This window comes from Geotrypetes seraphini, chromosome 8, assembly GCF_902459505.1.
Source record: "Geotrypetes seraphini chromosome 8, aGeoSer1.1, whole genome shotgun sequence".
Classification (NCBI taxonomy): domain Eukaryota; kingdom Metazoa; phylum Chordata; class Amphibia; order Gymnophiona; family Dermophiidae; genus Geotrypetes; species Geotrypetes seraphini.
Genome location: NC_047091.1, coordinates 132,918,565 through 133,475,935, shown reverse-complemented (window position 1 = coordinate 133,475,935; position 557,371 = coordinate 132,918,565). Strand labels below are relative to the sequence as shown.

The window sequence follows — 557,371 nt, the reverse complement described above, 5'->3', positions numbered from 1 at the left end:
AGTGACTCCCCCCTCCCGCCCTCACTCCATCTAACAGGACCAAGGAGAGCACAAAAATAACGGAAGCAGACATACCGACGCTCAGCATCCGCACTGTGGTTGGCAGTTGTTCAGGCTGGAGAGGAGGAGGCAAAAGGAGTGATTTAAGGGTAGGTGGGAGAAGGGGGCTGGAGCTGAAGTGTCTCAGTGCACGAGAACGAAAGACAGACACACAGAAAGACAGCGGGCAGGGAGAGAGACAGACAGAAAGAAAGAAAGACAGACAGCGGGCAGGGAGAGAGACAGATAGAAAGAAAGACAGCGGGAGGGAGAGAGACAGAAAGAAAGGAAGAAAGAGACAGGGGCAAGGAGAGAGACAGAAAGAAAGAAAGACAGACAGACATATATTCTAGCATCCATTAATGTAACGAGCTTAAACACTAGTATAATATAATAATTATCTGCAAAATATTCATTAATCAATAGTGTATGAATCTCAGTGATTTACAGAAGCATAAGGTTTCATAGAAACACTTCAGTGATCCTAAAGGATCAACTTCACAGTCTTCATTAAGTCGAGTTCTAAATTATTTAAATCCAATTCCTCATTCTAAGAAAAAGTAAAGTAATAGAACACTTATCTTAAGAGAAGTAAGTGTAATACTGTGTCTTAGGCGACATAATTTTCCCAACATGAATTCATGTTTCATCAAAATTGAATCATGAACATAAGAATAGCCTTACTGAGTCAGACCAATGGTCTATCTAGCCCAGTATTCCTTGTTCACAGTGGCCAATCCAGGTCACAAGTACCTGGCAAAAACCCAGACAGTAACAATATTCCATGCTATCAATCCAGGGCAAGCAGTGGCTCCCCCATGTCTGTCTCAATAGCAGACTATGGACTTTTCCTTCAGGAACTTGGCCGAACCTTTTTTTTAAACCAGCTATGCTAACTATTCTCTGAGTAAAAAGTATTTCCTACTATTGGTTTGAAAAATATCTCTCTGTAACTTTGAGTGCTCCCTAGTCTTTGTAATTTTTCATGGAGTTAAAAAATCCACTTGTACCCATTTTACATTATCCAGGATCTTGTAGACTTCAATCATATTTCTTGTAGACTTCAATCATATTTCTCCTCAGCCATCTTCTCAGCCCTATTCTCTTTAGTCTTTCCTCATATGAGAGGAGTTCCATCACCTTTATCATCCTTGTCACTCTTCTTTTGAATCTTTTCTAATTCTGCTATATCTTTTTTGAGATAAAGTGACCAGAATTGAATGCAGTACTCAAGGTGATGTTGCACCATAGAGCGAAAGAGGCATTATAACATTCTTAGTCTTGTTTACCTTCCCTTCCATGACTCAGTTTTGACAAAATATGAATTCATGCTGGGAAAATTATGTGTCCTAAGACACGGTATAGCACTCACTTCTCTTAAGATAAGTGTTCAGTTACTTTACTTTTTTATAGAATGAGGAATTGGATTTAAATACTTTAAAACTCGACTTAATGAAGAATGTGAAGTTGATTCTTTAGGATCATTGAAGTGTTTCTATGAAACCTTATGCTTCTGAAAGTTGCTGATATTCACACATTATTGATTAATGAATATTTTGCAGATAATTATATATTTTTAGCTTACAAACCCTTCTACAATCCTCTTGCTTGATTCAGGGGCTCTTAATAAGCTCTTTATTGTACCTCTAGATGATGTGAGATCTTTTCATTTCCTTTGCTCTTGGTTTCATGAAGTAAACATGGACAGGGCAGGGAATGATGATATATTGGCTCCTGGGGACAATAGAGTGAGGAGAAGTATATCATTGTCTTCAGCTCTGTGAAACTTGTTGGGCCCAACAACCTGCTGAGGGGGTGGACAACCTATGTCTGTCTATGACATTAGTCCAAAAGATGAAAGGAAAGACATCCTGAAACCTCTCAGCTGCAGAGATACTCATTGCCTCCTTCTTGTGATTTTTATTTGTCAAATGAGAGAAACTTTTTAAAATCCGAGTGGCATGTAAATGTGTATATAACATTATGGGGCTCATTTTCAAAGCAGATGGATGCTTCAAAATGTCTAAAAAAGGTCCATGTCTACAGAAAAGGCCATTTTTCTCTAGATCTATTTTAGTCATGTCCAAGTTACAAAAAGTTCTAATTGAGCAGATTGACCACTGGAGGAATTAAGGCATGACAACTCCATAATCACCCAGTAGTTGCTGTCCCTCTCCCTTTCCCTGGAAAATGAAACCTGGATCTGTCAGCTGCAGGTATTAAATATAGAAACACGATGGCAGATAAAGGCCAAATGGCCCATCTAGTTTGCAGTAACCATTATCTCTTTCCTTCTTCAAGAGATTTCATGTTCCTATCCCAGGCCCTCTTGAATTCAGACACAGTCTCTGTCTCCACCACCTCTTCTGGGAGACTGTTCCACGCATCTACCACCCTTTCTGTAAAAAAGTATTTCCTTAGATTACTCCAGAGCCTTTCACTTCTTAACTTCATCCTGTGCCCTCTCATTGCAGAATCAGAGGAGCAGTCTAGTAGTTAGTGCAGTGGGCTGTAAACCAAGGGATGTAGGTTCAAATTCTACTGTAACTCAATTTTTTTTTTCTGGGATTCCTGCCAGGAACAGAAAAATACTTACTGTAACTAAATATATAAGACACCTGCAAGTCTGAAGGTTATTGAAGTGGTGTATATTCAGATTTATTTATTTATTTAAAAATTTATATACCGCATACAACTATGTGGTTTCTATATGACATACATAGGATTTTGTTTCCCTCCAATTATCACATATAACATAGACATATCAAGACAACATCGTTAAACATCCCTGTTATAACAGGGATAGAGCACAAATTTGATCAATTCAGAAGTACAAACAAGCTTTAAAACATACTTCGATGTCAGTTAGGTGCAATTGACTCGTGTTCTACTCCTAGCAATTTTATGAACGTCATCAAGTTTTTGTGGCAGAATACAGAAGTAGATTGCCAGGCCTTTCTTCTGTGCAGTATAAATTCAAAGTTGTCATCATTGTCACATCAAACACGATCCTTCACCTCCAACACTGGCCATCTATTGCTGCCCAGATGTATGGTACCTCGTTAGTCTGACATCTCTAAAACCTGTCCACCGTGGGAGGCCCTTCTGGTAGTGAAACTACTGAATGCATAGCTTTCAGCTTCTCAGATGTGCGCAAGCCCCAGTGGCATGACAAGTTCATGTACATTCAGATAACAGTGGACATTTTTCTTTTTCTGGGAGGATCATATTTATAAATAAGAGTTACAGTGGGATTTGAACCTCTGTCCCTTGATTTACAGTCCACTGCACTAGCCTACTGTTCTGTTCTGCAAGGGTGTCTGTGTGGCAGTTTTCAAAGACTGCTGCCAGAAAGACGTCCCTGTGCCTTGGTTCCTCCCTTTTTATAATTTTAATGTTTCAAATTGTAAAATAGTTTTTTCAGGATGGATGTCTCAATGTAAGGACATTCTTCTCATATATTTTTGAAAAGGAAATCTGGCTATCTTTCCTATTTGAGAATAGTTATGAGATGGTTGGTTCTTTTTGGACTTTATAGGCAGAATATATATATATATATATATTTTTTTTTGAGGGGGGAAATGCCTCTTCACGTATATATTGTATGATACATCTATGCAGAGGAAGATTTAAAATGCCTACAAATTGTCAAAGATTTTTTCCAATTTGTACAAAAGGATGAGATTGAAACCATGGGAGGAAGTGGGGGGTGGGGGAGTCTAGCAGGCTCTTTATGAATGTTTGTTCCCTTTTTTATGAGCACTTAAAATCTTGCTAATGATTGAGGAAGTTGAATAGGATTTTTTCACAATGAAAAATGTTATATAGTATTGGAAAATAAAACTCTGTTAAAGGTACCTGATTCTAGGACTAGAAGTTATTATTTATTTTATTATTTAAAAATTTGTGGTGATTGATAGGACAGACCTGGAAGCCCCTCAAACAGGAAAGAGAGGTGTCTTCCTAGAGGGGGGCTCAAGGATTCTTCAAACAGGAAAACAGAGTATTCCCAAAACCAATCCAGAGAGTGAAATGCTGAGGATAGAACTGAAATAGAAATAACAAAAGTACAAACAGAACTATTTGGCCACATTAGTCAGTCAAATAAACCGCTGTCAAAGTTTCTATAATAAGAAACAAAAAAACAATGTGGAGAAATGATGTTCCTGAGATGGACTTTATTAATATTAAGATAATATTAAAACTTGGCAAACCACATAAAAACCTCTAGGACGCAGTCCGCTGAAAAGTTTTGGATCCTGGACCCAACACGGTCTGTGTTTCGACAGAATATCTTCTTCAGGGGTCCCTTGAATTCCTATGGTAAAAATACATGGATAAAAATGTCAGTCGGAAATAAACTGATCCGTAAAAGCTGTGTGCAAGAAAAATAAAATAAGAGATTCAGGGGCATAAAAGAGACCAAAGAGAAAAACCCAGCCATACACAGTGCCAGAGTAAGAATGAATTTCTTACCAAGAACCAAGCGGTAGCTAATATACTGGGAAATCTGAAACAGCCCAGTTCAAGGTCTCTAGATTCCCATCCACCAATAACCAGTTATCAAAGCATTATGTGAAAATGTCTTATTGTATATCAGCTCTGAGAGACATTGTATGGAGGCTGAGGCAGATTTGTGACAGAGAGATTTTAATTCATGCAGAGGCCTTTGTGTGTGGCGGTTCATAGACAATTGCGCGCAAGACAATAGCGCGTGGACAAAGAGGCGCGGACAACTTAGCGCAAGACAAGTGAGCACTAGTTAAATGAGCGCGAAGACAACTGAGCGCAAGACAACCTAGCGCAAGACATCTCTTCTCTCTCCCCCCAATAGCGATTAACTTGTCCTATTGATCACTTTTTCCTCAACAATGAATTTCCTGTCTTATTAATTCTCTTTCTTCTACCCCTCTTGAAGTCAATCAATTTGTACCTTTGCTTAATCTTTTGTAAACCTCATAGAACTTCACGGTACTGCGGTATATAAGCTGTTATTATTATTATTATTATTTGAGGGCAAGACAATTCAGCGCAAATTATTTTCTGTAATGTTCACGAGCGGGACAATTGAGCGCGAGACAACTGAGCGCGAGACAATTGAGCGCCGTCAGGTGAGTGCAAGACAATTGAGCGCAAGACAATTGAGCGCCGGCAGGTGAGCACAAGACAATTGAGCGCAAGACAATTGAGTGCAGGCAGGTGAGCGCAATACAACTGGTTCAGAGTCAAAGCGCACGCCCAGACAACTGAGCGCAAAGCGGAAGCGACGACGGGGGGTGTTGGTGTGGAACTCCCCACTTTACGGAATACAGATCGCGCCGGCGTTATGAGGGTTTTGGGGGGTGTAACCCCCCCTCATTGTACTGGAAACTGAAGTTTTCCCTGTAAACCCCCCCCACCCCCCCTCAACACGTTTGACCCAGGTGCTTTTGTCCTGTTACCAGACATATTCATTGGGGACTGTGAGACCTGTTACCAGATGTCATAGTGCCTCATTCCACCGATGCCTAAGCTCCGTCCTCATCTGCACAAGCCTCAAACACTATGCGGGACAACTAAGCGCAAGACGGGTGCAAAAATGACTATTGATGCGCGCATGCGCGCTGAGCGTTCCATGATAACCAACAAAACTTTAATTTGAACAAATTCACTCAGAGTTTCATTATTATACCCTCGCTTTTCTTGCGATTGTGTAGCGCGCATCTTGTATTGCTTGCAAAGGGAGCGACATTAAAATATATGGTCCGCGTGCGCGTGAACCGAAAATATAAACATACCCAATATAAACGGTTCATAGTCAATTGTGCTCAGTTTTATTATTATACCCTTGCTTTTCTTGTGATTGTGTAGCGCGTATCTTGTATCGCTTGCAAAGAGAGCGACATTAAAATATAAATGGTTCATAGTCAATTGCGTTCCATTTTATTATTATACCCTCACTTTTCTTGCGATTGTGTAGTGCGCATCTTGTATTGCTTGCAAAGGGAGCGACATTAAAATATATGGTCCGTGTGCGCATGAACCGAAAATATAAACATACCCAATATAAACGGTTCATAGTCAATTGTGCTCAGTTTTATTATTATACCCTCGCTTTTCTTGCGATTGTGTAGCGCGTATCTTGTATCGCTTGCAAAGAGAGCGACATTAAAATATAAATGGTTCATAGTCAATTGCGTTCCATTTTATTATTATACCCTCGCTTTTCTTGCGATTGTGTAGTGCGCATCTTGTATCGCTTGCAAAGGAAGCGACATTAAAATATACGGTCCGCGTGCACGTGAACCGAAAATATAAACATACCTGTAAATGAAGAAATGTGGAAGTACGTTCGCTCTCACCAGAGGCGAGAAAAATCCGCGCAAGACAAATATTCGTTATAGATGAAGTACTAGCAAAACCAGATCTTTACCTATAATGGACACATTCAGGCAGCGAAAGGAAGGCGGTCTGTTCGGAGCACATATATAAAGAGGAAATGTAACCATAGTAACGAAAATGCATTCACGTGACTTATATTGAGAACACCACGCTGTCAAGGGAACCATACTGACAGCGTGGTGACGTGATCACGTGTTAATGTGCTGAACGTGCGCATGACCTTCGTTCGCCAGGTGCCATCTAGAGGCACGCTGAATTATCATTGCGCTGAGTTATCGTTGTACTCAATTGTCTCGCGCTCAGTTATTGTTGCGCTCAATTGTCTTGCGCTGAGTTATCATTGCGCTCAATTGTCTCTTGCACTATTGTCTTTGCGCTGAGTTTCTTCGCGTTTTTGTCCGCGCGCTATTGTCTTGCACGCATTTGACCTGTCACCGTGTGTGGCAGCATCCATCACACTCTTTCTTCCACAACACATAATGATTGCATAGTACCTTCAACCAATACTAGTTGCTGGCTTCAGAGCCTGTTAGGAGCTCTGAATCACTGGATTTCATACTCCCTTTTTCCTAATACAAAGTTACAAATTCAGGTGCCCCAGAGGTACTTATAGTCTAAGTTTTGCATTTGAAGCAGTAGAGGGTGAAGTGACTTATTCAAGGTCAAAAGATGTGCTTGGAGGTAGGGGTGGAATTTGAATCCTGCTTTCCCTGGTTCTCAGCCTATTGCTTTAAGCACTAGAGCAATCCATTACTCTATGGGTCTCTAATTTCTAAGGGAGTCACTTACACAGCTTGTCATCTGCTATATTAAGTAACCCTATGTAAGGTGATATTCTTGCTGCTTTGTGAGCCTGTCTGCACTTTCTGACGTACTTGAAAATCGCTTATGGATAGCTGATACAAGGAAAGTTTATTGGATTCCAATCTACAGCATTGATCATGAGGCCCTTCATCTAGAAATTCCCTCTCTTTGTGTCTTAGCTGCCTATTGGGCATGGCAGACAGCTTGCTCTGTACGGTTTCCTGGGGCATGGGAGTAAAAGCTGGTGACTTTGTCCCTTCTCTCCTGAAGTCTGTGGATTATGTTGGCAGTGCTCATTGCTTCACAGTCACTCTGAGTGTCTTAGGGAAGCCACTGGATACGGTAGCAGGTCCAATCCTGGAAAATTCAGCTAGAAAATCCAAACTGATTAAAGATCCTGAACCAGTCAGGGATTTAGGGAGCATCAAGAAGCTTAAAGTAATATTTATTTATTTATTTATTTATACAGTATATATATATATATATATACATACAGTCAAACTGGCTTCCAGTCATTATACTGTGGGATTCCCTAACACTGCTCTTCACTGTCAGTCAAGAGTTGCCAACAGGCTATGTTTGCAGGATACTCCTAATGAATATGGTACTAGGCATGCAAATCTCTATCATTAGGGATATCTTGAAAATTTGATCTGTTTGTGGCTATTAAGGACTGGTAGTGAAGACCAAAGGTCTAATACAGTGTTCTTCAATGCAAGGCCTGGGGGGCTAGTGGAAGCCGCTGGAGACCACCATTCAGATTTTATTCCTGCTACTCTACCTCTCTAGCCATTCTCCTCACAGAAAGAGGAAAGGGGATGGGAATTGGTTAGGGTTGCCAGATTTTACAATTTTACAGACACCCTAGACTTGCCACCAGGCCCACCCAGTCCTGCCCTAGTTCCACCTCCTGCTGCCTGCTTTGGTCGGGCAGGAGACAATCCGTGCATGCGTGGAAGTCATACGATGACATCACATGCATGCACACATGCATGTGATGTCATCTCTTGGCACCCGTGTATGCGCGGATTGCCTCTTGCTCGACGCAATTGAGAGGAGGCTTTTCAAAACTCAAAGTGCCAGGTTTTGAAAAGCCATCTGAACCCCCGGACATGTCCTCAAAAGGAGAATATGTCCGGGGAAATCTGGACGTCTGGCAATCCTAGATTTGATATATCACCTTTCTGTGGTTACAGTCAAAGTGGTTTACGTATTATATACAGGTATCTATTTTGTACCTGGGGCAACAGAGGGTTAAGTGACTTGTCCAGTCACAAGAACATGGAGTTGCAGTAGAAATTGAACCCAGTTCCTCTGGTTCTCCGGCTACTGCACTAACCATTAGGCCAATCCTAATAGGGGGTGATGGAGGAAAGAGCCACATGCTTGAAGGACAGGGCATTTCCCAATAGACTTCATTAACGACCTGGAGGCGGGAACAAAATGTGAGGTCATTAAATTTGCGGATGACACCAAACTATACAGCAGGGTTAAAACCACGGCAGACTGCGAAGATCTCCAAAAGGATCTGACGACACTGGAAGAGTGGGCCAAAAAGTGGCAAATGAGCTTCAACACAGGGAAATGCAAGGTCATGCATGTAGGGAAAAAGAACCCGATGTTCACTTACAAAATGGGGGGGATCACTGCTAGGGGTAAGTAACCTTGAAAGACACCTGGGAGTGATGGTAGACACAACATTGAAGGCGTCGGCACAGTGCGCTACAGCCTCAAGGAAAGCAAACAAAATGTTGGGTATCATTAAAAAGGGTATCACAACCAGGACGAAGGAAGTCATCCTGCCACTGTATCGTGCAATGGTGCGCCCGCATCTGGAATACTGTATCCAATACTGGTCACCGTACCTCAAGAAGGACATGGCAGTACTTGAGGGAGTCCAGAGAAGAGCAACTAAGCTGATAAAGGGTATGGAAAATCTCTCATATACTGACAGACTAAAAAAGTTGGGGCTGTTCTCCCTGGAGAAGCGGAGACTTAGAGGAGACATGATAGAAACTTTCAAGATCCTAAAGGGCATAGAAAAAGTAGACAGGGACAGATTTTTCAAATTATGGGGAACCACAAGTACAAGGGGGCACTCGGAGAAATTGAAAAGGGACAGGTTTAGAAAAAACGCTAGGAAGTTCTTTTTCACCCAGAGGGTGGTGGATACATGGAATGCGCTTCCGGAGGCTGTGGTAGGCAGGAGCACGTTACAGGGCTTCAAAGAAGGTTTGGATAGGTTTCCTAGAGGACAAAGGGATTGAGGGGTACAGATAGGAGTAGAGGTAGGTTATAGAAATAGTCAGGGACCACTGCTCAGGCAATAGGCCTGATGGGCCGCCACGGGAGCGGACCGCTGGGCGAGATGGACCTCTGGTCTGCCTCAGCGGAGGCAACTTCTTATGTTCTTATGTATTCTAATTTAATAATTCATATTCTACACCGCAGAGCCAAAAAGTTCAATGCGGTTTACTTAAATTTTAAGAACACCATACAAAAGGATCACAATAATTAAATACTAAACAGATGAATTTTCAATTGCTTTCTAAACTCACAATAAGACTTGGAACAAAGTAACAGGGGTTTTAGTTCCCAGTCCCAGAGAGCCGTTTGGTAGGCAAACAAATGGTAATGACATTTTTTTAATACCATGTACTTATTGTGTCCTTGTGAATATCACATAAAGGGGCTAGCCACAGATGTTATCACTTAAAATTTGTATGGACCTTCAGATGGCAGCCGGGCAAAACACACCCGGTTGCTATTACTCTTTGTCGGTCCAGCCTTTATTGGTTTATTCATATAAGTCTCATTTTGTGATTTTTTTATATATGTTTTTATTTTTACTTAGAATTTTTATATATATATTCACTTTTTAAAAGACCGTCACTTAACTTATAGTGATCTTGTCCTATATCTTGTATTCACCTCTCCCGATATGCATGTTTCATATTGAAACTTTTCTTCAGGGTCGAGGGAAACTACAATAAAACAAACCATGTCTGCACCTTATTTTTTCATAAACCAAGCACAAGTTAACAACAGTACAGTACAATAAGTACATGATTTGACTGATTTCAACAGTGGCTTTTTAATGATTTTTTTAATACCGACATCCTTTTGTTAAAGGAAAGCTAAACAAGCCATATGTACTTCGCTGGTGTTTGGATCCAACAATGGAAAATGAATCAAAAAGGTAAGTGGAAGTCATACCAAAAAGAACTTTATAACAAAAACACCCAAACTTAAATTTGACACGAGCTTTGACAGACAAAGAGAATGCATTTGGAAATACAACCTTGAAGATACCACCAATGAAAAGTCTGACAGAGGCTGGTGGAGATGGATGTCTTTAACACACACTGGTCAAGCAGTGTCACAGTCTCGCATAGGAAGATATTTAGTGGCTCTCTATCAACTCATTTGGATCCACAGTGGCCTTAAAGTCAAAATTAATGCAGACCACTGGTCTAACATGAGCAGGATTACAGCTCCCTGCATGCTCTATGCTAGAAATGAAACGCGATATACATTACCTTGTGGGGTATTCATTGATCTGAGGCCCTGTCTTCTCAGCTATGTAGACAAAAAAATCAAGGTTAAATATTCCTGTACTGTACAATTAAAATACATCAGCTCTTAAGCTACTTCTCCCAGGAATTGGTTTCCCACCACACCCATGCCCTCCAGAACACGTCAGTTCAGTCTTGGTTTTGCTCCTTTGCATGTGCTGAGACAAATCAAGGACTGGATTAGCCTCTTCAGATGGATTTGGGTGAAATTGTGACATCTTGCCAGCCTCTCGTCCTATTATCTGCTGCTATCAGGGCCTGGAAGTTCCATCCAGGTTTTTGTTCTAGGGATGTTTCCTTATTTGCACCTGAAGGTTAGGCCTCTCTGACATCATCATGCCTGAACCATCATTTAAGCCTGAACCATTGTCTGCAGCATCTTTCCAACATGAACCGTTTACCTTCCCTCCCCCGGAGGTCAAGCATCTTTCCTTTTTTTTCGTTTCCATCCACAGATTCACCTTTTCTCAACTACCCTTTCATCCAAGATCTCTCCCTCCTTCCCCACCATCCCAGGGTCCACCAACTCTCCCTTTCTCTTCCCAACTATCCTCCTATCCAGTATCTCTATCCCCCCTCCACACCATCCCTTGTGTCCAACTTCTCTCCCTTTCTGTTCCTTCCCTCCCTAAATCCCATTATCCACCATCTTTCTCCCACTCCTCTGTTTTTGGACCCATTATTTCTTCCCCCAAAGTCCGGCATATGCACGTATCTTTGAACCCCCCTTCCCTCCCTCCCTCCGTGTACGTCTAGACCAGGACCCTCTCCCCTGGAGGTCTGTCCCCCCCCCGAAGGCCTGTCCCCCCCCCCCGAAGGTCTGTCCCCCCTGAAGGCCTGCACCCACCCTGAAGGCTTACACCCCACCCCGAAGGCCTGCACCCCCCCTGAAGGACTGCACCTCCCCCCCGAAGGTCTGTCCCCCCCTGAAGACCTGTACCTCCCCCCTCCCTCTGAAGGACTGTCCCCCCTCCCGCTCCCCCCGGGAAGGCCTGTGTGTTCCGCTCTGGCCTCCCTTTACCCGATTCCTGCAGAAAGCAACCTGCAGAAAGGATCACGGGTACTTCAGTGATCTTTGCAGGTTGCCATAGGCCTCCCGAGTTGTTCCTCTGCCGCGGTCCCTCCCCTTCCTCTGAGGTCAGAGGAGGGGCGGGACCGTGGCAGAGGGACAACTCGGGAGGCCTATGGCAACCTGCAAGGATCGCTGAAGTACCCGCGATCCTTTCTGCAGGTTGCTTTGTGGAGGAATCGCGCGTAAAGGGAGGCGAAAGCCTTGGGGTCGGGCCATAAGAAGGGACTCCAAGGCTGGGAGCACCCCCTCATGGCTTGCACCCGGGGCGGACCGCTCCCCCCTTGGTATGCCACTGCATGAGAGAGATTTGCATGCACTGCCTCCTTGGTGTGCAAATCTCTCTCATGCATATTAATTGTGAAAACCTGGCCTGACTGTGGCCCTTGAGGACTGGAACTGAGTAGATCTGAGTAGACCATCCAGTGTTAGTGATGAGGAGTGCCGTGACTCTGCACCCACCCCTAAAACTGGTAGAACTGGAAAAAGATTAGCTGTGCCTAGGTTTACCATATGGCTCCAGAAAAAGGAGGATGGATTGAGATATCTGAGTTTTACTTCCACTGCTTTTAGTGGAAGTAAAACCCGGATGTCTCAATCTGTCCTTTTTTTTTCTGGAGCCATAGAGTAACCCTAGCTGTGCCTCACTGACCCTTCCATGACTTACCTGGGGTGAGTTTCATTACTTTACAATAGGGGATTGGAAATACCGAATAGCCAGAAGGGAGTGTGAAGTTGTACCTGTTGCTTGGGGACTAAGCTGCACTTAGCATCGCTTCATTTCTTTATAAAATTCCTCAGCTATCCATTTCATTCCTTATCATGATCAGGTAACAGCAGGAGCCACTGTTACAATCTAGGGAAACAGCTGAAAAACAAATGATATAGATCTGAGGATTTTGGTAGATTAAAAAAGGTTGAAAGGCCTGCTTGACAATCATTTGCACATACAGCTTCCCAGCGATGTTATGGGATGTTTATTATTCAAGCTTAGGCCACGATAAGAGGGAAGCCAGGTGCCTAACAGAGAAAACCTGGAAAAGAGTTGTTGACAATATATAGGAGGAAGCTAACAATGTGAGACTATTTCCAAGAAATTAACCTGATAAGTAGAGAAAACCCTAGACGATGACTGGGTATTCTGTGTATCCCGCAAATGATAGAATGACTGGGCTGGGCTGGAGTGAGCTTCGACAGCAATTCCAGTAGTGGGAACCTAAAGATTATACTGGGCAGATTTCTAGGGTCTATGGCCCAGAAATATTAAAGAAAAAAAAAGACAATTTAACCGTGAATGTATAATGCGTGTGACTTTTGGGCAGACTGGATTAGGGGTACCAGACGTCCGGATTTCCTCGGACACGCCCTCCTTTATGAGGACATGTCTAGGGGTCCGGACGGTTTTTCAAAACCTGGCACTTTGAGTTTTGAAAAGCTTCTCATTAAAATTGTGGCGGGAAGGGGCGTCCGGGCATGCGTGGATGTCGTCTGGGGCAGAACGGGGTGTGATACAAGTGGGACAGGGCGAAACTGGGTGGGCCTAGGGGCATGGTCACGGGTCCGGATTTTCCTTCGGGTAAATCTGGTAACTCTAGTCAGGATGGATCGTTCGCAAACAGAGTGAGCATGAGGCAGACAGGCAGTATCATGTCTCAGTCTGTGGTATGTGCATGCTGACTCTTTTCACTGCCACTGGCTCAGTCTTTCAGTCCAGGTTTCCTACAGCAAGCCTTGTGCAAGGCTGCAGCAATACAGAGATTTCATAGGGATTTGTTCTCTTGGGATGTGGTTATCCTCTCTCTGGTTCAAGTGATATGCCTGCTGATAGCCTTTGGATCATCTCTAAGATTCTGACTTGGTGCCATCTTCTTGTACCTACTGAAAAATAAAAGAGGACCTCAAGCTCAAGCTGGGATTGGAATGATGTAGAATTGCAGAGGTTGCTTATTTAGTGTTACCATATAGCTCCAGAAAAAGGAGGATGGATTGGAAGTAAAACCCAGATGTCTCTATCTGTCCTCCTTACTTCCATTGCTTTCAGTGGAAGTAAAAGCCAGATGTCTCAATCTGTTCTCTTTTTTTCTGGAGCCATATGGCAACCCTAGAAACAATGAGATTGATATTTAGCATGGTTTAAGCAAGCAGGAGATGCTCCTACCCACTTAAACCTCACTGAACTGACTGGCCACAAATAATCAGTGGCATGCGCCACTGAATATAGACTGACTGCTGCAACATTGTTCAATTAGTGCCAGGATGGTTCATAGGTGGAGCTTGGGTAGAACCAGCACTTAACCAGATATTCAGTCTGCAAACTGATTAAATTTAGGACAGCAAACAGGTTGTTCTACCTTTATTTGCCGAGTTAATCAGGCACTCTCCAGTCATGGCACAGGCCTCAGGTCTCATCTAGAGTTCCCAGCTGGCTCTGCATTTCAGAATTTGTGCTTCTGCTCTTCATTGGTCTGTCAATATGGTTATGGTAAACCCAGAGGAGATGGCTGTGATCTAATGTCTCTCCCTTTTGCTGGGCCAGGTGAGGCAGCGGGTAAGTTTTTTTCCAAACCTGAAATAAAACCCTTACATTTGTGTTGGAGATCCTCAGTGTGCTAGGAGCAGGGCCAGCTCAATCTATGGACCAGGTGAGGCTCTGGCCCAGGGCACCAGTGATAAAGGGTGCCACAATCCCAGTCTGGTATCTATCCTAGAAGTTTGAAGGTAGATGGACTGGGATTGTGGCACCCTTTATCACTGTTGCCCTGAGAGAGGGCCTTACTTGGTCCATAGGTTGAGCTGGCCCTGCCCCTAGCACAATGGCACAAATGTAAGGATTTTATTTCAGGTTTGGTAAAAAAAGCTTACCCACTGAATGTCAGCGCTGGTGATGGTGGGAGGGTGTCTTCATTCTAGGCAGAAGCTGACAGATAGGTCCTTATCTCTCTCTGCACAGGTTTGTCAGGAAATTGGAATAGTCAGGTGAGCTGGGTCCTGCCCATACAGTGTGCCTGAGACTCCAGATCGGCATCTCTGACTCTCTGCACAAGGCAGAGAATTTGTGAGAATAAGAGAGCACATTCCTTGGCAACAAAACCCTCATCACTGCTCAGAGGCCCAGCACAGGTCACCTGGAACTCATCTGCACCATTCCCGCTTTATCTTATTTCATAGAGAACCAACTTCCCCAGACTCCAAGCTGCTTAGAACTGCACAGGTCACACACGCCCTGGGGTTTTCGGAGGGTTTGTTTACTGCAGCCCCCGAACTGTGAATATGTGACAAACCTCTAGGACAGGGGTGTCAAAGTCCCTCCTCGAGGGCTGCAATCCAGTCGGGTTTTCAGGATTTCCCCAATGAACATAAGAACATAAGAAGTTGCCTCCGCTGAGACAGACCAGAGGTCCATCATGCCCAGCGGTCCGCTCCCGCGGCGGCCCATCAGGCTTATTGCCTGAATAGTGGTCCCCGGCTAATTTTATAACTTACCTCTAGTCCTATCCCTATAACCTACCTCTACTCCTATCTGTACCCCTCAATCCCTTTGTCCTCCAGGTACCTATGAATATGCATGAGATCTATTTGTATGCACTGCTTTCGTTGTATGCTAATGGATTTCATGCATATTCATTGGGGAAATCCTGAAAACCCGATTGGATTCGAGGAGGAACTTTGACACCCCTGCTCTAGGACATCTGAGCAAAATATTATCAGACAAGTTAGTACCCCTAAATCCCATGATGTGAGAAGAAGCTCCTCAGTGTGGCAAGAATGATTGCTTCTGGGAGCGGGGCCCATGTTACTCAACCAATGCTGATTGATGTTAACTTATTGACCCTGGCAGGACTGCCGTTCATGATAAGTGATCTACTCCTGTGACAGACAACTGGAGATCACCGTCACAGCTTCCTTTACTGAGTTTCTGCTGAGTTATACCACGACCATGCGTGTTAGGCAGTATATCAAGTTCTCTAAAATAAATTATACAATGGGTGATGTCTCAATTTAAAAAAAACATAATAAAAGAGAACAAAAGAATTCAAGGCCCATTCTCCTAAAAGGCTGAAACCAACGGCACAGGCAAAGGGTTAGAAATGAAAGCTGTACCATCACTGCCAGTAACACATTGCCCCTCGCTGTAGCTTGACTTACTGTCTTTTTTTCATTTTCTGTGCCTTGTAGGACCCATGAAGACTAAAAAATAGAAAATATGTTTCAATAGTGGTAGTAAAAATCAATGATGTTAATAATAAGGGATCCTATATTCAAGGTGATTTAAATGGCCAAGAGAAAGCAGCTTCTAGTTCTTTAAATTGTCCAGGGCAATCCGGGAATAACCAGACATTGTCGCTGAATATCCCCTCTGAATAGCAATATTCAGTCTGTTAACTGGCGATATAGTAAGTACAGAATAAATAAATAAAACATTACCCAAAACACTTTTTTTAAGTTCCATTAGCATCTGATCTTTTTTTTTTTAAATTTAATCAATTTTTTAAAATTTTATTGTAACCATATACAGAGCGTAAAATACAAAATCTCCCCCCTCCCTCGGGATATGACCCTCCAGCTCAGACCCAATTAGATGCACACATTTATAACTGACAAAAAAAATATCCATTGGAGCCCACACGTTTTTAAACTGTCAATCTCTTTGCATCTTAAGTGCAGCAACTTCCTCACCAGACAAACTTTCCATCAAGCATTCGCTGACAGTGCGGGTGTTACCTTTCCACCCGGACAGGATAAGTTGAACAACTAACCCCATAAGCATATCAAACAGTTTTGCTCTATCCTTGTTCATAAGAAAGAGCAGCTGAACGCAGAACAACAATTTTATAAGTAAGTTCAACCTGAATAGTAAGCACATTTGTCATTCGCTCCCAAACTCGACTCCAGAACCTCCTTAAATTCAGGTAAGCAAACATTTGATAAAAGGGTTCCCACAGCTGACTGGCAGCACCAGCACAAGCTCAGATAATTACACAAAAACACTCAGGGCTATGCACATGAAAACATTGAGGGCTTACACATGTAACTGGTGGGTTTTAGAGAACTATGAGCGTCAGAGCTAATACCACCGCGGCCGGCGATAAAAAAAAGCCTAATGCGGCTTCACAAAAGGGGGCCTTTATTCTGCAAACAACTATTCAAATCTGTATTTTGATCTTTATTCTGGAGTTATTGTATTGATTTTAACCTTGTCTATTTATAAATTCCTGGTGAATTAAAAATATTATTTGGGGGCTCTTTTACTAAGGCTGACGGATTTAGTGCACGCTTATGATCTAATATAAGATTTATGAATCACACTAATACCAAATAGTTCCAGGCAATTTGCATAACACCCCTTGCCTTTTACTAAACCACGATAGGGGTTATTAGCGCAGGGAGCTGCGCTGAATGCTCCGCGCTGCTCCTGACGCTCATAGGAACTCTATGAGCATTGGGAGCAGCGTGAAGCATTCAGCACGGCTCCCTGCGCTAATAACCACTATTGCAGTTTATTAAAAAAAAAAAAAAAAAAAGGGGGGGGGGATGGACAGAAGCCATACACACTCTATGGAAAGATCCAATATAATACAATACAATCTTTATTTGTATACCGCCAATACCTTGCAGAAGTTCACAGCGGTTTTACATACAATAAAAATGAGAGTTAATACATTACAACACTATACTAACCAAGATTAAGGGCTAACCACTAACGTGTGCATGTTAGTCTATGGATGTGTTAGTTTTTAGCGCGTGTGTAGATTTAGCGTGTGATAAAATTGCTTAGCGTGCCTTTGTAAAAGAGGGGGTGAGACTTATTAAGAACATATTCCTTAAACAAATAAGTCTTCAAGAGCTTTTTAAAACTACATTGCTGACTAACCTGATTTGGTAGGGGTTTCTAAGATTTAGCTGCTTGATAGGCCCATGTAGAACTGAACATTCTAGTATACTTTATACCAGGGGTGTCCAACCTTTTGGCTTCACTGGGCCGCATTGGCTGAAAAAAATGTTTCTGGGGCTGCACAACGCTGCAGTAAGACACAGGAGGGAGCCAGCAAGACGGTAAACACCCAGGGGCAGCAAAGGAAAACATTGCATCGCCCTCAACCGGGGCCACACAAAATACTTCACAGGGCTTCAGGTTGGACACCCCTGCTTTATATCCTTGATTTCAGGAAATGAGTAGGGAGATTCATGTCTCAAATTGATAATCCCTTTTTGTGAATAATACAACAATGGAGGCATATAGGGATCCTTTTATGAAGTTGACCGATTTAGCGCACGCTAAAGATTAGCGCATGCTAAATGCTAAGGCGTCCATAGAATATAATGGCTGCCTTAGCATTTAGCACACGCTAAATCAGTTAGCGCGCCTTAATAAAAGGACCCCATAATCCCCTTGACGTATTTTAAACAGCATGCAAAAAAATTTCAACTGAATCCTAGTTTCCACAGGATGCCAGTGTAATTTCATCATTATATGGCAAAATCCTCTCTCTTCTCTTCAGTGTATAAATCAACCTAAATTTACACAATACCATTTTTGGACAATCCAGGAATGTGATGTTAGAATAATCTATTATTGATAAGAACAGAGATTGAATCAATGAAAGAAATTGATGCTGCTCAAAATATTTCCTAATCCTCCTTAACTTCCAAAATAATCCAAAGGATTTTTAAAAATCAACATATTAACTTGAGGCAATAATGATAAGCTATTATCAAAATTTACTCCCAAAATCCTAATAACAGAAAGCAGTGGATATTCTACATTGTTTATGAACAAGGAACTATCCTCAACCACTAATTTAGGATGATTTGCTATCATTACTTTTGGTTTCTCTTTATTTAATGTCAATTGAAATCCGACCGTCTTTTGTTCTACTAAATTTATACAGTTACCAACATTAACTCTAACTTGTTCTAAACTTCCTGAAAATGGTATTAATACTGTAATATCATCTGTATATATAAATGTAATATAATTAAATCTCTCCATTTCATAACAAAGGATGTAAAAATAAATTGAAAAGAGTAGGAGATATTGGGGAGCCTTGCGGGACTCCAAATGAAGGCTGCCAATTTTTGGATACCCTAGATTGCATTTTAACTTTATAAGTTTTTTTTCAAAGAATTCTTCAACCAGCTGGCTACATTCTCTGTAATTCCAATTAGATCCATCAGTCTCAAAAGCAGATCTAAACATCAACAGTAAAATTTAAACAGTATCATATAAAAAAGTTTTCAACATCTTATGAAACCTCAGATAACTAACTCCAGTTCTTACTTGTACTGGTAAATTATTACAAATAGCAATTGCAGCATTAACAAAAGAGGAATTAAATTAACATTTAAATCGTATTCCTCTAAAGTGTGAAAAAGGTAACAGGAGAGTATCACTTAACATAAGAATTGCTATACTGGGACAGACCGAAGATCCATCAAGCCCAGTATCCTGTTTCCAATAGTGGCCAACCCAGGTCCCAAGTACCTTTCAGAAACCCAAAGAGCAACAGCATTCCAAAGCTGAGATTGTGATGTCATAAAGCCTCTTTCTACCAATGCCTAAGAGCTAGCCTCATCAGTGATGTCACAATGGCTCGATTGTCCTATTCTTGGCTCACATAAGAATTGCCATACTGGGACAGATGAAAGGTCCATCAAGCCCAACATCCTGTTTCCAACAGTGGCCAACCCAGGTCCCAAGTACCCAACTAGATCCCAAGTAGTAAAACAGATTTTATGCTGCTTATCCTAGGAAGAAGCAGTGGATTACCCCAAGCCATCTCAATAATGGCCTTTGGACTTCTCTTTTAGGAAATTAGATGATTAGTGTGAGAGAAAAACAAAACAAGATATTTCAGAATCCTTAGCCTGTAAAATATGATGAATCAAAGAAGCAGTTTTAAACTCAATACATTTCTCAATAGGTAACCAATGACGTCTTTTGTATGCTTCAAAGGCACTGTCATATCTCTTCAATCCATATATCAACCTCATGGCAGTATTTTGAATCAACTGCAACTTTTTAATCAACTTTGAATTTAAGTTCAAATACAAATAATGCAATACTAGCATTTGAACAAGCAACGCATAATGATGTTCAAATAAACAAGACTTCACTAACCATAGCTGTCTCATAATATACAAAGTCTTCCTCCAAAGATTAGCAATTTGATCTTCATATGTAAGAAAGGGGTCCAATAAAACCCCTAAAAATTTGGTGGGTTTTTTTTAACCTGTAAGAGAAATGCCACTTTGTAAGGAAATAGATGAAGGAACCAAGGATAGCTGATTATGGAACCACAAGAGCTTTGTTTTATTTGTATTCAATTTCAATTTATAAGACAATGCCCAATTTTATATTCTCTCAATGCAATCCAAAATATTTGTATTAATGTTTGCCATTTCCAAACTCACAGGGACCAACAAAAAATATTGCCAGCCTAGGAAAACATACAATCTTTGCCCGATAAGCACAATGTCTGCAAAGATCTCATAAAAATATTAAAAAGCATAGGAGAAACTGATGACCCCTGTGGGACTCCACAAAAAGAATCCCAACTTTTAGAGAAGACCCCATCCTTCACTACACAATAATTCCGGTTTATCAAAAGTTCTTTAAATCAATTAAGAACTGATCCACTTATACCTAACTCACTCAGCTTATGAATTAACAGAGTATGATCTACTGAGTCAAAAGCAGTATGGATATCAAATTATAATAGAACACACTGACGTCCTTGACTTAACCAAAGTTTAACATTAGATGCTAAGGTTATCAACCAAAACTCAGTGCTATGCTTTGGTTGAAACCCAAATTAAGTAGAATGTAGACAAAAAAACCTGTTCTATATATTCAGATAGCTGTTTACTTACTAAAGATTCCAACAATTTAGCCATAAGAGGTATGTTGTCAACCGGCCTAAAAATTGGATGCGCTAAATACCATGCAGCCCATAGGATTATAATGGGCTGCAAGGCATTAGCAGTCATTTACCGTAGTGTGCGCTAAATCTGTTAGTGTGCCTTAAAAGGACCCCTTCAAACCTTTGCAGGGAGTGGGTGACTGTTATGTAGTTGTTGTTGCTAGGTGCCATCGACTCATGTTTGAGTCCTAGTGACTTGATGAACTGCGGATCTAAAAAGAAATTAGTTTTGTGCTAGTCCGGAAAGGTCCTCCAACGTCATCCCCACGGTTTTTTTCAGTGTATCCAGCCATCTGATTGCAGGTCGCCCTCTTCGCCTGGTTCCTTCGATCTTTCCAAACATGATGTCCTTCTCCAGTGATCTTTCTCTTCTGACGGTGTGACCAAAATAAGACAGTCGTAACTTCATCATTTGGGCTTCAAGTGACATAGCCGGTTGGACCTCTTCCAGAATCGATTTGTTAGTTCTTCTGGCGGTCATGTCTAAAATCCTTCTCCAGCACCAAAGCTCAAATGAGTCGAGCTTCTTTCTGTCTTGTTTCCGTAGTGTCCAGCTTTCGCATCCGTAACTGACCACTGAGAAAATGAGTGTGTCATGTAGAGAAGAAAATAAAAAAGCATAGCTAAGATATGAGAGCAGCCTGATATCTGAATCTGAAATAAAAGTTTGCCACAGCAGGTTCTGAGGTATGGCAGAAAAGGGGAGTCTTATCTGAAATCAGCTATATTCCCAGTACAGCACTGTGTGATGCTCTTCAGAAATAGTCTGGATTCTTCCTTGGAATGAATTTATCTTTGTCATGAAGTCAGAATGAAAGCCCAGCTTTTAGCTGACTCTCGGGGAAAAGTCATTAATTGATAACCTGCTCATCTGCAACAATCACCAGAATCTCATCTGATCTCTGCTCTTGGTTTCATTCACCAGCTAACTGATATCTTCCCCTCCACCACCACCACTACCACCACCATCCCCATGGAGAATTGCTATGCTTTCATGCCTACAGTTAAGAATAAAGCCTATATTGTATAAATGGTACCTCAAGTTAAGGGCTGGTAAGCACCCTTCCGGCACTTAACTTAAGTGGCAAAGCCATTTAAAAACGATTTAAAAATCATTTTATAACAAAAATGTAGGCACCTAGAGGTGCCTACAAAGCCGGCACCTAGATCGCATTTACAGGGGTGCCTTAGAATGCCTAAGGTCAAAGAAGGCATGGCTAACGCCGGAAATGACCTTAGGCGCCTCTGTAGATATGATTCACAACAAACATAGATACCATAAATGTAGGTCGCAAAAGCCCTGGCCTACACGTCCAGTGTCTATGTTTGAGGTGGATGAGATTCTACAAACAGCGCCTTTGCATGATTGACGTGTGATCGGGCGGCCATTTTTATAGGTGACCGCCCATACCAGTGCTGTTTGTAGAATCCGGCCCAAAGCATATGAAGACTTGTGTAAGAAGTTCTTGCAGTGAGTTCACCTTCATTGCACAAACAGGGCCCAGTTCTATAAATGGTGCCTAGAAAATCAATGCCAATTAGAGCACTAAGCGTGATTCTATAATAGTTCTGCGCAACTTATAGAATCATGCTTAGTGCTGCCACTGCGCTGCTAGGCATCATTTCTTGACCTAAATGCCTGCGACTATGTTGTACCCATAATGGCGCAGGTCTAAAACTTGCGCATAACTTATAAACACCCACGATCTGCCCATAACCATGATGCACAACTCTTTGTGTTATGCACCTATCAAGTTGTGTGTGTAAGTGGTAATTAACTCCAATTAGTGACAGTTATGAGGTGTTAATTGCCAATTATCAGCACTGATTAGGCCTATTAATCAATTAAGTAGTGCGCAAACATTGGTTTTGCGCACCGGTGCATGTGCATAACTTTAGTCGTCATATGTAGAAAATCGGTAAAGAGATGAACTCCTTAAAATATCAATAAATAGATAAATCCATAGAAAATCAGTAAACAGATGGACCCTTTAAAATATCAGTAAACAGTTGAACCCCTAGAACATCATTAAACAGATGAGGCCTCCTTGCTTCCAGGCCATGTTCTGGTGTAAGTCCTTCACTGTACCTGATAAACATGTCTTTTCCCACACGCTCTGTGGATTCAAGGAAAGTATCGTCCTAAAATCTTATCTTTCTCCATATGCCACATGGATACATTCAAAGTGGAGCTTTAGTTCAGAAAGTTCTTTCTCGTTTTGCCTGGTCACTTCCTGGATGCCATTAGGTCAGTGACATTTGGGCATTTAAGACAAAAGTCCCTGGGTGTACCCCCTCCCAGACTCTTCTCTGGAGTGCTGTGTGTTTCCTGTGGTTCAGTGAGCTTTAGCTGTGTGGAACACAGCATGGGGCTCGGGTGCCACGGTTTGGTTTGCAATTTTCTTGGTCCAGTTTCCATTGGGCTGACGGATCAGTGAGTTTCCTACTGTTCTGCGAGGTGGGTGCGGGTTTGGTGGGGGAGCAGGGCTCTTCTCTGGGGTTGATTCAACGGGTTCTGAGTTGGATCGGACTCCAAGGTTTGAGACGAGGGCGTTCTTGGCAGCGATGGTAGTCATAGCACGGAGAAGAACTTGGTTCCTGTTGGGGGCTGACTGTGAGACAAGAGATGGCACAGACCGGGATTTAAACTGCCCCTCCAGCTTGGCAGGGGCCCTGGCTCTCAAGTCCTCCTTTTGATTGACCTTTCGAAAGGCATTTTTCCATTCTGGCTTCTTTTCTGTCACCTCTGTTGGGCTCGGCTCCAAACTCTTCTCCGAATGGTGGTCACAGTAGTTCTTCATTTCCTGACGCAATGCACTCAGGTCGCCAGTAAACTCCTTCTTCAGCATCTCTAGGCTGGACTTCACTTCATCCCGTATTACCAACAGCTCCGTCTGCAGCTTCTGGTCCATCTCAGTCAGAATTCCATTGCAACAGTTTCCCAGACATTTGGTACATACTGGCTGCCCCTCCTCCGTTGACTCTATGCTCTCCTTGTCTTCTGATGTCTCTGTGCGGAGTTCTCCTCGGGTCATTTTCTCCACCAGTTCCATCATCCGGCTACTGGGTTTTTTTTCCTGCTTGGCGACATGTGCTCGGATGTGGTTACGAAGGTGCAACAGTTTCTGGTTGCCTTTACCCTCTCTCTTTGGAATAGCAGTACTGACAGACTGGTCTTTATCACTCTGGGTTTCTGCAGTGCCTGCCTCCCTCTCGTCCTTGTTCGGAGGAGTTGCCAGCTTGTTCATATGGCGAGGGGAAGACAACTGTCCCTCTGAAATGGTGTACAACATGTTCTCCCATTTTTTCTTTTCTTGGGTAACCATCTTTCAACCCTGCCAGACAGCATGCACCAGCTCCAAGACCTTCATGATACAGAAGAGCAAATGCTGTGCAGGCAGGTTCTCAGTATTAACTAACATCTAATCCCAGGAGTTGTGAAGCAAAGCACTGCTGTGGAGACTGCTGCCGACACCCCTGGTAACGCTGTGCTGTAGTAACACTGCAAACTGCAAAGCAATGGATGGGGAAATCTTATGGCTGCCCTCTCTGTGCTTATGTAATGTAGGGTAAGGGAGAGGCATTTGATATACTGCCTTTAGGAGATACCATAGGGGCCGCTGAAAAGTTCTCAGCCCAACCAAGAAGAGATTGAAACATAGAAACATGATGGCAGATAATGAACAAATGGCCCATCTAGTCTGCCCATCTGCAGTAACCATTATCTCTTTCTCTCTCTGAGAGATTTCACGAGCCTATCCCACACCTTCTGAATTAGTCTCTGTCTCCACCACTTCATCTACCACCCTTTCTGTAAAAAAGTAGTTCCTCAGATTACTCCGGAGCCTATCACCTCTTAACTTCATCCTATGCCCTCTCATTCCAGAGCTTCCTTTCAATTGAAAGAGACTCGATTTATGCACATTTATGCCACGTACGTATTTAATGTCTCTATCATATCTCCCCTCTCCTGCCTTTCCTCTACAGTATACAAATTGAAATGAACAGTGTCAAGAAAAGTGTGGAATAACTTGTAAGTTCCATGGCTCCACATCAGTCTCTTCTTGGTTGGGCTGAGAACTTTTCAGCAGCCCCTGGTACATATCATATGCATGTATTTTCTATGTCCCTACTGGGATCACAATCTAAGTTTACTTAGGGCAATGGAATGTGAGTTAAGGCATCACAGAAGCAGAGTAAACTTTGTCAAAATCTCCCTAACCCAAACTAAATAGTCAAAAAAAAACCCACACTCAACCTCATCAGCATTCATCATTGCCATTGGGTGCCATCTTGGCTGAGCAAGCCAGCAGCACTGGTGCCCCAGTTTTCTCTATGCTTGGTTTTCCTCTTTGTTGGGTTGTAAGTTCAGTAAAAGCAGCTAACAGTGCTCAAATATTCACACTGACTCCATCATGGCTTGATGCTTTATAAGACACAGTTTTATCCTAGTTCTTCCATATAGCCTTGCACTTTTTCCTGTAGAACTAATCATCATTGTCATCGGGAACCATCTTGGCTGAGAAGGGCGGCAGCTCTAGTGTACCAGTTCTCTCCGAGCTTGGCCTTCCGCTTGGTCTCATCCATCCATCCATCTTTTTCAAGTTGTCATCCTGGATCTCTTTCTGATTTCTTGACTCTCTTTTACTTTTTCCAGTGTTAGATTAATGAATCTACCACCAGATCTTCTGTGTACCAAACCAGGAAATCTCATTTCCTTTTGATCAGGGTAATAGGGTTAAATTCTTCCACCTTGTAACATCTTGGTTGCTTTTCATTTGAGATTATGCCCTTCTGGATATATGCATAGAATCCTTCAAATCCTTCTGATGCTCTTATGTCTCTATTTTCTTAATGACTCTTCATAATGGGAGTAATTTTATAAAACATGTTTTGCATGTGGAAAGTTGTCCTTATGAAATCAAATTTGCCTCATCTGTACCCACTCCACCAGCAGGCCTTCCTGTTCATTTTATGAGCTCTATTGTGGACTTCAGCTGGCCCTGCCACATGAGTGAAAAACCAGGGACCCATGCCAGAAGGTTGTGCACCAAAGTTATGCTGCCAAAGGAATGCAACCAAGGAACTTCTTAGGGTGCTCCTTTGGGTGGACTTTTAATGGAATTTGGGTGACACTCGGATGCTAATGGAATATGCTGGCCTCATTCCATTACTGGTATGCTGTTTTTTTGGTGATTCTTTTTGTCTATACAGTATCCAAAGGCTCTTCTGCCAACCAGTTACCTGTAAGTATAGACTTATTTGGCAAAAGTTAAGTTACATCGTGCTGTGCTGAAAAACTGCTCAACAGCACTTAATCAAACGAGCCTCAGACAATAAAGCAGGGCACTGAGTCACTGCTAAATCATGTTCAGCCAAACGGCTTTATGTCTGCCAATCATCGGCTCCTCTTGCATTTGGGGGAGTGCAGTAAAAAAAATTAAAAAAAACAATTTGAGAAAACCTGTACTCCTAGTAACCTGAAAGCAGAGCATACAAAATGTTCATATAGTTCCCGTCACAACCACGGTGAACAGGATGCAGTTGAGAATCCTCAATTCAAATATTTCTTTGTACTTAGCTTTGAAACGCTGATTTCCAACTTTCTGGACTAAATATTGGCCACCGCTGTTGTCATCCAAAGAAGCAATTGTAATCCAGTAACAAAGTTCAACTTCACCCTTTCTCAACAAGAGTCTTGTTTCGTTAAAAAGCTGCTGCTTCAGGAGAAAAGGGCAGTGTGGTGCAGTGGTTAAAGCTACAACCTCAACACCCTGAGATTGTGGGTTCAAACCCATGCTGCTCCTTGTGACCCTGGGCAAGTCACTTAATCCGCCCCAGGTACATTAGATAGATTGTGAGCCCACTGGGACAGATAGGGAAAATGCTTGAGTACCTGAATAAATGCATGTAAACCATTCTGAGCTCCCTTAGGAGAGCAGTATAGAAAATGAAATAAATAATTAAACAAACATCATTGCTGACACCAGAATATGTTCCTCCAACTATGATTCTTTTTTTTTGCCATGTGTAAGTTTGAAGTTATTTGTGGTCAAGTATGTTATGGCAAAAAACATGTAATATGACCTAGTGGTCCAAATCAAAAATATTGTAAAATTAAACAGACTCCACTATTGAATAACCCCTGATATCTTATCTTAAGGCGTATTTTTTATACCACTTACTAACTTCTATGGGGTAAAAAAAGTCTCAGAGCTGGAGCCAAATACCCATTTGAGTTACAAACGTGATAAATCACTTGGCTTCTATTTAAGTCATTGGCAAAAACCCCTTTATTATTTTCTCTTGTTATTGTTTTTCTTATTTATCTTTTTTTAAATTCAAAAGCAAAAAAATACCACACATTTCCACGCAGTTAGGTAGATGTTAAGCAGTCAAGATATACCACTACCCTACCCCCCTCTTTTACAAAACCACATAAGCGTTTTTGAGGCCAGCACACTGAATGCTCTGCGCTGCTCCCAATGTTCATAAGAACTCTATGAATTTCAGGAGCAGTACGAAACATTCTGCGCGCCAGCTGGCACCAAAGACCACTTTCACGGTTTTGTAAGTCAGGAACCAGCAGTTCAACTATAAATACTTTAAGAACATAAGAATTGCCGCTGCTGGGTCAGACCAGTAGTCCATGGTGCCCAGCAGTCCGCTCACGCGGAGACCCTTAAGTCAAAGACCAGTGCCCTATTTGAGTCTAGTCTTGCCTGTGTATTTTCTGGTTCAGCAGAAACTTGTCTAACCTTGTCTTGAATCCCTGGAGGGTGCTTTCCCCTATAACAGCCTCTGGAAGAGCGTTCCAGATTTCTACCAATCTCTGGGTGAAGAACTTCCTTACGTTTGTACGGAATCTATCCCCTTTTAACTTTAGTGAGTGCCCTTTTCGTTCTCTCCACCTCGGAGAGGGTGAACAATCTCTTTCTCTACTAGGTCTATTCCCTTCATTATCTTCAATGTTTCAATCATGTCCCCTCTCAGTCTCCTGTTTTCAAGGGAGAAGCCGCCCAGTTTCTCTAGCCTCTCACTGTACAGCAACTCCTCCAGCCCCTTAACCATTTTGGCCGCTTTTCTCTGGACCCTTTCGAAAATAACTATGTCCTTTTTCATGTACGGCAACCTTAAATCTTCTCTGTTGGTTTTCTTTAAGTCCACTTTAGGTTCTAACAATTCCTTATATATTTCACTGCCACTGTTTCATTACTGATGCGGCCAGTGTTTTGCAGGGAATATTTTGCTCCTGCTGCATCAGGGTAGATATCCAGCAGCTCTTTTCATTTCTAGTCCTCCATGTGACACTGTTATTCAATAGTGGGGTCTGTTTAATTTTACAAGCATGCTGTAGGCCAGGGGTAGGCAATTCCGGTCCTCGAGAGCCGGAGCCAGGTCAGGTTTTCAGGATATCCACAATAAATATGCATGAGATAGATTTGCATCTCAAGGAGGCAGTGCATGCAAATCCATCTCATACATATTCATTGTGGATATCCTGAAAACCTGACCTGGCTCCGGCTCTCTAGGACCGGAATTGCCTACCCCTGTTATTGGCTATTATCAAACCGTTCTAGGTATCTAGAGCTGAGGCTCCTATGCTCTTGAAACCATTGTCGATGAATCCACATATATTGACTAATGGTCTTTGCTGCTCAGGTTTGAAGATGGGTCTAGTTAGTAAATACAGAACCGGTGAAGAATAAACACATATAATATATGATCTAGTGATGAATGGACTTGATGGATTATGTATCCTCAAGTTGTAGCACCTAGAAGATGATGTTTTGATGCTGTCCGATTGACATGGGAAGTAGAATGTTGGGAATTTAAAATATGGGGATTATGATAGATTCTGAAGAAATGTTTGATGTCCTTCTATTAATAAATACAAAACTGGTCTTATGATGAATGTATTGTCTTCTTGTTTTGTTGACAGCTGGCTGCTCCCCATGCCTTGAGCTGCTTCCCAACACTACCAGGAAACCCAGCTCATTTATGCATCTTGGGAGATTTTAATTTGCAAGTGAATTCTTGCTAGCATGTTTTTCTTGAAGCTATGGCTTTGCTAGGTCTTTTTTCAAATAGGACCCTGTGGCTGCGTATTACAGCTTGTATTTTGAAGTGAGCTTTTCTATCAAATTGACCTACTGGCTGTCCTTTAGCAGAGACTGATCCCTTTTATTTCTATTTTACTCTCAATGCATTGTGTCAAGAAAATAAATCTTGTAATTAAGACACTGAGGGGACATGTTAATATCTCCACTCTTGGTAAGACGTGGAAACCATATCTGAGTGATATTGAGTCCCTTCAGCTGGAAGATGTACTTAATCTCTGGAATGACTCTCCACAAGATGCTTTAGTTTAGATTGCTCCTATTGAAATAGTTTGTGTGGAATAATGAGAGGATTGATTCTTAGTGTAACATTCTTCTGAGAAGTCTCAAACATACTCAGAGGAAGTCTGAGAGGACATGGAGGGAAACACATTCTTAACAACAACATCTTATGAAGTACAAACCAGCCACTGAGCTTCCAAGGAACTCATATTTCCACCATTTGTCAAACTGGCTATTAATATCATACCATACCATATTGATTCTTGTATCCTACAAGTATCAGCTAAGAATCATAAGAACATAAGAATTTGCCTCCGCTGGGTCAGACCAGAGGTCCATCGCGCCCAGCAGTCCGCACCCGCAGCGGCCCATCAGGTCCATAACCTGTCATGTATACTTGATTTAGCCCTATAGCCCCTTGTTTTTATCTTTACTCTTTCCATACTCTTATCTACCCTTATCTGTATCCCTCAATCCCCCTATCCTTCAGGAATCCATCTAATCCCTCTTTGAATCCCTGTAGCGTACTCTGCCCGACCACTTCCTCTGGGAGCGCGTTCCATGTGTCCACAACCCTCTGTGTGAAGAAGAACCTCCTGGCATTGGTTCTAAACTTGTCCCCTTCCAGTTTCTCCGAGTGCCCTCTTATGCCTGTGGTTCCCCGTAGTTTGAAGAATCTATCCTTGTCTACCTTCTCCATGCCCCTCATGATCTTGAAAGTTTCTATCATGTCTCCCCTGAGCCTCCTCTTTTCCAGGGAGAAGAGTCCCAACTTGTCCAGCCTGTCAGCGTATGAACAGTCCTCCATGCCATTTATCATTTTCGTAGCTCTTCTCTGGACCCTCTCAAGTATCGCCATGTCATTCTTGCAGCTTACAGAATATTAGAAATTATATAGGGACATAGATGTCATACAAATGCATGCATTAGGATAGGTCAGTGCAGCAAAGAGAATAGATGTATTTTCAGTGCCTTCCTGAACTGGTAGTAAGCAGGACAGGATTAATTCATCGAGGGCCCCTAGGCACACAAGTACACTGGGCCCCCTGTCCCACCCACTCCATCATGCGCCCAGGCGCCCAGGCGGAAACAGGAAGCTGCGTCAGAGGGAAGCTTTGGGCAAGCAGCATCGCTTGCACAATTACAGTTCCTGTTGCCTTTCTTACCCATGTTGCTTGCTTGTCTTACTTTCCGTTGATGGGGGGGGGGGGGCTGCGTTGCCGATTGGGGACGCCCACATTGATGCTGGAGGGGTCTATCGCCGTTTGGAAAAAACAATGTTGATGCCCTCCTTCATCGGGCCCCCCTGACCATTTTGGGCCCTAGGCACATGCCTACTTGGCCTATTGGTTAATCCTGCCCTGGTAGTAAGTAGTAAGTTGGCATAAGCTGTCCAGGACTGTAAGAAACCAGATCAACCCCAAAATTATATCTCTGCAAATGAATTTTCATCATTCTTTAGTAATAAGATCAATGAGCTCCTGGGTTCATTTGATTTATGTCCTTGTTCAAAAAAAAAAAAAATGTCCAGTTCTCTTCTCATGGTATTTGGCCAGAATCTGAAATTGTGTCAATGGAAGACATTTGTTCTATTTTGAAATCTTTAAATCTGTCAATCTGATCCGTTTGCTTCTCATTTTCAGAAGATGAGGAAAGATGTTGCACTTTCTCTCTGTGCTTTTAGTTAATGCCCCTCTTAAGTGGGGGTTTTTAAAAGGAATTTTAAAAGCTGACACAAGATTATGAGAAGGAGCGGTGGGATCTGAACTCCGATTTCCTGTTTCTCTAATCTTTAGGCTGTGCTTTCCAGCACTGCTTGTGCTTGATTCCCTCTCACTTATCTCTGTCGTCTTGTGGCTCTGCACTGCCTGACTGCTTTTTGTGCGATGAGCCTTGCAGTCCTATTTTTTTCCCTTTAGGATCAAATGGATTAAAATGGATACAATTGTAAAATGTCAATCCTACTACAGTAGACTGTTTACTGGAACTCAAGCAACCAGCATTAAAAAACAAAGAAATACCGTAATACTTTAAATGAAAATAAAATCAATTTCTGGAGGAAATTTAAGTGTAAACTTGGTACGCCACACCTGAGTACGTCCACGCTTCGCCTACGACATGTCCGGTAGTTTGTCTGGAACAGTTTATGATATGGCATAGCATGGGATATAGTATTAGTTAGGCCTATTTTTAATAGTAGTTCTCAAGCAACCAGAAACTACATTTATCCGGCATCTATCAATCCCCATGGGTGCTGGTTAACTGAGAGTCCACTGTTCTACTAATCATCTCTATAGCACTACTAGACATACGCAGCACTGTACATCAAAACACAGAAGAGACAGTCCCTGATCATAAGAGCTTACAATCTAGGCAAAACAGATAAAGTGGACAAGAAGGTGCTCAGGTGGGGGAATTACAGAGGGAATGATAAGACAGATATCGGTGCTTAGAAGGCGGGTTGGAGTTTGGAATTGAAAGCATCTTCAAAGAAGTGGGCTTTGAGTCTGGATTCGAAAACTTCCAATCCTAGGCTTATTATTTTTCACATGACCCTGCCCCATTTCACCTCCAACCCCACCCCCTTCCGCCCCCACAAAGCTGCCGCTCTTCTTCCGGACGAGCTCAAGCTTCATCTGGAGAGCCTGGAGGATGTGCGGATGTGTGTGACGTCAACCACGCATGCTCAGAGGCCATTCAAACGTGGCCAGAGCTCATTGGAGCTTTCCAAAACCTGGACAAATGCCGGGTTTTGGAACGTCCATCCAGGAGTCCGAACAATCCTCTACCCCAAACAAATAACCTTACCCATTTCTTACTCTTTTTGAAAATGACCAATTTTTTTTTTTTTTGTAAGTTCTTGTTGTAATACATCTTGGATAATTCTTTTGTAATCCGCCTTGAACTGCAAGGTAATGGCGGAATAGAAATCCCTAATGTAATATAAAAAGAGGACATGTCCAGGTTTTCCCAGATGTCTGTTAACCCTAGCCAATCCTTATGCAAAGTTGGGAGAAATGGCTTAGAGTGATGACCTGCTCTGGGAGCAGCAAGGGGCAGTGTGCTCTGCTCAAGCTGCAGTTGTATGGCTGCTGCTTATGGCCTCAGACTTTGTTGTGCTGTGACTGGGGACAAGCTGTTAATTGCAGAGCTGTTTTTTTTTTTTCTCTTGTGGCTCTTTTGTGACCTCATTAAGGTTTCAGCTGCTCAACTGCTTGATGGGACCTGTGGGACCTGGACACTCTCGCAGCCTAGAGATACAAACCCTAGAAACAAAGTGCAGGGCCTTATCTCAAGAAAGATATAGAGACGCTAGAAAAGGTTTAAAGAAGAGCGACCAAGATGGTAAAGGGGTGGAATTCCTCTCGTATGAGGAAAGACAAAACAGTTAGGGCTCTTCTGCTTGGAAAAGAGACAGCTGAGGGGAGATATGACTGAAGTCTACAAAATCCTGAGTGGAGTAAAACGGGTACAAGTAGATCAATTTTTCACTCTGTCAAAAATTACAAAGACTTTAGGACACTCGATGAAGTTACTCGGAAATACTTCTAAAACCAATAGAAGGAATTTTTTTTTCACTCAGAGAATAGTTAAGCTCTGGAATGCATTGCCAGAGGTTGTGGTAAGAGCGGATAGATTAGCTGGTTTTAAGAAAGGTTTGGACAAGTTCCTGGAGGAAAAGTCCATAGTCTGTTATTGAAAAAGGCATGGGGGAAGCCACTGCTTGCCCTGTATTGGTAGCATGGAATATTGCTACTCCTTGGGTTTTGGCCAGGTACTAGTGACCTAAATTGGCCACCGTGAGAACGGGCTACTGGGCTTGATGGACCATTGGTCTGACCCAGTATGGCTGTTCTTATGCTCTTAAATGTAATGTCCCATTATACTACTTCTCTTCACTGCAGCTATGCCACATTCTTACAGCAGAGACCATAAAAAGCACAGCAGGGTCCCCTCACTAAGTGACCAGATGCCATATTTGCCCAGTTCCAGGCTGGAGATTTGGGAACAGTCCTGGCTTTCTGACCACCCTCTCCTGGTGCATTATGGGACTTGCAGTACTAATTTCAATAGGCAGGAGCGGACACTATAAATCCTACACTGCTTTGGGATGTCAGTTCAAAACCAGGACTGGCCAAAAAGTCTCTAGTCTGGAACTGGGTAACTTGGCATCTCTGCCAGACCCAGTAATTCCTCCTGCCACTTTGGGGTTCCAGCTGAGTCAGAATCAGGTCTGGAACCAGGAACCGGGACCCAGGAGTAGGGTTACCATTTGGCTTCGGGAAAAAAAAGGATGGATTGAGATATCTGGGTTTTGCTTCCACTGAAAGCAATGGAAGTAAGGAGGATGGATTGAGACATCTGGGTTTTATTTCCATTGAAAAAAATGGAAGTAAAACCCGGATGTCTCAATCTGTTCTCCTTTTTCTGGAGTCTTATGGTAACCCTACCCAGGAGCCTTCATTCATCGCTCTCTGGGGATTTTCTTCTATGTCATTCAGCAGGGGGCCTTGCACCAGGGCTGCTTCCAGAAACTTCTAATCACAGCTGTAACTCTGGCCACCAGCTGTCATCAGAGCGGGAAGACTGGCAAGAGCAATGATCACTGCTTCCGTGGCATCCCTCAACACGACCAACCCAGGGAGTGGAAGACCTGAACTAGAAAACAAACTACTGATCTCCCTCCATATTTGTAGGTTCGTGACTCTGACATCTCACTGACTGCCTCTGAGTAACACCATCCTGGGGTGCCGGGAGAAAAGTTCATCGCTTTTTTTCAGTATTGTCGGGTAAACGCCAGCGTCAGAGAAGTGTGTGTTTTTTCTGGGGTGCCATGACAAATGTTCAGCGCTTTGATTCAGCGTGGTTGGGCAAACCCCAGTGTTGAAGTATATGACTTTTGCTGCACCTACACCAGAGATACTGTATGAAGTCCGGGGGCATTGTCTAATACTAGCCACTTCCCTGGTGCCTAAATTTCACACACTACCCATATCTGGCATTACCTCTCCTTCAGGAACAGATTAGGTCTCCCTTCATATCCACAGTATGGCTATGAAGCGTAAGGCTCCCAGTGCTATCGAAAGTGCTCCCAAGAGGGGGAAAAAAAAGTGAAGAACTTACCAGAAAAAGTTGAATTATTGGACATGCTTCACAGAATAAAGTCAGCCTCCGCAATTGCTCAGTATTATGGCATTAATGAATCTACTGTTAGGTACATAAAGAAGAAGGAAAGCCCAATCATGCGAAGCCGTTGCTGCAACTACACCAGCGGGTTCACAGACATTACATGATTGGTACATGTTACAGAATTATGTTTATATTATTATGAATTACAGTACTGTATATGAATACTGTACTGTATATGAACCATGATTTAATGGGATTACAGTACAGTACTCCCCTGAAATTCATGGGGGTTCCGTTCCAGGAACCCCCACGAATTTCAGAAAACCGCAAATGTGGTTTTTCGCCTGTCAAAAGGCAAGGGAGGCAGGAGAGGGCAGCCAGAGCGCTGGCGGGTGAAGAAAATCACTTGTGGTCTGTTCCGACCGCCTCTTCCTGTAATAAAGTCGGGCTACACCAATCAGGAACTGCTTTGACACGCAGCTCCTGATTGGTGTAGCCCAACTTTACTACAGGAAGGGGTGGCCAGAGCAGACCGTGAATGAGCGAGTCCATGATTTGCGAATTCACGGGGGAACACTGTATATGTTTGTACAGGGTCAGTTCTATAATACAGTACTATGCAAGAACTTGTTTCTTATAAATCAATCTGTGCTCATGAATATGTCATCTGGATATAGGAACACTGGATCATTTATTATTCTATTGTCCTTTGATACTTAACTTCTGGAGATCTATTTGGGGATATATTAATCTGATTCTAGAGACTATGGTTCCGTTATCATATGACGTGGTGTTATGTGGGACGCTGTTATTTCCTAAATCTCCAGTGGACAGGCATAAAAACAGGTTATTGGGCATAATGACTGGGGTAGCCATCCAAATGATTACAAAAAATTGGAAAACTTATGACTGACTGAATTTCACCTTCTGGTGGAATTCGTTATGCTTATGTTACCAATATGAGAAGACATTTTCTGATCAAAAAGGCAATAAGTGGTTCAATCTGACATGGGGCCCATTGACTAATTTCATTGATTCTACTTGAATAGTTCATTATTCCCTTATTTCTGGTTATCAGTTGCACATCCGGGGGGAGGGGGGGTTGTATATTGGAATTGGTTTTTTCGAATTATATATATGGACAAAATACTGTATGGTTTACTTATTACATTGAGATTGGTGGGAGGGGGTGAAAATGTTTTTCATGAATATTATTGATAGATGATAGTGTTGTTTTTCATGTAAATTGTATGAATATCTGTATGCACTGATTTTAATTTTAAAATGAATAAAGATTTTTTTTTTTTAAATGAATATGAAGGGAAGGTTTATTATTTGCAAATTCACAGTATTTGTGAAGGCTATACCCCCAAACCCTGCGAATATGAAATTAAAAAGTTATTCACAATTTTTTGGTATTTGTGGTCTGGCATTGCCCTTAACCCCTGTAAATATGGAGGGAGAAGTGCATAGAAACATTGGGCCTAGAGACATTGGGTCAGCCTTCTCCAGTTCCTGATGAAAACCTTTTTTGCTAGCTTCCAGAGCCTTTCTCTACCCATCCTCTGTGAGAAATGAGGAAAGGGGCAGAATGGGAGTGGTAGATCAGCCCTCAGCCACTCAAGAGCAAAAATCTGGGCCATGAGCAGAGTTCAATTCTTCTCTTAGAAGGGAACTTTGCTTGTGGATCATTCTCTGCTCAAAGGACTAGTGATCCAGTGGGACAACTATACTGCAATACCAATTGAGTCAGTGGGGTAAATGTATGGGGAGAGTATCTGCACTGCACTGTGTGCTCCCCCAGAAAAAAACAGGCTGAATGCTCTTACATGAAGCTAAATGTACACTGGGTTCTGCAAGATGTACTGAGGAGAGCAGAGCGAGTGAGCGGAGCTCCCAGGAGAAAGTCTTCTGCGCTCACTAATAAGGCTCCGATGGGGTTAAACTTTATAAACATCAGAGATTAGAAGCAGAAGAACAATGAATCCCTGAGGGACTTGGGGTGCACAGTCATCGGAGGAGGGGGGAGGCACTGTACTCATCGACATACTGGAATGTGACAAAACCCAGGACCTGCATTATCACAGTTCAACAGCCACATCCAGATAGAGCTCTGGTGTGTTTGTAGTGTATCTGATGAACGTGAAGGAAAGGTAATTATTTACTGTTATTTAATCATGCTATGGAGGCTGATGCTCCTGATGCAGACTTTCAACAAGATAATCCACAACAGTATGTCTTAACCCAGGGATGCCAGAGTCCGGTCCTCGAGATCCACTGGCAGGCCAGGTTTTCAGGATATCCACAATGAACATGCATGAGAGTGATTTGCATACCAAGAAGGCAGTGCAAGCAAATCTTTCTCATGCATATTCATTGTGGATATCCTGAAAACCTGGCCTGTCAGTAGATCTCAAGGATCGGATTTGGGCAGCCCTGTCTTAACCTATTGTTCCCCTCTATGTTCTTCTTTTCTTTACTCATTGTAATTCCTCTTACTTCCCTTATGTTTAAAGCCACTGTTTCTGTATTTAAGTATTTTGTTCCCCAAAACACACTGTCATTCCCTTTATGTTTAATTTGCACATCGCTTAGAAAACATGATAATGCGATATAATCCAATTTTTTTTTTGTTTTAAATAAACTTGAAACTTGATCTTGTTTCAACAAGATAATCCACAACTTCAAGCAATGAAGAGAACCCAACATGGTCCGTGTTTCGACCAAATTGTCTTCTTCAGGGGGTCCTATGAATTTGAATTTATGTGTAAATGTGACAGTAGATGTATCCTAAATTTTGGGGGTGGATCGAAAGTGCTGCTTCTTGGAGAGAAATTTGATAAATAATATGGTGCAGATGTGATTCATATACTATCTTAAATGAAATATGTGCTAGTGTGGTGCTTGTGATCAAAATAGGTATCAGTGAATGATAAAAAGACATCAGTGTTTGGAGAATAAGTGCAAGATTGAGGTATCAAGCGTCAAGTGATGTGTGACAGATAAGAGGTTACAAAAACCCGGAACAGATATGGATATCTGTCACATATCACTTGACACCTACCTCTGAAAACGTCTAGATAACTTTTTATGTAATCCGCCTTGAACCGCAAGGTAATGGCGGAATAGAAATCACTAATATAATGTAATGTAATACCTCAATCTTGTACTTATTCTCCAAACACTGATGTCTTTTTATGATTCACTGATACCTATTTTCATTATTCACCGATACTTACACTGATGTCCTTTCATCATTCACTGACACCTATTTTTATCACAATCACCACACTAGCACATATTTCATTTAAGATATTTTATGAATCACCTGCACCATATTAGAAGTTCACCAAGAAGCAGCACTTTCAATCCAACCCAAAATTTAGGGTATATTTACTTTCACATTTACACAAATTCAAATTCAAATTCAAAGGACCCCCTGAAGAAGACAATTTGGTTGAAACACGGACCGCTTTGGATCCTCTTCCTTGCTTGAAGTTGTGGATTATCTCGTTGAAACAATAAAGTCTGCATCAGGAACATCAGCCTCCACAGCGCCTTTTGTTTTGGACTTTCATCTTGCTGTGGATTCATTGGGTCAACGTTTTGGTTGATTTAATCATGCTATACCACTTTTACTGACAAACAGGACAGGGCACGTGTAGCTTGTGGCCAGCCTCAGCCTCTGAAAACAAGGGACTTCAATGTCAGGCACAGATAGAGCATTGCTTCCCTTTCTGTGGGTTGGGGGGTTGGAGTCGGTGTCCTGTCAATACTGCCCTATGTCCAGGCATGTCAGGGATTGGGTAGAACATAGACCCCATGGACTTTGTAGATCTTAACTGCATGCCCTTAAAAATCTGCTCATCTCAGAAGTGAGAGGGATCCGTGAGGTCCGTGGGAGTTAAAATGAGGATCTCTGTGGACCCCACATCACACCTGCTTTCTGATGGGGAGTGTTAAGATGGAGGGGGGTAAGATAAGGATACATGGGGTGAGCAGGATCAGTGAGGTCTGTTTGAGTTAAAACAAGAGTCTGTGGAGTGAATAGAATCCATGAGGTCCGCAGAAGTTAAAAACCAAGGATCCCTGTGGACCCCATTCCACGGCCGCTTTCTTTTTAAGGGTCCGCAAGATCTTCTTTTTATGGGTCCGCAAGATCTTCTTTTTTAACTTCTACCTTTGCTGGCTTCTTTTCTGTTAGCGGTTGGAATGCTGGTACTGAATACTGGAGTCTCACCTTAGTTCTCCCTTTTGTTGTGCCAAGCTTTTCTGCACCCCAAGGTCCCAAACGCCTTCTACCTAGAGGCCTCATGTATCCCGTGGAGCTAAAGTTCACAGCCTTAAAAGAAAGCGACCATGACATGGGGTCTGCAGCGATCCTCGTTTTAACTTCTGCAGACCTCAAGGATCCCGCTTGTCCCCGATATGAGCAGATTTTTAAGGGCATGCCATTAAGATCCATGAGGTCCATGGGGTCTGCGTTTTACCCAGTCCCATCATGTCATAAACTCATCACCACCACCACTCTCCCAAAAACCTCAGGCAGGTCACAGGGAAAGTCTGCGTGTATTCACTACTGGAAACTGATACAGTCTCCACAGGTAAAAAGTCTCCACCAGCGATGTCCCAAAGTTCTCCAACATGAGCGTATAGTGCTGCGCCTGAGCTGGGCCTTGGGCCGGTACCATGCATTTCTCAGATGTGCTTCCCACTAGAAGATGGATGAGGCCAGGTCTTCCAGACTCCTGCCTTGCTTTGTATGTAGTTCTAATATGTTAATCATTTGCCTTTTTGAAAGCATCAGACGGAGTCCAGGGCACTTTTAATAGAATGAGCTTGGAATTGAAAGTGCTATTAAAAATGCCGGAGCTAACTGCTGTGTAATGGAGGGCTACTAAGCACTTCTTTCTTGCCTTAATCAGCAGGTGAGTCAATAATTAAGACGTCGTTGTGCTAATTAACAGTCATAAACCCAACTTATAGCACTGCAGGGCAGAAAGAAGTCTTCCTCCTCATCTGACCGAACAGGTGACATTCTGACCGCCTTGGGGAAATGGTCCCAATTACTGAGAAAGTTTATGGATTAAATAATCTGAGTACTGAAGCAGTACTGGGGGGTGGAGACCAGCTGGGACTGGTAGTGGAGGGTTGTTCTTGCCAGCTCCAGGATCTGCTGCCAAGACTGTTGCTTTTTTTCTTCATTGTGCTAGTAGCATAAATGTCCTCAGCTGGCCCTAGAACAGTATGGAGAAATGCAGTAACCTCTGCTGTAGAAGACACCAGCTGCCTGGCAGGGGCACAGACCCACATTCCAATCCCACTTCTGGCACCATTTCAATGTGTCATTTTCAAACTTCCAGCTCGTTAGGGAAGCACCTTTTAACCATGCAGTTTATCTTGTACAGTGTTGTGTACAATGCTAGCCCTCTTCAAGAGTAAAGTCCAGAAACTTAGGCCCTCCTTTCCCTTCCCCAGCTTTAGAATACCCAACAGATACAAGTCTTTCAGCCTAAGAAACAACGCTGGATCTCATCAAACTCCTGACTCTCTCGAGACACTTCCACTTTACAAGAATATTGAAAGTGATTTGACCCTCAGCATCTGCTGATTCCTAGAATTATTTTGCTTCCAGTACCTAAAGTACAGCAATCCTACTGACATAGGCATGTGTAGAAGATGCCAGTGTTCTCCCATTATCACTCCAGGAGAAAGCCAACTGCATACCATCCATTGCTGATGGAGAATGCCAGCCATATACCTGCTGCTTCTTGTGACAGGATGGTACTAAACTGAGCCAGATACATTGGTGTTTCAGATCTGGCGCTAAGGCCATTTGTCACATTGTCATAACCTAAATATTGTTTTACTAAAAGCTGAACTAAAGAGGAAAGACACATTCCCAGAGGGGTGATTGCTCAGCTTTGCATTCCTTCCTTCTGAGCACGAGGAAGGACTGATTTAAAGAACCCCTAACAAGAGCCAAAGACAGTGAGATGTGGCCAGGTAACAGTCTTACTGCTCTTGGGAGTAATTTGGTTTATTCTAAAGCCTGGTGGTAAGATGAGGGGGGTTGATGGAGTGGGCAAAAGTGTTGTGTTAAGTGCATGATCCGGTCTGCTTGTCTAGCAGATTAGAAGGGAGGACCAAAGAGGAAACGATGACAAAATGATTAACTTAAATCATATCTTTAAAGATGCGTATGATTCTTAAAGTTTTTTTTTTTTTTGTTCTTTTTTTTACCAAATTTAACTTCCCCTCCTATTTGTTTTTTACCATAGTTGTAACCCTCTTTTTCTTGCTAAAATATTGTAATTTCTCCCCCATTTTTCCTCACAATTCTTGTATGTACTGTGTCTAAAACTAATATTTGTTTTAATATATAAGTATTTTTGTTTGTCATTTTTTTTGTTTTTTTTGTTTTAATCTATAACAAAAATCAGTTTTTATATTATCACCATTGTTTATTTTACATGTTTTATGGTTTTGTACATCGCCTAGTAATTTATAATAGGCGATTCATTAAGAATCAATAAACTTGAGAACTTGAAACTTGAAACTTGATATCCTAAAACAGGGGTGTCAAACTCAATCACATAAGGGGCTGAAATCTGAAAAAAAGGCTAAGTCGTGGGCCAAATTTTTAATTAACATACTTAGGGGTCCTTTTATTAAGGTATGCTAACCGATTTAGCACGTGCTAAATGTGCACCTTAATAAAAGGACCCCTAAGTGACTAAGGCTTAGTCTTAGCAGAAATATAGGGTAACAACATCTCCAACCCCACACCGGCTCTGTGGTGTAAACAAAACAAATATTGTAATCACAAAACAGAAAATAAAATTATTTTTTCTACCTTTTGTTGGTCCCAGGCTCTGGTTGTCTTCTGATAACTCGCTTTCCAGGGTCTTCTTTCTCCATGCTAACCATCCATCTTCCATTTCTGTCCTCCCCTTCCATTTCCCTTTCCTCCCTCGGAGGTCTGGCATCTTTCCTTTTTTTCGTGTCCATATCCGCAGCTGCAGCAATGGACCCCACCATCCCCAGATCCACCATCTGTCCTTTTCTCAACTACTCTTTTATCCAGCATCTCTTCCTCCTTCCCCACCATCCCAGGGTCCACCATCTCTCCGTTTCTCTTCCCAACTACCCTCCTATCCAGTATCTCTATCCCCCCTCCACACCTTCCCTTGTGTCCAACTTCTCTCCCTTTCTGTTCCTTCCCTCCATCCCATTGCCCACCATCTCTCTCCCTCTCCTCTGTTTTATTTCTTACCCACCCCACCCTCCACTCAGTCTGGCATATGCACTTCTGGACCTCTCCTTCTCTCCCTCTGGGTACTTCTACATCAGGGCCTGCCCCCTTCCTAAAGGCCTCCATGTTTTCCCCCCTTCTTCTTCCTGGTCTCACCTTCAAAAGTTGGCCCGCCGTTTCTACGCTCCCTCCATCCTGGCTTCCTGATCTCTGCGGTCCCGCCTCTCCTCTGACGTACGGGATTGTGTCAGAGGGAATGTGCTACCGAGGTCAACAGCAGCCTGTGAGGTTCGCTACAGCTGGCCAGTGATCCTCAGCAGGCTGCTTTGAAGAGGAGACCAGATGAAGGCAGATGTGAGTGAAGAGCAGCAGCGGCAGTGGTTCATGCTGGCAGTTCGTGCTGGCAGGCCAATTTTTAATACACCACAGGCCAGATTTGGCCCACGGGCCAGAGTTTGACATGTCTGTCCTAAAAGCACTCAAGATTCTTTGGTTAGTAGCTGGGATTACTAATCCTTAGCAGTGTGGTCAGAAATCCCTGGAAGACTGCATGGACCATTTGGTCTTTGTGTGCTGTCATCTTCCATGTTGCCACCTTGTCTGATAACATCAAATTAGGCTTAACTATTATGTAGATTAAGATGGTCACCTAGGGTCACATCTTAGGGGAGAACCAAGAACAGATGTAGTGAAAACAAAACACTACATCCTGGCACCTACACACTTTCAAAGGACTGCCAGTAAATAACTTTATCCTGCGGGGGTGCGGGGGGGGGGGGGGGGGGGGGGAGGGGCAATTTTTAAATAGTAAAATGCCTTCTAAAACTTGCCCTCAGTGTGTGTGCATGTGTGTATCTATATAAATAAACTGATGTATTGAAATAGCCCAATGTTGTTTATGATGTTGTCTATGTAATATACACCATCAATCCACAACGCATATAATAAACTTCAAAGTGCCTAATTTCTAAGCAATCTTTTTTTCAGATAATACCTTTCTAAGTACCTCTATGGTCTTCGGTTCCAGCCAACCACCAACCAAACTATTTGAAGGCTTGTTTCTCTTTCTGGCTTTTATTCATCATCACCTTAGGTCTGATGATGAATAAAAGCCAGAAAGAGAAATAATTTGGCTGGTGGTTGGCTGGAACTGAAGACCATAGAGGTACTTAGAAATGTATTATCTGAAAAAAAGATTGCTTAGAAATTAGGCACTTTGAAGTTTATTATATGCCGTTGTGGATTGATGGTCTATCCAAATAAATACATATAAATATATATATATCAAACAAAGTTTAATATTTAAAAATATGGATAATTTCTCTTTTTATTCATCTTTTGATTAAAGCTATATAAGGTGCCCTTTTACTAATATATGCCTAACACAGTTTAAAATAGTGTACTGTGGGACGTGCTCAGGCACCCTGCAGTAAGTGGCAAATATCTACATGGTAAATTTATTTTTAAATTTTGAACGGGAGAGAGTGTGGGCATTCCTGTGTTAATCAGTTAGCACAGAAATAGTGTATGAGTCCTTACCACCTACAAAATGGGTGGTGAGTGCGCTTGTACTAATTTACTTTAATGGCTGCTTGCCATTAGCAACCTTAGTATTTAACCATTACTAGAAGAAATAGAAAGAGGCCATTTTTACAGCTACTGTAAAGCTGACTTTAGCACATGGAGAAACCCCCCACCCCCATATAAGGGTGCACTAAGGCCACTTTTTACTGCAGTTTAGTAAAAGGACCGCTTATCCCCTCTTCTACTAAACCGCGCTAGCGGTTTTAGCGCGGGGAGCCACACTGAATGACCCACGCTGCTCCTGATGCTCATAGGAACTCGAGCGTTGGGAGCAGCGCGGGTCATTCAGCGCGGTTCCTCGCACTAAAACCGCTAGCACGGTTTAGTAGAAGAGGCCCTTAGTGTGATGGCTGAAAATGCTGATGTCATTTTCTAAGAATAATTTATTTATTTAAAGTCAGACCTAAGCAGCTATTTACACTTTCCACAGAACTTTAGCTCTGGTCTCCAAAACACTCAAAATTCTGCCCCAGATTAAAGACAGAATATTAAGCCCAAAACATATATAGTATGTGTGATGGCAAATTTAAAACAAACGCATATATGGCCAGCACTCAATGTTGCCTACTTCAGTGTTTTGAATATTGTCCCAGTGATGTCCATGTATCTAGTTCTACAGGATTATTTTGGGAGGGTGGTGTTACATAGTAACATAGTAGATGACGGCAGATAAAGACCCGAATGGTCCATCCAGTCTGCCCAACCTGATTCAATTTAAATTTTTTTTTTTTTTTTCCTTCTTAGCTATTTCTGGGCGAGAATCCAAAGCTCTACCCGGTACTGTGCCTGAGTTCCAACTGCCAAAATCTCCGTCAAGACCCACTCCAGCCCATCTACACCCTCCCAGCCATTGAAGCCCTCCCCAGCCCATCCTCCACCAAACGGCCATACACAGACACAGACCGTGCAAGTCTGCCCAGTTACTGGCCTAGTTCAATATTTAATATTATTTTCTGATTCTAAATCCTCTGTGTTCATCCCACGCTTCTTTGAACTCAGTCACAGTTTTACTCTCCACCACCTCTCTCGGGAGCGCATTCCAGGCATCCACCACCCTCTCCGTAAAGTAGAATTTCCTAACATTGCCCCTGAATCTACCACCCCTCAACCTCAAATTATGTCCTCTGGTTTTACCATTTTCCTTTCTCTGGAAAAGATTTTGTTCTACGTTAATACCCTTTAAGTATTTGAACGTCTGAATCATATCTCCCCTGTCTCTCCTTTCCTCTAGGGTATACATATTCAGGTCTTCCAGTCTCTCCTCATACGTCTTCTGGCGCAAGCCTCCTATCATTTTCGTCGCCCTCCTCTGGACCGCCTCAAGTCTTCTTACGTCTTTCGCCAGATACGGTCTCCAAAACTGAACACAATACTCCAAGTGGGGCCTCACCAATGACCTGTACAGGGGCATCAACACCTTCTTCCTTCTACTGACTACGCCTCTCTTTATACAGCCCAGAATCCTTCTGGCAGCAGCCACTGCCTTATCACACTGTTTTTTCGCCTTTAGATCTTCGGACACTATCACCCCAAGGTCCCTCTCTCCGTCCGTGCATATCAGCTTCTCTCCTCCCAGCATATACGGTTCCTTCCTATTATTAATCCCCAAATGCATTACTCTGCATTTCTTTGCATTGAATTTTAGTTGCCAGGCATTAGACCATTCCTCTAACTTTTGCAGATCCTTTTTCATATTTTCCACTCCCTCTTCGGTGTCTACTCTGTTACAAATCTTGGTATCATCTGCAAAAAGGCACACTTTTCCTTCTAGCCCTTCAGCAATGTCACTTACATACATATTGAACAGGATTGGCCCCAGCACCGAACCCTGAGGGACTCCACTAGTCACCTTTCCTTCCTTCGAGCGACTTCCATTAACCACCACCCTCTGGCGTCTGTCCGATAGCCAGTTTCTGACCCAGTTCACCACTTTGGGTCCTAACTTCAGCCCTTCAAGTTTGTTCAACAGCCTCCTATGAGGAACTGTATCAAAGGCTTTGCTGAAATCCAAGTAAATTACATCTAGCATATGTCCTTGATCCAGCTCTCTGGTCACCCAATCAAAAAATTCAATCAGGTTCGTTTGGCACGATTTACCTTTTGTAAAGCCATGTTGCCTCGGATCCTGTAACCCATTAGATTCAAGGAAATACACTATCCTTTCTTTCAGCAACACTTCCATTATTTTTCCAACAACTGAAGTGAGGCTCACCGGCCTGTAGTTTCCTGCTTCATCCCTGTGACCACTTTTATGAATAGGGACCACATCCGCTCTCCTCCAATCCCCAGGAATCACTCCCGTCTCCAGAGATTTGTTGAACAAGTCTTTAATAGGACTCGCCAGAACCTCTCTGAGTTCCCTTAGTATCCTGGGATGGATCCCGTCTGGTCCCATCGCTTTGTCCACCTTCAGTTTTTCAAGTTGCTCATAAACACCCTCCTCCGTGAACGGCGCAGAATCTACTCCATTTTCTCGTGTAACTTTGCCGGACAATCTCGGTCCTTCTCCAGGATTTTCTTCTGTGAACACAGAACAGAAGTATTTGTTTAGCACATTTGCTTTCTCCTCATCACTCTCCACATATTTGTTCCCAGCATCTTTTAGCCTAGCAATTCCATTTTTTATCTTCCTCCTTTCACTAATATATCTGAAAAAATTTTTATCTCCCTTTTTTACATTTTTAGCCATTTGTTCTTCCGCCTGTGCCTTCGCTAAACGTATCTCTCTCTTGGCTTCTTTCAGTTTCACCCTGTAGTCCTTTCTGCTCTCCTCTTCTTGGGTTTTTTTATATTTCATGAACGCCAACTCTTTCGCCTTTATTTTCTCAGCCACTAGGTTGGAGAACCATATCGGTTCCAGTGTTTAATTATCAAAATTTTAGGGGAGTGGTGGGAAGGGGACAACAGGTTGAAGGTTTATCTAGGGTAAACCCCCTGCATTCATCCTTTATCAGATTGGGAAGTCAATGATTTTCCTAAGGTCTTTATGTGGCAGAGGTGGGGATTAGAATTTATGCACAGGAAAATGTGGCTGCAGAACTGGGATTTATATTCAGATTCCAAGATTTTTCCAGTCTTCCAGTGTTGTAAAATGTTTGAGGATGATTTGAATGTGAATATCTTGTGTATTACTTGTACTGCATGAAATCGCCACAGGATGTCACTGTAGCCAAAGAAAGCAGATTCTTCTTGGCTTTTGTATAGTGCAGCCTTGCAAGCCTGAAATATGTCTTTACTTCCATTAGTACGCAACTATGAGCAGCCACACCAGCCATCAAGATGTCAATCTTGACTACCAACAGTTGGTGCATGTTTCAAAATCTAGACATAAATCTAAAAATAATAAAAATTTCCCCATACTTACTTACCCCTCATCCCCAGTCTGAGTCCTTGCTCTCCTCATTCCATCCAGCGCCCCTTCTTCCTCTCAAATCCTTTCAAATTCATGCACTAGAACTGCATCTATACCGCTGCTAATGACTGGGGGAAATACAAGAGTCCTGAACATTCTAATTCACCAGCAGGACCATCTTTCTGTTTCTCACACTGCTAATATGTTGATCCCCTCCCCAGATTTCAGGTTTATTTAAAGTCTGATAACATCGCTTATAATACTTCTAAGCGATGTACATTATAAAAACAGGGATACAATATTACAAACTAAGAACATAGACAAGATCGAATAAGGACTCTTCAACATCTTTATAAACGATCTGGACATAGGTACGACGAGCGAGGTGATAAAATTTGCGGACGATACAAAGTTATTCAGAGTAGTGAAGATGCAGGGGGATTGTGAAGATTTACAATGTGACATAATCAGGCTCGAGGAATAGGCATTGCCATGGCAGATGAGGTTCAACATGGACAAGTGTAAAGTGATGCATATCGGTAGCAAAAATCTCATTCACAAAAAGCGGTACTTGGAGAGACCTCCCAGGAAAGGGACTTGGGAGTTCTGATCGACAAGTCGATGAAGCCGTCCGCACAATGTGCAGCGCAATGTGCAATGTGCAGCGGCGGCAAAAAGGGCGAACAGAATGCTAGGAATAATAAAGAAGGGGATCACGAACAGATCGGAGAAGATTATCATGCCACTGTACATGGTGCGCTCTCACCTGGAGTACTGTGTACAGCATTGGTCGCCATACATGAAGAAGGACATGGTATTACTCAAAAAAGTCCAGAGAAGAGTGACTAAGATGGTTAAGGTGTTGGAGGAGCTGCTGTACAGCGAAACATTAGAGAAACTGGGCCTCTTCTCCCTCAAACAGAGGAGATTGAGAGGGGACATGATTGAAACATTCAAGATACTGAAAGGGATAGACTTAGTAGACAAGGACAGGTTGTTCACCCTCTCCAAGGTAGGGAGAACGAGAGGGCACTCGCTAAAGTTGAAAGGAGATAGATTCCATACAAATGTAAGGAAGTTCTTCTTCACCCACAGAATGGTGGAAAACTGGAACGCTCTTCCAGAGTCTGTCATAGGGGAAAACACCTTCTAGGGATTCAAGCCATAGCTAGACAAGTTCCTGCTGAACAAGGACGTATGCTGGTAGGGCTAGTCTCAATTAGGGTGCTGGTCTTTGACCAGAGGGCCGCTGCGTGAGCGAACTGCTGGGCATGATGGACCACTGGTCTGACCCAGCAGCGGCATTTCTTATGTTCTTATGATACAAAAGGGTCGGGGGTAAAACTACAATAATTATAGAAAAGATACAAATATGGAAAATACAAATTAGGTTAACAGGGGAAATGTCTGGTCACTCCCGAGTACCGCTGTTAGGCCCCTCCAAGCTTATGGTAGTTTGGATTGTAGGGTTTAAAAAGTCATAAAATAAATTATTATTAATTTAAAAATATTTATTAAAAATTATAAAATTAATTAAGTGTCAAAAAAATTAATAGAGAATCATTGGGAGAAGGAGGAGGTTTTTGAGCCAATGAGGTAGCTCATAAACATAGGGCTCTTTTTACGAAGGTGACTAGTGTTTTTAGCGCGCACCACAAGATTAGCGTGTGCTACAGCGCGCTAGCTGAAAAACTACCGCCTGCTTAAAAGGAGGCAGTAGCGGCTAGCGCGCGGGCTAAAACCGCTAGCGCACCTTTGTAAAAGGAGCCCATAGCCTGCTTGAAAGCTAATGAGCAGCGGCTGGCTGGGGTCTGAGGCTCTTTCCTCCCTTCCTTATGGTGCCCTATGAGCTGAATGGAAATCATAGTATAAAATTAAATTGAAATTTAATTCCTTTTGAGCAGGGAACAAGTGAGTATATCCCCTAGGTGTTTGGAGTGTTGAAATGTCTGGAGCCTCCTGTAATTTATGTTTCTTTAGAAAAAGATGTTATTCAATTGAAGATTTAGGGCTCCTTTTACGAAGCCGCACTAGTGGGTTTAATGCGCGTGGCTTTTCATCACGCGCTAACCACCATGCTGGCCTAAAAACTACCGCCTGCTCAAGAGGAGGCGGCTAGCGCGGCCAGCGGTTTAGCGTGCGGTATTACGCACGTTAAACCGCTACCGCGCCTTCGTAAAAGGAGCCCTTAGTTTCCAAAGGCATCCCCACCATTTGTACCTCTCGTTCCCCCCCCCCACCGCTCACCACTGACCATTCAATCACCTCTGATTTCATTTTGTTTTAACCCAATTAAGGAGTGTTACTACTACTATTTATTATTTCTATAGTGCCGAAAGGTGTACGCAGTGCTTTGGTCCCTAAGGGGCTGATTCACTAAGCCATGTTACAAAGTGGCCTCTATATGAGCATTATTTACACACATTAATGGCTACGTGGCTTCCGTCACAGTGAATGGTGCCTGTTTACTAAAGTGTGTGAACAATATGTGGGAACATAGTAACATACTTTAGTAGATCGGTCCTTAATTAGGTCAGTGCAAACACGCAGCTTATCAAGGTGGGCTACCATTAAGATGTATTATTTTACCTCTAACTCATGCTCTTTTTAGCACAGGTTCCATTTTATGAGACCTACTTACTAATAATTAGTGTTAACAGTAAAATTACACAACCTCAGGGCGTTGAGGCTGTAGCTTTAACCACTGTGCCACACAGCCCTGAATATAATAATAATAACAGCTTATATACCGCAATACCGTGAAGTTCTATGCGGTTTACAAAAGATTAAGCAAAGGTACAAATTGACTGACTTCAAGAGGGGAAGAAGAAAGAGAAGTAATTAGACAGGAAATCCATTGTTGAGGAGAAAAGTGATCAAAAGGACAGTAGGTCGCTATTGAGAGGAAAGAGATAAGTGGATCAGTTGTCAAGATGTTTTAGGAACAGGTGTGTTTTTAGACGTTTCCTAAATTCCTCATAAGTAGAGGGCAAAAGTAATTGTTCTAGGTCTAGGCAGTTTAGTGAGTATCATTGCTTAACAGCAACGCAGGGAAAGGAAGGGGGGACTTACATACTGCCTTTTTGTTGCTTTGGCATTTTCAAAGCTGACATTTAAAGTGGTGGGCACTGGGAGCAGCACCAGGATTTGATCTCACAATCGCTGGGTGCAGAGGCAGCAGCTCAACCAGTGAGCCACAGCCTTTCCACAGCACAATTATTCTGGATAGCTTTGTCCTAGGAATTATCTGGAAAATGGTCTACATTATCATCCTTCTCCATATAACTGTCAGTCCAGCCATATACCACCCCCAACACTATCCATATAATGCTGAGACTGTCTATAAGGATATACAGTCCTACTATCATGGTCAGCGGTAGATAAGCCATTTCTACAGATAATGATGGCTGTTATCTGGAAAACTGGCTTTGAATATTGACCCAGGTATTTCTTGAGGACTTTTTATCAATGACCTATTATAGTCAAATGATTTTTTTTATTATTATTGAGCCAAAGTGAAACAGATACAGAAAGTACAGCTGAAGTAAATGGGGCTCAAAATTAACAATAGAAAACATTAAACTAGAAACCCCCCCAAGGAACCTCCCCTCCTCCTCCCCTTCCGGAGTCCCCCACCCTGAATAGGAAACTGATGAAGCAAATAAACTGGAGAAACATATAAGGCATAAAATATAAGAAAATGGAGTCATCAATTCAAAATACGACTCCGAACCAATGGAGTCATTGTGTTCCAGGAAGGTTCCCAGGTCGCCTGGAAATGCGATCCCCTTAGAGAAGAAAGGTCTATAATGTCCCGGCGCTCCCAAGTCAGCAAGTAAATCAACTGCGTCCTCCAAAGAGACAAAGTTGGGTCATCCACATCAAGCTACTTAAGCAAAATACATTTCAAAGCAGTCAAAATGGACCATTTAAGAAAGAAACTTGTACCCGGTTGTCTGGGATGATAAGATGGAACAGACCAAAAAGAACTAATGGGGAGCGCCGAATAGTTATCTTCCAAATAGTACCAATAAAGGTGAAAATACCATCCCAGAAACCAAAAATGGGAGGGCAAGTCCAAAACATGTGGCCTAAATGTGCATCTGGTTGACTATAATCTGCTGTAGGTTGGAACTTAGAGCGATACGCCCTTCTAGGAGACACATAAAGACGAAATAACAATATGTAGTGCAATTCCCAGAAATACATATATTTCCTCAGAGAGGGTAACTTGGTTATAGCATTTAACATAATATCATCAGGTAATAACACTAAAGATCGCGGGACCAAGAGGCCCATAATTTGGCATGGTTATAACATTACCCCTCCTAAGTCCGGTTTTCAAAGTTCCCTTACTGATAAAAAGTCTGTCAGTATTTTTTACCCCATTGCTTTGCACCAGTTGTCAAAATATTTCCTTACTGAAGTAATTGTATTTATGATGGAGTTTATGTTTTGTTGGTGGCGGTGTTTGTGATTACAGAAATGTTTCCTTATTAATGTGAATGTATTTGTTGTTGAGTTTATACCTTGTTGTTATGATATAGAAATGTGATTCTGCCTCCTGTTTAGGATTTTATTCATTACTTTAGATTTTTGGGAAGCTGAAACTAGATTTGCTTTGGGGATTTGTGATAATTTAATTTTCTTATTTAATATTTTTGTTTATTATGTGGAATTTGTTATTCTTATTAGTGTTATCCTTGTTTGTTTGATTTTTTAATTTACGAGGGGGTGTTGAAAAATTCTTAGCCCAATTAACTAACTTTCTAAATTCTGAGCATTATTTTGCCACTGTAGCTGAAAAGAGTGTTATCTTATTTCGTTAAGTGCCAATTTGCAGAAACAAAATTCTATGGGCCTCTTCTATGAAACTGCGCTGCTCCCGATGTTCAAAGAGTTCCTATGAGCACTGGGAGCAGCGCAGGCCATTCAGCGTGGCTTTCTGCGCTAAAAACTGCTAGAGAGTTTGATAGAAGAGGCCATATGCTTTAACATTGTTTCAGATCATTGATGGAACCATATCCACCTCATAAGAACATAAGAACATAAGCAGTGCCTCTGCTGTGTCAGACCAGAGGTCCATCGCGCCCAGCAGTCCGCTTACGCGGCAGCCCATCAGGTCCAGGACCTGTATAGTAATCTTCTATCTATACCCTTCTATCCCCTTTTCCTTCAGGAAATTATCTAATCCCTTCTTGAACCCCAATACCGTACTCTGTCCTATCACACCCTCTGGAAGTGCATTCCAGGTGTCCACCACCCTTTGGGTGAAGAAGAACTTCCTAGCACTGGTTCTGAATCTGTCCCCTCTTAATTTTTCCGAATGCCCTCTCGTTCTTGTAGTTTTCGAAAGTTTGAAGAACCTGTCCCTCTCCACTTTCTCTATGCCCTTCATGATCTTGTAAGTCTCTATCATGTCCCCTCTAAGCCTCTGCTTTTCCAGGGAAAAGAACCCCAGTTTCTCTAATCTTTCAGCATATGAAAGGTTTTCCATACCCTTTATCAATCTCGTCGCTCTTTTCTGAACCCTCTCGAGTAACGTCATATCCTTCTTAAGGTATGGCGACCAATATTGGACGCAGTACTCCAGATGCGGGCGCACCATCGCCCGATACAATGGCAGGATAACTTCTTTCGTTCTGGTTGTAATACCTTTCTTGATAATACCTATTCGCCTTCTTAGAGGCCGCTGCGCACTGTGCAGATGGTTTCATTGTCTTGTCCACTATTACCCCCAAGTCTTTCTCTAGGGTACTTTCACCCATTACCAGCCCTCCCATCGTATACTTGGTTGGGCTGAGAACTTTTCAGTACCCCCTCGTATTATTTCAAATTACAATCAAAATAACAGTACAGTATTATCTTTATGAGCATTTTGAATGTGGTATATTTGACCTTTGTTTCTGTTCAAGATACCTGAACTGGGTCTTACAGTTCCCAAGGCAGAGGATACTGCAGAATAGAGAATGACACAGGGACAATTTTTTTCCACATCCCCACAGGAACTCAATTTCCCCATCCCGTCCCCATGGGTTTTATCCACATCCCTGTCCCTGCCCCATTCCTGTAAACTTTGCCTTAACCACATAAGCCTCAGACACTTATGATTTAAAAGTGTTTGAGGCTTGTGCAGATGAGGACAGAGCTTAGGCATTGGTGGAATGAGGCATTATGACATCACAATCTGAGCTCTAGAATGTTGCTACTTATGATTTTAAAAAGTGTTTGAGGCTTGTGCAGATGAGGACAGAGCTTAGGCATTGGTGGAATGAGGCATTATGACATCACAATCTGAGCTCTAGAATGTTGCTACTTATGATTTTAAAGTGTTTGAGGCTTGTGCAGATGAGGACAGAGCTTTCAGAAATGGGGCAGGGACAGAAAAAGAACTCGCAGGGACGGGATGGGAAAATGAGTTCCTGCGGCGATGGGGAAAAATTTGTCCCCGTGTCATTCCCTAATGCAGAGGTTGGAGGCATGGATGGGGCACAGTATGTTGTAGGGTGCTGATTTGATCTCCCTTCCACACTGCCATTATGACTTCTTTGCCCTTTTGCCTCCTCTGAAACAGTGCTCAAAAATCTCCTCCTTAAAAATAATCAGCACTAGAAGAAACAAAATATTTACAATATACTGTATGCTCCGGAGTTATGGAATACTCTACCCTCCTTTCATAGAGGAGAACAAAATCTTGATCGTTTCATGAGCTTCCTGAAGTCCTTCTTCTACAAAGGCGCTTTTCAAAATTAAATTCTCAAATGAATAATGTTTCTTTTTAAAGAAACAAGAATCACAGGAGGCTCCAGACATTTCCCCTATTACCCCTGTTTCTTTTTTATAATCATTGTAATTCTACCCCTGATCCTTCTGTATCATGTTGGACCTTATTTGATTTTGTATATGTTCTTAACTTGTAATATTGTATCCCTGTTTTTAAAATGTACATCGCTTAGAAATATTATAAAATTATATTCATATATTACTGAATAGAAGGGAGGGGGGAGGGGATGGGATATTATTATATTAACAAATAATTATATAAATTTAGTTTTCTGAAATATTAATATGAATTTTATATTTTTTGATGTAACATATGAAAATGAATAAAGATTTCTCATTCTGTATAGATAGGGAGGGAGGGAGGGACGGGAAATTATTATATTCAATAATAATTGTATAAATTTAAATTTCTTACAAAATAATATAACTTTATAATATATTGATTTTCTAAAGAAATGTTAAATTTGATATTAATTTGTGAATAAATCAAGTGTGTTTATTCAAGTTTATAATGAATTTATTTAAAACACTTGTTGTAACATTAGAAAATGAATAAAGATTTATAAAACAAAAAAAGAAATATTATAAGCGATAATATCACATTTTAAATAAACCTGATAAACCCGAGAGGGTATCGTGGTCATTGCAGAGTGATGGCATTTGCTGAAGAGATTTAGAGTCCATGATCGCAAGGTTCCAGCAGAAGCCCTGGTGTTTTGCCTCCAGCTGAAGAGCTGTTGCGGGTCCAGGAAGTGACATCAGAGAAAGAGCCGACGCTGGCACGACAGCAGGTTGGGGGTTGCTGCTCATGCCAGGAACATTACAGAGGTATGGGGGAAGGGAAGCGGTGCACACACGTGGCAGTGGGGGTGGGGGTGGGGGTGGGGGGAAGGGGCGGAGAGGTGGACAGGTGCTTGCGCCCTCACCATGACGGTGCCTGGGGCGGACTGCCCTCCCCTCTTACTATGCCACTCTTTGCATTGCCCAGATTAGAACATAAGAATAGTCTTGCTGGGTCAGATCAATGGTCCATCAAGAACAGTAGCCCATCCTCACGGTGGCCAATCCATGTCACTGCTACCTGGCAAAAAACCCAAATTGAAGCAACAGTCCATGCTACCGATCCAGGGCAAGCTGTGGCTTCCCCCATGTCTTTCTCAATAACAGACTATGGACTTTTCCTCTAGGAAATTGTCCAAATCTTTCTTAAAATCAGCTATGCTATCCACTCTTACCACAACTTCTGGTAACGCGTTCCAGAGCTTAACTATTCTCTGAGTGAAAAAAATATATCCTATTGGTTTTAAAAGTATTTTCCTGTAATCCCCTAATTTTTGTAATTTTTGATGGAGTAAAAAAATCGACCAACTTGTACCCGTTCTACACCACTCAGAATTTTGTAGATTAGATACTGATAATGTTTCTTTTTTAAATTTAATTTGGAGTATTGTAGGGATGGTGATTTCTCTCCTAAGGTATTTGTGAATGTAGGATCTGAAGTGTTAGAATGGAGCTGGGTTTTGTGTATTTAACCATTTGGAGGTGTTTTGATATTTTTAGTTTTTGTAATATGTGGTTGTTTTGCTGATTACGAGTATTCATAAACAGAGAAACTGATGGCAGATAAAGACCTTAGTGCCTCTCCAGTCTGCCCATCCATACCCTCTCCTAAGCTTTACAATCCCTTCCTCTGTGCTTGCCCTATATGCGTTCTTGAATTCAGATACAGTTCTCATTTTCACCACGTCCACTAGGAGGCTCTTCCACCATCCTCTCCATAGGAAATATTTATTTAGATTACTCCTTTCAGCTTCATCTTATGACCCCTCATTCCAGCGCTTCAAATCTGCTTTGTACTAACTGTAGTTTCAAGTTTATTTAAAATTTCTTATACCGCCCAATCAAGCCTTCTAGGCAGTGTACAAAAACACCAAAATAATGTGCCAAACAAAATATAATTTATACAGAAACAGACTAGGGGAAATGACAATTTTTAAAGACATTGACGAACGGGAACAAAAGGAAAGAAGGGTTAGAACTACAATTGATAGAGAGAAAGAGAACAAACAATGGAGGGGGAACAGAAGATAAAACCTTTCTTGAATCTCAGTCGTCCTTAAAAGGACAGTTTAAGTTACAAAAGCATCAAGGAAGAGAAAAGTCTTTAACTTCACCTTAAATTTGGCAAGAGATGTTTTTTCGCGTAAGTAATTTGGGATACTATTCCAAAGAGAGTGGGCACTAACAGAGAAAATTGTAGTCCTCATTGTGCTGATATGTTTCAATGAGGGGATGGTAAGAAGGTTGTGGGCCGTAGATCTTAAAGTCCTAGTTTGGTTATATGGGATAAGTAAGTTATTTACTCTAGTTTTAAAGGTTAGTAGAAGAATCTTGTAGGTGATCCTATGTTCTATTGGTAGCCAATGAGCTTTATGTAAAAGAGTAGTAAAATGGAAAGGATGAAATATAAGTTTTCAAATAGTGACCTTGCTGTGTGCTCCTATACAGTAGACCCAACTTCAGATCCTGAGCCTGCCTACTACTCACTGGCTGACTGGGCGAAGGACAGTACAGAGGCCTAGTGAACCAGTACCTTAGCTAGTGCTCAGTAGTGACACCTGCTGACTAACTCGGTCGCTGCACTGTCCCAAGCTTTTGAGGGAGTTGCATTGATTGGGCTGGGCTGGGCTGGCTGGATTGGACTGGACAGGGAAGGGCTAAAAATGGTTGATTCTGAATGAAAGCTCATACTACCAGAGCCCAATGAAGGCCAGTTCCAGATGAGCAGAATATATTTTTTCTTTCCAGCTTATGATTTATCTTTAATCTTATCTATTGTTTTGCCTTTTGTCTTTGTTTTGTTCTATTTCTATCATTTAAATTTCTCCAGAATTCTACTGTTCAACGGCTCCCCCTTCTGCTTCTATTCCTTTCTCTCCTCTCTTCTACCTTCCAAAGTATTTAGATCAATGCTGTCTTGTTAAAATGTTTATTTTATTTTTATTTTTCCTCTAACTCTACTTTTCACTTCTCTATTACCCTCCAGGTACTTTAGTTAGATTGTGAGCCTTTGGGACAGTAAGGGAATTTTTCAAGTACCTTTCTTATTTCTAATCTTAATGTATATTTTCTGTAAACCGCTTAGAACCTAACGGATGTAGCGGTATATAAGAAATAAATTACATTACATATATTCATTTTGTGAAGAGAGACACTGATAAATACTCATTTTAAAATCTTATGAATTACATGTTTTCTTTCTTCACACCATAGGTATAGTAGGGAGAACACATGGAGCAGTGCCCTCCCCCCCTCCAGTGCTCTGAGTGCTTCCTCCCCTTTACCAATACCATAACTCTTTCACCCCTAAACCAAACAGCACCAGAGCCTCACACTGTCCACGCTGCAGCTTCTCAGTGATGATAGCTGAGCTGTAGCCTTGTGCATCTTTCCGTGTCAGTAGTTCTGAGGTTGTTTTACACAAACACCTGTGCTTGAACCTGGACCAGCTGCAGGGCTAATCATAGTTCTGCAGCCGTTAGGTTTCACTTCCCTTTCAATAAGGCTGTTTTTTCGATACTCTGAGCCTGTAGGGTTAAGTTTAGAACAGGGGCTGCCCCAGCATTGCACAGCTGCATGGAGACATGAGGCAGGGGGGGGAGGGGAAGGAAGGTGAAAGAGAGATTACAGGGAGGGGGAGATTGGCTATTTGGGGTTTGGGGAGACATTGGGCAGGTCATTAGATTATTTCCCAAAAGGCTCGGTTGGGATCTGAAGAGAAAAGACTTTGCTCTGAAGTATGGAATGATTTCATATGTATCATTTGAACACAGAATATTTATGGAGTTTGCTGTAGCTTTGCTGAGCATATCATTTCATAAGAACATAAGAATAGCCTTACTGGGTCAGCCCAATGGTCCATCCAGCCCAGTATCCCATCTTCATGGAGGCCAATCCAAGTCACAAATACCTGGCAAAAACCCAAATAGTAGCAACATTCCATGCCACCGATCCAGGGCAAGCAGTGGCTTCTCCCATGCCTGTCTCAACAGAAGTTTATGGACTTTTCCTCCAGGAACATATCCAAAGCTTTCTAAAAACTGGCTATATTAACTGCTCTTACCACATCCTCTGGCAATGCATTCCAAAGCTTAAATATTTTCTGAGTGAAAAAATATTTCCTCCTATTGGTTTTAAAAGTATTACTCTATAACTTCATTGAGTGTCCCCCTAGTCTTCATAAGGGAAAACACAGTAACACAGTCAACTGAATGTAATTTGGTTCTAGAAATGGTGGTAGGGACTGACCTACCACAGAACACTGCTGTTCTGCTGGGTTTGTCAATCCCGTCATTGCACGCAGAGGATTTTTTTTTTTGAGGGGGGGCTGCTGTGCCCTCTGAACCCTTCTTCCCTTCCCTCTCCATGAGTAGCCTCCCCAAACTCAATAGCACCCTACTGGGTCCCTCTTGCAAAAGTTCTTGAATCTTAATCTGTCCCATCTCATTGCAGTAAGTACTGAGCAGGGCAAGACTGAAATTTGGATGGTGGAATTACAACTGTCAGGGCTGATACATGGGTATTAGCTGCTCTAGGCACACCTTAAGTCTTGTGTCCTCTCGATTACCTTTCAGATTCCTCTCCACCCCCTAGAAAACCCATCTGATAATTAAACTCAACAGTTGTGATTATTACAACATCAATATTCCCCAAAGAATCCAGAACAAAACATGGAAGTGGGCATCACAATTTGAAAGGTTCACTCAATCTGTGCATAAAAATCTGTACATTTAAACATACTTGTGGCCTAATTCTGTAAATTCAAATGATCAACAATGGCTATTATCTCACATTCTCCTTAAAGGTTATTAATTACAAATAAATTAAACCATTGTCCCCTTAATGGATCGTTGACTTAAATAAAGGACCTTAGTGGTGATGCTTATGTATAAGAAGTGTGGACCAGTGACGAAGATGGAATGTACGAGGGAGTACTGAAAAGTTCTCATTCCAACATACCAACTTCCTAAATTCTGAGTTATTTTGCACAGTGCACTGGGGAGGGACCTAAGGCCCTGATTGGCCCAGGCGCATAAGATCCTATAGGGACCTTCTGAAGTAGTCTAAAGTGAGGCAAAATATTTGGTTGTCCACTTAAGTAGCATGGTGAAAAACTGGGGATTGATGATGAAAATAGTGGCAGTGGGCAAATCAGATATTTTGCCTCCCTTTAATTAGACCACTTCAGAAGGTCCCTATGAATAATTAAAGCAGTATTATTATAATAATCTTATTATCAAATGCTTTACAGAAGTACTGGCATAGTAAACATCTAAATGTTGAGAAGTTTGGAGCTGGAGACTGATATATAAGTTTGAATTTGACATCTTATGAGTTAATTATTTTGCTGGGCTTCATTTCAATTTATCATTATATTGTATGGTATGAATCTACAAACAAACTTTATATTGTATGGTATTAACCTACAAACAAACTTTTCCAGAGACTGGAAGGTGGTAGAACCAGAGGACATGAATTGAGGTTGCAGCGGGGGCTGACTAAGGAATAAAGGCAGGAAGTACTTTTTCAGAGAGATGGTAGAGATATGGAATACACACAAAGGAATCCTGCAAGGAAGGCATGGAACCGGACAAGCTTACAGGTGATTAAATGGCAACACCAGTAATTGCGAAGCAAAAGCAGTGCTGGGCAGACTTTTACAGTCTGTGCCTGATCGTGGCTAGAGAGATTTGGAAAGGCTGGAATGAGGTTTAGATGACAACTTTACTACCATTTTCCCCCCAAAATAAGACAGTGTCATATTAATTGGGGGTCCAAAAAACACACTAGGGCTTATTTTCAGGGCTGTCTTATTTTTTTCATGCACAAAAATCATCTCACCCTTCCTCTCCTCTACCTCAATTCTTCCTCTTTCCTTCTCCCCCATGTGCATCATTCCTCCCCTCCACCCATCCCCTTGTGCAGCAGAACCCCACCGACCCTCCCTCCGTGAGACTGACATATCTCCGCTCAGAGACCTCCTAAAACAGAAGGGTGGTGGTTGCTGAATTGACGAGTCTGATTTTTTTCAGCACTAACGTCAGGGATGGAGTCTAGGAGTGTTGGGGACATTTGGGAGGGTCGATCTTAACTAAGGCTTATGTTTGGAGTAGGCCTTATATTAGGAGCATCTTTAAAAATCATGCTAGGGCTTATTTTCGGGATAGGTCTTATTTTCGGGGAAACAGGGTAGTTGGCTAACAAGGCTAGAGCCGGGCAAACTTCTATGGTCTGTGACCTAAAAATGCCAAAGACAAATCAAGATCAAGCGTACATATGTTATATCATATCATTATATCTATGTTATATGAATATTCTAATTTGTGCCTATTAAGGTTTCATTTGTATTATGTTGACATTATATCATGTCTTAAGTATACTATGAGAATACGAGATCTTCTGCTATTTCCATCATAGGAGTAACTTAACTGGACCGCAAAGAGCTCTTTCTGATATTCAGAAGTTTAAGAAAATGCTTAAGACCACACTTTGTATAGAAGCATTCTAATGAATGATTTCAATTTATTCTGGTTTTTGGATTAATACATTATGTAGCACTGTGAATTAACTGTCTTCAATGAATGACCTGTAATCTCTGATGTTTGTATAAATCTTGTAAATTTTTAAATTTATGTATGTTACTTTGTAAATATCTATGCTATGTGAATTTTCTTCCATGCTGTCCATTATGGTATCATTCATATGCTACTGACATTTATCATACTGTATTTCTGTTATGATTATTTTACAGTGCTGTTACTATGATTCAATTTGCCATTTCCACAATTATCTAATTGATTGAATTTATGTTTATATTCAGTCATTTCACTATAATTGTTATGAACAAATTGTAAGTTTTACCTTGGGTGAATCTCTTCATAAAAGCAGTTAATAAATTCCAATCAATAAATAAACAAACATTGATTTCCATATAGATTTTTTTTCTTTTGCTTTCTATATCTTAGTTTCTCCTGTGATGTGGGCTATATTGTTTTCCTGCACATTTTGTGTAATATATTGATTCTTTTTTTTTGTAAATCTATTCATTTTTATACATACAATAAGTGTGATAATATATAAACACATTTGCACATTGAGAATATCACTTAATATTCAGCAATAATACCAATCATAAAATCTTATCTCCTTTCCTTCTCACCCCTTCATAATAAGTAATTAAATTACTTTATATAAGATGTTATACTTAAAATCCCCCCTCCCTGAAAAATGAACTTTAAGAATTAAGGGAAAAGTAACAACTAATCATTACAAAATTTTGTTAATGGCTCCCACACATCTTGAAATTTCCTCGCTGTGTTGCTATTACTCTTTCCATTTTATACATATGACATAATGAATTCCACCAAAAATTATAATTTAGTCTACTCCAATTCTTCCAGTTATAAGTAATTTGTTGAATGGCAACCCCAGTCATTATGAGTAATAGCTTGTTATTATTTGATGATATCTGACTCTTTGCTCTCATTGACATACCAAATAATACAGTATCATATGACAATGCCCACTGGATTTTCTAATAAACAATTAATTTGGTCCCAAATTGATTTCCAAAAAGTCATAATAAATGGACAATATAATAATAAATGATCTAAAGTCCCTGCTTCGAGATGATAGTACCAACATTTATTAGACTTAGAGCTATCCAATTTTTGTAACCGAACAGGGGTCCATAATGCTCTATGTAACAGAAAAAACGATGTTTGTCTCATAGATGCCGACACTGTACATCTCATCCTCCAAGTCCAAATTTGTGGCCATTGAGAAATTTAGCAATCACTGGGGAATAAGGAGGTGTCATGCCGTAGAACACCTCCAGTGGACAACTGTAAAATCAAGTATGACGAGGGTGGTTTGAAAAGTTTGGTTTAAAAAAACCCAAAAAACAACCCAAGTTAAATAAACATTTTTTAAAGTTTGACAAAACTTGTTTTTCTGATGGGATGGAAAAATTGGACGCTCGTTGGACTATGTGTACAGCCCTCAATGGAGACAATTTTGTGAAACATAACAGGTTTTAAAAAAATATTTGTTTAGGGCAGACTTGCACGGTCTGTGTCTGTATATGGCTGTTTGGTGGAGGATGGGCTGGGGAGGGCTTCAATGGCTGGGAAGGTGTAGATGGGCTGGAGTAAGTCTTAACAGAGATTTTGGCAGTTGGAACCCAAGCACAGTACAGGGTAAAGCTTTGGATTCTTGCCCAGAAATAGCTAAGAAGAAAAAATTAAAAAATTGAAATTGAATCAGGTTGGGCAGACTGGATGGACCATTCGGGTCTTTATCTGCCGTCATCTACTGTGTTACTGTGTGTGTGTGTGTTTAATTTGTTTTGTTTTGTTTTTACCAAACTTTTCAAACCACCCTTGTAAGTATAAGAACCAACATCTATCTTTTTAGACATGAAAGTCCCTTCCTCTTCTGAAATCAGAGTTGGTGCCCATATTTTGGTTCCTCATTAGTCCTAGCCAAAATATGTCCCAGCTAAACCCCCTTATCATAAGGATGTACTGCATTTTAGATGTCTGTATCCTGGCTTGTCAAAATCAGGATGCTGGTTTTTAGACATCCAAAACATGAATAAAGTTTCTAAAATAAGGACTTTAGTTTCACAATATGTCACTGAATAAAAAATGACTATCAGGAAGGAAAAGCCTCAAAATGGCTGTCAGAACGGTGCTCTTCTCATATTGCTGTTGTTATGAAGCTATACAATGTCCGCTTACATACAGCGGCCTTGTATACCCAGTAAGAGAGAATCAATTTTATATGTATATAATTTTTTTGTTGTTTCATCTTTTCTTATGTATGGACCTTCGGAAAATAACCGGACCATTAACTGTGCCTAGCTCTCTCATGTCTTTATCAGTCCACTTTATTGTTTATTTCTATCAAAATAATAAAATCAGTCCTTAACTTCCATAATTCATAATAATATTACTCTAAATTTCATGCGTATTGTATTCTTCCTTGGTTAATTTCATAATATTTTTAATGTTTTATATTTCATTTGCTTTTTTACTTCATCTTTTATATATATGTAGTTAATTAGCTACTTAGCTCTGAGGTTAGCTCTCAAATTTCATCAATGCCACCTCTCCCGACATGCATGTTTCAAACAGAAATTATCTTCAGGGTTGAGGGGAACGGTCGAGGGAGCAGTTGTCAGTTTCAAAGAGTTGTCAGTTGTCAAGTTGTCAGTTGTCAGTTATCAGTTATCAGTTTCAAGCTGCTCCCTCGATACAAAATCCTTGACATGTCTCGCGTTAACATAGAAACTTGTATTGAAAAATCTTGCACTGTAACTATGCCAAATTTAACCTGTAACCTGTATCCTCTATAATAAAACCCGAAGAGCGCATGCGCACTTAGGAAGGCGTGATCCCTGACAGCGTGGACAGGGGGGAGGTAAAAGGAAGGGATAAGGGCTGCTGTCTGGACAGGGGGGAGCAGGGAAGGGGTGCTGCTGGCCCCGGGGAAGTAATAGGAAGGGAAAAGGGCTACTGCTGGAAAGGAGGAGCAGGCAAGGGGTGGTGGAGGACAGCCGAGGAAAGAGAGAGACAGAAAGAAAGAAAGAAAGACAGCGGCCAAGGAGAGAGCGAGAAAGAAAGACAGACTGACACATCTATTCTAGCTTCAAGACTAGTATTATGTATATTGGTTTTAGATCCCTAGTGTGTGTCGAGTTAGGACAAAAACTTGTATTGAAAATCCTTGCACTGTAACTATGGCAAATTGCAACTTGTAAACTGTATATTATGTATGTTAGCCTGTCCAGGGCTGCCCAAGTCCGGTCCTCAAGATCTACTGGCAGGCCAGGTTTTCTGGATATCCACAATGAATATGCATGAGAGAGATTTGCCTGCACTGCCTTCTTGGTATGCAAATCTCTCTCATGCATGTTCATTGTGAATATCCAGAAAACCTGGCCGGCCAGTAGATCTCGAGGACTGGACTTGGGCAGCCCTACTGTAACCCATTCTGAGCTCTTTGGGGAGGCTGGGTAGAAAACAAAATGAATTAATTAATTAATTACAGATCAAAAAGAAATCATGTTTGTGCTAGTCCAGTAAGGTCCTCCAGCGTCTCATCCCCATAGTTGTTTTCAACGTGTCCAGGAGTCACTATTTACTCCCTCCCCAATTCTATATTTTGCGCCATAAGTTGTTTGCACAAATTGGTGCGCACAGCCGATTTGCAGGCAAAACTCAATTGTTTAACAAGACTAATTGGCACCAATAATTGTCAAAATCAACACTTCATAACTGACACTAATTGGCGCTAATTAAAAATTACATGCACGACTTGGTAGGCGCATTTTATAAAGTGCTGAGCGTCAGTTCTAGTACACAAATCTGAAAAGGGGGCTTGGCCGGGGGAGGCGCATGGGAGTTCCTAAAATTTATGCCCACTGTTATAAAATAGTTCCAATATGCACCTAAGCTAGGCACAGGTATTTAGGTCTGGTTTTCCTTGGCCTAAAAGGGTACGCCTAAAAGTTAAGACGTGCACTGGCGCTTAGCATGATTCTATAAAGAGCACATACCTTTCATAGAATTGTGTTAACGCCTTTCTAGTCAGTGCCAAAGTTTTGGGCACTATATAGAATATGGCCCTCAATGGATATACAGTAAAACCTTGGTTTGCGAGTATAATTCGTTCCGGAAGCATGCTCGTAATCCAAAGCACTTGTATATCACAGCGAATTTCCCCAAAGGAAATAATGGAAACTCAGATGATTCGTTCCACAACCCAAAAACTTTAATGCAAAATACTATACGTACTTGTATTGCAAGACCTCGCTCATTTAGAACAGTCACTACACTCCCGCACCGTCAGAGAGAGAAGAACCATCGGCTCAGTTGCGATGATGTGACGCGTGTATACTGTATGTACTCGTATTGCAAGACTTTGCTTGTTTAGAACAGTCACTACACTCTTGCAGCGTCAGAGAGAGAACCATCGGCTCAGTTGTGATGTGTGTATACTGTATGTACATGTATTGCAAGACCTCGCTCATTTAGTAACATAGTAACATAGTAGATGACGGCAGATAAAGACCCGAATGGTCCATCCAGTCTGCCCAACCTGATTCAATTTAAATTTTTTTTTTTTCTTCTTAGCTATTTCTGGGCGAGAATCCAAAGCTTTTCCCGGTACTGTGCTTGGGTTCCAACTGCCGAAATCTCTGTTAAGACTTACTCCAGCCCATCTACACCCTCCCAGCCATTGAAGCCCTCCCCTGCCCATCCTCCTCCAAACGGCCATGCACAGACACAGTCTGCCCAGTAACTGGCCTAGTTCAATCTTTAATATTATTTTCTGATTCTAAATCTTCTGTGTTCATCCCACGCTTCTTTGAACTCAGTCACAGTTTTACTCTCCACCACCTCTCTCGGGAGCGCATTCCAGGCATCCACCACCCTCTCCGTAAAGTAGAACTTCCTAACATTGCCCCTGAATCTACCACCCCTCAACCTCAAATTATGTCCTCTGGTTTTACCATTTTCCTTCCTCTGGAAAAGGTTTTGTTCTACGTTAATACCCTTCAAGTATTTGAACGTCTGAATCATATCTCCCCTGTTTCTCCTTTCCTCTAGGGTATACATATTCAGGGCTTCCAGTCTCTCCTCATACGTCTTCTGGCGCAAGCCTCCTATCATTTTCGTCGCCCTCCTCTGGACCGCCTCAAGTCTTCTTACGTCTTTCGCCAGATATGGTCTCCAAAACTGAACACAATACTCCAAGTGGGGCCTCACCAATGACCTGTACAGGGGCATCAACACCTTCTTCCTTCTACTGACTACGCCTCTCTTTATACAGCCCAGAATCCTTCTGGCAGCTGCCACTGCCTTGTCACACTGTTTTTTCGCCTTTAGATCTTCGGACACTATCACCCCAAGGTCCCTCTCCCCGTCCGTGCATATCAGCTTCTCTCCTCCCAGCATATACGGTTCCTTCCTATTATTAATCCCCAAATGCATTACTCTGCATTTCTTTGCATTGAATTTTAGTTGCCAGGCATTAGACCATTCCTCTAACTTTTGCAGATCCTTTTTCATATTTTCCACTCCCTCTACGGTGTCTACTCTGTTACAAATCTTGCACTACACTCTTGCAGCGTCAGAGAGAGAAGAACCATCGGCTCAGTGGTGATGATGTGACGCGTGTATACTGTATGTACTCGTATTGCAAGACCTTGCTTGTATATCAAGTTAAAATTTAATAAAATGTTTTGCTTGTCTTGCAAAACACTTGCAAACCAAGCTACTTGCAATCCAAGGTTTTACTGTATTGTGACAGTGGACTTAAATGCCAAGCTCTTGTTATTTATAACTTTACTCCGTTACTTGAAAATAGTGGGTCTCCTAAATATACACTTTGAATATTGCAGTATAATATTTTGGGCTGTTATCTTGGATTACATTTCTGCTGTACAGTATAGGTTTTGCTTTGTTTTGAACACAGAAGACCCTCAGTAAGGCTGATGTATTTAATCCCTGGCTGTGTGTGTAATGTCACCATTTGGAATCCCATTATTTGAAGCTTCATGATATCTATTATACAAAGAGAGACACTCAAAGGCATAGCCAAATGGGTAGAAAAGGCAATGGCAAAGGTTGCTTCTGTGCAAGGGAGAGGAATGGCCAGCAGCAAAAAGGAAGTAATGATGTCCCTATATAACAATGGTGAGACCTCATTTAGAGTACTGTGTACAATCCTGGAGACTATACCTTTCAAAAGATGGAATTGGTCCAGAGGGTGGCTAATAATAATAATAATAATAATAACAGTTTATATACCGCAGGACCGTGGAGTTCTATGCGGTTTACATTGATTAAAAATACTACAAACTGAGTAGAACTAACAAAGTTAGAAATTAGTGACTAACAGCTCTAGAGCTCAGTTATTGTGGGAAAGATTGTACAAATCAACTAACTAAGTACTTCAGGAACAGATATGGTTTTAGGTGTCTCCTGAATTCCCCATAAGTATTAGCAAGCATGAGTAATTGTTTCAGATCTCTACCCCATAATGGTGCCTGATGTGAGAAAAGATGTTGATGATGTCTTTTAAATTTATATCCTCTAACTGGTGGAGAAACAAAATTCAAGTGTGAGCTTCTCTTATGTCTATTGGGTGAGAAAGAGAAAAGGTCAGTTATATATTTAGGGGCCAAACTGAATAGTATCAAGATGGTCAGTGGTCTTCATCATAAATCATATGGAGACAGACTCATATAAACATATAAACATGATGGCAGATAAAGGCCAAATGGCCCATCTCGTCTACCCATCCACACTAACCATTATCTCTTTCTCTCTTCAAGAGATCCTATGTGCCTATCCCAGGCCCTCTTGAATTCAGACACAGTCTATGTCTCCACCGCCTCTTCCGAGAGACTGTTCCACGTATCTACCACCCTTTGTGTAAAAAAGTTTTCCTTAGATTATTCCGGAGCCTATCAACTTTTAACTTCATCCTATGCCCTCTCATTCCAGAGCTTCCTTTCAAATGAAAGAGACTCGACTCATGCACATTTACATTATGTAGATATTTAAACATCTCTATTATATCTCCCCTCTCTTGCCTTTCCTCCAAAGTATATATATCGAGATCTTTAAATCTGTCCCCATACGCCTTATGATGAAGATCATATACCATTTTAGTAGCCTTCCTTTGGACCGACTCCATCCTTTTTATATCTTTTTGAAGGTGCGACCTCCAGAATTGTACACAATATTCTACATGAGGTCTCACCAAATTCTTATACAGGGGCATCAATACTTCCTTTTTCCTACTAGTCATACCTCTCCCATTGCATCCTTTTAGCTTTTGCCGTCACCTTTTCAACCTGTTTGGCCACCTTAAGATCATCACATACAATCACACCCAAGTCCTGCTCTTCTGTCGTGCACATAACTTCTTCACCCCCTAAACTGTACTGTTCCCTCAGGTTTTTGCAGCCCAAATGCATGACTTTGCATTTCTTAGCATTAAATTTTAGCTGCCTCAATATGTATAGTGGTATTGCGGTATACAAAAATAAAGTTATTATTATTAGTTTGGAAGAAAGGTAGCAGAGGAGAGAAGGAGTAGCCTAGTGGTTAGAGCTGCAACCTGAGGTTATGGGTTCAAGCCCCAGCGCTGCTCCTTGTGACCCTGGGCAAGTCACTCAATCCTCCATTGCCCAAGGTACATTAGATAGATTGTGAGCCCACCAGGACAGATAGGGACAAATGACTAAGTACTTGAATGTAAACCACTTAGATAACAAATAAATAAAAAACTACTGTATGATAAAGACATTTCAATACATCCATGGCATAAATGCAGAGGAGGCAGGGCTTTAGGCTCAGGAGTAATCTAAAGAAGTGTCCATCTCTTCAACTGCCAACTCCAGACTCTGTCCCTTCTATCTTGCTGCGCCATATGCTTGGAACAAGCTGCCCAAATTCCTACAGGAAGCTCTGTCTAATCTAGTCTAATCTTTGGTTTATATACCAGCTCATCTCCCAGTGGAGCTCGACTCAGTTCACATATAATTAAGACTAGAGTACATCGCAGAAAACATAGAAGGAAGTACTAATTAAAAACGAAAGTACATAAGAAAAATAACTATAATTTTATCATTTTGTTGAGGCTGTAGTTAAACCATTTAAAAATTGCGAGAACAACAAAGTTTTCAGGAATTTATGAAATAATTGCAGCTGGCCTAAAAGCCTAATAGAGTCAGGAAGTTCATTCCAGATCTCTACCAACTTGAAAACAAAAGATCGACTGAGCTTCCCAGTAGATTTAATTCCCTTAAAGGAAGGGAAGGCTAACTTATATCTTTGTGTGTTTCTCAAATGGCAAAGTGTTCAAGGCCCATTTAAAAGCCCACCTCTTTGAGAGTGCTTTTAACTCCTCGCACCTTGGGTTCTGCATCCCCAACCCTATATGTCATGTCTGTCTGTCCAAATTAGATTGTAAGCTCTTCCATGCAGGGACCATCTATAAATGTCAAAATGTACAGCGCTGCGTATGCCTTTCAGCGCTATATAGGTGATAAGTAATAATCGTAGATATGTTCATGCAAGTTTCCAATAATGAGCATCACAATTACAAATCCAATACCCAAAGAATAATGTACAATCCAAATATGAGAACAAAAACTACACAGCCCATTACCATTCCCTCCCCCCCAACCAAGAAGTATTTTTTTTTTTATAAATTCTTTATTCATTTTCCAAATTACATTAAATGTATATATATATATATTCAATCACATTAACAATAAATATATCATTTTACATTCTTTCATTTGTACAGTACATACATTTTTATTCCTTCCCCTTCCCACCCCTCCCTACCATATATTCCATAATCTTATAAAAAACATATTAATAAAAAATCCCTCACCCTACCCAAATTAATTGATACATTAAAGGGAAACATTTTCAACTAATCCTTACAAAATTCTGCTAATGGTTTCCAAACATCCTGAAATTTCTTGAAATACCCTCTTTGTACTGCAATAAATCTTTCCATTTTATAAATATGGCACAAAGAGTTCCAAAAACTGTAATTTAGTCTCTTCCAATTATATGTAATTTGCTGAATGGCAACCCCAGTCATTATAAGTAACAATTTATTGTTGTTCGCAGAAATCTGACTTTTTGCTCTCATTTCCATACCAAAAATCACAGTATCATAGGATAATGCCACTGGGTTATCTAATAAAGTACTTTTTTTTTAACAAAGGATGAGAGATGTGTGGAATAACTCTTGGTGGAGACAAAGATTGTATCTGAATTCAAGAGAGCTTGGTTCAAGTATTAAGGATCTCTCAGGAAGAAGAAGGGATAGTTAATGGCACAGAGGGGCAGACTGGATAGGCTCGATGGGTTTTATCTGTCATCATTGTCTGTGTGTCCACATTTCTATATTTTGTGAGTGTGCATGATTTAAGAAACCTACAAGGGTAAGAAGGTAGCAATTTCTCGTGTTTAAATTGTTTATTGGTTTTATAAAAGCATCTTACAGAAAGTGTAACAGGTTATACATCAATAATATTCTTGAAAAGCACTTAGTTTTTCATTTAAAATTTCTTAGAATTCTATTGTTTAACTGTTTCTCTTTCCATTCTATTCATATGCCTTCCTCTACCTTTTCTTTTTTCCTCACTTCTAATGTTTATTTTTCTTTTTACATTTCTATATTTGATTTAATTCTTAAAATTATTTTCTATTTAATTAATTTCTTTCCTTTACATTATTATTTTGGAATGTACGTTTTCTTTTAACAGTTTGGTATTGAGAGTTCAATGTATTCTTGTTAGGATGCTTCATATCTCATTTTTTCCCTCTATCTTTAATTTCCTCTCTATTATTTTGCTAATTTTGTTTGTTCTTAGGTACTTTAGTTAGATTGTGAGCCTTCGGGACAGTAAGGGAATTTCAAAGTACCTATTCTTTATTTATTTATCTTATTTTTATTGTATCCTTTAATGTATATTTCTCTGTAAACCTATATTGCTTATAATTTTAATGCACCCTATTGTCTATTTTTCTGTAAACCGCTTAGAATCCTAATCGGAGTTTAGCGGTATATAAGAAATAAATTACATTACATTACATTATATCCCATACATGAATACAAAATAAACAATCCCCTCCCCCCTCTCTAAATTTGTATGTAGAATATGAAATCTTTAATATGGTAGGTACACAATACTCTTAAAGTTGTTTGACATACAAATCTAATGGACCCCAGATTCCTATAAATCTTTGTGATTCATTTATTTTTTTTTCTGCAAGCATTTTCTCATATCTTTAGTACAGACGTGGGGTCTCCCACCAAAATGGCATATTTAACCTATCCCATTGTTTCCAGTTCCTTGTAATCATTTGCAAAGCCACACCTGTCATAATGAGAAATAGTTTATCTTTGGAACTATTTAGCGGGCTTTTTTTCATACTTGAAGTACCAAGCATTATAATTCCATAACGGAATTGGGACTTCAAGAATCAAAATTATTTTGCTCCAAATAGACTTCCAGAATCCGAATATTAAAGGACAGTGAAATAAAAGATGATCTAACGTTCCAATTTTGAACTGGCAATGCCAGCACCTATTAGAACGTGTCGAGTCTGTTTTTTGTAATCTCACTGGAGTCGAAAATACTCTATACATAAATGTCTACTATCAATTACAGAAATGAATGTGAATGTGTTTTTTCCTAGTGCCCAGCTGGCATGTGGTATTTCTCAGCAGGATGAAATGCATGGTGTCATTTCTGAATGCGTAAGTGACCCAGGGCTGCCTCACCTCCTCTCAGTACACATTTTAGACTCCTGCTTTCTGCCCTCTGCTATTTCCAGCTCTTTCAGTTTCTTCAGCTGTTCAAAGTCACCACCTGAAACAAGTAGCACAAGAATGAAAAACTTAGTAGCATTCTCTGATCAAAATTACTGTACAAGAGGTGGGCACAGGAATTTTCAAATACAGAGCTGGGGGTTCAGAATGACGAATGAAAGAAGTAACCCAAATGATCTGCTTTGAGATCAGGGCTGGGAGAGCTGACCGGCTAGTTTGGTCACAAAGCAGGGTTCGACCCACCTGTGGTAATGACAGTGGCCCATGGAGAGGTGTTGTGGTGTTGGTGAGACAGAATAAAATTTTCAACTGAGATCTGAGGCTATGATTAATTAAGCAGAAAGAAGGGAAGGAACATTAATAAATAAAAATGAATATGACCCATTTAGCAGCACTGCAGACCAAGGCTTACAGCTTTTAATATATTTCTACTAGTTGAGAGCAGCCAATAGGAACAAAGCTTGGCATTAAGAATGAATAAAGTGAGTAAAGAAAGAACATCTCCTCCAGCCTCCGGATGTGGCACTGACCGATCACATTTGGAGTTTGGGTCAGTTTTGGACACCCATCCTTGGGATCCCTAAATGTTCAATAAGGTGAACAGGGGAGTCACTGAGCTAACAGGGGATCCAGGGACTTCCATCTTTGGAAAGACCATCCAAACTGAGATTCTGTAGAATAGACACCCGGGATTTAAGAGGAGATCTCATTACACCCGTCAAATATACTATAGGACCCAATACCATGATCAAAGGAGGCCTCCTGTAAGCAGAGCTGGGACAAAGGGGGGGGGGGGAGGGAGAGCAGCTCATTAGCCTTCAGCACACTTAGAGGCACAGTGAAGGACATTTGGGCTTTTCTACATTGTAAATAAACCACTGGATTTTCAAGTTCAGTTGTGCACTATATACTTTGATTGGGGAGAGGAATTATTTAAACCTTGAACAGGATGTTAAAATATCTTCTTCTAGCTTTGCATCTAAGATTAAGGGGGGGGTCACAGATTTCACCACCCCTTAGGAAGGGACATTTATTCACAGCAATAACATTTTGCCTCAGAGGTAGTTTTGACTACAATATGGTACTAAGGAGGGGGATGGGAAATGATCAACATGGGCTACCGTTAAGACAGGTGATTTTACTGTTAACCCAGTTATTAGTGACTAGGTCTCACTGCATAAAATGGGACCTGTGATAAAATAGCACGTCAGTAGTAAAATAAGACCTATTAGCAGTAGCCAAGACTGATACCTATGCTTCTTAATCAGCTCTAAAGTGCATGGGATAAAATTTGGGTGGAAAACGAGACTGGTGCATCAAGACACATGAACACCTGCTACGTGATAAATAGGATGAATGTAATATGGTAATAGCTCACATTGCTTTCTGTGCTGGAAACTCTTCAGGGCAGTGGGGGAGGGAGCGTCCAGCTCACTTCATGATTATGACCTGCCCTGCATCTGTTAATGTGCTCTCTCTCTCTCATAGTAACATAGTACAGTAAAACCTTGGATTGCAAGTAGCTTGGTTTGCAAGTGTTTTGCAAGACAAGCAAAACATTTTATTAAATTTTAACTTGATATACAAGCAAGGTCTTGCAATACGAGTACATACAGTATTCACGCGTCACATCATCACCACTGAGCCGATGGTTCTTCTCTCTCTGACGCTGCAAGAGTGTAGTGACTGTTCTAAACAAGCAAAGGCTTGCAATATGAGTACATACAGTATACACGCGTCACAACTGAGCCGAGTTGTGTATAGTGACTGTTCTAAACGAGCGAGGACTTGCAATACGAGTACAGTATACACGCGTCACATCATCGCAACTGAACCGATGGTTCTTCTCTTTCTGACACTGCAGCAGTGTAGTGACTGTCCTAAACGAGCGAGGTCTTGCAATACAAGTACGTATAGTATTTTGCATTAAAGTTTTTGGGTTGTGGAATGAATCGTCTGAGTTTCCATTATTCCCTATGGGGAAATTTACTTTAATATACAAGTACTTTGGATTACAAACATGCTTCTGGAACGAATTATGCTCACAAACCAAGGTTTTACAGTAAATGACAGCAGATAAAAACCTGAACGGTCCATCCAGTCTGCCCAACAGTCACACTCAGTATACATTCATGGTTAAATAGTCTTTTCTTTAATATTGACGTTCAAATACTTAAAGGGTATTAACGTAGAACAAAATCTTTTCCAGAGAAAGGAAAATGGTAAAACCAGAGGACATAATTTGAGGTTGAGGGATGGTAGATTCAAGAGCAATGTTAAGAAATTCTACTTTACGGAGAGGGTGGTGAATGCCTGGAATGCGCTCCCGAGAGAGGTGGAGAAGAGGAAAACGGTGACTGAGTTCAAAGAAGCGTGGGATGAACACAGAGGATCTAGAATCAGAAAATAATATTAAATATTGAACTAAGGCCGGTACTGGGCAGACTTGCAAGGTCTGTGTCTGTATATGGCCATTTGGTGGAGGATGGGCAGGGGAGGGCTTCAATGGCTGGGAGGGTGTAGATGGGCTGGAGTAAGTCTTAACAGAGATTTCAGGAGTTGGAACCCAAGCACAGTACAGGGTAAAGCTTTGGATTCTTGCCCAGAAATAGCTAAGAAAAAAAAATAATTAAATTGAATCAGGTTGGGCAGACTGGATGGACCGTTCGGGTCTTTATCTGCCGTCATCTACTATGTTACTATGTTATTTCTGGGCAATAGACCTTAGAAGTTCACCCTGTACTGTCTTTAGGTTCCCACTACTGGATTTGCCATTGAAGCCCACTCCAGCCTATCCTAACCATCTGTCACTAGAGTTTCAATAATAGTCCTCCCCAGCTCATCCTAAACCAAATCACCATATACAGGATACCTAGTACCGGTCTTGGTTTGTTTTATACCATTCATTTTCTAATTAGAGATTCTCTAAAAAAAGCATGGGACAAATTCCCATGTATTTTTGTTCCACGACAACAAGAGGGCATCCATGGAAAATCAGAGGCGGGAAACTACGAGGTGACACCAGGAAATTCTTTTTCACTGAAAGGGTGGTTGATCGCTGGAATAGTCTTCCACTGCAGGTGATTGAGGCCAACAGCGTGCCTGATTTTAAGGCCAAATGGGATCGACACATGGGATCTATTCACAGGGCAAAGGTAGGGGAGGGACAGTAGGGTGGGCAGACTTGATGGGCCGTGGCCCATGGGTGTTTGTCCCATGCTTTTTTGAATTCCGTCATCATTTTCATCCCCATCACCTCCCTCGGAGGTGCCTCCCTCCATTCATCCCTCTTTCTTTTTCTCCCTTTCTCTGTTTGTCTCCATCTATCTATTTCTCACTTTCTCTCCCTTTGTCTCTCTCCATCTGTTCATTCCTGTCTCTCTTTCCCTTTATCTCCCTTCATTTGCCTCTCTCCATTCATTGAACACATTCTCTCTTGCCCTCCATTCATCCCTCTTTCTTTTTCTGCTTTTCTCTGTTTGTCTCCATCAATCTATTTCTCACTTTCTCTCCCTTTGTCTCTCTCCATCTGTTCATTCCTGTCTCTCTTTCCCTTTATCTCCCTTCATTTGCCTCTCTCCATTCATTCAACACATTCTCTCTTGCCCTCCATTTTCTCCCTTTCTCTGTCTGTCTCCATCTATTTCTCCCTTTCTCTCTCTCCATCTGTTCATTCCTGTCTCTCTTTCCCTTTCTCTCATTTTTTTATTTGCCTCTCTCCATTCATTCATCACATTCTCTCTTGCCCTCCATTCATCCCTCCCTCTCTTTTTCTCTCCATCTGTTCATTGTTCTTTCTCTTCCTTATCTACTTCTGTCTCCCTATATTCATTCATTCTTGAACCTCCATCTGATTGTCTTTCTCTCTTTATCAATCCATTCACCCCTCTCGTTATCTATTCATTGCTCTCTTTCTCTTCATCTACATCTGTCACTCTCCATCTATTTGTTGCTGTCTCTCTATACATTACTGTTTCTCTCTCCCTTATCTGTCTCTGTCCATTTATTCAAATACGCAATGCTGTACATTAAACATAGAAGGGTTACCTTCCGGAAAGCAGTAAAGACCCTCCTCTTCAACTGAAATTCTAACTGCAAACTACCCCTTGACTCCCTTATATTCCCCCTACTTTCTGCACTCTCCTGTACTTTAAGTTGCTGTATAGTCTTTGAACTGTCCAAAATATACTTAAGTTGCTGTATAGTCTTTGAACTGTCTAAAATATACTTAAGTTGTTGTATAGTTTTTGAACTGTCCAAAATATACTTAAGTTGTTGTATAGTCTTGTACTGTCAAAAATGTTTTCCATTGTCGGGGGTCGGCCAGGGGGGTCGCGGGTTGGCTGGGGGGGGGGGCGGTCGGAGGTTCTTGGGGGGGGCGGTCATTGGGGGGAGGGGGGTTTGCGTCGTAATGTAGTGCGGGGTGGGGGTAGGGGGTCGCCGTGGCCAGGAGGGTTTGGGCTCCCTCCTGGCCCGAACAACTAGCGGAGGGGGGGGGGGGCGCCAGGGCCAGGAGGACTTGGGCTCCCTCCTGGCCCGAACAACTAGCGGGGAGGGGGGGGTCACCAGAGCCAGGAGGGCTTGGGCTCCCTCCTGGCCCGATATTGTCGGGGAGTTGGAGTCGGCGGGGCAAGAGGGCTTGGGCTCCCTTTTGCCCCGATCATGTCGGGGAGTCGGGGGGGCAAGAGGGCTTGAGCTCCCTCTTGCCCCGATTGTGTCGGGGGTGCCGCGGTTGGCTGGGGCAAGAAGGCTTGAGATCGTGTCGGGGAGTCGGGTACGTGCGAGCGGTCCTTCAGGGTGGGGGTGTGAGCGGTCCTTTGGGGTGGGGGTGCAAGCGGTCCTGCGGGGGGGGGGGGGGGAATCGGACTTCGGGGGGGCATCAGGCTTTCAGAGTGGGGACAGGGCTTCAAGGGGGAGAGGAGAGTCGGGGCGGGCGAAAGGAGAGTCGGGGTGGCCAGAGGAGAGTCGGGGTGGGTGAAAGGAGAGTCGCGTGGCGACAGGAGAGTCGGGCAGCATGCGCGGTATACAAAATTTTTTTAAACATATATTTGGGTTTCCCGCGCGCTATACCCGTGTGCGCGTTTTACACGGGTGCGCGTTATCTACGTGAAAATACGGTACTCTGCTTTGACTGCTGCTGCCTCTCAGAAGCTGTTGCCCTAGGCAGCTGTCTAGTCATGACTAACTATTGGCCAGCCTTGGAGGTGAGAACCCTTCCTCCATCCAGAGGCTTGAACATGTTAGTCTGGAGTCACAGAGGGACGCTATTGCCAGGTGAGATACTTTAATAACTTTCCAATCCCGGAGGGTTTTCCAAAATCTGCTTTTCCAAATGTCTCAGCATTGGAGATTAGCTGTTGAAAAGCCTTGGAGAATGACACTTGTTTGATTAAGGATAACATAGACATACTTAGAAACATTGAAATTCTGTTGCAAGCTGCAGAACTTGGAAAGTTCTGGTTGCAGGACCTGAGGAGGGGAAGGAGGGTAGTCATCAGCTGGTGTGGCTTGGGGATCCCCACCAGCTACAGCAAGGGAGATGTTCATTTTGAGGGGGCCCAAGCTCAGAATGAACATGAGAATCCGAGTTGTGACCTGCTTCTGCCTATCATGAGAACAGGGGCCTCTGCTCTCCACAGCTTGGCTTAACATATCATAGATACATAGAAACAAAGAAATAGACGGCAGATAAGGGCCACGGCCCATCAAGTCTGCCCACCCTACTGTCCCTCCCCTACCTTTGCCCTGTGAATAGATCCCATGTGTCGATCCCATTTGGCCTTAAAATCAGGCACGCTGTTGGCCTCAATCACCTGCAGTGGAAGACTATTTCAGCGATCAACCACCCTTTCAGTGAAAAAGAATTTCCTGGTGTCACCTCGTAGTTTCCCGCCTCTGATTTTCCATGGATGCCCTCTTGTTGTCGTGGAACCCTTGAAAAAGAAGATATCTTCCTCCGCCTCGATGCGGCCCGTGAGATACTTGAACATCTCGATCATGTCCCCCCTTTCTCTGCGCTCGGCTTTCATTCTTTCTATGATTAAATAGGTTTTTGTGTTTGCACACAGCTTATGTATTACTATGCATAAAATTATGATTAGAAACTGGAGAATATCATGGTCAGGGGGTTATGATTGAAGCTGAAGGGAGGAAAATTCAGTGGAAACATGAGAAAATCGTTCTGTACTAAGAGAGTGATAGATGCTTTGAATTATGTATGAGCGGAGATTGTGGAATCTAGTACCATGATAGGTCATGCTTAGGACACATACAAAGGACATTGATAGGAGCCAGGTTGGAAGGCTGAAGTATGGCACACAGCCTTTCCACTCAACCCCTCCCCCCCCCCATACACACACACACACACACTCTAGAGCAGAAGCCAGGAAAGACATCATGAGAAAAACCAAGGTGCGGCAAACAAAGGTCACATGACCTAGTGATGCTGCCAGCAACAGCTCCCAGAAATCACTTCCCAGGACCAAAGCAATCAATGTTCAGGTAACAACTTCACCAGTCTGTAAGCTGCTTAATTATTAACAAACTAGGTGGCAGCACAAAGGGCAGGATTCACTAAAGTCCCGAAATCTATCCAATTCATGTCCTATCCGTTTCCAAGTCATTGTAGCCGATCGATTCAGTAAAGCTTGTCCATGCAAATGATCCGATCATAAACACGCCACTATTAGCGCAGAAACATCGATCGATGCGTGTGAGCACTGTATCCTTGTTGGTTTTGAAGCACATAACGCATGCACTAGTTCTTTAGGACGCGACAATCTAGCTGGAAGGAAGCTTTTCATTTCCGGTCTGTATGCATTGACAGTTACCGCGTGGATGCATGCTCGTTTCTCCTTCTTACCCGTGATATGTCTTAAATGTTTTCTGCTCTCTAGTTGTTATCTTCCTCTTGATAAAGAGATGTTCGAAACACGATCTGTGTTGAGGGAGTTGAATGTTTTGAACTGACCTTTGCTGAATTTGCACTCGTCACTTTTAAATGGATTCACTTTTTGCACTTTCGCACTTGCACTTTGACTGATTTTGGATTGTCTGAGAGATGTGATATGAGTACAGATGAATATTCAAGTATCCAGAAGGACTTGATTGCAATTAACTTCTCAGCTGCTTCTACTGGATCCTATTCAGCTTTACGGATATTGGCTATCCTGTTAACCGGGACTGTCTTCAGATAAGTTGAGCTCCCTCTTGCCCCATCAGTCCTTCGGGGTGGGGGTGCGGGTGCGTGCGTGCGTGTGGGTGCGTGCGAGTGGTCCTTCGGGGTGGGGGTGCGAGCGGTCCTGCGGGGGGGTGAATCGGACGTCGGGGGGGGGAACTATGTAAAAAAAATTTTGTATAACGCGCAAGGTTATGCACGGTTTGTAAAATCGTGTATAACGCGCGCGTTATATGCGTGAAAATACGGTAGATCTGATAGCCACACAAGCTCAGAGTCATTATCACATACTGTTTATCAGCAGAGCAAGCAAGTGAGCATATACATTTACACAAACAGGGCTGGCTCAAGAGACAGTGGTACCCTGAGCCAACCTGCTTTGGTGGCACCCCTCCACCCTCTTAGTAGAGAATGACACAGGGACAAATTTTTCCCTCCTTGTGGGAACTAATTTTCCCATCCCAGCCTGGAGTTCTTTTCCTGTCTCTGCCCCATTCCTGCAAGCTCTGTCCTCATCTGCACAAGCTTCAAACACTTTAAAATCATAAGTATTCGAGGCTTGTGCAGTTAAGGCAGAACTTACAGGAATTGGGCAGGGACAGGGACAAAACTCGTGGAGACAAGACAGGAAAATTGAGTGCCTGCGGGAATGGGGAAAAATTTGACCCCGTGTCATTCTCTACCTCTTTGCATTGCTTCCAATACCCCTCCCTCCTTCCCCAAGTGTTTTGGACAATTTCCTGGCGGTAAAGTCTATAGTCTATTATTGAGACAGACATAGGGGGAAGCCACTTCTTGCCTTGGATCAGTAGCATGGAATGTTGCTACTATTTGGGTTTTTGCCAGGTCTAGTGACCTGGATTGACCACCATGAGGATAGGCTAACTGTTCTTATGTTCGGCATCTCTCCCCCTAATGGGCTGGCCAAAGGCAGCCTGTCATGTTGCTGCTTCCACCAGCAAACAACATAAACTTTAAAAGACGATGGGGGAGTGAGATAGGTAAGGGACAGTGCTAGATCCGTGGGAAAGAGGGAAAGAGAAGCGAAGAGACTGAACTAAGGTGGAAGGTGAGGAGGTCAAAGATTAGGTATATGATGCCCTTAGTCACTGGCATCCTAGGCCAGAGCCTTACCTTACCATTTTAAGTTGCAGTAAGCTCATGCTAGCGCTTATCGCAGCTTAGTCAAAGGTCACCCAAGTGCAAGGCATTCCCTCTGCTTAATTTCTTGGGATGTCATTTCTAGGACTGAGCAAAAAAACCCTTCTAATGAGGAAGTCCCCAGTGTCATGTGTCAAAGGAATCACCTGTGAGCTGAGCAGAGAAGGAATTTCAGGAGAAATGCCCAACATCTTCCGTCTGACCTCTAATGGGATTTAATTTTGAGAAGCAATTAATGAGATTACCGTAATTAAGTTAGATGGAAAAATAATGATTCTGTTTTCTATAGCTTCTTTTAGCTATGGAAAATCCCAGTGCACATCAGATACAGCTGCCTCTGGGGTGCATGGCAGATTCCTTTTACCTGAACAATGCAAACGCTTCCAGGAGGCACTGAGGAGAAAGAAGAATGCTATCGAAACAGAATGACATTTAGTAAAAAGAACAAGTACTTTTTAAACGCTGATTGCCGCCAGCTATATTAGACTCAAATATAGGTAGTCCCCGAGTTACAGACACCCGACTTGGGTATGACTCAAACTTAAGAACGCAGTTGCGGCTTCATTTGATTTCATTGAGCAGTATTACCAGTGGGGCATAGACTCCTATACTTCTCCTGTAGCAAATTCAGGAATGATGCATGGCCACATTAAGAACAGTGTGTAGTTGTGCTTGCTGTACCTTAGAAGGAACATTGGTAGGGACAGTTGGCCCTTTTGTCAGCTGGGAGCAGAGGTAAACAGCAAGAATCTTAAAATCTATAGGTTCTGAGTTACATGCAAATCCAACTTAAGAACAGCTTTAAAAATGTAACTCGTTCTTAACTCAGGGACTGCCTGTAATGCCAGGCCCTGTACAGCGGTGCCCAAAGTTATGCAGCTTTGGCCAATATTCAGATTCATACCCACATAGCTAACTGGGCAAAGGTAGGGCTGTCTTTTGTGTGGTCTCTATATGCCCAAATAGCTATGCAAACACTGGCACAGAATATTGCTAGTGCCCAATAACTCCTGGCTCCTCTCCTGCTCTGACCCTGGGCCATCCCAGCACCCCACCAACCCATGAGTGCAACAGTGGTCACATTAGATTTTCAGCGAGGTTAAGTGCCACTGAAAATCTGCAAGTGGTCTACTATTTTTTAGCAAATTATTTTTTATGATACACTGATACAGAGAGTGGAGATTAGAGAATGACATGGGGACAAATTTGTCCCCGTCCCTGCAGGAACTTAATTTCCCCGTCCCTGTGAGTTTTGTCGCTGTCCCTGTTTATGCTCCATTCCTGCAAGCTCTGCCTTAACCACACAAGCCTCAAACGCTTAGGATTTGAAAGTGTTTGAGGCTTGTGCAGGTGAGAACAGAGCTTGCAGGAATAGGGCAGGGGCAGGAAAAGAACTCGCAGGGATGGGACGGGAAAATACGTTCCCGCGGGGACGGGGAAAAATCTGTCCCTGTGTCATTCTCTAGTGGAGATGTCAAAAGAAACAGGTGTGCTGGTATATTTCAAAATTCCGAATTTATTCATGCAATGACTCAACACGTACTTGTTTCGGCTCTAATAGTTTGCATCAGGAGTCTTTGGATTCATGATCCTATTTTGTAAAAGAAACAGATGGTACTAATCAAAGCAGTCTTATGAACTATCCAGAACTATTCTTTATTTTAACTTTTCTGTTACTTTGGAGCCTGCTAGTTCTGAATAGTTCATAAGACTGCTTGTTATGTTGATGCTTTGATTAGTACCATCTGTTTCTTTTACAAAATAGGATCATGAATCCAAAGACTCCTGATACAGACTATTAGAGCCAAAACACATACGTGTTGAGTCATTGAATGAATGAAGCGGAATTTTGAAATTCCTGTTTCTTTTGACATCTCCACTGTCTGCTTGCTTGTTACTAATTTGTGGAGGTGACTCTCCTGTTTTCTACGCACCGATACAGAGCACATAGAAAGCAGACTACAAAACAACAAGCAAACATGACATGTAGTAAATATGACCAAATGGCGCAAAAACTAACAAGGTCAGCACCCCCAACCAGTAAAACAAACCAGTACAAAGTTATGGCTTAAGTGCGGGTTGTTTCCCTTCCTCCCGGTGGGCTCTTATTGGGGATCCATGGAGCATCAGCCCCCCCCCCACACCATGCTTCTTTAGTGTCTTTTCTGTGTTCTTACTCCCCCATCAAACCATTTACCACATGCTACCCTCACATTCACACAGTTCCCCACACACCCTAAGTCCATCCCCCTCCCCTACCAGCCCCACTAAGGGATAACAACCAGACCCTATAGGTCTTCCAGATCTGTAAGAACCGGTGGGTGAACGCTACAGTAACAATCCCACCCTACAGTAACTGCTCCTCAGATTCAACTGGACAACTTTTCTACTTGATTAAATCATTCCATATATTGACCCCAATTATAATTTGATTACATGCAATTTCCTGCCATGAGATTGATGTGTGTTACAACATCCTAATACACACATTTCAGTTTAAAACCATTTTGCCAATTATATTCCCCAAAATGCATAAAAATAATGGAAATAACATCTAACTTTAAAAAGACAGAATCCTTTTTACTACTCCCACTTGTCATTTCTATAGCGCTGCCAGATGTACACAGCACTGTACATTAAATATGTAAGAGACGATCCCTGCTCAATGGAGCTTACAATCTAATTAAAACAGACAAACAGGACAAATAGGGGTTAGGGAATTTCTCACAGAGGGATTGATAAAACAGACATTGGTACTTACCATAACTATACTTCATTCAACAATTTTTCCACACAATAATAAAGTGACCCATGCCACCCCTCCCCTTAACACTGGAGAAAAGCTGTATCATCACTAATTAGCAAAACTGACCAAATCTACATAAACCCTAAGTTTTGGCAGGTGAGGGAGAGGAGGGTGAAGGGCTAACGAAACTATTCATATTTAATATTTCTGCCATGCTACAAATTGTGCAAAGCTCCAAAATCACAAGTCTTAGTCAGAGCTCACTTTGCCAGATCCTCTCAGCACTACCCCCTTTTAGGAAGCTGTGTTAGTGTTTTTTTATTGCAGGCCATGGCGGTAAAAGCTCCGACACTCATAGGAATTCCGTCGCAGCCTGTGATAAAAGAAACCCTAACGCAGCTTCATAAAAGGGGAGTAAGTGCACATTCCATCATAGACATAAACAGAGAAGGGAAACTTTGCTCCAGTGTGAACAGCTGTGTAGTTTCGACAGAAAAGCTACAAGCAAATGACTTCAATGCATGGATCTTCCACTCAACCTTTCCCTGCCACACAGACAAGTGTGATTGAAGATTTCATGTGTAAGTTTCCTAGAATGTGACTTGCTCTGCAAAGAAAAAGGTAAATTTTATGTTGAACTGCTGTACACCACTTTGAGTGAATCTCTTCATAAAGATGGTTAATAAATCCCAAACAATCAATAAAATCTTAGGAAGTGTGGCAGGAGTCACCAGCTTCAGACTGCCTAAAATCAACAAAAACATAAAAAATACAGATGGGCCATCAAGGAACTAATTTCTGCACCACTAATGATAAAATATTTCTTTAGTGCAGAGAAAAAACACCTGCAGAGGATGTGGATGCTAAAAATTAGGGATATTCCAGAGGTGAGGATGCACAGTCCAGCTGGGTTCCAATAAAGAACACCCACAGTGACAGAGAGCTGTACAAAAACCCTCCAGGATCTGAAATCAAAGTGACAGAGCAGCATAAGGAGTTGGCTTAAGGGCTACAGAGAATGGTGTGGAAATACCACCTACCCAGAACATTCAAGATCTGCTCTAGTTTAATACTTACCATACTCGTAAGACTTAGGTCCTAAGGAAAAGGATCCCTAATTAGGAGAAAGTGATGGGAAAGGCAGAGATCAACTGGGGTCTCTGGCACTTCCCCAAGAATGAAATCAGGCAGACTAGACAGGTCTGGAAGGCCCTTATCTACCATCAAATTCGTAACTATAACATCCCTCATTGTGAGTCTAGTGGGAGTGATATAATATATTTTGAATAAGCCTTAAACTTGTTGTTATTAAAAAAAACAGTCAGCAAGGGCTGAGAGCTGTTTGCATCCAGGTGAGATTTCTCAGATGACCAGCACACAGATTTACAGTTTTTCTAAGTGACACAAAACCGTGGAGTTGGAACAACCTGTTAGAGTTGCTGAGATGTGCTGAGAAAGGACCATCCCTTGTATATAATCCTCTGACATATTTGGACATCACTGAGGTGATCTTTGTGTTTTCTGGGTCCTTATGTGTATCCATTGTTTTGGTCTCCTGGAAAGAGTCTTGGGATGAGAATACAATGGCTCTGTTGGGCTGTAGGAGAGGCTGATCTGGAACGTTTCTTATGTACATCACATTGGGCTCTGGAGAATTCTCTGAGGGTTGAATTCTGGATGTCTCTTGAGCGTCACTGGATATCTCATTGACTAAGTTCTTTTCCTATAGAATAAGTCAATAATTTGCTATTTTATCCTCGTTGATTAGGAAACACAACTGTTTCTGGAAAGAAGTATCAATGGTGCATAATTACATTGATGATCCTTATTGATTGAGTGGGATCCAGCATGAATTTCAGGAGGCTTCCCTTGGCATCAAGACTCATTAGCTCCACTCATGATTTTGTTGGAGCTGGAGAGTTTCAGGAATGGGAGAGGTGATTGGCATCGGGTCCTCAGCAGTCGGTAGAAGAGATATTACCATCATGTTAGCAAAGTGGCTGGAGTGAAAAGGCCTTCCTTCCTCCCTCCTGAGATCTGATATATGTGAGAAACGGGCACAGTGAATCCTGCTTCTTTCACACATTAAAGCAGCTCTCAGGTCTAATGCTTTGCAAACTGTTTTATTGAGATTAACCTCCCAACCCCCACCCCCAACCCATCAAGGCCCCACCAGTGGAAATGGTTTACCGTGATCTGTCCATGCAGAAATTATTTCTTCTGTAAACACTGTGATATCTGAGTATGAGTGCACACTAACTCTGAATGTGAGTCCGTGCTGTCTCTTTAATTCTAAATTCTCCAAGTGTGAATGCACAATTATCTGAGTACTAGTGTTAAAGCCCATTACATTAACGGGTGCTAGAAAGCAGCCCCCTTTCCCTCTCCCCCTCCAGTTCCTCCCTGACTGTCTCTCTTTGGCCCCCTTCTGTCTCCCCTCCCCCAAGCAAAGCTGTCTGCCTCCCAACACACCCCTCCCCCCAAAGCAGCCTCCTTTCCCTCTCGGCCTCCAGTTCCTCCCTGACTGTCTCTCCGTGGCCCCCCTTTTGTCTTCCCCCACCAAGCAAAGCTGTGTGGCTCCCAGTACACCCCTCCCCCAAAGCAGCCCCCTTTCCCTCTCCCCCTCCAGTTCCTCCCTGACTGTCTGTCCGTGGCCCCCCTTCTGTCTTCCCCCAAGCAAAGCTGTCTGCCTCCCAGCACACCCCTCCCCCCAAAGCAGCCCCCTTTCCCTCTCCCTCTCCAGTTCGTCCCTGACTGTGTCTCTGTGGTCCCCCCTTCTTTCTTCCCTCCCCAAGCAAAGCTGTCTGCCTCGCAGCACACCCCTCCCCCAAAGCTGCCCCCATATCGGGTCCTGTTCTCATCATTTAAAGAAAATCAGTGGCTTGTCCCAGTAAGTGGCAGTTCATTTTCTATAGAACTACCTGTCGTCAAATGGTACCTGAAAGAAATATATTTCAACCCTCTGCTCCCTTAGTCCCTTCCCGCGGTCCCGACAAACGTCCTTACTCCAGCAGGGGCTGCAGCACTGTAAACACGCTGCTTTGCGGCCTTCTACTGGCCTGACTTGCTCTGCCGTGTCAGGCAGAGCAAATCAGGGCAGTAGCAGGCCGCGAAGCAGAGTGTTTACAGTGCTGCGGCCCTTGCTGGAGTAAGAACGTTTGTCGGGGCGGGAAGAGAAGAGGAGCAGCGGCAAGGGACTAAGGGAGCCGAAGGGAGGGTCGCATGGGAGGCTGAACGGGGGTTCGGGTGTGCCGGGGAGAGGAGCGAAGAAGACGCCGACGACCAGCCAGAGAGATTCGCGCGCATGCGCACTCCTACCTGAGGTGCCCTTCATCTCACGGAAAACGGGCGCACACAGTGGGTGTGCGCATGCGCGGCTTACCGTTTTATTATATTAGATTAACAAGAAAGAGTTAAAGGTGCCTTTTTGACTTAGCCATGGATCCGTCATCCACCACTTCCATTCATGCATTCTGTAATAATAGATCCTCAGGTAACTTCCCCATCCACCTGTGAGTATGAGCGTGCACTGTACCCTTTTCATGGCAACATCAAATATAATGACAGAAACAGTCCAGTTTCTATACCTCCTTCCTGTCCATCAGAGATCCCTGGTGCTCTTCCCATGCTTTCTTGAAGACCAGCACCTCCTGAGTGTAAGTACACCCTATCTGTGAGTGGCAGTTCCCCTCAAGTCTGTAGGAGTGGGTGAATGTCCTTGCAGAGAATTGCAGAAATCGGCCTGTGACTCTTGGTGTGGGGGATTTATTATACACAGGGCACAGCATGGTCCTGACTTATGACATCAATGCTCATTTATTATCTCAGAAACCACTTAATGCATTTGTGCACAATATGGCAAATGACCTTAGGATCTTCACCTTTGGCCACATCAGAATAGAAGCTGAATTATGAAAGGAGGGTGTTGTTTGAAACAGTGAGAAACATCAACTGATTGGAACCAATTATAGAACTTGTATGTCTCTTCTGAGAACAGCAGTGTCTCTCAATGTAAACTGATTTCAGTATTATAGTTTAATTTTATTTTTAACTGAATCATATGTAGTGATTGACTTGAAACTATCATATAACCCTCTCCGCTTATCTGTTCACCTCATCACTCATCTCTTTCTTACCTCTTTTCTCACTTCCTCTCTTCTTCCTTTTCCCTCATCCCTTCCCTCCTTAATCCTGTCCCCTCTTGTCCTTCCCCTCCTCAGACAATCACAGTAGCACCTGAAACCTGGCTCTGCTGCTTTTGGTCTGTGTGTGACACACCTTGTCCTACGAAGGGGGAGCAAACCTAGCCTTTATCCAAACTTCCTAAAACTGTGATTTAGGAGGAGAGCAAGTGACTTCATTATATAAATTACCCACACTACCTCCCGCTCACAAAGGCCTTCTCAGTGGAGTTCACTAATGACTTTTTGAGAACACTGCAGCTCACAACTATGAGTACACCCTGGCTGTGAGTGTGAGTATATAGTGTGTACACAGTGAAGGCTAGTAGCACAGTTTACTCCCTGCTGGCAATGAAGTGACAGACTTCCAACTCACTAATAATGATTTCAAGTCTTTACAATGGAGTTTTGGAAATCAAGTAGCATGTTTTGGTGAAGGTACTAGTTGCTGTATGGATATGTGCATATACAGCACCCTATGAAGTGATTTACAGATCAGGCTGTTCCCTCCCCAAAGAGCTTACAAGCTGACTTTGAGCACAAGGAAATTCACAGCACAGGAGTAGCTCTGTGTCCAACACCAGAGCAAGCTGGGCACAGGCAGATAGGAACAGTCTTATAAATAACAAATCCTTCAACATCAGGGTATACATAAAATATTACATAAACATTAGACAGGCCCCAAGTAGCAGCAGTCCCAAGAACTGACATTATTCAGCCTGAGACCTTCTGCCCTGAACAGAAACTTTCCAATACTCAGAACATGAAGCTGGTATATGAATGTTTTATTGAAGTAACAGCAAAATATAATAAACAAAAGCAGGAAAAGACTAGAGGATGTCTAGTCTGTACAGAGCCCCTGAGCCTGGCTACTTGTGACTAGTAATGTCCTGCAGTGGAAGAACAAGGCAGACCCTGGATAGTGGAAATAGGGGAAGGTCTCCCTGGAAAGATAGATGCTGAATAGCATGATGGGAAAGTGACAGAGGGCACAGGTGAGTCTCACAGACACAGCCTGAAGGGTTACAACCACTCTGATTGCTTCACAGTCTTTGTGATTTTCTTTCCCTGGTGAGTCACCTCACACGTGCAGTTGTCCGCACTCTTTAAGTCTGGATGCGACAGGTAACTGCTGGCCATGAACAGATTGTCACTCTGCTTCGTGGCTCTGCTGGTCTGCACATCAGATGTCACTTCCTGCCCATCGATATACCAGGACACTGTCACGGATGATGGAGAAAATCCCACCATGGTGCACACTGCTGTGGCTTTGTTAGTGTCCCTCTCTTCCTTGGATGGAGGGAAGAGCACCACCGATGGAGAACTCACCTCTTTCGCTGCAGAGAGACAAAAAGCAAGAGAGAGAGAGAGAAAAAAAAAAGAGAACTTTCAGATTAGGATACACAAATTGAAGCTCTTGTAATGACCTCAAACCCAGAAATCATAAGATGCCTGCCCATGTGCTATGCAGTGAGCCGGTGTCCTGTGAAACATCCTTAATACAGCGTTCTTGTTCTTTAATTATTAATCTATACAATATCACTTATAGTCCAGTCACACAGAATACTTTCTTAAGTGCCTATGGGGTATCAGCCTACCCTCAGAGCAGCATAGCTCTTAAAGGGTTAATTCTTCATTTTTTTTTCCCGCCCGAAAGGCACAATCCTCGCTATTTTCATATTCTCTTATTTTTCTTTAAATACATAAATTGCGTCACAAATAATTTGTTTCTGTTCTTCAATAAATAGTTTCATTCAAAAAAGTTTTTAATAGTTCACTTAACTTAACTTTCCAGCCATTTAACAAATTATTTGTGACGCTATTTATGTATTTAAAGAAAAATAAGAGAATATGAAAATAGTGAGGATTGTGCCTTTTGGGTGGGGGGGGGGGGGGAAAATGAAGAATTAACCCTTTAAGAGCTATGCTGCTATGAGAGTAAGCTGATACCCCATAGGCACTTAAGAAAGTATTCTGTGTGACTGGACTATAAGTGGTCCTATGAAACAGGCAGAGTGCCATTGTCGTGAACCTTTTCTCCTTCCTGGCATACAATAGGTCTAGCAATCTGAGGCTTGTCTCTCTGAACATCATAGGCAGAGTCTGAGTCTCCTGTGTATAAGATAATGGGAATTAGAAAGCTGCCCCTCCCCCTCCCCCTCCCCCAGTTAGATTTCAGGAGCAGGAATATGTCTGCTGTTAAGGATAAGACCAATTCATGAAAAATAGAGTGGCAGCAGAATCAATTACTCATTTGTTCTTTCCAGTCTTCAGTGATTTACGTTTTAACATTTTTATTGAAAAAATAAAGTAAATATACATTTATATATAAAAATTCATTACAAATGATTTCACACATTTTGAAAATTCAGACCTTTAGGGATACCGACGATGAGGCATTTCCCATACAGGAAAACTAGGGACCTCCCTCCCCTTCAGAATCACCAAGCTCTGGAACAACCTTTCCTTCCCTCTTCGGAACCTGAGCTCTCTCCAACTTTTCCGCAAACATCTGAAGACTTGGCTATTCTCAAAAATGTTATACTTACTCCATCTCTGGCATTCTAAGCCCTCTAAAAACTCTTCATACTTGGACCTCTAACCCTTTATTGTAGTTCCTTTCTATCCCATCTCCTGTAAACCGTGCCGAGCTCTACGAATGTGGAGATGATGCTGTATACAAACCTAAGGTTTAGTTTAGTTTAGTTTAGTCTTCAATGATTTAAGACCAGACACTGGCTTTAATTTTCTTTGTCAGTATCCCTAAAGCTCTGAATCATTTCCAGACTGATACAAAAGACCTGGCAGTAGTGCCCAGTGCTAAGTGCTGTTAATTAGCCATTTATTTATGATTATACCTGACATATCTTAACACAAATAATTCACAAGCTCTTTACAACTGCAATAAAGTATAATAAAATCAATAAAGATCGAGATTGCATTTATAGTCATGAATTATCTTATTTCCCAGTGTATTTCTGCTAATATCTTTCCTGTTAAAGAGTCTGAAATTTCTACAATGGTCAAATCAACAGAGTGAAAAGATAAATCTGGACCTTTTTTTGGCAGTTTGGCAGTTTTTTGGCTCTTTTCCTATTTTAATAGACTGAGGGGCCCTTTTATTAAAGCTAAATGCTAAGAAGTAATGTGCGCTAAACTTTAGTAAACAGGCTGCTTAAATATTGTAACACTTTAATTTCGGAGTACAGTATGACTGTAGGGTTACCAAATGGCTCCAGAAAAAGAAGTACGGATTGAGACATCCGGGTTTTACTTCCAAACCCGGAAAGCACAATCCGTCCTCTTTTTTTTTCTGGAGCCATATGGTAACCCTAAGTGTGAGAGGCCTGCAAAATCCCACCCGATAGAGGCAGAGACCAACATACTGTAACAGACACAAAAGAGACAGCAAATCAGAGAAAAGAAAGAGAGAGACATTCAGCGGGACAGAGACTCAGAGAGAAAAGAGAGAGAGAGTCACAGAAAATTACCGAAAAGACGTTCACAGAGGCAGAGAATCAGAGATCCGCAGAGAAGAAGAGAAGAAATAGGGAGGAATAAGCAGAGAGATACAAAGGAAAAACTGGAATCAGAAAGGGAAGGAGATTGCAGGACAGAGACACAAAGAGACAGACTGATTCAGAAAGAGACAGTTGCACATGGCCACAGAGAACATATAAGAGTCAGAGATGGTTAGAGAGGCAGCAGTTTACAATAGAGAGACACAGAATGATTGTTGAACAAAATGAGATATTTTTCTGAAATGCAGCTTAGGAATTAGTTTTACATATTATTTGAAATCAAACAATTTCTATTTACCGTTAGATCTGATTCATCTAGGACTTTCCTTGTACACAGACTTTTGAGGTCTGTTCACTAAAGCCAGCCTACCAGTGTTTCTTCTTGCATTAATAGATGGGATTGAATTCCAGCTCAGAAGTGAAATCGTTTCTGGTCAGTTTCTTAAAACACCTCCCGGGCTTCAACATTTGTGCAGGCCCCACATTTCTCAACCTTTCCATTCACCCTTTCAATATCTCGATCTATTTACCACCATTGAGAAGTAATTCACCCAAGGCTGATACTCTGTTTCCCCTGCCTTATGTATTTTCCTTGATTGTTCTGCTTTCTTTTAAATATTTTGTAGTTCGCTTCCTTTTCCTTCCTTGTGTTTATGGGTTTGTTAAGTATGTTAATAATCCTGTAGGACTTAATTGTTGTTAAGTATTGTATTGTTCCCTAAATATTGCAATTTTATTATTATGTTCATCGCTTAGAAATATGATTAAGCGATCAATCAAAAACCTTATTAAACTTGAAACTTAAAAAGCAAATAATTCCTATAACTGTATGTCTTGGGTGTAAAACATTCTTGCTTTTTTTTTTTAAACATTAAATCCAGCACAAGGAGCATTACACCATTCCTCTGTCACAGAGGGAATTTAATTTGAGAGGTGCTTTTGTCTTTGTGAAAATATGCTTCCATGTACCCTTCATCCAGATGATTCACCCCATATTACAGCAGAAACCAGGCTCTCCCAATTTAATGATAAAATCCCAGCCATCACTAGCTGCTCCTTGGACCCTTTTCCGCTTTATGCTGGGAGTGTTGGAAGTAACTATCAGTGACTGCAGCTCTTCTGAAACCCCTTGGACATATTCTGTATAAAATCAATATTAAATCCTAATCTCTGCTGTACTCAAAGTGCCCAAACTTCCTTTCAGTATTAAACAGTAGAGCTCAGAAGTGCTCCAACCGAGACAGTGTCTGTATAGGAAAAAAAATACTCTATATCACTATTTTTAATAATATAGGATTAGCTTTCAAGGACTACCAAAGACCAAAAGAAAAACTGAACAAGGAGGAGAAAAATAGAAAAGCTTTCTTTGAGAATGAAAGGAATACTTACAAAGGACGTTGAGTTGGGTTCCTGAACCGAAAATCCACCACTGTGATGCAAAGCTGTACAAAAACCTCTCCTTATAGGACCAGTCAAACAAGGTAGAAAAGATGAAAGTTAATAAATAAGAAGATATGGATGAAACACTCTTATCCCTCAGATACTCTCTTATCTGGGAGACACCTGATGTACTTGGAATAAGCCCAAAGCCTGCAGTTGCTTCAAAAGGCAACACAAGATGAGGGCTCCTTGCTACTCTATGGCCTATAATTGGTAGATCTAATTCCAGATGAGATTTGACAGATGAGCAAAGCACAGATTTGTAGTTCTCCTAAGTAACACAGATCCCAGGAGATGGAAAAAAAAACACCAAACCACCAACCCTTGCTGAAAGGAGACAGACAATAGAATGCAATCCTTTGGCATCCCCTGGCCATGACGTCTGCCTGCAGACTGATCTCCTGGAAACAGTTTTGCAGTATGAATACAATTGGTCTGTTGGGCAGCAGGAGAGACTGGTTCAGGATGTTGGAGAATTTGAGGAGGGTTGAGTTCTGGATGACACTTGAGTGTGTCTGAATGTCTTCTTGACTGAATTCTTTTCCCATAGAAGTAGTCAGTAGTTTGCTTATTTTTCCTTCTTGGTAACCTGGCAATTGTTATCAATGGTACACAGTTAAATTGTTCATCATTACTGGTTGAATGGGATCCAGCATGAATTTCTAGCTTCCCTGGTATCAGGACTCCAGAGATTTTGTTGGAGATGATGAATTTCAGGAATGGGAGAAGTAAGCAACTCCCTCAGCTTCAGACATTGGAGATTTTAGGGGCCAGGCCTCCCTTCCTCCTCAGATCTGATTTATGTGAGAGAGGGGCAGTGGATCTTGCTTCCCTCACACATTAAGGCAGCTCTCAGGTCCTAATGCTTTGCAAACTGTTTTAATGAGAATAAAATCTCAAGCCCCCACCCCTAACCCATCAAAGCCTCACTAGTGGAATGGTTTGTTGTGATCTGTCAATGCACAAATGATTTCTTCTGAAAACACTTGAGTATGAGTTCACTTGAAAATACCTGAGTATGAGTGCACACTAGCTCTGAATGTGAGTCCATGCTCTCTATGACTCTAAATTCTTCAAGTGTGAATTTACAATTATCTCTGGGTATTAGCAAGAAAGGGTTAAAGGTGCCTTTGGTCCTGGACAGTAACTCAGCCCTGGATCCTTCATCCACCACTTCAATTCATGCAACCTGTAACATTAGATCCTCAGGTAACTTCCCCATCTATCTGAGTATGAGTGTGTACTGTCCCCAAAAGGGTGTACCAAATGGGAGGGTGTAATGGGCTGGAGTAGGTTTTGACAGAGATTTTGGCAGTTGGAACCCAAGCATAGTACCGGGTAGAGCTTTGGATTCTTGCCCAGAAATAGCTAAGAAGAAAAAAAAAAAAAATTGAATTGAATCAGGTTGGGCAGACTGGATGGACCATTCGGGTCTTTATCTGCCATCATCTACTATGTTACTATATGTTACCCTTTTCATGGCAATATCAAATATAATGGCAGAAACAGACCATGAGACCTATACAGACAGCCCAACCTCAATAGACCAGCCTCTATACCCGTCTCCTGTCCATCAAAAATCTATGGTGCTCGTCCCATGCTTTCTTTGAAGTCCAGCACTTCTTGAGTATAAGTACACCCTATCTGTGAGTGGCATTGCCCCTCAAGTCTACAGAAGTGGGTGAACCTTACTATTATTTGGAGTGTGTGGCCCAGTGGTTGAAGCTACAGCCTCAGCACCCTGGGGTTGTGGGTTCAAACCCCGTGCTGCTCCTTGTGATCCTGGGCAAGTCACTTAATCCTCCATAGCCCCAAGTATGTTAGATAGATTGTGAGCCCACCGGGACAGACAGGGAAAAATGCTTGAGTACCTGATTGTAAAACCGCTTAGAAAACCTTGATAGGCGGTATATAAAATCCTAATAAAACTTGAAACTTGTTTCTGTCAGGTACTATGACCTGGCTTGGTCACGGTTGGAAACAAGAAGCTGGTCTGACCCAGTATGGCTATTCTTATGTAACATTCTTGCAGAAGTTGATCAGTGACTCTTGAGCAGTTTATAATACACAGGGCTCAGTATGGTCCTGATTTATGACATTAGTGTTCATTTATCTTAGAAACCGTTTAATACATTTGTGCACAATATGGCAAATTACTTTTCGGTGCTTAATCTTTGGCCACATCAGAAAAGAAGCTGAATTATGAAGGGGAGGTGTATTTGGAACAGTGAGAAACGTGAACTGATTGGAACCAACTGTAGAACTCATGTGCCTCTTCTGAGCGCAGCAGTGTCTCTCGTTGTAAACTGCTTCAGTAGTACAATTTCCATTTTATAGTTCACTGAATCATTTGTGCTGAGAGCACCATAGAACTCTCTCCTGGTCTCATCTGTTTCCCTCTGTCTCCTTCCTCCATTTCTCTCCTAGCCATTCTTCTCTTCGGTCTTCCTTTCCCTTCATCTATTCCTCTCTTCTCCTCTCACCCCTTTATGTATCCCCGTCTCTTCTCCCATCTCCTTTTGTCCTCTTCCCTTGACTAGTCACCATAGATGCTGAATTTGGACTCTGCTGCTTTTGGTTTCTGTGTGTGATACAGTAATAAACAATGGAACAAAGAGGCTGGTTGTGTGTGTGTGTGGGAGGAGGAGAAGGGGGAGACGCAGCCTTTGGCCAAAGCTGTGAGTAAAGGGGAACAAATGATTTCAGTTTAAGACTCTTATATCAGATCAGACTGCCTTTCATTATATAAACCACTGACACTACCACCTGTTCAGGAAGTCCTTCTCAGTGGAGTGCACTAATGACTTTTTGAGAACACTGCAGCTCACAACCATGAGTACACCCTGGCTGTGAGTGTGAATATTCAGTGTGTACACAGTGAAGGCTAGTAGCACAGTTTACTCACTGCTGGCAAGGAAGTGACAAACTTCCAACTCACTAATATTGATTTCAAGTCTTTACAATGGAGTTTTGGAAATCAAGTAGCATGCTTTGGTGAAGGACTAGTTGCTGTATGGATATGTGTATATACAGCACCCTATGAAGTGATTTACAGATCAGGCTGTCCCCTCCCCAAAGAGCTTACAAGCTGAATTTGAGCACAAGGAAATTTACAGTACAAGAGTAGCTCTGTGTCCAATACAGGAAGATAGGAGTAGTCTTATAAATAACAAACTCTTCAACATCAGAGTACAGGCAGTCCCCGGGTTAAGAACGAGTTATGCTTTTAAAGCTATTCTTAATTCGGATTTGTATGTAACTCAAAACTTGTATATTTTAAGAAATTTGCTTCTTATTTCTGCTCCCAGCTGACAAAAGAGCTAACTGTCCCTGCCAGTGTTCTCTTTAAGGTACAGCATGCACAACCAAACACTGTTCTTAATGTGGCCATGCATTATTCCTGAATCTGCTACAGAAGAAGTGTAGGAGTCTAGGCCACTACAAATACTGCTCAGTGAAACCCCGTTCTTAAGTACGAGTTGTACTTAAGTCAGGTGTCTGTAACCCGTGGTTTGCCTGTATTAGACAGGCCCCAGATGGTATGAGCACTCAAGAACTAACATTATTCAGCCTGAGACTTTCTGCCTTGCCTCAGTGACTAAAAACAGGGAAACAGACATTTTCCAATAATGAGACCATGAGAGCTGATGTACAAGTGTTTTATTGAAGTAACAGCAAAATATAATAAACAAAAGAAGGGAAAAGAAAGACTAGAGGATGTCCAGTCTGTACTAAGCTCCCGAAGCCTGGCTACTTGTAACTAGTAATGTCCTGCAGTGGAAGAACAAGGCAGACCCTGGATAGTAGAAATAGGGGAAGGTCTCCCTGGAAAGATAGATGCTGAATAGCATGATGGGAAAGTGACAGAGGGCACAGGTGAGTCTCACAGACACAGCCTGAAGGGTTACAACCACTCTGATTGCTTCACAGTCTTTGTGATTTTCTTTCCCTGGTGAGTCACCTCACACGTGAAGTTGTTTGCACTCTTTAAGTCTGGATGCGACAGGTAACTGCTGGCCTTGAACAGATTGTCACTTTGCTTCGTGGCTCTGCTGGTCTGCACATCAGATGTCACTTCCTGCCCATCGATATACCAGGACACTGTCACGGATGATGGAGAAAATCCCACCATGGTGCACACTGCTGTGGCTTTGTTAGTGTCCCTCTCTTCCTTGGATGGGGGGAAGAGCACCACCGATGGAGAACTCACCTCTTTCGCTGCAGAGAGACAAAAAGCAAGAAAGAGAGAGAGAGAGAAAAAAAAAAGAGAACTTTCAGATTAGGATACACAAATTGAAGCTCTTGTAATGACCTCAAACCCAGAAATCATAAGATGCCTGCCCATGTGCTATGCAGTGAGCCGGTGTCCTGTGAAACATCCTTAATACAGCGTTCTTGTTCTTTAATTATTAATCTATACAATATCACTTATAGTCCAGTCACACAGAATACTTTCTTAAGTGCCTATGGGGTATCAGCCTACCCTCAGAGCAGCATAGCTTTTAAAGGGTTAATTCTTCATTTTTTTTTTTTCCCCCCCAAAAGGCACAATCCTCACTATTTTCATATTCTCTTATTTTTCTTTAAATACATAAATAGCGTCACAAATAATTTGTTAAATGGCTGGAAAGTTAAGTTAAGTGAACTATTAAAAACTTTTTTGAATGAAACTATTTATTGAAGAACAGAAACAAATTATTTGTGACGCAATTTATGTATTTAAAGAAAAATAAGAAAATATGAAAATAGTGAGGATTGTGCCTTTTGGGTGGGGGGGGGGGGGAAATGAAGAATTAACCCTTTAAGAGCTATGCTGCTATGAGAGTAAGCTGATACCCCATAGGCACTTAAGAAAGTATTCTGTGTGACTGGAGTATAAGTGGTCCTATGAAACAGGCAGAGTGCCATTGTCGTGAACCTTTTCTCCTTCCTGGCATACAATAGGTCTAGCAATCTGAGGCTTGTCTCTCTGAACATCATAGGCAGAGTCTAAGTCTCCTGTGCATAAGATAATGGGAATTAGAAAGCTGCCCCTCCCCCCTCCCCCAGTTAGATTTCAGGAGCAGGAATATGTCTGCTGTTAAGGACCAATTCATGAAAAATAGAGTGGCAGCAGAATCAATTACTCATTTGTTCTTTCCAGTCTTCAGTGATTTACGTTTTAACATTTTTATTGAAAGAATAAAGTAAATATACATTTATATATAAAAATTCATTACAAATGATTTCACACATTTTGAAAATTCAGACCTTTAGGGATACCGACGATGAGGCATTTCCCATACAGGAAAACTAGGGACCTCCCTCCCCTTCAGAATCACCAAGCTCTGGAACAACCTTTCCTTCCCTCTTCGGAACCTGAGCTCTCTCCAACTTTTCCGCAAACATCTGAAGACTTGGCTATTCTCAAAAATGTGGTACTTACTCCATCTCTGGCATTCTAAGCCCTCTAAAAACTCTTCATACTTGGACCTCTAACCCTTTATTGTAGTTCCTTTCTATCCCATCTCCTGTAAACCGTGCCGAGCTCTACGAATGTGGAGATGATGCTGTATACAAACCTAAGGTTTAGTTTAGTTTAGTTTAGTCTTCAATGATTTAAGACCAGACACTGGCTTTAATTTTCTTTGTCAGTATCCCTAAAGCTCTGAATCATTTCCAGACTGATACAAAAGACCTGGCAGTAGTGCCCAGTGCTAAGTGCTGTTAATTAGCCATTTATTTATGATTATACCTGACATATCTTAACACAAATAATTCACAAGCTCTTTACAACTGCAATAAAGTATAATAAAATCAATAAAGATCGAGATTGCATTTATAGTCATGAATTATCTTATTTCCCAGTGTATTTCTGCTAATATCTTTCCTGTTAAAGAGTCTGAAATTTCTACAATGGTCAAATCAACAGAGTGAAAAGATAAATCTGGACCTTTTTTTGGCAGTTTGGCAGTTTTTTTGGCTCTTTTCCTATTTTAATAGACTGAGGGGCCCTTTTATTAAAGCTAAATGCTAAGAAGTAATGTGCGCTAAACTTTAGTAAACAGGCTGCTTAAATATTGTAACACTTTAATTTCGGAGTACAGTGTGACTGTAGGGTTACCAAATGGCTCCAGAAAAAGAAGTACGGATTGAGACATCCGGGTTTTACTTCCAAACCCGGAAAGCACAATCCGTCCTCTTTTTTTTTCTGGAGCCATATGGTAACCCTAAGTGTGAGAGGCCTGCAAAATCCCACCCGATAGAGGCAGAGAGTGAGACCAACATACTGTAACAGACACAAAAGAGACAGCAAATCAGAGAAAAGAAAGAGAGAGACATTCAGCGGGACAGAGACTCAGAGAGAAAAGAGAGAGAGAGTCACAGAAAATTACCGAAAAGACGTTCACAGAGGCAGAGAATCAGAGATCCGCAGAGAAGAAGAGAAGAAATAGGGAGGAATAAGCAGAGAGATACAAAGGAAAAACTGGAATCAGAAAGGGAAGGAGATTGCAGGACAGAGACACAAAGAGACAGACTGATTCAGAAAGAGACAGTTGCACATGGCCACAGAGAACATATAAGAGTCAGAGATGGTTAGAGAGGCAGCAGTTTACAATAGAGAGACACAGAATGATTGTTGAACAAAATGAGATATTTTTCTGAAATGCAGCTTAGGAATTAGTTTTACATATTATTTGAAATCAAACAATTTCTATTTACCGTTAGATCTGATTCATCTAGGACTTTCCTTGTACACAGACTTTTGAGGTCTGTTCACTAAAGCCAGCCTACCAGTGTTTCTTCTTGCATTAATAGATGGGATTGAATTCCAGCTCAGAAGTGAAATCGTTTCTGGTCAGTTTCTTAAAACACCTCCCGGGCTTCAACATTTGTGCAGGCCCCACATTTCTTAACCTTTCCATTCACCCTTTCGATATCTCGATCTATTTACCACCATTGAGAAGTAATTCACCCAAGGCTGATACTCTGTTTCCCCTGCCTTATGTATTTTCCTTGATTGTTCTGCTTTCTTTTAAATATTTTGTAGTTCGCTTCCTTTTCCTTCCTTGTGTTTATGGGTTTGTTAAGTATGTTAATAATCCTGTAGGACTTAATTGTTGTTAAGTATTGTATTGTTCCCTAAATATTGTAATTTTATTATTATGTTCATCGCTTAGAAATATGATTAAGCGATCAATCAAAACCTTATTAAACTTGAAACTTAAAAAGCAAATAATTCCTATAACTGTATGTCTTGGGTGTAAAACATTCTTTCTTTTTTTTTTAAACATTAAATCCAGCACAAGGAGCATTACACCATTCCTCTGTCACAGAGGGAATTTAATTTGAGAGGTGCTTTTGTCTTTGTGAAAATATGCTTCCATGTACCCTTCATCCAGATGATTCACCCCATATTACAGCAGAAACCAGGCTCTCCCAATTTAATGATAAAATCCCAGCCATCACTAGCTGCTCCTTGGACCCTTTTCCGCTTTATGCTGGGAGTGTTGGAAGTAACTATCAGTGACTGCAGCTCTTCTGAAACCCTTGGACATATTCTGTATAAAATCAATATTAAATCCTAATCTCTGCTGTACTCAAAGTGCCCAAACTTCCTTTCAGTATTAAACAGTAGAGCTCAGAAGTGCTCCAACCGAGACAGTGTCTGTATAGGAAAAAAAATACTCTATATCACTATTTTTAATAATATAGGATTAGCTTTCAAGGACTACCAAAGACCAAAAGAAAAACTGAACAAGGAGGAGAAAAATAGAAAAGCTTTCTTTGAGAATGAAAGGAATACTTACAAAGGACGTTGAGTTGGGTTCCTGGACCGAAAAGCCACCACTGTGATGCAAAGCTGTACAAAAACCTCTCCTTATAGGACCAGTCAAACAAGGTAGAAAAGATGAAAGTTAATAAATAAGAAGATATGGATGAAACACTCTTATCCCTCAGATACTCTCTTATCTGGGAGACACCTGATGTACTTGGAATAAGCCCAAAGCCTGTAGTTGCTTCAAAAGGCAGCACAAGATGAGGGCTCCTTGCTACTCTATGGCCTATAATTTGTAGATCTAATTCCAGATGAGATTTGACAGATGAAGCAAAACACAGATTTGTAGTTCTCCTAAGTAACACAGATCCCAGGAGATGGAAAAAAAAACACCAAACCACCAACCCTTGCTGAAAGGAGACAGACAATAGAATGCAATCCTTTGGCATCCCCTGGCCATGACGTCTGCCTGCAGACTGATCTCCTGGAAACAGTTTTGCAGTATGAATACAATTGGTCTGTTGGGCAGCAGGAGAGACTGGTTCAGGATGTTGGAGAATTTGAGGAGGGTTGAGTTCTGGATGACACTTGAGTGTGTCTGAATGTCTTCTTGACTGAATTCTTTTCCCATAGAAGTAGTCAGTAGTTTGCTTATTTTTCCTTCTTGGTAACCTGGCAATTGTTATCAATGGTACACAGTTAAATTGTTCATCATTACTGGTTGAATGGGATCCAGCATGAATTTCTAGCTTCCCTGGTATCAGGACTCCAGAGATTTTGTTGGAGATGGTGAATTTCAGGAATGGGAGAAGTAAGCAACTCCCTCAGCTTCAGACATTGGAGATTTTAGGGGCCAGGCCTCCCTTCCTCCTCAGATCTGATTTATGTGAGAGAGGGGCAGTGGATCTTGCTTCCATCACACATTAAGGCAGCTCTCAGGTCCTAATGCTTTGCAAACTGTTTTAATGAGAATAAAATCTCAAGCCCCCACCCCTAACCCATCAAGGCCTCACTAGTGGAATGGTTTGTTGTGATCTGTCAATGCACAAATGATTTCTTCTGAAAACACTTGAGTATGAGTTCACTTGAAAATACCTGAGTATGAGTGCACACTAGCTCTGAATGTGAGTCCATGCTCTCTATGACTCTAAATTCTTCAAGTGTGAATTTACAATTATCTCTGGTTATTAGCAAGAAAGGGTTAAAGGTTCCTTTGGTCCTGGACAGTAACTCAGCCCTGGATCTTTCATCCACCACTTCAATTCATGCAGCCTGTAACATTAGATCCTCAGGTAACTTCCCCATCTATCTGAGTATGAGTGTGTACTGTCCCCAAAAGGGTGTACCAAATGGGAGGGTGTAATGGGCTGGAGTAGGTTTTGACAGAGATTTCGGCAGTTGGAACCCAAGCATAGTACCGGGTAGAGCTTTGGATTCTTGCCCAGAAATAACTAAGAAGAAAAAAAAAAAAAAATTGAATTGAATCAGGTTGGGCAGACTGGATGGACCATTTGGGTCTTTATCTGCCATCATCTACTATGTTACTATATGTTACCCTTTTCATGGCAATATCAAATATAATGGCAGAAACAGACCATGAGACCTATACAGACAGCCCAACCTCAATAGACCAGCCTCTATACCCGTCTCCTGTCCATCAAAAATCTATGGTGCTCGTCCCATGCTTTCTTTGAAGTCCAGCACTTCTTGAGTATAAGTACACCCTATCTGTGAGTGGCATTGCCCCTCAAGTCTACAGAAGTGGGTGAACCTTACTATTATTTGGAGTGTGTGGCCCAGTGGTTGAAGCTACAGCCTCAGCACCCTGGGGTTGTGGGTTCAAACCCCGTGCTGCTCCTTGTGATCCTGGGCAAGTCACTTAATCCTCCATAGCCCCAAGTATGTTAGATAGATTGTGAGCCCACCGGGACAGACAGGGAAAAATGCTTGAGTACCTGATTGTAAAACCGCTTAGAAAACCTTGATAGGCGGTATATAAAATCCTAATAAAACTTGAAACTTGTTTCTGTCAGGTACTATGACCTGGCTTGGTCACGGTTAGGAAACAAGAAGCTGGTCTGACCCAGTATGGCTATTCTTATGTAACATTCTTGCAGAAGTTGATCAGTGACTCTTGAGCAGTTTATAATACACAGGGCTCAGTATGGTCCTGATTTATGACATTAGTGTTCATTTATCTTAGAAAACCGTTTAATACATTTGTGCACAATATGGCAAATTACTTTTCGGTGCTTAATCTTTGGCCACATCAGAAAAGAAGCTGAATTATGAAGGGGAGGTGTATTTGGAACAGTGAGAAACGTGAACTGATTGGAACCAACTGTAGAACTCATGTGCCTCTTCTGAGCGCAGCAGTGTCTCTCGTTGTAAACTGCTTCAGTAGTACAATTTCCATTTTATAGTTCACTGAATCATTTGTGCTGAGAGCACCATAGAACTCTCTCCTGGTCTCATCTGTTTCCCTCTGTCTCCTTCCTCCATTTCTCTCCTAGCCATTCTTCTCTTCGGTCTTCCTTTCCCTTCATCTATTCCTCTCTTCTCCTCTCACCCCTTTATGTATCCCCGTCTCTTCTCCCATCTCCTTTTGTCCTCTTCCCTTGACTAGTCACCATAGATGCTGAATTTGGACTCTGCTGCTTTTGGTTTCTGTGTGTGATACAGTAATAAACAATGGAACAAAGAGGCTGGTTGTGTGTGTGTGTGGGAGGAGGAGAAGGGGGAGACGCAGCCTTTGGCCAAAGCTGTGAGTAAAGGGGAACAAATGATTTCAGTTTAAGACTCTTATATCAGATCAGACTGCCTTTCATTATATAAACCACTGACACTACCACCTGTTCAGGAAGTCCTTCTCAGTGGAGTGCACTAATGACTTTTTGAGAACACTGCAGCTCACAACCATGAGTACACCCTGGCTGTGAGTGTGAATATTCAGTGTGTACACAGTGAAGGCTAGTAGCACAGTTTACTCACTGCTGGCAAGGAAGTGACAAACTTCCAACTCACTAATATTGATTTCAAGTCTTTACAATGGAGTTTTGGAAATCAAGTAGCATGCTTTGGTGAAGGACTAGTTGCTGTATGGATATGTGTATATACAGCACCCTATGAAGTGATTTACAGATCAGGCTGTCCCCTCCCCAAAGAGCTTACAAGCTGAATTTGAGCACAAGGAAATTTACAGTACAAGAGTAGCTCTGTGTCCAATACAGGAAGATAGGAGTAGTCTTATAAATAACAAACTCTTCAACATCAGAGTACAGGCAGTCCCCGGGTTAAGAACGAGTTATGCTTTTAAAGCTATTCTTAATTCGGATTTGTATGTAACTCAAAACTTGTATATTTTAAGAAATTTGCTTCTTATTTCTGCTCCCAGCTGACAAAAGAGCTAACTGTCCCTGCCAGTGTTCTCTTTAAGGTACAGCATGCACAACCAAACACTGTTCTTAATGTGGCCATGCATTATTCCTGAATCTGCTACAGAAGAAGTGTAGGAGTCTAGGCCACTACAAATACTGCTCAGTGAAACCCCGTTCTTAAGTACGAGTTGTACTTAAGTCAGGTGTCTGTAACCCGTGGTTTGCCTGTATTAGACAGGCCCCAGATGGTATGAGCACTCAAGAACTAACATTATTCAGCCTGAGACTTTCTGCCTTGCCTCAGTGACTAAAAACAGGGAAACAGACATTTTCCAATAATGAGACCATGAGAGCTGATGTACAAGTGTTTTATTGAAGTAACAGCAAAATATAATAAACAAAAGAAGGGAAAAGAAAGACTAGAGGATGTCCAGTCTGTACTAAGCTCCCGAAGCCTGGCTACTTGTAACTAGTAATGTCCTGCAGTGGAAGAACAAGGCAGACCCTGGATAGTAGAAATAGGGGAAGGTCTCCCTGGAAAGATAGATGCTGAATAGCATGATGGGAAAGTGACAGAGGGCACAGGTGAGTCTCACAGACACAGCCTGAAGGGTTACAACCACTCTGATTGCTTCACAGTCTTTGTGATTTTCTTTCCCTGGTGAGTCACCTCACACGTGAAGTTGTTTGCACTCTTTAAGTCTGGATGCGACAGGTAACTGCTGGCCTTGAACAGATTGTCACTTTGCTTCGTGGCTCTGCTGGTCTGCACATCAGATGTCACTTCCTGCCCATCGATATACCAGGACACTGTCACGGATGATGGAGAAAATCCCACCATGGTGCACACTGCTGTGGCTTTGTTAGTGTCCCTCTCTTCCTTGGATGGGGGGAAGAGCACCACCGATGGAGAACTCACCTCTTTCGCTGCAGAGAGACAAAAAGCAAGAAAGAGAGAGAGAGAGAAAAAAAAAAGAGAACTTTCAGATTAGGATACACAAATTGAAGCTCTTGTAATGACCTCAAACCCAGAAATCATAAGATGCCTGCCCATGTGCTATGCAGTGAGCCGGTGTCCTGTGAAACATCCTTAATACAGCGTTCTTGTTCTTTAATTATTAATCTATACAATATCACTTATAGTCCAGTCACACAGAATACTTTCTTAAGTGCCTATGGGGTATCAGCCTACCCTCAGAGCAGCATAGCTTTTAAAGGGTTAATTCTTCATTTTTTTTTTTTTCCCCCCCAAAAGGCACAATCCTCACTATTTTCATATTCTCTTATTTTTCTTTAAATACATAAATAGCGTCACAAATAATTTGTTAAATGGCTGGAAAGTTAAGTTAAGTGAACTAATTAAAAACTTTTTTGAATGAAACTATTTATTGAAGAACAGAAACAAATTATTTGTGACGCAATTTATGTATTTAAAGAAAAATAAGAAAATATGAAAATAGTGAGGATTGTGCCTTTTGGGTGGGGGGGGGGGGAAATGAAGAATTAACCCTTTAAGAGCTATGCTGCTATGAGAGTAAGCTGATACCCCATAGGCACTTAAGAAAGTATTCTGTGTGACTGGAGTATAAGTGGTCCTATGAAACAGGCAGAGTGCCATTGTCGTGAACCTTTTCTCCTTCCTGGCATACAATAGGTCTAGCAATCTGAGGCTTGTCTCTCTGAACATCATAGGCAGAGTCTAAGTCTCCTGTGCATAAGATAATGGGAATTAGAAAGCTGCCCCTCCCCCTCCCCCAGTTAGATTTCAGGAGCAGGAATATGTCTGCTGTTAAGGACCAATTCATGAAAAATAGAGTGGCAGCAGAATCAATTACTCATTTGTTCTTTCCAGTCTTCAGTGATTTACGTTTTAACATTTTTATTGAAAGAATAAAGTAAATATACATTTATATATAAAAATTCATTACAAATGATTTCACACATTTTGAAAATTCAGACCTTTAGGGATACCGACGATGAGGCATTTCCCATACAGGAAAACTAGGGACCTCCCTCCCCTTCAGAATCACCAAGCTCTGGAACAACCTTTCCTTCCCTCTTCGGAACCTGAGCTCTCTCCAACTTTTCCGCAAACATCTGAAGACTTGGCTATTCTCAAAAATGTGGTACTTACTCCATCTCTGGCATTCTAAGCCCTCTAAAAACTCTTCATACTTGGACCTCTAACCCTTTATTGTAGTTCCTTTCTATCCCATCTCCTGTAAACCGTGCCGAGCTCTACGAATGTGGAGATGATGCTGTATACAAACCTAAGGTTTAGTTTAGTTTAGTTTAGTCTTCAATGATTTAAGACCAGACACTGGCTTTAATTTTCTTTGTCAGTATCCCTAAAGCTCTGAATCATTTCCAGACTGATACAAAAGACCTGGCAGTAGTGCCCAGTGCTAAGTGCTGTTAATTAGCCATTTATTTATGATTATACCTGACATATCTTAACACAAATAATTCACAAGCTCTTTACAACTGCAATAAAGTATAATAAAATCAATAAAGATCGAGATTGCATTTATAGTCATGAATTATCTTATTTCCCAGTGTATTTCTGCTAATATCTTTCCTGTTAAAGAGTCTGAAATTTCTACAATGGTCAAATCAACAGAGTGAAAAGATAAATCTGGACCTTTTTTTGGCAGTTTGGCAGTTTTTTGGCTCTTTTCCTATTTTAATAGACTGAGGGGCCCTTTTATTAAAGCTAAATGCTAAGAAGTAATGTGCGCTAAACTTTAGTAAACAGGCTGCTTAAATATTGTAACACTTTAATTTCGGAGTACAGTGTGACTGTAGGGTTACCAAATGGCTCCAGAAAAAGAAGTACGGATTGAGACATCCGGGTTTTACTTCCAAACCCGGAAAGCACAATCCGTCCTCTTTTTTTTTCTGGAGCCATATGGTAACCCTAAGTGTGAGAGGCCTGCAAAATCCCACCCGATAGAGGCAGAGAGTGAGACCAACATACTGTAACAGACACAAAAGAGACAGCAAATCAGAGAAAAGAAAGAGAGAGACATTCAGCGGGACAGAGACTCAGAGAGAAAAGAGAGAGAGAGTCACAGAAAATTACCGAAAAGACGTTCACAGAGGCAGAGAATCAGAGATCCGCAGAGAAGAAGAGAAGAAATAGGGAGGAATAAGCAGAGAGATACAAAGGAAAAACTGGAATCAGAAAGGGAAGGAGATTGCAGGACAGAGACACAAAGAGACAGACTGATTCAGAAAGAGACAGTTGCACATGGCCACAGAGAACATATAAGAGTCAGAGATGGTTAGAGAGGCAGCAGTTTACAATAGAGAGACACAGAATGATTGTTGAACAAAATGAGATATTTTTCTGAAATGCAGCTTAGGAATTAGTTTTACATATTATTTGAAATCAAACAATTTCTATTTACCGTTAGATCTGATTCATCTAGGACTTTCCTTGTACACAGACTTTTGAGGTCTGTTCACTAAAGCCAGCCTACCAGTGTTTCTTCTTGCATTAATAGATGGGATTGAATTCCAGCTCAGAAGTGAAATCGTTTCTGGTCAGTTTCTTAAAACACCTCCCGGGCTTCAACATTTGTGCAGGCCCCACATTTCTTAACCTTTCCATTCACCCTTTCGATATCTCGATCTATTTACCACCATTGAGAAGTAATTCACCCAAGGCTGATACTCTGTTTCCCCCTGCCTTATGTATTTTCCTTGATTGTTCTGCTTTCTTTTAAATATTTTGTAGTTCGCTTCCTTTTCCTTCCTTGTGTTTATGGGTTTGTTAAGTATGTTAATAATCCTGTAGGACTTAATTGTTGTTAAGTATTGTATTGTTCCCTAAATATTGTAATTTTATTATTATGTTCATCGCTTAGAAATATGATTAAGCGATCAATCAAAAACCTTATTAAACTTGAAACTTAAAAAGCAAATAATTCCTATAACTGTATGTCTTGGGTGTAAAACATTCTTTTTTTTTTTAAACATTAAATCCAGCACAAGGAGCATTACACCATTCCTCTGTCACAGAGGGAATTTAATTTGAGAGGTGCTTTTGTCTTTGTGAAAATATGCTTCCATGTACCCTTCATCCAGATGATTCACCCCATATTACAGCAGAAACCAGGCTCTCCCAATTTAATGATAAAATCCCAGCCATCACTAGCTGCTCCTTGGACCCTTTTCCGCTTTATGCTGGGAGTGTTGGAAGTAACTATCAGTGACTGCAGCTCTTCTGAAACCCCTTGGACATATTCTGTATAAAATCAATATTAAATCCTAATCTCTGCTGTACTCAAAGTGCCCAAACTTCCTTTCAGTATTAAACAGTAGAGCTCAGAAGTGCTCCAACCGAGACAGTGTCTGTATAGGAAAAAAAAATACTCTATATCACTATTTTTAATAATATAGGATTAGCTTTCAAGGACTACCAAAGACCAAAAGAAAAACTGAACAAGGAGGAGAAAAATAGAAAAGCTTTCTTTGAGAATGAAAGGAATACTTACAAAGGACGTTGAGTTGGGTTCCTGGACCGAAAAGCCACCACTGTGATGCAAAGCTGTACAAAAACCTCTCCTTATAGGACCAGTCAAACAAGGTAGAAAAGATGAAAGTTAATAAATAAGAAGATATGGATGAAACACTCTTATCCCTCAGATACTCTCTTATCTGGGAGACACCTGATGTACTTGGAATAAGCCCAAAGCCTGTAGTTGCTTCAAAAGGCAGCACAAGATGAGGGCTCCTTGCTACTCTATGGCCTATAATTTGTAGATCTAATTCCAGATGAGATTTGACAGATGAACAAAACACAGATTTGTAGTTCTCCTAAGTAACACAGATCCCAGGAGATGGAAAAAAAAAACACCAAACCACCAACCCTTGCTGAAAGGAGACAGACAATAGAATGCAATCCTTTGGCATCCCCTGGCCATGACGTCTGCCTGCAGACTGATCTCCTGGAAACAGTTTTGCAGTATGAATACAATTGGTCTGTTGGGCAGCAGGAGAGACTGGTTCAGGATGTTGGAGAATTTGAGGAGGGTTGAGTTCTGGATGACACTTGAGTGTGTCTGAATGTCTTCTTGACTGAATTCTTTTCCCATAGAAGTAGTCAGTAGTTTGCTTATTTTTCCTTCTTGGTAACCTGGCAATTGTTATCAATGGTACACAGTTAAATTGTTCATCATTACTGGTTGAATGGGATCCAGCATGAATTTCTAGCTTCCCTGGTATCAGGACTCCAGAGATTTTGTTGGAGATGGTGAATTTCAGGAATGGGAGAAGTAAGCAACTCCCTCAGCTTCAGACATTGGAGATTTTAGGGGCCAGGCCTCCCTTCCTCCTCAGATCTGATTTATGTGAGAGAGGGGCAGTGGATCTTGCTTCCATCACACATTAAGGCAGCTCTCAGGTCCTAATGCTTTGCAAACTGTTTTAATGAGAATAAAATCTCAAGCCCCCACCCCTAACCCATCAAGGCCTCACTAGTGGAATGGTTTGTTGTGATCTGTCAATGCACAAATGATTTCTTCTGAAAACACTTGAGTATGAGTTCACTTGAAAATACCTGAGTATGAGTGCACACTAGCTCTGAATGTGAGTCCATGCTCTCTATGACTCTAAATTCTTCAAGTGTGAATTTACAATTATCTCTGGTTATTAGCAAGAAAGGGTTAAAGGTTCCTTTGGTCCTGGACAGTAACTCAGCCCTGGATCTTTCATCCACCACTTCAATTCATGCAGCCTGTAACATTAGATCCTCAGGTAACTTCCCCATCTATCTGAGTATGAGTGTGTACTGTCCCCAAAAGGGTGTACCAAATGGGAGGGTGTAATGGGCTGGAGTAGGTTTTGACAGAGATTTCGGCAGTTGGAACCCAAGCATAGTACCGGGTAGAGCTTTGGATTCTTGCCCAGAAATAACTAAGAAGAAAAAAAAAAAAAAATTGAATTGAATCAGGTTGGGCAGACTGGATGGACCATTTGGGTCTTTATCTGCCATCATCTACTATGTTACTATATGTTACCCTTTTCATGGCAATATCAAATATAATGGCAGAAACAGACCATGAGACCTATACAGACAGCCCAACCTCAATAGACCAGCCTCTATACCCGTCTCCTGTCCATCAAAAATCTATGGTGCTCGTCCCATGCTTTCTTTGAAGTCCAGCACTTCTTGAGTATAAGTACACCCTATCTGTGAGTGGCATTGCCCCTCAAGTCTACAGAAGTGGGTGAACCTTACTATTATTTGGAGTGTGTGGCCCAGTGGTTGAAGCTACAGCCTCAGCACCCTGGGGTTGTGGGTTCAAACCCCGTGCTGCTCCTTGTGATCCTGGGCAAGTCACTTAATCCTCCATAGCCCCAAGTATGTTAGATAGATTGTGAGCCCACCGGGACAGACAGGGAAAAATGCTTGAGTACCTGATTGTAAAACCGCTTAGAAAACCTTGATAGGCGGTATATAAAATCCTAATAAAACTTGAAACTTGTTTCTGTCAGGTACTATGACCTGGCTTGGTCACGGTAGGAAACAAGAAGCTGGTCTGACCCAGTATGGCTATTCTTATGTAACATTCTTGCAGAAGTTGATCAGTGACTCTTGAGCAGTTTATAATACACAGGGCTCAGTATGGTCCTGATTTATGACATTAGTGTTCATTTATCTTAGAAACCGTTTAATACATTTGTGCACAATATGGCAAATTACTTTTCGGTGCTTAATCTTTGGCCACATCAGAAAAGAAGCTGAATTATGAAGGGGAGGTGTATTTGGAACAGTGAGAAACGTGAACTGATTGGAACCAACTGTAGAACTCATGTGCCTCTTCTGAGCGCAGCAGTGTCTCTCATTGTAAACTGCTTCAGTAGTACAATTTCCATTTTATAGTTCACTGAATCATTTGTGCTGAGAGCACCATAGAACTCTCTCCTGGTCTCATCTGTTTCCCTCTGTCTCCTTCCTCCATTTCTCTCCTAGCCATTCTTCTCTTCGGTCTTCCTTTCCCTTCATCTATTCCTCTCTTCTCCTCTCACCCCTTTATGTATCCCCGTCTCTTCTCCCATCTCCTTTTGTCCTCTTCCCTTGACTAGTCACCATAGATGCTGAATTTGGACTCTTTGCTGCTTTTGGTTTCTGTGTACGATACAGTAATAAACAATGGAACAAAGAGGCTGGTTGTGTGTGTGTGTGGGAGGAGGAGGAGGGGGAGACGCAGCCTTTGGCCAAAGCTGTGAGTAAAGGGGAACAAATGATTTCAGTTTAAGACTCTTATATCAGATCAGACTGCCTTTCATTATATAAACCACTGACACTACCACCTGCTCAGGAAGGCCTTCTCAGTGGAGTGCACTAATGACTTTTTGAGAACACTGCAGCTCACAACCATGAGTACACCCTGGCTGTGAGTGTGAATATTCAGTGTGTACACAGTGAAGGCTAGTAGCACAGTTTACTCACTGCTGGCAAGGAAGTGACAAACTTCCAACTCACTAATATTGATTTCAAGTCTTTACAATGGAGTTTTGGAAATCAAGTAGCATGCTTTGGTGAAGGACTAGTTGCTGTATGGATATGTGTATATACAGCACCCTATGAAGTGATTTACAGATCAGGCTGTCCCCTCCCCAAAGAGCTTACAAGCTGAATTTGAGCGCAAGGAAATTTACAGTACAAGAGTAGCTCTGTGTCCAATACAGGAAGATAGGAGTGGTCTTATAAATAACAAACTCTTCAACATCAGAGTACAGGCAGTCCCCGGGTTAAGAACGAGTTATGCTTTTAAAGCTATTCTTAATTCGGATTTGTATGTAACTCAAAACTTGTATATTTTAAGAAATTTGCTTCTTATTTCTGCTCCCAGCTGACAAAAGAGCTAACTGTCCCTGCCAGTGTTCCCTTTAAGGTACAGCATGCACAACCAAACACTGTTCTTAATGTGGCCATGCATTATTCCTGAATATGCTACAGAAGAAGTGTAGGAGTCTAGGCCACTACAAATACTGCTCAGTGAAACCCCGTTCTTAAGTACGAGTTGTACTTAAGTCAGGTGTCTGTAACCCGTGGTTTGCCTGTATACATAAAATATTACATGAACATTAGACAGGCCCCAGATGGTATGAGCACTCAAGAACTAACATTATTCAGCCTGAGACTTTCTGCCTTGCCTCAGTGACTAAAAACAGGGAAACAGACATTTTCCAATAATGAGACCATGAGAGCTGATGTACAAGTGTTTTATTGACGTAACAGCAAAATATAATAAACAAAAGAAGGGAAAAGAAAGACTAGAGGATGTCCAGTCTGTACTAAGCTCCCGAAGCCTGGCTACTTGTAACTAGTAATGTTCTGCAGTGGAAGAACAAGGCAGACCCTGGATAGTAGAAATAGGGGAAGGTCTCCCTGGAAAGATAGTTGCTGAATAGCATGATGGGAAAGTGACAGAGGGCACAGGTGAGTCTCACAGACACAGCCTGAAGGGTTACAACCACTCTGATTGCTTCACAGTCTTTGTGATTTTCTTTCCCTGGTGAGTCACCTCACACGTGAAGTTGTTTGCACTCTTTAAGTCTGGATGCGACAGGTAACTGCTGGCCTTGAACAGATTGTCACTCTGCTTCGTGGCTCTGCTGGTCTGCACATCAGATGTCACTTCCTGCCCATCGATATACCAGGACACTGTCACGGATGATGGAGAAAATCCCACCATGGTGCACACTGCTGTGGCTTTGTTAGTGTCCCTCTCTTCCTTGGATGGAGGGAAGAGCACCACCGATGGAGAACTCACCTCTTTCGCTGCAGAGAGACAAAAAGCAAGAGAGAGAGAAAGAGAGAGAAAAAAAAGAGAACTTTCAGATTAGGATACACAAATTGAAGCTCTTGTAATGACCTCAAACCCAGAAATCATAAGATGCCTGCCCATGTGCTATGCAGTGAGCCGGTGTCCTGTGAAACATCCTTAATACAGCGTTCTTGTTCTTTAATTATTAATCTATACAATATCACTTATAGTCCAGTCACACAGAATACTTTCTTAAGTGCCTATGGGGTATCAGCCTACCCTCAGAGCAGCATAGCTCTTAAAGGGTTAATTCTTCATTTTTTTTTCCCCGCCCGAAAGGCACAATCCTCGCTATTTTCATATTCTCTTATTTTTCTTTAAATACATAAATTGCGTCACAAATAATTTGTTTCTGTTCTTCAATAAATAGTTTCATTCAAAAAAGTTTTTAATAGTTCACTTAACTTAACTTTCCAGCCATTTAACAAATTATTTGTGACGCTATTTATGTATTTAAAGAAAAATAAGAGAATATGAAAATAGTGAGGATTGTGCCTTTTGGGTGGGGGGGGGGGGAAAATGAAGAATTAACCCTTTAAGAGCTATGCTGCTATGAGAGTAAGCTGATACCCCATAGGCACTTAAGAAAGTATTCTGTGTGACTGGAGTATAAGTGGTCCTATGAAACAGGCAGAGTGCCATTGTCGTGAACCTTTTCTCCTTCCTGGCATACAATAGGTCTAGCAATCTGAGGCTTGTCTCTCTGAACATCATAGGCAGAGTCTGAGTCTCCTGTGTATAAGATAATGGGAATTAGAAAGCTGCCCCTCCCCCTCCCCCTCCCCCTCCCCCAGTTAGATTTCAGGAGCAGGAATATGTCTGCTGTTAAGGATAAGACCAATTCATGAAAAATAGAGTGGCAGCAGAATCAATTACTCATTTGTTCTTTCCAGTCTTCAGTGATTTACGTTTTAACATTTTTATTGAAAAAATAAAGTAAATATACATTTATATATAAAAATTCATTACAAATGATTTCACACATTTTGAAAATTCAGACCTTTAGGGATACCGACGATGAGGCATTTCCCATACAGGAAAACTAGGGACCTCCCTCCCCTTCAGAATCACCAAGCTCTGGAACAACCTTTCCTTCCCTCTTCGGAACCTGAGCTCTCTCCAACTTTTCCGCAAACATCTGAAGACTTGGCTATTCTCAAAAATGTTATACTTACTCCATCTCTGGCATTCTAAGCCCTCTAAAAACTCTTCATACTTGGACCTCTAACCCTTTATTGTAGTTCCTTTCTATCCCATCTCCTGTAAACCGTGCCGAGCTCTACGAATGTGGAGATGATGCTGTATACAAACCTAAGGTTTAGTTTAGTTTAGTTTAGTCTTCAATGATTTAAGACCAGACACTGGCTTTAATTTTCTTTGTCAGTATCCCTAAAGCTCTGAATCATTTCCAGACTGATACAAAAGACCTGGCAGTAGTGCCCAGTGCTAAGTGCTGTTAATTAGCCATTTATTTATGATTATACCTGACATATCTTAACACAAATAATTCACAAGCTCTTTACAACTGCAATAAAGTATAATAAAATCAATAAAGATCGAGATTGCATTTATAGTCATGAATTATCTTATTTCCCAGTGTATTTCTGCTAATATCTTTCCTGTTAAAGAGTCTGAAATTTCTACAATGGTCAAATCAACAGAGTGAAAAGATAAATCTGGACCTTTTTTTGGCAGTTTGGCAGTTTTTTGGCTCTTTTCCTATTTTAATAGACTGAGGGGCCCTTTTATTAAAGCTAAATGCTAAGAAGTAATGTGCGCTAAACTTTAGTAAACAGGCTGCTTAAATATTGTAACACTTTAATTTCGGAGTACAGTGTGACTGTAGGGTTACCAAATGGCTCCAGAAAAAGAAGTACGGATTGAGACATCCGGGTTTTACTTCCAAACCCGGAAAGCACAATCCGTCCTCTTTTTTTTTTCTGGAGCCATATGGTAACCCTAAGTGTGAGAGGCCTGCAAAATCCCACCCGATAGAGGCAGAGACCAACATACTGTAACAGACACAAAAGAGACAGCAAATCAGAGAAAAGAAAGAGAGAGACATTCAGCGGGACAGAGACTCAGAGAGAAAAGAGAGAGAGAGTCACAGAAAATTACCGAAAAGACGTTCACAGAGGCAGAGAATCAGAGATCCGCAGAGAAGAAGAGAAGAAATAGGGAGGAATAAGCAGAGAGATACAAAGGAAAAACTGGAATCAGAAAGGGAAGGAGATTGCAGGACAGAGACACAAAGAGACAGACTGATTCAGAAAGAGACAGTTGCACATGGCCACAGAGAACATACAAGAGTCAGAGATGGTTAGAGAGGCAGCAGTTTACAATAGAGAGACACAGAATGACTGTTGAACAAAATGAGATCTTTTTCTGAAATGCAGCTTAGGAATTAGTTTTACATATTATTTGAAATCAAACAATTTCTATTTACCGTTAGATCTGATTCATCTAGGACTTTCCTTGTACACAGACTTTTGAGGTCTGTTCACTAAAGCCAGCCTACCAGTGTTTCTTCTTGCATTAATAGATGGGATTGAATTCCAGCTCAGAAGTGAAATCGTTTCTGGTCAGTTTCTTAAAACACCTCCCGGGCTTCAACATTTGTGCAGGCCCCACATTTCTCAACCTTTCCATTCACCCTTTCGATATCTCGATCTATTTACCACCATTGAGAAGTAATTCACCCAAGGCTGATACTCTGTTTCCCCTGCCTTATGTAATTTCCTTGATTGTTCTGCTTTCTTTTAAATATTTTGTAGTTCACTTCCTTTTCCTTCCTTGTGTTTATGGGTTTGTTAAGTATGTTAATAATCCTGTAAGACTTAATTGTTGTTTAGTATTGTATTGTTCCCTAAATATTGTAATTTTATTATTATGTTCATCGCTTAGAAATATGATTAAGCGATCAATCAAAAACCTTATTAAACTTGAAACTTAAAAAGCAAATAATTCCTATAACTGTATGTCTTGGGTGTAAAACATTCTTGCTTTTTTTTTTTTTTTAACATTAAATCCAGCACAAGGAGCATTACACCATTCCTCTGTCACAGAGGGAATTTAATTTGAGAGGTGCTTTTGTCTTTGTGAAAATATGCTTCCATGTACCCTTCATCCAGATGATTCACCCCATATTACAGCAGAAGCCAGGCTCTCCCAATTTAATGATAAAATCCCAGCCATCACTAGCTGCTCCTTGGACCCTTTTCCGCTTTATGCTGGGAGTGTTGGAAGTAACTATGAGTAACTGCAGCTCTTCTGAAACCCTTTGGACATATTCTGTATAAAATCAATATTAAATCCTAATCTCTGCTGTACTTAAAGTGCCCAAACTTCCTTTCAGTATTAAACAGTAGAGCTCAGAAGTGCTCCAACCGAGACAGTGTCTGTATAGGAAAAAAAATACTCTATATCACTATTTTTAATAATATAGGATTAGCTTTCAAGGACTACCAAAGACCAAAAGAAAAACTGAACAAGGAGGAGAAAAATAGAAAAGCTTTCTTTGAGAATGAAAGGAATACTTACAAAGGACGTTGAGTTGGGTTCCTGGACCGAAAATACACCACTGTGATGCAAAGCTGTACAAAAACCTCTCCTTATAGGACCAGTCAAACAAGGTAGAAAAGATGAAAGTTAATAAATAAGAAGATATGGATGAAACACTCTTATCCCTCAGATACTCTCTTATCTGGGAGACACCTGATGTACTTGGAATAAGCCCAAAGCCTGCAGTTGCTTCAAAAGGCAACACAAGATGAGGGCTCCTTGCTACTCTATGGCCTATAATTGGTAGATCTAATTCCAGATGAGATTTGACAGATGAGCAAAACACAGATTTGTAGTTCTCCTAAGTAACACAGATCCCAGGAGATGGAAAAAAAAAAAAACCAAACCACCAACCCTTGCTGAAAGGAGACAGACAATAGAATGCAATCCTTTGGCATCCCCTGGCCATGACGTCTGCCTGCAGACTGATCTCCTGGAAACAGTTTTACAGTATGAATACAATTGGTCTGTTGGGCAGCAGGAGAGACTGGTTCAGGATGTTGGAGAATTTGAGGAGGGTTGAGTTCTGGATGACACTTGAGTGTGTCTGAATGTCTTCTTGACTGAGTTCTTTTCCCATAGAAGTAGTCAGTAGTTTGCTTATTTTTCCTTCTTGGTAACCTGGCAATTGTTATCAATGGTACACAGTTAAATTGTTCATCATTACTGGTTGAATGGGATCCAGCATGAATTTCTAGCTTCCCTGGTATCAGGACTCCAGAGATTTTGTTGGAGATGGTGAATTTCAGGAATGGGAGAAGTAAGCAACTCCCTCAGCTTCAGACATTGGAGATTTTAGGGGCCAGGCCTCCCTTCCTCCTCAGATCTGATTTATGTGAGAGAGGGGCAGTGGATCTTGCTTCCCTCACACATTAAGGCAGCTCTCAGGTCCTAATGCTTTGCAAACTGTTTTAATGAGAATAAAATCTCAAGCCCCCACCCCTAACCCATCAAGGCCTCACTAGTGGAATGGCTTGTTGTGATCTGTCAATGCACAAATGATTTCTTCTGAAAACACTTGAGTATGAGTTCACCTGAAAATACCTGAGTATGAGTGCACACTAGCTCTGAATGTGAGTCCATGCTCTCTATGACTCTAAATTCTTCAAGTGTGAATTTACAATTATCTCTGGTTATTAGCAAGAAAGGGTTAAAGGTTCCTTTGGTCCTGGACAGTAACTCAGCGCTGGATCCTTCATCCACCACTTCAATTCATGCAGCCTGTAACATTAGATCCTCAGGTAACTTCCCCATCTATCTGAGTATGAGTGTGTACTGTCCTCAAAAGGGTGTACCAAATGGGAGGGTGTAATGGGCTGGAGTAGGTTTTGACAGAGATTTCGGCAGTTGGAACCCAAGCATAGTACCGGGTAGAGCTTTGGATTCTTGCCCAGAAATAGCTAAGAAGAAAAAAAAAAAAAAATTGAATTGAATCAGGTTGGGCAGACTGGATGGACCATTCGGGTCTTTATCTGCCATCATCTACTATGTTACCATATGTTACCCTTTTCATGGCAATATCAAATATAATGGCAGAAACAGACCATGAGACCTATACAGACAGCCCAACCTCAATAGACCAGCCTCTATACCCGTCTCCTGTCCATCAAAAATCTATGGTGCTCGTCCCATGCTTTCTTTGAAGTCCAGCACTTCTTGAGTATAAGTACACCCTATCTGTGAGTGGCATTGCCCCTCAAGTCTACAGAAGTGGGTGAACCTTACTATTATTTGGAGTGTGTGGCCCAGTGGTTGAAGCTACAGCCTCAGCACCCTGGGGTTGTGGGTTCAAACCCCGTGCTGCTCCTTGTGATCCTGGGCAAGTCACTTAATCCTCCATAGCCCCAAGTATGTTAGATAGATTGTGAGCCCACCGGGACAGACAGGGAAAAATGCTTGAGTACCTGATTGTAAAACCGCTTAGAAAACCTTGATAGGCGGTATATAAAATCCTAATAAAACTTGAAACTTGTTTCTGTCAAGTACTATGACCTGGCTTGGTCACGGTTGGAAACAAGAAGCTGGTCTGACCCAGTATGGCTATTCTTATGTAACATTCTTGCAGAAGTTGATCAGTGACTCTTGAGCAGTTTATAATACACAGGGCTCCGTATGGTCCTGATTTATGACAATAGTGTTCATTTATCTTAGAAACCGTTTAATACATTTGTGCACAATATGGCAAATTACTTTTCGGTGCTTAATCTTTGGCCACATCAGAAAAGAAGCTGAATTATGAAGGGGAGGTGTATTTGGAACAGTGAGAAACGTGAACTGATTGGAACCAACTGTAGAACTCATGCGCCTCTTCTGAGCGCAGCAGTGTCTCTCGTTGTAAACTGCTTCAGTAGTACAATTTCCATTTTATAGTTCACTGAATCATTTGTGCTGAGAGCACCATAGAACTCTCTCCTGGTCTCATCTGTTTCCCTCTGTCTCCTTCCTCCATTTCTCTCCTAGCCATTCTTCTCTTCGGTCTTCCTTTCCCTTCATCTATTCCTCTCTTCTCCTCTCACCCCTTTATGTATCCCCGTCTCTTCTCCCATCTCCTTTTGTCCTCTTCCCTTGACTAGTCACCATAGATGCTGAATTTGGACTCTGCTGCTTTTGGTTTCTGTGTGTGATACAGTAATAAACAATGGAACAAAGAGGCTGGTTGTGTGTGTGTGTGGGAGGAGGAGGAGGGGGAGACGCAGCCTTTGGCCAAAGCTGTGAGTAAAGGGGAACAAATGATTTCAGTTTAAGACTCTTATATCAGATCAGACTGCCTTTCATTATATAAACCACTGACACTACCACCTGTTCAGGAAGGCCTTCTCAGTGGAGTGCACTAATGACTTTTTGAGAACACTGCAGCTCACAACCATGAGTACACCCTGGCTGTGAGTGTGAATATTCAGTGTGTACACAGTGAAGGCTAGTAGCACAGTTTACTCACTGCTGGCAAGGAAGTGACAAACTTCCAACTCACTAATATTGATTTCAAGTTTTTACAATGGAGTTTTGGAAATCAAGTAGCATGCTTTGGTGAAGGACTAGTTGCTGTATGGATATGTGTATATACAGCACCCTATGAAGTGATTTACAGATCAGGCTGTCCCCTCCCCAAAGAGCTTACAAGCTGAATTTGAGCACAAGGAAATTTACAGTACAAGAGTAGCTCTGTGTCCAATACAGGAAGATAGGAGTAGTCTTATAAATAACAAACTCTTCAACATCAGAGTACAGGCAGTCCCCGGGTTAAGAACAAGTTATGCTTTTAAAGCTATTCTTATTTCGGATTTGTATGTAACTCAAAACTTGTATATTTTAAGAAATTTGCTTCTTATTTCTGCTCCCAGCTGACAAAAGAGCTAACTGTCCCTGCCAGTGTTCTCTTTAAGGTACAGCATGCACAACCAAACACTGTTCTTAATGTGGCCATGCATTATTCCTGAATCTGCTACAGAAGAAGTGTAGGAGTCTAGGCCACTACAAATACTGCTCAGTGAAACCCCGTTCTTAAGTACGAGTTGTACTTAAGTCAGGTGTCTGTAACCCGTGGTTTGCCTGTATACATAAAATATTACATGAACATTAGACAGGCCCCAGATGGTATGAGCACTCAAGAACTAACATTATTCAGCCTGAGACTTTCTGCCTTGCCTCAGTGACTAAAAACAGGGAAACAGACATTTTCCAATAATGAGACCATTAGAGCTGATGCACAAGTGTTTTATTGAAGTAACAGCAAAATATAATAAACAAAACAAGGGAAAAGAAAGACTAGAGGATGTCCAGTCTGTCCGAAGCCTGGCTACTTGTGACTAGTAATGTCCTGCAGTGGAAGAACAAGGCAGACCCTGGATAGTAGAAATAGGGGAAGGTCTCCCTGGAAAGATAGATGCTGAATAGCATGATGGGAAAGTGACAAGAGGGCACAGGTGAGTCTCACAGACACAGCCTGAAGGGTTACAACCACTCTGATTGCTTCACAGTCTTTGTGATTTTCTTTCCCTGGTGAGTCACCTCACACGTGAGGTTGTTTGCACTCTTTAAGTCTGGATGCGACAGGTAACTGCTGGCCATGAACAGATTGTCACTCTGCTTCGTGGCTCTGCTGGTCAGCACATCAGATGTCACTTCCTGCCCATCGATATACCAGGACACGCTGACGGGTGATGGAGAAAATCTCACCATGGTGCACACTGCTGTGGTTTTGTTAGTGTCCCTCTCTTCCTTGGATGGAGGGAAGAGCATCACCGATGGAGACTTCACCTCATTACCTGCAGAGAGACAATGAGCAGGAATAAAAAGAGACATTCAGATTAGGAAACTCACAAATGATGTTAGAAGAGAGACATGGGAGGATGCGGGGTTGTAATGGCAGGCTGATACAAGGTTGAATCAGTCATGGAGGGCTTATTTGGATGGTGTCTTTGCCACATTGTTTCCTATCCTGGATACATTGGACATCATTGCCTCATTAAGTGCCTGGGCCTGTAGAATGCTGATCTCTCTCTCTGATTGGCTGATTCATTACTTAGGCTTTGAAGGTCGACACCAAGAGAACCAACCAGAGGAATGGTCAAGTTTAAGAGAACTGTTTATTTTTTTCAATTTATATCCTACCCTTCTAATCCACTAAAGGAAAACTCAGTGTGGCTTACAAGTTGAAAATTCAACAACACAAATGTGAGATCACATAATATTAAACCAAATATCTCCTCACCCCACAGACAAAGAAAATGAATAGAAGCCCAAAAAGAAGCCTCCCGCAGCCCTCTCTAGCCAGTCCTCTATAGTGACATCTATCCACAGAAATGTCTACATACAAATGGGTTGGGATAATTTCTTCTTGCATATAAGTAGCTATTATTTGTTTCTGGACTTCAACTTGACAAGAGATCAAAAGTGACAAATAAATATATAAGGATATGAATATATCTCTAAGTTTGTCACCAAGTAAAGACACATCCAGTAATACTAAAGTGTGCCATTTGTGCACAGCTCTTTAAAACATCTGTCTCTTACTTGTTTCTCTATTTTTGTGTGACCTGATCATAAAAAGTTAATGTCCAAGCTATAGAAAAATCTAGCTGAGTGGTGTAAATATTAAATAAATAACAAAAGTCAATTCTCCACTCTTATGAAGAAGTCTGTGTTCCTTCTATGTTAGTCCACATGATTTACTGTTTAAAGCATAGTGTTCATACAGGAAAAGGCCTCAGAGGTAGGGAGTACTACGCTTCTAGTCTCTTTAAAGGCTGTTACCAGCGTAGGTGTCTTACAGACACGTACTCCGTGCTGCAGTCATTGGCCAAAAACCTGCTTGGTGGAATTTTTTATTAATTCAAGTTTTAGTTGTTATCTTACACCAGCTATTATAAACTTTTTCTAAGAAATCTTATTCATGTGTACTTCCTGTGTACTATAGTGCTTATTTATATGGAGACCACTTCAGTATTTGAAAAAATTAACAGAATGTTACTTAGCTTAAGTCTTAGGATTACTCTAGTTTTCTTGCGCTTCGTTAATTCTGTGAAAACTCGTGACAGAACATCAAGAGATATCACTGTGCTTGTGCCTGAAAACTGGCCCTGAAGCAGCGGATAAACTAATGATCTGCGAAACGCCGACTGCGTTGGCTCTAGTCCCGTAGGTGCTGCATGCCCCGGTTCTGGTTCCGGTAGTATGAGACGGCATAGAATTAATGAAGCGCAAGAAAACTAGAGTAATCCTAAGACTTAAGCTAAGTAACATTCTGTTAGTTTTTTCAGATACTGAAGTGGTCTGCATATAAATAAGCATTATAGTACACAGGAGGTACACATGAATAAGATTTCTTAGAAAAAGTTTATAATAGCTGGTGTAGGATAACAACTAAAACTTGAATTAATAAAAAAAATGCACCAAGCAGGCTTTTGGCCAATGACTGCAGCACGGAGTACGTGTCTGTAAGACACCTACGCTGGTAACAGCCTTTAAAGAGACTAGAAGTGTAGTACTCCCTACCTCTGAGGCCTATAATCGAAAGAGAAAAACGTTCAAAAACCGGCCTAAGTCGGCACTTGGACGAACATTTCTCAAAAACGTCCAAGTGCCGATAATCAAAACGGGTTTTGGACGTGTTTAAACACGACCTAGGCCCTCATAGTGCCGCTCAACGTCCAAAGCTAAACGTGGCATTTCGGGAGGCGGGTCGAGGGCCGGCTTAGACTTAGTCGTATAGTATGTATAACCGAAAGTGTAACAACAGAGCCTAGACGAAACCTGGACGTTTTGACTTAGACCATGGTCTAAGTCACAAAAACCCACCTAAACTCACCAGATAAGCACTGAAAACACATAACACAGACCCCCACACACTACCCCAGTGATCACCAACATCCCCCCATAAAAATATTAATCATAACTTTAAATTTCAGCCTCCAGACCATCATCACCTGGCCGCCTAGCATAGGAAAGGCTGGTCGTCCAGCCCAGAGGCAGCTTAAGTCGTCCTGGGGGTGGGTTTGGGACTCATAGAGAGGAGAACTCAAGCCCATAAGCCCCTGTAATCACTTCATTGACACTGAAACATGTGCACTCCCCTATACACCCCCAAAACCCTTTTTGACTGGCATATAAGTGGCTACTGCAGCCATAAGGGCTATTGGGGTGGTAGCTAAGTGGGTCTAGGGGATTCTGAAGGTGGTTTGGGGGGCTCACCGTCACCTATAAGGGAGCTGTAGTGAGGAGAAGCCATGGCACCCTGTTTGTGAGGTTCACAGCAGTGCCCCACTATTAAGATGCCCTGTCTGGGTGTTCTGTCCATCACTTTGCAGGCCCCTCCCACGTCCAACAGGGCTTGTTCTAGATGTTTTGAACTTGGATGGCAATGTGGACAAAAATGTGGTATAAAGATAGATGATTTAGCAGCTTGGACGATCAGATCTGCAGGACGTATAATTGGACGATTTTCGAAAGTCAAAAGACGTTGGACATCTCTTTCGAAAATGTGACTTAGGCTCTTTTTGACTTTGGATGACTTGCAAAATGGACGTAAACGGACTTAGACGTCCCTTTCAATTATGCCCCTCCACGCTTTAAACAGTAAATCCACAAATGTGGAATAACATGGAAGGAATACAGACCTCTTCATAAGAGTGGAGAATTGACTTTTGTTATTTATTCATAAAAAGTTAATGGCATAATGCATGCTCAGAATTAAAATATATACCGTTCAGATGTGGATGAGTGGAAGAACAGATGTGGCTAGACCCAGGCTCACTGCTGCATAGCTTAAGGTTCCTTCTTTTGCTAAAGACATTTCAGGGGGACTGTAAAGACTCAGTTGCTTTTCAGAGATACACAGGTTCCTTTTAGAGAATGACACGGGGACAAATTTGTGCCCATCCCTGCTGGAACTCAATTTTCCCATCCCGTCCCCGCGAGTTCTGTCACTATCCCTGTAAGCTCTGCCTTAATCACACAAGCCTCGAACACTTATGATTTTAAAATGTTTGAGGCTTGTGACAGAGCTTGCAGGAATGGGGCAGGGACAGGAAAAGAACTTGCAGGGATTGGATGGGAAAATGACTTCCCGTGGGGATAGGGAAAAATTTGTCCCTGTGTCATTCTCTAGTTTCAAGTTTATTTATTATTTGATTAATCGCCTATTCCAAATTCTAAGCGATGTACATATTGGTAAAATACGTTATCTAAAATATACATAAAATAGACCTACATAATTAACAAGGGGATAAGTTACAAAAAAAAAACAACCTAATTAAGTTAAAGACATGAATACAATAGGGAAGGTAGGATAGAAATACAATCTTGGAAAGGAAAGAGTCAACAATTAAAGGTTAAACACAACAGGAATGGAAAGACAAATAAATAGGTAAGATAAAAGTAAACAAAAGAGCTAGACTTACTTTCTCTAATGCATCTTTCATTAATTCCCATTAATCAGTCTGTATAAGTTCTGATCAATTGGTGTGTGAAAGCACCTTTCCAAGCGCTGATACCAGGAATGTTTCTCTGTTTTATGCATCCTTTCAATCATTGCATTTCACTACTACCTTATCGTTTTATACTCATTATCTGCTTTACCTGCACGTTTTCTGTTAATCTTATTATTAGCTGTACAAGATTCACATAAATGTGACTCATTTTCCTGTCACTGCTAATCCACAGACATCACCCCTAATCGGTAACCTGAGAAATCATACCACACTGAAAGAACATGACGGGTGTGCACATTTGTGTCTTATAGCTCTGCTTGGGCATGAAAAGATGGGTAACAAATTTGCTAGATAAATAATATTTCAGATTTTTACATTCCCTTCTCGCTAAGCTGAGACATCACTCAAACTAGTACTTAAAATGAAATATAATAGTCTCCAATTTATAATTACATAATTAATCAAATTATTGTTATTCACTAAAATTTAAGACACATTACTGTATATCCAAAATTATATTTCATGCAATTGAATTTCTTTGTTTTTCTCTTTTTTTTAACAGAATTTCCTGACTTTTGCTCCATAACCAGTAGTGATTCCCTTAATATTCATATGTGATGACCTTTGCACAGGCATCCAGAATCAGACACCAAAGAACCAGAAATAAGGAGGGAAAAAGGTCACAGTGGCTTTTTCTGTTTCAAGAATATAGCTCAACTCTTTCAGTCACTACAACCAAACTTGCCTCCTGTTTCCACAACTAATCCCTACAAATTCAACAAGATTCTTACAGAGTTGAGTATAATATATTACTGGTAATATATTACTTTTACAAGTAATACATTATTTTTCACAATAGCCTACCTAGACTAGTAACTAATATATTTCTGTTTCCTAATGAAAATAGAGACTGTTTTATATTACTTTTGGAAAATAACTTACTCAACAGTAGTTACTTATACTTTTAAAATTAATGTATTACTAGGGATATGTTGCCAGTAATAAATTACTAGTACTATATTACTGCTCTTATTATTTTTTTATCCTTTCCTTCAATTTATTTCATTTGACAATTGGTATTCTTTCCTTTCAGATATATATTTATTTTATCTTGTTCACTGCTCTGCTATCTCCTCAGGAAAGACAATATTGTATATTAAATTATAATAAACCATAGCCAGTCCTCTATAGTGACATCTATCCACAGAAATGTCTACATACAAATGGGTTGGGATCATTTCTTCTTGCATATAAGTAGCTATTATTTGTTTCTGGACTTCAGCTTGACAAGAGATCAAAAGTGACAAATAAATATATAAGGATATGAATATATCTCTAGTTTGTCACCAAGTAAAGACACATTCAGTAGTACTAAAGTGTGCCAGTTGTGCACAGCTCTTTAAAACATCTGCCTCTTACTTGTTTCTCTATTTTTGTGTGACCTGATCATAAAAAGTTAATGTCCAAGCTATAGAAAAATCTAGCTGAGTGGTGTAAATATTAAATAAATAACAAAAGTCAATTCTCCACTCTTATGAAGAAGTCTGTGTTCCTTCTATGTTCCTTCTGAGTAAATCTCTTACAACCATTTCACAACCTTTTCCCCGTTCCAGTTTTACACTTTAAATCTGAACACTCAAAAGAACATTTTAATATTATAGAGTATATTCATATCCAAAACTAAGTCTTTACTACAAGAAAGTATCTGCATGTTCTGTAAGAAGAGATGCCCAAAGTTATACGGTATTAGAGATAAGTACAATATAAAATGTCTATTCTTCACAGATATTGACTGAAATTAAAATTGTTAGTTTAAGCTACAGAGAGATTTGATTATGAACAAAACTGAAAATCTTATCCAACAGTAAGCATTCCGGTATCAAATTCAGTTCTCTTTGAAGTGCAAAACACTTCATATTAGTTTCAGAATCAAATAATATCTAGTGAAGGTCCAAACCCAGGACTAAGAGAGTAAAGTGGGGAAAAAAAAAATCACAAAACTCAAGAACTACCACTGAGAAAGAAAGGTGAAGAGCAATTGTGTCACTTACTGAGGATGCTGAGCTGAGTTCCTGAACCGAAGATAGGTACACACAGTGCCTCACGGCCATGCAAATACCTATCCTACTGGTTACAGCAGATGCAAGCATGACTAGAGACCCGTCAGCTTCACAAATCCAGTGAGCTGGGACCAGGCTTTGAAAACAAAGACTAATTTCCCCTCCTATACCATCCATAACAGCCAGCTCTCTGGGTGCTTAAGCATAAGAACATAAGAAGTTGCCTCCGCTGAGGCAGACCAGAGGTCCATCCTGCTCAGCGGTCCGCTCCCGCGGTGGCCCATCAAGCCCATTGCCTGAGCAGTGGTCTATATCTATCTATACCCTTCAATCCCTTTTTCTTCTAGGAATCTATCCAAACCTTCTTTGAAACCATTTAATGTGTTCCTGTCTACCACAGCCTCTGGAAGCGCGTTCCACGTATCCACCACCCTCTGAGTGAAGAAGAACTTCCTAGCGTTTGTTCTAAACCTGTCCCATTTCAGTTTCTCCGAGTGCCCCCTTGTACTTGTGGTGCCCCTTAATTTGAAAAATCTGTCCTTTCTACTTTTTCTATGCCTTTCAGGATCTTGAAGGTTTCTATCATGTCTCCTCTAAGTCTCCGCTTTTCCAGGGAGAAAAGTCCTAGCTGCTTTAATCTGTCGGTATATGAGAGATTTTCCATTCCCTTTATCAGTTTAGTCGCTCTTCTCTGTACTCCCTCTAGTACCGCCATGTCCTTCTTGAGGTGCGGCGACCAGTACTGGACACAGTATTCCAGATGTGGCCGCACCATTGCACGATACAGCGGCATGTTGACTTCCCTCGTCCTGGTCGTGATACCCTTCTTAATGATACCCAACATTCTGTTAGCTTTCCTTGAGGCCGTGGCGCACTGCGCCGATGCCTTCAGTGTTGCGTCTACCATCACTCCCAGGTCTCTCTCCAGGTTACTGACCCCTAGTGGTGTTCCCCCCATTTTGTAAGTGAACAACGGGTTCTTTTTCCCCACATGCATGACCTTGCATTTCCCTACGTTGAAGCTCATTTGCCATTTTTAGGCCCACTTTTCCAGCTGCGTTAGATCCTTTTGGAGATCTTCGCAGTCATCCCTCGTTTGAGCCCTGCTGTATAGTTTGGTGTCATCTGCAAATTTTATGACCTCACACTTGGTTCCCGCTTCTAGGTCGTTTATGTAGATATTGAACAGGAGCGGTCCCAGCACCGACCCCTGTGGAACTCCGCTCGTGACCCCTTTCCAGTCCGAGTAGTGGCCCTTTACGCCAACCCTCTGTTTCCTGTTTGCCAGCCAGTTTTTGATCCATCGGTGGACCTCCCCTTGCACCCCGTGGTTCCATATCTTTTTGAGCGGTCTCTCGTGTGGTACCTTGTCGAAGGCTTTTTGGAAGTCGAGGTAAATGATATCTATAGATTCCCCTTTATCCACCTGGCTGTTCACCCCCTCAAAGAAGTATAATAAGTTTGTGAGGCAAGACCTACCCTTGCAGAAGCCATGCTGACTCGGTTTTAGCTGCACATTGTTTTCAATATATTCACAGATGCTGTCCTTAATCAGTGCCTCCATCATCTTTCCCGGGACTGAGGTCAGGCTCACCGGCCTGTAGTTTCCTGGGTCGCCCCTTGAGCCCTTCTTGAAGATGGGCGTGACATTTGCTATTTTCCAGTCCTCCGGGATCTCTCCGGTTTTTAGGGATAGGTTGCATATTTGTTGGAGTGGCTCCGCTATTTCGTTTTTTAGTTCCTTGAGTACCCTTGGGTGAATGCTGTCCGGACCTGGTGATTTGTCGCTTTTTAGTCTGTCTATCTGCTTGAGTACATCCTCTTGGCTTACCTTTAAATTGACCAGCATCCCCAATATTGAGCAAATTCTTTCATTGTGTACAGGGAGGGGCAATTCCCATTGGGTTAAGCACCTGCAATCATTTTGAAAAGTTGGTTCCTATAACACCATCATCCATAGAACAACTGTTGTCAACATTCAGACTATGAACAGGGTCATCTCCATTATGAATATTATTATGCCATGACCATGCCATCATTTAACTAGAAAAGTCCAAACAATATTATCAACCAGGAGGAAAACAAACACTCAAATAAGATCCAACTTGATAGAAAAAAAAAAAAATCGAAAAATGTTTAATTAAAAAAAAAAAAAAAAATGCTAGGACCATCATATTATTGGGATTTCTAGTTGTAACAACAATTGCAATACAAATGATGCTACTCCAGAGAAAATATAATCAGTTTGTGTATGTGTGTGCGTGTAGATTTGCCTTTTGGATACAATGCTTTTCTTTGGTTCTTATAGTTACGGTATATTAAAAGTTGTAATTTTTATATTAAAAGAAAAACCTCAAAAATGAGTTTGATTTTCTGATGGACTTCTGATGAAGCTGATTATATTTCTTTAGGAAGAGGGCCAATCAGGGCTACGTACAGACGTGCAACTGCACAGGATGCAAGGGAGGCGGGACACCAAAATTGAATACTGTCCATTGGCTTCCTTTGCTCAGCTATGATGTGGTGGTTGGGGCAGGAGCACTTGGGGAGTGTGTTGTACAAGGCGCGTTTCCAGATCGCTATGCTCATGTAAGGTTGTTGTTGCTTTTTTAGCTCACATCTTTTCAATAGTAGCTCAAAGCATTTGCATTCAAATGCATTAGGTATTTTGCTGTCTCTGGCGGGTTTTCAATCTAATACTATAATGTGTAAAGATGCTAAGTACTTCTACTCTAACTGCCAGCCCTGGCGCCGTGTCGGTGTCAGCCTCTCTCTGTCCGCTCACACGCTATCACTCCCCCCATCCCGTACCTCTGCAGATCTTCGCTAGCACAAGCAACTTCTCCCTGGACAGGGATCTTCCAGCCACACAAGTGGGTGACGTCCCCTTGACGGAGCCGACCCGGCAGTCTAAAAGCTGCAAAGCTCAAGAGCTTTGCACATGTGCCAGCCCTCCCCCTACAGGGTCCCACCCCGTACCTATATAAGCCCACCCCCAACCGGCAAAATCCAGTTTTTAAAGTTTCCGCGAAAATCCGACTCGGTAGTCAGAACGGTGTCAGCCGTTTTATTTCGCTTCAACTTTTAATTTAAAATTTTTTTTTATTATTTATATGAAGGATCTAAACTAAATTGGGCATCCAGACCTGGATTCAGGCGCTGCTCCTCGTGCGCCTTGAAGACGTCGGCGACGGACCCGCACACCTCCTGGGTGTCCGTTGCCTAGGTCCCCTCCACCGGAGGGTTTCCTGCGCTCCCTGAGCGAAAATTCACAGGTGCTCGATCGAAATTCGAGCACCTCAACCAGAGAATGCAAAACCCTAACGCGGCCTCCGCTCTCCCCTCCGCCTGCTTGCAAGGGGTATCGGAGCCGCAGGGACTGCCTCACAACAACCGCGGCCTCCGCTCTCCCCTCTGCCTGCTTGCAAGGGGCATCGGAGCCGCAGGGACTGCCTCACACCCTACCGCGGCCTCCGCTCTCCCCTCCGCCTGCTTGCAAGGGGCATCGGAGCCGCAGGGACTGCCTCACACGGTGCCGAAGCTGGTACTTCTCTCACCAGCTCAGGCACCGACGTCTCCTGCGTGTGTCACGTCGAGCCTGATGACGTCACACGCAGGGACGCTGCCTATTGGCTCTCTTGCTCCCCCGCTATCGATTGGCTCAGTGGCTACTCCCACTGACCAATCACGGCTGGATAGCTTCCTCTTGGGCCCGCCCTCGGCACCGACTGAAGCCAGCCGTCGGCACCGAGCTACAGAGCCTACAGCTAGACCGGCATAGGCACCCTGCTTCAAGCCCACTCAGGAGAGGTAATATAACAAGGAACAGCGGTGGCTCCCTGTTTAAGCTGCTGCCTCTGTACTTAGGGTCTTCCTACCTTGTCTGCTGCTACTGCTCCAGCCCACCAGCTTTCTCAATAGCTCCTGAAGAAATGGAGCAGAGTAGAATTGAGTAGCTTGATGGTTACTGCAACAGATTGCAATCCTGGGGACTTGGGATCAATTCCCTGTGTTGCTTCAGAGACAGATAAATCTTCTCTGGTAAAACTTTGCTGGGACTTTGCTTGCAAGCCTGAGGAAAGGGAGATTTCAAGTAAAATACTTATCCTCGCCTGATCCGCAGACAGACCCCCCTGCTCTCTTATCTGGCTCGAGAACACTCCATCTGAGCGGGATAGGGCATCACCCCCGGATGACACCTCCTACCCACGCTTCCTATCCAAGCTGGCGTCTTCTTTTCAATTGACCACACAGACCCCCGGGAACAGAGACTTTAGGTCCTTTAGTATCTTCAATTCCCTAAAGGAGTGATCTCTTTGCCCCTCCATGCTACTCTGACTGATTCTCAGAAAGCAATCTGGACCCTCCTCGGCCCGGGTCACGACACAGTCCAGGAGGTGACGGGATTGAACAAAACTCAACTCCCTCACCAATCCCTGCTGGTATGCTCGGCCTTGCGGATATTCAAATCCTCCAAATACTTTGCTCCTACCTCCACCGGTCCGCGTGATGCGCATCATGGACTCCATGGGTAAACGAGCTTATCAAAACTCCATGCTGTCTGGGCGAATTGCCATCCATCACCTCCTTCTAACATGAAGGGTATGAGAAACCTGGTCGAGACCTTACCGGTGCCCACGCAGGACGTTTTTAAGGCCGTCCTCTCCAATATCGAATATCCGAGCCGCCAAAGATTCCTTTGATACCGCCATGCGGGGAACGGCTACACGTATTTCCCCCCGCGGACTGGCAGGGTTGCAATACTCTACACTGGGAGGTGGTCATTCTTGCGAAGGTGGCGGATGCTCCTCGTCTCGGAGACAGCTTGTTCGGAGACATGGTTTAGGATCTAAATTGGGGGATTGAAGAGGATTACAATGGATGCTCTGGAGGAACATACCGCACATCACTCAACACAGATGCGCCATATCCGCAACGATCCTCCAACTGAGCCCCGCGAGACCGTCGCTCTCCTAAACCTGCTCAACTGTGGGCCAGAAGCCCCAACCCTCTTTTTGAACAACCCTCCCCTTCCTGCTGTTCCGGTGGAAGGTCGGTTGAAGTTTTTCTCCAGACCTGGCGAGCTATAACCACAGACACCTGGGTCTTGCGCATCATTCAACATGGATACCGCCGTGGTTTCTTGGCTCCTCCACCTTGGGGCCCCCCTTCCCAACAGTCTCTTAGACCATCTCACCTGCTTCCTTGGCAACAGGAGTTGTCTCGACTGCTGGATATTCGGGCCGGGGAGCCGGTTCCCGAACACCAGCGGGGCCCGGGATTCTGTTCCCGAGGTTTCCTCATTCCGAATAAGACGGGAGGCGTCCGTCCGATTTGGACCTACGGAACCTAAACAACTTCATATTGAAGGAGTGATTCCTCATACTCTCGATCTCCGTCAGGGCTCCGCTGCTCCAGGTCGACGCTGGGCTCATGTCAAAAACTTTCGGGATGCCTATCTCAATTCATCCCTCACTGACAGTATCTCAGGTTAGTGTTCCAGAACCTTCACTACCAATACACAGTTCTCCCTTTCGGCCTAGTCAGCGCCCTGGATCTTTTCCAAGCGCGTCATCCACATTGGGGCGCACCTGGCTCATTTCAGCTTGACGCCCTGCCTCACACACCAGGCTTTGAGCCATACCATCAACCTCCTTCTACAGTTGGGTTTTCTTCTCGATTTTCCAACGTCTCATCTCCTATATCACTCCCTTCAATTCCTCGGGACGACTTTTCGGACTCAGCAGGCTATGGTTTTACTCCCGCCAATGCGAGCACAAGTCCTCCAACAACTGATGTCCCCCTAGTACCCAGGGTTCTGGGCCACAGCCAGGGTCGTTCTCACCTTGCTAGGACACATGGCGGTCACAGTGCAAGTGCTGCAGTTTGCTCGCTTAATGAGGACCCCTATCCAATGGTTTCCCAAAACCCATTTGAACCAGTTCCTTCAACCGCTTTCCACGCAACTACAATTGACGCCCCAGGTGCTTCAGGACTTCCAATGGTGGTTTCACGTGGATCCCCTCTCTCACGTCCGTGTAGTCCTCCTCAGCCTACTGTCACCATCACAACAGATGCCTCCAAGAAAGGCTGGGGCACTCATCTCCTCTCTTGGTCCACGCAGGGCACTTTGTCCCCTGCCTTAGCCCGCTGCAGCGTCAACTTCCTGGAACTGCATGCCATCCATCTGGCCCTACAAGTGTTCCAACACCACTTACACATTCAGATCATCCGAATCCGCACCGACAACCAGGTTGCCATGTTCTATGTGAACAAACAGGGGGGAATGGGCTCCTCTCGCTTATCCCGCGAAGTATTCTCCATTTGGAACCTCGCTCTCCAGCTCCATTCCACACTGCAGGCGGTCTACCTTCCAGGTACGGACAACCAACTGGCAGACAGACAACTCAGTCCTCACGAATGGTCACTTCAGAGCACAGTTACGCAAATGCTTTTCGCAAAATGGGGCACTCCTCACGTCGACCTATTTGCATCCCAGACGAACGCCAAATGTCGCAGATTTTGCTCCAGATACGGAGAACCAACCTGTTTGGCAGACGATGCGTTCCTCCTCCACTGGTCTCCACTTCTCCTCTATGCCTTTCCTCTGATTGGGGAAAGTCCTTCAAATGGCCATCACAGACAATGCCTCCATGATCCTCATCACTCCGTATGGGCCGAGACAAGCCTGGTTCCCCGTCCTCATCAACCGGGCTTCTCAGGCTCATTGGATTCTACCACGGTTCCCGGATCTTCTCACTCAACACGACGGTCGATTGCTTCACCCCAACCTTCCGTCTCTCAAACTAACAGCCTGGCTTCTGCTCCCAGGCTGACCGGGGACTCTGCCTTCCCGCCGAAGGTCCTACACATCCTTCTCGCCTCCAGAGCTCCGGGGACTCAATACTCCTACTCCGCCAAGTGGTCCCGTTGCCAGCGCTGGTGCTCCCACTGTCGAGTTCACCCCAGCACCTCGCCCTTGGCTCAGGTCCTCCGCTACCTTGCTTCCCGGCAAACAGACGGATTATCCTACAAATCCTTTCGCCTTCATCTGGTGGCCATCTCAGTGTACCACAAACCCGTGGACACGGTCTCCCTGGCGCGCCATCCTGTGGTCAAGCGCTTCTTCAAAGGACTTCTTCGGCTGCATCCCCCCCTCCAACCTCCGGTGCCGGTCTGGGATCTCAACCTGGTACTGCAGGCTCTCATGGTTCCCCCATTTCAACCTCTATCTTTTGCACCACTCAAATTCCTTACCTGGAAGACTCTATTCCTGGTAGCTATTACCGCGGCTGGCAGATTGGGAGAACTCCATGCCTTGGTATCTTATAGTCCATATACCTATTTTCTTCATGACAAAGTGCTGTTACGGACTCATCCAAAATTCCTACCCAAGGTGGTTTCAGCCTTCCATTGAATCAATCCATTGTGCTGCCTACTTTTCATCCACCCCCCCACCCTTCACCGGAGGCCGAACGACTCCATGCACTGGACTGTGCCAGAGCTCTCCGCCTCTATTTGGACTGAACTGCGACTCCTCTACACCCGTCTCAGTTGTCCTCTCCATCCGTCCGGCTTCCTCTCCTAGACCGGTTTCGAAATTGACATTATCCTCTTGGATTACCCAGCTCATTGCGTTTTGCTACGCCTCCGCCCTTCTTCAGGAGATCCCTCCGCATATCACGGCGCATGACCTCCGAGCTATGGCGACCACCTGGGCTAACCTCCGTTTCGCGCCTCTCCAAGAGATCTGTCGAGCGGCTACCTGGTCCAGGATTCATACCTTTGCCAAGCACTACTGCCTTGATGTGGAATCCGGCGCAGATGCATCACTGGGTTCTACTGTCCTGCAAGCGGCTTTATGAGGCGTCAACCTCCCTCCTCCTCTCCATCTCAGGTAACAGATCTTTATGATTATTATAATAGCATGATGCTATTCTGTTACCTTCAGCTCGGGAGGCACCCACTTGTGTGGCTGGAAGATCCCTGTCCAGGGAGAAATAGAAGTTGCTTACCTGTAACGGTAGTTCTCCTTGGACAGATGGATCTTACAGCCACACAATCCCGCCCAGCCTCCCCTATTGTTGCCGCCAGCTTTATACCTAACTGGATTTTGCCGGTTGGGGGTGGGCTTATATAGGTACGGGGTGGGACCCTGTAGGGGAAGGGCTGGCACATGTGCAAAGCTCTTGAGCTTTGCAGCTTTTAGACTGCCGGGTCGGCTCCGTCAAGGGGACGTCACCCACTTGTGTGGCTGTAAGATCCATCTGTCCAAGGAGAACTACCGTTACAGATAAGCAACTTCTATTTCTCCTGCCTGTTGCTCGCGCCAGCATGGTTCCCCTCTGAATCACTTCCAAGTCACGGGGCCAGGAAGTGATATCAGAGAAAAATCCAGCGCTGGTGTGAGGAGCATGTTGTAGAAGACACTCGCGCTAGTGAAAATTTAGAGGTATAGGGGGAAGGGTGAGTGCGAGCATGAAGTGGGGGCACGGAAGCAGCGGAGATGAGGGAGTGGGGAGCGTGGGGTGGCACCACCGCCCCATGCAGCTCCTACCCTTACTACGCCACTGCTGCCAGCATGCGACATGCACTAATGGAAACATTAACACCAGACCTAAATAGGAAAGTACCGGTTTTGCCCCCCTTCCCCGATGCCTCATAAAATTTGCAGTTACAGCACAGCAAAGTCCCATGTTAAGCCATGATAGCTGTACATTTTGACTGCACTTTCGTGAAAGGGCTCCTAATTTGCATATCTCATATAACACAGGATCGCTTATATTGCATTCAAAGGTTGAACCCTATTTTTTTTTTTTTTTTTTGCTATTAAACTCTATACCCAAAATAAAATGGATTCACTTATAATTTATTTATTTTGTTTTCTATCCCGTCCTCCCCAAAGAGCTCAGATCGGGTTACAGGCTAACATATATATTATACAGTTAATAGGTTACAATTTGCCATAGTTACAGTACAAGTTTTTTCCAGTACAAGTTATTATCCCAGGACAAGCAGGCAGCTATTCTTGATTGATGGGTGACGGCACCGACGGAGCCCCGGTACGGACACTTTTAGAGTGATTGCACTCTAAGAACTTGGAAAGTTCTGGTAGGCCGCACCGCGCACGCGCGAGTGCCTTCCCGCCCGACAGAGGCGCGCGGTCCCCAGTTTTCTTGTTTCCGCGGAGCCAAGAAGACGCACGTTTCAACGGCTGTTGAACTTTTTCTATTTTTTCGCCTTCCCGCTCGCGTAAACTTCTTGGGAAATATTGTTTCCCTCTTTTTATTTATTTATTTTCTTTAAAAAAAACAAAAAAACCGAATTTTGGTTTTCTTATTATTTTTTTCGTTTTGCCCGGCGGGGCCTGCTGCCACCATCGAGGCCTCGGCCTTCGATTTGGCAGAAGCCGTGTTTACGTTCATGCCCCCCCAACCCGGCTTTAAAAAGTGCCAGCGGTGCGCGAGGCCTATTTCTAACTCTGACCCGCACAACTGGTGTTTGCAGTGCCTCGGACCTGACCATCGGGCATCCACCTGCACACGCTGTGCCACTCTTCAAAAAAGAACCCTAAAAAACCGTCAAATTCAGCAACGGTTATTATTCGGTACCGACATGTCGGACACGGCGGCACCGGTCCCTACTTCGATCCCGACGCAGTCGGCACCCGTCTCGTCGACGCCGCGTCGGCGCCGCACCAGTCAGGTAAGCCGGCTAAGAAGCCTTTCCCGCTGGAGCGTCCTCCGATCAAAGTAGCAGAGAGCCCAATCCTGCCGACCGCGAGGCGCCCACGGAAGCGCTCCGCACCGATAGAGGTAAGCCCCTCGACATCGGGTTCCTCTTCGGAGTGTAGAGCGGCACCAAAGGTACCGCACAAGAGAAAACCGGTACCGGTGCCTACTTTAGACGAGCGCATTGCTGCCGTCTTACAAGTGCAATTGGAAACTCAGCTAAAACAAATCCTTCCTGCACTCCTGGTACCGAACCTTCCGGTACCGGTCCGGTCTGAGCCATCGGTGCCGATAGTTACACAGCCTCTGCTCTTGGCTTCCTCTTTGTCGGCACCGACACAGTCTACTTCCATGCCAGTCCTAGCACCAGAGTTGACTGCTCAGCATCAGGCTGTTCAGACTGCGGCACCGGTGCAACGGCAATCTCCCGGTACCGTCTCTATGAGATCAGGAAAATCGGTACGCAAGTCCCGACACCTTGATCCCTCCACTCCAGATTCTCGACGCAGTTTTCAAATTCGAGATCCTGATCTGTGGGGTGATTCAGAGGACCCTATACTCTCTGAAGGGGAATGTTCATCTGGTGATGAGGATCCTTCTACTTTAGATCCATCCTCTAGACCAGATGTATCTTCATTCTCATCCTTTTTAAAAGAGATGTGTGACTCTCTCTCTATTCCCTTGGAGGCTGAGTCGAAAAAATCCAAAGCTTTTCTTGAAGCACTGGATTTTGACCAATCTCCAAAGGAATATCTCAAGCTACCCCTCCATGATATCTTGAGAGAGACCTTTTACAAGAATTTGGAGACACCCTTGACTATTCCTGGAGCACCTCGCAAATTGGACTCCTTATACAAAGTCATCCCAATTCCTGGGTTTGACAAACCACAGCTCCCACATGAGTCCCTCTTGGTTGAATCCACTCTGAAAAAATCCACGGGAGCTAGTGTGTACGCCTCAATCCCTCCTGGCAGAGAGGGAAAGGCCATGGACAAATTTGGCAAACGGCTATACCAAAATGCCATGTTAGCCAACAGGTCAGGGAATTATGCATTCCACTTCTCCTTTTATCTTAAACATCTAATTCAAGATCTCACTACTTTTGAGAAGTACCTCCCTGACCGTAAAAAATCTGCTTTTCGCCGCACTACTTCATCACTGTTGCAGCTTAGGAAGTTCATGGTTAGGTCGATCTATGACACCTTTGAGCTGACCTCTCGGGCTACAGCTATGTCGGTGGCTATGCGTCGACTGGCGTGGCTCAGAGTGTCAGAACTAGATGTCAATCATCAAGATCGACTAGCTAATACACCGTGCCTAGGGGATGAGCTGTTTGGAGAATCCATGGACTCCACCACTCAAAAGTTGTCGGCACATGAAACTAGGTGGGATACTCTCCTCAAAACCAAAAAGAAAACCCCACCTTCCAGACCTTTTCGCCAACAGTCGGCCTACCAACGTCGATTTGTTGCTCGCCCTTTGCCACAAGCTCAGCAACAACCCAGACGTCAGCGACAACAACAGAGGCCAGCTGCTAGACCAGCACAGCAGCAACAACAGGTGAAGCCTCCCCCTTCATAAAAATCCACTCAACCCTTTTGACTTAGTTCTCCAGGACATAGCCATCTTCCACAGCCCATAGGAGGACGCCTTACTCTCTTCATCAGCCGTTGGGAATCCATCACCTCGGACCAGTGGGTCCTCAACATCATCCGCCACGGCTACTCTCTCAACTTTCCACACTCTTCCGGGCCAAAGTATTCCAAAAGAGTCTGCTTTGAACTCTCCTCAGTCCTCCCTCCTTCTTCAGGAAGTTCAATCCCTCCTCCTTCTGAACGCCATAGAGGAAGTTCCTCTAGATCAAAAGGGGCAGGGATTCTATTCACGTTATTTCCTGGTCCCCAAAAAAACAGGAGATCTCAGACCTATTCTAGATCTTCGGGACCTCAACAAATGCTTGGTCAAAGAGAAATTCAAAATGTTGTCTCTGGCCACTCTTTACCCCCTTCTCAATCAAGGCGACTGGCTATGCTCCCTCGATCTCAAAGAAGCATACACTCACATACCGATCGATCTAGCATCCAGGAAGTATCTCCGCTTCATGATCAATCGTTGTCACTACCAGTACAAGGTTCTGCCCTTCGGTCTTGCCTCCTCTCCAAGAGTGTTCACCAAATGCCTGATTGTGGTAGCTGCTTTTCTTCGTACCCACCACCTTCAGGTGTTTCCTTATCTGGACGATTGGTTGATCAAGGCCGATGCGCCTCAGACAGTTCTCACGGCCACCAACCAGACCATTCTGTTTCTCCGTTTGCTGGGATTCGAGATCAATCTACCCAAATCTCATCTCATTCCCTCTCAGAATCTTCAATTCATTGGAGCAGTTCTAGACACAGTCCTAATGAGAGCGTTCCTACCCTCCAACCGTCTTCTCATGCTTCAATTTCTATGTCAACAGGTACTTCTGCAGACGTCCATCTCTGCCAAGCGCATGATGGTTCTCTTGGGTCACATGGCGTCTACAGTTCATGTCACCCCTTTTGCACGTCTTCACCTACGCACCCCTCAATGGACCCTAGCCAACCAGTGGTCCCAAGCGATGGATCCCTGCTCACGACACATATCTGTAACATCATCTCTTCGTCAGTCTCTACAATGGTGGTTGATATCCTCGAATCTATCCAGAGGTCTTCTGTTCCATCTACCTCCTCATCAACTGGTTATTACTACCGACGCCTCCCCTTATGCCTGGGGGGCTCATTTGAACGAGTTCCAAACTCAGGGTCTTTGGACACCCCAGGAAAAGAAACATCAAATCAATTTCCTGGAACTCAGAGCGATGTTTTATGCCCTCAAGGCCTTCCAACATCTCCTCTTTCCTCAAGTTCTCTTGCTGTGCACAGACAATCAGGTGGCGATGTACTACATCAACAAGCAAGGTGGGACGGGCTCTCGCCTCTTGTGCCAGGAAGCCCAGAAGATCTGGACTTGGGCCATAAATCACCATCTATTCCTGAAGGCTATCTACATTCAGGGAAAACAGAATTGTTTGGCGGACAAACTCAGCAGAGTTCTCCAACCTCACGAGTGGTCACTCGATCCTCTCACTCTGCAGTCCATCTTCACTCAGTGGGGCACTCCTCAGATAGACCTCTTTGCAGCCCCTCTCAATCACCAGCTGCCCCTCTTTTGCTCCAGACTCTACACTCCTCACCGTCTGGCAGCGGATGCATTTCTCCTCGACTGGTCCAATCTGTTTCTATATGCTTTCCCTCCTCTGCCTCTCATTCTGAGAACCTTGTTCAAGCTCAAGAGGGAACGAGCCACCATGATTCTGATTGCTCCAAGATGGCCCAGGCAACATTGGTTCTCCCTTCTATTTCAACTCAGTTCCAGGGAGCCCTTTCTTCTTCCTCTGTTTCCTTCTCTGCTTACACAACAGCAGGGGACCCTTCTACATCCCAACCTCCAGTCTCTGCACCTGACAGCTTGGTATCTCTCGGGCTGACTTCCCATGATACACTTTTATCTCAACCTGTTCGTTCAATTCTGGATGCCTCCAGGAAACCTGCCACTCTGCAATGTTACCATCAGAAGTGGACATGTTTCTCTTCCTGGTGCTTCCTCCGTCAACATAATCCCACTTCTCTTGCAGTGGAAACTTTATTGGATTATCTCCTTTCTTTGTCTGACTCTGGCCTCAAGTCTTCTTCTGTCAGAGTCCACTTAAGTGCTATTGCGGCATTTCATGAGCCAGTCCATGGAAAGCTCCTCTCAGCTCATCCCCTGGTGTCCAGGTTCATGCGGGGTCTTTTCAATGTTAAACCACCGCTTAAAACACCTCCTGTTATCTGGGATCTTAATGTGGTTCTTTCCGTCTTAATGAAGCCTCCATTTGAACCTTTGGCTACTGCCACTTTCAAGTTTCTCACTTGGAAGGTACTTTTTCTCATCGCCCTCACCTCTGCCAGGAGGGTCAGTGAGCTACATGCACTAGTTGCAGATCCACCTTTTACGGTCTTTCATCACGACAAGGTCGTTCTGCGTACTCATCCAAAGTTTCTCCCTAAGGTTGTCTCTGAATTCCATCTCAACCAATCCATTGTTCTGCCTGTCTTCTTTCCGAAACCTCACACTCATTCTGGAGAACAGGCTCTGCATACTTTGGACTGTAAGAGGGCTCTTGCTTACTATCTTGAGCGCACAAAACCCCACAGATCAGCTCCTCAGCTATTTCTGTCTTTTGATCCGAATAAATTAGGACGTCCTGTTTCTAAACGTACGTTGTCTAATTGGCTGGCAGCGTGCATTTCATTCTGTTATGCTCAGACCGGACTGACACTGGAAGGTTCGGTAACAGCCCATAAAGTCCGAGCTATGGCAGCGTCTGTTGCTTTCCTCCGGTCCACGCCCATTGAGGAAATCTGCAAGGCTGCCACTTGGTCCTCAGTTCATACTTTTACATCTCATTATTGTCTGGACGCATTTTCCAGACGGGATGGACACTTCGGCCAATCTGTTTTGCAAAATTTGTTTTCCTAATGGCCAACCTTCCCTCCATCCCTCTTTTTGTTAGCTTGGAGGTCACCCATCAGTCAAGAATAGCTGCCTGCTTGTCCTGGGATAAAGCACAGTTACTTACCGTAACAGGTGTTATCCAGGGACAGCAGGCAGATATTCTTGCGTCCCACCCACCTCCCCGGGTTGGCTTCTTAGCTGGCTTATCATAACTGGGGACCGCACGCCTCTGTCGGGCGGGAAGGCACTCGCGCGTGCGCGGTGCGGCCTACCAGAACTTTCCAAGTTCTTAGAGTGCAATCACTCTAAAAGTGTCCGTACCGGGGCTCCGTCGGTGCCGTCACCCATCAGTCAAGAATATCTGCCTGCTGTCCCTGGATAACACCTGTTACGGTAAGTAACTGTGCTTGGCGGTCAAATATCTTGGACTCCCATCATGTTTCCGAGCATATTTAAACTTGATATCTGATATTCAAATAAATGTCTCCGTGGTTTACATTCTTTCTTTCTTTGATTTTATATCCTATCATAGTAACATAGTAACATAGTAGATGACGGCAGATAAAAACCCGAATGGTCCATCCAGTCTGCCCAACCTGATTCAATTTAAATTTTTTTTAAAATTTTATTTTATTAATTTTTTCTTCTTAGCTATTTCTGGGCAAGAATCCAAAGCTTTACCCGGTACTGTGTTTGGGTTCCAACTGCCAAAATCTCTGTTAAGACTTACTCCAGCCCATCTACACCCTCCCAGCCATTGAAGCCCTCCCCTGCCCATCCTCCACCAAACGGCCATACACAGACACAGACCGTGCAAGTCTGCCCAATACTGGCCTTAGTTCAATATTTAATATTATTTTCTGATTCTAAATCCTCTGTGTTCATCCCACGCTTCTTTGAACTCAGTCACAGTTTTACTCTCCACCACCTCTCTCGGGAGCGCATTCCAGGCATCCACCACCCTCTCCGTAAAGTAGAACTTCCTAACATTGCCCCTGAATCTACCACCCCTCAACATCAAATTATGTCCTCTGGTTTTACCATTTTCCTTCCTCTGGAAAAGATTTTGTTCTACGTTAATACCCTTCAAGTATTTGAACGTCTGAATCATATCTCCCCTGTTTCTCCTTTCCTCTAGGGTATACATATTCAGGGCTTCCAGTCTCTCCTCATACGTCTTCTGGCGCAAGCCTCCTATCATTTTCGTCACCCTCCTCTGGACCGCCTCAAGTCTTCTTACGTCTTTCGCCAGATACGGTCTCCAAAACTGAACACAATACTCCAAGTGGGGTCTCACCAATGACCTGTACAGGGGCATCAACACCTTCTTCCTTCTACTGACTACACCTCTCTTTATACAGCCCAGCATCCTACTGGCAGCAGCCACTGCCTTGTCACACTGTTTTTTCGCCTTTAGATCTTCGGACACTATCACCCCAAGGTCCCTCTCCCCGTCCATGCATATCAGCTTCTCTCCTCCCAGCATATACGGTTCCTTCCTATTATTAATCCCCAAATGCATTACTCTGCATTTCTTTGCATTGAATTTTAGTTGCCAGGCATTAGACCATTCCTCTAACTTTTGCAGATCCTGCGTCAACGCACACAGTTTAGGAAACAAGATCCTGGAATTGGAAACAGAAATAAGGAATGACGACCTGGATGTGGTGGCGATATCCGAAACCTGGCTCACAGACTCCCACGGGTGGGACATGGTCATACCGGGTTACAACTTGCTTCGCCGGGACAGAGAGGGTAGGAAGGGAGGGGGTGTAGCATTATATACTAAAGATGACATTAAGGTCACGAGAATCTCAGATGTCCAGTATACTGGGGAATCCCTTTGGGTTAATTTGGCCAGAGGGAAGGACAAATGCTTGTATCTTGGCGTAATTTACAGACCCCCAAGACAACAGGATGACCTGGATATGGAAATAATCGAAGATATAGAAAATATCACCTTGCGTGGGGACACAGTATTGCTAGGTGACTTCAACATGCCTGATGTGGATTGGGTTACACTTACCTCTGCTTCCGGCAGCAGCAGGAGGCTATTAAACTCTATGAAAGGAGCAAGCCTCAGGCAACTGGTGTTGGAACCGACAAGGGATCAGGCAATACTGGACCTGATACTTACCAATGGAGAAAGTGTCACAGAGGTCTCGGTGGGCGACACATTGGCCTCCAGTGACCACAACATGGTATGGTTCAATATCAGGAAAGGTTTCACTAAATCTACTACACTAACCAAAGTCCTCAAATTCAAGGACACAAATTTCAAAGAAATGGGAGACTTCGTTCACCAGGCGCTACAAAGCCAAGAAGAAACCGATAACGTGGAAGACATGTGGTCGACTTTGAAAGCAACCATACAAGAAGCAACAAACCGCTATGTAAAATCAGTAAGTAAACGGCGAAGGAACAATAAGCCACAGTGGTTTACTGCGGAGATCTCAGACCTGATCAAGGAGAAGAAAAAAGCATTCATCTCTTACAAACAATCAGGGAAGCAGGACTCTAGAGCAGACTACCTGGCCAAATCAAAAGCCGTCAAAACAGCAGTCAGGGAGGCTAAATTCCTCATGGAGGAGTCTCTAGCAAAGAACATCCAGAAGGGAGATAAATCCTTCTTCAGGTATATCAGTGATAGAAGAAAAAACTCAGGCGGGATTGTACGTCTTAGGAAACCAGACGGAGACTATGTGGAAAAGGATTCGGAAAAAGCCCAACTATTAAATGAATACTTCTGCTCAGTCTTCACCCGAGAAGCGCCAGGGCTCGGCCCTCAGCTACAGACAAGGGTTGGCTCAGTTGACCCGTTTAGTAACTTTGAGTTTATGCCCAGCAGTGTCTACGGTGAGCTGTCAAAGCTCAAGGTTAACAAAGCAATGGGGCCGGACAACCTGCACCCCAGGGTGCTTAGGGAGCTGAGTGATGTCTTGGCGGAGCCACTGTCCGCGCTCTTCAACCTCTCCCTTAGTACAGGCAGCGTCCCGTTGGACTGGAGGACGGCTAACGTCATTCCACTCCACAAGAAAGGCTCAAAGATGGAGACAGCAAACTACAGACCAGTGAGTCTAACATCGATAGTGAGCAAACTAATGGAAACTCTAATCAAAGACCAATTAGATAAGATCCTGGATGAGGAGAATCTACGGGATCCCCGACAACATGGATTTACTAAGGGGAGATCCTGCCAATCCAACCTGATCAGCTTCTTTGACTGGGTAACGGGAAAGCTGGATATAGGGGCGTCCCTGGACATCGTGTACCTGGACTTTAGCAAAGCATTCGATAGCGTACCACACCGCAGGTTACTGAGCAAGATGAGTTCTATAGGATTAGGTAACACATTGACAAAATGGGTTGGGAGCTGGCTTGGAGGTAGGCTCCAAAGGGTGGTGGTGAACGGCACCCCCTCCGAAATGACGGAGGTGATTAGTGGAGTACCACAGGGCTCAGTCTTGGGCCCAATCCTATTCAACATCTTTATAAGAGACTTGGCAGAAGGGCTTCGAGGTAAAATAACATTATTCGCCGATGACGCCAAACTGAGTAATGTAGTGGGCAAATGCACAACAGACGAAGATTCAGTGCCCGACAACATGATGCACGACCTACTCCTACTGGAGCGATGGTCTAGGACATGGCAACTCAACTTCAATGCCAAAAAATGCAAAGTTATGCACCTGGGCAGCCAGAATCCATGCAAGTCTTATACCCTTAATGGCGAGATCCTAGCAAAAACGGTAGCAGAACGAGACTTGGGGGTAATCGTCAGTGAGGACATGAAGTCTGCCAATCAAGTGGAGCAGGCTTCGTCCAAGGCAAGACAAATCATGGGCTGCATACGAAGGGGTTTCGTCAGTCGTAAGGCGGAAGTCATTATGCCATTGTATAGATCCATGGTGAGGCCCCACCTGGAATACTGTGTGCAATTCTGGAGGCCGCATTATCGCAAGGATGTGCTGAGACTGGAGTCGGTGCAAAGAATGGCCACCCGGATGGTCTCGGGACTCAAGGATCTACCATACGAAAAACGGCTTGACAAATTACAGCTATACTCGCTCGAGGAGCGCAGAGAGAGGGGGGGACATGATCGAGACGTTCAAGTATCTTACGGGCCGCATCGAGGCGGAGGAAGATATCTTCTTTTTCAAGGGTCCCATGACAACAAGAGGGCATCCGTTGAAAATCAGGGGCGGGAAACTACGAGGTGACACCAGGAAATTCTTTTTCACTGAAAGAGTGGTTGATCGCTGGAATAGTCTTCCACTACAGGTGATTGAGGCCAGCAGCGTGCCTGATTTTAAGGCCAAATGGGATCGGCACATGGGATCTATTCACAGGGCAAAGGTAGGGGAGGGACATTAAGGTGGGCAGACTAGATGGGCCGTGGGCCCTTATCTGCCGTCTATTTCTATGTTTCTATGTTTCTATGTTTTTCATATTTTCCACTCCCTCTTTGGTGTCTACTCTGTTACAAATCTTGGTATCATCTGCAAAAAGGCACACTTTTCCTTCTAACCCTTCAGCAATATCACTCACATACATATTGAACAGGATTGGCCCCAGCACCGAACCCTGAGGGACTCCACTAGTCACCTTTCCTTCCTTTGAGCGACTTCCATTAACCACCACCCTCTGGCGTCTGTCCAACAGCCAGTTTCTGACCCAGTTCACCACTTTGGGTCCTAACTTCAGCCCTTCAAGTTTGTTCAACAGCCTCCTATGAGGAACTGTATCAAAGGCTTTGCTGAAATCCAAGTAAATTACATCTAGCATATGTCCTCGATCCAGCTCCCACCTCCCTTCTGTTTTCTTGAGTATCGCAGTGCACTAGTGGAGCGAAGGAATTCTGTAGAGGTAATATTAGTGAAGGTGGATGTTTCTGTGTTACATGTCGCAGTCTTCCTGAGCCTACTGTGACCCATTTATTCCTGGGCTGTTTTATTCTTTGAGGTAGAGGTGGTAAGTTGGTATGATTTTGTCGAGTGATGGAAGCTGCTTTAATTGTATTCAATTCCTGTTTAAGTTTGCAGATCTCCTCCTTAATACTAGCAAGTTGAAGACAGATGGGGCAAGCCTTAAGCCTCCAAATAGTATGTCTTGGAATTAAAGCACCACAGTGATTGCATAGAATAAAGGTCATCAAGATCTCAAAACGGGGTACGAGTTTACATACATAATAAAGCGTATTTATACAGATGGCAAACATAGGCCCCCTTTTATCTCCAAAGAAAAAAAATAAAAGAACACTTAAAATTCAAGTTATCAATGCAACAAATCAATATCAACTTAAAATACAAAGAATTATCATCCCCCCTCCTTTCACAAAGCTGTGATGCCAAGCCACAGTTCCATTAAGGCCTTCTTTTAACTAAGCTCCAGTAGAGGTTTCTACTAGAGAATGACACGGGGACAGATTTTCCCCATCCCCGCGGGAACTCATTTTCCCATCCCGTCCCCGCAAGTTCTTTTCCTGTCCCTGTCCCTGTCCCATTCCTGCAAGCTCTCTCCTCATCTGCACAAGCCTCAAACACTTTAAAATCAAAAGTGTTCGAGGTTTGTGAGGTTAACGCTGGGACAGCGACAAAACTTGCGGGGGATGGGGAAATTGAGTTCCTGCAGGGACGGGGGAAAAATTTAACCCCCGTTTCATTCTCTAATTTCTACCACAGTCCGGGGCGCACTACATGCTCTGACACTGACAGAATTCTATGAGCGTTGGAGCAGTGTTGAACATTTATTAATAATAATAATAATAATAACAGCTTATATACCGCAATACCGTGAAGTTCTATGCGGTTTACAAAGATTAAGCAAAGGTACAAATTGATTGACTTTAAGAGGGGAGGAAGAAAGAGGGTTAATAGGACAGGAAATCCATTTTTGAGGAGAGAGTGATCCGTAGAACAAGTTAATTGCTATAGAGGGGAGAGAGAAGAGAGGATCAGTTGTCTAGATACTTTAGGAACAGGTGTGTTTTCAGATGTTTCCTAAATTCCTCATAAGTAGTGGGCGAAAGCAATTGTTCTAGGTCTTTACCCCATGATGCTGTTTGGTGCGAGAGAAGATGTTCATGGTGTTTTTTCAGTTGACAACCTCTCACTGGGGGGGAAACGAAGTTGGAATGTGAGCTTCTCTTGTGTCTGTTGGCTGAGAAGACAGAAAGAAAGACAGCGGGAGTCGCGTCAGGAGGGGTGCGGGATGCGGCAGAGGGAACTTTTCCAATGGGTGCAACTGGGCGGCTGTCTGGAACCTCTGATCAGGGGCAGAGCAAGTTAAGTGTATCATAGGGATAAAAAGGGGGGGGGGGGAAAGGAAGGGTCGCCTACTGCTGGACAGGGGGAGAAGGAAAGAGGTGCTGATGGACAGGGGGGCTGAAGAAAAAGGAACGGAGGCCTAATGTTGGACAGGGGGAGAAGGAAAGAGGTGCTGCTGGACAGGGGGTGGTAAAACAAAGGGAGAAGGGCTGCTGCTGCATAAGGAGAGCAGTGAAGGGATGGTGGTGGACACAGGGGAGGTAAAAGGAAGGGAGAATGGACAGGGGGAGCAGGCAAGGGGTGGTGATGGACAGCCAAGGAAAAAGAAAGAGAAATAAAGAAAGCGGCTAAGGAGAGAGAGAGAAACAAATAAAGACAGACACACACACATATATTCTAGCACCCGTTAATGTAACGAGCTATAAGACTAGTTACTGAATATATCGCCTCCTTACATGCACAGCAGGTGAAGAGCGTGAGAAGGAGAAGAGCCCAAGACATGGTGCAGGACAGGTACCAGCAGATCTCTACTTCAGCTCCAAGCTTGACTTCTGGGGATAAAAGAGGTTAATTCCTTCTTATATCCCTGCAGAACTATGGCACCACCCCTTCATGCAAATCTGTTCTCTTCTCGGCTATTACTGCTACAAGTCCATCCTTGCCTACATCTTTTTGGTTGCCAGTGCGGCAGGCTTCTCCTGTTAGGGAAAAATGCTCGTTCTCAGAACCTATGTGGCTTACTATTCATCAAGTAGAAAGGATCTCCACAACTGCCTCAAATTAATAGCATTTGTCTTTTCTTGAAGATGTTTCCTAATGCCACGTCTAGGTGCATTTTTAAGTTACCCCAGTTCCTGGAGTCAGATTTTGGATTGGTTTTAGATTTCTTTCTTTTTTAAAATACAGTAAAACCTTGGATTGCAAGTAATTTGGTTTGCAAGCGTTTTGCAAGACAAGCAAAACATATTATTAAAACATATTATTAAATTTTAACTTGATATACAAGCAATGTCTTGCAATACAAGTACATACAGTATACATATATCACAACTGAGTCAATGGTTCTCTCTCTGACGCTGCAAGAGTGTAGTGAACCCAAACAAGCAAAGTCTTGCAATACGAGTACATACAGTATACAGGCGTCACATCATCACAACTGAGCCGATGGTTCTCTCTCCAACACTGTGGGAGTGTAATGACTGTTCTAAATGAGCGAGGTCTTGAAATACAAGTACGTAGAGTATTTTGTATTAAAGTTTTTGGGTTGTGGAACGAATCGTCTGAGTTTCCATTATTTCCTATGGGGAAATTTGCTTTGCTATACGAGTGCTTTGGATTACAAGCATGCTTCCGGAACGAATTATGCTCGTAAACCAATGTTTGACTGTATATTTTTTTTTAATTAATAATCTCTTATAAAAAATATTTTTTATTAATAACCTTAGAAACAATCTACAATTCACAGAAAAAAGAAAATCTAAACATCAAAACAAATAGCTCAACAATACAACTTTTTTTCAGCCTCTCGGATTGACATTCCCCATAAAGTTCCCATAGAGCTATTTCTTTCATACGCTCCTTCCATACTTTCAATTCTTGCGGGAATTTGTCCAGCCACATATGTATAATCCCATTCATTGCCAGCAAGAAAGCAATAGAGACAAACCTACACTGTTTAGGGGACAGGCCTTGCTCAGTCAATGCAGCTCAGTATCCCATTATCAGTACTGCGTAGGACCACTGCACCTGTGTTTGCAAAATACAAAATATCCAAAATCTCCGACCAATATGTGCAGGGCCGCCATCAGAAATTTCTGGGCCCCCACGCACCCCTTCTCCCCCCCCGACCCCCTCCTTCTTCCATGGGCCGAATACACACATACTTTTCTCTGTCGCTGCACTCTTTGACCAAAAGATTTGTAAGCCTGCAACCATGTCAAGGTAGACTCTTTCAGCAGGGCCCTAACCTAACCTAAACTAAACTAATCTATACCTATCTATTCTAAACTAAAATATGTCTAATACTGAACTAATAACAAACTAACAAACATCTGCATAATAAATAACTAATAAATAATAGTGCTAGTAACTATAATTCACTTTTGAATGTAAAATCTCAGTTAAGGATTTATTATGACCTTTGTAGGCCAGAAGTAGATCACAATTGCACAATATTTTTTGTAACAAGTATTAAATGTGTTTTTATAAATACTGTAAGCTTAATAAATATATCAGAAAAAACTACACATCTGAGTGCATATCTGAACATACACATCTGTATGATACCATCCTCCTCTGCTTGCCTATAGCTGCATCATGCATGTTAAAAATGTACGATATGTTGATATGTGCACCTTCCTTCCTTCCCATCCATCCTCCTCAGCCTGTCCTTACACATACACAGCTGCATGTTAATGATGATGTATATGTTATGATGATAAATAAGTGCATATGAGCACATCATTAACATGCAGCTATGGATGAATATAAAAAAGAAACAATATTCTGTACAATTGTCAATTTATAAATCAGCGTCTTCTCCCCACTCTCTCTTCCCCATTTCCCTTCAGCGTCCTCAGCCCACTCTCTCTCCACTTTCCTTCAGCGCACGCACATAAAAACAAGCAAGCAATTTATATCATTTTCATTCTATTCATTCATAGAAATTAAAGTCTAAATAATGCCAGCCACATAACAAAATATGATTTTACAAAAATAATTCCCTGCACAGTCAAGCCTGCAAGGATTACTAGATGTCTTTCAGCAGCTCCCCTCCCTCCCTCCCTGTGGGGCCGACCAACTCTCGCCACTCGCGTCAATTCTAACGTCGGAGAGGATGTTCTAGGCCTGCCAGGCAGCGATTGGCTGGCCCAGAATGTCCTCTCCGACGTCAGAATTGACGCGAATGGCGAGAGTTGGTCGGCCCCACAGGGAAAAGCAGGGAGAACTTGGCGCCGGCCTGTTCCCGATGGCGGCGGTGGCACTCAAGTGGCTAAAGAGCCGCAGTTTGCCGGCCTAGGGAGAACACTGGAGGATGTCCAGCTGTGCACCCCCTTGGGACGTAAACCCGGTGCAGGGCGGTGCGGACCTCCCCCCCTCCCCCACCTTGGTATGCCGCTATCTGTACCTCACTCCCTCCCTATGACTAAAAATTCTCCTTTCTTCTATTTCCCGTGTACACAACCATCTCTTTCCCTCCCTTCTTCTCTCCCAAGTCCATGCCTTCTGTGTCCAAAAACCTTTTCCATCCCCCACCTCGGCATCTCTTTCCCTCCCTTCTTTTTTATTTTTTATTTATCAAATTTTAAATTTTACAAATCAAGTATCCACTTGTACAGAAAGTTGAAGAAAAGCAAGCAAATAATACTCAAGAATTAAAATACATAATAATCAAATAAAATAAATATTTAGCTTAGCTTCAGCTCAAGTCCTCCATTTAGATCCAAGACAAAGTAGGCGAACATATTAGCAAATATTAACAGAATATTTGAATCAAATATAAAAGAAAACTAGGTCCCTTTAGCTAAGAGAGGATACCATTAAATTCAAACTGCACTTCACTTTTATTTCCCTTCGTCCAATCGAGCTCCTGCCAGAAAGGCTGTCAACTGGAAGGGCTCAAAGAAAACATATTTTTTCATGCGATATTGTATTGCACATTTACAAGGATGCCATAGAAAAAAAGTCCCTCCAAGAGATATAACCCCTGGCTTCATCATATGAAATTCTCGCCTTCTTTTTTGAGTATCCCCTGCCAAGTCTGGGAACATTAAAATTTTATATCCAAGAAATTCTTTCATTTTATTTTTAAAGAAAAGTCTAAGCAACCAGTTTTTATCTGGTGCAAGAGCTACAGTAAGAAGCAATGTTGCCGCAGATGCGGTCTCTCTGTCCGAAAGTTCCAGCATTGCTGAAACATTAAGTGGTCGATTATCTTCCTGTAATTTAGATGGTGGTTCAATACCTTTCATAGGCAAATAGTAAACTTGAGTAAGTGGTGGTAATGTATCCTCTGAAATTCCTAAAATCTCCAACATATAACGTTTCAACATATCCCTAGGTGTCACAGCAGCTATCCTGGGAAAATTAATCAGTCAAAGATTATTATTACGGGAAAAGTTCTCCAGAGTTTCTACTTTTCTGCGTAAATTTGTATTATCTTTTACTAATGCTTCACTAAGCTGTCTTGATACTTTTAGTTCTTGTTGTATATTCACAATAGAGTTCTTGGATTCATCAATTTCAACCTTCATATTCTTTATATCAGTTTCTTGAAGTATAATTTTACTTTCCAGCTGCAAAAGCTGGGGCTTTATAGACTTAGCCAGATCAGCAACAAGGTCCCAAATAGAATCCAGTGTTACCTCCCTGGGTTTTTCTATAACATAGGAAACATTTATAGCTTGAATAGTCTCACCAGTTGTAAGCTGTTCTTGGCATTCCTTCTCCTGGACTAGGGTAGTCCCAGATGTTATCAAGTCCTCAGTACTTCCTGGACTTTCCTGAAAACTCAGGGAGTCCATCTCCTTGCTCCTCTCCATGTTCTTCCTGGCCTCCAAGGGGAGGTGCATGCCTTCTACCGGTAGCTCCTCCACTCGCGGGGAGCTAGTAGTCTGAGGAGGTGGGGGAGGTACCCTTGCGTCGGGGCTCAACATTGTTTCTAAACCCAAGGAGATCGCCTCAGTCTCGCCCCTCTGAGGCGTCTCCAGTGGGAATGCCGACGCTGCCGGGATATCCTGTATTCGACGAAGGAGTTCTTCAATGTTGCCAAGAGAGGACACCACAGGGCGCCGCGAGGCTCCGGCGGCACTGCGACCTCTCCTCTTCGGCATATTCGGGTAAATAACTTCCCCTAGGAAAAAGTTTAAACAATCTCCTCCAGCGTGTAGCTCAGCTTAGGAGACCGTCAGCCATCTTGGATCCTCCTTTCGTTATGCAAGCCTCCCTCCCTTCTTCTCTCCCAAGTCCATGCCTTCTGTGTCCAAAAACCCATTCCATCCCCCACCTCAGCATCTCTTTCCCTCCCTTCCTCTCTCCCAAGTTCATGCCTTGTGTCCAAAATGCACTCCCTCCCCCCTTTTGTGTTCCGCGTTTGCCTCCCAGCCCATCTTTGCAACTTTCTCAGCAAAACGGAGCTCGAGCTGAGAGGCTTGTCTCCTGTTTCCTGCCTGCCCTGCCGCACACAAATAGCCGACCGGAAGTATTCTCCGACGTCAGCGCTGACGTCGAGGGCAGGCTTTGCTTAAGCCCTCCCTCCGCCATCAGCGCTGATATCGGGGAACACTTCCGATCAGCTATATGTGAGCGGCAGGACAGGTAGGAACAGAAGACGAGCCTCGCGGCTCAAGATGTATTGAACTCCGCGGGTCCCCTGTCCAGCTCTGTCCTGTGCACCTGGGGCGGACCTCCCCCCCGTAGGTATGCCACTGGGACCGGCGGTTGAAGAACTGTGGCCTAGGACCCTGGGGGAGCCCGGGCCCCCTGTCAGCTCCGGGCCCCTGAATGCAGGACTGGTAGTACTGCCCTGATGGCGGCCCTGAATATGTGCCCAGCACATGGCAATCAAACAGCATGTGCTCCAGTGTGCCCTTCACACACTTACATTTCACTCATCTCTGTCCCATAAACTCACCCGTTCATCCTGGCTAAGCAAGTTCTATGTATGATTTTAAATTGCATTTCCTAGAACTCCGGCCGCATTCATACAACCTAGCATCCTTCGGGCTACGGCCACCACCTTGCCACTCTCTAATAATGATCCGTCTGGGAAAATGCTCTGGATTCAATTTATTTTGTAGAGTTTCAAGTTTTATTTAAAATTTGATTGATCGCCTATCCTGGATTCTAGGCGATATACAATAATAAAAAGGGGGAATACAAAAGTTAAAACAAAGACATATACTGTACAAACAAAATACATAGACACAACATACCATTAAACGAGAGGAAAGAGGGAAGAGCTACATTAAGTCTAGGAAAAAGAACATTAATGGGGAAAACATTGATGAATGAAATGAGGAATGAAAGGGAACAGTTTCATTACCCCTGTGTACTTTTGGGCAGAAAAGAAAAGAGGAAAATCAGTGTTCGAAGGCATCTTTAAAGGGAAAACATTGTGATGCCCCTTTAAATTTATCTGTAGGCAGTCAACCAGCAGCTCTCCTCCTCCCCAATGTGTCAAGGCACACAGTTTGCGATACACTGTATTAGATGCTGAGATTCCAAGTCTTACTCATTAGGAGTGTGTCACACTCATTTGAAAGCTTTCTCACTCTCCCACACTTTGAGTCCTATTTCTCACTCATCAGACCTTCAGTACCAATGCACTACTGTCATGGCAGATGAAATTTAATGTAGACAAATGCAAAGTGATGCACAATGGGAAGAATAACCTGAATCACAGTTGCCGGATGCTAGGGTCCACCTCGGGGATTAGCACCCAAGAAAAGGATCTGGGTATCATTGTGGACAATAAGATGAAACCTTCCGCCCAATGTGTGGCGGTGGCCAAAAAAGCAAACAGGATGCTAGGAATTATTAAAAAAGGGATGATTAACAAGACTAAGAATGTCATAATGCCCCTGTATTACTCCATGGTACGACCTCATCTGGGGTATTGCGTTCAATTCTGGCCTCCTTATCTCAAGAAAGATATAGTAGCGCTAGAAAAGGTTCAAAGAAGAGCGACCATGATGGTAAAGGGGATGGAACTCCTCTGGTATGAGGAAAGACTAAAACGGTTAGGGCTCTTCAGCTTGGAAAAGATACGGCTGAGGGGAGATATGATTGAAATCTACAAAATCCTGAGTGGAGTAGAACGGGTACAAGTGGATCGATTTTTCACTCCAAAAATTACAAAGACAAGGGGACACTTGATGAAGTTACAGGGAAATACTCTTAAAACCAATAGGAGGAAATTTTTTTTCACTCAGAGAATATTTGAGCTCTGGAACGCATTGCCAGAGGTTGTGGTAAGAGCGGATAGCGTAGATGGTTTTAAGAAAGGTTTGGACAAGTTCCTGGAGGAAAAATCCATAGTCTGTTATTGAGAAAGACATGGGGGAAGCCACTGCTTGCCCTGGATCGGTAGCATGGAATGTTGCTACTTCTTGGGTTTGGCCAGGTTCTAGTGACCTGGATTGGCCACCGTGAGAATGGGCTACTGGGCTTGATGGACCATTGGTTTGACCCAGTAAGGATATTCTTATGTTCTTATCTAAAGTTTTTTTCTTCTCTAATGTGTAATGGCAAAGAATTCTAGATCATGGGGGCGGTTATTGAGAATGTTGTCATACGGCGAGTATTAATAATCTTTAATGAAGGAACGAAGAATAGATGTTGAGTTGTAGATCTTAGAACTCTGGGCGGTTTATGTGGAATGAATAGTTTGTCGATAAAGGCTGGTTTCTTAGTTTAAGTGTTTATGGGTGGTTGTGGGAGACGTTTGTGTTTTATGTGTTAGATCTCAGAAAATATTGTCCAGAATGTGACCTAGCCTATGTGGAGGAAAGTGAAATCTCCCCTTGCCAGCATTTGATTCCTACACTCAGATTTTGTGCCTTTCCCTGGGCTTCATAAATGATTGTGTTTGTATTAGATTCCACTGGAAAAAATCCCCAGCAGCATTGTGGCACTTCTATCATGGAATATTACTAAATACTAATTTTTTTATTCCCTGAAAGGGAATATAAATAGCTAGATTGTGACAGGTCAAGGTCCTGTCAACCTGGGAAAGTTGGTGTTTATCACTAGGAGGTAGGGTGGGGGAGCACTGACCCCTCCGAGTACAGGCATGGATTCAAAGGACTATAGGAAATAGCCTTTCCTTTTTAAGGTTGACATGTACTGCTGCCCGATACACTTCGGTGAATCGATTCATTTCCTTAAAAAATTGGGCTACTCGATTCAGTGACCAACTCTCCTTCCTGCATAACTTTGGGCCTCCTAAAGCAGGAGCAGTAGCGCTCTAGCAGCAAAAAGCCTGTCCTAAGCGCTGCCTCTTGCTGGCCGTTCACAGCTGCTTTAGGAGGCCCGATGTCAGAGCTCACCGTAGGAGAACATAAGAATTGCCGCTGCTGGGTCAGACCAGTGGTCCATCATGCCCAGCAGTCTGCTCACACGGCGGCCCTCTGGTCAAAGACCAGCGCCCTAACTGAGACTAGCCCTACCTGCGTACGTTCTGGTTCAGCAGGAGCTAGTCTAAATTGGCTTGAATCCCTGGACGATGTCTTCCCCTATGACAGACTCCGGAAGAGCATTCCAGTTTTCTACCACTCTTTGGGTGAAGAAGAACTTCCTTACGCTTGTACGGAAACTATCCCCTTTCAACTTTAGAGAGTGCTCTCTCATTCTCCCTACCTTGGAGAGAGTGAACAACCTGTCCTTATCTACTAAGTCTATCCCCTTCAGTACCTTGAATGTTTCGATCATGTCCCCTCTCAATCTCCTCTGTTTGAGGGAGAAGAGGCCCAGCTTCACTGTACGGCAGCTCCTCCAATCCCTTAACCATCTTATTCGCTCTGGACCCTTTCGAGTAGTACCGTGTCCTTCTTCATGTACGGGGAACAGTGCTGTACGCAGTACTCCAGGTGAGGACGCACCATGGCCTGATACAGCGGCATGATAACGTTCTCCGATCTGTTTGTGATCCCCTTCTTTATTATTCCTAGCATTCTGTTCGCCCTTTTCGCTGCTGCCGCACATTGCGTGGACGGCTTCATCGATTTGTCGATCAGAACTCCCAAGTCCCTTTCCTAGGAATTTTCTCAAAGTACCGCCCCAGACATCCTGTATTCGTGCATGAGATTTTTGTTACCGACATGCATCACTTTACACTTGTCCACGAAACTCATCTGCCATGTCGATGCCCATTCCTCGAGCCTGATTATGTCACATTGCAGATCTTCGCAGTCTCCATGAATCTTCACTACTCTGAATAACATCGTATCATCCGCAAATTGAATCACCTTGCTCATTGTACCTATGTCCAGATCATTTATAAAGATGTTGAAGAGCACGGGTCCAAGCATCGAGCCCTGCGGCACCCCACTGGTAACGCTCTTCCAGTCTGAGTATTGTCCATTTACCCCCCACTCTCTGTTTCCTATGCTCCAGCCAGTTTTTAATCCACGTGAGTATTTCGCCCTCAAGTCCATGACTTGCAATTTTCCGAAGTAGTTGTTCATGCGGAACCTTGTCGAACGCCTTCTGAAAGTCCAGATATACAATGTCGACCGGGTCGCCCTTGTCTATCTGCCTGTTCACTCCCTTGAAGAAGTGCAGCAAGTTTGTCAAACAAGATCTGCCTTTGCTGAAACCGTGCTGGCTGGTCCTCATCAGACCGTGTCCGTCAAGGTGATCAATGATGCGATCCTTTATCAGCGCCTCTACCATCTTTCTTTGTACTGATGTTAGACTCACCAGTCTGTAGGTTCCCAGGTCTCCCCTCAAACCTTTTTTGAAGATCGGCGTAACATTCACCACCTTCCAGTTCTCCGGAATCTTTCCCGTTTTGATCAACAGATTGGCTATTAGTTGAAGCAGTTCAGCTATGGCCCCTTTCATTTCCTTGATGACCCTTGGATGGATGCCATCCGGTCCGGGGGATTTATCGCTCTTGAGCCTATCAATCTGCCTGCATATCTCTTCTAAACTGACCGTTATCCCTGTCAGTTTCCCGTTTTCACTTCCAGCATATAGCCTGATGGGTTCCGGTATGCTGTGTATATCTTCATTGGTAAATACAGATGCAGAATGTGTTCAGTCTGTCTGCGATTGCTTTGTCCTCCTTTAGCGCTCCCTTTGTTTCTTGGTCATCTAACGATCCCACCGCTTCCTTCGTGGGTCATTTCCCTTTAATATATCGAAAGAACGGCTTGAAGTTTTTCACCTCCTTGGCTATTTTTTTCCGCATAGTCTCTTTTGGCCCCTTTTACCGCCTTATGGCACCTGCATTGATGTTGTTTGCGCTTATTCCAGTTTTCATCCGTTTTTGATCTTTTCCATTCCTTAAACGAGGTTTTTTTTGTCTCTGATCGCTTTCTTAATCTCTACAGTGAGCCACGCTGGTTCTTTATTCTTTTTCCTCTTTGATCCCTTGTTGATACGCGGTATATATAGATTTTGCGCCTCGGTGACCGTATCCTTAAAAAGAGACCAATCTTGCTTTAGCGTCTTCTTCCTCACCATGCGTCTCATCCCTTCATAATTCACTTTTCGGAAGTTTCGTGCCGTGGCCGTCGTTCTGGACCGATGGTTCGCCCCTGTTTCCAGGTTGATGCGGATCATATTGTGATCACTGTTTCCCAGCGTCCGTTCTACTTCTACACCCTGTGCCGGTCCTCGCAGCCCATTTAGAATTAAGTCCAGAATTGTGTTTCCTCTCGTGTTTTCCTTGACAAGTTGTTCCAGGAAGCAATCGCCTACAGTTTCCAGGAACTTGGTCTCTCTAGCACAGCCAGAGGTGCTGAGGATCCATGCTATCCCTGGATAGTTGAAGTCGCCTATGATAACTGCGCTGCCTCCCTTGCAGTTGCGTTTAATCTCATCTGTCATTTCTCCATTAATTTCTTTGGACTGCCCTGGGGGTCGGTAGTAGATGCCTATCCTCATTTCTGGTCCATTTGTTCCTGGAATTTTAACCCATAGAGACTCTAACTTATCCATCTGTTGTGGCATGTTCTCTCCAGTAGATTCAATTCCCTCTTTGACGTATATGGCAATGCCTCCTTATTTTTGGGAGGGTTGGGAAGTGCAGTATAGGGGCATAGGTGCCAGCGCTGTGGGTGCTCAGCACCCCCAATATTCTAGGAACCTCACGTGACACGTTATCCGCAGCTCGGTGGCTTTAGGAGGCTCCCCAAAGGCCGGCATGTTTTCTCCTTCTCGTCACTGTTGACCGGCTTCCCCCTAGCCCCCCCAGTCTCACTTTAAAAACTAATTACAACCTGCAGTTGGGAAGAGAAATGGAGAAATGGTAGACTCTGGGGTGGTAAGGAAACAGGGAGAGATGCTGGATGAAAGGATAGTTGAGAAAAGGAGAGATGGTGGATCTGAGAATGATGGGATCCATTGTTGAAGCCGCTCTTTCATTCTTCAGGCCACCAACAGCGTGAGTGAAGTAAACCTGCCACCTTCCGCAGATGGAAGCTTTCCCTCTGCTACTGCTTCCTGGTCCCACTTAGGCACGAAGCAGTAGTAGAGGGAAAGGTTCACTCAAACTGCTGGTGGCCCAAAGAATGCAAGTTACTGCCTTAATGGATCACTTGGAGGAGAGGAATACAGGGATGAGGGGTGGGTCATTAGAGAAATGCTGGACTGCGGAGATGGAGACCAAAAAAAGGAAAGAAACCAGACCTCCGGGGGAGGGAAGGGAAATGAAGGGGAGGACAGAGATGGAAGATGGATGGTGAGCACGGAGAAAGAAGAAAACATCAAATGAGCAGGAGATCCTGGCAAGTGAGTTAACAGAAGACAAACAGAAAAGTGTAGTTACTTACCTGTAACGTAGGTTCTCCGTGGACACAGGATAGTCAGCCACATATGGGTGTTGTCCCAACAGCTCCCAATTTGCGGATAAGCTCTCCAATAGCTCAGAGAGATTTTTTTTTTTTTTCTCTCTCTCTGAGCACGTGCAGTGCCCGGGCCCCACTGGGCATGCCCGAGCCCTACCCATTTCCACCTGCTTCCCCCTAATCCCCAGGATGTTCCTAGCTGTTGCCGGGTCGGCCGTATGGGGAGGCGGGTGGGTTGTGTGGCTGACTATCCTGCTGTCCACGGAGAACCTACGTTACAGGTAAGTAACTACACTTTCTCCTAGGACAAGCAGGATGAGTCAGCCACATATGGGTGACTCCCTAGCCAAGGGATATACCGACTAGACCTGCACCTTAGCGCTCTGTGCATCCCTCGCCTGGCTGTGGAGGCCGAGTCGGGCAGGGTAATCAGGCGAAGCAGGTGAAGTTGAGGAAATAAGGGTTTAGATAAAGTGCTGTGTTGACTGAGCAATAATACTCACAGAACAGTGAACTGGTCAATGACAATCAATGAACAGTGAGAAACCAACTGGTCAACAGTGACAATTCGTACTTGCATGTGAGAATTCATACTTGCCTATTCCACATTCATAAAAACAGAAATATAGAAATAGACGGCAGATAAGGGCCAAGGCCCATCTAGTCTGCCCACCCTAATGTCCCTCCCCTACCTTTGCCCTGTGAATAGATCCCTCCCCTACCTTCGTCCTGTGAATAGATCCCATGTGACGATCCCATTTGGCCTTAAATTCAAGCACACTGCTGGCCTCGATCACATGCAGTGGAAGACTATTCCAGCGATCAACCACCCTTTCTGTGAAAAAGAATTTCCTGGTGTCAGCTCGTAGTTTCCCTCCCCTAATTTTCCACGGATGCCCTCTTGTTGTCGTGGGACCCTTGAAAAGGAAGATATCTTCCTCCGTCTCTATGCGGCCCGAGAGATACTTGAACGTCTCGATCATGTCCCCCCTCTTTCTGCGCTCCTCTAGTGAGTATAGCTGCAATTTGTTTAGCCGTTCCTCGTATGGGAGATCCTTGAGTCCTGAGACCATCCGGGTGGCCATTCTCTGAACCGACTCCAGTCTCAGCACATCTTTGCGATAATGCGGCCTCCAGAATTGTACACAGTATTCCAGATGGGGCCTCACCATGGATCTATACAATGGCATAATGACTTCCGGCTTTCGGCTGACGAAACCCCTGCGTATGCAACCTATGACTTGTCTTGCTTTGGATGAAGCTTGCTCTACTTGATTGGCAGCTTTCATGTCCTCACTGACGATTACCCCTAGGTCACGTTCTGCTTCAGTTCTTGTTAGGATCTCGCCATTTAGGGTGTAAGTCTTGCATGGATTTTGGCTGCCCAGGTGCATAACTTTGCATTTTTTGGCATTGAAGCTGAGTTGCCAGGACCTAGACCAGCGCTCTAGTAGGAGTAGGTCGTGCATCATGTTGTCGGGCATTGAAACATCATCTATTGTGCATTTACCCACTACATTACTTAGTTTGGCGTCATCGGCGAATAATGTTATTTTACTCCGAAGCCCTTCTGCCAAGTCCCTTATAAAGATGTTGAATAGGATTGGGCCCAAGACCGAGCCCTGTGGCACTCCACTGATCACCTCCGTCATTTCAGAGGGTGTGTCGTTCACCACCACCCTTTGAAACCTACCTCCAAGCCAGTTCCCAACCCATTTCGTCAATGTGTCACCTAATCCTATAGAACTCATCTTGCTCAGCAACCTGCGGTGTGGTACGCTATCAAATGCTTTGCTAAAGTCCAGGTACACGATGTCCAGGGACTCCCCAATATCTAGCTTCCCCGTCAGGTTGGATTGGCACGATCTCCCTTTTGTAAATCCATGTTGATGGGGATCCCGTAGCTTCTCTTCATCTAGGATCTTATCCAATTGGTGTTTTATTAGAGTTTCCATTAGTTTGTTCACTATCGATGTTAGACTCACTGGTCTGTAGTTTGCTGTCTCCATCTTGGAGCCTTTCTTGTGGAGTGGAATGACGTTAGCCGTCCTCCAGTCCGACGGGACGCTGCCTTTCCTAAGGGAGAGGTTGAAGAGCTTGGACAGTGGCTCCGCAAGGACATCACACAGCTCCCTTAGCACCCTGGGGTGTAGGTTGTCAGGCCCCATTGCCTTGTTAACCTTGAGCCTTGATAGCTCACTGTAGACACTGCTGGGCGTAAACTCGAAGTTACTGAACGGGTCAACTGAGTCAACCCTTGTCTGTAGCTGAGGGCCAAGCCCCGGCGCTTCTCGGGTGAAGACTGAGCTGAAGTATTCATTAATAGTTGGGCTTTTTCCGAATCCTTTTCCACATAGTCTCCGTCTGGTTTCCTAAGACGTACAATCCTGCCTGAGTTTTTACTTCTGTCACTGATATACCTAAAGAAGGATTTATCTCCCTTCTTGATGTTTTTTGCCAGAGACTCCTCCATGTGAAACTTAGCCTCCCTGACTGCCGTTTTGACGGCTTTTGATTTGGTCAAGTAGTCTGCTCTAGAGAGCTGTTTCCCTGATTGTTTGTAAGAGATGAATGCTTTTTTCTTCTCCTTGATAAGGGCTGAGATCTCCACAGTGAACTTAGAACCTAACGGATGTAGCGGTATATAAGAAATAAATTACATTACATTACATTACACTTCGGCTTATTGTTCCTTCGTCGTTTACTTACTAATTTAACATAGCGGTTTGTCGCTTCCTGTATGGTGGTTTTCAAAGTCGACCACATTTCTTCCACGCTATCGGTTTCTGCTTGTCCTTGTAGCGCCTGGTGAACGAAGTCTCCCATTTCTTTGAAGTTTGTGTCCTTGAATTTGAGGACCTTGGTCAGTGTGGTAGATTTAGTGAAACCTTTCCTAAGATTGAACCATACCATGTTGTGGTCACTGGAGGCCAATGTGTCGCCCACCGAGACCTCTGTGACACTTTCTCCATTGGTAAGTAATAGGTCCAGTATTGCCTGATCCCTTGTTAGGTCCAACACCAGTTGTTTGAGACCAGCTCCCTTCATAGAGTTTAATAGCCTCCTGCTGCTGCCGGAAGCAGAGGTAAGTGTATCCCAATCCACATCAGGCATGTTGAAGTCACCTAACACTACTGTGTCCCCACGCAAGGTGATATTTTCTATATCACTGATTATTTCCATATCCAGGTCATCATGTTGTCTTGGGGGTCTGTAAATTACACCAAGATACAAGCATTTGTCCTTCCCTCTGGCCAAATTAACCCAAAGTTATTCCCCAATGTACTGGACATCTGAGATTCTTGTGACCATAATGTCATCTTTAGTATATAATGCTACACCTCCCCCTATTCTGCCCTCCCTGTCCCGGCAAAGCAAGTTGTAACCCGGTAAGACCATGTCCCACCCATGGGAGTCTGTGAGCCAGGTCTCAGATATTGCCACCACATCCAGGTCGGCATTCCTTATTTCCGTTTCTAATTCCAGGATCTTGTTTCCCAAACTGTGTGCGTTGACGTACAAAGCCCTCCATGTTGTATTTTTGTTACGTCTCAGTGGGGATGTTCCTGCTTGAGCTACTTGAACACCTTTAGCATTGATTGTACTCTCCCTAGACTCATAACTACAATGTGTACTCCCCTTGGACCCAGAATTACAATGTGTGCTCCCTCTAGACTCAAAATTACAATGTGACCCATAATTGTCATATGAACCTACCCCCGATTCGAAAGTTTTTGTACTCGCTCCTGACCCAGAATTACGGTGACTACTTTCCTCAGCCCCAAAAAAGTATTGGCAGTATAGTTCGCCAGATATGTTGTATGTGCCTGTACCCTCCCCCAACTTACCTAGTTTAAAGCCCTGTGAAGTAGGCGGGCTAGACGGTGCCCAAGGACATTCTTTCCTCTTCCGGTCAGGTGTAGCCCGTCGTGTCCCTGTAGTCCTTGCAAAGCTTCTCCATGGTGCAGGAACCCGAAGTTCATCTCCTTGCATCATCCTCGCAGCCAGTCGTTCAGTCTAGACAGGAGTGCTGGAAGACCTACTTAACTCACAGAACAGCGAAACTGGTCAATGACAATCAATGAACAATGAGAAACCAACTGGTCAACAGTGACAATTCGTACTTGCATGTGAGAATTCATACTTGCCTATTCCACATTCAGTCTAGACAGGAGTGCTGGAAGACCTTCTTAATCAATATCTATAACAGCCTACTTGATAAGTGTTTGTTGATATTTATAACACCCTACTTAATCAGTGTTCATCAAGGCTGTGCTCGTGGTTGCTGTCCCTCCCGGGAGGGGAGAGCCACTTCCAAGACTGCTATGTCGAGGCAGTAGTGCTTGGTGAAGGTGTGCATGGAGGACCAAGTGGCTGCATCGCAGATGTCCCCTATTGGTGTGTGGTGCAGATGAGCCGTGGTGGTGGCTATGGCTCTGCGCTGGTGGGCGTGGGCTCCCACTTGCGGTTGACGCTGCGCTTTTCTATGGGTGAAGGGGATGCACTTGTATATCCACCGCGAGCGCCTGCGTTTGGTGGCCGGAAGTCCTGGTTTGTTTTGGTCGTAGGAGACGAACAATTGAGGCTTGTATAATCTGCTGCATAGTCAGGGCCCGCACACAGTCCAGGAGGTGTTGCTGAGGTGGCTGTGTGCCTCCCTATGGGGAGATGTAGAGTGCCGGGAGGCACGCTGAAGCCACCTTAGGCAAGAATCGGGGGTGGATTCTGGGTACCATCCTGTTCTCATGGAGGAGTGTGTCGGCCGACATGATGGTCAAGGTTTTCCCGGCCAGGAATACGGGATCTGCCAACCCCAAAGGTTTGAAGGGGTCGAGGTGAGCTGATGCGGCACCAAGTTGAGGTCTCATCCGGGCGGTGGTGGTCTGACCGGTGGGTGCCGATTGGACAGTCCCTTCATGAAATTTTGTGATTACTGGATGCCTCGACAATGGTTTGTTGTCTAGGCCAGTGTGGTATGCCGCGATTGCACTTAGGTGGACCTTGATGGAAGTGGGTTTTAGGTCCCACTGAGATAAGCTCAGGATGTCTGGTATGGGGCAGTTGTAGGGGTCTCGCTGCGTGTCTGTGCACCGGTAGCGGATCCTTCTCCATTTCAATCCCATAGCGTTTTCTGGTTGAAGGTCTTCTGGCTGCCATAAGTGTGTGCTCCACGTCTTGTGGTAGGTTCATCCTCTCTTCATTCATGCGGTCAGGGCTAAGGAACCCAGGTCGTGGTGGAGGGTAAGGTTCCCGCGTTGTGTTATGAGAACTGCACTGATCGGAAGGGGGGAGAGGTGGGTGAACCGCTATCCCTTGCCGGAACGGGAACCATGGTTGCAGGGGCCCGGACAGGGCAATCATGATCATCGTTGCTCTGTCCTGAAGGATCTTCTGCAGGACTTAGGGTATGGCGGGTAGGCGTATAAGAGTCCATGGTTCCAACTCACAGACAGACCGTCGGGGCTGAGACGGCGATGGGTTGGTCTCTTTGCGCAGAAGGTCGAGTATTTTGAGTTCGGTTCGGTTGCCAACAGGTCGATGCTCGGTGTGCCCCAGGTGCTGAAGATCTTCTTCGTCGCCGCTGGGTTGAGACACCACTCATCGGGATCCAGCTGGTGGCTGCTTAAGGGAAAGCAGGGGGAAATGGGTAGGGCTCGGGCATGCCCAGTGGGGCCCGGGCACTGCACGTGCTCAGAGAGAGAGAGAGAAAATAAAAAAAATCTCTCTGAGCTATTGGAGAGCTTATCCGCAAATTGGGAGCTGTTGGGACAACACCCATATGTGGCTGACTCATCCTGTTTGTCCTAGAAGAACCAGTCCCTGGGACCAACATGATTTGAATAATGACCAGAAAATAAAAGGTAGAAAAATTAATTTTTTTTTCTGTTTTGTAATTACAATACGTCAGATTTGAAATGTGCATCTTGCCAGAGCTGGTGATAGACAGCGTGAGCTAGGAAGGACCTAACGGACCCCTTCCTTTACTAACGTGTAGCGTGGGTTTTAGCGCCGGCAGTGGTGAAGACTGCTCCAATGCTCATAGGAATTCTATGAGTGTCGCAGCAGTTACTCCCGCTGCTAGTGCTAAAACCCACGCTACACGTTAGTAAAGGAGGGTGAGACGCAAAGTCTTTTTTAAAAATTTTGTTTATACCACAGCGCCATCCTGGGTAGGAGAGGGCAAAAAGGGGGTGGGTGGGGTGGGGGGAAAGAGGCTTCAAAATAAACTCACCAGGACATTTAAAAAAAACCCACCCAATTGGGTAGGAAAATCGAATCGAGAAATCGATTCAATAGGTTGAATAGAATCGAAAAGTTTTTTCTCTGAATCAGGCAGCACTAATAGAGGGGCATTGTCATGTAGCATTAAGAAAAGTGGGCCCAGCTAGAAAAGTCCTGGCCCCATCTGAAAATAAGGAGTGTGTTCTGGAAAGGGTGGGGGTTGGTTTCATAAGCTCCATAAAAAACTCTTCCCTCAGAAAGCAGGGAGTAGAAAGTAAAGCGAGAGAGAGAGACTGAAGCCTGGAGAATAAGGCTGGATCAGGCCGAGATTCCCAGGGTGTAGTTCCCTATGGATAGGGTTGCCAGATTTTCCTTTCAGAAAATCCGGATCCCTAGCCATGCCCATCCCCAACCCCGCTGCCTGCGCGCATGCGCGGATGCTACGTGATGATGTCACACGCACGCACGCATAGTGTCATTGCATGATGGCCATGCATGCGCAGACTTCCTCCCTACCCGACAAAGCTTTTCAAAGCCCGGACAAAGTGCTGGGTTTTGAAAAGCCATCCAGACCCCTGGACATGTCCTCAACAGGAGTACATGTCCGGGTAAATCCGGATGTCTGGTAACCCTACATATGGAAGGAAATGAGAAAGACTTCCTATAAAAAGAAGGCGTAAATGCCTAAGCTGATTTTAGAGACGTCTAAAACCAGCTTTGATTATCGGTACTTGGACGATCTGTCTTTTTGATCGTCCAAGTACCAACTTAGGCCACTTTCTGTACAATTTTAAAAATTATTATTATGAGCCCCTTAAGGAATAAAGATACTGTTGAAAGGACATTTCTCTTCCCTTTTGTTTGTTCTGGTTCCGGAGCCCAAGAAAAGTCAGATGCAGTGGCGTACTTAGCATATGTGACACCCGGGGCCCATCATTTTTTGACCTCCCCCCCGCCCATCTATATGAAAAATATAATTTTTAGTAACAATCCACATATCGCGCAACAAGAAAAGGCAGCATCTTAAACACTGCAGTGAGCACTAGAACACCAACACATACATTGTAAAACTAAACAAGCCAGATCCCGCAGTCAGTTGATCCTGCAGTCAATGCCAACTGAAAACTAAGTTCTTTTCATACACACAGAACAGAGATACACCTATGCCCAATATGGAATAATCACAAGCTAAAAATAGAAATATGTAAACAAAAGTTAAACTGAACCGACAAGACACCAGACCCTGGATACAATGCAACACCACAAAAACAGTAACACATGTCCTCTAATACAGTGCAAAATATAAAGACAGTAGATGTAAATTTGAAAAAACTGATACATAACAATCACCACTTTACAAATTAACAAATAAAAATAAAACAAATAATGAGAAATAAAAAAATACCATTTTATTAGACTAATCCCTGTAAGCTCGGTCCCCATCCCCGCAAACCATCTGATTCCATCCACACAAGCCTTGAATTGTTTTATATTGAACTTATTATATTAAAGTATAAAAAGAAACAATATTCTGTACAATTGTCAATTTATAAATCAGGATCTTCTCCCCACTCTCTCTTCCCCATTTCCCTTCAGCATCCTCAGCCCACTCTCTCTCCACTTTCCTTCAGCGCACGCACATAAAAACAAGCAAGTAATTTTATAGCATTTTCATACTATTCATTCATAGAAATTAAAGTCTAAATAATGCCAGTCACATAACAAAACATGATTTTACAAAAATAATTCCCTGCACAGTCAAGCCTGCAAGGATTACTAGATGTCTTTCAGCAGCTCCCGTGCCTCCCCCTTACCTTTGTGGCCAAGTCAAAATGATCTACAAACAATAAAATTTTAAAAACACAAAGCACATTGTACGCAGAGAAAATGTTAATTATCATTTATATTCAGCAGGTTTTCAGAGTCAAGGCAGATGACTTTATGCAATGTCACCTCAGTAACAACTATACAAAAATCGACAAATATACCCCCTCCCTTTTTACTAAACCGCGATAGTGGTTTTTAGCGCAGGGAGCTGCGCTGAATGCCCCACGCTGCTCTCGACGCTCATAGGCTCCCTGCGCTAAAAAATGCAATTGCGTAAAAGGGGGCCATAGTGCAAAATTAGACAGCATATATAAATTCTCAAAAAGGACACATTTTGATCACTAAATTGAAAATAAAATCATTTTTCCTACCTTTGTTTGGTAATTTCATCAGTCTCTGGTTGTACTTTATTCTTCTAACTGTGCATCCAATATTTCTTCCCTTCTTTCAGCCTCCTGTATGCTTCCTCTCCTCCAGACCTCATTCCCTCCCCCAACTTTTTCTTTGTTTCATCCTGCCCCCTTCTTTTTTTCTCTCTCCATACCCCATTTCTTTCTTTCTTTCTTTCTTTCACCCTGCCCTTTCTTTCATTCTCTCTTCATGCCCCCTTTCTTTCTGTATGTCTGTCTTTCTCTCTCTCCGTGCCACATTTCTTTCTTTCACCCTGCCCCTTCTTTCTTTCTCTCTCCATGCCCCCTTTCTTTCTGTATGTCTATCTTTCTCTCTCTCCGTGCCCCATTTCTTTCTTTCACCCTGCCCCCTTCTTTCTTTCTCTCTCCATGCCCCCTTTCTTTCTGTATGTCTGTCTTTCTCTCTCTCCGTGCCCCATTTTTAAATTTCTTTCTTTGTTTCACCCTGCCCCCTTTCTTTCTCCCTGCCCTCACTCATGCCACCGCCATTGGGAAACATGCTACTGCCACCGCCGCTGGGGGAAGGCTGCCACTGCCACCATCGGGAACAGGCCGGTGCCGAGTTCTCCCTCCCTAATTTTCTTCCCCGCGGGGCTCACTAACTCTCGCCGCCCAATGTCAATTCTAACATCGGAGAGGATGTTCCGGGCCAGCCAGGTAGCGATTGGCTGGCCCAGAATGTCCTCTCCGACGTCAGAATTGCGGTTTAGTAAAAAGGGAGGGGGTATATTTATCTATTTTTGTATAGTTGTTACTGAGGTGACATTGCATAAAGTCATCTGCCTTGACGTCTTTGAAAACCCGCGGAATATAAATGATAATTATCATTTTCTCTGCATACAGTGTGCTTTGTGTTTTTAAAATTTTATTGTTGGTAGATCATTTTGATTTGGCCACAAAGGTAAGGGGGAAAGAGGGGGGGAATTGCTGAAAGACATCTAGTAATCCTTGCAGGCTTGACTGTGCAGCGAATTATTTTTGTAAAATCATGTTTTGTTATGTGACTTTAATTTGTATGAATGAATAGAATGAAAATGATATAAAATTACTTGCTTGTTTTATGTGCGTGCACTGAAGGAAAGTGGAGACAGAGTGGGCTGAGAACGCTGAAGGGAAATGGGGAAGAGAGAGTGGGGAGAAGACACTGATTTATAAATTGACAATTGTACAGAATATTGTTTCTTGTTATACTTTAATATAATAAGTTCAATATAAAACAATTCAAGGCTTGTGTGGATAGAATCAGGTGGTTTGCGGGGATGGGGACCGAGCTTATGGGGATTAGTCCAATAAAATGGTATTTTCTTATTTCTCATTATTTGTTTTATTTTTATTTGTTAATTTGTAAAGTGGTGATTGTTATCTACCAGTTTTTTCAAATTTATATCTACTGTCTTTATATTTTGCACAGTATTAGAGGACATGCGTTACTGTTTTGTGGTGTTGTGGTGTTGCATTGTATGCAGAGTCTGGTTTCTTGGCGGTTCAGTTTAACTTTTGTCTACATATTTCTATTTTTAGTTTGTGATTATTCCATATTGGGCGAGGGTGTATCTCTGTTCTGTGTGTATGAAAATGACATAGTTTTCAGTTGGCATTGACTGCAGGATCAATTGACTGTGCAGGATCTGGCTTTAGTTTTACAATGTATGTGTTGGTGTTCTAGTACTCACTGCAGTGTTTAAGATGCTGCCTTTTCCTAGGTACACTCTTGATGTGTAATATGTGGATTGTTATTAAAAATGATATTTTTCATATACATGGGGGGGGGTCAAAAAAATGATGGGCCCTAGGTGTCACATATGCTAGGTACACAGATATATTGAAAACCAATGTATGTAAAGCAACACTTTCAATTGGTGACTACTATGATTGTAGGACAATGTAGTAATGAAGTTTTGCAGAAAACTATGTGAGACAAGTATCAACTCTAAATTTACTCAAAAAGAAGGAAAAAGATAAGTGGTTTTTCCTCTATCTACAAATTTGTATATGTGAAGCACAAGTTTTTCTGCTCAAACACTCATTTTAACGAAGGTTTTGCCTGTGAGGTTACCGTCTAACCACCTTGATATCCACCTTTGTGGCGGTGGGAGGGCCTTTTTCTGAGGCTTTTTCCTTCTTTTTGAGTAAATTTAGAGTTGATACTTGTCTCACATAGTTTTCTGCAAAACTTCATTACTACATTGTCCTACAATCATAGTAGTCACCAATTGAAAGTGTTGCTTTACATATGCTAGGTACGCCACTGAGTGCAACTCCCCTCCAATTTGATGCACTCTATCATTGTGATATAATCTGTACTCTGGTAGGGTGGAGGGGCATAATCAAAAGAAACGTCTATGTCCGTTTTGGACCTAGGGTGCTAGTCACTCATGCTCGGCAGCATCCAAAGTCCATTCTCAAAAAATACATCCAAAATATTTTTTCCTGAAAATCGTCTACTTCTATGTCCAGCCGTTTGATCGTCCAGACCGCTAGGTCATCTATCTTTCTCATCCAAAAATTTGTCCAAGTCTGAAACACCCAGAACAGGACCTTTTGGATGTGGGAGGGGCCAGGAAAATGATAGACTGCCCATCCAGACATGGCAACAGAGTAGTGGTGCACCTTACAGAGCACTACTGTAAACTTCACAAAAAGGGTGCCACATAAACTACACCTCCCTTACAGGTCATTCTGAGCCCCACCAAATCCACTCTACTCACATGGCTATAACGCCAATAGCCCTTACAGTACGGTTTTGGGTTTTTTTGGTGAGCTCATATTTTCCACCATAAATGTTGTGGTTAGAGTGGCTTATGGGCCTCGGTCCTCCTCTCTATTGTTCACTAGTTCACCCCCCCAGACTATTTAAGCCACCTCTGTGCACCTCTACTAGTCTTTCCTAAGACAAATGCTGATGTTCCAGAGGCACATATGTATGTATTTATTCCATTTTATTGTGGGGGTGCAGTGGGGTTAGTGAACATGGGGGGGGGGAGTGTATTGGTTCTTTACCTGGTCTGTACAGTGGTTAGCTGGTCACTTTCGATACCTTTTGGGCACTTATACCTGATTTTAGATCGCCTAAGTCATAAAATATAAGTTCCATCTAGGAAGTCTCGTCAAAGCTTCGATTATCACTGCAGGACCTTCCGCCCACCTCCCATCCTAACCACTCTTCCAAAAATGCCCCTTTGATCTCTAGGTGCACAGCAGGATTCTGAGGCCAAAAAAGTCCCTGGATAAGTCTAAAAATCCTGTTTCAATTATCAGCACTTGGATGACCTGTACCAACTTGGGCGGGTTTTTGGACATATTTTCATTTTGATTATGAACCCCACAGTGTCCCATTGATTGTCCTCCTTTCACCAGGTCTTCCATCTTATTTTTTAAGCTTCTAGCATTTGTATTCAGACATTTCAAATTGTGGTTTTTCCTTGCTTCTATAAGTTGCTTATAGCTTCTCATAAACTTTCCAGGCTTTCTTTCACTACTGTTGAAAGCTCTCTATTGGGAATTTCTAAATGCCCTGTGTCAATAGTATCCTTCAAGTATACTCCATACTGAACCATGTGCTCGTGGGCAACTGTCAGCTCTCTCCCCTTTCATTTTAGTTTAAAAGTTGCTCTTTTAAAATGTTCGTGCCACCAGCCTGGTTAAGGTAGAGTCTATCCTTTCGGAAGAGGCTTCCCCTTTCCCAAAATATTGCCCAGTTCCTAACTTCCTTATCTCACCACCATTGTCTCAACCACGCATGGAGACTTTGGAGCTCTGCCTGCTTCTTGGGTCCTGTGTGTGCAATAGTTTATTGTGAGCTTCTATACCGCTACAATGACTGAGGAGTCAATTCAGAGCGGTATGCATGAGCTTTTCCAAAGGTGTTACAATACATGAGCATCTTTAGAGGTGTTACAATACAGAGTTACAAAGAGCTTCTATGAGGTGTTACAATACATGGGCTCTATACAGAGTTACAGGGGCTTCTGTAGTGGTGTTACAATTCAGAGTTATTAATACCGGCATAATCATGGCATAATCAATCATCCTACTTATGCTGCACGGGGAGGGGGGGGGGAAGCGCCTCCTGTCTTCACTACGCTACTGATACTGGTGACCAGAAAGGGCTCAGCACTGAATATCTGGGCTCAGCACCGACCACAGGAGTTAACCGGCCTGCCTCCCGCAGTCTGAATATATTCCCCTCTGTGCCTTGTAAATTAAAGATTCAAATCGTCCTGGATTTAATAATAATAATTTTATTTTTGTATACCGCCATACCACATAGATATTGCCCTCGAGTAATCCTAATAGGTTTATATTTTTCAAAGCATGAGGACAGATAAGTAGGCACCATACCAAACAAGACTTTAAAGCAGATACAACCGAATTTAAAGAACACTCTAGCCTCAAAAGGCAGCCAATGCAACTGTTGATAAGATGGAGTAACACGGTCATACTTTTTCAGACCAAACATCAGATGGACCGCCGTGTTCTTGATGAGTCTTAATCTTTTTTGAAGCTTTTTATGAGATCCCAAATATATTATATTGCAATAATCCAGCACAGATAAAATGGAGGATTGTACCAGTAATCTAAATGATACACTGTCAAAAATTTTTAATCGTTCGAAGTTTCCACAAAATTGCGAAACATTTTTTTGCAATAGATTTGTGTGATCATCCAAAGTTAAGTGGCTGTCCAATATAACACCCAAGATTTTAATAGAGGTAGAAATTAAGAAAGTTTGACCATTCAGTTGTAGTATCTTTTCTTTTATATTATCAGAAGGACTAGCCCAAAAAAATTTTCATTTTTCCGGATTAAGTTTGAGTTTGGTCCTCATTGTCCATTGCTCAATGTGAATTAATAAAGAAGAAATTTGTTTTTTTTTTAATCTCACCTGAGAGAGATGTAAGTGGAAGCACTATAGTAATATCATCTGCATAGATGAAGAACTTAACTCTCAAACTATGCAGCAATCTTCCCAGTGGGGCTAAATAAATGTTAAATAAAGTAGGCCATAGTGGAGACCCCAGTTACTCAAAAGAAGAGGCAGCAATTCTTGCGCCTATGTCCTTGAGTTTTGCAGATCGGAGTTACTTGTCTCCTTAAATATCTTTGCAAGTGCATTGTGAAGTATATGTTTTCTATGACTCATCTCAACTAACTTTTTCTTTTCTTCATAATAAGCCAAGGATTGCAGTGCCTACGCCTTCATTAGAACCCTGCTTTGCATAGAAATGTAGTAGCAAATAAAATGTTACAAAGGAATCCTTCTGAATCAAAGAAAAACCCGAAAAATGGGGAGCTGACAAAACTATGAGAAAAAGAATCTCCCAAGCCCCAAGGCCATTTTCTACTATCGCCAATCTGCTGTAGCCTTTTGATTTCCAGGCTCCCGCATAGCGTCAGTCGTTCCTGAAGAAGGGGGAGTGCTCCCCCGAAACGGAGTCCCATTGGACGTTTGGTGACTTGCTGACTGCCTACCAGAGAAGCTAAGTATCTTCTTTTGGCTTCAATAGATTGAATTTGGACACTTGTATCTTTTGCCCCCCTGGTTCAGGGGAAGAGACTGCTCGCAGTGCACGTTTTTGATTTGTTTGCACCATAGCACTTTTGTGTTATTTAGCACTAAATTCACAGAGAGCCCTAGGATGTTTCACAGTTGACACCTTCTAGGTGCAAATCAGTGGCAGCCGTTTCCTCCGGAGGTCGGAGGTTGGTTGTGTGACTGAGGGCTCTCTTTATAAATTATCCTTCATTTATTTAGGATCATCTTAAGCGAGTAATTGTTTTACTCCAACTGTTCTTGTGGGCAGTCTCTCTCCCTGAACACAGTTTCCTATTTGGGGCTTGGGAGATTCTTTTTCTCACATTTTTTTCACAAAGGAATCCTTGACATCTTTTTACTTTATGATTGCTCCTATCATGCTTCTCCACCACAGTTGTGGATTATGGTGCAAAAGGAAAATGTACTTAGCTTATTTTCCTATGTCCAATTAATCATTTTTCAGTTTTGCTTTCTGTACCACGACATATTGTGAAAGTTTTGATTTAAATTTCATAAATAGAAAATATTAAAAAATAAAAGTAGACATGACTGAGGGGAGACAAACAAGAATGATCTCTGCTGCAGAGAGAGAGAGAGAGAGGAAGGAGGGACATCAAAAGAGAAAAACTGATTATTTTATCACAAACAGCAGCTTATCAGCTGATCAGATGTCTGCTCTGCCTGTCACAGTGTGGTTGGTGAAAGCTTGAAATCAGGAAGTGGGGCCAGAGGAAGGAGGTTTAAGTCTCAGTTTCCCCAGCCTTGTGTCACTGTGGAAATGCATTTTGCCATCATACTTGCAGCAGTAATAATCGGCTTCATCCTCTGCCTGCAGCTCATTGATGTTTAAATAGGCAGAGCTGCCAGATATGGAACCAGAAAACCTGTTGGGGACCCCGGAGGGTCTGTTATTACTATTGCTGCCGCTACTATACACTAGCAGGCGTGGAGCCTGTCCTTGTTTCTGCTGGTACCAGGATGGGTACCTAGACACAGCTTCTCCACTCATTCTGCAGGTTAAACTGATAGCCTCTCTAGGAAATGCAGACAGGGAAGATTCCTGAGTCACCACAGATTGACAGCTGACATCTACAACACAAATACCATCACATGAAAAGAGGAACTGAACAATCCAGAATAATAATAATATTAATAATAGCTAGTAAGGATACAGCCATCATTTTATTTCCAGCATAATTTGTTTTACTCAGAATGAATGAATCTGCCTCTTACATGCACAGCAGGTGAAGAGTGTGAGGAGCAGAAGAGCCCAGGACATGGTGCAAGAGGGACCAGCAGAGCTCAATTTTCAGCTGCAAAGAGATTACTGGTAAGAAGAGACACCGCTTCCTTCTTATATCCCTGCAAAGCTGTGGCACCACCCATTTATGTAAATATGCTCTCTTGGGCTAACCCTCCTCCTTTGCTCTCATTTCATTGGCTACTGTACTTGTGGCTTCCTTCCACTGGCTGCAGCCGAAGGCTCCTTCTTCAAGACTTCAACACTAGGATTGACAATACATTATTGCAATATCCCGGGCAACTTGAGTACTGCAGAGGAGACAAAAAAGTGTAGTTACTTACCTGTAACGTAGGTTCTCCGTGGACAGCAGGATAGTCAGCCACATATGGGTGTTGTCCCAACAGCTCCCAATTTGCGGATAAGCTCTCCAATAGCTCAGAGAGATTTTTTTTTTCTCTGAGCACGTGCAGTGCCCAGGCCCCACTGGGCATGCCCGAGCCCTACCCATTTCCCCCTGCTTCCCCCTAATCCCCATGATGTTCCTAGCTGTGGCTGGGTCGGCCGTATGGGGAGGCGGGTGGGTTGTGTGGCTGACTATCCTGCTGTCCACGGAGAACCTACGTTACAGGTAAGTAACTACACTTTCTCCTAGGACAAGCAGGATGCAGTGGCGTACCAAGGGGGAGGTGTGGGGGGCGGTCCGCCCCGGGTGCCAAGCCCTGAGGGGGTGCTACTGGTCCGGTCCGGTTCCCCACCCCTTGCGCCGGGTGTCGCGTCTGGAAACAGCCTGCAGCAAGATCGCGATGCCAGCGATCTTTGCCTGCTTCGGCTGTTTCCTCCGCCACGGTCCCGCCCCTCCTTTGACGGGACCGCGGCGGAGGAAACAGCCAAAGCAAGCAAAGATCGCTGGCATCGTGCGATCTTGCTGCAGGCTGTTTCCCCAGGGAAATGAAGCGGGGAGGCCGGGTGAATAAGCAGTGTTTCGTGGTGGTGGTGCCGAGCGGTCCTTCGAGGTAGTGGGGGGGGGGCAGGCAGACCTTGTGGAGGGGGGGATACAGGCCTTCATGGAGAACAGGCAGGCAAGCCTTCAAAGGGGGGACAAGCCTTCGGGTGGGATAGGCCTTCAAGGGGGACAGGCAGGCCTTCGGGGGGGGGGGTGACAGGCCGTCGGGGGGGGGGGGTGCAGTCCTTAGGGAGGGACAGGCCTTCCAGAGAGGGCACAGGCCTTCAAGGGGGGGACAGGCCTTCAAGGGGGGGGACAGTCCTTCGGGGGGGGGGTGCAGGCCTTCAAGGGGGGGCAGGCCTTCGAGGGGGGCAGGCCTTCGAGGGGGATGTAGGCCTTCGGGGGGAGGTGCGGGCCTTCAAGGGGGGGGACAGGCCTTCAAGGGGGGGGACAGGCCTTCAGGGGGAACAGGCAGGCAGGCCTTCAAGGGGAGGACAGGCCTTTGAGGGGGGTGTAGGCCTTTGGGGGGGTGCAGGCCTTCGGGAGGGGTGCAGGCCTTCGGTGGGTGTGCAGGCCTTCAGGGGGGGTAGGCCTTTAAGGGGAACAGGCAGGCAGGCCTTCAAGGGGGGATAGGCCTTCGAGGAAGTGCAGGCCTTCAGGGGGGGTGCAGGCCTTCAAGGGGGGGGACAGGCCTTCTGGGGGGCAGGCCTTCAAGGGGTGCAGGCAGGCAGGCCTTCAAGGGGGGGACAGGCCTTCAGGGGTGGGATGCAGACCTTTAAGGGGGGGACAGGCCTTCAGGGGAGGGGGCGCCCTGGTGTAGAAGTACACGGAGGGAAGGGGGAGGGGTTCAAAGAGATGTGCATATGCCGGACTTTGGGTGGGAAGAAATAATGGGTCTGAAAATAGAGGAGAGAGAGAGAGATGATGGACATGGGTTTTAGGGAGGGAAGGAACAGAAAGGGAGAGAAGTTGGACACAAGGGATTGTGTGGAGGGGGGATAGAGATACTGGTTATGAGGGTAGTTGAGAAAAGAAAGGGAGAGATGGTGGACCCTGGGGTGGTGGGGAAGGAGGGAGAGCTGCAGGATGAAAGAGTAGTTAAGAAAAGGTGGATCTGTGGAGGGAGACAAAAAAAGGAAAGATGCCAGACATCCGGGGGAGGGAAGGGAAACGGAAGGGGAGGACAGAGATGGCAGTTGGATGGTTAGCAAGAAGAAAGAAGGAGACCCTGGCAAGCAAGTTATCAGAAGACAACCAGAGCCTTGGACCAACAAGATTTGAAAAATAACCAGACAACAAAAAGGTAGAAAAACTAATTTTATTTTCTGTTTTGTGATTACAATATGTCAGATTTGAAATGTGTATCCTGCCAGAGCTGGTGTTAGACCGCAAACATGAGCTAGGATTTAACAGAGAGAGGAAAAGTCCTTTTGTTTCTTTGTTTTATTTACACCACAGCGCCAGTGTGGTTAGAAGAAGCCAAAGGGGGGTGAAAAAGCTATAAAATAAACCCACCAGGATGTTTGAAAAAAACACCCAATTGGGCAGGAAAATCGAATCAATAAACCAATTCAATAGGCTGAATCGAATCGAAATTTTTTTTCCTGAATCTGGCAGCACTAGTTTGCGCTACTGTCTTAGACTTTAGGACCTGGGATTGGGGAGAGATGGCATCCTCAGTACTTTATAATGCAAGTGAAATGAGGATTTGGTCAGATTTTTGAAGGGTCTGCACTCTGCAGAAGAAAAATATTGTATAGGCCGGGGACATGAGACAGCAGGAAATGGGAACTTTTCTTCCTTCTATTTTTGTGAATGGAAAGGCTGAGGATGTCAGAGAGTTCAGTTAAAATATGTGCTTTATAAGAAAATATAATAATGTGTTTTATAAAGTTTATAGCATTGCTGGCCTACCCGGTGAGGTGTTCCTAGTGGTGGTGGCGGCAGCATGTCAGTGTGTTGAGAGGAAGAGGTGATCTGGGAAATTCTGCTGAGCAAACTCCGGGCCCATTTCCACCCCCCAGTTAGTCCACTCCACTCAACTGGTTCACACACTGAGTGGGTCTTTGGGTGTTGTTCCTGGGTAGTTGTTTTGGGATCTCTTCCAGTGATTTGTCAGTATCTCCTTCTGGTCCAAGGAAGGAAACTTTGTTAATCTTAGCACTGACCTACAGAATATATTTGTAACAGCGCTGTTTGTGTGGCATTAGTCTATGTAGTGATCGAAAGAAAAAAACAGACCTTTGCACATTTTTGCACTATATGGTGGGTGTATGAGGAGATTCACATTTCCTGCACAGCTAAGTCAGTGTGAAGTTACCTTGTGCTGTATTTGACATCTAGCAAAGTCTCTGTTTGGAAGGAAAGATCTCAGCTTAAAAATGAAGTGGCCAGAAGTTATGGTAAAAGCAGATAGCGTAGCTGGTTTTAAGAAAGGTTTGGACAAATTCCTGGAGGAAAAGTCCATAGTCTGTTATTAAGACATGGGGGAAACATCTGCTTGCCCTGGATCGGTAGCATGGAATGTTGCTACTCTTTGGGTTTTGACCAGGTACTAGTGACCTGGATTGGCTTCCATGAGAATGGGTTACTGGGCATGATGGACCATTGGTCTGACCCAGTTAGGCTATTCTTATGTTATGTTCTCATCTGTAGGGCCTTTGTTTTCACTTCTTATTTTAATGTATTTTTTTTCTGAGAACTTATCAGTGTTTTTTTTATAATGGGAACAAAAATGGAAGAGAATTAATGTGTGTGGAATGGGGGGATAACTAATTTCTTCAGCTAAATAATTTAATCCACCTCAACCAGACATAGGAGAACTCACGCACCATTCATACACCCTCCAACCAAAAACGTCAAAAGAAAAAAACAGTTCGACAACCTCCTAGCCATTCGAGCTGCAACACTCGACTCCCAACTCTACAACCTATTGACCTCGACCACAAACTACAAAACCTTCAAAAAAGAAATAAAAACCCTTCTATTCAAAAAACACATAAAACGAACTAACACAATCAGAACTGTCCCAAGCATCACCTGCAACTACACCATATGTACTTCTGATGTCATGACAATTCAGACATAATTTATGTTATGTTATGGTATGTTTGGAATAATGGTTACATATATGAGGTTCAATAAAAGAAAATTTTCACTGCCTGTTTCTATTATGACCATTTATTCAGTTTCATGGTTATTACAAAAAATATTTTTTTACATGGGGGGGGGTGTCAAAAAATTATGGGCCCCGGGTGCCACATACCCTAGGTACGCCACTGGCAGGATGAGTCAGCCACATATGGGTGACTCCCTAGCCGAGGGATGTACCGACTGGACCTGCGCCTTAGCGCTTTGTGCATCCCTCGCCTGGCTGTGGAGGCCGAGCCGGGCAGGGTAATCAGGCAAAGCAGGTGAAGTTGTGGAAACAAGGTTTTAGATAAAGTGCTGTGTTAACTGAGCAATAATACTCACAAAACAGTGAACTGGTCAATGACAATCAATGAACAGTGAGAAACCAACTGGTCAACAGTGACAATTCGTACTTGCATGTGAGAATTCATACTTGCCTATTCCACATTCAGACTAGACAGGAGTGCTGGAAGACCTACTTAACTCACAGAACAGTGAAACTGGTCAATGACAATCAATGATCAGTGAGAAACCAACTGGTCAATAGTGACAATCCGTACTTGCATGTGAGAATTCATACTTGCCTATTCCACATTCAGACTAGACAGGAGTGCTGGAAGACCTACTTAACTCACAGAACAGTGAAACTGGTCAATGACAATCAATGATCAGTGAGAAACCAACTGGTCAATAGTGACAATCCGTACTTGCATGTGAGAATTCATACTTGCCTATTCCACATTCAGTCTAGGCAGGAGTGCTGGAAGATGTGCATGGAGGACCAAGTGGCTGCATCGCAGATGTCTCCTATTGGTGTGTGGTGCAGATGAGCCGTTGTGGTGGCTATGGCTCTGCGCTGGTGGGCGTTGGCTCCCACCTGCGGTTGACGTTGCGCTTTTCTATAGGTGAAGGGGATGCACTTTTATATCCAGCGCGAGCGCCTGCGTTTGGTGGCCGGAAGTCCTGGTCTGTTTTGGTCGTAGGAGACGAACAATTGAGGCTTGTCTAATCTGCTGCATAGTCAGGGCCCGCACACAGTCCAGGAGGTGTTGCTGAGGTGGCAGTGTGCCTACCTGTGGGAAGATGTAGAGTGCCGGGAGGCACGCTGAAGCCACCTTCAGCAAGAATTGGGGTGGGTTCTGGGTACCACCCTGTTCTCATGGAGGAGTGTGTCGGCCGACACGATGGTCAGGGTATTCCCGGCCAGGAATACGGGATCTGCCTCCCCCAAAGGTTTGAAGGGGTCGAGGTGAGCAGATACGGCACCAAGTTGAGGTCCCATCCGGGCGGTGGTGGTCTGACCGGTGGGTGCAGATTGGACAGTCCATTCATGAAATTTTGTGATTACTGGATGCTTCGACACTGTTTTGTTGTCTAGGCCAGTGTGGTATGCCGCGATTGCACTTAGGTGGACCTTGATGGAAGTGGGTTTTAGGTCCCACTGAGATAAGCTCAGTATGTACTGTAGGATGTCCGGTATGGGGCAGTTGTAGGGGTCTCGCTGCGTGTCTGTGCACCGGTAGTGGAACTTTCTTCATTTCAGTCCCATAGCGTTTTCTGGTTGAAGGTCTTCTGGCTGCCATAAGTGTGTGCTCCACATCTTGTGGTAGGTTCATCCTCTCATCATTCATGCAGTCAGGGCTAAGGAACGCAGGTCGTGGTGGAGGGTAAGGTTCCCGCGTTGTGTTATGAGAACTGCACTGATCGGGAGGGGGGAGAGGTGGGTGAACCGCTATCCCTTGCTGGAACGGGAACCATGGTTGCAGGGGCCCGGAGAGGGCAATCATGATCACCGTTGCTCTGTCCTGAAGGATCTTCTGCAGGACTTAGGGTATGGCGGGTAGGCGTATAAGAGTCCGTGGTTCCAACTCACAGACAGACCATCGGGGCTGAGACGGCGATAGGTTGATCTCTTTGCGCAGAAGGTCGAGTATTTTGAGTTCGGTTCGGTTGCAAACAGGTCGATGCTTGGTGTGCCCCAGGTGCTGAAGATCTTCTTCATCGCCGCTGGGTTGAGACACCACTCATCGGGATCCAGCTGGTGGCTGAGTCTTTCTGCCAGGTTGTTCTGCTCCCCCGGGAGGTAAGTTGCCTGGATGGGGCATTGAATGGAGTTGGTGAACTCCCACATGTGGCAAGCTTCCTTGCATAGCGAGGTTGACCCTGTCCCTCCCTGCTTGTTGATATAGTGCATGGCCACCTGGTTTTCTGTTTGGGTGAGGATTGCCCTTCCTGTTTGAAGGTTTCGAGGGCATTCCCTATGGCCCTGAGTTCCAGTAGGTAGATATGGAGTGAGGACGCCTGTGCGAGGATCGAGAAGGTGTGTCCCCCCTCCATGTTTGGAGGCATCCATGGTGGCCACCAGCTGGCGAGGTGGTGGTCTGGTTTCCCTTTCGCTAAGTTATCTCGGGCCGTTCACCAGTGAAGCGTCTTGTGAATGGGCTGGCGAATGAGTATCTGGGTGGTCAGAGGTTGGGTACACTGGTCCCAGTGACGTCTGAGGTGCCCTTTCAGGGATCTCATGTGTAGTCTGGTGTGCTGCACAACAAAGACCGAAGCCGAGACACAGGAGGGAGCGTGCTGATGATGAGCTGCTGGCAGGGATGCACTGGGCCAGGGATGTCATGGCGTCGATCTGGTAGTCCCATAGGACGGCCTTGGTCTGTGTGGTGTCGCTGACTGCCCAGATGAACGATATCCCCTGGGTGGGTATCAGGTGGGATTTCATGTAGTTGATGAGGAACCCCAGTTCTTGGAGGAGGGTTAAGGTGGTTGTCAGGGCTGCCAGCTGTCGAGATAAGATAGGACGGGCACCCCTTGAAGGCGAGGATGTGCCACTGCCACGCACCTTGTGAACGCTCTTGGAGCCGTTGAGAGTCCAAGGGGCAGGATCTTGTACTGGAGGTGTCTGTCTTGGCTTTAGAAGCGACGATGCCTCCTGTGGGCTGGGTGCATGGGATACTAGCCAATACTCGGGCTGAAACAGGGCCAAGAGAGTGCATCTGAACCTTGTTGTATGCACCTGTTGAGCTTGAAGAGATCCTGGAACGAGCGTTGTCCTTGTCCATGACTACACTGACCGAGCAGTTTAAGATCCTGGGGAGGAAGCTGAAGCTGAGGATAGGGAAGATAGCCTTTTCAGAGATCCTGCCAGTACCAAGGGCAGATGCGAGGAGGCAGACCGAGCTGCAAGCAACAAATGCATGGCTGAGGCGATGGTGTGACGAGGAGGGTTTCCTCTTTGTACGGAACTGGTCAACCTTCCTGGGGAAAAACAAGCTCTACAGGAGAGACGGACTGCATTTGAGCACGGCTGGGACGAGGATGCTAGCACGTAACATCCAGACCTGCATAGACATGACTTTAAACTGATAACAAGGGGAAAGCCAATAGTCGATCTGACCTCGACACATCGGACCACAGTATCAAGCAAGGATACTGAAACAGGAAATGGCGATAGTGGACTAGAGACAAAATGGACACTTTATGGACATAAACCCAAAGATGCAGCACAGGGACCCGAGAGGAAATTAGAGCTAAAGAGAAAGACAAGGAGGAAACAGCCGGAACCAGAGGGCTATCAAAGAACAAAGAAGTGGGCAGAGGACGGGATAGACACACCACAGGAGGCAGCACGTGAGGAGACCAGCAGGAGCAACAAATCAAGAGTAGATCCAAAAGAAAAGGTAACAAACTGGGACTTAAATTGCCTATATACAAATGCTAGGAGCCTAAGGACTAAAATAGGGGAGCTAGAAGTTATAGCCGGAAATAAGGACCTAGACATAATAGGAATCACAGAGACATGGTTGTCAGAGGACAACAAATGGGATGTGGCCCTACCAGGGTACAAACTCTACAGGAGGGACAGGGCACACAAGAAGGGGGGAGGAATAGCACTGCATATAAAGGACTCCATTCCTTCATCCAGAACAGAAACAACAATAAGGGCAGACAGTCTGGAGTCACTATGGGTTAAGCTGACAGGAGGGGAAGGAGCTGACATCAAATTGGGACTGTACTATCGCCCACCAGGACAGCCAGAAGCAAATGACCTGGACCTGGAGGCCGAACTGAGGCAGGTGTGCAAAAGTGGAAGGGTGGTGGTTATGGGGGATTTCAACTATCCGGGAATAGATTGGGACATTGGGCACTCAAATTGCACGAGAGAAACTAAATTCCTAGAGGCGATAAGGGACTGTTTCATGGAGCAGCTGGTCACGGAACCAACGCAAGGGGATGCCACTCTAGAACTAATCCTCAACGGGCTAGAGGGACCCGCAAATGAAGTGGTGGTACTAGCACCATTAGGGAACAGCGATCACAACATGATCCAGTACAAATTAAACATGGGAACATCAAAGGTGAAAAGAACCACAACGACAGCACTCAACTTCAGAAAAGGAAACTACAAGGACATGAGGAAAATGGTAGGAAAAAAGCTCAGCAACAGCTCAGGGAAGGTGAAGACCGTGAAGGAAGCCTGGACACTGCTTAAAGGCACAGTGCTCGAGGCACAAGACCTGTGCGTCCCAAGGTTTAGGAAAGGGTACAAAAAAAAATCGAACTAGAAACCCAGCATGGATAACATCTGCAGTTAAAAAGGCGATAAGCGACAAGAAATCATCCTTCAAGAAATGGAAAAAGGAACCAACAAAGGAAAACCAGGAAGAGCACAAAAGACACCAGAAAGAATGTCATCGAGAGGTCAGGAAAGCAAAGAGAGAATATGAAGAAAGACTGGCATGAGAAGCAAGAAACTTCAAACCCTTCTTCAGGTATGTGAAAGGGAAACAACCAGCCAGGGAGGAAGTGGGACCACTGGACGACGGAGACAGGAAAGGAGCGATAAAGGAGGAAAAAGAGATAGCTGAAAGGTTAAACAAATTCTTCTCGTCAGTCTTCACCAGAGAGGACACATCCAATATCCCAGAACCCGAGGTGATTATAAACAGAGAACACGACGAAAGGCTGGTACAACTAGAGGTAAGCAAAGAGGATGTCCTCAGACAGATAGACAGACTAAAGAGCGACAAATCACCAGGCCCGGACGGCATCCACCCAAGGGTGCTAAAAGAACTGAGAAACGAAATAGCAGAAACACTTCGCCAAATATGTAACCTCTCCCTAAAAACTGGGGAGATCCCAGAGGACTGGAAAATAGCAAATGTCACGCCCATCTTTAAGAAGGGATCAAGGGGTGACCCAGAAAACTACAAGCCTGTGAGCTTGACCTCGGTTCCAGGAAAGATGATGGAAGCAATGGTAAAGGACACAATCTGCGAACATATAGAAAACAATGGACAACTGAAGGCGAGCCAGCATGGCTTCTGCAAGGGAAGGTCATGCCTCACGAACTTTCTGTACTTCTTTGAGGGAATAAACAGTCAGATGGATAAGGGGGAACCCATAGACATCATTTGCCTTGACTTCCAAAAAGCCTTCAACAAGGTACCTCACGAATGGCTACTTAAAAAGCTGTGGAACCACGGGGTGCAAGGGGATATCTACCGATGGATCAAACACTGGTTGGCAGGCAGGAAACAGAGGGTTGGAGTAAAGGGCCAATATTCAGATTGGCAATGGGTCACGAGCGGAGTTCCGCAGGGGTCGGTGCTGGGACCTCTACTGTTCAATATATTTATTAACGATATGAAGACAGGGACAAAATGTGAGGTTATCAAATTTGCTGATGACACCAAACTCTGCAGCAGGGTTAGAAACACGGAAGACTGTGAAGACCTGCAAAGGGAACTAACGAGACTGGAAGACTGGGCAAAAAAGTGGCAAATGAGTTTTAACGTAGAGAAATGCAAGGTCATGCATGGAGGGAAAAAGAACCCGATGTTCAGCTACAAAATGGGGGGAACACTGCTAGGGGTGAGTAACCTGGAAAGGGACCTGGGGGTGATGGTCGACACATCACTGAAGCCATCGGCGCAATGTGCAACAGCCTCAAAGAAAGCAAACAGAATGCTGGGCATCATCAAAAAGGGTATCACAACCCGGACGAAGGAAGTCATCATGCCGCTGTATCGCGCAATGGTGCGCTGCACCTGGAGTACTGTGTTCAATACTGGTCGCCGTACCTCAAGAAGGACATGGCGGTACTCGAGGGAGTGCAGAGGAGGGCGACTAAACTGATAAAAGGTATGGAAAATTTTTCATACGCTGACAGGTTAAAAATGCTGGGGCTGTTCTCCCTGGAGAAGAGGAGACTTAGAGGGGACATGATAGAAACCTTCAAAATCCTTAAGGGCATAGAGAAAGTGACTAAGGACAGATTCTTCAAACTGTGGGGAGCCACAAGCACTAGGGGTCACTCGGAGAAATTGAAAGGGGACAGGTTTAGAACAAATGCTAGGAAGTTCTTTTTTATCCAGAGGGTGGTGGACACATGGAACGCGCTTCCGGAGGATGTGATAGGCCAGAACTCTGTACAGGGGTTCAAGGAGGGTTTGGATAGGTTCCTGGAGGATAAAGGGATAGAGGGGTACAGATAGAACTTGAGGTAGGTTATAGAAGTGGTCAGAAACCATTTCACAGGTCGCGGACCTGATGGGCCGCCGCGGGAGCGGACCGCTGGGCGAGATGGACCTCGGTCTGACCCAGTGGAGGCAACTTCTTATGTTCTTATGTTCATGGTGACGCGGGGGTTCCTGGAGTAGAAACCCCTTGGTGATCTCCTCTGTTCATCACCGCCTCTATTGATTCTGCCGAAGCAGGTCCTCTCCTTGCTGCAGGAAAATTGGGTCGTCAGATGGAGGGTGACCCGCCCACTCGGTGGGGGGGGGGGAGTGGAGACGAATTCGGAATCCCTGCTTGATGATGCTGAGGGCCCACTGGTCGATGGTGATCCTGGGCCAAGCCTTCGCAGACAATCTGATCCTGCTGGGCCGGAGGGTGGTCAAGGTTCTGTTTTTGTCTTGGGGAGAGGGCTGCTCTTGGATGCCCCTGCCCCTCGGGTGGTGCTTGTTTGCGTAGCAGTTATGTTACTGTTGCGAGCGCTAGGGCACAGACTACTACCAGTGTGGACTGGCTCGGTAGTGAGCTGGAGTCCCTATCTTATTTTATTTATTTATTTTCTTTCACTGGCCTCCTGATAAAGCCGCATCTGGAACTGGAGCGCAGAAATTTGTGCGCTCAGCATTGCGCCCTCGAAGGTCTTTTTCCTCGTGGAATACAGGGTTTTTCAGGTCCTTCCCTGATGGGGCGTTGGAGGGGGGGGGGGTCGTGCTGCCCTGTTTCTTTTAAGCGCCAAGGCTACCGCAATGTCCATGTATGGCTGCTGCGGGTTGTGAATCGCCACTGCCTGCGTGAAGTACTGGTACTGGTAGTTCAGGCCTTGTAGTACTCTGTCTTGGGTTCTTGTTGTCTACCCATGTGGATCTTGAGAAAGGCTGTGAGTTTCTGGAGGGTCTTGGGGTGAGTCCTCGTTTGTGGGTTTTCTTTTTTTTGGCTAATTATTTATTTATTTATTTTTGTGGGCGGTGATTTGGGGCGTGGCTGGAGGCTGGTGTGTTGCTTGTTCCTCCGTTGCTTGGGTGCATGGCATGCTGCTGGACCGCGCCATGTTGTTGTGCGTGGCTCCCTCTAAAGGGGGGCATTGTGGGGAGTGTTGCCCGCTGAGAGAGGAGTGGGTCAGCAGGAGGATTAACTGTTGCTGCTGGTCCCACCCCTGGTGGTTCGCAGGTTCATGTGCTGCTCCACTTGACTGGTTGGGTGGCTCCATGTACCCCACCAACATTCTCTGTCCTTCTTGAGAGGGGGGGAGAGCCTGCAGAGAAGGGGCAGGATGCACCCCTTCATCTGTGCCAGTGCTCCTGGCTGCGTTTCCCACTGTGCCTGGAGGCAGAGAAAGAGGAGTGATAATGCCTCTTGAGTGGGCTTCTCCTGCTGTACTGCCTATTGTATATTAAACTGTACAGCGCTGCATATGCCTTTCAGTGCTAAGAAAACATAAATAGTAGCAGAGTCCCTCATGCTGGCTGTGAGCTGTGGAAAAGCAGGTATCTGAAATGCAGTGAACAGCTCTTTAGGCAGAGGAGTTTCAAACCCCCACCTTTGGAGAGGCGTGGTCTGACATGCTGCATCACTGATGATATCAGCACCCTGCTGTGAAAGGCAGACTCCTGGTTCCTGACATGAGAGGGGGAGGTGGGGAGATGGGAGAGGTCTGACTCTGCAGGACACCAAGAGGGAAAGAAGCATCGTTTTTTTTTTCTTTTTTTTTTTTCAGCATGTGGGGGAGATTGCAGGGAGGAGGGGCAACCCCCTGCCCTTTACAACTCTGTGGCAGCATGTCTCCTGCTGGTGGGAGAGGTCTGCAGGTCCCCTCCAAGGGAAAGAAGCATGGGAGATTCTTTTTCCTTAAATTCAGATTGGGAGGAGGGTGGTGCAGAGCCCTCGGGGCTGCAAAAGATTATCAGAGGTTTTCCCAAAAACAAGCAGATAGGACTTACCTTCAAACCCCAATCGGCTCCCTGCAGAGGCTGGCTGTACGCGGCAACATGCAGGGGCTCCTGGAGAGATCTCTCGGTCTGGTGAGGCTCCTATCGGCTGCCCTGCAGAGGCTGGCTGTACGCGACAACATGCAGGGTCTCCTGGAGAGATCTCTCGGTCTGGTGAGGCTCCTATCGGCTGCCCTGCAGAGGCTGGCTGTACGCGGCAACATGCAGGGGCTCCTGGAGAGATCTCTCGGTCTGGTGAGGCTCCTATCGGCTGCCCTGCAGAGGCTGGCTGTAAGCGGCAACATGCAGGGACTCCGGGAGATATTTCTCTACTGGGCCGAGTGCAGGCGGGGGGATTATCTGAGACAGGGCATCCTGGAGACTCCTTGCCACTGTAGCTTGTGGATCCCCCGCCGCTGCATTCCGATGAGGATGGCTGCTGGAGGAAGATTCTTGGGCCTCACTTCTCTTCATGAAGTCTCTCAGTGCCCTCTTCCTTAGCTTGCATGCACGTGTTGACATGTGCGCACAATGCAAGCAACACGGAAACCTCGAGCGCCGGATCCAATCAATGGGCGCACAATTCATGAGGATCCAGTGTATTCATCCTTCTCCTGCATCCCAGTCGTTTCTTTAGATGATTCAGGCATCTTCAAGGTGATGAGTAGAAAAGTTGTAATGGAGAGCTGTAGAAAATCCGACCGATGGGAACGGGCGGAAACTAAAGACTGGGGATTAGGGGGAAGCAGGGGGAAATGGGTAGGGCTCGAGCATGCCCAGTGGGGCCCGGGCACTGCATGTGCTCAGAGAAAAAAAAAAAAACAACCTCTCTGAGCTATTGGAGAGCTTATCTGCAAATTGGGAGCTGTTGGGACAACACCCATATGTGGCTGACTCATCCTGCTTGTCCTAGGAGAAAGGCACAGCCCTGTGTGTACTTTCAGCCAGCTGTGTCACACTGTGTTTTCAGATCCAGTGGTGGAGCACATGCACAGATGCTAATGCTGCACTCCATCCTTATCATATTGTCACATGTCATGCTGTATCTTTATTTCTAAGTGCAGCACAGCTCTCTTTGGACACTGATTGCATTCTGAATCGAATGTGCTCCGTAGTGCTGCTTACTTTTGGATTTGCATCTTTGAGTATCTACCTTTTATAGGGGCAAATGGAAGGGCAAAGCCCAATTACATTACATTAGTGACTTTTATTCCGCCATTACCTACTTTTCTCTGCATGTGACATTTCCAGGAGCCATAGAACATTTCATGATCCATGGAGCTGTCGATAGAGATGAACGTAAATGGAGAAGGCATCCCAGGCAAGATACCTTAGAGATTTAACAAAATTCTTTGATGATTTATAAAGGAAGGACTCTTAAGGCCCAAAAAATCATATTATGATTGAAAGATAGGGAAGAGAATGAATTCCTCTAAGGAATTATTTAAAACTAGTGTTTAAGCCCGTTATATTAACGGGTGCTAGAATAGATTAGTCTGATCCAGTATGGCTATTTTTCTTATGTCTTACCCCCATATTCAGGCTCCCATTTACCTTCCCTATTTCCACCAACTTAAAATCTGTTCTTTTTCTCTTTCCTTCACCTCCATAGAACTCCCTCTCCATTTCCCCTTTCCCCCATCAACCTTCACTTAGTTTTATCTCATGCAAAATTGTCATTTCTTTAATAAGACATTAACTATTTTTTTCTGCAGCCCTCACAGTTAAAGTTTAACATCTTTCCTTTCTCAAAACTGACACATTTCAATCAGTATTGAAAATAAAATAATTTTCCCTATCTTTGTTGTCTGGTGACTTTATTTTTCTGTGCTTTTGCTTTTCCTCTGGTCCTCATTCCCTTCCCCCATCCAACATCTCTCTCTCCTTCCCTCCATGAGTCCAATTTTTCACTCTCTGCCATCTCCCCCAGTGTAACATTTCTCCTTCTCTCCTTTCTTCCTTCCCCATCCATCTCACCCTCTCCATGTCCAACACTTTCTGCCTCCTGCACACTTTCCCTCTCTGTCAATGCCTCTTCCCTCAGTGACATCCCTATTTCCCACCCCCAACCCAACATTCTCTCTGCCCATGCACCATCTCACCCTCACCGCCAGTGTGTAGCACCTTTCATTTCCCTTTCTGCCAGGTCCAGCAGCACCTCTTCTCCCTTCCTTTTACCTCCCCCTGTCCAGCAGTACCACTTCTCCCTTCCCTGCTCCCCCTGTCCAGCAGTACCCCTTCTCCCCTGTCCAGCAGTACCTCTTCTTCCTTCCTTTTACCTCCCATGTCCAGCAATACCCCTTCCCTGCTCCTCCTGTCTAGCAGTTCCCCTTCTCCCTTCCTTTTACCTCCCCCTTGTCCAGGATTACCTCTTCTCCCTTCCCTGCTCCCCCTGTCCAGCAGTACCCCTTCTCCCCTGTCCAGAAGTACCTCTTCTTCCTTCCTTTTACCTCCCATGTCCAGCAATACCCCTTCCCTGCTCCCCCTGTCCAGCAGCACCTCTTCTCCCTTCCTTTTACCTCCCATGTCCAGCAGTACCCCTTCCCTGCTCCTCCTGTCTAGCAGTTCCCCTTCTCCCTTCCTTTTACCTCCCCCTTGTCCAGGATTATCTCTTCTCCCTTCCCTGCTCCCCCTGTCCAGCATCCGCTAGTTTTAGTTTAGCTTTAGCTGCGATTTCATCAGGCAGCCTCAGGGCTTTTGCTAGGCCAGCCCGCCTTGCATCATCGAAGTGGGCCGGCCTAGTAAAGGCCCTGCGGCTGCTTGATGAAACTGCTGCTAAAGCTACCCTAAAGCTAGCGGCAGCTGTGTGACTAAGTTAAAATCACACTGAGCTGCCACTACTGGTCTGAGGGTGAGAAGAAGAGGAGTCCCGGCAGCGTATAGCCGGCAGAAGGCATGAAGTCAGCCGGAATCGGTAATAGGGGCAGAAGGCAGGAAATCAGCTGGCGCCGGCATGGGTGATTGGCGGCAGAAGGCGAGATTATTCTACTGTGCATGCAGAGGCACGGAGGCACACAGGCACAGAGTTTCAATCGCGCATGCTCGGCTAAGGGTATTATTATTGTTGATTGTGAAAAAGCTTACAGGTACTCTACCAAAAAAGATGCTAATGTTTTTGGTAGTCATATTCTTTGTAGAAAAAATCCAAAAACTGTCAGTTGAATTTCCTGTATATGCGATATCAGCGTCCATTGTTGAACATGATACTCTGTGGTCAGAATCTCAAATCAAATTGGAAAGACAACTAAAATCAATTATTCAGACATATTCATTAAACCCATGCCCAACTAAAGTCCTGTCCTTCATGAAGGAGGTGATTACACCTTTGATTATGTCAATAGTTGCTAGTTCATTGACTACAGGGGAAGTACTGGTAGTGCATCCTAAGTTGAAACAACGTGTTGATGGTAGCCAGTTAGAGTATTATCGGTCAATTTCCTCCTTGAATTTTTTAGCAAAAGTTCTTGAACAGGTAGTACTTATTCAACTGCAGAGCTTTCTTGGGAAACATTCCATCTTAGACGAATATCAGTTCAGGTTTCGGCCAAAATACTCAACAGAGTTGTTGTTGGTATCTACTTTGGATCGGATTTGTCTTTATGATTTTCTTGGATGTCTCTGCTGCATTTGACATGGTGAACCATCAAATTCTATTATTGAGATTACAATAATTGGGTATTGGTGGTAATGTGTTATAAAAGGTTTCCTCCTTTTTGCAATACAGGGCTTTTCGGGTTGAATTGGGACAGGATCATTCCTCATGGTCAGAGCTATCAAGGGGTGTACCGCAGGAGTCAGCCTTATCGGCTGACATTGGGGTTAAATTTTTATCTTTATGCAGATGATTTTCAGTTCTCAATAACAGTGCATGGTTCGCTTTCAGATGCCTTAGCTAAATTAGATACCTGTTTTTGAGTGATTAAGGAATGGATCAATGACAATCAGTTAAAACTGAATATATGGAAAACTGAAATTCTTTGCATTGGACGTGAAAAACATCTTATTATGTTCCCATCAGAAATAATCTTGGACAATATTGTCATTCCAGTTTCTAGTCACTGTAACTATTTGAGAGTCATTCTGGATTCTACATTATCCTTCAAACCCCAAATTAAAGCGACTGAATCTTGCGAGACTACCTCGCAGAGATGAATATCCAATCTATTCTTACTGTAGTAATGTCTCCTCATTTTGATTACTGCAATTCTCTCTATTTGGGCCTACCTAATTGTATGATTCAGGCTTTGCAGTTGGCACAGAATGCTGCAGCTTGCATGATTATGCAAGTTTCTAAATTTGAACATGTTACTTCTATGTTGAATGAGCTCCACTGGCTACCCATTACCAGCAGGGTTGAATTTAAAAATCTTTATGTGATCTTTAAGGCCCTCAAGGATGATGGCCCTTCCGTGGGCAGTAAAGTCTTTATGTTCTGAGACACATAGTATTTGGAGGTGCCATCTGTGAAAAATGTGAGACTAGCAAGTTCTCATCAGTCAATGCTAGCAGTGCAGGGAGCGATACTATGGAATGCTCTTCCAGTTGATGTACAAAATGTTAACAATCTGGCTCAATTTAGAAAGCAGATTAAAATGACCTTATTTCAGATATATTTTGGTTGATTAAGTTTTTAATTTGCAGCATTAGAATGGTCAAACAGTTTGACCATTGAGTTACTTTGTTTGACTTGTGTATGGTTATGTCAGGTAGAGAAGGCTCATGATGTTTTATGATTGTATGACTGAAAGGTATGCCGTGTGCATTTCTTTATATTTTATGTATGTTTTACAGTGTGACTCACTCAAAATAGTAGGATGTAGCAAGTAATAAATTTGTAAATAAATAAATAAATGTGTTTGGTAGTGGGAAGATTCATATTGCTATTGCTGAGATGACGAGAATAAGAATATTTTTTATGATAATTTTCATGGAGAAAAGTCTTAGCTCTGATCACAGGCTTAGTAAGGGGGGGAGCAGAGGGAGCAATCCACCCCAGGTGCCATCTTGGTTAGGGTGCCAGCACTCATCCACTTCTTCACTCCTGCTCCTTATACCCCCACCCCCCACTACCGTGCATGCGCCGCTTCACTTCCTCTGTACTTCATAAACATTCACAGCACAAGCAGCCACCTCCACCTGCTGCTCATGCCAGCATTGGCTCTTCCTCTGACATCACTTCCTCGATCCGTGCCTAGGAAGTGATGTCAGAGGAAGAGCAAACACTGGCATGAGCAGCAAGTTGGGGTTGCTGCTCGCATCGCAAATGTTAATGAGGTACTTGTGGCAGGAAGAAGCAGGGCAGCAGCACATGGGGCAGAGAAGAGGGCAGGGAAGAGGTACCACTGCCCCTGGTGCCTTTCATCCTTGCTATGCTTGTACCTGTTGCGGGCTAGAGGTTGGATTTTTGTGGATGTAGTTCTTATTTACATTTAACTCATAAAAACTCCTATACTGTGTCAGACCAAAGACCCATGAAGGTCATGTACTGTATAGTGTGTCACATATACGAGCATTGTTAGTCTGGTGTGTTGCAACTGAAAAAATAGGTTGAGAACCACTGCCTTCTCCGCGGTATTTAGAAAGCAAAACAGGATGAAAAGCTGATGGCAAAAGCCAGTGGCGTATCTAGCATATGTGACACCCAAGACCCATCATTTTTTTAACTCCCCCCCATCTATATGAAAAATATGATTTTTAGTAACAATCTATATATTGCACAACAAGAGTGTACCTAGGAAAAGGCAGCATCTTAAACACTGCAGTGAGCACTAGAACACCAACACATACATTGTAAAACTAAACAAACCAGATCCTGCAGTCAATTGATCCTGTACAGTTGATGCTATCAGAAAGCCATGTCCCTTTCATACACACAGACAGATACACCCTCTTCCAATATGGATTAATCACAAGCTAAAAATAGAAATATGTAGACAAAAGTTAAACTGACCTGCCAAGAAACCAGACTCTGCATACAATGCAACACCACAACACCACAAAAACAGTAATACATGTCCTTTAATACTGTGCAAAATATAAAGACAGTAGATGTAAATTTGAAAAAACTGATACATAACAATCACCACTTTACAAATTAACAAATAAAAATAAAACAAATAATGAGAAATAAGAAATACCATTTTATTGGACTAATCCCCATAAGCTCGGTCCTCATCCCCACAAACCACCTGATTCCATCCACACAAGCCTTGAATTGTTTTATATTGAACTTATTATATTAAAGTATAAAAAGAAACAATATTCTGTACAATTGTCAATTTATAAATCAGTGTCTTCTCCCCACTCTCTCTTTCCCATTTTCCTTCAGCGTCCTCAGCCCACTCTCTCTCCACTTTCTTTCAGCGCACGCACATAAAAACAAGCAAGTAATTTTATATCATTTTCATTCTATTCATTCATAGAAATTAAAGTCTACATAATGCCAGTCATGTTCTCAATTATTGCTGATTGTATAAAGTTACTCATTATAAAACCATGTAATAAATTATTGCTGATTGTATAAAGTTACTCATTATAAAACCATGTAATATTCCGACCCTGAAATTTTCCTTGTATCATCATAAGATGTTCATTTCAATACTTTGTAATTCGCTGTCTGTACAGTTTTTCTTCATTGTGAACCGCCTAGAAGTCGAAAGATTGTGGCGGTATATAAGAATAAAGTTATTATATTATTATTATTATTATTATAACAAAACATGATTTTACAAAAATAATTCCCTGCATAGTCTAGCCTGCAAGGATTACTAGATGTATTTCAGCAGCTCCCCTCCCTCCCTCCCCCTTACCTTCGTGGCCAAGTCAAAATGATCTACCAACAATAAAATTTTAAAAACACAAAGCACACTGTACGCAGAGAAAATGTTAATTATCATTTATATTCCGTGGGTTTTCAAAGAGGTCAAGGCAGATGACTTTATGCAATGTCACCTCAGTAACAACTATATAAAAATAGACAAATATACCCCCTCCCTTTTTACTAAACCACGACAGCATTTTTTAGCGCAGGGAGCTGGGCTGAATGCCCCACGCTGATCTCGACGCTCATAGGCTCCCTGCGCTAAAAACTGCTATTGCGGTTTAGTAAAAGGGGCCCATAGTGCAAAATATAGACAGCATATATAAATTCTCAAAATGGACACATTTTGATCACTAAATTGAAAATAAAATCATTTTTTCCTACCTTTGTTTGGTAATTTCATCAGTCTCTGGTTGCACTTTATTCTTCTGACTGTGTATCCAATATTTTTTCCCTCTTTCAGCCTCCTGTATGCTTCCTCTCCTCCAAACCTCATTCCCTCCCCCAACTTTTTCTTTGTTTTATCCTGTCCCCTTCTTTCTTTCTCTCTCCATGCCCCCTTTCTTTCTGTATGTCTGTCTTTCTCTCTCTCTCCGTGCCCCATTTCTTTCTTTCTTTCACCCTGCCCCCTTCTTTCTTTCTCTCTCCATGCCCCCTTTCTTTCTCTATGTCTGTCTTTCTCTCTCTCTCCCCATGCCCCATTTTTTTTCTTTCTTTCACCCTGCCCCCTTTCATTCTTTCTTTTACCCTGCCACCCCTTTCTTTCTTTCTGGCTTCCTGCCCTCCCCCATGCCACCGCCATTGGGAAACATACTGCTGCCACCACCGCTAGGGATAGGCTGCCACTGGCCATCGGAAACAGGCCAGCGCTGAGTTCACCCTGCTTCTTTTCCCACGGGCCTACCAACTCTCGCTGCCCGACGTCAAGTCTAACATCAGAGAGGACGTTCTGGGCCAGCCAGGCAGCGATTGGCTGGCCCAGAACGTCCTCTCCAACGTAAGAATTGATGTCGGATGGCTAGAGTTGGTCGGCTTGCGGGGAAGAGAAGCAGAGAGGGAGAACTCGGCACCAGCTTCTTTCTGATGACGGCAATGGCAGCCTTTCCCCGACGGCAGCCTATTCTCCGGTGAGTGGCCAGCTGTGCACCCCCTTGGGCCATGCACCTGGGGCGGACCGCCCCCCCCCCTTGGTACGCCACTGGCGAAAGCTAAAAGGATGCTAGGCAGGGCCGGATTTAGATGAAAAGAGGCACTAGGCTATTCCACTTATGAGGCCCTTTCACCTCCCATTTTTAAGTTTGTAAATTACATGAGAGATAATAAAATACATCATTGCTTTGATATATATCAATATGTTAAATGAAACATGTTGTTATTGGTATTAACCTTTATAAAAAATGTTCTCGTATAGGTAGGAGGGGAATGGGTCCAAGGAGCAATTACAGGATTTCAGTTTGAGGCAGAGATTGAGGACCAGGGATTCAGATACGCGCTCAAAGGTGGTCCAGGATCTGTCAGCTGGGATAGGGTTGGAGACCATTAGGGTGAGAGTGGAATCGGTGGGCACTAGTGAGTTGTAAGAGACTGAAGGAGGGAAAGAGCATCTCAAGGAAGAAACCTTATCATTGAAGAATTTTGCTAGAACATCGGCTGAGGGAGAGGAGGGGAGCAAGATGGGGTCTCTTTTGGAGGTTAGGGAGCGCCAGATGTTGAATAGAGTACTGCTTTGATTGTTGGACCTGGAGATTTTGTCACCATAGAAGTTCTTTCTTGCTTTTTTTAGTGCTGTATTGTACAGCTTGATATTGACTCTCCAGGACTGTCTGTCTATAGGACATTTTGATTTTTTCCATATGCGCTCCAGAGCTCGACATTTCTGTTTTAGCTCTCTGTGATATGGGAGGAACCAAGGGGCCTTGCGGGAATAGGAGATGGATTTAGTGGAAAGGGGGGCGAGGGAAAGATAGGTGGATTTGGAGAGAGCGACCCAGTTATGCCAATTAGTACCTGAATCTGCAGGCTTAGGGGCAGAGGAGAATAGATTGAGAAATTTAGACCAGAACAGGTCGCTTGTGATTTTTTTGCGGAAGGTAATGGGGTTGGAAGTACGGGGTGGAGCCCCAAGGTGCGAAATAAAGATGGGGAGACAGAAAGCCCCTAGGAAGTGGTCAGACCAGGGGACATGTTCCCAGCGAGTGTCGTCAATTGATGTCTTGTGAGCGGTAAGGTCGAGGAAGCTAATGAGGTCTAGTGTGTGCCCCTTTTCGTGGGTTGGGGATGGTGCAGGAGGGGTGAGGCCAAGGGAGGTGAGGAAGCTAATAAGTTCAATCGTATCCTTGCTGGTGATGTCTATTAAACTGAGAAACAGCCGTAAGATTGATTCCACATTGGGGAAGGCCACTTGAATATTTTCTTTGACTATTATTTGATACAAGTCTGTATGCGACAATGTGGAATTTTTTGAAGGTTTATGTGTTTGTCTCATCTTTTCTAATAACATTAACACATGTTTCATATTATCGAAGTAACACGAATATAACCGAACGTCGGGATATCAATAGGTCTGTTCGTTTGTCTGTTCCAATCTACACCAATCTGCACTTTATTTATGCAAGAACAAATTAGAGCTTAGTAGCATAAGGCACGTCAATATTTGCCATAGCAATTAGTGAACGTATGAACTATACTTTGGTGCAATCTAGTATATACAAATGAACAGACCCAATGAGCCGAACGCGTTGATCTTAAGCAATACATTTTTATGTTTGTTTATTAGTCATATGCGTAGAATTTTTCCTTATTTTCAGTTCAGTGTTTTAGTGTTCACTGTTTTTAGAATAGTGTAATTTTAATTTTGCTAACAATTTGAATGTAGGCCCCTCTTGATCTTGAGGCCCTAGGCTGAAGCCTAGTTAGCCTATAGGAAAATGAGGCCCTGATGCTAGGCTACATAGGGAGAGGTATGGCCAGTAGGAAAAAGGAGGTATTGATGCCCCTTTATAAGACTTTGGTGAGTCTGAAGACCGCACCTTCAAAAAGATATAAAAAGGATGGAATCGGTCCAAACGAAGGCTACTAAAATGGTATGTGATCTTCGTCATAAGGCGTTTGGGGACAGACTTAAAGATCTCAATATGTATACTCTGGAGGAAAGGGAGCGAGGGAGATATGATACAGATGTTTAAATAAAACAAAAATTATAAAAAAAAATGTCACTCACCAGCAGTGGGCTACCTCTTTAAGATCTGACATTGAGACCAAAACCAGGTGGAGAAAAAGCCTCAAAAACTATTATCACGCAGCAATCATTGATGATTTACAGCTGGCGTTCTTTTTGTCATTGGCAATAAGAATGTGAAAAGATCTAAGGAGGGGAAAACCCCACTACAGTGCACAGTAATCATTTTTACTTTTAAATCTTTTTATAGTTAATTTTTATTTTTTTTTATAAATAGTAATAAGTTATAAAGATACAAAAACAAAAAAGCTGAAGAAACGGAAGCAAAAAGTACTTAGCTCTGGCGCCAGAGAAAGTTACTGGAAGAGATCCGCCGGTATTGAATAAGCTTCTTCTTTTAAACGGCATGCATCAGCCTCTCATAGTAAACAAACAGGTCCATGACAAAGCCACGCCTGAAGCTGGTTTGAGAATCTATGGCTGTTGGAAGCTGATTTGAGAATCCCTGAAGAAACCAAACGATTGTTGGTGAAACAAATGCGGAGCAGTTTTTTGGCTTTGTTGTGGACCCGTTTGTTTACTGGAGAGGCTGATGCACGCCATTTAAAAGAAGAAGCATACTCAGTACCAAGCCGATATTCAGTGTTGGCCGGTTAGGTTTAAAATGGCTAAAGATACGATGATTTTTCAAAAGGTTTCAACACTTTCATATTTTGGTGGGAAATGGTTGGGGCGGGAGAAGTGATTAGAGGGCGTGTCATAGAATGTCAAGTCAGGCAAGCCAGGTCACCTGTGGAAAAGTTATGTCATTTGCTTTTGAATTATTTAATAAATAATGTTTAAAAAAATAAGTGCGGAAGCTTTTGAAGATCCCGCGTATTTCACCTATTTCAGCAGACTGATTTGGACACCAAACCTAGCTGGTGATATGTTGGAATAGTGGCAGATAGCCAGTTATATCTTGTGATATAACCAGCTATTGGCTAAGTGCTAACCGGTAATATTCAGCAGGAAAAGTATGGCTGAATATTGCCAGATAGTCAGTTAAATGGTTTTAAAAATCGGGCGGATTTTGTTAATTAACTTTGAAGTCTGTAGCTGAACATATGTTTTATGGTATTCCCTTCCACCCTGGTGTATAAATGATCCAGGGCAAATTTCAGTGGCAGGAAGACATGTGAAAATACATCATTATAAAGAATTACTGTATTATTTTAACCTCTTAATCCTCAGTCTTTCATTCTATTTAACCCATGACAAAAGAAGTAGGCAGCCTCTGATAACATCTGCATCCACCAGGTTTCTGTCTCATTTCCTCATACGGCTAGCTCACTGTGATAATGAAGCACACTCCCCTCCCAGTGGTGAGCAGAACAGATATACTGTGCGTCATCATCTTTCTGGACATCTGTAATAGTTAGAGACATGGTGGCCCCGGAGCTGGAGCCAGAGAAGCGGTCAGGGATTCCTGAGGGTCTATTATTGACATTGTTTATAACCAGGACAGGGGCACTATCCAGTTTCTGCCTAAGCCAAAACGGATACTTGTTGTTAACAGTGGACAAACCAGAGACAGTGCAGGACAGGGTAACAGCCCCTCCTGGTGACACAGTCATGGAAGATGGCTGAGTAAATGCATACTGAGACCATGAACCTGCAACAAAATACCAGAAGCGTAATTAATCCATGAGCTTCATAACACAAGAAGCAATAAAGCTTTACAGAATACAACAAAGCCATCCGCCCCTTACATTCATAGCAGGTGAAAAGTGTGAGGAGAAGAGCCCAGGACATTGTGCAGTAGAGACCAGCAGAGCTCAGCTTTCAGCAAACAGATTTCTGAGGACAGGAAACTCCAATTCCTTCTTATACCCCTGCAGAGCTGTGACAACTGCCACTTCATGTAAATCTGCTCTCTTCTTATTGGCTATTACTGCTACAGGCCAGCCTTTGTTCATCTTTCATTGGCTTCCCCTTTCCTTTTGATTTGTTACTATTGGGCGCACTTCTATTTCGGCTTGGTTACAGATTCCTTGCTGGCTTTTCATCGGTCTCTAGTCCTGCAGACTTTCATACCCTCTCAGTGGTGGCCACTATAAAGATGCTACTTGCTAGGCTAAGAGCAAGGTTGCAATACAATTACAGAAAATAGCGCTGCAGTTTGGGGATTTTCCTCATATATTTTTGCTTTTGATCCTCCCTGTGAGTGTTCTTGGCATTGATGATTTGTCTTTGTCTGCTTTTTAGTATGTATGAAAATTACCTTAGTTATTCAACTCACTGAGATTATAAAGGAGTGTGAGGAAACTTGTGGTTTATGGTTTATTGGCTTGATATATCGCTTTTCCGCAAAAGATAACAGAGCAGTTCAGAACTTAAAATCAAATAATTAAAAGTCATAGCAGAAAGGAATGCCAATGTTTATCAGAAAATAAATTAAGTTAAAGAGCAATAAAGCAGAAATTTTTAAGAGAGACAAAAAAGGACTGATAGGAAAATGACCACACAGAGAACTGCTAGAGTCAGTGAATCCTGGGAGGAACAACCATGTCAATGTGCAAATTAAAAACCCTCTCAAATAAGTCTTCAGCAAGGACCTACATCTTGGATAAGGTGACTCCAAATGTATATCACAAGGAAGGGAATTCCGTAGGGAATGGGTTAAATGGGCAAAGGCTTTCTTTCTTGTTGATTGGTAGTGAACTTCTCATACTCTGGGATGGAATCCAAAGGCTCAAGTCTTCAAGTGAGTGAAGAACTCTAGGAGTGTAACACTGTATTAGTGACAAGTAGGGGGGAGTATCAGAGTAAGCATAAGGAGGGAGTTTACGGGTAAGTATAAGGACTTTAAAGTGAACACGTGAGGTAATCGGCAACCAGTGGTGTTGAATGGAACAGCAGGGTGATATGGTTGAATTGGGAGGCCTTTGACAGAATACGAAAAGCGATGTTTTGAATAATCTGAAGATGAGTACGTTGAAGACCTGAGTAAACAATATTACAGTAGTCTAATCAAGACATCAGGAGAAAGTAGACTAGTTGTTTGGGAAACTGAGTCAAGGAATGAATGGACAATCCTGATTTGACAGAGAGAAATAAAGGAATCTCTAACAACAGCAGAAATATGGAAGGAAAGTTCTTGATACAATATGACACCTAAAATGTGTGATCAGGTTGATAGGGGAATTTTCAAGAATTGGGGCTAATGAAGGGGAACTTCAGGCGGCAATGAACTAAGAATAACATCATTGTCTCTAAGTCAAGAGGCAATTAATAATAATAATAATAATTTATTCTTGTATACCACCATACCGGGAAAGTTCAAGGCGGTTCACAAAAGTAGAGCTAAAACATACAATGCAGATAAAAGTACAAGCAGATAAAATACATCAGCTTAAAATAAGAAAAAAAATCTTATTAAGTTAAAACAAGATGCATTAAGATACCAACCTATGGAATAGTTGAGTCTTTAACAGTTTTCTGAAATCAAGATAGGAAGAAGCCTCTAACAAAATTTTTTCAAGCCATGAATTCAATTTAGCAGCCTGAAATGAGAGTTCTCTCAAATAACTTCTTGTAACGACAAGATTTTATAGGGGGATATGTAAACAGGTGCACTCTGCGTGTATTCTTGTTAGAGTGATTCAAAGAAAAGTGAGGAACAAGATACCCAGGTGACATACCAAAAAATGATTTATAACAAATACAAGAGAATTTAAACAAAATTATAGATTACAGATAAGGAAGAATTAAAGTTAATGAAATTGGGTGAAAAACAATTGACACGGCTAAAAGCAAGATGTTATCAGCATAATAGAAGGCATGAATACCTAAATCTTATATAAGGGTGGTGGTCACTGGGACAAACCTAGTCCTAAAGCAAAGTCATCCTAGAGAAATTCTACTGGAAATGAGGCAAAAGAATTCCCACTATGTTGGGAGGGGTGTAATGTTAATTTATATTATTTATTTACAGGCCCAATAATATTTGATGTCCTTGACAAACCTTCAGTCATGCATCCCCATCCCCCTATAGTCCAGCATCTCTCTTTCCCAATCCCTCCTCCTGTAGCCTCACTTTTCCCCTTCTTTTCCTAACCCCTTTGCCCATCTCCCCTTCCCTTCCTTACACCCTTGACAAGCTTCTTTCTCTTCTCTTACCTACCACACACTGTGCCCAACTCCCCTTCCCTACCCATACCATTGTGCCCATTATCTTCCCTTCCATTCCCTACCCTCTGTGCTGAGTGTCTCCTCTTTCCTTCTCCCCTCTTGCTCAACATCTGCCTTTACCTTTTTTCCACTCAACAGAAAAAGAGGAGTCTTCCTTTGCCCAGCACAGTGAGAAGCAAAACAAAAGAAAGGCAAAGCCGATGATCACAATACAACACAAGGGATTTTATTGAAAGTTCCTATGGGAAGTCTCTCTGAGAGTTCCTTGACAAGTTTCTTTAGAAGTTTGGCTGTAAGTACTTCTTTCAGTATGTTCCTAAAGGTCTTTTTCAAGACTACCTGAAATAGAGATACCACTGTAATATCCTATTATCAGTTTGGTATGTCCCCTGTTCTGCCGAAACCAGGATCCTAGTTGGGACTTCCCATAGGAACTTTCAATAAAATCCCTTGTGTTGTATTGTGACATCAGCTTTGTCTTTCTTTTATTTACCTTCTTTCCACCTTACTCAGCATTTTACGTCCATTCTTCCTCTCCCTCCCCCCAAACATAGTCCAGGATCTCCTCTTCTAGCCTCTGCTTACCTGTACATTTCAGGCATTATTTATGTACTGAGTACATTTCCATAGTTTCTTTTACAAGGGATATCTAAGCTGATTTCACTTGAAATGCAATGTACATTGTTTGAAGAAAGACAGAATCCCCCAGATAAATCAATGTGATAGTTGATTTGGTAAGTGAGAATTGGTTCTGTGCCCAGAGGGCGCCTGAGTCTCTGTCAGGAATGCTATGTTTTGTGATAATTATTCTTGTCTTAGTATCTTTGAATTATTATTTTCATCTGTCCTTCCTCATTTATGGGATGATGTTGAATGAGGGAGCAATAATAAGGAGAGACATTAAATTATGATATGATAGAAGTTTATAAAATGATAAGTGAGGTGGAATGGTTAAATAGAGAACAGTTATTTATATAGTCAGACATAAAAGAGAACATGCCAGAAAACTAATAATCTATCCAAGGATGTAGAAGAAGGAAGAGGATTTCTTTAATATGTCATCCTACCCAAACCAAAATCTAGTATAGAACAAAGAGGGAATGTCATGGTTGTTACAGAAAAACTTTAGAAGTACACAAACTGCCTAAATTAGGCTAACTTAGATGTTTCTTTTCTGGATGTTATCTATTCCCATAGTGGTTGAAATACAAATACTATTTTTCTATTTTTTCTAAACAGCCAATTTATTGTAGTTAAGGGGCAGGCTTATCATAACTAAAGGTGATCAGATCATAGGACCGCCTATAATCTATATATTATTTCAGGTCCACATCCTGATTCCAAATTGTAATCACCTACGCCTGTCCCACCCCACTTACCTATAGGTGAAGTAGGTGGGGTGGGACAGGCATAGGTGACTACAATTCAGAATCAGGATGTGAACCTGAAATCATATATAAATTATAGGAGGTCCTATGATCTGATCACCTTTAATTATGATATGCCTGCCCCTTACCTAAAATAAATTGTCTGTTTAGAAAAATAGTATTTGTATTTCAACCCCTATGGGAATAGATAACATCCAGAAAAGAAACATCTAAGTTAGCCTAATTTAGGCAGTTTGTGTACTTCTAAAGTTTTTCTGTAACATTCATGACATACCCTTTTTGTTCTATACTAGGAAACTAATAATCAGCATATTGAAAAAAAATTATAAAAGCATTTTTTTATGCAGTGCATAATTAAGTTGTGAAATCTGTTGCTGGAGAATGTGATCAAGGTGACCAATAGAACAGGATTCAAAAGAAGATTAGGCATGTTTCTGGAGGAAAAGTCCATAAATTATTAGCCAGGTAGATTTGGGAAAGCAATGCTGATTCCTGAAAATGAACTATGTGAAATGCACCATCGTTTTGGGATCTGCTGGGTACTTCCAACCCAAACTGGCTATCGTTTTAAGGCTGGCATTTTTGACAAAATGTCTTTCACTGATAATAGTGCATGCTTCTCTTAAAGACAGCACACTATGTGCAAAGAGGGGGCACTTTTTCCTGATAGTTTGCACATACATGATGGTTCACACAAGCTCACACTCTTTTTAATAATAGTGCAACATCCTTGCACATAGTGCACTCTCTTGACAACATTGATCCATGAAAACCCAATCCATCCTGCTTTTTCTGAAGGCATATGGCAACCCTATGCATATTTATGTGCACAACTACAAATGGGAACTTAATTCACTTTAAAACTGTCTCCCATGATGACATCACCAAGATACTAGCCACTATTTGCCCTTACAGTTCCAACCTAGACCCCTGTTTGCCACGCCTCTTAGTGGCTATGAAAGACGCCTTCGTAGACTCTGTCCTTCCTCTCATCAACACTTCTCTACAAACAGGCAGAGTATCCGTAAACTAGAAGTCAGCAGTCATCAGACCAATCTTGAAAAACCCACACTCAACTCTAATGGGCCCAGCAACTTTAGACCTGTCTCCAACTTACCCTTCCTCTCCAAGATCATGGAAAAAAACAGTGTTAAACCAAATACACTCCTTTATCGACAAACAAGGAGCCCTATCCACCTTCCAATTGGGATTCAGGAAATTCCACAGTACTGAAACCATCCTCCTCGACATCATTGATGACTGCTGGAAACTCATAGATAAGGGTAATGATATCCTTCTGGTGCTGCTGGATCTCAGTGCGGCGTTCAACACTATTGTCCATCCTCTCCTCATTGCACAGCTCTCTGAAATTGGAATACGAGACACTGCATTACGATGGTTGACCTCCTTCCCGAATAATAGATCCAAAAGCAAACTGCTGAACAATGCACTATCGAAACTAAAGCTGATCGAAACTAAAACTACTATCTACTACTACTACTACTATTAATTATTTCTATAGCGCTACCAGACGCATGCAGCACTATACAGAGTCACAAAGAGTATGAAAACAGTCCCTGCTCGAAAGAGCTTACAATCTAAACAGGCAAGACATACAAACAGGATATCATGGATACAGTTAAGGGGAACGGTTAATCAGCTAGCTGCCAGATGAGTAGGGTTAAGGATTGAAAGCTATATAAAAAGGTGAGTTTTAAGTCTGCTTTTAAACAAGGGAAGTGGCTTGATGGACAAACTCGGGTAATATATTCTAGACATTGGCATAAGGGGGGCAGCTAGATGAAAGGAACGAAGTCTGGAATTGACAGTGGAGGAGAAGGGTAACAGTGGAGGAGAAGAGTGACTTATTTGAGGAACGAAGTCCTCTGGGAGGTGTATAAGGAGAGAGAATCAGTAATTGATGAATCAGTAAGAAATAAGTTGATTAATAATAGGAGGAGGCCAGAGGGTCAGTGATGGAAACTTTGAACCATTGAGACTTGGTATGGGTGTAATTCCTTAGCCAAGTTGGTTTTTGAGACCTCTTATCCTCCATTCTGTTGATGAGCACACTATAGTGGGATTCTTGTGTATATTTGAGGATTGTTTCTGAATAATCCCACAAACTATCTTCTCAGATTTCTTCGGCAGCAGAATCCCCCCTATCATTCAATCTCTATATTAGACCTGTCCTAGACATAGCTACAAATACCAAATACAGATTCACTCCTTTGTGGATGATATCTAACTATACCTTCTGCTAGAAGAAAACCATGATGCTAAGATCACAAAACTCTTAAACTGCCTCTCAGAAATCAAAAACTGGATGTCCGTCAACAAATTACAACTAAACGCCTCCAAAATGGCACCCCTTTGGATCCGCAAAGAGCACTGCAACTGCACCTGTCCCTCACTACACTGGGACTCAACTACCATAACTGCAAAAGCCCAAGCATACAATCTAGGAATACCAATCAGGAGCTGCATGTCAAAGCAGCTCCTGATTGGTGAGGCCCAACTTTAGTACAGGAAGAGGCGGTCGGAGCATACAGTGAGTGATTTCGTTCACTCGCCGGCGCTCCGGCTGCCCTCTCCTGTCTCCCCTGCCTAAAAACTGTATTTGCAGCTTTTTGAAATTCACAGGGGTTCCTGGAACGTAACCCCCGTGAATTTTGGGGAAATACTGTATTATGTATGTTAATCTGTAACCCATCTGAGCTCATTGGGGAGAAAAGGAAACTAACTAACATTTTCTGCCTCCTAATCCCTAATCTGAGACAGGTTGCTAGGCTCAATGGATCTTGGTCTGACTCAGCATAGCTTTCTTTGTGTTCTTATTTAGATTGAAAGGATGGAACTCTTGCTGGCTTCTCAGTGCACTCATAGGGTAATAAGAGGAGCTCTCGCCACCCTGTTCCTCTTCTGAAGAAGACACAGTTTCCTGACCTCAGCTCTGGCTGCTCCACATTGTGGTCACAGCTGTGAGTGATGATGCAGCTGCCATGCACACCAATGCAAACCATATGTGACAGACTGGAACGAAACAGCCTTTTGTGAGGAGCTCCACATGCAGCATCTATAATTATAGTGACCCCTGGTGGACAGCAGTAGTGCCTGTCCTCATTTTCAGGAATTTTCCAGACACCCATTAATCTCAAGAGGGAAAACAGACACTCAAGCGAAGCCAGAGGAAAGCAGTGCAGCTGCAGCCTTTGCTTACAAGTCTCAGTCATTCTTCTCTTTATAACTCCAAAGAACATGGCCCTGCAGTTGTAATTAGGAATGTTGTACGAACTTTATGTTAAGAACAGAAATTTAAAGACCAGCTGGCAAAGGTACAAAAATGGATTTGCTACTGACTGAGTGCTGTGGGTATGGACTGCCAGTCACATTAAGAGAAATTCATCAGAAAGATATTTTTACCAGTATTGGCATAATGATACGTCAAGTGGTTAATCTAAAACCAAAAGAAATGAGGGATCTTGCCAGGTGTATCCTAGATTGGCCACTGTTGGAAATATGTCTACATTATACCTTGGCTTCAGAAATTACACTGGTTGCTAGTAGCATTTGGAGTACAGTACAAGGCTGCAATGATTTGTCATCAATTTTTGTATGGTACAATCCCAGAGTATTTTAAGAGTAAGATAATTACTTAGCCTAAAAGATTGCTACGTTCTGAAAAGTCTGCTTTGTTAAAGGCTAATGCTAATCCAAAATAGGTTGAAACTTGCGCAATGACCTTGTGTTGTGCTGGAGTGACATTATGGAATTCACGGGTAGGGTAGTTGAGAAAATGCGCTGATAGAGGAACATTTAGGAAGCTCCTCAGAACACAACTGTTTGTCAATGCTTTTTTTTTATATATAGGGTCTGATTTGTCCTGTTGAAGGAACTACTGTACTGTGCATTTAAATTTTAGATGTTTTGTTCCTTTCTTGTGTTTTAGCTATTATGTATGTGCATATTTGTAAACCGCCTAGGAATTAGATGGTATAGAAACTTTATTTTTTTAAATAATTTATGTTCCACATATTATACAATTCTATGCGGATTACAAATTATTCAGGTACTCAAGCATGTGTCCCTAACTGTCCTGGCAGACTCCCACTCTAACTAATGTATCTGGGGCAATGGGGGTTAAGGGCTAGATTCACTAAGCTCACCGATCGTGTCCCGACCAGTTTGTGAGCGTTCCCCGACCCTGACCCAATTCACTAACCTCCTGGCTGATCAACCTCCCACCCTATCCGATCCGCCCATGTAAATGAGGGGAAATGGTATGCAAAGTAGGAAGGCAGCGATTCGCTAAACAGAAGAAGGAACACCGATTGGGCTGGCCAATCCATAAAGAAGCACCTGCTGAGGACCAGTCGCTGCTGACTCTCCTGCTCTCTGCTGCCCTGTCCCTGCAGTGCGAGCCCATGGTTATAACATGTGGTTTTAAACTGCGGGTTAAAAACGTGTTCTGCTCCATATCTGGCTGCAGCGTGTTCTGTTATCTGGCTAAAGTATGTTCTGTTCCATTAATGTCCACTCAAAACCGCATTTGTTTTGACCTCGCTTGTGCGGTCTGTGCATGTGCCTGGATCACTCTGCAGCGATCTGTGGGGTCGCTATGGGGTGTGCCTCTGATCACATCAATTTGCATGAGGATTTGTAGTGAATTGGTCGCCCGGCAAGACTCGGCCATGGATCGCCCAACAAAGGTGGGCTTAGTGAATCTAGCCCTAAGTGACTTGCCCAGGGACACAAGGAGCATAGAAACATAGAAATAGACGGCAGATAAGGGCCCACGGCCCATCTAGTCTGCCCACCTTAATGTCCCTCCCCTACCTTTGCCCTGTGAATAGATCCCATGTGCCGATCCCATTTGGCCTTAAAATCAGGCACGCTGCTGGCCTCAATCACCTGTAGTGGAAGATTATTCCAGCGATCAACCACTCTTTCAGTGAAAAAGAATTTCCTGGTGTCACCTCGTAGTTTCCCGCCCCTGATTTTCAACGGATGCCCTCTTGTTGTCGTGGGACCCTTGAAAAAGAAGATATCTTCCTCCGCCTCGATGCGGCCCGTAAGATACTTGAACGTCTCGATCATGTCAGTGTGGGATTCAAACCCATAACCTCAGGGTGCTGAGGCTGTAACTCTAACCAATGCACCACACACTCACCCCCACCCCCCATACTTTTTGGAAATCCAAAGTATGGACATAAGTTCATTCTCACCTCATCTCCAGCCCCATAAACACCTTCCATATATCTGCATATCTGTTCCACAACTTTTATAAGCCCTATTCGTGATCATAAAACCCATGTACTTTTCTGTGTTGAAACTCATCTCTCACTCTGTTTTCTATAACTCGGATTCATGACATCCAGGGTAGCTCCTTGTGACCCTAGGCAAGTCACTTAATTCTCCATAGCCCCAGGTACGTTAGATAGATTGTGAGCCCACTGGGACAGATAGGGAAAATGCTTGAGTACCTGATTGTAAACCGCTTAGATAACCTTGATAGGCGGCATATAAAATCCTAATAAACTTGAAACTCATCCCCATGAGCTCAGAATAATTTTCTCTTTGCAGAGGTACAGCTTGACCAACGGACTGTGGAACCTCCTTACAGCCCCTCACACCTACTTTTTGAAAATCCAAAGTACGAACATAAGTGAACAACTCCAGCCCCAGCCCCATGAACACCTTCCATGTATGTGCATATGTATTTCACAATTTTTTAAAGCCCTATCTCTGTCCATAAAACTGTCTAATTGTGTTTATTTTGAACTTTTTATTATTATTATTTTATTTTTTTTTTTTGCATAAATTCATCTCCTGCTCTGTTGTCCTTCACTCGGATTCATGAGATCAAGGATAGCTCTTCCCCATCAGCTCAGAATAATTTTCTCTCTGCAGAGTTGCAGTACGAATTAGCTGAATGTAACAGGAGCAATTTGCAGCCTTCACTTCCTCCCTCAACTGTGACATTCAGCTCAGCTACAAGAATTGGAGCAGATTTTTAACTGCATGTGCTGTGAGAATGTATCACTGTGCAAAGTGCTGCTGTACCAGCTGTTACAGTAATAAACAGCGTCATCCTCTTTCTGCACCCCCTGGACAACTAATTTCCAGAGGTTCTTAGAGGTGTCAGGGGTAACGGAGAATCGCTCGGGGATGCCTTGCCCCCTGCCTTGGTCACTACTAGTGTAGTAATGGTACACAAATCGGGGAACACCATCAGGCTTCTGCTGGTACCATCGAACTCTGTCACTGGTAATGCTGAAACCAGAGGACAAGGTGCAGGTGATCTCAACATTCTGTCCTGGGGTCACTGTGACTGAGGGTGGCTGCGTCAGCTGTTGGGAGCTAACACCTAAAAGAAGAAAAAAAAAATTGCTGAGGCGCCAAAACAGCATTTACTGCATGAGTCTCTTTCTCCAACGGTGCTGCTTTCTTACCTGCACACCAGGCACCTATCAGGATTGATACCGGAGCCCAGAGCATTGTGAGAAGATCCTAAGCAGGCAGGCATTCTGAATCCGTTGGAGTCTGTGGAGGTTTTTCTTAGTTAGGCTTAAGTAGATAGAGTTGCAATAGTCCAATCTGGAGAGGATGATGGATTGGACAAGGATGGTAAAATGTTTTTGATGGAAGCAGGATCTAACTTTCCTCAGCATGTGAAGGCTGAAAAAGCATTTTTTTACCAAGGATTGGAGGTGGTCATTGAAGGATAATGTGGAATCAATGATGATGCCCAAGACCTTGCTCGAGAACTCAAGCTGCAGAGAGGAGCCAGAGGGTAGTGGGATGGAGGTGGGTAGGTGATCTAGTTTTGGACCGAGCCAAAGAAGTCTTGTTTTGGACTCATTCAATTTCATTTGCACAGTTGGGCCCAGGATTGTAGGTTCATTATACAAGAGGATATGTTCTTAGACAGGTCGGTGAGGTTTGAATCGGTCTCGAGGAGGACGAGGATGTCGTCTGCATAAGTGTAAATTGTTTCAAGGGGGGATAGGTGGAGGAGTTTTAGGGAGGACATATAGATGTTGAAAAGGATAGGGGATAGTGGAGAGCCTTGCGGGACTCCACAATTCGGTTTCCAGGGGGAGGATGAGGTGCCATTCATGTTAACAATGTAAGAACGAGAGCGGAGGAATTTAGAGAACCAACCTAGGACTGTGGAGTTGATACCTATCTCAGAGAGTTGGTAAATAAGAATATCATGGTGAACAACGTCAAAAGCAGCGGAAAGGTCAAATTGTAGGAGGACGGCGAACTTGTTTCGGGAGTGAAGTTGTTGAACCCTTGAAATCAGGGAAGACAGTAGGGATTCGGTGCTGAAGTTAGGACGAAAGCCATATTGATAGGGTAAAAGAATAGAGAATCTCTCTAAGTATGATGAGAGTTGGGAAGAAATGATGGACTCTAGCATCTTGGTTAGGAGAGGGATATTTGCAATTGGGCGATAGCTGGATGGTATGGAAGGGTCAAGGTCAGATTTTTTCAGTACTGGGGTCAAGGCGATATGACCCATTTCTGGGGAGAAATGGCCAGACTGAAGGGCGGAGTTTATGAGAATGGTGATAGAGGAAATAGCTTGAGCGGGAATGTTCTCGTATAGGTAGGAGGGGAATGGGTCCAAGGAGCAATTACAGGATTTCAGTTTGAGGCAGAGATTGAGGACCAGGGATTCAGATACGCGCTCAAAGGTGGTCCAGGATCTGTCAGCTGGGATAGGGTTGGAGACCATTAGGGTGAGAGTGGAATCGGTGGGCACTAGTGAGTTGTAAGAGACTGAAGGAGGGAAAGAGCATCTCAAGGAAGAAACCTTATCGTTGAAGAATTTTGCTAGAACATCGGCTGAGGGAAAGGAAGGAAGCAAGATGGGGTCTCTTTTGGAGGTTAGGGAGCGCCAGATGTTGAATAGAGTACTGCTTTGATTGTTGAACCTGGAGATTTTGTCACCATAGAAGTTCTTTCTTGCTTTTTTTAGTGCTGTATTGTATAACTTGATATTGACTCTCCAGGACTGTCTGTCTATAGGACATTTTGATTTTTTCCATATGCGCTCCAGAACTCGACATTTCTGTTTTAGCTCTCTGTGATATGGGAGGAACCAAGGGGCCTTGCGGGAATAGGAGATGGATTTAGTGGAAAGGGGGGCGAGGGAAAGATAGGTGGATTTGGAGAGAGCGACCCAGTTATGCCAATTAGTACCTGAATCTGCAGGTTTAGGGGCAGAGGAGAATAGATTGAGAAATTTAGACCAGAACAGGTCGCTAGTGATTTTTTTGCGGAAGGTAATGGGGTTGGAAGTACGGGGTGGAGCCCCAAGGTGCGAAATAAAGATGGGGAGACAGAAAGCCCCTAGGAAGTGGTCAGACCAGGGGACATGTTCCCAGCGAGTGTCGTCAATTGATGTCTTGTGAGCGGTAAGGTCGAGGAAGCTAATGAGGTCTAGTGTGTGCCCCTTTTCATAGGTTGGGGATGGTGCAGGAGGGGTGAGGCCAAGGGAGGTGAGGAAGCTAATAAGTTCAATCGTATCCTTGCTGGTGATGTCTATTAAACTGAGAAACAGCCGTAAGATTGATTCCACATTGGGGAAGGCCACTTGAATATTTTCTTTGACTATTATTTGATACAAGTCTGTATGCGACAATGTGGAATTTTTTGAAGGTTTATGTGTTTGTCTCATCTTTTCTAATAACATTAACACATGTTTCATATTATCGAAGTAACACGAATATAACCGAACGTCGGGATATCAATAGGTCTGTTCATTTGTCTGTTCCAATCTACACCAATCTGCACTTTATTTATGCAAGAACAAATTAGAGCTTAGTAGCATAAGGCACGTCAATATTTGCCATAGCAATTAGTGAACGTATGAACTATACTTTGGTGCAATCTAGTATATACAAACGAACAGACCCAATGAGCCGAACGCGTTGATCTTAAGCAATACATTTTTATGTTTGTTTATTAGTCATATGCGTAGAATTTCTCCTTATTTTCAGTTCAGTGTTTTAGTGTTCACTGTTTTTAGAATAGTGTAATTTTAATTTTGCTAACAATTTGAATGTAGGCCCCTCTTGATCTTGAGGCCCAAGGCTGAAGCCTAGTTAGCCTATAGGAAAATGCGGCCCTGATGCTAGGCTACATAGGGAGAGGTATGGCCAGTAGGAAAAAGGAGGTATTGATGCCCCTTTATAAGACTTTGGTGAGTCTGAAGACCGCACCTTCAAAAAGATATAAAAAGGATGGAATCGGTCCAAACGAAGGCTACTAAAATGGTATGTGATCTTCGTCATAAGGCGTTTGGGGACAGACTTAAAGATCTCAATATGTATACTCTGGAGGAAAGGGAGCGAGGGAGATATGATACAGATGTTTAAATAAAACAAAAATTATAAAAAAAAATGTCACTCACCAGCAGTGGGCTACCTCTTTAAGATCTGACATTGAGACCAAAACCAGGTGGAGAAAAAGCCTCAAAAACTATTATCACGCAGCAATCATTGATGATTTACAGCTGGCGTTCTTTTTGTCATTGGCAATAAGAATGTGAAAAGATCTAAGGAGGGGAAAACCCCACTACAGTGCACAGTAATCATTTTTACTTTTAAATCTTTTTATAGTTAATTTTTATTTTTTTTTATAAATAGTAATAAGTTATAAAGATACAAAAACAAAAAAGCTGAAGAAACGGAAGCAAAAAGTACTTAGCTCTGGCGCCAGAGAAAGTTACTGGAAGAGATCCGCCGGTATTGAATAAGCTTCTTCTTTTAAACGGCATGCATCAGCCTCTCATAGTAAACAAACAGGTCCATGACAAAGCCACGCCTGAAGCTGGTTTGAGAATCTATGGCTGTTGGAAGCTGATTTGAGAATCCCTGAAGAAACCAAACGATTGTTGGTGAAACAAATGCGGAGCAGTTTTTTGGCTTTGTTGTGGACCCGTTTGTTTACTGGAGAGGCTGATGCACGCCATTTAAAAGAAGAAGCATACTCAGTACCAAGCCGATATTCAGTGTTGGCCGGTTAGGTTTAAAATGGCTAAAGATACGATGATTTTTCAAAAGGTTTCAACACTTTCATATTTTGGTGGGAAATGGTTGGGGCGGGAGAAGTGATTAGAGGGCGTGTCATAGAATGTCAAGTCAGGCAAGCCAAGTCACCTGTGGAAAAGTTATGTCATTTGCTTTTGAATTATTTAATAAATAATGTTTAAAAAAATAAGTGCGGAAGCTTTTGAAGATCCCGCGTATTTCACCTATTTCAGCAGACTGATTTGGACACCAAACCTAGCTGGTGATATGTTGAATAGTGGCAGATAGCCAGTTATATCTTGTGATATAACCAGCTATTGGCTAAGTGCTAACCGGTAATATTCAGCAGGAAAAGTATGGCTGAATATTGCCAGATAGTCAGTTAAATGGTTTTAAAAATCGGGCGGATTGTGTTAATTAACTTTGAAGTCTGTAGCTGAACATATGTTTTATGGTATTCCCTTCCGCCCTGGTGTATAAATGATCCAGGGCAAATTTCAGTGGCAGGAAGACGTGTGAAAATACATCATTATAAAGAATTACTGTATTATTTTAACCTCTTAATCCTCAGTCCTTCATTCTATTTAACCCATGACAAAAGAAGTAGGCAGCCTCTGATAACATCTGCATCCACCAGGTTTCTGTCTCATTTCCTCATACGGCTAGCTCACTGTGATAATGAAGCACACTCCCCTCCCAGTGGTGAGCAGAACAGATATACTGTGCGTCATCATCTTTCTGGACATCTGTAATAGTTAGAGACATGGTGGCCCCGGAGCTGGAGCCAGAGAAGCGGTCAGGGATTCCTGAGGGTCTATTATTGACACTGGTGGTACTGCTGCTGTATATAACCAGGACAGGGGCACTATCCAGTTTCTGCCTAAGCCAAAACGGATACTTGTTGTTAACAGCGGGCAAACCAGAGACAGTGCAGGACAGGGTAACAGCCCCTCCTGGTGACACAGTCATAGAAGATGACTGAGTAAATGCATACTGAGACCATGAACCTGCAACAAAATACCAGAAGCGTAATTAATCCATGAGCTTCATAACACAAGAAGCAATAAAGCTTTACAGAATACAACAAAGCCATCCGCCCCTTACATTCATAGCAGGTGAAAAGTGTGAGGAGAAGAGCCCAGGACATTGTGCAGTAGAGACCAGCAGAGCTCAGCTTTCAGCAAACAGATTTCTGAGGACAGGAAACTCCAATTCCTTCTTATACCCCTGCAGAGCTGTGACAACTGCCACTTCATGTAAATCTGCTCTCTTCTTATTGGCTATTACTGCTACAGGCCAGCCTTTGTTCATCTTTCATTGGCTTCCCCTTTCCTTTTGATTTGTTACTATTGGGCGCACTTCTATTTCTATTATTTTGGCTTGGTTACAGATTCCTTGCTGGCTTTTCATCGGTCTCTAGTCCTGCAGACTTTCATACCCTCTCAGTGGTGGCCACTATAAAGATGCTACTTGCTAGGCTAAGAGCAAGGTTGCAATACAATTACAGAAAATAGCTCTGCAGTTTGGGGATTTTCCTCACATATTTTTGCTTTTGATCCTCCCTGTGAGTGTTCTTGGCATTGATGATTTGTCTTTGTCTGCTTTTTAGTATGTGTGAAAATTACCCTAGTTATTCAACTCACTGAGATTATAAAGGAGTGTGAAGAAACTTGTGGTTTATGGTTTATTGGCTTGATATATCGCTTTTCTGCAAAAGATAACAGAGCAGTTCAGAACTTAAAATCAAATAATTAAAAGTCATAGCAGAAAGGAATGCCAATGTTTATCAGAAAAGAAATTAAGTTAAAGAGCAATAAAGCAGAAATTTTTAAGAGAAACAAAAAAGGACTGATAGGAAAATGACCACACAGAGAACTGCTAGAGTCAGTGAATCCTGGGAGGAACAACCATGTCAATGTGCAAATTAAAAACCCTCTCAAATAAGTCTTCAGCAAGGACCTACATCTTGGATAAGGTGACTCCAAATGTATATCACAAGGAAGGGAATGGGTTAAATGGGCAAAGGCTTTCTTTCTTGTTGATTGGTAGTGAACTTCTCATACTCTGGGATGGAATCCAAAGGCTCAAGTCTTCAAGTGAGTGAAGAACTCTAGGAGTGTAACACTGTATTAGTGACAAGTAGGGGGGAGTATCAGAGTAAGCATAAGGAGGGAGTTTACGGGTAAGTATAAAGACTTTAAAGTGAACACGTGAGGTAATCGGCAACCAGTGGTGTTGAATGGAACAGCAGGGTGATATGGTTGAATTGGGAGGCCTTTGACAGAATACGAAAAGCGATGTTTTGAATAATCTGAAGATGAGTACGTTGAAGACCTGAGTAAACAATATTACAGTAATCTAATCAAGACATCAGGAGAAAGTAGACTAGTTGTTTGGGAAACTGAGTCAAGGAATGAATGGACAATCCTGATTTGACAGAGAGAAATAAAGGAATCTCTAACAACAGCAGAAATATGGAAGGAAAGTTCTTGATACAATATGACACCTAAAATGTGTGATCAGGTTGATAGGGGCATTTTCAAGAATTGGGGCTAATGAAGGGGAACTTCAGGCGGCAATGAACTAAGAATAACGTCATTGTCTCTAAGTCAAGAGGCAATTAATAATAATAATAATAATTTATTCTTGTATACCACCATACCGGGAAAGTTCAAGGCGGTTCACAAAAGTAGAGCTAAAACATACAATGCAGATAAAAGTACAAGCAGATAAAATACATCAGCTTAAAATAAGAAAAAAAAACTTATTAAGTTAAAACAAGATGCATTAAGATACCAACCTATGGAATAGTTGAGTCTTTAACAGTTTTCTGAAATCAAGATAGGAAGAAGCCTCTAACAAAATTTTTTCAAGCCATGAATTCAATTTAGCAGCCTGAAATGAGAGTTCTCTCAAATAACTTCTTGTAACGACAAGATTTTATAGGAGGATATGTAAACAGGTGCACTCTGCGTGTATTCTTGTTAGAGTGATTCAAAGAAAAGTGAGGAACAAGAAACCCAGGTGACATACCAAAAAATGATTTATAACAAATACAAGAGAATTTAAACAAAATTATAGATTACAGATAAGGAAGAATTAAAGTTAATGAAATTGGGTGAAAAACAATTGACACGGCTAAAAGCAAGATGTTATCAACATAATAGAAGGCATGAATACCTAAATCTTATATAAGGGTGGTCACTGGGACAAACCTAGTCCTAAAGCAAAGTCATCCTAGAGAAATTCTACTGGAAATGAGGCAAAAGAATTCCCACTATGTTGGGAGGGGTGTAATGTTAATTTATATTATTTATTTACAGGCCCAATAATATTTGATGTCCTTGACAAACCTTCAGTCATGCATCCCCATCCCCCTATAGTCCAGCATCTCTCTTTCCCAATCCCTCCTCCTGTAGCCTCACTTTTCCCCTTCTTTTCCTAACCCCTTTGCCCATCTCCCCTTCCCTTCCTTACACCCTTGACAAGCTTCTTTCTCTTCTCTTACCTACCACACACTGTGCCCAACTCCCCTTCCCTACCCATACCATTGTGCATATTATCTTTCCTTCCATTCCCTACCCTCTGTGCTGAGTGTCTCCTCTTTCCTTCTCCCCTCTTGCTCAACATCTGCCTTTACCTTTTTTCCACTCAACAGAAAAAGAGGAGTCTTCCTTTGCCCAGCACAGTGAGAAGCAAAACAAAAGAAAGGCAAAGCCGATGATCACAATACAACACAAGGGATTTTATTGAAAGTTCCTATGGGAAGTCTCTCTGAGAGTTCCTTGACAAGTTTCTTTAGAAGTTTGGCTGTAAGTACTTCTTTCAGTATGTTCCTAAAGGTCTTTTTCAAGACTACCTGAAATAGAGATACCACTGTAATATCCTATTATCAGTTTGGTATGTCCCCTGAGAAGGCAATGTTCTGCCAAACCAGGATCCTAGTTGGGACTTCCCATAGGAACTTTCAATAAAATCCCTTGTGTTGTATTGTGACATCAGCTTTGTCTTTCTTTTATTTACCTTCTTTCCACCTTACTCAGCATTTTACGTCCATTCTTCCTCTCCCTCCCCCCAAACATAGTCCAGGATCTCCTCTTCTAGCCTCTGCTTACCTGTACATTTCAGGCATTATTTATGAACCATGTATTGTACTGAGTACATTTCCATAGTTTCTTTTACAAGGGATATCTAAGCTGATTTCACTTGAAATGCAATGTGCATTGTTTGAAGAAAGACAGAATCCCCCAGATAAATCAATGTGATAGTTGATTTGGTAAGTGAGAATTGGTTCTGTGCCCAGAGGGCGCCTGAGTCTCTGTCAGGAATGCTATGTTTTGTGATAATTATTCTTGTCTTAGTATCTTTGAATTATTATTTTCATCTGTCCTTCCTCATTTATGGGATGATGTTGAATGAGGGAGCAATAATAAGGAGAGACATTAAATTATGATATGATAGAAGTTTATAAAATGATAAGTGAGGTGGAATGGTTAAATAGAGAACAGTTATTTATATAGTCAGACATAAAAGAGAACATGCCAGAAAACTAATAATCTATCCAAGGATGTAGAAGAAGGAAGAGGATTTCTTTAATATGTCATCCTACCCAAACCAAAATCTAGTATAGAACAAAGAGGGAATGTCATGGTTGTTACAGGAAAACTTTAGAAGTACACAAACTGCCTAAATTAGGCTAACTTAGATGTTTCTTTTCTGGATGTTATCTATTCCCATAGTGGTTGAAGTACAAATACTATTTTTCTATTTTTTCTAAACAGCCAATTTATTGTAGGTAAGGGGCAGGCTTATCATAACTAAAGGTGATCAGATCATAGGACCGCCTATAATCTATATATTATTTCAGGTCCACATCCTGATTCCAAATTGTAATCACCTACGCCTGTCCCACCCCACTTACCTATAGGTGAAGTAGGTGGGGTGGGACAGGCATAGGTGACTACAATGCAGAATCAGGATGTGAACCTGAAATCATATATAAATTATAGGAGGTCCTATGATCTGATCACCTTTAATTATGATATGCCTGCCCCTTACCTAAAATAAATTGTCTGTTTAGAAAAATAGTATTTGTATTTCAACCCCTATGGGAATAGATAACATCCAGAAAAGAAACATCTAAGTTAGCCTAATTTAGGCAGTTTGTGTACTTCTAAAGTTTTTCTGTAACATTCATGACATACCCTTTTTGTTCTATACTAGGAAACTAATAATCAGCATATTGAAAAAAAATTATAAAAAGCATTTTTTTATGCAGTGCATAATTAAGTTGTGAAATCTGTTGCTGGAGAATGTGATCAAGGTGACCAATAGAACAGGATTCAAAAGAAGATTAGGCAAGTTTCAGGAGGAAAAGTCCATAAATTATTAGCCAGGTAGATTTGGGAAAGCAATGCTGATTCCTGAAAATGAACTATGTGAAATGCATCATCGTTTTGGGATCTGCTGGGTACTTCCAACCCAAACTGGCTATCGTTTTAAGGCTGGCATTTTTGACAAAATGTCTTTCACTGATAATAGTGCATGCTTCTCTTAAAGACAGCACACTATGTGCAAAGAGGGGGCACTTTTTCCTGATAGTTTGCACATACATGATGGTTCACACAAGCTCACACTCTTTTTAATAATAGTGCAACATCCTTGCACATAGTGCACTCTCTTGACAACATTGATGCATGAAAACCCAATCCATCCTGCTTTTTCTGAAGGCATATGGCAACCCTATGCATATTTATGTGCACAACTACAAATGGGAACTTAATTCACTTTAAAACTGTCTCCCATGATGACATCACCAAGATACTAGCCACTATTTGCCCTTACAGTTCCAACCTAGACCCCTGTTTGCCACGCCTCTTAGTGGCTATGAAAGACGCCTTCGTAGACTCTGTCCTTCCTCTCATCAACACTTCTCTACAAACAGGCAGAGTATCCGTAAACTAGAAGTCAGCAGTCATCAGACCAATCTTGAAAAACCCACACTCAACTCTAATGGGCCCAGCAACTTTAGACCTGTCTCCAACTTACCCTTCATCTCCAAGATCATGGAAAAAAACAGTGTTAAACCAAATACACTCCTTTATCGACAAACAAGGAGCCCTATCCACCTTCCAATTGGGATTCAGGAAATTCCACAGTACTGAAACCATCCTCCTCGACATCATTGATGACTGCTGGAAACTCATAGATAAGGGTAATGATATCCTTCTGGTGCTGCTGGATCTCAGTGCGGCGTTCAACACTATTGTCCATCCTCTCCTCATTGCACAGCTCTCTGAAATTGGAATACGAGACACTGCATTACGATGGTTGACCTCCTTCCTGAATAATAGATCCAAAAGCAAACTGCTGAACAATGCACTATCGAAACTAAAACTGATCGAAACTAAAACTACTATCTACTACTACTACTACTATTAATTATTTCTATAGCGCTACCAGACGCATGCAGCACTCAGTATTCACCTGTGAAGCACCGGGAGCTGGTCCACAACTACAGACAAAAGACAGCCAAAATGACCTGTTTCAGGATTTCGAGTTTACGCCCAGTAGCGTCTACTACGAACTTTCAAGACTCAAAGTAGACAAAGCCATGGGACCAGACAATCTACACCCCAGGGTGCTCAGAGAGCTGTGTGATGTTCTGGCTGAACCACTATCAGTGCTCTTCAATCTTTCCATGCGCACGGGAAGAGTACCCCTGGACTGGAAAACGGCTAACGTAATTCCACTACACAAAAAAGGCTGCAGAACAGAAACAGAAAATTACAGACCGGTGAGTCTCACATCCATAGTGTGCAAACTCATGGAAACACTGATCAAACAGAAACTCGACAAAATTCTAGACGAAGAAAATCTACGTGATCCACACCAACACGGATTTACCAGGGGAAGGTCCTGCCAATCAAATCTGATTGACTTCTTTGACTGGGTGACTAGTCATCTGGATGCCGGGGAGTCCCTGGATGTGATATATTTGGACTTCAGCAAAGCTTTTGATAGCGTCCCACACCGTAGGCTGTTGAACAAACTAAAATCGATGGGATTAGGGGATACACTCACTACATGGGTTAAGGATTGGCTAAGCGGTAGACTTCAAAGGGTGATGGTAAACGGTACCCCCGTCCAAAACGTCAGCCGTGACGAGTGGAGTACCACAGGGCTCCGTCTTAGGGCCGATTCTATTCAATTTATTCATAGGAGATATGACCCAAGGGCTCAGAGGAAAAGTATCACTGTTTGCCGATGACGCCAAACTATGCAACATAGTAGGTAAAAGCAGTGTGCCTGACAATATGACACAAGACCTACGACAGCTGGAACAGTGGTCGTCAACTTGGCAGTTAAGCTTCAATGCTAAAAAATGTAAAGTGATGCACCTAGGGAAAAAAAATCCACACAGAACTTATACACTAAATGGTGAAACCTTGACCAGGACCATGGTGGAACGTGATCTGGGAGTTATCATCAGTGATGATATGAAGGCTGCCAATCAAGTGGAGAAGGCTTCGTCCAAGGCAAGGCAAATGTTGGGCTGCATCCGTAGGGGTTTTGTCAGCAGAAAACCTGAAGTCATAATGCCGCTGTACAGATCCATGGTAAGACCTCATCTGGAGTATTGTGTTCAATTCTGGAGACCACAGTACCGGAAAGATGTGCTGAGAATTGAGTCGGTTCAGCGAACAGCTACCAAGATGGTCTTGGGGCTCAGGGATCTCACGTATGAAGAAAGGCTAAAAAAACTGCGGATGTACTCACTGGAAGAACGAAGAGAGAGGGGAGACATGATTGAGACCTTTAAGTATATTACGGGACGTATAGAGGTGAAGGATGATATCTTCTGTCTTACAGGGCCCTCGGTCACCAGAGGGCACTCGCTGAAAGTCAAGGGAGGGAAATTTCATGGTGATGCCAGGAAATACTTCTTCACCGAAAGGGTGGTCGATCATTGGAACGAGCTACCTCAGCAAGTAATTGAAGCCAACAACGTGTCAGATTTTAAGAGAAAATGGGATATCCACGTGGGATCTCTAGGGGAGTAAAAGTCAGGGAGTGGGTCAATGGTATGGGCAGACTTGATGGGCCGCGGCCCTTTTCTGCCGTCGATTTCTATGTTTCTATGTTTCTATACAGAGTCACAAAGAGTATGAAAACAGTCCCTGCTCGAAAGAGCTTACAATCTAAACAGGCAAGACATACAAACAGGATATCATGGATACAGTTAAGGGGAACGGTTAATCAGCTAGCTGCCAGATGAGTAGGGTTAAGGATTGAAAGCTATATAAAAAAGGTGGGTTTTAAGTCTGCTTTTAAACAAGGGAAGTGGCTTGATGGACAAACTCGGGTAATATATTCTAGGCATTGGCATAAGGGGGGCAGCTAGATGAAAGGAACGAAGTCTGGAATTGACAGTGGAGGAGAAGGGTAACAGTGGAGGAGAAGAGTGACTTATTTGAGGAACGAAGTCCTCTGGGAGGTGTATAAGGAGAGAGAATCAGTAATTGATGAATCAGTAAGAAATAAGTTGATTAATAATAGGAGGAGGCCAGAGGGTCAGTGATGGAAACTTTGAACCATTGAGACTTGGTATGGGTGTAATTCCTTAGCCAAGTTGGTTTTTGAGACCTCTTATCCTCCATTCTGTTGATGAGCACCCTATAGTGGGATTCTTGTGTATATTTGAGGATTGTTTCTGAATAATCCCACAAACTATCTTCTCAGATTTCTTCGGCAGCAGAATCCCCCCTATCATTCAATCTCTATATTAGACCTGTCCTAGACATAGCTACAAATACCAAATACAGATTCACTCCTTTGTGGATGATATCTAACTATACCTTCTGCTAGAAGAAAACCATGATGCTAAGATCACAAAACTCTTAAACTGCCTCTCAGAAATCAAAAACTGGATGTCCGTCAACAAATTACAACTATACGCCTCCAAAATGGCACCCCTTTGGATCCGCAAAGAGCACTGCAACTGCACCTGTCCCTCACTACACTGGGACTCAACTACCATAACTGCAAAAGCCCAAGCATACAATCTAGGAATACCAATCAGGAGCTGCATGTCAAAGCAGCTCCTGATTGGTGAGGCCCGACTTTAGTACAGGAAGAGGCGGTCGGAGCATACAGTGAGTGATTTCCTTCACTCGCCGGCGCTCCGGCTGCCCTCTCCTGTCTCCCCTGCCTAAAAACTGTATTTGCAGCTTTTTGAAATTCACAGGGGTTCCTGGAACGTAACCCCCGTGAATTTTGGGGAAATACTGTATTATGTATGTTAACCTGTAACCCATCTGAGCTCATTGGGGAGAAAAGGAAACTAACTAACATTTTCTGTCTCCTAATCCCTAATCTGAGACAGGTTGCTAGGCTCAATGGATCTTGGTCTGACTCAGCATAGCTTTCTTTGTGTTCTTATTTAGATTGAAAGGATGGAACTCTTGCTGGCTTCTCAGTGCACTCATAGGGTAATAAGAGGAGCTCTCGCCACCCTGTTCCTCTTCTGAAGAAGACACAGTTTCCTGACCTCAGCTCTGGCTGCTCCACATTGTGGTCACAGCTGTGAGTGATGATGCAGCTGCCATGCACACCAATGCAAACCATATGTGACAGACTGGAACGAAACAGCCTTTTGTGAGGAGCTCCACATGCAGCATCTATAATTATAGTGACCCCTGGTGGACAGCAGTAGTGCCTGTCCTCATTTTCAGGAATTTTCCAGACACCCATTAATCTCAAGAGGGAAAACAGACACTCAAGCGAAGCCAGAGGAAAGCAGTGCAGCTGCAGCCTTTGCTTACAAGTCTCAGTCATTCTTCTCTTTATAACTCCAAAGAACATGGCCCTGCAGTTGTAATTAGGAATGTTGTACGAACTTTATGTTAAGAACAGAAATTTAAAGACCAGCTGGCAAAGGTACAAAAATGGATTTGCTACTGACTGAGTGCTGTGGGTATGGACTGCCAGTCACATTAAGAGAAATTCATCAGAAAGATATTTTTACCAGTATTGGCATAATGATACGTCAAGTGGTTAATCTAAAACCAAAAGAAATGAGGGATCTTGCCAGGTGTATCCTAGATTGGCCACTGTTGGAAATATGTCTAAATTATACCTTGGCTTCAGAAATTACACTGGTTGCTAGTAGCATTTGGAGTACAGTACAAGGCTGCAATGATTTGTCATCAATTTTTGTATGGTACAATCCCAGAGTATTTTAAGAGTAAGATAATTACTTAGCCTAAAAGATTGCTACGTTCTGAAAAGTCTGCTTTGTTAAAGGCTAATGCTAATCCAAAATAGGTTGAAACTTGCGCAATGACCTTGTGTTGTGCTGGAGTGACATTATGGAATTCACGGGTAGGGTAGTTGAGAAAATGCGCTGATAGAGGAACATTTAGGAAGCTCCTCAGAACACAACTGTTTGTCAATGCTTTTTTTTATATATAGGGTCTGATTTGTCCTGTTGAAGGAACTACTGTACTGTGCATTTAAATTTTAGATGTTTTGTTCCTTTCTTGTGTTTTAGCTATTATGTATGTGCATATTTGTAAACCGCCTAGGAATTAGATGGTATAGAAACTTTATTTTTTTAAATAATTTATGTTCCACATATTATACAATTCTATGCGGATTACAAATTATTCAGGTACTCAAGCATTTGTCCCTAACTGTCCTGGCAGACTCCCACTCTAACTAATGTATCTGGGGCAATGGGGGTTAAGGGCTAGATTCACTAAGCTCACCGAACGTGTCCCGACCAGTTTGTGAGCGTTCCCCGACCCTGACCCAATTCACTAACCTCCTGGCTGATCAACCTCCCACCCTATCCGATCCGCCCATGTAAATGAGGGGAAATGGTATGCAAAGTAGGAAGGCAGCGATTCGCTAAACAGAAGAAGGAACACCGATTGGGCTGGCCAATCCATAAAGAAGCACCTGCTGAGGACCAGTCGCTGCTGACTCTCCTGCTCTCTGCTGCCCTGTCCCTGCAGTGCGAGCCCATGGTTATAACATGTGGTTTTAAACTGCGGGTTAAAAACGTGTTCTGCTCCATATCTGGCTGCAGCGTGTTCTGTTATCTGGCTAAAGTATGTTCTGTTCCATTAATGTCCACTCAAAACCGCATTTGTTTTGACCTCGCTTGTGCGGTCTGTGCATGTGCCTGGATCACTCTGCAGCGATCTGTGGGGTCGCTATGGGGTGTGCCTCTGATCACATTAATTTGCATGAGGATTTGTAGTGAATTGGTCGCCCGGCAAGACTCGGCCATGGATCGCCCAACAAAGGTGGGCTTAGTGAATCTAGCCCTAAGTGACTTGCCCAGGGACACAAAGAGCATAGAAACATAGAAATAGACGGCAGATAAGGGCCCACGGCCCATCTAGTCTGCCCACCTTAATGTCCCTCCCCTACCTTTGCCCTGTGAATAGATCCCATGTGCCGATCCCATTTGGCCTTAAAATCAGGCACGCTGCTGGCCTCAATCATCTGTAGTGGAAGATTATTCCAGCGATCAACCACTCTTTCAGTGAAAAAGAATTTCCTGGTGTCACCTCGTAGTTTCCCGCCCCTGATTTTCAACGGATGCCCTCTTGTTGTCGTGGGACCCTTGAAAAAGAAGATATCTTCCTCCGCCTCGATGCGGCCCGTAAGATATTTGAACGTCTCGATCATGTCAGTGTGGGATTCAAACCCATAACCTCAGGGTGCTGAGGCTGTAACTCTAACCAATGCACCACACACTCACCCCCACCCCCCATACTTTTTGGAAATCCAAAGTATGGACATAAGTTCATTCTCACCTCATCTCCAGCCCCATAAACACCTTCCATATATCTGCATATCTGTTCCACAACTTTTATAAGCCCTATTTGTGATCATAAAACCCATGTACTTTTCTGTGTTGAAACTCATCTCTCACTCTGTTTTCTATAACTCGGATTCATGACATCCAGGGTAGCTCCTTGTGACCCTAGGCAAGTCACTTAATTCTCCATAGCCCCAGGTACGTTAGATAGATTGTGAGCCCACTGGGACAGATAGGGAAAATGCTTGAGTACCTGATTGTAAACCGCTTAGATAACCTTGATAGGCGGCATATAAAATCCTAATAAACTTGAAACTCATCCCCATGAGCTCAGAATAATTTTCTCTTTGCAGAGGTACAGCTTGACTAACGGACTGTGGAACCTCCTTACAGCCCTTCACACCTACTTTTTGAAAATCCAAAGTACGAACATAAGTGAACAACTCCAGCCCCAGCCCCATGAACACCTTCCATGTATGTGCATATGTATTTCACAATTTTTTAAAGCCCTATCTCTGTCCATAAAACTGTCTAATTGTGTTTATTTTGAACTTTTTATTATTATTATTTTATTTTTTTTTTGCATAAATTCATCTCCTGCTCTGTTGTCCTTCACTCGGATTCATGAGATCAAGGATAGCTCTTCCCCATCAGCTCAGAATAATTTTCTCTCTGCAGAGTTGCAGTACGAATTAGCTGAATGTAACAGGAGCAATTTGCAGCCTTCACTTCCTCCCTCAACTGTGACATTCAGCTCAGCTACAAGAATTGGAGCAGATTTTTAACTGCATGTGCTGTGAGAATGTATCACTGTGCAAAGTGCTGCTGTACCAGCTGTTACAGTAATAAACAGCGTCATCCTCTTTCTGCACCCCCTGGACAACTAATTTCCAGAGGTTCTTAGAGGTGTCAGGGGTAACGGAGAATCGCTCGGGGATGCCTTGCCCCCTGCCTTGGTCACTACTAGTGTAGTAATGGTACACAAATCGGGGAACACCATCAGGCTTCTGCTGGTACCATCGAACTCTGTCTCTGGTAATGCTGAAACCAGAGGACAAGGTGCAGGTGATCTCAACATTCTGTCCTGGGGTCACTGTGACTGAGGGTGGCTGCGTCAGCTGTTGGGAGCTAACACCTAAAAGAAGAAGAAAAAAATTGCTGAGGTGCCAAAACAGCATTTACTGCATGAGTCTCTTTCTCCAACGGTGCTGCTTTCTTACCTGCACACCAGGCACCTATCAGGATTGTTACCGGAGCCCAGAGCATTGTGAGAAGATCCTAAGCAGGCAGGCAGAACTTTCCACTTCTCTCTTTGGCCTCTGCTTATATCATTTTCTTCAGGCTAGCTGTAGTAAGGCTCCACCTCCATGCAAATCAGCTCTATTCTCATTGGCTCTTACCATAATCTTTTTCATTAATGCAAGGAAATGCTGCTAGGTGTGTGCTGAAGCTCCTTCAATGTTTTCCTATTAGCAGCCCTGCGAGTACCACAAACATTGCAATACGCCCATAACTCAAGTGGATGAGAGCCAATAGAAAACAGGAGATGGCATTTATGGGAAGGATAATTCAGTCAGGTTGAACACATGGGTACAGAACTTTGCCCATTTTAGGAAAGAGGTCACAGCTCTCAGGGAAAATAACTTTGCTAGACTGTATCGGTATCAGATTGCAGAAAATGGCAAGTTCTGTCCCCAAATTTACCTAGTGGCTAGGGGTGGGGTGGATTCCTTCTGCTATAACCTGATGTGGATTTAAAATGTATTTCACTTTCTTCAATCTATAGCAGCGTATCGCAAACTGTGTGCCATGGCGAGATTCCCAGTGTGCCGCAAGACGCTGATGAGGAGGAGAGACATCAGCTGACTGAGAGAGGCAGGTCTTGTAGGCAGTCAGCTGGCGCCTCTCCTCCTCTATGAGCTTCTCCTCTTCCATCACCCCCCTCCCCCCTCTGATGGCACAAGGCCCCAGCTGGATGTTGATGTGATGACATCACGTATGCATATGACATCATTGTGTTGATGTCCATGCACTTCCGGATGCCTTACAGCTGCGGCCCCGAGTTTAGTGTACTGCGGCTCTGGAGAGTTTGCGAGAAACTAGTCTATGGAATGACACTCTAGAACAGTGGTCTCAAACTCAAACCCTTTGCAAGACCACATTTTGGATCTGTAGGTATTTGGAGGCCTCAGAAAAAAATAGTTAATGTCTTATTAAAGAAATGACAATTTTGCATGAGGTAAAACTCTTTATAGCTTATAAATCTTTCCTTTTAGCTAAATCTTAATAATGATATTGTAATTTATAGCTAAAGTGACATATGATCAAGAAACTGTTTTATTTTACTTTTGTGATTATGATAAACACTAGTGTTTAAACCCGTTACATTAACGGGTGCTAGAATAATTGTCTGTCTTTCTTTCTTTCTGTGTCTCTCCCTGCCCCTGTCTCTCTCTTCCTTTCTTTCTTTCTTTCTGTCTTTCTCCCTCCCACTGTCTGTCCTTCTTTCTTTCTGGTTCTCTCTCTGGCACCCTGTCTGTCTGTCTTTCTTTCTTTCTGTCTCTCTCCCTGCCCGCTGTCTTTCTGTGTGTCTGTCTTTCGTTCCAATGCGCTGCCTGCCTGCCTGTCTTTCTGTCTCTCCATAGCCCCTTTCTGTCTCCCCTCCCCCAAAGCAAACCAAGATTGCTCCCAGGCCCCTTCCCTCTCCGTCCCCTCCACTTCCCTGTGCAGCAGCAGCATTTCCCTCCCATTCTTCCCTGTGCTGGAGCAGCATTTCCCGCCCTTCCCTGTGCAGTAGCAGCATTTCCTCACACACACACACACACACACTTCCCTGTGCAGCAGCAGCATTTCCAGGCCTTCCCTGTGCAGAAGCAGCATTCCCCCCCCCACACACACACACTTCCCTGTGCAGCAGGTGGTGGTCTGACCGGTGGGTGCCGATTGGACAGTCCCTTCATGAAATTTTGTGATTACTGGATGCCTCGACACTGGTTTGTTGTCTAGGCCAGTGTGGTATGCCGCGATTGCACTTAGGTGGACCTTGATGGAAGTGGGTTTTAGGTCCCACTGAGATAAGCTCAGTATGTACTGCAGGATGTCTGGTATGGGGCAGTTGTAGGGGTCTCGCTGCGTGTCTGTGCACCGGTAGCGGATCCTTTTCCATTTCAATCCCATAGCGTTTTCTGGTTGAAGGTCTTCTGGCTGCCATAAGTGTGTGCTCCACGTCTTGTGTTAGGTTCATCCTCTCATCATTCATGCGGTCAGGGCTAAGGAACGCAGGTCGTGGTGGAGGGTAAGGTTCCCGCGTTGTGTTATGAGAACTGCACTGATCGGGAGGGGGGAGAGGTGGGTGAACCGCTATCCCTTGCCGGAACGGGAACCATGGTTGCAGGGGCCAGGACAGGGCAATCATGATCATCGTTGCTCTGTCCTGAAGGATCTTCTGCAGGACTTAGGGTATGGCGGGTAGGCGTATAAGAGTCCGTGGTTCCAACTCACAGACAGACCGTCGGGACTGAGACGGCGATGGGTTGGTCTCTTTGCGCAGAAGGTCGAGTATTTTGAGTTCGGTTCGGTTGCCAACAGGTCGATGCTCGGTGTGCCCCAGGTGCTGAAGATCTTCTTCGTCGCCGCTGGGTTGAGACACCACTCATCGGGATCCAGCTGGTGGCTGCTTAAGGGAAAGCAGGGGGAAATGGGTAGGGCTCGGGCATGCCCAGTGGGGCCCGGGCACTGCACGTGCTCAGAGAGAGAGAGAGAAAAAAAAAAAATCTCTCTCTGAGCTATTGGAGAGCTTATCCGCAAATTGGGAGCTGTTGGGACAACACCCATATGTGGCTGACTCATCCTGTTTGTCCTAGGAGAACCAGACCCTGGGACCAACATGATTTGAATAATGACCAGAAAATAAAAGGTAGGAAAATTAATTTTTTTTTCTGTTTTGTAATTACAATACGTCAGATTTGAAATGTGCATCCTGCCAGAGCTGGTGATAGACAGCGTGAGCTAGGAAGGACCTAACGGACCCCTTCCTTTACTAACGTGTAGCGTGGGTTTTAGCGCCGGCAGTGGTGATGACTGCTCCAATGCTCATAGGAATTCTATGAGTGTCGCAGCAGTTACTCCCGCTGCTAGTGCTAAAACCCACGCTACACGTTAGTAAAGGAGGGTGAGACGCAAAGTCTTTTTTAAAAATTTTGTTTACACCACAGCGCCATCCTGGGTAGGAGAGGGCAAAAAGGGGATGGGTGGGGTGGGGGGAAAGAGGCTTCAAAATAAACTCACCAGGACATTTTAAAAAAAACCACCCAATTGGGTAGGAAAATCGAATCGAGAAATCGATTCAATAGGCTGAATAGAATCAAAAAGTTTTTTCTCTGAATCGGGCAGCACTAATAGAGGGGCATTGTCATGTAGCATTTCCCTTTTAAGAAAAGTGGGCCCAGCTAGAAAAGTCCTGGCCCCATCTGAAAATAAGGAGTGTGTTCTGGAAAGGGTGGGGGTTGGTTTCATAAGCTCCATAAAAAACTCTTCCCTCAGAAAGCAGGGAGTAGAAAGTAAAGCGAGAGAGAGAGACTGAAGCCTGGAGAATAAGGCTGGATCAGGCCGAGATTCCCAGGGTGTAGTTCCCTATGGATAGGGTTGCCAGATTTTCCTTTCAGAAAATCCGGATCCCTAGCCATGCCCATCCCCACCCCCGCTGCCTGCGCGCATGCGCGGATGCTACGTGATGACGTCACACGCACGCACGCATAGTGTCATTGCATGATGGCCATGCATGCGCGGACTTCCTCCCTACCCGACAAAGCTTTTCAAAACCCGGACAAAGTGCTGGGTTTTGAAAAGCCATCCAGACCCCTGGACATGTCCTCAACAGGAGTACATGTCCGGGTAAATCCGGATGTCTGGTAACCCTACATATGGAAGGAAATGAGAAAGACTTCCTATCAAAAGAAGGCGTAAATGCCTAAGCTGATTTTAGAGACGTCTAAAACCAGCTTTGATTATCGGTACTTGGACGATCTGTCTTTTTGATCGTCCAAGTACCAACTTAGGCCACTTTCTGTACAATTTTAAAAATTATTATTATGAGCCCCTTAAGGAATAAAGATACTGTTGAAAGGACATTTCTCTTCCCTTTTGTTTGTTCTGTTTCCGGAGCCCAAGAAAAGTCAGATGCAGTGGCGTACTTAGCATATGTGACACCCGGGGCCCATCATTTTTTGACACCCCCCCGCCCATCTATATGAAAAATATGATTTTTAGTAACAATCCACATATCGCGCAACAAGAAAAGGCAGCATCTTAAACACTGCAGTGAGCACTAGAACACCAACACATACATTGTAAAACTAAACAAGCCAGATCCCGCAGTCAGTTGATCCTGCAGTCAATGCCAACTGAAAACTAAGTTCTTTTCATACACACAGAACAGAGATACACCTATGCCCAATATGGAATAATCACAAGCTAAAAATAGAAATATGTAAACAAAAGTTAAACTGAACCGCCAAGACACCAGACCCTGGATACAATGCAACACCACAAAAACAGTAACACATGTCCTCTAATACAGTGCAAAATATAAAGACAGTAGATGTAAATTTGAAAAAACTGATACATAACAATCACCACTTTACAAATTAACAAATAAAAATAAAACAAATAATGAGAAATAAAAAAATACCATTTTATTAGACTAATCCCCGTAAGCTCGGTCCCCATCCCCGCAAACCACCTGATTCCATCCACACAAGCCTTGAATTGTTTTATATTGAACTTATTATATTAAAGTATAAAAAGAAACAATATTCTGTACAATTGTCAATTTATAAATCAGGGTCTTCTCCCCACTCTCTCTTCCCCATTTCCCTTCAGCATCCTCAGCCCACTCTCTCTCCACTTTCCTTCAGCGCACGCACATAAAAACAAGCAAGTAATTTTATAGCATTTTCATACTATTCATTCATAGAAATTAAAGTCTAAATAATGCCAGTCACATAACAAAACATGATTTTACAAAAATAATTCCCTGCACAGTCAAGCCTGCAAGGATTACTAGATGTCTTTCAGCAGCTCCCCTGCCTCCCCCTTACCTTTGTGGCCAAGTCAAAATGATCTACAAACAATAAAATTTTAAAAACACAAAGCACATTGTACGCAGAGAAAATGTTAATTATCATTTATATTCAGCAGGTTTTCAGAGTCAAGGCAGATGACTTTATGCAATGTCACCTCAGTAACAACTATACAAAAATCGACAAATATACCCCCTCCCTTTTTACTAAACCGCGATAGTGGTTTTTAGCGCAGGGAGCTGCGCTGAATGCCGCACGCTGCTCTCGACGCTCATAGGCTCCCTGCGCTAAAATACGCAATTGCGGTTTAGTAAAAGAGGGCCATAGTGCAAAATTAGACAGCATATATAAATTCTCAAAAAGGACACATTTTGATCACTAAATTGAAAATAAAATCATTTTTCCTACCTTTGTTTGGTAATTTCATCAGTCTCTGGTTGTACTTTATTCTTCTGACTGTGCATCCAATATTTCTTCCCTTCTTTCAGCCTCCTGTATGCTTCCTCTCCTCCAGACCTCATTCCCTCCCCCACTTTTTCTTTGTTTCATCCTGCCCCCTTCTTTTTTTCTCTCTCCATACCCCATTTCTTTCTTTCTTTCTTTCACCCTGCCCTTTCTTTCATTCTCTCTTCATGCCTCCCTTTCTTTCTGTATGTCTGTCTTTCTCTCTCTCCGTGCCACACTTCTTTCTTTCTTTCTTTCACCCTGCCCCTTCTTTCTTTCTCTCTCCATTTGACGAGGAAGTCTCGTCAAAGCTTCGATTATCACTGCAGGACCTTCCGCCCACCTCCCATCCTAACCACTCTTCCAAAAATGCCCCTTTGATCTCTAGGTGCACAGCAGGATTCTGAGGCCAAAAAAGTCCCTGGATAAGTCCAAAAATCCTGTTTCAATTATCAGCACTTGGATGACCTGTACCAACTTGGGCGGGTTTTTGGACATATTTTCATTTTGATTATGAACCCCACAGTGTCCCATTGATTGTCCTCCTTTCACCAGGTCTTCCATCTTATTTTTTAAGCTTCTAGCATTTGTATTCAGACATTTCAAATTGTGGTTTTTCCTTGCTTCTATAAGTTGCTTATAGCTTCTCATAAACTCTCCAGGCTTTCTTTCACTATTGTTGAAAGCTCTCTATTGGGAATTTCTAAATGCCCTGTGTCAATAGTATCCTTCAAGTATACTCTATACTGAACCATGTGCTCGTGGGCAACTGTCAGCTCTCTCCCCTTTCATTTTAGTTTAAAAGTTGCTCTTTTAAAATGTTTGTGCCACCAGCCTGGTTAAGGTAGAGTCTATCCTTTCAGAAGAGGCTTCCCCTTTCCCAAAATATTGCCCAGTTCCTAACTTCCTTATCTCGCCACCATTGTCTCAACCACGCATGGAGACTTTGGAGCTCTGCCTGCTTCTTGGGTCCTGTGTGTGCAATAGTTTATTGTGAGCTTCTATACCGCTACAATGACTGAGGAGTCAATTCAGAGCGGTATGCATGAGCTTTTCCAAAGGTGTTACAATACATGAGCATCTTTAGAGGTGTTACAATACAGAGTTACAAAGAGCTTCTGTGAGGTGTTACAATACATGGGCTCTATACAGAGTTACAGGGGCTTCTGTAGTGGTGTTACAATACAGAGTTATTAATACCGGCATAATCATGGCATAATCAATCATCCTACTTATGCTGCACGGGGAGGGGGGGGGGGGGGGAAGCGCCTCCTGTCTTCACTACTCCACTGATACGGTGACCAGAAAGGGCTCAGCACTGAATATCTGGGCTCAGCACCGACCACAGGAGTTAACCGGCCTGCCTCCTGCAGTCTGAATATATTCCCCTCTGTGCCTTGTAAATTAAAGATTCAAATTGTCCTGGATTTAATAATAATAATTTTATTTTTGTATACCGCCATACCACATAGATATTGCCCTCGAGTAATCCTAATAGGTTTATATTTTTCAAAGCATGAGGACAGATAAGTAGGCACCATACCAATCAAGACTTTAAAGCAGATACAACCGAATTTAAAGAACACTCTAGCCTCAAAAGGCAGCCAATGCAACTGTTGATAAGATGGAGTAACACGGTCATACTTTTTCAGACCAAACATCAGATGGACCGCCGTGTTCTTGATGAGTCTTAATCTTTTTTGAAGCTTTTTATGAGATCCCAAATATATTATATTGCAATAATCCAGCACAGATAAAATGGAGGATTGTACCAGTAATCTAAATGATACACTGTCAAAAATTTTTAATCGTTCGAAGTTTCCACAAAATTGCGAAACATTTTTTTGCAATAGATCTGTGTGATCATCCAAAGTTAAGTGGCTGTCCAATATAACACCCAAGATTTTAATAGAGGTAGAAATTAAGAAAGTTTGACCATTCAGTTGTAGTATCTTTTCTTTTATATTATCAGAAGGACTAGCCCAAAAAAATTTTCATTTTTCCGGATTAAGTTTGAGTTTGGCCCTCGTTGTCCATTGCTCAATGTGAATTAATAAAGAAGAAATTTGGTTTTTTTTTAATCTCACCTGAGAGAGATGTAAGTGGAAGCACTATAGTAATATCATCTGCATAGATGAAGAACTTAACTCTCAAACTATGCAGCAATCTTCCCAGTGGGGCTAAATAAATGTTAAATAAAGTAGGCCATAGTGGAGACCCCAGTTACTCAAAAGAAGAGGCAGCAATTCTTGCGCCTATGTCCTTGAGTTTTGCAGATCGGAGTTACTTGTCTCCTTAAATATCTTTGCAAGTGCATTGTGAAGTATATGTTTTCTATGACTCATCTCAACTAACTTTTTCTTTTCTTCGTGATAAGCCAAGGATTGCAGTGCCTACGCCTTCATTAGAACCCTGCTTTGCATAGAAATGTAGTAGCAAATAAAATGTTACAAAGGAATCCTTCTGAATCAAAGAAAAACCCGAAAAATGGGGAGCTGACAAAACTATGAGAAAAAGAATCTCCCAAGCCCCAAGGCCATTTTCTACTATCGCCAATCTGCTGTAGCCTTTTGATTTCCAGGCTCCCGCATAGCGTCAGTCGTTCCTGAAGAAGGGGGAGTGCTCCCCCGAAACGGAGTCCCGTTGGACGTTTGGTGACTTGCTGACTGCCTACCAGAGAAGCTAAGTATCTTCTTTTGGCTTCAATAGATTGAATTTGGACACTTGTATCTTTTGCCCCCCTGGTTCAGGGGAAGAGACTGCTCGCAGTGCACGTTTTTGATTTGTTTGCACCATAGCACTTTTGTGTTATTTAGCACTAAATTCACAGAGAGCCCTAGGATGTTTCACAGTTGACACCTTCTAGGTGCAAATCAGTGGCAGCCGTTTCCTCCGGAGGTCGGAGGTTGGTTGTGTGACTGAGGGCTCTCTTTATAAATTATCCTTCATTTATTTAGGATCATCTTAAGCGAGTAATTGTTTTACTCCAACTGTTCTTGTGGGCAATCTCTCTCCCTGAACACAGTTTCCTTTTTGGGGCTTGGGAGATTCTTTTTCTCACATTTTTTTCACAAAGGAATCCTTGACATCTTTTTACTTTATGATTGCTCCTATCATGCTTCTCCACCACAGTTGTGGATTATGGTGCAAAAGGAAAATGTACTTAGCTTATTTTCCTATGTCCAATTAATCATTTTTCAGTTTTGCTTTCTGTACCACGACATATTGTGAAAGTTTTGATTTAAATTTCATAAATAGAAAATATAAAAAAATAAAAGTAGACATGACTGAGGGGAGACAAACAAGAATGATCTCTGCTGCAGAGAGAGAGAGAGAGAGAGAGGAAGGAGGGACATCAAAAGAGAAAAACTGATTATTTTATCACAAACAGCAGCTCATCAGCTGATCAGATGTCTGCTCTGCCTGTCACAGTGTGGTTGGTGAAAGCTTGAAATCAGGAAGTGGGGCCAGAGGAAGGAGGTTTAAGTCTCAGTTTCCCCAGCCTTGTGTCACTGTGGAAATGCATGTTGCCATCATACTGGCCGCAGTAATAATCGGCTTCATCCTCTGCCTGCAGATCATTGATGTATAAATAGGCAAAGCTGCCAGATATGGAACCAGAAAACCTGTTGGGGACCCCGGAGGGTCTGTTATTACTATTGCTGCCGCTACTATACACTAGCAGGCCTGGAGCCTGTCCTTGTTTCTGCTGGTACCAGGATGGGTACGTAGCCACAGCTTCTCCACTCATTCTGCAGGTTATACTGATAGTCTCTCTAGGAAATGCAGACAGGGAAGATTCCTGAGTCACCACAGATTGACAGCTGACATCTACAACACAAATACCATCACATGAAAAGAGGAACTGAACAATCCAGAATAATAATAATATTAATAATAGCTAGTAAGGATACAGCCATCATTTTATTTCCAGCATAATTTGTTTTACTCAGAATGAATGAATCTGCCTCTTACATGCACAGCAGGTGAAGAGTGTGAGGAGCAGAAGAGCCCAGGACATGGTGCAAGAGGGACCAGCAGAGCTCAACTTTCAGCTGCAAAGAGATTACTGGTAAGAAGAGACATCGCTTCCTTCTTATATCCCTGCAAAGCTGTGGCATCACCCATTTATGTAAATATGCTCTCTTGGGCTAACCCTCCTCCTTTGCTCTCATTTCATTGGCTACTGTACTTGTGGCTTCCTTCCACTGGCTGCAGCCGAAGGCTCCTTCTTCAAGACTTCAACACTAGGATTGACACTAAATTATTGCAATATCCCGGGCAACTTGAGTACTGCACAGGAGACAAAAAAGTGTAGTTACTTACCTGTAACGTAGGTTCTCCGTGGACAGCAGGATAGTCAGCCACATATGGGTGTTGTCCCAACAGCTCCCAATTTGCGGATAAGCTCTCCAATAGCTCAGAGAGATTTTTTTTTTCTCTGAGCACGTGCAGTGCCCGGGCCCCACTGGGCATGCCCGAGCCCTACCCATTTCCCCCTGCTTCCCCCTAATCCCCAGGATGTTCCTACCTGTGGACGGGTCGGCCGTATGGGGAGGCGGGTGGGTTGTGTGGCTGACTATCCTGCTGTCCACGGAGAACCTACGTTACAGGTAAGTAACTACACTTTCTCCTAGGACAAGCAGGATGCAGTGGCGTACCAAGGGGGAGGTGTGGGGGGCGGTCCGCCCCGGGTGCCAAGCCCTGAGGGGGTGCTACTGGTCCGGTCCGGTTCCCCACCCCCTGTGCCGGGTGTCGCGTCTGGAAACAGCCTGCAGCAAGATCGCGATGCCAGCGATCTTTGCCTGCTTCGGCTGTTTCCTCCGCCACGGTCCCGCCCCTCCTTTGAAGGGACCGCGGCGGAGGAAACAGCCGAAGCAAGCAAAGATCGCTGGCATCGCGCGATCTTGCTGCAGGCTGTTTCCCCAGGGAAATGAAGCGGGGAGGCCAGGTGAATAAGCAGTGCTTCGTGGTGGTGGTGCCGAGCGGTCCTTCGAGGTAGTGGGGGGGGCAGGCAGACCTTGTGGAGGGGGGGAGACAGGCCTTCATGGAGAACAGGCAGGCAAGCCTTCAAAGGGGGGACAAGCCTTCGGGGGGGATAGGCCTTCAAGGGGGACAGGCAGGCCTTCGGGGGGGGGGTGACAGGCCGTCGGGGGGGGGGGGGTGCAGTCCTTAGGGAGGGACAGGCCTTCCAGGGAGGGCACAGGCCTTCAAGGGGGGGACAGGCCTTCAAGGGGGGGGGACAGGCAGGCAGGCCTTCAAGGGGGGGACAGGCCTTCGAGGGGGGTGCAGGCCTTCAAGGGGGGGCAGGCCTTCAAGGGGGGGACAGGCCTTCGGGGGGGGTGCAGGCCTTCAAGGGGGGGCAGGCCTTCGAGGGGGGTGTAGGCCTTCGAGGGGGATGTAGGCATTCGGGGGGGGGTGCGGGCCTTAAAGGGGGGGACAGGCCTTCAAGGGGAGGACAGGCCTTTGGGGGGTGCAGGCCTTCGGTGGGTGTGCAGGCCTTCAGGAGGGCAGGCCTTTAAGGGGGGGATAGGCCTTCGAGGGGGTGCAGGCCTTCAGGGGCGGTGCAGGCCTTCAAGGGGGGGGACAGGCCTTCTGGGGGGCAGGCCTTCAAGGGGTGCAGGCAGGCAGGCCTTCAAGAGGGGGACAGGCCTTCAGGGGTGGGATGCAGACCTTTAAGGGGGGGACAGGCCTTCAGGGGAGGGGGGCCCTGGTGTAGAAGTACACGGAGGGAAGGGGGAGGGGTTCAAAGAGATGTGCATATGCCGGACTTTGGGTGGGAAGAAATAATGGGTCTGAAAATAGAGGAGAGAGAGAGATGATGGACATGGGTTTTAGGGAGGGAAGGAACAAAAAGGGAGAGAAGTTGGACACAAGGGATGGTGTGGAGGGGGGATAGAGATACTGGTTAGGAGGGTAGTTGAGTAAAGAAAGGGAGAGATGGTGGACCCTGGGGTGATGGGGAAGGAGGGAGAGCTGCTGGATGAAAGGGTAGTTAAGAAAAGGTGGATCTGTGGAGGGAGACAAAAAAAGGAAAGATGCCAGACATCCGGGGGAGGGAAGGGAAACGGAAGGGGAGGACAGAGATGGCAGTTGGATGGTTAGCACGGAGAAAGAAGAAAGAAGGAGACCCTGGCAAGCAAGTTATCAGAAGACAACCAGAGCCTTGGACCAACAAGATTTGAAAAATAACCAGACAACAAAAAGGTAGAAAAACTAATTTTATTTTCTGTTTTGTGATTACAATATGTCAGATTTGAAATGTGTATCCTGCCAGAGCTGGTGTTAGACCGCAAACGTGAGCTAGGATTTAACAGAGAGAGGAAAAGTTCTTTTGTTTCTTTGTTTTATTTACACCACAGTGCCAGTGTGGTTAGGAGAAGCCAAAGGGGGGGTGAAAAAGCTATAAAATAAACCCACCAGGATGTTTGAAAAAAACACCCAATTGGGCAGGAAAATCGAATCAATAAACCAATTCAATAGGCTGAATCGAATCGAAATTTTTTTTCCTGAATCTGGCAGCACTAGTTTGCGCTACTGTCTTAGACTTTAGGACCTGGGATTGGGGAGAGATGGCATCCTCAGTACTTTATAATGCAAGTGAAATGAGGATTTGGTCAGATTTTTGAAGGGTCTGCACTCTGCAGAAGAAAAATATTGTATAGGGCGGGGACATGAGACAGCAGGAAATGGGAACTTTTCTTCCTTCTATTTTTGTGAATGGAAAGGCTGAGGATGTCAGAGAGTTCAGTTAAAATATGTGCTTTATAAGAAAATATAATAATGTGTTTTATAAAGTTTATAGCATTGCTGGCCTACCCGGTGAGGTGTTCCTAGTGGTGGTGGCGGCAGCATGTCAGTGTGTTGAGAGGAAGAGGTGATCTGGGAAATTCTGCTGAGCAAACTCCGGGCCCATTTCCACCCCCCAGTTAGTCCACTCCACTCAACTGGTTCACACACTGAGTGGGTCTTTGGGTGTTGTTCCTGGGTAGTTGTTTTGGGATCTCTTCCAGTGGTTTGTCAGTATCTCCTTCTGGTCCAAGGAAGGAAACTTTGTTAATCTTAGCACTGACCTACAGAATATATTTGTAACAGCGCTGTTTGTGTGGCATTAGTCTATGTAGTGATCGAAAGAAAAAAACAGACCTTTGCACATTTTTGCACTATATGGTGGGTGTATGAGGAGATTCACATTTCCTGCACAGCTAAGTCAGTGTGAAGTTACCTTGTGCTGTATTTGACATCTAGCAAAGTCTCTGTTTGGAAGGAAAGATCTCAGCTTAAAAATGAAGTGGCCAGAAGTTATGGTAAAAGCAGATAGCGTAGCTGGTTTTAAGAAAGGTTTGGACAAATTCCTGGAGGAAAAGTCCATAGTCTGTTATTAAGACATGGGGGAAACATCTGCTTGCCCTGGATCGGTAGCATGGAATGTTGCTACTCTTTGGGTTTTGACCAGGTACTAGTGACCTGGATTGGCTTCCATGAGAATGGGTTACTGGGCATGATGGACCATTGGTCTGACCCAGTTAGGCTATTCTTATGTTATGTTCTCATCTGTAGGGCCTTTGTTTTCACTTCTTATTTTAATGTATTTTTTTTCTGAGAACTTATCAGTGTTTTTTTATAATGGGAACAAAAATGGAAGAGAATTAATGTGTGTGGAATGGGGGGATAACTAATTTCTTCAGCTAAATAATTTAATCCACCTCAACCAGACATAGGAGAACTCACGCACCATTCATACACCCTCCAACAAAAAACGTCAAAAGAAAAAAACAGTTCGACAACCTCCTAGCCATTCGAGCTGCAACACTCGACTCCCAACTCTACAACCTATTGACCTCGACCACAAACTACAAAACCTTCAAAAAAGAAATAAAAACCCTTCTATTCAAAAAACACATAAAACGAACTAACACAATCAGAACTGTCCCAAGTATCACCTGCAACTACACCATATGTACTTCTGATGTCATGACAATTCAGACATAATTTATGTTATGTTATGGTATGTTTGGAATAATGGTTACATATATGAGGTTCAATAAAAGAAAATTTTCACTGCCTGTTTCTATTATGACCATTTATTCAGTTTCATGGTTATTACAAAAAATATTTTTTTACATGGGGGGGGGTGTCAAAAAATTATGGGCCCCGGGTGCCACATACCCTAGGTACGCCACTGGCAGGATGAGTCAGCCACATATGGGTGACTCCCTAGCCGAGGGATGTACCGACTGGACCTGCGCCTTAGCGCTTTGTGCATCCCTCGCCTGGCTGTGGAGGCCGAGCCGGGCAGGGTAATCAGGCAAAGCAGGTGAAGTTGTGGAAACAAGGTTTTAGATAAAGTGCTGTGTTAACTGAGCAATAATACTCACAAAACAGTGAACTGGTCAATGACAATCAATGAACAGTGAGAAACCAACTGGTCAATAGTGACAATCCGTACTTGCATGTGAGAATTCATACTTGCCTATTCCACATTCAGTCTAGGCAGGAGTGCTAGAAGATGTGCATGGAGGACCAAGTGGCTGCATCGCAGATGTCTCCTATTGGTGTGTGGTGCAGATGAGCCGTTGTGGTGGCTATGGCTCTGCGCTGGTGGGCGTTGGCTCCCACCTGCGGTTGACGTTGCGCTTTTCTATAGGTGAAGGGGATGCACTTTTATATCCAGCGCGAGCGCCTGCGTTTGGTGGCCGGAAGTCCTGGTCTGTTTTGGACGTAGGAGACGAACAATTGAGGCTTGTCTAATCTGCTGCATAGTCAGGGCCCGCACACAGTCCAGGAGGTGTTGCTGAGGTGGCAGTGTGCCTACCTGTGGGAAGATGTAGAGTGCCGGGAGGCACGCTGAAGCCACCTTCAGCAAGAATCGGGGTGGGTTCTGGGTACCACCCTGTTCTCATGGAGGAGTGTGTCGGCCGACACGATGGTCAGGGTATTCCCGGCCAGGAATACGGGATCTGCCTCCCCCAAAGGTTTGAAGGGGTCGAGGTGAGCAGATGCGGCACCAAGTTGAGGTCCCATCCGGGCGGTGGTGGTCTGACCGGTGGGTGCAGATTGGACAGTCCATTCATGAAATTTTGTGATTACTGGATGCTTCGACACTGTTTTGTTGTCTAGGCCAGTGTGGTATGCCGCGATTGCACTTAGGTGGACCTTGATGGAAGTGGGTTTTAGGTCCCACTGAGATAAGCTCAGTATGTACTGTAGGATGTCTGGTATGGGGCAGTTGTAGGGGTCTCGCTGCGTGTCTGTGCACCGGTAGTGGAACTTTCTCCATTTCAGTCCCATAGCGTTTTCTGGTTGAAGGTCTTCTGGCTGCCATAAGTGTGTGCTCCACATCTTGTGGTAGGTTCATCCTCTCATCATTCATGCAGTCAGGGCTAAGGAACGCAGGTCGTGGTGGAGGGTAAGGTTCCCGCGTTGTGTTATGAGAACTGCACTGATCGGGAGGGGGGAGAGGTGGGTGAACCGCTATCCCTTGCCGGAACGGGAACCATGGTTGCAGGGGCCCGGAGAGGGCAATCATGATCACCGTTGCTCTGTCCTGAAGGATCTTCTGCAGGACTTAGGGTATGGCGGGTAGGCGTATAAGAGTCCGTGGTTCCAACTCACAGACAGACCATCGGGGCTGAGACGGCGATAGGTTGATCTCTTTGCGCAGAAGGTCGAGTATTTTGAGTTCGGTTCGGTTGCAAACAGGTCGATGCTTGGTGTGCCCCAGGTGCTGAAGATCTTCTTCATCGCCGCTGGGTTGAGACACCACTCATCGGGATCCAGCTGGTGGCTGAGTCTTTCTGCCAGGTTGTTCTGCTCCCCCGGGAGGTAAGTTGCCTGGATGGGGCATTGAATGGAGTTGGTGAACTCCCACATGTGGCAAGCTTCCTTGCATAGCGAGGTTGACCCTGTCCCTCCCTGCTTGTTGATATAGTGCATGGCCACCTGGTTTTCTGTTTGGGTGAGGATTGCCCTTCCTGTTTGAAGGTTTCGAGGGCATTCCCTATGGCCCTGAGTTCCAGTAGGTAGATATGGAGTGAGGACGCCTGTGCGAGGATCGAGAAGGTGTGTCCCCCCTCCATGTTTGGAGGCATCCATGGTGGCCACCAGCTGGCGAGGTGGTGGTCTGGTTTCCCTTTCGCTAAGTTATCTCGGGCCGTTCACCAGTGAAGCGTCTTGTGAATGGGCTGGCGAATGGGTATCTGGGTGGTCAGAGGTTGGGTACACTGGTCCCAGTGACGTCTGAGGTGCCCTTTCAGGGATCTCATGTGTAGTCTGGTGTGCTGCACAACAAAGACCGAAGCCGAGACACAGGAGGGAGCGTGCTGATGATGAGCTGCTGGCAGGGATGCACTGGGCCAGGGATGTCATGGCGTCGATCTGGTAGTCCCATAGGACGGCCTTGGTCTGTGTGGTGTCGCTGACTGCCCAGATGAACGATATCCCCTGGGTGGGTATCAGGTGGGATTTCATGTAGTTGATGAGGAACCCCAGTTCTTGGAGGAGGGTTAAGGTGGTTGTCGGGGCTGCCAGCTGTCGAGATAAGATAGGACGGGCACCCCTTGAAGGCGAGGATGTGCCACTGCCACGCACCTTGTGAACGCTCTTGGAGCCGTTGAGAGTCCAAGGGGCAGGATCTTGTACTGGAGGTGTCTGTCTTGGCTTTAGAAGCGACGATGCCTCCTGTGGGCTGGGTGCATGGGTTACTAGCCAATACTCGGGCTGAAACAGGGCCAAGAGAGTGCATCTGGACCTTGTTGTATGCACCTGTTGAGCTTGAAGAGATCCTGGAACGAGCGTTGTCCTTGTCCATGACTACACTGACCGAGCAGTTTAAGATCCTGGGGAGGAAGCTGAAGCTGAGGATAGGGAAGATAGCCTTTTCAGAGATCCTGCCAGTACCAAGGGCAGATGCGAGGAGGCAGACTGAGCTGCAAGCAACAAATGCATGGCTGAGGCGATGGTGTGACGAGGAGGGTTTCCTCTTTGTACGGAACTGGTCAACCTTCCTGGGGAAAAACAAGCTCTACAGGAGAGACGGACTGCATTTGAGCACGGCTGGGACGAGGATGCTAGCACGTAACATCCAGACCTGCATAGACATGACTTTAAACTGATAACAAGGGGAAAGCCAATAGTCGATCTGACCTCGACACATCGGACCACAGTATCAAGCAAGGATACTGAAACAGGAAATGGCGATAGTGGACTAGAGACAAAATGGACACTTTATGGACATAAACCCAAAGATGCAGCACAGGGACCCGAGAGGAAATTAGAGCTAAAGAGAAAGACAAGGAGGAAACAGCCGGAACCAGAGGGCTATCAAAGAACAAAGAAGTGGGCAGAGGACGGGATAGACACACCACAGGAGGCAGCACGTGAGGAGACCAGCAGGAGCAACAAATCAAGAGTAGATCCAAAAGAAAAGGTAACAAACTGGGACTTAAATTGCCTATATACAAATGCTAGGAGCCTAAGGACTAAAATAGGGGAGCTAGAAGTTATAGCCGGAAATAAGGACCTAGACATAATAGGAATCACAGAGACATGGTTGTCAGAGGACAACAAATGGGATGTGGCCCTACCAGGGTACAAACTCTACAGGAGGGACAGGGCACACAAGAAGGGGGGAGGAATAGCACTGCATATAAAGGACTCCATTCCTTCATCCAGAACAGAAACAACAATAAGGGCAGACAGTCTGGAGTCACTATGGGTTAAGCTGACAGGAGGGGAAGGAGCTGACATCAAATTGGGACTGTACTATCGCCCACCAGGACAGCCAGAAGCAAATGACCTGGACCTGGAGGCCGAACTGAGGCAGGTGTGCAAAAGTGGAAGGGTGGTGGTTATGGGGGATTTCAACTATCCGGGAATAGATTGGGACATTGGGCACTCAAATTGCACGAGAGAAACTAAATTCCTAGAGGCGATAAGGGACTGTTTCATGGAGCAGCTGGTCACGGAACCAACGCAAGGGGATGCCACTCTAGAACTAATCCTCAACGGGCTAGAGGGACCCGCAAATGAAGTGGTGGTACTAGCACCATTAGGGAACAGCGATCACAACATGATCCAGTACAAATTAAACATGGGAACATCAAAGGTGAAAAGAACCACAACGACAGCACTCAACTTCAGAAAAGGAAACTACAAGGACATGAGGAAAATGGTAGGAAAAAAGCTCAGCAACAGCTCAGGGAAGGTGAAGACCGTGAAGGAAGCCTGGACACTGCTTAAAGGCACAGTGCTCGAGGCACAAGACCTGTGCGTCCCAAGGTTTAGGAAAGGGTACAAAAAAAAATCGAACTAGAAACCCAGCATGGATAACATCTGCAGTTAAAAAGGCGATAAGCGACAAGAAATCATCCTTCAAGAAATGGAAAAAGGAACCAACAAAGGAAAACCAGGAAGAGCACAAAAGACACCAGAAAGAATGTCATCGAGAGGTCAGGAAAGCAAAGAGAGAATATGAAGAAAGACTGGCATGAGAAGCAAGAAACTTCAAACCCTTCTTCAGGTATGTGAAAGGGAAACAACCAGCCAGGGAGGAAGTGGGACCACTGGACGACGGAGACAGGAAAGGAGCGATAAAGGAGGAAAAAGAGATAGCTGAAAGGTTAAACAAATTCTTCTCGTCAGTCTTCACCAGAGAGGACACATCCAATATCCCAGAACCCGAGGTGATTATAAACAGAGAACACGACGAAAGGCTGGTACAACTAGAGGTAAGCAAAGAGGATGTCCTCAGACAGATAGACAGACTAAAGAGCGACAAATCACCAGGCCCGGACGGCATCCACCCAAGGGTGCTAAAAGAACTGAGAAACGAAATAGCAGAAACACTTCGCCAAATATGTAACCTCTCCCTAAAAACTGGGGAGATCCCAGAGGACTGGAAAATAGCAAATGTCACGCCCATCTTTAAGAAGGGATCAAGGGGTGACCAAGAAAACTACAGGCCTGTGAGCTTGACCTCGGTTCCAGGAAAGATGATGGAAGCAATGGTAAAGGACACAATCTGCGAACATATAGAAAACAATGGACAACTGAAGGCGAGCCAGCATGGCTTCTGCAAGGGAAGGTCATGCCTCACGAACTTGCTGTACTTCTTTGAGGGAATAAACAGTCAGATGGATAAGGGGGAACCCATAGACATCATTTGCCTTGACTTCCAAAAAGCCTTCAACAAGGTACCTCACGAATGGCTACTTAAAAAGCTGTGGAACCACGAGGTGCAAGGGGATATCTACCGATGGATCAAACACTGGTTGGCAGGCAGGAAACAGAGGGTTGGAGTAAAGGGCCAATATTCAGATTGGCAATGGGTCACGAGCGGAGTTCCGCAGGGGTCGGTGCTGGGACCTCTACTGTTCAATATATTTATTAACGATATGAAGACAGGGACAAAATGTGAGGTTATCAAATTTGCTGATGACACCAAACTCTGCAGCAGGGTTAGAAACACGGAAGACTGTGAAGACCTGCAAAGGGAACTAACGAGACTGGAAGACTGGGCAAAAAAGTGGCAAATGAGTTTTAACGTAGAGAAATGCAAGGTCATGCATGGAGGGAAAAAGAACCCGATGTTCAGCTACAAAATGGGGGGAACACTGCTAGGGGTGAGTAACCTGGAAAGGGACCTGGGGGTGATGGTCGACACATCACTGAAGCCATCGGCGCAATGTGCAACAGCCTCAAAGAAAGCAAACAGAATGCTGGGCATCATCAAAAAGGGTATCACAACCCGGACGAAGGAAGTCATCATGCCGCTGTATCGCGCAATGGTGCGCCCGCACCTGGAGTACTGTGTTCAATACTGGTCGCCGTACCTCAAGAAGGACATGGCGGTACTCGAGGGAGTGCAGAGGAGGGCGACTAAACTGATAAAAGGTATGGAAAATTTTTCATACGCTGACAGGTTAAAAATGCTGGGGCTGTTCTCCCTGGAGAAGAGGAGACTTAGAGGGGACATGATAGAAACCTTCAAAATCCTTAAGGGCATAGAGAAAGTGACTAAGGACAGATTCTTCAAACTGTGGGGAGCCACAAGCACTAGGGGTCACTCGGAGAAATTGAAAGGGGACAGGTTTAGAACAAATGCTAGGAAGTTCTTTTTTATCCAGAGGGTGGTGGACACATGGAACGCGCTTCCGGAGGATGTGATAGGCCAGAACTCTGTACAGGGGTTCAAGGAGGGTTTGGATAGGTTCCTGGAGGATAAAGGGATAGAGGGGTACAGATAGAACTTGAGGTAGGTTATAGAAGTGGTCAGAAACCATTTCACAGGTCGCGGACCTGATGGGCCGCCGCGGGAGCGGACCGCTGGGCGAGATGGACCTCGGTCTGACCCAGTGGAGGCAACTTCTTATGTTCTTATGTTCATGGTGACGCGGGGGTTCCTGGAGTAGAAACCCCTTGGTGATCTCCTCTGTTCGTCACCGCCTCTATTGATTCTGCCGAAGCAGGTCCTCTCCTTGCTGCAGGAAAATTGGGTCGTCAGATGGAGGGTGCCCCGCCCACTCGGTGTGTGGGGGGGGAGTGGAGACGAATTCGGAATCCCTGCTTGATGATGCTGAGGGCCCACTGGTCGATGGTGATCCTGGGCCAAGCCTTCGCAGACAATCTGATCCTGCTGGGCCGGAGGGTGGTCAAGGTTCTGTTTTTGTCTTGGGGAGAGGGCTGCTCTTGGATGCCCCTGCCCCTCGGGTGGTGCTTGTTTGCGTAGCAGTTATGTTACTGTTGCGAGCGCTAGGGCACAGACTACTGCCAGTGTGGACTGGCTCGGTAGTGAGCTGGAGTCCCTATCTTATTTTATTTATTTATTTTCTTTCACTGGCCTCCTGATAAAGCCGCATCTGGAACTGGAGCGCAGCAATTCGTGCGCTCAGCATTGCGCCCTCGAAGGTCTTTTTCCTCGTGGAATACAGGGTTTTTCAGGTCCTTCCCTGATGGGGCGTTGGAGGGGGGGGGGTCGTGCTGCCCTGTTTCTTTTAAGCGCCAAGGCTACCGCAATGTCCATGTATGGATGCTGCGGGTTGTGAATCGCCACTGCCTGCGTGAAGTACTGGTACTGGTAGTTCAGGCCTTGTAGTACTCTGTCTTGGGTTCTTGTTGTCTACCCATGTGGATCTTGAGAAAGGCTGTGAGTTTCTGGAGGGTCTTGGGGTGAGTCCTCGTTTGTGGGTTTTCTTTTTTTTGGCTAATTATTTATTTATTTATTTTTGTGGGTGGTGACTTGGGGCGTGGCTGGAGGCTGGTGTGTTGCTTGTTCCTCCGTTGCTTGGGTGCATGGCATGCTGCTGGACCGCGCCATGTTGTTGTGCGTGGCTCCCTCTAAAGGGGGGCATTGTGGGGAGTGTTGCCCGCTGAGAGAGGAGTGGGTCAGCAGGAGGATTAACTGTTGCTGCTGGTCCCACCCCTGGTGGTTCGCAGGTTCATGTGCTGCTCCACTTGACTGGTTGGGTGGCTCCATGTACCCCACCAACATTCTCTGTCCTTCTTGAGAGGGGGGGAGAGCCTGCAGAGAAGGGGCAGGATGCACCCCTTCATCTGTGCCAGTGCTCCTGGCTGCGTTTCCCACTGTGCCTGGAGGCAGAGAAAGAGGAGTGATAATGCCTCTTGAGTGGGCTTCTCCTGCTGTACTGCCTATTGTATATTAAACTGTACAGCGCTGCATATGCCTTTCAGTGCTAAGAAAACATAAATAGTAGCAGAGTCCCTCATGCTGGCTGTGAGCTGTGGAAAAGCAGGTATCTGAAATGCAGTGAACAGCTCTTTAGGCTGAGGAGTTTCAAACCCCCACCTTTGGAGAGGCGTGGTCTGACATGCTGCATCACTGATGATATCAGCACCCTGCTGTGAAAGGCAGACTCCTGGTTCCTGACATGAGAGGGGGAGGTGGGGGATGGGAGAGGTCTGACTCTGCAGGACACCAAGAGGGAAAGAAGCATCGTTTTTTTTTTCTTTTTTTTTTTTCAGCATGTGGGGGAGATTGCAGGGAGGAGGGGCAACCCCCTGCCCTTTACAACTCTGTGGCAGCATGTCTCCTGCTGGTGGGAGAGGTCTGCAGGTCCCCTCCAAGGGAAAGAAGCATGGGAGATTCTTTTTCCTTAAATTCAGATTGGGAGGAGGGTGGTGCAGAGCCCTCGGGGCTGCAAAAGATTATCAGAGGTTTTCCCAAAAACAAGCAGATAGGACTTACCTTCAAACCCCAATCGGCTCCCTGCAGAGGCTGGCTGTACGCGGCAACATGCAGGGGCTCCTGGAGAGATCTCTCGGTCTGGTGAGGCTCCTATCGGCTGCCCTGCAGAGGCTGGCTGTACGCGACAACATGCAGGGTCTCCTGGAGAGATCTCTCGGTCTGGTGAGGCTCCTATCGGCTGCCCTGCAGAGGCTGGCTGTACGCGGCAACATGCAGGGGCTCCTGGAGAGATCTCTCGGTCTGGTGAGGCTCCTATCGGCTGCCCTGCAGAGGCTGGCTGTAAGCGGCAACATGCAGGGACTCCGGGAGATATTTCTCTACTGGGCCGAGTGCAGGCGGGGGGATTATCTGAGACAGGGCATCCTGGAGGCTCCTTGCCACTGTAGCTTGTGGATCCCCCGCTGCTGCATTCCGATGAGGATGGCTGCTGGAGGAAGATTCTTGGGCCTCACTTCTCTTCATGAAGTCTCTCAGTGCCCTCTTCCTTAGCTTGCATGCACGTGTTGACATGTGCGCACAATGCAAGCAACACGGAAACCTCGAGCGCCGGATCCAATCAATGGGCGCACAATTCATGAGGATCCAGTGTATTCATCCTTCTCCTGCATCCCAGTCGTTTATTTAGATGATTCAGGCATCTTCAAGGTGATGAGTAGAAAAGTTGTAATGGAGAGCTGTAGAAAATCCGACCGATGGGAACGAGCGGAAACTAAAGACTGGGGATTAGGGGGAAGCAGGGGGAAATGGGTAGGGCTCGGGCATGCCCAGTGGGGCCCGGGCACTGCATGTGCTCAGAGAAAAAAAAACACAAAAAAAAAAACAACCTCTCTGAGCTATTGGAGAGCTTATCCGCAAATTGGGAGCTGTTGGGACAACACCCATATGTGGCTGACTCATCCTGCTTGTCCTAGGAGAAAGGCACAGCCCTGTGTGTACTTTCAGCCAGCTGTGTCACACTGTGTTTTCAGATCCAGTGGTGGAGCACATGCACAGATGCTAATGCTGCACTCCATCCTTATCATATTGTCACATGTCATGCTGTATCTTTATTTCTAAGTGCAGCACCGCTCTCTTTGGACACTGATTGCATTCTGAATCGAATGTGCTCCGTAGTGCTGCTTACTTTTGGATTTGCATCTTTGGGTATCTGCCTTTTATAGGGGCAAATGGAAGGGCAAAGCCCAATTACATTACATTAGTGACTTTTATTCCGCCATTACCTACTTTTCTCTGCATGTGACATTTCCAGGAGCCATAGAACATTTCATGATCCATGGAGCTGTCGATAGAGATGAACGTAAATGGAGAAGGCATCCCAGGCAAGATACCTTAGAGATTTAACAAAATTATTTGATGATTTATAAAGGAAGGACTCTTAAGGCCCAAAAAATCATATTATGATTGAAAGATAGGGAAGAGAATGAATTCCTCTAAGGAATTATTTAAAACTAGTGTTTAAACCCGTTATATTAACGGGTGCTAGAATAGATTAGTCTGATCCAGTATGGCTATTTTTCTTATGTCTTACCCCCATATTCAGGCTCCCATTTACCTTCCCTATTTCCACCAACTTAAAATCTGTTCTTTTTCTCTTTCCTTCACCTCCATAGAACTCCCTCTCCATTTCCCCTTTCCCCCATCAACCTTCACTTAGTTTTATCTCATGCAAAATTGTCATTTCTTTAATAAGACATTAACTATTTTTTTCTGCAGCCCTCACAGTTAAAGTTTAACATCTTTCCTTTCTCAAAACTGACACATTTCAATCAGTATTGAAAATAAAATAATTTTCCCTATCTTTGTTGTCTGGTGACTTTATTTTTCTGTGCTTTTGCTTTTCCTCTGGTCCTCATTCCCTTCCCCCATCCAACATCTCTCTCTCCTTCCCTCCATGAGTCCAATTTTTCACTCTCTGCCATCTCCCCCAGTGTAACATTTCTCCTTCTCTCCTTTCTTCCTTCCCCATCCATCTCACCCTCTCCATGTCCAACACTTTCTGCCTCCTGCACACTTTCCCTCTCTGTCAATGCCTCTTCCCTCAGTGACATCCCTATTTCCCACCCCCAACCCAACATTCTCTCTGCCCATGCACCATCTCACCCTCACCGCCAGTGTGTAGCACCTTTCATTTCCCTTTCTGCCAGGTCCAGCAGCACCTCTTCTCCCTTCCTTTTACCTTCCCCTGTCCAGCAGTACCACTTCTCCCTTCCCTGCTCCCCCTGTCCAGCAGTACCCCTTCTCCCCTGTCCAGCAGTACCTCTTCTTCCTTCCTTTTACCTCCCATGTCCAGCAATACCCCTTCCCTGCTCCTCCTGTCTAGCAGTTCCCCTTCTCCCTTCCTTTTACCTCCCCCTTGTCCAGGATTACCTCTTCTCCCTTCCCTGCTCCCCCTGTCTAGCAGTACCCCTTCTCCCCTGTCCAGAAGTACCTCTTCTTCCTTCCTTTTACCTCCCATGTCCAGCAATACCCCTTCCCTGCTCCCCCTGTCCAGCAGCACCTCTTCTCCCTTCCTTTTACCTCCCATGTCCAGCAGTACCCCTTCCCTGCTCCTCCTGTCTAGCAGTTCCCCTTCTCCCTTCCTTTTACCTCCCCCTTGTCCAGGATTACCTCTTCTCCCTTCCCTGCTCCCCCTGTCCAGCATCCGCTAGTTTTAGTTTAGCTTTAGCTGCGATTTCATCAGGCAGCCTCAGGGCTTTTGCTAGGCCAGCCCGCCTTGCATCAGCGAAGTGGGCCGGCCTAGTAAAGGCCCTGCGGCTGCTTGATGAAACTGCTGCTAAAGCTAACCTAAAGCTAGCGGCAGCTGTGTGACTAAGTTAAAATCACACTGAGCTGCCACTACTGGTCTGAGGGTGAGAAGAAGAGGAGTCCCGGCAGCGTATAGCCGGCAGAAGGCAGGAAGTCAGCCGGCGTCGGTGATAGGGGCAGAAGGCAGGAAATCAGCTGGCGCCGGCATGGGTGATTGGCGGCAGAAGGCGAGATTATTCTACTGTGCATGCAGAGGCACGGAGGCACACAGGCACAGAGTTTCAATCGCGCATGCTCGGCTAAGGGTATTATTATTGTTGATTGTGAAAAAGCTTACAGGTACTCTACCAAAAAAGATGCTAATGTTTTTGGTAGTCATATTCTTTGTAGAAAAAATCCAAAAACTGTCAGTTGAATTTCCTGTATATGCGATATCAGCGTCCATTGTTGAACATGATACTCTGTGGTCAGAATCTCAAATCAAATTGGAAAGACAACTAAAATCAATTATTCAGACATATTCATTAAACCCATGCCCAACTAAAGTCCTGTCCTTCATGAAGGAGGTGATTACACCTTCGATTATGTCAATAGTTGCTAGTTCATTGACTACAGGGGAAGTACTGGTAGTGCATCCTAAGTTGAAACAACGTGTTGATGGTAGCCAGTTAGAGTATTATCGGTCAATTTCCTCCTTGAATTTTTTAGCGAAAGTTCTTGAACAGGTAGTACTTATTCAACTGCAGAGCTTTCTTGGGAAACATTCCATCTTAGACGAATATCAGTTCAGGTTTCGGCCAAAATACTCAACAGAGTTGTTGTTGGTATCTACTTTGGATCGGATTTGTCTTTATGATTTTCTTGGATGTCTCTGCTGCATTTGACATGGTGAACCATCAAATTCTATTATTGAGATTACAATAATTGGGTATTGGTGGTAATGTGTTATAAAAGGTTTCCTCCTTTTTGCAATACAGGGCTTTTCGGGTTGAATTGGGACAGGATCATTCCTCATGGTCAGAGCTATCAAGGGGTGTACCGCAGGAGTCAGCCTTATCGGCTGACATTGGGGTTAAATTTTTATCTTTATGCAGATGATTTTCAGTTCTCAATAACAGTGCATGGTTCGCTTTCAGATGCCTTAGCTAAATTAGATACCTGTTTTTGAGTGATTAAGGAATGGATCAATGACAATCAGTTAAAACTGAATATATGGAAAACTGAAATTCTTTGCATTGGACGTGAAAAACATCTTATTATGTTCCCATCAGAAATAATCTTGGACAATATTGTCATTCCAGTTTCTAGTCACTGTAACTATTTGAGAGTCATTCTGGATTCTACATTATCCTTCAAACCCCAAATTAAAGCGACTGAATCTTGCGAGACTACCTCGCAGAGATGAATATCCAATCTATTCTTACTGTAGTAATGTCTCCTCATTTTGATTACTGCAATTCTCTCTATTTGGGCCTACCTAATTGTATGATTCAGGCTTTGCAGTTGGCACAGAATGCTGCAGCTTGCATGATTATGCAAGTTTCTAAATTTGAACATGTTACTTCTATGTTGAATGAGCTCCACTGGCTACCCATTACCAGCAGGGTTGAATTTAAAAATCTTTATGTGATCTTTAAGGCCCTCAAGGATGATGGCCCTTCCGTGGGCAGTAAAGTCTTTATGTTCTGAGACACATAGTATTTGGAGGTGCCATCTGTGAAAAATGTGAGACTAGCAAGTTCTCGTCAGTCAATGCTAGCAGTGCAGGGAGCGATACTATGGAATGCTCTTCCAGTTGATGTACAAAATGTTAACAATCTGGCTCAATTTAGAAAGCAGATTAAAATGACCTTATTTCAGATATATTTTGGTTGATTAAGTTTTTAATTTGCAGCATTAGAATGGTCAAACAGTTTGACCATTGAGTTACTTTATTTGACTTGTGTATGGTTATGTCAGGTAGAGAAGGCTCATGATGTTTTATGATTGTATGACTGAAAGGTATGCCTTGTGCATTTCTTTATATTTTATGTATGTTTTATAGTGTGACTCACTCAAAATAGTAGGATGTAGCAAGTAATAAATTTGTAAATAAATAAATAAATGTGTTTGGTAGTGGGAAGATTCATGTTGCTATTGCTGAGATGACGAGAATAAGAATATTTTTTATGATAATTTTCATGGAGAAAAGTCTTAGCTCTGATCACAGGCTTAGTAAGGGGGGGAGCAGAGGGAGCAATCCACCCCAGGTGCCATCTTGGTTAGGGTGCCAGCACTTATCCACTTCTTCACTCCTGCTCCTTCTACCCCCACCCCCCACTACCGTGCGTGCGCCGCTTCACTTCCTCTGTACTTCATAAACATTCACAGCACAAGCAGCCACCTCCACCTGCTGCTCATGCCAGCATTGGCTCTTCCTCTGACATCACTTCCTGGATCCGTGCCTAGGAAGTGATGTCAGAGGAAGAGCAAACACTGGCATGAGCAGCAAGTTGGGGTTGCTGCTCGCATCGCAAATGTTAATGAGGTACTTGTGGCAGGAAGAGGCTGGGCAGCAACACATGGGGCAGAGAAGAGGGCAGGGAAGAGGTACCACTGCCCCTGGTGCCTTTCATTCTTGCTATGCTTGTTCCTGTTGCGGGCTAGAGGTTGGATTTTTGTGGATGTAGTTCTTATTTACATTTAACTCATAAAAACTCCTATACTGTGTCAGACCAAAGACCCATGAAGGTCATGTACTGTACAGTGTGTCACATATACGAGCATTGTTAGTCTGGTGTGTTGCAACTGAAAAAATAGGTTGAGAACCACTGCCTTCTCCGCGGTATTTAGAAAGCAAAACAGGATGAAAAGGTGATGGCAAAAGCCAGTGGCGTATCTAGCATATGTGACACCCAAGACCCATCATTTTTTGACTCCCCCCCCCATCTATATGAAAAATATGATTTTTAGTAACAATCTATATATTGCACAACAAGAGTGTACCTAGGAAAAGGCAGCATCTTAAACACTGCAGTGAGCACTAGAACACCAACACATACATTGTAAAACTAAACAAACCAGATCCTGCAGTCAATTGATCCTGTACAGTTGATGCTATCAGAAAGCCATGTCCCTTTCATACACACAGACAGATACACCCTCTTCCAATATGGATTAATCACAAGCTAAAAATAGAAATATGTAGACAAAAGTTAAACTGACCTGCCAAGAAACCAGACTCTGCATACAATGCAACACCACAACACCACAAAAACAGTAATACATGTCCTTTAATACTGTGCAAAATATAAAGACAGTAGATGTAAATTTGAAAAAAACTGATACATAACAATCACCACTTTACAAATTAACAAATAAAAATAAAACAAATAATGAGAAATAAGAAATACCATTTTATTGGACTAATCCCCGTAAGCTCGGTCCTCATCCCCACAAACCACCTGATTCCATCCACACAAGCCTTGAATTGTTTTATATTGAACTTATTATATTAAAGTATAAAAAGAAACAATATTCTGTACAATTGTCAATTTATAAATCAGCGTCTTCTCCCCACTCTCTCTTTCCCATTTCCCTTCAGCGTCCTCAGCCCACTCTCTCTCCACTTTCCTTCAGCGCACGCACATAAAAACAAGCAAGTAATTATATATCATTTTCATTCTATTCATTCATAGAAATTAAAGTCTACATAATGCCAGTCACATAACAAAACATGATTTTACAAAAATAATTCCCTGCATAGTCTAGCCTGCAAGGATTACTAGATGTATTTCAGCAGCTCCCCTCCCTCCCTCCCCCTTACCTTTGTGGCCAAGTCAAAATGATCTACCAACAATAACATTTTAAAAACACAAAGCACACTGTACGCAGAGAAAATGTTAATTATCATTTATATTCCGTGGGTTTTCAAAGAGGTCAAGGCAGATGACTTTATGCAATGTCACCTCAGTAACAACTATATAAAAATAGACAAATATACCCCCTCCCTTTTTACTAAACCACGACAGCATTTTTTAGCGCAGGGAGCTGGGCTGAATGCCCCATGCTGATCTCGACGCTCATAGGCTCCCTGCGCTAAAAACTGCTATTGCGGTTTAGTAAAAGGGGCCCATAGTGCAAAATATAGACAGCATATATAAATTCTCAAAATGGACACATTTTGATCACTAAATTGAAAATAAAATCATTTTTCCTACCTTTGTTTGGTAATTTCATCAGTCTCTGGTTGCACTTTATTCTTCTGACTGTGTATCCAATATTTTTTCCCTCTTTCAGCCTCCTGTATGCTTCCTCTCCTCCAAACCTCATTCCCTCCCCCAACTTTTTCTTTGTTTTATCCTGTCCCCTTCTTTCTTTCTCTCTCCATGCCCCCTTTCTTTCTGTATGTCTGTCTTTCTCTCTCTCTCCGTGCCCCATTTCTTTCTTTCTTTCACCCTGCCCCCTTCTTTCTTTCTCTCTCCATGCCCCCTTTCTTTCTCTATGTCTGTCTTTCTCTCTCTCTCCCCATGCCCCATTTTTTTTTCTTTCTTTCACCCTGCCCCCTTTCATTCTTTCTTTTACCCTGCCACCCCTTTCTTTCTTTCTGGCTTCCTGCCCTCCCCCATGCCACCGCCATTGGGAAACATACTGCTGCCACCACCGCTAGGGATAGGCTGCCACTGGCCATCGGAAACAGGCCAGCGCTGAGTTCACCCTGCTTCTTTTCCCACGGGCCGACCAACTCTCGCTGCCCGACGTCAATTCTAACATCAGAGAGGACGTTCTGGGCCAGCCAGGCAGCGATTGGCTGGCCCAGAACGTCCTCTCCAACGTCAGAATTGATGTCGGATGGCTAGAGTTGGTCGGCTTGCGGGGAAGAGAAGCAGAGAGGGAGAACTCGGCGCCAGCTTCTTTCTGATGACGGCAATGGCAGCCTTTCCCCGACGGCAGCCTATTCTCCGGTGAGTGGCCAGCTGTGCACCCCCTTGGGCCATGCACCTGGGGCGGACCTCCCCCCCCTTGGTACGCCACTGGCGAAAGCTAAAAGGATGCTAGGCAGGGCCGGATTTAGATGAAAAGAGGCACTAGGCTATTCCACTTATGAGGCCCTTTCACCTCCCATTTTTAAGTTTGTAAATTACATGAGAGATAATAAAATACATCATTGCTGTGATATATATCAATATGTTAAATGAAACATGTTGTTATTGGTATTAACCTTTATAAAAAATGTGACACGGATAATAAATAAAAAAAAAGTCGAGAACACTTATTTGGACATTTATTCTCAGTACCATATATAGTACTTGTAACAATAACTAATCAAACATAACACACAACATTTACAAAGAAACAAAATTCAAATAATGAAAATCTTTGACTACGAAAATAAAATACGCAATAAAAATTATCATATTTTCTATCAAATTAAATTAAATATATTCAATACATTGAAGATTAAACCAAATTCAATTCAGATAAATTTATTTCATAATAATTCGCATTTAAAGTTTAAGTATGAATTATTATGAATTTTAAGTCTTAAACTAAACCAAAAATGGAACTTTATTCAAATAAAATCCAGCTCACAAAAAAGAAAATATCAAATTGTATATCATATTAAATTTTATTTTAATAGTTATTTTATTTAAGAACTGATTCAATCCAAGTATACATTTAAAACGAAATAGTAGATTAGAAGAATTTCTTTCTAAACTTTTTCACACAGAATTCTTCTATAAGTTCATCAAAATCTATTTTTCTGAAGGTCTCATTTTCGATGCACAAAATACTCAATGAAGACAACCTCGTCTGGGTCATTGTGCTTCTTAATTGATTTTTGATATTTTTAAGTCTTGAAAATGATCTTTCTCCAGTACAATTAGTGACTATTAATCTAATCTAATCTAATCCTTAGGTTTGTATACCGCATCATCTCCACGTTCATAGAGCTCGACGCGGTTTACAGTAGGAGAAATAGGAAGGAACTACAACAGAGGGTTAGAGGTAGAAGTGTGAAGAAAATTTAGAGGACTTGGGATACCAAGATATAAGAGTTTCCTTGATTCCTAAGTTGGAGGGAGACTTACATTTTTTGAGAAAAGCCACGTTTTCAGATGTTTGCGGAAAACTTGGAGAGAGCTCAAATTCCGAAGAGGGGAGGTAAGGTTGTTCCAGAGCTCAGTGATTTTGAAGTGGAGGGAGGTCCCTAGCTTTCCTGTGTGGGAAATGCCTTTTAGCGAGGGGAAGGATAGTTTTAATTTGTGGGAGGATCTGGTGGTATTAGGGTTTGAGGAATTCCAAGAAAGAGGGATAAAGGGAGGAAGGATACCATATAGGATTTTGAAAGTTAAACAGGCGCATTTATTGTGGACCCTGGCGATTATCGGAAGCCAGTGGAGCTTGGCCAGGAGCGGGGAGACATGGTCAAATTTACTTTTAGCGAAGATGAGCTTGGCCGCGGCATTCTGAATCCGTTGGAGTCTGTGGAGGTTTTTCTTAGTTAGGCTTAAGTAGATAGAGTTGCAATAGTCCAATCTGGAGAGGATGATGGATTGGACAAGGAGGGTAAAATGTTTTTGATGGAAGCAGGATCTAACTTTCCTCAGCATGTGAAGGCTGAAAAAGCATTTTTTTACCAAGGATTGGAGGTGGTCATTGAAGGATAATGTGGAATCAATGATGATGCCCAAGACCTTGCTCGAGAACTCAAGCTGCAGAGAGGAGCCAGAGGGTAGTGGGATGGAGGTGGGTAGGTGATCTAGTTTTGGACCGAGCCAAAGAAGTCTTGTTTTGGACTCATTCAATTTCATTTGCACAGTTGGGCCCAGGATTGTAGGTTCATTATACAAGAGGATATGTTCTTAGACAGGTCGGTGAGGTTCGAATCGGTCTCGAGGAGGACGAGGATGTCGTCTGCCTAAGTGTAAATTGTTTCAAGGGGGGATAGGTGGAGGAGTTTTAGGGAGGACATATAGATGTTGAAAAGGATAGGGGATAGTGGAGAGCCTTGCGGGACTCCACAATTCGGTTTCCAGGGGGAGGATGAGGTGCCATTCATGTTAACAATGTAAGAACGAGAGCGGAGGAATTTAGAGAACCAACCTAGGACTGTGGAGTTGATACCTATCTCAGAGAGTTGGTAAATAAGAATATCATGGTGAACAACGTCAAAAGCAGCGGAAAGGTCAAATTGTAGGAGGACGGCGAACTTGTTTCGGGAGTGAAGTTGTTGAACCCTTGAAATCAGGGAAGACAGTAGGGATTCGGTGCTGAAGTTAGGACGAAAGCCATATTGATAGGGTAAAAGAATAGAGAATCTCTCTAAGTATGATGAGAGTTGGGAAGAAATGATGGACTCTAGCATCTTGGTTAGGAGAGGGATATTTGCAATTGGGCGATAGCTGGATGGTATGGAAGGGTCAAGGTCAGATTTTTTCAGTACTGGGGTCAAGGCGATATGACCCATTTCTGGGGAGAAATGGCCAGACTGAAGGGCGGAGTTTATGAGAATGGTGATAGAGGAAATAGCTTGAGCGGGAATGTTCTCGTATAGGTAGGAGGGGAATGGGTCCAAGGAGCAATTACAGGATTTCAGTTTGAGGCAGAGATTGAGGACCAGGGATTCAGATACGCGCTCAAAGGTGGTCCAGGATCTGTCAGCTGGGATAGGGTTGGAGACCATTAGGGTGAGAGTGGAATCGGTGGGCACTAGTGAGTTGTAAGAGACTGAAGGAGGGAAAGAGCATCTCAAGGAAGAAACCTTATCGTTGAAGAATTTTGCTAGAACATCGGCTGAGGGAGAGGAGGGGAGCAAGATGGGGTCTCTTTTGGAGGTTAGGGAGCGCCAGATGTTGAATAGAGTACTGCTTTGATTGTTGGACCTGGAGATTTTGTCACCATAGAAGTTCTTTCTTGCTTTTTTTAGTGCTGTATTGTACAGCTTGATATTGACTCTCCAGGACTGTCTGTCTATAGGACATTTTGATTTTTTCCATATGCGCTCCAGAGCTCGACATTTCTGTTTTAGCTCTCTGTGATATGGGAGGAACCAAGGGGCCTTGCGGGAATAGGAGATGGATTTAGTGGAAAGGGGGGCGAGGGAAAGATAGGTGGATTTGGAGAGAGCGACCCAGTTATGCCAATTAGTACCTGAATCTGCAGGCTTAGGGGCAGAGGAGAATAGATTGAGAAATTTAGACCAGAACAGGTCGCTTGTGATTTTTTTGCGGAAGGTAATGGGGTTGGAAGTACGGGGTGGAGCCCCAAGGTGCGACATAAAGATGGGGAGACAGAAAGCCCCTAGGAAGTGGTCAGACCAGGGGACATGTTCCCAGCGAGTGTCGTCAATTAATGTCTTGTGAGCGGTAAGGTCGAGGAAGCTAATGAGGTCTAGTGTGTGCCCCTTTTCGTGGGTTGGGGATGGTGCAGGAGGGGTGAGGCCAAGGGAGGTGAGGAAGCTAATAAGTTCAATCGTATCCTTGCTGGTGATGTCTATTAAACTGAGAAACAGCCGTAAAATTGATTCCACATTGGGGAAGGCCACTTGAATATTTTCTTTGACTATTATTTGATACAAGTCTGTATGCGACAATGTGGAATTTTTTGAAGGTTTATGTGTTTGTCTCATCTTTTCTAATAACATTAACATATGTTTCATATTATCGAAGTAACACGAATATAACCGAACGTCGGGATATCAATAGGTCTGTTCGTTTGTCTGTTCCAATCTACACCAATCTGCACTTTATTTATGCAAGAACAAATTAGAGCTTAGTAGCATAAGGCACGTCAATATTTGCCATAGCAATTAGTGAACGTATGAACTATACTTTGGTGCAATCTAGTATATACAAACGAACAGACCCAATGAGCCGAACGCGTTGATCTTAAGCAATACATTTTTATGTTTGTTTATTAGTCATATGCGTAGAATTTCTCCTTATTTTCAGTTCAGTGTTTTAGTGTTCACTGTTTTTAGAATAGTGTAATTTTAATTTTGCTAACAATTTGAATGTAGGCCCCTCTTGATCTTGAGGCCCTAGGCTGAAGCCTAGTTAGCCTATAGGAAAATGCGGCCCTGATGCTAGGCTACATAGGGAGAGGTATGGCCAGTAGGAAAAAGGAGGTATTGATGCCCCTTTATAAGACTTTGGTGAGTCTGAAGACCGCACCTTCAAAAAGATATAAAAAGGATGGAATCGGTCCAAACGAAGGCTACTAAAATGGTATGTGATCTTCGTCATAAGGCGTTTGGGGACAGACTTAAAGATCTCAATATGTATACTCTGGAGGAAAGGGAGCGAGGGAGATATGATACAGATGTTTAAATAAAACAAAAATTATAAAAAAAAATGTCACTCACCAGCAGTGGGCTACCTCTTTAAGATCTGACATTGAGACCAAAACCAGGTGGAGAAAAAGCCTCAAAAACTATTATCACGCAGCAATCATTGATGATTTACAGCTGGCGTTCTTTTTGTCATTGGCAATAAGAATGTGAAAAGATCTAAGGAGGGGAAAACCCCACTACAGTGCACAGAAATAATTTTTACTTTTAAATCTTTTTATAGTTAATTTTTATTTTTTTTTATAAATAGTAATAAGTTATAAAGATACAAAAACAAAAAAGCTGAAGAAACGGAAGCAAAAAGTACTTAGCTCTGGCGCCAGAGAAAGTTACTGGAAGAGATCCGCCGGTATTGAATAAGCTTCTTCTTTTAAACGGCATGCATCAGCCTCTCATAGTAAACAAACAGGTCCATGACAAAGCCTCGCCTGAAGCTGGTTTGAGAATCTATGGCTGTTGGAAGCTGATTTGAGAATCCCTGAAGAAACCAAACGATTGTTGGTGAAACAAATGCGGAGCAGTTTTTTGGCTTTGTTGTAGACCCGTTTGTTTACTGGAGAGGCTGATGCACGCCATTTAAAAGAAGAAGCATACTCAGTACCAAGCCGATATTCAGTGTTGGCCGGTTAGGTTTAAAATGGCTAAAGATACGATGATTTTTCAAAAGGTTTCAACACTTTCATATTTTGGTGGGAAATGGTTGGGGCGGGAGAAGTGATTAGAGGGCGTGTCATAGAATGTCAAGTCAGGCAAGCCAGGTCACCTGTGGAAAAGTTATGTCATTTGCTTTTGAATTATTTAATAAATAATGTTTAAAAAAATAAGTGCGGAAGCTTTTGAAGATCCCGCGTATTTCACCTATTTCAGCAGACTGATTTGGACACCAAACCTAGCTGGTGATATGTTGGAATAGTGGCAGATAGCCAGTTATATCTTGTGATATAACCAGCTATTGGCTAAGTGCTAACCGGTAATATTCAGCAGGAAAAGTATGGCTGAATATTGCCAGATAGTCAGTTAAATGGTTTTAAAAATCGGGCGGATTTTGTTAATTAACTTTGAAGTCTGTAGCTGAACATATGTTTTATGGTATTCCCTTCCGCCCTGGTGTATAAATGATCCAGGGCAAATTTCAGTGGCAGGAAGACATGTGAAAATACATCATTATAAAGAATTACTGTATTATTTTAACCTCTTAATCCTCAGTCCTTCATTCTATTTAACCCATGACAAAAGAAGTAGGCAGCCTCTGATAACATCTGCATCCACCAGGTTTCTGTCTCATTTCCTCATACGGCTAGCTCACTGTGATAATGAAGCACACTCCCCTCCCAGTGGTGAGCAGAACAGATATACTGTGCGTCATCATCTTTCTGGACATCTGTAATAGTTAGAGACATGGTGGCCCCGGAGCTGGAGCCAGAGAAGCGGTCAGGGATTCCTGAGGGTCTATTATTGACACTGGTGGTACTGCTGCTGTATATAACCAGGACAGGGGCACTATCCAGTTTCTGCCTAAGCCAAAACGGATACTTGTTGTTAACAGCGGGCAAACCAGAGACAGTGCAGGACAGGGTAACAGCCCCTCCTGGTGACACAGTCATGGAAGATGGCTGAGTAAATGCATACTGAGACCATGAACCTGCAACAAAATACCAGAAGCGTAATTAATCCATGAGCTTCATAACACAAGAAGCAATAAAGCTTTACAGAATACAACAAAGCCATCCGCCCCTTACATTCATAGCAGGTGAAAAGTGTGAGGAGAAGAGCCCAGGACATTGTGCAGTAGAGACCAGCAGAGCTCAGCTTTCAGCAAACAGATTTCTGAGGACAGGAAACTCCAATTCCTTCTTATACCCCTGCAGAGCTGTGACAACTGCCACTTCATGTAAATCTGCTCTCTTCTTATTGGCTATTACTGCTACAGGCCAGCCTTTGTTCATCTTTCATTGGCTTCCCCTTTCCTTTTGATTTGTTACTATTGGGCGCACTTCTATTTCTATTATTTTGGCTTGGTTACAGATTCCTTGCTGGCTTTTCATCGGTCTCTAGTCCTGCAGACTTTCATACCCTCTCAGTGGTGGCCACTATAAAGATGCTACTTGCTAGGCTAAGAGCAAGGTTGCAATACAATTACAGAAAATAGCGCTGCAGTTTGGGGATTTTCCTCATATATTTTTGCTTTTGATCCTCCCTGTGAGTGTTCTTGGCATTGATGATTTGTCTTTGTCTGCTTTTTAGTATGTATGAAAATTACCTTAGTTATTCAACTCACTGAGATTATAAAGGAGTGTGAGGAAACTTGTGGTTTATGGTTTATTGGCTTGATATATCGCTTTTCCGCAAAAGATAACAGAGCAGTTCAGAACTTAAAATCAAATAATTAAAAGTCATAGCAGAAAGGAATGCCAATGTTTATCAGAAAAGAAATTAAGTTAAAGAGCAATAAAGCAGAAATTTTTAAGAGAGACAAAAAAGGACTGATAGGAAAATGACCACACAGAGAACTGCTAGAGTCAGTGAATCCTGGGAGGAACAACCATGTCAATGTGCAATTAAAAACCCTCTCAAATAAGTCTTCAGCAAGGACCTACATCTTGGATAAGGTGACTCCAAATGTATATCACAAGGAAGGGAATTCCGTAGGGAATGGGTTAAATGGGCAAAGGCTTTCTTTCTTGTTGATTGGTAGTGAACTTCTCATACTCTGGGATGGAATCCAAAGGCTCAAGTCTTCAAGTGAGTGAAGAACTCTAGGAGTGTAACACTGTATTAGTGACAAGTAGGGGGGAGTATCAGAGTAAGCATAAGGAGGGAGTTTACGGGTAAGTATAAGGACTTTAAAGTGAACACGTGAGGTAATCGGCAACCAGTGGTGTTGAATGGAACAGCAGGGTGATATGGTTGAATTGGGAGGCCTTTGACAGAATACAAAAAGCGATGTTTTGAACAATCTGAAGATGACAAAGAGTACGTTGAAGACCTGAGTAAACAATATTACAGTAGTCTAATCAAGACATCAGGAGAAAGTAGACTAGTTGTTTGGGAAACTGAGTCAAGGAATGAATGGACAATCCTGATTTGACAGAGAGAAATAAAGGAATCTCTAACAACAGCAGAAATATGGAAGGAAAGTTCTTGATACAATATGACACCTAAAATGTGTGATCAGGTTGATAGGGGCATTTTCAAGAATTGGGGCTAATGAAGGGGAACTTCAGGCAGCAATGAACTAAGAATAACATCATTGTCTCTAAGTCAAGAGGCAATTAATAATAATAATAATAATAATTTATTCTTGTATACCACCATACCGGGAAAGTTCAAGGCGGTTCACAAAAGTAGAGCTAAAACATACAATGCAGATAAAAGTACAAGCAGATAAAATACATCAGCTTAAAATAAGAAAAAAAAACTTATTAAGTTAAAACAAGATGCATTAAGATACCAACCTATGGAATAGTTGAGTCTTTAACAGTTTTCTGAAATCAAGATAGGAAGAAGCCTCTAACAAAATTTTTTCAAGCCATGAATTCAATTTAGCAGCCTGAAATGAGAGTTCTCTCAAATAACTTCTTGTAACGACAAGATTTTATAGGGGGATATGTAAACAGGTGCACTCTGCGTGTATTCTTGTTAGAGTGATTCAAAGAAAAGTGAGGAACAAGATACCCAGGTGACATACCAAAAAATGATTTATAACAAATACAAGAGAATTTAAACAAAATTATAGATTACAGATAAGGAAGAATTAAAGTTAATGAAATTGGGTGAAAAACAATTGACACGGCTAAAAGCAAGATGTTATCAGCATAATAGAAGGCATGAATACCTAAATCTTATATAAGGGTGGTCACTGGGACAAACCTAGTCCTAAAGCAAAGTCATCCTAGAGAAATTCTACTGGAAATGAGGCAAAAGAATTCCCACTATGTTGGGAGGGGTGTAATGTTAATTTATATTATTTATTTACAGGCCCAATAATATTTGATGTCCTTGACAAACCTTCAGTCATGCATCCCCATCCCCCTATAGTCCAGCATCTCTCTTTCCCAATCCCTCCTCCTGTAGCCTCACTTTTCCCCTTCTTTTCCTAACCCCTTTGCCCATCTCCCCTTCCCTTCCTTACACCCTTGTCCAGCTTCTTTCTCTTCTCTTACCTACCACACACTGTGCCCAACTCCCCTTCCCTACCCATACCATTGTGCCCATTATCTTCCCTTCCATTCCCTACCCTCTGTGCTGAATGTCTCCTCTTTCCTCCTCCCCTCTTGCTCAACATCTGCCTTTACCTTTTTTCCACTCAACAGAAAAAGAGGAGTCTTCCTTTGCCCAGCACAGTGAGAAGCAAAACAAAAGAAAGGCAAAGCCGATGATCACAATACAACACAAGGGATTTTATTGAAAGTTCCTATGGGAAGTCTCTCTGAGAGTTCCTTGACAAGTTTCTTTAGAAGTTTGGCTGTAAGTACTTCTTTCAGTATGTTCCTAAAGGTCTTTTTCAAGACTACCTGAAATAGAGATACCACTGTAATATCCTATTATCAGTTTGGTATGTCCCCTGAGAAGGCAGTGTTCTGCCGAAACCAGGATCCTAGTTGGGACTTCCCATAGGAACTTTCAATAAAATCCCTTGTGTTGTATTGTGACATCAGCTTTGTCTTTCTTTTATTTACCTTCTTTCCACCTTACTCAGCATTTTCCGTCCCTTCTTCCTCTCCCTCCCCCCAAACATAGTCCAGGATCTCCTCTTCTAGCCTCTGCTTACCTGTACATTTCAGGCATTATTTATGAACCATGTATTGTACTGAGTACATTTCCATAGTTTCTTTTACAAGGGATATCTAAGCTGATTTCACTTGAAATGCAATGTGCATTGTTTGAAGAAAGACAGAATCCCCCAGATAAATCAATGTGATAGTTGATTTGGTAAGTGAGAATTGGTTCTGTGCCCAGAGGGTGCCTGAGTCTCTGTCAGGAATGCTATGTTTTGTGATAATTATTCTTGTCTTAGTATCTTTGAATTATTATTTTCATCTGTCCTTCCTCATTTATGGGATGATGTTGAATGAGGGAGCAATAATAAGGAGAGACATTAAATTATGATATGATAGAAGTTTATAAAATGATAAGTGAGGTGGAATGGTTAAATAGAGAACAGTTATTTATATAGTCAGACATAAAAGAAAACATGCCAGGAAACTAATAATCTATCCAAGGATGTAGAAGAAGGAAGAGGATTTCTTTAATATGTCATCCTACCCAAACCAAAATCTAGTATAGAACAAAGAGGGAATGTCATGGTTGTTACAGAAAAACTTTAGAAGTACACAAACTGCCTAAATTAGGCTAACTTAGATGTTTCTTTTCTGGATGTTATCTATTCCCATAGTGGTTGAAATACAAATACTATTTTTCTATTTTTTCTAAACAGCCAATTTATTGTAGGTAAGGGGCAGGCTTATCATAACTAAAGGTGATCAGATCATAGGACCGCCTATAATCTATATATTATTTCAGGTCCACATCCTGATTCCAAATTGTAATCACCTACGCCTGTCCCACCCCACTTACCTATAGGTGAAGTAGGTGGGGTGGGACAGGCATAGGTGACTACAATGCAGAATCAGGATGTGAACCTGAAATCATATATAAATTATAGGAGGTCCTATGATCTGATCACCTTTAATTATGATATGCCTGCCCCTTACCTAAAATAAATTGTCTGTTTAGAAAAATAGTATTTGTATTTCAACCCCTATGGGAATAGATAACATCCAGAAAAGAAACATCTAAGTTAGCCTAATTTAGGCAGTTTGTGTACTTCTAAAGTTTTTCTGTAACATTCATGACATACCCTTTTTGTTCTATACTAGGAAACTAATAATCAGCATATTGAAAAAAAATTATAAAAAGCATTTTTTTATGCAGTGCATAATTAAGTTGTGAAATCTGTTGCTGGAGAATGTGATCAAGGTGACCAATAGAACAGGATTCAAAAGAAGATTAGGCAAGTTTCAGGAGGAAAAGTCCATAAATTATTAGCCAGGTAGATTTGGGAAAGCAATGCTGATTCTTGAAAATGAACTATGTGAAATGCTATCGTTTTAAGGCTGGCATTTTTGACAAAATGTCTTTCACTGATAATAGTGCATGCTTCTCTTAAAGACAGCACACTATGTGCAAAGAGGGGGCACTTTTTCCTGATAGTTTGCACATACATGATGGTTCACACAAGCTCACACTCTTTTTAATAATAGTGCAACATCCTTGCACATAGTGCACTCTCTTGACAACATTGATGCATGAAAACCCAATCCATCCTGCTTTTTCTGAAGGCATATGGCAACCCTATGCATATTTATGTGCACAACTACAAATGGGAACTTAATTCACTTTAAAACTGTCTCCCATGATGACATCACCAAGATACTAGCCACTATTTGCCCTTACAGTTCCAACCTAGACCCCTGTTTGCCACGCCTCTTAGTGGCTATGAAAGACGCCTTCGTAGACTCTGTCCTTCCTCTCATCAACACTTCTCTACAAACAGGCAGAGTATCCGTAAACTAGAAGTCAGCAGTCATCAGACCAATCTTGAAAAACCCACACTCAACTCTAATGGGCCCAGCAACTTTAGACCTGTCTCCAACTTACCCTTCATCTCCAAGATAATGGAAAAAAACAGTGTTAAACCAAATACACTCCTTTATCGACAAACAAGGAGCCCTATCCACCTTCCAATTGGGATTCAGGAAATTCCACAGTACTGAAACCATCCTCCTCGACATCATTGATGACTGCTGGAAACTCATAGATAAGGATAATGATATCCTTCTGGTGCTGCTGGATCTCAGTGCGGCGTTCAACACTATTGTCCATCCTCTCCTCATTGCACAGCTCTCTGAAATTGGAATACGAGACACTGCATTACGATGGTTGACCTCCTTCCCGAATAATAGATCCAAAAGCAAACTGCTGAACAATGCACTATCGAAACTAAAACTGATCGAAACTAAAACTACTATCTACTACTACTACTACTATTAATTATTTCTATAGCGCTACCAGACGCATGCAGCACTATACAGAGTCACAAAGAGTATGAAAACAGTCCCTGCTCGAAAGAGCTTACAATCTAAACAGGCAAGACATACAAACAGGATATCATGGATACAGTTAAGGGGAACGGTTAATCAGCTAGCTGCCAGATGAGTAGGGTTAAGGATTGAAAGCTATATAAAAAAGGTGAGTTTTAAGTCTGCTTTTAAACAAGGGAAGTGGCTTGATGGACAAACTCGGGTAATATATTCTAGGCATTGGCATAAGGGGGGCAGCTAGATGAAAGGAACGAAGTCTGGAATTGACAGTGGAGGAGAAGGGTAACAGTGGAGGAGAAGAGTGACTTATTTGAGGAACGAAGTCCTCTGGGAGGTGTATAAGGAGAGAGAATCAGTAATTGATGAATCAGTAAGAAATAAGTTGATTAATAATAGGAGGAAGCCAGAGGGTCAGTGATGGAAACTTTGAACCATTGAGACTTGGTATGGGTGTAATTCCTTAGCCAAGTTGGTTTCTGAGACCTCTTATCCTCCATTCTGTTGATGAGCACCCTATAGTGGGATTCTTGTGTATATTTGAGGATTGTTTCTGAATAATCCCACAAACTATCTTCTCAGATTTCTTCGGCAGCAGAATCCCCCCTATCATTCAATCTCTATATTAGACCTGTCCTAGACATAGCTACAAATACCAAATACAGATTCACTCCTTTGTGGATGATATCTAACTATACCTTCTGCTAGAAGAAAACCATGATGCTAAGATCACAAAACTCTTAAACTGCCTCTCAGAAATCAAAAACTGGATGTCCGTCAACAAATTACAACTAAACGCCTCCAAAATGGCACCCCTTTGGATCCGCAAAGAGCACTGCAACTGCACCTGTCCCTCACTACACTGGGACTCAACTACCATAACTGCAAAAGCCCAAGCATACAATCTAGGAATACCAATCAGGAGCTGCATGTCAAAGCAGCTCCTGATTGGTGAGGCCCAACTTTAGTACAGGAAGAGGCGGTCGGAGCATACAGTGAGTGATTTCCTTCACTCGCCGGCGCTCCGGCTGCCCTCTCCTGTCTCCCCTGCCTAAAAACTGTATTTGCAGCTTTTTGAAATTCACAGGGGTTCCTGGAACGTAACCCCCGTGAATTTTGGGGAAATACTGTATTATGTATGTTAACCTGTAACCCATCTGAGCTCATTGGGGAGAAAAGGAAACTAACTAACATTTTCTGTCTCCTAATCCCTAATCTGAGACAGGTTGCTAGGCTCAATGGATCTTGGTCTGACTCAGCATAGCTTTCTTTGTGTTCTTATTTAGATTGAAAGGATGGAACTCTTGCTGGCTTCTCAGTGCACTCATAGGGTAATAAGAGGAGCTCTCGCCACCCTGTTCCTCTTCTGAAGAAGACACAGTTTCCTGACCTCAGCTCTGGCTGCTCCACATTGTGGTCACAGCTGTGAGTGATGATGCAGCTGCCATGCACACCAATGCAAACCATATGTGACAGACTGGAACGAAACAGCCTTTTGTGAGGAGCTCCACATGCAGCATCTATAATTATAGTGACCCCTGGTGGACAGCAGTAGTGCCTGTCCTCATTTTCAGGAATTTTCCAGACACCCATTAATCTCAAGAGGGAAAACAGACACTCAAGCGAAGCCAGAGGAAAGCAGTGCAGCTGCAGCCTTTGCTTACAAGTCTCAGTCATTCTTCTCTTTATAACTCCAAAGAACATGGCCCTGCAGTTGTAATTAGGAATGTTGTACGAACTTTATGTTAAGAACAGAAATTTAAAGACCAGCTGGCAAAGGTACAAAAATGGATTTGCTACTGACTGAGTGCTGTGGGTATGGACTGCCAGTCACATTAAGAGAAATTCATCAGAAAGATATTTTTACCAGTATTGGCATAATGATACGTCAAGTGGTTAATCTAAAACCAAAAGAAATGAGGGATCTTGCCAGGTGTATCCTAGATTGGCCACTGTTGGAAATATGTCTACATTATACCTTGGCTTCAGAAATTACACTGGTTGCTAGTAGCATTTGGAGTACAGTACAAGGCTGCAATGATTTGTCATCAATTTTTGTATGGTACAATCCCAGAGTATTTTAAGAGTAAGATAATTACTTAGCCTAAAAGATTGCTACGTTCTGAAAAGTCTGCTTTGTTAAAGGCTAATGCTAATCCAAAATAGGTTGAAACTTGCGCAATGACCTTGTGTTGTGCTGGAGTGACATTATGGAATTCACGGGTAGGGTAGTTGAGAAAATGCGCTGATAGAGGAACATTTAGGAAGCTCCTCAGAACACAACTGTTTGTCAATGCTTTTTTTTATATATAGGGTCTGATTTGTCCTGTTGAAGGAACTACTGTACTGTGCATTTAAATTTTAGATGTTTTGTTCCTTTCTTGTGTTTTAGCTATTATGTATGTGCATATTTGTAAACCGCCTAGGAATTAGATGGTATAGAAACTTTATTTTTTTAAATAATTTATGTTCCACATATTATACAATTCTATGCGGATTACAAATTATTCAGGTACTCAAGCATTTGTCCCTAACTGTCCTGGCAGACTCCCACTCTAACTAATGTATCTGGGGCAATGGGGGTTAAGGGCTAGATTCACTAAGCTCACCGATCGTGTCCCGACCAGTTTGCGAGCGTTCCCCGACCCTGACCCAATTCACTAACCTCCTGGCTGATCAACCTCCCACCCTATCCGATCCGCCCATGTAAATGAGGGGAAATGGTATGCAAAGTAGGAAGGCAGCGATTCGCTAAACAGAAGAAGGAACACCGATTGGGCTGGCCAATCCATAAAGAAGCACCTGCTGAGGACCAGTCGCTGCTGACTCTCCTGCTCTCTGCTGCCCTGTCCCTGCAGTGCGAGCCCATGGTTATAACATGTGGTTTTAAACTGCGGGTTAAAAACGTGTTCTGCTCCATATCTGGCTGCAGCGTGTTCTGTTATCTGGCTAAAGTATGTTCTGTTCCATTAATGTCCACTCAAAACCGCATTTGTTTTGACCTCGCTTGTGCGGTCTGTGCATGTGCCTGGATCACTCTGCAGCGATCTGTGGGGTCGCTATGGGGTGTGCCTCTGATCACATTAATTTGCATGAGGATTTGTAGTGAATTGGTCGCCCGGCAAGACTCGGCCATGGATCGCCCAACAAAGGTGGGCTTAGTGAATCTAGCCCTAAGTGACTTGCCCAGGGACACAAGGAGCAGTGTGGGATTCAAACCCATAACCTCAGGGTGCTGAGGCTGTAACTCTAACCAATGCACCACACACTCACCCCCACCCCCCATACTTTTTGGAAATCCAAAGTATGGACATAAGTTCATTCTCACCTCATCTCCAGCCCCATAAACACCTTCCATATATCTGCATATCTGTTCCACAACTTTTATAAGCCCTATTCGTGATCATAAAACCCATGTACTTTTCTGTGTTGAAACTCATCTCTCACTCTGTTTTCTATAACTCGGATTCATGACATCCAGGGTAGCTCCTTGTGACCCTAGGCAAGTCACTTAATTCTCCATAGCCCCAGGTACGTTAGATAGATTGTGAGCCCACTGGGACAGATAGGGAAAATGCTTGAGTACCTGATTGTAAACCGCTTAGATAACCTTGATAGGCGGCATATAAAATCCTAATAAACTTGAAACTCATCCCCATGAGCTCAGAATAATTTTCTCTTTGCAGAGGTACAGCTTGACTAACGGACTGTGGAACCTCCTTACAGCCCCTCACACCTACTTTTTGAAAATCCAAAGTACGAACATAAGTGAACAACTCCAGCCCCAGCCCCATGAACACCTTCCATGTATGTGCATATGTATTTCACAAGTTTTTAAAGCCCTATCTCTGTCCATAAAACTGTCTAATTGTGTTTATTTTGAACTTTTTATTATTATTATTTTTTTTTTTTGCATAAATTCATCTCCTGCTCTGTTGTCCTTCACTCGGATTCATGAGATCAAGGATAGCTCTTCCCCATCAGCTCAGAATAATTTTCTCTCTGCAGAGTTGCAGTACGAATTAGCTGAATGTAACAGGAGCAATTTGCAGCCTTCACTTCCTCCCTCAACTGTGACATTCAGCTCAGCTACAAGAATTGGAGCAGATTTTTAACTGCATGTGCTGTGAGAATGTATCACTGTGCAAAGTGCTGCTGTACCAGCTGTTACAGTAATAAACAGCGTCATCCTCTTTCTGCACCCCCTGGACAACTAATTTCCAGAGGTTCTTAGAGGTGTCAGGGGTAACGGAGAATCGCTCGGGGATGCCTTGCCCCCTGCCTTGGTCACTACTAGTGTAGTAATGGTACACAAATCGGGGAACACCATCAGGCTTCTGCTGGTACCATCGAACTCTGTCACTGGTAATGCTGAACCCAGAGGACAAGGTGCAGGTGATCTCAACATTCTGTCCTGGGGTCACTGTGACTGAGGGTGGCTGCGTCAGCTGTTGGGAGCTAACACCTAAAAGAAGAAAAAAAAAATTGCTGAGGCGCCAAAACAGCATTTACTGCATGAGTCTCTTTCTCCAACGGTGCTGCTTTCTTACCTGCACACCAGGCACCTATCAGGATTGTTACCGGAGCCCAGAGCATTGTGAGAAGATCCTAAGCAGGCAGGCAGAACTTTCCACTTCTCTCTTTGGCCTCTGCTTATATCATTTTCTTCAGGCTAGCTGTAGTAAGGCTCCACCTCCATGCAAATCAGCTCTATTCTCATTGGCTCTTACCATAATCTTTTTCATTAATGCAAGGAAATGCTGCTAGGTGTGTGCTGAAGCTCCTTCAATGTTTTCCTATTAGCAGCCCTGCGAGTACCACAAACATTGCAATACGCCCATAACTCAAGTGGATGAGAGCCAATAGAAAACAGGAGATGGCATTTATGGGAAGGATAATTCAGTCAGGTTGAACACATGGGTACAGAACTTTGCCCATTTTAGGAAAGAGGTCACAGCTCTCAGGGAAAATAACTTTGCTAGACTGTATCGGTATCAGATTGCAGAAAATGGCAAGTTCTGTCCCAAAATTTACCTAGTGGCTAGGGGTGGGGTGGATTCCTTCTGCTATAACCTGATGTGGATTTAAAATGTATTTCACTTTCTTCAGTCTATAGCAGCGTATCGCAAACTGTGTGCCATGGCGAGATTCCCAGTGTGCCGCAAGACGCTGATGAGGAGGAGAGACATCAGCTGACTGAGAGAGGCATGTCTTGTAGGCAGTCAGCTGGCGCCTCTCCTCCTCTATGAGCTTCTCCTCTTCCATCACCCCCTCCCCCCTCTGATGGCACAAGGCCCCAGCTGGATGTTGATGTGATGACATCACGTATGCATATGACATCATTGTGTTGATGTCCATGCACTTCCGGATGCCTTACAGCTGCGGCCCCGAGTTTAGTGTACTGCGGCTCTGGAGAGTTTGCGAGAAACTAGTCTATGGAATGACACTCTAGAACAGTGGTCTCAAACTCAAACCCTTTGCAAGACCACATTTTGGATCTGTAGGTATTTGGAGGCCTCAGAAAAAAATAGTTAATGTCTTATTAAAGAAATGACAATTTTGCATGAGGTAAAACTCTTTATAGCTTATAAATCTTTCCTTTTAGCTAAATCTTAATAATGATATTGTAATTTATAGCTAAAGTGACATATGATCAAGAAACTGTTTTATTTTACTTTTGTGATTATGATAAACACTAGTGTTTAAACCCGTTACATTAACGGGTGCTAGAATATATGTCTGTCTGTCTTCCTTTCTTTCTGTGTCTCTCCCTGCCCCTGTCTCTCTCTTCCTTTCTTTCTTTCTGTCTTTCTCCCTCCCGCTGTCTGTCCTTCTTTCTTTCTGGTTCTCTCTCTGGCACCCTGTCTGTCTGTCTTTCTTTCTTTCTGTCTCTCTCCCTGCCCGCTGTCTTTCTGTGTGTCTGTCTTTCGTTCCAATGCGCTGCCTGCCTGCCTGTCTTTCTGTCTCTCCATAGCCCCTTTCTGTCTCCCCTCCCCCAAAGCAAACCAAGATTGCTCCCAGGCCCCTTCCCTCTCCGTCCCCTCCACTTCCCTGTGCAGCAGCAGCATTTCCCTCCCATTCTTCCCTGTGCTGGAGCAGCATTTCCCGCCCTTCCCTGTGCAGTAGCAGCATTTCACACACACAGCACTTCTCTGTGCAGCAGCAGCATTTCCCGGCCTTACCTGTGCAGAAGCAGCATTCCCCCCCCCACACACACACACTTCCCTGTGCAGCAGCAGCATTTCCCCTACACACACACACCCTTTCCTGTGCAGCAGCAGCATTTGCCGTTCTTTCCTGTGCAGCAGCAGCAGCATTTCCCGGTCTTCCCTGTGCAGCAGCAGCATTTCCCGCCACCCCCCTTCCCAGCCGCCGCATTTAAATTCAGAGAAAAGCACTGCACCGAGCTACCGCTGGCTTCGGCATCTTCTATCCACTGCAACCAACCTTAGCAGAAACAGGAAGTAGTCAGAGAGGGCAGGCCGCAGTGGACAGAAGACGGCGAGGCCAGCAGTAGCGCAGTGCAGTGCTTTTCTCTGAATTTAAACGTAGGTGAGCCGGCGAGAAGGAGGAGGCTTAAAAGTAGCTGGTTTGGCAGTGAGTGAGGGCGGGAGGGGGAAGTCGCTGGCTGTGCTGTGTCTCTTCATATTCGAATTCGAAAATGGAATTCGGCATGGAGGGACACAGCACTTGTCAGCGGCCACCATGGTCAGCAATCGGGGGGGGCGAGGACGCGGCTCAGGAGACTGGGAAAGTGTTGGCGGGTGGCGGCGGGGGCCTCCTCCTGCAGGCACTCGTGTCTCAGGGGTCCAGCTCATCCCGGCAGGGAGAGAGCTTGCCTGCTTCCTCCAGCAGTTGGTGAGTGAGGGCGGGAGGAGGGGAGTGGCTAGAGTGATCCCTGTCGTCGCGTTCTAAAATGGAACACGGCCACGGATCAGAAATCACAGCAGCAGGGATCACGCAGTTTTAAAAGCACATGCGCGGGTAAGGTTTTATTATATAGGATACTCAGGGCCTCAAAATAGTACCTGGCGGGCCACATGTGGCCCCTGGGCCGCATGTTTGAGACCACTGCTCTAGAAGGAGGAAAGCTTGTAGCTGTTGCTGGCTTTAGTGCCTCCTGGAGTCTCATAGAGGGCCATTTCCATTTTTTTTCAAGTTGTCTACATTGTCTTTTGAGTTGGAGTAGTTCGTTGTCAAATCACTTGTCTGATTTTCGGAGGATTTTGGTTTTAAATTTTTCTGGGGCTAGTTCATTGAGGGTGGTCTTACTTAGCAGGTTCCATTTAGAAATAAAGTCTTTAGGTGTGTAGTGTTGTATTATGGAATCTGTTTTTGACCAGAATACTGTGGGATTTATATGTTTGCGTGAAAGGAAGGTAGTCTGTTGAGTAGTCGGAGTGTATTTGTTGCTGGACCAATTGATTTCGAAGAAAGGTGTAGTGATCAGACCATAGGGAACGGTTCCATTTTCCATTTGAGGTTTGAATTTCTGGATGTGTGGTCTGTTGGGACATGTATGCTACAATGTCCAGTTGGTGTCCTTTTTCATGTGTAGATTGAGGATCTAAGATTTTATATGTTAGGGCTTCTAGGTATGCTAGTACAGATTTAGCATTTTTGCAAGATTGGTTTTCAAGGTGAAGGTTGAGGTCTCCTAGAAGGAGGTTGTAGGTAGTTGCTAGAGAGTTTCGATAGATAAATTCTTCAAATATTGGTTTGGCTGTGCTCCAGTTACTTGGGGTTATGTAGCATAGTATGCATGTGAGTGTTCCTTTAAGAGTTTAAATGATGTGCTTGAGAGTTGACAGGCAAGTAAATCCATGTATTGTTCTGTTATTTTGTCTTCTAGGTATATGTTTAATGTGTTTCTGGCTATGATAGCAATTCCTCATCCTCTCTTATTTTCTATGCATACCAGAGTTATTTTGTGGCTTTTTGGGCAGACTTCAGTTATTCTAGGGTCAGTATCAGAGGTGAGCCAGGTCTCTGTGAGGAAAAGGCAGTCAAGGTTATCTTCTTCTATCCAGTTTTTTATGCGTTCCGTTTTGGGGCCAATGGATCTGATGTTCATATAGGCGCATTTGAGAGGGGTGCATTCTGTTGGCGAGTTGCTCATTGTTTTCAGGTATATGAGTGATCTTTGGTGGGGTAGTATTGTGGTAATGTAGGGATTTGTTGGTTGTTGAGTTAGGGGAGGGTTGATAATTGAAGGGCTGATAGTTTGTGTTTCTGTTTAATATGCGATGCCAGTTTGGCTGGGTAATTCCTCTGGAATTTGCTATGATAGGTATTGGGTATATGTTGTGTGCATGTGTTTTCCAGTCTGTGAGGAGCAGAAGTATAAGAAGGATTGCTTAAGTATAACTTAAAAGTGTGGTTCTCATGGTGGTGCAAGATGCAATGCTCACTGTACCTGACATATCTAGTATGGTATAGGATTTAGGGAAGAACAAATATAATACCCAAGTTAATGCTAATATTGCCTGCTACAGATTTCAGTGCGTCCCTTGCATCTCCCTCTTGTTTACAGTTATCTCCAGCTGGGTCTGGGGAGGGGGAGAGTATTTTCTCCTGTTCTCTGCTAAACACAAAACACTGCTGGAACAGGAGGGGTGGTGATGGGCCAAGTGTCCTGCTGGAAAGGGCTCCCAAAAGTGGCAGCTGGTGCCAAGCGCCGCTAGCGCTTCCACTCTTCTAGTTCCCTTCCCTGCTGGAACGGGGGAGGGGTGTAGATGAGTCCAGGTGCCCTGCCGGAAAGGGCTCCCGAGACTGGCCGCTGTTGTGGAGCGCAATGCTTCTCTTTATGACATTATGACATCATAATCTCATCTCTGGAATGTAGCTGCTCTTTGGGTTTCTGCCAGGTACTTGGGACCTGGGTTGGCCACTGTTGGAAACAGGATACTGGACTTGATGGACCTTCAGTATGTCTCAGTATGGCAATTCTTTTTTTTTTCTTTCCATAACTATTTTATTGAAAGTTTTTTTTATACAAACAAAAAGCATTCCAGTATAATAACATAAAAGAACAATACAAACTTACCAACAAATCAGTTCTTGGTTGTCATACATTACTAAAACTTTTCATAGCTTCAATTACTCACTAAACTTTAATAAACATCCCCATATTTTCTTAAATTTCATCAAACTGCCACTCTGTACTGCGTATATTTTCTCATATTTACTGTATAAGCATACCATATTCCACCACATATCATAATCTAACTTAGAAATATCTTTCCAGTTATATAATATTGTTTTAACAGTTATCATTAATAAGTTCTTCAAAAGCTGTGCTTTATAAGCATCCAATTCAGATGTTACACCATATCCCCTAATGTCATTATTTGATAGGTTAAAGGTTCTGATAAACATAAGAACATAAGAATTGCCGCTGCTGGGTCGGACCAGTGGTCCATCGTGCCCAGCAGTCCGCTCACGCAGCGGCCCTTAGGTCAAAGATCAGTGCCCTAACTGAGACTAACCTTACCTGCGTACGTTCTGGTTCAGCAGGAACTTGTCTAACTTTGTCTTAAATCCCTGGAGGGTTTTTTCTCCTATAACAGCCTCTGGAAGAGCGTTCCAGTTTTCTACCATTCTCTGGGTGAAGAAGAACTTCCTTACGCTTGTACGGAATCTATCCCCTTTTAACTTTAGAGAGTGCCCTCTCGTTCTCTCTACCTTGGAGAGGGTGAACAATCTGTCTTTATCTACTAGGTCTATTCCCTTCATTATCTTGAATGTTTTGATCATGTCCCCTCTCAGTCTCCTCTTTTCAAGGGAGAAGAGGTCCAGTTTCTCTAATTTCCCATTGTACGGCAACTCCTCCAGCCCCTTAACCATTTTAGTCGCTCTTCTCTGGACCCTTTCGAATAGTACTGTGTCCTTCTTCATGTACGGCGACCAATGCTGGACGCAGTATTCCAGGTGAGGGCGTACCATGGCCCGGTTCAGCTGCATGATAACCTTCTCCAATCTTTTCGTGATCCCCTTCTTAATCATTCCTAGCATTCTGTTTGCCCTTTTCGCCACCACTGCACATTGCGTGGATGACTTCATTGATTTGTCGACCAGTACTCCCAAGTCTCTTTCCTGGGGGGTCTCTCCAAGTACTGCACCGGACATCTGGTATTCGTGTATAAGATTTTTTGTTACCGACATGCATCACCTTATACTTATTCACGTTAAACCTCATTTGCCATGTCGCAGCCCATTTCTTGAGCATATCTATGTCACGTTGCAGGTCTTCCCAATCCTCCTGCATCTTGACTACTCTGAATAACTTTGTATCATCTGAAAATTTAATCACCTCACTTGTCATACCATTTTCCAGGTCGTTTATAAATATGTTGAAGAGCAAGGGTCCAAGCACCGAACCCTGCAGCACTCCACTCATGACGCTTTTCCAGTCCGAGTATTGTCCATTTACCCCCACTCTCTTTTTCCTATCCGCCAGCCAGTTTTTAATCCACATGAGTATTTCATCCTCGATTCCATGGCTCGCAATTTTTCAAAATAATAGCCCAAATTTTACTCCAGTAAGTAGCTACAAATGGACATTTAAATAACATGTGCTTCATAGTTCCCATTGCCACCTTACAAGTCCAGCAAAACTTCCCTTTTGATTCATCTATTTTTGACAGTTTCACAAAACAGAAAAAAAAAAAAGATTGCATTATGCTCACCGAATGAAGAGATGATGTAATTGATACCCAAATCAATTTCCATTGCACATCATTTTAACTTTTACCAATATCAAATTCCCAAATACTCTGCAACCCCCTGGGCTGTTTAAAGGCATTTACCTTCAAGCGCTTATACCACTGGGAAGCTGCCCCTTTGCAATTCAATAAAGAAGAACATAGAGATACACAATCTGGTTCTACATCCTGAAGCTCACATGGGGTTTGGCCTAGGGATTTGGCCAATCAGAATCTTATGCCACTCTCAGTGCATCCCAGAATGCACTGCAAGAGGGGCCTAAGATTCCAGTTGGCCCAGGTGCCTAAGGTCCCTCCTATGGGATTGGACATCTCTCTTGCCGGGGATGTTTGGGGGGCTGCTAGCAGGAGGGATTAGGCATCCCTCCCACCCACCTGGACAGCAGCACCCAAATGACTCTCCCACTGTGAGACCTGACATTCCTCCGAGGCCTCCTAAAGCAGCAGTGGTGGTGGCAGTGGATGGTCAGGAGCAGCATCGTTCTGAATGGGCTATTTGCAGCCTGCCCCACTAGGGCTTCTCTCTGCCATGTCATAAGAACATAAGCAATGCCTCCACTGGGTCAGACCCGAGGTCCATCGTGCCCAGCGGTCCGCTCACGCGGCGGCCCAAACAGGTCCAGGACCTGTGCAGCAGCCCCCTATCTATACCCCTCTATCCCTTTTTTCAGCAGGAAATTGTCCAATCCTTTCTTGAACTCCAGTACCGTACTCTGTCCTATTACGTCCTCTGGAAGTGCATTCCAGGTGTCCACCACACGCTGGGTAAAGAAAAACTTCCTAGCATTTGTTTTGAATCTATCCCCTTCCAATTTTTCCGAATGCCCTCTTGTTCTTATATGTTTTGAAAGTTTGAAGAATCTATCCCTCTCTACTTTCTCTATGCCCTTTATGATCTTGTAGGTCTCTATCATGTCTCCTCTGAGTTTCCGCTTTTCCAGGGAGAAGAGCCCCAGCCTCTCCAATCTTTCAGTGTATGAAAGGATTTCCATGCCCTTAATCATTCGTGTCGCTCTCCTCTGGACCCTCTCAAGTATTGCCATATCCTTCTTAAGGTACGGTGACCAATACTGAACACAGTACTCCAGGTGCGGGCGCACCATTGCCCGATACAACGGCAGGATGACTTCTTTCATTCTGGTCGTAATACCCTTCTTAATAATACCCAACATTCTGTTTGCCTTCTTCGCGGCTGCTGCGCATTGTGCCATTGACTTCATTGTTGTATCCACCAGTACACCCAAATCTCTTTCAAGGTTACTTCCCTCTAATACTAATCCCCCCATTTGGTAGCTGAACAACGGGTTCTTTCTCCCTATATGCATGACCTTGCATTTCCCTACATTGAAGTTCATCTGCCATTTATTCGCCCACTCCTCCAGTTTGTTTAGGTCCCTTTGTAGGTCCTCAGACTCTTCCGTAGTTCTAACCCTTCTACAGAGTTTAGTGTCATCCGCAAATTTTATAACTTCACATTTCGTCCCCGTTTCCAGGTCATTAATAAATAAATTGAACAGCAGCGGTCCGAGTACAGACCCCTGTGGAACTCCGCTCTTGATGGTCCTCCATCCCGAGTAGTGACCCTTCATTCCAACCCTCTGTCTTATGCCTGCCAACCAGTGTTTGACCCATCTGTGTACGTCCCCTTCCACCCTGTGGTTCCACAGCTTCCTAAGTAGCCGCTCATGGGGTACCTTGTCAAAGGCCTTTTGGAAGTCGAGGTAAATGATGTCTACGGGTTCCCCTTTGTCCAACTGGCTGTTCACCCCCTGAAAGAAGTGCAGTAAGTTTGTTTGGCATAATCTTCCCTTGCAGAAGCCATGTTGGCTCACTTTCATCAGCCCATTTTTTTCGATGTGCTCACAGATGCTGTCCTTTATCAGTGCTTCTACCATCTTGCCTGGAAACGATGTCAAACTTACCGGCCTATAGTTTCCCGGGTCTCCTCTTGACCCCTTTTTAAAGATAGGTGTAACATTTGCTATCTTCCAGTCCTCCGGGATCTCTCCAGTTTTCAAGGATAGGTTGCAAACTCGTTGGAGTATTCCCGCTATCTCATTTCTTAGTTCTTTTAGTACCCTAGGGTGGATTCCGTCCGGGCCTGGTGATTTGTCGCTTTTCAATCTATCTATCTGTTGGAGGACATCCTCATGGCTCACCTCTATTGTTTGCAATATCTCAGTCCTTTGACCAATCTTTATATGTCCTGGTTTGAAGAAGTTTTTATCTACACATTGCCTGAATTTCGACATGTTTCCAAATGGTGGCGCTTTATAGACGATATTTTTGTCATCTGGTCGGGTACTTTACAACAACTTTCTGAATTTGCTGAAAAAATAAATCAATGTCATCAATCTATCAAATTTACTATGTCATATAGTAATGAGAGCATTAGCTTTTTAGATGTTCTCATTCAAAAGAAAAATAACGGTTTGGAGACTTCTATTTTTCATTAAAAAACTGATAGAAATACATTATTAAAATTTGATAGTATGCACCCAGCTCATTTAAAAACTAGTATTCCCTTTGCACAATTTCTTAGATACAGAAGGATTTGCAATACTAAAGAAAGATTTATACAAGAAGCAAAAATATTGGAACATAGATTGATATCGAGAGATTATCCAGCCACTATAGTTAAGAAAGCTAAAAAACGAGCTCTATATAATCCTAGAGAAACATTGTTGGATTACAAGAAATCTCAAGTTGAAGAAACAATCATTCCCTGTGTGATTAAACAAACTCGTATGTCACCACAAATTATTAGGAGATATAAAAAAACATCTTCCTCTTCTTAAAACCTTACCTTGTTTTGAGAATAAACGATTTATTTTTTCTCAATCGAGAAATAAAAATTTGAGTGACTGGCTGTGTCATACTGCTAAAGAGAAATTTATAGATGAAGACTTTAGTATCACACTGGGTCATAGGCCATGTGGCCATTGCTCAAATTGTAATATAATGGCTGAGGTCTCTGCCTTTATTAATCCTTTTGATGGGAAAAATTACAGTTTACGTCATACATCTTCATGTCAATCTACAAATATCATCTATGTAATTCAATGTCCATGTGACCTACTGTACATAGGTCAGACATCACGGACTCTAACGGTCAGAATAACTGAACATAAAAGTTGTCTTAATACTCGAAAATTAACAGCGCCCTTAGTAGCCCATTGTATTCAGTGTAACCATAGATTTGAAAACTTGAAATGTTGGGTGATCGAAAAATTGCCCTTGACTCAAAGAAGAGGAGATGTCAGAAGAATACTATGGCAGAAGGAACAACGATGGATCAACAGGTTACAGACTGTTGAACCATTGGGTCTGAATACAACTTATGAGTGGCAACCGTTTCTTTGAATCAGTAAAATATTCTTTTATTAATGACAGCTGGCAGGGTGGTCTGTATAATTGCCGATGTTTGGCCTATCACGCATCACGTTTTGTGATGACGTCATGACGCCCAGTCCGTTTCTTATTCGAACTGGGCGCGTCTCACAGTCCTAACTCCATTTTGAGAAGAGCCAGCTTTATGTTCAACGGATTGCAAGAAATAAGGAGACACCTGAAGATGGCATATATCCCCTGAAGTAGCCGGTCTAGGCGAAACAGAAAGTCTTTTCTGTCGGGATTAGGAGCTGAAAGTCTCTCTGGAATTTTCATCTTTTCAGATGAGTGTATTTCTCCCTTAATTGCGGTTTTTTTTGCATTCTGTGCCTCTGAAAACTCTTGCACAAATGAAACTGAGCTGTAGCCTTCATCACTAATTTAGTTAAGCTTGGGGTTCTTATCATGAATTTTTGACATACTTACAGTTGCTCTATATATATATTTATAAAAAAAGTGTTTGAAAAAAAGTGACTATGAATGAATGAAAATCTTATTTATATAATTGTATACGGAGTTTTTTTATAAACCTGTGATGATGTGTTGAGGGCTGGGCACTTGTGTAGTCCCAACCTCTCACAATTGAGGTTTATTTTTCTCCGTGTCATTGTTATTATTATCATTGTTTTGATTTTCTATATGTTCTAAGTGACGTCAATGCTTCTGTTGGATGCAGCTTGAATGAGCCCCTGCTAATAACTATATTTAACAATACGTACAAAATCACCTCTATTGTTGACAGTTTTTCTTCTTGATCACCATGGAAGATCACGTCGGGTTCTGGTACACTGGATGTGTCCTCGCTTGTGAAGACTGACGAGAAGAATTTGTTTAACCTGTCGGCTACCTCTTTTTGCTCCTTTATCACTCCCTTTTTGTCACCATCATCCAACGGTCCTACTTCCTCCCTCGCCATTAGTGACATGCGAGGCAGGATGTGAGCAACCCGTTCAGATGTCACTGCTGACCATCCATCGCTGTCACCATGGCTGCTCTAGGATGCCTCGGAGGTATGTCAAGCCTCACTGGTGGGTGTGTGTGGGGGAGGTGTTGGTCATTGGATCAGTGAGTCCGATTTTCTTAGACAACAAATCGATTCATCAAAGTGAATCGGTGAATCAATTAGAATTAGCGAATCGGGCAACACTAATACATACAGGTTCACAGTGTATATGCTTTAGCAGGATTATAAGAGGTCAAGAGCATAAACTAAGCACATACATGAGATTTTTTAAAAGTGCACACATTACCTGCACGCTAGCAGACAGAAAGTGTGTAGCTGAGTGCACTGTAGAATGAACAGCCTCAAAAAGGGGGGGAGGGAGGGGAAAAAGTTGATCATTTCTGTTAAAAATGAGGAGAGGAGAGGACAAGAGTTGGGGGAGAAGTGTTGAGTGAGGGTGTTAGAAAGTCAACATTCTTGATCTTCGAGGAGGAGGCTTCAGTCTGGAGAGAGGAAGGAGCAGTGATGTAGTTTGTTAACAGTCTGTTCAGCCCCAGGATAAGGAGGGGAAGCTGTGAGGTTTCTGTCTCAGTTCCCCTTTGGGCTCTGGCACTGTGTGAGCACTACCACTCCACACAGCACATTGATATGTAGCATCATCTTCAGGTTTGGTACCAGTGATGGTTAAGGACATGGTGTTACCAGATCTGGAACCAGAGAATCGCTCAGGGATGCCAGAGGGTCTGGTGCTAGTGGCATAGATAAGTGACCGAGGAACATTCTCTAATTTCTGCTGAACCCAAAATGGATAATTACTATCAGTGATAGATCCTGTGTTTATCTGGCAGGAGACTGTTGCAGTCCCTCCGGGGGATACCGATGCTGATGGGCCTTGAGTCACCACGAGTTGAGCATCAGACCCTGCAAAGGAGAAATTAAATCCTTAAAGGTATCAACATGGATCAAAGCATCAGAACTCACCAAGGGAGAGACTAAAGTGAGAATAAATCTCACAAGTGTTTTATCTGCTTACAGAAACTGTTAAATCTTGTCCCTTACATGCACAGAAGGTGAAGAGTGTGAGGAACAGAAGAGCCCAGGACATGGTGCAAGAGGGACCGGCAGAGCTCAGCTTTCAGCTGCCAACAGATTACTAGGAGGAAGAGACTCCAATTCCTTCTTATACCCCTGCAGAATTGTGGCACCGCCCCTGCAAGCAAATCTGCTCGCTTCTCATTGGCTTCTGGCTCTTCTTTCCTTTTATTTGCACTCTCAGAGGCTGTTGGGGAATAAATGTCCTTTGTAAAACAGACAATGAATTTCTGCAGGAAATGCTGCCTCTCTGTCCTGGTCCTTACTTAGCTTCATTATAACGACAACTGCCTATGACAGTCTTGACCCCAGTGGAGAACTTGGTTAGATTTGGCATTAATCCATAACAAGTACAAAATTTAGATTGTGAGCAAACTCATGGACAGCGTAATGCTTTTTTGTTTGGGGGGGGGGGGGTCCAAAATCTTCACTCAAGACCCTGCCCAAGCTCCACCCAAGACTCTACCCCCATAATAGTAATGCCATTTTTTTCCATTCATTCATCATACACACACAATATAATCTTATTAACAATACATAATGGTAACCACAAAATTAAACTACATAAAGCACATTGTATGCAGAGAAAATTTTAGTTAACATTTGTATTCTGCTTTTTTTCAGAGAGGTCAAGGCAGATGAATTTAAAATATGCAATGTCACCTCAGGAACAGCTACAGAAAACTCCCCTTCAGTGCCAAACAAGTACATCAAGAAGTAATACAAAGCCCTACAAAGAGCATGTGAATAGAAATACTGGGTCAGACTAATGGTCCATCTAGCACAATATCCAGTTTCCTTTGCCACCATCCATGGCCTGTCCCCCCTTTGAAGGCCTGTCCCCCCTTAAAGGTCTGCACCCCCCCCTTAAAGGCCTGTTCCCTCCTTGAAGGCCTGCACCCCCCCCAAGGCCTGTCCCACCCCCCGAAGGACTGCCCCCCCAAAGGACTGTGTACCCCCTCTCCCGGGAAGGCCTCCGTGTTCCCCGTGGCCTCCCTGCACTGTTTACCTTAAAGCTGCAGCCTGCAGCAAAGATCGTGGTTACAGCGTCTTTGCAAATTGCTTTGAGCTGTTTCCTCTGCTGCGGTCCCGCCCCTCCTCTGACGTCAGAGGCAGGATCGCGGTGGAGGAAACAGCTCAAAGCACTTTGCAAAGTCGCTGTAACCGCCATCTTCGCTGCAGGCTGCAGCTTTAAGGTAAACGGTGCGGGGAAGCCAGGGGAGCATGGAGGGCTACCCGGAGGGGATGCGCAGTCCTTCGGGGAGGCCAGGGGGGAAGCCTGACAGCAGCACTTCCCGACTGACCTTCCCTCCTCGCCCTCTAAAGCAGGTGAGGCAGTGGCCGGCCAGCAAGAGCAGCGCTGCTGCTCCTGCTTTAGGAGGCGAGGGGGGAGGATCCGAATCAGGAAGCCAATTTTTTTTAATTTAAATCGATTCAAATTGATTCACCCGAAGTGAATCGGTGAACCAATTCGAATCGTGAATCGGGCAGTGTTCAGTGCCTCTTGGTGCTCCTTCTCGTGCTGCAGTTGCTGAGTAGGGCTAAGGTGGGATTAGAACTTCTAGTCTGCCCCTATTCTGCCCTGCCCCCCCCCACCTCCTTTTTTTTGTCAGTCTGCTGATGCATGAGTGGTTCATGGGGGAAGGGGGCTGGTTAATTTCCTGGTACTATCATTGTGCCAGGGGGAAATTGCCCATTACTGTACATAAATCACTGAGCCTCGGGTCATTCCCCTCTGATGCTTTGAGGGTCGCATTTTTACTCAGTGCACAGATGGCGCCATTGGACTCTGAGCAGGCCTGTATGATGCACCAGTTTCTGTGTCAGGGCAAGGCAGGCCCACATGGAACTGATTCTCCTCGCTGCAGATGACTCATTGCTGAGTGCAAGGCTGGTGTAGCCCTTGTTACTGCACACATCATCGGGGTAGTGTAAAGCTCTTGCAGCCCTGCCAATTTATTCTAGGTCGGGGCCATCAGCAGGTGTATGCTACAGTTCCAGCGGTGCCAATCTTTGCCTCTGCAGCAAAGATTCATCGTGGGGGGAGGGAGGGCAGAAGAGTAAAAACCCTGGGGGGATCATTAGGAGGTACTTACCGCTCCAAACACTCAGGTTTCTGCATTGTTTCCAACTCAGGGAAGGGCTCTGTTGCATGTGGGATGAGTTCCCTATGCAGCATGATCCTGTTTCCATCCCCTGGGATGGAACGGAGGCTGTTTCTTCTGCTGCCAGTCCTGCTGGCAGCCCAGGAGCCCACTGATGTTTGGCTGGGGGTGGGCCCTGGAAAGCTCGCTGTTCGAAGCAGGTTGGACTCTCTGTACCTTGAGAGTATTGTTTATGTTTATTAAAACTCTTTCTATACCGCTTAAACTACAAATAAGAACAAAGCAGTTTATAAAAGAACCCCATTAAAAACAGGAAAGATAGTTCAAACACACCAGATAAAATATATATTCACATGCAGAAAAATACAAAGCAATTAAGTCAGCTGGTTTTAAAAAAAAGCTAATCGAAAATAATATGCCTTTAAATTCTTTATAAACCTTACTAAAGATTCCTCTTTATTGCCTACTCTTTTCATAGGACTTGGCCACCCCACAGGCCTATAGGCCATGCAGAAGGTCAGCGGTTCTGGCAGCCTTAATGCAGGCTTGCATGACCGAGATCCCTGAAGACCAGGGTCATGTGCCCGCTTTCCCTGGGAGCTGGGGGGATGGGGGGACAGTCCCAGGATTGTGTTCCAGATCCCTGTAGTTCATCCTTCAATGTGTTGGAAGTGAGACAGAGAGAAGACTTTGAAAGGAGAAAAGAAGGCAAATTATAGGAGAGCAAGAAGACCTGTCCACATGGCCAAATAGATAGAACAGACAAGAGAGGAAACGGATGTGGATGGGGGTTGGGGGGTTCTGCACACTCAGAAGGGTCGGGAAAAGGCTCTTCTGAGCTTTAAGACAGCTACCTTTTTTCGCCGAAAATAAGCCCTAGCATGATTTTTGGGGTAGGTCTTAACATAAGCCAAAGCAGCAGTGAATTGCCATGCAATGCAAAGTGCTTAAAGAATGGCAAAATAAGAGTGAGAATATCATCTTTGTTTCTGCAAAGCACGGAGAAAAAGACTCTCAAGGTCCATCCAGTCTGCCCAACAAGGTGACCAGGGCCTCACTCACCATTCTATGTAGGCCGGAATCACCCATGTTTAAATGCTGATTGTGGAGTCACCACCATGCCAACTATGATGGGGATGATATGTGGTGTATTGCTGATAGTATTCAACATACCAGTCAGCATGCCTTCCCCTCCCTCCAAAGTTGCACAGTTCCCCCACTCGCGGTATATGACAATAAAATGATCGTGTATATTTTCACTGGCAATGTACTTAGCTGGTTACACTTTATTTCACAATCATTAATAGTAAGAAAACTGAATAACCATAAAAAATTCCTTTATAATTAACTCATATATGGGGGTTTTTTGGATCATGGGAAACCCTTGCAGTAATCCTTCATTGTTTCGAACAGAAAAACTGCTGAATTGTCATCAATCCTTTTAGTTATTTAATTTATTTAAATGGTATCTTTTTCTTTTTTCTTATTTATTCTTATCTTAAAATTTAGGCTATCTTTTACTAAGGTGTGCTAACCGATTAGCACACGCTAATGGATTTAGCGCGTGCTAAACGCTAACGCATGCATGTTAGTCTAGGGATGCGTTAGTGTTTAGCGCACGCTAATTCGATTAGCGCACCTTAGTAAAAGAGGGGGTTAGTTTACAGCACTTATCTTTTCAACTAGATCTGTCAGCCGGGGAACACTAGAGCTGTCAAACCTTCACCTGTCTCTTGCCATGTGTTGGACCAGTGGCGTAGCGAGAGTGGCAGGCACTCGGGGCGGTGGTGTCCCCGCGTCCTCCTCTCTGCCAAACCCTCCTCTCCACCACCCTCTTCCTTCCACACCCCAATGCCACACTCGGACCATCCCTTCCAACTTCTGCACCTCTAAATCTTCTCTAGCACGAGCAGCTTCTCTACCTGCAGCTCGTGCTGGCTCCCTCTGATGTCACTTCCTGGCCCCACGATCCGGAAGTGATTTCAAAGGGAGCCAGGCATGCACGAACAATAGGTGAGAGTATTTGCTCGCGCTGGTGAAGATTTTAAAGAGGTACGGGGCAGGGAAGAGAGAGCACGAGTGTGACGTGGGGGGTGGGGTAGAGAGGTGCCAGTGCCCCCACCAAGGCGGCACCTGCCATACAAGTCTGTCCAGCATGCTGGATTTGGCCACTCTTCTTTATCTTTTACCAAATGCAAAACAGACCATACAAGTCTGTCCAACATCAGGCTCAGCTCCCACTTTCTTGCTTGTTTCAGTATTGATGCTGTTTGCAAAAACTCTGTAAGCAGTCTTTGTGATTTGAAAACTAGATGCTAGAAGAACCAGTTGCACAGAATCAGTCTCAGTCTTGATTTATGTTAATGTATATAGAGCAAAAACATGAGTGATAATGTGTACGGTATATAAAGGAGCTCTTATGTACTTCTTATGAAGCGATCAATGCTGACATTAATTATGGGTGCTATTTGACTCATAATGGCTTTAAATAACTGTTACAAAATTATTATTAAATAGAGAGAACTTCACCAGTAATATATATCCCTCTCTGGCTTAGAGAAATATATATAATTTGGGGAAAGTTAGCTCACTTGATTAAAACTTAGCTCTGTAATAACAATTAAATATATACAGTGCTCCCCCGGTCATTCGCGATTGGCAATTTGCGTTCTCGGTCTTTTGCGGTATTTTTCAACCACGAATGACCGGGCAGGAGAGGGCAGCCGGAACGCCGGTGAGTGAAGGAAATCACTTGCGGTATGCTCCGACCACTTCTTCCTGCACTAAAGTCGGGCCTCACCAATCAGGAGCTGCGTGTCAAAGCAGATCCTGATTGATGAGGCCGACTTTAGTGCAGGAAGAGGCGGTCGAAGCATACCACGAGTGATTTCCTTCACTCGCCGGCACTCCAGCTGCTCTCTCCTGCCTCTCCGGCTGCCCTCACCTGTCTCCCCCGCTAAAAACCGTATTTGCGGTTTTTCAACATTTGCAGGGGCTCCTGAAATGGAACCCCTGCGAATATCGGGGGAGTACTGTAAATGTGGATATTTATTCAAGAACTAAGACTCAGAACATTTATAAGCAAACTGAAAAATGTATTTTTTTTTAGAGCAAGAGTAATTTTAAAATTAAAATCAAGCAGGTAAAGCAGTTACAGATAGGCCTTTAAGCACACCACATATTACTTCCACACAGATGTCTCTTCTGGTGCAAACGTCACTCTCCAGGAGGAGATATGGGTTTTGCTCAAGCAAGAGCTTTCAGGACTACTGCAGATGTAGTCTTCACAGGCTTTAAAGGCATCCATGCCTGTCTCAGCCCAGACCAAAGACAAACCTGTTGAGCATCAGGGTCGGCATGGACCCTTTCTATGCATGCATTATCAACAGAGTAGTTATCTCAGAGCATTAACCCTTTCCTTGACACTCCTCAATGCACATTCAATGCTCCTATCGATGCCCATTCCTTGATTCACCTAGCCTAGGTGACTATTAGGGGCATTTTCAAAACATCCAAAAAAGTGAATAAATCGGCACCCGGACATGTCTTCTTTTTTAGAGAACTGTCCAGGTGCCCGGATGTTTTTAAAAAAATGGTGGAATCTGTCCGGGTTTAGTCGGCTCTCCCAATTCCTCCCACTTACTTCTTTCCTGGGCCGGCCTCTGTAATTGAATCTTTGGGCAGCCAGCAGCAGCAACGAGGTAAGCCTGCTGCCAATGGCCTGTCCTGGAAGCCCCCTCTCTGCAGCCACTTCCTGTTCCCACTTAGGCAGGACTTTCAGAGAGGGGGCTTCCAGAGCAGGACGGCAGCAGCAGGCTTACCTCTTTGCTGCTGAAGGCTGCCTGAAGACTCAATTACATCTGCTGGCCCTGGGAAGAGGTAGGTGGGGGGAGTCCAGAGCTAGAGAGCAGTGTCAAAGGAAGAAGGGAGGGAGGGTAAGAGAAAGGAGAAAGAGCATGGAGGGAGGCTGGAGAAACAACATGGAAGAGGGAGGGGGTGCTGGAGAAACAGCATGGATGGAGGGAAAGATGGAGGGAGGGGGCTAGGAAACAGCATGGAGGGAAAGAGGGCTGGAAAAGCATTATGGAAAAGAGCGAGTGCTAGAAAAAAGAGCATGGAGTGCTGGATTGGAGGGAAGAGACAGAAACAGCAGGAGAGGAAGTTGGAAGGAGAGGGGGCACCCAAGGGAGGATGATTGGGGATTGGAAAGAGAGAGAAGCACCTGTGTGGGAAGAGTGTTGGTGGAAGGGAGAAAGAAGCACTAAAAGGTACAGAGGATGGGAAGGGGGACCAAGGAAATGGATGGAGTGTGGGCAGTGTCATGTGTCCTCTTTTTTGTCTTCACAAATATGGTAACCCTACCTACACCCTATTTCCTGTCTAATTGCACATCTTCCTCAGCCCTCTGCCAGTGTCATAGGCTGAGATCAACAGAGCCAAAGGAAGTAGAGCACTTTTTTGTTTGGGGGGCCCACAAGCTCTGCCCCAGACCCCGCCCAATCTCCGCCCCCATAATAGTACTACTTGTAATACCATTTTTCATATATGCACAAAATATAATTTTATTATAAATACATAATGGTTAACCACAAAGTTAAACAACACAAAGCACACTCTACGTATGCTTCTCAACATTCATTCACAAAATGGCCCACAACGTGTTTTTCCCCTCGATCGCCCATTTTCCGATCCAGCCATGCAAATTAGAAAAACCCCATGCAAAATAGCCAAGCGACTGATTTACATACATCACTTGGCTATTTAGCATTGGGTTTTACCGATCCTAAAACCAAATTGCTGTAGACCTGTCGGTCTGCCTGGGGTTTTTTGGTTGTTGTTTTTTTTTCATTTTTCTTGCAATGGCATAGATATTTTGCATGTATTAAACGCACAAAAATATCTGCCCAATAAAAAAAAAAAAGCGCCCCCTCCCTCCTCGGACACAAAAAATGGCAGAAGGGATGCCACCAGAAGCTCCCCCCCTGCCATACTTAAACATTACAGGAGGGATACCCACTCTCTCCTGCCAGTGGAGGCCACCCTCCATCGGCCCCCTCCTCCCTCAGCCCCCCTCCTCCCTGGTACCTTTAGTCCTCCGCCATCTGTCGTCTGCAATGCGGGCCTTAGGCCCCTCCCTGGTGCATCATCTGATACACGGGGAGGGGTCTAAGGTCCTGAATGGCTTAGATGCCTCAAGCCTCTTCCCTTGGGCGGGGTCTTAGGTGTCTAAACCAATCAGGGACTCCCTTAGGCTCCTTCTATATACCAGATACAAGAGGGAGGAGCCTTAGGAACATTTAAGTTCGGTTAGGGGGAGTGTCTGGTGGCAGGAGGGAGTGAGCATCCCTCCTACCATATTTTTTTTTGGTTTGGGGGGCCAGTGGCTCTGGAGTGCCGTCACAGGGTTCATGGCACTGCATGGGGGGGCGCACATCCTAACAGCAGTGACAGGAGGTTGCTTTTCCTGTCACTGCTGTTAGGGCTGTGCGCATACTTCAATCACTCACTAAGCAATTGAATCGGTCGTGTTTGCATGCAAATGATTTGCACCTCCGTGCAAATCATTTGCATGCAAACTTGATAGTGAATCAATCGCTGTTGGAGAATTGGCCAACAGCGATTAACTCGCTATCTTTAGTGAATCTAGCCCTAAGGCTTGAGCAGAAGCATAATGAGGTTTTGATACCAGGGAGAACAAACCTTTTGTAAATTAGGCATCAGTGAAAATTTGAAGGGCTGATCTGCATAGGTGTCATGTTTTATTCAAAATCTATTTGGGGGAACTGCCACTCCCCTTGCACTCTACCTAGCTAAGCCTCTGAGCCTGAAACAGGGTTGCTGGCAATCATGGCATAATATGTATTTAGGTTCAAACCATTTTTTATTGATGCAAGCAACAACAAATACAACAGCATAGCACCCCTAGGGTGCTTAATACCAACAAAGATGCATCATATACAATAATAAAACAAGCGTAAACAGAATAAGAATAACTGCAACTAAACTTCCCCTCCTTCCTAATCTACATAAGGCAAGCGAGCCCAGTGGGGGGCATAATACATATTTAAACTCAATTATTTCAAGCGTTTACCAACGCTATACTACATTCCCATCTAAGCACAGTTTAATGGTTTCCACATAAATCCCTCAAGAGGTTGTACCCACACTGCTCCTTGTGACCCTGGGTGTTATGCCTCTGGCCAGGGGGTAACTGAAACTCAGCATACTACGTGACATGTCTCCTCAAGCCTGCTTATCTGCTATCCTGACCTCAGTGACCTGGGTGTTGCCAAAACAAAGAACAGTAAAACCAGGTTGACCAGGTGTCCGAGTAAAGAAAGCTAGTTTCTGCAACAAGCCTGCTTATCTGCTATCCTGACCTCTTGACCACAGTGACCTGGATGTTGCCAAAACAAAGAACAAAAGAACAGGGCCGGGTGTGCCTGAGTCGTAGTGAAGGAAGCTGGTTACTGCAGGATCGGCTTGTATAACTATGAACTCAGCAGTTTTCACCCTATATAAGAAACGGGACTGTCCCCCAGAATCAGAATCCATTTCGTTGCAACCACGGGGCAGTCCCGTGTCCTACCAACCTATCAATCGCAGGGATTCCCGATTGTGAAGGATGGTGACGCCTGGGATCACGGTGAAGTTATTCTATTTTTATATTCATCTATATATAAGTATAATAAAGGGTTATTGTCTATGCTTTTATATTGTCTGTGTGCTTTTCTGATCATCCCATCTGACAAATAAGTGGCGGAACACTGGGCAAGTCACTTAATCCCCCCATTGTCCCAAGTACATTAGATAGATTGTGAGCCTACCTGGACAGGCAGAGAAAATGCTTGAGTACCTGAATAAATTCATGTAAACTGTTCTGAGTTCCCCTGGGAGAACGGTATAAAAAAATTGAATGAATAAATAAATATCTTATAATTTAAACCTGATCAGACATAAGTCTGCTATAGACAACCACCTCAGCACATCAAATCCAGTAAAATGTTCTAAAATCCCATCTGATATTATGACATCCTCTATAATAAAACGCTAAGCATGCATGCGCACTTAATGTTTTGTTTTCCCTGCCACCGTGCTGTGTGCCTCCGTGCCGAATTCTATTTCCGGCACGTGGGGCGGCTTGTGGCACATGGGGTGGTTTACGATGGTGGCGGTTTGACTCCTATGATGTCTCTTTTCACTCCCCCAGCAAACGCAGCAGCCACGGGGCATTTTCTAGGCCGGCCCACTCGATGATGCGAGGTGGGCCGGCCTAGCAAAAGCCCCTAGGCTGCCCCTCCCCTCCTGTGCCAGCATTTTTCTTTCCTACCACCCCTCCCCTCCTTCATGCCAGTATTTTACCTTCCTCCACTCCCCTGTACTCTTGCTCCTTAAGTAAGGCTTGCTTCAGCAGGTTGCGGCTTTGGCAACGATTCCCTGCTGCTAATATGGAAGCCTCTTCTCTGTCTCAGAAAGGTTTCCAGATTAGCGGCAAGCAGTATGTGGGAATCACTGCCAATACTGCGACCCGATGAAGCAACACCATCATAGAAGGAAATTCTTAATGGGAAAATGGGCATGGTCCCTACTGAAAAATACTATCACGGAAGCACAAAGCCTCTACATTCCATGGATGTCCAAAGTAAAGAAAACCAAAGGCAAAAGAGAGCCGGCATAGCTTATCAAAGAGGTGAAGGAAGCCATAAATGAAAAGGACTCCTTTAAGACATGGAAATGCACGAAAACACCCGAAGCTTGGAACAAACATAGAGATGATCAGAAAAAATGTCACAAGGCGGTGAGGGTTGCTAAAAAGGTCTACGAGGAGAAAATAGCACGAGAGGCCAAAAATTTCAAGCCCTTCTTTTAGATACGTAAAAGGGAAAAACCTGCACGGGAGGCGGTGGGACCACTGGACGACCTGGGAGGAAAAGGGTGCTTCAAGGATGACAAACAAATTGCAGACAGACTGAATTCCTTCTTTGCGTCTGTCTTTACAAAGGAAGACACCGCAACAATACCTGACACAGTGAAAGTGTTCAAGGGAGTCGTACAGGACAGCCTCATCACAGTAGAAGTGGACTTGGACCAGATTTACCACCAGATCGACAAACTTAAGTGATAAATCTCCTGGACCGGATGGAATTCATCCGAGAGTCCTAAAAGAACTGAAATTTGAAATCGGAGAACTATTGCAAAAACTTGTCAACCTGTCAATCAAAACAGGACAGATACTGGACGACTGGAAGATAGCAAACGTCACACCGATATTTAAAAAAGGATCGAGAAGAGTGCCAGGCAACTACAGACCTGTGAGTCTCACGTCTGTCCCTGGAAAGATGGTTGAGGCGCTGATCAAAGATAGCATAGTCCGGCACCTAGACACACATGACCTGATGAGAGCCAGTCAACATGGGTTCAGGAAAGGGAAATCATGTTTGACGAATCTACTTCAATTTTTTGATACAGTGAACAGACAAATTGATAGTGGAGAATCGGTGGATATTGTATACTTGGACTTTCAGAAAGCGTTCAACAAGGTTCCACATGTAAGACTTCTCAGGAAATTACAAGGCCATGGAATAGAGGGAGATATATTAAGATGGATAGGCAAATGGCTAGAGAACAGAAAACAGAGAGTGGGCATAAATGGAAAGTTCTCAGAATGGGAAAAAGTGACTAGCGGTGTACCCCAGGGCTCAGTACTTGGACCCATCTTATTTAATATTTTCATAAATGACCTGGAAGAAGGAACATCCAGTGAAATCATCAAGATTTGCAGACGACACAAAGCTATGCCGGGCAATCAGATCGCAGAAGGACAACGAGGAACTCCAGAGTGACTTGAATCAATTGGAGAAGTGGGCAGATAAATGGCAGATGAATTTCAATGTGGAAAAATGCAAAGTGATGCATTTAGGCAGAAAAAATAAAGATCACAAGTATAGTATGTCAGGTGTAATTCTGGGAAAGACCGAACAGGAAAAGGGCCTGAGTGTACTGATAGATAGGACCCTTAAACCATCGGCGCAATGTGCTGCGGCGGCAGCGGAAAAGAAAGCAAGTAGAATGCTAGACATGATAAAGAAGGGAATTACGAGTAGATCAGAGAAAGTTAGAGCCATGGTCAGACTGCACCTGGAATACTGCGTCCAGCATTGGTCTCCATACCTAAAGAAGGATATAAAACTGCTAGTGAGGGTGCAGAGACGAGCAACGAAGCTAGTGAAAGGTATGGAGAACCTGGACTACGAGGAACGACTTAGGAGACTGGGGTTGTTCTCCCTTGAGAAGAGGAGACTGCGAGGGGATCTGATCGAGACTTTCAAAACACTGAAAGGATTTGACAAAATGGAGCAGGGAAAGCAGTTATTTATAATGTCCAATGTGACACGGACAAGAGGACATAGACTGAAGCTGAGGTGGGACAGGTCCAGGACGAATATCAGGAAGTTCTGTTTCACGCAGCGAGTGGTGGACACCTGGAATGCTCTCCCAGAGGAAGTAATTGCAGAATCCACTGTTCTAGGATTTAAGGGTAAACTAGATGCACATCTCCTTAAGAGTGACATAGAGTAAATGCACATCTCCCTTGAGAAGCATACAGTGATATGAGGACTAAAACTATGCCAAGGTAGACCTGGCGGGGCCTCCGCGTGTGCGGATCACCGGACTTGATGGACCCAGGGTCTGATTCGGAGATAGCAGTTCTTATGTTCTTATGCTTCAGTTTCAGATTAAGGGAGATTGGCAGAATAACTAAAAACCCAGGAATATTGCTGTTCTTTAATAAGGTAAATTGATAGTAGGGTAAGAGTTCAGTAATAAAACAGCAGGGGCTGCTGTAGTACAGGGGTGAGGCACACTGATAAGAGCTCTGATTGGTGCTTAGTCCTGTCATAATTCAGGATCTGGTAGCCATGGGGACAGAACAAGGCAGTGCTGATCAGATCTGAGATACTTTGGAAAAGTATGGTACAATACTGTTTACACAGCATGCTGGACAGGGGGAGCAGGGAAAGGAAAAGGAGTACTGCTGGACAGGCGGATCAGGTAAGGGGTACTGCTGGACAGGGAGGAGGTAAAAGGAAGGGAGAAGGCCTACTGCTGGACAGGGGGAGCAGGGAAGAGGTGCTGTTGGACGGGGGGGAGGTAAAAGGAAGGGAGAAGGTCTACTGCTGGACAGGGGGAGCAGGGAAGAGGTGCTGCTGGACAGGGGGGGAGGTAAAAGGAAGGGAGAAGGGCTACTGCTGGACAGGGGGAGCAGGCACGGGGTGGTAGTGGACAGCCGAGGAAAGAGAGAGACAGAAAGAAAGAAAGAAATACAGACAGAAAGCGGCCAAGGAGAGAGAAAGAAAGACACACACACATCTATCCAAGCACCCATTAGTTTAACGGGCTTAAAGACTAGTACTTTATATTAATGTTTTGAAGTGATCTTAATATGACCAATACGCAATCCTTCCACTGCAAAACACTATGCATAAACTTGCACAAATACACTCAGAACCTTACCATATTATAATAGCACTAACTTTCAGGACTTAAAGAGCAAGAAGAACCTTATCTGTGAAAAGGAAGCATATAAATATAGTATTACACTGGGCATTACATAGGGTTACCATATTTGCAGAGACAAAAAATTAAAATGGTTGCTACTTTTGCTAAAGAAATATTGAATCATGGCAACTGTGTAAATTGGATTTTAGCTAATGAACACATGTGAAATGGTGGCTGACTTCTGGGATGGTGGTGGGAATGGAGGCTTGTGTGCTGCCTTTTTCTGGCTTTGGCATTCAGGGTGGTGACCACTGGAGGATTGGGTGACGCCCAGGATTATGGGGAACATTGCTGGGACTTGATATTGTGGCCTCTGGGTGCAGGGGCAGTGGCTCTGTTGGTGAGGCACACCTTCTCCTTCCTTCCTTTTCATAAACTTCTGGATTTGAGTTTTCTGAGTCTGAGCCCAAGTCTGTCTGTCTTCTGAGATATTTGTTAAAGTCTTTGCATATTACAAGCTTAAAATTGCAGGAACTAAATTTCTGTGACAGATTCAACCAGCAGAGAAAAAGAGATCAGCAATGACTTTCTCTCTCTCTTTAGCACCCCCATGTGTCCACACAGACTAATACAACAACAAAACAAACTGGACAAACACAATGTTCTTGACTTTCCTTTATTTCTTCAATCAATGTTAAGAAAATGTCCATATCGGGGGAGGGGGGGGACGTCACGTGACTATTCACTAGATGGCTGTGTAGTATTTTTTCTCCGCTCCAGCCCGCGCTTTAAACCTCTTTTTCTTCCCCTAATACCACTTGCTCAGGTCAGTACGTCGCATATTTTCTTACCTAAATGGCGTCTAAATCAACCAAAGCCGACAGCGTTTCTCAATCTGGCTCTACAACATCGCATAATGCCTCTAAAAGATCTAAGCATGAGCCCCCGTCCCGGTTAAGGCCTGTGCTGTTAAAGACCACGAGGATTCACTTTCCAATGATTTGCAAACCTTGTGAAATCTAATGCAGGAAAATTTATCCGCTACCGTGATATCAAAACAGAAATAGGCAATATCCTGCAACAGCTAAAACAGCATAATGCGAGGATTGATCTTACCGAAGAAAGATTATCAGCTCATGATTCCCAGTTTCTGGAAGTGCAGAGAGGCCTTAACAAAATATCGCTCCTGCAGCGTGATATTGATGACCTTTCGAATCGGATGAAGCGGAGCAACGTGAGAATCATTGGGATTAGTGAAGGGATGGAGGGGAAAGACATCATATCCTATCTCTACTCTTTCATACCTGAAATTTTGAAAATCTCCTCTGGAGATTGAAAGAGCGCACCGGGTGCCATCCGGCCCCCCTTCTCCATCAAAGCCGGCTTGCCCGATTGTGCTGAAACTCTTGCATTACACGCAAGCCTTGCAAATTCTACAGTCTGCTAAATCTCAGCCTTCCTTACTTCTGAACGGTAAGATCTTTTTCGCTCCTGACCTCTCAAAATCTTCAGCACATAAGCAAAAAACTTTCCTCTCCATGTGTCCCCTACTTAAGAGCATCAGCGCTCAATATGGGCTTTTCTATCCTGCCCGTATGAGAATCATATATCGCAATACCACGAAGACCTTTGATGAACTGATGGATCTTCAGAAATTTCTAGACGACAACGCTAGCGACATGACCTGAGCTATTTGTTCTGTATACTTTACCCAGATATTTGCTTTAGGGGCTGAGTACCTCTGATTGATCATCAGACTGGAGGGTGCTCTACTAAGCCTATCTTGTCAGCATGAGACCCCATAGATGGATTATCTTTTTACTTCATCCTAGTACCCATCAACATGAATACTTTTTCTGTTATGCATCTTACTTTTGTTTCTCCTTTTTGACCATATATTAGTACAGCAAGGAGCTATATTTGGACTCTTTTTGTTTCTCTGCAGCTATTCACTGTTCAAGCCAAGACTCCAGCTTGTTCCTATTGATTAAGTAGTCATGGTTCATTTGCACATTGCATCTCTTAACGTTAAGGGGATAAATAGCCCCATAAAAAGGAAAAAGATCCTACATTATTTTAAGCAATTGGGAGCTAACATCTGCCTCATACAGGAATCACATCTCAGCTTGGAAGAGGCCCACAAAATGTCTGGAGGTTGGATTCAGCATTGCTTTGCTGCCCCTGCTTTGGGAAAAAAGAACGGAGTTATCACACTAATAAGCAAGTCTCTCCATTTCCAACTTTCTTCTTACCAGTTCGATCCTTCTGGTAGATGGTCACTGCTTGAAGGAACCATTGAAAGACGGCCTCTGACCATAGCTAACCTTTACGTCCAAATGCTGATGACCCATCTTTCTTCCAGTTTTTTAGGGATGTCTACAAAACCTCCTTGTCTTCCAACACAATAGTTGCGGGTGACTTTAACTTTCCATTGGATCCTTCCTTGGATAGATCTTCTGCTTGTCGCCCTGCAAAACTTCGAGTGAGAACTTCTGTGACACAACTCATGCAATCATTTGGTTGGTCTGACATCTGGCGGATTTTGAACCCTAAGGAGCAAGATTTCACTTTCTTTTCCGCGCCTCACAAGACTTTTTCTAGAATTGACTACCTCCTTTGCTCCAAAGACATACTATCCTCTGTCACTGGTGCTAAAATCCATGATATTACTGTATCAGACCATGCGGCCGTGTCTTGCTCCATACATTGGTCTGTACCTACCTCCTCCAAACCTTGGAGATTGAACAATATCCTTCTTCATGATGATGATTTTGTTTCTCACATCACTGCAGCATCAAAGTCTTTCTTTTCTACCAATGTAAATTCTGTTTCTAACTACTCTACTATATGGGAAGCATATAAGGCATGGCTTAGAGGGGAATCGATTAGCTACTCAGCCTTTCGCTTTAAGCAGAAGAAACATGACCTTCAGAAATTGGAATCCGATATTCATGCTATAGAGACTCTATTGTATCATCATTTTGATCATTCTACTTATAAATCCGTGCAAAAACTTAAATTTCAATACAATGAAATTTTCAGCAATCTTGCCTCTGTAACTTTGTTTCGTAGATCTGCTACGTATTATGCTTCTTCTAACAAAACTGGACATCAGATGGCTTTGTATCTAAAGGGCAAGAGAACGAAACATCGAGTATCTCATATTAAATCCACTTCTGGATCAATCAAAACTGCTACTAAGGATATTTTGGAAGAATTTAGAACCTTCTATGATTCATTATACACCTCTGAATCTTTTCCATCCACTCACCAGATTGACCTGCCTTCCATCTCTGCATCTCAACGACAGACTTTACAACAACCCATTACTCTTTCTGAAATCTCTACAGCTATCTCCTCCATGGCTTCAGCAAAAACGCCCGGCCCTGATGGACTTCCCTCCGAATTCTATAAATCATTTTCATCTCTCCTCTCGTCTCATCTTTTACTCTGCTACCAAGACCTCACTGATTCTTCAGATAATCTCCGCCGCTTCCATGAAGCAACCATCATTGTCCTTCCAAAGCCAGATAGGGACACTCAATTGGTCAAGAATTATCGACCAATCTCGCTAAGCTACATGTTTTCCGACTTGAAAAAATAATGCCTTCTTTAATACATAGAGTCCAAGTGGGTTTTCTGAAAGGAAGATATGATGTTGATAATACCTGATTGTTGTGTCATATTCTCCACTCTGCCCTGTCTATCCATCACCCGATACTTCTGGCCTCTCTTGATGCTGAGAAGGCGTTTGACAGGGTAGTGTGGGGTTATCTGTTTTGTGTCCTATCTCGGTTTGGCCTCCCTGAACCCTTTGTATGCCTGGTTTCTCTTTTATACAACTGCCCTACTGCAAATGTAATGGTTAATGATGAATTCTCTGCCCCTTTCACCCTCCATAGAGGTACTAGGCAGGGGTGTCCCCTGTCCCCGCTATTGTTTAATTTAGCTTTACAGCCTTTATTATCTGCTATACGACAATCCACTTCTATTAAAGGTGTTACGTATGCCAATGTCCTGTTGTATTTGTCTGACTTCTTTAGTGCATTTAATCTCCTCTTTTTCTGCCATATCTGGATATAAGGTAAATTGGGATAAAACAGAACTTATGCCTTTGAATGTAGAATGTACCCCTTTTACTATTGCTTCCTATCCTTTCACTTGGGTCACAACTAATCTTAAATATCTTGGTATACCTTTTGATAGGGATCTTACCTTAACTTCTCAATTAATTACGACTAAACTGCTTTCCCAGATTAAAGATCTTCTTGCCTCCTGGACTCCGCTCCACCTATCCTGGTGGGGTAGGCTTGACACCATTACATAGTAACATAGTAACATAGTAACATAGTAGATGACGGCAGATAAAGACCCGAATGGTCCATCCAGTCTGCCCAACCTGATTCAATTAAAATGTTTTTAAATTTTTTCTTCTTAGCTATTTCTGGGCAAGAATCCAAAACTCTACCCGGTACTGTGCTTGGGTTCCTACTGTCGAAATCTCCGTCAAAACCTACTCCAGCCCATCTACACCCTCCCAGCCACTGAAGCCCTCCCCAGCCCATCCTCTCCCAAACAGCCATATACAGACACAAATTACAAATCAATGCTAATAAGCATCAATTAATGCCACTTGAGTACCTGAATGTAAACCACTTAGGCTATAGGTGGTAAATAAATAAAGACTATCATTGGTACTTAAGGCCAGTTGGAGCCTAATTTAACAATTAATTTAGGTATATAATTGGCACTCTTCTGTAACTTGCACACCCACATTTAGGCATGTTACTTTATAGAATACATAAAATAATGTTTTGATTGTATTTCATTATAAATGTCATATCCAGAAAGATATTAAATGCTACTTTTCAGAATCGCAATCTACTGACCATAGAAAGAAGAAGAGAAATGAACATTTCTGCCCTTTCCGATGTTTACATTTTTCAGTAGGTAACTACCATAAGAAAGCAATTTTCAAAATTCCTGTAGCTGGCGAGCAGGGTTTTTTGAAAATTGCCACTTTGCCAACGGGCAATTCTGCAAAGACATTCTTGACTGTGAAGACTGCACCAGTGTGTATAGTTTTGTAATTCCACATTTCCCCTTAACGGTATACATGCCATCCTGTTTGTCTGTCTTGGCTGTTTAGATTGTAAGCTCTCTCGAGCAGGGACTGTTTCTTCTTCTTTGTGACTCTGTGCAGCGCTGCGTGCGTCCAGTAGCGCTATAGAAATAATTAATAGGCATAGTGGTATGTATATCAGCCAGTCCCTAGGTAGCTGTCAAAACAGAAAATACATTTCTTTCCTTTTAGAAAATAGTGTGCATTCACAACACACAGACATTTTAAAGTTGCCCTCAATATAGTCTGCTTGCCATGTTGGTCACTTGAATCAAGGCCAGAAGCCAAAATAATACGAAGTGGCATATTTTTATAGAATTAACTTGATACATTTTTGGGGCAGTTTGGGGCAAGTGAAGGGCAGTTCTATAATCTAGGTGCCTTCAAGAGCATGTAAATATCTCGAATATTGGAATTACAGTAAAACCTTGGATTGCAAGTAACTTGGTTTGATGATAGCCCTCAAGATCACATACATGCTCAACATGTTTCCCATTCTGTTTCCCCCCCCCTCTTCTACAAACAAATGGAGAAACTGATGCTTGCCTTCCTATGGAAATGAGAAACCACATCGAATCTCCCTACAAAAATTAAAAGCCCCGAAACTTTTGGGGGGAGTGAACTTCCCTGACCTTCTTCGATACCACAAAGCGTTCATACTCCGTCAGGGTGCTGAATGGCTCTCTTCTCACAATTCTTGGGATATGCCTAATTGGCTCCTCCTTGAACGGGCGCTCTTCCATCCCTTCCCACTTCTTAGAATATTAGGAATCTCTCATATTACTAGATTCTCCCATAACCCTCTTCTTCAACATACGTATAAAGTCCTCTTAGAGCTTGATAAACATCTTGAACACCCTTGGTTAAAATCTACCCATTGTCCTCTATGGGGTAATTGCCAATTTCTCATTTCCAAGAAAACCTAATGTGGCCCCAATGGTATAATCACCACTTTTGGGACACTGCCTCTTTTTGTCATCCTGATGGTTCTTGGATTTCCTTCTATGACCTGATGGTTAAGTTTTCTCTTCCTGACTCTCAATTTTACCCATGGTTACAACTACGCTCTTCCATCAGGAAATCTGGCTTCCGTCCGACTTCTTTTAACTTCACACCCTCTCTTCTCACTTTATCCCAACAATATCTAGCCCTAGGTCATACAGTCTCCAATTTTTATAAACTCCTCACGTCTACTACTTCCAATTCCATTTCCTCTCTGAAGGTCTCCTGGGAATCTGATCTTGGTTCCCCTATTTCGGATAATGCTTGGACACACATCTTAAAATCCACTTTTCGTACTTCTAGATCAACTTCAATTCTACATAGTATGTTCTTCCTTCTCCATAGAGCTCAATGGACTCCCCTCAAATCGCATAGGATCAATTCTTCTTTTCCTCAATCTTGTTGGACATGTAATTCTGAACCTGGATCCCTTCGGCACTTACTCTTTAGTTGCCCCACTATTAGTGCTTACTGGAACTCTGTTTGGACTACGATTTCTTCCATCTTTCACATCAATATCTCCTTGACTTACCAGATGCTACTATTGAAATCTTTTGCATTTGATGATAAGTTATCTATGGATGATGCTCACTTGCTGGATATACTTTTGACCTTGGCGTTAAAGACTCTCCTTGGCTCCTGGAAAGACTTATCTAAAGTTTCTCATTCCCAATGGTGGCATCTAGTTTGCCTGATTTATAGGTATGAAGCGTACTTAGCTAAATCCTATAATTGCTACTCTCGTTTTCAGAATATTTGGAACTCTCTTAAATTGTATCTACAAAGCTCCACTCTTTAATCTTTACTCTCCACTTTTGTTTCCCCCTCCATCCTTCTTTCTATTATGTTCTCTGTATTATATTATATTTTATTTTATTACTTTATTATTTGTATTCATGCTGTACTGTATTTAGCCGATGCGGCTCATCTTTTCGAATGTTGCACTCTCGTTTTGAGTATTCATAATGGTTATTATATATCTGTTTCTAGATTATGTACAAGTTTTGTACCGTACCTTTGTATGAGTGTAATCTTCGATATGCAGTTCATCTGTGTGCATCTTGTTGTACTTTCAAAAAATTTCAATAAATATACATTGACTTAAAACGAAAATGTCCACATCAACCGGCCTTTCTCAAGGGTCCTGTCATTAATACGCTAGTGTTGTGGAGTTGGTTTCCAAATCACAAAATCCAATGTGGAGAACGGAACTAGGCTGAACGCTGATTCACAGTGAACTGCTGTGTAAAAGTACTGTGGCGGGTCCGTTAGTTTTTAATACAGTTGATGTGGTCATTTTCTTAACATTGATTGAAGAAATAAAAGAAAGTCAAGGACATTGTGTTTCGTCCACAGTTTATTTTGTTGTTGGATTGCTCCTTTTTCTGTGGAACATTGGGTCTTCCCGTTTTTCTTCACACTGACTAATACACCAAAGATGATTTCTTCAATTATGGGCTAGATGCACTAAAGATACTGACTGGATCGCTGTTGGCTGATTCTCTGGCCGATTCTCCAATCGATGCACTATCAAGCTTGCATGAAAATGATTTGCATGGAGATACAAACGTGACTGATCAATCGCACAGAGCACTAACAGCTGTGAAAGGGAAGCAGCCTTCTGCCACTGCTGTTAGGGTTTGTTTGTTTTAATGGCACAGATGTGTATTACACACACACAATCTGTCCCATTAAAAAAGAAAAAAGTTCACCCCCCCTCATGCCAGGCGCCCCTGAGCCACTCCCATACCTAAAAAAATGGCAGGAGGGATGCCCACTCCCTCCTGCCACTGGACACTCTCCACCTTTTTAAAAAGTTTAAGCAGGAAACCCTGTCTTAGGCTCCTGCTTCAGCCCCAGACCTAAATGAGAGGCCTTTCCCTCCCCGTACATCATGTGATGCACAAGGAGGGGCCAAAGGCCCTGATTGGTTCAGTCACCTAAGGCCCCTCCCAAGGGCGTCTGAGTCAGTCAACCAGGCCTTAGGCACCTCCCTCTGTATCGGTAGTTTTATTAAACAAGTAGCTAGTAACTGTAATATATTAGTTTCTCTTGCAGAAACTAGTAACTAAACTAAACTAAACCTTAGGTTTGTATACCGCACCATCTCCACAAGCGTAGAGCTCGGCACATTAATATATTATTTTTTTACATAGTAACTTACCCAGTATTGTGAGCACTACATGATATATGACAAATAACAGCACATCCCTCCTACTTTGGCTGAGGCTCCAGGCCTGGCCCTGCTCTGCCCCTGTGCTAGGCTCTCACTGGAGAGTTCTTCTGTATTTAGGGAAGTTCTTGTCTCACTTCCCCTAATTCTGTATCACTGTGCAACGCACTGCCAGTCCATGTAACACAGTGATAATTAGCATCATCCTCTGGCTTAACCCCATTAATAGTTAAATATCCAACACTGCCGGAGCCAGAACCCACAAAACGGTCAGGGACATCGGTGCCTCTGCCCTTGCTAGACTCTGTGAAATAATACAGTAGGTATCTGGGAACTGCTTCATATTTCTGCTGGAAAAAAATAACCCGGTTGCCACTGACAGTTAATCCCCCTCCTAAAATGCAAGAGAGTCTCACTGTCTCCCCTGGCTGGGCTGTCACTGTGGGTTCCTGTGTCACTGAGTGCTGGGCCCATGAACCTGGGAAGAAAGAGCAGCTTTAATTAGTTTTCGGAACCGTCTCTGCTTGAGCTCAATAACTCTGTGTCTCCTGCATATCAATTACCTGTCAGGAAAAGGCTCAGGAAACCGAGGGTCAGCCAAGGGGAGGTCATAGTGTAGGAGCTGGTCTCTGCACCACTGTCTTCCAGGGACCCCTGCCCTCCAAGCCTTTATCCCTAGAGAAACCCTGGGGCTGGACTGGGGCTTCCAGCATGCAAATAAGCATTAGGCTCTCAGATCCTATTGGCTGCTCTGGTGAATGTCCAAAATCCAGGTGGGGGGTGAGTTTTGAGGCATGAGTGGGAGAAGGGTGCATGGTGCATACTGAAAACTGAAGCTGTTTACACGCAGCACAGGGCAGCATTTTCTAGAAGAGATGGGGAGTTTGTACCCAGTCGAGTTCTCGCACGGCCCTTTCAGTGCACTCGGCAATAGTGGTGAATCAAAAGAAAGCATTGTTCACATTTAATTAATTCACTGCAAATATGTTTTATATTTCTGCCCAGCCTTTATTTATGTCCATCCTCCTAAGAATGAATTGTGATAGATTGTAAATGATGTCTGATTTTATAGCCTTTTCTACTAAATATAAATCTATGGCCAAAGCAATAATTTCCTGGTTGAAACCTTTGTTCTCCACCAAATATTCCTATTTAAGAGTTGATGCATATGCATTTTAAGAACATAAGAATAGCCTTACTTGGAACTAAGATGGCGGCTGGTGGCTTGTGTTGAGACGCTGAGGGGCTGCTGGTGGAAACTGTTGCCTTACCATCTGTTTCCGATGGTAAAAAGAAAATCCATGACTCGTTAATTTTCTCAGGTGCCTCTCATGAGGAACTTTATTAAAAGTGTTCTGGAAATCTAGATACACTGCATCAACCAGCTCGCCTTTATCCACATGTTTATTCACACCTTCAAAGAAGTCAAGCAAATTGGTGAGGCAAGAAATCCATTTCTAGTTCAGGTAGATTTCTTACATCTTCTTCTGTAAAGACCAAAGCAAAGAATTCATTCAGCCTCTCCGCTATGGCTTTATCCTCTTTGAGCACACTTTGTACTCCTTGATCATCCAAAGGTCCCATGGATTCCCTCACAGGTTTTCTGCTTTTGATGTACCTAAAAAAAATTATTACTATGAGTTTTTGCCTCTTTAGCAAGTTGTTCTTCATATTCTTGTTTAACTTTCTTTATCAATGCTTTGCATCTAACTTGTCAGTGCTAACATCTCTTCTTATTTTCTTCATTGGGATCTTTTTCCATTCTTTAAAACATGTTTTCTTGGCTGTAATATCCTCTTTCACTTCACCTTTAAACCATGCTGGCTCTCGTTTTCTCTTCTTTCCACCTTTATTAATACATGGAATACATCTGGTCTGTGCTTCCACGATGGTATTTTTGAACAACATCCATACCAGGTTTATACTTCTGACCTTTGCCACAGACCCTTTTCGTTTCTTTTTAACCATTTTCCTCATTTTATCATTTGTCACCCTTGCAAAAATTAAATGCTGCTATAGTAGATTTCTTTAGCGACGTCACTCCAGTTATCAGCTCAAATTTGATCATGTTATGAACACTGTTTCCCAGTGGACCCAACAGAGATACCTCCTTGCTCTTCCCCACTGACGACTTTAGAGTGACTCTCCTGTACTGATCTGGGAAACATTTTGGGGTACCGTATTGTAAACCGTCTAGACATTCCTTGATAGACGGTATATCAAGAACTGAATAAACTTGGAAACTTGAATATAAACCAAGATTTGGGGGCCAAAAATATGGCCCATAAAATTAGCATCTTGGTTTATATTCAAGCAACCACTCAACCACCGGCACAGCTGTCCTCCTCTTCCTTCTCCACTCAACCCTCGGTGACCACTAGGACTGTGCACTGCCATAAGCCCATACCCCATGAATACCAGCACCGTAATCCATTTTACAGGCCCCTCCAATGAATGCAAACCCTAATATTATGCATAACCACCTCCAGCTATCAGCTTAGCAGTTGATGCAGAAGAAAGCTGCAGCCGCGACGCTGAAGAAAGCCGTGACTGCTGATGGTGTAGGCAGATCCAGCGCAGGAGTTTGAGCATGTGTACATGCTCAAGGCCTGCCGGCTCCCACCCCCTCTGTGAATCTCAGAGAAGGTAGAGAGCCAGTAGGCCTTGAGTATGCACAGATAAGAGCATAAGAATTGCACCTGCTGGGTCAGACCAGTGGTCCATTGTGTCCAGCAGTCCGCTCACACAGCGGCCCTTAGGTCAAAGACCAGTGCTCTATTTGAGTCTAGCCTTACATGCGCAGGAACTTATCTAACCTTTTCATGAATCCCTGGAGGGTGCTTTCCCCTATAACAGCCTCCGGACGAGCGTTCCAGATTTCTACCACTTTCTGGGTGAAGAAGAACTTCCTTACATTTGTATGGAATCTATTCCCTTTTAACTTTAGAGAGTGCCCTCTCGTTCTCTCCACCTTGGAGAGGGTGAACAATCTCTCTTTCTCTACTAAGTCAATTCCCTTCAATATCTTGAATGTTTCGATCATGTCCCCTTTTCAAGGGAGAAGAGGCCCAGTTTCTCTAGCTGCTCATTGTACGGCAACTCCTCCAGCCCCCTTAACCATTTTTAGCGCTCTTCTCTAGACCCTTTCGAGTAGTACTATGTCCTTTTTCATGTAAGGCGACCAGTGTTGGACGTGGTATTCCAGGTGGGGTGGGAGGGGGGGGCGCACCACGGTCCGGTACAGCGGCATGATAACCTTCTCTGATCTGTTTGTGATCTCCTTCTTAATCATTCCTATCATTCTGTTTGCCCTTTTCGCCGCCGCTGCACATTGCGCGGACATCTTCATTGACTTATCTACAAGAACTCCGAAGTCTCTTTCCTGGCCCTGCCCAGATCTGCATACACCATCGGCAGAAACAGTTTTATTTAGTGTTGCGGCAGCAGGATTTCTTGAGCACCAACCAATAAGCGCTTTCTTCCAGTGATCATATAAATTGAGGCTGTGTGAGCACTAGAAAAATGCTTGCTTCTTTTAAAGACTCTGACTTTTCTCATGAGGTTCTGTATGAGGGGGCCACTGAAAAGTTCTCAGCCACAACGAAGAAGAAAATGAAGTGAAGCCATGAAACTTGCAAGTTCTATTTCACATGGCCAAGATATTTATGAATTTTGAAGACAAAGAATAGGGATTTACAGAAATGCAGAACAAAATAAAACAGGATCATACAGGTCACTTTTTCAGATTGTGAGCTTAAAGCAAGATTTTAACATTCTTTGATGTACAAAGATTTTGACCCATTTTCTTTTACTGAGATAAAAAAGAGAGAATTATTGCTGTATTGGATTGCCTGTTCTTGATTTACCAATAAAGAAATCTCTATTGATTAAACTGAAAAGAAAAGAAAAAAGTGAGAGAGAGATTGAGGGCTCCTTTTACTAAGCTGCGTTAGGGCTTTAACGCATGGAATAGTACGCGGTAAATTGCTGCGTGCGCTAGACCTTAATGCCAGCATTGAGCTGGTGTTAGTTCTAGAAGCGTAGTGCGGGTTTAGCACGCAGTAATTTCCTGCGTGCGCTAAAAACGCTAGCGCACCTTAGTAAAAGGAGCCCTGAGAAACTGGCTAGTACTCAGTCATGGAAAGTAAAGATTATTCAAACTAGCCTACAGTGTTTTTGCTGGATGATTTTGTGTTTCTGGGGGCGGGGGGGGGGGGGGCGGCGATGGGGGCTGAAAAGTTATCAGCTCAACCAAGAAAAGAATGAGGTGGATATGGTGCAATCAAATTGGCACTTAACAAAATAAGACAGCACTCTTTTCAACTACAATGACAAAATAAAGCAAAGAATTTAGGAAGTTGGTTGGTTGGGCCAATAACTTTTCAGCACCCCCCTCAGACCTGAATAAATTGTGTTTTTGCGCTAATAAAAATATCTAAAGTTTAAAAAATTGTGTTAAAACTTATGGCAAGGATGTCTAGTCTTTGTAGACTTTCTCACCAGGATCACCCAAATTTCTAATCTTGGTTTATATTCAAGTCAAACTTTTTTCTTCTTTTTTTTTTTTTTTTGGGGGGGGGCAGGCCACCTTGGTTTATATTTGAATATATGGTATATTTTCTAAGAAAGGACATGAGTTGTAATGGTCTGAATTACTTTATAGTGTAGAACAGATACAAATGGTGCAGTAAACCAACATAGCCTTTGGTGCTTTGTTTTTGTTTTTTTTAGTTAAAGAAGTTTTTTATTAACTTTTCAAGAACAAAAACATGTGAAACAATTCATCAAATACAGAAATACAATTCACATGTGGAAAATAGTGTCACTTTATTCCAAGCAAACAAAAATATAAGGGCAAAAACTAATGTGGGAAGGAAAAATGAAAAGAAAACAAATTACATATTCATGAATAATGTAAAAAAAAAAATAAAAAAAAAATTGTACTACAGAACACCTGGTAGTCATATAACTAAACTGCAGTATCTCAATACTAAAGCAGAACAGCTGTAAATTGTTTGCACAAGGAAATAGTATCTATACAATGAAGTAGTATCAAAGAGCTCATTCAACCATGAAAAGTCAGTCATGAGGATGATAACGCGACATGGCAAAGTCCAGAAGGGAAGCCCACAGTCTTTCAAATTTCTTCAAGGAACACAGCTTTGTTTTTGAGACTGCAAGGAGAATTGGGCATTTGATATGGAAGGTTCCTATTTTCTATGACGCTAACAGAATCCCCTCCCCCCCTTCCTCTTCTAATCTAATCTAATCTAACCCTTACGTTTATATACCACATCATCTCCACGAATATGGAGCTCGACACGGTTTACAAGAACTTAAATAATAGGTAGAGAAGGAGAAGGTTTACATGAACTTATATGTAGAAGGGAGGAGAAAAGGGGGGAGGATAGAGTTACAATTTGGTGAAAAGCCAAGTTTTCAGTTGTTTGCGGAATAATTGGAGGGAGCCCAGGTTCCGCAACGGGATGGTGAGGTCGTTCCAAAGTCCTGTGATTTTGAAGAGAAGGGATTTTCCCAGTTTGCCTGCATAGTGAATGCCGCGTAGAGAGGGGAAGGCTAGTTTATATCTTTGGGCGGTTCTGGAGGAGTCAGGACTGGAGGAGTTGTAAGATAGTGGGATAAGGGGAGGAAGGATGCCGTGAATGATCTTAAAAGCCAGGCAGGAACATTTGAAATGGATTCTGGAGATAATTGGGAGCCAGTGAAGTTTGGCAAGGAGTGGGGAGGCATGGTCAGATTTGCGTTTTGAAAAGATCAATTTGGCTGCAGTATTCTGGATTAGATGGAGTCTTTGAAGACTTTTTTTGTTAGATTTAAGTAGATGGCATTGCAGTAATCTAGTTTGGAGAGGATGATGGATTGAACAAGGACGGCAAAATGTTGTTGACTGAAGTAGGATCTTACTGTTCTATGCCACTAGTTTTTAAACATATCCTGGGGGACCCAGCCAGTCAGGTTTTGAAAAGAAATTTGCATGCCTACTACCTACTTTATAGGCAAATCTTGCTCATGCATATTCATTAGGAATATCTTGACAACTGTCCGGGGCCCAGATGGACTTTCGAAAACCTGGTGGTTTGTCTGGGTCTTGGAAAGCTCCGACCTCCTGGCTGCGCCTATGATGGGTGATATCACACGTGCTCAGAGGCCCACCAGAAGTGGCCCAGAGGTTGGAAAAGAAAGACTGGAGGCAGAAGAGGGTGGGGCTGGAGGCAAAGCGGGATGGGGCAGGGCAATGTGTCCGGATTTCTCCGTCTGGTAACCTTAGATTTCTCCGTCTGGTAACCCTAGATATGCATGCTTTCTGTGTCCCATTGCCATCTTGAAAAACAATGGCATCTAAACCCCAGAGATGCATACCAAAGTGCTGATGACAGGGGTCAATCTGCAATTCACTCGTGGGTGTAGAGAGGGGGAGAGGCAAGAGGAGTTATTTTTCCCCTCCCTTTAGATTTTTTAGCCGTTTGCTTCTGCCATTGCTGCTATTCCCTTCCTCTCGAGCAATCTAAAACTTTCTCACCTACCATATTTAAGGGAATATGTTAGGTGAGAAAAGCATCACTATCCCTACCCTATTACTAATTTCTCCATAGAAAGCACTGTTGGGTAATGCAAAAAATTATTTTGTCTCCCCCCACCCCCATTCTTTGGAGAATTTTCATTTAGGTCGTCAGGACAAACAAAAAAAGTAGTGGGACAAAGAATCTGTATGAGATACAAATTTATTTTAGAAAATCCCGAGTTGATAGTGCTATTTTGGGGACTCAACATCGGCACAATGACTTTTGACATTTAGATAATGCTTTTCAATTGCTTTACCCCAAAATGTGTATAATATGTGAATGCTATTAACAAGAATGACTGTGTTCAGTTCCCTTTATAGCACCATCAACTCTTTGGGATTTGCTTAAATTAATTTTTATTTCACCCAGACTCTTTGTCCTCCTACTTTTTTGTTTGTCCTGCTAGACTTTACCATGGATCTTGTCTTTTTGTGGCAAATTTTCATCTATGCCCATGAATTTATAGCCTTTTTTGGCAGACTGGCTCCCTAATGATATGTTCCAAAACATCACTGGGATTTAGGTGCCAGCATTTTACAAAAAAGTGGTGGTAAGAAAGGGGTGTCACTGGCCACCTCCCCAGACCAGGAAGGTATACTGTATTTGTTCTGAAGTAAGGGTTCTAGTTGTACCATAGGCTTTTTGGTTCAGCTTCAGAGCCTCTGTGTGCCAGGTATCCAGGCCAGGGGTATGCCCAAGCCAGAGATGTACTAACCTGGAAACCAACTGGGCTAAAGGTATCCTGGACCAGATGGTCTCTGGGTAGGAGTGGCAGCTGGGCTCACATAAGCCATAAGTTCTTTAAGATGAAGTCCCACACTTTACTTCAGATGATACTGCAGCTCCCATGTAGGATCTTTATTTCAGCTCCAATCTGAAGTAAAGATTCTGTGCAAAAGAAAGTAAAACCCATGCCACAATTCCAGATTTGACAGGTATGCCAACCGTGCTACACTTGAAATTACCAGGCTTTCGGACTTTTTCTACCCGCACCTACTTTATGGAATAGTTCTCCACCTATAATTCAGCTTGAAGCATCACTTACTAAATTTGAAGTGGCCTGAAAACTCATCCTGTTAGTAGACTCACATGGCATATGGGCAGTCTCTGTGTTTCTTTCTGCCATTGTCTATACCTGCTACCAATTCTTAACCTATTTGTTCTTCTATGTGATAATTTGGTGTTCCTCTCTTATTTCACCTATAGTTCTCCACCTATAATTCAGCTTGAAGCATCACTTACTAAATTTGAAGTGGCCTGAAAACTCATCCTGTTAGTAGACTCACATGGCATATGGGCAGCCTCTGTGTTTCTTTCTGCCATTGTCTATACCTGCTACCAATTCTTAACCTATTTGTTCTTCTATGTGATAATTTGGTGTTCCTCTCTTATTTCATCATTTTGATTGTAAACTGTTTTGTTTTGACCACAAGAAAGCTGACTTATTAAATGAATTAAACATTGACATAAACCTCAGCAGTTTTATGGTTTTACTGTGGATTTTTTCAGAATAAAACCTCATACAACTTTAGGAGCAAGGTTGGCATGGGAAGTGAGAAGTATAGCACCGTACTGACGGATATTACAGCAGGGTCTGTTTGTGTCTGAGCCAATGGAGGGTTAAGTGACTTGAGAGGCATCAGTGGGAGGCAGGGTTTGTGATTTTCCAAGCAGAAAGCACTGAGAGATTTGTGGTGCACTGTAGAATGAACGGTCTCAAAAGGGGGAAGGGAGGGGGAAGAAGTTGATCATTTCTGTTGAAAAATTAGGAGAGGACAAGATTCAAGGGAGGAAAGAGTGACACAGAAGTAAGGAGTGCTGAGTGAGGGCGATAATTGACATTCTTGATCTTCGAGGAGGAGGCTTCAGTCTGGAGAGAGGAAGGAGCAGTGATGTAGTTTGTTACAGAGTGTTCAGCCCCCAGGATAAGGAGGGGAAGCTGTGAGGTTTCTGTCTCAGTTCCCCATTGGGCTCTGGCACTGTGTGAGCACTACTACTCCACACAGCACAGTAATATGTAGCATAATCTTCAGGTTTGGTACCAGTGATGGTTAAGGACATGGTGTTACCGGATCTGGAACCAGAGAATCGCTCAGGGATGCCAGAGGCTCTGGTGCTAGTGCTATAGATAAGTAACTGAGGAACATTCTCTAATTTCTGCTGAATCCAAACTGGATAATTACTATCAGTGATAGATCCTGTGTTTATCTGGCAGGAGACAGTTGCAGTCCCTCCGGGAGACGCCGATGCTGAAGGGCCTTGAGTCACCAAGAGCTGGGCATCAGAACCTGCAGAGGAGAAATTAAATCATGAAAGGTATCAACGTGGATCAAAGCATCAGAACTCACCAAGGGAGAACCTGGAAAGAAAATAAATCTCACAAGTACCGGTGGTTTATCTGATTACAGAAATTGTTAAACCCTGTCCCTTACATGCATAGCTGATGAAGGTGAGGAGCAGAAGAGCCCAGGACATGGTACAGGAGAGACCAACCAAGTTCACCTTTTAGCTTCAAATAGATTATTAGGGGAGAAGAGACTACAATTCCTTCTTATACCCCTGCAGAGCTGTGGCATCGCCCCTTCATGCAATGTACTCACTTCTCATTGGCTTCTGGCTCTTCTTTCTTTTTATTTGCACTCTCAGAGGCTGATGGGTAATAAATGTCTTATGTAAAACAGACAATAAATTTCTGAAGGGAATGCTGCCTCTCTGTCCTGGTCCTTACTTAGCTTAGTACATGTGAACTCCTTCATTATAACGACAACTGCCCATGACAGTTTTGACTACAGTGGAGAGCTTGGTTAGATTTGGCATTAATCCATAATAAGTGTGAAATTTAAGATTGTGAGCTGACTAGAGACAAAGTGCCTTAATGCAATTTGTAAACTGCTTTGATTGTACCACAGAAAAGATGATATAAAAAAAAAATAATAAAATAAAAATCTAAGAACAATAAAAATAATAATATGTAGTGGGGGGCGGGCGGGTACCGAATTTATTTTGGTATTTTCGAGCAGCTCAATTGTGACTTTTATTGGATTGGGAGATTGCAGGGGATAAGTTGGCGGTCCGTCTGGAACAACACTTTGTGGGGCGCCCCTGTTTAAAATATTTACTTTGGTCATCTTCCATTGGTACTAGGAGGTTCGTGGTTCCGGGAAACCCATTTCTGGAACATCTTTTGAAAGTGTGGTGTGATACCCGTCGCCGTTGGGGGGGGGGGGTTCCGTCGATTTTGGGGGCGGTACGGGAGGAGCCCCTGTTCCCAGTTGGAAGGGAGAGTTCTGCATTTGTGCGGTGGGCACATTTAGGGTTGCATACTTTTCGGGATGTGCTTCAAAAAGGGGTCCTGATGTCTTTTGAAACCTTCCGGCTTGGTGCTGCCTTGCCCAGAGGAGACTTTCTAGCCTATTCTCAAATACGTCATTTTCTTCATTCTCGGGAGTGGGATCGGGGAACCTTTCAGTCTAATGATCCCTTTGCTCACATGTGGTTCACTCTTAAGAGCCTTCCTAAGCCTATCTCTGTTCTTTACCAATATATTCGGGGCTCCTATTCCTTTCCGTCTCTTTACCAGCGAGCTTGGGAGTTGGATTTAAACTGTACATTTTCTGTTCAGGAGTGGGCTCTAATCACCACTGAGGTAGGCAAGGCCACCTCGTGTGCTCTCATTAAGGAAAATGCTTACAAAGTGGTGATGAGGTGGTACTATACGCCGGAACGTCTTCACCGTATGTATCCCGGGGTTTCAGCTTTGTGTTGGAGATGTGGGTTGGCCTTGGGGACCTTTTTGCATATCTGGTGGGCCTGTCCCATCCTACAGCCTTTCTGGAGGCAGGTGGTGGGGTGTTTATCACAATTGTTACAAATATTGTTACCTTTTTCTCCGCAGGGGTGCTTGCTAGGCCTTTACAATGTATGTTTATATTCATGGCAAACTAAGATCCGACGTTGGGGCTTGGCGGCGGCTAAATGCTTGATAGCTGCTCATTGGAAACAGGGGCAGGCGCCCACCCAATTGGAATGGATTGTTAAACTTCAGTTTATTTGTAATATGGAACTGTCTATAGCAAAGCGTCATGGTTATTATTATACTTATACCCGGACTTGGACACGAATCCTTGATAAAATTACATCTTTGTCTTGAGCTTATTTCTGGGGGGGGGGGTTGAGGACTGAGGGGGCTCTCCTGAAGAACCAACTGGGGGCCCTCTTTGCTGGAGGTGAAGCTAGGGGGTGGGGGGGAGGGATTTGTGGAGTTCTGGTTGTTGCTGGGTATCAGGGGCTTACGGTAATTGTATAGGTGGGGGTACTTCTGTGATTTGTACATTTATTGCAGTGCTCTCTGATTGATGGCTGTATGTTCTGTTGTCCATGATATTCATGGTATGGTTTGTATATTTTCAAAACTTTTCAATAAACATTTATTGATAAAAAAAAATAATAATAATAATATGGCATATGATTTTTAGGAATTAATAGTTTACCACACTCAGATCCAAAAAGAGTGCCAAGTACTGAGCTGCTGCACCTGGCACAAGTAAAAGGATCTGGCCTTACTTGTAGCTTGAGGGCTCCACTGAGCTCTGAAAGTTACTAGCCTTGGATCGATAGCTTGCCCTGGATTGGTAGCATGCTACTCCCAAACCAACATCTCTCTCTGTCCCTCCATGAGTCCAACTTTTCCTCCTCACTTCTCCACCCCCATTGGCAACATGTCTCCCTCTCACTGTCCTTCTCTCATTCCCTCCCTTGCTGCAAAGGGAGTGGGGAAAGAGAGAGAGATCCAGGGTGCATCTCTCCCACTCCCTCTACTGCAGAAGTAGGGAACTCCGGTCTTCGAGAGCTGTATTCCAGTCGGGTTTTCAGGATTTCCCCAATGAATATGCATGAAATCTATTTGCATGCACTGCTTTCAATGCATATTCATTGGGGAAATCCTGAAAACCCGATTGGAATACAGCTCTTGAGGACCGGAGTTCCCTACCCCTGCTCTACTGCCACATTCAACATTTCTTCCTCTCTCATCCTCTGGATCATGTGCAGCATTTTTCACCATTGCCCACAAGTCCCATGCCCATTTCTCCTTCTATCACCTCTCTCCAGCACAATGCCACACCTCTCCCTCCATCACTATGTCCAACATTCCTCCCTCTTGCATCCCCTTCAATCTGTCCCTCTGTTCCCTCTCCACAACCATATCCAACATTTCTCCCTCTCATTCTCCATGCATCTCTACCTCACTCCTCTCTCTATCCAATTTTCCTCTTTCTTCCTTTCCCCATGTGCACCATCTCTTTCCCTCTCACTCCACACACCTATGTCTAACAATTCTCTTTTCCTCTTCCCTCACCCACCACAGCATCTCTCCTTCCCTTCCTAATCCCCAACCCATGCAGCATCTGTCCTTCCCTTCCCAACCCCATCCCAGCCCGTGCACATCTGTCCTTCCCTACCTTCCCAAACCCCTCTTAGTCTGTGCAATATTTGTCCTTCTTGCTTTATTTTTTCCTCTTCCCTCACCTATCAGTAGCATCTCTCTTTCCCTCCCTTACTAACCCCCAACCCATGCAGCATCTGTCCTTCCCTACTTCCCAACTCCAGCCCCCACTTCTCTCAGCTGGATCCGACCTCTCCCCAGTTCCCGATTCCCCAACCTACCAACTCCCCGACACTGTATTTTAAAATTTTCAGGCTGCCAGCAGCACAACGAAGCCAGCCTCCTGCCGTCTGCCTGCCCCGGAAGTATTCTTTCTGCAGTGTTCTGCTCAGTGCTTTCTGCTTAGAACATCATAAGCCCTGCCCCCCACTAATGCCTCTCTGATGCAATCCATCCAATCCATCTGCAGAACGCTGGAAGAACACTTCTGGGTTAATCCATCTTCAAATATGGTAACCCTACCCAAGGTGGTTTACATTAAATAGCAATCAGGTACTCCAAGCATTTTCCCTGTCTGTCCTGGTGGGATCATAGGGTTACCAGATGTCTGCATTTCCCCAGGTATGTCCTCCTTTTGAGGAAAAGTCCTGGGGTCCAGACGGCTTTTCAAAACCCAGCACTTTGTCCGGGTTTTGAAAAGCTTTCCTCCACATCATGTCGGGAAGAGAATCCGCACATGCGCGGATGCCACACGATGACATCACACGCACATGTGCGTGCTTGTGACATCATCACGGCACATCCGCGCATGACCTCCTGCCTGATGAGAGCAGGCAGCGGGGTGTGTAGCTGGGACAGGACGGGGCAGGGATGGGTAGAACTGGGCAAACCTAGGGGTGGGTCTAGGGGTCCAGATTTTCCAAACAGAAAATCTGGTAACCCTATGGGTTCATAAACTAACTATGGTACCTGGGGCAATGGAAAGTTAGGTGACATGTGCAGGGTCACAAGGAACAGCACTGGGATTGAACCCATAACCTCACAGTGCTGAGGCAGCAGCTTTAACCACTAGGCCACTCTTCCACTCCATGCCACTGCTTTTCAATCTTCACTGCAAAGTGTAAAGTAAGTACAAAAGAAAGCAGCAATTACAGAAAACAGAGTTACACTGATGCAATCCATCAATACAGCAAGAGAGCAGAGGCCTAGTATTCATCCAGGCCCCTGGAAAGACACTTAGGGAGTAATTCTATAACTGTGCAACTATGCAATATATAAGTGCTTATTCTATAAAAGAAAGTATATTACTAGTGTAACTGGGTATTTTCATAATGTGGATCTTTTGGTCTCTGTAGAGGCAAGTTACTTGGTTGATCCAGTACTTTCCAGACTCTACCGAAGTAGATAATTCCTTTTCAAGTCCATTAGGGAATGGGCTTACCATGGGTTAGGCAACACACCAGCAGTGACAGAGTTAAATTTCATGAACTATTTTGAATTCTGGAGGTTTCTGACAGAAACATGACAGCAGATAAAGGCCAAATGGCCCATCCAGTATCTCCTCCTCTCCCTAAGGGATCCCATGTGCCAGTCCCAGGCTTTCCTGAATTCAGGCACAATCCTTGTCCCAATCACCTCTACTGGGAGACTATTCCACATATCTACCACCTTATCTGTAAAAAAGTATTTCTTTAGATTACTCCTGAGCCTATCACCTCTTAACCTCATTCTCTGCCCTCTCACTCTGGAGTTTCCTTCCAATTGAAAGAGATTCACCTCATGCCCATTTTTCATTTGCTATCCTATTTAAATTGTATTTCTGCCCCCACTCCTGCTGTACATGTCAGTCCTGTGATTTGTCCTTTTTTTGTAACACCATTTAAGTTAGTTGTATCATTCTCTTTAATTGTACTGTCATAGGCATTTTTGATTTTTAATGTTTCCCCATTTTTATCTGTAAATCGCATAGAACTTGTATAAGCGATAGTGTAAGGGTATATTCTTTATAAGCTTATTTTGCTTTGCTATGCAAGAAAATCACCCCAAAAAAACCATTGTCTCTTTTTGTTATCTTATGTGTACTGGTTGTGGAATTTCCCTCCCTCCCTCCCTGTTTTTAGGAGAAATGAAACTTTCTTTCCCTATAAGCTACACCCATTATTAGCTTGTGACTGCGCATGTACAAAGGGGGGGGGGGGGGACTATAAATATGTGTGGTTCTTCTGAATAAAATTTCTCTCATCTCTTTGGTTATCTGTGTGTGTGTGTGTGTTTTCTGTCCACAGATGCATCTGTAGTCAGAACAACAGAACAGGCTAATATAATTTGGGACCTTGTCGTTTCAGATAGCATCAAATTTTAATGAAAACTTGATGTGAATTTATGCCACATAGGTATTTAAACGTTTCTATCATATCTCCCCTCTCCTGCCTTTCGTCTAAAGTATATATATTGAGATATTTAAGTCTATCTCCATACACCTTATGATGCAACCATTTTAGTTTCCTTTCTCTGGACTGACTCCATCCTGTTTATATCTTTTTGAAAGTGTGGTCTCCAGAATTGTACACAATATTCTAAATGAGGTCTCACCAGAGTCTTATACAGGGGTATAAATACCTCCTTTTTCCTACTGGCCATTCCTCTCCCTATGTACCCAAGCATCCTTCTAGCTTTCGCCGTCTTTTTTTCAACCTGTTTGGCCACCTGAAGATCATCGCATACAATCAGACCCAAGTCACATTCCTCTTTTGTAAACAGTTCTTCACCCCCTAAACCAGTGGTCTCAAACTCGCGGCCCGGGGGCCACATGCAGCCCACCAGGTACTATTTTGTGGCCCTCGGTATGTTTATCATAATCACAAAAGTAAAATAAAACAGTTTCTTGATCATATGTCTCTTTAGCTATAAATGACAATATTATTATTAAGACTCGGGCAAAAAGAAAGATTTATAAACTATAAAGAGTTTTACCTCATGCAAAATTGTCTTTTCTTTAATAAGACATTAACTATTTTTTTTCTGAGGCCCTCCAAGTACCTACAAATCCAAAATGTGGCCCTACAAAGGATTTGAGTTTGAGACCACTGCCCTAAACTGTACCATTCCCTTGGGTTTCAGCAGCTCAAATGCATGGCCTTGCATTTCTTAGCATTAAACCTTAGCTGCCAAATTTCAGACCATTCCTCAAGCTTTGCTAGGTGCTAGGTCATTCCTCATGTTTTCCACACCATCAGGGGTGTCTACTCTATTGCAGAATTTGGTGGCAAGGCAAGAAAGGAAGAAGTGGGCATCCCTTCTGCCAATTTTCACTGGCACGGGTGGTGGTCAGTTCCCAGTATCGGTTCATCAGGGAGGGCTGTCATAGGTGGAGGGTGGGGAGGCTTTTTTCTTTTTAAATGGAGCAGATATTGTGCATTTGTAACACACACAGCATCTGTGCCCATTAAAAAAAAAAAAAAATACAAGTTACCTGCCCAAAAAACAGCTGAGTTGCAGGAGGCTGCTTTGGGGCTTCCCCTGCCGACTCTGCGCATGTGTGTGAGTCGCTCTCACAGCAATCAATCAGATGGAAGATAAGGGGATTATGACAAACCTCCATGCAAATCATTTGCATGCAAAATTTTTAGTGCATCAATAGCTCTTTTAGAATCAGACAAAATCGGATCGGAGCAGACCCACTCGGTCTTACCAATACTAGAGAGTTGCATGGGGACAGAAATCTCACCCATCCCCGCCCGTCCCCGCCAGGATTCTCTCCATCCCCACCCGTGCCCGTCAGGATCCTCTCCGACCCCACCCGTCCCCGTCAGGATCCTCTCCGTCCCCACCCATCCCCACAAGGAATTACCTCCATCCCCGCCCGTCCCCATAAAAAGCAGCAATTACTTCTGACAGGATCATCAATTCCACAGTTTCTTTTGTGTTTGTGCTGCTGTTTTCCTTGTGGAATCTCTTTGGTGGAACCCTTTTTTTTGTTTTCTGTTCAGGTAATTAACTTATAAACCCGCGATTCCCATGATCCCCGTTCCCGTGCAGACTTCTAACCGATACTGTTTAGTGCATCTGGCATTATGTGTTAGGGCTAGCCTTGGCTGTATGCCTGCTCTGCTAGAATCCGAAGGGAAGCAGCACTGGCCTTGTCTCTGTTTTTTGTTCCAACCAAGGAGGAAAAACTTCAGAACCTGATAAGGATTAATATGCAGTTCTTTGTAAGCTTAAGGGAATGGAAACTTCCTTTTAATAAGTCCCTTATATGTACCTTTTGAAAATCCAAAGTATACTGTAAGTGCACTCTGCACTTCAGCTGCAGCCAGAAGCCTCATGAATACCTCTCTAATAAATGCATATGTGTTGTGCAATTTTGAAAAGTCCTATCTCTTTGCATAAAACCTTATAGCTGTACTTTTAAATTTAAAATGTCAAATGTTTACATTCCCATTAAAGAAATCCAGAAATGCAAACAGTACACAGTAATAGGAATAGACAGGTAACATGAAAGGAAACTATAAAATAAAGTTAAATTAGAATTTTGATGAACTAATCCAAATTCACTCTAATATGCACAAGTTGCATTTTTTTCTCATGTCCATTACTTTGTAATTTTCTATGTTGAAACTTATCTCCTGCTTTGTTGCCTTTCACTTGGATTCATAAGATCCAGAATAGCTCTTTCCCATCAGCTCAGAATAATTTTCTCCCTGGAGAGTTACAGTACGAAGTAGCTGAATGTAACAGAAGCAATTTACTGCCTCCATTTGCAGCTTTCACTTCCTCCCTCAACTGTGACATTCAGCTCAGCTGCAAGAGCAGCCTGGAGCAGTTTTAACTGCATGTGCTGTGAGGATGTATCACTGTGCCAAGTGCTGCTGTACCAGCTGTTACAGTAATAAACAGCGTCATCCTCTGCCTGCACCCCTCGGATAACTAATTTCCAGAGGTTCTTAGAAATGTCAGGGGTAAGGGAGAATCGCTCAGGAATGTCTGGTCCCCTTCTTTGGTCACTACTGCTGGCGTAACGGTATACAAATCGAGGAACACTACCAAGTTTTTGCTGGTACCATTCAACCCAGACACTGGCAGCGCTGATCCCAGGGGACAAGGTGCAGGTGATCTCAACATTCTGTCCTGGAGTCACTGTGATTGAGGGTGACTGCGTCAACTTCTGGGAGCTAACACCTAAAAGAAGAAGAAGAAAAATTGATGAGGCACCAAAACAGCATTTGTTGCATGAGTCTCTTCCTCCCAGGGTGCTGCTTCCTTACCAGCACACCAGGCACTTAGCAAGACTGTTACCAGAGCCCAGAGCATTGTGAGGAGATCCTGGGCAGGCAGGTAGGAAAGCTTTGCACTTCTCTCTCTGGCCTCTGCTTATATTATTTTCTTCAGGGTAGCTTCAGAAAGACTCTGCCTCCATGCAAATCAGCTCTGTTCTCATTGGCTCACACCATAATATTCTACAATAAGAGCAAAGAATTGTTGTCAAGTGTGTACTGAAACTCTTTCATCATTTCCTAATAGCAGCCCAGGCACTGACTACAGCATGCAAATCAATATACCCAGGGTCCTGGGCAAACTTTTGAGGATGGGTCTCCCCAATCCCCAGTCGCCCCCCCCCCCCCTCGCCTAGGGTTACCAGACATCTGGGAAACCTTGACATGTCCTCTTTTTTGAGGACTGTCCAGGTGCCTGGATGTTTTTTTTTTTTTTAAATGGTGGCGTCTCTCCATGTTTAGCTTGCTCTCCTGATTCTCCTACCTACCTCTTTCATGGACCCGCCTCTGTAATTGAATCTTTGGGCAGCCAGCAAAAGCAATGAGGTAAGCCTACTGCCTCTGGCCTGCCCCAGAAGTAATCTTTCTGGAGGCACTTCCTGTTCCCGCGTAGGCAGGACTTGCAGAGGGGCAGCTTCTGGAGCAGGCAGGCAGCAGCAGGAATCAAAAAAATTTTCCCTGACTCAGGCAGCCCTAGCTGGAAGGGGAGGGGTGAGGTTATAAGAAAGATCCTAATCCAGAGTGCAGAAATGCCAAGGATGGCTCATCCCAGAGAGTAAGACTGAAAGTCAGTGAGTGAGGGTTTCCTCATGGTGCAATCTGGGTATAAATTTGACATAGTTGTGAAGAGAAGAGACTCAAGGCTTGAGCAGAAGCGTAGTCAGGTTTTGATGCCAGGGAGAACAGACCTTTTGTAAATTAGGCGTCAGTGAAAAGCTGAAGGGCTGATCAGCAAAGGTGCCATATTTTATTCAAAATTCATTTGAATGAGCCACCACTCTCCTTGCATTCCACCTAGCTAAGCCTCTGGGCCTGAGGCAGGGCTGCTGGCAATCATGGCATAGTTCACATTTTAAACTTAATTATTTCAAGCATTTACACAGGGCATTAGATAGAGTTACCATATTTGCAGAGACAAAATATAAAAATGGTTGCTACCTTTGCTAAAGAAATACTGAATCATGGCAACTGTATAAATTGGCTTTTAGCTAATGAACACAAGTGAAATGGTGGCTGACTTTTGGGGTGATGGGGGGGAAGCAGGCTGGTGTGCTACCTTTTTGTGACTTTGGCATTTGAGAGCTGGCATTCAGGGTGATGGGGACTGGAGGTTTGGGTGGCTTGCAGGGTCATCATGGGGAATAGTGCTGGGACTTGATATTGTGGCCTCAGCTGGTGAGCCACACCTTCCCCTGCCTTCCTTTACATAAACTTCCGGATTTCAGTTTGCTGAGTTTGAGCCCAAGTGTACTTATCAGAAGAGCAGATATAACTTAACAACTTTGGATGTCTTCTGAGATACTTGTGACGCATATTACAAGCTTATAATTGCAGGAACAAAATTTCTGTGACAGATTCAACCTAGCAGAGAAAAAGAGATCAGCAATGCCTTTCTCTCTCTTTAGCACCCCCATGTGTCCACACTGACTGATACACCAGAGATGATTTCACTAATTATGTGGGTAGAGTGTTGGTCATAGGCAAATAAAAGAAAAAGATAATATTTTCTTAAAAATTAGAAAATCCAAATCCAGAGGAAATATGGTAACTCTAGCATTACAACACTACACCCCATCTGGTGAGAAAACAGAATAAACAGGACTGATAAATATCTCTACATAGAAACTACTGTACATGTTAGCAGAATACCACACCTTGGTCACATGCACAAAACACAGAAGGCTAGATGCACTAAAGTCAGCAATCATCTAACAATCATCGTTAAACCAGTTTTGATTGGTTTAGGGACTCTCGCATTTGCCGACCCAAAGCAGAAAAGACTCACTACATGGTTTTCTGCACAATTGCTCATTCTCTGATCCGGCCTTGCAAATAAGCTCATTAATATTGAAATGCCATGTAAACTAGCAGAGTGATTGATACTCTAACATGGCTTCCTGATGCACAAAAAAAAGTGATCATTTTAGAGATCCAAAAAAAGCGACTGGTCAAGACTGTCATAGCAATAGGTCAGCCCTTTTTTAATGGGCACAGATGCTATGTGTGTGTCACACACACGCACACAATATTTGTCTCATTAAAAAAAAAGAACTCTCCCACCGAAAACAGCCATCCCTGACGTCCCCCTGACGAATGGCACCAAGGATCGACCACCCCTCCGCACCATTGCAGGAGGGATGCCTACTCCCTCCTGCCATGCTGACCCCCCCCCCCCCCCACGAGAGAAAAAATTGGCAGGGGGATGCCCAATCCCTCTTGCCACTGGATGCTTTCCCCAACCCCCCACCCCCCCACTCTGTACCTTAGTCAGAAGTTGGAAGCGAAGTTCAGTCTCTCCTGTTCATAGGTCCACCAATCCAAAATGGTGGGCCTTCTCCTCCCAGGTGCATCATGTGATGCAAGGGGAAGAGCCTAAGGCCTTGAATGGCCTTAGGAGGGGCCTTATGGGGCCTTATGGAGGGGCTTAGGTGTCTGAGCAAATCAGGGTCTTAGGCTCCTCCCTCTATCTTGGGATACAGAAGGAGGAGCCTAAGTCCTTAGGCATCTGAGCCAATCAGTGACTTAGGCCCCTCCCCATGCATCACATGATGCACGGTGAGGGGAAGGCCCACCATGTTTAGCATCTGACCTCTCAGTGCCCCCAGCTTCCCTTTTTCCAACATTGCCTGTGCCTCTTTTCAAGCATCGCCCCCATGACCCATCTCTCCCTTCTCCAGCTTTGCCCCTTTTCTATCACTGCCCTTATGCTCCCACCTCCCACTTTTCAAGCATTGCCTCCTTTGCCCCCATCACCCCCTTTTCCACCATTGCCCTCTCACTGTCCCTAGTCTCGCTGTCCAGCATTGCCTTTTTGCATCCCTGTCCAGAATCTCTTCTCTATAGCCCTGTCTCTTCCTGTATTCAGCTTACTTCTCAGTGACAGAAGTGATGTTGATGTTGAATTGGACCTATTTCTTGTGAAATAATCAGTGTATCACAATTTCCATGTAGTGTTTTAAAAGTATAAAATGGGGTTATTTTCAAGTGCTCCTGTTGAAAGGTTTTTCATTATAATAATAATAATAATAATAATAACAGTTTTTATACCGCAATACCGTTAAGTTCTATGCGGTTTACAAAAGATTAGTGGGGTACAAGTTGAGTTGACGTACAAGTTGAATTAACTTAAGGGATTTGGGGAACAATTGGGAGAAAGGCAAGAGAGGGGAAAGAGGGAAGTGGGTCAGCTGTCTAGGTCTTTCGGGAATAGGTGGGTTTTGAGGCGGTTTCCTGAATATCTCATAAGTGGTGGGCAATAGGAGTTGTTCTAGGTCTTTACCCCATAGAGCAGCCTGATGTGAGAGAAGATGCTCATGTGATTTTTTAGTTTGCATCCTCTAACCGGGGGAGAAATGAAGTGCGAGTGGGAGCTTCTCTTGTGTTTGTTGGCTGAGAAGGAGAATAGGTCAGTGATGTATTTAGGGGTTAGACCGTAGAAAACTTTAAAACAGAGGGAGGCGAACTTAAACTTTACACGAGCTTCCATCGGCAACCAGTGTAGCTGTTTGAAGTATGGCGTCACATGATCGAACTTCTTTAGACCGAAGATTAGTCTGACCGCAGTGTTTTGCACTAGTTGCAATCGTCGTATATTCTTTTGAGGGATTGATAAGTAGACGATGTTACAGTAGTCGAGTTGACTTAATGCGAGGGATTGTACCAAGATTCTGAAGACAGAGTTATCAAAGTATGCTTTAATGGATTTAAGTTTCCAGAGGGTGAAAAAACTCTTTTTGATTATGGAGTCCACCTGATCTTTCATGGTGAGGCATTGGTCCAGAGTTACACCCAGTATTTTAATGGTGGGCTGTATGGGGTAGTTATGTTTGTTGATGTCTAGTGGGGTTTTGGTGTCAAGAGGGTGCGGTGAAGCGACAAAGAATTTTGTTTTCTCAGTATTGAGCTTGAGTTTGAAGTTTGTCGTCCAATGTTCCATCAAGTTTATGGCTTCTGATGCTTTTGGAATTGTTTCCGAGATAGAGTTGGCAAATGGGATAATAATTGTGAAGTCATCAGCGTAACTGAATAATTTTATCCCCAGCTGGGTTAATTAAACGCTCAGTGAGGTCATGTAGATATTGAAAAGCAGAGGGGATAGTGGGGACCCTTGTGGAACGCCGGATGGGTTGCTCCAGGTGTTGGAGAGGTCATTGTTGAAGCGAACCTGATAGGTTCGGGACGAAAGGAAACCATGAAACCAGTTTAGCACTTCGCCTCTGATGCCAATAGCGTCTAGACACTGTAGCAAATTCGCATGGTCTACAAGGTTAAAGGCAGAGCTCATGTCGAATTGCATGATCAGGGCACTGAGACCTTTGCTTAAAAGTAGGTGCAAGTAATCTAATATGGCCGCAATTACTGTTTCTGTGCTGAAAAGCGGTCTAAAGCTGGATTGAGTCTCATGCAGGAGTGAGAACTGGTCTAGATATTCCATTAATTGGGAGTGTACCAGCCCCTCCATGATCTTTACAAAGAGTGGTATGGAAGCAATTGGTCTGTAATTGGAAACTAGGGCTGACGATTCTTTGCTATTTTTTAGGATAGGGGTTATTATTATGTGGCCTTTGTTGGTGAGGAATTTTCCGTTTTTCAGGTTATGGGCTAAGTAGTGCAGTAGAGAAAGTTTAAATTCAAGTGGTGCCACTTTCATGATTTCCGGGGGACATGAGTCCAGGAAGCAGTATGATTTGGAGTATTTGTTGGGTGGACAAAGTAAGACTCCAAGAAAAGGCAGGCTAAAAAATTAATATTTTGAAATGCAATTGCTCCTTCATTGTAATAGGAAACTGTTTAGTTAAGGCATTATCAGGTGAAGATGTGCCTTACTACTAGATGCATTGTTTTTATGCTTTAACAGTTATGTGTGTTTTCTAGTATTAGAGCTCCTTTCTTGCTTTTAACATATGTTCACCACCTTGACCCATTTTCAAATTGTGCAAATATATCAATGAGACAGGGTGAAGTTCTCTGTCCCTGGCCAGCCAGTAGAGGGAGCCTGTGCACTGGAGCTAAATGAGAGAGCACGAGCAGTGGAACTGATTTGCATAAGAGCTACAAATGCTGCTGGGAGCTGTCCACTCACCCTAAGTGAGCTGTGGAAGGAGGGGGATGGGTCTGGTCTGACAAGCAACCAGGGGAGGAACCAGTGATGGTACTGGGAGCTTTGAGAAGAGCCCAGGGAAGCAGCCTGATAGACCTGGGAGAACATTGGTCTGGTGAGCAACCAGCGGAGGGACCAGCAGGGCCAATGGTGACTGGCAAAGAGACCAGTGATGGCACTGGGAGCTACTGGAAGACCCAGAGGATGAATGAGGGTGAGGACCGGAAGATCATGGAGTCCACGGAGGATCTAGAGATGACCAGGAGAACCTGGTCAGGAGTTTTCAGGAGTTTTAAGAATGTATGGATGGTGTGTTGCTAACTGTCAAAAAGCAAAAAACTCACTCCATTAATAATACATCTAAAACAGCTATGCACCAAATCAGTCTCACAAGCTAAAGAAAAAGCCTCAGAGAACTGGAGAGGTGAACCCACACTCTACCACCCATGCATCATAGTCAGAAAAAACTTTCACTAATGTGAAGACAGTGAGGTGAAAAAACTAATGAAAACCTAACCGTTCAAACATAGTCTTATACATAGTCAGTCCAAACAGTGAAGTCCACTGGCCGATTATCATTTTATGGCAAAAGCCACTCCTTCAGGGCCTCAGTGAAGAAAAAACAATCAGTTCAATCCAATCCAATCTTTAGTTTTATATACCAACTAGCTGATGCCCCGGCGTTGCACGGGTATTTAATTATAGCAATAACACTGTAAATGGATTCAAATAAAGATACTTTATAGTGGTGAATGAAATTATTTTTTTACAGCTTTATAAAAAGTACAATATTCAAATTATAATGTGAAATATTTGACAAAATGAATACAATACAACTAACACAAAACTTGATTATAAACAACATTTTTAGTTTCACCTCCAGGAGCAAGAACATATAAATTCTTGGGTGAAGAGACCCCCAGAACATATCACCCCAGTTAGTGAGGGATCTGCATACCAAGTTTCGTTCAAATCGGTCAAGCCGTTTTAGATTTACTGTGAGAATGGCAGCTGTTTACATTTTTTCCATTGACATGAATGGGTGAAATCTGATGTTCTGTTTGTAGCTCCGCCCACGTGTGCAGGTGGGCGGCGAGACCCCCAGGACATATCACCCCAGGTAGTTGGAATTACTGTGAGAATGGCAGCTATTTACATTTTTTCCATTGACATGAATGGGTGAAATCTGATTTTCTGTTTGTAGCTCCGCCCACATGTGCAGGTGGGCCGCAAGACCCCCAGAACATATCACCCCAGGTAGTGAGGGATCTGCATACCAAGTTTCGTTCAAATTGGTCCCACAGCTTTTTACATTTTTTCCATTGACGTGAATGGGTGAAATCTGATTTTCTGTTTGTAGCTCCGCCCACGTGTGCAGGTGGGCCGCGAGACCCCCAGAACATATCACCCCAGGTAGTGAGGGATCTGTATACCAATTTGCGTTCAAATCGGTCCCACAGCTTTTTACATTTTTTCCATTGACTTGAATGGGTGAAATATGATTTTCTGTTTGTAGCTCCGCCCACGTGTGCAGGTGGGCCGCGAGACCCCCAGAACATATCACCCCAGGTAGTGAGGGATCTGCATACCAAATTTCGTTCAAATCGGTCCCACGGCTTTTTACATTTTTTCCATTGACTTGAATGGGTGAAATCAGATTTTCTGTTTGTAGCTCCGCCCACGTGTGCAGGTGGGCTGCGAGACCCACAGAACATATCACCCCAGGTAGTGAGGGATCAGCATAGCAAGTTTCGTTCAAATCGGGCAAGCCGATTTTGCGTTGGCAGCTTTTTACATTTTTTCCATTGACATGAATGGGTGAAATCTGATTTTCTGTTTGTAGCTCCGCCCACATGTGCAGGTGGGCCGCGAGACCCCCAGAACATATCATCCCAGGTAGTGAGGGATCTGCATACCAAGTTTCGTTCAAATCGGTCAAGCCGTTTTTGCGTGATCGCGGCACATACACACACACATACATACCTCCGATTTTATATATATAGATTCATCCCTCAGAAAGGGCTCGACTCAGTTAACAAGATTTCCAGAGGATGCCAGAGAATATGGTAAGAGTGGATAGCTTAGCTGGTTTTAAGAAAGGTTTGGACAAGTTCCTGGAGGAAAAGTCCATAGTCTGTTATTGAGAAAGACATAGGGGAAGCAATTGCTTGCCTTGGATTGGTAGCATGGAATGTTGCTATTCCTTGGGTTTTAGCCAGGTACTAGTGACCTGGATTGGCCACTGAGAACGGGCTACTGGGTTTGATGGACCATTGGTCTGACCCAGTAAGATTATTCTTATGTTCCTGGAATCAAGAATAGAATGAAAGATAATCTCTACTCTAACCATTAATCTGAAACACATGATTTCTATCAAAGATTTCTGAAATAAGTGAGTTTTTAACATTTTCTGAAAGATTGGAAACTGATAGAGTAATCTAATCTCCGACGGTAGCTCATTCCAAATTTTTACAAATGAAAAGGCAAAAGATCAACAGATATTGGATATAGTTCTGATTCTTTTAATGGTAGGAAAGCCAAGTTTGTATTTCTGAATACTTCTGGAGTTAGATGGTGTGCAGGAATTGAAAAAGACAGGAACTAAAGGGGAAAAAATCCCATACATAATTTTAAATATCACACAAGCACATTTAAATTGAATGCTCCAGAAGACAGGAAGCCAATGAAGTGCCTTAAAGGGGTGACATGATCGTATTTATTCTTGCCATGTGTTCGATGAGCACAGATAGCTTGTCCTGGGAGGTGAGAAGCTGATATGCACGGACGGGGAGAGGGTGATAGTGTCCGAAGATCTAAAGGCGAAAAAACAGTGTGACAAGACAGTGGCTGCTGCCAGAAGGATGCTGGGCTGTATAAAGAGAATCGTAGCCAGTAGAAGTAAGAAGGTAATGATGCTCCTGTACAGGTCATTGGTGAGGCCCCACTTGGATTATTGTGTTCAGTTTTGGAGACCGTATCTGGCAAAGGACGTAAGAAGACTTGAAGCGGTCCAGAGGAGGGCGACGAAAATGATAGGAGGCTTGCGCCAGAAGACGTATGAGGAGAGACTGGAAGCCCTGAATATGTATACCCTAGAGGAAAGGAAGGACAGGGGAGATATGATTCAGACGTTCAAATACTTGAAGGGTATTAATGTAGAACAAAATCTTTTCCAGAGAATTGAAAATGGTAAAACCAGAGGACATAATTTGAGGTTGAGGGGTGGTAGATTCAACTTTACAGAGAGGGTGATGGATGCCTGGAATGTGCTCCCGAGAGAGGTGGTGGAGAGGAAAACGGTGACTAAGTTCAAAGAAGCGTGGGATGAACACAGAGGATCTAGAATCAGAAAATAATATTAAATATTGAACTAAGGCCAGTACTGGGCAGACTTGCACAGTCTGTGTCTGTATATGACCGTTTGGGGGAGGATGGGCTGGAGAGGGCTTCAATGGCTGGGAGGGTGTAGATGGGCTGGAGTAGGTTATGACGGAGATTTCAGCAGTTGGAGCAGGTAGAGCTTTGGATTCTTGCCCAGAAATAGCTAAGAAGAAATAATTAAAAAATTTAAATTGAATCAGGTTGGGCAGACTGGATGGACCTTTCGGGTCTTTATCTGCCGTCATCTACTATGTTACTATGTTACATTGAACTGATTGGTTTTTCTTCACTGAGGCCCTGAAGCAGTGGCTTTTGCCACAAAATGATTGTCAGCCGGTGGACTTCACTGTTTGGACTTACTATCTATATGAAGAGACATTTATCTTTGTTTGAACGGTTAGGTTTTCACTAGTTTTTTCACCTTCTGTCTTCACATTAACGAAAGCTTTTTCTGCCTGTGATGCATGTGAGGTAGAGTGTTGATTCACCTCTCCAGTTATCTTAGGCTTTGAGACTGATTTGGTGCACAGCTGTTTTGGCCATATTATTAATGGAGTGAGTTTTTTGCTTTTTGGTTGTTTTCCCTCCATTCCCTATTTTTCATTTTGTGTTGCTAACTGTTACAGCAGAAGCACCTGGGGAGTGGAGGTGAGAGACAGATATTGACCACTCGACCTGATCACATGATCAGAATCAACTATGATTAAACATTAAACATTAGATTTGCATTCAATAAGAATGACTAATTTTGAAGTTAACAAATTGTGAAGTTTCTTTCAACAACACAATTTATGGAATTAATTTTATATAATGTTGAAACAACTTTATATTCAACAATTATAAAGTAACTAAAAGTAATACAGTGGAACCTTGGTTTATGAGCATAATTCGTTCCAGAAGCAGGCTCGTAAACCAAATTCCTCGTATATCAAAGCGAGTTTCCCCATAGGAAGTAAGGCAAACTTGCTTGATTGGTTCCACTCCCCCCCCCCCCCCGTGGCCACCGGCGCTACTCCACCCCATCCCATCCCATCCCACCCCACCACATCCCCAAAAGACCCCCCTACCCCCGAGGCCACTGGTGCACTTCCACATCCCCTCCCCGTGAACCAGCATCGTCCCTCCGCTAACAAATACCACCCCCCCCCCCCCGGTGAACCGGCATCGCCCCCCACCTTGCAAACACCCGCCAGCCCAAACTGAAGCCTTACCCCCATCTGGCACTGGCACACAGCACCAACCCACAGAAGGTACCGGTGCCCGAAGATCGTGCTGCTTGCTGGACTGGGCCTTGAGCATCTGCGCATGCTCAAGGCCTTCTGGCTCCCGCCTGTCTACCACCCCAATAGCCCTTATGGATGCAGGTGCCACATATATGGCAGTACAGTAGGTTTTTGGGGCGGAGTTGGGGGGGTGCACAATTTTCACCATGAAGTTAAAGTGGCTTATGGGCCAGGGTCCTCCTCTCTATGGTTCACTAGCCCACCCCTCAGATGACTTAAACCACCTCTGTACAGCTCTACTAGGCTTTCCTATGCCAGGTGCTGATGTTCTGGAGGCAGGTATGTACATTTTTATTCTGATTTTTATGACCAGGAGGGAGGGGGAGGGGCAGTGATCACTGGGAGAGTGTGTGGGGGTTTGTACTTTGTGTCTGCAGTGGTTATCTGGTCACTTTGGATACCTTCTGGGTACTTAGACCTGTTTTTAGATCACCTAAGTCACAACATATAAGTTCCATCTAGGCAGTCTCGTCAAACTTTCAATTATCCCTGCAGGACGAATAAGTCTAGGTCAGCCCACATCCTGCTCTCACCACTCCTTCACAAACAACCCTTTCAGCTCTGGGCACACAACAGGATTCAGAGGCCTAAAAGTTCTCTGGATACATCTAAAAATCCGTTTCAATTATTGTCACTTGAAAGACCTGTCTTTTAGGTCATCCAAGTGCCGACTTGGGTGGGTTTTTAGACGTATTTTTCTTTCAATTATGAGCCCCTTAATGTATTAGTTTTATTAAAAAGTAACTAGGAACTGTAATATATTAGTTTCTTTTGCAGAAACTAGTAACATTAATATATTATTTTTTTACATACCGTGTTTCCTCAAAAATAAGACCTACCCCGAAAATAAGCCCTAGCATAATTTTGGGGGTAGGTCTTAATATAAGCCCTATCCCCGAAAATAAGCCTTAGTTGCAGCGCTTCCCCGTGTACACCCTGCCGACCCTTCTATCTCTCCCGCCAACCGCGAGACCGAATTACTGTACCTTATAACAAACGGCGGCGTCGCAGCAATATAGACAGGCTGCTTCGTGGCCTTTTCTGCCCAGGCGTTCCTCTGCCACATCACTGATGATGTCATCAGCAACACGGCACACATGCCCAGGCAGGAGAAGGACGTGAAGCAGCCTATCTACATTGCTGCGATGCTGCGGTTTGTTACAAGGTACAGTATTTCAGTCTTGCAGTCGGCAGGAGAGATGGAAGGGTAGGTGGGTGGGTGCGCAGTGGCGGTGGCAGCGGCGGCAAGCGGAGGGAGGGAGAGATACAAGCTGCAAGGGTTCTGCTGCACAAGGGATGGGAGGGAGGAATAGAAAGACATTGCACAAGGGGATGGGTGAGAGGGGAGGAAAGATGCTGCACATGTGGGGGAGAGAAAAGAAATGGTAAGAATTGGGGTGGGAAGAGAAAGATGATCTTTGTACATGAAAAAAAGAAGACCTACCCCGAAAATAAGACCTAGTGCCTATTTTGGACCCAAAATTAATATAAGACAGTGTCTTATTTTCAGGGAAACACAGTAGTAACACAATATTATGTGCACTACATGATATAAGCCAAATGACAGCACATCCCTCCTACTTTGGCTGAGGCTCCAGGCCTGGCCCTGCTCTGCCCCTGTGCTAGGCTCTCACTGGAGAGTTCTTCTGTATTTAGGGAAGTTCTTGTCTCACTTCCCCTAAGTCTTTATCACTGTGCAACGCACTGCCAGTCCATGTAGCACAGTGATAATTAGCGTCATCCTCTGGCTTAACTCCATTAATAGTTAAATATCCAACACTGCCAGAGCCAGAACCCACAAAACGGTCAGGGACATCGGAGCCTCTGCCCTTACTAGACTCTGTTAAATAATACAGTAAGTATCTGGGAACTGCTTCATATTTCTGCTGGAAAAAAGCAACCCGGTTGCCACTGACAGTTAATCCCCCTCCTAAAGTGCAAGAGAGTCTCACTGTCTCCCCTGGCTGGGCTATCACTGTGGGTTCCTGTGTCACTGAGTGCTGGGCCCATGAACCTGGGAAGAAAGAGCAGTTTTAATTAGTCCTCAGAACCAGCCCTGAATGATCTCAATAACTCTGTGTCTCCTGCATATCAATTACCTGTCAGGAAAAGGCTCAGGAGACCTAGGGTCAGCCCAGTGGAGGTCATAATGCAAGAACTGTGGAAAGGAGCTAGACTCTGCACTACTGTCTTCCAAGGACCCTCTGTGCCCCAGCCTTTATCCCTGTAGAGAACCCGGGGCTGGACTGTGACCCTCAAGCATGCAAATGAGCACTTGGTTCTCAGATCTTATTGGATGCTTTGGTGAATGTCCAAAGCCTATAATCTTAATCCAGGTGGGGTGAGTTTTGAGGCATGTATATAGACCCCTCCCTGATGAATACTGACCACACTATCATGCATATCCACCCCCCCCTCTCCAGCTGGCAGCTTTCCAATTGGTGCAGAAGAAAGCTTCTGTTGTTATGCTGATGAAAGTTGCAACTGGCGACGGTGTATGCAGTGTGGGGCCTTGAGCATTTGTACATGCCACTCTCTCAGAGATGGTGGGAGCCGGCAGGCCTTGAGCATGTGCAGATGCTCAAGGCCCTCCACCAGATCTGCATACACCATCGGCAGTCACAGTTTTATTCAGCGTTGGGTTATTTTGCTTGTTCAGTTGCCTCCATAGTAAAGGAGATTATCCCAGGACAAGCAGGCATAATATTCTCACATGTGGGGTGACGTCATCTACGGAGCCCCGATGCGGAAGCATTTTCAAGCAAACTTGATTGAAGATTTAAGTTTGCTCTGCTGCTCCACGCATGCGTGCCTTCCTGCTCCACTAGGGGGTGCATCCCCTCGTGGTCTCCAGTTCAAAATTTTCCGCTGAGCCTAGAAGTCGTGTTTTCCAGGCTCTGCCCCAACTGCCTTCTAGCACCGCGATTTTTCTTGTTTTTTTCTCGATTAAGTCGCTATGCGCAAATTCTTTACTTTTCAACTTGATCCCTGCTTCGTTTTTGACGACCCGGAGGCTTCCGGGTCCCCGTGGCCGCGTGGCTACTCGAGCCGCGGCTACTTTCGATTCTATGTCCCGGCCTTTGACCGGCTTTAAAAAGTGCACCCGGTGTGAGCGGCTTCTTTCCATCACAGACCCGCATCGCCGGTGCATCCTCTGCCTGGGGGCGGCTCATCCAACCGACTCCTGCCCCCAGTGCGCTACTTTCCAGAACTGGGCCCTCCGTCGAAGAAAAGCCCGCATGGCGGACCTTTTCGCCCCGGACCAACCCTCTACCTCGGCCTCGAGGTCAGTCCCGGCCTCGGCCTCGGCCTTGACCTCGGCCCCGAATACCTCGGCATCACCCCGAGACCCGAATCCGAAGCCCTCGGGACAGCAGAAAGCCTCGGCCCCGGGTAAGTCCCCTCTTCCTTCTTCAGGTTCCGTAACATCGAAGAAGCCAGCCTCGGGGACAACGTCGACGCATGGCGGAAGCCCCATGCTTACAGCCCCGGCTAAGCCCTCCAAGCCTTCGGGCCGTGCCTCCACCACACGGGAATACTCTGATACGAGGTCGCCCCCGGTGGAGTGCACCGAGGCAGTGGACATGCCTTCGATGCTGTCCGTGCCCTTCTTCCAGGACCTACTCCGAGCGATGATCTCGTCGGAGCTGTCCGCTGCAATGGCCCAGTTACAATCAGCCTCGACCTCGACCCCGCATGTGCCAGACCAGCCTGAGCCTCGCATCGAGCAACCTCGGGGAAAAGTGCGCAATCTTCGCCGCATCCCATCCTCCTCGGACTCCTCACCGAGGCGCCCGAGACGCTCTCCCTCCGCAGACCGCCGAGGGGCAAAACGTTGTGCTAAAACAACAGAAACCTCGAACCGCCGTACCTCCAAGAAGGCCCGAAGTTCACCAACTCTACGAGGCCGTTCTCCTACACCTCGTACGGGACCACTAAGGGTGTCTGAGTTATCACTCTCCAACCCGCGCTTCCTCCGAACTCCCCCTCGCACCGGGATCCCGACCCGAGGTCGCAGGTATTCTCCGAGGGAGTCCGGGTCGAGGTCACCGATTCAACATCGATCGGTACCCCGAACCCCGGCATCGTCTCCGAGGGGCTCCTCGAGACGCCGAAGATCGACAACCCCGGAACACTCTCACAGTGCTTCCCCAGTCTCGGAGCGTGGATCGGAGCAGGAACCTCGATACTCGAGGGAAGCCTCCCCATCCTTCTCCACTCGACGGAGGTCTCGTTCACCGACCCTGCACGGGGCCCCGGGAACATCCCGCCCATCCTTCACTCGCTTTGTCCAGGACATGGGCCACGCTTTGGACTTAGACCTCCAGTCCGACTCCAGATACTCTAAGGAGTACCTAGCGGAGCTGGATATGCCATCACTGCCCAGAGAGTCCCTTCGCTTACCACCTAACCCGGTACTCCAACAGGCCTTCTTCAGGAACCTGGAGACCCCCTACATGGTCACAGCCGTACCCTCCAAAATGGAGACCAAGTACCGCACAGTACCCTACCCGGGATTCGAACAACCACAGCTCTCCCACCAGTCGCTGCTAGTAGAATCCTCCTTGAAAAAGGCTCACCCATCCCGGGTCTCAGCAGCGGTCCCCCAAGGCCGAGAAGGCCGAACCCTGGACAAGTTCGGCAGGAGACTATATCAAAATGAAAGATGGCCTCTAGGGTGCAAAGCTACACTTTCACCTTCACATCCTACCTCAAACACCTCATTGGACTATTGAGAGCCTTTGAGACTGACCTACCGACCTCCCGGCAAGAAGCGTTTGGCCTGCTTTTAGAGTCCCTCTCCAACCTGCGCCTCCATCTATTCCACGCGGCCTACGATGGCTTCGAACTCTCCTCCAGAGAGGCAGCCTTTGCTATCGCCATGCGCCGACTAGCTTGGCTGCGCCTGGTCGACATGGACCCCAACTTGCAGGACCGGTTGGCTAACCTCCCCTGCGTGGGAAAAGAACTGTTCGATGACACTATCGAGGCGGCTACAAAACGCCTCTCCGAACACGAACGCTCGTTCGCCTCCCTCGTCCGGCAAAAGCCTAAACCGACCGCGCCCAGGCCATTCAGGGCCCCTCCGCGCCGATACCCACAAAAATCCACTCCCGCCTTCTCGCGGCCTCCACCCAGGCGCCCGCAGGCCCACCATCGGGCTCGACCCAAGTCCCAACCACCTGCGACTACCAAACCATCCCCGTCCTTTTGACGGGATGCGCGGAAGGGGGCGGGCCCCCTCCGCCATAGTCCCAAGCCTCCTTCCCATCGGGGGTCGCCTCAAAGCCTTTTACCCTCGCTGGGAACAAGTCACGTCGGACGCATGGGTCCTTGGCGTGATCTCATCAGGATACTCTCTCAACTTTCGGGCCATTCCTCCAGACAACCCTCCAAGGAATTGCCCTCCGAACCGGACGCAGCTACCCCTGCTCCTCTCCGAAGCTCGAGACCTGCTTCGCCTGAGAGCAGTGGAGGAGGTTCCCCCCGACCAACGGGGAAAGGGCTTCTACTCCCGTTACTTCCTGGTACCGAAAAAAACGGGAGACCTACGCCCAATACTAGACTTGAGACGCCTCAACAAGTTTCTGGTATGGGAAAAATTTCGAATGCTTTCCCTACCGACCCTCTACCCCCTGATCGACGAGGGCGACTGGCTCTGCTCCCTCGATCTGAAGGAGGCGTACACACATGTCCCAGTGCACCCCGCTCACCGCAAGTTCTTGCGTTTTCAGGTAGGGGACTGGCACCTACGATACCGAGTCCTCCCCTTCGGCCTAGCATCATCACCTCGGGTCTTCACCAAGTGCCTCGTGGTGGTCGCAGCAACCTTACGTTCCCAGGGCCTCCAGGTATTCCCCTACCTGGACGACTGGCTGATCAAAGCCCTGTCCAGGGAAGGGGTTATCTCAGCGACCCAACAGACTATTACCTACCTACAAAGTCTGGGGTTCGAAATAAACTTCCCAAAATCCCAACTACGCCCCTCGCAGTCCCTACAGTTCATCGGGGCCACGCTGGACACGGTTCGCCTCCATTCCTTCCTCCCCCCTCCGCGCCTAGAGGCGTTAGTAAGTCTGAGTCGAAGGATCTCCCTGCTGACCTCGGTATCAGCTCGACAGATGATGACTCTTCTGGGCCACATGGCCTCCACTGTCCATGTCACACCCTTCGCCCGCCTCCATCTGAGAATCCCTCAATGGACCCTGGCCTCTCAATGGCATCAAGACCGGGACCCAATCGACCGTCCCGTGACAGTGACTCCTTCATTGCAACGATCGCTCCGCTGGTGGGCCGACTCTTCAAATCTTTCCAAAGGTTTGCTCTTCCTCGCCCCACCCCACAGCAAGGTACTCACCACGGACTCGTCGGAGTACGCTTGGGGAGCCCATCTGGACGGCCTACGCACTCAAGGGATGTGGTCAGCAGAGGACTGTCGCTGCCACATCAACATGCTAGAGCTTCGGGCCATCTATCTCGCAGCTGTAGCTTTTCAACATCTGCTCCACGACCGGGTGGTCCTCATCCGAACCAACAACCAGGTAGCGATGTACTACGTAAACAAACAAGGGGGAACAGGGTCTTGGCCCCTATGTCGGGAAGCCCTGCGCCTCTGGAAATGGGCAATCTCCAACAATACCTTCCTTCGAGCTGTGTACATACAAGGAGAACAAAACTGTCTGGCGGACAGACTCAGCCGCCTCCTCCAGCCACACGAGTGGTCACTACACTCTCAGACCCTACGACGGGTGTTCGAACGGTGGGGGACGTCTCAAATAGATCTGTTCGCATCCCCTCACAACCACAAGCTGCCTCTCTTCTGCTCCCGGATGTACTCCCCGGACCGGCTCGAGGCCGACGCCTTCCTCCTCGACTGGGAGGGAAGGTTTCTCTACGCGTTTCCGCCATTTCCCCTGATCCTGCGGACGCTGGTCCACCTGAAAATGGTGCAAGCCACCCTGATCCTGATTGCTCCTCGCTGGCCACGCCAGCCTTGGTTTTCCCTTCTGCTTCAACTCAGCGTCAGAGATCCACTACCTCTGCCTCGGTTTCCCTCTCTACTATCACAGGGTCAGGGTTCGCTGTTACATCCCAATCTTCAATCTCTTCATCTGAATGCTTGGTTTCTTTCCCCCTGACTTCTCTCCCCGTGTCTCAGTCAGTCAAGGAGATACTGGAGGCCTCCAGATAGACCTCGACGAGAACCTGCTACTCCCAAAAGTGGACCAGATTCTCAGCCTGGTGCTCCTCTCACAGCCAGGACCTGGTGTCGGTCCCCGTCCCTCTGGTCCTTGACTATTTACTTCAATTATCTCATTCTGGCCTAAAGACCAACTCCATTTGAGTACACCTCAGTGCGATTGCGGCTTTTCATCAGCCACTGGAAGGGAAAGCCCTCTCGCTCCATCCCTTAGTCTCTCGCTTCATGAAGGGTCTTCTGAATGTCCACCCTCCTCTCAAACCTCCTCCGGTGGTTTGGGACCTTAACGTGGTTCTGGCTCAACTAATGAAACCTCCATTTGAGCCCCTAGACAAATGCCATCCAAAATTCCTCACTTGGAAGGTGATTTTCCTGCTCGCGCTCACTTCCGCCCGGCGGGTTAGTGAACTACAAGCTCTGGTAGCGGACCCACCCTTCACTGTATTCCATCATGACAAGGTGGTACTCCGCACTCATCCAAAGTTCCTGCCTAAAGTAGTGTCTGATTTTCATCTCAATCAGTCCATTGTCTTACCTGTGTTTTTTCTCAAGCCCCACTCTCACCCCGGAGAGGTGGCGCTCCACACTCTTGACTGCAAGAGAGCGTTGGCCTTTTACCTCCAATGCACTCAACCACACCGGAAAGTCCCACAATTGTTTTTGTCTTTCGACCCAAACCGGTTAGGTCACCCAGTTTCCAAGCGCACCTTGTCCAACTGGTTGGCCGATTGCATCTCCTTTTGCTATGCTCAGGCTGGTCTCGCGCTGCATGGTCGAGTAACGGGACACAAGGTCTGAGCGATGGCAGCCTCCGTAGCGTTCCTCAGGTCCACACCTATTGAGGAAATCTGCAAGGCTGCCACGTGGTCTTCGGTTCATACTTTCACCTCCCACTACTGTCTGGACTCACTGTCCAGAAGCGATGGCCGGTTTGGCCAATCGGTATTGCGAAATCTATTTGCTTAAATTGCCAACTTCCCTCCATCCCTTTTCAGTTAGCTTGGAGGTCACCCACATGTGAGAATATCATGCCTGCTTGTCCTGGGATAAAGCACAGTTACTTACCGTAACAGATGTTATCCAGGGACAGCAGGCATATATTCTCACAACCCGCCCACCTCCCCGAGGTTGGCTTCTTTGCTAGTTAAGTGAACTGGAGACCACGAGGGGATGCACCCCCTAGTGGAGCAGGAAGGCACGCATGCGTGGAGCAGCAGAGCAAACTTAAATCTTCAATCAAGTTTGCTTGAAAATGCTTCCGCATCGGGGCTCCGTAGATGACGTCACCCCACATGTGAGAATATATGCCTGCTGTCCCTGGATAACACCTGTTTCGGTAAGTAACTGTGCTTTTTTGTGAGAGAGGAGGGGAGATATGGGCTTTGTGATTCTTGTTCTGTATTTGTGATTTATAAAATGTCAGTTGTACAGAATATTATTTCTTTTTATAAGTTAATAAAATGATTTCAATATAAATCATAATTATTTGAGGCTTGTGTAGATGGAATCATACTGAGTTTGCTTGGACAGAGACAAACTTTGTCCCCATCATTCTTAAATGTCACTTACATAAATATTGCATTTTGTAATCATCAAAACATATTCTAAAAACAAAGCTCATCCTAAAAAAAGAGTCAATCTAATTATGTATAATCTAGACCAGGGGTCAGGAACCTATGGCTCGCGAGCCAAATGTGGCTCTTTTGATGGCTGCATTTGGCTCGCTGCCAACGTGCCACTTTGACTTCCGGGGGCGGAGCCAAGGAGAGCAGCCGCACACACTATGAGCTCCTCTGCTGCAGCGGAGAAAAATCTTCTCCAAGATGTGCACTGCAGCAGAGGACATCCGAGCAGACCTACCCAGACCATCGGGGACATCCTGCCGGTCACCCGGAAGCAGGAGCCGCCAACACAGAGCTGGATCGGATCTGAGCCAGGACGGGGACAGTGGCGGCCATCTTCCGACACTCTGCACAGTGTGGCACCTCCCCCAGCTGCAGATTCTAGCCTGGACCGCAGCAAGCTATACCAGTGAAGGGGACAAGTCGTGAGTGTGCCTACTTCATTTGTTATTGCTCCAGAACACCCCCTAATCTCCCCAGTGTCAGTCTGTGACTATATGAATGCATGGGAAAGATCCTTGGCTGGGGCTTGATTGATGCATAACAACCTTATTAAAAATAATTCAGAGACTTATTGTACTTTAAAAGTGTTGGTCTTACATAAAATGCATACATTTACTTGTATTTAGTTTTAAACATATTGTATGGCTCTTACAGTATGTCGTGTTTATGGCTCTCTCATCCAACCACTATAACTATCTGTAGTTCTTTTTAACTTATAGTTGATTATTTTAGTTTAAAAACCCCAAAACACACAAAAAAACCTCAGAGATCATTTCTAAACTAAAAAAAGCCAAAACAGTCAAAAATCCTTTCTCAGAAGACCTTTTCCCCTCAGAGTAAGGGAATTTACCAACATCCATAAATGGAGTCTTTATTCTGTTTATCAAGTCCCAAAGGTTACTCTAACATTCACCAACATCCCAAGTTCCCAAAACAGCACAAAAGATATCCTTTCAAAAAGCAGTTCTCGCCATATGCAAACACATTCAAATTACTATGCAAAGGAGTTCCTCTTCATTCAGAAGTAGAAATCATTCCCTAGGTCTTAGGGAATTGATTCAGGTCAGTGTTGCAGAATGGAAGCCCATGCCACCTCCCATGTAGCTTTCCTAACTTGCTTCTACCACCCACTAGTAGACTGTTGAACCCTCCACCCCAAAACTAACAGGGACCTATCAAAACCTAGTCTTAGAACCAAGGTTTCCTCTCAGAATGGAAGATTTTTGATGATAAAGTATTTGTATTATGTTAAAAAACAAATTATTCATTATAAGGTCTATATGATTAAGGAGCTTAGAGGTTGGTTGTTTTTTTTCTATAGTCTTGTTCAAATATGTATGAGTATTGTTTTTTTTAAATCATTTTTATTATAATTTCAAAAAACTAATATCAGTACCAAATTTTGTTTCTGATAAAAGGAGTCAACATTATACAGAAAGGTGTCCAACATTGTTCAAAAGGACGACCTGCTCAAGTGTCCAAGTCTGGAATAGCTCTACACTCCAATAACACTTGTTGTATCATGAAAGATCTCAGGCCATCAGCAAAAATTTATAATGCCTTTCCTTTTCAGTGGCTTGACATATGTGCTTTCAACCCAGTCGTATTCCCTTTTTATCATGTCCAAAGTTATGGAGACATTAAGAACCAAAGTCCACTTCCAAGCCAATTCAGCATAGGCCAATTCCCCCGCCAATTCCTGCAAAAATTTATGATGAAATCTCAACGGGGTTCGTACTTGGGCCGTGAGTTTTTCTTGTATCTCCTCATTCAAAGCAGCAGGGGAAAGGTCTGTCAAATAATGATGAAGTTGTCGATAGGCGTACCAATCCATAGCTGGTAGCTGATGAATTGTCCAGAGTTCCTCAAATTCCAACGGGAGGCCTTCAGCAGAGACCACTTGAGATATATATGTTAGACCTCACCGGGCCCAGTAGGTGAAGGATGATTGAAACAAACTGGGGCAAAAATTTCCATTTCCCACTAGAGGCAAACAAGATATGATGTGTGGTGAGATTTTCAAAAGCTTGTATAGTCTCTTCCAAGTCAACCACATGGCAGGTAGAAACATGTCATTCTGGATCTGAGGCGAAGTAGGTAACTTTTTGGTATGTATGAGTATTGTTTTTTTATGTGCTTGGACTCTGGCAGCAGCTCAAGATGCATTTTCTAAGTAAAAGAGCAATTTAATGTCACCCCAACATATTTTGGCCAATGTTGAAAAGGAACAGTGTTACCCCTATCATTGATTTATAACTTGACATTGGCAGACTGATGTAACCTCAGTTTAGCCCACAAAATATAAGTAGTCTGGTGCTGGAGTTCAGCTCTCATCTCTGGTTCTTCAATGAAATCAGGCAGATGATGTAGTCAAGTGTGCTGTAGGGATTCCGGAATAAACTTATTTTGCTGGACAGTGATACCCCCTCCCCCTAAGTAAACAACTTGAATGTCTTGATCAGTACTGCCAGTAGTTAAGGACCTGACATTGGACAAGAAGAGCAACTAAAATGGTTAAGGGGCTGGAGGAGTTGCCGTACAGTGAGCGATTAGAGAAACTGGGCCTCTTCTCCCTTGAAAAGAGGAGACTGAGAGGAGACATGATCGAAACATTCAAGATATTGAACGGAATAGACTTAGTAGATAAAGACAGGTTGGTCACCCTCTCCAAGGTAAAGAGAACGAGAGTTAAAAGGGGATAGATTCCGTACAAACGTAAGGAAGTTCTTCTTCACCCAGAGAGTGGTAGAAAACTGGAACGTTCTTCTGGAGGCTGTTATAAGGGAAAACACCCTCCAGGGATTTAAGACAAAGTTAGACAAGTTCCTGCTGAACAAGAACGTATGCAGGTAAGGCTAGTCTCAGTTAGGGCACTGGTCTTTGACCTAAGGGCCGCCGCATGAGTGGACTGCTGGGCACAATGGACCACTGGTCTGACCCAGTAGTGGCAATTCTTATGTTCTTATGTTTTGTCTAACTGCAGTACTTCTTGGTCACTTTTACAATCTTTACTCTGATGGGTCCTTCCCCCTAGCCTTCTGGGTACTCCCTGAGATTCCACTCCAGCCACACTTATGCCTCCATCTTGAGCATGTGACTATCTCCAGCAAAGCACCAGTATTTCACCTTAAGCTACTTAACCTCATGCATAAATATGAACTGAAATCAACTATCAACTATGAAATGAGCGCTTTTCTGCTTAACTTGAAGGAGTCTGGGACTGGTTTTCTTAAGTGTTGAACTAAGTTTTCTCTTTAATAAAATGCTAAATTATGTTTAGCTGCAGACCTAACTTATCTCATGTTCTAGCCTGCCTGCACTGGGTGTTTTAGCTTGGGCATTCTAGCTTCTTATGGCTATCTCAGCATATGATATTGTATTCCGCCCTCCTGGATATGTAACAGAAAGACTGCAGGGATTAGATAAGTGACCTGCTAGTGTGAGCTTAGGACCAATGATTGTTAAGAAAAGTAACACGTGAAAAGTTTTTTCTAGAATTCAGTTGTATAGCCAGAAGAATGTATAAATATCTCTGTAACTTCCTGGTTTCTGGACTTCTGAAGCCAGCTTGGGGCTCAGGGGTCCGCATATGCTGAATAAACATCTGTGCTTTCTTCAAGTCTCTAAGTTTTGTGGCTGCCCAAAGTGACCTTACAAACTTAGTAGAAGATCTCACGCCCTGATCATTTTCCATCCGTACAGGGTTGTAAAAGCAAGAAATTTCTTGACCATACTTTAGCATTTCAAGCAGCTTCCCATGATAAAGAATTTCGATTGTTATTGCTTACAGCTTGCTCTTATAAACATTTTAGAACTCAGTTGAGAACCTATCTTTTCTCAAAATACTTGGCCAAATAACTCTTCTTGTTCTTCATGATATTGTTTATAATCTTTTATTTATTTACTAGTCTTTAAGCCCGTTACATTAACGGGTGCTAGAACATATGTGCATGTGTCTGTCTTTATTTTTTTCTCTCTCTCTCCTTAGCCGCTTTCTTTCTTTCTGCCTTTATTTTTCCTTTGCTGTCCTCTGTTCCTTTTACTTCATCCCCCCTGTCCATCAGCATCTCTTTCCTTCTCCCCCTGTCCAGCAGTAGGCATCCCTTCCTTTTGTATCCCCCCTCCTCCTTCTTATCCCTATGATACTCTTACCTTGCTCTGTCCCTGATCAGAGGTTCCCGACAGCCGCTCAGTTGCATCCATTGGAAAAGTTCCCACTGCCGCATCCCTCACCCCTCCTGACGCGGCTCCCGCTGTCCTTTCTGTCTGTCTCTGTCTCTGGCCCCCCTTTGCCTGTCTGTCTTTCTGTGTATCTCCCTGCCCCTGTGTCTTTCTTCTTTCTCCCTCTGTCTGTCTGTCCAAAGCAGCATTCCATCCCCCTCCATTTCCCTCCCCCCACACCAGTTCCCTGTGCACCTGCCCCTGTGTCTTTCTTATTTTCTTTGTGTTTCCCTTCCTCTCTCTGTCTGTCTGTCCAAAGCAGCATTCCCTCCCCCTCCATTTCCCTCCCCCCCCACCAGTTCCCTGTGCAGCAGCATTAGCGTTTCCTCTACCCCCCCCCTTTCCCTTCCCGCGGTCCGGACTACAAACGTGGTGATTACAGCAGCGCTTGCATCAGTCTCCACACGCTGCTTCGGGTCCTTCTACTGCCCTGATTTACTCTGGCACGTCCCTGATGACATCATCAGAGATGCGGCAGAGCAAATCAGGGCAGTTGAAGGGCCCGAAGCAGTGTGTGAAGACTGATGCACACGCTGCTGGAATCGCCATTCGTGCCCGCGGGAAGAGAAGGGTGTGGGTGTCAAAGGAGGAACGGAGATCGGTGGCGGCAGGAGGAACGGAGATCGTCGTCTGGCTGCGGTCCGGCTTGTGGAGAGCAGGGAGGCTGTGGGGAAGAAAAGGGGGTGGGTGGCAAAGGAGGAACGGAGATCGGCGGCGGCAGGAGGAACGGAGATCGTCGTCTGGCTGCGGTCGGGCTTGTGGAGAGCAGGGAGGCTGTGACGTATGAAGCGAGCAGGTGGTGACGTAAAACCCGCGCATGCGCACTCGTGTTTTCGCGCCGGATCAGGGAACACGGTTTTTTAGTGCACATGCGCGGCCTATCATTTTATTATATTAGATTCAATTTTCTATACCGTTCTCCCAGGAGAGCTCAGAACGGTTTACATGAGTTTATTCAGGTTCTCAAGCATTTTTCCCTGTCTGTCCCGACAGGCTCACAATCTATCTAATGTACCTGGGGCAATAGGGGGATTAAAGGGCAAATTCTATAAGAAGCGCCCAAAAGTTAGGCACCTACTTAGGCACTGTTGAGTGCGATTCAAGTAAAATTGGGTGCTGTTTAATGAATCACGCTGAATGGAACCCATTTTGGAGGCGCCAAGAAATAAGCCAGCTCTAGGCACAACTAAAAGTTAGGCGCCTAGCTGAGCGCTTAAGCACGCTTAAGAGCAGTGATTCTGCAACAAGGCGCCTGACATGTAGCCACGCCCACGCTTAACATGAAAGCCGCCTAAATTTTTAGAGGCGCCTTGTTACAGAATCTTGATAGACACCTATGTTTCAATCAGTGCTGATTAGAAAGCTTAATTGAGCTTGTTATTCAGTTTAGATAGGCGCCTATCTAGTTGGGTGCCTCCAAAATAGGTGCCTAACTTTAGATGCTTCACGATAGCTCCTATCTCCCCCTGCTTCTCCTACCCACTTCCTTCCTCATCCACCAAGTCTGACCAAATCCGTTCTAAATCCGATAAATTTGTTGTAATTAACTCTGCCCTCTTCATCTACGAAGTTGGCTAACTTGTTGTAAATTTCCTTTTCATCTGCCAATTTTTGGCTACAGTTGTTGTTAACCCGATAAATTTGTTGTAAATCTACAAGTTCATGTGGATCCTAATCTAATTTAATGTAAACCGCCTAGAACTCGCTGGGTATGGCGGTATATAAGAATAAAATTATTATTATTATTATTATTATTATAGTATTTTGGCCCAAGTGACTTGCCCAGGGTCACAAGGAGCAGCATGGGTTTGTAAACCACATTGAACTTACAGTTGCGCGGTCAAGATGCACGATGTTATGTTATGTTATGTTTCCTCATCTCTGCCCTTCCTCCATTCTTCAAATTTACATCTTTTTCTCCAGCTGCAACATCGAGGAGATTCACCGATTGCAACATCGAGGAGATTCACCGATTGTGAGTACATCTACTTTATCTGCTCAATAAAATTCTATGGACTTGCCTGTGTGTGCGTTGGGAATGCTAAGGTTTAATATCTGCATAATTTAGTCAGGACAGAAAGCTAAATAAGGGCAGAACACTCCCACTGAGAAAGCAAAAGAAGCTGACAGAGGCTCTGTGGGCTCATAAAAACGAAAGGCTAACAGAATACCTCCTCTCTTAGGTATGCAGCAAACAGACCTTCAGCCATGGGTATAATTCAGAGTGAGTCACACTGAATATAGTAGAGGGGGGGTGTAATCGTAGCTTAAAGGGCAAAGAAGTCAAAGAATTACTGTATAACTGGATAAGACTTCTCAGTATGCAAATAAGCAAAATATATATCTGACTTATAAAATAAGTAAAGTGTTCACGTATACTCAGAATTGTGAAATTTGACCAAGAGCATTAGCTCCTATAGCCAAACCCACCGCCCCATCACTGGGTATGATTTATTTTTTTAAAAAAAGCTTGAAAAGGACATACTGTTCAAGTGCTCAACTAATTTTCAATGGCAAAAGAGAGAAAGAAATTCCCACTTAGCTTTCAACTATGTCAGCAGGTCCCGACATGGACCATGTTTCGAAATTCTTTCTCAAGGGACCCAGAGGGTGATGTAAACTGCTCAAAATGCCAAGGAAATTAGAGTAGTGTGATACGGGCTAAACACCTTGTAATCTGTGAACTAAAATATAGAATGTCACCCACATGTGATTGCACAATAACCATGATTAAGGAGAAATTCTATAATACAACTCTTCAAAAAGCAACACAGGAAAAAGTTAGAAAGGGTAAGTGCCATATACATAACATAACTTTGCTCCACTGCTTCATTCATATGGCGGCTGTAGAGCCGCCGAGTGAACTGCTGGCTTAAATACCAAAGGTGAATGTGCTGGCATAGTCCCAAGAAAGGAGGGGCTACGCACAGTTCAGCTCAGCCTAATCAAACTGTCAGAGAGTGAATAGTAAGTGGAAAGTAAAACCCGGAACTGGGCTTACCTGCCTGATCAAACTGTCAGAGAGTGAATAGTAACTGAATAGTAAAACCCGGAAATGGACTTAACTACAACAGAACTACAAAAAAGCTTGCCATTCTATTTCACTATTCAAGCCTTCAGGATGTAAAGTGTGCAATTTAAGAATTAGACATTGTTCCTTAAACCATAAGGTACGGGAAAGATCCCCTCCTCGTGAGAGCAGGGAGATCCGAATTAGTGAAGTGGCTGTGCTCTGCTCTGTAGTATGTGTGCTCAGGGTAACCACTCCCATTCCTCCCATCCACTGGCATAGCAAGGAAAGTTTGCACATGGGGTGGAGGTGCCCAGCATCGCTGCTCTATGTGCTTTTCCCACAGCAGTGTGTAGGTGGTCTCTTACAGGCACTCCCCTCCATACCTTTTCAAGTCTTGCCGACAGTGAAAATAGTCTCCTACCTGCTGCCCGCACCAGTTGAGCCTTCCCTCTGATGCCACTTCCTTGTTCTGCAAACAGGAAATAATATCAGAGGGAGGGCTGAGGCTGGCATGAGCAGCAGGAAGGAGTTCTTGCTCACTGCCTATAAGACTAAAAAAATCTGAAGAGGTATGTAAGGGGTGTGCATTTAAGAGACATGACCTTGTCTCTGGGGAGAGAGAGGAAAGGAGAGCTGCTGGCATCTTCACCAAGATGGCGTGGGAGGACACTCCACCCCCCTGCCCCACCTTACTATGTCACTGCTCCCATCTGGTCCCTGATTGAAAGGATTGAGGGGGCCTGAGGCAGAAAACCATATGTTGATGACTTTGCACATGGCTTCTAATGTGAATATCACAAAGAAACAGGAGATGTCACCTTCTCAAAATTGGAAAGCAAAAAACAACAAAAGCGAAGGTGACCTCTGGTGCTAAGTAGCTTTATTATATGAACATGACTCTACACAATCGTGTTTCAGCCTAAAAAGGCCTGACTCAGGAGTCTGAATATTGGTTGTGGAGATATCGAATAGTATCTCAATCAATCATTTCTCGTAACGTTTATGTAACCTTATTGTATGGGAGTCATCTTAGTCGAACAAACAGAGAGTGATTGGGTAAAATGGAATAACATGCTGCTTCCAAAGTGCTGCTGCGCTCAACAGCACAAAATGTGCATCCTTGTGTCAGCATTTGTTGACCGCTGTCCCCACAAAATGAAAGTGGGGACGGCAGTCAACAAATGATGACTCAAGGAACACACATTTCGGGCTAGCATTAAATGTCTGGAAATAATGCCGGCACAGTCAGAAAAACCTGAGTGCTGCCAGCTAAATATCAACCCCATATGTTTTTCTGGGTGTGATCTGTGCACAGTCACATCTATCTGTCTTTAAAAGTCAGTGGTTACTGTTATTCATGCAGCAAAAAGAAGAAACTGACATGAAATCCTCATAGATGATACTGAAGAAGAATGAGCTTACTCTTCTTGGAACCTGGCATTCAAGTTCTTGTGTTGTGCTTAGCTCTTCTGGATTCTTCAGCCTCATTACCATTTATTTTCATTCTAGAGTGGAAGAGTAGCCTAGTGGTTAGTGCAGCAACCTGGAAAATTGAGTTCAATTCCCACTGCAGCTCCTTGTGGCTCTGGGCAAGTCACTTAACCCATCACCGGCCAGCAGAGGGAAGTCTAAGTGGAACAAGGAGCTCATTTGCATACAGATAGTGCAAAGAAACATGGGTGCTCTCTACTCTTCCTGAGTAAAAATGGGATTTGAAAACAAGAGTTTCAGACCAAAGCGTACTACCTGGAGTTTAGGTGATTTTTTAAAATGAAGGGCAAAAGCCAAAGTCTAATTCTTAGTAAACCTAACTTTGATTGGCTTGTGGCTAATAGAGCTGACAATAGCTACCAACAAACTAAAATTAAACACAACTAAAACCAAAGTTCTATACTTCCACACACCCCAACAGACAGCACCAACAATCATGATGTTGGAAGACCCTCCCTGTAGAAGAATTCTCCAAAACCTGAGGTTGCATACTGGACTCCACACTTACCATGGAATCACAAATCTCCAGTCTCTGAAAGAAATTCCTCTACACCTTGAGACAACTAAGATTAATCAGACTATACTTTCACCCACACCACTTCGCCTTAATTGTACAACTGATGATATTACCACAACTGGACTACTGAAACTCCATCTACATGGGAATCAACACCACTCTAATCCACAAAATGCAACTCATCCAAAACACCGCTGTTAGACTAATCTTCAACCTGAGAAAATATGACTCGATTACAGTCTTCACCAGGCAACTGCACTGGCTACTCATCCCATCACGAATAACCTTCAAAACTTCATGCATCATTCACCGTATACTTTATGGAAACTCCGCGGCTCCTCTCATCCTGCTCTTCTTCAAGGCATAGTCTACTTCCCATAGAACCCTCAACAGAATACTTCTACATCTCCCTTCCACAAAAAAATCTTCAATACAAACGTGTTTTCCACTCCATGCTCACCTTCCTAGGTGTAAAAACTTGGAATGACCTTACTGAAATGACCAGAACAGAACCTAACTATACCATATTTTGAAAGAAACTGAAAACTCATCTATTTGACACTTAATCACCTGTATCCTCTCCTTCCCCCTCCACCCCTCTCCCTACCCACTTCTTCTCTTCTCCCCCCTCTTCCCCCTTCTCCTTCCTCGCCCCTCTCTATAAGTTGCCTTGAGCCTACCTAGGTATGAGCGACACAGAAATAGAAGATTAGATTAGACTGGATTCAGTGTCAGCATTAGGGTTTCGCCGACCGCCAACGCTCAGCCACACCGTGAGAGGCGGGTGAGGAAGGCCGCCGCAGCCTCGCAGCTTCTCCCCAGCTGTGTAACTTCATTTTTTAAGTTCAAAGCCGCCGCCGCAGCTCCTCTCTCGATCCCTGCCTGGTGTGGTTGGAGAGAGGAGCCGTGGCGGCGGCTTGAGCATAAGCCCTATGCGCAGACCTCAGCTGGCGGCAGCGGTGGTAAGCCCGATGCGTGTAAGCACACATGCGCACTCTCATGGCCGCGATGGATCAAGGAACACGGCTTTCGAGTGCGCATGCGCGGCCTAGCATGATTAGATTAGATTAGAAAGTGCTTAAATTTGATGATTAGCTATGATCAGTAGAAAGAGAACTTGAATGACCAGGACTGTTCTCAGAGAGTAGCTAATGACAGGAAGGACCAGAAAAACAATATACTGTACCAGTGATATTTTAGCTGATGATAATTGGTGAGTAAACCAACAGAGGAATCAGAAGAAGTAGCTAGAAGACCCAGAGGGAAACAACCTGAAAAGTTAGCAACTGACAGGTGACTAGCAGATGGACCAGTGGCAGCCAGCAGAAAGACTGGTACTGGTAATGGTACCAGAAGCAGCTGGAAGAACTAGAAACCCTTGACTGATGGTGACTGGCAAGTGACCAAATAATCCAAAAGGAAGGAAGAAAACCCCACAGACAAAGTAAACCAAAGAAAGAGTGGGAAAGGGGCTGAACATATCAATCTAAGGAACAAATGTAATTTTATTATAAATGAAAATAACTTAAAATCATATCATATATGCAAAACCAAGCCTTATGAAACGTCCAAGTCTTGTTGATTTAATGAACCCAACATGGTCTATGTTTCGGCTTCTGTGGAAAAGCCTTCCTCAGGGATTGGCTCAGTGAGTGGTTCTCAATGAAAGACTCTTCAAAAGACAAGGCTTAAAGGTTGGTAAAACAGGGTCAAAATGGGCATATAATCCACCAAAAAGCTATGGAAATATGCACACAGCGTTAAAACAGGAACGGACCCAATCATGCAGGAACTAAAAAGTGAAACACAGAGGCAAAAGGGCAGGAGCCTGCTGGTCAATAGATTCATAGAGGCAGAGCCTTATGTGCTCGTACATTGGGTTAGGCATTGGTAAAAACATGCCTGCTGATGACACCCTTGCCTAGGCATGACCTCAGGCAGTTGCCCCTTTCGCTTCTCCTAGTCCTGGCATTGGAGCTAAGCCTGAGCCTACAGCCCAAAAATAAGGGAGGAACAGCACCTGCCACACAAGTTCACTTCCTTTACCAATCAGTACAGGTGCAGTACAGTCACAAAGTAACATAGTAAATGACCTGAACAGTCCATCCAGTCTGCCCAATACACTTCCCTCCTCCATAATCGCGGTTTTGTTATTCGCGGTTTTGGTTATTCGTGGTTTTTCATGCACAGGTTCCGCCCCAAAATTTACATCACATGAAGTCACTGCTCCCAGCGATGCACAGAGAAAATGATCCTCCCAGCGATGCACAGAGAAAATCGCGGCACTTTCTTCAAAGGAACAGGTAAGGTTATTTGCGGTTTTGTGTCTTTTTTCAGGTTTTTTACAGAAAAACCGCAAATAACCATACATAAAGTTATTCACGGTGTTTTTGTATTCATGGCCATGCTGATTCCCTATCTCCGCGAATACGGAGGGGGGAAGTGTTATTCTCATTAAAAATACATGATTACATTTACTTGTCTCTTCTTTGATATTTCTAGGCCATAGACTAAAGTCCACCTGGTATTGTCCTAGGTTCCAACTGCTGAAGTTGCTATCTAAGCTCATTCCAGCCTAGCCAACCATCCCATTGTTTGCAGGATATCTCATGCTGGTAAAGAGAAAAATACAGTATAAAATCAGAACGATCGAGGGAGAAAATAGCAGCTGCCGTGGGACTGACAAATACCAGGTTGTGCCTGAGATTATCACTGTGAGGAATATGGTCCAAATACAGGAGACCTGAGAAGAAAAATTGAAGGCAGGTTTTTTTCACCAAATAATTTTATTACTCAAACGCACAATGAATAAAAGACAAAAAGTACCAACAATCTACTGCTACAAGACAGTGCAAGAGCAAGAAAAGTACAAACCATTGAGCAAACAATTTTAACATTTTCTCCCCCCATCCCCCCCACCCTAGCAATGCATATAAACACAAGAAAAGTATCAACAAGATATACAGCACTATGCTAATTTCAGCTCCAAATAGGACATTCACAAATTCAACAGTCGATTTCTAGCAGTGGGTGTCAAGGAATTCCAAAATGGTCCCCATATAGTTTGCAGCCTTCTCCCCTTTGGAGTGTCCAAATCAGGAATGCGCAATCTTTTCAGTTGTAAATAATGGATGAGCAAAGCCCTCCACTGAGACAGCGAAGGAACTTCTGGGGTTAGCCACCGTAACAAAACAGATTTAACCCCCCCAGAAGAAATGCGATTTTATGGAAGTCTTGTAAACCTTTAGGTGCTGGAGCGACGACTGAAAATTGAAGGCAGTTAAAAAATAGTGAACGTTGAAAAATAAGAGGGTTTAAAGATGGAGGAGGAAAAAACTCTTAACCAAGGGGAAGATGAGTGGGGATGGAGTTGTGCTGAGGAATAACTGTCTGCACATCAAATTCTAGCATCAAAGGGAAGCCCACTCACACCCCACAGCTGTGAGGTGTTCACAGCTATACCTCAGTTCAGATCCCAGCCCGGCAGGCCTGCAGAGCAGTAATGTCAGGCCACAGCTGTGGTTACAGTCAGAAAAGGGGCAAGTGAAAGTGGAAAAGCATGGAAGAGAACTTAAAGCCAACTGGTTCTTAGGCCAAGACTGTGTGTCTCCAAATACCCAATCTGTGGTGCCATCTCCTGGTCACCAAAGCATATCACAGACAATAATAATAATAATAATAATAATTTATTCTTGTATACCGCCAAAGCCATAATAGTTCGAGGCGGTTTACAATGAGAAGTACTGGCCAATCAGTGAAAAAAATACAATACAAATCATCAGAAATACATAAAAGATTAAAAAACACCTCCTATGCCCTACTCTCCCTACTTCAGGTCACTGTCCTGACATTAGTATATATTTTTATACTGAGAGTACAGGATGAAAATCATTAGCTGCATAAAAATTTCTTTATTAATAAAAAATAATAGGAGATTTATCTAACTGAATAAGAGCTGCAAAAGTAAAGTGAAACTCTCATAGTTAAGCAATCAACAAATATTGAAACAAACAACACAACAATTCTCATTTTAATAAGCGAGATTTCACAACGTGTGAGATCAGTGATGGGAGAAATGGCTGAGGTTCCATCACAGTGTGGGAGGTCAATGAGGGGAGGAATGACTGAGGCTCGATCACAGTGTGGGAGGTCAATGAGGGAGAAACAGCTGAGGCTCCATCACAGTATGGGAGGTCAATGAGGGAGGAATGACTGATGCTCGATCACAGTGTGGGAGGTCAATGAGGGAGAAACAGCTGAGGTTCTATCACAGTGTGGGAGGTCAATGAAGGAGAAACAGCTGAGGCTCCATCACAGTATGGGAGGTCAATGAGGGAGGAATGACTGACGCTCGATCACAGGGTGGGAGGTCAATGAGGGAGAAACAGCTGAGGCTCAATCACAGTATGGGAGGTCAATGAGGGAGGAATGACTGGTTCTCGATCACAGTATGGGAGGTCAATGAGGGAGAAACAGCTGAGGTTCTATCACAGTGTGGGAGGTCAATGAAGGAGAAACAGCTGAGGCTCAATCACAGTGTGGGAGGTCAATGAGGGAGGAATGACTGACGCTCGATCACAGGGTGGGAGGTCAGTGAGTTAAGCGACTCATCAAATTAAAATAAAACTTGAACTTGTGAAAACTGAGTGAAAGCCTATCATAGTGTTTGAGCCAGTGATGAGAGAAATGATTGTGACTCCTTCATAATATGTGAGGTCAGCAGTCACAGATATGAATGAGGTTACTGTGATTTAAGACATCCCTAAAAATCATGATTTAAGAAATATGAATATTGTACTGATTATAGTGACGTATTAGAAGTAGTCCTGAATGTTGCCACATCCGGAGCTTCTTGACAGCTATTGCAGAAGTTTGATGTCTGTCATTATAAGTCCAAGAAGCCTGATTTTCAGTGATTTCTCCATAAAGAAGTTTGTTGGGCTAATTCAAGAGTGGAAAGTTCACAGTCTTTCAATCTCTTCTCCACAGAAGACTGAGCTCCAGAGCTGGTGGTTAACCTCCCCTGAGGTTATCGAGTCTTTGTTCCTCTTTTCTAGAGATAGTAGATGGTATACTCCACAGCACAGTAATAATCTGCGGCATCTTCAGCTTGAACCTTTGCAATAGTTAAAATACAGGTGTTACTGTAAGTGTCTTTGGTAGCAGAAAAGCGACTGGAGACTCCGGAGCCCTGTTGCTTTTCAGAATATGAGTAATGAGTCAGAAGGTATTGAGGTGCTCTGCCTGGTCTTTGCTGGTACCAGGATACATGGTGCTCAGTGATTCTGTATCCTATCTCCAACTTGCAGAACAGCTGGATACTCTGTCCAGGAGACACATGCACCATAGCTGGCTGGGTCAGTACAGGCTGTGGACAGGAGCCTGGAAGAAAGGGATATGTGTGAACATACCTGGAATCAGTGCCACCATTACCTAGGGATCTCAGGAGATTTCTTTACCCCCTCACTAGAAGTTTCTCAACTGGTGAAATTGCCATTTCCAAGACCCATTAGTTAACCCTTTCAATGATAAGCCTGTACATATAGAAACATGGAAAATGAAGGCAGATAAAGATCATATGACCTATCTAATCTGCCTCTCCATGCCATCTATTATCCCTTCCTCTCCTTTAGAGATCCAATGTATGTACAGTACTCCCCCGATATTCACAGGGGTTCCGTTCCAGGAGCTCCCGCGAATGCTGAAAAACCGCAAATACAGTTTTTAGTGGGGGAGATAGGAGAGGGCAGCCGGAGCACTGGCGAGTGAAGGAAATTACTCACGGTATGCTCCGACCGCCTCTTCCTGTACTAAAGTCGGGCCTCACCAATCAAAAGCTGCGTGTCAAAGCAGCTCCTGATTGGTGAGGCCCGACTTTAGTACAGGAAGAGGCGGTCAGAGCATACCGCCTTCACTCGCTGGCACTGCGGTTGCCCTCTCCTGCCCAGTCATTCGTGGCCGGAAAATACCGTGAATGACTGGGACCGCGAATTCGTGCGGGAGCACTATACTTGTCCCAAGCTGTCTTGAATTCAGATATATTTTTTTTGTCTCTACTGCCTCCACTGGGAGGTCGTTTCCCACATTCACCACTTATTCTGTGAAAAAGTATTTTCTGAGGTTTCTTCTGAGTCTATTCCCTTTCACCTTCATCCTATGCACCCTCATTCCAGAGTTTCCTTTCAACCTCATGTATATTTATGCCACATACTGTACAATAGGTATTTAAATGTCATTATCATATCTCCCCTCTCCTGCTTTTCTTCCAAAGTATACATATTGAGACCTTTAAATCTGCCCCTTTACACTTTATGACAAAGACCATTGACCATTTTAGTAGCTGTTCTCTGGACTCACTCCATTCTGTTTATATCTTTAAGATGTTTCTCCAGAATTGTACACAATATTCTAAATGAGGTCTCACCAAAGTCTTATACAGGGGCATCAGTGGCGTAGCGAAAGTGAGTGTCGCCCGGGGCGGTGGTGCAGATTTTGTCTGCAAAGAGGCAAACCTTAACAGACAGCCCTTCAGCAATATCACTTACAAAAATGTTAAAAAGAACAGGCCCAAGAACCGAACCTCATGGCACACCACTGGTAATATCCCTTTCCTCAAAGTGAGTTCTATTTACCACTACCCTCTGTCACCTTCACCTTCTACTCAAACAGTTCCTAACCTAGTTTGTCACTTTGGGGCCAATCCCAAGGGTACTCAGTTTATTTATTAGATGCCCATGTGAAACACTGTCAAAGGCTTTGCTAAAATCTAACTATGCCACATCTTTTGCTCTCCCTCTATCCAGTTCTCTGATCACCCAGTCAAAGAAACTGATCAGATTTGTCTGACAAGACCTACCTCTAATGAAATCAGAGATTCCAAGGATGTCACCCTCTTAACCACATCCTCATCTCCAGAGACATCACCCTCCTAACTATGCCTTCATCTCTAGAGACTCCAGGGGCATCTCCTTCCTATCCCTGTCCCTCACTTCCAGAGACTCTAATAGAATGCAGCAGCATGTACTCACTGACCTGTCAGGAGCTCTATGAGGAAGAAGAGAGCCAGAAAAGAAGAGGAAGGCCCCATCCTGCTGGGATGGAAGGAGCAAGATTATTGGGGAGAATGAATGCAAGTCTTGTACCCCCTGGATCCTAGCTTGCAGACTGTCCTCACTTGAACCCTGCAGATCTCTAAAATGTCAGGCTCAGGTGATCAGGAATGTAAATTGCTCAAGGTATGTTGTGTGAAAGAGGTGTGTGCTGTTGTGCTGAGGAAACATAAAGCCTTTGTCTTGTCTTTTCAACAGTCAGGGATGACCACACTCAGTCACAGATGGATCCTGTTTGTCACCATCTTCAGTGGAGTGAGAATTCTGTACCTAACAGAGCAGCACATGCAACACACCGCAGAAAAGAATGTTATAGTGAACATTACATGAAAGGAGGCTACCGTACTGACCTATACCAGAGAGGGGGCTGTTATATCAATCTATTCTGAGAAAGAGCTTTCTATATTTAGAAAGGAGGCCTAAACAGATCTATATAAGGAGAGTGGGTCTGCTACATTGATCTGTACTAGGGGAAGACACTATTATAATGATCTATAAGAACAGCCATAATGGCTCAGACCAATGGTCTACCTAGTCCAGTATTCTCTTTCCACAGTGGCTAATCCAGGTCACAAGTACCTGGTAAAAACCCAAATAGTAACATTACATGCTACTGATTAGAGAATGACACGGGGACAAATATGTCCCCATCTCTGCAGGAACTCAATTTCTCTGTCCTGTCCCCGTGAGTTTTGTTGCTGTCCCTACCCCATTCCTGTAAGCTCTATAAGCTTCAAACACTTCTGATTTTAAAGTGTTTGAGGTTTGTGCAGATGAGGACAGAACTTTCAGGAATGGGGCAGGGACAGGAAAAGAACTTGCTGGGACGGGTCGGGAAAATGAGTTCCCACAGGGAAAAGTGTGTCCCATGTCATTCTCTACTACTGATCCCAGGGCAAGCATTGGCTTCTCCAATGTTTATCTCAATAGCAGACCATGAACCTTTCCTCCAGTAACTTGTCTAAACCTTTTTTAAACCTGAGATAAAGGCTGCTTTGTTTACCTCATTGGAATAACTACAAGACAGCATTGTATCTTCCAAAACAGACAATATTTGTTTATTGTTAGTATAAAAACTATAAGTATTACAGCAGCAAAGGCATATCATAAAAAAAATGTATTGTCAGTTCAGAATATGCAATGGAGAGAAGAATTTGCACCCATATGCTTAGCAGGGGGCTAGCAGTTCCCCGTAGCATAAGTAAGTGAATCTCTCTGCCTCTACCTAGCAAGCACGTGTTTTTATACAGAGAAATTCTTCCTTTGTTCCAAGAAAGTCCATCCCCGAATTCTGGTTATGTAATTCCCTATTGGTACATGAAATAATGTAAAGCTAGCTCCTCCCATCTGTCCACGCCTCTCTCTCACCTCCACCGGGGGCCTTGCAGAAACAGAGAACTGTTGTTGAACTTTCTTCTTTCAGCACGGAGACATGCAGCTGCTAATTAGAGGTTTTACACTTCTGTGCATATTCGAGCTGGTGTCCTTGTAAGATGAAAAGTTGGCAAAGATGACCTTTCAACAATCCAGCTGTCTGGTTCTCATAGCTTGGTTGGGAGACAGGAAACCCATGGTTTGGTACCAAGTTCTTTCATCTCGTTACACCCACATGAGCAGAGCTCCTTGCTCATTATATAAGTTTTATGGCTTTCTAGGGTGTCTGGCATATGAAGCCTATGAAGTCATACAGCACTGATAACAGTTCAGCAGAACCTTGAAAGGATATCCTCCCAGCAAGGAAACAAGAACCTCATTGTTAGTATTGCAAAAACTGAAGATATTTACAGACAGCAAGGTACAGGCTGGGCCTGGCTATGGGAAAATATGTCTGTAGTGTCCATCATAGTGTCCAGCATACACAAGTGAAAAGATAGGTCTGTAGAGTCCAATTGAATCATCTGTATGTCCAGGATATACATGTCAGTCCCCTCTTGGCGGGCTGAAGGACGTCGTAAGCCCGCCACCCAAAAGGTAGCAGAGAGAGGAAGAAACAGAGGCGTGGAGGAGGGGCAGCCCTCCCAACTATCTAGCTAAACTGAACAACAGTACATGCCAGAACCAGAGGATGTAGGAACAAAAAGCTAATAGGTGTACAAGAAAAACAAGGCACAGAACATAACAGGCATAGAGTGCAGAACAGGGAGTCATCGTACACAGCATGAAAATTGTGAAGCAGTGTCTCAGCAGGATTCCACAGCATTCAAGACAACGCATTAGTCATTGCTAAGTAAAGAACAGCATTGAGAGACATTAAAAATATGAGAACCAGACCATAGGAAGCTATGAAAGCAATAAATACATACAGGATATATGTGGTTATGTTCAGGTGGTAGTATAAGAGGCAAGCTATCAAAATAGAAATAAAGCATGAAAATAAACGAATGACATGGCAGTAAATAATAAAAACAAAAAACAAAAACGGACAAACTGGATAGGTCCGGCAGCACAGCATAAAAACTATAATGTAACTTAAAAAGAATATACAGAAGAAAACAATCAGTCCTTCACAGAAATAATGTCCTGAGCCAAAACTGAAGAAAAGATAAAGTCCAGCAAACCAGCAAAACGGGCATAAACAAAACATGGGAGAGCAACTGTCCACGAAAGGAAAAGTTCAGGATGCAGTGTTTCAAGGCACGCAGTCGCTGTAAACCAGTACGGTGCACAGTCGGAATGAAAGGGGTCTGCACAGACACCATCTTGCAAGAAGTCCAGGTATCATCAGCCAGCAGGCGAAATCCAGTGAAGAGAGTCAAAGAAAAGAAAGAGAGAGAACAGGTTGCCTGTTCTGAGGGCAGCAACAAGGGACAAAAATAATGCATTTACTGGTCATAAGAATCAAGTACACAATATGCAGAAGAGGACATTTTACTTGGTGTAAACTCAGTGGAGTGCACAGAAAAATACCATTAAGTCTATAGAACCTTTTCTGTAAATAAGATAACCCCTAACGGAGCAGCGCGCAGGCCATGAAAGGAAAAAATAAAAATAAAAAGGTATTGTAAAAAGGCAATGTAGATAGGAAAAAACAAAAATGCAAAAAGGGAGAGAAAAATCTCCAAAAATGGCCAATGGTATAGTCGGTTTCCCCGGGGTACCTCACAAACCAAACAGATAGACAACACAAATATTACAGGGCACAAACATAGAAAACACAAAGGTACAGGCGTGGAACTTTTCTTCCATCAGTCAAAGATTCAGAGCTGAACTTAGATCTGCAGAGAAATGCTAAAGTTATACAAAAACAAACATCCATCATAGCACGAATCATAATTGTGTGCACACAGTGGCAAAGGAAAGTGCGATATAACACATGGCCTAATAATCACATAATCATAAAAGGCATCTAAATGGTTACTGGAACTTCTGAAAGAGAAAACGTAAGAATGTGATCACTCTGACTCGGTGCCCTGCTTATTTCATTCATAAGGCAGACAGGGACGCAATTGTTAGGGTGTGCTTCAATCTTGAAAAATAAGCAAAACTTACTAGTTAAAGGAAGATACAGTGTACAATGTTAAATATAGAGGTATTCTGAAGTATGGCAATGTCAATTCAAAGGGAAAAAAAAGAAACATGTTAAATGTTAAGTGCAAGGTCATTTCAAGGTTACTGAAAGCAGAACATTGTCCTCCTTCTCTGGGTAGAAAAAGGCTCATTGTAACAGGTCCAGAACAGCTCTGTATGTATGACTGCGAAGACAAAGAAGAGACATTTTAACTTGACACCACCCCTGAGGTCACTTAGCCATGTTCCCTGCAGGCAGACCTGGAACTCTTGTCTGCCATCTGGGTCCCGCTACACTCTGAGGAGTGGGCACTGCTGCAGACTAGATGTAGCTACTTTAGTCTGCACAGTCCTTACTAGAGAATGACACGGGGAAAAAATCTGTCCCCGTCACTGCACCGTCCCCGGCCCACCATCCTCTGCACCGCCCCGTCACCACCGTTCCCTTCACTGCCCTGTCACTGTCACCGCCATCCCTTTCACCGCCCCATCACTGCCACTGCCATCCCATTCACCGCCCCGTCACCGTCCCCATCTAGCACCCATCTTCTTCCCACCGCTCCCCCATAGTCCGGCATTTGTCTTCTTCCAGCGTCTTCTCTCCACTCTGCCTTCCACATTTCCTTTCAGGGTCTGTTCCTCTCTACTCTCTTTCAATATCTGTTCTATTCCTTTCCACCACCACCCTTCCCTCCCTCCTTTATAGAACTTCTGAAAATTGTATTGCTGAGGCATTATTTCTAGTACGCCTTTTTTTCCAGATGGATAATGACATCAATTTTATAATTCTTACTGTCTGCTCTGATTTCATTCACAATTTGGTTTGTGTTTTGTACCTGAGGATTCCATGAGGCATTTAACCTTTTCCTGTCTCTTCTGTGATTTCAAGTTGATTCCTTCAATAATGGAGTCTCAAGGCAGTAGCAGTTTTCTATTTTGGGCTCTTTTGACATTGTTTAAGGGATTTCTTGTACATTTGGTGCTGGTCTTCTTTGATGAGGTCACTTCAGAATTTATTTCCAAGGAAGAGAAACTTTTTCCCTTTCACCCCCTCCTTCTTTGTGTGAGCCGGAACACGCGGTCCCCGCAAGCAAGTAATTTTATATCATTTTCATTCTATTCATTCATAGAAATTAAAGTCTAGATAATGCCAGTCACATAACAAAACATGATTTTACAAAAATAATTCCCTGCACAGTCAAGCCTGCAAGGATTACTAGATGTCTTTCAGCAGCTCCCCTCCCTCCCTCCCCCTTACCTTTGTGGCCAAGTCAAAATGATCTACCAACAATAAAATTTTAAAAACACAAAGCACGCTGTACGCAGAGAAAATGTTAATTATCATTTATATTCCGCGGGTTTTCAAAGAGGTCAAGGCAGATGACTTTATGCAATGTCACCTCAGTAACAACTATACAAAAATAGACAAATATTCCCCCTCCCTTTTTACTAAACTGCGAAGCGGTTTTTAGCACAGGGAGCTGCGCTGAATGCCCCACACTGCTCTCGACGCTCATAGGCTCCCTGCGCTAAAAACCGCTATTGCGTTTTAGTAAAAGGGGGCCATAGTGCAAAATATAGACAGCAGATATAAATTCTCACACATTTTGATCACTAAGTTGAAAATAAAATCATTTTTCCTACCTTTTTGTCTGGTGATTTCATGAGTCTCTGGTCCTTCTTCTGATCCTTCTTCTTTCTTCTCCTGCCCCCCCTTTCTTTCTCTCTCCCCCTGGCTCCCCTCTTTATTTCTGCCTTTCTTTCTCTCTCCCCCTGGCCCCCCTCTTTATTTCTGCCTTTCTTTCTCTCTCCCCCTGGCCTCCCTCTTTATTTCTCTCTCCCCCTTGACCCCCTCTTTATTTCTGCCTTTCTTTCTCTTTCCCTCTGGCCCCCCTCTTTATTTCTGCCTTTCTTTCTCTCTTCCCCTGGCCTCCCTCTTTATTTCTCTCTCCCCCTGGCCCTCCTCTTTCTTTCTGCCTTTCTTTCTCTCCCTCTTGACCCCCTCTTTATTTCTGCCTTTCTTTCTCTCTCCCCTTGGTCCCCCCTCTTTCTTTCTGCCTTTCTTTCTCTCTCCCCCTGACCCCTCTTTATTTTTTCCTTTCTTTCTCTCTCCCCCTAGCCCCCACAAAGCCATCGTGCCAATTTCTCCACTTCCATGATTCTTCCCCTACCCTCACCCCCAAGCCAGCAGCCGATTTCTCCCTGCTCCTTCCCCAATGTCCTGAACTTCATCGGGCAGCAGCAGCATTCACAATTCACTGCTGTTGCCCGCTTCAGGCCTTCCTCTCTGTCGGGTCCTGTCTTCATGAAAACAGGAAGTAGGCAGGACCCGGCAGAGAACAAGGCCTGAAGCCGGCAACAGCAGCAAATTGTAAACGCTGCTGCTGCCCGAAGAAGCCCGAAGAAGAAGGTAATGGAGCACCGAGGCAGACCGCTTCTCCCCCCTCCCAGCCGAACCCCCCGCTGACCCTCCTATCTCCCCCCCCCCCGTGAACCTTTCCGACCCTCCCAGCGAGAGCAGCAAACCTCCTTCGCGGCTTTCTCTTCCCTCTGCCGTGTCACTGATGATGTCATCAATGATGCGGCAGAGGGAGGAGAAAGCCGACGCTACTGGAGGGAGGTTTGCTGCTTTCGCTGGGAGGGTCGGAAAGGTTCACTTGGGGGGGAGAGATAGGAGGGTCAGCGAGGGTTCGGCTGGGAGGGGGGAGAAGCGGTCTGCCTCGGTGCTCCAAGTCCTGGCGCCATTACCTTTTTCGCCCCTCCCGCCCCCCCCCCCCCTTGGTACGCTACTGCTCTCCAGCTCTCCTTAGTTTGCCGGTTTTCTTTTTCGGCGACCGGCACGCTTTCAAAGAGCCGCGCATGCGCGGCTGCTCAAAGTTCAATCTTCTGCTCTGCTGCAACTTCCTGTTTCTGGTTGGGTCAGAGCAGAAGATTGAATACTGAGCAGCCGCGCGTGCGCGGCTCTTTTGAAAGCGTTCCGGTCGCCGAAAAAGAAAGCCGGCAAACTAAGGTGAGGTGGAGAGAGGAAGCTGGTTAAATGATCGAGCCGGCGTGCGGGTGGGCGGGTGGGGTGCGGGTGGGGGCTGCGGGGACCGCACGATCCTTTATGCCTCACTGCGGTGACAAGACCATTCACCGCTCCACGGGGCGGTGATGGCCTTGTCCCCGTCCCCGCAGAGGCTGCTAATTTTCATTCCCCGTTTTTGGCAGGTTACCCGAGGCTAAACGCAGTAGCCACGGGCAAACCGCCACCGTGTCATTCTCTAGTCCTTACATAATAACTACCCCCTTCCTCTGGAGGTTGAGCTACCAAGTTTATTGTAAAGGTATTTCTGTGTCCAATTGTATTTAGAATCTGATTGATAATAACACTGCATACAAACGTGCATGGGAAGAAAGAATTCATAAAGAACACCAGGAGAAAGACACAATATGGGAAAGCAAGGGAGAATGTTAGCACAAAAGAATTAATCTCAATCCATCCGTTATCAATGTTAGCAAGCCCATGTTTAGCAAATATTTCAATTTTCAGAAAAAGATGGATACGGAACCTCTATCATTGTTAGTCTTGTATTTTAAATCCCCCAACACTGGGAGACAAAGGCAGGGATGTGCCCAACACAAACCCCACATGTCTGACAAATGGTCGCTTTGGGGGTTTTTTTTGTTTTTTTTTTATTACCAGCAAACACACTTTTACAACTGCGAGAACACAGAAACTATCTGGCTCAATTACTCACTGTCTGTAACAAATCCACTGCACGCAGGATCAAATACTAGTTCCCTCGAGCTTGACAAAATTATATGTCTAAAATCACAGTCCTTATTCACGTTCATCAGTGTGAAACTCACATTCTTAATTCTGGCTAGAACCACATGCATTTTACCCTGATTAGCAACTTACACTATCCTGTCTGCAACTTTCGGCAACAATCAAGCTGTCGTTCTTTACCAACCTTTCCCAGGTTTCCAACCTAAATATTTTTTCCATCTCCCTGGGTAATTTCGAAACATCACCAATTTCTCGTTCTCTGTATCTTGTCTGGTGTCCCCAAAGATGGGTTTTATTTTTTTTTTTTATATATTAATTTTTTCAATTTGACAAATATGGCAAAAAGTTGATTAAATTCCAAATACGAAGCCTCGGACAACAATAAAAATAAGGGTGAAGAAAACAATAAAGAAGTTAATCCAGTCCAAGCATGACTGTGTAAAAGCCGGAACTAATTCAGAACTAATGAGCATACCATATTTTATTTATCATAGGCAAAATACATTGCAAACCCTAAAGCCAAACACTAGTGTTTGTTGTTCAAAGCCATGAGTTCTTGCAGAAGGGGAAAAAGGTGAAGAGGTCGTCCAGCAGCAATTAAACCCCTCTTTTTCCATTTATGCAGGTTGTCAGAAAGGCTGGATAGGGCAAAGAGTGAGTCCGAGAAGACAGTTAATGGCTCAGCAGAATGGCTCTGCAGGCATGGGAGTACTGCAGCCAGTTCAGCTGTTTGGGCTGACTCATGGGGGGCACGTGCAGGAGTCTGCCACCAAAGTGTCTGCAAAGTGTAATGGTAGATGCAGACAGTATGTCATCCACATACACAAAAAGGGAGACTTGTGTGTCGCCTGTCAGTTTCGGTCGGAAAGCCTGTAAGTCGTGTTCTAGGACTTGAGTGAACAGAGCTGGAATGTCACTACTGAATCCCTGAGGGAGGCGTGACCATTGGTAGCAATCTACACCAACAGAGAATACCGTCAAAGGACAGGACTATAGGGCTAGAGGGATTGAATAGAATGAATTTTGCAGATCAATGACAGTGCGTCTTTTGCAACCTGAATATACATCAAAGGTTCAGTGTCAGACATTTGAATGGCATGAAGGTATTGAGACCATCATTGGGGATACGCACCCCCATCCTCAGGGCCCTCCCACTGGTGCTGGGCTCCAGCAGGATAAGGGAAATCAGGAGCGTGGTCCCAATGCATTTGCCCTCCTTGATTGTAAGGGTTGCCAGGGGGCCGAGGATTGCCTCTGCCTCCCCTGTACCTGCCTTTCCCTCGCAGGGTTTGATTTCTACATTCATTTGCATAATGGCCAAATCTATGGCACGTAAAGCATTGTATCTGAGATCTGGGTATTTGAGACGGGACACCCCTCCCCCTACGGCCTCCTCGGAAGGGGGGTTGCCGGGTGTTGTTTGTCCAGTTAATTTGAGCAAGTTGTAATGCCTTGTCTACTGCTGTGTCTATCTTATCTTGGATAGCCTGGCTATCCTGTTGTACTTGTTTGTCTGCCTTCGCTGTTTCCTCCTTTTCAATCTGTAAAGCAAAAACTTTATTTTGCATCTGTGCCATTTCTTTCTCTATTTTGGCCTCCTCTTCGTTAGATTGTTTCACACAGTGATTGACATGAGAAACAATCTCACTCAAATTTTTTCCTTCTATCGCTACAATATTGTCTAACTTGCTCTGTACCTTCTTTGGCAACGTGCTTTTTAAGATCTGGTACGCCAGCCCTCGCATTGCCGCATGACTACAAGGCTCATTCATCTCGTGTTCCCACTGATCATCAAACATCCGGATATGATCATAAATGTCATCTGTCAGAGAGTAGCTTTTAGTGGTTGACAATGAAAAATCTTTAATGTCAGGGTATCTGTCCCGCAGGGCTTTCCAAACCCTCGGGCGGCTGGGATTAAATGGGGCCCCGTCAAAGTAAGTGACATCGGGTGTATAATCTGGAATGCCAGCGTCTGAAAAGATATCAGTTGTTGTATTGCCTACCAATTGGACTAATAGGTGTCGGACGTCACCTATCCCTAAGGTGAATTGAGCTGTTATCTTTTCAAATGTTTTAATCCATGGGCCAGCTCCCTGCATCAAAGGCGGGAGCTGCTGTTTAAGTGCCTCACAATCAGTGAAGCTCCAGGGAATGTAGGAGCGCTGCACCCCCCCTCCTTCTCTTGTGCTCATGAGAAGGGGGGCTTGCATGATGGGCATGGGTGTAGCCACGCTTTGTCTTAAAGCAGTTCCTGGGAATTGAACTGCTTCTCCCTTGTACATGTGTTCATATTTTTCCCAGACCTTTAAGCCTTTTTTCATGTATTTGAGATCCCAGCCGGGGTCTCCTGTGCTTTGCTTGATGCACAGTCGGGCATAGCCATATGGACAGTTTCAAATGACCCTTCTCGGGGGTAGGGAAGCATTTGTGGTTCCTGACCTTCTGTCCATCCTGCCAAATTGGATACCCAAACAAATACATACTTGGGAGATCTCTCATTCTGGAGCACTATGACCATAGGTGAGAGTGCTGACTGGAACATGGTTCGGACAGGGTCTGCATAAATAGGACTCGGATTAGCATTTATAGGTTGTGCAAAGGTGGGTTGTGGTGGTTGTACTGGGATTTGGTGTTGTGCCAAATGATCCCTAAGAGCACCGACCATAGGGTGATAAGGGGTTAAGAGTGGAGGCAAGGAGGTGAGCTGTGGACTCATCCGGGTTACTGCCAGCTCTTCTGGTCATAACGGGATATCCATCCTTCGGAAAGGAGTCTGTGCAGGCACTTGTGTTTGTGCTGCATGATTGTCAGATGCTGAATCAGAAAACTCAGAGTCTGATCCAGAGTCAGGAGCGATCGGATGACGGCCAGGCACAAAACCTCCATCTTGAGGGGTCAGAGTCACATTTCCCTTGATTCTAAAAGGGTTGGCTGATCCAAAACTGGCGGGAGAACCTACTGTGGATACTACAGTACCTGGCGCATTTTTGACCAGGGAAGGGTCAAACTCCCGCCACAAAGTCCACATTTCTAAATGCTCACTTTGAGATTTGCCAGTCTTATTCTGCATACTATTGGTCCGAAGTGTTGCCAGATCTTCCCACAGCAGGGAACCTTCCTTCGGCCATTGCCAGTTATCTGTGCTGTTTTTGGGTTTCTTAGCTGTCACTTTAATCCCATTGTCATGGAAGTGGGATATGTTAGTAGCTAATTTAGAATGATTGGCCGTTTGCACGACCTCTAGAGGTAACAGTCTGATGCAGACTAAACTGCTCAATGCCCTATCCTAAAAAAAATATATATATACAATATCTTGAAAACAAAAAACACGCGCCTCCCTACACTATGCTATCTTTCCCTATTAATAAAACTGACATCTACTATATATATAAAATTAATTAAAAAGTTGTACTTACAATTTGTACAGTATTAATTCCGTACGGTCTCTGTGTGACTAGAAATATATTTTGTGGAGTTTTGGAGTCCAATTACGGCACAAAAAGTGGACCACAATGGGGCCCCCAATCCCTGCCACAACTGTCCCCCCCAAACCCCCCCTTCACACAGGAGCACCATCCGTCCAGGGCCAAACGTCCCCTGAACAAGTTTCTCTGTGGAGTTCACCGGAACACCTGAAAAATACAAAGTCTGTTAATCACGCAAGCGCGTGAAACCCACGCGGGCGGGCGCGAATCACGTCGGGGTCACCACTGAGATAAAGGCTGCTTTGTTTACCTCATTGGAATAACTACAAGACAGCATTGTATCTTCCAAAACAGACAATATTTGTTTATTGTTAGTATACAAACTATAAGTATTACAGCAGCAAAGGCATATCATAAAAAAATGTATTGTCAGTTCAGAATATGCAATGGAGAGAAGAATTTGCACCCATATGCTTAGAGGGAGCTAGCAGTTCCCCGTAGCATAAGTAAGTGAATCTCTCTGCCTCTACCTAGCAAGCATGTGTTTTTATACAGAGAAATTCTTCCTTTGTTCCAAGAAAGTCCATCCCCAAATTCTAGTTATGTAATTCCCTATTGGTACATGAAATGATGTAAAGCTAGCTCCTCCCATCCGTCCACGCCTCTCTCTCACCTCCACCGGGGGCCTTGCAGAAACAGAGAACTGTTGTTGAACTTTCTTCTTTCAGCACGGAGACATGCAGCTGCTAATTAGAGGTTTTACACTTCTGTGCATATTCGAGCTGGTGTCCTTGTAAGATGAAAAGTTGGCAAAGATGACCTTTCAACAATCCAGCTGTCTGGTTCCCATAGTTTGGTTGGGAGACAGGAAACCCATGGTTTGGTACCAAGTTCTTTCATCTCGTTACACCCACATGAGCAGAGCTCCTTGCTCATTATAAAAGTTTTATGGCTTTCTAGGGTGTCTGGCATATGAAGTCTATGAAGTCATACAGCACTGATAACAGTTCAGCAGAACCTTGAAGGGATATCCTCCAGCAAGGAAACAAGAACCTCATTGTTAGTATTGCAAAAACTGAAGATATTTACAGACAGCAAGGTACAGGCTGGGCCTGGCTATGGGAAAATATGTCTGTAGTGTCCAGCATAGTGTCCAGCATACACAAGTGAAAAGATAGGTCTGTAGAGTCCAGTTGAATCATCTGTATGTCCAGGATATACATGTCAAACCCATTTATGATAACTGCTACTACCACATCCTATATAATAAAACCCTGGGGGGGGGGGGGAGCGAGGGAAATGCTGTTGCTGCTGCATGGGGAAATGCAAGGAAAAAATGACAGACAGAAGGAGGGAGGGAGACAGGAAGAAAGACACAGGGGCAGGGAGAGAGACAGAAAGACAGAGAAAGGGGGCCAGGGAGAGAGAGAGAGAGACAGTGGGAAGGAGAGAGAAAGAAAGACAGACAGACATATATTCTAGCACCCGTTAATGTAACGGGCTTCAAGACTAGTTCTCTATTCTCTAATAATATGTTCTAAACTAGAGATTGACTACTCCCTGAAGGAAAAAATATTCCCTTCTATTGGTCTTTAAAGTATTTCCCTGTAATTTAATTGAATGTTTTCTAATCTTTGAGAAAATCAAACAATTGATTTATCTGCTGGTTTGATTTAATCATTATAATTAATTCAAAGTGTTATACTATAACCAATTCTTTCAAAGACCACTAATATTCTTTTGCTTAAAGCCCTAAAAATACTAAAATAAAAAACTTTTAAACAACAAAGCTAAAACAGTCAAAGCTCTTTCCTAAGGAGCCATTTTCACCTCAGGGTGAGGGAATTTCCAGGACCCAAACATGGAATCTCTTGATTCTCCTTATTAAGTGTCAAAGATTACTGCAATATTCACCAATGTCCCAAGACTCAAATCACCCCCAAGGCCTTTACAGTAGCAGTTCTCTTTTTCCAGAGAATATATGCAAATCAATATGCAAAATAGTGCATCCTCCTTCAAAAGTACATATGATTTGGAGTGGCCAAGTGGTTAGAACAGCTGTTTCAGCACCCTGAAGTTGTGATGTCAATTTCAACTTAAGCTCCTTGTGACTCTGGGCAAGTCACTTACCATTTTATTACCCCAGGTACAAAACAAGTAAACCATTTTGATTGTGTAAACCACACAGAAACAGCCGTGTATCAAGTCCCATCACATTACCCATCTCAATGTCCACATTAAATTTCATCTGCCTTTGGAGTTTTCCAATTTCCTAAGGTCTGTCTATTTTGGAGAGTGATGTGGCTCTTTTGAACCTGGGCGTGGCAGCCTATTAAAAATGGACAGATATGTGGTAGAATGGGCAAGCATGAAAAATAAAATAGCCATTATATTTTCCTCCCATTGCTCTGGATTTACTACTCAGAGTTTAATTTTGCCAGAACACAAACCAGATAAGACAAATATGGGATAATATATTGAACTAAATATGTGTTTTGTGCTGAGGTCACTGGAAACAGGAGTAGGCCTTCTCTCAGGTCACTCGAATCTATAATAATAAAACACTAAGCATGCATGCGCATTCTTAATGCCGTGTTGCCTGATCTGTAGTTCCGTGGCCGGCAGAGTGCGCATGTGCGCTTACCATGCATCTCTCTGTCTCGCAGTGGGCTTGCTGGCTCCGGCCAGACAAAGATCATTTTTTTGTTCAAAACCCCCGCCGTGGCTCCTCTATTGAACCTCACCAGAGTCGGAGAAGACTTCCGACTCTGGCAGGGATCGAGAGAGGAGATGCAGCGTCGGCTTTGAACTAAAAAATGAACTTTGGCTGGCCGGAGCCGGCAAGCCCGCTGCGAAACAGAGACATGGCTCCCTTACTGCCCTCCCTTCCCTTCCCGCGGTCCCGACTACAAACCTACCGATTCCAGCAGCATGTGCAGCACTCTACACACGCTGCTTCGGGGCCTTCTACTTCTCTGCCGCATCTCTGATGATGTCATCAGGGACGTGCCAGTGTAAATCAGGGCAGTAGAAGGCCCCGAAGCAGCATGTGTACAGTGCTGCACATGCTGCTGGAATCGGTAGGTTTGTCGGGACCGCGGGAAGGGAAGAGAGGAGGCAGTAAGGGAGCCGGCCAGACCGCGGGAAGAGAAAGGGGAGGTAAGGGAAACGCTGCTGCTGCACAGGGAAGTGGTGTGGGGGGAGGAAAATGGAGGGGTAGGGAATGCTGCTGCTGTGGCTGCTGCACAGGGAAATGGAGGGGGAGGGAATGCTGCTGTGGCATGGATATGTACATATTTGGCGCAGTTTTCGCCTACTTGCTTAACAATTGTATATTGGTTGGGGGGGTGGAGCTGGTTGGGGTGTGCCGGTCCCAGAGGGAGTTTTTGGTTTTTGGGGAGCTTCGCTCTGTTATGGTGTGGTGTTGAGGGCTGGGGGATCTGTTACAGGGGGGATGGGGGTGGGTGTTTTATTATGAATTTGTTTTTGTGTGCTTCTTTCTTCACTGGTAGCCTGGTTGCTTTTGGCTGATTCTCTGAGTTTGTACTTTTGAGGGAGCATGTTTGTTGGCTTAGCACCTATATGAACCACTATTTGGGGCAGAGAGAGACACAGAAAGACAGACAGACAAAGGGGGCCAGGGAGAGAGAAAGACAGACAGAAAGAAAGACAGCGGGAGGGAAAGAGAGAGACAGAAATACAGAAATACATATATTCTAGCACCCGTTAATGTAACGGGCTAAAATACTAGTTAATATATAAGCTCTGTTGAAGACCAGAGCAGATACACCCAGGCTGTAGCTTAGTTTTATGAAGTTCCATTGTTTCAATGTGTGCCCAGTCTGGTCTCCAAATACCTGTGTCAGATAAGGTTTGGCTTTTGACCTGGTTGCTATAGAGATGGACTTTTCTTCTTACTACAGAATAGTGCTGCCCGATTCAGGAAAAAAAATTTTGATTCGATTCGATTCAGCCTATTGAATTGATTTTTCGATTCGATTCGATTTTCCTGCCCAATTGGGTGTTTTTTTTTAAACATCCTGGTGGGTTTATTTTATAGCCTCTTCACCCCCTTTTCCCTCTCCTAACCACACTGGCACTGTGGTGTAAACAAAATAAACAAACAAAAAATACTTTTCCTCTCTCTGTTAAATCCTAACTCACGTTCGCGGTCTAACACCAGCTCTGGCAGGATACACGTTCCAAATCTGACATATTGTAATCGCAAAACAGAAAATAAAATTAGTTTTTCTACCTTTTGTTGTCTGGTCATTATTCAAATCTTGTTGGTCCCAGGCTCTGTTTGTCTTCTGATAACTTGCTTGCCAGGATCTCCTTCTTTTTTCTTTCTCCGTGCTAACCATCAATCTTACATCTCTGTCCTCCCCTTCCGTTTCCCTTCCCTCTCCCAGAGGTCTAGCATCTTTCCTTTTTTTTGTCTCCATCCACAGATCCACCTTCTCTCAACTACCCTTTCATCCAGCATCGCTCCCTCCTTCCCCATCTCTCCCTTTCTGTTCCTTTCATCCCTAAATCCCATTGTCCACCATCTCTCTCCCGCTTCTCTGTTTTAGACCCATTATTTCTTCCCCCCAAAGTCCGGCATATGCACGTCTCTTTGAACCCCCCCTTCCCTCCCTCCTTACCTCCATGTACTTCTACACCAGGGCCCCCTTCCCTGAACGTCTGCACCCACCTGAAGGCCTACACCCCACCCCTGAAGGCCTACACCCTTGAAGACCAGCCTGTTCCCCCTGAAGGCCTGCCTGTTCCTTCTGAAGGCCTGTACCTCCCCTGGAAAGCTGCACCCCCCTGAAGGCATGTACCTCCCACCCAGAAGGCCTGCACCCCTCCACGAAGGACTACACCCCCTCCCCCCATAAGGCCTGCACCCCCCCCACGAAGGACTACAACCCCCCTCCCACCGGAAGGCCTGTGTGTTTAATTTATCTAAATTCAGCAGCCTGCCCTGCAGAAGATTGCTGGCTCTAGCGATCTTTGTAAGCTGCCATAGGTCTTCCGAGTTGTCTTCTCTCTGCCGCGGTCCTGCTCCTTCTATGACATCAGAGAAGGGGGCGGGACCACAGCAGAGAGAAGACAACTCGGACGACCTATGGCAGCTTGCAAAGATTGCTAGAGCCAGCAATCTTCTTCTGCAGGGCAGGCTGCTGAATTTTTGTAAATTGCTGCGGGAAGCCGGACACTAGCGAGGAAGCCACTTCCTGACTGACCCTCCCCGCTTGCCCTCTAAAGCAGGCGCGGCAGGCCAGCAAGAGGTAGCGCTGGCGCTCCTACTTTAGGGACGAGGGGGGAGGGTCAGTCAATGAATCAGGAGGCCGATTTTTTGATGGGGGTAAATCGATTCACCCAAAGTGAATCGGTGAATCGATTCAAATCGTGAATCGGGCAGCATTACCACAGAGATTACATTCCAGGGGAGGGGGTTCCCTCTCCTTTTTGCAGGGTAAAGTTATAAATGCTAATTGGATATACAAAATGCATATATGATTAATTAAATTTTAGTAAACTATTAATGTAGGAACTTTCCTATTCAAGGGTTCAGATTGAAATATAATTACCTCTAAAAATTGTAATGGAGGATGCATATAAGAAAATGTAGGTTTTGTGGGAGTGGATTAGCCACTCCCCTTCTCTTTCACTGAGACACAGGATTTTCAGTGCATGCTCTTAAGTGACTCAGTAACATGGGAGCAACAGTTTGACTGTTAAGGAGAAATGATTTAAAGCTGTGTGTATGGATAATTTTTTCCTCTGTAAGTATATTATAATACTTTTTCTTGGTTTCTTCTGTACCTTTTCTTTATTAAATAAGCTAGTATTAAAATGTAACTTTTAGGAATTATTGTGTGAGGGGGACAGACACTCCCCCAATATGTATGCAAGCACCTTATATGGTATCAAGTATTCTTGACCAATTATATACAGGCAGTAAAATATCGTCATGTATTAGGTATATTTAAGTGAACCTAAGAGAACAGAATTTTGAGGGCGTTAAGTCGGGAAGTTGCATTTATACTTTCTGACTTGTTCCTCCATTGTACAAATGAATGCCTTGAAACAGGACTGTCTGTTAAATTTTAATAAACAATATTTTATCTGAAATATTTGTACAATTATTATCATTTCAGTACACCTATGAGCAGGATAGAACCAAAACTCTGCTCAAGAAGAGGTCTGCTATTCTTATTTATATCATAAGAACATAAGAATTGCTGCTGCTGGGTCAGACCAGTGGTCCATCATGCCCAGCAGTCCACTCATGCGGCAGCCCTTTGGTAAAAGACCAGCGCCCTAACTGAGACTAGCCCTACCAGCATATGCCCTTGTTCAGCAGGAATCTGTCTAACTTTGTCTTGATTCCCTGGAAGGTGTTTTCCCCTATGACAGACTCCGGAGAGTGTTCCAGTTTTCTACCACTCTCTGGGGGTTCTAGAATGAGCTATGCCATAACATGCCCGTGTGGCTTGATCTATGTGGGAAGGACCAGTTGCCCAATCCACATTAGACTCAATGAATACAAGTTCCGTATCATTAATGTAAATATCCAAGCTCTGTTAGTCCAGCACTGGTTGGACAAATCTCACACTATAGAAGACATCCGATGGCGGATTATCGATCAAATAAAAGAAGGGTGGGAGGGAGGTCATTATGAAAGGAGATTGAATTTCAGTGAGCAGCGCTGGATATTTACCTTCAATACGGTAACTCCCTTGGGATTGAATTTGGAACTAAAATGGATGACACTTGTGTAAATTCTTCCTGTTTTCATTGACATCACTGATGACGTATCGGATGACTCATGTTATTTAAATCAGCAAAAAAACACCGTGGCCATCTTTCAATTAAAGACTTTCAGTCGGGATGCAGCGGAGAAAACTCGAAGGGGTAACTTCTTGCAATCTTTTATAGTTTTTTACAAATTTACTTATGTAAACCTTTTATTATTAGAAGATCTTTACCATCTTCTTGTTGTTATAGGGGCTCGTTTTTGAAAAAGCCTTCGAGCGAAACATGTCGAGCTGACAGGTCCTTACCCAACATTAGGAACAAATGCTCTTATGTCTAAATAGAGCTTGAAAACTGCTGAAGATAAGTACAAAAGTTTTTTTTTTTAGTAAAGTTTAAGATATATTTAAGGAGCACAAAATGCACATTTAAAACACAGAGCAATGAAATAACTAAGCCTAAAACTATTTGGCTGGTGGTTGGCACTCTGAAGACTTTCAAAAACAATTTTAAAATGTTTAATGCATTAAATATAGTGGCTGCTTGAAGATTGAGTGTACAATGCTAATAAAACACATTTAATAAATATAAAATAATGGTGAAATTAGGATTTTTCAGGTGGGGGGACATAAAGAAACATGCAGAAACTCCCAAAAACTGTATTTCAGACTAGAGAATGACACGGTGGTTGTTACCCGCGGCTAGCCGAAATGGGGAAGAAAAAATAGTGGCCTCTGCGGGGACAGGGACAAGGCCATTCACAGATTCTCAGTGCAGTAGTACTCTCTTCTGTATTCATGGTGTTTCGCAGTACTGAGGCTTATATGGATGCTGCAGGGATGGTGATGGGGCGGTGAATGGGATGGCAGTGACGGTGACGGGGCGGTGAAGGGAATGGCGGTGACAGGGCGGTGAAGGGAATGGCGGTGATGGGGCGGTGACGGGGACGGTGAGCCGGGACGGGGGGTGATGGGGACAGATTTTTTCCCCGTGTCATTCTCTATTTCAGACCTCCATGATTCACCTCAGAGGCTTTAACAGCCTTTACTCACTGACCTGTGCTGGAAATGTGCTGCAGCTTGCCTCAGCAGTTTACAGTAGCTGGAAAGGAGAGCAATCACTGCCTCAAGCTGGGAGGGGGAGGGGCTTGTTAAATTGATCAATACTAGGGGAAGTTGCTATTATATTGATCTGTTATGAAGAAGGGTCTGGAATACTGATTTATACTAGGGGAGAGGGATGTTAAACTGATCTATTCTGGGAAGGGGTATGCTATACTGGTCTTTGCCAGAGGAAGGGAATGTTCTACTGATGTATTTGGGGACGTGGTCTACTATACTCATCTATATCAGAGGAGGGGGCTATTACATTGATCTTTACCAGAGAAAGAGACTATTATACTACCTGTTCTGGAGAGGGGGGTCTACTTTATTGATCTATCCATTACATTACAGTACATGTTTAGACCTCAAAACCTTCAAGATCGATGCTGTTTATATAAGCAAGAGAATGTACACAACAGTGAAATAAAAGAATTTGTGACTTTAAATCATTAATTTCCTCAAAATCTTACAAACAAAGATGTTTTCAATAGTTTTCGGAAGTACAGATAGGAACCTGGGAAGTGAACAAGGTACGTAACTCAGAGTCCTGACTGGCTGCCTGGAATACAATCGTTTGATGTAAAAAATTTCTTGAATAGGCAGCCACACACTGAAGGAAATACAAACATTGAGGTAATCCGCAGCAGATGCTCTACTTTAAAGAACGCAAATCGATCCAGCAAATAACTGGGATCTTGACCGTGTAAGGTTTTATAACATAAAGCCCCAAATTTAAATAATATCCTGGCCTCAAAAGGCAACCAATGCAGCTCTCTATAATAGGGAGTAACGTGATCCGACTTTCTCAAATTAAAGATCAGACGTACAGCTATGTTTTGAATGTCGTGTAATCTATTTAGATGAACCGAGTTACAATAATCCAATGCACTGAGAACCAAAGACTGAACCAACATTCTAAATGCAGAAGGACTGAAATAAGATCCAATCACATGCGGCTTCCATAAAATAAAGAAGCATTGAATCTATAACTGTTGCACTTTTTGTATACTTATAAAATCAATAAAGATTATATAAATAAAAATAAAAGAAGCATTTCTTAACCAAGGCAGTAGTAAATGTTTTCATAGATAAATTCTTATCCAGGATTTTAATTTCTGAATTGATCCTATCAGTAATCCCATTTAATGTCAAAACTTTTTCTGTAGTTTTGTTAGAAGGAGAAGCATAGAAAAATTTAGGGCTCCTTTTACAAAGGTGCGCTAGCATTTTTAGCGTGCGCTATAGCGTGCGCTAGCCAAAAAAACTACCCTCATCCAGTTGTTCACAGTAAGAAAAATCTCGTTAATTGAATTTAAAGATGTTGAAAGACCAGAACTAATAGGAACTATAGTAAGATTCTCGGCATAACTAAATATTTTCAGATTAAATGAAGATAGTATCTGAACTAAAGAAGCAAGATAAATATTAAATAGGACAGGAGAAAGTGGGGAACCCTGTGGGACCCCCGAATGGGTTACACCAGATATTAGAGTAAGACCTGTGGAAGTACACTTGATATGCTCGAGATTTCAAAAAAATCCTGAAACCAGTAAAAAGCCTTCCCTGTAATTCCCATGGCATCAAGATATCCAAGTAAAGCATTATGATCAACGAGATCAAAAGCAGAACTTAAATCAAGCTGTAACAGGCTGGGAGGGTGTAGATGGGCTGGAGTAGGTTTTAACGGAGATTTCGGCAGTAGGAACCCAAGCACAGTACCGGGTAGAGCTTTAGATTCTTGCCCAGAAATAGCTAAGAAGGAAAAATTAAAAAAATTTTAATGGAATCAAGTTGGAACATTCAGGTCTTTATCTGCTGTCATCTACTATGTTACTATGTTAGAAGTACCCCTGTACCCTTACTGAATAAGTTATATAGATAATTCAGAAGTGAGATAATCAGCATTTTATGTATTGTGAAAAGGGCGGAAACCTGATTGAGATTCGTGTAGAAAAGGAAAGAAATTCAAGTAATCCAATAATTGTTGGTAAACAGCTCCCGCTATTAATTTTACAAAAAGAGGTATTGATGCCACTAGTCTATAGTTACTAACTTCAGATTGTGAATTCTTTACATTTTTAACGAGAGGGGTAATTATTATGTATCCCTTACTTTTTGGAAAATGGCTTTTAGCTAAACTGTTATTTAGCCTATTGAAGAGATCTTTCTGAAAAGTCAGATTTGATGATCTCATAATGATGGAAGAACAAGAATCTAATAAACAAGAGGACTTAGTGTATTTTGAATATAAAATTTTAAATCCCAGAGGAAAGAGCTCTTATATTGATTTATTTTGGGGAGGAGTCTGCTATACTTAAGGGAGGAGGTTGTTATATTGATCTATACTAGGGGAGAGGATTGTTCTACAGATCTATACCAAGGGAGAGGAATGTTTTACTGATCTATTCTGGGGAGGGGTCTGCTATACTGATCTATACCAGATGAAAGGAATGTTCTACTAATCTATTCTGGGGGAGGGATGTACTATACTGATCTATACCAGGGGAAAGGGATGTTCTACTGATCTATTCTGTGAAGGGGTCTGCTATACTGATCTATACCAGGGGAGGTTCTTTTATATGATCTCTGCTGGGGAAGGGCTGTCACACTGCAGTCTCCAGCCCTAGCATTAGTGAGAGGTCTTTGAAGTGAACCTCTCTCCAAATGTGTGGCACCGGCTAGGTAGTTTATATTCTGTCTATGTGTGTCACTGGATCACTGTGCGCTTTTGCATGATCATCCCATAAGTGACATTAATATTCTGCACCATCCTCCAGCCTCACATCTTGCACATTTACGAACCCTCCATTTGCACCGTTATTTTTGGAGCCAGCAAATCTCTCTGGAATCTCATTTCATTTATGGATTTGTAAGAAGTAGGAACAGAAGAGGCACTACCCTACCCTAAGTATTGTGGCACTATCCTTCCCTAAGTATCGTGGCATGTTCCAGGATTATATTAGCTCCACATCTGTGTTATAGCTATGGGGGAGCCTTGGAAGCCTGGAACTCCCCAGTTTGGGCTCAGGCTCCCTCCACCAACTGCAGCACCTGTTGAATGGCTGGTGGGAATGCCTAAGCCCTCACTGCTCTATGATGCTCACGTATGCTGTATTTCAAAGTTATTCCAACTGCACTGCTATGCTTCTCATAGGTAGAGAGGATGAGTAGATATGAATTACTAGTTCAGTTCTTCTCAACCCAGGATATCCCAATGAATATGTATGAGACAGATTTGAAAATCTATGTTATACGTATTCACTGTCGATATCCTAAAAACCCGATTGGCTAGGTGTGGCTTGAGGACTGGGTTGAGAAGCACTGCATTAGTCTACTCTTTCCAAAGTAAAAGGACCAGGAACATTCAATGAAGTTACAAGTAATACGTTTGGAACAAATTGGAGAAATTATTTCTTCACTCAATATGTGATTAAGCTCTGGAAATTCATTGCCAGAGAGCATGATAAAAGCAATTAGCATAGCCAGGTTTAAGAAAAGCTTGGGTAAAGTCCTGAAAGAAATGTCCATAAACCATTATTAAACTTGTGGAAACCCACTGCATATTCTTGGGATAAGCAGTGTAAAATCTGTTATACTTTTTTAGGATCTTGCCAGGTACTTGTGACCTGGATTGGCTACTCTTGGAAACAGTATACTGTGCTTGATAGAAATAAGAACATAAGAATAACCATACTAGGTCGGATGAGTGGTCTATCTAGCCCAGTACCATGTTTCCAACTGTGGCCAGTCCAGGTCACAAGTACCTGGCAGAAACCCTTAAAGTAGTAACAGTCTATGCTCCCAATCACAGGGCAAGTAATAGCTTCCTTCATGTCTGTTTCAATAGCAGACTCCAGGAACTTGGCCAAACCTTTGCTAACTGCTCTTACTACATCCTCTAGCAACAAGTTCCAAAGCTTAACTATTCGTTCAGTGAAAAAATATTTCCTTTTATTTGTTTTAAAGTTATTTCCATTTAACTTCATTGAGTGTCCCCTAGTCTTCATAATTTTTGAGAGAGTAAAAAATCAATTCACTTTTACCTGTCTTCACCACTCAGGATTTTGTAGACCTCAATCATAATCCCCCTCAGCTCTCTTTTCCAATCTGAAGAGCCCCAATCTCTAGCCTTTCCTCATACAAGAGGAGTTCCATCCCCTTTATCATTTTGTTCACCCTTCTTTGAACCTTTTCTAATTCCACTATGTCTTTTTTTGAGATACGGCAAACAGAATTGAACACAGTATTCAGAGATCACACCATGGAGCAATATAGAGGCATTATAATATTCTCGGTTGCCCATTTCTCACAGGGTGACATACAAAATTCTTCTTCTCGCCTTCAAAGTTCAATCTAGTCACAGTCCCTCATTTATAGACAGACTGCTGATTCCATATGAATCTCAACGATCACTCCATTCTTCTCAACAATATCTTCTTGCAGTCCCTTCAGTTGTTCTATGACACAACACGCAAGACTATTTACTTGGTAGTTGCCCCCACATTATGGAATTCCCTCCCTTTGGCCCTGAGACAGGAAACTAACCTCAATTAATGATGTTGTTTAGACATGTCTATGTAATATGTGGTAATCGCAGGGAAACAAGATTTTATGCATGTGATATGGAAACCTGCTTAGTTATATGCGGTATATAAATTTTTACATAAATCTAGTCTTAAACCCTTTCTCTTCAAAGATGCTTATGAAATCTATTCCTAGGACTAAATTGCTCACGAGGCTCAGACAATAGCCACACATTAAAGATTGCCTTTGCCTTTCCCCTTTCTTTTTAGTTTTTCACTATGTATCCTACCCATTTTCCTTATGTAGCATGTTTTGTCTGCAATGTTCATGCAGTTCAGTCTTTCCCATTTTATATTTTAAATCATTTTATAAATTTTGTACAAATGTAAGCCGCTTTGGTAATTAAAGTGGGATATCAAGACTAAATAAACTTGATTTACCATCCCTTTCCTAATAATTCCTAGCATCCTGTTTGCTTATTGGCCACCATCACATACTAGGTGGAAGACTGTAGCATATTTTCTACAATGACACCTAGATCTTTTGCTTGGGTGTTTTTACCAAGGCGCACCTTAGTAAAAAGAGGGGGGTTGTGAACTGTATCAGCAACTTATCCCACCCGACACTGCTGTTCTTTTCACTATTGCACTGTATGAGCACAATCTTCCAGCCTGCTCTGTTTTGATCTCACTTCTAGCGCTTGCAACTCAGCAGTGAAGTTCATTGGAACCAGGGCTTATGCTGAGAACATACAGAGAGGGATTAGAGCGCCCCTTAGTGACTGTTATCAGCAGAACAAGAATCCATTCAACTGCATTCTAGCTTTCATGTCATCTGTTCTTCCTAGTATCTGTTCCTTGAATCCATCTGTTCAGCCTTCAGAGAAAAAGTCTCACAGTCAGCATTTGGGCACAGTGGTCATGCTATGCACCTCTGATTGCTTTCTACAGAGACCCGTAACCTAAGCCTTTTCTAAAATTTTTACACTGTATCCTGTGAAAGCTGTGGTTGCTGCATTAGTCTCCTTGGATATAAAGAAATAAAAATAAGTAGTAAGTAAAGTCTTTAGTTTCTCACATCTATCACCCTTTCTTGCCCTGCAGCCCAAGACCTGAATGACTCTGTATCATTTAAAGATGTGAGAGTAAATGTGCTCCCCATCTGTGAATATGGCCAGGACCTTGGACAATCCGCCCTTATGGTCTGAGATCTTAGGAAGGGCTTTGATGTTCCCTTAGTGACTGTTGCCATAAGAAAGCAGTTTTGGAGCTGAAAGGAGTGTGGTTTGGTTTCTTTTCTTGCCTGAGGGGGGCTCTGGATTTTCAGTGTTTGATGTAACTATGGAAGCAGGAGCGTGATGGTATGTGCAAAGCCAAAACAGCCGCCTGCATACCAGCAGCCCAACATCAACAAATGGTACAACAGGAGGAAATGTTTGTAAAATGCATGACAAGGGAACTGTTAGGGGTCTGCACTCATATACTACCCCCTCCCTTCAGATACCGCTCTTTATATGCCAGCTCCAGGCATCCTCCTCCATATATAGCCTCACAAAAGGAAATGCATCCATCTTTTCCTATACACCTAGGCAATCTGACAATTTCAGGTTTCTTAACCTTGAGTTTTGAGCAGGAAAAACAAAAATTATAAAACAAGCTGAAGCAGAACAAACTGAAGCAGAATCTTCATATATTTAAAAATGACCACGAGGCTAACTAGAATGTTAGCCATAGAATCAAACTGCAACTTTACCAAAGGAACATAGCATATTCAAAAAATATGATAGTTTCATTTTTATTTTTTAAGAGAAATATATAAAATACATTAATCTAATAAAGAAATAAAAAGCCAGTTAATAAATATTTCTCCTTTTCACCCTCAGGTGTTTCACATTTTTCCAAGAATTCTTTTAGTTTCCCTGCATCATTAAAGCTCAATGTTTTGCGCTGATATGTCACCCGCATAGTTGTTGGATATATTAAACCAAAACGAGCTCCCAGCGCCCTTAATTGTGGGCGTAAATCAAGCAACTGCTTTCTTTTAAATGCAGTCGTTTTGGCGAAATCAGGCACAATAAATATTTTTGCATCCTGACATTTAAGGTTCTTGTTCTCTTTTGCTAGATTCAGAATTTCTGTAACCTGCTGATACCTTAGCACTTTAAAAATTAATGGTCTTGGACCTTTTTGAGAATTCAGCCTCTTCGCTGGAATCCTATGTGCTCCAACGGAAACTTGTTCTGAAGTGGCAGGATCTTTGGCAAGAAATTAGTTAAAAAACTGATTGGATCATTTTTTTCTATTCCTTCCGGTAACCCGATCACCCTCCTCTTGCGGTTTGACAGATCCTCAATTTCTTGCTTTAAGAGAAGGTAGACAGGGACAGATTCTTCAGACTGAGGGGAGCCACAAATACAAGGGGGCACTCGGAGAAATTGAAAGGGGACAGGTTTAGAATAAATGCTAGGAAATTCTTCTTTACTCAGAGGGTGGTGGACACATGGAACGCGCTCCCGGAGGCTGTGGTAGGGCAGGGCACGCTACAGGGGTTCAAAGAAGGTTTGGATAAATACCTACAGGATAAGGGGATTGAGGGGTACAGATAGACATAGAGATAGGTATAGGAAAGGCAGTGACAGATAGACATAGAGATAGGTACAGGAAAGACAGGGACACTTAACAGGTCATGGACCTGATGGGCCGCCGCGGGTGCGGGCTGCTGGGCGCGATGGACCTCTGGTCTGACCCGGCGGAGGCAACTCTTATGTTCTTATGGTCTCCAGCAATGGTTCTCTAAGTGCTATCCACACCCCCAAGATATTGCCATGTTGACATTGGTCCCAAGATATTATCCAGCATGTATTGTCCCCCAAGACATTGACATCTAGTCACTGTTCCCCCAGATGCTGCTCTACCGCCAAATACTGTCTTCTACAGGTGGGCTCCAGTCTCTCTTGGTCCCCCACCCCGATTTGAAACCTCTACTGCTGCTTCTTTTTCAGTTTCTTCCTTTCCACTTGGCTCTCATCAGGGATCCATCAGAGAGAGCTTATCTCTTTATGCCTTTCTAGCAAGAAGTCACCACAATTAGCCTCCAATGTACTGTGTTTGCCTCTTCCTAATCCACCTCTCCTGCTAAACACCTGGAGTGAGGAGACCAGGGGAGAGTTCCCTCATTAAGGACTTCATGCTTTACTGTATGCTGTCTGTGACCTCAGCCCTCTCTTGGGGCTGTGATCCTGATGTCTACCTTGCCAGGCCTTGGAGAAGATCTCACATGGAGGCTGTTGGCCTCATGACTGGATCTTGGATCAGATAACCAGAGAGTACCATTTCAGAAGGGTCAGAGTGAGTTTGGGCCTGGTGTTACCACATTATACCTACATATATATATAATTCCAGCTGCAGAGAAACTGAAATGCCAAATTTGTAAATGTAGTAGAGTACAAGAAGGACTGTCGTAATCTGTTGGCTCTTCTGGCACAGAGCATTAGATGTCATATCTCTTTTGTGCTGATATCCAACTTTAGGGTGAAATCTTTTATTTTAGGTAGGGATATGGAGAGATGGGCAAGCTCCTCCCACAGGGGCATTCCCAACCTTTGACTGAGAGGTGTGTCTGAGCCCAGCACTGTACTCAGCAGTTTCTCTGTTGCTGGGAAGTCTGTTTGTTGAAAAAAGTCAGTGTTAACAGGGGAAATGGGCCCCACCTGCACAAAAGCTCAGAGGATTTAATTAAACCATGCCTAGTAATAGGCTTTGTTATATCCTTGTTTTTGTGCTGCTGAAAGGAATCTGTCCAAGAGAAAAATCTTTGCATATATGTGCAATTGAAAATCAGTGAGGCAGCATCAGTTACAGAGAGCGAGACTGCGAGCCGTCTGCACTCAGGAGGACCCGGAGACATCTACAAGCAGTCAGTTTAAGAGCTCAGTGCTGGGACTGGCATGTTCATAACTGTGAAATTTGGAGGTAAGTGGAAGGGTTTGCTTAATAGTATGAAACATGTGGAGCTCCTGTTGATATAAGATAGGCAGTTGTCTATCTGAATGCAACCAGTCTCCTGATACAATTCCATGCCAGGGAGTACCTAAAATATAGAATCCATGCTATCCTACTTTACACATCTTTTACCACAAGGAACACATGCAACTCAGCAGTGAAGTTAATTGGAACAAGGGCTTATGCTGAGAAAGAACATACAGAGAGGGATTAGAGCACCCCTTAGTGACTGTTATCAGCAAAACACACGTGCAGAACAGAAAACACCCTTCTCAAAATAAAAAAATCTCTTTCTCCTGGTACAATACACCTAAAATATCTGGAAAAGTTGGAAGAGGCTGGTCTTGTAGTCAGGAAAGCAAAGATGCAAATGGAAGAAAAAATAGCTGACATGGTAAAATGGGGAGACAAGACATTTTTTAGATATATTAACGATAGGAAGAAGCTCAAAAGTGGTATTGTGAGACTCAAAGGTGAAGGGGAGGAATATGTAGAAGCTGATAAAGAAAAGGCCAAATTGCTTAACAGATATTTCTGTTCTGTGCTCACGGCTGAAGCACCAGGAGCAGGACCGCAGAAGGCAAACATGAATAGGGATGGAGAAGTAATAGACCCTGATCGATTTTCAGAGGGTTGTGTTTGTAAGGAGCTAGCTAAAATAAAGGTAGACAAAGCAATGGGGCCAGATAGTGTACATCCTAGGGTACTGAAGGAACTTAGGGAAGTTCTGGTAGCTCCGCTGACTGACCTTTTCAACGAATCTCTAGAGTCAGGAGTACCGGAGGAATGGCGAATGTGGTCCCTCTCCACAAAAGTGGAAGTAAGGAAGAAGTAGAGAATTACAGGCTGGTAAGTCTGACTTCTGTGGTAAGCAAATTAATGGAAACACTTTTAAAACAGAGAATGGTCAAGTTTCTATAATCCTGTGGATTACAGGACTGGAGGCAACATGAATTCACTAGAGGTAGGTCTTGTCAAACAAATCAGATCAATTTCTTTGACTGGGTGATCAGAGAATTGGATAGAGGATGTGCGCTAGATTTTAGCAAAGCCTTTGACAGTGTTCCACACAGATGTCTAATAAATAAACTGAGTGCCCTCGGGATGGGTCCCAAAGCGATGGGCTGGGTCAAGAACTGGTTGAGTGGAAGGCGACAGAGGGTAGTGATCAATGGAGATCACTCTGAGGAAAGGGATGTTACCAATGATGTGCCTCAAAGTTCTGTTCTAGGGCCTGTTCTTTTTAACATTTTTATAAACAATATTGCTGAAGGGTTGTCGGGTAAGATTTGCCTCTTTGCAGATGATACCAAAATCTGCAATAGAGTAGACACGCCGGATGGTGTGAATAACATGAAGAAAGACTTGGCGAAGCTTGAAGAATGGTCTGAAATTTGGCAGCTAAAATTTAATGCTAAGAAATGCAAGGCCATGCATTTGGGCTGCATAAATCTGAGGGAACGGTACAGATTAGCGAGTGAAGAGCTTATGTGCACGACAGAACAGTCTCCCAGAAGAGGTGGTGGAGATAGAGACTGTGTCTGATTTCAAGAAAGCCTGGAATAGGCACGTGGGATCTCTCAGAGAGAGAAAGAGATAATGGTTACTGCTGATGGGCAGACTAGATGGGCCATTTGGCCTTTATCTGCCATCATGTTTCTAAAATACTATAGAATCCATGTTATCCTGCTGTACATACCCTCAACCATGGTGAGAAGATAGAACAGGTGCAGAACAGAAAATGTTTTTCTCAAAAGAAGAGCCCCTGTCTCCTGGTGCAATTCCCAGTTTATATGATAGAATCTGTATTATGTTGCACACACCCATTATCATGGGGAGCAGATATAATAGGTACAAAACATGAAACACTCTTCTGAAAATAAGAGCCTATGTTTGATTAAAGTACAAGATGATAGAGAAAACTTAAAGCGACAGGGGAATTATATGAAATTGGAAGTAGAATGGTTCAGAGGCAACATGAGGAAATGATACTTTACTGAGAGTGGAGAGGACCTGATATTGCTACCAAGAGAATGGATGTCAGCCTGTGGATGAGGGAGCGAGACCCTGTCCATCTGAGTGGGAGTCCTCCATCTACCATTGGGGGATTCTGTTTAGGGTTACCCGATAGCTCCAGAAAAAGGACAGATTGAAACATCTGGGTTTTACTTCCATTGCCTTCAATGTCTCAATCCATCTTCCCTTTTCTGGAGCCATACGGTAACCCTAGTGCTATTCACTATCACATTTTCAATAGTGAGGGGCAGACAAGCTAGCTCTTTAGGAGTCCAGGAAACTTGCCTGTCCCTAGTTATTGTGAGCACACATTGAATGGGAGGAGATGCAAGGAGTGATATCTCGCCTCCACAACATGTAAGTGTATTGTAAATCTGGAGTATAGAATTCAATTTTGAGTGCCCATCAGAGGCATAAATTCTGCCCAAGCAGCCCCATACTGCAGGAGTCTCAAGAAAGAAGGGGGCCACTTGCAGGTACTCCATACCTCCCCTTGTTCCCTGGCTCAGTGGGGCCTTTCTGAATCTTTCACTTTAAGACACTTAATTTGAACTCATGCTAGGTTGTGGCTTGGATGAGGGTGTCAATGGTACATCCTTTTCCTTCAGTAGTTTCTCCCCTGGAGAGAGTGGCAGATAGAATCGGTGGGAGCTTGCACTGCCACACAGCGCTTCTATTCTGTCCTCCTTTGCCCCAGGTCACCCCCCCCCCCCCCCCCAACTTAGATTGTGAGCCCACTAGGGACAGAGAAAGTACCTGCATATAATGTGTACAGCACCGCATAAGTAGCACTATAGAAATGTTTAGTGACAGTAGTAGGTGACCTAGTCACCAAAGCAGATACCAACCAAATGGGGGAAACATCATCTTGGGCTGGGATAGCAGAGTAATTTTGGAAAATTTAGCCTGCAGAGGCAGGCTACAACACAAAAGGCTCATTTTCAAGAGAAAAACATCTATAAAATGGCATAAAGTGGCATTTGGACATTTTGTTTGCTAACCCATTCAAATTGCCATTTTTGAAACACATTTTGTAGACAATTTTCTATGCTGTTCATCTGCAATGCGTCTAAATCTCAAGGGGACATGGTTTTGGGTGGTCTTATGATTTGGACATTTTTCTGCAATAATGGAACACTGCTTGAGGCTTGACCTGTTTCAATAATGAATAAGTGCCACTGCTGAGGGAAGGGTTCGCTTGTCAGCGGAAGAGAGTGGGCATCTCTCCTGCTGTGGGGAGAGAGGTTGTTTGAAGTGGGAAAGAATGGGCATCTCTCCCGCTGCTGCGGGGCGGGGGGGGGGGTGGCGTCACTTCTCAAAATGGCTTTTTTAGCAGTCTCCAACACTGCCATGCCGGGGTTTTATACAGTGCTGTCACTATATCGACACCCCTGGACCAATCACTGATTTTTTTTGTCACCAAAAGCCGATGCCGCTCTTAGAAAATGGCTCGGCAATTTTAAAGAATCCATCAGAGTGCTCATTTCAATGTTGAAGAGCCCATTTGCATGTCAGTGTCGAAGACTACTAGAAACCTCGCTATAAACAGAGAAATACCGTTTTGATAATCTTCCACTAAAATGTGTAGGAAAACAGTTTAGTGACGGTGTTAAAGTTTTGAGAAACTGGGCCTAAGTATACTAAAAGCATTTCAGCTAGTAAATTGAGCAGCAATAGTCCAGAGCCACAGAAAATCCTCTCCAGAGTCCCACTTTCATCACCTGATTCTTAATTTCTTCATGCTATGCTCTGTGTAGTCATGTGACGGTCTTTCTGATTTGATTCCATATTTGCTTAATGTTCCTTACTCTCATTTTCCATTTAACCCTTTTTCAGCTAACTGTGAGGTGCTACTGAATCCTTACTGCCAGATCATTATCCTGACAGAATACTTGAAGAAGTGTCAGTGCGAACCTGGAGGTGAGATGCAGCAAATCCAAAAGGACTGCACACCCAAGGGGCTATTCCCCCTAGACAGCCCAAGAGGCAGAGCCAAGTAGTTAATTGCCGTAGAAAGCACAATATCTACCCTGCCTTATGTTTTTTCCTTTTTTTTTGTTCTTTTTTTCTTAAATTTATTGCAGTTCCTCCCACTCACCTTTTGTATGTTAGTCTCTGTATTCAACTTTTACCCCCTCTTTTACGAAACTGCAATGTTTCTAGCGCGTGGAGCCACGCTGAATGGCCCGCGCAGCTTCCCATGCTCATAGGAACTCAATGAGCGTGGGGAGCAGCGCGGACCATTTGGCACGGCTCCCCGCGCTAGAAACGGCTATCACAGTTTCGTAAAAGGAGGCCTTAGTGCTATTTGTTTCCCTGATTTTTTTTTTTAATCTATATTGTACATCGCTTTGAAACTTGATATTGCAATTTAATCAAATTTTTAATTCAACTTGAACTTCAATTAGCCACTAAAAAATTGCTTTAAAATAGCTGCTAAAATTTAGGTGCTAAGAAATAGCAGCTAAACTTAGGCATTAAACTTAAGTGCCAAAACTATCTCTAACCTCCACCTCTACATTTTATTACTAATGTTTGTAGTAATCTAGAACAGTGTTCTTCAACCACCGGTCCATGGACCAGTGCCGGTCCACAGGGCCAACATGTGCATCAGGCCTAAAACAGTGTTCTTCAACTGCCGGTCCACGGTGCGATCGATGCGGCGTTATCTTCGAGCCAGCTCCCTCTTCCTGATTCAGTGCACAAAACCACAGGCAGTGGCCCCTACGGGCATCCTGCGCCTGAACCGGAAGCCTTCTCTCTGACGTTGCAACGTCAGAGGGAAGGCTTCCAGATGAGGCACGGGACGTGCAAAGTGCAATTAGTACTATTATGGGGGCAGGGTCTGGGGTGGACATTGGGTAGAGAGGGGCGGGGTCTGGCCCACGACTTAGCCCAGTGTTCTTCAACCGCCGGTCCACGGACCGATGCCGGTCTACAGAATAATTTTTTTATTTCTGCTGGCCCATAGGTGTAAAAAGGTTGAAACACACTGATCTAGAAGACAAAAACTCTTTCCTCTCTCAGTACAATAACAGGTATCACAGTCTGTAAAATAAAATGTATACTCTCCAGGACTAATATAGCTTTGCAATACTGAAGCAGACAAAAAATGCCAGGGCCAAAGACAGTTCTATGCTTCCTCTCTCTCTAGACTCCATTGACCTGCTCGATGAATCAGGAGCATTGCTGAACCTGAGTGAAATGGAGGGATCTTCAGAATCTGCCAGAAATTATGTGCAGGAGCGACAGCAGTATATCCTTCTCAAGGTCATCCGTAAGTAACTATCCCAGAGCCAGAAACACCATGGGAGAGCTATGTTATGTGGCAGAAAATGGCACAGGTTCACATGAATTAATACAAATAACCTCAAGAATTCACCTGTATAGAAAACCTCAACAAAAAGAAAAATTTTCGAGGACCTTGAGAGGGAGTTGAATCAGTTCAATAAACTTGCTACTGATGTCACTTAACCCAAATCGTCATCGGTCCAAGAGTTTTTATATGATATGTTAGAGAAATTATTTCCCCTTAGTTTTATATGTTTATCGATACAAAAGCAAAAATGATTTATCTCAAATTTTCAGGTTCCCTTCAAAATGCTTTTAATGGAAAAACAATCATTTATTCTATTATTTTATTGAAACATATGTTTATTGAAAAAGAATAAACCACAATAATACAAAGAAAGGAAACTTCAACAAATTTCCATTTTCACCTCCTAGAACCCGTTACTTCCTTCCATCCCAACCCTTCACCCTTTTGCAGTAAACATACTATCAACTTTCAAGCTTGGTGTACTTCTATCCAAGCCCAAACGTACCTCTGATGATTGAGAATCATATTTTATTAGAAAATTAACTATTCAAAATTCAACTGCGTGCCCTAAGCAGCATCACTGTTCATAGCAGTTTCCAAATTTGTTGAAATTTCCTCTACTTAACTGGATGATTCCAGCCAGCCTTATAACGTGGTGCAATGGCTAGAGCTACAGCCTCAGTACCTCGAAGTTGTGGGTTCAAATCCCATTCTGCTCCTTGGGACCCTGGGCAAGTCACCTAATCCCCCATTGCCCAAGGTATATAAGAACATAAGAATTGCCACTGCTGGGTCAGGCCAGTGGTCCATCGTGCCCAGCAGTCCGCTCACATGGCGGCCCTTAGGTCAAAGACCAGTGCCCTTAGTCTAGCCTTACCTGCGTATGTTCTGGCTCAGCATGAACTTGTCTAACTTTGTCTTGAATCCTTGGAGGGCGTTTTCCCCTATAACAGCCTCTAGAAGAGCGTTCCAGTTTTTTACCACTCTCTGGGTGAAGAAGAACTTCCTTACATTTGTACGGAATCTATCCCCTTTTAACTTTAGAGAGTGCCCTCTACCTTGGAGAGGGTGAACAACCTGTCTTTATCTACTAAGTCTATTCACTTCAATATCTTGAATGTTTCGATCATGTCCCCACTCAGTCTCCTCTTTTCAAGGGAGAAGAGGCCCAGTTTTTCTAATCTCTCACTGTACGGCAACTCCTCCAGTCCCATAACCATTTTAGTTGCTCTTCTCTGGACCCTCTCGAGTAGTACCGTGTCCTTCTTTATGTACAGCAACCAGTGCTGGACGCAGTATTCCAGGTGGGGGCGTACCATGGCTCGGTACAGCGGCATGATAACTTTCTCCGATCTATTTGTGATCCCCCTCTTAATCATTCCTAGCATTCTGTTCACCCTTTTCGCCACTGCCGCACATTGTGCAAACGGTTCATTGACTTGTCGACCAGTACTCCCAAGTCTCTTTCCTGGGGGGGATCTCTCCAAGTGCTGCACCAGACATCCTGTATTCGTGAATAAGATTTTTTTTACCGACATGCATCACCTTACACTTATCCACATTAAACCTCATTTGCCATGTTGCAGCCCATTTTTCAAGCGTGTTTATGTCACATTGCAGATCTTTGCAATCCTTCTGCATCCTCACTACTCTGAATAACTTTGTATCGTCTGCAAATTTAATCACCTTGCTTGTTGTACCAATTTCCAGGTCGTTTATAAATATGTTGAAGAGCACGGGTCCAAGCACCGAACCCTGTGGCACTCCACTTGTGATGCTTTTCCAATCCGAGTATTGTCCATTTACCCCCACTCTCTGTTTCCTATCCGCCAACCAGTTTTTAATCCACGTATTTCACCCTCGATTCCATGGCTCACAATTTTTCAAAGTAGTCGTTCATGCGGGACCTTGTCAAACACCTTCTGAAAATCTAGATATATAATGTCGACCGGGTCACCCTTGTCTATCTGCCTGTTTACTCCCTCGAAGAAGTGCAGCAAGTTCGTCAAGCAAGATCTTCCTTTGCTGAAGCTATGCTGGCTGGTCCTCATCAGATTGTGTCCGTCTAGGTGATCAATGATGCGGTCCTTTATCAGTGCCGCTACCATCTTTCCTGGTACCGAGGTCAGACTCACCAGTCTGTAGTTTCCTGATTCTCCCCTCGAACCTTTCTTGAAGATCGGCATGACATTCACCACTTTCCAGTCTTCCGGAATCCTTCCCGATTTGATAGTGTGAGCCCACCGGGACAGATAGGGAAAAATGCTTGAATACCTGAATGTACACCACTTAGCTTATAAGTGGCATATAAATAATAAAAAAATATATATAACAGATTTAACCATTGAGTCCTAGTAGGTGCAGTATCACTAAGCCATTGTACCAACTTTTTTTCTAATATTAACTAGGAGATAAATGACTCTGACGTGGCTCATGTTTCAGCTGCTGCATCAGGGAGGTCTCTGTCATTAGACATAGCTTTTCAGGTTGGAATTAATAGCAAGTTTATTGAATTGATTAAACCCCTTCTGATGGTTCTAAATTTATTCTAAGGTTTACTATATAGGTGAGTTCTAGAAGTCATTTGTATTAATTTGGCATGCTTCCTCTGAACTTTGAAGATATTATCTTTGCTGGATGTATTACTGAATAGGAATTATAGCACAGGAAAAACATGATTTTTTTAGATATTCAGAGACAGGTGTGTTCATAGCCTGAGTATTAGACAAATGATTTTCCTCTGTGAAGCAGAAACCCATCCTTTACAGCAGTGGTTCCCAACCCTGTCCTGGAGGCCCACCAGGCCAGTTGGGTTTTTGAGATAGCCCTAATGAATATGCATGATTGAGATTTGCATATAATGGAGGTGATAGGCATGCAAATCTGCCCCATGCATATTCATTAGGGCTATCCCAAAAACCTGACTGGCCTGGTGGTTCTCCAGGACAGGGTTGGGAACCACTGCTTTAGAGTACCTACCTTTTATATCCCTTAGGTGGAGATGGATTGGAACCAATTCATTACCAGTCCTTGATGGAGAACCTGGAACAAAGCCATCCTCTGTTGGCAGGTAAGGGAGCAGCTCAGATGTGGTTTCACTTGATCTCTATGTTACATACACAAAACTGTGCATTCAAATACATCACTTATACACTGAGAAATGAACTGACTGAATCAAATAGTTCTTATATGTTACATCCATTATTTTGGGACTTTGGACTAAATTTCAAGTAACTCTTACATACTAGTCTACGTAGTACATTCCATGCTGATAAGATCATGAAGTTTGGTCATGATAATAACTACTGTTGTAGAAACATAGAAACATGAAGGCAGATAAAGGCCAAATGGCCCATCTAGTCTGCCCAACCGCAGTATCTTCTATCTCCTCCTCTCCATAAGAGATCTCGCATGCCAGTCCCATGCTTTCTTGAATTCAGACATGGTCTGTGTCCCCATCATCTCTACTGGGAGACTATTCCATGCATCTAAAACTAGTGATGTAGTATGGAGGGCGAGGGGGGTGAGGGGGGGAAGGGGTGTGTGACCCACCCCAGGCGTTGTCTTCATGGGAGCGCCGGTGCTGGTGTTTCTCCTCCTCTCTGTCCTCCTCCCAAGGACCAGGGCATGATTTCAGAATGGAGACAAGGCCGTCTCAAGAGGTACATGGTGGCGGGAGAAGGTGCTCAAACGGCAGGGAGCGCATGGCACAGTGAGGAAGAGCAGAAAGCGCATGGTGCAGCGATTTCCAGGTGCCACCGTCCTTGGCACCAATCTCCCTAGCTATGCCACTATCTACCCCCCTTTCTGTAAAAAAGTATTTCCTTAGATTAGGCCTGAGCCTATCACTTCTTAACCTCATTCTATGCCCTCTCACTCTGGAGTTTCTTTTCAACCGAAGGAGACTCACCTCATGTATATTTATGCCACAGAGGTATTTACTTGTCTCTATCATATCTCCCCTCTCCCACCTTTCCTCCAAAGTATATATATTGAGATCTTTATGTATGTCCCCTTATGTCTTATGACTTAGACCATCAACCATTTTAGTTGCCTTCCTCTGGACTGACTCCATCCTGTTTATATCTTTTTGAAAGTTCGGTCTCTAGAATTGTACACAATATTCTAAATGAGGTCTCGCCAGAGTCTTATACAAACACATCAATACTTCCTTTTTCCTGCTGACCATACCTCTCCCTTCTAGCTTTTGCCTTCAGGCCCATCACTTTTCAACCTGTTTGGCCACCATAAGATCATCACATACTATCACACCCAGGTCCCACTCCTCTTTCATGTACAAAAGTTCTTCACCCCCCTAAACTGTACCATTTCCTCTGATTTTTGCAGCCCAAATGCATGACCTTGCATTTCTTAGCATTAAATCTTAGCTGCCAAATTTCAGACCATTCTTCAAACTACGCTAGGTCCTTCCTTATGTTATTCACACCATCAGGGATGTCTACTCTATTGCAGATTTTGGTATCATCCACAAAGAGGCAAATCTTACCTGACAACCCTTCAGCAATATCGCTTATAAAAATGTTATAAAGAACAGGCCCAAGAACTGAACCTTGAGGTACATCACTGGTAACATCCCTTTCCTCAATGACCTCCACTGACCACTACCCTCTGTCACCTTTCACTCAACTAGTTCCTAACCCAGTCTGTCACTTTGGGGCCCATCCCAAGGGCACCCAGTTTATTAGATTCCTGTGTGGAACACTGTCAAAGGCTTTGCTAAAATCTAAATTCACCACACAGCCTTTTATCAGCTTATACATATTCCTCCCCTTCACCTTTGAGTCTCACAATGCTACTTTTGCACTTCCTCCTATATCTATATTAAAAAAGTCTTGTCCCCCTGTTTTACCATAGCTGCTCTTTTTTCTTCCATTTACATCTTTGCTTTCCTGACTACTCAACCAGTCTCTCATAACTTTTCTAGATATTTTTGCCTGTCTTCTTTAATTCTTGCCAAAATGTAAATTCATTGGATTCCAAAAACAGATCTAGGGATCTGCATGAGCTGATTTTTATCCAATTAATGTATGTAAAAATATATATATGTGGATTTACATAGAGATATCCTCTCTCATTTCTCTCACGTTAGTTATCTTTAACGAGCTAAAAATAGACAAATTACTTTATGTTCTGGAGATGGATGCCACTTTTTCCTAAAACACCAAGCTCAGTATTGCCCTTTGCAGAAATACCTGAGGCAACACACCTGGATCTCTCTGGGGGTTTTGAGAATGTTACACTTCTCAGTGGCTGTGCCACAGTGATTTCTCACAGAAGCATTTTGCACAGTGAGCCATTGATGTCTGGGAGGGGAGGGTCTATAGAGTGAGGTTGTCCTAGAGCCCATGCATTGTAACACCTCCCAACTCCTTATGTTAACCTCTCTACAGAAGCTAATGCATCATAACACCTTTACAGAAGCTCATGTAGTGTAGCGCCTTTGCAGAGGCTCATGTAGTGTAGCGCTTTTGCAGAGGCTCCTGTTATTAGTAGCGGTATAGAAACTCTCAATAATCATAATCATTTCCCTTCTTAGCCTAGTTACCAGAAGGAAAGGAAATGATTCTCAAGCAATGCTGATTGCTGGTCCTTCAGCTGAACATATCTTCATTATTCCAATCAGAGCTGGGATGAGACATTTGAATCATTAAGCAGCAGCCTAAGAGGAGCTGTAACACTAAATGGATGATTTCTGGTTCCCCTCACAGAGAGACTGGAGGAATTATCCAACCCCCAGCTGAAGGAGAAGGCAAGAACTTCTATGCAGAAAAAGCTTCGGCCGCTCAAAGAGTCTCCTAGTACCACTCCTACTAAATCCCACTCCCAACTTCATAAAAAGGGACTTGCTTCCTTCCATAGGATCACATGACGTGTCACTGACCCCTGTAGCACCTCACCAAGTCCACAGCTCTGACATATGTACCACTTTACCAATCTTCTCAACATCCCACTGACAAATGTCACTTCATCAGTAGCTGCATCACTGGATATAATTATAACCTCACTAAGACTGAATCTGGGGTGATATGGTTGAAAGGGCCAAGGTTTTTTAGAAGTCGCACTGCAGCATTTTGGACTCTTTGTAGACGGTTCTACTCTTTGGCTGGTAGACTGGTGTAAAGACCATTGCAATAGTGCAGGCATGATAGAACAAAGGCATATAACAATTGGGTAAAGTCAGAATCAGTGAAGTAACGGCGGTTGGGTTTAGTTGCCATAAATAGTAGAAATATGTATCCTTGTGACCCGTTTTGTGCTCCTGGGGAAGACAGGCTATAAAAATGAATAAATAAATAAGGCATGTCACTTGTCTCTCTCTGGTAATCCTGTGTGTGATTTCAAGATAGATTCTAGTAGGGTCAGAGGCAGTTTTAGCTCACATCTTTTTTGGTAGTACAGTATTCCCCCCGCGAATTGGCGGTTTGTGAACTCACTGATTCGTGGTCTGCTCCGACTGCCTCATCCTGTAGTAAAGTCGGGCTACACCAATCAGGAGCTGCTTGTCAAAGCAACTCCTGATTGGTGTAGCCTGACTTTAGTACAGGAAGAAGCGGTCGGAGCAGACCGTGAGTGATTTTCTTCACCTGCCAGCGCTCCACCTGCCTTTTGACAGGCAAAAAAACCCCACATTTGTGGTTTTTCAAAATTTGCGGGAGTTCCTGGAACGGAACCTCCCGCGAATTTTGGGGGAGTACTGTAGTTCAAGGTGAGTTATTTTCAGATACATTAAGGAGGAAATTCATCAAATGGTGCAACTGCATTAGCATGCGCTAAACACTAAAGATGCCCATAGGAATATAATGGGTTTCTTTAACATTTAGCAATCACTAATCCTTTGTGCATCCTTTGTTCTCTGGTCCTGGAGAATTTACAATCCAAGCTTATATCTGAGGTACTGGAGGGATTTGACCCTGGCTTCCCTGGTTATCAGCTCACTGCTCTAAACATTAGGCACCTCTAGCACTCGATTACATACAGAACTAAACATGTTTGATTTTATTGGACGGTTTCTCACATTCCATTTTGATATATCATTTTGCATCCATTTCCATTCAGTATGGAAACCATCCCTTTGTTACTCAAGTTTCAATGCTGGTTGCTCAATTGTACATTATTGCCATGTAATCAGAACTATATAAATAATCTGTACAGTACTTTACTAAAGGAAGCAAGAGCTCTGAGAAATGGAGTTTGTAGCATAAACAGATTTATGAGACAATTCCTTGCTGTGGCAACTTCATAAGGATATAGCTTATTGCAAACAGCATAGGTGCCACAATCCCCATCTTCCCTTCCCCCACTTCAGTCTAGGTGCCACAGTCCTTTTTCTTCTCATCCCCCCCCCCAGCCTGAATAACACAGTCCTGCCGTTTCCTCTTCCCCACCCCCATCTGGGTGCCAGTCTTACCTCTTTAACCCTTTTCCTATCATTTAACTCTGTAAACAAATCCTCATGCTGCTCTTCTTGCCAGAGAGTGAGTAGTCGGCTTTATAAAGGAAAACTCAGAAGCAGTAAAGTTTGTATAATAATCAAGTGAAAGAAATCTTTAAAATAATATTTTAAACCATTTTCTTTAATCAAACCTGGATTTTTGTGTTTTTTAATTGCTGAGTTTTCTATTCACTATAAGCGTATTAGTAAGTGTGCATTAACAGAGGCCTGACTCTTGCTGACACATTGCATAATATGCAGGAGACTAGAAAATGGCATTGGGCCAAATTTTTCCCCATGGGAACTCATTTTCCTGTCCCTGTCCCAATTCCTGCAAGCTCTGTCCTCATCTGCACAAGCCTCAAACACTTTAAAGTCATAAGTGTTCGAGGCTTATAGAGCTTACAGAAATGGGGCAGGAGCAGGGACAAAACTTGTAGGGATGGTATGGGGAAAATTTGTCCCCATGTCATTCTCTACAGGAGACATCAATAGAATCAGGCAGATAGGGAGGTAGACAGACACCCCCAACACAGTCTCATCACCACACAAGTAATGGGCCTGATATTGAAACCAAGGGAGGCAGCCCAGCTAACTTCCATGCTCAGCAGTGATTCTAGACAAGGCTGTATCCAGCCACCAGCACTGAATATCCAGGCTCGCACTTAGCCAGCCAAGCTGATTTTCATTGGCTAACCAGCTAAGGCTATCAGCCAAATATAGACCTGGTTTTTAGGCAGCTCTATCTGGCCACATGCCTTAGCCAGTCAGCCAATGAAAATTAGTAGTGACCAGCTAAGTCCCACTCAATATTAGGGGAATATGTGAGAATCAGGAAACTCAGGGCCCAGGGATCTGCCTCCTGAAGACAACCTGACAGGGGCATTCTTATTTTATACATCATCAGAACAAATATTCCTTCATATTTTGTGTCATGCATGAGGGGATCTGCTGAATATGAGCTATGATTGGCCTTGGGATTTGAAACAATGATCATAATCCGATTATTGACATGTGAGGAAGTTGGGTGGTACAAGGGTTTCCTTAAGAACACTCCTCACTGAGGCTGAGCTACCTTAAGGCAAGAGATAGTTTGGTTAGCCTGTCTGGCCAGGAGGGTGGGGCTCAAGGAAAAAGTTAAAAGCCCTGCCAAGACAGGACAGGAAGGCCCAGCAAGAGAGACTCTCCCTAGGTGTTCCATGCTGAGGCTGCAGTACCTGAAAAAGTGGGAAGCAGAGTGGCCTGCAACACAAAAGCTTACTCCTGAGCTATTAATCCTTGACAGACCTGCCAAGTCTCCTTTCAGCTTTTGCAGGTTTTCTCCTGCACTCCGAGCAGTTGCAAGCTCCTGCTGAGTGGCATCCCCATCCAGTGACAGCAGGAAATGCCCTCAGAAAACACCATCTCTGCTGCGTCTAATCCTGTGACAGCAAGTGACCTTTTATAAAAGCATTTCCTGCTGCCACTGGACGAGGAGGCCACTTCTTTTGCCTCTGACAAACAATTGACTGTGCCAGGGTGGAGTAGGGCAGGCAGAAAGTGAACCCTAAGGCCCCCTCTGCCTTGAGGCCAGGCTAGTGGCAGACCTGGAAATGTTTAAAGTACAGGTTTTCAAGGACAGGGCTATGGTAAGATTATAGAAAACCCTGAATGTATATGGAGATTTTTAGAGACTGACAGGGAAGGACTATGGGAAGTTTACAGAAACTCAAGTGCATATTGAGATTGTGGAACCTGTCAGGAAAGGGCTATGGGCTAGATTCACTAAGCAAACTGATCGTGTACCGATCGGTTTGCAACCCGATTTCCCTCTGACCTGATTCATTAACCTGTGTCCCGACCATCCTCCCATCCACGCATGCAAATGAGGGGAACGGCATTCAAATGATGGCAAGCAGTGATTCACTAACCAAAATCCTGCAAAACCGACTGGGCTGACCTATCACAAACAAGCGACTGCTGAGGACCAGTTGCTCAGGTCCTTTCCGACTGCCTTGTTTTTCTGCTCTCTGCCCCAAACTCCTGCCTGCCCCGATCTCCTGCAGCACCGACTCTCCTGCCTGCCCTGAACTTGTGCTGCTCTGAACTGCTGCCTGCCCTGACTCTCCCACCCTTCCCCGCAGTGCAAGTCCATGGTTTTAACCCACAGGCTAAAGCGGGTTAAAACCACATGCTCCCCAAAAAAGTTAAAAACAGTTTAAAAAAAATCTCTGCCGGGCTCAGAGGGCCAGCGCATGCACATGAATTGGGATCGCTATAGAGTAATCCGGGCAGGCAGTTGGGAGCGTGATTTCGATCACCCTCATTTGCATGAGGGCGATTCGTGAATCAGCCCCCCAGACACAGATCGGATCGGATCCGTGCCCTTTAGTGAATCTAGCCCTATAGGCTAAAGTTTGCAGGAAATTAAAGACACATTACTTTATCTAGTCTGTGAGCTAAACAAGCTTGTATACATGACAACAGAACAAGTGTTTGTGTTTTGCTTCCACTCCTTTGTCTGGCTGTATTTCTAAGGTTTCCAAACTTGGCTTGGGTCCATACTATCACATAGCCCCTAAAGGATGCTGTAATAGATTAATGTGGTAGCCACCTTAAGGGAAGTGGCTTGTCCGATAGAAAGCTGATGGGTACAGTGCAACGGGACCAGCAGTGTGGAAAAGACAGGTTGTAGATATCAGAAGAGAAACAGCCTTTAGGTAGCACATGTCTTCTGGATTCCAACCCAGGCAGGCTATAGGGAGGATGAAGCTCAGAGAGAGAAACATAGGTACTCAAATAAATCTGAATAAATAAAGACTATTTTCTATTTATTACATGTTAAATACATGTGAAGAGCTGTGATAACACAAGGTCCAACCATCAGCAAAGGTGGGAATTGTGAAACATGGTTGGCTAAGCCCAGTGTCTGTCTTCCAGCACTCAAGGATCCACTACAGGTGTCAAGATGTACCTGGTTATCTTCATAAGAGCGAAGAGACACCTATAATAACAAAATGAGAAGCTCCATCAGACATGAAAATGACTTCCCTCCTGAGTGCGTGCAATGGCTGGGAAAGAGAGCTTGATTTTCAGGGCCAATTGTTCATGTTCTGTAAAGCACTAACCATCCGGTTACTTCTGAACTCACAATTCTGATGAATGAAAAGCCAAAGTACACTTCTCCCTCCATATTTGCAACTTTGGCACTTGTGACTTTGGTTATTTGAGGTTTTGTCTTGATGGCTCCGCCCCCAAATGATGTCATCCTGGCGTGCTGAGAAAGCTCAGCCCGTTTTTTTTCAACGTGGTCGGGTAAACGGCAGCATTGGAGAAAAGTGTGCAGAGAAAATTTTATTTACAAATTCACAGTATCTGCGGGACCTATACCAAAACCCCAAAAATAGGAAATGAAAAAGTTATTTGCGGGCTCTCTGAACGTATCCCCCACCAATATGGAGGGAGAAGTGTATTTACCTTAAATCAGGAAACTCAGCTACATTGTGTAGGGAAGAATAGCAACAGTACTCACCATTATGGTATTTGCATTGTTTCAGAGCCTCATTAAAGCCCTCACACAGGGTCAGGTCGCTTTGGTTGGTGGCGCATTCCAGGAACTGCTTCAATTCATAATAACAGGGTCCAAACTGCTGCTGCTGTGGCTGGTAAGTGGGTGGCTTTGGAGGCTCCTGATACAAAAGTAACAGGCTTGGCTTAACCATCACACAGAATGTGATCATTAAGAAAGCAAGCTTTGGAGGGGGTAAGGGGAACATAAGCAGCTGCAATCAAAGCAAAACACACAAACTCCAAAAAATCTATAGTGCATACCCAGAGGGAGGGTGGGCAATTTTCAAACAAATAAAGTATTTATTGATTTTATTTATATAAGAACACAATTTAATATTTAAAAACATAAGGGGATGATATTCAGAGCAATTTAGGCCAGAGAGGCTCTGGCCCACTTAAATGTGGCTACCCAACCTCTGATATTCAGTGGCACTAAGCCAGGCAATGCTGCTGAATTTCAGCTCTTACCAGCCCCCAAATATGTGGGCCAGTCAGGGGTAGGACAGGAGGTGGTGATGGAGAAGAGCCGAAGCTTATGTGGACCCTGGCAATATTCAGCCAAGGCCCACATAATCTAAGCGGGTGAATTTAGGACAGTTGAAAAGCTGTTCTAAATCTACACACTTAGTTTTATGTGGGCCTCAGCTGAATATTGCCTGGGACTTGTATTCATCTTTTTATTTTAGGTTAAAAAAAACCCCCACCTGTGTCCCAGCAGCTATTTTCTGAAGGCGCTGGCAAGGGACAGAGGTAAGGGGGCCATGCTGCTGCCCCCAACAACGCCCCACTGAACCACCAGGTATTTAGGTAGGTCTGGGAGGGCTTACTTACATGGGAGAGAGGAGGCTGTGGTGCTGGCTATGGTGGGGGGCACATTGTTGGTAGTGGATCAAGGGCTCCAGGGAGGGGGGTCTCTTTTTAAAATTTTGATAACAAAAATGTTAAGCGGTCCTGGCTCAATATTCAGCTGGGCCTGCATAACTCTTATGCAGGCCCCAGTTGAATATCAGCTAGGCCCACATAAACTTCATCTTATACCCTAATACTCAGTGCCAATACCCAAATATGGCCCAGTACTGAATATCAGAGCATAATTATGCTGGTGACAATCAGCTTAAAAAAAAAATCGCAAAAACACTGACCGTCACTGGCTGAATACTGGGATGGTGGGGTTTGGGGTGATGTCCAGTTCTGAAGTTTTACAGGATTGCTTTGGGAGGGGGTTATGTTAGCATGATGCTGAATTTATTATCAGAATCTCAAGGGGGCCCTAAGGGCCTAAGAAGAGAGTGCAGATGAAGGTTCTCAAGTCAGTTCTGAAGTACCCTCTTTAGGATATAAACAATAAGTATGTATGAAAGAGATCTGCATATAATGACACAGTGTATACAAATCAATTTCATGCATATTAATTGTAGATATCCTGAAATCTTGACTAGCAAGCAGGTACTCTAGGAGCAACTTGGGAAACACTGTCACAGGGCACCTGATACTCCTGCACTGGCTCCCTGAAGGGGAAAAAAGATGAACAGTCCCAGAGGCAATCAGCAAGATGAGACCAATCCATGGGATCTTGTATAGAGATATCGCACCTGGACTGTGCTTGTTTGTTTGGCAGGCTCAGAGTTATCACCTCCACTGAAAGCTCCTGTGATTGCACTGCCAAGAACGTGGCCCACTGCCGACCCAACTGCTACCCCTGCAGCTGTAGTGGCCATTTGAGCCATCAGTCCAGGTTGCTGAGGCTGAGCTGGGGCCATGCTGGTTGCTGAAGCAGGAGGATGGGCAGGTGGAGAGGCATGGGATGGAGCTGGGCTGCAGGAAGGAAGAGAAGAAATGTCAGAGAAACAGAAGACATACTAGCATAGAAAATGATGGCTGAGAAGGCTGGATGCACCATACAGGTCTTCAGCAAGCTGGTCAAATTACCCCTCTATGCTCTGTTTAAACTAAGTGTGAAGGTCATTTAAGACAGTTCACAATCTAGAAACAGAGGATGGGTTGATGGAAAACTTTAGCCCAGGGGAGTCCAACCTGCGGCTCGAGAGCCGCATGCAGCCCTGTGAAGTATTTTATGCGGCCCTGGTCGAGGGCGATGCAGTGTTTTCCTCTGCTGCCCCTGGGTGTTTACTGTCTTGCCGGCTCCCTCCTCTGTCTTGCTGCAGCATTTGCACGGCTTAGAAACATTTTTTTTCATCCAATGCAGCCCAGGGAAGCCAAAAGGTTGAACACCCCTGCTTTAGCCTATTGCGTAAATCACTGGATTTGAATCAGAAGCAGCCACAGAACATCAGTTATGCAAAGCTGTATGCAAAACATCAATCCCTGATTTCTAACTTGTCATACAACAAAACAAATATGTTACAGGTCTGCTGTCCATAGATCTGGGTAGCATTTTTGCAGGTTTTTGTGTTGCTTCACAGAATCTGGCAGTGGAGAGATTTGGTGTTGCTGTTACTGAGATGACACTAGAATTGAATACATATTTTAGTTGGGGCTGGAGGCTTTAGTTATTAATGAGAGTTGTGGGGGAAGCAGAAATAGGGATCAGTTATAGGGATTTCAAGAACCTGAGACTCTCAAGATAGTTGATTTTTCCAGCTTGTAGGCACTGATGGTTGTAAAGGAAACACAGGCTTCCTGTCTACATCAAGTTTTTTTTTTGTGACACACCTCCAATCTCTTGGGGACACTGGTTGAGAACTACTGATATATATATATATATATATATATATATATATATATATATAAAATTTTACTGTTTTAATTTTCACTATTTCATCATCTTCATATTATGATATAGAATGATTTTTTTTTAAAATTTATTTATTTATCATATTTTCCATAAGCATATCAAGTATTCACTTATACAGAAAGATGGAGTTAACTAAAGAACACAAAGTTTTCAATTTATATATAATCACAATCCAAAAGCAATAAATAAAATTTAGCTCCAACTCAAATCCTCAAAATCATAGATCCAAGAAGTATAGTCAGCGAGCATTAATATAAATCATAGACAATGTAAAGAAAGGAAAACAGGGAATTCAATCATCCAAATTAAATGAGCACTCATGTTATCCCTGTCTTCAGGTGTGCGGCCGACAAAAAAGTTGTCAATTGAGTAGGGTCAAAGAAAACATATTTTTGTTTTTGACATAATACCACACATTTACATGGGTGTCTTAAAAAGAAAGAAGCTCCAAGAGCAGTAACTCCCGGCTTTAAAAACAAAAAATTCACGACATCGCTTTTGGGTGTCTCGTGCCAGATCTGGGAACATTTGCACTCTGCAACCCAAAAATTATTTTAATTTATTTTTAAAGTAAAGTCTCAGCAACCAGTGTTTATCTGGTGCCAAGGCAACTGTGAGAAGTAAAGTTGCAGGTGTCGCCATTTCCTTGTCTGACTGTTCCAAGAGTGTCGAAATATTTAATGTCTGTTGATCCCTTTGTAATTCCTGTAGTTTCTGATGTTGTCCTTCTTCTCTACGTATAGGCAAATAGTAAACCTGGGTAAAAGGTGGCAGCAATTCTTCTGAAATTCCCAATATTTCTACCATATATCGTTTCAACATATCTCATGGAAGTGTTGTTGCCACTCTAGGAAAATTGATTAGTCTGAGATTATTATTATGAGAAAAATTGTCCAGTACTTCCAATTTCCTTCTCAAATTTATGTTATCTCTCATCAATGTTTCTGTAAACTGCTTAGTGACTATGTTTGAATTTTTTAGGTCTTGTATATCAGTTTGTAAACTTGCAATCTGTGTTTCATGAGTATTTAATTTTTGTTCAACATGACACAATTGAGGCTTAATAGATTTTACCAAATCTGCCACTAGGTCCCATATAGCTTCTATAGTTATTTCTCGGAGCTTATCTATTGTAGTAAATTTTTCAAGCTCTATTTTTTTACTCAGTGCAACTGACCTCTCCTCTTGTAAGCGACTCTCCTGAACGCTGTACTCCCTCTTGCTGTCAAGAGCCTCAGACAACCCAGGACTCTCCAAACGGGAGTCCTGCTCCAAACTCCCCTTTCTGATATCCAAAGCCTCACGGGAGGGGAGCTCACCACCTTCCGATAGTTCTTCCTCCCGTGGGGAGTTGGCAGTCCGAGGAAGAGGGGGAGGTGCTCTGGCGTCGAGGCTGAGCGAGATCTCTAGTCCCGGGGAAACCACCTCCGGCTCGCCACCGAGTGCCTCCAATGGGGATGCCGCTGATGTCACTGATACTTCCTGCATCCGGCGAAGAAGTTCGTCAATATTGCCGAATCTAACAGGGTCGGGGCGCCACGAGGCTGCAGCGGCGCTTCGGCCCCTTCTTTTCGGCATTGCAAACAGAAAAGGTTCCTCGTAGTCACAGGTAAACCAAAAACTCGTCCGAAGTTCTAAGCCAGGATGCTCAGCCGACCGTCCCTTCGGCCATCTTGGATCCAGCATCGTAGATGATATTTTCATAGAATGATTTTAAATACTTATCAGGAAACTAGCAACCTTCATGAATCATGTTTCTCAAAGCTAAATCAGAGAATGACCTTATAAATATATATACCGTATACACAAAAATTATCCCTAGCCACAAAACAGTAAACACTAGTACATGTGGCTCTTTGTCACTTTGTGCCTCATTCAAACCCTGTTCTTCGCTTAACACTGTGAACTTGAACCATTCACTTATTAGGAGCAAAGTTTGTATTCAATAGTTTAAGGTTCAATTTATATGAATGGAAATCTACCTTGAGGGTTAAAACTAGACTATAAACAGTATAGCAAATACAGTAGAAACAAAATAAAAACAAACATTTTTCCATGGACATAACATGGAAAAACCTTATCTTCTATATATATAAAATCGGAGGTATGTATGTGTGTATGTATGTGCCGCGATCACGCAAAAACGGCTTGACCGATTTGAACGAAACTTGGTATGCAGATCCCTCACTACCTGGGATGATATGTTCTGGGGGTCTCGCGGCCCACCTGCACACGTGGGCGGAGCTACAAACAGAAAATCAGATTTCACCCATTCATGTCAATGGAAAAAATGTAAAAATCTGCCATTCTCACAGTAATTCAAACACGGCTTGACCGATTTGAACAAAACTTGGTATGCATATCCCTCACTACCTGGGGTGATATGTTCTGGGGGTCTCTCGGCCCACAACTCTATGTTGCTTGCTCAAGGGTGGGTTCCCCCAACAATTTATATGTTCTTGCTCCTGGAGGTGAAACTAAAAATGTTGTTTATAATCACGTTTTGCATTAGTTGTATTGTATTCAATTTGTCAAATATTTCACATTATAATTTGAATATTGTACTTTTTATTAAGCTGTAAAACAATAATTTCATTCACCACTATAAAGTATCTTTATTTGAATCCATTTACAGTGTTATTGCTATAATTAAATACCCGTGCACCGCCGGGGCATCAGCTGTTCATATATTTTTTCCCTCTCTGTGGTTGATGTATCCAGTTGAAAACAAGGTGTCCAATTTAATGTTGCTTTCCTGGATACAAAAGTGAGCGATGTGAAAAGATCTTAAGGGCAGGAGACCAGACTGTGCCCTATACATCTGTTTAAACAATAATAGCACGTAACTACCATCACTCCTACTAGAAAAGCACAGCCATATACATAGGCATAAGAGACTGTCCCTGCTCTACAGCGCGTACAATATTTTCAAGACAAACAGGACAGATACAAAATTTAGAGAGTTTAATTTATTGAGGGAAATTATTAATAACATGAGTATGAAAAGGAGAATGAGGGGTTAAGGTTTTAAGAACAGCATTAGAGAATGACACAATGACTGCTTCCTGCGGCTAGCCGTGAGTAGCTGCGGGTAACCCACTGGAATGGGGGGGAAAAAAAATAACCAATTGCCGCAGGCACAGGAACAAGGCCATTCACTACCCCAAGGAGCAGATGGCCTTGTCCCTGCAGTAAAGGATCTGCCATGAGTTGCCTCCTCCCCCCCCCCTTGCGAATCCAGCAGCCACCCTCCCTCCCTATTGCAGGTCAAACAGCCCCCCCCCCCACTTGCACCTAATGTATTCGCTGCCAACGCTGGGGATCCCATTCATAAATAGGCCTCCTTCCTGCCCTCCAGCTGCATTCCTCCCTCCACTGAAGCTGTAGGAGGGATGCCTTCCGTGTCAGCTAGGGATCCCAATTACCTCATTCAACAGTCCTCCTTCCTGCTTTCAGCCATACTTGTTTGCAGGGACACACCGTGGGCAGTGGCTCTTGCACGCTGCATGTGGCTGACCCGGAAGCAGATGCTTCTGGGTCAGCCACGTCAAGAGTCGCTGCCCATGGTGCATCCCTGCAAACAAGTACAGCTGAAAGCAGGAAGGAGCAGCCGAGCTGGAAGAAGGACTGTTGAGTGAGGAAATTGGGATCTCCAGCTGACACGGAAAGCTTCCTTCCGACGTAAGCTCTGACACTGACATTGGAGGGAAGCCTACCACTTCAGCTTCAGCGGAGGGGGGCATGCCCAGCTGGACGGTCCTGAAAGGAACGAGAGAGGGGATATCAACGTGGGACAAAGGGAGAAAGGAGGGGGTGAGGAGCACATTGGAACATAGGAGGGACACAAATTTGGGATAGTGGAAGGGCTATTTGTGAAAGGGAGGGAGAGACAGAGATTCTGTTGATCCTTGCTCCGTATTATTTGTGTTTATAAAATGACAATTGTACAAAATATTGTTTCTTTTATACTTTAATAAAATAAGTTCAATATAAAATCATAACTATTCAAGGCTTGTGTGGATGAGATCAGACAGTTTGCAGGGAAAGGTGGGTATGGGGATCGAGCTCACAGGAACGGGGTGGAGTTAGGGACAAAATTTTTCCCCATGTCATGCTCTAAACAGCATCAAGAAAGTGGGCCTCTAGACCAGACTTGAACAAGGCCAGAGAGAGAAAGCATGATGCACCAGCTCAGATGTTATCCCAGTCATATGGCACAGCTGAATAATAAAATGTGCTAGTACTACAGCTTTAAATATATATATTTACTTTAAAAGGCACAAATCATGTTAAATCAGGATATTAATATTGGACATAGACAGTTAATCCATACTTAAAAGCATTTAAAACTTTAAAGGCAAAGAACATAAATATATCATAGTAATCCCTTGGCAGTTAGGACCAGGAAAAACGTGCCTCACTGCTACATCACAATGCAGAGTAGCATTGCAACCTCCAGACAGCAGTATCGTGGCCTGTTATTTACTACAGATATTAGATCACTTTTGATTAAAGGTCAGTGTACTAATCGTGTTTGCTGCGTGTGTCCCACGTCAAGGTCGCTCCTTCCCCTCCCATCTCCCACTATATATTTCCAAGGCTCTTGAATGTATTCCAGATATTAGGTAACTTTAATCCTGAGCAATACTTTTGTGCAGTTTCTGGTCCTATACAAGGACTCACTTCTTTCAAGGGCAGATCGCCTTTGTTAGGGGGGGGTGTTAAAAAGATTAAAACTTCACCCCATCCCATCCCACCCCACCCCACCAACACAAGTCCCCAGTTACTGATGCTATTGTGTTGGTGCAAAAAAGTCGGCCTAGCCATAGCCCTCATTTCATCCTTCTGACATTCCACTTTTCTTTTACTTTGAGTGCTCTGAACTAAGCAACAGGTAGACTCTTCTCTCACTGGCCACCGTCCTAGTCAGAGGCTACGGCTCATGCACAAGGCTCAGGACAACGTTTTGACCTTGCCCCCCGACAGGAATGACGCACTAGGGTCCTGAGAGCACAGTCACCCCCTAAGAACGAGACACGCACCTGCCTGCAGAGCGAGAGGACACGCTGCGGCTGCCCCGGGGCATCTCGGCACTCTTATGTCCGGATCGCAGACAAGGGAACGCAACGGAGGACAGACAATCCACCGGCGGCCCTTTAAAGGGAGCCCACGTGCTTCCGCCGCGGTCACGCTCCCGACACCGCCCCCACTGATGACGCACCGGCGCGCGCCCCCGAGCGCTAGCAGTTTCCTAGAATGAAGCTGCGCGAGGCCAAGGCTGCGCACGAGCACAGTTGAGCAGCAGGTGAAGGCTAGCTCCGCCTTTGGGTCGGGGAGAGTTGTTTCTGTCAACTTAGCATTCTGAGCAGTTTGAAAGTGGTTCCTTTGATTAGCCCTGAGTGACTGTCCACCTCTGTTGACCCGCTTACCGCAGCCTTTCCCAGCCCAAGGCAGTGCACGCATGCAGAGAATAAATGGGGCTTCTATACTTTTTGGCCCAAATTCACTAAGCAAACCGATCGTGTACCGGACGATGTCTCTTATTGTGTGATGGGAATGGATTCAAGTCTGACTCAAAGTCTGACTATCTGGATCAGAATGTATACATTTTCAGGCCTATAAGAACCTCTCAAGGAGCCTTACTGTGCGTACGCTGGTCAAAAGAAATTGCACCAAGTGATACCTGCTTGTGAGCTTTTTCGGGAGTAGTCCCCACTTCTGAAACTCACTTCCAGCAGAACTCAAAATTATATTACTTCAGGAAGCAGGTGAAAATGTATTTCTTCTTTCATAAGAACATAAGAAATGCTGCTGCTGGGTCAGACCAGTGGTCCATCCTGCCCAGCAGTCCGCTCACGCAGGGGCCCTCAGGTCAAGACCAGTGCTCTAAATGAGTCTAGCCTCACCTGCGTATGTTCCAGTTTAGCAGGAACTTGTCCAACTTTGTCTTGAAACCCTGGAGGGTGTTTTCCCCTATAACAGACTCCAGAAGAGCGTTCCAGCTTTCCACCACTCTGGGTGAAGAAGAATTTCCTTAGGCTTCTATGGAATCTATCCCCTTCAACTTTAGAGAATACTGTATTATCATGATGGTTCTCTAATTCATTGGAGATGAGTTTTAAAAACCCCCCAAAAAAAACAATGTATGATGCAATATTGAAACTATATATTTTATCTTTTAAAGACAAATTTGTAGTATAACTTCAAACAGCTGCACTGGCTGCCGATGGAAGCTCGCGTAAAGTTTAAGTTCGCCTGCCTCTGTTTTAAAGTTTTCTATTTAGGTCTAACCCCTAAATACATCACTGACCTCTTCTCCTTCTCAGCCAACAAACACAAAAGAGAAGCTCCCACTTGCATTTCATTTCCACCCCCCCCCCCCCCCCCCGTTAGAGGATGCAAACTAAAAAAACACCATGAGCATCTTCTCTCACATCAAGCAGCTCTATGGGGTAAAGACCTAGAACAACTCCTATTGCCCACCACTTATTCTTGACTTCTCTCAGGGTTGCCCTAACATGGCTCTAACAAAAGAATGGAGGCATTTCCTTTTATTAACAGTTTCCACAACCTAGATGGTACCAATCCTCTTTTAGCTTTCTCTGGTACCATCATTAAGCTGATTTTCTCTCAGTATCTCATTTTCTTCTGCAAACCCTTCCTCAAATGTCCTGTCTTGCAAAGGCACAGCATTTCCTTATTTCACTCTATGTCCTAGGCGGTTCCATCTACCCCTTACTTGGATGGCTGCCCTTTATTTGCTGGTTAGGAAAGTTCTGGAATGAGCCTGCCCTGTGACCCCACTCCCCACCCTGCTTACCCAGGTTCCCTAGTTTAGGGCAGCCTTTCCTATTTCCTGAGAGCTATTGTAGGATTACCAGATTTTACTTGCATAAAATCTGGACTCATAGACCCGCCCCCAGGCCTGCTCAGTTCTACCCAGCCCCGCCCTGTTACGCCCACGCCATGCCCCAGCCTTACTCCCAGTCCTGCCCCATCCCCTCAGCCTGTTCTTGTTGGTTAGGAGGGCATCCGCGTGATGTCACTGTGTAGCATCCGCACATCCGCGGATGCCCCCTCCCAGTGAGATCTGAAGAGGAAGCTTTTCAAAACACAAAGTGCTGGGTTTTGAAAAGCCATCTGGACGCCCGGACATGGCCTCTAAAAAGAGCACATGTCCGGGTAAATCCGGACATTCGGTAACCCTAGGCTATTGAGACTCCTTTGTCTCACCTTCCCTATGGGATGCCAGCCCAGGATTTCTCCCCTCCTGGAGTTTTGGAAGAAATTACCTTGGCCTTAAACCTTATGGGAGCTGTATTCAGCTTCTTAGTTAAAGACAGCCTACCCTTCCTGTGCTCTAGTCTAACCCATTACCAGGGAGCCTCTATACATCATTACACCCCCATGCCTGTCACATACTACTGTATATCAGTGGCGTACCTAGCATATGTGACACCCGGGGCCCATCATTTTTTGACACCCGGGCCCCATCTGTATGAAAAACATGATTTTTAGTAACAATCCACATGTCACACATGAATACCTAGGAAAAGGCAGCATCTTATATACTGCAGTGAGCAGTACATCAATAAACCCATTGTAAAACTAAACAAGCCAGATTAGTACAGATCAATCCTACACAGTCAATCCTAACTGAAAACCATGTCTTTTTGAACACACAGAACACAGAAAACACCTTCGCCTAGTATGTAATCACAAACTAACCCCTCCCCCTTTTACAAAACTGTAGTGTGGTTTTTAGCTACGGTGGTAATAGCTCAGATGCCAACGCAAAAAAACACTCTACAGTTTTGTAAATGGGGAGATAGAATAAAAATACGTAGATAAAGGTTAAACTGAAGCACCAAAAAGCTGGACTCTGCATACAATGCAACATCACAGAAACAGCAATGCATCTCACCTAAAGCAAAAAATAAATAAATAAATAGAATTTTTTTTTCTACCTTGTCTTCTCTGGTTTCTGCTTTCCTCATCTTTTTGTCACTCTCTTCCTTTCATCCACTGTCTACCCTCTCTCTGCCCCTTCTATATGGCATCTTCTCTCTTTCTATTCCCGTTCTAGAAACTTTATGCATCCCCCTTCCATTTCTCCCTTCATCCCCATTAGTCTGGCATCCATCTTCTTCCCTTCCCTCCTCCAATGAATGGTCTGGCATCTCTCCTCTTCTTCCCTTCCCTCTCTCACACCCACTTTGGAGGAGGAATGAACTTGGGACACAAAGAAGGGAGGAAGAGAGCACTAACTAGGGACATAGGAGGGAGGGAGGGAATAGAAAGGGAGAATTGTTGGACATGAGTGTGAGTGAGAGGGAAAGAGATGGTGCACAGGGGGAAAGGAAGAAAGGAAAATTGGGCATAGAGAGAGAGGAGAGAGGTAGAGATGCATAGGGAATAGGTAGAGATGCAGAGGGAGAAATGTTGGATATGGTGGTGGAGAGAGACAGATTGAAGGGGATGCAAGGGGAGAAATGTTGGACATAGTGATGGAGGGAGAGATGTGGCATGGTGCTGGAGAGGGGTGATAGAAGGAGAAATGGGCATGGGGCTGGTGGGCAGTGGTGAAAAATGCTGCACATGATTTGGGGGATGAGAGAGGGAGAAATGTTGCCAATAGGGGTGGAGGAGAGAGGAAGAAAAGTTGGACTCATGGAGGGACAGAGAGAGATGTTGGTTGGGGAAGGGCACCCACTGTCTGGAACTCGTTACCACCCTATATTACATTACATTACATTACATTACATTAGGGATTTCTATTCCGCCATTACCTTGCGGTTCAAGGGCTGAACAAAACTTAGATAGATTCAAAGGAAATCTTAAATCCTTCCTTTTTAAAGACGTATATGAATGCTGAAATGGTTCTGCTGATGCCTTGTTCCTATTCTGATCTCCTTTACCTCCCTTTTGTTATTTACCTTTCATGTTCTCCTTTCTTTTAAATTGTAATTTTCCCTACTTCCTTTTTATTTCTTTGTCAAGTTCGTCCAGTATATTTTTAGAATGTTTAAGGGCTCCTTTTACTAAGCTGTGATAGCGGTTTTAGAATTGAGCTGGCATTAGTTCTAGCCATGTAGTGCGGGTTTAGTGCACGCTGCAATTCAACACGCACTAAAAATGCTAGCGCACCTTAGTAAAAGAAGCCCAAAATGTTTTCCCCTATTTTATTGTAAAACGCTTAGAAATTATGATTAGCGTTATATCAAAATTTTAATAAACTTGGAAACTTGGTTTGGAGGAGAGGAAGCGTGCAGGAGGCAGAAAGAAAGAAATATTAGAAGTGCAACCAGAGACTCATGAAATCACCAGACAGCAAAGGTAGGAAAAATGATTTATTTTCAATGTAATGATCAAAATGTGTCAGTTTTTAGAATTTATATCTGCTGTCTATGTTTTGCACTATATTTATTTATTTTTCTATAGTTTATACTGAGGTGATATTGCATATTTTAAAGTCATCTGCCTTGACTTTGAAAAAAAAATTAATATAAATGATAATTAACATTTTATCTGCATACAGTGTGCTTTGTTTTTTTAATTTTGTGGTTACCATTATGTATTAATAAGATTATATTGTGTTTATATGAAAAATGAATGGAAGAAATTGCATTACAATTAGTACTGTTATTATGGGGGTGGGGTCTGGGGCGGAGCTTGTGCAGGGGTACTCGGTTGATATTTGAGAAACACTGGACTAGACACACTAGCCCAGTGGCTAGTGGCTTATGGCTTATGGCTTTTATCTGCTAACATGTTCTCTGTTTCTGGAAACAGTGCAAAGTATTTGAGAATTGAGAGCGTATCTGTGTAAGCCGCAGTGTTGTCTAGTTTCTTAGTCTTATGTAATGATTGACTTTCCCACTAGATGGCACCAAGTGTCTGAGGTAGAATGGTGCGTGCATACCTTTAAGAAAATACTTTATAGTCCTGGCCCTAAGCTAACTTGTGAATGCTGAGTCAGTCTAATTCTGCCTCTGCTTTATGTTTAATATATAGTGACTCTGTGCTTAAGAAAAACTGCAGACTGTAGATCTTGCCTGTAGAAGCATAACCACCAGATAGATGTCTGTCCCCCATGTAGCTGTTTAGAGTTCAATCATTAGCATACAATTTTTTTTTCTAATTTAAGTATTTATATACTGCCTTTCAAGGTTATCTTAGGGCTCCTTTTATCAAACCTGGCCAGTTAAGGCTGACTCCACCTCTGGAACTCCCCCAAAAGAGCTGGTTTGCAGTTTGGTGCTATAGGGTCATTCCATGTCAAGTGGTCCAGAACTCCCCACTTGACCATCTCAGAAATTGCTGAAATTTGTTGGGACCTCTAATGAAACTATCCAAAGTTTTGGGGCATGATCTCAACCAGGTCCAGAGTTAGGGGCCTCTTTATTTGGCAGAAGGAAAACACGAAGATGACTGATTGATGTTCAATCTCGTTTATTTGTTGTTTTCCTTCTGCTTTCACGTCTTGTGAAGGTGGTATCTCCTGTATTTTCTGCGTGCTGCCCCTTTATTTGGGCCGCTTTTTTAGTGACATTAACCAGTTGTGTGCCACTGAAAATTAATGTTTAGCCCCAAACAGGTGATTTAAGCAGCCAGATCACTAAGATGCCACATAATTACTTTATATGAGGGATCTTTTAAATGTTTCCGCTCTTTTATTTTTTAAACACTATTTATTAAATATCTCAAAAGCAAATTTCATCACTTTTTGACATAATCACCCTGTTTTGCCTGATTGACTAGTCACAGCACTTTATTTTTTTTAAATTTCTTTATTCATTGTAAAACTTTCAACAAGTAATTTATTATACAATCATATACACTATAATAATACTTATTAATCATACATTCACTGAAATCAAACTATAACTTCGCCCTCCCATCCTTCTTCCAATATAATCATATAATTTTATACATATAAAATCCTCTCACCCTCCCCCCTTATACTTCAATAATCAAAAGGAGAGAAATAAATTATTAATTACTCAATTATAATTGATCCTTACAATAATTTGTTAATGGCTCCCAGACCTCCATAAACTTTTTATAACTTCCTCGTTGGACAGCTATTATTTTCTCCATTTTAAAAATATGGCACAATGAATTCCACCAAAAACTATAACTTTATCTATCATAATTTTTCCAATTCCTCGTAATTTGCTGAATAGCATCTCCTGTCATTATGACGTGCCCTCTTACCACTTCTTCCGCCCCCAACCATTACCCGCAAAAATATGAAGAAATTTGAAGAACCCTCATAAAAACACCTTTAAAGATCCTACATGGGTCCCCAGAGTATCTAATAGGGCGTGAACCTCAGACTACAGAGCCAGGTTTCACTATCTCTCCTAGAGGAAGGAGTGTTTAGGGGAGGGGAGAACTTGGGAAGGGGCATCCAGAAGGAAGTTAGTCTGCATATATCCATGAACTTGTTTAGCAGGAGTATGGTCGTGTTCTTGCAGGACATGAAGTTCATGGCCTGTTATGGTCTGTACAGAATTCAGTGCTTTTTCCCACTGGGAGTCAGATCTGCTGTAGTAATGTATTTTTTGCTTGGATCACTGCTAGGTTTCAGCAGAAGAAGGCTGAACAGGAAGGGCAGTGGGGCTATGACAAAGCAGAGCCCTTTCATCCTGGGATACTCTATTCATGTGGCATGACACCACTTATGTTTTTGATTCTTCTGGAAAGAAGTGTTTGCTTGCAACTCTTGCCTATCTATCCTGCAGTGAGATGGCACCAGCTCTTGGGCCCTGTGCTGTACTAAAAGTAACTTTCTGGTCTGTGTTTAAGGCATATTTACTGCAGTCATTATGCCCACTACATACATACGTACACTGTATTAACTGCTTTCTGAGGTTATAATAAATCGTGCAATAACTTTTTCTTCATATCCCTACTACCAAGCATAAAAAAGTATTTTTTTTTAAAGTGGGAAACCAGTGTATAAAGAGAAGGAAAAACTGCAGTAGAGAGATGGATATGAAAAGACAGAGACTGCAGAGGAGGATGAGAGACAGACAGAGAGACCTGCAGAGTGAAAGGAAGAAGAGGGGGGAGAAGCTGTGCCTTATTCACATGATCTATTCCAGCTGTAAAATTTTCTTTGCCTGTGATTTTGCACATCTGTTAGCTATGTAGCACTGCTCTCCTCCCCTTTCCTCTCAGCCCCAACACACACAAAGCTTATTTATAACCAAAATTACCGCCACAAAATTCCAAACCGCTTTTTCATAAAGGCTATTTTGGGGCAGGAGACAGCAGAGCTTTGAGCACATCTGCAAGTTGAAAAACTACACGCGACTCCCTCCTCACCTCCAGTCACCTGAGACAATCCCGTACCATCCTGGAAAATAAGTCCCAGAAGGGGGCAAGTAGCTGCCTCTGAAGAAGAGCCAGGCTGGGATCTCCAGACCCTATCAGGTAATAGGCCAGGGAAAAAAAATCACGTGTGATTTTCAGACTGTCACAAAATTAAACTTTCATTAAGGAGAGCTCCAGAAATAGTGATGAGCACAGGGACTCAAAAATTGAAAGAGATACAGACTCACTAGCTGTGCACAAATGCATAGAGATAAAAGCAGAGACATGGACAGGGGGTGAATAAGGGGATGGCGCTGTTTATCGTAATTTGTTTGAATGTAGTCAAAATTTGACATTTGCAATTAAACATTTACAAACCACAGAAGATTAAAAACAAAGGGCTGGGTGGAGACTTTTTTCAAGGTTCCATTTTTTTTTTTTTTTCTGCTTTAATTTTAACTTGTGTTTCTATTTTTGCTGATTCAGCACATAGGATCTCATTTTCCTAAGCGTCTGCTGTCGACATGAGAACTGACAACAGTAAGTAACACAAAGGTCAGACAGAGGGAGAGGGGCACCCCGGCTCACACAAAGGTCAGACAGAGGGAGTGAGGCTCCCCGGCTCACAAAAAGATCAGACAGAGAGGGGCTCCCCAGCTCACAAAGGTAAAACACAGGGAAAGGGGCTCCCCAGAAAAGTCAGATGTGGGGACATAGGCTCCGGAAAGGGAAAGGAGATGGGACTCGATATACTGGCTTTTTGTAGTTACAATCAAAACAGTTTACATATTATATACAGGTACTTATTTTGTACCTGGGGCAATGGAGGGTTAGGTGACTTGCCCAGAGTCACAAGGACCTGCAGTGAGAATCAACCCAGTTCCTCAGGTTCTCACTGCACTAGCCACTAAGGTACTCCTTCACTGAAACAAAGGTCAGACACAGGAAGAGAGATTCCCTCAGCTCACACGAAGGTCAGATATGGAGAGAGGGAGGTTCCCCGGCAAAGATCAGACATAGTGAAACAGGCTTCCTAGCTCACACATAGGTCAGACATGGGAAGAAAGGCGACCCCCCCCCCCCCAATTGACACAAAGGTTAGTCACACAGATAGGGGTTCCCCAGCAAAGGTCAGAGAGGTTGAGCAGCTCCCTCAACTCACAGCATGTTCAGACATGGGGAAAGGGGCTCCCTAGTTCACATGGAAGTCAGACATAAAGAGATGTGCTTCTCAGCTATTACACAAGTCAGATAAAGAGTGCCTTATCTTATTGTTTTCACCTATGGGGGGGGGGAGGAGGTCTTTCTCCATCATGACACCCAGCCTGTGCTAGCAAATACAGGGTACATGCTAAATAATTATCAGTAATTAGGATATGAACTTTTTATTTCTTGCTCCTGGAAAGGGTAAGAGTTTGGTTTGACTTTGGAGTGATGGGTAGAAACATAGAAAGATGACGGCAGAAAAGGGCTATAGCCCATCAAGTCTGCCCACTCTACTGACCCACCCCATTAAGTCTGAGTACTAATGACCTAGTTCCTTAACTCGACCCTCGTAAGGATCCTACTAGGGCATCCCATTTATTCTTAAAGTCAATAACGCTGGTGGCCTTGATCACCTGCTCTGGAAGCTTGTTCCAGTGATCTACAACCCTTTCTGTGAAGAAATTATGTCACTATCGAATTTCCCTCCTCTGAGGGTATTTTGTGTTTCTCTAAAAGTAGCAAAGGGTTTGCCCAGCCTTAAAATATTCCAGTTATGCAGAGGCTTCGGGGTTGAATTTATGTCATCAGTAAGTCAAAAAAATAAATAACCTTCAGCAACAAATAGGAGTTAGAATGTGTTTGGGGTAGTAATGGATGAATCTGAGCTGAGAAGATCTTGCAGCCCTGAGGTGACAGAGAATGACAAGGAACATGAAAATTGACCTTCTGTTTCATCAGCAGTCCCCGAATTCCAAGAGGAACTGGAGCAGAATCCCTGTTTTTCATCTCCACTGGATCTTGGCAACTGTAGAGCGAGATGGAAGCCCCTGAAGGTAGCATGTTTAGGTCACTGGGACCTGATGAAGAAACAGAGTAGAGATGGGCATTCCTTTGCAACAATATGAGAAATGGAAATGACACATCCCACGTTGTTGCATGTCATTATCAAATGAACATAAAGAACATATAAATTTGTGTTTTATCATATGCTGCTAATAGTACAACTTTTAAGAGAGTGCATACCATAGAAACATGATGGCAGATAAAGGCCAAATGGCCCATCCAGTTTGCCCATCTGCAGCATCCACTATCTCCTCTCCCTAAGAGATCCCACATGATTGTCCCATGCTTTCTTGAATTCAGACACAGTCTTTGTCTCCACCACCTCTACTGGGAGATTATTCCATGTAACTACCACTCTTTCTGTAAAAAAGTATTTCCTTAGATTATTCCTGAGCCTGTCACCTCTTAACTTCATCCTATGCACTATCATTCCAGAGCTTCCTTTCAAATGAAAGAGACTCCTCTCATGTGCATATATCTCTATCAAATCTCCCCTCTCCCACAAAGTATATTGAGATCTTTATGTTTGTCCCATATGCCTTATGACGAAGACCACCGACCATTTTAGTAACCTTCCTCTGGACCAACTCCATCCTGTTTATATCTCTTTGAAGGTGTGGTCTCCATAATACACAATATTCTAAATGAGGTCTCACCAGTCTTCTACAGAGTTATCAATGCCTCCTTTTTCGCACTGGCCATACCTCTCCCTAGGCATTCTAGCACCCTTCTAGCTTTTGCCATTATACCCGTCACCGTTTCAACCTTTTTGGCTACCTTAAGATTATCACATACTATCACATCGAAGTACCGCTCCTCTTTCGTGCACTAAAGTTCTTCAGCCCCTAAACTGTACCATTCCCTCAGGTTTTTGCAGCCCAAATGCTTGACCTTGCATTTCTTAGCATTAAATCTTAGCTGCCAAATTTCAGACCATTCTTCAGACTTCACTAGATCTTTCTTCATGTTATTCACACCATCATCTGCAAAGAGGTAAATTTTTCCTGACAGCCCTTCAGCAATATTGCTTACAAAAATGTTAAAAAGAACAGGCCCAAGAACCAAAACTTGAGGCACACCACTGGTAACATCTCTTTCCTCAAAGTAATCTCAATTGACTACTACCCTTTGTTGCCTTCCACTCAACCAGTTCCTAACCCAGTCTGTCACTTTGGGTCCCATCCTGAGGGCACTCAGTTTATTTATTAAACACCTGTCTGGAACACTGACAAAAGCTTTGCTAAATCTAAATACACCACATCAAGCGCACTCCTTCTATCCAATTCTCTGGTCACCCTGTCAAAGAAATTGATTAGATTTGTCTGACAAGACCTGCCTCTAGTTAATCCATGTTGCCTTGGGTCCTATAATCCAGTGGATTCCAGAAAATCACTATTCTCTGTTTTAAAAGCATTTCCATTCATTTACTCATCACAGAAGTCAGACTTACCAGCCTGTAGTTCCCTACTTTTTCCTTACGTCCATTTTTGTAGGGAGAGACCACATCCAGAGCAGGATTAATTCTTTGAGGGCCCCTAGGCACACAAGTACACTGGGCCCCCTAGCTCTGCCCCGCCCACATCCCACACCCCTGTCCCACCCACATCCCACCCACATTTATTTACCTGTTTTATTATTTATTTCTTTATTTCCATTTGTATTTCTTTTTTCTTTTATTATAAAATTCAAAACAAACAACAAAGATTACCATACCAGTGCCAGTGTATAGTTTTAGTTCTATGCAAGCCCCAAACATCTCTGAACAAATTCCCCCTTCCTTCCCTTCCCACCTACTTGCCCAGGATTTTAACTCTGAACCCTTTGAAAGGTTTGCGGCCTATAACCCTCCCCACCACCACCTTCTCCTGTTCCTCTGAGAGTTTCTGACCTCTGCTCCACCACTTCTCCCTCTCAGCTCCTCGGGGTGCTTGCAGCCCGCAATCCTCTCCAGCACCTTCTTCCCCACTTTGTCCAGGCCCTGCATCCCCTCTACGGACTTCTTGAAGGGGCTGCAATTTTTGGCACCCTTCGCACCACCAGCTACTCCTCTTCCTCCTTCCCCACTGCGCCCAACACCTGCAGCAACACCCCCCCTCCCCGGAACTCCCTCTTTATGCATCCCGGAGCCGCCCCTCCCACAGCGCCCTCCTGCTGAGGAGGCTCCCACTTCCATCCCACAGACACAGCAAAGAACGCTCGTACAACCAGCGGGTAGCAAGATCAGCCACAGCACCTGCAAGTGGTGCTCAGCCCAAATCTTCCCTCTAACGCAAACTGCCCAGGCGAAAACAGGAAGCTGTGTCAGAGGGGAAGCTTTGGGCTGAGCACTGCTTGCAGGTTGCAGGTTGCAGGCTGATCTTGCAGTCGATGCCGTGGTGGGGCCCGATCTTGCTGTCATCAGGGGAAGCCCAATCTTGCTATTATCAGGGGGAGGGGGGGAGAAGGCCCGATCTTGCTGTCATGGGGGGACGATCTTGCTGTCATCGGGGGGGGAAGGGGGCCGATCTTGCTGTCATCGGGGGGAGGTAGGCCCGATCTTGCTGTCATCGGAGGGGGGCCCATTCAGGTTCCTCTTTCTCACATGCATCGCTTTGCACTTGCTCAAATTAGACATCATCTGCCATTTTGATGCCCAGTCTCCCAAGGTCCTCTTGCGATTTAACAACTTTGTGTCATCAGCAAATTTAATTATCTCACTAGTTATTCCCATCTCTACATCATTGATAAATATGTTAAAAAGCAGCGGTCCCAGCATGGACCCCTGGGGAACCACACTATTTAATATAGGAAGACAAGAGCAGCTAGATTATTACAACGATGGAGGAAAAACCTCGGGCTAGTAACTTCATAGGCATAAAAACATAGAATGCTTTAAATAGCAATTTTTATGAGTCTTGAAACTGCAAAAGAAAAATCTTTTTAACATACCTCGTAGCGTGTGAAGCAAACAAGGTCTCTGCACAATGTGAAAGCATAGTTTTCCTTAGGTAATTTTCAAAGATGAAGTATCTGTGTATTTTCCTCGAAAATCTGGCAGATTCTACACAGAAAGAAGTAGATATGTATTTTTTATCCCTTAGATAAAAGAGAATAAAATAACCACTTAGGGGCTGATTCTGTAAGCGGCACTTGCTATGGCAGGTGCCTACAAAACGGGCTCCTGCCATGTGTCAATCATTGACAGGTGCTGATTCCAGAATCGCAGCTTGATGGGACCCTAGGTGCCGGAAATGTAGGCCAGGTTTTCACAGGCCTACATTTCCGATGTCAGATCAGAGAATTGCGTGGGGACAGAAATGAAACTCATCCCTGCCTATCCCTGGTAGAATCAAACCCGTCCCCGTCCGTCCCCGCTAGGAGTCAAACCCGTCCCCACCCATCTCCGCTGGAATCAAATCCGTCTCTGCCTGTCCCTATAAACTTCAGAAATAGTTATTTCATTTAATTATGCTACTGAATTAAAGGCTCTAATGGAGACCCATTTACAAATAAGCAAAGATACTGTATTAATTTGGAAATATTAATTGGGAAGAATACATACTTTGTAAACGGGTTTCTAACAGAGCCTCTAATGTAAATATAAAGTATAAATACTCTGCTGATGAGGACATCCAAGCTGAGGACTTCCTCTGCAGTTGGCCAAGGGTCCCTTTTGCCAAGCTTGACAGTCAACAGTAGCGTCCCTGAGTCACAGATGCTGGCACCTCAGTGGCTCATGGATGCTGCCAGCGACTGCTGTGCTTAGTGGAAGGGAATTCTGGCTGTCTCTAGAGGAGGTCTTCTGCTGGTGGTGCTTGGGGATCTCCACCAGCCACAGCAAGGGTCAGCAAGTACTTCAACACTGTAGAAATAAAACTAGAAATGCATTTCCTTTTCTTTTGAACACAATACAAAGACATCTGTTATATACATTTCCCAAAGCTAATATATTTTATTCAATAAATTCTGATTTTTTCCTTTGTTGTCTGGAAACTTATTTTTCCATCAAGTTGGTCCCAGTTTCTTTTTTCCGCTTTCCCATCTTCTGTAAATTCTTCTGTTGCTGTCCATTGGTTGCTACCATGGTCCAGCATTTATCCCTTTCTCATCTTTCGTGCCTGCCCACCAGCCCCATGCCCAACATTTCTCCTCTGTTCTATCACCCCTCTCCAGCACCATGCCATATCTCTCCCTCCATTCTCTTCATCACTATGTCCAACATTCCTTCCTCTTGCATCCCTTTCAATCTGTCCCACTGTTCCCTTTCAACCACAACATTTCTCCCTCTCATCTTTCTCTTCCCTATCATCTGTACCTCCCTCCCTCCCTATGACCAAAAATTATCCTCTTTCTTCCATTCCCTTGTACATGGCTATCTCTCTTTCCCTCTCACTGAAACACCCATTCCCAATTCTCCCTTTCTATTCCCTCCCCACCTCAGCATCTCTTTCCCTCCCTTCCTCTCTCCCAAGTTCATGCCTTTTGTGTCCAAAAACGCATTCCCTCCCCCACCTCAGCATCTCTTTCCCTCCCTCCCTCCATCCTCTCTCTCAAGTTCATGCCTTCTGAGTCCAAAAACGCACTCCCTCCACCCCTTCGTTCGAGTCCAGATAACAGCAGGGGTTGGAGGCAGCTTGAGCCGAGAGGCTCGTCTTCTTTTCCTGCCTGCAGCACGCCATATGTAGCCAACATGGAAGTCTTCTCCCGAGGTCAGAGCTGACGTCGGAGGGAAGGCTTCATGTCAGTCACGTGCAGTGGCGGCTGCTGAGGTGTCAGGTGGGAAGGGGTTGATACTGGATGTAGGAGGTGAGAGGAGACAGACTCTAGATAGAAAGGGAGAAGGATCAGATACACTGGATCAAAGGGGAAAGATAACAGATGAGCTTGAATGCCTGGGAGAGAGAGAAAAAGACAGATGATGGATGTAAAGAAAAAGAGAGGGGAGGAAGATATTGAATGGAAGGGAGGAGCGGAGGAAGATGCGGATGGAAGGGAGGAAAGAGAAAGATGGAGCAGACACTGAATATAAGGGAGAGAAAGAGAAATAAAGCAGATGCTGGGCTGAAAGGGGGAGATAAAGATGGGCAGATGCTGGATGGAATGGGGAGAGAGAAGGGTGAATGATGGATGGGGTGACAGAAAGGGCAGATGCTGGGCAGAAAGGAGGGAGAGAGGAGATAGATGCTGGGCAGAAGCAGGAGAGAGGGGCAGATGCTGGATGGAAATGGAGGAAAGGGAAGATGCTGGAGAGAAAAAAGAGAAAAAAGAGAGAAAGGACAAATGCTGGATAGAAGGGGAGCAGAGAGAGAGAGAGAGAGGGGGAAATACTGAATGATGGGAGAAAAAGATGATAGAATTGTGACAGACTAGGAAATAAGAAGAAGTGGAATAAGAGATCCAGAGTCAGGGAAAGAAATGGCAAGCTATAGGTAGACAGAGCAGAGCAGACCATCCAAGCTCACGGGGCTTCAGAAAGCTGGATCATTCCGATAGTGGCAGAGCAGTTTTCATCCTAGCTTGCTGCAGTCCAAGATCCCAGGTCGCAGCTCCTTGCTGGGTTTTCACCGCTTCGGCTCAGCAGCCCTTGGCATCCACCAATCCCCGCTCAGCTCTGCTTATTAGTTAGGGTTTGTCCCGGGGGTGGGGGGAGGAGGAGGACTCTATCCTCTCACTCTAGAATTATGCAGGCTGTCTTCGCGCTCTAGCCTGCACGTGACACCTCCCGACGAATCAGCAGTAACAGTCTCTGTCACGTATACATGGATCTCAGCACATGCTAAGCTCACTACTACGTGTCAGAGACTGTTGCTGCTGATTCATCGGAAGCTTAGCACGCGCCAGACCCAGACGAGAAATTAGGTAGGCCTCAGCATAGGAACCCCGGGTCCCGTGGGAGTCCCGTGGGCCTGGGAGGGGTCTCCATGGGAGTCCCATTGACCTCGGGGGGATCCCCGATATCCCCGTTCCCATGCAGACCTCTATGCCAGATCCTGTCAGAATTGTGGCCACTGGCACTTAGTGATGCTGAAGTCTGGTGCCGCCCCCTAACCAAGCCCACTTCCGGTCTTCGATGCCAATATGTGCCACTAGCCTCCAGGGACCTAGGCACTAGTCCTGGAGGTCACATAGTGGCACCTTCTTTTTTTGTAATTACATTTTAATTGGTTTCAAATGACACAGTCAATTACTGTGTCATTCAGCACCAATTATGCATTCTATGTAGGACCAGCTCAAGGGATAGTGGTGCCCTGAGCCAACTTGCTTTGGTGGCGCTCTCCCCATTGCATTGCTGCCAGTGCCTCCTTCCTCCCCCCATAGGTTTGGCATTTCTCCCTCTCTTGGGCTGGCATCTATTCCCGATCCAGTCTGTCTGTCCCCCTCCTCTGTCCCTCTTCCCATAGGTTTAGCTCTGCTCCCTCATCGCTCTCACTCCTCTGCGGTCCTATAAACTTTACATTAGTTGACTGTGGCGGCAGCAGCAGCAGCATGAGAGCTGCCTTCAGCCAGCACCTGGATCTTCCCTCTGCCACATCCTGCCCATGGGAAATTGCATCAGAGGAGGCAGGATGCGACAGAGGGAAGACCATAACTTTGCATATAAAGATGGAACCATTTTGCTTCAGCCTTAATATTCCTGTGCAAAGTCTTTCTTGTAACCTTCCAGCCAGATGGTCAATACTGTTGGAGTAACCTTCTTGGTAGTCATAATGCCTCCATTCTGCTGACATGGCTAAACCAGCAAACGTGTGATTGTCTTATATTTTCTTCCATTGTAGATTGTTTATTGCAAATTTCTCAAATGTTTTTATTGTACCAGTGGTTGAGTAGTGAGTTGCCAAGAATCTTGCACAAGCATTTCATCTGGAAGACTTCCAGCTTGCGCAAGCTCAGCTAATAATATCCTTGTTTCTGTTGCATAGAAAAGAACTGGCATGAGTAGGGTTACCATAGGTCCTAGAAAACCCAGACATGCCCTCTTTTTAGAGGATTGTCCAGGTGTCTGGATGGATTTTAATCTTTTTTTTGTAAACAAGAGAGTCTGTCCGGGTTTAGTCAGTTCTAACTCTCCCATCTACCTCCTTCCCGGCCGCTGTAATTCAATCAGGCAATCGGCAGCTGCTGGCCTGCCCCGGAAGCCACCTCTCTTCAGGTCCTGCCAATGCGGGAACAGGAAATCTCTGGAGAGAGGTGGCTTCCGGGGCAGGCCGGCAGCAGCAAACTCACTTTGCTGCTGCCAGCTGCTTGATTGAATTACAGCCAGGGAGGCAGGAGCTATAGAGAGAAGTTGTGAGGGAAATTCAGAGGAAGGAGGAGAGGGGCTGGAGAAACAGCATTGAGGGAGGGGTAGAGAAACAGCATGGAAGGAGGGCGGGAGGGCTAGAGAAACAGCATGGTGGGAGGGAGGTCTGGAGAAACAGCATGGACAGGAGAAAGTGCTAGAGAAAAGAGCATGGCGTAGGATAATTCTGGATGGGAGGTGAGAGACAAAACAGAAGGAGAGGAGGTTGGAAGGAAAAAGAGAGAGAGAGAGAGGCAACCATGGGAGGGTTTGGGAGTTGGAAGGAGAGAGAGAACGAAGCACCCACAGGAGAGGGGGATTGTAAGGGGAGAGAGAGAGAAGCTCTAAAAGGGTAGGGAGGATGGGAAGGGAGTCTTGGGGCAGGATAGGGAGGACGGGTGTAGGCGAGTCTTGGGGCAGACCATGGGGCAAGTGTTGGGCAGGGCTGTGGGTTGGGCAGGATCATGTGTCCTCTTTTTTGTCTTCACAAATATGGTAACCCTAAGCATGACTGCAATATTAAAAATTCTCATTTTGGTTTTCATTGGAACTCTGTTTCTTTCACAGGCACCATTTTAGATTACTGAAGCTCACTTGGGTACTTCCAGTATTTACAATGCCAGTAGCTGTGCATAGCAACTCTTGACACTGATATCACTAATCCAGGATATTTAACTTTCTTCATCTGATCCATTGCTCTGTTACAAACCAACAGACTTTAGAACTGTCTGATATTGTTATCATGTTACTTATTCATTAGCTCAGGCTACAATAATATGATTTATTACTCACTTAAATACAGGTTAAGCTTTTAATAATGTATCTTAAATGAAATTTTAAGCATAACTAATAATACTCAAATACCTCTAAGAGTACCAAAATAAGACTTTACCTTCACCACTTTATTAAGGTCTCCCTGGTGCAGTGTCCTTACTGGGAGTCCCTTTTTTGGTCAGAGTGAACTCAAGACTTTTATGTTCCAGTCTCTGCCACTTCTTTCCAGACCCTGGGATAAGGAGGTCAACACATCCCACATATCCCCTTCCCCTTGAGAACTAACAGGGGCCTCTTGTAACCCACCCTCCTCCTTTTAATATCCCAGCTTATGCAATCACCCAAGTCCATGCAAATGAGATGCTAATCATCTCTGTTAATTTCAAAGCAGTCCTGTTTTACACTCAGGGAACAGGGTACCGACAATTCTGAGGGTTTAAATCCCCCCTCTCCTGCCACCTCCCATTAACTCTTCCTGCTAAGCTACAGTCTCCTAAGCAGGGTTTTGGTCTTTACCTCATCTTGTACAGATGTGCCCAGTAGTGCTGCCTGATTCACGATTCGAATTGATTCAAATTTTAAAAAAACTTGGCCTCCCGATTCAATGGCTGACCCTTCCCCCATGCCTTCCTAAAGCAGGAGCTTCAGCGCTGCCTCTTGCTGGTCGTTCGCTGCTGCTCCTGCTTGAGGGGGGAGGGTCGGTTAGAAAGGTCTCCCCCAGCTTGCCCGTTCTTGCCTCCACTAGCTTCCCCACTCTTGCCTCCTTTAGGCTAATAGGGCAGCCTGCAAGCTCGCTGGTGTTATAGCGATCCCTGCAGCTGCCTGTGGTCCTCAGCGGCACATTCTCTCTGCAGCGATCCTGCCCCTGCTCTGACGTCAGGCGTCAGGCGGCAGGCCTTCGTGGGGGAGCTGGCATTCATGGCAGAGAGGAGGAAAAGGGTGCCTTTGTGGCGGGGGAGCAGGCCTTCGTGGAGGGAGCAGGCCTTCACAGTGGGGAGGAAGAGAGAAAGTGCCTTCATGGGGGGAACAGGTCTTCGCAGTGGGGAGCAGGCCTTCAGGGCAGGGAGGCAGGCCTATCCAGAGGGAGGAGGAGGAAGAGTTCCTTTGGCGGTGGGGAGGCAGGCCTGTGCAGAGGGAGGAGGAGGAAGAGTTCCTTTGGCGGTGGGGAGGCAGGCCTGTGCAGAGGGAGGAGGAGGAAGGGGTAAGAGAGGGGAGGGGAGATGCCAGACCTGGGGTGAAGTGAAGGGAAGAAAGAGACCAAACCAAAAAGAGGGGGAGAAAAACAGAGGAGAGGTGCTGGACTAATAAGAGGGAGAGGGAGAGAGAAATGCAAGACCACAAGGGGAAGGGTACAAGAGGGACAGATATTGCTCCAAAGTAGGTGGGCAGGGTGCAGGATGATAGTAGGAGAAAGCCTGTACCTTGGGAAGGGGATATAGGAGGTAAGGAAGAGAGAAAGAAGAAGTTGGATATGGAGAGAGATAAGATGCTGGGCATGGAGGGAGCATAGGAACAGGGATACAAGGGGGACAGTACTGGAGAGGAGAATAGGGACACAGAAGAGAGATGCTGGATGAAAGGGTAGATGAGAAAAGGAGAGATGGTGGATCTGTGGATGGTGTGGTCCATTCTGCAGCTGCAAGGGTGGGGGGTGGAAATGAAAAAAAGGAAAGATGTCAGACCTCCGGGGGAGGAAAGGGAAACAGAAAGAGTGGACAGAGATGGAAGATGGATGGTTAGCACGGAGAAAGAAGAAAGAAGGAGAGCCTGATCAGAAGACAACCAGACCAACATGGGACCAACAAGATCTGAAAAATGACCAGACAACAAAAGGTAGGAAAAATAATTTTATTTTCTGTTTTGTGATTACAATATGTCAGATTTGAAATGTGTATCCTTCCAGAGCTGGTGTTGGACTGCAAACGTGAGCTAGGATTTAATAGAGAGATGAAAAGTATTTTTTGTTTATTTTGTTTACACCACAGGACCAGTGTGGGTAAGAGAGGGCGAAGGGGGTGAAGAGACTATAAAATAAACCCACCAGGATATTTGGAAAAAACCACCCAATTGGGCAGGAAAATCGAATCGAATCGAAAAATTGATTCAATAGGCTGAATTGAATCTAATCGAAATTTTTTTCCCTGAATCGGGCAGCACTAGTGCCCAGGGACTAACTCCAAACCCGCCCAGTATTAGTTATGCAAGTCCTTTTTTTTGCCTGGGAAGGTCTCTTTCCTATTTATTCTCTCTCTAGATTTTTCATGTTTTGTAATAAGATATATAATCTGTTATAACATACACTTACCAAACTGCGCTAGCAGTTTTTAGCACTGAGAGCCGCACTGAATGGCCCGTGCTGCTCCCAACGCTCATAGGAACTAGATGGTGCAGTTTGATAGACGAGGCCCTAGGTTTTTTTTATATTTTGTTTATTAATGTTACCTTACTTTTTCTGTTTTTCCTATGGTTATATGTAGTAGCTTTTGGGCTTTGGTTTCTGATTTTTCTATCAAAACAAAAATTATCAGCATATCCTGCATTGGTGAATTCTTGGCTGTCTATTTCACACCCATCCAGTCCTAACCAAATAAATCACATTGAATAGCGGTGACAACAACATACATCCTTAGCTTGCATCTGATTGGACAATGAAGCAGTTTGATTTTTAGTTTGATTTTTCACCATGCATCTTGACTCTTCAGGGTGTACCATTATAGAAGACATAAATAATTTGGGCTAATTTGTGTGGCATTCTAGTTACCCAAATTGCTTTCCACTTAGGACAGTATATAAATCTGATAAAGAAATCTATTTGGAACAACCAATCAGAACGGTTAAAACATATCGTAAAAGTAGTGACATAAAATAATATGACACTTAATTTAACAAGACCCCAAAGACAACAATGTACATAAAACTTCAGGCAATAACAGCTTAGCCCATATTGTCTGATCCAGGAAAGGCAAGAGTAAAACAGGTTTTTAAGGTGCCTTTGTTAAGGCAGTTAAATTGGATTCTAACCAAAGACAAGTTGGCAAAGAATTCCACAAAGCTGGAGCAAAATAATTAAACATAGCAGCCCTAGTAGATTCTAGTTTTGCATGTTTAAGGAATGGAAGAACTAGGCAGTTTTGATTTAGGGATCCTTTAAGTTTAGTTTTGTTTCGTTGATAGACTGCAGATATAAACAGAAGTAAAATCTATGTGGTTTACAATTTAAAATATAGGGGTGGGAACTAAATCTATAATACTGAGGGCAAAACAAAAGTCAGAACGAGACCTACAGGTACAAAACGGAGACGGTGCAGGAAAGAATTACAAAATATGTTAGGGTAGGCTGAGAAAGGATAATAAGAAGCAGAACAGGGAAGAGTAATTTACAAATCCAGTTAAAAAGAAAAAGTCTAACTGAAGATCTAGAACTTCAGGTTACTGCAGATAACGAATTGAACACCAGTGTGAAGTAGTAGGCATTAACGTATTTACTGCAGGACATGCTCAGGAATCCATGGTAGTTTTGGCATCTGCATGCATTTTCCATGTATTAAAAAATACTTTTTATTTTTTTTTAGTGCTGGGGTTGTGTTGGGGAAGGAAAATAGGTGTGTTCTGCACTATGTTAGTGCAGCTACAATGCTATATGCCAATAAATAGTACGTAATTAACGTGGGGCCCTAATCGCTTAGAAAATAAGTGTTGGTAAGGCCATGTGTCAATGGGGAAATTAGTGCATGGCCATTGTGACAGGCACAGGGGTTGTCATGAGGTGCAGATGCCACTGGGAGGAGCACTGACTCCTTGATTATGGGTTAGAGCAGTATTTCCCAACTTCTTCAAGTCAAGTACCCCCTAGATCGAAAAATTTTCAACCGAGTTAACCCTGAGCTCCAAGCAGTAGAGAGTATGAAATGGACATTTTATTGTTAATCAGTAACTAACTAGACAACATACATAACAAATACAGATCACTGGAACTGTCGTACAGACTAAGGCATACTTTGCATGATCTCTTATATTTTGGTCTCATATAAACTGGTCCCTTGACAGGTGGTATGTCATTCTTACAAACTGAGTTAAAATGAATAACCTTCTAGCCATCCTTGGCTAGGTGACAATCTCTTACAACCAGATCGCCATCCTAGGAGACTTTAACTTCATAAACTATCCAAATGAGGCTGGATCCCCAGTGGATTTTCTCGATGTCTGGGGGCATTGTCCAATACCAGCAGAATCTTGAATTCCTTTCCCTTACTGGCAAGGTGTTTTCTTACTTCAGGCACAAAACAGTGATGAAACCACCCAAGGAACAGCGTTCTCGTTGTCCAAGCCTTCTTGTTGTGTATCCACTAAACAGGCAGCTAGAACCTATCTTTTCCCTTCAAGGCTCGGGGGTTAGCAGCTTTATAAATCAGTGTAGGCTTTATCATATGGCCTATTTATTTATTCAATTTATACCGTTCTCCCAGGAGAGCTCAGAATTATACATAGCAGCCCTAGTAGATTCTAGTCTTGCATGTTTAGGGAATGGAAGAACTAGGTAGTCTTGATTTAGAGTATTCAAGCATTTTTCCCTGACTGTCCCAGTGGGCTCACAATTTATCTAATATACCTGGGGTATTGGGAGCAGCACATGTCAGAACCCACAACCTTAGGGTGACAAGGCTGCAGTTCCAACCTCTCTGCCACAATCTCAGACATAGTATGGTAGGAGATAGCATGGCAAACATTGTCTGACAGGGATGGCAAAACATAGTTAACAAAGCATGATACTGCATTTGCACAAAGCAGCATGGTTAGTCTATCCCTTGTAGCCTTGTGCTCATTTATCCTCTTTGCTAATGAAAGTCCTCTGTGATATTCTCTTCCAAAATAGAGTGGTTTCATCGGCATTGAATGCCTGCTCATGTTCATATCCCTTCTCTTCAATAATTTTCTTAAAGGTAACAGAAAACTCTCTTGCTGTCCCTTTGGAGACAAGGTACCCCATGAACGCCTACTACAGAAACTGAAGAACCATGGGGTGGAAGGAGACGTACGTAGATGGATCAAAAATCGTTTGGCGGGTAGAAAGCAAAGGGTAGGAGTGAAGGGCCACTACTCGGACTGGAGGAGGGTCACGAGTGGTGTTCTGCAGGGTTCGGTACTCAGACCGCTGCTGTTCAATGTATTTTTAAATGATCTAGAAACAGGAACGAAGTGTGAAGTAATAAAATTTGCAGCCGACACCAAATTATTTAGTGGAGCTAGGACTAAAGAGGACTGCGAAGATTTACAAAGGGACCTGAACAAACTAGGAGAGTGGGCGACGAGATGGCAGATGAAGTTTAATGTAGAAAAATGTAGTCTTGCATGTGGAAACAGAAACCCAAAGTACAGTTATAAGATGGGAGGGCTGGTAATGGGTGAAAGCATCCAAGAAAAGGATTTGTGGGTAATAGTGGACAAGACAATGAAGCCGTCAGCGCAGTGCGCAGCGGCCTCTAAGAAGGCAAATAGAATGCTAGGTATTATCAAGAAAGGTATTACAACCAGAACGAAAGAAGTTATCCTACCGTTGTATCATGTGATGGTGCGCCCCCATCTGGAGTACTGCATCCAATATTGGTCGCCGTATCTTAAGAAGGATATGGCGACACTCGAGAGGGTTCAGAAAAGAGCGACACGATTGATAAAAGGTATGGAAATCCTTTCATATGCTGAAAGATTGGAGAAACTGGGGATCTTTTCCCTAGAGAAGCGGAGACTTAGAAGGGACATGATAGAGACCTACAAGATCATGAAGGGCATAGAGAAAGTGGAGAGGGACAGATTCTTCAAACTCTCGAAAACTACAAGAACGAGAGGGCATTTGGAAAAATTGAGAGGGGACAGATTCAGAACCAATGCTAGAACGTTCTTCTTCACCCAAAGGGTGGTGGACATCTGGAATGTGCTTTTCCGGAGGGTATAATAGGACAGAGTATGGTATTGGGGTTCAAGAAGGGATTAGATAACTTCCTGAAGGAAAACGGGATAGAAGGGTATAAATAGAGGATCACTATACAGGTCCTGGACCTGATGGGCCGCCGCGTAAGCGGACTGCTGGGCATGATGGACCTCTGGTCTGACCCAGCAGAGGCACTGCTTATGTTCTTATGTTATGTTCTTATGTTTCTCTTCAATTCTGCGCTGACTGAAATTTCAGTATTTTGCCTTCTTTCCCCGCGTTTTATTGTTTTACTTACTTTCTTTGACTTTTATTTCTATTTAAAAAAAAAAAAAAAAAAAGTTACAATTATTTCGTCCGGCGGTTCGGCCGGGCCGGCCTCGTGGCTGCGACCTAGCTCCTTCGACCTAGCAACGTCACTTTTCCGGCCTATGTCCCGGCCTATCACCGGTTTTAAAAAGTGCAGCAAGTGCCAGCGTGCGATTTCGTTGACGGACCCACACCGGCGCTGTCTTCAGTGTCTTGGTCCTGAACACGTTCCGAAATCGTGCCGGCCTTGTTCCACGCTCACAGCGCGCTCTTTTAAACGGCGCTGCTTACTTTGGGAGTCCATGTTTAAGATGGAGTCTTCTAAGGAGCCATCTGCTTCGACCTCGACAGATGTTTCACCGGTCTGTTCGAAGCCTGCATCTGCGACTCATGCATCGAGCATCGTGAAGCCAGCATCGTTCACACCGGCTTCTGCATCGAGTTCAGCATCGGTTCCTGCTCCCGTCTCCTCGGTTCAGGTACCGCCTTCCACTGTTCCTCCCGTGGTCATAAAAGTGCCCAAAGCTACCAAGCAGAAGCACTCGACCACGAAGGAACGCGATGACCGTGCAGGAGGACCCCCTTTCGGTGCGGATCCCTCCATATCGGCATCGCTTAAATCCCTGCTCGAAGCTCAATTTGTTGAGCTCATGCGGACGATGGGACCGAGGCTTATCGCTAATATTCAGGGCGATACTACGGTCCCGGTCCCGGAGAGCGGTCCGCCCCCTCCTCCTCCTCCTCGTCGTTCGATTTCCCTGCTCGACGAGGGGGAGCGGCGGAGGGCGGCGGAACCCACTAGGCGGGCTTCCCTTTCTGACATGCCGCCTTTAGAGCCCATTACACCTCCACGTCACCAGGGTACTACATCGGCCCCTGATAATCGGAGTCCTGGGCATACTGCATCGCAGGAGGAGTTCTTTCGCACTCCATACCAGACTTGGGTGGCACTGCGTGAGTCGGCATCGTTGCCTCCCATGCGCTCCACTGCATCGAGTCCAATCCATTCCTTCGAGGCTTCAAGGGATCGATCGATGCATCGAAGATCACGTTCCCCATCCCGGCATCGGGAGGGGCATCGATCTCGACATTCTTCTAGACACTCCTCGCGTCATTCAGAGGTGTCTCCACAGAAGAAAATGCAGCGTATGGGATACTCATCCTCAGATTTATCCCAGCCAGAGGGACCGGAGTATGAAGAACCATCTACCTCATACTCTCCATGCCGCTCCCAGCTCTCCCTGGAACCGGAGGCTTCCACGTCTTCTAGTCCGTCTCGCCGGCCGGCCTTGGCGGACCAACTTTCCTTTTCATCCTTTCTCAGACAGATGGCGGATGACTTGGATGTGACCTTAGATACTGGGTCGAAGTACTCTAAGGAGTATCTGGACACCATGCATTTACCTCATCCTCCGGCGGAGACACTTCGGCTTCCCCTGCATAAGTTACTTGACCAGACTCTCATGCGGTGTTTGGAGACACCGTATTCCATACCTGCGGTACCTAGCAAGTTGGATGCTCGATACCGCATCGTGCACCACAAGGGGTTTGAGGGAGCTCAACTCTCTCATCAGTCCCTCCTAGTCGAGTCTTCCCTTAAACGTTCGCACCCCTCCCAAGTCTACGCTTCCGTGCCTCCTGGCAGGGAAGGGAGAACGATGGATAAGTTTGGTAGACGTATCTATCAAAATTCAATGATGGCGACTCGAGTGCTCAATTACAATTTTTTCTTCTCGTCCTATTTGGATTTTTTCTTGCCGGTACTCCGCAAGTTCACACCTTTCATCGATGCTGAGGCTCGGTTTGAGTTTGAGGAGGTGGTGGCGACCCTGTCCCAGTTGCGCCTCCAATTGATGCAATCCTCCTATGATGCTTTCGAGCTCTCGGCTCGTGCTGCGGCCTGCTCGGTCGCCATGCATCGACTGGCTTGGCTTCGCACCATTGATATGGATCCGAATCTCCAAGACAGACTTGCAAATGTGCCTTGTGCGGGAGCGGATCTGTTCGATGAGTCTGTCGAGACTGTTACTAAAAAACTGTCAGACCACGAAAAATCTTTCCAGTCTATCATGAGGCCTAAGCCTAAACCACAACAGTCTCGTCCTTCTAGACTGCCTATAATCTACCAAAGGCGTTATCAACCGAGGCAGGCCCCTCCTGCGAGACAGCCTGCAAAGCGACAGCCGCCTCAGAAGACTCAGCAAAAGCCTCAGATGCCGGCTGCTCCCAAGGCTACTCAGCCTTTTTGACTCTCCTCCAGGGAGCATAACCGATCTCGTTCTGTCTACCCCATATTTTCCCATAGGGGGTCGCCTCCATCATTTTTGTCATCGATGGGAGGCGATCACCACGGACCTCTGGGTCCTCTCCATCGTAAGAGAGGGATACTCTCTTCATTTCCAACGGGTCCCCCCGGACCATCCTCCAAGAGAGTATCCTTCCAACTCCACACAGACCGCTCTTCTTCTCCAGGAAGCTCAGGCTTTGCTCCGGCTTCGGGCCGTCGAGCCGGTACCGGTGGATCAACAAAACCAGGGGTTTTACTCCCGGTACTTCCTGGTCCCGAAGAAGACGGGCGATCTGCGTCCCATTTTGGACCTTCGGGTCCTCAACAAGTTTTTGGTCAGGGAATGGTTCCGCATGCTGACCCTTGCCTCTCTTTATCCCCTAATCGAGCAGAACGATTGGTTATGCTCTCTGGATCTCAAGGAGGCCTACACTCACATCCCGATTCATCCGGCCTCCCGCAAGTTCCTCAGATTCCGGGTGGGACATCTGCATCTGCAGTATCGAGTGCTTCCCTTCGGCCTATCTTCGTCGCCCAGAGTCTTCACGAAGTGTCTGGTAGTGGTGGCCGCTGCACTCCGGAACATGGGTCTCCAGGTGTTCCCATACCTCGACGACTGGCTCATCAAGGCCCCGTCCGCTCCCAAGGTCATTTCGGCGACCTTGACTACCATTTGTTTTCTGCAGAGCTTGGGCTTCGAGATCAACTTTCCAAAGTCCCATCTTCAGCCCACCCAGTCTCTCCCCTTCATAGGGGCTGTCCTGGATACCATTCAACTTCGAGCATTCCTTCCTCCTCCACGCTTACATGCTCTCCTTCTACTCTGCCAGTCAGTGTCTTCTCGCCAATCCATCTCAGCGAGACACATGATGGTCCTTTTAGGCCACATGGCATCTACAGTTCATGTGACGCCTTTTGCCAGACTACATCTCAGGATCCCTCAATGGACTCTGGCATCTCAGTGGACTCAGGTGTCCGACCCGTTATCTCGTCACATTGTGGTCACTCCTGCTCTACGGCAGTCTCTTCTCTGGTGGATGACCTCTTCGAATCTATCCAGAGGTTTGCTGTTTCATTCTCCTCCCCATCAGAAAGTTCTAACGACCGATTCATCGAACTATGCATGGGGGGCCCATCTGGATGGTCTTCGCACTCAGGGGTTCTGGACCAGTGCGGAACGACTCCATCAAATCAATCTTCTGGAGCTCAGGGCCATCTTCAATGCTCTCCAAGCTTTTCAACATCTGCTTCACGACATGGTGGTCCTTATTCGCACAGACAATCAGGTCGCCATGTATTATGTCAACAAACAAGGGGGCACGGGCTCGGCCCCTCTTTGTCAGGAAGCTCTTCGAGTCTGGGATTGGGCGGTTCGCCACAACACCTTCCTCAGAGCAGTCTACATTCAGGGGAAGGACAACGTCTTGGCAGACAAATTGAGTCGTCTACTTCATCCTCACGAATGGACGCTCCACTCCGACCCCCTTCATCAGATCTTTGCTCAGTGGGGGACACCTCAGATAGACCTCTTTGCAGCCCCCCACAACTTCAAGCTGCCTCAATTTTGCTCCAGGATCTACACTCCTCATCGCCTAGCGGCAGATGCTTTTCTGCTGGATTGGAGCAAACGTTTCCTATATGCGTTTCCTCCTTTTCCTCTCATTCAAAAGACTCTAGTCAAATTGAGATTAGACCATGCCACCATGATTCTGATTGCTCCTCGGTGGCCCAGACAACCTTGGTTCTCCCTTCTACTTCAACTCAGCAGCAGGGAGCCAGTACTTCTTCCAGTGTTTCCTTCACTACTCACTCAACATCAAGGTTCACTACTTCATCCCAATCTGCAGTCCCTCCACCTGACAGCTTGGTTCCTTTCAACATAACTCCTCACCAGTTCTCTCAAGCAGTGAGGGAGGTCTTGGAGGCTTCCAGGAAGCCTGCTACTCGACAATGCTATTCCCAAAAATGGACTAGATTCTCTTCCTGGTGTATTTCCAATGCCACGGAACCTCAGCGAGCTTCCCTATCTTCTGTATTGGATTATCTTCTACACCTGTCCCAGTCTGGCCTCAAGTCTACCTCTATACGAGTCCACCTGAGTGCTATTGCGGCTTTCCATCAGCCTCTACAAGGGAAACCTTTGTCTGCTCATCCTGTGGTTTCCAAATTTATGAAAGGACTTTTTCATGTCAACCCTCCTCTCAAACCTCCTCCTGTGGTTTGGGATCTCAATGTTGTCCTGTCTCATCTTATGAAGCCTCCGTTTGAACCTCTCAACACGGCTCCACTCAAGTATCTCACCTGGAAGGTGGTTTTTCTAGTGGCCCTCACGTCAGCTCGTCGGGTCAGTGAGCTTCAGGCCTTAGTGGCGGATCCACCGTTCACCGTATTCCATCATGACAAGGTGGTTCTCCGTACTCATCCAAAATTCTTACCTAAAGTGGTCTCTGAATTTCACATCAACCAATCCATCGTGCTTCCGGTGTTCTTTCCAAAGCCTCATTCTCATCCTGGGGAATCTGCTTTGCACACTCTGGACTGTAAACGTGCTCTAGCTTTCTACTTGGATCGCACAAAGCCACACAGAACTGCTCCTCAACTTTTCGTCTCCTTTGATCCAAACAAGTTGGGACGACCGGTATCGAAGCGCACCATCTCCAACTGGATGGCGGCTTGTATCTCTTCCTGCTATGCCCAGGCTGGATTATCCCTTCCCTGTAAGGTCACAGCCCATAAGGTCAGAGCAATGGCAGCCTCTGTAGCCTTCCTCAGATCGACACCGATTGAGGAGATTTGTAAGGCTGCCACTTGGTCCTCGGTTCATACATTCACCTCTCATTATTGTCTGGATACTTTCTCCAGACGGGATGGACAGTTTGGCCAAACAGTGTTACAAAATTTGTTCTCTTAAGTTGCCAACTCTCCCACCATCCCATTGGGGTTAGCTTGGAGGTCACCCACTAGTGAGAATACCTGCCTGCTTGTCCTGGGATAAAGCAATGTTACTTACCGTAACAGTTGTTATCCAGGGACAGCAGGCAGCTATTCTCACGTCCCACCCACCTCCCCTGGGTTAGCTTCTCAGGCTAGCTACCTGAACTGAGGAGACGCGCCCGGTACATCGGGCGGGAAGGCACTGGCGCATGCGCGGTGCGGGCATCTCGAAACTTCTGAGTTTCTTCAAGCAAGACATGCTTGCAAGATGTCCGTATCGGGGCTCTGTCGGATGACATCACCCACTAGTGAGAATAGCTGCCTGCTGTCCCTGGATAACAACTGTTACGGTAAGTAACATTGCTTTATAGTATGCCCTTGCCCCCTGGTATACGTAGGTCGTACTAAACGTGCGATTCACCTAAGACTCAATGAGCACAAATCTAGAATAGTGACAGGTAACTTATCTGCACCTTTAGTCCAACACTGGCAGTTGAAGCAACATCAAATAGACCACATCAGATGGCGTGTCATTGATACTCTCAAGACAGAAGGGACACAGGGCAATGTGGAGGCTAGGCTCAACTATTTGGAACAGCAGTGGATATACCGTTTGAAATCGGTTATCCCCCAAGGGTTAAACCTAGAACTAGAGTGGTCATCCCTTCTTTGATTTTTCGCTGGGAGTATAAATGTCCTCCCCAATACCAATATGATAGGAGGATAGGAGAGCAAAAAGGAATAACGTATTTACCTCCCCCTTCCCCCATTTGTGGGCGTGTGTAGAGGTTGGGTTTGCCCCTCCCCCTTCCCACCCCACTTCCGGGGTTTGGGATATTTAAAGTCATTTTCAAGCACGCCGCGGCCATCTTAGTGAAACTTAGATCGGGTGGCCAGCCGTGTAAAATTAACACAAAAGGTATGATAGTATATATGTATGGTGTGAATGATACTTTTTATATGTTATGCTTAGCGTTCTGTATATCTAAACAAGGTTTCTTGTTTGCAGGGATAGTAGCCCTGAAGAAACCCCCTTTTTAGGGGTGAAACATGTTGGCATATGTATCCCTTACCAACAGCTACTAACCATCCCGGTGAAGCTAAGTATCGACCTTAAACTCATTAGCCATATTTATTGTTTTAAAATTAGAAAAGAGAGTTTAACACACACGAGTAAAATTAGTAAAAGCAAAAAGCAAAAAGAAAGAAAAAAATGTTCACATCATTTTCACATTTGATATTGACCCGATGACGATAGGGTGTGTAAAGCCAAGGGATATGATCATATTGATCCCTGGTGGCATCTCTGAGGGCCATATAAACTGATTTATTCACCTTAGTTACAAGGTATAAAGGGTGATTTACAATATCACCTTGGGTGGCATAATGTTCTTATGTTTGGCAGATGCTGCTTCTCCTGTCACTTTCATATTACATAGGCCATACCTGTGCCAGAATTTATCAAACCACCTTTTACTGGCCTGAAAGTCTGTAGATTGCAACAAACAAGTTATCAAACAAAGACTTTGCCTTTTCTCTTATCAACACAGAGTCTACAGGAATTCTCTTCATATAGCAATCCCATATAAATATTCCAGTTTCCATACGAGAGAGATTGCTATACAACATGTAATGTCTTCAAACCTGCATGTGTAGCTGCAGCAACGACTTCATGGATTGGTTTTCCTTCTTCTTTATGTACCTAACGGTAGATTCATTAATGCCATAATACCAAGCAACTTGGAGGTTGACTTCACTCTATGAAACATTTCCAATAATTCAACCTTTTCTGGTAAGATCTTCACTTTTTTCCCCCCTCTGGGAAGCACTTTCGATAGCAGTAGGAGCCTTACGCTTTTTAGCCGAGTGACACGGTGACTGTTACCACAGTAAATCTGCAGTTGCTAAGGTAATTTCTGCGGTAAAGAGAAACCATTGTTCGTGCCCAGTATTCCTGCAGTAGCGGTTGGTCATTCTCTTGTAGTGCTGTAGGAATGGGAACCATTGCCATGGTAATACCGCGGTAGTGGGGACCCAGGGGACCCTCCCCAATCCTACATTTTTACATCCCTAGTGGTCTAGTGGCTTCTTTGGGGCAGAAAAGAGCTTGACTCCTTTCCTGCCCCTGCTGATGCTCGAGCTGCCATCCGTCCCCCTGATCTGTTCCTGAAGGAGAGGCCATACCAGAAATAGTGAAGTTAAATTTTGTAAAAGTGTTAGAAATGCACAACATGTGCTGCCCTTTCGATTCCTTGGAGAATTCTAAACAAGCTGACCTGGAGGCAGCTTTTTTCCCTCTAGTGTAGCTGCAGCAAAATTCCCAGTCACACGCTTCTCCTTTTCTCTCTTGTGTGTGTGTATGGGGGGGGGGGGTGCAGAGTCAGCTCTTTCCCGGCCGGGTGCAACAACTTGTAGTTGTTCCTTGGAGAATGGCCAACAAACTGACCCAGGGTAATTTTTTTCCCCTCTGGAGTAGTTGCAGCAAAACTCAGTTACACACTTTTCCGATGTTGACCTTTGCCCGATCATGCTGAAGCAAAACTCACAATCACACACTTCTCTGGCGCTAGACTTTTCTCTCAGCAAAATTAAACTGCATGAGTGAGGTTGCTTGTTTGGAGCGGCATTCTAACCAAAGAATTTTTGGAAGGCTGAACTACACGTGTTTTCTATAGCTAGGTGGGTTGGTATCAGAGGGTATCACAAGGTAGAGAAACAAGTAGATACAAGAAAATATAGCATATAGCAATATTACAAATTATTTTTGATTACAAAGATTTTTAATTATATCAACACAGCTTTTTCTACTAGTAAGATTAGAAGCAGGTCTATAGTCTTTAGGTATCTGGATGCTGTCAACATTCATTGATTTCAAAAGGCCTTTGTGATTTTTTTTTTTTTTCTGCACCTTATCTTTTCTTCAAATATTTCCCTAACAAAAAATCTCAGCCTAGTCTGAAGCCGTTTTGCTCCTCTTGGGCATTGACTTCCCACATTGGCTATAGATGAGACCTGATTATTTCAGCATGCACTTTTCCAACAACTGATAGGAGGCTTGTTCCTCTGTTTTCCTAACATTTGGTTGTATCACCATGTTTTACAGATAGATACTATGTCAGAAGGTTTCCAGTTAATGAGAACACGCTCTTCAGTCCTTACAGCAGAGAACGTGCGTTTGTGTTGCAGATCTTTTGTTATTTTGAGAACCCTTTACGGAATTATTTTCATTCTCACAGTATCCTTTTGGAGGTATAACATAGTTCTCTGGGGGTCAGGGGGGCATGCATACCTGAACATAGTGCAATACTATGGGGGGGGGAGCATCCAGACTTGAGCATAGTACCCATTTATTCGACAAGTTTATCTGATCCTCCAAGCCCCTGACCCATTCTAAAAGCCCCTCCACCCCTCTCTTCCCCTTTCCCCTCTACTTCCACCTCCCCCTCTCTTTCCCCTACCCCTTTACTTATGTTGATAACTGTCCCCACAATTCCACTTTGTAACTATCCACTACTATTATCTACACCCAACCCCTCTACCCTTCTTTCTCCATTCTAATCTTCTGCCTAAATTTCTGTATAGTCCACTCTCAGCCTTTACTCAAATAACTTGTATCTCAACTAAACTACTTATATTTAAACTACTGTTCTTAATTTGCTGTATAGTCCCTATATTTACACTGCTGCACAGTCTCGTATGTCCAGTATTATTTTAATCTTGTATGTCCAATTCACTCCATTGTGACTGTTTACTTGTAAACCGTTCTGAGCTACTGGGAGGACGGGATAAAAATCTAAATAAATAAATAAATACTGTATACTGTCTAGAACCGAAAAGGTTCATTATCCACTTTGTACTTTTCCGCTACTGTATACCGTCTTGAACTGAAAAGGTATAACGGGATTTAAATAAAGCTCTATTATTATTACTATGGGTGGGAGCATCCAGGTCTGCAGAACTGAAACCAGGGACTTGAAAACTGTTGTAGAGGGGATCTGCAGAATTAAACATTATACTGAATTTGGGGTCTCACTAGTGATTTTATAGGAGTACAGAACAGCTTGCTTTTTTTTTCTCCTTCTGGTGATATTTTTGCTTACACAAAGGAGCAAATTGTGAGCTTGCCCTGCTGCTTTATCATATTTATGGGTCGCCTTTAGGCCTTGAGAGATGATTTCTAAAAGACCTCAGTCCTTCCTAGTGATACGTGCTTAATGGGTTTTAGCATCTGGTACAATGCATGTTCTCCACAAATGTATATGTTTGTGTGCATTGCATATGAATTTGTACTGTTTGGGTAGCTATAGTGTGTGGTTTGCGTGTACCATGATGCCAATACATTTAATACAATTTTCTGAAAAATAATAGCCTTCAGGTGCCTTTCAACAGACAAAGCATTTAAGTCTTATTTTCCTATTTAGAGGCTTCCCAGAGCTGCTGAGCATACCAGAAAAGGAGATTCTTGTGGGCTTGAAGGAGATTTTAAGACCCAACTAGTTGACATTTGTTTGGCGTGCTTGAAAGCTGTGAGGAGAGGTACAGGGGGATGTCCTGGGACCCGCACTCACTTCCTCTCCCTCCCTCCCAGTGGTGGCTGCAGTTCCACCTGCTCTGAAACAGTTAAAACAGAATCCAGGAGCTCTTTTAAGGCTTCCTCCCCCCCACCCCATGGCCATGCCCTGACATCCCCTCATCATGTGCCCTTTCCTCCCTCCCCTTGGTTTTCCCAAACAGCACGTCACGTTGCTGAGATGTGTCACTTAAGCCCATAAAAACTGTAATTCGAAGAGGGAGAACAAAAGGAGCATAAAACCCTCCGGGACATCTCTGCCCAGTGCAGGAGCCGGAGCCAGGCATCTCCCACAATACGCACCCACACAGCCAGCGGTACAGGACACACAGCCGCAAATCTCTGCCTATTAAACAGAGCTCAGCGGCTCCCAGCAATGCCTGGCTCAAGTTTCTCACACACGTACTGGGATAGGCACAGAAAGACAGACAAAGACCCACAGACGGAATCTAGCTGTGAGAAAACATGCAGGAAGGCAGAGACCAGGTCCCTGGCAGGAGCAGCCTCTGCAGCACTCACCATCCTCCTAATGCCCTCACTCTTGGGGATACAGGCAGTCCCAGTACCTCAGGGGCACCAAGGTCACAAAAGTCTGGTGAGTAACAGAAGGGAAGAAAAAAGTTTATTTTCTTCAGTGTTTTCTTGTATTTTTTTCATCTCTCTCTGTCTGGCTATGTGTATCATCCTTCTGTGCTGGTTATGCTCAGCCCTGGTTCTCTTTTCTCAATCCCTTTGGCTCCTTTCCAGTAGTTTGGAGCTCAGACTTGCAGTTACTGGACTGGCTGCCACATTCTCACCTATTTCTGGCCTGCCTGTTTCCCATCAGCTTGTTTTGCAGAAAGCCGATTCCTTGTTAAACATTTTTAGCATGTCTTTGCAGTGAATCCACAGCACATTCCAAAGCAACCCAAAATAAGCCTGGAGAAAGGACAGGATCCGGACCGGGATATCTTTCCCTGTGCCCTGTGGATGAAGGGCAGGTATCCGGAAGGGCAGGAACTCAGATGGGGGGGGGGGGGGGTGTCTATTTTTCAGTGGTTGTGGACTGTAATTACTAGTAAGCAGTGTCTAAGGTCCACAGTCAGGGCTGGAGAATATATCCAAAAATGGTGCAGGAGAGAGGCAAGATCTTAACCAGGGGAAAAAGGGTAAGTGAGACAGAGAAGAGATGAGAAAATGGGAGAGTAATTTCGTTTATTGGATAAATCACGTCAAATAGGTGGTTAATAAAGCCAATGTTTTTATATATAAAACTTATTACTTGCTATACTCACAAACATAATACAAATATGACTAATCTTCAAATTCAACCTAAAACAATAATAACAATACATAAAAATAACAAACAGAGCCCTGGTAAACCTGCTGAAATAGTAGATCTTTAACTGATGCCAGAAGGATTGGACAATCAGTTGATTTTCTTAAAACCTATGCAAATTTGTGCCACTACACGTGAAACGAGTTAAGATAAGAACAACAGAAAAGCCAACCTGGGTCAAAACCCGGGTCTATGGAGACCAGCACCCTGTATCCAATAGTGGCCAAAAAGTAGATCTGCTTCTCATAGCTCATTTCCAGGAATAAGCAATTCTTCTCCCAAATCTATCTGGTTAATTTTTTTTTTCCTAGGCTCCAGGAACTTATCCAAACTTCTTTTGAGTTCTGCTAAATTAGTCACCTCAAACGCATTCTCCAGCAACAGATTCCTCAACTTAAGTATTTGCTAAATGAAAAGAAAGAAACCCAAACTTTACTACAAATTGTTTTCATTCTGCTGGCCTTATATTCATGAAGTGTCCTCTTGTTTTTCTGTTGCTTGACAGGTTAAACAATGGTTCCCAATTTAAACTGTTGGACCACACTCATAATTTTATAAACTTCAACCATACTCCCTGTCAGATGTCTTTTCTCCAAGCTGAAGAGCTTTAACCAATTTAACCCCCTCCATTACTAATGCATAGCAGCGGTAACTGCTCCAAATTTTACATTCTGATTGCACTGCAGTAACTGAAAGGCATCTTAATGACCTGGGGCATAGTTATCAACATGGTCTGCAAATTGAGATGTGTTATTTTGCCAGTAACTCAGCACAGGTTCCATTTTGTACAGTGAGATCTAGTTACTAATAAGCAAAGTTGACAGTAAGATGGCACATCTTGACAATAGCCTACGCTGATAGCTTCCCCTCAGAGCAGATCTGCCCTGGAAGGTACAGAGCAGCTATATAAATGCATGTAGGCATCTGGCAGGACATCTTTTAACCCATGACTTCTATCACCAGGGAGAGATTGTACAGAATGAATATTATTTTCTAGGGAGAGATTCTACAGAATAAATATTATTTTATTTACAATAGTTCTTGAGCAATAAACAATCAGTCTTAAATTACATTGTCCTATATGTTGCATGTGCTATGCCAAACTAGAAAACCATTGCTTAATCATTTTAAGTTGATCCAGTTTTCAAACATCCTGTATATTTTTGTAAAGAAATTACAGTATTGCTCATTTTCAGCCAAAAAAAATAAAAAGAATTCCTATGGGTGTTGGAGGAGTTACCACCGCTGCCAGCGTTAAAACCCACGCTACGCGTTAGTAAAGGAGTGAATAAGTCTTTTTTTTATAAGGGCGTTTCATCCCCTTTATCATTTTTTGGTGCCCTTCTCTGAACCTTTTCTAGTTCCACTCACAGTACTCTAAAGTTCAGATGCACCAGGGACCTATATACTGTAGAGCCATAATGATAATCTCCATTTTGTTTTCCTTCTCTTAATCCTAGCATTCATTCTATTTGATATTTTAGCAGCTGTGGCACACTGGGCTGAAAATTTTAACATATTGTCTACAATAACTCCAAGTTCTTTTTCTTGGGTGGTGACTCTGAATTTGGAACCCAGCTTTTTGTAGATGTAATTGGAACTACTTTCCCAATGTGCATCATTTTGCATTTATCCTTGTAGAATTTATGTTTAAAACAATTTTATTGATGATGATGGTATAGTACAAGAAACTGTGAAGAGAGTAGGCAACATAACACAGCAATATATAGAGAATTTCCAGTCATCAAAAAGTTTTAACATTATTGTATCTCAGCTCCCCCTGCGCGCCCACACACTGCCATCCCCAAGATCCTCCCTCCCCAAGCTCAAAACTAGAACTCCATTCAAGGACCTGAATTCTATTATTATTTTAATACTGTTAATGTATCCAGGTAGAATTTAATTTGCTATTTAAAGGCTCTAGTCTCACAAGATTCTTCTGTGGATACTCACTAGCCTCTACCATTTTGATAATGTTGAATAATTTTGTGTCATCAACAAATCTGATCACCTCATTCATTACTCCTATCTTCATATCATTTATGAATGTGTTAAACAGCACAGGTCACTTGGGGCACTCCACTAGTGACTTTTCCATTTGGATAGTTGACCATGTAATCCTATTCTCTGTTTGTTTGGTTTTTTTGGAGGGGGGGGGGTTGTAGACAGTTGTCAACCTATAAAAGGACTTGGTTGCTTATCCCATGACTTTTCTAAGCCCTTGGTCTTAAATTCCAGTGCTGATTGGCTCAGGCACTGACAGGAATATAAGAAAGCTCAGAGCCCTGAACCCCCCAATACATGGACCTCTCTTGCTAATCCCCCCCCCCCCAAGCAATCAAGAAATGGCCCTGATGGTCTAGTGCTGGATCTGAATCTCCCCCTGAATCCCTAAAATGCCCAATTACTCCTTCCCACCAAGCCCCCAGAAGAAAACCTTGGTGATCTGGTGGGCTGGGCCCCCTAACTCAAGGACCCTCCCCCTACCTGACCAACCCTTCCCTCACCTTATTTTGAAGACTGGCAGTAGGGATGCCCATTCCCTCCTGCCTCAAGGCCCACCTCTTTAAAATGGCAGCTCTGCCCCTGCCTGGTGCATCCTGGGATGCACTGGGAGAGGCCTAAAAACATATAAGGACTTACCATGCCATTAAGGTTTGATTTAGACTGCTCACAGCTAGGGTTACCAGATTTTCCAAACAGAAAACCCGGACCCATGGCCTTGCCCCCAAGCCTGCTCTGTTCCATCCAGTCTGGCCCCCTCGACCTGCACGAGCGGGTGACGTCGGATGGCATTTATGCATGCACTGGTGTGACGCAATGATGTCCCGACATAGTGCTGGGTTTTGAAAAGCCATTTGGGGAAATCTGGACGTCTGGTAACCCAAGTCACAGCCAGTCTAGCATGCAAGTTATTTCAGCCTTCAAAGCACAAAGGGGTTCTGCGTGGCTTATACCATTTGCTGTAGCAGTCACCGATAATCTTATGCAAATGCATTACAAGCTCATTAGTATTAAAATGAGCACGCAATAATGCACAGAAAGGAACATTTACCTTTTAACACTGAAAATTTTCCAAGTAGGTCAAGAACTGTGGTAACATGAGGGTGACTTCTCAGTGGAGCAAGCTGCTAGCATTTTAAAAACCTGTGTGTGGGGAGGATATGTGGTTATGTGTGTGTCCAGTGCCTAAAAGATGCATCCAAAATCATTGTGGAATTAAAAAAAAAAAATCAAAACCTTATAAACTACTGCCCTAGCAAGAGGCTTCAGCTGCAACTCTGCATACTGCTTCTGCCTTGTTTGGAACTCCGGAGACCACAACCATACACTCTACTTGTCATGTGCACAAGAGCTGTGCCTACCACTCAACTCTTGTGCACATGCATCAGACACGTTCCTCATTTTTTACCACTGATGCTCAACACTAGCAGCGTGCATATAATTTGCATGCTGTTAATGTTGAGCATTAATTGGTACTTGAGAATCACTGTAAAAGCTGGTGTTTTCTCATGCAGTGCCAGAGTTTTGTGCACCTGGCCCTATGTCACAGGCAGGTCCATCTACTCTGCCTCTCCCTTCTTTAGCAGGCTGCCTTTTATATGCTGGTTAGGAAGGTTCTGGAATGTGGCTGCCCTGTGACACCCCCCCTCCCCCGCTTACTCAGGTTTCTCTGCTCTAGGCTTTTCCATTCCCTGAGGGCAATTGGGACTCCTTTGTCTCTCCCTTCCATTGGGATTCCAGCCCAGGATTTCCACCCTTCCTGGAGTCTTGGAGGAAATCACCCTGGTCTTAAGTCTTATGGGAGCTATATTCCCATTCTTATATAATGAGAGCCTATTCTCACTAAGCTCTAATCCAGACATGGGCAACTCTGGTCCTCGAGGGCTGGAATCCAATTGGGTTTTCAGGATTTCCCCAAGGAATATGGATTGAAAGCAATGCATGCAAATAGATCTCATGCATATTCCTTGAGGAAATCCTGAAAACCCAATTGGATTCCGGTCCTCAAGGACCGGAGTTGCCCATGTCTGCAAGTCTGATCCATGATCAGGTATCCTTTCGCAAAAGTAGTAAAACTTTTTTGTAATTACTAACTAATCACTATCTTAAGCTTTTGCAATTTTTATGATAACTATGTTGTTTTTATTATTATACCCCTCCTTTTTTACAAAACTGTAATAACGGTTTGTAGCGCAGGCCGGCGTGCTGAATGCTCTGTGCTGCTCCAGACACTCATAGAGTTCCTACGAGCATTGGGAACAGCGCAGAGCATTCAGTGCGCCGGCCTGCACTAAAAAACGCTATCACGGTTTTGTAAAAGGGGAGGTGATAATTATTTTATCCAAAAGTATGTGATTATTAACTCAAATTTGTAAGTCCCATATTTTGGCTGGCTCACTGTCTTTTGTAATCCGTCTTAAACCACAATTTAGTTTAGGCAGAATATAATGACACCCCCTGCATCTGTCACAATATTCTTTACTGAATATCCTGAAAACCTGGTTTGTTAGTGGTTCTCAAGGACCAAGGCCCCATGGGGTTTCTCACGATGCACTTTGTCAAATGCCTTCTGAAAATCCAAATCCTATCCAATACTGTCTTTGTTTACACCTTTAAAAACTGTAATAAACTGATAAGACAAGACCTGTTTAGCAGAACTCATTTATATATTTATTTAAAAATTTTATAGACCACACTATCCTACAATTCTAGGCTCATTCCCATTAAACCAAATCTACTTATATGGTCAGTAATTTTGTGTGTACATATAGCTTCAATCATTCTGCCTGGAACTGATATCGAGCTCACTGCTCTATAGTTCACTAGATCACCCCGGAGCCCTTTTCAAAAATTTGCATTATATTGATCACCCTCCAATCCACAGGTATCCTGGCCCATTTCTTATACTGTATATCAAATGTTTGTAAATAAATGAATTAGAGAAATGTCACATGTTTTAGCATGTTGTGTAGGATGGACAGGCTTCCCTCTTCTTAAAGCAGGATATAACAATTTCCCATCCCACTGTGTCTGAAAGATCATTTTTAAAGATCAGAGGGCAAACTTGCAATAATCATTTAAAAATCAGAGGGCAGAGAACCCGGGCACAGCATGGGATATGGGAGACACTGTGATGTGAAGGGCAGAGCTTTGGGTATGGAGGCACACGGTGGTTTGTGGAACACTGTTGCTCATTCTGATACCTGGGGGAAGGGAGGTGGTTAGGGAAAGACAATGACACGGTGACAAAATTCATCACCGTTCCCATCTCTGTGGAAAACCATGGGAAACAATCCTGTGTCATTCTTTGGTGTCTATCTCAACCTCAGCCCTCCTACACCAGCATTCTTCAATGCAAGGCTTGAGAGTTCAGTGGCTGTGCTCATTCATACTCTGATTTTTCCCTCTCTCCTTAAAGAATGACATAGAGATGGTTTCCCACGGTTAGCTGCGGGGACGGGAATGGTGATGAATTTTGTCACTGTGTCATTCTCTAGTTAGGAAGAAGTGATCTGGATGCTCTGGAGGTAGAGGGGAAGTAGGATGGAATAGTTCCTCTCCAGGTGACTGGTGTTTTCTTTCTTCATTCTACCCCCATTCTACAAGTGTGCAGACACCCAAACCCTGTCAGCCCAGAAGAAACGCAAGGTGACAGGAGAGGGGTCTCAGAGTTAGCCATACTTTACAATAGCTACCTTCAATGGCTGTAATTTGGGTACTGACTCTTATTCCTGTCTTTAAATTATCATTCTAATCCCCATGTGTATGACACACCTCCAGTTCATCCAGGAGATGGTAAAGGACAACAGTTTAAGAACAATAGGAAGCACCAAGCTGGTTCAGACTGATGGTTCATCAAGCCCAGCATCCCGACTCAAAATGAAGTCAGTCCAAACCGCTTGAAAAACCCTTGGCAGACTCTAAGGGAAGATTCATTTTTTGTTGCTCACACTCTGAATTAAGATTTGGCATCTCCCATGTCTTTCTGACTAAAAATTGCTAATGGACCTGTTCTCTAGAAACTTATCTAATTCTTTTTAAATATATTTAGAGATGTGGTGACTAAAACTGCACCCAATACTCCAGATGTAGTAACAGGTTGAAATGAGAGAGGGAGAGAAACAGCAGATGATGAAAGAGATAATGAAGGGTTGTGTATGTGTGTCACCTGAGAAAGGTCTTCAAGTCACCATGGATAACTGTGCAGGTGTGTGTCCAGAGAAAGGCCTGCAGGCACTGACACATCCTTCATGTTCACTTGATGCAGTGCTAGTTTCCTCTTTTGTTCATGTTGCTGAGATGAACAGGTTTTTTGGGGCCACATAATGGATTATGTGCAGCGTTATGAAAGAATTCTTCAACTCTTGTTTACTTTTCAAATTGCCTTTTACTAGGAATATTAGGTTTAAGGTTATTCTTTCTCATTCCTATACATTTCTTATTGCATGACTTGTGGAGGCGTGGCCTAGTGGTTAGAGCAGCTGTCTCAGCGTCATGAGGTTATGAGTTCAATTCCCTCTGCTGTTCCTTGTGAATCTGGCAAGTCACTTAACACTTCATTGCCCCCCAGATACTAAAGAAGTACCTGTCTAAAATATGTAGACCACTTTGATTGTAACCACAGAGAGAAATCAGTATATCAAGTCCCATCCCCTTTTCTTTTGCCCTGAGGTAAGTTGCGTTTCAGACTATTTTAAGTTTAGAAAAGTTTAGAAAACTTATATGGAAATTTTTGATGTAAGACCATAATTGTTTGATGGTTTCTAACTTGGTCTTCAGTTTTTGTACTCTGCCTTGAACCTAGCTTTGGTCACTGGTGAGCTATATGTCCTATATAACATAACAAGTTCAAATCTGCTGCAGCGTCCAAGAGATGTAATGACTGGCCTGCAGTGACTTTTTGGTATATGAAACTCAATGGAATATATAATGATATGATTGATTGATAGGTGCCATCAACTCATATTTGAGTCCTAGCGACTTGATGATCATCATCAAGTTTTTGTGGCAGAATACAGAACTAGATTGCTGGGCCTTTCTTCTGCGCAGTCTAAATTCAGTGTTGTCACCCTTGTCGCATCAAATGCGATCCTCTGTCTCCAACAGTGCCCATCTGCTGCTGCCCCGATGGGTGGTACATCGTTAGTCTGATATCTCCACTGAAACAGCGTAACTTTCAGCTTCTCAGAAGCATACAAGCCCCAGTGGCATGAGTAGCCCATGTACCTTTACTGGAGATAGTGATATGGCCTCGAATAAATTAAAAAAAAAAAATCTTTTAGCCGTGCCATGTTTTCTCATTGGCTAGATTAATTTTATGCATGCTGTAACAGGAATGAATCTCACTCCTAGGCCAGGGTATGATGGATAGGATCTCAGTCTGGGAATCACTGCCAGTGCTCATTTGAACAATTGCATTGTTCCAAAAACAGCTTCCCTCCAGAAGAACATAAGAATCGCTGCTGCTGGGTCAGACCAGTGGTCCATCGTGCCCAGCAGTCTGCACACGCGGCGGCCCTTGGTTTAAAGACCAGTGCCCTAACCGAGCCTAGCTTTACCTGTGTACTTTCTGGTTCAGCAGCAGGAACTTGTCTAACTTTATCTTGAATCCCTGGAGGGTGTTTTCTCCTATAATAGCCTCCAGAAGAGCATTCCAATTTTCCACAACTCTCTGGGTGAAGAACTTCCTTACGTTTGTACAGAATTTATCTCCTTTTAACTTTAGAGAGTGCCCTCTCGTTCTCTCTACCTTAGAGAGGGTGAACAACCTGTCTCTATCAACTAAGTCTATTCCCTTCATTATCTTGAATGTTTTGATCATGTCCCCTCTCAGTCTCCGCTTTTCAAGTGAGAAGAGGCCCTTTTTCTCTAATCTCTCACTGTACGGCAGCTCCTCCAACCCTTTAACCATTGTAGTCGCTCTTCTCTGGACCCTTTCGAGTAGTACCGTGTCCTTCATGTACCGGGTGGTGGAGTCAGAGTTGGAATCGGAGTTGGTAGAAATTTGCCAACTCCAGCTTCTAAATAAAAATCTAGTTATAATATGTGGTAAATATTATCATTATATAGTTATATATCTTTGTCCTGGATCTAAAGTATTGGTAAATATAAGTTGTATTTACCAATATTTTAGATCCAGGACAAAAATTTAAAACCTAATATCAACAGGAGTCAGTCGAAGTCAAATAGTAGGAAAATAGAGGAGTTGGAGTGGAAGATTCCTAATATATAATATGCACAGGCAAAAAACATATCAAGATGTTCCTGGAAATTCTTTGTGACAATTTCTGTATCTTTCTACTACATCTTCTTGGTGTCTGTTTGCACTTATTGGTACCTGTATATGATTTTTTTTTTTCCATTTCTCTGGATTGTTAAGACGTCCTACTCTTAATACAAAAGTTCTCAATGAGGGGTTATCGGTTGTAGAGCTCTCAGGGTCCTCCTGATCTCTCTCTCTCGATCTCTCTCTGCAGTAGGGAGCAGTCAGTCTCAACTGCCTCATGGAGTTCCTTCCTCTACAGAAAATATTCCATTGTCAGCTACAGTTTTTAGCCTTTAAAAATTCAAACAAGTTTTGTGGCATATCTCTGGACATGTTTATCTTTGGTATAAACAGGCAGCCAGGAGCTAGTGCAAATATTTACTCCTTTGGGATTTTTGTCAGTTAGGAGAAAAACATCTCAATGCTGTTGTTTTTACACATTTCGTTGGCACATGAGCAATAAAGAAATGGAGAGAGAAAGGGTTTGGTTCAGCAGAACTTTCCTGTAGGGACAGAATCAGTGCTACTGCTTGCATAGCTAAGGAGCCAAATAACACTAAAAAAGGCAGTTTTAACTGTGACCACTTAGCTTTGTGGATATCAGCACTGAATACTGCCCAGCACCTGCTTAACTATTGGGTTGTTGGCTGATGCACTGATCCCCCAACCCACTCCCTTTCAGATTCCCCCATGCCCCCTTCCCCATGGTTCCAATCCCCCTATCCCCCTCATGTAGCTCCAGGACTTACCCGGGCCAGAAGTGAACTGTAGTAGGCTAAGTGCAGGGGTAGGTAAATCCAGTCCTCGAGAGCCGGAGCCAGGTCAGGTTTTCAGGATATCCACAATAAATATGCATGAGATAGATTTGCATCTCAAGGAGGCAATGCATACAAATCCATCTCATACATATTCATTGTGGGTATCCTGAAATCCTGACCTGGCTCCGGCTCTCGAGGACCGGAATTGCCTACCCCTAGTGGAACACGACAGTAGTGGTCCCCTTACGCTTCTGTCCTATCTGGTTCTGGGTTTAGAGAATTCCAGTGCTGACCCCTAGCAGTAATATGACAGTACTACCGCTAAGGATTGGTCTTTCATATAGGTGCAAATTGCTAAAAGGTCAGCATCATTATTTTGAGCCTGGAGCCAGATGAGGTGGGTGTCCTGTCCCACTAGATCACCTCCAGTTAAGTGCTGGGAATACCTAAGGGCCTGGGGGTTGGAAGAGAAATCGGATGGGGTAAGGGAGAGTGATCAAAATGGGAGTGGGTGCAGGACCTGCATAAGTGCCACCATTCTAGCACATGCCAGTGCCAGTTATGGCCCAGCATTGAATATCTAGGACTAATTTAGTCAGCAGCAGTCCGCACTTTAAAAAAAACCACTACTGCTTCTGGCTGTATATAGATCAGTATGCTTATAAATATAGGCCTGACATTCATCTGCCTAGATTGAGTCTAATTTATGAGCCTAGTGCAGAAAATCAATGCTAACTCCTAGTTTTTTTCCTCACTCTAAATCCGCCCCAGTTGCCACCCATTTTGTATGCTCCCTCCTTCCCACTTAAATTGCTTCCCGCAGCCTAAGGGGGGATATTCAGCGGTACTTTATTTCCACACAGACCACCCAACCAAAAAGTGGTAGGCTCAGAGATAGCATTGGGGGACAGCACTGGGGAAGAGCCCAGGTATATTCAGTGCTGGCAACCATATAGCCAGGTGGCCTAAATTAGGATAGTTCAAAAGCTGTCCTAAATTAGGCCGCTTATCTGTGCGGGTGCCAGAAGAATATCGGGCTGGCACCTGCATAACTAGCTTATCCATAAAAACACTTTTGATCCCCCTCCCGGCCCCTCTAAAAGTTCCCCCCCCCCAAGTTGCAATGCTCTACCTCCTTCCTCTGAACAAGCCTCCCCCCCCCCCCCATATCTAGGTAGACGGGACTACCTCTCTCCCTTGTAGTCCAGTGGGGGTCATGGGGACAGGAGCATAGCCCCCTTACTCCTGCCCCTTGCGGCTCCTGTTCAGAACGGCTGTCACAAGCTCTCACAGCAACTCACTGTGGTACCCTGTGTCAGTATCTGCATACAATGCCAACAAATCCCGAAAATGGCTCTCTGCTTGGAAACTGCACTTTTGAAGCCGGATTACGGTAGTTTCTGACAAGTGTTACAGCATTAAGAATGTTTTTTCATCTTTATCTTCTCTTTGTACGGTATATATGTTCTTGATTAATTGGATTGCACCGAATATAGCCAGGGCTTGGTTTTATATCTAAAACATGGACCTTCTTATTAGAAAGTCCTGTGATTCTTCTCCAAACTCTGCCCTTGACTCCGTAACCTCTGGAAAGTCACATCCATTCCCTGTATTTCAATTCTATTCCCAGCTCCCTACTTCACTCTATATTGACAAGAATTAGTGAGTTAATTGTGAGATTGTTGTCTGTTTCCGCTGACTTCAGCGACTCTGGTATCTTTGGCCAAATGCAGAAGATGAATTAATGGCAGTAATATCCACCCCAGAGAGAGCACTACATGTCTGCTTGCTGAAGTGCCCTGACTGCAGGGTGCTTTTAGTTCCTGTTGGGGCATCAGACACTGAAATGATAATTTTTCTGTCAACACAGCCAGGGGGTTAAATTCTGTATAACTGGGACTCAGCTTCCTGCTATCCCTTGTCTCTTCTGCTAAGTATTTGGCCAGAAGGAATTTTATCTCAGATTCACATCATGCTGAAAAAAAAATACTTATGGCTATTAAGTAATTAATGTTGAGATGTAGCAAAGAGAGAGAGAAAGAAACTTCATGGTTCAGATGACAGTCTTAATGGAGCATGCAATTGAAGGATGAGACAGTGTGAGTGAATCCAGCAGTATCAACACAGAGCAGGCTTTTAAAATCTGCCCCTGGCTCCAGGACACAAGGAAAACCAGTTTACGGAACACCTCACCCAACAATAGCCCCAGACAGCAAAAGCTGGCCCTCCAGCTATCCGCTCTTCACCTGAATCCCCTCTCAGATGACAGTACACTGCAGACACAGGCATACCACTCCAGCCCCGATCAGAGAGATTCGGGGTCTTAATAGAACTTCTTGTCAGACTACAGGATATTTTTATACAAGTAAATTATTTCTTGGTGTTTTGTTCCTGTAGATAATAATTTTTATTCCTATGAGTAATACTTGTAAACAACACAAAAACAAAGGCCCTCTTTTACTAAGCCGCAAGAGAGGTTTCTATTGTGGCCCAGAGTGCTAAATGTTCCGACGCTCCTAGAAATTCTTTGAGCATCGGAGCATTTAGCGCTCCAGGCCATGGCAAACCTCCCTACTGCAGCTTACTAAAAAGAGGGGGAAAGAGAAGAACTTCAACAGAGCTAGAACTTCAACAGAACGAGGCTTGGGAGTGATCAACAGCGCAGACATGAAAACTGCTGATCATGTGGAGAAGGCTTCATCTAAGGCAAGACAGTTGTTAGGTTGCATCTGCAGGAGTTTCGTCAGCCGGAAGCCTGAAGTCATAATGCCATTATACAGAACCATGGTGAGGCCTCATTTGGAATATTGTGTGCAATTCTGGAGGCCACACTACCGAAAAGATGTGCTGAGAGTAGAGTCGGTGCAACGGATGGCCACCAGGATGGTCTCGGGGCTCAAGGATCTATCGTATGAGGAAAGGCTGAAAAATTTGCGGCTGTACTCACTCGAGGAACGTAGGGAGAGAGGAGAAATGATCGAGACGTTTAAGTATATTACCGGCCGTATCGAGATGGAAGAAGAGATTCTCTTTCTCAAAGGACCCTCAGCCACAAGAGGGCATCCGCTCAAACTCAGGGGCGGGAAATTTCATGGCAACACCAGGAAATATTTCTTCACCGAGAGAGTGGTTGATCCTTGGAACGAGCTCCCGGTGCAGGTGATAGAGGCAAACAGCGTGCAAGAATTTAAGAGCAAATGGGATGCCCATGTGGGATAAGAGGGTTAAGCCAAGGGAACCTGTCACCAGGAGTGGGATCACTAGGATAGTAGACTTGGGGGTGGGTCAGTAGAGTGGGCAGACCTGATGGGCTATGGCCCTTATCTGCCGTCATCTTCTATGTTTCTATGTTTAAACTCAACAAAATATGTAAATAGGGGAAAAAACAGTGGAGATAACTGAAATAAAAGAGGACATGAGGTAGACTAGTTCACAAAAACAATTGGGCTGATATTCAGACCATGGGAGGCAGGCTGGCTAACTCTCTGCAGATGGTGTTGACTGCAGATATTCAATGTCGAGCCGTTTCCAGTGACTGGCTTTGAATATCTAGTATGTTTTTGGCTTGCAGGCCAACTCTTGTTGTAAACCGCCTAGAACTGAAAGGTATTGGCGGGATAGAAGATACCAATGTAATGTAATGTAATTGTCTGAGTCAATATTTAGGGCTCCTTTTATCAAGCCGCGCTAGCGGGGTTAACACACGCGACTTTTCATCAAGCGCTAACCCCTGCGCTGGCCAAAAACTACCGCCTGCTCATGAGGAGGTGGTAGCGGCTAGCGCGGCCGGCGGTTTAACGCGCGCTATTATGCACGTTAAACCGCTAGCAGGGCTTGATAAAAGGAGCCCTTAGTGCTGGCTGTTAACCCTTTCTGGACCATAAGGATCGTAGGCCAATTTTTGTGGTTTTGATGACATTTTTATGGTAAAAAGGGCTTGCAGATGCCAAAAAATTGATTTTTTTTGTGAAATATCATTATTTTTATTTAAAAAATCAAACTTCTGGCTTATGGACAGTGTGGCAAGTGAATCTTCTCGTCAATCTGGCAACGACGCTAATGAATGAATGTCGGAACCAGTTTGTTTACATAAAGGCAGTATCATATGGAATCCGTACATATCAAATTTAGAACTGTAGACTATCCCAATCAAAATTTATAGGATTTTAAAGTTATGGGACAAATATGTCCCTTGGTCCTGAAAGGGTTAAGCTTATAGTAGCCAAAGATAGGACTGCTGTTTGTGGGGCCCAATTTGGCTGCTAAACTTGGCCGGTTAGTCCTGAAAATTACCAGTTATTATGCGATATAGCCAGTTAACTTCTAACCACTAACAGTGAATATTCAGCGGAGAGAACCGATTATCTCCTGTAGAATATCCACATTTAGGAGGAAATTGTATACGTTACCTACACTTAGTTGCTGGTAGGTGCCCTATCTGCGCCTAAGTTAATTGTGATTCGCTGTTTAAAATGGTAAAAAACATTAAAGTTAAAGCTACTACCAGCGCCTAAATAAAAGGCATTGAAATTGCGCCTATGTAGACACTTTATGGTGCTTAATGCAACTATGGGCGTGGCTAATGCCCAAAAGTGGTGTTAGGTGCCATAAAATGCCTACATAGGTAAGATTCATGACAAAGATAGGTGCTGGAAATGTAGGCCTGGAAAACCCTACGTTCCCAGAGGCACAATTCTCTATACGGTGCCATCGGGCCTTATTCTAAAAACAGCTTCCCAATTGTAGGCGATGGTAGGCATCCTAACGCCGTCTAACAGACTAATTGGGATGCACGATTTTTTTAAAAAATCAATGGGGCAAAGGATGCCTGCAATGTAGGCATTTTCTGCATGTGTACGGAGACGTCTAGGAACTCTTATGGACACCTAAGGCTGGCTTGGGGGATGGTTTACTCTGCAATTGACCTTAGGCGTCCATAGGCGTGAGTCAGATGTCTTAAATGTAGGCCTGTAAAAAGCTGGCCTACATTTAAGGCATCTGCAGAAGAAAATAGAAGCAATTCTGGACGTGGCACTTACCAGTGATTGACACGCAGTAGGTGCCCATTTTGCAGGTGCAGGTGCCTACTGTGGCAGGCACCGTTTACAGAATCAGACCCATCTTATATACTAAAACCCTAAGCGTGCATACGCACTCCTACCTGCATGATCCGTGATCCGTAGGTCTGTGGCAGGTAGGAGTGCGCATGCGTGCTTAGGGTTCTATTAGCTTGGGACAACGGCCCCACACTCGCGGATCCCAAGGTAATGTTCTGCGGTCTGGCCAGCTCACTTACTCTCCCTAACTGAAGTTATTTTTAAGTTCAAAGCCGCGGTGGCGGCTCCTCTCACGAGCTGCACCTGCGTCGGAGAAGGTTTCTGACGCAGGCGAGGATCGTGAGAGGAGCCGCCGCAGCAGCTTTAAACTTAAAAATAACTCTGGCAAAGAACTAAGGGAGCCGCTTTAGCTGCGTGCTGCTGGGAAGGGAAAGGAAGGGACAGATGAGGGGGAATGCTTCTTCTGCACAGGGACGTGGAGGGGGAGGAAAATACCGCTGCTGCTGCTGCTGCTGCTGCACAGAGAAGTGGAGGGGGAGGGAAATACTGCTGCTGCTGCACAGGGAAGTAGAGTGGGGGAGGGAAATGCTGCTGCACAGGGAAATGGAGGGGGAGGGAATGCTGCTGTGGCTGCTGCACAGGGAAGTGGGGGGAGGAGGGAAATGCTGCTGCACAGGGAAATGGAGGGGGAGGGAATGCTGCTGCTGTGGCTGCTGCACCGGTAAGTGGGGGAGGGAAATGCTGCTGCTGCACAGGGAAGTGGGGTGGGGGAGGGAAATGCTGCTGCACAGGGAAATGGAGGGGGAGGGAATGCTGCTGCTGCGGCTGCTGCACAGGGAAGTAGGGGGAGGGAAATACTGCTGCTGCATAGGGGGCAGGGAGAGAGACAGATAGAAAGAAAGAAAGACAGCAGGAGGGAGGGAGAAAGAAAGAAAGATAGACAGTGGGAGGGAGATAGAAAGAAAGGAAGAAAGACACAGGGGCAGGGAGAGAGACAGAAAGACAGACAGATAAAGGGGGCCAGGGAGAGAGACAGACAAAAAGAAAGACAACAGGAGGAAGAGAGACAGAAAGAAAGACAGACATATATTGTAGCACCTGTTAATGTAATGGGCTTAAAGACTAGTAGTGTATAAATCAGCATTTATGAAACACACCAAGCAGATCAAGATGAAGAGAATGGAAGATTAAGTTTTTACCTTCGATAATCTTTTTTCTGTTAGTCCCTGTAGGATTCCATACACTAGGTGTTCAATCCCAACCCGCAATCTGGGAGTATCCAATACTTTTCTGAGCACATGCTCCTCTCCCTTAGACAGATCTAGAGCTATATCCAGTTGAGTTCCAAAGCCAAGCAATATACCTGAACAAATCCAGGACAAATAGGGTACGGGGGGAAGATCTCCAGCAACACAAACAATTTCTGAACTGGTCTGCTCTGCAAAACATGAAACAAGTAATAAACAGGCACAAAGTCAATCCAGCAAAACATTGAGGAACAATGTAGAACTAACCTGCTTTGTGCAGCGAGCACCCACATGAGACAGCCTTCAGGAAAGTATACTCACAGAAGTGGAAAACTGCTCACAGGATCCATCAACTGACTGGAAAGACCTCAAGTCTGCAAGGAGAATAATCAAGGCAGAAAGAAGCAGGCTATTCTAAACAACTGAGCGTACACAGAGAGGCAAGTCATATGGAATCCTACAGGGACTAACAGAAAGAAGATTATCGAAGTTAAAAACCTAATCTTCCATTCTGTTACGTCTCTTCCAGATTCCATATGCTAGGTGACGTACCAAAGCAATAGTAGCAGCTAGGGAGCGACAAACGAGCCTGCCTTAAACACAGAGATCCCAAAAAACAGCATCCGAGGACCCAAAAAATGGCATCCGAATGAGCTGCCACATCCACATTGTAAAACCAGGAAAGGTATGAAGAAAGGACCGAGTAGCTGCCCTGCAAATTTCATGGACTCCGCCCACGATGCAGCAACACTTCTAGTCGAATGGGCTGTAAGAGAAACCAGCAGCTGCTTGCCAAGGGCTATGTAATAATAATAATAATTTTATTTTTTTATACCACCTGACCAAAAATGGTTCTAGGCGGTTTACAACAAATAAGCACAAGTCATACAGTGGAGTACAATTTAAAAGGAAAAAACAATTCAAAATAAAATACAATAAATAAGAATTGGTCCTACTGTAAAAAATATGATTTAAAAGAAAAATGCAATTTAAAAGAATGGTTCTAAGCGAATTACAACAAATAAGAATCGACCATGCAGTAAAAATACAATTTAAAAGAAGATACATTGCAAGACGGAAGGATAGAATTAAAACAACCAGTTAGGATACAAATTTTTCAAACAGTTGGGTCTTCAATAGTTTTCTAAAATCAAGATAAGAAGAGGATCCTAGCATAATTTTACCAAACCAATCATTCAATTTGGCAGCTTGAAAAGAGAGAGTTCTCTCCAGAAATCTTTTGTAACAACATAATTTAGCGGAAGGAAATGTAAACAGACTCGGAAAATGAACAATCAAACCCATTGAGCCATCAAAGAATTGAACACCAGCCAAACACGGCGAAGTGCAGCAGTCAGGAAAAATAGAAGATCAGACAGCCAAAAATTATTAGTCCTCTCCAAATAGTGGAGCAAAACTCTCCTGACATCTAAATTGTTGCTCTGAACCTGAGGAAGGAAATGCAGGCAAACAAACCTCTTGAGTGATCCTGGAAGGTGGAAACCACCTTTGGCAGAAAGGAAGGTATAGTACAGAGAACAACTCCTGCGCCCAGAATATGGAGAAAGGGTTCTCTACATGAAAGAGCCTGAAGCACCCAAAAACCCATTGTGCCAAGACAATGATGGCCAGAAGGACAGTCTTGATCATCAGATCCAGAAAAATAGCTGCCATCAGTAGCTCAAAAGGGGTTTCCCCAAAGTTTGAAGAATGACAATAAGATTCCACAAAGGGAAAGGATGATGCAAGGGAAGCCAGAAATGAAGCGCCCCTCTCATAAATCTGGACAAAGCTGGATGAGCAGTAATCAAACTAAAGCCTCTGCATGCTCAGAAGTATGAAAAGCCTGCACCCTGAATTTCAAAAACCCTCTCTAAGCCTGCCGGAAGATAAGCCTGGACCAAGGAAATGGGAACCCTCCCAGTTTCCACCTTGACCTTAGCAAACCACTGTGAAGAACATTCCAGGCTGTGGCATAAGAAACCATAGAAGAGGGCTTCTTTAATCACATAAATGTCAAGAAGACTACCTCTGAACAACTGCACTATATCAAGGTTGAGAGCTCAAGAGCCATGCTGTAAGAGCAAGTGCTGCGGATGCTCCACGGCACCTAACCCAGACTGAGAAGGTAGTGATGAAGAGGGAGTTGGAGCCTCCTGTCCTGTCGAAGACGTACGAGATCCACATACCACGGACAGTCTGGAGCAACTAGAATCACTAGGTCGGGATGGGTCACCATCCAGTGGATGACCCGACCATCCAGAGGCCACAGAGGCAATATATAAAGAAGCTCATGAGCCATCCAGGGCTGAAACAAGGCATTCATCCCTAAGCCTCCATTCTGGTCTGTGACTGAAGAAGCGCCTGACCTTCGTGTCCTCTGCTGAAGCCATCAAACCCAGCAAGAGTTGCTCTCAACGCTGCACAAGCAGATGGAAAGCCATCCATGAGAGGGATCATGCTCCCGGGTCTAGGGCTGGTCGATTGAGGAAGGCTGCCAACACTTTGTCGACTCCAGCCACAAGGGCCGCCAATAGTGACAGAAGAAGAGATTCCATCCAACGAAACAGCATGTGAGCTTGCCAGCTCAAGGGAGCACTTCTTGTGCCTCTTTGACCAATTACGTATGCTGTGGCGTCAGAGAGTACTCGCACCACAGTTCCTTCCAGAGTGGGCTGGAGAGCGAGTAATTACAGCTAAATCGCTTGGAGCTCCAGATGAGTGATCAACGAACACTTAGGAGAAGGAGTCCAGAGCCCCTGAATGGAGCAGTCCCCACAGTGAGCACCCCAACCTGACAGGCTGGCATCCATTATAATAGACATCCACTCAGATCTGAATAAGCCTGACCTGGCGGAGAGCCTCCCCCTAAAGCCACCATCCCACACTGGTGCAAGCTTGTACCATTTAGGGGAGCGGAAGCTGAAGGGGATGATGCTACGAAGACCACCGAGAGAGGAGGGACTCCTGGAAAGGAAGCATATACACTGTGGCCCAGGGGACTGCCTCCAAGGAGGCTGTCAAGGACCCCATCACCTTTAGACAAGGACAGGCCACGGGAGCCAGACAGTCTGTGTGTCTCAGAAAGAAACACGCAGATGTCGAAGTGAAGGCCCAGGGACTCTAAGGACTGGGACAGCATCAACTGGCTCTCCTGGAAGTTGACAGTCCAAGCAGAGACTATAACAGGTCTAGCCTAAAATGTCTAAGTTCTGTTCAGAACATCTTGGAAAAGGTTTGATTATCGCTGCAAGATGTCCAAATTAAGCCCACCCTTAGCACGTCGCACAGCGGACGAAACATCTCACTAGATGTCCAGGAAAATGGTGATTAGGACATCCACATGCCAACTTAGGTTTTTGATTATGAGCCCCATAATGTATAACTGCAAGGGAGTGTATGTGTGGGTGGAGCATGGGTGAGATATGGGCATATCCCCTGCTTTGAGAATACTATAAGTTGTACACACTGCACATTGCAGCAACTTACTATAGCCACAGAGCTGGTGTAAAACGATGTGTCAAGGCACATTGATGTCAACTTTAAGCTTGCATTCAATAACAATCTTGGCATCATTATAGAATGTCCACTCGCACTGAGGCACCAAGTTATAAAATTGACCCCTAAGTTTGTACCTGAAGCAGTGCTCCAGATCTCAAGTAGTATTAGTAGGATCTGAATCGCAGCTGCCATGGCTGTCAACCCACTGTTTTAACCATTAGGCTATTCCTCAACTTCAGTGGGCCCTGTGGAAGATAGCATGTATTAACAGCATTAGAACATGCAATTAGTAAATGAAAAAGTGATTATAGCACCCCATGCAAAATACAACTCTTACCAGCATCATAAGCATATCAGTTCTCACCTATGTAATATCACACTTGACCTCGGCTGTCAATTATGTCAGCTACTCTCATGTGTGTAAAGGTCACACTTGTTCCTGCTGCAACTTATTCAATAATCATATCATCTTATTTTCACATTTTCCATCCCATTAAGTATCTTACAATAAAATCACAGACATAAAAATGCATCAAATAAATAACATACAACACATTATAATACATAACCGATAAAAAAAATTTCATATCAGCCTAAAACCCACATATAATGACCGACTTAAAGTCTCAGTAAGACCTTCAAATATTTCAGTGCCCATTCATAAAGCCATATATGAGGGGCTGCTGAAAAGTTCTCACCCCAACCAAGAAGAGAAGGATGTGGATGGAGCCTTGAAACTTACAAGTTATTCCACACTTTTCTTAATGTTTTTTGTTTCAATGGAAAGAGCCTTGAGCTGCAAAGGGAGATTGAAGGACTGGGGAGGTAGAGAAAGTAAAGAGAATTAGATGTAAAACCAGAAGGGAGTTGAGAGAGCTGATAGTGCTGGACTGGGTCTGGAAGTGGAGAAGTGGAGATGGCTGCACTGGAAGGATTATGGGAGAGAGAGACAAAAAGATACAGGTGACTTACTGGAAGGGCAGAGAGAGGTGGGGGAAGGACCGAAAAGTAGAGATAGCTGAACTAGAAGAGCAGAGGGGAGAGATGAAGAAATTATAATTTTTAATGTGGAAGATTGCAATGGAAAGGTTACACCTTTCCCCACCCATCCCCATCCAGGTGTCCCAGATTTGGAAGCCAAACCTCTGGTAACCTTACCTGTGTGGCATGCCCCAAATGCTCCCAGCATGCAGCTGCCCCATCCACTTGTGTTGGGCAGGCAAGGGAAGCTATGAAAAGAGTGCAACTTTGGCACCCCAGCTTCCCTTTTGCCCTGTGTGGCCGCAGCCCTGGTGCATAATGAAGCAAGTTCCAAAAGTCATTTACCCAGGTGCATGAGTCATTTGAAAATTCCCCACTGTTCATGGAAGTAAAAGAATGTGCTGATGTTTCTTTGAGTTTCTGTGGTTGTGAGGAGGACCTAATACCTTGCTTTGACTACAGCTACTCTTTGTTGTCTCCCTGAAGCTATTGTCACAGTTGACTGCCTAGTCTTGCCTGATGCATAAGCCAGCCCTAAATGAAATGAAGCTACAGGGGTGGGTCTCACCATCTGTGTGTGGGGTTTATTGTTAACGGATTGCTTCACTGGTTCCTTGTGTTCAGGGCTACGCTTGGAAACTCCAGAAGGAACAGAATTCCTGGTTTTCCTCTCTGCATAATGCCAAGGAGTATCCATCCCCTCTCCAGAGCTTCTTTGGTGGCATTGAACAGAATCAGAGAGACCTCTGGAACCCACCCCGCTGTGGTGTGCCTGATTTCCCAGTCCAGCCTGATGGCCATCATGGCAGGAACCGGCAGAAGAGATTTGTGCTTTCAGGGGGCCGCTGGGAAAAGACTAACCTCACTTACAAGTAAGATCAACCCTGGATTAACCATTAAGCAAAATAATCATGTGCTTACTGCACCAAGGGAAAAGGAGTACTATAGAGTTTTTCTCCTTAGCTTTTAACTCTTTCAATGCCATCTATCACATCCATTATCCAACATGAATTTCACAGTTTTTCTAATCATTACAAATATATATGATGTTTTGTTTCATACAATAATATTTCTCAGCACTTACTGAGTCAATATCTTTTCAGGTAAGCAGTTGAAGGGCCAAGGGATACCATTGTTGGGCTGTGTTTAGGGCATCAGTTGAACTCAATCCAGCACTGAATAAAATTGAGTCAAAAGCCAGGTTTCTTTACATGTCCTGTCACTCATAGGCAGCGGAACACTTTTTTGTTTGGGGAGCACTAAAGCTCCGCCCCAGACCCTGCCCCCATAATAATAGTATTAACTGTAATGTCATTTCTTCCATTCATTCTTCATATACACACAATATAACATTAACAATATGTAATGATAACCACATAATTTTGAGATACGTGACCATACCTCTGTACTTTGCAAACTACACTTCTCCCTCCGTATTCGCGATTTCAGCAATCGCGGTTTTGATTATTCACGTTTGTTAGCTTGCTGCCATCTCCCCCCCAAATTATGTCAGCTTGCATAGAGAAATCGCTGATTCCCAGCACTTTCTTCATCGTGTTTTGCCTCTCCTTCAGGAACAACCCAGGTCTCCTACCATGTTATTTGCAGTTTCATCATATTCATGATGGTTTTTAATAGAAAACAGTGAATAACATATGAAAAAGTTATTTGCGGTTCTGTTAATCCCTTATCACAGCGAATACGGAGGGAGAAGTGTATAAAGATAGCAGATGTAAATTTCAAAAACTGACATATTCCAATCACTATATTACAAACTAACAAATACAAATAATAGAAGAAATGGAAAATATGATACCATTTTATTGGACTAAATACATTTTTCAGTTAGTTTTCAAAGGCCAAAACCCTTTTCCTCAGCTCAGTACAGTATACTGCTGTTATGGTATCTTGTTCTGACCTGAGGAATATAGCTTTGGTAAAGTTAGTCATTTCCACTTTCTATTTTTATTTATTAACATTTATTAACACAGCTACCTTAAATATAAAACACTATTTTTATCTTAAATGGAAAATAAAATTCTTATTTTCTACCTTTGCTTTTTTCCAATTGTAATCCCAGTCTCTGTTTTCTGCTTTCCTCGTTTTCTCTTAACTCTCTTGCCAGGATTTCCTGTTTGTTGTTTTTCTCTCCTCCTTTTCCTTTCAGCTTTCTTCAATTTATTTTCTGCCTCTGCTTAGATTAAATTCTATCTTTACTATCCAGTCCTCAATTATCCTCTTTTCACTGTGCCTACCTACAGCTTGCCACCTCTTTCCCTTACCCCCCTCCAGTATTTCACTAACTCTATCCTCTTCCCCCATCCAGTGTGTACCCTTTTTCTTTAGCCCTTTCTTTCATCTAGTATATGCCTTCTTTCTCTATCCCCTTCCATCCAGTGTCTCAGCTCTCTCCTCTCCACTTCCATCCAGCATCTTCCCCTTTCTCTATGAGCTTGGTGGGAACAGGAAGGTTAAGTAACTTCATATTCCTGCATAGCCTGCAACTGCTATAGAGACAGAGGAGATTCAATCAGCCAGCTAGCTGGCAGTGCTAGCTAGAGTATAAGGCAAAGCATTGCCGGCAGGATAGGTATGTGTGTCAGAAGTGGAGGGAAGAGAAGAGGCTGTCCGCAGGAATGCCGTGAGAATGGTTCCTGTTCCCATGGCATTCCTGGGGGGGGGGGTTCCGCAGTTTTTTTTTTGGGGGGGGGGCATGGCTCCTGTGCCCCCCTTCCGATACCTATGCTGTCACTTGTTTATAATTTCTCTTCTGACTAGACAATTTATTGATTCTTTTCACAGTTACATAATTATGTTGTTGGTTAGGCTGATAGAGAATGGAGTTCAGCTTTCTTATCCCTATGTTCCCATCCTTCTCTCTGCCATTCAATTTAGCACCCACTACCTCTCTATTACACAGCTCTCCCTCACCTCCATGGAGCTCTCCCTCTCCACTGCTCACCTCGCCGCCATCGCATGGTAAACACTATACCAACAGAGAGTCTTTCCTATATCCTTTAGGGCAGTGGTCTTCATTGCAAGGCCCATGAGCCAATGATGGCCCTCCAAAATCTCTGTGGTGACCCATGGAGCCTGTGCAGATTATCATTCCCCCATCAGGATCTGGCACTTTTTGTTTCCAGCACAGCAGTCCTTCACTCTTTGGGCTGCAGGCAGTATGAATGAAGTAAACTTGCTACCTTTAGCAGCCCCAGAAGCTTCCCTCTGCTACAGATTCCTGTCCCAGCAGTAAGAAGCAGTAGCAGAGGAAAAGCTTCTGGGGCCGCCGAAGGCAGCGCATTTACTTCACACTACACATGGCCCGAAAAGTGTAGGACTGCAGTGTTAGACACAAAAAGTACCAGATCCCAATGGGGAAGGGGGGGAGAGGGGAGAGAAAGAAGATGCCAGACCTCAGTAGGAAGAAAGCTGTGGAGGAAAGGGGAAGGGCAGAGAGAGGGAGGAGATGGCGCACATGGATGGAGAGGAAGGAAAGGGCAGAGAGAGGGAGGGGATGGTGCACATGAATGGAGAGGAGGGGAAGGGAGGAGATGGTGCACATGGATGGAGAGGAGGAGAAGGGCAGAGAAAGGGAGGAAATGGTGCATATGGATGGAAAGAAGGGGAAGGGCAGAGAGAGGGAGGAGATGGTGCACATGGATGGAGAGAAGGGGAAGGGCAGAGAGGAAGGCTAAAGTGCACATGGAGAGGAGGGGAAGGGCAGAGAGAGGGAGGGGATGGTGCCCATAGATGGAGAAGAGGGGAAGGGCAGAGAGAAGGAGCGGATGGTGCACATGGATGAAGTAAACTTGCTACCTTTAGCAGCCCTGGAAGCTTTCCCTCTGCTACAGATTCTTGTCCCATCAGTAGAAAGCAGTAGCAGAGGGAAAGCTTCTGGGGCCGCCGAAGGCAGCGTGTTTACTTCACACTACCCACGGCCCGAAGAGTTTAAGACTGCAGTGTTAGAAACAAAAAGTACCAGATCCCAATGGGGAAGGGGGTGGGAGAGGGGAGAGAAAGAAGATGCCAGACTTCAGTGGGAAGAAAGCTGTGGAGGAAAGGGGAAGGGCAGAGAGAGGGAGGAGATGGTGCACATGGATGGAAAGGAGGGGACGAGCAGAGAGAGGGAGGCAATGGTGTACATGGATGGAGAGGAGGGGAAGGGCAGAGAGATGGAGGGGATGGTGCACATGGATGGAGAGGAGGAGAAGGGCAGAGAGAGGGAGGAGATGGTGCACATGGATGGAGAGAAGGAGAAGGGCAGAGAGAGAGGAATGTCGAGAAGTGCTATTGGCATCATGGCCCCAAGTAGGAAGATATTTATTGGCTCTCCTTCAGCCCTTTTGGACCCAAAATGGCTCTCGCTTGAAAATTAGTGAAGACCACTGCTTAAGGATAACTGAGGAAGAAAATGAAACATTTTATATAAATAATTTCCAGGAGCTATTACAATATATGCTCATAGTTCTAGGTAGAAAAGAAAGCCAAGAAGTGCCACAGCTGCTATAGGAGAGAGATCAGCGGCCACTGATACATCATAGAGCAATTTCCATACTAGTCCACAGCTATTTTCTACCTGTGGTCTTTCCACCAAGTTTCAAAGTGAAAGTACATGTCTATTTTCACTTTGCAGTATCTGCAGACATTTTCTTCTACTTTTTCTGCAGATTTTTTTATGTATAGATTTGAAGATGAAATCAGTGTGTACAGGCCCCCCTCCATATTCAGGGCTTTAGGACTTGAGACTTCGGTTATTTGCAAGTTTCTAAACCTTGACCCACCCCCGCCTCCTTCCTGTCTCCTGGACCTCTCCACAACTTACTTTAAAGCCTGGTGGTCTAGTAGTGAAGTGGGGCCCCTGCCTGCCTGCTCCGTGAATTCCTGTGGTCTCGCGAGACTATAGCGGGATCTTGCGGCAGCCATTTTTGTTCACCACTTTGCATGGGGCAGGAGTGTAGGAAGATTACTCCTGCACCAATTCACTGCTAGACCACCAGGCTTTAAAAGTAAGGTGTGGAAAGGTCCAGGAGGGAGGCAGGGGTGGGTCAGAGTCAGCCCAAAAGTTATTTGCAAATTTTTCTTATTTGTAGGCCAGCTTTGCACCTAACTCTCATGAATATGGAGGAAGGAATGTATTTGTTCCTTCTCGGATCTAAGCACATCCTGGGAATAACTGCTCATAAAACAGCTAAAGCTAAAAGAGTGTGGTTTATGGTTAGAGCTACAGCCTCAGCACCCTGAGGCAGTGGTGTACCTAGCCTATGTGACACCCGGGGCCCATCATTTTTTGACACCCCCCCCCCCCATCTGTATGAAAAACATGATTTTTAGTAACAATCCACATGTCACACAAGAGTGTACCTAGGAAAAGGCAGCATCTTACATACTGCAGTGAGCAGTACAACATCAATGCTCCCATTGTAAAATTAAACAAACCAGAGTAGTACAGATCAATCCTGCACAGTCAATCCTAATAGAAAACCGTGTCTTTCGAACACACAGAACACAGAAAACACCTTCGCCTAGTATGGAATATGTAATCACAAACTAACCCCTCCCCCTTTTACAAAACTGTAGTGTGGGTTTTAGCCATGGTGGTAACAGCTCAGACTCTCATAGAATTCTGAGTATCAGAGCTGTTACCACCATAGCCGGCACTAAAAAAAACGCTCTACAGTTTTGTAAAAGGGGGGGGGGGATTAAATAGAAATACATAGACAAAGGTTAAATTGAACCACCAAGAAGCTGGACTCTGCATACAATGCAACACCACAGAAACAGCGAAATATAATTTTTTTTTCTACCTTGTCTTCTCTGGTTTCTGCTTTCCTCATCTTCTTGTCACTCTCTTCCTTTCATCCACTGTCTACCCTCTCTCTGCCCCTTCTATATGGCATCTTCTCTCCTTCTATTCCCCTTCCAGAAACTTTATGTCTCCCCCTTCCATCTCTCCCTTCACCCCATTAGTCTGGCATCCATCTTCTTCCCTTCCCTCCTCCAATGGTCTGGCATCTCTCTCCTTTTCTTCCCTTCCCTCTCCCTTATCCCCATGGTATGGCATTTCACTCTCTCCTCTCCCTTCCGCCCACTTCCATCAGCATCAGCCCCCTTTTTCCATCCAACCCAATTCCCTCCAGTATCCTTTCCCTGCACACCAATTCCATGAGCATCTGCCCCCTTTCTTTCCCTCCAACCCAATTTCCTCCAGTATCCTTTCCCCACATACCATGTCCATCAGCAACTGCCCCCTTTCTTTTCCTCCAACCTAATTCCATCTAGTATCCTTCCCCCTTATGTCTGTCTCCCCTTTCCCTGCACACCAGTTCCATCAGCATCTGCCCCCTTTCTCTCCTTCCATCACCCTTCCATACCCATTTTAATACTTCATTTAATAAATAAATTTTTGAAAAAAGTACTCATCTCTTTTAGAGAAGCATAGCAGGGGCTCTTCACCCCTGCTATGCTTCTCTAAAGAGATGAGTACTTTTTTCAAAAATTTATTTATTAAATGAAGTATTAAAATTTATATATGAAAAAATACATAAAAAATTGAGACCGATGAAGACTTCTGTGCTTATACATCTGTGAATGAAACCTTCTCACAGCACCGCTGAGGTCCTAAACGGGATAAATAATATCTGTATCTAAGGTTGTCTATGTTTGAATGTTCAGAATGACCATTATGATAGAGCAGTTGAGGGCAGATGTAATAATGGAGGTGTTAGGTGATTGTAGTAATGAGGGTATTGAAGATAATTGAAATAATGAAGGTGTTGAATTATTGTTATGGAATTATACATAAATGTATCTTGTCTTTCTTTAGAATTATCAGATTTCCTTGGCAGCTCAGCACAGTGAAAGTAAGACGTACTCTTGCTGATGCCCTGAAAGTCTGGAGTGATGTAACTCCGTTATCATTCACTGAAGTTCAAGAAGGACGGGCTGACATTGTTGTTCATTTTACTAGGTGAGATATGAAGAAGTAAACAAGATAAGCTTCTACTTCATAAAGGGCTTGAGTTCACCATGTGACCAAATGCTCATGTATAGAAAAAAAAAAAAAAAAATCTGCCGTATTTCAAACAGAAAACTCAAAAAAATCGGCAAAAATATGAGGAGAGAAGGACACCTCAGCTCATAAATTGAAGAAAGAGGGAAAAGATGAATGAGTAAATTCAGAAAAAATACTAAAAAGGTTATGAAAGAAAAGCCTATAGAGAAAACTACAAAAGTAAAATCTATGAAGAAAAAACTTTGAAGAAAAAACTTTAGAGACTTCAGTATCGGGGAACTGTAACGTAATATAATGCTCTTAGATAGTATCCCCCAGGCTGACAACTTTGTGATGGCTATTGAAGGCCAAATGAATTCGCCCGTTACATCATATTGTCTCTTAAGTGCTGAAATGTGCTAGATAAAACTTAAATAAATGAAAAAGTTTAAAAACTCATTCATCTCCCTCTTTCAATGTATACTCAAAGTTCACAATCTATGGAAAATGAGAAAAAAATGCCAAAGTGACAAGTAGCAATAAATATCATGAAAGTTCAATACAATATAACACAGGTAAGGTTCAACTTATCTGAATTAAAAAAGCTGGATCCGTCCATAACTGTGTAAGATAAGTCAGTGATATACCCGACAGAGCTCTGTTTCGCTGTCTTCTTCAAGAGCCAAACTTCCTCCAAATGAAATCTTGAAAAAAACGTTTTACACTCCACAGTAAATCAATCTGTTCAAAGTGAAAGAAGAGAAAATAATATCAAAGATTTTGTTCTCTCTCACCGCCCAAACATTAAAGAGCATTAAATGGCGTCTGAACAATGAGGCCCAGTTAAAAAGCCCCGTATAAAGGTCGCGCACTCTCTGTAACATACTGACATCATCAACACAACTTTATTAAAACTAACTTATAAAAAAGAAACACTGAGGATTAAAGTATGAATGTAAGGGTACTTGAATATGTAAAGCCCAGGAAAAATTTAAGTTGTAAAACACCAATCCACATTTTCATTATGACCTAAAGGAGGAAAAGCTTATAAATGAAAAATCCAGAAATTTTCACACATGAGTAATGCTAGGGTCCTATCTAAGAAGGTCTTATATCTACACCCATTAATAACCAATTACCCTTAATATATATACCAGACTGATTCAGCAAGATACATAAGACACATACATACAAAATCATTACATAAATCTTTTCCTGAGGGAAATCCATGACGGGGGAAACCTTTTTCCTCTTTCCTTCATTACAAACATGAGACATGCTCACAGGAAGATCATCTTCTCCTTATCAAGGTGATTTATCTGTATCCGCTTCAATGGCAACCCCCTCCTAACCATGCTGTTGACCTGTAGAGACTTCAGCTGCATCACCTCATAGCAATTCTTGAAAATCACAAATGTTTCCTTTTTTAATGATGGAAATATTTAACCTTTGAGAATGTGTCCTTGGCAAATGGAATCCTCTTACTTTCCATCTGTGTTTGATGTCTGTGTACTGTGGGGTAATTATATAGCAGCACATGTATGACCCCAGGAAAACTATGGGCTCACATTTATTTCTGCTAATCATGGTGCACAAATTGTTTGGATAAATTACATACGCATGCCCCAACATCCAAAAATATGCACATAAGTACAAACCCCTCCCCCACCTACTTAAGCAGCCAGTAAACGTGTGCCGATACAGACTGTATGGGGGTATATTTACGTGCCTGCACATCACGTAGGCTTTCTTATAAGAGGCCATTTCTGCAGGTAAAATGTTGCTCTATCTGTGGAGCTGCCTTCAAAAAGTATACTTCCTGTTCAAATATTAGTGGGCTTGATATTTAAATTGATGCAGATGGCCAGGAGAGGCTCCTGGCCATTTAAATCACCTATCTGGGGCTAACCGGGCATATTCAACTGCATTTAACCAGATAGTGCCACTGAAAATGTCTGGTTAGCACCCAAACCTAAACTGGCTATTTTTGGAGCATTCTGGGGGCAGAGTGATTACTTGTCTGGTTAAGTGCCAGTATTTAGCACTTAATTGGCCAAGGTAACCACTTAAATAGGACCACATAAAAGTCAGCCCTATCTTTATGTGGTTCACTATAGCCAGTTAAGTGCTGAATATCACACTTAACCAACTATGTTTTTGTCGCTCTCGCATACCTGTAAATTCAATGTTGAAGCCCAGATATGGGCTGGTACTGAATTTCCAGGGATAATGCTGGTGGCAGTCATCAAAACACTGAGGCCCTGATTCTCTAAAGTGCATCCTGATTTTAGGCGTCCTACAGCTGTCTAATCAGCCAATCGGGATGCACGTTTTAAAAAAAAAAATGCTCCCCAGGCAAGCCTGAAGGCACCTCCGGGAGCCTAGGGAGACCCGCAAGATGCCTAAGCTCGTCTAAGGGCCTTAGGCGGGCCTTAGGCTGAACCTAGGCGGCCCTACGCGTCTCCCTAGTAGAGGAGAAGCTTAAAATGTAGGCCAGCAAAATGCTGGCCTACATTGTAAGTAGACGCGGCCGCTATACTTATCGCGGCAAGGGATCTCTCTGCCGCTATAAGTATAGCGGGCCGCGGCCCCCTGACCAGGAGGGGGCCCAAACCCTCTGCCCGAAGACGCACCCCCCCCGACACTAACGACCGCCCCCCCGACACTACTGACCGCCCCCCCCCCCCGACATTACCGATCCCCCCCTCCGACAATATCGATAGCTGGCAGGAGGGTGCCCAATCCCTCCTGCCCGAAGACGCACCCCCCCCAAACCTCCACTCCACCAAACCTGTTCTTAGATGGGTCTTGCACGTCTTGAGCCGGCAGGCACGCCTCGTCGAAATGAAGCGGGCCCGCCCCTTCCCGGCCCATCCCACCGAAGCCTAAGGCCTGATTGGCCCAGGTTCTAGAAGCCTGGACCAATCAGGCCTTAGGCATAGCGGGTCCGCCCATCCCCACTTAATCTAAGGTCTGTTTGGCCAATCAGGCACACTGCCACCTCAGCAACACCTCCTGGACTGTGTGCGGGCCCTGACTATGCAGCAGATTAGACAAGCCTCAATTGTTCGTCTCCTACGACCAAAACAGACCAGGACTTCCGGCCACCAAACGCAGGCTATCGCGCTGGATATAAGAGTGCATCCCCTTCACCTATAGAAAAGCGCAGCATCAACCGCAGGTGGGAGCCAACGCCCACCAGCGCAGAACCATAGCCAACACAACGGCACATCTGCACCACACACCAATAGGGGACATCTGCGATGCAGCCACTTGGTCCTCCATGCACACCTTCACCAAGCACTACTGCCTCAAAATAGCATTCCACGCTCAAATGCATTCGGCCGAGCAGTCTTGGAAGTGGCTCTTCCCTCCCGGGAGGGACAGCAACCACTAGCACAGCCTTGACAAACACTGATCAAGTAGGGTGTTATAAATATCGACAAACACTGTTCAAGTAGGGTATTATAGATATTGATTAAGTAGGTCTTCCAGCACTCCTTCCTAGACTGAATGTGGAATAGGCAAGTATGAATTCTCACATGCAAGTACGATTTGTCACTGTTAACCAGTTATGAATTGTCACCGTTGACCAGTTGGTTTTCTCACTGTTCATTGATTGTCATTGACCAGTTTTCGCTGTTCTGTGAGTTAAGTAGGTCTTCCAGCACTCCTGTCTAGACTGAATGTGGAATAGGCAAGTATGAATTCTCACATGCAAGTACGAATGGTCACTGTTGACCAGTTGGTTTCTCACTGTTCATTGATTGTCATTGACCAGTTCATTGTTCTGTGAGTATTATTGCTCAGTTAACACAGCACTTTATCTAAAACCTTGTTTCCACAACTTTACCTGCTTTGCCTGATTACCCTGCCCGGCTCGGCCTCCACAGCCAGGTGAGGGATGCACAAAGCGCTAAGGCGCAGGTCCAGTCGGTACATCCCTCGGCTAGGGAGTCACCCATATGTGGATGACTCATCCTGCTTGTCCTAGGAGAAAGTGTAGTTACTTACCTGTAACGTAGGTTCTCCGTGGACAGCAGGATAGTCAGCCACACAACCCACCCGCCTCCCCAAACGGCCAACCTGGCCACAGCTAGGAACATCCTGGGGATTAGGGGGAAGCAGGGGGAAATGGGTAGGGCTCGGGCATGCCCAGTGGGGCCCGGGCACTGCACGTGCTCAGAGAAAAAAAAAAAAAAAAAATCTCTCTGAGCTATTGGAGAGCTTATCCGCAAATTGGGAGGTGTTGGGACAACACCCATATGTGGCTGTCTATCCTGCTGTCCACGGAGAACCTACGTTACAGGTAAGTAACTACACTTTTGAGACTTGCTCAGGATCACACAGGAAGGCTTGGAAAAGGATTTGAATGTGAATCTCCATTTCTGTGTCTTCCTGTAGCAGAGTGGCAACAACATTTCCTTGCGATTGCATATGAGCATATTGTGCTCTGTTAAGGGTCTGATCCACTCAGCCTTTTCCCCATGTAAGAAAAGTCTTTGTGGACCAGCCCTTAACTCTCTCTTTAGTGCTGCCTTGTGCAGAAAACCTGAATCTGAAGGGCAGTAGCAAGGGCATAGCCACAGCGTGAGCCTGGGCGGGCCTGGCTCACCCAGTTGGAGCTAAGACCCGTTCACCCAGCAGCCACAGGCTGCCAGCAGTGCTTCCTATATGCTGCTGGCGGCTGATCCAGAGCCTTCACTGTGATGCATTTTTGTTTTGCATCAGAGGAAAGGCTTTCAGGTCAGCCTCAAAAGAAGCAAACGCTGCATGGGGTGGGGAGTTGGGAAGGGAGAGAAAGAGAGAGACAGCACGGGCTAGAGGGTGAGAAGGGAGGGAAAGAGGGAGACTGCTGCACAGGCTGGTGGGGGTGGGGAGAGAAAGACCCACCCAAAATTGGCTGTCTGGCTACAGTGAAGACACCAAGGCAAGAGAGCCTGGCAAAACTATTGTGTCTTAACTGCAGTTCAGTACATTGACCACTAGAGGCTGCCAAGGCTTGCTGGGTGCTCAGAAGACACTTCTTTCAGTGACCAGTGAAGTGGATTTACTGCACTGGATCTTCACAGATAGCCCTACTTCCAGCAGCTACCTCTCCAGGATACCAGATTAGGGCAGTCTGGGGAAACAAGGACTGTTAATGTGTAATGTGAACTGTATTGGGGGGGAAATTACCACATGCTGCTTAAAAGTGACCAACTGTTCCAGTTTTCTGCTGCAAAAATTTCAATAATATTTTACTGGACCATTTTTGAGGTCCCATTGTTAGCAAAACACATTTTCCAACTGTTCCTGAAAGCAGCAGGGCTAGGCAGATGCCCCCCCCCCCTCCAAATGCATGCACACATAGAAACATATTACTCCAGGAATCTGCAATCCCTCATTTATCCATAGAAAAATCCAAGACATGTACTATACCAGAACTGCTAAGCTATCCAGTCCCAAGAGGAAGACTTTTGGGCCAGTCTTCGGTTTGAACTTACATTTCATAATGGTGTACTACTTTGTAGTCTCCAATTCTGCCCACTTAAATCAGTGCTGCAGACCTTACAAGATACAGTTGTTAGAAATCCAAGATTGATTTAAAATCTCCCTCCAGGAACAAGATAACTTGGCAGCTCTGATATACTAATGTGTACAACAAACAAAACACATACAGGAACATACTGTATATAAACATATTTATGTGTGTTCACATGTATCCAGACTGTATGCCTTGGTATTGGATGAGAGAAGGAAACTTGTTCTTGCTTCTTCCCTTGCAGGTACTGGCATGGTGACCATCTGCCATTTGATGGGCCCGGGGGGATCCTGGCTCATGCATTCTTCCCTAAGACCCATCGTGAGGGAGATGTCCACTTTGACTATGATGAGACCTGGACCATTAGTAATGATCTTGGTACGTCTTGTCCATTTTTTGTTTCCTTTAGTTTTCTGGCACCTTTCTGCAGACAAAGCAGACACCCATTGCATTGTAATAGCCCTAATAATAAAACAAAGAAGAATGTGTTCTTAAACATTTTCTTTTAAATTCTTTGAAATCAATATTCAGCTGGCAGCATTTAGCTTTACACCCAGAAATTTATTGTCAGGTCATGTCTGGGCTCCAGCATTGAACTTTACAGAGCTGACAAAATCATAGCAATTATTCAGCACTTAATCAGCTACTCTCAGCATTAGTGTTCAACCTTCTAATACAATCCTTGAGAACCAACCTAGATCTCAAATGAATAAATCATTTCACCTATGGAGACGACATAACGATCATGCTGCTTGTAACGGCTACCTTAGCCAACGCCCTCACCACTGTCATAAAATGTGTCCACATCATAGAAAACTACCTCAACTCACTGCCTCAAGCTAAATAAGAACAAAAACAAATTCCTTTGGCTAGGACCCTCAACTGACCCATGCTACACTCCAAGGATTACAGTAGACAACACAGACTTTCCATTAGAACTACATCCCCGAATCTTAGGAATAGAAATTGATAACCACCTATCCATGAACAGCCACGTACAATTAATAATAAAACAATCTTTCTTTGTGATGAGAAAGCTAAGATCCATCAGAAAATACTTTGAAACAGAGGTTTTCCGAATTTTAGTGCAATCCCTAATCCTATCTCAACTAGACTACTTTGCTCTAAAATATTGCTATCACATCTAAAACTAGTTCAAAATGCAGCAGTAAGAATTACATAAGAACATAAGAATAGCCTTATTGGGTCAGGCCATGGACTATTGAAATTGGAACACCTACAGCCCTACTATATGGAACTACATTGGCTGCAAATAACCGCAACGATCAAGTTTAAATTAGGCATCACTGTCTGTTAAGATCCTGACAAGGAATGCCCCAACAATCTAACAGAGTTGGCCACCCTACTCCAAGGTGCCTCCAACAGATATTCCACCAGAAATCTTTTCCACTTAAAATTCCCAGCATGGAACAATATCAAGTCTACCAGACAAATTACCTTATCAGTATCAATTAGCAAAATGCTGGACCCAACTACCACTTACACTATGATCTTGTGACCACTATCTCAGGCTCAGAAAACTTTTTAAAACATTTCTGTACCAAGACAGGGAGCCAACCCAAAAGTAGCTATAATGGTAATTGTAAAAGCCCATTTCTAAACTGTCCAATGCAACTCCTGGGACATAATGATGAGCCAACGATGATCTATTTGAATTTGTAACTATGATCTAAATATATTAATAATAACTGTACTGATCTACCTGCATTAGCAACTCTACTGAATGTCCGTGTCAAATTGTCCATTGTAACTTCCTGGGTAACTGACCCAGCCCTTGTAATGTAATCTGACCTTGAATTGAATACATAAAGGTGGAATAGAAAACCTAATTACCTTAACATAAAAATCAATCTTATCTTTATGTTCTTATGTTATGTGGTCCTATTTATGTGGTTATCTTAACTGCTTAAATGCTGAATATTGGCACTTAACCAGCCAAATGTTAACTCCAAACCCCTGGAATGCTCCAAAAATAGCCGGTTTTGAGTCAGGTGCTAACTGGTTAAGTGCTGCCGAATGTGGCCAGTTAGCCACTGAACAAGTGATTTAACCATTCAGGAAATTAAACTAAACTAAACTAAACTAAACCTTAAGTTTGTATACCGCATCATCTCCACAGAAGTAGAGCTCGGCACGGTTTACAAGAATTGATATAGAAAGGAACTACAATGAAAAGTAGAAGGACTTAGAAAGAGAAGTTTAGAGGAACTTAGTATATCGAAGAGGGAGGGGTCATTACATTTTAGAGAAAAGCCAAGTTTTCAAATGTTTTCGGAAGAGTTGGAGGGAGGTCAGGCTCTGAAGCGGGGTAGTAAAGCTGTTCCAGAGTTCAGTGATCCTGAAGAAGAGGGAAGTCCCTAATTTTCCTGCATGGGATATGCCTTTTAAAGAGGGGAAGGATAGTTTGAATTTTTGAGCAGATCTGGTGGTGTTAGGATTAGAGGAGTTCCAAGATAGTGGAAAAAGGGGAGGCAGGATGCCATGTAGAGACTTGAAGGTTAGGCAGGTGCATTTGTAGTGAACCCTAAGGATTACTGAGAGCCAGTGAAACTTAGACAGAAGCGGGGAGACGTGGTCAAATTTGCTTTTTGCGAAGATTAGTTTAGCCGCGGTGTTCTGAGTCCGCTGGAGTCTATGAAGGGTTCTCTTTGTTAGGCTTAAGTAGATGGAGTTACAGTAATCCAGTATGGAAAGAATGATGGATTGTACGAGGACAGCAAAGTGTTGATAATGGAAGCAGGATCTCACTTTCCTTAACATGTGAAGATTGAAAAAGCATTTTTTTACTAAGGAATTAAGGTAGTCGTTGAAGGACAGTGTGGAATCAATGATGATGCCCAGAACTTTGCATGAGTGCTCAAGCTGCAATGTGGTGCCAGAGGATAGTGGGATGAGGGTGGGTAGATGATCTAATTTTGGGCCGAGCCAAAGTAGTTTTGTTTTAGTCTCGTTTAATTTCATTTGTATGGTGAGGGCCCAGGCTTGGAGGTTCAATATACATGAGGAGATGTTCTCAAAGAGATTGGTGAGGTTAGAGTCGGTCTCGAGGAGGACAAGGATGTCATCGGCGTAAAGTATAAAGTGTTTACAAGGGGGACAGTTGGAGGAGTTTCAGGAAGGACATATAAACATTGAAAAGAATCGGGGATAGAGGAGAACCCTGAGGAACTCCACAAATCAGTTTCCATGAGAGGGATGAGGAGCAAAGTAGGAGCGGGAACGTAAGAATTTTGAGAACCAATCTAAGACTGTTGAGTTTATGCCAATTTCAGAAAGTTGGAGAATTAGTATATCATGATGGACAATGTCGAAAGCTGCAGAAAGGTTGAATTGAAGAAGAACAGCAAACTTATTGCAAGAGTGAAGTTGTTGGACCTTTGAGATTAATGAGGCCAATAGGGATTCGGTGCTGAAGTTGGGTCTGAAGCCATGTTGGTAGGGTATGAGAATGGAGAATCTCTCAAGAGAGGATGAGAGTTGGGTAGATATGATGGACTCCAGCAACTTGGTCAGGAGAGGAATATTTGCTATTGGGCGATAGCTGGATGGTATGGAGGGGTCTAAATCAACTTTTTTCAGTAGTGGGGATAGGGCAATGTGTCCCATTTCTGCAGAGAATAGGCCTGAAAGTAAGGTAGAGTTTATAAGTTTGGTGAGAGATGAGATGGCTTGTGTGGGAATTTTCTCGTATAGGTAGGAGGGGAAAGGGTCCAAGGTACAGTTGCAGGATTTCAACTTGAGGCAGAGTTTGGCGACCTGGGAATCAGATACGAGCTTGAAGGCAGTCCAGGATCTGTTGACTGGAATATGGTTGGCGACAGTTAGAGTAGGGTTGGAGTCGGTGGACACCAGAGAGTTGTAAGAGGGTGCTGTTGGGAACGAGCATCGTAAGGTAGTGACTTTCTCATTGAAGAATTTTGCTAGATCGTCTGCAGATGGAGAGGAGGGGAGTGTGGTAGCGTCATGTTTAGAGGATATGGGGCGCCAGATGTTGAACAATGTATTACTTTGGTTGTTGGATCTGGAGATTTTGTTACCGTAGTAGTTCTTCCTTGCTTTTTTTAGCTCAGTATTGTAGGACTTAATATTAACCCTCCAGGACTGTCTGTCTGTGGGGGATTTAGATTTTTTCCATTTGCGTTCCAGTATTCGACATTTCTGCTTCAGTTCTTTGTGGTATGGAAGGTGCCAAGGGGCCTTGCGGGAGTAGGAGACAATTTTAGTGGATAGTGGTGCGAGGGAGTGGTAGGTGGTCTCAGAAAGGGTGATCCAGTTGTGCCAGCTGGATTCAGGGTTTGGAGGGTTAGGAATGGTGGAGATTAGATTGAGAAATTTGGTCCAGAACAGTTCGCTAGCAATTTTTTTCGGAAGGTAATGGGGTTTGAGGAACAAGGTGGGGACCCAAGGTGAGACATGAAAATGGGGAGGCAAAAAGCCCCTAGGAAGTGGTCGGACCAAGGGACATGTTCCCAACGAGTGTCATCGACCGAAGTTTTGTAATCGGTGAGATCGAGGAAACTGATGATGTCTAGCGTGTGCCCCTTTTCATGAGTTGGAGAGAGTGCCGGGGGGGGGGGGGGGGGAAAGGGGGGGGAAAGCCTAAAGAAGTGAGGAAGTTATTGAAATCAGTTGCATCCTTGTTTGTGGTATCATTTAGGTGGAAACATTTCTGACCAGTTAAATCACTTTGAATAACAATCCCTATGTTTGAAAATGATTGAATAACATAAACTTGTTATTCCAGAGTTTTATGTGCAAAGCCTATGCAGTGGCGTAGTAAGGGGGGGGTGCGGACCACCCCAGGCGCTGTCATGTTGGGGGCATCGGCACCCATCTTCCTCTCCACCGTTTGCGCATGCCTTCACTCCCCCTCCCACTGTACCTTTGGCTCTTCATTGGCGTGATTAGCAACTCCAACCTGCTAGTCGCGCCAGCATCGGTTCTCCTTCTGATGCTATTTCCGGGTCCCACGCCTAGGAAGTGACATCAGAGGGAGAGCCAATGCAGGTGAAGTGGAGAAGAGGGCAGGGAGGGGCACCATCGCCCTCACTAAGCCACTTTTCCTATTTCCAGCTGCAGTGCAGAGCTTCAGATCCTTCTCCCAGCCCCGAGGGCTTCATTTCTCCTTCAGGTCTCAGTTCCCCTTTCTAGCCCTGTGTAGGGCCTCAGTTCCTCCTTGCCTATATAAGATATTCACTGGAATTGATCAAGTCTGTTATACAGTCTGATTAAGCATCTACACTGGCTTCTGGTTAAGGCATGGGTTTTGTTTAATTTTTATTGGGGTTTTTTTGTTTGTTTAAGATTTTGCATACAGGCTTCGTTCTATCTGCCCTTCTATTTTCCTATTTTTAGAGGGCAACATTTGAGGAGATTGTTTAATTCCTCTTTTTCTCTCAGGCTGCTCAAGTGTGGAGATCATTGCTTTCTCAGCATAAAGTTATTGCAGATTATAAAGTTTATAGGAAGTCTTTGAAATCGTTTCTTATTCACAAAATTTGTATTGTGAAATAAGAGATATTATCTGAAATTATTGTAATTTCTGGGTATGCCCTGGTTTATAATATGTGATCCACACTGAACTTGTTGCAGGTATATGCGTAGAGTTGCCATATGGCTCCAGAAAAAAGAAGACGGATTGAGACATCCGGGCATTACTTCCATTGCTGTCAGTTGAAGTTAAATCCAGATGTCTCAATCCATCCTCCTTTTTATGGAGCCATGTGATAACCCTTTATATGCTAACAAATTATACAAGGATGCACAACATATAATATGGGAGATTGGAGAAGACGTGACAGTGTTGGAGCTCAAGTTGTCTTTTGTCAGCTAAGTCCTTGAACGTGCCTCCGGGTGACTTTGCCCTTTTCTAAACCTGAGCTGTTCTGTGAGGGAGTTTTTTTTGCCAGTGAAAGTATCAAAAGCAGTTTAGATTTCTACCTTTTGGTTCTATACTGCTACATTAGTCTGAGGCTTTTTCTCCCTCTTTTTGGGTGCATGCTGGGTTTGAAGAGGGGGGTATCTCGGTGCCACGATCACATAACATTTTGAATCATTATATGAACATATTATATGCGGAATTCAAAAATAATTGCTATGTCTTGTTAGTTCCTCCTCCCGGTCCCAGTGTAGGACCTTATTTCCTTTTTAAGCTTCCAGTGCAGGGCCACTGATTTTCTTCACAGATACCAAACAATCCCACACTAGAGCATTTTTAAGAGAACAAGGAGGTTAAAGGGTTTCAGAAACCAACTTGGATAAGAGCATTCTGTCCAATACCAAGCTTTTTAACGGTTCATAATTTCCATCATAGACCCATAACTACCTCCTCTTTTTTTTTGTTTTCCATTTAGAAATTACTGTATTATAATTTTTTATTTTTCCACTTTTATATCAATCAGCAGTAAAAGTTACTCATCTTAATGTGCAGAGTTTCTAACAAGCCCGACAGAGACCCGTTTCACCACCATTGTGGCTTTTTCAAGGGTAATCAGGACACTCTGCCTATATTAAATCTGATATCCCGTCTCATTTAGGGCTTGTTAGAAACTCTGTACATTAAGATAAGTAACTTTTATGTGTGGGAGCCATTTACAAAGTATTGTACCGATTAGATGACATTTTATTTTCTTTTTTTTCCCTTAAATCTACAAGTTTGTTTGTGAGGGGGGGAGTGGAGGGTAAATTTATTGTTACATATTGTATAAGGTATTGATTATATAATAAGAAAGGGTGAGAAGGGTGGGAGATAAGAGCATATTATTTGCACCATAGATGATTATTAAGTGTTATATTTATTGTTAATTTGTTTGGATATATTGTTACCCTTATTGCAAATTTGAAAATGAATAAAGAATTAAAAAAAAAAAAAGATAAGTAACTTTTACTGCTGATTTATATAAAAGTTGAAAAATAAAAAATTACAATACAGTAATTTCTAAATGGAACACAAAAAAGGAGGAGGTGGTTATATGGGTCTATGATGGAAATTATGACCACACTCGAGAAATGGGCAGCGACATGGCAAATGAGGTTCAAAGTGGATAAGTGTAAGGCAATGCATGTTGGTATCAAAAATCCCACACACAAATACAAGATGTCCAGGGCAGTACTAGGAGAGACCCCCCAGGAAAGAGACCTGGGAGTACTGGTCGACAAGTCAATGAAGCCGTCTGCACAATGCGCAGCGGCAGCGTAAAGGGCAAAAAGAATGCTAGAAATGATTAAGAAGGGGATCACGAACAGATCGGAGAGGGTTATCATGCCACTGTACCAGGCTATGGTACGCCCTCACTTGGAATACTGCGTCTAGCACTGGTCGCCATACATGAAGAAGGACATGGTACTACTCGAAAGGGTCCAGAGAAGAGCAACTAAATTGGTTAAGGGGTTGGAGGAGTTGCCGTACAGTGAGAGATTAGAGATGCTGGGCCTGTTCTCCCTTGAAAAGAGGAGTCTGAGAGGAGACATGATTGAAACATTCAAGATAATGAAGGAAATAGACTTAGTGGATAAAGACAGGTTATTCACCCTCTCCAAGGTAGAGAGAACGAGAGGGCACTCTCTGAAGTTAAAATGGGATAGATTCCGTACGAACGTAAAGAAGTTCTTCTTCACCCAGAGAATGGTGGAGAACTGGAATGCTCTCTCGGAGCCTGTTATAAGGGAAAACATGCTCCAGGGATTCAAGACAAGGTTGGACAAGTTTCTGCTGAACCGGAATGAACGCAGGTAGGGCCGGTCTCAGTTAGGGTACAGGTCTTCGACCTGGGGGCCTCCGTATGAGCGGACTGCTGGGCGCGATGGACCACTGGTCTGACCCAGCAGCGACAATTCTTATGTTCTTATATTCTTACTAGCTTTATAGCCCGTTACATTAACGGGTGCTAGAATATGTGTTTTTATTTCTTTCTCTCTCTCTCTCCTTAGTCGCTTTCTTTTTCCTTGGCTGTCCACAACCACCCCTTGCATGCTCCCCCTGTCCATTATTCCTTCCTTTTACCTCCCCTGTGTCCACCACCACCCCTTCACTGCTCCCCTTATCCAGCAGCAACCCTTCTCCCTTTGTTTTACCTCCCCCTGTGCATCAGTACCTCTTCCTGCACCCCCTGTCCAGCAGTAGGCCTCCCTTTATTTTCCCCCCTGTCCATCAGCACCTTTTCCTGCTCCCCCTGTCCAGCAGTAGGCCTGCCTTCCTTTTTTTCCCCCACTGTCCATCAGCACTTCTTCCTTCCCCCCCCTGTCCATCAGCACCTCTTCCTGCTCCCCCTGTCCCCCTGCCTTTAATTTTGAAGCTAACTGCAATTGTCTACTCCTTTATGCCTTCTCTTTTTCTCAGTCTCTGTTCTTGTAGTATTTCTCAGTGGGGAGGACCCTATGTCGCCTGCGTGACATCCGATAGCAGGAAGCAACGCTCACCTGGGCAAGCGCAAGCTGAAAGAAAGAGCGCGAGTCGAGGCTGGGGGGGGAAGGAAGCGACCGACCAACTGTTACCTTACTGTAATCGGCCGGGAACGCGGCGAAGTTCTTCGGCTTATAGATGTCTAACATAGTGTGACAGAAGCGCCGTGAACATGTATGGTGGGGCACGGCCTGAACCCGCCTCTCCTGGAGCCGGAGCTTCACGCGACTGGTCCAGTGGGAGTTTGGTCTGTGTCGAGCGTGGTACTCTGTTTCCCATACAGCGCCGCGCTGTGCTTGGAGCATGTTTGGCGGAGAGGCCTGTGCGGGAGGAGAAGGCCCGGAGCCGCCGCCATTCAGCGCCTGTACACCGCGCTCCTCAGCATGAGCAGCAGCAGTCGACTTGGGCTCGGGGCCTTCCGGTGTTGGAGAAGTTGAGCGGACTTCTGGAGGCGACCGGGTGGGAGGCTCAACGGGGATTAGGGGGTGGAGGAGCGAAGACAACGACAAAGAAAGAACCGTAGATGTGCATGCGCACTCCTGCAATGCCACAGACCTACATCTCACAGATCAGGGATTACAGATCACGCAAGTCTTAGTGCGCATGCGCGTCTAGCGTTTTATTATATAGGATGAACTGTTAAAAAGCTTGGTATTGGACAGAATGCTCTTATCCAAGTTGGTTTCTGAGACCCTTTAACCTCCTTGTTCTCTTAAAAACACTCTAGTGTGGGATTTTATGGTATCTGATTTGTTTCAAAGGAATCCTAGAAACCATCTTCCTTGATTGGTCTAGTGATCCACTGATTTTCTTCCCTGCTGGAGCTCTGTATGTGTCTCTTCCTTATGGTCAACTTTTCCTTGGTACCCCACTGGCATTACCCAAGTAGAACCAGTGGCTTAGGGAGGGTGAGCGGCGCCCGGGGCGGGCCATCTTCCCAACTCACACTCCTCCTTGCTGCATGCATGCGCCCCTTCCCTGTACCTTTTTAACTTCGGCGCCACAGCCACCAACTTACTGCCCGTGTTGGCTTCGGCGCTCTCACTGCCGTCACTTCCTCTCAGACAGAGAAAACCAAAGCTGGCGTGGGCAGTAAGTTGGTGGCAGCTGGCACTGATGTTAAAAAAGCACATGCACGCAGCAGGGGAAGGAGTGGGAAGGGGGGCAGAGAGAAGGAATGTTGTCGGCGCCCGAGGAAGAGGGCGCCTGTGGAGGACCCCATTACTATGCCACTGAGTAGAAGAATGCGAGCACCTGCATAGAGGTAGATAGGAAATGTGTCTGTTGAGCACTCTTGCAACAGGTTTTGCCATTCAAATGCATCCCTTCCTGTCTGCACGGGATTCTTTCAACTCACTAGAAGGAGAAGGATGCATTGGTTTACTTTAAGCACCTTGACCTTGGTCCTAATACATTTAGGATACAGCAGGTGTTAAAACTAACTCACTTAAGGGGAATTTTATAACTCTGTGTACAGGTAAAAACTGGAACATATTTGTTTCTTTGTGATGAGTTTCTGGGATTTTCAAAGCAAACGTAGGCAGGCACCTCCACTTTGAAAATCAGCTCAGGGAACCCACTCACACACACCTAAACATGTTATTATGAGTAAAATTCTGTATATACACTCAGGGCAGGATGCACAAAACTCTGACACCACAGTACAAAAATACCATGGTAGAAGCGAGTTTTTTTCCAGCAGGTGATGTTCTGTACAAATAGCATTCAAATTCTATGTATGCTATTCGTGCGGAGCAGCCCTGGTAAAAGGGGGAGGGACTGTGCCTGGCATCTGCTCAGAACAATCGCTAGGCACAGCTCCGCGCCCCCCCTTCTGTCAGTGCATCCTGAGAAACCCCCCCAAAAAAACTGCATCTCCTGCTCTCCCTGCTGGCTAAATGGCAGGAGGATCCACGAACAACTGAGCCAACAGGACTTCCAAAGCCGCTGATCAGTGGCTTCAAGGCTTCCCCTGCCACTCAGCTGTTTGGGGCTTCCCCTGCCGGCTTGGCTACCAGCTGAACCAGAAGGGGAAGCCCTAAACAGCTGAACGGCAGGAGAGGCCCTGAAGCCACTGAATGGTGGCTTCAGGGAGTCCTGCCAGCTCAGCTATTCGGGGATTCCCCTGAGCCAGCAGGCAGAGTAGGAGCTGTATGAATCCCCCCATGATCCCCCCCAAGTTCACAGACAGCCCCCCGTTCCCCATCCTGCTGAGCCTGCAGAGCCCCTTCACCCCTCCAAAAAAAAACCCTGGTGGTCTAGTGGGCTGGGGTCGGGTTAGACCCCCTCCCACCTCAAGGACCCTCCCTCTGACATTTCTGTACCTTTGGGGGGGATGGAGGGGCTTGTTGGGAGGGGAACAGGGGGCTGTCCTTGTGGGCTTAGCAGGAGGGGGACGGGGGTCACTTCCTGCTTTTTAAAATTAATTAATTAATTAAAAATTAATTTTATTTTAATGGGCGCACCTGCTGTACGTGTGTTCTCCAGAGCTACCAGAAAATTTTGGCACTGATTATCGATGCTGGGGGGAAATGTTTCCTTTAGTGCATCACAAGGAGAGCTCATTAGAATACTAATGAGCTCCTTGTAATGCATTTGCATAGGGTTCTCATTGGCTGCTACAACGATCGGTAGCAGCCATGGAGAACCCTTTTGTGCATTGGCAGGAGAGCTTTCCTTAACAGTAAGATTGTTTTTATGAGTCTTATTGTCACAGAAAGCTTTTGTGCATCAGAGCCTCGTACTTTGAAAAGTGCATGTTTAAGTGAGAATTCCCCACCTTCATCTTTAAAAACACCTCTTCAAACAACAGATAAATCTCCATGTATGTAACCTGCACTCACATATGTTTGTCTGATCTGCTTATAGGACAGGTGATTTTGTAAGTGGCCATTTCTGCCTGGAAAGCACTGCTTTACCTATGGAAATACCTTTGAAAATGATCCTCCCTGAGAGCTATTTTCAAACTACCCACATAGCTTCAACATCCAAAAGTACTGTTACTTTGAAAATTACCTAAAGTGTCTACTGCACTGCCCCTTCTTATTCTGTGGATATTTATTATTATTTTAAAACATAATGTATTTTGAAAATACAAATCTATGCGTGTTTGTTCCTGCCCTAACCCCTCTCACAGAATAGGTCCCTGAAATGTGGGTAAATGTAGAAATCTTCTGTGCATCGTATTCTCAATGTGTATATCTGCACTCTATCTCTTTACTAACATCCAATTACAGACCCATAGCTAGCATTCCCCTTTTCACAAAGCTACAGGAAGGATTGGTCAACCTACAACTAACAGACTACCTACACAAATTTAACACCCTCAGTGAACACCAATCAGGCTTCAGGAAAGGATACAGCACAGAAACCGTTATAGCTTCCATACTAAACCACCTCTATGATCTTTTCAGCAAAGGCAAAAGCGCATTGATACTGCAACTTGACCTTAGCAGTGCGTTCGATCTAGTAGACCACAAAATCATGCTACTGTGCCTTGACACAATAGGAATCTCAGGAAAGGTAATGAAATGGTTCCAAGAATTCCTAACAAACAGATCCTATTGAGTAACCATCAACGGAAATTATTCCAACCCATGGAAAAACCCATCAGGGGTCCCCCAAGGCTCCCCTCTATCACCCACATTATTCAACATCTACCTCGCATCCTTAGGTCATCTACTACAAAAATTAAACTTAAAACACTATATATATGCAGACGATATATCCATCCTGCTCCCCTTAAATGACATCACAAATGAAACTATAGATAACCTCTCACACACAATGATAGAAATCGAAAAATGGACCACCAGCTTCAAACTAAAACTAAACACAAAGAAAACAATAGTCTTTTTGGCAAGCCCCAACGACAAAATAACGAAAACATCATTAAAAATAAACGGCCATGAATATCCAATCTCCAAAACCATAAAAATACTGGGCATCACTCTAGATACTCACTTAACCATGGCTGACCACACAAACCTACTGGTGAAGAAATAATTTTACACGCTGTGGAAGCTAAGGACTATCAAAAAATACTTTGACACAACATTCTTTAGATTACTGGTGCAGTCGCTGATCTTATCTACCCTAGATTACTGCAACTTCGCCTACCTGAGTATCCCAAAAAAAATTGTACAAAAATTAAGATTAGTGCAAAACACTGCAGTTCGCTTGATCTTCGGACTGAGAAAAAAAGACCACATTAGCCCTTATTACAAAAAATTGCACTGGCTACCAATGGAGGCGCAAATACTGTTCAAATTTGCATGCATCTGTTTCAAACAAGTCTGGGGCCTAGCACTTTCCTACCTGCAAACACATTTCACTCTACACAACCCCACACGAACAACCAGAAACAAAAACATCTTCGCCTACCCAAAGATCCTTCCTAGACAGGACCTTCATGTTCCAAGCAAACAGACAGCAATCCTGGCTGGGAAACCACATAAATAAAGCCGAACAGACCTACAACACATTCCGAAAATCAATTAAAACCGCTCTATTTGACAAATTCCTCGCCTAATCAGATGACCTCTCTCAGGTACTCCCTCCCCTTTAACCCCAATGTATTATGTAACATCTTTCTCTCATGTATTCTTTCCCCATGTTTCTCCAATTTATTATGCAACATCCTTCTTGCATTCTGCAATTTGCTGATTGTCCAGCCTTCTTTCTATGTAAACCGCCTAGAAGTCACTTTGACTATGGCGGTATAGAAAAATAAAGTTATTATTATTATTATTGTGATTTCTCTGAGATTCTGCCATAGCCTGCCTTTTCTACTGCTGCAGGCACTGACCTCCTGCAGGTGGCTGCCCATGAGTTTGGACATGTCCTGGGTCTGCAACATTCGTCTGCATTCAAGTCTCTCATGTCCCCATTCTACTCCTTCCGGTATCCCCTGAGCTTGAGCGAAGATGACAGGAAAGGAATCCAACATCTATATGGAAAGCCCAAACCCAGCCCCACCCCAGCACTGGATCAGCGCCAACCAGACTTTGAAAGCAACGAGATCCCCAGAATGGAGGTGAGAGCACAGCAGCAACCAGAAGGTTAACTGACCTACGGACATTTTATAGTGCACAAGGTTAGCTCTTGTTACAAGTAAACCTCCTGCAGTAAAATTTAGATGAAGGAGCTGGTGTCTGAGAAAGAAGGTGATGTGCTTTCCTCTGCCACATCAATATGGGAATCAGAATCATATGGTAAGATAAGAATTGTAATATAGTAGCTGCCTCATAGAGCCTGCAAACACTCTTTCCTCTAAGCCAGGGGTGTCAAAGTCCCTCCTCAAGGGCCGCAATCCAGTCGGGTTTTCAGGATTTCCCCAATGAATATGCATGAGATCTATTAGCATACAATGAAAGCAGTGCATGCAAATAGATCTCATTCATTGGAGAAATCCTGAAAACCTGACTGGATTGTGGCCCTTGAGGAGGGACTTTGACACCCCTGCTCTAAGCTGAATGGGTGTTCTTCAGCTGCATTGCTTCCAGTAGGGGAGTGATATATTTTCAATTGCTAGGGACAGGCAGGTTCCTTGGAGTCCTACAGAACTTGCCTGTCCCTCACTACTGAAAATGTGTTAGTGAAACAGCCCTGCTTAGCTTAGAGCAGGGGTGTCCAATGTCGGTCCTCGAGGGCCGCAATCCAGTCAGGTTTTCAGGATTTCCCCAATGAATATGCATGAGATCTATTTGCATGCACTGCTTTCATTGTATGCTAATAGATCTCATACATATTCATTGGGGAAATCCTGAAAATCCGACTGGATTGCGGCCCTCGAGGACCGACATTGGACACCCTTGGCTTAGAGGGAAGAGTGTCTGCAAAGAAATTCTAGAACTCCAAGTCAGTGGCGTCGTAAGGGGGGAAGAGGCTGACCGCCGGGAGCTCACATCCTCCATTCCCTGCCTTCCCATATCTCTTTAAAAATCTTTGCCAGCGCGAGCACCTACTCTAGCCTGCTGCTCAAGCCGGCCTACTTCCGGATTGTGGGGCCAGAGGGAATACCAGCACAAGCAGCAGGCCGGAAAAACTGCTCGCGCAGGCGAAGATTTAAAGAGGTATTGGGGGGGTGAGAAGGGAAGGCATAAGTGTGGCAGAGGAGGAGGGGGTGGCACGGAAGGAGCAGGGGGTCGGAGAGGATGGCATTGGGGGTGCCACCGCCCTGGGCATCTCCTACCCTCACTACGCCACTGCTCCGAGTGCCCTTTTGCTGATTGTGACTGGTGCTGCTGTTTCTGCTTTATATAAGGTCATTGATCACAGAGGTTTTAATAATAATAATAACTTTATTCTTTTATACCGCAATAACCAAAAGTTCTAGGCAGTTTACACTAAAAAGAGCTGGACATCAGCGAAATCCAATAATGCAGTAAAAATACAGATGTTCGTAAAATACAGTTTCAATAAAAACTCTCATTAAGTAATAAAATACAGATGTCTATGAAATACAGTTCTGATAATAAAACTCTCATTAAGTAATAAACTTATCAAACAGAGTAGTCTTAATTAATTTCCAAAAAGAGCAATAAGATGACATAGCTTGCTGAATACATTTACCTAGCCAAGATTGCTGTCTACCTGCTTAAAACGCTAGGGTCCTATCTAAGAAGGTCTTATATCTACATCCATTAATTTTTGGATAAGCAAATAAGTAAAAATTTCTGATTTCCCTTGATGGTCTATGCAACACCAGCATCTGCTTCTAGGTTCAGGAGATTTTGAAGGTAGACAGCAAGACCCATCACAGAGAACACCATCTTTGGATAATTCTTATGTTACATAAATAAAAGGTGTCAGCCTACAGGAAATTCATTTTTTTCCCATGTACTAGCATACTGCTCTGTGATCTGTGGTGCTAACACATGTTCTGTTCAAGCCATGCTGTGGGTACTGGTGCCAATGCATGTTCTCTTTGCTTTCTGCAGCCCAGCACCTGTGACACAGATTTTGATGCCGTGTCCATGATTCGGGGGGAACTGTTCTTTTTCAAGGCCCGACTGGTGTGGAGGCTACGGAATGAGAAACTGCAGGCTGGTTACCCCACCCTGGCATCACGCCACTGGCAGGGAATCCCAGAACATATTGATGCTGCCTTTGAGGATGCAGCTGGGAAGATTTGGTTCTTTCAAGGTGAGCAGACAGAGGGGAGAAAGAGGAAGCTTTGTCTGTGAAAGCAAGCGTAGACAAGTTGCAGGCAGCAGAGAATTTTCTTGGCAGCTAGGAGAAGAGAAGCGCTGTGGTATCATAAGCCTTGTCTTTGTTTTCCTTTTTCATTTAAATCTTTCTTATACACATTCTGCATAAAGCTAGCATGTTCAATCAGACTCTTTGGAAAGAGCTGGCTTGATTTATTCCCATGTTCTGCGGTTTCTGGGTTGTTAACCATAGTCCTTGAGAGCAATCATGGGAACAATTAATCAGTCTGTGTAGTCAGAGAATGAGAATTTCTTCCTGCCACAAGTGCAGCTCCCATCCTCCCTTCAGTATCTCAGGGGAATTAGATTAAAGTCAGAGGATGAGGGTGCACTTAGGGGTCTAGAGAACATGCCCAATACCATTCATCCAGAAGTCATAAACCAAGAACGATGAAACAGTTGTCTGCATCCCGTACTGTCCAGAGATTTTACTGGAGATCAGTATAACCAGATTAGGGTTACCATATGGCCCCAGAAAAAGGAGAACAGATTGAGACAGCTGGGTTTTACTTCCATTGTAATGTAATACCCAGACTTGAGGTTAATAGACAAAGATCATTTGGCCGATTGAATATGTGCTAGTGTCCTGTCTACTTCTTCTAACTCTGGTTGACACTCTTGATTGTCCTCCCAACTGTCATTCAAACAAACTTCACTGCCTGCAGATCAGCGCTTATCCTTTTACATGTTTGCTGGGTAGTGTAGGATGTCTTGTTGCCTAAGGATAGTGACCTGCCTCCCCCTAAGCCTGCTGCCCCCTCTGCTGGTCAACCTTGTCATCTTTCACTGTGGACCTTATGATAGCTATACCACCACTGCTCCATACAGGTCAACAATTTACTCGAACCCCTTGGAGCATCTGACATCTAGTTAAATGAACAGGTGCAGCTGCACACCTAAATCCAGCCTATTTCTTTAACTTGTCTCCCCTCCCCTGTATATCTGCTCCAGCAGGCTTAATTTCTATGGCTGGTCGCTGCCTTAACAGCCTGTCAGTAAAGGAAGCCATCCAGCCTGCCTTCCTTTCAGCCTTATAGACAAGGCAATATTCAGTGTGTGTCCCCCCTCCCCTCATCTTTGAGGACACGAGTAGTTATATCAACAGGGGCTTCAAGCTCATTTTGAAAGGGAAATATCCACGTGAAAATGTATCACCCAGCAAGGAACAGGGGTACAAAATGACTGAAAAAAATATACACATACGAACTCCTGCTGCGACATAGACACAAGAAGTTAAAAAAACAAAGGGCTCCTTTTATCAAGCTGCAGTAGGTGGTTAACGCGTGGAATACCGTGCGTTCAACCACCTGCCGTGCTAGTTGCTAACGCCTCCATTGACGAGGCGTTAGTTTTTTGGTGTGCCGCGGGGGTTAGCGCGTGATGAAATGTCCGACGCGCTAACCCCCGTAGCGCACCTTGATAAAAGAAGCCCATAGTTGCATACCTGTGATGGATGTTCTCCGTGGACAGCAGGATCCATCAGCCACACATATGGTAATGTAATCGCTGGTGTTGTAAGTGATGACATCACCATACAAGTGGCTGTTGGATTTTAGCTGTCCATGGAGAAATATAGTTCCCAGCAGACTTTGCCGGGAATGCTCCAGCACCACCCCTTTGGGGAGGGAGATTTTGCAAGGAGCTTTCTCAGCAGGTGAGCAACCATTTGCCCTGGCATAACTCTTGTTCCTGAGTTTCTTTTTCTATGAGAAATTCCTCCATCTTTAATTTTACTTCATGTCCCACATTCTCTCTCCCTTGCTAGGTTCTCAATACTGGATGTATGATGGAGAACAGAAGCTTTCCGGCCCTGTGAGCATCATGGAACTGGGACTGTCTGTGTCCCACATCCAGGCAGCCTTCCTGTGGGGAACTGAGAAGACCAAGAAGATTTATTTCTTCAAGGGAGCCAGCTACTGGCGCTTTAGCCCAAGCCGTGGTCTGGTGGACAGCAGTTACCCACGCAACTTGGCAGACTGGCGAGGGGTGCCCCATAACATTGATGCTGCTTTTCAGGATGAGCAAGGTGAGCACAGAGATTGAGGGCACACTCAGATAGAGGTCAGGGTGGGAAGAGGTCCCCAGAGCAGGTCATGGCACTTTATTTCTGTACCACAAAAAAACCCCTAATAGCCAATAAAGTCCAACCTTAATTACAAAAAAGAAAAAAGAATTGGCTCACAAAAGAATTTTCCCAGAAGGGAAAGATTGAAAGGAAAAGTTTAAATAATAATAAAACTTAGTTTTACATAATATTGTTAAACAAACCTCTAATACAAACGCCCTTAATCCAATGGACATCAGTATGAGCCGTTTAAAAGGCGCCCGGTGTATATTTAAGGCTCAGGCAGTGACTTACTGATGACTTGCATCACCCAGACAAAAGTCTAGATAAGGACTGCCTCATACATCATGTTGTCCTTTGTTGTAAGTGAAAACACCTCAAGCATAAATAAATAAATACCTTTCAACCATTCACTCCTGGGGTAAAACGAATAATCTCCCAAGACCTATGAAATAAAGTGTCAATGGCATAAAAAGTGCCTGTGCTAAAATTAAAAAGCAGAATATCAAACAGTGAATGAAAAAAGTAGGTAAAAAGTGAAAAAAAAAGTGACTTTATTTCTGTGACATGAGTGCGTTGTTTAGAGCAGGAGCAATACTTGTTATCTGGGAATGAACTGCTATCTCAGTTTGGGATTCTTTTATTAAGGTGTGCTAACCGATTTAGCATGTGCTAAATGCTAAGATGCACAAAGTAATATAATGGATGTTTTAGCATTTTCTAAAAATTTTATTTATACATTTTAAAACAAAAACACAAGAATCCTCTTGTTACAGAAATTCAGAAAAGTATAAAATGCAAAAAAAAAAAGAAAAAATAACATATTTGTACTAATAACTGAGTTAACTTTTTTGTGTCCAGAAAACTATGGGGTCCTTTTATCAAGCCGCGCTAGCAGGGTTAGCCTGTCGGACATTTCATCACGCGCTAACCCCCGTGGCCGGCTAAAAAACTAACGCCTGCTCAATGCAGGCGCTAGCGGCTAGCGCGGCAGGTGGTTTAACGCACGTTAAACCCCTACCGCAGCTTGATAAAAGGACCCCTATGGAGTTGCTCGGGCACAAAAAATATGTACTTCATTCCTGTATATTTAATCAAGCATTTATACGGATAGCTTAATAAAAAGGTAGCTCCCAATTTTATTGTTTCTTCCGTCATACACCGGAATAACTTTCTCTGGGGAAAATCCATAGTTTCTCTCCCAAAAACGAAGTTTGAGAGAAACAAAAATAGGTTTTCAATATGACATTTAAGTCTTGTTCAAAGACTAATAAGACAATCAGTGTGCCACGGTATTGGATCTCTTCCTGGGAGGTTTCAAGTAATCCAGTTAAATCATTTAAATCTAACTCTTGTATTTTATCAGGTTGTTTATCATGAAAATTATCTGGTTCCCTTGGCAAAAAGTAAATTCTATTTATTGGCGGTATCATTTCAGGGGTAAATTTCAATATATTCATAAGGTATCTTTTGAATGTTTCAATAGGTGTAGTTAAAGCTAGTTTAGGAAAATTAAGTACTCTCAAGTTGAGCCTTCTGGTATAATTTTCTAATTGTTCAATTTTCCGTTGAAGAACAAATCTATCTTTAATCATATTTGCAGAGGAATTTTGCAATAAGGAAATTTCTTTATTAACTTGTTCAAACTTTGAATTGGTATCTAGTTGAATATTTTCAACAGATGTAGATAGGTCATCCAGTTTACTAACTACCTTAGATATGTCATTCACAAATTTAGTAGAAGCAGCTTTGAGTCTCTGGAGCACTCTCCATATACTATCTAAAGTCACCGCTAAAGAGTCGGTTCCCTCCGCTCCTCAATAGGCTGTTGACTCGGCGTCCTGGATAGTGTGGTTTCCCTCTCCGCATGATAGCGTTGGACTCATCTGGACTTCGGCTATCTTGCGTTCCTTGTCAACCTGTGCCGAATTAGGCAGTGAGCGAGCTGCAGTGGGGGACAAAGTTATTTCAAGCCCCAAGGCTCTGATGTCTCCTTCCAACGGAGCAGCAGTGGGGAGTTCCCCTCCTATACTTGCCAGTGAGCTTTTCAGGTACTGGTCCATCTGTGTTTGCCTGGGTGAGGCGAGGTCTGCCCGAACACCCTTGCGTTTACTTTGGGGCATAATTCTCCAAAAATAATATTTTCTGCAAAAACAAGCAAATACAAGGTAAGATGGAGCTCTGGCGCTGAGTGCTTTCACGCCGCCACCATTTGTTCCTCCCTCCTACTCCATCGGATGTCTTAGCATTTAACATGCACTAATCTTTAGCATGCCCTAAATCAATTAGCGCACCTTAATAAAAGAACCCCTTTATGAAAGTGACACCTACTGTACCTGTTCTGTGGTGGGTCAGTCAGTACAGGTGTGTGTGTGGATATGAAGCTTGCACTGCTGCTATTAATTTGATGGAGAAGTATGGCAATGTGGGTGGGTGTGACATTTGCACTCTGCTACCTCTGCTCTACCTACATAAGACCTCAGATAGACCTTTCCTCTGACCCACCAGGGTGCATCAAGTCCTGCACCCTATCTTTGACTATGGCCAGTCTAGGTCACTAGAAGGTAGGAGGAGGAGTAGCCTAATGGTTAGTGCAGTGGCCTGAGAACAAGGAGAACAGAGATCAGTTCCCACTGCAGCTCCCTGTGACCCTGGCCAAATCACCCAGTTCTCCATTGCTCCAGGTACAGAAACATAGATTGTGGGCCCATTAGGGACATAGAAAGTACCTGTATATAATATAATATAATATGTGTTTTAACTGTACCACACATAGTATTTCAAATGTATTACTAGAGCAGGCCCCAAATAATACTCATACAGGATGAGGTAAAAAAAAAAAATAAAAAAAAAAATAGAAGTAACCCGTAAGAGTTTTTTGTCAACTGCTTTGAATTTCAACAAGAAATTTTACATACTTATTTAGTCATCATACTTACATACTACTATTAAATAACAATTAATTATATTAAGTTACAAGTATGATGTTACTGACACTTTTTTCAGATTGGAAGGGCATATATTCTCTTACCCCTCCTAACTCTCTTCACAGTGAATAATACAACATTTATAGATCCTCAGAAGTACCACCTAGCACTCATACAAATTCATTGTCTCAGGCTTTAGGTACTTCCTCAACGGGTCTTCCATACTTTGCTATTAAATTTATAAATACTTTTTTTTCACCTTAGTGTATAAATAGTTTAAATACTTAGCTTAAAACTTGTGGTCATGCTTTCAGGGATTTTTGAATTAACTATTCAGTGGTCGGTTAAGCGGCATTAAGCTTTAGAAAGGGATATGGTGCCTTGATAAAACCCCCTTGGCTGAAACATGTTGGCGGTATAAATCCCAGGGAGGAACCTGAGGCGCCTCAGCCAATTAGTGCCTTAGGCCCTTCCCTGTGCATCAGATGAGCGCCAGGGCGGGTCCTAAGGCTGCTATTGGGCGGCAGTTGGGCGGAGCAGCAGGAGCGGGACGACTTTCCTCCTGCTCCCGAAGATTGGCATAGGAGCAGAGGATCTGGGCACTCCTCCTGCTCCCAAAGATGGAGGGAGCCTTGTCTCAATGAGCAGGAGGGACCGGGCACTCCTCCTGCTCCCAACTATTTTAAAGGTACCGGGGTGGGTGGGCCGGGGGGTGGGAGGCCTAGGAGCAGGAGGGACTGAGCACCCCTCCTGCTCCCAACTTTTTGGTGCCAGGGGTGGGTGAGCTGGGAAGAAGGGCAAGGGAGAGATCAGGGCAAAGCAGGGCAGGCAGGAGAGATCAGGGCCTGGGGGGGTGTCGGGCAGGGTTGGTGGGTCAGGTCGGAGGGTGGGGCTAGTGTAGGCTCTCCTGCCTGCCCTGCTCTGCCCCGATCTCTCTTGCCTGCTCGCCGGACTCTCCTGATCTCTGCTTTAAAACCACGGGCTTGCACTGCAGGGAATGGCGGCAGAGAGCAGGAGAGTTCGGCGAGCAGGCAAGAGAGATCAGGGCAGAGCGGTGCAGAGCAGGGCAGGCAGGAGAGATGGGGGCTGAGCCCTGACAGCAGTGACAGGAGGCTGCTTCTCCTGTCACTACCTGTCAGGGTGTGCGCATGAGCAGGGATCGCTCTCTAGTGATCCTGGCCATGGGTAGGTGGCATGTTAAACAATTGTCCCCATTTGCATGCAGGCCTTTAGTGAGTTCGTCGGCCTGCATGCAAACAGAAACGGATCGCACACGGTTTGGAGGGTTAGTGAATCTAGGCCTAAGGCAGTTATGCAGGTAACTGTTAATTGGTGACAATCAAGGCCAGTTATTGCACTAAATTACAGGCACAACTTACCTTATTCTGATTTATGTGCTAGTTGGAAATGTGAGCGCACAGTGTATAGAATTAGGGGGTATGTGTGTATAGCTTGTACTACTGCTGCTATGGGTGTGTGTAGCTTGCACTTCTGTTTTTCTGGGTGGGGTAGTGGTACACGTCAAACTGTCTTTAAACATTCTCCAGTTGCTTTAAATTTAACCTTCTTCTCTGCAGGCTATGCATATTTCCTGAAAGGCAGACACTACTGGAAGTTTGACCCCCTTCAAGTGAAAGTGATAGAAGGTTATCCACGTCAGATCAGTCAGGACTTCTTCGACTGTCCAGTACCTCCTGCTGAAGTTAATTCCTTCCACTGAGCATGGATACAATGTGTGCAATGATTCTCCCCTTCCCATCCCCAACATTATACCCACCACTCCTGACTGCTGTCGTTATTGATATGTTGCAGTCAGGACAGACAACTAGTTTTCTTTCTAAAATCTTTAGCTGAATTGTCCAAGATCCTGCCCAGCTTGTGGAAGGATTTCTCCTGGTTTCAAGACAACCTTAGGGGGTATGACTGAAGACACAATGACACTGGATGCTGGTAGCAGTCTGGGGAGGGAATGGCATCCACAAAACAGATACCTAATTCTTGCATCATGTGAGAATGGAATCACAGACCTAGTGGTGTTTCATTCCATAGTTCCAAAATGCCTTGTCCCCTTTCTCTTGTTCCCTCATTGCTATTGTTCCCTTCTCCTGTTTCCTACTGAAAAAGGCCAGTATTCCTGCCTTTAGTGCAAATATGCCAAGCAGTAAATGCCTAACCTGACAGTTACTTTCTTGACTCCACGCAGACTTAGCAGCTCTAGTGGCTACTGTGTGAAGAAGTCCTCCACTGGGATCTAAAATAATAGCAGTTCCCCCCCCCCCTTCCAAGGCTAAAAATGATAAGAAAAAGGAGAATCGGACTATGCAATGCTCTACTTGTATTATCTCTAGAACTGAAAGGTTATTTTTATACTGACTTGTAAAATGTATACTTTTTATGTTGTCGAGGTCTGTGCTTGTCAGTGCAGGACACTGAGCCGGATTTGTCTGTACTGTTACTAGCTTCCTGCATTTGCTTTACCTCTTTCTCTCCTCCTCCTCTTTCTTGTTTCCTGAGTGGTGCTTACAGTATATGCAACAGGATCAGGTTAAAAGTGATATAATGCAAGGGCTAGATCAGCACTGTATCTGCAACAGTATACTGCAAGGAATGTAATAGCACTGTATTTCTTGCAGAAGGCATAACAGCACTATGTGTCAGCGCACTGTAGTTATAGCCCCTGCAGCACTATATGTGTGTCTGTGTGCTGTATGGGGTACAACAGCAGTATCAGCATTAGCGCACTGCAAAGGATGTGGGCAGAGCTGTGTCATCCTACTGTGAGTGCATTGTAGGGAATGTAATAGCACTGTACCTGTGTAAAGGCACCGCCTGATCCTACTGTTCTTTTCTCACATTGTGCTTACTAGAGAATGACATTTCCCCGTCCCCCGCAGGAACTCATTTTCCCAACCTGGAGAGTTCTTTTCCTGTCTCTGCCCCATTTCTGCAAGCTCTGTCCTCATCTGCATAAGCCTCAAACACTTTAAAATCGTAAGCGTTTGAGGCTTGTGCGGTTAAGGCAGAGCTTACAGGAATGGGGCAGGGACATGGACAGCAACAAAACTTATGGGGATGGGGAAATTGAGTTCCTGCAGGGACAGGGAAAAATTTGTCCTCATGTCATTCTCTAGTGCTGACCAAAACCATTTGTGAGGCAGAGAGGTGACTATTTCCAGCCCTTCTTTTCCAGACCTTAATCGTTTACCTCATTCCAGCTGCAACTCTGGGAACCATTTCCTCATTTTTTAAAATTTTTATTGTTTGTTACTTGTGACTTGTAGATTGTTTTTGAAGGAGATAATGTGTAAGTATTTGTACAATGTATATGAGCCCTTTTTTATATGTTTATCAATAAATGACTTTTCTTTGGTTATATCTGTTGGTGAAGTATTGTATCCAAATTTGAAGGTTGCATCTCTGAACAGATCTTGACAGTGTAAAGGCAGGCTAGAGGAAAGCCACCACCAGAGATGCCAAGTCTCACTTATTAGGAGTATGTCACACTTGTTTGAAAACTCTCACACTCTTTGAGCCCCTTCTGTCATGGAAGGCTAAGTGCCACTGCACTGATCCTGATCACTACTTTTATGAAAGGCAAGCCTAAAAGAAGAAAAACCAAGTGGCCTAACCAGTAGGAAGAAATCTGAGCATATTTTCCTGTGCTCTTTGCCTCCCCCTGCCATTTCCCTATAGCTAAAGGCACATATGCTCTGCAACCAATACTTTTAGCCACTAACAGGAGGGCAATTTTCAGTTTAAAAAATTTATACAGGTAAATTCTTAGTTACCTTGGCAAATTCCTTTAAAAACTTTCTAATTGTCTCCTATCTATATCCTTTCAGAGGCACAAAAAAGCAAATATTTTATTCTGCCTTTTTTAAAATCATTCAAAACAATATACAGTAACACTTAAATCTTTAGATGTATCACCATGGATACACCATCTGAATATACTGGGTTAGTCCACCCTTGGCATCTCTGTACCACAAAGCTGCACATTCTGCACCAAAAACCCTATGAGACTTTGGCCCTGATTCACACTCACAGGATGCATGTGGTGAATATTAACTATGATCAAGTTGCCAAAAGATGAAGTTTGTGGTTGAAAGATTTACCATCATGCAGACTTTGACATCTTTTTCTGATTAGTTTGGTACTCGTAGTGCCAGGTTCAAATCTAAAAATCAGGACTGCAAATACCAAAACACCAGGATGCAAGTTCTGAAACCAACCTGCACAAGTTATGAGTTAGCACCAGTTTGGCAGACTTTGTAAGCATAGAGTCAAACTTAGCGATTTCAGGGCCCTGCATAGGCCAGTTTGGTGGGCCCCATGGCCTGTCCCATTCTACCCGGGACTTAAGATTTCAAATGAAACTTTGGGATCTTATTTACATTGGCAGTCCTACAGGGCCCACCCACATCATGCATGTGAGGTGAAGTCAAAAAGGCAATAAAATAGCGCTGTCTAAGAAGTGCAAAACCATAAGCCAAGGAGGGATGAGAGGGAGGAATATAAGGGCTGGCTAGCAGTGTGGAGGAGTATACTGTATATGGAATCACTACTACCTACAGTATGTCCATTCTATCATTCTCTCTGCAAAAAATTTCCCAACCCCATTTGTCCTGTCTGTCCAAATTAGATTGCAAACTCTTGAGAATGACCATCTATTGCATGTTAAATGTACAGCATTGTGTACGCCTCTCAGCGCTATAGAAATGATAAATAATAGTAGTATAGTTTCCTAGTTTATTAAAATGTGATTAAACACTAATCATAAAATTCGAAGCATTTTACATAATTTCCCCATTTTATTCATGTATTATTTTTAACACCAAATAACAGACATACTTAAAGACTAATCAAACATGACATAGGGTAGGGTAACAAAACAAGAGGAGAGAAGGGAGAACTACAATTTTGTAAAGAAAAGAGAACAGAAAAGGTAAAAACAAGGTGGAAGGAGGAGGGGGTAAAGAGATGTTAAGATGGCAGAAAGGATAAATTACTCCTTAAGCATCTTGAATTTATCTATAGTAGGTGCTGTGACAGAGAAGATGGAGGCACAATGGGTACCAATAATTTTTAGTGAGGGGACATAGAGTTTGTAGGAGGATCATATGGAATCAAGAGTCTATAAATGCAGGCTCATTGGTATTTTGTGTTTTAAAAGTTAAGAGAGCAATTTTATGTGGAATATGCAACCAACGTGTAGTAGTAGCTGCCAGTTGCAATCCATGATGCCCCTGCTTCAGGCTGGGCCTTAGCATGCAACCCCCATAATATGCCAAGTTATGAAGATTTGCTTCAATAATTTCTTGATTTACAGCACTGCACAAGTCATAGTTTCCTAAGAGCTAACTTTGGTGGGGATGCAGAACCCACCATAAATTACTCTTCCTTCGTCTGGTATTAGCTCAATATTGGAGATACTCATGCATCCTAGTTATTAACACGTGTCTGACTCGGTCAACGTATACGAGTACGCTGTATCCACGGCCTTTCTGCAGGTTCTTCCCCCCTTCCCCCATGGAAAACAACGGCACACCTCGTCTTAAACAGAAAATACACCACATGATCTCACGTTCTACACAGCTCTGCAATTACAGAAGAAGACACCAGATCCCCAAATACACAAGTAAGCAGAAATGCAAAGGACCTCAACTATAGGCAGCCGTAGCTCATGTGACAAAGGTTCGGCGCCTCCCCTTTGGGAAGCGGAAAAGAGCCTGGCGCGCAGTTCACGTGATGAGAGGACTTCGGCGCCTGCGCATTGGGAAGGCTATTTGCCTGCCGCGAGGCGGTGGGCGCCTGCGCAGTGAGTGGCAAGGCGAGGGACGCGAAGTTGCCAAGATGATAATGGCGTTGAGTAAAACGTTTGGCCAAAAGCCGGTGAAGTTCCAGCTGGAGGAGGATGGGGAGTTTTTCATGATCGGCTCCGAGGTACCGACCGGCCACCGGTGCGTGGTTTCTTGGCGTCTGGTCTGGGACGTTCGCTGCGAAACGCTTTGGGGCCTGCGCTGGGGATACAGGGAGCAGACAAAGGGGAGAGGGAGTTCTATGCTGAGGCATAAGATGAGCCTTGCAGGGCCAGAGCAAAGAGCCTTCGAGCCTGGGACAATGCAGGGGGACTGGGCCCCATATAGGTGATCCACTCAGCCTCACGTCTCCTCCCCGATTAACTTCCAGGCTCCTAATCCCCAGGGTAATGTCATGCTTTAAAATATTAGAATTGTGTGTGTGTAAATTGGTTATCTGAAAGTTTCTCGCGCTTTTTGCGTGTAAAAAAATGCACAAACTGATGGTCCTTTGAACTTGTTTGGCTCTCAGGACCTATTGTTTTGCTTTGACCGCAGCTGCTGTAAGTGGCCACCTAGTGTCGCCTAATAGGTGAACTGGCCCAGCTTCCTGACTTCAGGAGGCTGTCTGGTGTGTAGATCCTGAGATGTCTTCTATCTTTTATGGTTCACTCTTCTCATGCATGACTTGTTCTTGTTTGTTGTGCTCTTAAATGGAGTACATCCCATATCATATTTGACTTTCAGTCCTAAGTGGCATTGTCTTCTGTACTATGCTTATTCTTTATGTAAGTCCCATATATGAGAAACTACATTATTGCATTCCTAAGGGCTTGTAGTTGTAAGAAGGGAAGAGTTGACTTAACACTACCATGCTGGATCAGTCCAACAACCACTGAGCCCAATATCCTATCTCTGACATTGGCCAGTCTATAACAAGTACCCAGCAGGATCTCAAATAATAGATCATTTTCTCATAACTCATTGTGAGGGATAATGGTAGCTTTCCCAAATCCACATGGTTAGCTACAACTTATATATGTAGCTGAAAAAGGGATTCAGTTTAGTTCCTAAAAAATATTTTCTCTGTTTAGATGCTATTGCTTTTGTTGAAACAATATAAAGTAGAACTGCCTAAACAAATGTTTATAGACATGTGACCATCAGTCCTGAAACGTACTGAGAGCTATGAGCCTTGTTACCTAATCAGAGACTAATTGGCTTTGGGATCTGAATTGTAATGAGAAGAGTGATAAATAGCATGCCTGTGAACAAATCCAGGAGTGATTAATGCAGGTGTTTCTGGATCCTGATAGAGAAGAGATTTCCTTGTGTAGTGGTTATTAAAATTACCACTTTTTGTTTGGCTTGCAGGTGGGAAACTATTTGCGTATGTTCAGAGGCTCTCTGTATAAGAGGTACCCTTCTCTTTGGAGAAGACTAGCAACAGTGGAGGAAAGAAAAAAAATAGTAGCTTCGTCTCATGGAAAAAAATGTAAGCAAATTACATTGTATTGTGTTCTGTCTTCTAATTTTTCAAAAATGATACCCAAATTGAAATGGATTCATGCTCTAGTCAAAATGATTTTAATTAGATTAGAACTTTTACTGGCATAGCCTCCTTTTCATACAGTTATCTGAAAAATGTGATAATGCAAAGTATCGGCACACAGAAAATTGGTTTCAAAGATTCTAGAACAGCGGTCTCAAACTGGTGGGCCACATGCGGCCCTTCGGGTACTATTTTGCGGCCCGCGGTCTGTACGTAATCTCAGAAGGCACACTGGGTGGGAAGAGAGGCTCCAGCGCCACTGCGAGCAATGCCATTAATCAAAGCACTGTTTGACTGAAGTCTGGAATAGTTTTACCCTATGGACGTCAAGTTTAGAGTGATCGCTACTACCGTTGTCAAATGAGAGGCATTGCAATTAGAAAAAAAAGAGGTTTTTTTATTTGTGTTTTTACAACTAATTGACCAATGAGTTCTCGCGCTACTCTTGATGGACAAATTGTTTGTCCAACCGGCTATCAATGCTGTGCTGTTTTTGCCCCTTGCATGGGAAAAGTTTGCCATTGCCATAGAAATGCCAACGGGGTTCGGTAGCAGATTGGTTTGCTTTTACGGCGGCGTAGTCGCCCTTCTCTGAGGCATGTTAACATACTCATAGGCCTCAAATTATTTTGCGTTTCAATAACTCTTATCGTCATCGGGATAGCGAAGCTGACGGCTGAATTCATATTGGCAGGTGAGTGGGAGTTGGCGGAGGGGATCTCTTGAGGCCTTCCAGAATGATGTGTTTGTTTCGATACTTTTTCTTTGAATGCTTGCAGCGCTGCTGTTAGGTCTTTTCTGGTATTTTATTCATTTATTTGAATTTCGCTTATGCCTTTTGGTAATGGTGGCTTAAACCTAAGTTACTTTCAAGTACACAAAGCATTTCACTGACGTCGGAGAGCTCACAATCTAATTTTTACCTGGGGCTAATGGAGGGTTAAGTGATTTGCACAAGATCACAAGGAGCAGCTCTGGATGTCAAAGCCTAGTTCTTTAACCATTAAGTCTCAAATTGTTTTTTCATTTAGTTTCTGTTGGTAATCAAATGAAGATGCTACATATAATATAGGGCCCACTGAACATGTGGGGATGAAAAGGCCAGTCTTGAGTGCAAGGGTCTGCTAATAAAACTAGGGTTGCCAGATGGCTGGGTTTCCCTGGACATGCCCTCTTTTGGAAGACTCTTTTCTAGTTTGCTTTTTTTGTCCAGGGAAACCGGACATCTGGAAACCCTACAGCAGTCATTGCAAGGCCCGTGCACCCGCCATCACTACGCACCTATCTGGCGTCCCCATCCCCTTTGAGATCCAGTGCTTGCTCACCATTCTCACAGTGCTGCTGCTTTAACTCTTCGGCCACAGGCAGCGTGAATGAAGCAAACATGCCGCCTTCAGCAACCTGGAAGCTTTTCCTCTGCTACTGCCTCCTAACCCCCGCATAGGCAGGAAGTACTGACAAAGAGAAAGGCAGCATGTTTACTTCACTCACGCTACCCACGGCCAAAGAGCCAGAGCAGCACTGGATTCCATGGGGGAGGGGAGGGAATAGCATGCGGAGGGTAAGAGATGCTGGACCATGGGGATGAGGAGGAAAGGGAAGGAAAGATGTCAAACCTCCAGGGGAAGAAAGAGAATGGGCAGATAGAGATGCCAGACCATGGGAGAGATAGGAAGGGAAGGAGAGAGATGTCAGACCATGTAAATAGGGAGGGAAGGAGAGAGAGAGAGGAAGGGAAGACATGGAAAAGTAGATTTTGAGAAGAAAGCAGAAAAATTGAATGCTTAGTTAATGACAAAGATGGATGCAAGGCAGAAAGTGAAGAAGGAGAGAAAAACAGTCAGTGGATAAGAAGGCCCAGGAAGTGTAGTTAAAAGCACAGAAAAATAAAGTCACCAGACAGCAAAGGTAGGGAAAATGATTTTATTTTCAATATGGTGATTGAAACGTGTCAGTTTTGAGAAAGGAAAGATTTTTAACTTTAACGATGAGGGCTGCAGAAAAAGGAAAGATTTATAAATTATAGAGTTTTTACCTCATGCAAAATTGTCATTCTTTAATAAGACATTAACTATTTTTTCTGCAGCCCTCCAAGTACCTACAAATCCAAAATGTGGCCCTGCAAAGGGTTTGAGTTTGAGACCACTGTTCTAGAACAAGCTTTTGTTTAGTATCTGAGAGACATTGGACAGGTCTCGTTTTATATTTCTGTGCCTTGGTCTACCTCAGCATGTCTCAAGTGGCAGTAATTGGTGATGACAGGAGGATGAAGTAAGACCTGTTAACTGTAGCTACCACTGCTAAACTGCACCACAAGCTGATGAACTGAGTCTCCTCACTGTGACTTGGTTAATCAAGGATTTTTCTTCCATTACTCATCCTAGGACTTGTCTCACCTTCCCAAACTAATAAAAAAAATCCCAGAAAAACTCTTTCTTTAGTTCCTAGCTTTATTGCTCATTTTCAGGGTTGGTGGCTGGAAGTTGCGCTCATCACCATGTTTCTGTAGAGATGACCCCCAAGCTGTAAGCGAGTATGATGAAAGTGGTTGGGCAAAGTCATGTTAGCAGGTGAAGGATCCCAACACCCCTGGAATTACATAATGAGTTTATAAGGCCAGGTAGTCACTTCACTGCTCTGTTCTCTCTAGCACAATGCATTTTTTTCATGTATGATAAGAGAGCGTTGAATATATTCAAGTTCCATATTCAGATAACCCACACAGCAGTGAAAAAACTGAATGTGTGCATAAACCAGTCATACAGAAATTAGGTGTGTAACTGTAAATCAAATAGGTACTTAACAGCATTAATGCATACTTGTCTTATTCGTTGATACTGGGAGGAAATGAAACACAATGCATTATACACAGCGCTGGTGGCTGGGGAAAATCTATACATCCTTGTTAGTTTAAGGAGATTTGCCATTCTCTCTTTAGTATTCATTTTCAAGGTAGAATCCCTCTTGACTGCCGTCCCCTGTCACTTCTCAGCCTTGCAACTGGTCTCTGATCTGTACAACTGTTTGAGAAGCACTGGTTTATTCAACTGTAATTATACAATCCAACTTTTTTCCTTATTTCTTCTTATGGCATATATCTGAATATGCATGTGTTGTGACTAAGTACATTGACATCCTGCTCAGATAAGGGGTGCTGTCTGAAATCTTCATAGGCTGTGACAGATGGATTATGTTTAACCAAACCTTATTCGTGCAGAATAGAGGGCTGTACTGCCAGTCCATTGTAATGACAGACTTTGAACAGAAAGGGCTATTAGTAAATCCAGATTTCTTCTGATGGAAGAAATAAGTGAGGTGTGACTTGGGCTTTTAACTAGATAGTGTAGCAGTTAGGGAGAAGGGTTGGAAAAATTTCAGGCTCAAAAGCTTTATGCCTGATCCATTACAGCTAGGTCTAAGCAGAGAAAATAACTGCCATGATCAAGGGTCCAGTTCAATAAGCTCCTGCTTTGCTGATACCAGGGACTTGGCTTAAGAAGCCACTGCCACTCCTTGTTACTAGATCTGTATTAATTCAGGAGGGAGGAGAAGTGAGGGGAAATAGAGTGTGTGGAGATGGCAAAAGACAAAAAATGAAAGCAACAAGGAAAAAAATAAAGAGCAACATTTTGTTTAAATGGGGAGGGATGGGAGGTGGGTGGGGGGAATTAAAATATGTATAATAACGTTGTTTAAGAATGTCAAGTGAGTTATGTGAATCATTTGTAATAATATTGTACACTTGTTGAAAGAAATAAAATGAATAAAGATTTAAAAAAAAAAAAAAAAAAAGATAACCAATAAAAAAGCAGAAAAAGAGATTTCTCTAGCTCTTAAAAAAATGTTTTGGCTGGTACCCAAGTTATCTAAATATTTCTCCACTCCTGAGTTATGACAAAAAATGACCAATAAACTTCATCTTTTCTGAAAACGCATTTCACTGCACTTCAGCACCTGGCTCTGGACAGCTCCTGGGACCAACAGCCACATCACAATTCTATTTCTCATCTTTTATTTTTGGGTTGTTTTTTTTTTTTTTAAATAAATCTTTAAGGACAAACTAAAAGAACAGTGACATTGCAGAGCACAGAGCCAGTTCATTACCTACCCCACCTCTGTTGCAAAATGGTATTATAAGGTCACAAATATAAGGTCCATGCATACTCAAAGGTCTTGCCTTTTACTTAATAAACAAGATATTCCATGCGGAGGATATTTCTTGTCTGCTTGGGGAGTTTTCTTCCAAAAAGTAGAGAAAGTGACTCACTCTTATGAGCAACTGAAGACATCAGTTGCCTATGAGAGAGGGGTGCATGTGACTCTCCCAACAATCTAAAAGAAGTCACTGCTGGAACCTATAACATTCAGTAGATATCCCCTCCACCCAGCTATTCACTCAAATAATTGTCCACTCAAATAAGGAAGCTGTTAGCAAGTGAATGAATTCACTTAAATAAGGTTTTTAATTATTTTCTAAATGGCAAAATTTCATACAATGTTCAAACTCAATTGGGTACATCTTGCAGAGTTGAAGAAGCATGCATCTGAGCGCCCTCTGATAAATAATTCTTCAGTAACTTTGTACTTTTTTCCTCCGAGAGTAGACCATGGATACACAACATTGGCCACAAGTGTAACCCTCTTGAAAGCCTCAGAAGTAGAAGAGATCTTGGATGGGAATGATGAGAAATACAAGGCAGTATCCATCAGCACTGAACCCCCAACCTACCTCAGGTAAGGAGTCTGCATACAGCAGGTGCCAAGATGTAAGTAAAGAAATTTTACAGAAATGCTGTAGTACTGTATTGTCACTAATGCACCAAGACATTTCAGTTATTTTAGAAAAACATTCATGTTTCAAGAAAAGAAAGCTAGCCATTTGGATCTCAGAGCCTAATTGTGAAGCAGTGAGGAGAATTTTCCAGAAGTGTGATGTAATCTAACCTCAGGTATCTAGTGCAGAAAATGTCCCTTTTTTTCCAGGGTTTGGTCATTGTTACATTATAACCTAACCTGCTGTCTTCATCTTGGCTTATAAGGTAAATGTGAGAGGATCCAGGGGCACTCCCAGGTAGAAGGTTCTTGGTTCAGTCTCTTATCGTGCCTTCTCTTCCCTGGGTTAGCAGGTGGTTCTGTGAATGCAGCATTCACATTTCCTGGGGTGGGAAGGAGGATTTTATGCTCATTGTTTTGAGTTACACCTGGTGACCAGAGCCTGTGGTTTCATGGTTCTGGAAGATCTCCTGATATGTGGCCTTTGGTTGAATACTGTCACTGACATGACCACTCTAATTATATTGGGGGTGGAAGGGTATGGCATAAGGGGGAGGGGAGGAATCTCATGTGGTTGCAAGGTTCACAATATCGGATCCCAGACCTTGTGCTCTAGCAGTAGAAAGGAGCAAGAAGAAACTGACAGATTCCAAAAGATAGTTACATAAGTTCTGCTTTAGTTTTGGTAATTTTTAAGCAATCTACAAATGGGTGTGGTTTAAGATTTATTTAAGAAAGATTAGTTCAGAAATTTCAATAACAAAGTTTGTTACAGCATTCCATAATATTGATTTGATCTCTTTCTGTGGGTAAAATGCAAAACCAAAATTGAATGTAGTTCTGTCTGTCTGGAGGAGGTGAACACTTATGGTAAGACAGTATATTGCTATAGTCTGACCCCAGACCAGGCCTTTCTCCATAGCTGAGTTTCTAATCCTGGGCAAACTGCCCCATTGATTATGTAGGTTCAGCCTATCAGAGAGAAATCCTATGAGGTTCTTGATTTATACTCTGGTTTTTATGTGTACTGCTGTAGAACTTGATTTAAGTTAAATTGATAAAGAATCAAGTGATATTGTATAAGTTTAAATGTTATTTTATGATACACTTGTTGTAAGATGTAAAATGAATAAAGAATTTTTTTTTAAAACTTGATATTAGTTCTATAAAAGTATTATGCATACAGATAAATAATGACAATGTTTCTCCAGAGAGCAGAAGGCAAAGAGGAATAGCCAGTGGGTTCCAACTCTACCAAATAGCTCCCACCATCTTGATGCTGTGCCCTGCTCAACAACCATCAACAGGAATCGCATGGGGAGGGATAAGAAGCGGACATTCCCCCTCTGGTGAGTGTTGGTGTCCCAGGAATACTGTCTGAGAGATACAGCAACAGGGGACTGAATACCTGTCTTCACACAGAAATTGCTAGAAAAGCTGTAGGAACTTTAATTTTTAAATAGGATTGTGATAAAGGGACAATAAAACAAAAGATGATCTAAAGTTCCTACTTCAAGATTACAGTGCCAACATCTATTAGACTTTGAACTATTTAACTTTTGTAGTCTAACTGGGGTCCAAAATGCTCTATGCAGAAGAAAAAACCAAGTTTGTCTCATAGAATGTTTTGGACCCCAGTTAGACTACAAAATAGTTCAAAGTCTAATAGATGTTGGCACTGTAATCTTGAAGTAGGGACTTTAGATCATTTGTTTTATTGTCCCTTTATCTTAGCCTTTTGGAACTCAATTTGGGATCAAGTAAATTGTTTATTGGAAAAGCATGTGGCATCTTATGATACAGTACTATGTGGTATGTCTAAGAGGAAAAAGAGCCAAATATCATCACATAACAATAAACTTTTATTGATAATGACAGGAGTCACCATTCAGCATATCACAAGTAATTGGAAAAATTACAGTAGACTCAATTACAATTTCTGGTGGAACCCATTATGTCACATATATAAAATGGAAAGAGCAATAGCTATACAACAAGGAAGCTATAAGAAATTTAATAAAATTTAGGAGCCGTTAACTTCTTATTGTAATGAGCAAACACCATTTTCTATTGTAATATACACCGTTTAATGATTGGGGGAGGGGGAGGTATATTTTACATTTTTCTTATTGGGGAAATAATAGAGGAATGATGGGAGGGGAGGGTGGTAATTTTATGTATTGTAAGATAAATCAGAAAGATTGTCAAGTGATGTGTTTAATTGTATTGTTTTATTGTTTGTGCACTTGATGTAAGATTGAAAACGAATAAAGAATTTGAAAAAAAATAAATAAATAGGATTGTGATATGAGGTTCTAAAATAAATCAGAATTAACTGTAGCATTCTTTTCCAAAGGGTGGTGGATTCATGGATGTATTTCCAGGGAAGCTGATATAGGCATTGCAATTCAGGAAAATGTGGCATAAGCTGAAAAAGTGAAGGAGAAGCTAGCTGATCTGAGTCTCTGGCATTGCAGAAGGAAGACTAGAAGGAGCTTGCTTGCCTTTCCCTGTAGTCTCCTAGTTTGTGCATGGTTTTCTGGTTGGGACTCTGCTCCTAATGAGCAACATTTGATTTTACTGCTGGGAAGTTGCAAGGTGCTGAAGTAGTTTTATTGTGGATGGAAGATTTAGTGGTCCTAAAACTTCTCCACAGAAATATCACCTAAAGTTGCAGAGTATAGTAATATCTTTATTAAAAATTATCTGAATTTACAGGGGCGCTAGTGAGCTCCGCTGGAGATGGCCGCTTAGAATCGCAGCTCCGGCGCAAAATCGAAATAAGCCTCAAAATCAACATTATCACTTGGGTGTTTTGATTTTTCAATCATCAAGTCTCGCTGCTAAATAGTATGGCTACCTCAAAAGCTGGTAAAAAGAGGAGTATCGAACCGGCTTCTCCGTCAAAATCTACAGCCAAACTGGATGAGGAAACAGCGTCCTCACTACTAACGGAGTTTCGCGCCCTTCGCACACTGTTGGGTGATATGAAAAGCGATCTGGATGAGATCAAATCTGAATTCCACGCGTTTAAAGCAGAGCTTACTGACCTTAATCGCCGTGTGGACACAGTGGAATCACAATTGGCCATGCATACTGAAAACATCAAAGCGCTGCAGCGACAGACCAAACGCATCACGCTGCTGGAGGCTGAATTGGCTGATGGTAACAACCGCGCGCGGCGAAATAATTTCCGGATACTAGGCCTACCGGAATCACGTGAGGGCCGCGACCTTGTAAAATTCCTTGAGACTACACTACCGAAACTTTTGGATCTTGAATTCAGCCACGCTTTTGAAATAGAGCGTGCGCATAGAATTCCTTCTCGTCAACCTACCAACCCGACGAAATACCCGAGGCCGGTTATTGTAAAGCTGCTTCGCTACCCACAAGTTCTGACCATCATGCAGCAGGCCCGTCTCAAATCTCCAATCAAACTGGACAGCCATACCCTGCTCTTCGTGCCGGATCTCTGCAAACAGACCGCTAAGGCCCGCAAACAACTACTTGAATACCGGCCCAGACTCAAGCAGATGGGAGCGTGTTTTGGCATGCTGTACCCTGCGAAGCTTCGGGTTACCTACAATAACAGTACTAAGGACTTCACATCTGATAGAAACTTACAAGATCATAAAGGGCATAGAGAAAGTAGAGAGAGACAGATTCTTCAAACTTTCAAAAAATAAAAGAACAAGAGGGCACTCGGAAAAGATAGAAGGGGACAGATTCAAAACGAATGCTAGGAAGTTCTTCTTTACCCAACGTGTGGTGGACACCTGGAATGCGCTTCCAGAGGACGTGATAGGGCAGAGTACAGTAATGGGGTTTAAGAAAGGATTAGACAATTACCTACTGGAAAAGGGGATAGAGGGGTATAGATAGAGGATTACTGCACAGGTACTGGACCTGTTGGGCCGCCGCGAGAGCGGACTGCTGGGCACGATGGACCTCTGGTCTGACCCAGCAGAGGCACTGCTTATGTTCTTATGTTCCTCTTGATCTTGCAGACTACATCGAGTCTCTTTCACCTAGTGAAATTGATAAAACTTGAGTATGCCTTAATTGTGTTTCTGTGCTACTTTCTATTTGTCACATACACCCTTATTATCAACCAACTGTTTAAATGCTATATTTAGCTTGTTTTGTTTCTTCTCCTGCCATGCGCTGTGAGCTGTTGATTCGGTGCTCTTCATGGGCTCTCTGACCCTTGATCAACTTCCTTGTTACTGTTCTGGTTACTTGTTCTTACTATTATGCATCTACTGTTTTCTAGTCCTTGAATTGCTGAACTCCATCTCTGCTTTTGCAAGTATTATTACCACTTCTAATTCTGCATACTGTGCTCATAACTACTTTTCTTTACAGGAATATGCTGATATTTTACCACTCATTATGTCTAACTGCATATTTGATTTTGTTCCACATTATAATCCTATATGCCTCTTAGATGCTTGACATTAAATGTCAAAGGTTTAAATAACCCTGTAAAAAAAAAGAAAATTATCAATTATATATCCAAATTTAATGCGGATATACTCCTATTACAAGAAACGCATTTAGATACCAATGAACACACACACTTTGCCTTATCATGGGCCCACCCTGTAATTTTTTCCTCTGCTGTACTTAAGAAAAATGGTGTTTTATTATTTATCCGTAAAAGACCTGACCTCAAGATCATTTCACATACCTCTGATGCTCAAGGGAGATGGTCCCAGGTACTGTTAGATGTTAATGGCCACAAAGTTATGTTACTGAATGTATATGGACCTAACTTAGATGACCCGCAGTTTTTCATGGACCTGGCAGACATCCTGAACAAATACAGAGACTATCACTATATATTAGGTGGTGATTTTAACGTAATTCAACATCATGTTCACGACAGAAAATCTACTACTCCATATAAAAAATCTAAAAATTGGCATATGCTGCAGATGTTATAGCTCAATTTCATCTAGTAGACCCATGGAGGATAACTCACCCAAATAATTTGGAATTCACTTTCTATTTCAGTCCACATAATTCATATTCCCGCATAGATTATTTCTTGATCAGCCAATCTCTTGTACAATTCATCCATACCTCTGATATAATGGAGATCAGTGTCTCTGACCATGCTTTGGTGCTTCTGGATTTTACCTCCCTTCTCAATCCCGCTAAGAAATCTCAATGGCGCTTCAATAACACTCTGACGCAAGATGAGGATTTTAAAACATATATTTCCAAACAAATAGAAGAATATTTTACTTTCAACTCCCCGGCAGCATGCAAATGGCCTGTGATATGGGATGCCTTTAAGGCCTTCATACGGGGTGCAATCATTTCCTACACAGCATTTAAGAAAAAATCATCACTGGCAAAGCTGGAGCAATTGGAAGCCGATATTAAAACGCTGGAATCCTTGCACTGTGCATCGCCTACTAATATGAATATTTTAACTCAGCTACGGACTCAAAGATATTCTTATAATTTGGCTCTCAGTACTACTGCGGCTAAACAATTATTTTCTCAACATGCCCACTACTATACTGATGCCAATAAATGTGGCCATTCTCTTGCCAATTACCTGAAAGGAAAAGTGGATCGCACTAACATTTCTTCCATCAAGGCCGCTGATCAAACATTGCTTACTGATCCTAAAGATATTCTGGATCATTTTCGTTCATACTACGAACAATTATACACCTCTGCTGCAACTACTCAACTAGACATGGAGAATTTCCTTGCCCCTTTACATCATGCTACGATCGATGAACATGCCAACTCCTTATTAAGTGTCACTCTTACAACAGCTGAAATTGAGTCTGCTATGGATCACATGGCCAAGTCTAAAGCGCCAGGACCCGATGGTCTATCTATTGAATTTTACCAGTGCTTCAAATCTCAATTATCTTCATACCTACTCTCCTTTTTTGAATATCTCATTTCTTCTGGTGATGTATCAGGTTCCTTCACTGAAGCCAATATTATTGTTTTGCCCAAACCTAACAAAGATCCCTCTCTCATACAGAACTATCGACCCCTCTCTCTTATTAACTCAGACGCCAAATTGTTTGCAAAGATATTGGCTCTCCGGCTACAACCTATTTTACACAACATTATTTCACCAGAACAATCTGATTTTATGTCGGGTAGGTTGTCCAGCGATAACACTCGCATTTTCACTAATGTCATAGTTCAGGCTAGTTCCTCTGAGATCCCCATTGTTGCAATGAGTCTCGATGCTGAGAAAGCTTTCAACAGGATCGAATGGCCTTTCCTGTTCTTGGCGCTAAAATGGTTTGGTTTTCATGACTCATTTATTAGCATGGTAAGAGTTTTATACTCCTCCCCAACCACCAAGGTATACATTAATGGTCTATCTTCTGATGGTTTCAAACCCTCTCGTGGTACTAGACAGGGGTGTCCGCTCTCCCCCCTGTTATTCAACATCGCTTTGGAACCACTACTGTTAGCCTTTAAACAACATGCTGACATCCACGGGGTAAGATTTGGCCCACACGAGGTCAAAGTGAGTGCCTACGCCGATGATGTGCTGCTTTATGCTACTTCTGAATCCGTACCAACCATACTTCATACCATTTCCAACTACTCTGTGGTATCAGGATATAAGCTCAACCGTTCCAAAACGGAAATCATAGCCTTGAATTCACCCGACATTTATGACACCATTAAGGACTTAGGTTTGCAATGGACGAGAGGAAAAATGAAATATTTGGGGATTTTCTTTGGCTCCACCTTAAATAACATCATAGAGTTTAACACGGATTACCTTCTGCATACCATCCAAACCTTGGTTTCAAAATGGTCTCCATTACGATTATCTTGGTGAGGCAGATTGGAAACCATCAAGATGATGATAACACCGACTATCAATTATGTACTTAGTATGATACCAATATATTTAAAAAGATCCACTTACAAAAAATTTGAAACTTTGCTCACACAATTTCTATGGAACAAGTCTACACCACGTATCAGTCTACAAAAATTGAAAAGGGAAAAATCTGAGGGAGGAGTCCGTTTTCCCAGTTTTTTTTTAATATCATACATCTTTTATCCTCCGACAAGGGTCTTTTTGGCTCTCCTCCCAATCGCCAACTTCCAATCCGTTATGGGCTTTGATTGAGAAACAGATTGTGAAAACAACTGATTTGCAATTATTTACCTTCACTGGTAAAGTCATTACCTTGGACACTCATGATCACATATCGACGACCAAAAAGGCTCTTCGAGACTTGGACAGTATTCTAACCAATGGTTGGAACACCACATTATCCACTTATATCTGGGACAATCCGAAAATACTCATTCAACATAAATCTGTACATTGGAGCGTCTGGATCACTGCTGGAATTTATAATATAGGTCATCTATATGAATCGGGGGCTTGGATTACCTTTGATACTTTATGCTCTCGTTACTGCATTCCCCAATCGCATCAGTTTTGTTGGATGCAACTTCGCCATGCTATCTCTGGTGGATATGATGTCTCCTCTCTTACCTCAGAAACTCCTTCAATGTTGACTTTAAACAAATTCATACAATCTAAGAAAAAAGGTCAATCTGCCATGTGGTATAAATTGCTGATGGAACCTCTTTCTGACTCACCTTTAGGAGTTCTTGACGTATGGTCTATAGACACTGGTATCTCTCTTGATCGTGTCTCCTGGAACCTTATTTGGAAAAATCACTTACTGTACTTCATTCAGCCTCTATTACTCAAACTATATTTTTTCTCTTCCATCGTGCTTTTTGGACTCCTTATAAGCTCTCAAAATTACCTAATAATGGCAACAATACGTGTTGGTCCTGCAATACTACTATAGGCACATTGGATCATATGATTTTTTATTGTCTCCCAATCCAAACATTTTGGGATTCCATTTGGATAACTATTGCCAAGCTACTTGACATCAATGAACCCATCACCTTGGCAGTGCTGATTTATGGAAATAAAGGTTTATCGACTCCAATTGCTGATGAACAGGCCAAATTGTTACGATACTTATTGTTAATAGCTATAAAATTAATTTTAGTTAACTGGAAAAATGCTGATAACTTATCCTACAACTTATGGTGGCATAATGTTTGTTTGATAATGCGTTATGAGAGATGCTTTGCAGAAAAACATGGTTCATTATACACTCATGACAAACGTTGGGCACCCTTAACTTCCTTTTGCGGTATGTCTTAAATACTTCACTTATGTATGCAGGTTTTATTTTTCCTTTTGATAATATTGCATGTACTTGCTGTATAACTACCATGGACTATTTTTATTGATGCAGACTGTTCTTGTTTATTGATCTTTCTTTGTACTGGACTCAGCTTGTATTCACTTTGCTCTTTCTTTGTATACTTAATATATTTAATAAAGATATTGCACTTAAAAAAAAATTATTGCTACGCTGCGGGAATATGGCTTTGGCCCTTTTTTCCTTAATGCCCTTTTAGCGTTGTATAATGATCCGGTGGCGCGGATTTCGGTGAATGGTGGCTATTCGGACCCCTTTTCCATCAGTAGGGGGACCCGTCAGGGCTGTCCCCTGTCGCCTTTGCTGTTTGTGCTTTCTTTGGATCCCTTGATCAGAGAGCTGCAATCTAATGTTGACATCCGGAGGCTTCAATTGGGGGCCGCTCATTTTAAGATTGCGGCCTTCGCTGATGATCTTTTGGTCTTTTTGACTGATCCGCAGCGTTTTTTATCTACTCTTTTGGAGAGTGTTCGGGAGTGTGGTGATTTCTCTGGGTTCACTTTAAATTTAAAGAAATCGGAGGCTTTGGCCTCCGATGCAGGCCGGCAGCGTTCTTGGAGTGGGACTTTTCACTTGCAATGGGCGGATTCCTCGTTTCGCTATTTGGGCGTGCAGTTGTCCATGGATGTTCGGGAGCTCTACCAGTTAAATGTCGCTCGTTTGCTCTCCATTACCGGTTCAGTGTTGGCCGCTTGGCGTAATCTGCCGCTTTCTTTGATGGGGAGGGTGCAACTTTTCGGATGGTTTTATTCCCTAAGTGGCTTTATGTTTTGCAGACTTTACCGCTGTATCTTTTGCGTAAGGATATCCGGGCTCTCTCGTCCTTGTTGTCTAAATTCTTTTGGGGGGGTCGGAGACCGAAGTTGCGGTGGCAGTTGCTGGTGGGTCCCTGGGCTCGGGGCGGTTTTGGTGTGCCGGATATGGCTCTTTATAATCAGGCGTGTCTTTTACGCCATGTCCGGGACTGGGTCTTGGGTACTGACCTTTATACTGATATTTTCCTGGAGCGCGACTATTATTATCCTTCTCATCTGCTCTTTCTATTGCAGTCTCGACTGACAGTTCTGCCGGGGTTTTGTCGCCGTAGTGTTTTGTTTCGCCCCCTTTGCGAAGTGTGGAGACGGGTGTTGTCTTTATGGCGTCAGGATCCACATGTTAGTGTGTTATTGCCCATTACGGGTAATCGCTCCTTTCTCCCGGGGCTGCATCCTTCTATCTTTGGGCGTTGGCGGGCTCGAGGGTTTGAATTTCTTTTTCATATGATGCGGGAGGATGGGACGCTCCTCTCTTGCGATGAGTTGTTGCGTTGTGGTCTGCCTTCATCGGGCCTTCTCTTTGCTCATTGTCAACTGCGGCATTATGTGAAGTCACTTCCGCGGAGCGCTCTTTCTTTGGAGTTTGGGATCAGTTTTCGTGCCTTTTTGGAGGGGGGAGAGGACCTAGCTTCTGGGATTTCGGTCTCTGTATATCATAAGCAGCTTGGGGCACTGGGGCCCCCGAGGGATTTTACCGTTGTGCTGGAGGCTTGGCAGAGGGATTTGGGGCAGGAGCTGGGGGTGGGGTTTTTGCTGCGGGCTATTCGTCATATTCCTACTCTGGTGCATAGTGCGGAGCTTCGAGAATGTCATTTTAGGACCTTGATGAGAGGGTATGCCTCCCAGAGCCGGGCCTACCATATGGGGTGTGTCGCTACCCAATACTGTCTCACCTGTCAGGCGGAGGTGAACTCTTATTTTCATGGACTTTGGGAATGTGAGAGTATCCAGAGTTTTGGGGGGGCCTTGGCTTCCTATCTTCAGGTTCTCCTACGGGTGTCTGTTCCTGTCTCTGCATACCATATGCTGTTCGCTCATTTTTCTTTGTTTTCAGTGTATACCTCGGCAGAGAAAATGTTTTTGAGCAAATGTTATATTTTGGGGAAGAAATGTATATTGAACTTCTGGCTGGCGGATACCCCGCCCTCTTTCTGGTACTGGAGAAATAAATTACATGACCTTTTAGGGTGGGAGGCCACGTTGGTTTCTGCTTCTCGCCGCCGAAGCAGAGACTTTGTTCATATTTGGACTCCATATTTGGACAGTTTGTCTCCCCGGATACGTAGTCGTATCTTGAATAGATTGCAGATGTATGCCATTCCGCCTGTCTGATCTGGGGGGTGGGGGAGGGGGAGGGGTGGGGGTGTGGGGTCCTGGGGGGGAGGGGGTGTGCTTGGGGGGGGTTGGGGGGATGGGGTATAGTGTAACCTGAGAGGACATAAGTGTCCAGTCCTCTTGGGGAGGGGAGTTATGTAATCAATATTTGCCTTTTTGCCTACTGTTGGTACTTGTTGTAGTTCGTTGTTTAATAAAAAACAGTTTTCGCTAAAAAAAATTATCTGAATTTAGGAGATAAAGGACCTTGGTACAAACCCTTTGCTAACCAACTTCACATCTTCAGTCCAATCATCTGTCCTTAAAAAAAACCACCCAAAAAACTAATATCCTATCACTTATCTTAAGTATTCAAGTTCTGCATCTTCTATGTGGTATTGACTTTATCCAGAAACACCCAGTGGAGGTCTTAGTTTTGCCAACAAAGCCGCTTCAGGGGAAGAACTTATTACTCCATGACTGAAGTATGTGACTTTCCAGTCAGCAATTTACAAGGATTCACCATCAAATAAGCTGAAAAAAAATTAAGAACAAAATAACTTTCCAGTTAACAGCAATTTTTTTTAAACCCCTTTGGTACCATTGTATTCAATTGTTATATCCACGCCTGCTCTGGTTGAATAAGCTTTGTCTTACTCTCCTCATGTCCAAGCAGGTAATTTATGTAATGTAATGTAATGTAATTTATTTCTTATATACCGCTACATCCGTTAGGTTCTAAGCGGTTTACAGAAAATATACATTAAGATTAGAAATAAGAAAGGTACTTGAAAAATTCCCTTACTGTCCCGAAGGCTCACAATCTAACTGTATACAAAATTAAACATTTCAAATCAACAAAAGCATGTCGCAATTTAAAGTAATGAGCCACTATTGTTTCATCCAGCTTCATAAAAATAAGATTTGTGTGTCATCATTCTGATTTTCAAATGTTTTGTAGTTCTGTCAGTAGCTGCAACTTTTCCATTCTCTGCTGGGGCTTCCAGGACCTGGTACAAGTTCTTCATATTTTTTTTCTTTTTTGTCTTTAGTTTTGATGACCACGACCCTGCAGTGATTCATGAGAATGCTTCCCAGCCTGAGGTTTTAGTTCCCATCAGACTTGATATGGAAATTGATGGGCAGAAACTGCGAGATGCCTTTACATGGAATATGAATGGTACTCCTAATGTGGGCTTCATCCCCAATTCCCTTGACATATAAAACCTCTTTAGCTGCATTGCTGCTCATTCAGTCCTGTTGTTGTCTGTTACCATGTATTCAAAATGTTCTTATGTTTTAACTATTTAATAGAGAAAAGGAGAGTTTAGTTTAACTTGATTGGCAAACTATCATTTCAGATTAGAGAGGTTAAGGTCCATCTTCAAATGAGGCTTGAAATTGGCCTCTTGTGCATAAATCTGTTATGAACACTGTCTGCATCTATGTATTGAATTCATGGTGGCATTAGTTACTCTGTTTTCTATTGTAATTGCTGTGATTTATTTCCTCATCTCCTTCAGAGAAGCTAATGACCCCAGAAATGTTTGCAGAGATTCTGTGTGATGACCTGGATTTGAACCCTCTGACTTTTGTCCCTGCTATCGCCTCTGCCATCCGGCAGCAAATTGAGTCCTATCCTACTGATAGTATCTTAGAGGACCAGTCTGATCAACGGGTCATTATTAAGGTAACAGCAGAATTTTTCATGGCCCTGAAATAAGTCCCTTTGTTAAAAATGTTATATTGTCCCACAGCTTCTAACTATTTCATTGTGGCTGCTATGATTGTAAAATTGGTCTCTGGTTCTTTTTGGAATCAGGATGTTCAAACACTGTATGTGTAAGCTATTATACCTCTTAGTTGTATTGGTAGTTGTCCCAACAGTGGGTAGATCCAGGCACATCTGACAGTTCAGCATCATTTTCCAACACTGGAAACATGATATAACCAAGGAGTTCTGTCTGAGCTCAGCAAGGAAGAACTGTAATGTTATGACTACCTGCAAAATGGTAACTGTAAAACACTTTTGACATGTGCTTTGTGTGGATTTGTCTTTAGCTAAATATCCATGTTGGAAACATTTCTCTGGTGGACCAGTTTGAGTGGGACATGTCTGAGAAGGAGAACTCTCCTGAGAAGTTTGCCCTGAAGCTGTGTTCAGAATTGGGGCTAGGTGGGGAGTTTGTCACTACCATTGCTTACAGCATCCGTGGGCAGCTGAGCTGGCATCAGAAGACATATGCATTCAGGTACATCTGCACAACATTTAGGTTATGGTGCATGTCACATGATTTGAGCCTAATAATTAGGCTGAATTTTTGGAAACTCGGATCTGACTCTGGATGTAGTTTAGAAAACCAAGGCTTAAAAATATAGAAGGTATCTTAATTTTCTGACAGGTATTTAATTATTTGTGTCTTCTCATTTTATACAAACCAGGGGCACAAAAATAATATATACAATGGCATATCATTAAAAGTAAAGGCAAATAAATTTTAACAGCTTTAATAGATGTAACTGAGAGCAATTGAACATATCACTTTTCCACATAGTCCCCAAGCAAGACGATGCATTTGTTGTATCGTTCAACTAGCTTCTGGATTCCTGCAGAGAAGTTTTTTGGCTGCTCCCGAAGCCAGCTTACTTTTACTTCATCGGAGGTGAATCTGTAACCTCACAGCATCTCCTTCAGTGGACCGAAGATGTGATAAATTGCTAGGCACCAGATCCGGGATGTAAGGAGGATGTGGAAGACGTTCGAGCCCAAGTCTCTTCTGTCACTACTACTATACGTATGTCCCAGAAAGTCCACCTGAAAGCATAGGAACTCTAAACTATATTGATTATTAAGATTTTTCCATTCAGGGAGCCCCGCCTGAATTCTATGTATTATGATGTATCAGATTGGATCTCTGGACTGGTCTAGTTGATTCAAGCAAAGGAAATTGGGACCAAATTTTCTCTTTTTTTCATCCACCAGACTAGTTCAGAACAAATGGAATGTGACAAAATACCTTTACATTGAGTGGAATGAAGAAACACCTGCTCTTAGCACCCCAACCCCAAATGCAACATCTCTGGCATGGATAGCCAGCCTATAGTACTTAGAAAAAGAATGCAAGGACATCAACGTTGCAGCTTTACGTATCTCAACAGGGAAACAGCCTGAAAAGCTGACATAATCTCTCTAGTCAAATTTACCTTAAGCCTCTTAGGCACCCAATCCACATTTTGTTTAGATTTAGATTGCAATATATGTAGCGGTACATCGAGGTGAGTTACATTCAGGTACACTAGGTATTTTCCTATTCCTGGAGGGCTTTATAATCTAAATTTGTACTTGAAACAATAGAGAGATTGAGTGACTTGTCGAAGAACACTATGAGCAGTAGCAGGATTTGAACTAAGCTTCCTTGATTCTCAGTTTGCTACTCTAACCATTACACTACTTTTCTGCTGTGAGGCTATGGAGTTGGCTTATATTTTAAAGTAGTTTTTCTCAACTTCTTCAAGCCAAGTACCCCCTAAGTCTAATAAATATCAACCAAGTACCCCTGCCCAAGCTCTGCCCCAGACCCCACTCCCATAATAGTTCTAATTGTAATGCAATTTCTTCCATCCATTTTTCATATACACACAATATAATCTTATTAATACATAATGGTAACCACAAAATTTAAACAAAAAAACAAAATACACTGTATGCAAAGAAAATGTTAATTTTCATTTATATTTGGAGGTATTTTTTTCCCCCAAAGAAGTCAAGGCAGATAACTTTAAAATATGCAATGTCATCTCAGTAACAACTATAGAAAAACAACAAAATATAGTCAGCAGACATAAATTCTCAACAAAGACACATTTCGATCACTGAATTGAAAATAAAATCATTTTTCCTACCTTTGTTGGCTGGTGATCTCATGAGTCTCTGGTTGCACTTCCTTCTGACTGTGCATCCAATATTTCTTTCTTTCTGCACGCTTCCTCTCCTCCGAACCTCATTCCCTTCCCCAACCAACATCTCTTTCTGTCCCTCCATGAGTCCAACATTCTCACCCTCTCATCCCCTGGATCATGTGCAGCATTTTTTACTACTGCCCACCAGCCCCATGCCCATTTCTCCTTCTATCACACCTCTCCAGCACCATGCAACAGCTCTCCCTCCATCACTATGTCCGATATTCCTCCCCTTCAATCTGTCCCTCTGTTCCCACTCCACTACCGTAACATTTCTCCCTCTCATCCTTCTCTTCCCCATGCATCTCTAACTCTCTATGCCCAATTTTCCTCTTTCTTCCTTTCCCCATGTGCCACCATCTCTTTCCCTCTCACTCACACACTCATGCCCAACAACTCTCCCTTTCTATTCCCTCCCTCCTGTTTCCCATGTTCATGCCACCTCCCTTCTAAGTCGAGTTTGTTCCCCCTCCCTGCCTTCCATCCGTTGCCCCAGAATCGTGCCCCTCCAATGCCCCAACGCGCTCCTTCCCCTCCCCCCACCTTTCATATGCTGCACATGGCTGACCCACAAGCCTTCTCTCCAGCTCTGACATTGGAGAGGTTTCCGGCTCATCTACATGCAGCATGTGAACTGCTGCCGGATGCGCATCCCCCCAACAAGCCGCTGAAGGCAGAAGGAGCAAGTGCAGCAAGGAGGCAACTAGGAACCTCCTCCTTCCCCCCCCCTCCACCCAGAAGGCTTTCCTCTGAAGTCGGCTCTGACATTGGAGGGATGCCCTGTGGGTCACCTTCAGAAAGGGGGGGGGGGCGGTCAGGAAGGAGGGATCCCCGCCGGTAACAGCGGCTCGCATACTCCCAAGGGTATGCGTACCGTGTGTTGAGAAACACTGTTCGAAAGGGTTGGCAGCTTTCTCAGAATATCATGGATGTCCATGAGCTTGAGCTAGAACTGAAAAAAAGACATGAGCTAGAGCCAAATCTAAATATCCCCTCTGCACAGAATATCCATTGTAATATGTTGTAAACAGAGAATACTGAAGAGCAGGTAAGTACTTTGAGTCAGGATTTAATAGGTCTTCAGTCTCTTTCCATTTGCAGGTCAAGGGCTATAGCCCAATTGTTCTGGACTGTCTGGTTGGCAAAAAAGAAAGCATTATGGAAACACAATTCCATGCAGCATTGTACAATCAGATTTCAATAAGGAGGAGACACTCCACTGGGGATAGGTCTGAAATGTTTTATATAATACAAAGGAAATAAAATAAAAACAAAATATAGGGCAGCTATAGAATCATATTGTTATGATTGTGAGTGTTCTTATAGGTCACAGAAAGAGCGGGGAAATTATCAAGAAAGCTCTTCAAATGCATGTTATCCTAAAAAAAAAAAATTAGCATTTTGCAATACACAAAAAAAGCATGGGACTAGGAGAACAGAAGATGCCCCCAAGGAAATCTCTTTGCCTTATCTTACCATCTTTCCTGTGAGGCTCTTGAAATATGAGGAAAAACAGAAATCCTACATCCCAGGAAATTTAAACTCCTAAGCTTGTATAGTCTCGGCATCCAAATCTTATCGTGCTCCAAGACACAAATCGCATCTTAAGTTTCCTCATCCTCAATCCTCCCAATAGGCCACAGTCATCTCTAGACGATCCCTCAAGAGTTTCATGCACCCCTATTCCTCTGGATTTGGGCCCCAGAGGTAGCCCTAGATGGTAAATAAAATACAGTAATTACAGTTTGTATAGTAGGTAGTTTAGACTTCACTGGTACTTTTAAAGATTCCTTGATAGTACCACTGTAACATGTCCAGTGGTAAAACCAAGTAGGATTTAGGGAAATTAACAAATCTTAGATATAGTCTTAGCATAGTTCTCAAATCCCTCCAGCTTTCTGGGATTAACTTCATTAATTTATGCAGACACACAGCTGCTGCACATCCACACTGAGCCCAGACTCCTGCCCTGGGGCATGGGGACCTAGGACAGTGTTTCCCAAGTTGGTCATGGAGTACCCTCCCGCCAGTCAGAATTTTAGGCTATCCACAATGAATATGCATGATATTGATTTCCATTTCCATACATTGCCTCCACTGTATGCATTGTAGTTATCCTGAAAACCTGACAGGCAAGTCCAGGACCGACTTGGGAAACAGATCTAGGACACAATCCATCCTTTTCATAAGGGTGAGGCCTTTAGGCCCACCAAGGCATCCCATAATGACTCTAGTATTTGGTCTTGCTGTTAAAACATTTAATAGATTGATTAGAAGACAATCGAGGTAATTGGCATTTCATTCTCTTCACTCCCAGTGTAGCTCCACAAGCAACATTTACTTTTTTTCTCCATCACTGCACCTGGCCCAGCTATTCTGCACTGGTCTGCAAAGGCTGTGCTGCACCAAACACTGGGACATCCAAATTGAACAGTTCATGCATCCAGGCTAAATGACATGTCACTTTGTAAGGAGACAATGACACCCTTACCACATTCTGCATTTGAGGCCTATGACTCACCCACAACACTAGTTTATGGAAACCTGAAAATCAGGTTATAGTTGCCTGCCTCAACCACGAATCTTGTGGCCTAACAGGAGTAAAGAAGCCCTCCTTTAACAAGCTTTCTGTTCTCCCATTGTGATCCAGCAAAAGAGCTCAGCACACTGATGGCCATTTAGCCTCCACTGGTCCTCTCTCCACCTTTCTCTATGCCATGTATCTAAACCGCTTACATAACCAGAAGTCAGTGCCAAATTATAGTTGGCATATTCCTGGAGAACCTTAGTGATAACTATATTGTATGGTTTCTAGTGCTGTGATTTGATTTGTACAGAAGGTTTTTATAATCCAACACTAATGTGACAGGACGTGTCACCTGTTTTCTGCAACCCTGCTCCAAGACAAATTTTGCAAATGAAGAATTGCTTGCTTTTCTTGGCCTAATATTTAAACTCCTGGTATTGGCAGCCAAAGAGGAATAAAGATTAATCATAATTTGGATAGGTTCAGTAGCTGGCAGAATGTTGTTCTATATAGTATTTTGAAACATTCGGGGTTGTTTTTCATGCCACAAAAAAGTACTGAGTGTGCTCAGACCAGAAGGCATGAAAGGAAGGCAGGTGATGTCCAAGTTGCTGGCTTCAGCCCTTGGTTGGTTTTGCTTCTACTTTCTGGATAGGACCAATATAGTTCATTGGCAAAATACTTTATTCTAGCCTTACTCTCTATCATTGAGGGTGCCTCGGCTCTCTGCTTGCACCAACATTGTTTAACAAATCTTTGTTCCCATTACTCATACAATCAATTGTCTTTACACCATTTGTATATCTGGACAACAACATGCAAATATTAATGAGCCTAGACTGCAACAATCAGCAAGAGATTACCATTCTCGGTAATAAATTGAATTTAATAGCAGATTGGCTCCATCCACACTGACTTAAGCTAAAAAAATCACAAGGTCTAATTAGAGATCAAAGAGCCCCCCACTAATCAAGGAGAGGAAAAGTATGAGCATGTTCTTCCTCTACTTTTGAGAACACTGGTGCTCTGTTTCTCACCACATTCCCTTTATTATCCTAACATTAGCGCACAAAATATACTAGTCAGGTACCCCAGCATATCTTTCAATTAGTAATCCCTTATTCTCCTGCCAGGCTTCTTAGATCATCTCAGAATGTCTTCTGTTCTCTTTGCAAAGTGTGCTATGGCCATCCAGAATAGAATCTTCAGTTGCTGGCCACTCTTTGGATCTCAATCCCATCAACCCTTTGGCTTTATTTTAGTGTTTATTATAGTCTAAGCAGTTTACATTCAGGTACTCAAGTATTTCTAGAACACTCCAAGTTCATAGCAGACTTTAAAACCTTTCTCTTTAAAGATACATACCACTCTGACACCCTTAAGACTTTACCTGTCCAGAGGCTGGCCTGGGACTGGGACTCTGAGACTATCTCCATTATGCTATTATATTATATTTTTCAGTTATACCATACCATACAAGTTCTTAAACCCTGTAGGTTGTCAACAAGAATTTACTGTGGCTTACAAAAGATTACATTACATTACATTAGTGATTTCTATTCCGCCATTACCTTGCGGTTCAAGGTGGATTACATCCAAACTAAAACAAAAATTACATTCAAAATTTGAAGGAATAGAATAAGCGATGACATAGAATTTTTTAAGGTAATATATATTGGGTAATATATATTTACCCAATATATATTACCTTAAAAAATTCTATGTCATCGCTTATTCTATTCCTTCAAATTTTGAATGTAATTTTTGTTTTAGTTTGGATGTAATCCACCTTGAACCGCAAGGTAATGGCGGAATAGAAATCACTAATGTAATGTAATGTAATCTTTTGTAAGCCACAGTAAATTCTTGTTGACAACCTACAGGGTTTAAGAACTTGTATGGTATGGTAGTTTGGAAGCCTACTAAAGGGAAGTGGAGGTCTTTAGGAGATAAGAATAGGGTGAAATTATGGGTTTTAGATAACGTTTGGTAGTTAAAGAGTATTAGAGATGTCTAAGGGTAAATAGAGTGTTGGATATTGGGTTGGGATTGGTTGTGCTGGATAGGTTTTGTGTGTTTTTTGAAGAGTATGGTTTTAATATCTCTCCTGAAGGCTTTGTAGTCTGTAGTCGAAGATAACAGAGTGGTGATTTGTCTGTCCAGTTTAGCTGCTTTGGAGGCTATTAGGTTATCATAAAGTTTTTTTTCATTTAACATCTTTGGATGATGGGTGAGTGAATAGTGAGTGGGATCTTCTGTGTCTGGTTGAGGAGGATTGATTTAGTCGGTTATTCCAGTAGGTTGGGCTTTCTCCGTTGAGAGATTCTTAGAGTTTTCTGTGTAGTTACAGTAAGATTCCTACGTTACAGAAGAATACTAAACTTGAGGGTTACAGAAGAATAGGAATGTTGTTTTTTGGGGGGTTTAAAAAAAAAAAAATATTTTCCTTAAAATGGTAATAGGAAGTAATCTGGCAGAGATATAATGGTAGGTCATTCTATTTTTTGAGGACCCTGATATTCAAAGGTCAACTCAAATAACATTTTTCATTGAACTTGGTGGTAAGATGGAAAGGTCATTTCCTTCTCGGCTATTCTGCGAATTACTGCAAACTACTTTGACAGATTTTTGAAAGGTGGTATATGAAGTATTAATAAAACTAGAAACATATCAAAGTTGGGAGGAATTCAGAAACCCCACTCCTAATTGCTAAAACCCCAAAGGAAGTGTCCTTTCTAGCTGCCACATCTAGTCTGAAATGCTTTGAAAAAGTGTGACGCCAGGACCACGTCACTGCTGTCCAAATATCTGCAGGAGAAACTGCTCGCAGGTTTGCTAGAGGTACTCGCACCCTTCGTGGAATGGGCTTTGAACAGTTAGATTAACTTATTGCCTGCAGGATGATATGCTGAAGAAATCATGTCCTTTTTCAGTTCAAAAATGTTTTATTAAAGTTTTACAAAGGTTGGGGTCAGTTAAGAAATTTGAAAAGCTTTGAAATCATGTCCTGTAATTGACAAGCAATTGTAACATTAGAGGCTGCCTCACACTTTTTAGAGCCTCTGAAATGAACCAATATTTTGCTGGATTTACAGAAATCATTACTCACCTTTTAAATATATCAGTATTTACCGCTCATACAACAGAACATATTATGCTGGTTTCCTATTTATTTATTTAAGATTTACTATACAGGCAGTTACCGGTTTAAGAATGAGTTACTTTTTTAAAGCTGATCTTAAGTTGAATTTGTATATAACTCGGAACTTGTAGATTTTAAGATTCTTGCTGCTTACCTCTGCTTCCAGTTGAAAAAAGGGCCAACTGTCCCTGCCAGCGTCCTCTAAGGTACAGCATGCACAACCACACACTGTTCTTAATGTGGCCATGTATCATTCCTAAATCTGCTACAGGAGAAGTGTAGGAGTCTATGCCACTGCAAATACTGCTCACTGAAATCAAATGAAGCTGCAACTGCAATCTTAAGTATGAGTCGTACTTAAGTCAAGCATCTGTAACTCATCAAATGAAGCTGCAACTGCAATCTTAAGTATGAGTCGTACTTAAGTCAAGCATCTGTAACTCAGGGACTGCCTGTACCAGTAAAAACTGTAAAAATAGAACTAAGTGGTTTATAAAACTGAACAGATCAGGAAAAATGAAAGGAAACAAATCCATACAACCAATACAAAAGAGGAGACAGCAAAAATTGTGAAAAAGGGAGTTTTGCATGAGTAATCAGACTATACAAAAGAACTTAGTCACTTGAGAAAAGCTTGTGAAAAAAGCCAGGTCTTTATTGCCACTTTGAAAATACTTCCACCTACTGGCTGATGGATACAATATCCGCAAGTTCTGGACTGTTCTGGTGAAGGGTGAAGACACTGAGGAAACTCAAGAAGAAAATAGAGACTAGATTTAGACTTTCCTTTTGTGAAGAGTACGTGGCTGAAATCAATTTGGGAACAAACTTTTTCATATATCAGCATGAAAATCTGGAATGCTATTCCTCTTCAAAATTAGACAATTGCTATCTTATTTACATTTCAGGAAAGCTCTAAAAACTTAAGCGGGCTTTTACTAAGCTGTACTGCAGAGCAGCGCATTCTAAATGCCGAGCCACCCATAGGAATAGAACAGGCACCTTGGCATTTAGCATGAACTGCTTGGCAATGCAGCTTTGTAAAAAGGATCTGTTATTTTCTAATTAATAGAATTAATTATGGAATTTACATAATTTTTTCTGAGTGAAATTAGCTATAATTCCCTTTTATTGAGAAGGCTTATTTTATTGTACACTTCTCCCTCCGTAGCCACGAGTGTTAGGGGCAGAGCAGGCCCGCGAATATTTAAAAAAATGCGAATAATATTCGGGCCGGTTCTGCTTCCCCCCAGCTATTTTAAGCCCTGTAAGCCCCCCTTAATCCTTACCTGGTGGTCTAGCGGGTTTTCAGGGCAGGAGCGATCTTCCCACGCTCATGCCCTGTGCAGATCGCTCACAGGAAATGGCTGCCTTGAGCTCCTGTAGTCTCTCGAGCCATTTCCTGTGAGCGATCTGCACGGGGCAGGAGCGTAGGAAGATCGTTCCTGCCCTGAAAACTCGCTAGACCACCAGGTAAGGCTTAAGGGGGGGGGCTTACAGGGCTTAAAATAGCATGAAAAATTAAAATGGGTTTTTGAGTTTAAAACCGCGAATAACCGAATCCGCAGATGCTGAAACCACGGATTCAGAGGGGTAAGTGTAATCTGATTTGATTAAAATGGAATATAAGACTTAGTACAAAATAGAATGGAAACAAGGCTTATGTAATGTCTTCAGTTTATATGCTGCCCTCTTTACAGATCAACTTTCAACAGAATACTAATGTGTAATCAAGGAATTCATAGGAAAATAAAACATTTATTGTATTCAATCTTCTATACCGTTCTCCCAGGGGAGCTCAGAACAGTTTACATGAATTTATTCAGGTACTCAAAAACATTTTTTCCCGTCTGTCCCAGCAGGCTCACAATCTGTCTAATGTGCCTGGGGGAATGGGGGGATTAAGTGACTTGCCTAGGGTCACAAGGAGCAGCATGGGTGCTGAGGCTGTAGCTTTAACCACTGCACCACACTCTTCCCCCCTTTCAAAGTATAATATACTGCCCCTTTCACATTCTGACATCCTACTAAACTATTAAGAGCTACTTGCTCATGCAGCATTAACAAATAAAATTTAGTTTTATTGGACTGATGTAATACATTGTTATCACCTTCTTTATTATTTATTTCTGCTTTTATTAAGGGAGGGTACAGTTGAGCAGACAACTGATCAACTTGGTATCTGTGTAAAGAGAAAATTGGTACTTACAGAAGTTGAATTTCACCGAAACTTGTGTGGTGTTTGTTTAAATTGGAGAAGGATGTAGAGAATTCACTGGGAGGTACCCATTTTGCCCGTCACCTCTGATACAGTATCAACTGTGAGACATGCATTCAACTCCCTGGTCCCAATTCTTCATTATATGACTAAGGAAATATAATTGGCAGCTTTGTGTAGTGCAGGGGATGTTCATCCTTGGCCTTCACCAGGCCAGATTGTAAAGATTTCTACAATGAATATGCATGAGAACTATTTGCAAACTGGAGGCAATGCATGCAAATAAATTTCATACATAGGCTTTCAGAATTTCCCAAATAACTGACTGTATGGCAGCCCTTGACAACGGCACCTGGACATTCTTGCAGGTGGGGGTGGGGGGAGGAGAGCAAGTACTAAATAGGTAAGGCAACACATAATTCTTTAGCACTCTCCAGGTGGAGACTGAAACAAAACTGGAATAGTACAAAAGAGGTACCTTCCCCTATTCCTATCAGTCTTCTTTCAGTCTCAGCAAGTGTGAGGAGCTGTACCCATCTCCCTTGGTAGGGCTGTTGGAATTTGTTTAGAGATCCTAGTCCCCATTTTTGTGCTGGATTGAGCTTGGGTGGGCCCTGTTTGGGGGTCTGTCCGACCTCTGGGGGGGATCAAACCCAGCAGGTCTCACGCTGGGTCCCACCCCCATTTCCTCCACCTCCCCCACATTTTTTTATAGGTGCCTCAGCAATAAGCCTTGCCCCCTAAGTCAAGCAAGGCATACTGCTTTGAGAGCCAGTGGAGTCTGTTCTGTAAAAAAAAAAAATCAGTATCTGTCCATCAATTGTCCTTTACCTTCAGTTTATTTAGTTAAGTTATCATCAACTTTTATACATCTGCCTTTTTTATTTCTGTTCCTATTTTATGGAATTCTCTTCCAAATAAGATAAGTTGTGAACTTTAAGTCTTTTGTGAAGACTTATCTTTTCCTCCACTTACTTGCCCCCCTCTTTTACTAAGGTAGGCTATGCTTTTTAGCGCGTGATAAATGATAACGTGTGCATGTTATCCTATGGACGTGTTAGCTTAGCGCACCTTAGTAAAAGAGGGCCTTAGTTTATGGGGGAGTCTGTTCTGAGGCAACTATTTCACTAGTTTATTGATTTTACTGTTTTAAATTTAACTTTACACTTCTCCCTCGGTATTTGCGGGAGTTATGTGCAGAGCCAGACCGTGAAGTGTGAAAAATCGCAAATAATTTCTCGGCTGGCTCTGATCCACCCCCGCCTCCCTCCTGCGCCCCCAGAACCTTACCTGGTGGTCTAGCGGTGAAGCGGGGGAGGAGCTATCTTCCTATGCTCTTGCCCCCCTGCAGAGCCGTCATCAGAATGTCTGCCTTGAGTTCCTGTTGTAGTCTAGAGACTACAACGGGAACTCACGGCAGCCTAGAGACTACAACGGGAACAGCCTAGAGACTACAACGGGAACAGCACGGCAGCCGTCATCAGAATGTCTGCCTTGAGTTCCTGTTGTAGTCTAGAGACTACAACGGGAACTCACGGCAGCCATTCTGATGACAGCTCTGCAGGGAACAGGACCAAAGGAAGATCGCTCCTGCCTCGTTTCACCGCTAGACCACCAAGTAAGGTTCCGGGTAGGCTTGGACAGCTTAAAAATAGCCAAAAAATGAAAATAGGTTTTTTGTAAAAAAAAAAAAAAAAAATCACGAATAACTGACTCTGCGGATACTGAAACTGTGGATTCAGAGGGAGAAGTGTATTTGGAGGAGAGAGACTGCAATTGAGCAACAGGCTTGCATATTATACTAGGTGAGATTGCCGAATTTGAGTTTAGTATTGCTTTTATTTTTTCAGTGAGAACCCACTGCCAACTGTAGAGATTGCAATCCGGAATACAGGTGATGCAGACCAGTGGTGCCCCCTCTTGGAAACTCTGACTGATGCAGAGATGGAGAAGAAGATTCGTGATCAGGACAGGAACACCAGGTGCCATCGCCGTTTCATACGCTTTTCCTTCCGGGCATCGCGCCGGGGTAGACTATAAACACCATCTTTTCGCCCAAGAGTCAGCTGGCAAGAATGTCATCTTCCTGCATCATTTTAAAAGAAACAACTATTTCTTTGTCTGTGTAAATGTTGTGCTTCAGAATTTTGGAGCTGTTATTTAAGCATTATGGCACTTTGCAAGTGATTTTGTTGGTTGCTTTTGATGTGCTGCTGGCGGGATTGAGCCTTGCTCCCAGTGCTAATAACTGTGCCATAGCACCGTCACCCTTAGTGCTTTAGCATTGGCTTTCCCCTCACCCCTCAGTGTGCATAATTTCTACCCTTCACACTCCTCAGCACTCAGACATTGTAGCATCAGTTTCACTACTCCACTTTTATTCATTTGAGAATTTCTCTTATTTTGTCTCACATTGAGATAATCTGACAGTCTGCTTATACCCCTTTGCTAAACTCAGCCGCTGGAGCCATGAGGGGTTAATCCATGGTGTGTAATCATTCCTCAGAGAGCACTTTAACAGTATGTTTCTAAATAATGCACAGAACTTGGTGCCAGAATCCTGCCTCTTTGAGGAACCAGCTCTTCTGGTGTTGTACTGCTAGTTTTAGAATTGGAATTGACAGGATTTTTCTTAGAAATGAGGTGGACTTCATTTGTCTGACTGGCTGTTTTTGCTAGCATGGAAGGAAAGGGGTGTTTCTTGGCTAGAGAGATACAGCTGTGCTGTTTTTATATAGAGAAGAGCAACCAAAGAGAAAATCCCAGATATTTTCTTCCTAATGAAAAGCTGGAGTTGTCTGATCAGAGTTGATTTTAACTTTAGAAGTTTGATATGATATGCTAGCTCTGTCCTCTAGGTATTATGGTACAGATACAGGATTCATCCATAACAAAATTGGCAGCTATGGTCTACCAGAATCTACAATTACTGTGATTCTGTGATCTTGGGAGTTTCCCTATGGCTAGAATCTTTAATTTCCAGAATAATAAGCACTACTTCTGTGACTAAGTGTGGAAGGAGAGGGGGAAAAGAGCAAAATGCTGCTTCTGCAGAAACAAATTCAGTATTATTTGAGGTGACAGCAGGCAGCTTTAGCTAAGTAGACAAACAATAATCAGATGTACAATAGGGTTTGAGATCATGAAGGAATAATAGAATTTAAAAAATTGAAGTGCTGTTTAATATGTGTATTTAATAAATGTACTTTAACTTTTACTATTGAATGTGTTTAGGACAAGACAATCTGCTGCTCTTGGCTTTTTTATGACTAATAAGCATTATTCCTCATTACTATATCAAGATGAATATTTACAGGATTCACAGTGCTAAATGACTACAATTTGTAAAAAGAATGTCTACATTCTTACTGTTTTTTAAATGACAGTATCTGAGTATACTTTACAATACCTGCCTGTTGGAATCCACAAGATCTACCTTCAAGCTGTAGAGGCCTTATTTATAATGGAAGAGTGGAATTATAAGCTTAACATTCATCTTACAGGAAGTTTATAGTTCTTTCCCAGACGTCGTCCTCCAGCATGTCCTACAGTTGGGTCTACTTATTTCTGTAGTGTTATAAAGGACACCACATTATACAGATGCAGCTTACAATCTAATCAAGATAAACAAATGAGGCAGATGTCCATATTTTGAAGTGCAATATCCCAGCCTGCAATGTTCAGCAAGATAATCTATGCGGTGGCATCCCAGTGTTTGAAATCACTTAACTCCACTTGGCCTCTTTTGGCATTGTTTCCCTTAGGGTTTAGTTGACGTAGCTTTATGGCAGATGAAAGGGACACATCCAGGTGTTTTGAGAGGACAGGGAGCTGGAAAAGAGGCAGGCTGACTCGCCAACAACCCATCCTTCCTCGTGGCTTATTTGCAGGGCCTTTGGATGGTAGGAGCTGTAAGAGCTCTGCTGTTAAGTCTGGCCAGTTCCATCTCCTGTTCTAATTTAAAGGCATACTGTCAGTTGTCCCTAACACAGATGTGGTGAGCGCCATTATGGTATCTTGAATGTACGTGCCCTCTGAGCATTGAAAGAAGAATGGTGCCCACTTGGCCTGTTTTCAGGGAGTATAGTGACCCTCTGGCCCATCCTTCCAGTGATCAGTCACTCTACAACTGAAGTAAGACCTGCTTAACTTTAATGTTTAGAAAGGACTGCTTGTACACAGTTACTGCACAAGTAAAGTGGCTTATGAAATTTCAGCTGTGTTCTCCCTTCCCAAAACATGAACAGATTGATGTTACTAAGAGGGATAATGGTGCTTGAACAGTGGAGTCTCAAATCTGCTCATTTGGAGTCCCAGCAGGTCTGGTTTTCAAGTTGTGTTGCATGCATTTGCTTAAACTTCATTGATTTCCATGTTTAGCAACCTGTAAAACCAGATCTGTTGTGTTCTTAAGGACTGGATATGGAAGCATTGGTGTAGTGATGAAAGATCATTGCAAGTCTGGGTTCCTTTCTGATGCTTGTGCCTCAGTCTATTTTGCTATTAGGAAGGCCTTGATGCCATGTGGTGCAGTGTTTTCTGGCTGGGAATGTTAACTGCATTGGGATGTTTGGCTGAAATGTGCTGCATGGAATCTCTTCTTCACTAAGCCTCTTTCTTTGTGCTGTAACTGTGTAGGACAGCCCTGAACAAAATTCAGGAACATGGTGAAGGGTGCTTGTGTTTCAAAGGCTGATCAGTGGATGGCTCCCCAGTCCAGTTTCTTGCCATTATCCTGAGGTGAAAGATGAGCATACAGCCTCCTTATCATTTACGTTGCCCCTTTCTCTTTTCCTCCCTATAGGCGTATGAGACGTCTTGCCAACACAGCTCCAGCCTGGTAAATCATGCCTGACGAACACTGTTCACATCCTGGAGGTGTAACCCCTCCCCCCCAAACATAACACAAATAAATCAAAAGCAAAAGGAATATAAGATTGGATGAAAACGAGGGGTGGTCTCTGCAACTGTTGGTCCCAGAACAGGGGCGCGTGGGGGACACACACATTCCACTGGCCAGGCACTCGTTGCCCCCTCCCTCCCCAGCTCAGTACCATGTGTTTAGTGGTGCCCAAGCTCTGGAGGGCCCGTAAAAGATGTCCCAGGCCCTCCAATATATCTGTGTATGTGAGATATGTAAACATCCTTGTTTTGATTTTCATTTTTTATTTGTATAGGTGCCACAGGCACATCTAGAACAACTTTTTAAATAAAAGGACTTAACCAAATTTGATTTGGCTTGCCTTTTTTTGTTTGTTTGTTTTTATTCTTAACTTTTTTAGGATTTGATAGACTTGACAGTTAACCAGAGCAAAAGCTGTATTAAGTTTCGTGGCAGTTTAATTTGGGGATTCCTGCAGTATTATCTGGATGTTCAGGTTTGCTTACCAGAAAATCCCACCTCCGTACACATGTACAATGAGCCATTCCTTACATTAAGGTACAGAAAGTGCTTTAAAGTGTTCTACTGAGAACTATAATTTTTATAAGCCTGGTAACGAAGGGCTGATTGCTTCTTCTTGACTTTAGTTTGTTTTGCCCCACTAGTTCTCATACCCTGATATTTTCCAGGATTTGGAACATATAGTTTATCACAAAAAGATGGTAGTTCCCAAGTTATTGCCATTTTTTAGCTACTATTTTCATTTCTGTAGCCCTCGATGAGTGTTCTAAATGTGCATTGCCCTGCAAAAGCTTAGCGGTAGCTTGCTTTAAAATACCTACCAAGATATGAGAGACACTGGCTTTGGAGTGGAAATTGTGAAGTGGAGATTAATGATATAAGGTGGGAGAAAGTTCACTTCTGCTTCCCAGTTAGTGAAATGGCAGTAGCAGAAGAGGTGACCTTTACACTGTGCTGGACCCCATTTTGCTGCCTCAAGGAGAAGAGAGTCCATAAATCGGGCACCAATGCTGTTTCTGCTGTGATGGAGTAATCTCTGGTAAGATAGGCTGCCGCTGCTCTATTGTGGGAATATTGATCATGAATTTTAAATAAGCAAATGAGCATCATTTGCACACAATCAGGGACTGTAGAATGACCCAGGCCCAAACTTGTGTTAGCTCAGTAGGGTTCATCTTTCAAATGTTAGAGGAAGAGAGCATGTACTTGGGCTTTCTTGGTGTCTGGTTGCAGCCCAAGGCATTTTCAGTCTGTCTGTTACTCTCCAAATTTTCTGATTTTCTTGTCTAACCAGTACTCTTAGGAAAGACACACAAAACAGCAGAGCATAAGTACTCCAGATCAAAGTAAATACTTTTAATTTCTTATTAAAAGGCAGAGGTCCATGGTGAATGCCAGTTTCTATATATTGCAGGTAAGGTGGATTGTCTCTTACAGCATCTGTACCTAAAGAGCACCCAGCAGAAGTGAAAGATTGCATTATGTGACACTGCTACTATTGCTGCTCATTCCTGTCCTCCGGCAAAGGGTTGTAGTTGGGATCTTCCTCTGGCACCTCAAATATGAGCCTCCTGTAGAACATCAGACAGTGTGTGTGACCCTTTACTGTATGTTTGTGATTTCACTTACACATTTAGGGTACTGCCACTTCCACAACTTTCTAGTATCTTGGCAGCCCCAAGCCAGCCTTTATAACAGCCTACACAACATAGTGGTGGTGGGAGGGTTGTCAGTGAGATGCATAACTTGCTTCTCTCTTGGGACAGCAGTATTTTGCAGCTCTGGAAGCTTTGCTGGCCTAGGCAGGAGCCCAGTAGACGTCCAGAGCTGGACTGGGCATGCAGCAGAGGTTGTTGTTTAGTGTCTACTACAAGGCCTATTTGGCTTTGCCTTGTGCTCAAGAGCTGACTGGAGAACTGCAATTGATTTTGTGGACGGGGATGGTGTGGAAAAGAAGCAGATATATACTTACAACCACCCTGGAGTTAAAAGTAGCTTCTTTCCGCCAGGCTGGTTGGGAAATACATCTTCCAGAAAGTAATACAAATGGCCCACAAGAATCCCTGTAGAGATCAAATAAAGGTAGTTTTAATTAAACAGTCTGATTAGCTGCCTCTTCAAGGACTTTTCCTGATTACATAAATCATGGGAGATACTTGAAATGGGGCAGCAGGCCAAAAAGAAACCCTTAACATACTCTGTTGCTGAAGATTTAATGCTTAAAGCCAGGCAGGCAAATACTGTTGTCGGTGCCTTAACCTTTCAAATCCAAAATGAATTTTCTGCCGTGGCTTGGGTAGATTTGCTACCGTATTATTTAAGACTGCTATACAAATAAGGAAAAAGTTGACTAATTAATCTATTGGGGGTTTCAGTTATATAACAACTTACTGTGCTCCTTTCTTTCTAATTTGTTATAAAGAGGACATTGCATTTATAAAATGCTGTTGAGCCAAAGGCTAGTCTCAATATTCCATACCAGAACTTCTTGCGCTCCCTGACATGTATTGTGACTAGTGTCTGGTACTGTCTGTCTTACCCAGTAGGTCAATGAGGATGGAGTGGCCCAAGAGCAGGGTGAAGCCCGTCAGGACCCAGGGCAGAAAAGGAGCCTGAAAATTTAGTAGCCCAAAGAAGTTCATGCGAATGGTGGGGTTCCTGCGACTCCAAATGTAAACCAGCATGATAGTGAAAGCCTGGCCCAGGAAGGAGAGGTTGACAAAGAGACCAAACAGCTGAAAGCTACAGAGTCAAGGAGCTTTGGAGGAATCGCAAGTCGATCATAAAAAGTAAATGCTGTCCTCCATTTTTGGGGTAGATGTTGAGAAGTTAAGAATTGCCATGCTGAAATGGACTGAAGGTCCATCAAGCCCAATATCCTGTTTCCAACAGTGGCTAACCCAGGTCACAGGTACCTGGCAAGATCCCAAGGAGTAAAACAGATTTTATGCTGCTTATCCTAGGAATAAGCAGAGGATTTCCCCAAGCCCTCTCAATAATGGCCTATGGACTTCTCTTTAGAAAAGGTTTGGGTAATTTCCTAAAACTCTGCTAAGCTGATTTCACCACATTATCTGGCAATTAATTCCAGAGTTTGACTACATGTTGAGTAAAGAAATATTTTTTCTGGTTTGTTTTAAATCTACTACTAAATAAGCTTCATCACATGTCCCCTAGTTCTAGTATTTTGGAAAGAGTAAACAAACGATTCATATGTACCCTTTCCACTCCACTCGGTATTTTATAGATCTCTATTGTATCACCCCTGAGCTGTCTGTTCTCCAAGCTGAAAAGCTCTAGCTTAGCCTTTCCTCATAGGGAAGTCGTACCATCCCTTTTATTATTTTTGCCACTCTTCTCTATACCTTTTCTAATTCTGCTATATCTTTTTTTGAGATAGGGGGACCAGAACTGCACATAGTATTCGAGGTGCGGCCCTTCTGCTTTAGGAAGTTACCCAAAAATGAGGCCAAAGGCAAACCATTGCTTATAAGAGTTACCAGACATTTTCCTCAGCCTCATTTTAACATTGGATCCTTGATCTAGTGCATTATCACCACGTTGGGCACTGATAATGCATAAGTATTACCAAGACTTACCTTGTGCTGCCTGATATTCACAGCTGGGAGCTAAGGTGGCCATTCTACTATTTATTATTTCTAAAGCACTGAAAGGCGTACGCAGCGCTGTACATTTTAACATACAATAGGCGATACCTGCTCAGAAGAGCTTACAATCTAATTTAGACAGGACATTTTGGGGTTGGGGAGATTATGGTAGAGGAAATGATACAGTAGGTATAGGTATCTGACAGCCGTGCATGGAAGTTAGGAGTTGAAAACAGATTCAAAAAAGTGGGCTTTTAGCTTGGATTTGAACACTGCTAGGGAGGGAGCATGATGTATTGATTTAGGCAGCCTGTTCCAGGCATACGGCGCCGCAAGAAAGAAGGGACGGAGTCTGGAGTTGGCAGTGGAAGAGAAGGGTACAGATAAGAAACTTTCTCGAGCACCCAGTTGTACAGCAGACACATTTATGCCTTTTTTTTTTTTTTAAAGCGTATTCTTGTTTATAATCCATAAATAACTTTTGCTTTTTCAGTTACTTTCCTGTATTTATCAAAGCATGTGAGCAATGTGTTAATATAAAAAGCAAAAATGGGTTACTGTGTTACATTTGCCAGGTGGTTTAGCAGGTGTAGAGAAGGATAGACTGCTGGCTCAAGGGTACTTGATGCCCTACGGCAAACCCTCAGCCGTGCACCTTCCCACCAAGGAGTAAGCTCAAAGCCCTTCCTTCCATCTCCCCTTCCCTAATATATTCAGTGGCTCCTTTTTCCTACCCTCTCCAGAGCACTGCAAGTGTAGCAGGAAGTTCAGGAGGAGGACCTGCCAGGTCTTGAGCATGTATGGATATGCAAAGCCATACACCTGCTTCAATGAGTCTGACACTTTTGTAGACCAGCTGCCAAGTCTGGCTGGTCCTGTAAGAGGGAAAATGCCTTTAAGGGAGATCTTCACCTTACCCTAAACAAATTTGAATGTTTAGACCTTTCATTTGCATAAAGTATCTGTTTCTGGACTAGAAGAGAGATCTACTTAACTTTACAATGTAGAAATTACTGCTTTTACACAGTTACTGCAAAGTAAAGGGGATTACAAGGGATCGCTGAAAAGTTCTCAGCCCAACTAAGAAGAGAATGATGTGGAGCCATGAAACTTACAAGTTACTCTGCGCTTTTCTTGACACTTTTTAAATTTAATTTCATATCTTTGAAACGAAAAGTGTCATGAAAAGCGCAGAGTAACTTGTAAGTTTCATGGCTCCACATCATTCTCTTCTTTGCTGGGCTGAGAACTTTTCAGTGGCCCTCATATTAAATTCCAGCTGTGTTCTCCCTGCTCATTACACGGACAGACTGTTGTCAGTGGATGGCTTAAAAGAAGAAAATGGAACTAAGCCAAGGTTAAAAGGCAAAACTAAGCTATGGTAATTTTGGCTACAAGATGTGCAGTAACTGCTAATGAGTTTTCTTTTTTACCTCTCCATAACTCCCTTTACCCAGTGGTTTCTTGTCTCTATTCCAAACAGGCCCACAGTGCTCAGACGCTAATCTGTATTTAAGCAGGGATGAAAGATGCTATATAAACAAATTAGATATTAATTAAAAGCATAATCTCAGGACCAGAAAGGATACTGTTATGAGAAAGCCCCCGAAGAGAAACATAAAGACAAAGTCTGCTGTTCTTCCACGAAATGATCCTTCCTCCAACATGCGGCAGTGTCGATACCTGAGGGCCTGCAGTATAGGAAAGTAGTTTGGAGAAATGGCAATGTGGCAGATGCCACAGCTGGACAAAAAAATCACATATTGACCATACAGCGTTTGAAGCCAGTCAGGTGTCCCTCTGCAACTGCAGTATAAAGCCCAAAGGATACAGAAAGGTCATATTAAAAACGAAGCCAAATCCTAGAGGCCCAAAATAAAGGAAGTTGGTGAGAAGTCTCCAGAGCTGTAAAACCAAACAGAAGGAATGCAGAAAATGACAAGAAAACACAGAGAGAGACCCAATGGAATACAGGAAAACCACAAGAGAGGTCTTTGAAGTCTTCATAGTTCAGTTTTGCAGATGTCACACTGCCCTTCAACTGTGCTGATGTTCATTCTAAGTCATTTTTCTGGTTTTGCTTGAGGAAGCCCTCTTGGGTGAAACTTAGGTCTGAGTAGAGGAGCAGTTGTTTTATGCATAACCTTATGAGCACGCACCAGTCACTTTAGAGCACAATAGCAAAGAAAAATTCCTGCCGGGCCGCTATTTGGTTATGATGAAGGAACAAGATCAGTTACCTCCAATATAAGATAAGTGCTACCTTTTCATAAGTAGCCATTGTAATAACTTGTTTGTGTTGGGACGGAAGAGTGTTATGATGGTTCCAAACTTGTTCTCTTAGTGGCACCATTCGTGCAGGAGACAAAGGACACTGAACACTTTTCACATTATATTTTTTTCAAAAAAAATTTAATGTTACATTTATGGACACTATTGAATATTTGAAGATATATGTTGGTATTTTGATAATCAAATTTTGAGCATATTTATTAAAAATAATTTTATCCTCTTTTTTGCTTGAGGAAATGAGGGCTGCAACAGCTCTAGCCAAGACACTTTATTCTTACTGCTACAGTAACAGGAGTAGCCATTTTGCACCTAATGAAATGCATTTTTTTATATCCTACGCTAGACACAGTGAGGAATGGACAGCACAACCAACCCCAAAATACTTCAGCAGCAAAGATTCTGACCTGAAACTTCCTGAAAATCAAATCTGGGTTGAAGTACAACTGGAAAGGGCTAATGAACTCCAGCTGCTGTGAAGGAGAAAGAAGAGAGTGTTAGGCACAGACTAAGATGTATAAAGGGGGGTCCCCCCCATTTTGTGTCTAAGGAAAAGACAATGTTGGGCAAATAATATTTTATGGGTGGTGTTTATTATATATACCCTCTTCCTCAGATTTAGGGCTCCTTTTATCAATCTGTGCTAGCGGGGTTATCGCGCGTGACGTTTCATCACGCGCTAACCCCTGCGCTGGTCCAAAACTACCACCTGCTCAAGAGGAGGCGGTAGCAGCTAGCACGGCCGGCGGTTTAACGCGCGCTATTACACGTGTTAAACCGTTAGCGCGGCTTGATAAAAGGAGCCCTTAGTCTATTGTTCACTACTTTGTTATCTCTTCTGGAAAGAGATAACAAAACAGTGAACAATAGACAAATCTAAATCTGAGAGGAAAGAATGCCAATTGTCAAAAGGAAAGGAAAGTGATATTTTGCCTGCGATATATTATTAATACTATTATTTTTCTTACCTTTTCCATCAAAGAAAAATAATAGTACCAGTAAGATACCGTATTACTGGCAACATATCACTGGTAATATGGTATATTACTTTTAAAAGTAACAAGTGTTAGGTAATGTCAAACAGTTACTATTGTAGGTAGGCTACTGTGAAAAATAATGTATTACCGGTACTTGTTTTTTCTTGTGATTATGTAATCATTCAAAAAATTTTCAATAAGAAAATATTGCATTACTTAGTAATATATTTTCTGGTACAAAGGGCATATTATTATTATTATTATTCTTTATGAGTCCTGACTGTAGCAGATTCCCCCATACTTGTGAGTTGATTGTAGAAGGATGAAATTTAGATTCTTCAGCTCTGCCTCCTTCTCCGTTGACTATAGAGACCCCTTCAATTTTTCCATCTGCAAGTGAGTTGAGAAAGTGCGATTCTGATCTGCTCTGATAACCTTTTATGATTTTTCAGGTTTTTATCCGAGTTTGAGGCTTTTCGGTTCTTAAGGGGACAGCTCTACCTGGGAGGAGATGCAGACTCCAGCTGGTCATGGGGGGGGACTAACTGTATGGCAGAAGTTCTATATGACATTATCAGAATATTGAGCAAGGTCTGGGCCTATTCCATCTCCACCTGTAGAATGCTCTGGATTAGGCAATGGATGGGAGATTCGGCTTCCATAGCCACTTTAAGCAGGCTCTCTTTCAAGGGCAGATGTTTTTTGGAAAGGGTTTGATCAATCTTATGACCAGCATGACCAATAGCCGAAAATCCTTTTGGATAGCAGACTTAAGAATTCATGAGGGTCCACTCGGAGTAATTTTCATAGCTCCAGGTGTTTTCAACAGCATTCCGGAGGATACTCCACTCAGAGAGCATTTCAAGGGTCCCGACAACAGTATGGCAACTCAAGACATACCCAGGCCTTCGGACTGCGCTCTGTTGCAGCTTCCAAAAAGTCCCAATGTTGCTAAGGCAGTAACTAGACTTCCACAAATAGGAGGAAGGCTAATGGACTATTGGGAGACTTGGGCGCTAGACATAATCCAAGAGGGATACCGTCTCGTATTCAGCTTCCCTCTGGCGGATCACTTTGTGGATTCATATATAGGTAGGCCAGAAAGGCAGCCAAAGTCCGAGCGACAGTGCAAAGGCTTTTAGCCATTTGAGCCATAAAGAATAGGGCTTGGGAAGATACTTTATATACTTCATCATGCCCAAAAAAGACTCAGAAGACTGAATGTCGATCTTGGATCTAACGTCAGTTAATGTGGCTTGAAGGTGCTGTGGCTCCACATGGAGATTGTTGGGTCAGTCATTGTGGCAGTCACACCAGGGGAATTTCTGGCATCTTTGGATTTGATGGAGGCCTACCTCCATATTCCAATTTTTCCAGAACACAGGAGATTTTGAGATTCTGTGTTCTGGGGCAGCACTTTCAATTTGCCGCATTCCCTTTTGAGCAGGCAACAGCACCGCGTACCTTCACTAAGGTAATTGTAGCAGTGGTGACCTGTCTCAGAAATAGGGGAATTCTGGTGCATCCTTGGATGATTGGCTGATCAGGGCTCCATCCAAAATGGGAGGACTGTCAACTTCCGAAAGAGTCACTTGGAGCTGGTTCAGAACCTGGAATAACTGGGAATATGCTTCAACATGGCAGAAGGCTGTGTCTTTCTTCCTGGGCCACACAAATGGAAGCTTATAAAACAGATCTCAGACTTCTTGATGCTAGATCCAACATCATTGCACTTTCTCTAGATTCAATGACAGTGACCATAGAGATGGTTCCTTGGGTGAAGGTTCATATTCATCCCCTGCTGGTCTCCACAGATCGATTCACTCCAGAAGCCTCTGGCTTGGACAGCGAAAGCTTTGCAGAGTTTGCATTGGTGACTGCGACTGCATCCTTGGCAAGAGGTGTACCGTTCTGCATCTCTTCTTGGGTAATTCTGACCTTGGACATCAGTCGCTACGGTTGGGAAGGTCATTGTCTAGGGCAATGCTCTTCAACCTTTTTACACCTATGGACCAGCGGAAATAAAATAATTATTTTGTGGACCGGCAAACTACTAAGACTCAAATAAAAATCCCCATCCCGTCTCCATCCCATGTACAGGGAGTGGGGAAAGAGAGAGAGAGAGCTCCATGGTGCATCTCTCCCACTCCCTCTACTGCCATATCCAACATTTTTCCCTCTCTCATCCCCGGGATCATGTGTAGCATTTTCACTATTGCCCACCAGCCCCATGCCCAACATTTCTCCTATCACTCCTCTCCAGCACCATGCCATACCTCTCCCTCCATCACTATGTCCAACATTCCTCCCCCTTGCATCCCCTTCAATCTGTTCCCTCTCCACCACCATATCCAACATTTCTCCCTCTCATCCTTCTTCTCTTCTCCGTGCATCTCTACCTCACTCCTCTCTCTATGCCCAATTTTCCTCTTTCTTCCTTTCCCCATGTGCACCATCTTTCCCTCTCACTTACATACTCATCCCCAATAATTCTCTCTTTCTATCCCCTCCCTTGTGTCCCAAGTTCATGCCTCGTCCCTTCCTTCCTGTGTCACATGTTCATGTCCCCCCTCCCTGCTTTCCAACCTTTGTCCCACATTCATGCCCCTCCCATGTCCCAATGCACTCCTGCCCCCCCTTTTCTCCCTTTGTCCCACGTTATCCCTTCTCTCCCTTACTTGTTCAGGGCCGTCTAGCTGGGCATGCCCCCCTCTGCCGAAGCTGGATCAGTATCCCCTGCAAGCACGTGTCCGTCTTCCTTCCAGCTTGGCTGCTCCTTATCCGGTTCCGGGTCAGCCACGTGCAGCGTGCAAGAGCCACTGCACTGTCCCGGCAAACAAGTGTAGCTGGCGCTGAAGGAGCAGCCAAGCCGGAAGGAAGATGGACACGCGCTTGCAGGGGACACTAATTCTTCACGAACCGGCATGAAATTTTTGCAGACTGTCACCGGTCTGTGGACCAGCGATTGACGAACACTGGTCTAGGGCACTCAGTTCAAGGCTGATGGACTCTAGCACAGAGGAAATGGTCTACAAACTGCCTTAGAGGTACGAGCTTGCCTTACAAACACTGGAGAAATCTCTGGAAAGCAAAGTGGTCAGGGTTTTCTCAGACAATGCCATGGCTGTGGCTTTTGTCAATTGACAGGGAAGCACAAGAAGTGCTCCTCTGCATCTGGAAGCCAAGATGTTATTCATCTGGGCAGAGCTCTTTCTGCAAGCGATATCTGTGGCGCATGTATCAGGAGTAGATAATGTGCAGGTCAACTATCTCAGCAGGAAGACCTTAGAACTGGGAGAGTGGTCGCAGTGGGCATTCGACTGCATAGTGCAATGATGGGACCATCCAATGGTTGACCTCATGGCATTGGTGGACAACAAGAATGTGGACCGATTCTTCAGCACAAGATTCGAGCCAGGAAGCAATGAATTAGATGCCCTAGTTCAGTGTTTCTCAACTCGGTCCTGGAGTACCCCCTTGCCAGCCAGGTTTTCAAGATATCCACAATGAGTATGCATGAAATACATTTGCATATAATGGAGGCAGTGTAGGCAAATCAGGTTTATGCAAATTCTACTGAGCTGCTTGAATTCTATATAACTGAAACATCCTAAAGTGGACTAAAATTCCTTTAAATGAAAATTAAGTGGGTAACTATTTCCCATCCTATTGTCTTAACACCTATGTTCATTTTATTTGTTTATGAATTGTAATTAAACCTATCTTCTTCTTGTGTCCTGTAGTGTCACAGTTTTAACAACTGTGTGGTCTGTTTTTGTTGTTTTTTTTCACCCTGATTTTATTACTGTTTGTAAATCGCATTGGATTATGATATTGAGATCAAATCAGATTTTTAAATAAACTTGAAATCCTGAAAACCTGACTGGCAAGGGGGTACTCCAAAACCAAGTTGAGAAACACTGCCCTAGTTCAACCATGACCAGCATAGGGTGTACTATATGTTTCCTCCCCCCGGCCCATGATAGGCCGGGTCATCTATCAGATAGCAAACCATTGCGGACAGATAATTCTGGTGGGGATTTGGTGCGCTTGCAAAAAGACAAAGGTCTCAAGTTCCCAGTGCATTCAGATCTTCTTTTGCAGGGTCCAGTTCCCATAGAGAGTCTGGACCGCTCTTGAGCATGCAGCCCTAATGCAAAAAGGCTATTTGGAAATAATTATTGCTACACTCCTTAGAGGCAAGAAACTAACCACTGTCACTGTCTATGCTAATGCCTGGAGGTTGTTTAATCAGTGGTGTGCAAAAGCTTAGATGAAGTCCTTAAAAGCTCCAGTGTTTGGCTTTTCTGCAGGCTGGCCTGGAAAAGGGGCTGGCAGTTGGATCCCTTAAAGTGCAAGTGGCAAGTCTCTCATGTTTCTGAGCATGGTTGGGCTTCACATCCTGATATAGTCATATTTTTGAAGGAGGCTCTCAAGTTGAGAGACCTCTGGTAAGACAACCGTTTTCCTTGTGGGATCATAACATTATCTTGAATGGGCTCAGCAAGGCACCTTTTCAGCCTCTACAGGAAACGTTGTCACTGCTGAATATGTGAAGACAGTTTTTCTTGTAGCCATTGTCTCTGTGAGAAGAGTATTGGAGATACAGGTACTATCATGCAGAGAGGCGTTCCTCAGAAGCAAGAATTTTTCTTTGCAATGTTCTTTCATTTTTACTGAAGGTAGTATCGGCATTCCATATCAATCAGGAAGTCACGATCCCCACTTCCCAGGCCATGGGTTCCAAGAAGAGGGCCAATGTTTTGAAACAGTTGGATGTAGGGAGAGTTCTTCGCTATCTCAAAGTAAACAATAATTTTCATCTTTCAGATCAAAATTTGTTTGTCTTAACCAATGCTGCTAGGCTGGGCAAGCTGGCATCTAAAATGACCATTTCCAGATCAATTCATATGGCTATTTCATCAGTGTACATTGGCTGTGGGAAACAGCCGTTAATTTCCTTAAAGCACACTCCACTAGGAGTGTGGCAACTTTGGGGATGGAGACGAGGGCAATTCCTTCTGAAGAAATTTGTAGAGCAGCTACATGGTCCATCCTCCATACATTTACAAAGTTTTACAGGGTGGATGTAATACCACGGGAGGATACTGCTTTTGGGACCTTGGTTTTAAGGGCAGGCTCATCTGTCCCACCCTAGATTCAGGAGACTGCTTTGTTATGTTACTTACAGTCAGGACTCAAACGCCCTTTGCACCAGAAGGGAAGATTAGGTACTTACCTCGATAATCTTTCTGGAATAAAGGCATATGAGTCCTGATGCCCTCCCCTGTCAGTCTGGAGTTTGCCTGTCTACTGTTTAGGACAACCACATGTATACTGAGCTGGAAATTCTCTTGTCAGATGAAAAAAAGTAGAAGAGAAAAGCAGTAAGTGAGATCTATGAGCTCCATATGTTGAATGCTGGTTGCATTTTCATGGCAGCTTTTGTTCGTTCCACCCAGTTTCCTTGAGGTACTATTTAACCTTGTTTGCTAATTCTTTTTTTTTTGTTGTTGTTGTTTGTAAGTTTTAACTTTATTAAGCCAAACAAAAAAGCCCTACAACAGCCAGAAAAACAGAGTAATAAACACCCCCACCCTCCACTCAGCAGGGTTGTTTGCTAATTCTTAAGAGCCAAACAGAATTGTTTGTTGTTGGGGAGAAGCCCTGTACCCCACTCATTTTGTTTTAGTGATGTTTGATTGCTTTGTTACAAACAGAAGGAGGCTGTACAGTCATTGGAAAAGGAAGTGGAGCTGAAGAATGTAAATTTCATTCTTCTGCAATTGACTCCCAAGTATGGGAAATTCACCTACAGTCAGGACTCATATGCCCTTATTCCAGAAAGATTGCCAAGGTACAGTAAGTACCTAATCTGCCCATGGGAAAAGAGCTTAATACATTTGGAGACATAGTTGGTATCCCAAGTGCAAGGATTAGTACAGGTACTGTATTTTACATAATCCCACAAAATCCAGACAGGGCCCAAATTTGCCCAAATCTTAGCAGATGATGTATGCTTGCATGCTATTTATTTCAGGGATGTAAAAATTCTGCAGCCATAAAATTTCAGTGCCTGGTACCAAATCACGAGACAATGCCATCAGCAATGTCCAGAATTAAACTGCTCCCTGCTACTGGACCATATTGAACCTGAGTGACTGAGAAAAAGGAGGGTGTAAAAGAGGTGGGAATAGTACTTTTGAGGTGGGGGTTTGGTTTTGCAGCAGTAAGGCAGGGCTTAAACCTCAGACTTCTAGCTCTGTGAAACTTGGACACCATGTTTATGGGTTTGTCTTTCCACCTGTCCCTGCCTGTGATGACAAGTGTTATGGATACACAAATAATTATACACTGTCTGAAAACTACAGAGGAAGTGTACATTAAGATAGCCTAAAAACCTACCTCCGTGTTTTTCCACCCCAAGGTACTTTGCAATAGTTAGCTTGACTGTTAACAGGAACTTGTGTTCTACTTCTGCCAAGTTAAACATATACTGCAAAACCTTCTACAGCTGTTATATAGCCAGAGCGCATGATTTCCCGACACAAGATTTCTATCTTACAGAGAGTTTATTTCTTTGGATTTAGTTCACTTTTCAGTAGTAGCTCAAAGTGAGTTACATCCAAGCACATGATCTAAGCTTGTACCTGAGGTAATGGAGGCTTAAGTAACTTGCCCAATTTCACTAGAAGCAGCAGCAGTAGAATTTGAACTGGGCTTCCCCTCCTTGGCAGCCCGTGGCTCTGACCACTAGGCCACTTCTCCATTCTATTCTGTGTTCTCCCTACCAAAATATATACCATATTATTTAATCTATATATGTAATGCACTCAATGAGATACATATGAAACATAGTTGTGGATACCAAAGCAATAACTAGAGAGCTAAATCTAGGAGCCCTGTGTGCACAAATGCTGTAGAATCCCTCAACATCAAGATGTCAATAGAGCCCGACGGTAGGCAAGGGACTACAGTAAACATGCATCTGGCTTCATCTTTTTAGATCAAGATGATCCAGATGCATGGCTTTTTTTTTTTTTTTGGCTTTCTTTTGTATTTGGATTACAGTCCTGAAAAAAAGCGGGGCTCTGAGACCATCTGGGCAGCCAGAATTGCATTAGTCCTTCGGAAAGCTACGTAGTTGAGAGCTCGCTTGTGTAGGAAAGCCATTATTCCAATCATACATTATGCCCCCGCCTATCTCCCTGCAAGTTGATTTCCCCTTCCGCATGCATCTGTAGCCCAATGTATACGTTCCTCCGCATTAGCAGCCGCAAATACATTCTCCGGCATTCCCCCCCCCCCCCCCCTCCCGTGCAGTCCTACCCCCTGCAGCCGTCTCTCTTTTCCTACGGGTCTTTACCACAGCAGCAGTGGTGAGCACGCAGGCTGTGGTGTAAGTCCTGGTCACGGCCGGGATTTGCATGTACTCCTGGGCCAAGCCCCGATTCGCCATAGTGATGGATCTAAGACAAGCACATCTGCAGACCCTTTAACCAAACTGACACCTCAGCTCTGGGGGACATCGCTTTCAGTTCCCACCAGCCAATCCCAGACAGAATGAAGTTCCGGGGCTGTGCCAGGCTTCAGAGGTCAACCAATCGACTGGCAGCGTTCACCTCGACAAAGTGGGGAATAAAGAGGCGCGGCTGGGCAAGAAAATAGATATTACACAGATTGGCATATCTAACAGCCAATGCCAGAGAAAACCGGTGTTTCTTGTTTTTCTCTGCAGGAAGGCCACGTGTGTTTTATAATCAACCAATCAAAATGCGCAAAAGCTGTTACGGAGCTTGAAAACATAAGTGAGGAGGCGGGATGAGTGAACGTAACCAAGGAGGGAGGGGCGAATGGAGACTCAACTTAATAGTTTGCTTCGCGAGAGTGGGGAACAATATATGGCATATGAATAAACAAAGTACTGTATACCTGGAAGAAGGGAGAGATGGGGATCTAGCTAAGTGGGAGTGTGTACACATAGGGGAGAAAGGGATATATGGGCTGGCCTAGCCAGTCAGATTTTCAGGATACCCGCAATGAATTCACCAGAGAGAACGTTTGCATGCAATTCCATTTTATGCATATTCTTTGTGGATATCATGAAAACTTCACTGTCTAGGTGTGTCCCACGAACTGGCATTGAGAACTCTGCTTTAGATTCATGGTTCTCAAACCTGTCCTGGGGCATCGCCACGCAGTCAGGTTTTCAGGATATGCGAGAAAATTTTGCATAGAACAGAGGTGACGGATGCAAATCTGTCTCTTGAATAGACATTATACATTACACATGTATTAGTTTTATACTGTTTTGTAGTAGTCCTATTATTAAGTTTCAGTTTGCTGATTTGAGTTTACCTTGTTGATTGTGTTTATGTTTATATTTGATCATTTTACTATTGTTATGTTGTTAACAAAAATTGTAATTGTTTTGTTAAATTGTGCCTTTTGTATGATGCCTTGGGTGAAATCTCTTCATAAAGTGGTTAATAAATCCTAATAAATACAAAAATAAATATTTGAATGAGATAAATTTGCATGCACTATCTCCGCTGTATGCAGTTCTATCTCATGCACATTCTTTGTGAATATCCTAAAACTTGACTGTCTAGGTGTGTATTGAGGACCAGGTTAAGAACCACTGCTCTAGAGTCAAGCTTGTCTGGTTAATTAGGTGGACTAGGCAAAATTTGAGTGGCGGCAGTAGAGCTCTGACATGCAGGGCCGGATTAAGAGTAGGCCCAGTAGGTACGTGCCTAGGGCCCGAAAATATCAGGCGGGCCCCAGAGCTGGCGTTAGGGGGGAGCAAACAGGGCAGGGGGGCCCCCGACTACCTGGCAAGGCCTGCTCCCTTCCTCTCTCTGCCCTCTCACCCATAAGTGAACTTAACTCATGCCGCGAGGCTCTAACACTGCGTGCGCCTCCTTCCCTTCTCCTCTAAAACAGGAATGACATAACTTCCTGTTTCGGAAGAGAAGGGAAGCCGGTGTTAGAGTGCATCGGAACAGCAAATGCAGCATAAGTGAGAGCTTGGAAGGTACAAATTTTTTTAAATACTTGTGATTCAGGAGCCAAGAGTGCGTTAAGGGTGAAATATAGTAGCGAGTCCCCCTTTCTATATTTAGAAATGCAACAAAACAACCATGCAATTTGTTTATTATTATATAGGGTGATTGTTGCGGTTATCTCCCCTCCCACAAGGATCCATTTGCGATTTGTATTGCGACACCTAACACTGAATCGGGGGGGGGGGGGGGCTCTCTAACGCTGCATGCACTGGCTTCCTTTCTCCACCAAAACAGGAAACTATGTCAACCCTGTTTCAGAGAATAAGGAAAACCAGCGTGCGCAGTGTTAGAGCCTCGCAGCCTGGGTTTAGTTCACTTATGGGCAAGAGGGCAGCAAGGGAGAGGGAGTAGGAGGGAAGCTGACCTTACCAGACAGTCGGGGAGGGGGGAGGAGGAGAGAAATGCTGATGCACCTAATGGGAGGGCGGGGGAGGAGAGAAATGCTGATGCACTCAATTGGGGAGAGAGAGGGAAGGAGGGAGAAGGAAGACCAGGAAAGGGAGAGGAGAACAAAGAGAGATGCCAAGACCATGGGAGGGAGGGGAAGGAAAGGAGATACCAGGCCATGGAGGGGGAAGGAATGGAAGGAGAGAGATGCCAGACCAGGTGCAAGGAAGGAGGGAGGGAGAGAAAGGAAGGAGAGAAAATGCCAATTAATGGAGGGGGAGGGGTAGATAGAAGAGAAGGAGAGCAGAAAGATGCCAGGGCATGGGGAGTAGGGAAGGGAAACTAAGGAGACAGAAACTAAACCAGAGGGAAAGGAACGAGAGGAGATGCCAGAGCATGAAGGAGGAGGGAGAGATAGAAGAGAAGAAAATGAGAATGTCAGGCCATGGAGTTGAGTGAAAAGGAAGGAAGGAAAGGAGAAGAGATGCCAAAGCATAGGGGAAGGGGTGGAGATAGAAAAATGTAGAGGGGATGAAGCTGAAATGAATCATGTACAAAGGAGAGAAGAGGCACAGGATAGACAGTTTATTGAAGGGACATAGAAAGAGGAAAGATGCCATATGGAAGAGAGAAAGAGAGAGGGCAGACAACCAGACACTGGATGGAAAGGGCAGAGAGAGCAGTGGATGGAAGGGGCAAGACAGAGGGTGAACAGTAGATGGAAAAGGTAGAGAGAAAATGACAAACGCTGAATGGTAGTATGGGGACAGGGGGGACAGATGCTGAATGGAAGTGGGGGAGGGGCAGACATTGACTGGAAGGGGTGTAAGATGGGGAGCAGACACTGGAAGGAAGTAGGAAGAAAGAAAAAAGGGCACATGCTGGATTGGGGAAAGAGGATAGCGTTAGATACTGGAAGGGGTGAGGGAAAGAGGTGGCAAGCTATAGGTAGACACAATGAAAGAGGGAAATTGAGGACTGAATAGTAAGAAAGAATTTAGACAGAGGCAGAAAATAAATTGAGAAGGAAGACCAGGGAAGAACATGAGGAAGGGAGCGAGGAGAGAGATGCCAGAGCGGGGGGAGGGGGTAGGGGTAGGAGAGGAGACAGATATCAGACCTGGGAGGAGGAAAGGAGGAAGGAGACAGATACCAGATATGAGGGGAGGAAAGAGAGAGATGCTAAAATCTGCTGGGAGGGAGAGATGAAAGGGAAGAAGACAGATGCCACACCATGGGGGAGTGGAGAGAAGTAGATGGATGCCACACGAATGGGGGGAGGGAGAGGCAGACAGTTTCTGGAAGAGGCATAGAAAGAGAGCAGATGCCATATGGAAGAGGCAGAGAGGGCAGACAGTGGATGGAAGGAAGAGAATGAGGAGAAGATGAGGATGAGGAGTTCCGCAGGGGTCGGTGCTGGGACCGCTCCTGTTCAATATCTACATAAACGACCTAGAGACGGGTACCAAGTGTGAGGTCATTAAATTTGCAGATGACACCAAACTATACAGCAGGGCTCAAACCAGGGAAGACTGCGAAGATCTCCAAAAGGATCTAACGCAGCTGGAAAAGTGGGCCGAAAAATGGCAAATGAGCTTCAACATAGGAAAATGCAAGGTCATGCACGTGGGGAAAAAGAGCCCGATGTTCACATACAAAATGGGGGGAACACCACTAGGGGTCAGTAACCTGGAGAGAGACCTGGGAGTGATGGTAGACGCAACACTGAAGGCATCGGCGCAGTGCGCCACAGCCTCAAAGAAAGCAAACAGAATGTTGGGTATCATAAAGAAGGGTATTACGACCAGGACGAAGGAAGTCATCATGCCGCTGTATCGTGCAATGGTGCGGCCGCATCTGGAGTACTGTGTCCAGTACTGGTCGCCGTACCTCAAGAAGGACATGGCAGTACTTGAAGGAGTACAGAGAAGAGCAACTAAACTGATAAAGGGAATGGAAAATCTCCCATATACCGACAGATTGAAGCAGTTGGGACTTTTCTCCCTGGAAAAGCGGAGACTTAGAGGAGACATGATAGAAACCTTCAAGATCCTGAAGGGCATAGAAAAAGTAGACAGGGACAGATTTTTCAAATTAAAGGGCACCACAAGTACAAGGGGGCACTCGGAGAAATTGAAAGGGGACAGGTTTAGAACAAACGCTAGGAAGTTCTTTTTCACTCAGAGGGTGGTGGATACATGGAACGCGCTTCCAGAGGCTGTTGTAGACAAGAAAACATTAAATGGTTTCAAAGAAGGTTTGGATAGATTCCTAGAAGAAAAAGGGATTGAAGGGTATAGATAGGTATAGGCCACTACTCAGGCAATGGGCCTGATGGGCCGCCGCGGGAGCGGACCGCTGGGCAGGATGGACCTATGGTCTTCCTCAGCGGAGGCAACTTCTTATGTTCTTATGAGGAAAGCAGAAACCAGACAACAAAGGTAGAAAAAAAATTTCTATTTGTTTTATTTATCTTTTTCTTTAGGATAAAGTATTATTGTAGCTGTGTTGATAATCATTTATCAATAGAAAATGGAAATAAGGTGAACCTGTTTATTGGCCTAATTTTAATACATTTTTTACTATGGTAATTCAGAAAGCATAACTCCTTTCCTCAGGTCAGGACGCGATACTGTAACAGCAATATAGTTTACTGACCTGAAGAAAGAGGTTTTAACCTCTGAAAGCTAATTGAGGAATACATTAGCCCAATAAAATGACGGGCATTAAATTTTCTTCCTGCCATGCCCCATGCCTCCTACCCAAATGCAAAATATAAATTGGTGGGCTTCCCAAAGCCCTGCCAGCTGAAGATCTCTTCCTCTAGGAAGGAAGGGGAGATTTGGTTCAGAAATGTTTGGAGGTTGCAAAAAAGAAATACTGCACTGGTATGGTAATCTTTGTTGTTTGTTTTGAATTTTAAAATAAAAGAAATAAAGTGGAAATAAAGAAGTAAAGAAGAAAATGGGTAAATAAATGGGGGCGGGGCAGGGGTGGGGCATGGTGAGGAGGTGGGGCAGGGGGCCCAGTGGACTTGTGTGCCTAAGGGCCCTCAACAAATTAATCCTGCCCTGCTGACATGTGCTAGATCCTTCCCCTGCTTATCTTCTTGCTGTCAGGCCTGCTTTTACTTCCACATTTCCTACTTTATTCCCCCTTCCCCTCCCCCCAGACATAAAGAGAAGGTTTGAATAGCATGGGTCTGTGCTTGCTGAGTACTCTATAACTCACTACTGGAGGATTGAAAAGGTTTAGGTCCCAATTCCTGCCCCATACTTTCTCTCTGTCATTTGCAAGCCAGATGCATCTGGGGACATATCTTAGAGGCAAGAAATGATCTCCGAAACATGTCCAGTGTATTGTCAGCTTTACCACTCTTTTATATCATTTTACATGAGTCAATGTCGTCAGCATGTGACGTAAATGCAAACCATATATGGACACAGATCACATGAAACTTTAAAGAAATAACAAGCATCTTTCTATCTAAAGGCTGAAGTCCAAAGGGTGCCTTGGTCAGCAGAGCCTTAGTCTTATCTAAAGCTGCTTGCAAATACAGCTATGAAAACAATTGAATTCACTTCACAACAAGATAAGAACACATCTTTTCAAACATAAAATGGCCTTGCAGTATTTCAGAGAAGGAAAAACAAACAGGGTCTGGTTTTCTTACAGCTTCAAACACAGTTGAAAGAAAAACTGCAAGACACATGAAAAGTATCCCTTCAAGGATGAAGAGACTTAATTATGACACATAACCAATAGCATAGAATCTCTTATGTAAGTCAAAGATTAAGAATTAATGAGCTTATATTGGAGGAAAAAGGGTCTCAGTAACCACAAGGGATAAATTTCGTTCGCGTATGTAAGGGGTTCCGTTGTCTATCATTGACCCAAAAAACCTCCTAATAACTCAATATTTTTAACTCAGAAGTTTTTAAATTTTAAATAAATTTTTTCTTAAATCTTTTATTCATGCAAAACCTTAATTGGATAATTGCAAGACAGCAGAGTGGGACTTATCTTTGTCTGCGTCTGCTGATGTCAAAATCTCACAGAACAAAATGACTGTTCAGTCAATCCCCATCCCCGACGGGACCTGTTTCGCCTGTTTACATGGCTTTAACAAGGGTCTGGAATATAAAGGGGATATTGTCTATGAAAATTTAAGAAAAAATTTATTTAAAATGAAAAAAATGCTGTGTAAAAATTTTGTTATTAGGAGGCTTTTTGGGTCAATGATAGACAACGGAACCCTTTACATACGTGAACGAAATTTATCCCTTGTGGATGGTTCATGGGGTTACTGAGACCTTTTTTCCTCCGATATAAGCTGTGTGCAATTCTGGAGGCCACATTACAGTAAAGATGTGTGCAGAATTGAATCGGTTCAGCGGACGGCCACCAGGATGATCTCGGGGCTCAAGGGTCTCTTGTACGAAGAGAGACTGAACAAATTGCAGCTCTACACTCTCGAGGAACGTAGAGAGAGGGGAGACATGATCGAAACATTTAAGTACCTCACGAGACGTGTCGAAGTGGAAGATGATATTTTCTTTCTCAAGGGACCCTCGGCCACAAGAGGGCACCCGCTCAAACTCAGGGGTGGAAAATTTCATGGCGACACCAGAAAGTATTTCTTCACAGAGAGAGTGGTTGATCATTGGAACAAGCTTCCAGCGCAGGTGATTGAGGCAGACAGCGTGCCAGACTTTAAGAATAAATGGGATACCCATGTGGGATCCCTACGAGGGTCAAGATAAGGAAATTGGGTCATTAGGGCATAGACAGGGAGTGGGTAAGCAGAGTGGGCAGACTTGATGGGCTGTAGCCCTTTTCTGCCGTCATCTTCTATGTTTCTATGTATTAATTCTTACTGCCTCTTTTACAAAGCTGCGCTAGCGGCTGCCACACAGCAACAGCCCCGAAGCCCTTTAAATCTCTATGGGTTTTGGGGCCGTTAGCGCAGGGCAGCCGCTAGCGTGGCTTTGTAAAAGAGGCCCTTAATCTTTGACTTACATAAGAGATTCTATGCTATTGGTCCTGTGCTTACAGAGCCCCTCTGCCCCTAAGCCTGCAGATTCAGGTACTAATTGGCATAACTGGGTCGCTCTCTCCAAATCCACCTATCTTTCCCTCGCCCCCTTTCCACTAAATCCATCTCCTATCCCCGCAAGGCCCCTTGGTACCTCCCATATCACAGAGAGCTAAAACAGAAATGTCGAGCTCTGGAGCGCATATGGAAAAAATCAAAATGTCCTATAGACAGACAGTCCTGGATAGTCAATATCAAGCTGTACAATACAGCGCTAAAAAAAGCAAGAAAGAACTTCTATGGTGACAAAATCTCCAGGTCCAACAATCAAAGCAGTACACTATTCAACATCTGGCGCTCCCTAACCTCCAAAAGAGACCCCACCGTGCTCCCCTCCTCTCCCTCAGCCGATGTTCTAGCAAAATTCTTCAACGATAAGGTTTCTTCCTTGAGATGCTCCTTCCCTCCTTCAGTCTCTTACAACTCACTAGTGCCCACCGATTCCACTCCCACCCTAATGGTCTCCAACCCTATCCCAGCTGACAGATCCTGGACCACCTTTGAGCGCGTATCTGAATCCCTGGTTCTCAATCTCTGCCTCAAACTGAAATCCTGTAATTGCTCCTTGGACCCATTCCCCTCCTACCTATACGAGAACATTCCCGCTCAGGCTATTTCTTCTATCACCATTCTCATAAACTCTGCCCTTCAGTCGGGCCATTTCTCCCCAGAAATGGGTCATATCGCCTTGACCCCACTACTGAAAAAATCTGACCTTGACCCTTCCATACCATCCAGCTATCGCCCAATTGCAAATATCCCTCTCCTAACCAAGATGCTAGAGTCCATCATTTCTTCCCAACTCTCATCATACTTAGAGAGATTCTCTATTCTTTTACCCTATCAATATGGCTTTCGTCCTAACTTCAGCACCGAATCCCTACTGTCTTCCCTGATTTCAAGGGTTCAACAACTTCACTCTCGAAACAAGTTCGCCGTCCTCCTACAATTTGACCTTTCCGTGCTTTCGACGTTGTTCACCATGATATTCTTGTTTACCAACTCTCTGAGATAGGTATCAACTCCACAGTCCTAGGTTGGTTCTCTAAATTCCTCCGCTCTCGTTCTTACATTGTTAACATGAATGGCACCTCATCCTCCCCCTGGAAACCGAATTGTGGAGTCCCGCAAGGCTCTCCACTATCCCCTATCCTTTTCAACATCTATATGTCCTCCCTAAAACTCCTCCACCTATCCCCCCTTGAAACAATTTACACTTATGCAGACGACATCCTCGTCCTCCTCGAGATCGATTCGAACCTCACTGACCTGTCTAAGAACATATTCTCTTGTATAATGAACCTACAATCCTGGGCCCACACTGTGCAAATGAAATTGAATGAGTCCAAAACAAGACTTCTTTGGCTCGGTCAAAAACTAGATCACCTACCCACCTCCATCCCACTACCCTCTGGCTCCTCTCTGCAGCTTGAGTTCTCGAGCAAGGTCTTGGGCATCATCATTGATTCCACATTGTCCTTCAATGACCACCTCCAATCCTTGGTAAAAAAATGCTTTTTCAGCCTTCACATGCTGAGTAAAGTTAGATCCTGCTTCCATCAAAAACATTTTACCCTCGTTGTTCAATCCATCATCCTCTCCAGATTGGACTATTGCAACTCTATCTACTTAAGCCTAACTAAGAAAAACCTCCACAGACTCCAATGGATTCAGAATGCCGCGACCAAGCTCATCTTCGCTAAAAGTAAATTTGACCATGTCTCCCCGCTCCTGGCCAAGCTCCACTGGCTTCCGATAATCGCCAGGGTCCACTATAAATGCGCCTGTTTAGCTTTCAAAATCCTATATGATATCCTCCCTCCCTTTATCCCTCTTTCTTGGAATTCCTCAAACCCTAATACCACCAGATCCTCCCACAAATTAAAACTATCCTTCCCCTCGCTAAAAGGCATTTCCCACACAGGAAAGCTAGGGACCTCCCTCCACTTCAAAATCACTGCCTTCAACAACCTTACCTCCCCTCTTCGGAACTTGAGCTCTCTCCAAGTTTTCCGCAAACATCTGAAAACCTGGCTTTTCTCAAAAAATGTAAGTCTCCCTCCATTTTAGGAATCAAGGAAACTCTTATATCTTGGCATCCCAAGTCCTCTAAATTTTCTTCACACTTCTACCTCTAACCCTCTGTTGTAGTTCCTTCCTATTTCTCCTACTGTAAACCGCGTCGAGCTCTACGAACGTGGAGATGATGCGGTATACAAACCTAAGGATTAGATTAGATTAGATTACTCATAACAGAGCTTTGAGAAGTAGAGGGCTGTGGTGAATCTATCTTCAACTCCTTCAACACCTCTGCAATGATCTCCATTAAAGCCACCAGCTTAACGGATGTTAGGGGATGATAGAGTGAGGTGGGAAGGGAGACAAAATTATTTTTACAGTAACTCTCAAGCAACCAGAAACCACAGTTATCCGGCATCCCCCAATCCCCTTGGGTGGCATATAGCTGAGAGTCTACTGTTTATAGGATTTAACCATAGTTGTAGGTTCCCTGTTTTGTTGTAGCAAGAAGTAGGCAGATGGGATATGGGACTAGGGGAGCCAATTCAACACAAGGCACCAGACTATGCTTGATAGTGACAAGATGTTTGGGGGATATCTGCTTAAGTGTTCTAGCTAGGAACTTGGGTCCTGGGTTTGGCTATTGTTGGAAACAGGATACTGGGCTCTTATGTTTTTTTTTACTTATGCTCTATCTTGCCTCTTTATGAGACCTGATTATTTTGTATTTATAGATTTACAAGCTGGTATCTTGTCATAAAACAGCTGATGCTTGCTTGCTGGTCAGTATTTTTTGTGTTTCCCTGAAATTTATAGACTTAAGATGTTCTTTTATTACATTGTTTTGAAGAGAATGTTTTTTTTTTCAGTGCTGTCTTTACAAAGTCAGGATTCTGTGGTTAAATATCAAAGGATGTTAATTTCTTTTTTATCTTGACTTATTGTTTATATACAGAAGAAGTTAAAAATAAAATCCAGAAGGTTCATGTCCCAGAGTTACAGCATGAGTTTGTTTTTGGATACAAACAGACTTTGAAGAGTTCCAGTGTTCTGTGCAGATGTAAGGGATGGAAAGACATAGTGCACCTGAGGACAGCTTTCACGCTACAACTGGAAAAACAGACCCTAGGCCAATTTATACACTGTCATGTCACTAAACAAACAGGAAGTCCACTTGCATCATTGATGTCATATACTCTCATTGCAACTGGAAGTGTGAGGAATTTTAAGACTTGACACTAGTGCTGCCCGATTCAGGGACAATTTTTTGATTCGATTTGGCCTATTGAATTGATTTTTCGATTTGATTTTCCTGCCCAATTGGGCATTTATTTTTTCAAACATCCTGGTAGGTTTATTATGCAGTTTTTTCACCCACCTCACCCCCCCCTTTTCCCTCTCCAACCCCATGCCAGTGCTGTGATGTAAACAAAAAAAGATTTTTCCCTTAGATCCTAGCTCACACTCGCTAACACCAGCTCTGGCAGGATACATATTTCAAACCTTGACATATTGTAATCACAAAATAGAAAATAAAATTATTTTTTTGTCTACCTTCTACTGCCATATCTGACATTTGTTTCTTTCCCATTGTCTACCATCTCTCTCTCTCTCTCTCTCCCTGCCTTGTGCCCTGGGTCAAACCTCTCTATTTCCCTCCATGCAGTATTTTTCCCTTCCTCTCCTCCATTATGATGTGCAACATTTCTTTCTCTCTCCCCATGCACGATCTCTCCCTGCTTTCCACCCTTTGTCCAACATTTCTCCCTCTCTCTTCTCCATGCATGTCTCCTTTCCCTCTACCATATGCAAGATTTCTCCTGCTCACCTTTCTACTTCTCTCCCTTCCTCTCCTCCACCCCCAACAGTTCTTACTTTCTCCACCCATGTGCAGCATCTTTCTTCTCTCCCTTCTTCCTGAGCAGCAGCTTTCCTTCTCTCCCATCCCCCCAGCAGTTTTCCTCCTCTCCCACCCACCCAGCAGCTTTCTATCCCTCCCACCCCCCTGTGCAGTAGTTTTCCATCCCTTCCTCTCATCCTCCTGTGCAGCAGCACTCCACCGACTCTCCCACCATGAGACCAGACATACCTCCGAGGCTTCCTAAAGTAGCAGCGGTGGCAGCGGTAGATGGTCAGCAGTGGCATTGCTCTGAATGGGCTACTTGTGGCCTGCCCCGCTAGGGATTCCCTCTTCTAAGTCATCAGTGATGCAGCAGAGGGAAGGTTCCGGTGGGAAAAGCCACAAGCAATCCATTCAGAACGATACTGCTGCTGACCCGACCATCCCTCCCCACCCCACCCCCGCTTCTGCTGCTTTAGGAGATCTCGGAGGTATGTTAGGTCTCACCGGGAGGTGTTGATTGCTGAATTGGTGAGTCCAATTTTCTTGGACAATGAATCATTTCAAATTGGCGAATCAGGCAGCACTACTTGACACCACAGTGTTTCACTTTGGTTAGCCTGCTAGTCCTTATTGTGCACAAACAGGAGCAGCTAAGATCAATCATGTGTGAGTACATTTGGCCCTGTAACTGGAGTGGCTCCATGGTGGTTGCATCACACAGATGCAGAGACGCCAATTTAACTATTTCCAAAATGGAGATTTTTTGGGCCAGTCCTGGTTTTGAACTTATTTACCAAAGCAGTGTAGGATTTGCAGTGGAGGTCTGCACAGGAACGGGGATCGCGGGAATCCCGGGGATCCCGCGGGAATCCCCCCCTAACCCACGGGACCCCACAGGAACCCCCCTCTGGCCCACAGGACTCCCACGGGAACCCCCCTCTAGCC

At 43.8% G+C, this 557,371-nt stretch overlaps 8 protein-coding genes, 1 long non-coding RNA gene and 6 gene segments (V, D, J or C); 5 read left to right on the top strand and 10 right to left on the bottom strand.

Moving 5' to 3' along the window:
* Positions 1 to 86,700: 86,700 nt before the first annotated feature.
* LOC117365992 lies at positions 86,701 to 279,758 on the bottom strand. The segment is given in 4 exon segments: positions 86,701 to 87,273; positions 90,847 to 90,884; positions 279,230 to 279,530; positions 279,669 to 279,758. Coding segments are annotated over 4 exon segments (699 nt in total).
* LOC117365993 lies at positions 102,388 to 330,004 on the bottom strand. The segment is given in 4 exon segments: positions 102,388 to 102,960; positions 106,533 to 106,570; positions 329,529 to 329,841; positions 329,927 to 330,004. Coding segments are annotated over 4 exon segments (714 nt in total).
* Positions 110,255 to 232,238, bottom strand: LOC117365995 (immunoglobulin lambda-1 light chain-like). Its single transcript, XM_033957010.1, has 4 exons — positions 232,148 to 232,238; positions 231,691 to 232,003; positions 114,414 to 114,448; positions 110,255 to 110,827 (listed from the first exon to the last, which is right to left on the bottom strand). The coding sequence occupies exons 1-4, from the start codon at positions 232,191 to 232,193 to the stop codon at positions 110,514 to 110,516; spliced, it is 708 nt and encodes a 235-aa protein (XP_033812901.1). The 5' UTR covers positions 232,194 to 232,238; the 3' UTR covers positions 110,255 to 110,513.
* Positions 118,133 to 171,768, bottom strand: LOC117365994 (immunoglobulin lambda-1 light chain-like). 2 transcript variants are annotated; one of them, XM_033957009.1, is made up of 4 exons: positions 171,679 to 171,768; positions 171,222 to 171,534; positions 124,414 to 124,448; positions 118,133 to 118,699 (listed from the first exon to the last, which is right to left on the bottom strand). In XM_033957009.1, the coding sequence occupies exons 1-4, from the start codon at positions 171,722 to 171,724 to the stop codon at positions 118,386 to 118,388; spliced, it is 708 nt and encodes a 235-aa protein (XP_033812900.1). In that variant the 5' UTR covers positions 171,725 to 171,768; the 3' UTR covers positions 118,133 to 118,385. The 2 variants fall into 2 exon arrangements, with proteins under 2 accessions (XP_033812900.1, XP_033812899.1); XM_033957008.1 differs by having other exon boundaries at positions 124,414 to 124,452; positions 171,223 to 171,534.
* LOC117365997 lies at positions 222,342 to 222,982 on the bottom strand. The segment is given in 2 exon segments: positions 222,342 to 222,783; positions 222,869 to 222,982. Coding segments are annotated over 2 exon segments (426 nt in total).
* Positions 257,702 to 258,301, bottom strand: LOC117365999. The segment is given in 2 exon segments: positions 257,702 to 258,094; positions 258,192 to 258,301. Coding segments are annotated over 2 exon segments (396 nt in total).
* LOC117365998 lies at positions 267,542 to 268,265 on the bottom strand. The segment is given in 2 exon segments: positions 267,542 to 268,017; positions 268,103 to 268,265. Coding segments are annotated over 2 exon segments (426 nt in total).
* LOC117365996 lies at positions 306,756 to 342,813 on the bottom strand. The segment is given in 4 exon segments: positions 306,756 to 309,475; positions 317,614 to 317,748; positions 317,835 to 318,026; positions 342,705 to 342,813. Coding segments are annotated over 3 exon segments (567 nt in total).
* Positions 342,814 to 378,804: 35,991 nt separating this feature from the next.
* Positions 378,805 to 391,754, top strand: C8H22orf15 (chromosome 8 C22orf15 homolog). Of its 2 annotated transcripts, none has more exons than XM_033953889.1 (5): positions 378,805 to 380,056; positions 383,939 to 384,022; positions 385,257 to 385,379; positions 388,417 to 388,491; positions 391,151 to 391,754. In XM_033953889.1, the coding sequence occupies exons 1-5, from the start codon at positions 380,032 to 380,034 to the stop codon at positions 391,309 to 391,311; spliced, it is 468 nt and encodes a 155-aa protein (XP_033809780.1). In that variant the 5' UTR covers positions 378,805 to 380,031; the 3' UTR covers positions 391,312 to 391,754. The 2 variants fall into 2 exon arrangements, with proteins under 2 accessions (XP_033809780.1, XP_033809781.1); XM_033953890.1 differs by having other exon boundaries at positions 378,807 to 380,056; positions 390,979 to 391,294.
* Positions 391,755 to 395,657: 3,903 nt separating this feature from the next.
* On the bottom strand, positions 395,658 to 404,400 carry CHCHD10 (coiled-coil-helix-coiled-coil-helix domain containing 10). Its single transcript, XM_033957278.1, has 4 exons — positions 404,221 to 404,400; positions 398,016 to 398,238; positions 396,386 to 396,542; positions 395,658 to 395,857 (listed from the first exon to the last, which is right to left on the bottom strand). Exons 1-4 carry the CDS (start codon positions 404,262 to 404,264, stop codon positions 395,838 to 395,840), a joined length of 444 nt encoding a protein of 147 aa, XP_033813169.1. The 5' UTR covers positions 404,265 to 404,400; the 3' UTR covers positions 395,658 to 395,837.
* Positions 404,401 to 437,811: 33,411 nt separating this feature from the next.
* MMP11 (matrix metallopeptidase 11) lies at positions 437,812 to 494,851 on the top strand. The gene is made up of 8 exons (XM_033954216.1): positions 437,812 to 438,201; positions 459,362 to 459,609; positions 465,561 to 465,704; positions 471,497 to 471,630; positions 484,474 to 484,709; positions 486,616 to 486,820; positions 488,651 to 488,911; positions 493,455 to 494,851. Exons 1-8 carry the CDS (start codon positions 437,983 to 437,985, stop codon positions 493,595 to 493,597), a joined length of 1,590 nt encoding a protein of 529 aa, XP_033810107.1. The 5' UTR covers positions 437,812 to 437,982; the 3' UTR covers positions 493,598 to 494,851.
* Positions 494,852 to 497,610: 2,759 nt separating this feature from the next.
* SMARCB1 (SWI/SNF related, matrix associated, actin dependent regulator of chromatin, subfamily b, member 1) lies at positions 497,611 to 531,465 on the top strand. 2 transcript variants are annotated; one of them, XM_033954217.1, is made up of 9 exons: positions 497,611 to 497,820; positions 499,050 to 499,170; positions 503,832 to 503,961; positions 505,212 to 505,349; positions 515,443 to 515,570; positions 515,914 to 516,080; positions 516,452 to 516,642; positions 528,088 to 528,219; positions 531,042 to 531,465. In XM_033954217.1, the coding sequence occupies exons 1-9, from the start codon at positions 497,626 to 497,628 to the stop codon at positions 531,079 to 531,081; spliced, it is 1,242 nt and encodes a 413-aa protein (XP_033810108.1). In that variant the 5' UTR covers positions 497,611 to 497,625; the 3' UTR covers positions 531,082 to 531,465. The 2 variants fall into 2 exon arrangements, with proteins under 2 accessions (XP_033810108.1, XP_033810109.1); XM_033954218.1 differs by having other exon boundaries at positions 497,702 to 497,837; positions 528,088 to 531,465.
* LOC117364707 lies at positions 506,599 to 508,935 on the top strand. The gene is made up of 2 exons (XM_033954219.1): positions 506,599 to 507,610; positions 507,991 to 508,935. Exons 1-2 carry the CDS (start codon positions 506,853 to 506,855, stop codon positions 508,049 to 508,051), a joined length of 819 nt encoding a protein of 272 aa, XP_033810110.1. The 5' UTR covers positions 506,599 to 506,852; the 3' UTR covers positions 508,052 to 508,935.
* A 1,010-nt stretch (positions 531,466 to 532,475) lies between the features above and the next one.
* On the bottom strand, positions 532,476 to 545,655 carry DERL3 (derlin 3). 3 transcript variants are annotated; one of them, XM_033957051.1, is made up of 7 exons: positions 545,381 to 545,654; positions 537,445 to 537,510; positions 536,580 to 536,653; positions 536,338 to 536,431; positions 533,680 to 533,875; positions 533,113 to 533,203; positions 532,476 to 532,711 (listed from the first exon to the last, which is right to left on the bottom strand). In XM_033957051.1, the coding sequence occupies exons 1-7, from the start codon at positions 545,471 to 545,473 to the stop codon at positions 532,636 to 532,638; spliced, it is 690 nt and encodes a 229-aa protein (XP_033812942.1). In that variant the 5' UTR covers positions 545,474 to 545,654; the 3' UTR covers positions 532,476 to 532,635. The 3 variants fall into 3 exon arrangements, with proteins under 3 accessions (XP_033812942.1, XP_033812944.1, XP_033812943.1); XM_033957053.1 differs by having other exon boundaries at positions 545,526 to 545,586; XM_033957052.1 differs by lacking the exon at positions 536,580 to 536,653 and having other exon boundaries at positions 536,338 to 536,439; positions 545,381 to 545,655.
* A 1,332-nt stretch (positions 545,656 to 546,987) lies between these two features.
* LOC117364667 lies at positions 546,988 to 555,925 on the top strand. The gene is made up of 3 exons (XR_004540292.1): positions 546,988 to 547,051; positions 555,318 to 555,365; positions 555,539 to 555,925. It is a non-coding gene; the product is annotated as an uncharacterized LOC117364667 (long non-coding RNA).
* The last annotated feature ends 1,446 nt before the right edge of the window (positions 555,926 to 557,371 follow it).

Excerpts from the sequence above, each read along its gene's own strand:
- CHCHD10 (XM_033957278.1), bottom strand. The coding sequence starts at position 404,264 with ATGCCCCGGGGCAGCCGCAGCGTGTCCTCTCGCTCTGCAGGCAG. Across the intron at positions 398,239-404,220 it reads TCCTCTCGCTCTGCAGGCAG|CCCAGCTCCATCCCATGCCT; the intron begins GTGCGTGTCTCG and ends TCCTTCCTGCAG. Across the intron at positions 395,858-396,385 it reads ACAATGCAAATACCATAATG|GTGTCTCTTCGCTCTTATGA; the intron begins GTGAGTACTGTT and ends TTGTTATTATAG.
- LOC117364707 (XM_033954219.1), top strand. The coding sequence starts at position 506,853 with ATGGCTACCTCAAAAGCTGGTAAAAAGAGGAGTATCGAACCGGCTTCT. Across the intron at positions 507,611-507,990 it reads AGTACTAAGGACTTCACATC|TCCTCTTGATCTTGCAGACT; the intron begins TGATAGAAACTT and ends ATGTTCTTATGT.
- LOC117365995 (XM_033957010.1), bottom strand. The coding sequence starts at position 232,193 with ATGTCCTGGGCTCTTCTGCTCCTCACACTCTTCACCTGCTGTGCAT. Across the intron at positions 232,004-232,147 it reads ACTCTTCACCTGCTGTGCAT|ATGTCAGCTGTCAATCTGTG; the intron begins GTAAGAGGCAGA and ends TTTGTGTTGTAG. Across the intron at positions 110,828-114,413 it reads AACCCAACTCAACGTCCTTT|CGAAAGAGGTGAGTTCTCCA; the intron begins GTAAGTATTCCT and ends GTCTCTCTGCAG.
- SMARCB1 (XM_033954217.1), top strand. The coding sequence starts at position 497,626 with ATGAGAGGACTTCGGCGCCTGCGCATTGGGAAGGCTATTTGCCTGCCG. Across the intron at positions 516,081-516,451 it reads ATCAACGGGTCATTATTAAG|CTAAATATCCATGTTGGAAA; the intron begins GTAACAGCAGAA and ends ATTTGTCTTTAG. Across the intron at positions 516,643-528,087 it reads CAGAAGACATATGCATTCAG|TGAGAACCCACTGCCAACTG; the intron begins GTACATCTGCAC and ends TTATTTTTTCAG.
- C8H22orf15 (XM_033953889.1), top strand. The coding sequence starts at position 380,032 with ATGTTCATAACTGTGAAATTTGGAG. Across the intron at positions 384,023-385,256 it reads GTGTCAGTGCGAACCTGGAG|ACTCCATTGACCTGCTCGAT; the intron begins GTGAGATGCAGC and ends CTCTCTCTCTAG. Across the intron at positions 385,380-388,416 it reads TATCCTTCTCAAGGTCATCC|GTGGAGATGGATTGGAACCA; the intron begins GTAAGTAACTAT and ends TATATCCCTTAG.
- MMP11 (XM_033954216.1), top strand. The coding sequence starts at position 437,983 with ATGCCTGGCTCAAGTTTCTCACACACGTACTGGGATAGGCACAGAAAG. Across the intron at positions 459,610-465,560 it reads AAGACTAACCTCACTTACAA|AATTATCAGATTTCCTTGGC; the intron begins GTAAGATCAACC and ends GTCTTTCTTTAG. Across the intron at positions 471,631-484,473 it reads GACCATTAGTAATGATCTTG|GCACTGACCTCCTGCAGGTG; the intron begins GTACGTCTTGTC and ends CTACTGCTGCAG.
- DERL3 (XM_033957051.1), bottom strand. The coding sequence starts at position 545,473 with ATGGCGAATCGGGGCTTGGCCCAGGAGTACATGCAAATCCCGGCCGTG. Across the intron at positions 536,654-537,444 it reads TGATTTTCAGGAAGTTTCAG|CTCTGGAGACTTCTCACCAA; the intron begins GTCAGAATCTTT and ends TTGGTTTTACAG. Across the intron at positions 533,876-536,337 it reads TCGGGGGCTTTCTCATAACA|CTGTTTGGTCTCTTTGTCAA; the intron begins GTATCCTTTCTG and ends TGTAGCTTTCAG.
- LOC117365994 (XM_033957008.1), bottom strand. The coding sequence starts at position 171,724 with ATGTCCTGGGCTCTTCTGCTCCTCACACTCTTCACCTGCTGTGCAT. Across the intron at positions 124,453-171,222 it reads GTATGATGGCAAAATGCATT|TACCTATCTTCGGTTCAGGA; the intron begins TCCACAGTGACA and ends AGGCACTGTGTG. Across the intron at positions 118,700-124,413 it reads AACTCAGCTCAGCATCCTCA|GTAATGAGGTGAAGTCTCCA; the intron begins GTAAGTGACACA and ends GTCTCTCTGCAG.